This window comes from Cynocephalus volans, chromosome 15, assembly GCF_027409185.1.
Source record: "Cynocephalus volans isolate mCynVol1 chromosome 15, mCynVol1.pri, whole genome shotgun sequence".
NCBI lineage: Eukaryota > Metazoa > Chordata > Mammalia > Dermoptera > Cynocephalidae > Cynocephalus > Cynocephalus volans.
The window spans coordinates 50,397,107-50,902,045 of NC_084474.1; the positions used below are offsets into that span (position 1 = coordinate 50,397,107).

General features: G+C 38.0%; 1 protein-coding gene across 6 annotated transcripts; it reads right to left on the reverse strand.

The window, feature by feature from the left end:
• Window positions 1–6,598: 6,598 nt before the first annotated feature.
• On the reverse strand, window positions 6,599–453,255 carry CPQ (carboxypeptidase Q). Of its 6 annotated transcripts, none has more exons than XM_063079636.1 (9): window positions 453,077–453,255; window positions 372,975–373,445; window positions 330,256–330,463; window positions 282,419–282,626; window positions 185,939–186,050; window positions 126,861–126,952; window positions 91,999–92,200; window positions 49,330–49,365; window positions 6,599–7,032 (listed from the first exon to the last, which is right to left on the reverse strand). In XM_063079636.1, exons 2-9 carry the CDS (start codon window positions 373,405–373,407, stop codon window positions 6,869–6,871), a joined length of 1,455 nt encoding a protein of 484 aa, XP_062935706.1. In that variant the 5' UTR covers window positions 373,408–373,445; window positions 453,077–453,255; the 3' UTR covers window positions 6,599–6,868. The 6 variants fall into 6 exon arrangements, with proteins under 6 accessions (XP_062935706.1, XP_062935707.1, XP_062935711.1 ...); XM_063079641.1 differs by lacking the exon at window positions 49,330–49,365 and adding an exon at window positions 63,622–63,676 and having other exon boundaries at window positions 6,920–7,032; XM_063079639.1 differs by lacking the exon at window positions 49,330–49,365 and adding an exon at window positions 63,622–63,679 and having other exon boundaries at window positions 6,920–7,032.
• Between the last annotated feature and the right edge of the window lie 51,684 nt (window positions 453,256–504,939).

The window sequence follows — 504,939 nt, forward strand, 5'->3', positions numbered from 1 at the left end:
TTATTGAAAAGTCTACCTTTTCTTACCGATGTTCTATATTAACTTGGTCATAAGTCAAGTCTTCATGTATGTACTTCTGGATCTGGATCTATTCGACCTATCTATCCTTGTGCTAATGCCATGCCATCTTAAACACCATAGGGTGATACTTATTACCTGGCAAGAGAAGATTAAAAATCAGAATAAGCTAGATTATGCTGTGGTAACAAAACCCCTGCAAAATTATTAGTGGCTTAATGCAACTCATATTTTTTATTTATTTTCTAATTCTTTCTTTAAGTTTATTTATTTCTTGTTCAAGCTTCATGTTTATTGTGAGTGGACTGGAAGTTCTGTCATTCCCAGTTGTCACTGTGGATCCAGGCTCATGGAGCAGGCACTGTCTGGAACACTGCCATTTGCCATGGTAAAGAGAAGGCATGACAAATCATATACTGAGTCTTAAAAATTGACCCCAGAAGTGTACACTCTGAAACATGAGTTTTATCTGCTTAATAATAGAGCTTTGCCGCTTTTCTGTAAGTCTCTTGAGATCCTGTGAAGAAGCTGTTCTCATTAAATACCTTACATCCAAAAAAAAAAAAATTCTGCTCATTTCTGCTCATATTTCTTTGCCAAAATATCATGGTAATACCAAATTACAAGGGAACAAGAAAGTGCAATGTTGCCTCAGAAGGAAATGGAACTATGGGGCAATTACATTAATGTCTACTACAATCCCCTACTTTTGGTTCTTTTCCAGAAATAGTTGGCTGTTGTTAGTCCTTTGTCTTCCAATTATATTTTAGAATCAGCTTGACACATTAAGTAAACGAACAAATGAACAAGCCAAAATCAAGAACTCAAAGCCCCAAAATTTCACCGTGAAATTTTGATTGAGATTGTAATGACTATAGATAAATTGGGAGAAGGGACATCTTTTCTACTGAGTCTTACAAAATACGAACACATCATATTTCTCTAATTATTTAGTTCTACCTTAATGCATTTCAATAAAGTGTTTTTTCTTCATAAAAGAATCTCACACATCATTTTGTAAAATTTATGTCTAGACATTTCATATTATTTGATGCTAATGCAAATGGTATCTTTTTGGGTTGCAATTTCTAAGTATTTGTGTAGAAATGCTTCTCATTTTTATTTATTGGTTTCTTTTCTTGAGCAATGTTCCTAAGCTCTGTTTTTAATTCTGGTACTTTTTTGTAGGTTCTTTTGAAATTTCTACATAAGCAATGATATTTATCTACAAATAAAAAGTTTTCTTTCTTCCTTTCCATTGATTATACTGCCCTTTGCCTGTGCCTCCCCCAACCCCCTATATTTCTGTGGCAGCTAGGACATCCAAGTACTGCAGAATAGAAGTACCTATTCTATTCCTTACCTTAAAAAAAGTTTTCAGCATTTCATGTCAATTATGATGTTTCTTTAGTTTTTCTTTTTTCTTTTTTTTTTAGATTCTTTTTATCTGGTTAAGGATGTCTTTTTAAGTTTTTATCATAAGAAGATTTTGGATTTTATGTGACTCTTTTTCCACATCTGGAGATGATTGGATAATTTTTGCCTTTTAATTTGTTAATGTGGTGAATTACATTATTTGATATTCTAAGGATAAGCCAATCCGGCATATATGGCAGAAAGTCAACTTTGTCATCATGTATTCTCTCTTTTTTTCAGTGATAGATGCGTTTTGTTAATATTTTGTTCATTTCTTTTTTCATCTATGATCATGAATGAAATTGGCCTGTAATTTTTCTGTACAGTCTTCAATCAAATTTTGTTACTATGATTATACTAGTCTCATAAAATGAGTTTAGAATGAGTCCCTCTTTTATACTCTGAAATAATTTTGTAAAATTGAAATTGGTTATACAAAGTTTGGTGGAACTTGTTTGTCTGGCCTAAAGAATTTGGGGGAGGGAGGGTACATTTTAAACTAATGATTTGATTTATTTGATGTTTCTAGAGATATTAAACTATTCAGTTTATTCATTAGCTAATCTAGGTGATTTACATTTTTCTAGAAATTGGTCCATTTATTCAAGTTATTCAATTATTGGAATGAAGCTTTTCATAAGTAATTTTTAGTATTTTCAAAGAACCAACTTTCGACTTTGTCGAACCTTTCTATTGAATATTTGCTGCCGGCTTCACTGATTTCTACTCATATTTTTTATTTATTTTCTAATTCTTTCTTTAAGTTTATTCTGCTATTCCTTTTTCTTCTTAAATTGAATTAGCTTATTAATTCTTTATTGGCTTTATATTTTTAGCATTTAGAACTGTAAATTTGCCTCTAAAAAACTACATACCTGCATTCAGCAAATTTTGATATGGAGAAGTTTGTGTGTGTACTATTATTCAGCTGTAAATGTTTTAATTTCAATTGTAATTCCTTCCTTGACTCATGGGTTACTTAGTAGTCATTTATTCATTTCATTACGTCATTTCTTATTTTTCAAACTCATGAGATGTTGTTTTTAGTTGATTAGTGGCATTGTGGTCACAGAATATGATATCAAATTTGTTGAGCCGTTTTTCTCATTCCATGAGGGCGGTGGTGGTGGCATTTGTTTTATTGTTAAACACTGTACCTCTACTTTTTGTGGGTACTCAGAAAATTTAACTTTCAGATTTTAACTTAGTAAAGCCTAAAGTTAGACAATGTCTTTATTCTCTTCTACAGCAATACAAGGACCTTGGAATGCTCATTACAGTAACTATCTTTCTTATTCATATGCTGTTCTAGTCACATATCTTCCTTCCATCCTTGTTTTCTTTTCAAATTATTGTTTTGTTTATTCCATATTTGTTTAAAACGATTACCACTTTCTTTGCTCTTAATTTCTATCCAGCTGCCAGGTTAAGGTGGTCAATTAGGACAGTAAGCTAAACTGAGGGTAACAATCAAGCCTAATCACTTACTGAGATAGTGTAAGCAAGAGGCAAAATAGGCACCAGCCTGTTAATGTTCCATTTTTCCCAGAGAATGGCACCAGGCAAGGGTCAGGTGAATCTAGAGCAGATAGGAGGAATCATCTCACTGCCAAAGATCCCTAAAAGATAGACTTCTTGACATTTTATGAATGGAGAACTGAGGGGTGGGGGCAGGGGAAGCACTAGAAGTAAGTGGAAAAGTGCTGAGTAAGAGTGGACCAAATTGTCTTAGTCATAAGATAAAGAAACATCCAATGGCAGGTGTCTGGGTGAGAAATGCAGATATGCAAATGTGCATGGCTGGCCTAGGGGACCTGAGTCCTTGACTGCAACTTCCTCAGGAAAACTACAATGAGCTGTCTACACTATGTCTGCGTGGGAGGGCACCTTTCTTCCATGAGGCCTGCCAGGCAAAGCCTTTGTAATTGCTTATAGTCAGGATCAAAAGATCACACCTAGATTTTGGCCTGGAACTAGTCTCCTTGCTTCTTGTATATTAGTACTCACTCTAGGATTATTTAATTTTGCTTGGAGTACACCTTTTCAAATTTCTTTTAGTGAAGGTCTGTTGGTAGTTGACTCAGTTTTTATCTGGAAATATCCTTATTTTGTACTTGTTTTTGAAAGATATTTTCACTGAGCACAGAAATTTTAGGTTAATTATTAGGTTGTCTCTCAGCATGTTGAAGATACCATCTCATTGTCTTCTGGCTTGCATTGTTGCTGTTAAGAAGCTAGCTACAAAACTAATTGTTGCTCCTTTTAAGATTATCTCTTCTTGCTTACTTCAACATCTTCTCTTTGTCTTTTGTAGTTTCTCTACATCTTTTCACTTATTGTTTGGTATTCATTGGGTTTCTTCATTCTGTGGACTGGTATAATTCATTATTTCTGAAAAATTTTCATTTATTATATCTTTAGGCAGTTCTTTGTACCATTTTCTTTTTTTCTGGAGCTCTGATTAAACATATGTTAGACAATATAACTCTATAACTCTTTTTTTAAATGTATCTTTTTATTGAAGAATAATTGATTATACACATTTTGGGGGTACAGCATTGACTACCATCACCTGTGTATAACATGTGATGATTAAATCAATATTATTAGCATATTCATTATTAAAAATCATAATTATTCTTTATGTCCCTTACTCAATCTCTCCCCAACTCTCCTCTTCCTTCCCCACTCCCACCTCTAGTAACCACAGATTTGTTCTCTCCTTCTGAAAAGGTGAAGTATGTTATTGTGATCCATCCTTCTTTCCTTCCTTCCTTAGCACCCACTTACAAGTGAGGACATGTGGTATTTCTCTTTCTGTGTCTGGCTTATTTCACTTAACATAATTTTCTCCAGGTTCATCCACATTGTTGCAAATGGCAGAATTTCTTTCTTTTTTAGGGCTGAGTAGTATTCCATTGTGTATATATACCACATTTTCCTTATCCAGTTGTCCGTCAGTAGACATTTAGGTTGATTCCATTTAAGCTGGAACTTGGGAGTGCAGGTATCCCTTTGACATGATGATTTCAGTTCTTTTGGGTATATACCCAGAAGTGGGATTGCTGGATCATATGGTAGTTCTATTTGTAGTTTTTTGAGAAACTTCCGTACTGTTTTTCACAGTGGCTGCACTATTTTGCAGTCCCACCAACAGTGTAGAAGAGTTCTCCTTTCTCCACATCCTTCCCAGCATTTGTTATTCTTGGTCTTTTTAATAATAGCCAATTTAACTGGGGTGAGATGTTATCTCAATGTGGTTTTGATTTGCATTTCCCCATACTTCTTAAACTCTCATTCATAATTTTCATATTTTTGACTTTTTGTGCTAAATTCTCAGTGATTTCTTCATTATTATCTTTATAAATTCTCATATTAAATTGGTAAAATTGGTCCCCTAATTGTTAAATTTCACTTATTATAGCTCATATTTCTAGAAGTTCTATTTGGTTCTTTTTATAATATTCTTGATCATTTTTTATAGTCCCTTTCTCTCTGTTCTATTTTCAATCCCCTTTTTTTTACTTCCTTAAACAAAATTGACATAGTTTTTAAAATTCTCAACCTAAAAATTCCAAGATCAGAGGACATTATGAATTAATTCTGTTGTTGTCTTTTTTGGTTTGCTCTTGCTCAAAATGTTATGGTTCCTGTTTTTTTCTTTTTGACTGTGAATTTATATATTTTTTAAACTTTATTTGTGGGAATTTCTTTGGATCTCTACTTAGCACATATTCTATCATGGTAACTTTCTTTGCAGTTCTTAGAGTTATTTTTAGTTCACCATCGTATTGAGGATAATATTTAGAGCCTCATTCTTGTTGGGGTTCTCTAGCATCCTTAATATGGCAAGATCTGGGATTTGTCTACAGCTCCCTGAGCCCTGAAAGGCTGTAAAAATGGGATTTAAGTTTGCCACATTCTTCAAATTTTCCCAAAGAGAAAGCTGGTTTAATGTTTTGTGTATCTCTCTTGGTACATGCCTTTAGGAAGTCTTTCATCTGGAATTCTTTCCTTTTTAACAGTTTAGTCATACTTAAGAAAATGTTTCTCAGATGTTATCTAGTATTTCTAGCCATTTTCAGTGTAAAGGCTGGAGTACTGGTCTGCTACTTTGCTGGAAATGAAAGACTCTCCTCTGTCCTTCAGTGTTTTTAATTATTACCATTAATAAAACTGATACTTTGTCTTCTCCTTCTGAGAGTCCAATTACATATATATTAGACCATTTGATATTGTCTCACAATTTTTGGATGATCCATTCTGGCATTTTTTTTTTAATTCACTCTTTCTTCTCTTAGTGCTTCACTTTGGATAACTTTTATCGACCTATATTCAAGTTCATTGATTCTTTATTCAGCCTTGTCCAGTCTGCTGATGAGCCCAACAAAGAAATTTTTAATCTATGACACTGTATTTTTTTATTTTAACTTTTACATTTGACTGTTTTCTCTCTGCTCAAATTCTCCTTCTGTTCATGTGTACAGTCCACTTTTCCTATTAGATCTTTAACATATTAATCACAGCTATGTTAAACTGCCTCTCTGATAGTTCCAACGTCTGGGTTATTTTTAGTCTGGTTGGCTTAATTACTTTATTAACGAGTTTATTTTTTCTTGCTCTTTTTAGTTTGTCTTGTAATTTTTTTTATTGAGTACTAGACATTGTATGAGGAAGAATAGTAGAGACTGTCCACAGAGTGAGTGGGGATCAGTGTTTTTGCCTTGTGATTATTTAGCCTCTCTGACCTTCAATTTTGTTATCAGCAAATTGTGAATAAGCTCCAACTTCATTTGGAAATGTATGAAATATATAAAACATAAATGTAAAATGACATTATTTATCTAGTGATAGATCCTAGTACTTATCTTTAATAAAGCAATTGGATTGTATATACTTGATATGTTTCCTAAATGGGGACATCTTTTTTTCCCTGTTAATTAAAAAATTCCATGTATCATTTCAAAATTCACATAATATAATAATGTACAAATTGGAAAGCCAAATGCCCTCATACCTTCAATTAAGATTATACTACAATTGTGTAATTCCTGCACACCTTCAATAAAATTACCACAATAATTGATGTTTTTGTATTTGACTTAATGTTCATAAATGAACACATAAAAACCAGAGATCTTCCAAAGATTTACTCAGTGTTTATTTTCAAAGTAGAAACAATATTTCTAAAAGTTGGTATAAAGACATACCCCCACTATGATCCCTACCATATCTTGATTATATGTGGTGGTGGGCACCATTCCTTATTCTAGAAAAAGAGAATTTGGAAAATACCAAGTAAGATGACAACAGAAAGTATAAAAAAGGGTTGTGCTTTGAAGATGAACCCATGAAATTGTTTTGTGAAAGGGTGTTTGAAGCTGCAGACCCAGGATTCCTGGCTAGAATGGATGAGAGTGCTTTCTAGCTCTTGCTAGGACCTAGGCAGCATTTCTTCAATGTCGGCAATGACGTAAGCGACAACAGCCCAAACAGCAGCAGCAACATTCATCTGTTTTGGATCCATGACAGTCATGGTGTCTCCATGGGAATGATGGAAGGAGAAATATTTGTATAAGTCATCACGTAGGCTGGCTCCTAAGGGGAAAAGAGGAAAAATTCTTAGAGGAGTACTGTGACAGACACTGCTGAATAACTACCTCTCCCCTTTCCCTTTTGCCTGCTCCTACTATACAGGCTGCAGTGGAAAATTACTTTCCCATGTTCTCTTGCAGCAAGAAATGGCCATGTGATACCATTTTGACTATTAGGATATGAGTGGCAGGCTGTGAGATAGTTCTAGGAAAGCCTTTATTTTGCTGACAAAAGAGTCAGGAAAATGCCCCTTATGCTGCGTTAAAGATAGACCAGAAGTTTGGAGCTGCATGGGGCAAAAAGCCCACATACTAGAAATGGCAGAGTGGAAATCAAAAGGGGCCTGCATTTAGAAAATATTGCTCACCCACTGAACAAGCTCTGCACTGACTACTTCTGGATAAGTAACTGATACAAATGTCCTCATATTTATAAAAAGACAGTATCTTCTTTGTATGTGAAAGAGTGCAAATTATTTACCTTACTGCATACATACGAAAGTCAATACTCCTTTGTTCAAGTTTTCCTTCTCAAATCATACATTTACTTCCTGCAGTCATAAAAACCCCAGCAACCTCAAAGGCACCAGCAGGAGTCTCTGCCCCACTTTAAACCTCTCTTCTCACTCAAGTATGAAACTAGTGAAAAGCTAATCAGATTCTCAAAGGAACTTCACTGTTTCTTATTCATTCCTGAAAACCTAGTAGGCCCATCTTGGGGATTCTAGCTGCACTTCTCTAGCCTCTAGCTAGCTCAATTAATTGGTTGGTTGTTTTATTGTAAAATACACCATACATACATAAGATTATAGAGAACATGAATGTTTATTAAAAGGGTGACAATATAAAAAGTATACATGTGTCCATAACTCAATGCATGAAAGATACTGCAAGTACTTTTGAAACCCATTTTATGACTCCTCTCCCCCAATTGTAGATCCTTTCCTCCTTCCAGAGGTACCCACTATCGTGTCCTGCTTATTAGCCACTCCTTGCTTTTCTTTATAGTTTTACCACATATATATATAACTACACATATATATAACTATATGTGTGTGTGTATGTGTGTGTGTGTGTAGAATTGGGGTTGCTTATAACAAATACTTGAAAATGTGGAAACAGCTTTGGAACTGTGTGTTGAGGAGAGGCTGCAGGAATTTGGAAGAACATGCTCAAAAAAGCCTAGATGCTGGGGAAAGTTTGGAAGATAAAACCAGGGAAAGTTTTAGAGATTGGTTTAATGGCGGTGAACAGAATGCTTATGGAAATATGGACTGAAAAGACCATTCTAAGGAGGTCACAGATAGAAATAAAATGCAAAGAAAGGGGGGCAAAGATCACCCTTGCTATGAACTGGCAAGGAACTTAGCTGCAGTCTGTTCATGCTCAAAGGTTTTTCGGAATGTGGAACTTACGGGCGCTGAGCAAGGGTATTTGCAGAAGAAACTTCTAAGCAGCAAAGCATTAAGGAAGCTGCATGGTTATTTGCAACAGCCTGTGCTGAGTTATGGCAGCAAAGGCATGAGGTAAAGGCAGAATTTACAATTCAAAAGAAAGCAGATGGCAAAAAATTATGAGGGGTCTTCAAAAAGTTCATAGAAGGATTTGTATTATCTTTCAATTCAGTTTTTTTCATGAACTTTTTCAAAGTTCCTATATATGTAAGTGTATATCTGTTTATCTATCATCTATATGTCAGTAGATAGACATATACAATTTTAAAAAGTGCCTGCTTTTGAACCAAATCCTCCAGATACATTTCTGCAACTTGCTTTGTCCACCCAAACATACATAAGATTTATCTAATTTTGTGTACAGCTGTAGTATTTTCATTTTTTATCACTGTAAATGATCTCATTGTGTTTATCCCATTTCCTGTCAATAGGCATTTAGGTTGTTTCCAGTTTTCTGTTATTATATGCTGCTATCAACATTCTCTAGGTTCTAAATGTAGAAGTGGAATTGCTGGGCTATAGAGTATGTACGAGGGTACTTCAAAAAGTTTGTTGAAAAACAGAATTGAAAGATAATCTGAATCTTTTCATGAATTTTTGAAGTCCCTTCATATGTGTTTAATCTTACTATGCAATTTCAAAATGTTTTCCTTTTTAAGTTATACTTCCACTATTAATATATGAGTCTTTCTCTTGCTTTACACACTGTTCAGCATTTGGTATTGTCAATTTAATTTTTGCTAATTTGGTGAGTGTGAAATGTTATCTCATTATCATTTTTAAAATTATTAATAAGATTGAGCATGTTTTCCATCTTTTTTCCAGTCATTTATGTTTTCTCTTTTGTGAAATGCCTGTTCATGCCTTTTGCCCATTTTTTGACTGTTTTGTTTGTCTTTTTCTTACTGATTTGTAGGAGTTCTTAACATTTTTTAGACACTAATCTTCTGTTGGTAGGAAGTTTGTATATATAATTTCCCAGTTTGTGGCTCATCTCTTTACCCTATTTAGTGTGATGAATAAGTTTTTAGTTGATGAATAAGTGTTCTTGCTTTTAATGTACTTGAATTTTATGAACCTTTTCCTTCATGATTTGTACTTTTAAGTCTTGTTTAATTATTCCCTACCCTAATATCATATATTCTCTGATGTTTTATTCCAAAATTTTTAAAATTCTGCTTTCCATTTTTAAATTCTCCATCAATCTAGAATTAGAATTGATTTTTGTGTAAGGTACATAGTAAGCTTCTATTTTTATTTTTCAGTTGTCCAGAAACATTTATTGACTAGCACATTCTCTTTCCCCACTGATCTGTAGTATCAGTGTTGCCATATATCATGTTTCTTATATGTGAAAGTTTGTTGTTTTAGGGCTTTCTATTCTGTTCCAGTAGTCTATAGGTGCATTTCTGTAACAATACCACACTATCTTAATTGCTATCACTGCTTTTTTTTTTTTTTTGGTGGCTGGCTGGGACAGGGATCAAACCCTGGACCTTGATGTTTATCAGCATCATGCTCTAACCAACTGAGCTAAGTGGCCAGCCCTGTCATTGTTATTCAGTCCTTGATATCTGGCAGGGCAAGTTTTCTCACGTTCTGTTCCTTCTCCTTCAGTGTGTTCTGACTATTCTTAACAGCTTGCTTTTCCAGATAAATTGCAGAGTCATTTAAACATTCTACAAAAATTATTTTGGGATTTTGATTGAAATTGTGTTAATCTGTATATCAGTTTGGGGAGAACCTCACTTTATTAGGATACTGTGTTCTTATCCATGAAAATGATGTGTTGATATGTGTTTCTCTTTAAGTCTTCTGTAATGTCTTTAAAGTTTCATAATACAGTTTTGCGTACAATTTATTAGTTTTCTTTCCTCGACGGCTTATACTTTTTGTTGCTATTGTAAATTATACCTTTAAATTCTGTTTGTGGCTATTTTGTTTTGGCATCAGGGTATATCTGATTTATAAAATGGTGTTCCTTCTTTTTCTAAATTCTGGAATAGTTTGTGTAAGATTGGAGTTATTTATTTCCTGGTTATTTTGTAGAAATTTTTACAAAACCATCTAAGTCTGATACTTCTTTATAGTAACAATTTTCACTAATGATTCAATTTCTTTCATGGTTATTGGGCTATTCAAATTTTGTATTTATTCTTGAATTAACTTTGGAAATTACATTTTACTAGGAATTTGTGAGTTTTGCCAAAATATTCAAAATAATCAAGATAAAGTTGTCAATAGTGCACTGTTTTTATTTTTGTTGATGTCTGAAGCCTCTAGAATTCATTCCTGAAGCCTCTTTTTCATTCCTGATTTTGATATCTGTGTCTTCTTCTTTGTCCATCAATCTTGGCAGTGGTTTGTTAGTTTTATTTATCTTTTGAAGAAAAAAAAAAGATGACAACTTTTGGTTTTTTGGATACTTTCTATTATATAGTAGTTTTTCTTTCATTGATTTCTACTGTTATGTTTTATTTTATTTATTTTTGTGGCTGGCTGGTATGGGTATCCAAAACCCTTGACCTTGGTGTTCCAACACCATGTTCTAACCGAGCTAACCGGCCAGCCACTGCTCTTATGTTTATTATTTTCCCCCATTCTATTTTGGGGTTTATTTGCTTTTCTTTTTCTACCTTCTTGAGTTGAATGCTCAGCTTATTACTTTGCAGAGTTGCTTTGTCTCTAGCACAGGCAGTGAGGCTACAATCTTCCCCCTAATACTGTTTTAGCTGTATCCCACCAGTTCTGATTAGTATTTTCATGATCATTCAGTTCTAAATATTTGTTAATTTCTAGTTTGATTTTTTTCTTTGACTCATGAGTTAGAATGTTTTTTTTTTAATTTTCAAAAGTAGGGGGTTTCCTTAGTATTTTTTTATTATTGATTTTTAATTTAACTATTAAAGAACGTGGGCTATATGATATTCTTTGAATTTTACTGACATTTGCTCTATGGCCTATTATATAATCCATTTTTATAAATGTTCCATGTATATTTTAAAAATGTGCTTTCAGTGTTCTGTGTATGTACATTAGGTCAAGCTTATTAACTATGTTCTTCAAACTTTTTAACTTCTTACTGATTTGTTGTCTATTTAATCTATCAGTTTTGAGAGAGATGTATAAAAATGTCCCTCTGTGATTTTGAATATTTTTTTTCTTGTAGTTCTAGAATTTCTTTTTTATGTATTTCAAAGTTATGCTATTAGGGGCATACAAATTTAGAATTATATTTTCCTGGTAAACTGAAATTTTTACTAATATATAGTCATCCTCATCATATGTTGTAATGCTTTTTGTCTTGAAGTCTAGTTTTTCCTAATATTTAATATAGCTACACCCACTTCCCTTTGCTTATTATTACCCTAGCGTGTCTTTTCCCATTATTTTACTTGCAGTCTTCCTCTGTCCTCATTTTTTTAGGGTTTCTGAATAGTTTAAAGTTGAATTTTTAAAATCTAGTCTAACATCTTTCATTTTTAACTAGAGAGTATAATCCATGTATGCAGATTGTGATTATTATTAAACTGAATTTATTTATACCATCTTTTTTAGCCTTCTATTTGCTCATTGTGTTTTCTAGATTTCTTTTCTCCCTTTCTTGTCTTCTTTTGGGTTGATTTTTTTCCCTCCTCTCACTCCTTTTTCCTTCTACTAGTTTGGAAGTTACACACTTTATTTCAATCTGTTAGTGGGGACCTTAGAAGTCATAGCTTGCATATTTATAAGTCTAAAGTTAATCAATATCTTACATAAGGACACCATGGACCTCAACTTTTGTGCTTGTCCTAGATGCACTTGCTGCTCAGTAAAACCCACGCTCTAGGCAAACAAGGATCCCCAGACAAATGCCAGGCTCCAGAGTCTTCTTACCTCTGTAGATTCTCACTGTATTACTTCTTACCTCTGAGGAATTCCCTTACTTTGCTTTCTGCTAAGCCATGCATTATAAAAAGACAATTATTGTTTTATCCAACAGTTACTGTGGGAGAAGAGAGGGGTATTTCAATGAACTCCTGGTAACCACATTGCCAGAGTTCTCATCTCCCAATCTTCCATATCCTGTCCTGTGGATTGGACACTGTCCTTGTTTTGAACCCTCTGTTGCCCCACAATGCCATCCCCTATCTATTCCCCTCAAACCCTTTGCTCTGGAGTAGTGAACTTGGGATTTCAACAGACAGATATGGGTATAAGTAGGTAAACAGAATATGTTAGCATTCCAGTTTGGGTGATGTGGGGGTAACTTGGGCTAATTATTGGCAGATAAAGTTGGCAACCATTGTGGAAGGTTCAAAATGTAAGGCTGAAAATAGACTGAATGTAGTTCGTAAATGTGAAGCCATGGCGGGGTCAATGGACAGGAAGGTGAGGCGACTAGAGCTGTAGCTTAGGGAGATGCTCCAGAAAAATATGGAGGAGGAGTTGTGTGAACAATAATGCAGGTGCGGAGACAGTTGTGGAAGAGGTATAGTCTGGGGGACAGGTGACAGGGATCTGGGCCAGATGATGACATCTCGGCCTCTGGAATTTTCTGGAAGGCATGTGGATGAAGATAACCACACTTCCCAGTGGAAAGGCCAGAAGTCCATCTTAAAATGAGAAAATTCTTTAAGCCATGAGTTCACAGCACACCCAGGAGAGACAAATCTGTGTGTTTACTCTGGTAGTAGCTGGAAGCATTTTAACAGAAACCATGACATTTTAGAATTAGTTGAAGCTGGTGGGGAGCATGTGCTCTCTGGACCCCAGAGAGTGTCAGGTGAATGTCAAATTCATACACAAGTTAAGGGCAAAGTCAAGTAGATCCAAGAACATAAGTTACTGAGGGTGGTTGGAGGATGAATTAGAATTGTGGATGTCAGGAAACAGGAAGGGACATTTAATTCCAGCAGACAGAGTATGGCTCACTTGGGGTTGTTTTCTCTCATTCAGAGCTTCTTAAAGACACTGCATGGTGGCCGACAGAAAAAGGCTCCAAATCCCATAATGAAAAAAATAGAGGCAAGAAATATTTGTGCATGCCCTCTTTAGGCCTCCAAAATTCCTTTTCTGTCTCAGACTGAAAGAATTTGGCTGCCTCCCTTTGGAACCAGTGACTTAAGAAAGGCATTTCCTTAGATATCATCTAAGTTCCCATGAACATTCTACAAAACTAAAACAACTCCAGAAAATCCTATATCAGCAGTGAGAACGCTGATAACCACGGGAGATAGAAGGGTGGGTGTTTTGGCTGCCTTGCAGCTTTGTCTGCAATTCCAAGGAGACATTTTATCAGTGACAGCTACTGATCTAATAGATCAGCACTGAGGGAGATCCTGCATTTTAATTTCTGAGAGCACCTGACATCGCAGGAGTGGGGGGAGGAATTTTAACTATCCCTAGGTATAAATTGCATAGTGTCTTTTGACAGATATATGAGCTTGGAACAGGGAATCATCGAATGCTTTTTAGAAAGAGAAAGCTGGTAGAAGGAGTCTGCTCCAAAGGCCAATATTCTCCCCTGGAAACAACCTACAGCATTATTAGGGCAGTTAGGAATTTATTTCCATTGGAGGTTTGGAATTTAGGGATGAAAAGGCATATCCTTCAGCATGTCAGCCAAGGAAAAGTTGGACCTAGTCAGGGAGATATAGCCAAGAGAATATGGGATTCAGAGGCAGATAGGTCTGGGTCAAGTTCAGACTCTTCTGCTTAATAAGTGGGTGACTTTGAAAGAATCATGTAAGGCCATTCAACTTCAGTTTCCTCAATCACGAAATAGGGCTAATCATACCCAACTACCAAGATGCTTGTGAGGATTAGTAGGTATTCAATTAATTCCTTATTTTAGCTGTTATATATCCACCAGCATGACCCAATATATCCACAGCATTATGATCAAGTAAATATAACTTGGAGGATTTAAAATTCTAAAATAAAAAAACAAAGTTCTGATGATTGTTTTTAAAGATGGAACAGTTTGATTGTGAGGTCTATTCTATATGACTCTGCCTCGACCCCGGTTTATTTTCCCTCTTCCTCCTTCCCTTGCCCCTTCTTTCTCTCACTCTATGAATCTTTTTTGTAAACATTCATCTCACAGAAAATATTTTCCAACTATGTGACTCGGTGAAGACAATCCATGAATATTGTAAGAAATACCCAGGCTGCCCCATACTGTTCACAGCAGATTTTAATCTTCACAGGGAGATCTCAGTAATGACTGTGGTCTGTGCAGGATACTGGAACAAGACTGAATACCTGCTAATTTCTGAAGAGATGGGTGGGCAAATTCACAAGGATTCTCACAGCCTTCTCTTATTGTATGTTTACTCTCATTCATATGTAATCAGTTGGTTTTTATGTATACAAATTAAGCTATTTATGTTATGATAAGTTTTTGAAAGACGTTTGAAGGCTTTGAAAGCTTAAATTCAAATCTGTTATTTTAGTGCATACACTGGCTGCTGCAATGCTGCATGAAGAATGGACTCACAGGCAAGCAGCTGTGGAAAATCCGTTGCTCCTTTATAAACAGATCTTGAACAGTGTGGGGTATGCAATTTAATTGCAATGGAATGTATTATATACATTGCTTGATCATAATAATTATGGGGTTAAAGAAGAATGTAAGAATGTTATGGTCTTAATGTACTCCCTGCTAAAAAACTTAGTCCCCCTAGAATCCATAAAATGATAAAAATATATTTAAATTTTAATTAAAATTATTTTTTCAAAAACATTATCAAATAAAGAAACATTATTACCAAAAAAATTAGAAAATCAATTCATGAATCTTACAGACATTTACTCTCTCTTTTCAAGGGGGCAGTTTAATCCCTACTGTATTAAATCTTATTGAAAATTAGAGTCAGAAGCAGTTAATGAATAGCTTCCTAACCCACAGCTCCCCAGAAGAGAAAGCAACTCATGAGAGGGGGGGAAAGGAAAGAAAAACACATGACAGGACAGGAAAGGAAAGAAAAAAAAAATCCCCTATCAAAACTCCATGACAAGTATTATACTTTTAGTTTCTAAACTCTCAAACTACCCAAGAATCTCCAACCTTGTGCTAAAAAGTTTCAGGTGTGCCCCCAAGTTGTGCACCTTCCATCTCTTCGGAAAACTTGGGTTGGCTGCTGGGATAATTTCGACCATGTAACTTAGGTCAACATCAACACACCTGGTGGAGCTCCAGGTCACAGGGTACCTGACTGCATGGTAATGAGTTATCTTCCCATCAAGTTGAAGAGCTGTAGGGCAGCAGTAAGACTAGGTAATATGTACTCCATGAAGACAGCAGTACAGGCTCCCCACAAAGGGGAACAGCAAGATTAATAGTTACAATTTGTTGAGTGTCTCCTGTGTACTTAGGGCTTTTTGGAGATTATTTCATTTAGTTCTCCCAATGACCCCATGAGGGAGTGATCATCATGTGTCATTAACAGATGGAAAATAGATTTAAGAAACTTGTCTCGAGTCACAGAAGTGGTAGAGAGAGAATTCAAACCCAGGTGTCTCTGATCTAAAACCCATGCTCTGCTCCTTCTCTCACTGCCCTGTCTCGGGAAATCTGCTTTTTCCTCAGAGGAAACTGTCTGCTTTACTTGCTCCCTTTGCTGTTCTGGTCTTCCATCCCCATTCCTACCTCATGATAAGGAGATAAAAAGGAGTTGAAAGTATGCTGTGCCATGAAACGTGAAGACTTGAATTACATTCACACCTGACACCTATCCCGCTGCTTTGCCTGGCCACACCCTGTAGGCTTGCCAGGCCTCCTGGGATTTCCTGATCATTCTATCTAAAGCCCACGCTCCCTCCTGTCACTCAATATCTCCCTTACCCTTTTTTTTCTTTTTCTTCTCTTTTTCAGAGCAACTTATTACCTGAGACTATATTCTTCTTATAATAGTTTTGTTATCTTGCCTGTCTTTTCCACTAGAATTTAAGTTTCTTAAGAGCAGGGACTTTGTCTTTCTCACCTCAACCTTCAATGCCTGGCATACGGTAGATACTCAACAAATATCTGTTCAATCACTGAAAAAATAAATGAATGAATTACCAAATATCTAATGGGACAAAAGCAGAGATAAATGTTGGCTTCAACCTCCCTCTCTACAGCAATTTTTGGTAAGAAAAATTTCACTTTCTGGGGATTCTGCTTTCAGCTTGTGCCTTGGGGAATGACAAGTAGGTATTCCTTACCAAAACATGCAAACATATACTTACACATATAAGCTGAGACCCAGACACTCTATTATGTACTACTCAATATGTTCCTATTCTTTTTACCACTGTTATGAAAATTATCCATAACTTGAAAATAAGGCAAAAAGGTAGGCAGCTCATCCTTTCAGCGTCGTTCAGGGCCCAAGTCCACCCAAAGATTATTTAGGAGAATGGACTTATTTTGACTCACTGCTCACTACTGATTAAATGTCTCAGACTTAGTGAAGTTACATGTTAATTTATAGATGTCTCTAAGAGATGAAAATGATTTTTGTCTCTTAGAACAGATAATCTCAAATGTTATGGTTTATTGGCCTCTTAAGACATAAACCAGTTTTTATCTAACCAAGCAATTTTTTCCTAATATTTCTTTACTAAATTGCATAAACTTAAGTTTTTCTAATACTCTTTGAATTGGTGTTAACATCTTACTGATTCCCTTGTTCACTCATGAATTGAATAAAATCTTGGACCTGTACTCATTCATTTTATACTTGCATGAGTCATGATTTTACCTTTTAGAAAATTTTACTTTACCACCATCCAACTAAAAACGCTAAAAGACCAATCACATTTATATGTATCTTTGCAAAAGTTAAACGACTCATAGTCACAATCAGTGATTTTATCCATGATTACCCTAATAAGCAAGAGCACTGAACAAACTGGTCACCAACCTAAAGGCCGGCCTTCCGTTAGAAAGTTTGCCTTCTCCCTGTATATAGTGGATGGTCTCAGATATGAGGAGGATTAGGGAAAAAAGAAACATAAATTATATATATATATATATATATATATATATATATATATACACACACACACACACATGAACAAATATATGTGTATATATGAAGAGAAAGAAAAATATGTACATACAGTAGTCACCCGTTTGTCCAAAGTTCACTCTCTGTGCTCAACCGTGGTCCAAAAATATTAAGTGAAAAATTCCAGAAATAAACAACTCATAAGTTTTAAATTGCATGCCGTTCTGAGTAGCGTGATGAAATCTTGTGCCATCCTGCCCGGGATGTGAATACACTGTATACACTATGGTCCCTTAGCCATATAGTAGCCATCTCGTTATCCAGGTTGACTGTCACCAGTATGGCACTGTTTGTGTTCAAGTCATCGTTATTTGACTTAATAATGGCCCCAAAGTGCAAGAGAAGTGGTGTGGGCAAAGCAAGGCATAAAGTGCTTCTGTTAAGTGAGAAGGTGAAAGTTCTCAACTTACTAAGGAAATAGAAAAATTCATATGCTGAGGTTGCAAAGATCTATGGTAAGAACAAACCTTCTATCCGTGAAATTGTGAAGAAGAAAAAGAAATTCATGCTGGTTTTGCTGTGGCACCTCCAACTGCAAACATTATGGCCACAGTGCATGCCAAGTGCTTAGTTAAATTGGAAAAGGCATTAAATTTATGGGTGGAAGACTTGATTGGAAACATGCTCTGATTTACAGAAATCAGTTTGATACTACCTGTGGTTTCAGGTATCCACTGGGGGTCTTGGAACTTATCCTCTGCGGATAAGGGGAGTCCATCGTATGTGTTAATGTGTCTGTGTGTGTATAACATTTGGCTCTTCCTCAACACCCACCCATCCCTTAATACTCTTTATTTCGTCCTTGATCTTCCTCATACCTTCCACATGACTCTAGGTTCCTTATCTTTGCATTTGTAATTTTATGTGTGTGCATGTGTGTCATAAACATATGTAGCTATAAACACCCACCCAAACCTCTCTACCACTCTCTCTCTCGTTTGTTTTTGTTTGTTTGTTTGTTTGTTTGTTTTAAAAAAGATGATTGGTAAGGGGATCTTAACCCTTGGCTTGGTGTTGTCAGCACCATGCTCTCCCAAGTGAGGTAATCGGCCATCTCTATATAGGGATCCAAACCCATGGCCCTGGTGTTATCAGCACCATGCTCTTCCAAGTGAACCACAGGCCAGCCCCTCTCTCTCTTGTTTTCTAACACAAACTAATATTGACACTTCTTCTGAGAGGGGTGATTTTGAAACATACTCATGTTTATATATCAGTTCCAATTTATTTCTTCTCCTTTATCCTACAGAGTTTGTTTCCCACTCTTCATTCATGGCCTGATGTCAATAAAGTTCCTTACCTAGCTGTGCCAGTGTGGCTCCTTGTGAATGCCTTTTTGCAGTTCTCTCCATACCTGGGGAATGATGCTCACTAAGAAAACACTGGTAAAAACTGTTCTGACACAATATACTGTGACAACATTCAATGCATTCGGGTATTTGGGCCTGAAAATAATCTAAAGATGGTTTTCAGTGTGGAGTTTATAATGAAAGCTTTATAGTCATCATGGTTTTATATAATTGTGTTCGAGTGGACAGGTTTTTGATTTTTGGCTACAAATACAGGAGGTTATGAAGTCACTGAGCAGTAGAAGGAAGGTTTTGCAGATAAGACATTTGAACTTATCCTTCTTCCCCCACAGCTCCATGCCCACCTCCCATTCTGTTGGCAAGCAGAAACAAAGCAATTAGACAAGTGGGAAATATTACATGGGTATGCTTTTTGTGACCAAATTCCCATCCTGAATATGGATAATTCAGCAAGGCTGGTTGGCAAGAATATTGTAGGAATGCTCAGGTGACACACTAGAGCTGGAGTCCCAATTTTGTCAGCCATTCTTAAATGATTATAGCACTGGAGGCCAACTGGTCAACAGTCAGTAATATGAAAGAGGTCACCAGGGAGAATCTATGAACCTCTGACCAGTGATTTTCACTTCCACATGGCCATGCTGATAAACTTATAAAATCCAAGGTTTATTATTAAACACTTAAGCACATAGTCTATAGGGAAAAAGAGATTCTGGCTTTTATAAAAGTAAGTATTGATTGACAAATTCTTTACAATCTTTAAAAAGGTTAAAAAAATAATGTAGGCAAAAAGGAGGGTACCTTTTACCTATTCAAAGAGCCTTTGATAAAACTATACTAATAATCATAAAGGGTGAGTTGCCAGGGGATTGAAGGGAATGTTTTGCTGTAAACAGGGAACTGACAGGATTTGAGACAAAAAATCAAGTAACAGGTATTTCTCTATAAGGAAGTCCACTTGAGGATTGGTATCATTATTTGAAATTAGAATCAGTCTTGGGAACCTGTAAAGTTCCTCCCAGTTTTAAAATGCTGTGGATCCTTTATCCTCCCAAGAAGTAGGGCAGGCTAAACCTGTCCCATTTAAGGACTCTAGTAAAAATTCACAGTGATTAAAACTGTACTGGGTTACAAAGAGAAATAAAATTATTTTGGAGAGGGTGCATCCAATAATTTTAGGGGTGATGTCAATGTGGGAAGCCTAGCCCTCCACAAAATGTCTCTGAGGGCCATTGTCAGAAGTGGAATTATGGACTGGACAAATCAAGTCTGAAACAAAATGGGCTTCATTCATTTCTGGATACTATGGTGTCAAGGTCACAAGAAGCTGTACCATGGGCAATAAGAGATAAATTTATACAAGAGAGTTTTACTGCTAAGAAACAAATCCTATTTTAAAAGATACATTAAAATATAATAAAAGCTTAAATGCTAATGAATATTATGTATCATGCTTGCAAAAATGAGGATGACATCATGTGAATTGATTTAGAGGCAGCTCAGGCCAATGAAGAAAATCGATTACGTGTGAGAGTCTCTGGATTCCTTACTATTTACCATATTTGTTTATGTGTTGGACAGCATGGGTTTATCCAAAATAAGTGTGTCTATGGCTTGGTGTAAAGCAGTTGGTTACAAAAAGATGACAAACTACTTGGCCAGTGCTACAAAATATTAATGAGATTTTCCCAAACCAGGTTTTGAGGAAAGAACTACCAGGAGGATAGAACATGGTGAATAATCCTTTCCTCAAACCATAATCCTTGAAGACAGAGCCAAGTTAGATGTTGACAGTAGTGAAAAATTAGGTGAATGTTAACTCAGTTATTCTAATATGCTTTCATTTTATTTATGCGAATAGACTTTTTCTTTTCTTGGTCATCTGGCAGTTTCCCATTTGGCCCCTCTGACTATCTGATAAAGGAATGCAATTTATTTATTTATTTATTTGGCTTTTGACACCAAACCTAAAATATAACCTACTAAAAATCATTATTCAGCAAGGCAATCAATGAGCTAAACATGAAAAGCTTTGTGAATTCCAAAAAAGGGAAACAAATGTGTAAGGAGTCTGGGAAATAAATATGCTTTTAATGCAAATACATTTCACTTAAAATGTTGATTCAAGGAATATCCATTAAATGCCAATGCCTATGGAAAGATCCTGGCCTATGGCCATCCATTTATAGGTAATATACAAAGCTGAGATGACAATATAACGTTTAAATGTAGCCAAATTCCCAGTGCTATTTATGGTTGACTCTCATTAATGTAATTTTTAGGGCAATCCTTGTAATGAAGTAACAGTGATTATTCTTAGCAGCCACCCAAAATATAATTACAGTACATTCGATTAAATGCTTCTGTAGTGGATAAACTGCAATTTACACATTTCTGTGTGTTCTTTAAAAAAAAAGGCTGATGAAGACAAAGGAAGCTAATGCTATTTTGTGGGGTAACATGTCATTAGCTGTTCCATCATTTATACTCAAACTCCAGAATTATGGGGCAAGTTAAAAGGTATTTGAGATTCGCTGCTACAGACCTGAAATAGTTTCCAGTCAAGAGTTTATAAATAACGCCAGGAGTCCTGCTGCATCACTTCCTGAGTTATTTTTCTCTAAAGCCTTTACAATTCTTGATAAAAGGTTGAAAGGAAAGTATACTGTCCTTCCCTAATGAACTAAACAGGTAAGAAGACCTTGTTACTAAGGACATAGAACATGAAGTGTGAATTTTTTCTTGTTTAATTTCCTGCTGAAAAATAATTTCCCAGCTGCTGTAAATAGGTTAAATGTCTACTCAGACTGATCGTAGTTACAATTACAATGTATTGACCTTTCACTCATTGCTGCATGCATAACAAGGCAGCCACTAGTGATTCTTTCAAACATTACTTGCATAGAAGTCTTTTCAAAATGAAATCATAAGCATGCAACTCATATCTATTGAGCTCCTACTAAGTGTTAAGTACCTTGCTAAGCCCTGAGGAAACAATGGTGGGCATAACGTAGGTTAGGTTACCTCTTAACGGAACTTTCAATCTAGTAGAGTACATCTCTATAGAAATGAGGTTGACCGCAAAATAAAAGAGCATATCTAAAACTGCTTGAGATTCCTCAGATGAAGAAAAACACCTCATTTTTCCTAAGTTTCTGATTTTAATGCAGTAGAGATTGCTGATGGGTATGCTAGCGGATGGCACAGGCTGTATCACTGTGGGCATGGTACAGAGTTTGGGAAATAGTATTCCTACTTCACTTTCTGGAGTTAATGACATACAGTTTAATGATAAAAAAAAAAAGTAACTAGATTATAACCATAATCATAGCCAGGATTTACCAAGTACTTTCTCTGAGCCGTGGCCTATACTAAACACTTATGTATTATCTTATCAAATCCTCACAGTGATCTTATAATTATTATTATCCTCATTTTACAGATGAGTATACTTAGGCATAAAGGTAATAATGATGATTACAGCACAGTGTTATAACAACATCAAGGTCAAGGGTTTGGATCCTCACACGGGCCAGCCACCAAAACAACAACAACAATAATAATAATGATGATGATGATTATAAGCAAAAGAGTCTGGTAAGAGGATCTGTAGACGTTTTTACCTCGTGCGGAATTCCTATCTTTATTAAGGATGAAGGCCACAGGAGTGGGCAGGGAGAGGGCACTTCCACTTCCTCAGATGACACCACCACCCATCTTTTCTTGCCAGGGAACTTCTCACCTGTGCTTTTTGAAATCCCTTCTACTAGATTTCATGTCTGACTTGTACATTTACAAAATTATATCCTTCTCTGGCTTCTAATCCAACCCTATATGCCTAGTCACAGACATCTAACTACATCTGCTGGTTTATGGGTGAATCCCACTTTGCCTGTGGTCAGTGGATTGCCAGAATAGTTACTGTCTCTCCTAATTTGCAGGATCACTTCTCTTTGTGGAGAAACGCCTCATCCCCTTGGCAGCTTTCTTTTCACAGAAATCAGGGATGGGAGAGAACTGCTCTAGTTCAACCATCATCTAATGTTTGAATCACTTCATAGCATCCCTAAGATATGGTTGTTCATCCTTTTCTTGAACACCTCTATTGGCAGGAAACTTAGCACTTTTCCTGTAGCCCATCCCAATTGTTCTGCAGGAATGCATTCATTCAATATTAACTACATTTATAAAATGAGCTGAGGGGAAAGTTTTAAGCAGAGCACAGTGATAGTTGTACCAAGCCCCTGCCCTTAAGGAGGCCCAAATAAGAGAGCTAGGACTTACACACCAAGAGCTAGAACATGAGATCCAAAGTTCTGTTAGGAGCCCAGGAGACAGAAAAGTCAATTCTAATCAGATCAAGACAACCCATGCTAATTTCCTAATTCTCTGATTAACTAAAGGAATTAATTCATAGTACCACAAAACCTTGAGAAGGATCTAGATAAAAGTAAGTGCTAATATTGCTTTTATCATTAACAGCAAAATGATTAGCTGCTTCTTTTTATACAAATTTGCATATAATACAATATACCCATTCTGACAAATGTATGCACCTGTGTAACGACCACAGCAATCAAGATGTAGAATATTTCCATGACTCTTAAAAGTTCCCTCAAGCCCCTTTTTAGTCCATTCCTTTCCACCCCAGCCTCAGGCAACCATTGGTTTGTTTCCTGTCACTGTTGATTAGATTAGACTTTCCTAGAATTTCACATGAATGGAATCATATAGTACGTGATCTTTTGCGTTTGGCTTCTTTCACTCAGAATTCACATTGATTTGGAAATTCACCCATATTGCTGCATAGTTTGCTTGTTTTGGCAATTTTCATGAGTGTACAGCAATGTTTCATCCTGGATTTAATTTGTATTCCTATGATAACTAGTGACGTCAAGCACATTTTCACCTTTCAAGTACTCATTGAGCAGTCATGTATCTTCTTTGTAAAGTGTTTGTTAAAATATTTTGCCCGTTGTCATTGTCTTTCTACTGTTAATTGAGTTATATAAGACTTACAAGTCCTTTGTCAGAAATATGTACTGTGAGTATTTTCTCACATGTGGCTGGCCTTTCATTTTCTTGATGATGACTTCCAAAGAGCAGAAGCTTTTAATTTTTATGTAGTCCAATTTATTAACTTTTTAAATGGTTAGTGCTTTTAGTAATCTAAGAAATCATTGACTAATCTGAGGCCAGAAGATTTTCTCTTATATTTTCTTCAACAATTATCATAGTTTCAGATTTTACATTTAGGTTCATAATCCATTTTGAATTAATTTTTGTGTATAGTATGAGGTAAGGGTTAGGGTTCCTTTTTTTTTTTTCCACATAAGGACATCTCTTTCAGCACAATTTGTTGTAAGGACTATCTTTTTCCCATTGAATAACCTTGCCCTTTTAAGAAAAGCTAAGCAACTATATATGTATATATCTATTTTATTCCATTGATCTGTCTATTCTTATGCCCATATGCCAATACCACACTACTTTGATTATTGTAGATTGGTAGGAAGTTTTCACAATCTTTTGAATTCAGATAAAGTCCCCATTTTTTTTTCTTCTTTTTCAAAATTGTTCTGGTTATTCTAGGCCCATAGCATTTCCACACAGATTTTAGAATCACCTTGTCATTCTCTAAAATAAAGTCTCCTGGAATTTTTATTGCAATTGTATAGACACTATCGATCCACTTAGAGAGAACTAACATCTTAATAATATTGAGTCTTCCTATCCATGAACACTGTTATCTCTCCATTTATTTAGGTCTCCTTTAAATTCCCTTCAATGTTTTGTAATTTTCAGCATACAAATCTTTCATGCATTTTGTTAAATTTATTCTTGAGTACCTCATGCTGTTTAATGCTATTTTTAAATTTTTATTTGCTAGTTGTTGTTAGCATACAGAAATACAAGTTATTTTTTGTGTATTGTGACCTTGCTAAATTTACTTATTAGTTCTAGCAACATATTTTTGCAGTCGTCTTAAGATTTTCTATGTATGCAATTCTATTTTTGTAACAATAATTTCACCTCTCCCTTTCCAATCTGTAACCTTTTATTTCTTTTCCTTGCTGTATGATGTTGAATAGAAGGGGTAAGAACGGGAATCCTTGTCTTACTCTCCATTGTAGGAGAAAAACATTCAATCTTTTATAATTAAGCTGTAGATTTTGCATAGCTGCCTGTTATGAAGTTGAAGAAGCTCCCACTACTCCTAATTTTCTGAGAGTTTTCATTATAAATTGGTGTTGAATTTTGTTCAGTGCTTTTTTGCGCATCTCTTGAGATTATCATATTTTTTCTCCTTTATTCTGTTAATGTGGTAAATTGTATTGATTGAGTTAAAAATATTAAACCAACCTTAAATTCCTAAGATAAATGTCATCTGGACATAGTGTATTACCTTTTTTACATATTGCTGAATTTGATCTGCTAATATTGTTAAGGATTTTTGTGCCTATGTTCATAAAGGATATTGTTTTGTAGTTTTCTTATAATATTATTATCTGGTTTTGGTATCAGTGTAATACTGGCTTCATAAAGGGAGTTGGGAAGTATTTACCTCCTCTTCTGTTTTCTTAAAGTTTGTATAATATTGTTATTATTTACCCCTTAAATGTTTTATAGAATTAACTAGGGAACCACTTGGGCCTGGGGTTTTCTTTGAGTGAAGGTTTTTACTTATGAATTAAATTCATTTAATTTATGACTATTTAGGTTTTTTATTTCTTCTTGAATCAGATTAGTAATTTGTGTCTTCTAAGGGACTTGTCCACGTCATGTAAGTTGTTGAATTTACTGGTATATGTTTGCTCATCACAGTCTCTTAGTATCCTTTTAATGACATGATGTGTTGTGATGTGCCCTTTTCATACCTGATATTGGCAATTTGTATCTTCTCTTTTTTCTTGACCAGTCTGATAGATTATTAATTTTATAGATTTTTTTCCACAAAGTCAGTTTTTCATTGATTTTCTCTACTGTTTATTGTCTTCTATTTCATTGACTTCTGCTCTTTCTTATTTTCTTCCATCTACTTCTTTTTGGGTTAATGTCATTTCTGTTTTTAGCTTCTTAATCTGGAAGCTGTATCATTAATTTTAGAACTTTCATCTTTTCTAATATAAACATTTAAAAATATAAATTTCCCTCTAAGCACTGCTTTAGCTTCATCCCACACATTTTGGTATGTTGTATTTTTATTATAAAGAAGGTTCAAAATAATTTCTAGTTTCTTCATGATTTCTTATTTGATCCATAAGTTTATTTAGAAGTGTGCTTTTAATTTCCATATATTTGGGGATTTTCTTGGTATTTTAATGCTTTTAACTTCTTATATAATTCCATGGTAGTCAGCAAACATACTTCATATGGTTTCAATCCTTTCAAATTTATTGAGACCACTTCTATGACCCAGCATATGGTCTATCATGGTGAATGCTCCACATGCACTTAAAAAGAATGTATACCCTGCTATTGTTGAATGTGGTATTCTGTAATATCAAATTTGATCAAGTCGGTTGATAGTGTTGTTTCAATCTTCCATATCCAGATGACTTTCTGTCTACTTGTTCTAACAATTGCTGATAAATGAGTGTTGAAATCTCTCCAACCAGAACTATGAATTTGTCTATTCTTTCAATTCTGTGAGCTTTGTCTTAATGTATTTTTTAAGCTTTGTAATTGGGTGCATTCACATTTAAGACTGTGATGTCTTACTGATGAATAGATTATTTATCATTACGGAATGTCCCTTTCTCTTTTCTAGTATTCTTTATTTTGAAGACTACTTTTTCAGATAGTACAATTATGGTAGCCTTCATTTATTCAGAATTTGATGTATATATTTTTCTATCTATTTACTTCTAACTTACCTATGTCTTTATTAAAATTTCTTTTGTTAAAAAAGCATATAATTACTTTTTAAAATTCATTTTGACAGTTTGTCTCTTTTAAACTTGGGTATTTAGTCCATTTATGCTTAACTTAATGTGATTATTGATATATTTGAGTTTAATCTACCACCCTGATATTTGTTTTGTATTTGTTTTATTTATTCTTTGTTCTTATTGTTCCTTTCTTCTCTTCCTCACATAAGAGTTTTTTTTCCTTTGAATTCCATTTTATCTTCTCTATGGCTTATTAGTCACACCTGTCTTTTGTAAGTGGTTGCTCTAACATTTACAATATGCATTTTGACTTATCACAATCTCCATTAGACATTATGCATTTTATATATTTAAGAATCTTACAATAGTATACTGTTGCTTCTTCTATCCTTTATGCTGTTGTTTACCTTTTAGCAATATTTTAAGAACAAAAATGTCTTTTACATTACTCATATGTTTATCAATGTACAAACTTTTATCTTTTGTACAGATCTGAGTTTCCATCTGGAGTCATTTTATTTTGACTTGATAAACTGCCTTTAATGTTTTTTGTAGTATAGGTCTTCTGGTGAAGAATCTGCTTGTCTAAACAAGTAAATTGCTTTGTCTAAATAATATTATCTAAATAAAATACAGTATTTTGTTTGTCTAAAAGATTCTTAATTCACCCTCATTTTTGAAGAGTATTTTTGCTGATTATAGAATTCTAGGTTGGCAGGTTTTTGTTTGAGCACTTTAAAGCTGTCACCTATTGTCTTCCACAGGACACTACATTTTCTCATAACAATCAGTGATTATACTTATCTTTTCCTTTTTACATAATGTGTTTCTTTTCTGTGGAAGCTTTTAAAATATTTCTCTATTGCTGCTTTCCAGCAAGATGATTATAATGATTTTCTTGTTTATCCTGCTTGGGTTTTATTGGGCTTCTCGGATATGTGAGTTTATAGTCTTTATTACACTTGGAAAAACTTTAGCCATCAATTCCTCAATTTTCTTTTTCTGCTACCACCCTTGCCATTTTTGGGGACATCATTTACATACATGTTAGACTGCTTGATATTGTTCCACATGTAACTGAGACTGTTCATTTTTATTAGTCTTTTCCCCCTCTCTGTCTTTAGTTTAAATTGCTTCTATTATTATGATTTCAAGTTCATCAATCTTTTATTTAGTAGTATACAAATGTTGAGCCCATTAGGTGAATTTTTATTTTATATATTGTATCTTTCAGTTATAGAATTCCAACTGATTCTCTCTTGATAGTTTCAATTTCTCTTCTTATTATATTTTTGGTTTCCTTTAAATCCTTAAATGTATGTATAATAGTTGCTTATATTCCTTGTTTGCTAATTTCATCATCACTATCATTTCTGGGTCTGCATCTCTTGACTGAGCATTCTAATTACGAATCACATTTTCTTGCTTCTTCACATGTCTAGTAATTTTCAATTGTATGGTAGATATTATAAAATTTACACTGTTAAGTGTCTGGATTTTCTTGTCTTCCTTTAAATAGTGTTGAATATTGTTTTGGCAGTTGTAGATGTCTCGTCCCTTTTGTGGCTTGTTTTTAAGTTTTGCTAGGGTTAGTCTAGCATAGTTTTGATTCTAGGGCTAGTTTTGATTCTATTAAAGTGAGACCTTTCTGGGGTCTCTGTTGAATGTACTACATACTCAACAAGTTCTTTCCACTTTGGCTGATCAGAACTGAAAATTTTTGTCAGTACTGTGAGCTCTGGTAGTTGTTCAGCCTCTAGTTGCTGACAGCTGTTCTTTGCTGAGTCTTGCAGAATTTTACCCAATGCATGCTTAGTTTAGTATTCATCTAAAAACGCAGGGGAACATTTATGAAGATTTCTGTAGCTCTTTTCTTTGTGTAACTCCTTCCTCTCTGGCACTCTCTCTGTTGTACAAAACATAGCTGCTTCAGAGTCCCCAGACTCTAATTTCTGTTTCTGCAATGTAATGAGACCACTGTACTATGCTTGGGTTTCCCTTCCCTGTTCCATGGCCCAAAATGTGCCTCCAGGCAGAAAACCATGGCAATCATAAAGGTTATCATTTGTTTCTTTTATCTAAGGGATAACAGTCCTCACCTTTCTGCTGTCCAATGTATGAATTCATTGTTTGATATATTTCATCCAGTTTTCTCTTCCTTCCTTCCTTCTTTATGGCAAAGTCTAATACCTGTTTCTCTCATATAGGATGAGGCACAAATTCTTATTAGCTCCTTGAAGTGTCATATGTTGTTCTTTCTCCTACATTTCGGCACCTGATAGTTGCTTACTTGTCCATATGGCACTGTGGTTAACAGCATAAATCATAGAGCTAGCCTTGCTGGGTTTCAATCCTGACTCTGCATGTATCACCTTGTGACATGAGGTAATACATTTTACTTCTCTGTACTTTTCCTCATCTATAATATAGGGATGTTAATAATTGTATTGCATTTACCTTCTATATTTGAGATTCAATGAGTTAATAAGTTAGAATGCTGTTTGGCACATGATAATGCTCAATATGTCATCTATTGTTAATAGTGTTATTACTCATTATCAAAGGGCCAGTTAGCTTAGTCCTATGTGATAGATCCTTCTTTTTTGAAACCTCATGCAGATAATCAGAGCAAATTAGTTAATGAAATTGCATAATTGTTATTTTAAAGAATACTGCACCACATCTATCCCCGCCAATCATAAGTATCAAGTAACATTAAGCTCCTAGGCTGAGAACAAGTCTTAGACAAAAGCCACATCTTAAGATCTAAGGGGATTATAAGAGCACCCTGTTCTTTATCTTTCCATCTACACTGGCAATGAAAAAACATGTGTACTGGATTCCTAACAATGAAATTTTATTGGAACTGCACTAGTGGCAATAGATCAGTAAAGAAACATGGCAGTGAATATGCTTGTAAAGTGAAGAATCCTTTTATAAATCAAATGGTTGCTCATTAATTTATCTATGCCGTAGTAAATCTGGAGTTGGGTATGTAAGGTCTAAAAATGGGCTGCATGTGGGCCAATGTTACTTTCAAAGACTGGGCTTGGCCTCCTTACATGGCTGCTTTCAGCCATATGAAGAGCTGCTCCTTTAGGGAGATCCTACCTGGAGGTTTGAGGGAGTTCTTGGAAAAGACAAGGTCTTAAAATTTATATGTGTTAGCCAAAGGTTTGTTAATCACTGTGTATGTGCTTAACTAGCCCGGATATCAGTCATGGGTCCAAGAACAAAACACAAAGTTTTAACATAAACAAATATCTTTGGTATTAGCTCTGCAAACCAGCCCATGTGCTACCACCACCACTGTTCTTCTGTCTTGGGAGTAGTCCTTCCTCATGTGCCCAGAAGGGACTTCTGTCTTGGTCCTGGACTGAAATGACCAGCTGCCAGGTGACCTCAGCAGAGGTATTGACATGATCTGAAGTTCGTGTCTTGTAAATGTTTAATGACAGTCTTCAGAGGATAAAGGAATAAAAAAGCGATTAAAACTCACACTACTGACTGGATACTGTGATTAAATTAGATTCCAGTGTAGTATTTTAGCTTTTGATGTAGTGCTATGGTGCAGGGGTCTATATGCTAGCACTGCTCTAAAATAGCCCCCCACTGATGTACAGTAGAGCACAAATATCAGAGAATAATAACAACACATCATTTCTGTCATATTTCTGAGTCATCTAACAGCATCCACCTTATGAATAATACTTTTAATTTAAATTATCTTCCCTCCAGAAAAGATCAATACTTTTGTTTTCTTATATATCTTAACAGCACTCCCCTCTTTTTACAGTATGAGAAACAGAGAGCCAGAGAGGGTAAAGCATCTGTTTGAGATCATGCAGTGACACAGAACCTATGAGAATCCTGGATCTTGGAACACCAGTCTTACGACCTTCCTGCTATATTAGGGTCAGAGACTAAATATTTTAGGTTTGGTGGGCCATACAGTCTCTGTTGCAAGGCAACTACTCAACTCTGTCATTGTAGTGTGAAAGCAACCACAGACAGTAGATAAATGTAAATTAATAAGCATGGCTGGTTATGATGACTCTATTATATGTGTGAATATATTATGCTACATATGTAAATATTATGTATGTGCATATATGCTATATATAACATATATGTATGGTATATATAAATAATATATACACAAAATTTTCTTTGTGTGTGTGTACAAAAACAGGCAATGGGCCAGATTAGGCCCATGAGCCATAGTTTACCAACTCTTGCACTAAATCATGATGCATGCCAAGTGCTACCTTAAGCTGTAAGGGCCATTACATGACAGCAGAATATGACATTTGTACATGCTTCCTATATTGTCACTTGTTCTTCACAAGAATCCTGCTATATAAGCTGTTAATGACTTTCCTTTTATATTGAGGAAACTTAGAGGCTAACTCACTTGTCCAAGGCCACATGGTTGTAAACAAAGTGTGAAAACTACAGCATGAGTCTCCTGACTTCTAATATTTCTTTTTTTTTTTTTTTTTTTTGTCTTTTTTTGTGACCGGCCGCATCGCGCTCATCCAGCGAGTGCCCCGGCCACCCCTATATAGGATCCGAACCTGTGGCGGGAGCGCTGCTGCGCTCCCAGCGCTGCACTCTCCCGAGTGCGCTACAAGGTCGGCCCTGACTTCTAATATTTCTACTCTGCTGGCTGTTTCATGGGAAATTCTTGCCCACACTTTCATTTTCACAAGAGGAAATCCTAGGATCTGGGAAGGTTGAATGACTTGTCTGGAGACAGTGGTCTGTTAGGGACCGAGCTAGGACTAGAGGACTAGATTACCATTTGTTGGCTTCCAGGCTGGTCTTCTATCCCTTTACATCATTGTGAATATTGTCCAGAAAAAAAGGTGCAACTAGACAGAATAATAGTATGTCCATTGTAGCTCATTCTTTCAACATCCTGAAGTGATACCATTTCATAAATAATCTCTTTGATGTAGCTAAAGATATTTGGATACAAAATAAATGATTTTGATTCACTTTATCTTTCTGACTATCTAATTTTCAAATTCCAGTCTGGATTATAAAATTCTTATTGGCATACTGTAGTACCTTTTGTTTAATCTTATTCTTTAATGCAGTCTGAAGAAAATATCTCCAACCATAGAACTTAATTATTTCCTCCAATCCAGGCAATGTGTGAGTCAGAGGGAAAATAAATTGATAAAGAGGCTCCTTGGCTTTAACTAGCAATTTAAAATTAGTGAATTGGAATGATCACGACTTCTAGGGTCTTAGCTCTATGAGAACATGGTAGATAACAAGGTGACCCACCACTCTGGTTTTCCTGGGACTAAGAGGTTTCCTGGAATACAGAACTTTCAGTGCTCAAACCAGAAAAGACATGGCAAATTCGGATGAGCTGGTCACCCTAGTTGCTCAATAAATATTTGTAAATGAATTGACCACCAACCATAACTCTGCATCCCTGGAGTCAATGATCCTCATCTGGAATAGGGACTGGGGGATTGGGTAAAAGAACAGGAGGGCTATCCTTCTTAGCAATGCTTGAGGGCCTCATGATTTTGTAGAAAACCAGACCCAATTATATTAAAATATCAAAGACAAATATAAATCATTGAGGATAATTATTGCTATATTTCCCATTGATTGGTGAAAATTGTGTAATCTATCACTTAACCTAAGAAACATGTGAAGAGAGGGTGTTTCTCTCCAACCATAATGGAAGGCACCTGAAATCGCTTAGCTGAAGTCAGTGTTTAATGTGGATAACTATCCATAAGCTACTGGTGATCAATTCCTGGACTCAACAGAGCATCTACTTGCCAGCACAGGATCCACAGTAAGCCCAAGTTATGAGTGCCAAGTTTCCAGACTGAGTCTGAGGCCACAGTCCAAATGACACCTTCCCGAGATTTCTCTTAGGCCTCTTGTCCTCTACCTGCCTCTGATGACTCCAGTCTTGCAAATTTGGGCTGGGAGAGAAGACCTTCTCTGGATTTGCCAGCTTTGGGGGAAAGAGTTTCTTTTGGTCCCATTAGAATGAAGTCTCTTAAATGTCCCTTTGTTATTGATAGAGTTAATGTTCCTACCAAGAGGCCTCATTTATATTACAGGTCAGCCACTCTCCCTGCCCTGCAGAATGTTAAAAGTAAATACTTGGGCACAGGTGCTGATGGTCAGCTCAGTGCCCCATAAATATGTTTAATCAATTAAAAAAAAAAAAAAGTAAATGCTAGAAAGATTCACACAGTCTAGCAATGGAGCAGTTGCTAACATACTAGCCAGCCTTAAGAACCGCAAATGACTACAAATTTGGAAAAAGCAGTGTTAAGGGTTTTCAGACTTTTCCTACAGAAACACTCCCCACTAAAAACCTTATTCTAATTTTCAGTTACAGCTGGTGACTGTTTATTTAAGACCTTGGTTAGCAAAATTCAGTTTAAATATGCATCAGTGAATTCTGATGCCATTACAGGCTGGCCAAACTCAGTAATGAGTCTGGCTAGCTCTTATTTCTGAGTCTGAATTAGCATATGCAGGGGACATTCTCCCTGCCTGTCAGATTGTCCTAAAGAATTCAGATATCCAACTTCGTTAGGTATACACCTAGACCCTCTCCACTTCTTCCCAGGCCACTGATAACCTGTAATTCGTGAGACCTGATGTCTCTGACGTTTTTCTCCATAATTCTCATTTTGGCCTTCACTTTTTCTATTTTCTTTTTTGAACCCATTACTCAAATCCATATCATTTATTTTTCTGTCTCCTTTCTTCTGCTTTTTCCTTGACCCATTCTCCTTTCTGATATATCTTCTGTTGACCTCACCCATTTTTCTTTATTACTTTACTCTCTCCTTTGAAGTGTCCTTGTCTTTATTACCTAATTTTTCTTCCTCTTTTGCAAATTGTTCCACTTGGAATTTCTTTAAGCATTTTAAGTCAATTATAACCATGTTGTTTTATTTTTAATAAACTTGATTTTTAAAGTAGAGACTCCATTTCTTTAGTGTGTCATGGCAGAGAGGTAAAGACACAAATTAACTAAAGCTGGCTGAGGTGGGGAACAGAAAGCCAATTTGTAGCTCTGTGCCAGAATGAATATGAAGCAGGTGGTGAGGGGATGAATATATACCTGCATCCAGCTTAGCACACACTGTAGCCACCAAATACAGACAGCCTGTCCATGCCCAGAAAAAATCAATTTCCCCTTCATTGAATGCTAAATAAAGGCTAAGTCAGGTACTGATCAACTACCTGGAGAACAAATTCAAAAATGGCATGGAGCTTTTTGAAATTGCCATGAATTCCAGTTTCAGCAGCTTGAGTACCTGATTCAGTTGAGGATATTCCTACAGAGTGACTGATGTCCATGTGTTGCCTGCAGTACTCTGGTATATTCTCCAGATCTCCTAACATTCTGCTAACATCAAATCTAAGCAACACAGGCCCACTAGCTAGAGTAAAATTGTTTCAGGTTGATAACCTTCAATACCTTCCCTGAGTTTTCAGCAGGCTCAGACTCACACCTGCCAATATAGCTTTTGATTACAAAGCACAACAGTTGGGCAGTGCAGGTAGCAATAATTATCTCGGTCATTAGACTCCATCATGCACTGTATACTCAGGGCCTTGAGCTTTGTGCAAACAGAAGAAGCACCCAGAGTATCTTTAGAGCACTTGGTCTCTTCTAGTGAGCAGGACACTAATAAGCTCTTCTTGAAACAATGAGAAGGCAGATTGGCTCTTCTTTCTTACCTCCTTCCTCCCCTTTCTGGTTCAGCAAATCTCAGTTGTGTTGCAGAATGGAAAAGAAGAGAGAAAGCTTTAAATGAGGACTGTGGATGGAAACTGTCCAGGAAGAAATCCAATTTCTATCTTGTGCTCTGTGCATTTCCAAATGGAAATGCCACACTCATTAAACTGCCCATTAAGCAAACAATACAGGGAAACAAGACAGGGTTTAGGAAACTGGAAGGGAGGAGAAGCAGCAGCTCAGAGAGAGGAAACAAAACGAGGGCATTGTTTTAAAAGGAGACTGCAAGCAGAGAAAAGAAAATTCCTGCACAGATTTCACTGACGAGTGAAGGAGCACATCGTTTTAATACCGACAACTGGCAATAACATCTCTATTGCAGCCACACAAAACAGTGTTGGTGTCTGACAAGACAGTGGCCAGTCTAGGTAATGACATAACTTCCATGAAGTGAGTTTAATGCATTAGGGTGAGGAACGACTAAATACTTGATATGTTGACTTGACATGAAGATCTGTGATAAACATAGTTAAAATTTGATAAACTTAGTTACCTAGTAGTCAAAGCAGGGACACAGAGAAAGGAGAAGAAAAAAACTGAATACCTACTGTGTGCCAGGTACTTCCCCATATTGTCTCATTTACTCCTGAAAAACATGCTGGTGTGATGGGTATCCAGCTTCGTTCACAGAGGAGCAAAAAAAGGCTCAAAAAGATAGGTAAATAGCCCAAGTTCACCCAGTTGCTCAACAGTAAGGCCAAAATTTGAGGCCAAATCTCATATGGCTTCCACCTTGCCATACTGCATTGTGAGAACACAGTCCTGGTACCTTCTAGGAGGAAACCAGCATGTACGGATCACCCACAATGTGCCAATTACTTTGGGAAATACTCTCACATTTCATCTCTTATAATTTCAGCTCCACCAACACACACGTGATTTGACAAACAGTATGGAGCCTCGTCAAAAGACAATTGAAATCTGTACCACTGCAATTACACAAATCTGGTAGCTGGGGTTGGCAGTATTATGAAATCCTGGCATTTGGTATCCCTGCTAAACAGGGAAATCTCATCTGAAAGCTCTGGGAAGAAACAGGGTAGGAACCCAAAAGAGGTTTCTTGGCTGTACTTGCACAGCCTTCACGATGGATGCCACACTGCCCAAGCTGGAGCCAATCAATACAAACATTGAGTGTTTCTGCAGACGGGACAGGCCCAGCTCTTAAGAACGGGTCTGAGATTCAACAATTCAGAAAACTACAGCACAAGAACATGTTTTTCAGTATCTTTAAGCAGCCTGGGTGAGAAGCCACAAGATAAGTTCTTTTCCTTAACTTTAGGCTTCAGTACATGATTAGAGCTAACATTTATTGAGCACTTGCCTGAGAGATGAGCATGATTATCTCCATTTCAGTTAGAAAGACTGGGTAACTTGATAGTGCCACCACAGCTGCAAAAGGACCACAAGAGTTGGCTCCAGAACCTGCCCACTAAGCTGCCTCCACCATATGGAGCTGAATTCTAGAGCCCTTTCACACTCTCATGGAATTTTGTTGCTATTAAGTGTTTTAATTCAGTAGACATCATGTCTATATTCTCATTATTTGCTTTATATCCTACAATTGCTTCTTTCCACAGATTTTATTCATTCATCCTTTTGCTTCCTTCCAAAATACATGAAAGTCCTGTTTGTTGCTTTTCCCATCTTACAAAAACCCATTCTTTCACTCCACCCCCATCTCCAGCTACTGTTCTGTCTCCTCCCTCTATAGCCAAACCTCTTGAGTCTCCTTACTTGCTACCTCCATTTCCTCACTTCTCATGCACTTTTCAATCTACTTCGCTCTCACTAGTCCCCTGAAATTGCTCTTGTCAGCCTCACCTTCCTGGTTGCTAAATACAATGGGTATAAGAGTGTCTTTCTGGACAATGAACTTGGTTGAGTGTCTGACTCTTCCCTCAGCTTCTGTCAGGGGGATTCCTCTCCTGGTTGCTCCTGCTCCCTGCTGCCCTTTTTGGTCTTCTCTGCAGACCTGTCTTCATCTGCCTGTTCTTAGTGTCCTCAGGCCCTCCTCCTCCCCTGGGTGTCTAACCCACTCCCATGGCAGCATTAGTATCAAAGTACTGAGTGAGAGTTATGCCCCGATGAGCCCAGACCACTCACACTACCTACAGGATGGCTTGCCCTGCCCCCCGGCTGAAGCACCTTGTCTTCACTGCTTCTGAGAATGCATTGTGATTCCCACAGAGAGCCAAGTCTGAACGCTGGGCCTCCTCCTTTTCCCTCCCCACTCCCAGGACACTACCAGTCCATCCACCTTCTCCTCGGCACGGTCACGCCTCTTGTGGAGGCCTCCATCATCTCCTGTCCGGTCCATCTGCCTCTTCCGGCTTTGCTACTCCAAGCCATGCTGTCAGCGCTACTGCCGGCATGACCTTCCCAAACGCAAAAGAGGCCCTCTTGTTCCCCTACTCAAGCTTTTGTTACTTGCCCTTCACTGTAAGAATTCCCTGCTCCTTCTCAGCACCTACAGGAAAGGGGTGCACCCTTGTCTGTCTTTCCAGCTTCATCTGCACCACCCTCTCCTGCATTCCACTTTCCAAACACACCACCCTTCTTCCAGTTCCCTGCTGTGCCATGCTCTCACGGCTTCTGAGTGTCCCCACATATGTCCTCTGTAAGAGTGCCCCACCCTCATGTCTTTCAACTGACTTCTGGGTGATTCTTACTAGCATAGAGGTCACCTCTTCCTTGAGGCCTTTCCAGACTTCCTGGCCTGGACTCAGTGTTCCTCTCATGTGTCCCCACATCCCCTGTACTTTTACTGAGATGGCAGTCAGGACGCTGTTTTGTAGTTGCCTCTTGGCCTGTCTATCTCTCTTAGTAAAATATAACAGTGCCCCAGAAGTAGGCAGTGTTTCTATCTTGGCTGCTGATGTACTTCTAACTCTTACTATAGTGTCTAGCAAAAAAAATAAATAAATAAAAAGATGTTAAATATTTTTACTTTTAAAAATTTATTTTTTAGTTGAAATGTATTGATTGCACATATTTATGGGGTACAGAATTATATTTCAATACCTATACGCAATATGTAGTGATCAAATCAGGGTAGTTAGCAAGTTCGTCACTGCGAAAACTGATCATTTCTTGGAGAACATTTATGCTCCTCTCTTCCAGGAGGTGTGGCAAGAGCAAAGCACCATATCTAGCAGGGCAAAATAAGGAAACATGGGAAGGTGGCATTCCTAGGTACCCTAGCTCCCATTTTCAGAAAATGAAAAATTTTCCAGAGCCCATCATAGACAATGGGAGTTGAAAGAGAAGACTCTGTTTTCCAGGTTGTCTTTGAGGAAGACATCTGGGATATCTTCCCAGAGCATGTGAGGGAACAGACAAGCTGCTGGTTTGTTTTCAGAGAGAATGAGAACAAGATAAAAGAAAAGCTGGAGGATTTTTAGGTTCCCTCTCCAGTCTTGTTCAAGATATTGCCACATTTGAGCTGAATGTTTCTATGCCTACCTTGGAAAATGAGCAGCTTGTACTGATGACGTGAGACAAGGTCATATTACTCAGTGCCTTCCCACACACCCAGAGGACAGAGTGCTTTAACAAGTGCTTTGCAATGTGACTCAAGCTCTTGACCGACCGATGAGTGATGAAACATGGTTTGAAGCAATTTATTGCTTCAAGATGATGGTAGGAGGCAAACAGTGCTGGCTGGAAGTGGAGCGGTTCATTCTGAGCAAGGAACATCAAAAGAGAGGCCCTGCATAGCAGCTGGCCCTTTGAGACATGGCCACAGCCATCTGGGGTAACCTTGTCATTTAGGAAGCTCTCCTTTGCCCTGAGATGCCTCTATTAATCTAGAAGCCCTGGAAGCTAGGAGGGGGGCCATCAGCCCATCCTGGAAAGATTATAATAATTCACAGGGAGAATAGCTACTGAAAGATCAAGCAGCTGGGAAAGCTTCATGGAGATACTGGCATTTGCGCCAGGCCATGAAAACTTAGCTTCTAGGAGGGAAAAAGGGAGGGCATTCCAAATAGGAACTTTCCCCATACTGTGGGAAAAGGCATGGAGGAGGATACAGACAAGGTACACCCAAGGAATAATGACTAGACCAGACACCCATCTTAGAATACTGGAAGTTAAGACAGGACAAAAATACCCTGCAGTGTTCCACAGGTAAGATCAATGGCTCATTTACCCAGCTTCAAAAGGCTGCAAATAGTTATTTTTTTATGTTGGAAAAGAAATCCAATAATTTGTATCACTCACCACTATGAATCTGATAAAAAGCCTTTCCTGGAGACTGTAACAAATGGCCACAGGAGCCCTGCATTCAAGCTGCAATATTGTAATAGATTGCTGGGTGAGTCAGATCATATTGATTTCACAGGGCCACTTAGCTGTCTGTACAGAATTCACGAGTCCCTGGCTCCTGCTCTGGGTTCCATTTTATTCTATTCTGTCCAGACTTAGAGGGAGCCAGCTCTAAGGAAGGCTAGACTTGGGTGTACAAAGATGACAGAGGCATAACTGCAGTCCTTGAGAAGCTAAAGCTGGGGCAGAGAGGGATAAGATGCTTGAAGAATATAAGGCAACAGCATCAAAGAAAAGCATAAATGAGGGCACAAAAGTAAGATGGATGTGGAGCAACTGGAAACCACATACACAGCTGGTGGGGATGTAAAGAATGAAAAAGGGTTGAAACCACTTTGGAAATGTTTGGCAGTTTCTTACAAAATCAAACATATATCTACCCTACGACCCAGCAATCCCACTCCTAGATATTTTCCCAAGAAAAAATAAATAAAATGTATGTCCACAAAAAACTTGAATAAGAACGTACATCGTGGGTTTATGCATAAATGCCAAAAACTGAAATAAAAGCTAACTTTATATTTAAAAGAGAAGTGGATAAACAAATTGTGGTATATTTGTTTCATCAGGGGACAAACCAGGAAGATAGAAATGTATTGTGGGTCTCAGGAAGTATTGTGTAGGGAACGGGAGGTAAAGCCAGAACGGCAGGCTGAGGCCGTAATAGAGGGTGGGTAAATAGGGGCTGAAAGCACCGACTATATATTCTATAGGATATGCCAAGAAAAAGAAGGGAAACAGAATAATATTTGGAGGGGATTGAAAAGCCTAGAGAATTACAAACAAACAAACAAACAAACATACATTTGTTGGTAGCACGTTTGTAGACCAAAGGGCAGAATCACTGAAGAAGAGGTATAAAAGATAAATTATTCACAGAGCAAGGTTCTGGCAGATCTGGATGGTTCTCCCTTAGAAAGGAGGGGAACCTGCTACCTCTCTGTTGGAAAAGAAGGTGGAGGACTGCATGAAGTCGTGAAGGGTGTGGGGAGAAGAAAATCATGAGAGTTCATACCGGGTGTCCTCTAATGTTCAACACAGCCGGAGGAAAGACCTTCAGTGAAAGTGACAAAGAGGGAGGCTGGGGTCTGAGGAGCAAGAAAAGGGTTCAGAACACGGTACTCTAGTCTGCCTGAGATGAATGGAAACGTTCTGGCTAGTGAAGACTAGCAGGGCTTGGAGAATGGAAGTATGTGGTGGCTGTTGAGCAGCCATTTGAAACGGATCATGGCTAGAGGTGGGGATGAGGGAGGGCAAGGCCAGTGAAGATCAGGGAAAGGTCAAGGGTCTGGAAGTCAGGAAAAAGAGGAACATGTTCAGGAAGCGAAAGAAAATTGTAAGTATAAGGCAATGTTGATCAATGAAGATAGTTTCAAGGCTCAAGATGCTTGAAGAGAGCAGCTCTGACTGATGATGAGTTACAAGGTATGCTGATGGACAGGCGAAGACATTCTGTGACATTTCCACAGAATGGTGGAAACTGAAGTCACTAAGGATGATGGCAGAAGATGTGTAGGGAGGGGGTCTAAGCCAAAGGCTGAAGTCCTCGAGAAAACGTGGTAGGGTATCCATGCTTAACAAGCTTCTCTCCCTCCTGACTTACTGGCTAATCTTTAACCCCTTTTATTTTATGAAGTTGAAAATTATTCAGGATATGTTTTAAAGCTAATCTCAGTCAAGTGTCTGTGAGGAACACAAAAGTGGCTTTTATTCACGTTTTACAAATGAGGTACCTTGCTTCAGTGCCCCATCTTCACCACCCCCCTCCCCACTGCCTTCCTTCCAGCCAGGGCAGGACTTAGGTGCACAGAAGTAATTGCTGAAATCACTTGACTATTCAGAAAGCGATTACATTAGACAAAGAGCGGAACATGTCACAGGTTCAGTATCTGAAAAGAAGTCACGCATTCTGACACTTAAAAAATTTATGGGAAGAAAGGAGTTGCTTTCTTCTTCGTCATCTTTCTAGCTCTTTCATTGATTTTTTTTTCTTTTTTTTCTTTTTTTTTTTTTTTTTTGTGACCGGTAAGGGGATCGCAACCCTTGGCTTGCTGTCGTCCGCACCACGCTCAGCCAGTGAGCGCACCAGCCATCCCTATATAGGATCCGAACCCGTGGCAGGAGTGTTGCTGCCCTCCCAGCGCCGCACTCTCCTGAGTGAGCCACGGGGTAGGCCCTCTTTCATTGATTTTTAAAACTGAAATAATTCCTTCAAGCCTTCAAAAATCAAAATTCTTATTCTGGGACCCCAGACTCCTATATCAAGAAATGTATTTGAAAGGCCAGTGGGAGCTGCTTGGTATGTCTTAAGTCAGAAGGAATGCAGCAGAACTATTTCTGCCACATACTGGCTGTGTCTCTCCATGAAGCTTTGTTTCTCTGTGCCTCAGTTTCCTCATGGAGAAATTATGCAAGTGAAAGAGCTATACAGTGTGGAGTATAAGTATTTAATATACTTTTGAAAGAGTAATTATTAGTGAGACTTAAATAGAAATTAAATTAACAAAAAAGTCAACTTTGACTTGAAACAGCACTCTAGCAAGGCATTCTTAACCAGGGATCTTCTGGAAACAAGTGCTGATTAATCAGAAGAGAACTTTCACATCCTCCCACCACCACATCTACTTCCTCATCAGCATCAGCACCCACATCCTCTGCCTTCTTGCTTGTTACTGCACAAACACCACTTAAGCCTGTATCCACAGCCAGTGTCCACACCGTGCACTAGAGCCTCTTCCCTTCTGCCTACTCAGATAATTGCTCTGGCCATCCTTTTCTTTTCCACGTCAACTGTTTTCCTCACCTGCCGGATTGTTCTCATGAGCAAACAAACATGTTGGTATTTCTCCTATCTCAAAAATCCTTTTCTTTACCCCATTTCCCCACCAGCTCAGAGAGATGCTGAGAAGGTTGCTGCCCTGGGCTCTCTGCCTTGAAGGGCCATGTTCTGGCCCTTCTCCAGCCCACAAGTCTTCCTATGGGTGAGCATCTCCTGGGACAAGGAGAAGAGCTTACCTAGAGCTGATGCTTCCTGCTCTCTAGATGGTACTTTGGGTATTCCACACCCCAGAATTCTCTGCCCAAATGGTCCTTAGCCCTTCATTGTCCTCTCCTCTGGGTCCATCTTTCCTAAGGTAGACCACACTGCTAATTTACACACTCCTAGACTCAAGGGATATCCAAGGGAGAGTCATTTGTGGGAGTATGGACAGAGTTTGGACATGCAAACTGGGGTGTCCCCACACAAGACTGCAAAGCCCCTTACAATATGGGATGGAGCTGGGGTTTGGAAGGGAAGGAGTATGGGCCATTGGCCCTTTCCCTATGCCACTAAGTTATAGCACAGAACTCCAGGTCCAAGAACTTTAAATCTAAGTGTGGTTTTCCATGTTCTTAGGAAGGAATATTTGTCAATGTAATGGAAAAAACATATTTATTTAATAATTTGTTAGCTTTATATATAATTTTAAATATTTATAAATATTGTGTGTAGGCCTCCATTTTGCCTTGGACCCCATAAATGTTAAGGGTGCACTATCCACAAATCCTTTTTAAAAAATTCTCCTTTGCAGCAAAATTCCACAGGAGAATGGTTTATAGTCAGTAGCTCCAACTCCTCCCCTCCTGTTCTCTCTTAAATACACTCGCATTAGGCTTTTGCCCTTCATCATCTATTACAGCTGCTCTTGTCAAGGTCACAAATAACTCACTTTGTTAAATCCACTGATTGGTTCTCAATCCTCATTTTACTAGATGTTTCAGCAGCACGTGACAAAGGGTTCATTCCTTCCTCTGTAATACACTTTCTTCACTTGGCTTCTAGGTTTCCACACTGGTTTTCTTCCTACCTTACTGGATTTTCTTCCTCAGCCCTTTGCTGAGTCCATCTTTTATCTTATCCCCAAAGTCCTAATGATGAAATTCTCAGGGCTCAGTCCTTGTACCCCTTCTCTTTTCAATACTCACTTCCTTGTTATCTAGTGTGACAGTACTTCACAAAGTTCATGGAAAGATTTATATTATCTTTTAATTCAATTTTTCCATGAACTTTCTGAAGTACCCTCATATTACTGATGATTCTCAAATGATTTCTCCAAGCCCACATCTCTTTTTTTGGCCTCATACTCTATACTTGACATCTCTACTTGGATGTCTAATAAGCATCTTAAACTTACACAGAAATCCTGTCTTCTTTCCTAACCTGCTCCATTCCCAGTCTTCCATGTCTCAGTTTATGTCAACTCCATCTTTCAATGGCTTAGACCAAAAACCTTCAAGTCTTTTTTGCTCGTCTGATCTATCAGGAAATCATACTGGCTCTACAGTCAAAATACATCCAAAACATGCCCATTTATCACCTCTTCCACTGCTGCTACACCCTGGTCCAAGCCCTAATCACCTCTTGTCTGGACTTCTGCAGTAGCCTTCTCACAGGTCTGTCTTCCAGTCTGCTCCCAATACAGGAACCACGTTGGTACCAATGGAGTTTGGATGTGTTGTCCCCTCCAAAACTCATGTGGAAATCTGATCCCCAATGTGGCAGTGTTGGAAACTGATTGAGTCATGGGGGCGGATCCCTCATGAATGGAGGAGGGGGCCTGAGTGAGTTCTCACTCTGTTAGTTCCTGTGAGAGCTGATTGTTTAAAAGACCCTGGCACCTCTTTTCTCTTTTTCTTGCTTCCTCTTGCCATGTGATCTGCTTGTACCAACCAGCTGCCTGCCGCTTCCCACTGTGAGTAGAAGCAGCCTGAGGCCCGTGCCAGATGCAGCTGTCCCAGAATCATAAGCCAAATAAACCTCTGTTCTTCATAAATTACTCAGTTTCAGGTATTTCTATCATAGCAACATAAAACGGACTAATTCAATACCATTCCAATAGGAAAGATCATGTCACTCCTGCTCAAGACTCTGCAATGGCACCCTGGTACCCCATTTCACTCAAAGTTTTAAAAGCCATTAATGCAGTTGGTTAGAGAGCGGTGTTTTTAACATCAAGGTCAAGGGTTCAGATCCCCACACTGACCAGCTGCCAAAACAAAAGCAATAACAAAAACAACAACAAAAAAAGCCATTAACAGTATTCAAAGCCCTACATTCTCTAATCCCTGTTACTCTCTGATTTTTTCTTTTACTGTTTTCTTTGCTCACTTAGCTCTATCCACATTGGTCTCCTTTTAATTCCTGCAACATGTCAAGCGTGTTCCTGACTTAGCACATTGCCTGGTCGGTTCAGTCTGCTTGGAATGCTCTTCCCTCAGTTATCCACTTAGCTACTCACCTCCATGAAGTCTTAGGTTAAATCTCACATTCTCAGAACGGCTTACCCTGTTTAATACTACAACTTGTCTCCACCTACCCCCTAATTAGCACTCCTAATTCCCCTTACTCTTCTGTACTTTTCTCTTTTCCACAGCACTCACCATCTCCTAACATTCCATAGTTTACTTATTTACTATGTGTTTTCCTTTATCAACATTCAATAGAACTTTCTGAGATGATGGAAATGTTCTGTATCTACACTGTTCACTACTGTAGTCACCAGCCACATGTGGCTATTGAGCACTTAAAATGTGGCTAGTGCAACTGAAGGATTGAATTTTTAAATTTACTTAATTTTAATTAGTTTAAATTTACATTTTAATTTAAGTAGCCACATGTGGCTAGTGGCTACCATATCAGGAACAGCTCTAGACTGAATGCCACGAGAGCAGGGAACTTTGATTTATTCACTGAGATATCCTAAGCACCTGGAAGAGTGCCTGACACATAGTAGGTTCTCAGTAAAAATGAGTTTATAAATGTGTGATCATAGTCCAAGGCCAACTATTCTAAGGCCTTGCAGTCCATCACTGGTAGAGATAGGGTCAGAACCCAGGAACTCATCACTCAGGAAACCCTCCTCTTTCCTAGCATGTCGAGGAAAGATCTAGAAATCTTGGCAGAGGCTTTCTGACCACAGGCCTGTAAGGAAGAACAGTGCCTGGTCCGTGGTTTCCTGATTTTACAAACATATTTGCTCACACATATAAACTAAGGAAACAATCTGTCCTGCACAGAATCCAGACCCTCCAATCTCTGCTGATATGTAATCCACTTGGTTCATTTGGGACTATCATCAGAATTCAGGGCAGACACTTTCCAAGTCATGGTCTTAACAGAGGGAGGTTATTATAAATCTATAAAGTATTGCACCCTCCCAATAAAGGAGGAGGAGGGCACATTTCAGCATTGGCCGATGAAGAGGTTGAGGTCACAGAATATAATATTTTATGCAACTGCATCCTGGGAAGAAAGCAGAATTACCAAGAACTGTGGAAATCTATCTGATTTTTGGAGAATGAAAATGCTATATAGGAAATTAAACAAACTATTGGGTGAATGATATTTTTAAAAGCTATTCTGAAGATGAAATATAAAATCAGTCTTAGAATACCACATCAAGAGTTTCAAACTGTTTCCTTCTAAAATCTCATTTTAAAGATTGATAAGACCAGTGTTTTCAATTGTACTAGGTATAAAAGAAGTTAGATGTGCTTTACTAAACTGCAACAGTACTAAGGATTGGGCAATATTGTGCTTGTATTATATTCTTAGTTCCTTAGATTCCTAGTAAAAACACCAGATTGTTATTTCTGTAATTTACTTCAAAATACTTCAGCATTCATTTGTATACAATGTTTATAGCAGCATTATTTACAATAGCCAAAAGGTGTAAACAACTCAAATGTACATTGACATAAATAAAATGAGAATATATATACAATGGAATACTATTCAGCCTTAAAAAGAAATGAAATTCTGATACACTATACAACATGGATAAACCTTGAAAACATGGTAAGTGAAATAAACCAGTCACAAAAGGACAAATGTTGTATGATTCCACTTATATTAGGTATCTATATATGAGTCAAATTCACAGAGACAGAAAGTAGAAGGGTGGTTGCCAGGGGCCAGGTGGACAGGGGAATGGGGAATTATTTTTTTTATTGTTATATGGGTACAGAGTTCAGACTTCCAGTTTGGGGAGATGAGAAAGTTCTGAAGATGGATGGTTGTAATGGACAACCATGTTAATGTACTTAATGCCACAGAACTGTACACTTAAAGATGGTTAAAATGGTAAATTTTATGTTATGTATATTTTACCATAATAAAACCCTAAAACTTCACCATGTGTAGTGTGATACTATGTGGTCATTACATAGGTTAGGCAATAACCCTGGAGCTGCCTGCATGCTAATCAAGAAAGCAGAATGCAGGGGTGGTCCTTCCAATTAGCTACCACAGGTTTTCGGGTTTAAAAAAAAAAAAAAAAAAAAAAAAAAAATATATATATATATATATATATATATATATATATATATATCATGAACAATGTCAACATTTTTCGTGGTCTTTTACCAATTTCTCCCTAATACCACAGGTTTTTGTTATCTGTATCTCAACCCATAAGCAATGCTTTGCCAATTAATATAGTAAAAGTCGGAAATGGTTTTTTGTTGTTGAAATTAGTAGTCTATTATGTAGCCCAGTGAATGTTAGAAAAGGGCTTTCCTTAGTGAGATTAAAAGTATTTCTTATATGTGATTGACAGAAATATTCTAGAGACACTCCCCACACCTGCTTCACAAGGGCATAAGAATCGAATTAGTCCTGTATCCTTTACTCTTAGGGATGGTGGCCTAGGCTGAATACCTAAGTAGTCCTACACCTCACCAGGAACACAGAGGGATCCCTGATGCTAGCTATAGGGTGACAGAATCCTGCCTCTGGAATCTTCCTGATGGCTTTCAGTGAATATTTTGTGCAAGATGGGGGTCAGAGCACGCAAAAATATAGAGCTGAAACATACTCGTATTTACAAAACAGGTCAAATAAATTCTGTGTGTGTGTTTACTTGCTCATAAATGTTTACTTAATGGGTGCTTTAGATGTGAGATTTTGAGTATTTGAGATGTAGAAGTCTGAGATTTCTGTTCATTATAACCTAGTAGTGAAGTTGTCAATTGAGCAGGCAACTCCTTACCTCAAAGCTTCTTCAGAGGCTACTATGATTTACCAAAAAGAACCTATAAATCACACATGACCAATTCAGCTGCTGTCAGTTCATAAACACCAGAATGGAGGCCAGAGGGACATTCTAGTGCCAAAGGACAAGAGAAACCAAACCATGAAAAATGAGATTATTTGTTCAAAGAACACACATTGAAATGGTTTAGTTTACCCTCCTCCCTGATTTTAGAGATTAAAAAATTGGGGCTCAGAAATGTTGAGTGATCTTCTTAAGTATGAACTAATTTCATAAGCAGAAAGTGAAGGGAAATCTCTGATATCATTATTTAAAAGTTATCAGTTATTGAATGATTATTATGTGCCAGGCATACTACTAGGTGCTTTAAAATGTGATCACTAATTCTCACAAAATCCCTGCAAGGCGCGTATTGTGTTTTCAGAGGAGGAGCTGACATTCAGAGAGGCCAAGTCAGCACAGGCTGTGACTGTCCCATTCACAGCCTCATGCACTCAGTATTCCTTCCCAGAAGGAGTCCTAAGGCAAAACAGTCTCCCCAGGGCTTTCTCGGCCTGCACGAGGAACAGGCTGGAAGTACTGGAGATAATGCTCCTAGGATCAGCCTTCAGCCAGTGATGAAAGCTTCCTTCCCTCAGGTGGAGTACCTCTGAGGCATGTTCTACACTGCCTTCCAGACTCCACAAGTCACCCAGTGGCCCCAGGAGTAACCTGCTTGATAACACATCATTTATTATCTTTCTTCTATTCCCCGACTGATTTCCTCACTCTCCATCCGTGCTTCTTGGGATTATCTTCCCAATAAACTACCTGCTTCAAATCTTTGTCTCAGGGAATAGTTTCGGGAAACAGATCCAAGGCAATCATGTAATTTTTCCAAGGTAACCCAGTCAGCCATCAGGTGGCAGAGTTAGAAGGTGAACTTAGGTCTATCTGAGTTTTAGGATCATGCTCTTCTATTTTGCTTTATTGAATCATATCTTCCTTCCTAAGCAAGGAGAAACAAGATAGAGGTGAGAGGAGAGAATGGCTGTTACAGAAAAAACTCCTGAGTTTTCTAAAATGATTTATTTGATTAACATCTCAAGCCCTCATGTCCTCAGGGTTTGCACTCACCACTCTGCATTATAGCAATATCAAAGATATTAGTTCAGTGATGTTCAATAATCTGATTAGTGAATGTGGTAGGTTGAATAATGGCTCCCCAAAATGTCTACATCCTAATCTCTAGAACCTGTAAATGTTACCTTATCCTTATATCACAAAAGGGGACTTTGCAGATATGATTAAGTTAAGGGTCTTGAGATGGGGGATTTTTCTGGATTGTCTGGGTGGATCCAATGTATAAGAGGGACCTAGAAGGAGTCAGACAAGAGGCAATGTAAGGATAAAAGCAGAGATTGGATTGATGCACTCTGAAGACAGGGGAAGACAGGTGAAGAGGCCAGAGGGCATGAGAAACTGAAGAAGGCAAGGAAACAGATTCTCCCCTCAAATTCGCCAGAAGGAATCATCCCTGCTGATACCTTAACTTTAGCTCAATGAAACTGATTTCTGATTTTTGACCTCCATAACTGTAAAAAACCAAATCTGTATTGTTTTAAACCTCCAAGTTTGTGGTGACTTGTTATAGTGGCAACAGGAAGCTTATAGTCAACTAAGCATTACCAGTGATGATAATAGTATTTGTTCAGCCCTTACAATGTCTAGGCATAGTGTTGGATGCTTTGTGTGAACCATCTGGCTTAATCCCCCCAGCAACCCTTTTGAGGAACTATTTTGAATCTCCCCATTTTACAGATGAGGAAACGGAGATTAGAGTGGTTAAAAACTTAAATCACACAGCTAATACCTGAATTCAGGCCTTTCAGACCCCAAAACCATGTTTCTAATTGAAACACCAAAATATGAATCCTTGAAACTGTGAATAAAAGGAGATAAGTGAAAGAACACTTCCTGCCAGCGTTGCAACGCAGCCACCTTCAATTACGTGTTGAACAGAGACAAACAGCAACACACACAATATCCCTGTTGAACACAAATCACACTGGTAGTCGCCCTTTCCCCATCACAGAACCTCTTCCCTGTTCCCCCCTATTTTCTGGAAAAGGAGGTTTAACCCAAACAGTAGTGATGGTTAGATGGTGATAATTTAGTAATTAGGTGTTTTGGTTTTTAATGTCTTCTTATCTCCTAGCTTCTATCAGAACTGAGCCCACAAGAAATGCCCCCAGAGCTTTCTTTGAAATCAGAAGTGGCTTTGCAAACCCAGAAAGAAACACATCCTTTTTGCTTTTTTATGGTTTCAGTGCATTTTCATTTTTAAAACCAATGAAAAGCTTGAGGGATTACATTCATTTTAAAAAGGAGCAGGATTTGACTGGTTCACATAACATATCTATACCATATTGTATACTCTTCTAGAGCAGGAAGTAGTTCTTACATACCTTTTTTTCTCTCTTTAGCACCCAACATAAGATGTCCTATCAGTAAACAGAGAGAAAGAGAGAGAGAGAGAGAGAAATAGTCACCAGTGTAAAGAATAAATAATGAAGGGCCAAATGAATGAAGAAAACTACGTGTGGGAAGGGAAGTTGAGACATCTCATATAAGTTCTGCATTTATGTATATTAATCATATGCACTTATACATTTGCAGACCATTAACAGTGATAAAGGGGTTTCTTTATTTGGAGCTTTATAGAGCCATCCTTTACTCCAGGATAGTAAGTAGGTTTCATTTTGACTATTCCAACTCTGATCTTCTGGTGTTGGCTGCCTAGAGCCCTATATCTCAAAGAGACATGATGGCCAAATCAAGACTCAGTTGGAAAGAATGTGATTGATTAGTGATGCCTGCTTTGGACTCAGAAGAGGGAAGTTGTAGGAGTGCTGTATATTTGCTGAGCCTGTCTATACAATTTGATTAACTGTGGGCAAAGCATACTGCCCAAATTTGTTTTAAGCTATCATCTCCAAAACTATCTCTACTCTATGAATATGAATTTTCCACCTGGGCTTCTTCAATGGTTTCTTTAATGTGACAACCAGCATGTCTTACTCTATGCTTTTAGGCATACTCAGAAACAATGACTTTAATTTGAGAATATATTTGAAATGAAGTTTAAATCAACATTTGTTAAGTTCTCTGAAGATGAGGAATATTATACATGCCAAGAATCATTAACAACAAAGCTTTGTCTAACATTTCCTAACACTACAAGCATGGTTGAGTGTTATTCTAACTAAGTTCTTTTGCTGATTCAATGAATGAATGGATCTTTAATTCCCACATAATAACATGGTTAAATAAATGCATACAATTCATAATAATTTAAATTAACCACACAAATTTAATTGTAAAATCATTTCTAATACTTAAGAACCTTAAAAGAATTTTCTCACTTGTCCTATTTCAAAATTATCCAATATGCAATCAATCACTAGATTTTATCTTTTTTACCTATTCCTTCCCAAGCACACATCCTGGGGCAATTCTATGAACCATTTTCCCATTGCGGGAAAACTACAGGAATCAAAAGCCCAACCAGAACATTGTTGTCATCAATAATAATAATACCATTTTTAAAAAGCTCTCCAAGTTTATAAATTTTTCAACTATAATATCTTCTTGATTTTTATTTTATTTATATCCTATGTATTATTCTCAAACTGGAGATATTAAATAAAACAAAAAGAGGTTATTTACCCAGTTACTGAATGAATGACAGAGATAGCACACAAATCCAGATAGACTGTCTAAGTCCATCTTCCCTGTCTGACCTACTTGGTCTCCATTACTCCATCACGAGTTTCCTCTGACCACAGCTAAGCCCACTTTCCCATGCACCAAGCTCATTCCCTCCTCTATTACTTCTCTCATCTTTTCTCCTTGCCTGCTTTGCCTACTTCTCTCTCCTCCACCTATTTGAATTCTTCATGGCTCTGCTCAACTCCACCATCTTCCATAAAGTCTTCACTATTCTTGCTGAACTCCTTCCACTCCTACAGTTTTAATACTTGATGATATATTGCTCTATGATGTTTGATCTTCATTCATTCAACAAATAATTCTTGAGGACTCTGCCATATGCTGGGTATTACTCAAGGCACTAGGTATTCACAGTGAATACGGCTGCCTCTCATGGAGCTTATATTCCTGTTGGGGGCTCCCATTTCTAATGTTCACATCTAGATTTTAAGCTCCCTGACAACAGTAACCATGCTTGTGTTTTCTCTTTGACTATCAAGGAACAATGTAACTCCACTGCTATACAGCTTATCACTAAATCAATAAAGGGGTTGTCTTGGTGGTATAGATACATAGCTACCTAATTCAGGAGACTACACAAGTAAACTACTTGAGAAACCAGCTCTCTCCATTCTCCTATAATTTTCTAACTCTAGGAAATCTGTATTAGTATTGAAGAAGGTACTTTACAAATTCTCTAGGAAGAAAGTTTTAAAGGAAGCATAAGGAGGAACTGCCTGGAAATTGGTTTCCTGTGTATGCTAAAGCAAGATACAAAATATCCATTTCTCAGAGATATGCCCAGAAAGCTCTACCACACTGGGGAACATTCTGAGAGGTTTTGAATTATTGTGCTGATTAATATATTTTTTCCTTCTTTGATATTTTCCTTGAGCATAAGTAGAGCTGCTCTTAAAACATTTCAGACATGGTGAGAATCTAGCACTAGGAGAAACCACTTACTCAGAAGAAAACATATTTAAAGAAGTTTTACTACAACCAAAATGAACAAGGGTGGAGTTGAAAACACATGCACCATACAAGTCTTATAGGACGTGATCAGAGAGGGAGTTTGGGGACATCTTTCAGAAAATTTACCAACATGGTTAAAAATATATCTAGTTGTTCTGTTAAATTAAACTTGGGAAATTTGGCATCTTGGGTAAAAAAATATCCGGTTGCTCTGTTAAATTAAACTTATATTTAACAGGCCTGTCAGTTCCTTCCACAAAACTTCTTTCTAAATTTTAATTTTGTACACACACCCACACACACACACACACACACACGCACAGACACACCCCACACACATACACCGCTCAGGTTATTATAGAATTTAATTTGCATGTCCCCTTAAGGAATCATGGGATACCAATGGTTGCTTCTAGGGCGTTATTTGCATAAATATTCTTTTTTCTTATGGAAGATGTGTGAAGGGGAACTTGAGGCTATTGCTATTTCTTATCATTTGTTCTGGAGAACAAACTTCTTCCAGAGGAATATGATGGCTTGCATTGTGACCCTTAGGACAACCAGATCCACTCAGAGAGTATGAGAGTTCGACTCGTGCCAGGGAACATCAGTGAATCTGTGTCATGTTTTGGGACACAATCTAAAGAGAATCTTAGTAATAAGCAAGGGCATGGCTCTGGGTTATGTTATTTAGATTCATCTCCCAAAATTAATTCTTGGGATGTCTGAAGAAGAATTTTGGAAACACAGAGCATACCTGGAGGAGCCAGAAGGGCTTCTGCAGAGAGTTGCTGTCTAGAGCCTGTGTGGAAAGGGACATATGTCTTCTCTCTGAAGGACCGAGGAGAAGTTTGAGAGGGAGAGAGGCACTGGAGAAGGCCTTTTGGAGTTGATGTCGGGACATACCATGGTAGGAGAAGCCCCATTAGATTAAGCATCTGATTAAGAGATAATCTTGTTCATCACTGACTCCCCAGGCCATAGGACAGTGTTTGCCTCATGGTAGGACCTCAATTAATGTTTTTGAACTGAGCTAAATGAGAAGCAGCTGAAGAAAGCCATGATCAAGGAAAAAGTGGGTAGCGTAAAGTTGGGAAGACTGTATTATTTGTGTATCCCTGGCTCTCTCCACCAACCTATTATGAGGCCCCTTTGACATGTGAGAGGAGGGGAGAAACTTTGAAACTTTCAAAATACTCACAATAACTGGAATAATAAAGGAGATAAAGGCTGTGATAGACATGATACTATGTTTTTACCAAATGATTTTATTTTTCTCCTGGACACACAGGAAGGCAACATTTCCTGGATCCCTTGTATTTAGATGGGGCCATGTAACTTGTTCTGGCCAGGGGAATTTGGGCAGAGATCAGGTGTGCTACTTTAAGTTTCTGAAAATCTCTCTTGCACAATTCCATGTTCTCTTCTTTCTCTCCTTCTCTCTGCTTGTCTAGTGGACCAGATGCAGAGGTTCAAGTGGAGGCCTTCAAGGCTCCAAGGACTTAGCACACAGCAAGGCTAATAGATCGAAGAAGTGTGGGTTCCTGGTTTACTGTGTGGTACACAATGCCCCTCACATATTGACTGTGATGTAAGCGAGAGCTAGACATTTGTTTTGTTAAGCCACTGAGATGAGGTTGTTTGTTGTAGCTGCAGTATTATTTACACTGACTAATATAGAGGCCACTGAATTTTGTGTTAGTTTTAGGGACCTTGAACCCTCTGATTCTTGACAGAGAGTAGGACTAGTAAATGGGGGTTACAATCACATACATATTTGTATATTTGTATATTGAATCACAAATGTAATTTATTAAGCATCTTCCATATGCAAAGCATCAAAAATATAGCAAGCCAGGCATTTCAAAATGATTCTTTGTGTACTCATAAACTAAAAGAAGAGAGTCTAAGGTTGACATATTCATCAAGCAGCCCTGTCAGAGTTGGCCACTACCAACAACTTCAGGTTGTCTATGATAAATAGTTATTTTTTCCTCTGAGAAAATGCATCCACAAAAATAGTTCTCTGCTAAAAAAAAAAAAAAAAAAAAAAGGGAATAGACTCATTGAATAAAAGTATTTGCTGTGAAGTTCTTCTTCTTCTGAGAAGTCCACAGAGTAAAAGGGTCAAGCTCACTGAACTGCTTTCAGGGTGGGAGTGGTACAACTCTATGATTTGGAAAAAGGGCACTCACAACCTTTTCAAGACTAGAACCATACTGTGTTCAAATATGAATCCTCAGGATAAGTCAATCCTCTCCTGGGCTGTTAAACTACCATTCAAAAGATTCAACTCATTGCCTAGAGAAGTGAATATAGATAGAAGGCAACAGCTAATATGAGAATAGACTGAATTCTGGGAGGGATGTTATGTGTCAATCTAAAGTTCCCTGGATCTCACTTCCTCAGCTCTATAGATGCTTACAAGGCAGCAACCAAGAGATTCTGTACTCTTCTCTTGCCTAGTTAGTTAGGTATATTCATATCTTATTTCCCTTTCTAGGAGGTAAACTTGAGGGAGAAGCTGTGTTTTATTCAAAGAATTAATTCAATCCAACACAAAGTAGATATATCACAAATATTTTAAATTGCCTTCCCAGGCTTGCGCTCTCTCACAAAGTAACAGGATGAAATAAGGTTAGTATCAGGACATGGATAATATTTTCCCTATTTTTGGTCTCTGAAGTACTACTTCGTGTGTTCAAATCCTGGCTCCACCATTCATAAGCTATGCAAATTGACCAAGGTATTTACCTCTCTCACCTTAGGTTTCCTCACCTATTAAACGAGATTAGTAATAATATTATAATGAAAAACATTTAGAAAGTGCCTAGCACATAGAACTCAGTGAATGTATTTATCATCACCACCGTCATAATCATCCCCATCATCCCCACCACCATCATTTCACTGGAAAATTGTTGATAATTTTGGTATTTTAAACACAAATAGCAAACCTAAATGCTTTTAGGGCCCAGGCAGGTAATGTAAGTGAAAAAAGTAAAATTCAGAACTTGGTGGTAATAAAAACAAGTAGTCAATTACAAAATAGTATAACTGATGCTATATTATAGGTTTACTATGAAAATAAAGGAGGCTTAAAAGATAGGTAGAAATTAACCAGAGGGACTAGAAAAGAAGAATGTCAGAAGCAGAGGGAGAGGTATATAAAATGGGATATTGTGAAATAATTACGTGTTTTTAAGGAATTTCCAGCAGGATATTCTGGCCAGAGTGAAGTCAACATGTAAAACTGGTAATGAGATCAGGCTGAAGGGTTTGGCAGGTGTCAGGTCATGAAGGACCTTATATGTGATGCTTAAGAGTTTCCCTTGAAAGTAATGGGAAGCCACATTTTAGGAAGATAACTAGGAACAAAACAATAATGAGAAATTTTCAATGCCTTAACTAAGGCAACAGCACAATGAATACAGGAGAGACTACATTTAGATGGTAGAATGGGTATATTTTAGGGACTGATTAAACGGAGAAGGATAAATGAGGAAGAGAGGTCCAAGTCAATGCCAAGATTTCAGGTTCGAGTCACTAGGACAGTAACCTGCTATTCATAGAGATGGGTTGGAGCAAGGGTGAGACAAATGTTCATCTTTAGAAATGTTGAGTTTAAATACCTATAAAACATCCAAGTGATAATGTTGGCTATGTGAATTTTAATATCTGGAGATATACACTTGGGAATCTATAGAGTTATCTTCCAAGAATAGTGAGCTGAATAAAAAGAGTCCAAGGATAGTACCTTACCACATACTAACACTTAAGGGACATGCACAAGGAGAGGAATCTAAAAAGAAATGGGGAAGAGGGAGGTGCAAAACTGGGGGAGAGGAACGTAGAGGCTAAGGAAAAGGTGTCAGTGGTAGTCAACTGTGTCATTGCCTAGAAAACTCAAGGAATAAAAGGACTAGAATGGGCCCATTTGATTTGGCCAAAAGGAGGTTCTTTGAGTTTTTGGAAAGTCTTTTGGGACCTTGAGTTTTGGTGGCCTGCTCCAGGTGGAATTCAGACTGTAGTTAGAGGAGGAATGAGTTGGAGGGGAAAATACCTGGCTGCAAAGAAAAGAAAAAGCTGGAGGGTCATGGAGTCAGGTGAAGTTGTTTACATTTTTTAAATGGAAAAATATAAAATATTTTATATTCTGAAGGGAAAACTTTAGTAAAGAGAGAGAAATGAAGTTATAGGATAGAAATAATTGCCAGTTTGAGGTGCTTGAGGGCATAGAGGGGGACAGGACCCAAAACACAGCCCTGGATAAGAAGAGGAACATGAATACTATTGTATCTAGAAGGAAGAATAGGAATGGATGAGGCATGGACTGCCCTTTACTGAGCAGGGGAGGAAATGGAGGGTAAGAAAATGACTTCAGTGGTGGTAGTTTGGGAGGGCAGCTGACAAAGGATAATAGCAGGATTATGAGGCCTTATTGAAGGCCCAGCTAAGGTTAGAGGCCATGAATTTGCAGTGGCACCAAGTTAATGTGTATGTGACTTTTTCAAGCAGCCCTTTGCTGTCTAGTATGATGGGACAGAGAAGGCAGATGAGTGAATTGATTCAAGACATCCAGATTTCTGGAGAAAAAGCTCATGCCATGAACTAGGTTTAGTGATTTCCTCAGCTAGAGATTTCATTATCAGTCTGAACAATTTGCAAACCTGCAAATCAGCTGAGATTTTCCCAAAGCCATGTTAAATACTAATTCATCTAGACAGACAATGTAACTTGCAAGGGAATTGGAGCCTTTAAACTCGATTCTCTCTTGACACTTGAGAAATGAATGGAGAATTGTATGTCCTATTCTTAGTCCTTGGAGACCTGAACACAAAAGTGTTTTATAAAAGTTATCAGAGAAGGGTTTTGTTCTTTTTGGAATTCTCATTCTGAAAAGAGAAAAAAGAAAAGAAAAGAAAAAAAAGAACAAGGATATTTTCACATACCCTTACCAAGGGCATTCCTTACCTTTGTTTGTGAAACCTCATTGCTTATGGGGCTCCTACAATAAACATTAATTCAGTGGATTTAAGATATCACAAAACAGACTCTACTATCTCCACTCTGACCCCAGTGGTGCCAGAGACTCAGGTATTCGTTATGACAAAACTTCATCAAGCGTGAGTTCGGTCTCTCCAGTTATCTGTGCCACATGTGTGTCACAACTGGGTCCTTTCCCAAACCTCTTGAGGAAGGATCCCTCTCTACTGGGTGCTTCTGCAGAAGTATCTATTGGAAAAGGAATGCATCTCCCCAAACCCTGACACCATTCTATGTTTATAAGAAATGATTCTGAAGAACACCACAGCTGACAACAGATTTCTGACAGATTTCAAAGGCAGTAGGTGTTAAAACTAAATGTTGCACACAATTTTCTACTGGAGTTTTCATCCCACATACTTTCCCCTTAGTTATGAAGTAAGAAAAGCCTACTGTAACATTAGCTGCTCTTTACCATAATTGTAGCAGTCCATAATTTTAGCATCATGTGTCAAATAGGCACAACACATACATACGTACAAACATAAACAAACAAATAATTAAATAGTAAGAATCATGTGCTTTGTTGATTACTGGTTCTAGAGGTATTTAGGATAATTACCGTTTCTCTAGAGTGGTACAAAGTTCAGATAAGCCTGATATTTTCTATCTATCATCTATCCATTCATTCCTCACTTGAGTAGACTTTGGCAACAATTTCATTCCCTTTGCTCTTCCTTATAATTTCCCTACTGACCCACTGCTTCATGGGAGAAGCATTTCTTTACTCTTCTAACTTTTCCCAAATCCTTAAATGTCCCTTCCCAATGCATAAGTTCCTAAATGCTAGAAATATGCATCTTGAGATCAGATCAGCTCAACTGGTCATAAAAGAATAATGGCAAAGCTGAGGATTAATGTAAAATACAAAACCTACAAGCAGAATCTGGAATGTTCACCATGAAAAATCACACTGCCCTACAAATGATTTTATACTAGAAAGACATTTGCTTTAAAAAAGAAGAAAGTTGCCCTTTCACTCATGAACTGGCCTGACATTTTCAGGTAGGTGTCAGTGCTAACAAAGAAGCCAGGCCATCTTGTTCTCCTGCTGGACACACAACTCGTCTCACAGCAGACCTACATCACAAATGTCACTCTGCAACTGTGATGAAGTGAGTCACAACAAGCCACTTGGTAATTTTAGCTAAGCCCAGAAAAAACAGTCATTGTGCAAATCACAAAATACCAAACATCCCCTTTTTTGAGTGATATGAATGACTGTTGCTTCTTTATCAGTTACAACTTTAATCTCCATCTGGTCTACCCTCCCTATGGATGATATTTATTAAGATACCCAGTCATAGAATTGTCTCCACTTCCTGACAGCATCCAATCTAAGGCAAAGCCCTGCTTCTTTAGACCTTTCCCAAATCCTCCCTAACCAAAATTCAAATCCTCCAAGTCTTTTCTAACACCCTCTTACTGAGATGCCTCATGGCTTCCCATGGTATATGTTCTACCTCACTGTAATAAGTAATAAACCCAACATGTTCAACCACAGGCACGTTTCTGGACTTAGACAAAGCAGAGGTTAAAGGGGCATGGACTCTTGCTGCACGCTGTTCTGGTGTGGAGGTGTATCGTAGTGTTTGGAGAGGATGAGATGGGTAAAACGAGGAGAGAGTTTTCTCTAGTCAGGGTGGGCAGGGATGCTTCCTTGCAAAAATTCTAATTCCAAAGAACCATTTAAGAGCTTTCCCCCACTCAGTTCTCTCTGCTCTTGCATGAGGTTTACATAGAGGCACCCACACACAGACTGGCTATTGGGAAGGGTTTTGTGGTTTAACCTGACTTTGTATCCCATACAATATCCCAGGCTAGCTCAGCAGCTGGTTATTTTTAGCAAGTCAATTATGGTTGACCTCCTAGGTTCTGAGTGTGGGGAATGTAACATTTCCAAGAACACCCGTTAGAAGGTGATTTAGAAACGTGACATATAATCTGGCATTTCAATATCTTTATGGGAATGAATTGAGACAGGATGAAGGAAAAGTAGAAAGTTATGGGGAAAGTCTCTGAGGAAGTGGTTTTACGAACCATCATTTGAAACTAAGGGGAATTATTATCAAACAAAGAAAATGCTGGATTTTCTATTGATGTTTGGTTTCTGGAAATCTGTTACTTATATAACTACACTACCAGGCAGAAATTAGCTTATTTTTACAAGTTGTGGGAGGCAAAGATGATTATCTTCATTCACACTCCAGAAAACTGAGTCATGGTAGTAAGTTGTACAACACTGCCAGAGCATCAGCCACAGGGCCCTGGAACATACCCAGGTCTTCCCACTCCAGAGAACTCTCAGAATATACCACGCTGCTGTTCATGTGAAGTGGCCTTGTTGTTATCTTTTTGCTTCTGAACCTGACAACATTAATGTACCTGGGAAAACACTGCCTAGATCATATAAATTCCTAGGTGGTTACAGTTGTTAGTTTCTGTGTGAACAGATAAGCAAGGACTCCAAGCCAATCTTGTTCCTCAAAGGAAGGTTCTTGGATGCCCTGCCTCTTAACCATTGGAGAACTTAGGAAAAAGTGAAGATTCCGAGTCTCACCCCAGACTCAGTACATTAACATTTTGAAGTATGGGACTCAGTAATCTGCACTTGTAACAAGGTTTACAGGAGATTGTTAACTACATTGTTTGAGTACTACTGCCCAGGGTTAAGTAAGTGTTTCCGAAAGTCCACTCTAAGTTAAAAAAAAAAGGATCAAGACTCCCTACCCCATCTTAAATTTAGTTCAATACACATAAGGAAGGAGTAGTGTTGAGAAGAAAAAAGTAGCAAATGTTTAAATTAGGGGTCACCAAGCAGAATTTTCAGAAAGGTTCCTCCTAATTTTTACTGACTGCAAAATAAACAGATCTCCAGCAGAATGAGATCCAGAGTTTTTTCAGATCCTCTTGTAACAAAGCTGCTGCTCTTATGCCTATTGCAGGGGGAGGCGGTAGGGGGAAATCCCTGTCCTAATAGCAGATGAAAAGGAGCTAGCACACTATTTTGATGTTAGCAAATCTGCGGCGTTGGGTCTGGTCTCAATTGCAGGGAAGACTATGGACTACACCCTGGATCATGCGAATTGCTTCCAGACCTGTGCTTTTAGGAAAGATGCAAACACACAGTAAGGGAGGTAGAAGGAAGGAAATTTTCTAATAGCAATGGCTGCCTAGGCATTTTAGAAGTGGTAATATTGTGTGTGTGTGTGTGTGTCTGTGTGTGTGTGTGTGTGTATGTTTAAGTAGAAGGGTCACCTATAAAAGTTATTTCAAGCAGAGCTTGGATTTCTATTTTATAGCTAAGCTACAGGCAATCTATTTCTTTCCTTCCTATATATGTAATAGTTTTAATCAAGCTGCTCTTTTAAGCTACCTATGGCTACAATTAATCAAATTTGATAAAAAAATAATGCTACAAACCAGTATATTACCCTAAAGTAGCATTTTTTAAAAAGCCAGTCTGTAGGCTCTGAATGCAAAAATCTACCATAAACTAATAAAGGCAACATCAGTGAGGAAGGGTCCTGTGGTAAGTGAGCTTCTAAGAGAACCATTAGCTGCCATCAGCTATTCTAGCATTTAAATCTAAATTATTCTCATTATCACTGCAGCAACTGGTAAGTTTCAGTGCTTTAACCATTGTATAACATTTGAAAACTCATACTGAAATCACACATGCTTGTTTTTAAAAAGCCATTCTAGGTTAGGCAGTCTATAATAAGGAAAGCAATTTGTGTAAAATTTCTTTTTTAGAAAAGCCTTATTTGGGACTTGAATGTAGTATATAGACCCAAACAACATATATTAAGTGGAGCCAGTGAACTTTTTCCCAAATGGTCATCTTGAAAACAGATGTTTAAAATGTACAATAGATACATAAATTAAGGCACTTGCTATTTATAAAATTAAAATTCCATTGCTCAAATATGAAACATATTTTTACTCTACTACCAGGCTGGCAACCACTTTGGAAAAAATTAATTATACTTACAAGAAACTTATTACCTTTCATCATTACCATTTCTTCTTCACCATTAATAGTTTTAGAGTAAACACAAAGTGTAAAATATTGTCAAAGAAATAAGTACTTTCTTTTTTGAAATCATATTAAGAAGAAAAAGGGTGAAAAAATATCTCATTCTCTCTGTTTCTGTTTGTTTTTCAATTCTGTTTGGATGTAAAATGTTTAATAACTGGGAGTCAAACATCCTTTGATAACATAAAAATATTTCTAATATTATCCTTAAAACTGTGCTTGTACATAACCAGAACAAAATAACTAGAAATATTTCAATTTGATCAAGTCTTCTAAATGTATAACTTCTTTTTAAACCAGATCCTGTAAATAGGCATTTTTTTTGAACCAGGTACAGACTACGAATATAAAATATCCCATGTTAGCAATAACCTTTTGTGTTTTTTAGTGAGATCTTTTCAAATTAATCTTTCAACACTCATATTGAGAAATCTCAGTTCTTGTCATTTCTCAAATTTAATGACAGCCTTTTGCACAAACTTGGCTAATTTAGCTTACCTTCAGTCCACAAAATTAATGCAACTAGATTCCTAGTGGAAAAGCTTTTTAAATTTAAAATTCTGTTTGTATTTCTTAATTTACTATTCAAGATGTAATGCTAATTACCATTATAACAAAAGATTAAAGAGAAGAGCCCACCATTCTGGAGTGGTGAAGACTTGCTGAGGAAGCACTATTCCTCAGGCAGGGGGAAAAGGCCTTGACCTCAGTGGCTGGCACCTGGGAGAGGTGTACAGCAAGGCAGCTGCCTGCAGGAGCCAGGAGCCACAGGTTGTCTTGATTCCTCTTTGGATTTTCACACTACAAGGCCATTCCTTTCGTCCTGTGTACTCTGCAGCCATTATCATAGATATTAGATGTGCAAAGACTTGGCAGGTCACCTAATTCCCCAGGCCTTTGCACAGAATGCCCCTCCTGAATATTTATGAGGCAGTTGTTAGCAGGAGCCTGTGGAAGCTAGACATTGTGGTCATTTACTACCTCCTGGGGGGCAAACAACATCAGAGGAGCCTTAAAACATAACCATAAGCAGAAAAATAAATAATGGAAAAGTGCCATATTGTAGACATTTTACTGATAGTCAAATAATGAGGTTTATTAAAAACTTCCATAGAAACCAGATTCCTCTTCTGTTTGGTGGTCATTTGAAAGGGCTCTGAATGATACCTGGAGTTAGCTTTCTTTCCTTTTGTAAAGGAAAGTCTCAAAATGCGCTGTTCTTATGCCAGAGATAGAGCACACTTCAAAAGTCAATCTCAAGGATTCTTGATTTAGGTACCACAAATTTAATTAATATGAGGTAGCGCAGTATATTTGATTAACATAACACAACATTCTTAGTATTACTCTGGGACAATGAAAGTTTTGACACATTTTAAGCTGCCTGCAAAGCAGAAACTGGAGAGAGGATCTAGCATTATTTAAAATATGAGATAATTTAGATATACATCCAGATAAGTCAGCCCCAAACTGTATTTCTGTGTGTGAGGCTGGGTATGAGTCTGTGGTGAATCAGGCTGCACTGACTGCAAAGCCTACATGAACTAAGGAGCTGCCACTCTTTGCTGTTTTCAACATAATCTCAAGGATATAAAGACAATAGAGAAGCAAAACAGGCCTTTGCAGTAAAACAGCAGGTTTCAGATCTGCCCTGCACCTCATACCACTTAGGTAACTGCTCCTAGCCAGTCTTAGCATCAGCTTCTTCATCTATAAAACAGAATCAGCAATATCTACTCATATGGATGTTAAGAGGAATAGATAAAATAATGAATGTAATGTATTTGGCATCTTGTAGGTCTTCAATAAATATTAGCTTCCCTCTCCCCTGTGACCATTCTGTAGTTCATTTATATGCTCACTTCTAAGAGACAGATTATTTAGGTGTATAGCAAAAAATTTTATGACAGGTAAATTTGCGTGACTCTAAATGCAACCAAATTTTCAAAATATTTCTAACTCATTGAACAGTGGAGCAGGCTTTTAAGTGCCAAGCAATTAAAATTGCTTCCTTCACATATCCTTGAGTTTAATAGCAAACTGATACAAAATTTAATGCTCGAGAAGAAACACACTCAGCCATCCTGTTTTTCCCATTTGAAGGACGTGAAAGCCTAGAATTTAACAGCGTCCTCTTTTCTGTAAAATTCTGAAAGCCCCTCAAGATGTTCTTCTTCAATAAACACTAAAGAATTTGTAGGACACTTCCTCTTTTCTCCAATATGGTGGTAATTCACTTAGATATTAAGGGCAATTAAGCACTACAACAGACTTGATATTTAAAGATTAAGAAACATCATTAACCACCATGGATGAAACCACCATTGGCTTTAACCATAGTCTCAACTTCTTTCTTTCCCCCCAATTCTTCTTTCAGTCATTAAATAACTCCTTCACATAGCTCTTCTACCAGAATTCATTCAGTTGCTCATAATATTAATAAGGGATGTTCATAATGTCCAAAAGCAGTACCTCTTTTTAAGTGAAAAAAAAGTCAATGTTACTATGGTCATGCATAACCAATATTAATTATTTAGATAAAAATGAGAGAAAAGGTCAATAGCCTACATATTGTCAAATATCTCAGGTGTTGAGATTAGAGATATGAAATACCTGGATAGATAATTTGTAGATTCAGCTCCATTTTTCTAGGTACTAGATAATTCCTAAATAATAGGGCTTATGAAATGAAAAATGCTATATGCTTACTGGTCAGGAATAGACCCAAAAGAAAGAAGGCATAGCTCCAGAGAGGGTCCCAGTGACTTATAATTACATATGTTATATTAAAAATCTGAACCAAATCTTGACTGAAGAACATGAGGACAGGATATCAGAACTAAATAGTGTTCAAACAACAGAAAAACCCCAGAGAAGTCTAGAAATATGCTGTTAACAAAGGAATAAATAAAAAATAAAAGCATTAACTTACAAGAAAGGTTTGTGGGTGGGTGGAAGATAGTCTATGCTCATTATCTGGTGTAGTTCTTCTTTGGCGTGTACACACACACACACACACAGGATAAAAAAAGAGAGCAAAAGCAAATGACTAGCTCCTTTACAAGGCACATAAACACATTCTAAGGCAAAATTACACTCTTTAGTTCCAGGACAGTTAAAAAACACACACTTTGTAAATGTCCCAAAGGGCCTGTGAACACAGGCACAGGGAGACACAAACCATGATGTGAATGGCACTGTATGTGCCTCTATTAATTATAAACAGATGTGGCATGCCAAAAGCAGAGAAACACAGCTCCTGCTTAACACATGCTTTCTGCTGACCGACAGGATGGGAGTCAGAAAAAGGAAGGCTTGATGAATGAGGCATCCTGCTTAATTGTGCTAAACTGTTTAGTTCAAATTTTCATTAACAGATTCAACAGTTGAGAAATAGAAAATCTTTTCCTGATCCTCTCAAGAAAGAAATTGGGGAGGAGCAGGAAGGAAATGAAAGAAAGAAGCAAAAGATCATGTTGCCATGGGAAACATAAACTGTATAAATCAGGCATTTATGTGGTTATATTAGCAGAAATTGAAATAAAATTGGTTCCAAGACCAGATGTTAAAAAAAATTAAGAAAATACATTTCTTCACTTCCAAGATTTATCATCAGTTTGCTCCCTACATTTTAGTGATGTTGAAGTACAAACCTTTTGAACAATTTAAAATCCGTAACTGACCTTTATTCATGCTTGATATAGGCAGTTTTATGCTGTTTCATCTCTTGCTCTTAAAAAGTAGAGGTTCATGAGTGTACTACTCCTTCATTCAGAACATTCCTGTTTTACAGTGGGAGCAATGTTCACTTCTGGAAAAATATGGGCTTTTGGTTATATAGTTTTAAAACTAAAGGAGGCTTAGAGAGGTGATTCTCCCATTTCTAGGGCAGAGAAGATGTATACTACATGTTTTCTTTTTGATGCATATTGTCTTAATGTTACTGTTTGGGGTGAGGCTCCTTGCCAATGCAGAATACCCAGGCAGTCCACGTACCTAATCCAGAACTTGATATTGTCCGTGACAATCAGTCAGAATGCCATTCTGTGTCCCTGGCACATGCTAGCTGGCATTTACATGTTCACTCATATAATTCTCTCACCAACTCTTATCAACCCATTATCAATTTACTTTGACTGAATAGGAAAAGAGACCTTGAAATCCCCAGACACATCCTTTGAAATAGAAGCACTAGTAATGTTATTAATATTCAACTTTTTCCTTCTTTGCTTCTTTCCCTGAAGTGTTGCTCCATGTTATGGTGAAATGATTCACACTGCTTTTCTAAGGAAGGCCACTGAACCAGTAAAACAGCAGGGCAGTTTAGGGTGAATGCCGGCAGCTCCATCACTCTTTTGTAACTGCAAAGTAAGTGTGCTAAAGACCCAAAGGTCGGTGAATACAAGACAATAATACCAATAATACAATAATGTGCATCTTTTGCATTGTTTCTTAGGATAGTCAAGTACATGCCCAGTCATCCTCTCTACTGGGTCTAAATACATGAGAGCATGGTCATAGCAAGACCTCTTCAATAACTTTTTATATATAAAACTATCAACCCCCCCCTGCAAAACCACTTATTACATATCAACTGTGTAGAGTATAATTGACTTGCAAATACATTATCACTTATCAAATACATTCAATTCTCACAACAGTCCTATGAAATATTGCCTTCATTTTACAGATCAGGAAACTGAAGATCTGAGAAGTTGAGTAACTTGTCAAAAGCACACTGCTATAAAGTGATGAATCCTGTTCCTCTTTCATGACACTTGCTGCCTCTCCACTGCAAGTATTAGGTAAGTGGCTAGAACAATTCAAATGTTAACAGGTATCTCTGGGCCTTTTGTAACTGTTTTTCCTCATTGCCTTATTCTTATTAACATACATAGCACAATAGCTGCAAAGAGTGTTCCTATAAATAACTTGGCTAAGTTTTCCCACTTGTATGGGTAAGGAGAGACTGACGGGTGGGAGTGGGAGGAGAGAACACTTCAGGTATTAGATAATGCAGATTGTTGGGAGTGTGGCAGGAATTGATTCAACTCCTTGCCTGTCTATCAATCTGAGTCTTAGGTAAACTGAACCAGAGGGGTGAAGCAATGCTTTTGTTGTTATAAACTCATCTGGGGGAAGATTATTATGCATAAGTTGTGAAGATCAGAGAGATTAGGTGTTTTAAACTCAGGGAATTTGTAAGTTTTGAGCCACCCGTGGTGATAGTTTAGCCTAAGGGGGCAGCTGGCCTAAGAAAATGAAGCCACCGTGGACAGGAAAGATGGAATAAGTGTGTCCTAACAGACTTCAAATGCCATATGTAGAGAGAATGTATGTCTTAACAGTATTCAAATGTGGTGAGGCCGGATCCAACCCTATACTTCTTGTGGCTTGCTTAAATTCTCCAGTTTTGCTTCAGGTCATCTGAGTTGAATTTCTATAATTTAGGACTGAATGAGTCTAGACTAATACAGAAATCTTGATTTTTTTTTTTTTAATTTTATTTTGTCGCTATACATTGTGGCTGATTATTGCTCCCCATCACCAAAACCTCCCTCCCTCCTCCCTCCCCCCCAACAATGTCCTTTCTGTTTGCTTGTCGTATCAACTTCAAGTAATTGTGGTTGTTATATCTTCTTCCCACCCCCTGTTTTTTTTTTTTTTGTGTGTGTGTGTGTGTGTGTGTATGTGTGAATTTATATATTAATTTTTAGCTCCCACCAATAAGTGAGAACATGTGGTATTTCTCTTTCTGTGCCTGATTCGTTTCACTTAATATAATTCTCTCAAGGTCCATCCATGTTGTTGCAAATGGCAGTATTTCATTCGTTTTTATAGCTGAGTAGTATTCCATTGTGTAGATGTACCACATTTTCCATATCCACTCGTCTGATGATGGACATTTGGGCTGGTTCCAACTCTTGGCTATTGTAAAGAGTGCTGTGATGAACATTGGGGAACAGGTATACCTTCGACTTGATGATTTCCATTCCTCTGGGTATATTCCCAACAGTGGGATAGCTGGGTCGTATGGTAGATCTATCTGCAATTGTTTGAGGAACCTCCATACCATTTTCCATAGAGGCTGCACCATTTTGCAGTCCCACCAACAATGTATGAGAGTTCCTTTTTCTCCGCAACCTCGCCAGCATTTATCGTTCAGGGTCTTTTGGATTTTAGCCATCCTAACTGGGGTTAGATGGTATCTCAGTGTGGTTTTGATTAGAAATCTTGATTTAATAACTAAAGTAGTAAGAGTAGCTTATTCAATGTTACCTTTGTGCCAAGCATTTCACTTTGATGGTCTTATTTTTTTTTTTTAAATATAATCTCATGAGGTAAGTATTATTATAACTACTTTATTTGTGAAGAAATTGAGGTTTCAAGAGGTTAAATGAGTTTCTGAAGGTCACAAAGGTAGAAAGCAGTACAGCCAGATTTTGAATCCATTTTACATGGTTCCTTAATGTGCCCCCTTAATGTCTAAGCTATATCATAGCCCAGTGGTTCTCAATTCTTGCTGCATATTAGAATCACCTGGGGAGCTTTTGAAACCAGGCTTGCTCAGGCCCTATCTCTAGGGCCTACAACTTTGCACAAATACAGTGGTACCATTCCCATGAAATACAGTGGAGTTGTGCTCGAGAAGATTGGAGGAACTGGGGAATGAATAGGTTCTTAGTTAATGGTGCTCCCTGGATTTGTGCAATTGTTGTGGCCCTGCAGCCAGACCAAATAAAACAGAATCTTTGGGAGTAGGGCCCTAGCACTGGCACATTTTTAAAGACTCCCTAGGTGATTTTAAAATACAGTCTAAGGTATAAACCACAACTATACCCTAAACATTTATCTTGAGTTTATATGGGCTTTGATTGTGTCTACACTAGCACAAAATGAAAAATTTAAACTTATGGGCAGCAACTGAAGCTGACATGCCAAGTGACTACAATTATCCCAGATAAAACCTTCTGTGAGGAACAGTGAGTATTAAATCACTGACCCACTTGAACAAAGGCTCTATTCTGTACTGTGCTTTACAGTATAGTGATAAAGTTATTAAAACATTATCTATGAGTAACTTCATTCTGTAAATATGTCATTAACAGCAACGAGTAAACTATTTCTATAAAATATGTGGATTTTGTAAAAATGTGTCCAAAAAACATTTTTCACTTGGGTTTAAACCTACAAAACTGAATAGTTTTGAGTATTGATGAAAACCATACCCTATTTTTACATAAAATTCTGTTCTCTAACATACCTGGAAACTATTTAAACTATTACAATCAGAAAAAAAAAAAGAAGAAGGAAGGAAGAAAGATAAAAGAGAGAATACTAAGTAAGAATACTGAGGATGCACTTCATATGTAATCCTATTTTAAGCAACAGATTACTCAGGTCTCAAAAGATCCATAATTAATAGGTTTCATAGAACTCAATCTCAACCATGTTTGATTTATACATTATAAACTGGAAGGACAATTAAGACAGCACATGTCATATTATAAAAGCAAGTCTAGTTACCATGAATTATGAAATCTCACACTTTAAAAATGGGATAATGGGGGTACGGGGATTGTAGGCAAATGTCTGAAGAGAGGTACATGGTGCACGTTCCACAGAAAAGGACCAGAACAACTAATAGACAGCTAAATGCTGACAGGAGCATCTGTGGGAGAGGGCAGGAGTGCAGAAAGAGACTGGTGAGATCCCTGTGGAGTATGAAAGCCCAGGATGGCAGCTAGGAGAGGATAGAGAGGCGTATTACCTCAGCCACCATGTCTCTGCTACCAAGATAGGTGTAGGAGGGACTTTCCCATGTGGGAAAAAGGTAGGCAGAGGGACTACACCATCCCCCATCCTTACCATAGGCCTGCAATTTCTACTGCAGGAGGACTCCAAAGCTCTTGCAAGCCCAGAGCCCAGTGAGGGGAACTGCCTAGAATATACTCCCTGCATCGATAAGAGCAGGAGCACATAGTGTGCACTCCCCACCCCTCAGCCTGTGACCCAAGCCAATGCAGTACAAGGCCATCTTGAAACCAGAGCCACTGTGGGAGCATGCCCTGCCCTGGGGGCCAGAAGCTACTGTACTTTACCAGCCTTAAGGCTCCATCATTATCCCAATGCACTCATATGAGGAGCTACAATGCCATGATCCTGATGGCTTGGAGCCTGGGCGCACAAGAGGTTGTGACTCCAGTCTTTCATGTCTAAAAAGGCAACCCCAGGCTAGCTGAACTGTCATGCCCCTATGCCCTTGGCCAGAGATCAGACAGGCAGAACTGCCTCTGACAGACTATACCCCCAACCTCCCCAGTTGACTGAATTCTGGGTGCCTGAGCTTCTAGTCAGGAAAAACAGCCCATGGTTCCCTGCCCTAATGAACACATCCTCAAGCTGGTGGAGCTAAAGCATGTCTGCATCCTCCTGAAGAAGCATCCAGGTCGTTTTACCCTCCACAGGCCCACCTTGTAATCTTGCCCACTGCCCAAGAAGCAGCTGGCTGGACCACCTCTCTGAAGGCCCACCCCTCTCTCTGCAGAACTGCCCCACCCTTGAGTCTTTGAGCCATTTCACACCCACACATACAAATGAAAAACATCCAGCTGAGGTGCTCCTGGCAGGCCTGCCCCCAGTCAAAGAATCAGGGTGACTCTGCCACTGCCATACCAGTTCCAGAGATTTTGGCACACTACATGCCCACATCACCAGCCTGAGAATCAACTCAGAAACCCAATTCCCAGTGAGCCAGCTTCTGAGACAATTGATCCACAGTGTATACACATACCTCCCAGCCTGAGAACCAACCCAGTGAGCTCACCCTCAGCAAAAGCTGTGCCATTACCACCACAAACCTCCCAAGCCTAGACTGCTGAAGCACTCACACATGTAGTTAATGTGGAATACAGCTAAAGAAACTACACAGTCTGCACTACTGCAACCATCCAGAACAAAGCCAGTGTAACCTACCCAATCAACACCCTAGAATGTATTTGCAGGTAAAAGTCTTCCCCATGCAGGCCACTCTACAAAACTCAAAGAGGTAACTGTTTCATCAGATGCACATATATGTGGGGAAACATGATACCACCAAAAAACACAGCAATGCTCCAGTAACTGATTCCAAATATTCAGATTGCTGACTTGCCAGAAAAGGAATTCAAATTAATAATCTTCAAAAAAATTCACTGAGATACAAGAGCACAGAGACAAACAATTCAATAAAATCAGAAAAAATTCATGATCTGAATGAGAAATTTAACAAAGAGATATCACTGAAAGAATCAAACAGAAATCTTGGAATTAAAGAATTGATTGAATGAAAAAAATACATCTGAGAGTCTCAGTAACAGACTAGATCAAGGAGAAGAAAGAATCTCTGATCTTGAAGACAGTTGTTTAGAAATAACTTAGGAAGAGAAAAAAAAAAAGAAAAGAAAAGAAAAAAGAATGAATAAAGCCCATGAGATTTATGGCATACTATTAAGTGAACAACAAATATTTGAGTTATGGGCATTACAGAAGGAGAAGAAAACAAAAAGGTATTAAAAACATATTTAATGAACTAATAGCTGAAAATTTTTCCAGTCTTGGAAAAGATATAAATACCCAAAGCTCAAAGATCCCCAAATAGATTTAACCTGAAAAGTTCTTCTCCAAGATACATTGTAGTCAAACTGTCAAAAGTTAAATACAAAGAGAGAATTCAAAATACAGCAAGAGAAGAATATCAAGTCAAATATAAGGGAATTCCTATTAGACTAACAGCAGACTACTCAGCAGACTACTCAGAAACTCTACAGGCCAGGAGAGAATGGGATGATATATTCAAATACTGAAAAAAAAAAAAAAAAAAAAAAACCCCAAAAACAAAAAAACCTGCCAGCTGGGAATATTATACCCAAAAAAGCTATCCTTCAGAAATGAAGCCTTTCTCAGACATGCTAAAATTAATGGAATTCACCACCAAACTGGCCTTACGAGAAATGATTAGGGGAAGAGAGAGAACAATAACAACCATCATGAGACACCTGAAAATGTAAAACCTACTGGTAGAACAGATATATAAATTGGATAGAGAAAGTAGTCAAACCTTATCAATACAGAAATCACCAAACCTCAAAGATAAATAACAAGAGAGGAACAAAGGAACAAAGGATATAGAAAACAATCCACAAAGTGACAGGAGTAAGACCTCACATATCAGTAATAACCATGAATGTAAATGGATTAAATACCCAATTAGAAGTACAGAGTGGCTGAATGGATTAAAAAAAAAGAAAGACCAATCCATATGCTGCTTACAAGAAACGCCTTACCTACACATTGACTGAAAGTGAAGGGATGAAAAAAGATATTCCACACAAATGAAAAACAAAAGTGAGCAGAAGTATGTATACTTATATCAGATAAAGCAGACTTTAAGTCAAAATGTGTACTAAGAGACAAAGTAGGGCCAAATAAAGCAAGAGGATATAACAGTTTTAAATATACATGCACCCAACACCAGAGCACCCAGATATACTGCTGTGGATAGAATGTCCCCCCAAAATTTACTGAAACTTAATCCCCACTGTGACAGTGTTAAGAGGGTGGGGAGTACTGTTATGGTCATTGAAAGGTGCGGCTTTTAAGAGATAATTAAATCATAAGGACTGTACCCTTGTGAATGGATTGATCCATTCATGGAGTAATGGTTGTGGTTCTGATGGCTTTAAAAGGAAAGCTAGTGAGGAGGTTAATTTCTCTCTTGGTCAGCCATTTTTTCATGTGATACACTTCATCTCTATAGAGCCATGACCAACAAGGCCCTCACCAATGTGTTCCCTGGACATAGGACTTCCAAGACTGAAAACTGTAAGAAATAAATTCTATATCTTTATAAATTACCCAATATCAGGTATTCTGTTGTAATCAACAGAAAAGGACTAATACTTATACATAAAGCAAATATTATCAGATCTAAAAGGAGAGACAGATGCCAACACAATAATAGTTGGGAACTTTAACACTTGGCTCTCAGTATCGAACAGATCATTGAAACAGAAAATCAATAAAGAAGCATTGCATTTAAATGACAATATAGACCAGGTGGAACTAATATATGTTTACAGAACATTTCATTCAATGGCTACAGAATACACATTCTTTTCATTAGCACATGAAACATTCTCCAGGACTAACCACATGTTAGGCCACAAAACAAGTCTCAAGAAGTTCAAAAAAATCAAAATAATATCAAGTATTTTTTCTGACCATAATGGAATAAAACTATAAATCAATAACAAATGGGACTTTTGAAACTACACAAATACATGGAAATTAAACAACATGCTCCTGAATGACCAATGAGTCAAAAAAGAGATTAAGAAGGATATCAAAAAAATTCTTGACACTAATGAGGACAGAAACACAACATACAAACACCCTGAGATACAGCCAAGGCAGTATTAAGAGGAAAGTTTATAGCTTTAAATTCCTACATTAAAAATCTGAAAGATTTCATAATAAATCTTTTTCTATAAATTTTCTATAATAAATAGAAAATAAATCATCTAACAATGTACTTCAAGGAACTAGAAAAGCAAGAACAAACCAAACCCAAAATGAGTAGAAGAAAAGAAATAATAAAAACCAGAGCAGAAATAAATGAAATTGAGACTAAAAATATGGTCCAAAGGATCAAACGAAAAGTTGGGTTTTTTAAAAGATAAACAAAATCCACAAACCATTAGCTAGATAACCAAGAAAAAAAGAGAAAAGACCCAAGTAAATAAAATCAGAAAGCAAAAGGAGACATTAGAACTGATATCACAGAAATACAAAGGATAATTCAAGACTATTATGAACAATTATATGCCAGTAAATTTGAAAATCCAGAGGAAATGGATAAATTCCTGGACACAAATGACCTATGAAGACTGAACCAAGAAGAAATAGCAAACGTGAACAGACCAATAACAATGAGATTGAAGCAGTAATCAGCAGTCTCCCAACAAAGAAAAGCCCAGGACCAGATGGCTTTACTACTGAAATCTACCAAACATTTCAAGAACTATTAACAAAACCTCTCACAGTATCTAAAAAAATTGAAGTGGATGAAATTCTTCCAAACTAATACTACAAGACCAGCATTACCCTGATACCAAAATTAGGCAAGCACACAACAAAAATAGAAAACTACAGGCCAATATCCCAGATGAACATAAATGTAAAAACCCTCAATAAAATATTAGCAAACTGAATCCAACAGCACATCAGAAAGATCATACACCTTGATCAAGTGGGATTTATCCCAGGGATTCAGGATGGTTCAATATATGCAAATCAATAAACATGATACATCACATCAACAGAATGAAAGGAAGAAAACATATGATGATCTCAATTGACATAGAAAAAGAATTTGATACAATTCAACATCTTTTCATGATAAAATCTCTCAAAAATTAGATAAAGAAGAAAAGTTTATAGTCACAATAAAGACTATATATGACAAACCCACAGCTAACATCATGGTGATGAACTGGAACAAGACAGGATGCCCACTTTCCCCATTTTTATTCAACATAGTACTGGAGGTTCTAGCCAGAGCAATTAAGCAAGAGAAAGAATTAAAGGACATCTATATTGGAAAGGAGGACATCAAATTGTCCCTGTTTGCAGATGACATGATTTTATATATAGAGAAACCTAAATAATCTAGCAAAAAACTCCTACACCTGAATAACTAATTCAGTAAAGTTGCAGGATGCAAAACCACCATATAAAAATCAGTAGCACTTCTATATATCAACAATGTACTAGTGAAAAAAGAAACAAAGAAAGCATTTCCATGTATGATTACAACAACAAAAATATCTAGGAATAAATTTAACCAAGGAGGTGAAAGATCTCTATAAGAAAAACTATAAAACACTGATGAAAGAAATTAAAGATGACACACAAAAATAGAAAGACATCCCATGTTCATGGGTTGGAAGAATCAATATTGTGAAAATGACCATATTACCCACAGTGATCCACAGATTCAATGCAATCTCAGTCAAACTACCAATGATATACTTCACAGGAATAGAATGAAACAACACAAAAATTTATATAGAATAACAAAAGGCCCCAAATAGTCAAAGCAATCTTGAGCAAGAAAAAAAAAAAAAAAGGAAAACAGGAGGAATCATACTCTCTGACTTCAAAATATACTACAAAGCTATAGTAATCAAAACAGCATGATACTGGCACAAAAACAGACACATAGACCAATGAATAGAATATAGGATCCAGAAATAAATTTATGTACCTACACCCAACTGATTTTCAGAAAAGGAGCCAATCACACACCATTGGGGAAAGGACAATCTCTTTAATAAAAGGTGGTGGGAAAACTGGAGATTCAGATGTGAAGAATGAAACTAGACCCCTGTATTAGTCCAGTTCTGTTGCTTATAACAATACACCTGGAACTGGGTAATTTGTAAGAAAACAAAATTTATTGCTTACAGTTTCAGAGGCTGAGAAGTTCATAGTCCAGGAAATACATCTGGTGAGGGTTTTGTTCTTTTTGGTGACTCTGTTCAGTGACCCAAGGTGTCACATGGTGGATGCTGGAGCAAGAGAGAGAGTGCTCCTCATTCCTCATGCACTCTTCTTTTTAAGCCATCAGAACCATACCCATGATCACCATTAAACCATCAACTTATTAATCCATTTACTAGGGCATGGTCCTCACAATCCAATCACCTCTTCAAGGCCCCACCTTTCAATTACCATAAGAGGATTTCCCACTCTCTTAACACTGAGGGACACAATTCAATCCACTGCAACCCTGTCTCTCATCATATACAAAAAACCAACTCAAAATGGTTTAAATGTTTACATGTAAGACTTGAAGCTATAAAACTACTAGAAGAAAACACAGGGGAAATGCTCAGGACATAGAACTGGGCAAAGATTTTTTGAATAAGACCCAAAAGCATAGGCAACAAAAGCAAAACCAAACAAATGGAATTATATCAAACTAAAAATCTTCTGCACAGCAAAGGAAACAATCAACAGAGTGAAGAGACAACCTACAGAATGGGACAAAATATTTGAAAACTACACATCAGACAAGGGGCTAATTTCCAGAATACACAAGGAACTCAAACAACTCAATAGTAAAAAAAAAAAAAGTCATTAAAAAACGGGCGTATGAGCTGAATAGACATTTCTCAAAAGAAGACATACAATTGGCCAACAGGTATATAAAAAATGCTCAACATCACTAATCATCCAAGAAACGCAAATCAAAACTACAATGAGATATCATCTCACCCCAATTATAATGGGTATTATCAAAAAGACAGAAAATAACAAGTGCTGGTGAGGATGGGGAAGAAGGGGAACTCTATACATTGCTAGTGGGAATATAAATTAGTACAGCCATTATGTAAAAGAGTATGGAGGTTTCCAAAACAACTACAAGTAGAACTACCATATGACCCAGGAATCTCACTACTGGGTATACACCCAAAGGAATGGAAATCATCATGTCGAAGGGATACCTGCACTCCAATGTTTATCATAGCTCTATTGACAATAGCCAAGACTTGGAACCAACCTAAAAGTCCATCAATAGATGATTGGATAAAGAAAAGTTACTGTATAACTTCAAGTAGCTAGTAGAGAGAATCTTGAATGTTCCCAACACAATGTCATGACAAATATTTGAGGTGATGGATATGCTAATTATCCTGATATTATCATTTCACACTGTATAAATGCATTCAAATATTGTATTCCATAAATATATACAATCATCATGGGCCAATTAAAAAAAAAATAAATTCAAAAGAAAAAAATTTCAGAGACAGAAGTAGATTAGAGATTACCAGAAACTAGGGGGAAGAAATAATGAGAAGATATTGCTTAATGGGTACAGAATTTATGTCTAGGATGACAAAAATGATTTGGGCATAGGTAGAGGTGATAGTCAGACAGCATTGGGAATGTAATTAATTCCACAGAATTTCATGTTTGAAAATGGTTAAAATGGCAAACTTTATGTTATATATATTTTACCACAATAAAAAATAAAAAGTTTTAAAAAAATGGCACAATAGACTTAAGTCACTATGTTAGAAATCCCCATGAGGGGGATATACAAAAATATTGGGTTAAGCGGTCATTTTTGAACTTTAATATTGAGCAAAGGAAAGATCTTATGTTAATGAAATTACTCAAACTAAGGAGTCTATTGCATACAATTGAGATATAATTAATTTCTACAGTAAAAAGTTCTTACCCAATACAAACTTAGTCTTACCAAAATCTCTTTAATTTTGATGTTTTCCCTGTTGTTTACATAATACCATAATTATTAAAGTAATTAAGTTTATAAGCATATTTTTAGCAGACTTCTTATAAGAAATTAATGAAATGCCATAATACTCTAAGACTCATTTGACTTGAAGTTATAATAAGCAGACTGAGTATGGCCAATTAGAGTCAGATTTTATTTGTTGATATCTGAGAATTTCAATACAACTACTGCCAATCACAGTACAATGCTTTGTGGGACTATTCCTATCTCTCCAACTGGAAGGCTTAATTTGGCAAAACCTCTAATAGCAAAACATCAAAGAAAATGCAACTTTAGCAATAAACTGCTGGAATACACGGAACTTAATCAGTGAGATCCGTAGATCTGTGAAGCTGGGTCTTGTCTTGAGTCCCCCAAAGGAGGAGGGTCTGGGTTAGATGGAGCCTGCTCAATGGCTGGACTGAGCTCCATCATGTCTCACTCCTGCTCAAAACCTTAAAAAGTTTCTGGCTGTCCTAAATTCTCAAAATGGCATTCAGATCCCAGATGGGATCCTGGGTCTATTTTTAGTTATATCTCTGACTATTTCCCTTTATTAATCTAAACTTTGGTCAAAACAGACTACAGTAGTTTTCCCTTATCCACAGGGGATATGTTCTATGACCCTCAGTGCATGCCTGAAACTGCACATAGTACCAAGCCCTACTATATACTGTGTTTTCCCCTATACATACAAACCTATGATAAAGTTTAATTTATAAATTAGGCTCAGCAATAGATTAACAACAAGAACTAATAATAAAATAGAAAAATTATAACATATACTAAAATAAAAGTTATGTGAATGTGGTCTCTCTCTCTCTCAAAATATCTTAATATTTTCAGAAGTGGTTGACCATGGGCAACTGAAACTGGGGAAAGTGAAACCATGGATAAGGGGAGACTACTGTACTTTCCATTTCAAGAACCCATTGCACTTTCTTACCTATGGAATTTTGCTCATCCTCATCTTAGGACATAGAATGCACTCCCTCTCCATCCAACAGAATTCTGTTCTTTCCTGAAAATCAGGTGAAATGCCACCTCTTTCATGATTCCCTGATAGTTTAATGCCTCTCTTGCCTAAACTCCTATTGCACGTTGTTCTTCCTATGTTTAACTCCTTAAGGACAGGGACTGTACCTTACATATGACATTAAAGTAAAACAGACCTTGTAAGTTAATTCTGGCTTCTCTACTTAATATCTTTGTGACTTAAAACAAGGGAAACTTCTTGAGCCTCAACTGTCTCATCTGAAAATTGGTTACAGAATAACAATGTATACTTCAAAAAGTTCTTATAAAATTATACTAGATAAAGTATGTAAAGCACTTTACCTGACTTAATACCTGACACATAGTACACACTCAATATGCATTAAATTCTCTCCTTAGACCTCTTGTCTCATTGCCATATAGCACTTAATGGGTATTTCTTGAATGAATGAATGAATGAATGAAATTGTGAAATTGTTCAAGTCAGATTTAGAAAAATGAACAGGCGATAGTATCCTGAGGATACAACTATGACACTCCAGGGTAATTACTTTAATAAATCTCGTAATAATTTCCATTTGTAATCTCCCACTTTATAAAGACAAGTTAGAAATAAGTATTTAAACACTTTAGAAATCATTAGTCTCAGGTTTTAAAACAAATAAGAAAGATGGAAGCGATTTCATGTTCAGAGTAATATGTATCACAGGTTAACCGAAAGCTGTACATCTCTAGGAGAATATGCCCACAAAGACAAAAAGAACTAATAATTATACTGTTGGCAATTGTGCTGGTATTGTCTTTCTGAGACTACTGAGATAAAGCAAATGAGTGATTATCTTGTTCCATGAGGACCAGGATTTTTGGCAATGGGTAAAAGAGATACAGATATAACATCAGTGAGGTTAAGTACAAACTTGTAGTCTTGAACTTAAACTGGAAATAGCATATAATTAATAATATCATTTCTCTATGTGCATTTCTTAGTCCTTTCTGCTGAAAAGACCTAGAAACAATGACAAACCCAGTTGCAATAAGCACACAATGCTCAGACTGTGGCCTCTACATACCATGTCCTAGTAAAAGAAATTGGGGTCTTTGGAGAAGTAGCTGATTTCAGATCTGGAGAAGGAAATGTACAAGATGACCTGGAGCAATTTGTCATATCAGAAAGCTAGGATGCTATCAATAACCATGATGATCATGTTAAAAGGACTCAGAAACCAGCATAAAGAGGCTTTCACCAGCCAAAGATGGAACAATTTGATCATCACTAAAAATAATTACTGGAACAAAATGAAACACATTAAATATTTTGAAATCCAGTAGTTAATAATGGCACACACACAAAAACCCCAAACCAAGAAATCATCTTTGGAGAATACTAGGGGACCAACGAGTGAGTTTTTAAAAAAGTAAATAAGGAGAAAGAATAAAACATTTTTCCTACCTTTCTTATATAAAAGTATCTCAGGGTAACCAAATAGATGATGAGGGGAAAGTTCTTTTCTTATGGAATTATTGCAACAAATAAACAAAGAAGGAATGATAGAATTAGAATATGACTATATTGCAATAAAATAACGGATCTAGACAATAATCTTCAATGGCTGCTAACATCATAAAAAGAGAGACAATTAGACATTACTCTTACTGGAAATAAACAGTAACATCTAGAAGGTAGTCTTACCCACCCCCACCTCCCCAAATCAAACTTGAATCAGAGAAAGCCTCTAGATTTAACTACCAAATCACAAAAAATACAAGGGAGAGGGCGACATAGTAAATGATGCCATGGAAATGGAATCAGGACAAATTACTTGGTTTCTGTAACAAATAAGTGGCAAGAAAAAAAAGATGAAGGTAAAACCTATGGATTATAAAAGACTTAAGAGACATATCAACCAATTGCATTGTTTGGACCTTTTTGGAATCCTGGCTTAAACCACAAAACTGTTAAAAAAAAAATGAGGGGACAATTGGAAACAACTGAAAACTGGCCATATATATATTGTATATGCTACTGAGAAATTGTTATAAAATATTTTAAGTGGCATAACAGTATTGCAGTATGTAAGTAAAGACAAGTCCTTATCTTTTAGAGATACAAATTAAAATATTTACAAATGAAATGATGTGGTGTTGGGGATCCTTTTCCGAATAAACTGCACGTAGGAGAGTAGCTGGGGCATAGATGAAATCAGACTGTCCATGAATGTAAAATTCCCGAAGCTGACTGATGGGTTTATGGGGGTTCATTATACTATTCTTTCTACTTTTGAATATTTTTGAAATCCTCTGTAATAACATCACACTTTTTAAAAATCACAATTTAAAATCAGAGGAGATCAAATAAATGTGCACATCACAAAGTTTTTTAATGATAAATATGCTAATTACCCTGAACAGATTATCACACATTGTATACATGTACTGAAACATAACTCAGCACCCCATAAATATGTACAATCATGTTTCACCAAAAAAGTTTTAAAAATCACCTGATATAATAAAAGAGGTCAAACTGAATTTTGAATTTTCTAATTTAAAGCAGGGATAGAAAAGTCCACATAGCTGATGAGGAGGAAACATACTTTGAAATCCCACTTCCTTGTACTCCACTGGCTTTCAATAATTTTAGATTTTTTTTTTTCTTAGAAATTTCAATGTTAACTTTATTTAGTTTTTCTTGATAAAGTCTTTCTTCTTATTTTCATGATTATTAAGTAAACCAAATCACAGTTTTTGATTGTGAGCTCCTGGAGAGAACAGGCCATATCTTATTTTTGCATCTTCCATAATTTATATGTAATATAGGTACCCATTGATTGAAGTGTTACATAAGGAGTCAATCTGAATATTTGTAAAGTGTTAAGTGAAACTGTTGGAGAGTCAAGTGCATAGGAAAGGGGACCCAGGAGAATTAACTTTGAGACTCTGAAAGGGTAAGGTAGAGAAGTTAAACTTTTCTAAGCTACATTATTAGAAGGCATGGGAAATGGCAGAAAGAGAAACTTAAAGTCACACAGTGTTTTATGGGTCATTACAATGCAGAAAATTGGGTAATGCTATAATGTCATCCTCCGATTTTCTAAAGTAATTGTTTATAATCCTTCACTACTTCCTCAAGCTCCCATTTCACTCCAGGTGCTCTCACTTTGAGCCTTCTGCTTGAGCATGATCTGGATATTCCCCAGCACAGGCTTTATGAACTCCCATACTAAAACCCTGTCTTCATCAAGTCACTGTCCTGCTAAAGACTTCCTGTCATTTTTCATCATCTGTAAGTTTTCAACCTGAAATTTATGGCTCTTTGTCACCTGACTCAGAGTTACTCAGCTGTTCTCACTGCCCACTGCTCTCTAAGATGAACTTCCCAGTGAAGTCACTTTCCTAACTGTCCCCCACAGGGGCACCTGCCTTGTTCATATTATTTCTCTCATCAGCAATGTCCTTCTCTAACCCTTCTGTCCATTCCCATACTACACTTCTTTCAACATCCAGCTCAACATCCAGACGTCTTGCAGTTTTCCCTGTCTCGTGTCCTGTGAGCTCCTGCAGTTATTCTGCATATGTTATTTATGTTGGTACTGTACCAAAATCTTCCTTTTACTGTTACTTAACTGGTCTTGTGTTCATCTTCAAATCAATACATCTAATAAGTAAACATTTACTGGATTCATTTTATGTACCAAGTAATAATGGGTGTGATGGGTATATAAACAAGAATAAAATACTCTCTTGGTCCTCAATCCAGTTAAGGAGATAAAATACAAAGTATATTAATTTTAAAGTGAAAGTGTGTGCTTTAAATAACAGTTCAAGGCAACAATAGAAAAGACTTAATAAGGCAGTGCGTGACTGACTTCCCAGTAGTGTAAACAATGCACCCTTCTCCTAGTCTGTCATCATCCCAGAAGGCATAAGCCAGGTCTGTTTTGGGGAAGATACCCAATAGCTTCTGTTTGAGCTGAAGCAGGTCTACTACAAGGCAGAAGAGCAGAAGAAGCTTATTAGCTTCTTGTTAGCTTCTGATGAGCAATTTCCAGGAACGTGGTATCAATGAGGATACTATACACACCTATGTAGCATACAACAGTCAAAGAATATTAACTCAAGGGCTCTGATTCACCTGAGCTAAAGCGGTAAGAGGCAGCCACCCACTATAATTCTCTGTAAAACCCTTGTAACTCTTTAATATTTTTCTCCATTCTTGATTTATTTCTTTGTTATAGTCTGACTCCTCCCACTGTCCCACTCCTCCCCTACAATATGAATGCCACAAGGACAGAGACCTGGTAACGCTTTTTCATGCTCTATCCTCAGTGTCTAAACAGTGTTTGGTTTATGGTAGGCAGTCAAGACATGCTTATTGATTGAATGAAACTGCCCTAGCTATTTACATGAGGACTTGGGGGTTACAGTCACAAATCATAGAGTGCCCTTTTCATGTTCCCAGTGGGGTGAGGTCTGCTCACCATGATGCATCAATCTCTTCAAATGCCAGTGCATAGTGTTTTCACCATAAGGGAGGCATCTTTTAATTAGGGACAGCAGGGGACATAGAACTGCTGGGTTGCACTATGCCGTCTGGAAAACACACAAGTCCTGGGTCCAGAGGCTGAACCTTCAATTTACTTTGCACTACCATTCTTACTCATGTCCTGATCATCTCCTTTCTTGGAACATTTTAGAAGACAGGCCTTTGGAAATGCAGAAATGGAAAGTTTTAATTTAGTACCGCTTAATGCCATATGAGATATTGGGCAGAAATCAGCAACCTGGAAAATATGTGAAATTCTGAGTAATCTGCATATTTGGTACTTCAACATGGTATCTGAACTATTATAGAAAAGATGAAAAAATTAAAATATGATTTTTAAAACAACACATAACATAAGGAAAGAGAAACCTAATGAGGCTAAGTAGTCTGTAAGGGTATGGATCTTGTACATCTTCTTTATTACAGGAGATGATTAATAAAGATGCTTAATAATAAATGAGTGAGACTTAAAAAAATTACATCATTTGCACATGTAGTTAGAAGTCGTGAAGCCAGAACACACACTCAAAGCCTCTAATTCTTTACAACACAGTGACTACTGCAAGCCAACAATATCAGAAAATTGTTGAATCTGAGATTCTGAAGCAGAGGAGGAAACTCTTATTGGTAGATATGGAATAAGAGTAGGATTGCTCCTCAGGTCAAATCTGAAGTCAGATTTACAAAAATTTAAATGTTTCCCAAAATTAAACAAAAAGCTATGGAAGAGGCAAAGAAGTGGAAATCACTGACCTTAACTTCAAAGAACTGATCACTGGGTATAGGACGCAGGATGCACATAAACCTCCTGATAATACAAGAACAATGTTATAGTGTGTAATTCAAGTGCCAGATTGTGGGATAAAGACTAAAAGTGCTTTAGAAATTTGGAAAAGCCACAGAGCACCATGGGCTAAGGAAGAGTTTATGAACACCAATGAATACAGAGTGCACCTTAAAGAACATCTAGGATTTGGAGGGGAAGAATAGCAGTATGAGAGAAGGTGGAAATGGGAGGAGGCTGAAGTATAAAGATCTAGAACAGAGAATTTATGTGGAAAGTACATCTAAGATGCTTATTTTTTTAAATATCCCCCTTTCCCCCAAAACCTTATGTTTATGTTGATAGTTATCCTGTCCATTATGGATATCATCTAGATGGGTGAAGGCATCATCGTCTCCTTTTCTAAAGACGATCCTTTCACAGAATGATCTATTCATCTTCTGCAATTAATTGAAAATCATGTTGAATTTTAATTCTACCTGTGCTCTTAACTAGTGTTTCAGTATTCAGTATATTTGGGGACCAGTCATCATATGGTCACCTCAGATCACAGAAATTTAATTGGCCTAGAACATGCCAGGAGCTCAATAAATGTTTATTGAATCAAAAGAGAAAAAGAGAAAGGAAAAAGGATGGATGGAGTTTGGGCATATTATTTCTCATTAATTTTTCAAAAGTTAGGTGAGCAGTTATTTAAATCATAGCCAGGAAATATTCATAATAGACTGAATAAACTACTGATTTTATACAAACCTTCCTGATGTACAGAGGTAGAAAAAGGGAGTGGAACAAAGAATGTGAGAAGAAGTAAGTAGTTATTTACAATAACAAACTCCTTTCTCCCAGTGGTAAATTATTCTGGAACAGGAATGAACTGAAATCCTTTACATAAGCAAGAGCTGAGTAAGAAAAACATTTTAGAGTATGCCAGGGATTTGGAAGACCATTCGGCATTCCATACTCCCCTGTGTTGTTGCATATTGTGAGAAAAGGCCACCAGCCTTGAGGCCAAATGGCCTGTTCTCAGGGTGAATTCTGACCGTAGAGTAGTGTAGTCTTGGGCAAGTCATTTAACCCCTCTAAGTCTGTTTCTTCATTTGCAAAATAGGGATAATTGTATCTACTTCATAGGATGGTTGTATGGATAAAAAGGGTGTCTGCAAAAAGCCTGAGTACCTCATAAATAGAAGAAGCCCAATAACTTGTAACTTGTATTAATTCTTAAGCAACCATAATTTCCCCACCCCACTCCACTAGGTGGAAATCAAATCTGACCTCACCATGGCGAAGAGAGAAGAGGCCTCCTTACCTCAGGTGACGACAATCAAATCAGCTTGTTCTTCCAGACAGAACCACCCCCAGCCTCCACTCTCACCCATGATCTACCAGTCTTTTTCTCACAGCTACCACCCTGCAGCTTTCTTAGGGCTTCTCAAATTTTAAGAAGTTCCTGTTGAAACATTTAAGGCTCAGGAAAAATCTAAAATTTCAAACAAATGGATCTATACAATTTAAAGGGCAAACTCTCACCCCCATAAGCAGATTTTGTTTATCAATGACATATTTTCAGAGATCTGTCTTGGGTCCTAGATATGTCCAGGGGACGTACAGGATTGTAAATTCTCTAAGGGGATTTCAAAATATGGTGAAAATCTACCCAGAACTAACGGAGAGAATTTGGGTCTTTTTTTTTTTTTTTTTTTTTATGCCAGAATTTTATTTTATTTTATTTTATTTTTATTTTTTTTTTAAATTTTATTTTGTCGATATACATTGTAGCTGATTATTGCTCCCCATCACCAAAACCTCCCTCCCTTCTCCCTCCCCCCCTCCCCCCCAACAATGTCCTTTCTGTTTGCTTGTTGTATCAACTTCAAATAATTGTGGTTGTTATATCTTCTTCCCCCCCCCCCCCGGTTTGTGTGTGTGTGTGTGTATGTGTGTGTGTGAATTTATATATTAATTTTTAGCTCCCTCCAATAAGTGAGAACATGTGGTATTTCTCTTTCTGTGCCTGACTTGTTTCACTTAATATAATTCTCTCAAGGTCCATCCATGTTGTTGCAAATGGCAGTATTTCATTCGTTTTTATAGCTGAGTAGTATTCCATTGTGTAGATGTACCACATTTTCCATATCCACTCATCTGATGATGGGCATTTGGGCTGGTTCCAACTCTTGGCTATTGTAAAGAGTGCTGCGATGAACATTGGGGAACAGGTATACCTTCGACTTGATGATTTCCATTCCTCTGGGTATATTCCCAACAGTGGGATGGCTGGGTCGTATGGTAGATCTATTTGCAATTGTTTAAGGAACCTCCATACCATTTTCCATAGAGGCTGCACCATTTTGCAGTCCCACCAACAATGTATGAGAGTTCCTTTTTCTCCGCAGCCTCGCCAGCATTTATTGTTCATAGTCTTTTGGATTTTAGCCATCCTAACTGGGGTTAGATGGTATCTCAATGTGGTTTTGATTTGCATTTCCCGGATGCTGAGTGATGTTGAGCATTTTTTCATATGTCTGTTGGCAATTTGTATATCTTCCTTAGAGAAATGCCTACTTAGCTCTTTTGCCCATTTTTTAATTGGGTTGCTTGTTTTCTTCTTGTAAAGTTGTTTGAGTTCCTTATATATTCTGGATATTAATCCTTTGTCAGATGTATATTTTGCAAATATTTTCTCCCACTCTGTTGGTTGTCTTTTAACTCTGTTAATTGTTTCTTTTGCTGTGCAGAAGCTTTTTAGTTTGATATAATCCCATTTGTTTATTTTTCCTTTGGTTGCCCGTGCTTTTGGGGTCGTATTCATGAAGTCTGTGCCCAGTCCTATTTCCTGAAGTGTTTCTCCTATGTTTTCTTTAAGAAGTTTTATTGTCTCAGGGTGTATATTTAAATCCTTAATCCATTTTGAGTTGATTTTAGTATACGGTGAGAGGTATGGATCTAGTTTCATTCTCCTGCATATCGATATCCAGTTATCCCAGCACCACTTGCTGAAGAGGCAGTCCCTTCCCCAGTGAATAGGCTTGGTGCCTTTGTCAAAGATCAGATGGCAGTAAGTGTGTGGGTTGATTTCTGGATTCTCTATTCTATTCCATTGCTCAGTGTGTCTGTTTTTATGCCAGTACCATACTGTTTTGGTTATTATAGCTTTGTAGTATAGCTTAAAGTCAGGTAGTGTTATGCCTCCAGCTTCATTTTTTTTGCTCAGCATTGCTTTGGGTATGTGTGGTCTTTTATTGTTCCATATAAATGTCTGGATAGTTTTTTCCATTTCTGAGAAAAATGTCTTTGGAATTTTGATGGGGATTGCATTGAATTTGTATATCACTTTGGGTAGTATGGACATTTTCACTATGTTGATTCTTCCAATCCAAGAGCATGGAATATCTTTCCATCTTCTTGTATCCTCTCTAATTTCTCTCAGCAGTGGTTTGTAGTTCTCATTATAGAGATTTTTCACCTCCTTGGTTAACTCAATTCCTAAGTATTTTATTTTTTTGGTGGCTATTGTAAATGGGCAGGCTTTCTTGATTTCTCCTTCTGCATGTTCACTATTGGAGAAAAGAAATGCTACTGATTTTTGTGTGTTGATTTTGTATCCTGCTACTGTGCTGAAATCATTTATCAATTCCAACAGTTTTTTTGTAGAGGTTTTAGGCTGTTCGATATATAGGATCATGTCATCTGCAAACAGGGACAGTTTGACTTCATCTTTTCCAATCTGGATGCCCTTTATTTCCTTCTCTTCTCTGATTGCTCTGGCTAGTACTTCCAACACTATGTTGAATAGGAGTGGTGAGAGTGGGCATCCTTGTCTAGTGCCTGTTCTTAAAGGAAAAGCTTTCAGCTTTTGCCCATTCAGGATGATATTGGCAGTGGGTTTGGCATATATGGCTTTAATTATGTTGAGATACTTTCCCTCTATACCTAACTTATAGAGGGTCTTTGTCATGAATGAGTGCTGAACTTTATCAAATGCTTTTTCAGCATCTATAGAGATGATCATATGGTCCTTGTGTTTGAGTTTATTAATATGGTGTATCACATTTATTGATTTGCGTATGTTGAACCAACCTTGCATCCCTGGGATGAATCCCACTTGATCGTGATGAATAATTTTTCGTATGTGTTGCTGTATTCTGTTTGCTAGTATTTTAGTGAGGATTTTTGCATCTATATTCATCAAGGATATCGGCCTGTAGTTTTCTTTTTTGGTTATATCTTTACCTGGTTTTGGTATCAGGATGATGTTTGCTTCATAGAATGAGTTTGGGAGATTTGCGTCCGTTTCAATCTTTTGGAATAGTTTGTAAAGAATCGGTGTCAATTCCTCTTTGAATGTTTGGTAAAATTCTGCTGTGAATCCATCTGGTCCTGGGCTTTTCTTTGTTGGGAGCCTTCTGATAACAGCTTCAATCTCCTTTATTGTTATTGGTCTGTTCAAATTTTCTACGTCTTCACGGTTCAGTTTTGGGAGCTTGTGTGTGTCCAGAAATTTATCCATTTCTTCCAGATTTTCAAATTTGTTGGCGTATAGTTGTTTATAGTAGTCTCGAATGATTCCTTGTATTTCAGATGAATCAGTTGTAATATCGCCTTTTTCATTTCTAATTTTTGTTATTTGAGTCTTCTCTCTTCTTTTTTTTGTTAGCCATGCTAATGGTTTGTCTATTTTATTTATCTTTTCAAAAAACCAACTTTTTGATTCGTTGATCTTTTGAATTGTTTTTTGGTTTTCAATTTCATTCAGTTCTGCTCTGATCTTAATGATTTCTTTCCGTCTGCTAACTTTAGGATTGGATTGTTCTTGTTTTTCTAGTTCTTTAAGGTGAAGTGTTAGGTTGTTCACTTGCCATCTTTCCATTCTTCTGAAGTGAGCATTTAATGCAATAAATTTTCCCCTCAATACTGCTTTTGCAGTATCCCACAGGTTTTGGTATGATGTATCATTGTTTTCATTAGTTTCAATAAACTTTTTGATTTCCTGCTTGATTTCTCCTTGGACCCATATGTCATTAAGTAGAATGCTGTTTAATTTCCATGTGTTTGTATAGTTTCCAGGGTTTTGTTTGTTATTAATTTCTAGTTTTAATCCATTGTGGTCTGAGAAAATACATGGGATAATTCCAATTTTTTTGAATTTATTGAGACTTGATTTGTGACCTAATATGTGATCTATCCTGGAGAATGATCCATGTGCTGATGAGAAGAATGAATATTCTGAGGTTGTTGGGTGGAATGTTCTGTAGATATCTGCCAATTCCAATTGGTCTAGAGTCTTGTTTAGATCTTGTGTTTCTCTACTGATTCTTTGCCTAGATGATCTGTCTAATATTGACAGTGGAGTGTTCAGGTCCCCTGCTATTATGGTTTTAGTGTCTATTTCCTTCTTTAGGTCTAATAGAGTTTGTTTTATAAATCTGGCTGCTCCAACATTGGGTGCGTACATATTTATGATTGTTATGTCTTCTTGATGGATCAGTCCTTTTATCATTAAGTAGTGTCCCTCATTGTCTCTTTTTATGGTTTTTAGTTTAAAGTCTGTTTTGTCAGATATAAGAATAGCCACTCCAGCTCGTTTTTCTTTTCTGTTTGCATGGTAAATCTTTTTCCATCCTTTCACTCTTAGTCTGTGTGAATCTTTATGGGTGAGGTGGGTCTCTTGTAGGCAGCATATAGTTGGGTCCTGCTTTTTGATCCAGTCAGCCAGTCTGTGTCTTTTAATTGGGGAATTTAAGCCTTTAACATTAAGAGTTGTTCTTGAAAGGTGTTGATTTATTCCTAGCATTTTATTGGTTGTTTGGTTGTCTTAGGTGTCTTTTGTTCCTTGCTTTCTGATTTACTGTTTGGTTACTGTGTTTGTTGGTTCCTTAGGTTGTAGATAGTGTTTTTGTTAGCTTGTTTTCTCTTCATGAATGCCATTTTTATTGTACTAGCGGGTTTAGATTTTTCTTAGGATTTTATGGTAGTGGTAGTTATTTTTCAGGAACCAAACCCAGTACTCCCTTGAGGATTTCTTGTAAGGGTCGTCTTGTGGTAGTGAACTCCCGCAGTTTTTGTTTGTCTGAGAAATATACTATTTGCCCCTCATTTCGGAAGGATAGCCTTGCAGGGTAGAGTATTCTTGGCTGGCAATCTTTGTCTTTTAGTATTTTGAAAATATCATCCCATTCCTTTCTAGCTTTTAGGGTTTGTGATGAAAAGTCTGATGTTAACCTGATTGGGGCTCCCTTATAGGTGATTTGACGCTTCTCTCTTGCAGCTTTTAAGATTCTCTCTTTGTCTCTGAGTTTTGCCAATTTGACTATGACATGTCTTGGAGAAGGCCTTTTTGGGTTGAATACGTTTGGAGATCGTTGAGCTTCCTGGATCTGAAGATCTGTGATTTTTCCTATACCTGGGAAGTTTTCTGCCACTATTTTGTTGAATATGTTTTCAATGGAATCTCCATTTTCCTCCCCTTCTGGAATACCCATGACTCGGATATTTGAGCGCTTGAGGTTGTCTGATATCTCTCTCAGATTTTCTTCCATGTCCTTGATTCTTTTTTCTTTCTTTTTGTCTGCTTGTGTTATTTCAAACAGCCCATCTTCAAGTTCAGAGGTTCTCTCTTCAACTTCGACAAGCCTGCTGGTTAAACTCTCCGTTGTGTTTTTTATTTCGCTGAATAACTTCTTCAGTTCAGCAAGTTCTGCTACATTTTTTTTCAGGACATTGATTTCCTTGTATATTTCCTCTTTCAGATCCTGTATACTTTTCCTCATTTCATCATGATGTCTAGCTGAGTTTTCTTGTATCTCGTTCAGTTTCCTTAGAATTATCACTCGAAATTCCTTGTCAGTTATTTCAAGGGCTTCTTGTTCTATAGGATCTAGAGTATGAGATTTATTAACTTTTGATGGTGTACTTTCTTGATTTTTTGTATTTCTGGTGTCTTTTTTTTGGTGTTTATTCATTGTGGCAGGGGGTTTCACAGTCCACCGGTTTGAGACTAATGACTAACTAGGATGTTGCTGTGGTTGCCAATTTGGTATGGCTCCCGCCGTGACTGCTCAGTTGGCCTCTAGTGTCTTGCGTGTGTGGTTGCCTCGGGTCTTGGGCTTCTCCGGGGATCCACCTTTCTGGTCAGCTTGTACTCTGCTGGGCTGGTGGATCACGTACCACAGGGTGTGTGATCTCTGTTGAGCTTTCTCTTTCTGTACAGGACTTCTCCCCGTTCCGTGTGCTCTGGCCCAGGCTGTTAGATCGTGCAGTGGCGACCCCACCGGGTGTGTGGTTTCTGTCGAGTCTCCGCCTCCCTGGCCGCACTTCTCCCCCCTCTGTGCGCACTGTGCTGGGCTGGGGTGTGTCTTCTGCACCCCTCGTCTATCAGCTGGGCCTTCAAGACCCTGCTCAGCACTGCCTCGCCCAGGAAGTCTACCAGGTTTCTGCTAGGCACAGACGACCAGTCTCTCTGGGTGCCTTTGTAGCACTGTGTAGATCTTTCTCGGGTCTTGTTCACCTTTGTATCCCCCCGGTATAAACCGAGTCTAGTGCCCGCCTGCAGCCTGCTCTCCGGCAGGTTCAAGCGGACCTGGGAACTCTCCTACCACACTATTCCCAACCAGAAATTCGTTAGGCTTTTTTCCAAACTGGTGGTCGCAGAGATGGTATCTGCCTCCCAGTAACAGGAAGTTTACCGGGGCCGGAGTCCAGGGTGTGGTGGAGTGACAGTCGGCCCGCCCGTACTTCCTAGCCCTCCCAACACTGGTCGGGACGCCCCACACCCCCAGCCCCGCCAGAGAACCGCGGAGGGAGTGGGAGAGGAGGCCGGCCCGCAGGGTCCGGAAAGCCCCACGCCAGGCCAAGCAAATGGGCTCAGTGATGGCCGAGCAGGGCGGAGCTGCCCGCACCTGGGAAAATGGAGGCAGCACCGGGGCAGTGAGTGGCCTGGTGGTGCAGGCGGGAGCCGCGTGGGCATCCACCCCCCGAACAGAGCTGTGCCAGGGATCACTCACAGTGCTGTGCCAGGTCAGGCGCTCGCTCTGTCTCTGGTTTGTTGCCTTCCGTGTTCTCGGTGCTGCCGCCTCGGGCTGTTCAGTCGCGGCGCCGCTCGGGCGCTCCCAGGAATCTTCTTTAATGCCGGCCTGAAACCTCGAATCCTGAATAGGGCAGCTGGCCGCCTTCAGTGCGGCCCCAGCCTCCGGGATCCTGGCTGCATCCACAGCAGCCCTGGCGCCGTGTTCCCTGTTTCAAGACTCGCTTTTGCAGCTAAGAATCAGTTCTTTTCCTGCTCCACACTTCAAAGCTGTTGCCTGTAAATGAGGCAGCCTCTCCTGCCGGGGGCAAAGTGGCGTTGAGCCCCCACGACCGGCCAGCAGCAGCAGTCCTCCCTTAAGAGATGGCCAGAGGAAGGTCCACAAGTTTCCCGGCTTCCTGAGGCCCAGTGGCCACCTTTTCCACCTCAGCTACTCCGCGCCAGCCGCCGGAGCCGCCGCCATCTTGAAACTCCGAATTTGGGTCTTTGTATCAGAATAAAGGAAAGCTCCTTCCATTTTTAGTTATAAAAGACTACTATAAACCTGAAAACCTAAAATATGCCTTAAAAATCTATAATATCTCAAGAATAAATTTTTAAAAAATCTTAAGTCCATGTAGTATGCTGTTGGTGAAATCTACATTGTAGGCTGGAAAAAAAAGGCTGAAATGGGGTGGATCAAGACATACTTTTTTATACATATGCAATGCTTTGTAGCTACAGGAGTAGTTCTGGAAACAGTAATGTTAAAACTGTTCAAAGACTGGGCTTCCAAGTTGTATAATACAAAAAAAGAACAATTTGTAGATGGATCCTTTAACAATTTTTTGATTGTGTTGACAGAACAACTTTGGTTCACAGACACTTAATATCAGTAACCTTTTCCATGGCCAATCACAGGCAAATTTGTGAAGTAGTACCAGTTCGTTTTCCTTAAGACTGTTTCAGCTTCTATTACCATAACCTCCCCAGGTCTATCCCCCTTTCATAATTTCATCCCTGCCCCCAAGGGCTTAGGACTTCTCTTCAGGATATTCACTTGATAAATCAGTCATCAGGGTAAAGTAGTTTATATCCAACCTCTTAACAGGAGCCTTTGCATTAAGGAAAAACATGATTAACAGGAAGTACCCCACCCTCAGAAAATGAATCTTGAATGTTAAAATTTCAGATACCACAGTATGTGGGTAGAGAATTATTTGGATCAGTGAATATTTCTTAGCAGAAGACTAGAAGGATATTAGTATTAATAACTGCCTCTATTCTATTTCTAAAATTGTGGCTATGAGATCACTTGTGCTACAATCACCAAAGATACCTCTTTAAAAAACAAAGCAAAACAAAACAAAACAACAGATTTTTAGGCCCAATCCCAGAATAATTAAATCAGAATCTCTGGAAGTGAGGAGCTTATACTTTATAAAGAGATGACAGATGGGTAAACAAATATGAGGTTAGTCCTATTATCCCAATCTTGGGCATCATCAGATTATACCTTATAGACAAAAGCTTAGGGTTTCCACACATTAATTGGCCTTCCAGTAGCCACAGTGCCATATTAGAGATTTTATTTTAAACTGGTATATAAAGAACACCAAGTGCATCTTTTTGTCTTACCAGGCACTCCAGCTTGGATCCAAAAGTTTATGTCTGTCCCTTCTCCATCACAAAAGACCTGAGTGATGTTGAGCGGCTGCAGCAGGCTCATGACCTCCTTCATGATGGCCCTGGCCTTTTCACTGCCAGTGAATTGCAGCCCAGTGGGTAAGAAGGTTCCTGAGTCGGACTCCATCACCAGACTGTAGTTGGAAATATTTACCTAAACAAAAGAGAAAATGTTTGGTTCATATCTGTTGCTTTTGTGCTTTCTCCTTGGGAACTAACAAACAACACCAACCAAATACTCTACCTCCTCATAAACTGTTGCTGAAACACCTGTTGCTCTGCCTAACTTAGGGGCTGGTCTGTATATTACCTAAGCCTTCTGAGACACACAATTACTCATCCTGGGATTTGCCACTCAAGAGTTGACTTGGAAGGACTCAAAAAATGTAATGAAAGGAAATATAAAGCCCAATATTGAAGCTGTTCAATTATTTCTGTTAGCAATACTATTCTTTCAACAGATTTTCTTAAGTGTCTACTGTGTACCAGTATATAATTCCTCTTATATGGCAGGGATTTCCAGATAGTGTTAGCCATGCTCAGACAAAAAGAAGGTATGTTCTGTGGACTTATTTCTTTACACCTTCTCCTTCTAAGTAGATATTCTATCTTATTTTAATTGTGAGTTCTGCTGAAGCTTAAAGGCATCAAACTGACAGGTTTGTCTTGGGTTTCTGATTTTGTTGTTGTTCCATCTGTTGAACCCCCAGAGAGGGAGGTAATAGAACAAGACATGAAACACTGTTCTCCCTGGTGTAAATCCAAGCACTCTAATTCCAGGCAACTCTGCCAGGCTGCTAGTTTGTAAACTCTTTCCAAATAAAGTCTGGTAAGAAAGCACACAGTGATTTCATGTAGCTGATATTGTCACGGCAAGAGCTTAGAATTTAACAGGCTCTTGACAGGTTGCACAGCTAAATTGCTAGCCAGCCCCAACACTTGCAAGTTGAAGGCCCTTCAAACAGGCCAGGCCCCCCGTTTCCCAGGAACCATCCACTTCTTCAAGACTGACCAACTACCACCTTGGTCGAGTTATCTCCAAGCTTTCCTTGGTCAGCACTGCTACTCATTCCTCATTATTTGCCTAGTAAAAATCAGTAACAACTTTTGTGCAGTGCTTCCAGAGAGCTTTCACATTTGCGATCTCCTTTGGTCTTCTTTGACCACCCATAAAATAGACAAAGCAGCTTTATTGTTGATGCTCTTTTATAGGAAATGGTCTGAGAATCAGAGAGATCAAGTGATTTGCTCAAAGTCACACAGTTGGCAAATGGTAAAGTTGGCTCTGAAATCTTGTGCTTTCAAAAACTCCACACTGCTATTGCTAGCAGGAGACTAGAATGGTAAGTCATACTTGTTCTGCATTAGAATGATTTTTTACTTACATATCAATTTAAGGATTGCGTAAGTTTTTTCTTCTAAAACAGATTCCATTTTACAATGTTTTCCTAACTATTTGCCATGCAAGTGCACTGTGATAAAGGCAAGATCAGCGGCAGGTTCTAAAGAAGACATTGCCAGCATTTACAGCACTGAATGGGGGGCCCTGGGATACCAGCACTTTTTGTTGTTGTTAATGATGAGAAGGTTAACAAAGCAGAAGTCTGTTCATATTTCCACTCTCACTTCAAAGAAATTTGTCTTCATGGTGATTTTCAGCAGAAGACCCAAGGCATTTATAACAAAAAGTGCTACCTCAGCTTTCAGCTGTGGCTACTGCATTATGGTAGGTAGCATCATTAGAGTTAATAATATGCAAAATATTTGCATTAATGTCTTACATTCAGGGCTCATTTAACTAGTACATTGATGCTAGGTCAGCAGGTTGACATGTAATTTGGTAGCCCTACTCCTCTTGCCCTGTATGCCCTGCTATATCTAGTCCCAACTCTGAACTCTTTCCCTCCTCTGCAGAAAGGAGAAAAGAAAAATCAAAACATATCTTGTAAATGAATACAGAATTGGCGATCTTGTAAGTGATGGTGCCCATATTGCAGGCAGATCCAATCCTTCCAACAAGGAAACCAGGAAGTCTCCTAATTATGTACTATTTAGGTTAAAAGTGCAGCTAGTTAGCAGTTTGGCTGTTAGACCCAGCACTGACAAGCAGCCTGGTGTGGTGGACAAAGGCATGGACCCACTTTGCTGTATTCCTGATGCAGCAGCTGACACACTTGGCTACCGAGGAGGGTGACTGGCCTCTCCCTTTGTCCTCAAGACATGTCAACTTGGCACTTGGCTTCTCTATCTGTAAGTTGAGACAAATGCTCTTTCTAAACCTTGAATAATAAGCCTCTCCATATGGAGCTTCAGGCATCTTTAAAGAAAAACCTCTGTAGACCAAAGTGAAAGTGATTGCATGAATTAAACCTACTAGGGCTCCTAACAACACGTCCTTTAAGTGCTTTCTTGACCTCTTTAACTGCAAATGAACAAATGTCCTATGGACAGGGGACTTCACAGTTTGTGAATGCCACTGTGCAATGTCACAGGTTGTTGACAGGAACATATAGAATAATGCAAATAAAGGAGTTTTCAAAGGTGCATAGGCTATATATGTGGCAGCCCTTTGAGTGGAGAGATAAAGAATATGAGTGTTGGAATTATCCAGACTAGGTTTGGTCCTCATATTAACCAATCTTTAGCTGTATGACTTTGAGCAGTCTATGTAACCTCTCAGTTTCGTCCTCTATGAAATGCTGATGCTAGTAATGGTTCCCAGCTCATGGAGTTGTAAGGTACGGTGCTGCATGTAAAGCCTAGTGTATAATTAGCACTTGATAAACAGCAGCATTACAATTGTTACTGTTCTTAGCCCTGGGCATCAATACCTCGCAGATTTGCAAGGATGGTCCCAATATAAACCATTCTGTAAGCTGATTATAATAATCATGGGTTGCATTTTTGCAGTGCTTCCTACAAGCCAGACACTGTGCAAAATCCTTTCCAGCTCATCCCATGTAATGTTCATAATCATTCTATGCTAGATTTCTCATTTCTCAGATGAAGCAACTGAGGTTTAGATAGGTTAACTAACTTTCCCAAGATTACCTGGCTAGTAAGTGGTGCAGCCAGAATTCAAACCTGGAGGTCTGCCTCCCCAAGCCTGTGCTCCCAACCCCTCCACTGTCCTGTATCATGAAGGTCACATCTGTCAAGCCACATGTCCTCACTTTTAATTCAGAAACATAGACACTGTAGTGAAACAAATGTGCAGTATTTAAAATTTTTTTTCATGATCATAACACAAAGATTACTTGAACAGAATTTATCAACCCTGCAGTATATTGATTAAGCAAGGAGAGGAATGAAAAATAAATAAATAAATAAATAAATAAAAATTCTTGCTCCATGATTTCCTTCCAACTAGGAATAAAAATCCTCAAATAATAAAACATCTTTTAAAGCAAAATAAGACAGGATATATAGATATCAGTAAACCAGAATTCTGGCATAGGAAGAGAAATGTTTGATTTCTATTCATGTAGAATTTTATTAGCTGTTGCTACCATGACAGCAGAATTCTATTGTTTTCTATTTATATATAAACATGTCCATATGTTTTCAATAAAGAATTAAGAAAACAAACCACCCACCATCAATGACACTGCCTTTCCCCACATTTATGGAATCATTATCTAATTGTTAGCACATGGTGAACAAGTTGGCAAACATCTCTGCACAAAGAAACTGGGATAAAGAGCTGGGTCACTGGTCTGTTAGAACTGCTGTTTCTCAGGAATGTGTCGTCACAAACATCCGTATTTCTTTGTATGCCATGCATATTTGGGGACAGTGTAGATTTGAAAAGCTGATTGTAGCTAGTGACAGAGAATGGAGTCATGCTCATTTCACTCAACTCATTTTAGCACACATAGTAACAAGATATTCATCTTCTTGTTTACAGGGTGTAGGAAGAAGCCTACTTCTAGAGACTGAATGCTTTGTTGCTGAGATAACCAGCACTGATTGAGACAAGCTGAGGCACATAGATGAGGAGACTGAGCAGCTCAGTGATGAGCTCAGATATTATCTGTAAACCCCCCACTTTGTTCTTTTAATGAAGAAAAACACCTCTTTATTAGGAGTCATGGAAAGTGTTGTTCATTACCATGAAATGTACATATGCAAAGTAGAGAAATGCTCTGGAGTAACCTCCTATTTGTTGGGATCATTGGATTAGCTAGTATCTGCTCAGGGTCGAGGATTCATAACTTCGTGGTGTGCTACAATCACATCTTATAACACTTCTCTCCCTTTTTTATAAGGGTCAGGCTCCTCTGCCAAAGAGCAATTTGGAAAGAATAAGCATTCTTTGGGTGCAACACAAGATTTGAAAGAAGAAAAATGTTTGATATATATATTGCATGTTTTAAAATGCTTACTTCCTAATATAAACACAAGGGTAATGTTTGTGTTCTTTGCTTTTATAAAATTCCAGGTTATTCTTCATAAATATAGACCAAAGTCCAATAACATCTCCTCTCTCCCTAAATTTGGCTTATTTTTTGTTTAAAAGTTTTTGATTTTTTCATAACCTAGAGAAAAAGCCTATGGGAAAACCAGGAGAAAATAAGCCTATTTTTTCGTGTTCTTTGGTTTTGACCTAAAATAACACTGAAATCTCAAAATCAAATAAAAAGTAAAAAAGAATCCTAATTATTTGAATTAACCATGTAGCCTTAATTCAGTCTTCAAAGAAGTAAATTCCACACTGACACAGGGCAATCAACCTCAGTACCGCTTTCTTGCGCAAGCAAAATGTTAATATTTTACAGATGATGGTGGTGATGCTGTTTGGACAGGTGGTGGGCTGAAAACAACTTTCCAAAAGCAAATCTTCCAATGTGTGTGTGTTGAGTTGCCACAATTATATTTTCAGCTGTGCCAATGACTCTGGAATTCCCAGTTTCTAGGGGTGGAAGTGGTAGTTCTTCAAAGAGCTTCAGCTCAAACAACTGTCATAACTGGATGATAGGTAAAGAGGTTTCTTCCTGCTATGCAAAGTCAAAAATAGGCTTTACTTTCTGGTCAGGTTTACCCTGAAGCTCAGACTTATTTCTGACAGTCTCCAGCATTCAGTTTTGAACAGCCTTGGGTACCCAAGGGAGAGCCAGGAAAGGGGTGATGACAAAGTGGAGTATCATAAGTCATTTTTATTTGACAGCTAAACTGGCTACAGCTTGGGGAAATGAGCAGTGTTGGGTAAGTTACATTAGTACTAAAATTGCAGACACCTATTGTGGTTTAGCCACTGTGGTGCCAGGAGACGGAAACAGAATGAATAGCTTCTGGAGATTCCTTTCTAGCCCTACCATTCTGTGTGTGTGCACAGAGGTATTCTGTTGTGACACAAACCTGTGTTTTCAAGCAATCCAATTTTTTACAATGGCATTTGAAGCACTCTAGATCTCAGTGAATTCTCCGTTTGTGTAAGTTAAGGTCCATGGATACAGCCGTTAAACTCACTGAAAACACACAATACCTCTATAAATGTCACTATGGTAACAACAGTGAGCCAGACGGCTAAAAATATGGCATAAACATTGGCCAAAAGAAGTATTTTATTTATACTATATAGGAAATATGACTGTATTTTGTTTGCTTTTAGGAAAAAAAGTGCAATATCCAGAGTATTTGGTAGATAGAAGGCTTACATGGCAAATTCATGTCTATCTCAGTTTCTAATTTTAATTCTAATGTTGAAACAACATAATCAATAGAATCAGTGGGATTCAAGATCTCTCAATCAAATTCTGATTCCTTTTATACTATACATTCGTCAAGAGTTTCATGTTACTGGTTTCATATTCATTTCAATATGCAGTTGTAGAAGAGAAATCTCCAACACAGCTGGCTTTGTAAAAGCAGCCTTCTCTGCCTTTTTCATTCTCTATCCCTCTCAATCTCCGCCCTCCAGCTTTTCTTGGTGTCAGTCTCTCCTCTTATACTCACCACACTCCCATCCTAAATTGCCTAAATAAGGAACCCTTCATTCAGTGACCTTCGTCCTTTAACACTGTGACATGCTAAATAAACAAACATGTGTTTCTTGTTTTTGATGGTGGTGGTGTACGAGGCAAGATAGTGCTTTCTGCTTGACTTCTAATGCCCTTCTCTTGGCTAGAAAGACTACCGCATCTACTTTAAATCCCTTCCTAAGGTTATAACTGACAGCTGAGTTCATCTCCTTATAAGTTGGCAGGTTATTTCTTTTTAAAATACAGTACTCATCATTTCCTTGTCTAGCAAAAATAGGTTACTCTATACTCTAGAACTCAAATATTCACTCAGTCCTAGGGCATATCATATTAAACCCCAATTCATAAATTCTTTTCTCTATGGCCTACAGATAAGCACTTATAGCATTTTGGGATCACAACAATATCCTCATATGCTTTATTTGATCAATCACTCTCTACTAATCTTAACAAAGATGCTAAACACTGTTTTAGAAATAACTATATTTTAAACATGCCTTTCCTTCTCTCTCAAAAGCACAGTAATGGGTTTGAAACCTCATGAAAAACCGTAACACCCAAATATGAGCTTCAGGGCTCTTGGTCTATTCAAGTGACTTCATGCCCTACTCCTGCTCAAACCTTTCATGAGTAACATGCCACACCCCTATCTCTTATGCTGTCCTGTAGCACTTTATTCAATTTATTTATTTATTTATTTATTTGTCTTTTTGGTGACCTGCCGCACCGCGCTCAGCCAGGGAGCGCACCGGCCATCCCTATATAGGATCAGAACCCGCGGAGGGAACGCTGCTACGCTCCCAGTGCCACACTCTCCCGAGTGTGCCACGGGGCCGGCCCTCAATTTATTTTTTATACCTGCTTTTCTCCTGCAAGAATTCAAGGATTCCTACAAGAAAAGACCCTATTGCCATATTAAAAGTATAGGAAATGCTCAAGAACCAAGAAAATGCCATGAAGGCAGGGCTCAAATCTGTGTTGATCTCTGCCATATCTTCAGCTTAAACAACAGAGCTCAGTACATAGTAGGTGCTCAATAAATGTTTGAAGAAAAAGAAAAGTAACAACCGGAAGGTTTTGACATGACTTCAGCAGCAACTAGAGGATATAATTTAGCTCTAGCTCAGGGATGCCAATGTAAGAGGGAAGATTGATGTATTCCTGAGCTCTCATTATTCAGGGAAAGACAGCATATCCCCAGCTCCTTGAAAAAAGCAATATTTTTTCCCAGCGTTCAATTCTAAGAGAAATTATTACATGGCTCTTTATATGAGGAACATGGAACAAAATAATGGATAGAACCTCCAATAACAGTTTTACAAAAGATGCAGAAACACTTTTACTAACACTATTTCCTACATATTGATCCTCTTAAAGAGAAAGGCAAAATATTAAATCCTATTTCAGTAAAGATGTTTCTTCAGAAAGCAAAATGTATTTATTCAACAGTTCTCTAAACAGAAGCTGAGGAATAAGGTGACCATACATTCCTCTTTGCCTTGGCCAGTCCCAGTTTGCATCTTTTGTCTTGGTGTGATTGTTAGTAAAGCTGCCTTTCTCTTGCAAACATTTCCTGGTTTTAATAATAAATCATATTGCTAACCTACCTATGAAGGAATTTATATACAAAGATAACTAAAATAGGATTGCTTTTCTATGGGAGGGCACAGTTTACCAGCGGAGTCACTAACTGGCTTTTACATTAAATGTGATAAGTTCTATGAATATGTACAACGAAGGGAAAGCAACTACTGAAAAAAGTTGGCAAAAGCTCCATAGAAGAGGTGATGTTTGTCCTGAGCAAAGCCTCCAGATTGGAAGTTCTCCCATGAGAACAGGGATCTTGTTAGTTCATTAGCAAACCCTCAGAACCTAGCCAAGAGGCATTTGAAAATACCTGTCTGATAAATGAATGAATGACACTATTCTAAGCATCCAAATAATGTTGTCCAGATATGTAGCTTTCCAAGAGAGGACCAAGGCTTAAGCAATCTATAAAAGAATAAATATAAAAATGTTCTGTAGAGTATCCCATTTTCAAATATAAATTGTCCCTCCTAGAATTTTTATAGGAGTTAGCAAAAAATCCAGGATTGAGATCACTAGTGAATATTAAATTGCAAATATTTGACAGTGCTGCACTTGATACTTGCTTACTCGTGGAAACGCTTTCTTCTGGGACCTCAAACTCTTGGCTTTCTTAATGCCTCACTGGATGCTCCTGCTCATTTTTCTTGGCTGGTTTTCTCATCTCCTGACATCTAGACTTTGGGGTGGTCAGAAACAGTCTAAAGGCCTCTTCTTTTCTCTATCCACACTCACTCTGTTGTAGCTCTCATGTAAGCTTATGGTTTTAAATAAATCTATACGATGATGAGTTCCAAATTCATATTTCCATGCTTCTCTTCTGAATTCCAGACTCATATCCAACAGCTACTTAGCATCTCCAGTTAGATGTCTAACTGCATATTAGTTTCCTATTGCTGCTATAACAAATGACCACAAATTCAATGACTTACAACAACACAAATGTATTCTCTTACAGTTCTAGAGGTCAAAAGTATGAAATTAGTCTTACAGGGCTAAAATCAAGATGTTGGCAAGGCTGGTTCCTTCCGGAGGCTCTAGGAGAGAATCAGTTTCCTTGTGTTTTCTAGCTTCTGGAGGCCACCCTCATTCCTTGGCTCATGGCTCCACATCACATCGCTTTTTCTTCTCCAGCTTCTGCCATCACCTTGCCTTCTTCCTCCTTTGGTCTTCTTGCCTCCCTCTTATAAGGAGGGTCCATGTCAGTAAATAGCAAAAACATACTTTTAGTTGCTGAGTCTAAACATGTTGACAGTCATTCTTGACTCCTCTCATGCTTTTATACCCAAACTACAATGAATCAGCAAATTCTGTTGGCTCTATTTACAAGATAGACCAACAACTTCTCACCAGCACCACTGTTCTCACCTGGTCTGAACCACCATCCTCTCTCACCTGGAGTATTGCAATAGCTTCCTGACTGTCTCTCTGTTTTAACCCTTACCATCCTTCAGCCTATTCTTTACACAGCAGCCAGAGTAATCCTGTCAAAAAGGCTAAGCCAGGTGATGCTATTCCTCTTCTCTAAATCTTCACATGACTTCCATCTCACTAGAGGTGAGGAGGCCCTAGTCATCTGTCAGGACCTAGATGGAGGGCCTGGCCTTGCATAATTTCCCTGACCTCACCTCCTGCTTATCTCCACCTCACTTTCAGTGTTCCGGCCACGCTCAGTTCCTCAATAATGCTGCCTCCTGCAGCTTCTGCACTTGCTATTTCCTCTGGCTTTTACACTCTTCTCTGGATATGTCTTGCTTCCTTCAGGGCTATGCTGAAATGTCCTCTTCTTGGGGAAGTCTTCCTGACCACCTCGAATGAAATAATACCTCGTATGAAATAATACCTCCCCCAATGCTCCTCGTAGCACTTTACGACCTCCTTATTCTGCTTTGTTTTTCTCCTTTGTATCAACAATAAGGGTTTGCTTTTACTCTCTGTCTCTCCACTGGAAGAAATGTACAGTCCCTGAGGAAAGGGACTTTTCTGTTGTGTTCACTGCTTGTGATAGATAATTTAATGGCTATAAATCCCTCCCTTCTCTGTATGTATGCCTGTTTGTAATGTGGCCTTGCCATTCCTGTCATCAAGAGATGCAGTCTCTTTCCCAACCCCCTGAATCTAGGCTGGCCTTCTGACTTACTTTGACCAATAGACTCTGGCAGAAGTGACCACATGTGACTTCAGAGTGTGGGCCACAAGAAGCCTTGTAGCTTCCACCTTGACATTTTGCAGCACTAAAGACTGATATGTAAAGAAACTGCTTGAGACTGAGGCCTCACTGTATGGGGAGAGCAGCCTAGCTGACAACCAGCTCCAACTGTCATATACGTAAGTGAGGCTATCTTTGGCCTTCCAGCCCAGACGGGCTGCCAGATGACCACAGCTTCAGTAACCAGGGTTGCCAGATAAAATGCAGGACACCCAGTTAAATTTGAATTTTAGCTAAACAATCAATGTAAGTATGTCCTATGCAATATTTGGAAGCTTATAATCTTGCCAATGACAGGGAGCCTGGTGTCTGGAACAGGTAACAGTTGCTTAATAACTATTTCTTGAATGAGCGAACATTCTGTATTATTGCTTCAAAGGAGATTCATTTGTTTATATATTACCTGAATATGTGGGAAAGTTAGAATTTTAACTTTTGAAAAATTGAAGAGTCTGATTTATAATCTTGCCCATGTGATCTCTCCACTGCTGAGGTGGCTTCAGGAGCACATCTGCTGAAATGCCTAAGTACTTAGTTGAATTCCCAGAACTCTTCACCAAAAATAATGGAAGAAATGATCTTGGCAAGAAAGAATCTGGGGGCAAGAGTTATTAATTATTTGGTTTTATGATTAAAGAAGACTCATGTTGTCTCTCTCTCTCTCTATATATATATATATTCACTTTCCTAGAATGCTGTCTTTTTTTTTTTTTTTTTTTTTTTTTTGTGGCTGGCTGGTATAGGGATCCAAACCTCTGACTTTGGTGTTACCAGCACCATGCTCTCCCAAGTGAGCTAACTGACCAGCCTCTGTCTATAGAGTATTTAACATCAAAGAAGGGTGAACAAGTTAGCCACAAAACCACCCCTATCCAACTAAATCGGTGGACCTGTTGAATGGAAAGGTGGTACCTTCAGTGGCTTTTAGGGGCTGGTGGCTATAATTGGCCCTGCGGAAGGAGAGGAGCGATGGAGATATTGGGGATAGGGAGAGAGAAGCTCAGAGATAATGATTCCCAGTGAGGCTCATGAGGATTGGACAGAAGAGGCCTATGGAGAATCCTGACCCTGGGGACTAGGGGATCCTTCAAGATGAAGGGACAGGGTTTCTAAGGGCAATATATTCCCTGTAAGCAAAATCAACTATCACAGTGTGGAAAGCATAGATGCTGAGCTTCCACTGGACAGGAGGCAGGGGTGTTGAGAGATGGCAATATTATTGTTGATTCAGATGGAGCATTTATATGGAGAAAACTCCATGCCCTATCTATAGAATCTCCTCTGAACTCTATACTCTTAACAAGCTGCCGACTTGACCTCTCCATGTGAAGCTCTGACATCTCAAACTTAACATGTCTGAAGCTAAGTTCCTGGTCTCTCCCTAACTCCTCCCATTTGACTGTGACATGTTTGACTCCTGTCTCTCACACTCATGTACAATCTACCATCAGATCCTGTGGGCTCTTTCCTTAAGATAAATCTGTAGCCTGACAACTGTCACCCCCTCTACTGCTATCATCCTGGTCCAACCTACTATCACCTCTATCCTGGATTACTGCCTTGCTTCGGTTCTATTCCATGTCAGTTTATTTTCAACCCAGCAGCTGGAATGGTCATTTTAGAATGTTAATTCAGCTCATGCTACCACTCTGCTCAAAAGCCTCCAATGGTTCCAATCTCACTCAGAGAAAATGGCCCACGAGGCCTGACTTGACCTGGACTCTTCATATTAATGACCTCACATCCTGCTACTTTCCTTTCACTGTTCCATGTCAAGCACATCAGCTTCCTCCCTATTACCTAAATGCCCAGCACAGTCCCCCATCAGCACCTTTGCAGCGACACTTCACTGTCCTAGAATGCTGTCTTCTAGATATCCACATAGCTCACTTCATCATCTTCTTCAGGTCCTTACTCAAATATTACCACCTCCATGAAGTATTCCTTGTCCCCTTTTATCAGTGATTAAAACATGCCCCTCCTCACATGCCCTATCTTTGCTTCCCATCTTATTTTTCTCCTCAGCAGTTATTTTCATCTAACATACTATTTTACTTATTTATCCAATTTATTACCAGTTTTAATTCACTAGAATGGAATATGAGGGCAGAGCTTAAAACAGTGCCTGGAACTTAGGAGGCTCTCAATAAACATGTGGTGAGTGAATAAATAAATATATGTACTTATGTATGTGTTTAAACACAGACACGTGTGTATATTTGCATATGTAACCCACACAAGCACATGACTGGATGCTCTTTTGAAGGATGGTACTGGTGGTGACGATGAGGATAATGGTGATGTGATTGCTAGTATCGGTGATCAATTTTTTAGAATCTATTTTTTTATTTTGTTTTTTAAAAAAATTTTCTCAGGAAAGCATAGGGTTCAACAACAAAGGCTGTAAGCTAAATCTTTAGTGTATATTTTATAAAGTTCTTAAAAACATATAAGTTTTTACAACATCCATGATAAATGCTAAAAGTAAATACTTTATAGAAGGCTGTATAGAGTGATAGTAATTTTTTAAATGGCCATAAATTATCAAAATACAAGTGAAACTTCTAAGGTTCCTTTATTAATGGAATAATAAGATGCTCTTATTTTGGAGGCTGTGTGGCAAAAGTCATCTTCTTCTCAGGTGAAAACCGGGCTGAATACATCCTTAGCAGACCCTCTGTCATCATCATTTCTCCATCAAAGATGAGACCCTCTGCTGTCTAAGACTTGCCAAAATAAAATGGCCATCAGTCAAAAGAGGAGAAGGGAATGAGCAATATTAACTCAACTGCCAAGTAGGCATTTAAATAAAATTTTGGAAATAATAATTTTTTTTTTAAAAAAGCTTAAAGTTTGTTATGCTAAAGTTAGCATAACAAGAAGCTAATAACACACGTGTAATCTATAAGACTTATTTACAGAAACTAATAAATGCATCCAGGGACTACTTAGAGCTTTAACAAATTGCTTCACATACTTCGTAAGTTTTAAAGTATTCAGACAAAATGAAGAAAAATAATAAACAGATGAGGCAATTTAGCTTTGAGAAGAGTTAAGACAATTTAATAGTTATAGTTTAGATAAAAGGAGGCTAAGGAATTATAGTGATTACAGAAAAAAAATCCAAATAGGTACCTCTATTGAGCTAAGGCAGGGGAAGAAAAACAATTTCCCTCATCTGAGAATAGCAGCAGTAATCACCTAAAGGTTGAAGAGGAAAATAGCTAAATAGGAAATAGCATCAAATATGTCAGAAATAACGATCATTCTGGGAAGCTGCCTGAGGACCACTTAGGGGAGACTGAACACTAAAAATGCTCAGGGAAAGTAAATAAAAGCAGTTAGGCAGGCACATAGACCTCTCCCCCAATTTCTCTTTGGCTATCTATGTTCTTAATCAAGGGTGCCACTGGTGTTTGACGGATGTGCTGGTTGATTAGGGTAACAATCCTGAGGAGGTTGTCTCTGAGTCGGGTAGATAATACAGTTCTCAAGTCAATGGTGATTGCCACTGGAGAGTAAGAAAAGATAGATCTGTGATCTACAGATGCTAATGTCATTTGATACACCTGTTGGCCATTAGGTGAAAAATAGTAGGCAAGTTACTTAATTACTCAGGGCCTCAGTTTACTCATTTGTAAAATGGAGATATTAGTTGTTTTATGGGTTTATTCTAAGTCAGAAGTTCTTAATCTGGGGTCCCTCGGGGATTCATAGACTTGAAGGGGGTTTGTAAACTTGAATGAGAAAACATTACATCTTTATTTTCATTAACCTCTAACTGAAATTTAGAATTCCCTTCAATTATGAATGTAAGCAACAAACCACAGTAGCATTAACAGAACCTGTCACTGTTGCCAAAAGAAATCATAGACATTTTCATATCACATTAGACTTGTTGCAGAAATCTCTAAATAATCTTTATGTTCATTACTACTTTGAAATTATAGTAATAATTAAGTAATACTTTGAGATCTTATTTAATGCATTTAAAAAACCACATATACAAGTGTACTTCAAAAAGTTTATGGAACGTATAATTATACCACAAGTTTAGTTTAAAAATTTTTATTAACTGTATTTTAGTAAAATTCATGTCCTTCTAATACTATGCATTTTATTTTATGGATTCAAAAATATGATTCAAGAAGAGGTCCATAGGTTTCAGCAGACTGCCAAAGGTGTCCATGGTATAAGCAATAGTCAAGAACCTCTGTTGAGCAAATGGTAGCTTTATTAGTAAGGTAATAATGATGATATTGATAATCATTCCTAGTGTTATTTATTATTATGAAACTTGCTAAAATTAGTTTTCCCTAGACATCTGAGTTTGGGTCCTGGTTCTGTCACTTATGTGACTTTAGTTATATGATCTTGGCAACCATTTCCTTTCATTGAATTTTATGTCCTTTTCAACAAAGGAAAGAGCTATTTAATACGTTTGTTCTGAGAATTGCATGAATTTACTATATATATGCACAGGCATATCATATGCCAAGCTATTCTGTTTTCTTGAGACACATTATTATTATCAGCAACAAGAGTGACTAATGAATAAAGTAACCTTTTAAAGTTACTATCCAAGCCAGGGCACTTCTGAGAATGAAAGGGGATGCTATCAATAATTATGTCAGGACAATGAGTGGAAACTAGATGATCTCAGGCAAATCAGAAACCAAAGGCTACTTAAATACTACTTTTCTGATTTTTTTTGCATCTTCTATTTCTGCTACTTTCAAATCCAACAGATAAACACCATATTTATTTAACTATAAGAATGACATTTTCTCCTATTTTAAAATTTTGGAAATTGAAATTCATGTTGCTGTTGATGCATTCTATAAGAAACTTAAATACCAGGCAAAGAAACAAATTGTGCCATATACATATTAGTTGTCATTGCTTATCCACGTGCAAACTTCATCACACAAGAAGGGCCTCAGGTAATTCATTTTACATCTCACTTAAGTTAATTGCACTGGTATCAACACAGATCACTAAATTTTAAATTTGAGCCCCTAATTATTGATTAAAATTCTTCATAAAATCCACCTCACTGACTTTTTTTTCATATAAAAATACATTTAAAACTTAAAAATTGCTCAGCTACACTGGACATATCCTAATAAATTTTAGGAGAAACTATACGGCTTTTAGAAATATTAAAATTAAAAATTAAGTGAAATCAAACTTAGCCAAATCGAAAATACAGAGAAAAGCTGTATTCAATATGCTTTATAACCAGACTGTCAGCCCTAAGGTTGCATCTTCAGCACCTTTCAAAACCAGGAGCACAGATTACACAAGGTTGCCTTGAACCCTGATGCTGAGACCTCATTGCTAATGACCAAAAGATACTCAGAGCAATTTGCAGACTCTGAATTGAAGATATTTTAGACATAGATTGATTCTAAAGGCAAAAGTGTTAGATATTATATGCTCTTGTCAGTTGAAAAAAACCTACATGTTTAACATAGTTTTATTTTTCCTGAATATCTGTATTAATCCTAATTGCACTCCTTAACAATTGATGATCCTTAAATCAAAGAACTAGAGAATACCTTCTAACCAATCTCTCTATGTCAGTCCTCAGTATCCTCTCTCTTCCCTGAGGTTTTAGTTTAAATTTGAGAATACAATATTTGACATTCTGTTGTTCTAGCCGAAGCAGTACAGATGGTTGTTTTTTAAAAGTAAAAGGAAGTTTCTTTAGCACTATTCATTAGTCAACTGCTTGAACCACGTTTAAGAAGAGAGGTACAGGCCAGACTGCCACAGCTGCTTAAAATCCCTTGGGTTTTCCTGTAATAGTTTACTCACATAAATATCACTATTCTATTTTAATTGTAAAATATCTGCTAAAAGAAGGAAATATATTATACACATAAACACATTTTTTGTTTTTGCCTAATCAGAGAGTCATGAGAAAAATGCATTTCATTCCACTTAAAAATTTCAATGTTAAAGTCCACAATTGCTGGCTCTTACAAAGACGATGTTAAATTATTACTTCACATGTGTCATTTCCATATAATGAAATAATTAGCTGGGAAATTATATTTGCATTCTCAACGTTTTTGTACAATAGGAATGTCAGTCTAATTAGGCATTAGGTACAACTTTAGAGAATTGAAGGTAGCAGCTTTGTGTACTTGTGAATATTTTTTCTTCCTCTTCATTTGCTCCATTCTTGTTTTAGTGATTGAGAAAAGGGTAATTTAATAGGGCCTTTCAATGAAGCCATCACAACAGTGTGCCATATATAAGATAATTTCCTAAAAGATGAGCAGATAAAAATCACATGGGTAGTCAAAGCCTTCCTGCCAATTCTTTGGAAGCCAATAGGCTCAGTGCCCTAGGTACCAACAATTTGTTACACTCTTGAATATGTCTTTCATTCTCATTTCCCTTTCCACTTTTGTTGCATTAGACTTTGGCAGGCTGAACTATCCGAGAGGGGTAGCTCTTGATTACAGGCACTTTTCACTGAAGAACAAACACCGATCCATTTTGGCAAGTGCAATTTTCCAACATATTCAAAAAGTAGATGCCAGAGAAAGTATTAACAATCTGAGCCTCAATTATAAAGAAAAGAACATGGTAAAGATTACAAATTATTTTATCTCCCAGACAAGGGAAGAATGGAGTCCACTTTCTTAAAGACGAAAACATAAAACAGAACGAGCGTCAAATCATTTGTGCTTTGAGTTTAGTTTGCAAATAATATTTAAATTTCTCCTTTGCAATTCACAGTTCATCTCCCTGTTCCCTAATTCATTTCTCTTCCTTAGTGCTTTCACTCAGAAACTACTAAGGCAAGTAAGATGAAGGGACATTAACTTTTGGAGACAGCTACCTTTTTTTATAATTGCTCCTCCAGTCTTCTAAGTTGCCTCCTCAAATTAAGACATTACTAAGTGGACCTGGCCAGGGATATGCTCATTGTCTGATAATGTTAAAAAATACCGACACAAGTGAAATCTCTGTCCTTGGAAATCCTTAAAAATATAGCAGCTAGGGGTCCATCATGGTATATCCGTCCTTGGTGTACCAGGCATGGTTACCCTGAAAGAAGAAAGCTGGACTCGATTTGTGGAGGATCTTGACATATTTTCCTTGGTGTCTAAGCTCTGCACATGTGGAAAAGATATAGACATATATACATACTATTTCCATCTCTCAAGAGTTAGGATTCTGTTCTCCTTTTTCTTTTTCTCTAAGATTAAGGTGGTGAGAAATGTCTGAAGGTGGTATCCTGAGATGCCTCTGATCTGAAGACAGTCTTTTAAACAGTAGAACAATTTTAACATTTATTACTTCAAGAAAAAGTTTCATATCATTAAAAGGTCTCTTTGGACTTTTAAAAAATCTATTGTTTAGCTAAAACTTTACTTAGAAAATACCCCAAACTAAAAGAAAAGTCACATTGAAGACTGAAGTGGTGGCATTTTTTTAATCATTGTAGCAGGATCTACAGTTAATTTCATGAACAAATACATATATTTATTTTTACACTCTCCAGAGAAAGTGCAAATATAAAACATTGAAAATTACTAATGACAACTAATATCTGCACGGTTACACAAGATCCCTTGGCCTTTTACTCCAAAATTGTGTAGAAATTAATTCTGTGCTCTACATCTTCTAAACTAAGCACCTTGAAGTGACTTTGCCATTCATCCATTCACGTGTTACTGATTACCTGGCATTCCTAAATATATTTGCTAAAGTCTGGAAACAGGAAGCTAGGTTCACATTCCGGCTCTGTACCTCATGGGCTGTGCTATTAACCCTTGGGTACATTCCTCTCTGAGCCTCTGTTTCTTCTTGTGTAAAATAAGGAAAACAGTATGTGGTCTGGCACCTACCAAGTTCATTACCATTATCAATGAGATGATGTCTATGAAAGAGTACTCTAATTTATAAATGATGGCATAGATGCAAGAGATTATAATGACATTTTGTAAATGGTAAGAACCTGTTACTTTTGGGAAATAGAATCTTTCAAAATTCTTGATGGTTTGTTTTCTATTGGTCTATCCAAAAAATCTTTAGTACTGGATTTTCGGATCTAATAAAAGGAACAAATTACTTTCCCTTACCTGAAAAGAATGGACAATTTTCACTTTTCCCTCTATCTCCTATTATGTTCTCTTCCCTTTGACCTTTCCTAATTTAAATGACAAAACAGCTTGATTGCCTCCCACTTGGCTCTGTGGGGTATAATAACGTATTTTCCAGAGCTTTGGAAGGGAAAAATCATCCAGCTGAGGCAGTAAGGGAGATAGATGCATGCCATACATTCTCCCAGCCCTCAGTTAATACCTGGAGAGTTGCCTGAAACACATTTATAAGTATTTACCACAGCACTACCTCTGATTTCAGAGGGTGGTGCATCTCACTGGATGACTTTTATTAAATGAAACTATAGGAATCCATAAAAGCAAATCACATTCCTGTTTTAACTAATAACAGAAATTCTGTTTAATCTCAAAATAACTCAGGATATGAAACCATTTTTAAACCTTTGTTGAAAAGTCTTGTTAAGCTCTCTAAATTTGAATTGTTGTTTATATACGTTTTGCTATGTGGGGTATAAAAGCTCTTTATAAATTGATTTTGAGATACTTTCCTTTAAAAGAACCCTGAAACTAAAGCAGCTTAGACAAACTGCTGGTTGCTAGGGGCAACCTCAGCTTCTAGAATAAGTAATTACAAATGTAGGACAAGCAATTGATAAGAGCACATAGACAGAGGTCTTCTGAAAGAAAACAGGGAATAAAAGTTCAAATCTTCTAGTTAAAAAGAAATTATGTCTTTGTGTTCTTCTCACAAATAGGTAAGTCAGCAGGAATTACAGATGTGAACTAATTGATAAGGAAGTTAGAAAGCCAGATCAAGACCAACCCTATCAGGGGACAAGTGGTAACTTTAAGACATGACAAGACTTGGGGGTTAATACCCTTAGGAATGAATAACCCATTAAGATGGGTTCCAGAGAGAAAGACAAAGGACTGTGAAAAGTACTCAGGTTGAACTCACAACTGTGTCCCAAGATTCTGCTGCTCCGTTCCCTGCCTGATCTTCAGCCCTTAAAGTAACAATTTTAGTACTACTTATTGTGGCTTCTGCACACTGCTTTCCAGAGTACAAACTAAACTCACCACCCAGCAGCTATTTTCTAGCATTGACATGGCAGGCAGCACTGCCAATTTTATTCTGCCCATTCACTCTTCAGGCCATCTGGGATGCAAATGATGTGTATGTATTAGTGCAGTGGAAGCACAAAAAAACCACAATAGCCAGAAGTGGAGAATAAACTTCCAGGAAGCCTATTGATTATCCAAAGACCTAATGTTCTTCAGGAATCTTGGGAAGAGCCTCTCTCCCAGACAATAATTCAGGTTTGAAAAAGAAAGACTGTAGGCAAATCTATGGATAAAACTAGGATATGGTTAAACAGTGAATGATAATTGCTAAGGATTCATAGAAAAGGTGTCAACATGTATTGGAATGTTCATTTCTTTCTTTTTTTTAAAAAATTTTATTTTGTCGATATACATTGTGGCTGATTATTGCTCCCCATCACCAAAACCTCCCTCCCTCCTCCCTCCCCACCTCCCCCCCCAACAATGTCCTTTCTGTTTGCTTGTCGTATCAACTTCAAGTAATGGTGGTTGTTACATCTTCTTCCCCCCCCAGTTTTTTTTTTCTCTCTCTTTCCCTGTGTGTGTGAATTTATATATTAATTTTTAGCTCCCACCAATAAGTGAGAACATGTGGTATTTCTCTTTCTGTGCCTGACTTGTTTCACTTAATATAATTCTCTCAAGGTCCATCCATGTTGTTGCAAATGGCAGTATTTCATTCGTTTTTATAGCTGAGTAGTATTCCATTGTGTAGATGTACCACATTTTCCGTATCCACTCATCTGATGATGGACATTTGGGCTGGTTCCAACTCTTGCCTATTATAAAGAGTGCTGCGATGAACATTGGGGAACAGGTATACCTTCGACTTGATGATTTCCATTCCTCTGGGTATATTCCCAACAGTGGGATAGCTGGGTCGTATGACAGATCTATCTGCAATTGTTTGAGGAACCTCCATACAATTTTCCATAGAGGCTGCACCATTTTGCAGTCCCACCAACAATGTATGAGAGTTCCTTTTTCTCTGCAGCCTCGCCAGCATTTATTGTTCAGAGTCTTTTGGATTTTAGCCATCCTAACTAGGGTTAGATGGTATCTCAATGTGGTTTTGATTTGCATTTCCCGGATGCTGAGTGATGTTGAGCATTTTTTCATATGTCTGTTGGCCATTTGTATATCTTCCTTAGAGAAATGCCTACTTAGCTCTTTTGCCCATTTTTTAATTGGGTTGCTTGTTTTCTTCTTGTAAAGTTGTTTGAGTTCCTTATATATTCTGGATATTAATCCTTTGTCAGATGTATATTTTGAAAATATTTTCTCCCACTCTGTTGGTTGTCTTTTAACTCTGTTAATTGTTTCTTTTGCTGTGCAGAAGCTTTTTAGTTTGATATAATCCCATTTGTTTATTTTTCCTTTGGTTGCCCGTGCTTTTGGGGTCGTATTCATGAAGTCTGTGCCCAGTCCTATTTCCTGAAGTGTTTCTCCTATGTTTTCTTTAAGAAGTTTTATTGTTTCAGGGTGTATATTTAAATCCTTAATCCATTTTGAGTTGATTTTAGTATACGGTGAGAGGTATGGATCTAGTTTCATTCTCCTGCATATCGATATCCAGTTATCCCAGCACCACTTGCTGAAGAGGCAGTCCCTTCCCCAGTGAATAGGCTTGGTGCCTTTGTCAAAGATCAGATGGCAGTAAGTGTGTGGGTTGATTTCTGGATTCTCTATTCTATTCCATTGGTCAGTGTGTCTCTTTTTATGCCAGTACCATACTGTTTTGGTTATTATAGCTTTGTAGTATAGCTTAAAGTCAGGTAGTGTTATGCCTCCAGCTTCATTTTTTTTGCTCAGCATTGCTTTGGGTATGTGTGGTCTTTTATTGTTCCATATAAATGTCTGGATAGTTTTTTCCATTTCTGAGAAAAATGTCTTTGGAATTTTGATGGGGATTGCATTGAATTTGTATATCACTTTGGGTAGTATGGACATTTTCACTATGTTGATTCTTCCAATCCAAGAGCATGGGATATCTTTCCATCTTCTTGTATCCTCTCTAATTTCTCTCAGCAGTGGTTTGTAATTCTCATTATAGAGATTTTTCACCTCCTTGGTTAACTCAATTCCTAAGTATTTTATTTTTTTGGTGGCTATTGTAAATGGGCAGGCTTTCTTGATTTCTCCTTCTGCATGTTCACTATTGGAGAAAAGAAATGCTACTGATTTTTGTGTGTTGATTTTGTATCCTTCTACTGTGCTGAAATCATTTATCAATTCCAACAGTTTTTTTGTAGAGGTTTTACGCTGTTCGATATATAGGATCATGTCATCTGCAAACAGGGACAGTTTGACTTCATCTTTTCCAATCTGGATGCCCTTTATTTCCTTCTCTTCTCTGATTGCTCTGGCTAGTACTTCCAACACTATGTTGAATAGGAGTGGTGAGAGTGGGCATCCTTGTCTAGTGCCTGTTCTTAAAGGAAAAGCTTTCAGCTTTTGCCCATTCAGGATGATATTGGCAGTGGGTTTGGCATATATGGCTTTAATTATGTTGAGATACTTTCCCTCTATACCTAACTTATAGAGGGTCTTTGTCATGAATGAGTGCTGAACTTTATCAAATGCTTTTTCAGCATCTATAGAGATGATCATATGGTCCTTGTGTTTGAGTTTATTAATATGGTGTATCACATTTATTGATTTGTGTATGTTGAACCAACCTTGCATCCCTGGGATGAATCCCACTTGATCGTGATGAATAATTTTACATATGTGTTGCTGTATTCTGTTTGCTAGTATTTTAGTGAGGATTTTTGCATCTATATTCATCAAGGATATCGGCCTGTAGTTTTCTTTTTTGGTTATATCTTTACCTGGTTTTGGTATCAGGATGATGTTTGCTTCATAGAATGAGTTTGGGAGATTTGCGTCCGTTTCAATCTTTTGGAATAGTTTGTAAAGAATCGGTGTCAATTCCTCTTTGAATGTTTGGTAAAATTCTGCTGTGAATCCATCTGGTCCTGGGCTTTTCTTTGTCGGGAGCCTTCTGATAACAGCTTCAATCTCCTTTATTGTTATTGGTCTGTTCAAATTTTCTACGTCTTCACGGTTCAGTTTTGGGAGCTTGTGTGTGTCCAGAAATTTATCCATTTCCTCCAGATTTTCAAATTTGTTGGCGTATAGTTGTTTATAGTAGTCTCGAATGATTCCTTGTATTTCAGATGAATCAGTTGTAATATCGCCTTTTTCATTTCTAATTTTTGTTATTTGAGTCTTCTCTCTTCTTTTCTTTGTTAGCCATGCTAATGGTTTGTCAATTTTATTTATCTTTTCAAAAAACCAGCTTTTTGATTCATTGATCTTTTGAATTGTTTTTTGGTTTTCAATTTCATTCAGTTCTGCTCTGATCTTAATGATTTCTTTCCATCTGCTAACTTTAGGTTTGGATTGTTCTTGTTTCTCTAGTTCTTTAAGGTGAAGTGTTAGGTTGTTCACTTGCCATCTTTCCATTCTTCTGATGTGAGCGTTTAATGCAATAAATTTTCCCCTCAATACTGCTTTTGCAGTATCCCACAGGTTTTGGTATGATGTATCATTGTTTTCATTAGTTTCAAGAAATTTTTTGATTTCCTGCTTGATTTCTTCCTGGACCCATATGTCATTATGTAGAATGCTGTTTAATTTCCATGTGTTTTTATAGTTTCCAGAGTTTCATTTGTTATTAATTTCTAGTTTTAATCCATTGTGGTCTGAGAAGATACATGGGATAATTCCAATTTTTTTGAATTTATTGAGACTTGATTTGTGACCTAATATGTGATCTATCCTGGAGAATGATCCATGTGCTGATGAGAAAAATGAATATTCTGAGGTTGTTGGGTGGAATGTTCTGTAGATATCTGCCAATTCCAATTGGTCTAGAATCTTGTTTAGATCTTGTGTCTCTCTACTGATTCTTTGCCTAGATGATCTGTCTAATATTGACAGTGGGGTGTTCAGGTCCCCTGCTATTATGGTATGAGTGTCTATTTCCTTCTTTAGGTCTAATAGAGTTTGTTTTATAAATCTGGCTGCTCCAACATTGGGTGCATACATATTTATGATTGTTATGTCTTCTTGATGGATCAGACCTTTTATCATTAAGTAGTGTCCCTCATTGTCTCTTTTTATGGTTTTTAGTTTAAAGTCTATTTTGTCAGATATAAGAATAGCCACTCCAGCTCGTTTTTCTTTTCTGTTTGCATGGTAAATCTTTTTCCATCCTTTCACTCTTAGTCTGTGTGAATCTTTATGGGTGAGGTGGGTCTCTTGTAGGCAGCATATAGTTGGGTCCTGCTTTTTGATCCAGTCAGCCAGTCTGTGTCTTTTAATTGGGGAATTTAAGCCTTTTACATTGAGCTGTTATTGAAAGGTTTTGATTTATTCCTAGCATTTTATTGGTTGTTTGGTTGTCTTAGGTGTCTTTTGTTCCTTGCTTTCTGATTTACTGTTTGTTTTCTGTGTTTGTTGGTTCCTTAGGTTGTAGACAGTGTTTTTGTTAGCTTGTTTTCTCTTCATGTTTGCCATTTTTATTATACTAGCGGGTTTAGATTTTTCTTGGGTTTTTATGGCAGTGGTAGTTATTTTTCAGGAACCAAACCCAGTACTCCTTTGAGGATTTCTTGTAAGGGTGGTAGTGAACTCCCGCAGTTTTTGTTTGTCTGAGAAATATACTATTTGCCCCTCACTCCGGAAGGATAGCCTTGCAGGGTAGAGTATTCTTGGCTGGCAATCTTTGTCTTTTAGTATTTTGAAAATATCATCCCATTCCTTTCTAGCTTTTAGGGTTTGTGATGAAAAGTCTGATGTTAGCCTGATTGGGGCTCCCTTAGAGGTGATTTGACACTTCTCTCTTGCAGCTTTTAAGATTCTCTCTTTGTCTCTGAGTTTTGCCAATTTGACTATGACATGTCTTGGAGAAGGCCTTTTTGGGTTGAATATGTTTGGAGATCGTTGAGCTTCCTGGATGTGAAGATCTGTGATTTTTCCTATACCTGGGAAGTTTTCTGCCACTATTTTGTTGAATATGTTTTCAATGGAATCTCCATTTTCCTCCCCTTCTGGGATACCCATGAGTCGGATATTTGAGTGGTTAAGGTTGTCTGATATCTCTCTCAGATGTCTTTGATTCCTTTTTCTTTCTTTTTGTCTGCCTGTGTTATTTCAAACAGCCCATCTTCAAGTTCAGAGGTTCTCTCTTCAACTTCGACAAGCCTGCTGGTTAAACTCTCCACTGTGTTTTTTATTTCGCTGAATAACTTCTTCAGTTCAGCAAGTTCTGCTACATTTTTTTTCAGGACATTGATTTCCTTGTACATTTTCTCTTTCACATCCTGTATACTTTTCCTCATTTCATCACGATGTCTAGCTGAATTTTCTTGTATCTCATTCAGTTTCCTTAGAATTATCACTCGAAATTCCTTGTCAGTCATTTCAAGGGCTTCTTGTTCTATAGGATCTAGAGTTTGAGATTTATTAACTTTTGGTGGTGTACTTTCTTGATTTTTTGTATTTCTGGTATCTTTTTTTTGATGTTTATTTATTGTGGCAGGGGGTTTCACAGTCCGCTGGTTTGAGACTAATGACTAACTTAGATGTTGCTGTGGTTGCCAATTTCGTATGGCTACCTCTGTGACTGCTCAGTTGGCCTCTAGTGCCTTGTGTGTATGGTTGCCTCGGGTCTTGGGCCTCTCCGGGGAGTCACCTTTCTGGTCAGCTTGGACTCTGCTGGGCTGGTGGATCACGTACCACAGGGTGTGTGATCTCTGTTGAGCTTTCACTTCCTGTGCAGGACTTCTCCCGGTTCTGTGTGCTGGCCCAGGCTGTTGGATCGTGCAGGGGTGACCCCACAGGGTGCGTGGTTTCTGTCGAGTCTCCGCCTCCCTGGCCGCACGTCTCCCTGCTCTCTGCGCACTGTGCTGGGCTGGGACGTGTCTTCTGCACCCCTCGTCTATCAGCTGGGCCTTCAAGACCCTGCTCAGCACCGCCTCGCCCAGGAAGTCTACCAGGTTTCTGGTAGGCACAGACGACCGGTCGCTCTGGGTGCCTTTGTAGCACTGTGTAGATCTTTCTCGGGACTTGTTCACCTTTGTAACCCCCCAGCATAGACCGAATCTAGCGCCCACCTGCAGCCAGCTCTCCGGCAGGTTCAAGCGGACCTGGGAACTCTCCTACCACACTATTCCCAATCGGAAATTGGTTAGGCGTTTTTCCCAACTGGTGGCCGCAGAGATGGTATCTGCCTCCCAGTAACAGGAAGTTTACTGGAATGTTCATTTCTTTATAAGACTCTTCTATATGTGTAAATTTTTAAAAAGATACCCTTTAAAATATATTTTCAAATATCATTACATTTAGCCATCTTAACAAAGGGTTCTATTCTTCCTTTAAGAAATATTGGGAAGTACGTTAACCCCTTTCTCCAATCAGGTAACTATGCCTGTTGTGTGGCTCATTGGGCACTGGACTGACCTTGTGATGGTGTGTTCTGTTGGCCAAATACCTAAGGAGAAACAACTGCAACCTGCTGAGCTTACAGTCATTTTACAGTTGACACTTGAACAACACAGGTTTGAACTCGGCAGGTCCCCTTACACATGGATATCTTTCAACCAACCATGGACAGAAAATACAGTGTTCACAAGATGTGGAGCCCACGTAAACATAGGGCCGACTTGACTTTTTGTACCTTTGGGTTCTGCAGGGCCGACTGTGGGGACATGGATTTGGGTATATGGGGGGTTCTGGAACCAATCCTCCGCAGTTACTGAGGAACGACTGTATTAGCCTACCAAGACACAATCTCTAAATGTTAGAATTCCACTGTGTGCTATAAATCTCTTACACCAAAAGCTTTGACTGTGAGATTGGAAAAGGCTTCAGAAGAAAGTTGTCTAAATTTCTGCCCAATAAGGGTTTAGAACAGGTGTTGGCAAAGTATCTGACCTGCCTTGTGTTTTGTTTTGCAAATAAGGTTTTATTGGAACACAGCATGCTCATTTGTCTAATACGTTCTATGATTGCATTACAGTGGCAGAGTTGAGGAGAGAGATCAGATGGCCTTCAGGCCTAAAATCTTTACTATCCGGACCTTAAAAATAAAAGTTTTCCAGTCCCTGGTTTAGAAAACAGAGGGTAGAAGACAGCTCAAGGTAAATTAAAATAGCACTGGGGGTTCAAAAGTGGTTTGCTGACACTGTAATTTATGAAGGCCCAAGTACATGTAATGGGATAATTTAATCCCAAAGGCTCTGACCCATATAGGTCACTTGTGAGCCCAAGGAATGACACCTTTGGTCAGATTTGTGTATCCTGGTGTGCCAACCCAATTTCCTTAGGAAGTTCATGTGCTAGATAAGCTATGGGTCCTTCTGGGTCAGATCATGACCTGGTTAGGAATAGGGAAGCAGTGAGGCAGAAACTATTTGTGCCTAGCAGGCAACCTCTAGTCAGCTTGTAAAAAAGACTGGATTAAACTGAAGCCCTTCTTCACAGTTTCAGGAGAGGAGAATAAATGAAATAAGATGGAGGCCACAGTAATGCAAAATAAATCTCAGTGTTTTCACACAGTGTTTTCAGAACCAACTTTAAAAGGCAATTGCCTTATTTGGATTAGTAATCATAGCAGAAAAGTTGGGATATTGTTCTCTACATGTACTGGGCTGAAATCAACACTCAAGCCAAACTTCACTGAGATCTGAAACCATAAGGCATTGTAATGATAAATATCATCCTGGAACAGTAGGCAAGGTCTTGCCATCCTAGAAACATGATAAAATTCCATTCTAGTTGTCACAGCCTATCTTTTTACTTTCAGCTATTTCTTTTCTCTTATTCTCATATAGAAAAATAAATAAATAAATAAAAGCCAGTTAAGAATTCCTTCTAAAGAGCGATAAAGGAAAGAGGTGAGTTGAAGCCTACTCGTGTTCATTCGCAAGGTGGCATATAATTCTCCTAATATCAAAGGGAACATTTTGATAGCTCTGCCCGGGCTGACATACATCTATGTATAATTACCACATGTACATAAGAGTCAGAAGTCTCACAGTCAGAATGGAATTCTACACAGGAGAAAGCAAACAAATGCAAAAGACTGTCCTTTTTATTTTTTCTTTCTTTTTTTTTAAAATAAAGCCTACAAATTTTAATAAGACCCCTAACAGCTCCCAGATGTGCTGCACAAATTATGTGCATATTGAAACTACAAGGGCTCCAGACCAAAAACACACTGAGATAAACGAAATTTAAACCAATTTGTGATGTGCTTGACAGACTAATGCAAATATCTAGGTACTGAAAGAAAAACACAGGATGCATAAAAGCCCAGCAGTAATGATTGAGACAATAACCTCTGATTAGTAAGTCTATACTGCACGGAACATTAATGATATAAGAAAGGCTGTGCTGGAGACACAGTCCAGACACAATTATGCTGAATGAGTACATCAGCTCTTATTTTTATAACCAGAGCTGAACATGAGTACAACACTGTCTCACTCTAGCAGTGTCGACCTAACTAAATTAACATTATATAGAGGTAATAAGGTTGGTAAAATAAAAATGCTAAAGAAACTCATTTGCCCAGACTACCTGAAGAAGTCTCACAAGCATTTCTAACATATTCCTTTATTTTAGAGTGAAACATAAAACCTAATGTGGGTTGGGAAGTTGGCAAGAACTTCACTACTAAAAGAAGCTATCATTCTTTTTTCATTTACTTACCTTTTTTTTAATTGAAGCATAATTGATTATACATATTTTGGGGGTACAAAGTTGACTCTCAAATACTTGTGTACAATATGTGATGGTCAAATCAGGATAACTTATTCATTATTACATATGTAATCATTCTCTGTGCCCGTTAACCAATTTCTCATTAATTTCTCATTAGCCCCCCACACCTCCCACTCCCCCTTTCCACTTCTAGTAAACACAGATCTGTTCTCTCAGAAGCTAACATTTTTGTATATTTATATAAGTAAATCAGAAATTTTGTTCCTCAGCATGACAACACAGGAAATTCTGACAAAATATTATACATACTCATTTTTACTTTTCCTGTTTTAGAATTGGCAAGGGTTCTGACAAACTGATGTATTTAGAATGATCATACATCCCATCCCTCATTTAATAAAGCCTATTTAAAATATTGCCCTTATTAATGACTACCAGAACACAGCAGTGTTCATTATCCCTGTAATTCAATTGCCAGAAGTTTGCGCAATAAATCAGGAAAAGGTTAAAATATTTTTCATGCCAGAATAGAACATATCAATCTATTTTATTTGATTACCATGTGTAATGAGGCTTTCTCAAGGCCAGATTACCTTACTCATTATAATTATGCCAGATTATATTTTTGCTTAAAATGGAAAAGATTTAAAAATGCCAGAAATCCAGTTGAAACTAATGTAGGATTTTCCCCTCCTTTGTACATTTCAGGAGATGAGAAATGACATCCTGCTATCCTTCCAAGAGAAGAGAAGAGAGTATCATTGTTCTCATGAAAAGCAGATTACGAAAATGGCATCTGGACAACCCTTATTTTATTCACTGATTTGAAAATTCAATAAAATCAACTACAATATTTTTTAATTCCAAAGTTAAATTCTACTTCTATAAGTAAATTCTTACTCATCAGAGCACAATAATATGCTTCTTTATGTGGTGACATTTCCTTCTAAGTGAATGCAAGCTGAATTAACCAATAAAAGAGTTCATATTTTTTAAAAATAATTTAATCAATAAAGTATAACACGAAGATATTTTCTACAGTCTTTTCCCCCTTCTCTAGAATAACCGCTTTTCCGGGCATAAAAGAAATCTCCCTCCTCAAACCCTTCTGGGGATCACCCTCCTCTTTTGGCTCCTGCTGAGTCCAACAACCTCCTGCTGTGTTCCCGGGAGTCAGCTGCGGTTGGGTTGTGAGCAGGACAGCATTTCTGTGTCCTTCTATGGCCAAGGTGTTCCTCCACATTGAGACAGAGTCACTCCAACTGTTGACAGCCCCACAAACATCATGCAGGGTAAAAAGGCCTTTGGTCTCCCTTAAACCCTAAGGCAGATCACCAGAATGAAGACTGTCTCAAGGTAAGGAAGCAGGGGAAGGCAAAAGAATGGTGACTGTTAGAAGTAGAAGCTGAACTTTTCTAGTAATTCTTCAGAACTGTACCTTAAAAAATATAAAAATGTGACACCTAGAAGAATGGCCGAAAATAAAAAGGCTAACAATGCCACAGATCGGGAAGGATGGGGAGCAACTAGGACTCATATGTTGCTGGTGGGAATGTCAAATGGTACAACCTCCCACCTCCTTGGCAGTTTCTAATAAAGTTAAACATCACCTAATAATTATATGACCCAGCAATACTACTCCTAGAAAAGAAAATAAATGCATATGTCCACCAAAAGATTTGTACAAAAGTGTTCATGACAACTTTATTTACAATAGCTGAAACTGGAAACAACCCACATATCCATCAACAGAATATCCATGCTCCATTTGCCCAGGAGAATAGATTTTTTAAAAAGTGGTATATTCATAAAACAGAAAACTACTCGGTAATAGAAAGGGACAAACTATTGTTAATGTAGCAATGCAGACAAATTGCAAAACATACCGTTTAATGAAAGAAGGCAGACTCAAGATTACATAGTGTATGATTCTATTTATATGAAATTCAAGAGCAGGCATAACCAATCGGTGGTGATAAAAAGCCAGCATGGTAGTTGCCCTTGGTGGAGTTGTGGTTGATCTGAAGGTCATATAAGGAAATTCTCTAGAGTAATGGGAATGCTCTGTGTCTTGATCTGGGTAATGATTACACAAGGGTGTATGTTTTCCAAATATATTGGGCTGTATACTTAAGATCTGTGCATTTACTGAATGCTAATTAAACCTCAATACTGTTAGCATGAAAACTAATGAGTTACTTCTAAAGTAATTAATAAACATAAAGCACGAACAATACACATATAAATAATTCAGAAGTTCATGTGCTAATGTAAAGAGAGATAGAGAGACAGTGGAAAGAACTTTAAAACCAGGGGAGAAAATTTTACAGCTAACCAAGATATGCGAACTAGCATTTTCTGAATAAAAGAAAAATATGTATACCAATCCTTTATGGGACTTTCTGCTATGAACTGTTATGGGCATGCTGAATTCACCCCAGGTATAATTTTTATTCTAGCTGACCCAAACATATAGTGAAAAACTCATTATTTACTGTTTGAATTATTTTACTTAGTAACTTCCACTAAAATGCTTATGTATCTTTTGGAGCCAAAGTTTGTTTTCTTGGAAAATGTGTTTTAGACATTATAATAAAGTTGCATAAATTGTATAATAAAATTGCATAAAGTTGCATAAATTTTGAAATTGAGTTTCAAAATTTGTACACAAACCACAAATAGACTCACATATTTCAAAACAATTTAGTAAATTGTTTAGTAATTGTTTAGTAAATTTAGTAAACTCTAGCAGTTACTATAATAATTGAGCTAATATTTCATGAGAAAGCATAATTGTAAAGTAAAGGTAGCTATTAATCTAATTATAATTTTGAAAATGTTTGGCAATAAATTTTACCACATAATTAAAAACCACTTTAATTTTCACTTTTCTATGCATAGATTAATAAAAGTACATTATAAACAAAAATATATTTACTAAGAAAAGGATAATGAATATTTCCACAAAAGTTTAGCTAAATATGTCCACTAAAATAGCTTTTATAGAACTTTTACTATCAAAAAGATTCTGTGGGGGGAAGAAAGAATACAGTCACAGCAACAAAAACAAGAAATAATAATTTTGTACATACTGTTTTTCTCCATGGTTGGTGCCATATATGTTGAGTCAGCTTTACTATCAAACTTTACCAAATTAGAATGCAAAAAGAAAAAGAAATGACAAATATTTGTGATGATGAATTTGCTAACTACCCTGATTTGATCATTACATATTGAATACATGTATTGAAATATAACTTTGTACTCCATAAATACATATAATCAAAAAAATAATACAAGACAAAGAATTATGCATGCACATTTACATTATTGCAATAATATCTTCCTGCCAAATACTTATCTTAGAAAATATCTGGCTCCAAACAAAATTTACAAAATTACCTTTTGGGTTATACAGGACCATAAAGAGATTATTGAGTGGAAATAACATGAAAATATTTTATGATTTTTAACATATAGACTAGGGGTCAGCAAATTTTTTCTGTAAAGAGCCTGATAGTTAATATTTTAAACTTTGGAAGCAATGTTGAGTCTCTCTTGCACAACACCTAAAAACATAAAAAACATTCTTAGCTTGAGGTCTATACAAAAACAGGTGGCAGGCTAGATTTGGCCTACAGGCCATAATTCGTTGATTCCTGATATAGATCACTAATAACATAACTGTACCATGAAAATTCTAGAACAGTAATTTAAAAAGTTCAAACCTTTTATTTTTATAATCACCAAAATAGATTCTCCCCAAATAAAAGTTCTGTTCCTGTTTGGTATCACCCACAGTGATAAAAGGCAAACCTCAGGACTCAGTTATCATCAGTATGAAGGGTAGTAGCTGTCCCTTCTCTCCCCTCTTGATCACTCCTTCAAATCCATTTACACAGCAAAGATTAGATCTTGAATCCTTCCTCAAGACTAATATGTCATAGTCATTTCTCCGTTTTCTAACTCCTTTACATTTACCACGTTAAGCCTTTACGTCACTGAGGACTCTTGTCAATGATAAAAATCCTTCGCAAAAATAAAATACTTTTAGTAAGTAATTTAGGCCCTCTTTGTATATTGTTTATTATACTAAATTTCTTATGTGTGAGTTTAAAGTTATTTTTAAAATAGTATGTAAGGTCCTTGTGGACCTTCTTTTCTTTTTGTGTGTTGGTTGGCAAAAGCCTCCTGGTAGTGGTGGTGATGAGTACTTTTAGGCAGCTCACAGAGCTGATCTCACTTTGAGAACCATGGGAGATGAAGACCTCAGGGCAATTGGTCTCTTGTGCAGCTGGAAATGTTTGGGAAGCTAAAACAAAGTGAGAAAAAGACCTCAGAGTGGGTCAGCCTTCTCCCAAAGACATGTTCTCCTGTTCTATGGTATAGTTTCCGGGAAAAGGCTGCCCAGCCAGGGTCTGTATTTCCAAGCCTTTTATGCAGTTGGACTACATGACTAGTTCTTGCCAATGGAATGTGAGTCAAAAGGATGTAAACCATTTCCAGAACTGTCCCATAAAAACCTCCCACTATCCCCCTGTCTGCCAGCTGGATGTCAATGCTCAAGGCATATTAAAAGCCATGTTGCAAAAGAGTCTGTCAGCTTGGATCCCTGAATAACTATATGGAGCAGAGCCTTACTGTAGATTGGATGTTAAATGAGCAAGGAATACATTTCTATTATGTTAAGCCATTGAAATTTGAGGACTTATTCATTTTAGTTATTATCATTTTATTTAGAACAGAGAATCTAATCTCTCTGTTGTTAACTAGAGTGAATTGAATATCGTTGGACTGTCTGTTGGCATTCAATAATGCTATAGAGAAGTCTAAAGACTATCTGATCTATCTCCCCTGGTTTGTGACTTGCTTATTATATTTACTTTTAAGTTAAACTCAGACACCCCAGAAACGATTATGCTCTTGACAATGCTTCTATCAATATGTTCACCATAAGAATCCAGAATAAGTTTTTGAAATTGGCTGTATCATGTAAAACATGCAGAATTTCTTTGTAAAGATGAGGTAAAGGTATTCCCTTTCTGGAATTTCTGAAAATCTCCATAAATGCAATGCAGACTAGCTATCGGTATGTAGACACATTTGTATGAAGACAACACGAACACTGTCAAGATAAACGAGTTCTGTTAATGTGTTCGCACGTCCTTTGAGTGTGTATGAGTGTATCCCTACTGACCTCTTAGAAGTTTAGAAGCAAATCATTTCTGATTTCATTAATGTGTTTTAGTAAGAGACAGTGAAACTCAAAACCTTATAGAGAAATAAACCTTTTTTCAGATCCTAGGAATTTCAGTAGTGAGGAAATTTCAAGCCAGATCCATTGCAGTTTAAATCCAATTTTTTTTCTCAAAGTACAGTATATTATAGAGATTAAAAGAGCAGGCATAACCAATCTGAGTACAGCCCTTTTAGGTATTCTGTTTTTTTATAAAGTCCAACATGTATATGAATTTTAAAGCTCCTCCTTAAAAACAATTTAGTTACTCTTCTTGCCCTGAGGATAAGCCCAAATCTCTAAACATGATTTATATGTTCCTGTTCAGGCTATTTTTTACTTCTTTACTCCATGCTCCTAAAACTATGCATCTTGCATTCTAGGCACCAGCCACTCTGAATTCCTTGCTAATTCTCCAGTGTGCAGTGCTTTCTCTTAACTCCAGCCATTGCGTATACTTGTACAATTCCCTCTTCCAAGGTGTAGTACTCATCTCCTCCCTCCCACTCCTTTTCCTTAGCTTACTTCTACTCAGTCTTCAGGTCTCAGGTTAGAAGTCATTTTTTGCACATAACTTATTCTGACTGCCCTTCAAAGACAGGTTAGATGAACTTCTTTTGCATTAATACCTTATTCTTTATCAGAAGACTTAACAGCTTATTTTATAATTGAAGTTTAGGAGACAGTGTCCTTCTTTAGACTGCAGGCTCTTAAGGTCAGGGTGAATCTCTTTAACAATGCTAACTCCAATGCCTAACACAGTGCATGGATCATAGTAGGTGCTCAGAAAATATTAATTGAATGTTGCTGAATCTAGAACAACCCTCATCTGATGTTGCAGTCTACAATAACTTTTAGAAGATTATGTTACTGACCCACCAACCAAAGGACACTTGTGTTGAATTTTCTTATCCCCAGGATCACTAGAGGCCAAAAGAATTGAAGTGGTGAAAGATTTGGGCATAAGGCCTAGGTTGTCCTTTGTATAGTTAAATAATTATACTCAGTGACCAAATTCATGACCCTGAACTCATTACGCTCTAACTAAAATAGGGTTATAGAGACTGTGTAAAATGATCAAAAAGGATATAAACACAATTCACAAAATAAATAAACCCCTATCCGATTGGGATAATTTAAGTTTACAGGATCTGTTTCTTCTAATTTTTGGAGATGCAGGGAAAACAATCTAGCAGCAGCAGCAGCAACAGACCAGATCCTCCTCCTCTGCCCGACCATTACTGCCTGTTGATTTGAGAGATCCTCTTTGAACTAACATTCGACTTGATCCACAGTATTGCTGAGCCTGTACATTTTGCTCTGTAAAATATTGTTCTTGATATTAATCTCCCTATCCCCCATATTAAATATGATTTTGTATTTCTAATCATAATCTTCCACAATTACCTTCTTGCTTCAAGCTTCACTCTTGCCTAATTGCAGTCAGTGTCAAACCAAGCTGTCCTCCACATCTGAGAAATCTGGCTGCTGCCATTTCCACCACCATTATGGTAACACTCTTGGCTGATTCAAGGCCTCTGGACCTGGCTCTCAAATAGCAGGCTTTCCAGGAGGATTTGGGGCATTGAGGTATGGGGGTTGGCTCAGTGGGGTTTCATGAGTTTAGCAGAACTAGAGAGACTCCAGGAAAATGGCAGCACAGCAATTGGGATTTTTTGAAGGCCACAGACTATAATACAGAAATAGAAATGCCTTTGACTCTGCACCACAGCATCCTCATTTCACCAGTGTATTCTCATTACCAAGCTGGATGAAACAGGGGTGTTTGCCAGGGTCAGTCTTAAATGAGACAATTAAAGAAGATGTGACATGTGATATTACATGTGCGAATGCTCAGCAGTCCATGGCTGAGTTTTTACCTTGTGTAACTGATAATACTGGAAGGCACCAATTCCACCTTGTTCCTCTGCAGTCCAAAGCACCAGGCGCAAAGTCCTCTTTGGTTGCAGTCCTGGGGAAAACAATAAAAGAAATGATTCTTCAGTTGACTTTGAATTTTTTTAAAATGGCAGGGCCCCTCACTGCATTATGGAGGTGGGGAGGGAATCAGAGGCACCCATCTCTCACTGGTATGGCTTCTCACTTCAGGGTATGGCTGACGTGACAAAGGAGCCACGTCAGGGCTGTTCTCCAGGACAGGTTAATGGAGAAAAGGGTTGTGACAAATGCTTTCTGCATGCCAGTGAGAGCCTATAACCACATCCTTAACTAAATATCCTGCCAAGCAGGACTCCATGGGTGTCCAGTTCAGTGAGATATTAGATCATCCAAAAGATGCTGTTAGGAGGACTCTAAGCAGATCACAGGGCCTTCCGATGATCTTAATTGAAACCTAATCATTTGACTCTACTTCACGATAAGGTGTGTAGGGGATTACTTCTTAGTTCACATCCACAAGTATGGTTAGCTGCCCATGCCATCCTTAGTAATGTAACAACTGAGAAGAGGATGTGACACTTATGCTTAGCCATAGCCAATTTCTTCTCCTACTTGGAAATATAAGGTCATTCACTTAAGGTCAATGAAAATTAATTGAATGACGATGACATTTATTCACCATATTACTACACAAACAATTTGGTGCCAATTTCATTAACTTATGATATACAAATTTGTATCCTGGACTTATGAAAGTTAATGGCAGATATCACATATCCAGAGCCATTTTTGTGCAACTCTGTCTACTCAGTAAAAGTTAACTTCAAGGAAGCTCTGTTTTCCAAACTTGAAAAAAATGGTAAAACAGTATGCTAAAAGTGATACTTTGTGACCAAGAATTAAAATCTGTTCTGATTTGGATCTGATAATGTCTTTTCTGAGAAATAACAAAAGCAGAAAAATGTGAGCTGTACTTGAATCTTATTAGGAGAATCTGTCTTCCGTCTTCCTCACAGGGGAGCCATAGGGAAAGACTGAAATGCACTCTGAGTGGCTCTGAGATGGATGCATTTCAAATCTCAAGTATAACCACACACGTGCTCAGCCACAGCCTGAATGACAAAATGATCCCAAGACGAGCTCTGTCCTGCCTGCTCCAGGCACCAACAGGCATCCTCCTTTCATAGGCCTAGCACTAAGGAGCTGAAATGGAGGAGTTACTTTTTTTTACTAAAATGAAATAGTTGTGAAGTCACTTTACACTTGAGCATTTTACCATAATTAAAAGAGCACAGGTTTAGGATGCAGGCTGATCGGAGCTCCAGTTGAAGCCTGAACAAGCAATTTCCACACACTATTCCTTAGCAAATCCCATTGGCTTTTCCATCTAAGTCCATCCAGAACCTACCTTCTCACCTCTGGTACCACTCTAGTCCAAGTGCCCACCCTCTGTTGCCTGGGTTGTTGCAGTCACCTCCTAACTGGTCCCCCTGCTGCAGCCCTCACCTCTCTACAGGTGATGCTCCACATAGTCATAAGGACTTTCGTAAAACCTAAGCCAGATCATGTCATTTCTCAGCTCAAAATTTCCAATAACCAGAATGTAAGCTTCTGATAAACAGGGATTTATGCTTTCTAATTCACTGTGATGTCCCCAGTTCCTAGATTGTTTGGCACACATTAGATACCCAGTTAATAGATAGTGGAAGAGTAAATGAATGTAAAAATTGGTGTCTTGACTAGAATAAAATTCAAAACTACTTCCCCAACCTCATTTCTGAAAACTCTTCTGCTAGCTTATTCCCAGGCCAGGTGTTATATTTGAAAAAGGTAGACAGATATGATGAATCCTGCTATCATTAGGTGCTGGATGTGTAACCACTGGGAAATTGATCTGCCTAAACTTCATCTTCCTTATCTGAAAAGTGGAAATAATATTATATGCCTATGACATAACTCTTTCATGGGGAAGTTGTGAGGATTCAATAAGATGTGATAACGTATGTAAGACAACCCTATGGATAAGATGTAATAGACATTCAATAAATGAACTATAAATCTTGTACATATTTGTGGTGTACAGTATATTGTTTCAATACATGTATATACTGCACAATGATTCACTTAGGCTAGATAGCATCGTTTTGCACACAATTTCATTCCTACAGAGGAGAAGGGACATCTAAATGCTCAAAGAGGAAGTTCTTCCAAAGGCCTTGGAGTGCTTGGGGAAAAGAATTCTGGAATGCCCACTGCCTGCTCCACAGAGTCAAGCCACCTGCTCACATTCATAACACAAACTTAACAAACTGTTGTCTGAGAAAGAAATCTAATCGGGATTGCTATAAGATTACAATCTTTGGTTTCTCTAAAAGAAAAAAGCTTGGTCAATTTAATTAAATGACATTTTGCTTGCAACATAGGAAAAACTAAGAATGGATAAAGTACTATTGTTTATATGCTACAAATGAAAATTCTAAATATTTTTAATATCCACAAGAAAAGGAAAAAATACACTTTCTTTTTACATATCTCTGCACCTACCAGCAAAACAGTACCAAATTATTAAAACTATGGGATTCTCTAAATAAGGATAAACAGAGAGCACAGGCTATAGAAAATTCATTTTTTTAAAGCAAATGTTCTAAATATCCCCATAGATTTGGTGCACCACTTGAAATCCATTATCGTACAGGATTAGTCACCTTCAGATTTCAAATCAGCCAGATGAACAATGATGACATATTAAGATAATAAAGAAGTAATGGGTTTGAAGTGAGGAATGCTAAAGCCTCAGAACAACAACAGCATGGCTGTTGGTGCATGGCTGGCCCTAAAAAGACTAAGAGAGCCTTCCCAAGCCCCTGAAAAGCTCAGCACCCTTTAGCACAGAACTCTAACACCTACTTCACAAGTTGTAGGGCCCTATAGAACAGGTTAGGAACCCAGTGGTTTAACAAACACCTAGCTGAGTCCAAAGTCTCATTCTACTCTGTCAATCTGATTGTCCCTAAACCTAACAGAAATGAATGGGACTTCATTTAATAACTAGGCCCTAAACTTAGTGTGGAGTTTGGGTCCCCAGGCCACCTAAGTCCACAATGAACAGCAGGGGTGGGGTGGGGGTGGCAGGCTGTACAGAAAAGCGCTGGCTGTGAGTCTGCATGAGCTGTGTTTTACTCCTGGCTCTGTGACTTCTGGCTCTGTGAGACTGGATGAGTTACCTAATCTCTCTGAGCTTCGGTTTTCTTCATCTATACAATAAGGAAAATGGTAGCTGTCTCATGGGATTGTTAAAAAACTTAAATGAGACAAGCACAGTCCCTGGTACATAGTAGGTTTTCAAGAATTGTTTATTAGCTTCTTTCTACATCACTCTAGACAACTTTTCAGTCTACCCGGGAGAGCATGTGGGAGAACTCAGACAGAAGGCATGTTCCTCATTGCTTTTCCTTAGGAGCCTAAAAACATCTTTGTTTATACAGAATGCATATACCCAGCAAAGGGAAAAACAGATTTCATCTAACCTGTATAAAAACACATAAGCTCTTTTAGTACAAAATGCTCCCTCATCCCACCATAGAGCATATTGTAATCCAAATAAATAGAAACAGGTTCTTCAATTTTAAAGGAGGGCCAATCAGAATTTATAGTTTCTGAATAAAGTCAAAATCCTGGTTCCCAGCTCTGGCCCTAGACCAGTGGTATGCACCTCCAGTGAAACGAACATGAAAAAGTCCTAGAATTGTAAAGGAGAGGGAAGATCCTGCCTAGTCTTAGCTTGCTAGGAGTCAGGTCTCATCGAGGTTTTGTCAGAGGATGGGCAATTAGTTCTCCTGCAGATTTATAGAAACTGCCCAGAGAGCTCTTGACCTCCTGGAATTTCTATTAAGACCTCCAGATAGTGCAACAAACAGTTTACAGCATAATGGTTTTCCTCTAAAAGAACATAAACTACCAATAATGTGTCAGAACTTGGTTTTAGTTTATGAAATATGATATACACGCATTTCATTTTCATTTCATGAAGAAAGTAATAATGCTAGGGGGAAAATAGTACCTATGAGAAAAGGTAAAAAAAAAATCTGTTTGGACTTTTTTCCCCCATTATTCATAAATTTAAAGAAGAGAAGGCTGAGAGATGACTATCATTAAGCTGATAAATTGAAAGGGTAAGTTGACTGTCTTACACTTGCACCAAGAGAGACAAAACAAAATAAACTTGACTTTCAGCAGAAAAACTCAGATTAACCTAGACTTGTAGATAGCTTTCCAAAATCTTGAATTCTGAAGAACACTATCTGTTAACAATGCGTATTGACCCCAACACCCATATACTAATCAGTTTCAAGCCGTATAGAACTATGTATAAGTACTGTTCTCCCTTCTGCAACCTAACTTTGCCTAGAAAACAAAACTTTCTCTTACAGTATGCTCATTTTCCACATAAATGCAACTAGTTCACAAATATACTTGTCCAACTCTCCCTTAGCAACAGTTTGGAAGAAAGTGCCTAGACTTAAAGAGATTTCTATTCCTGCAATAAACTTGACTAATATGAGTACGGTATGTGTGTTATAAAAATAATGACATGGTAGCATATGAACTGAATGAGAACAGGTAGTAAAGCATAATGGATAAATGTATGGGTTGGGGGTTGAGACCTATTTCCAGCTTGGGCAAGTGATATAATTTATCATATAACATATGAGAACATTATCATTGATTTTTTCATAGGGGGCATGGTTAGAAAAAGATTAATTATTTTAGTGAATTAAATTGCAACTACCTCTTTTTATAGTCAAGAACAGAAAATCATCTTGAAGATCTTTGTTCTTAGAGGAATCACTTGGTGTCTTTATGTAAATATAAAGCAATTAGGTACTTTGGGGAGGCATTAGGGCAGGGCAACAAAATATTTTTTAAACTCTATCTTGCAAACTACTTCCTCTTGAGCCACTGGAGGAACAGTATGGACACTGGGATGGGGGAGAATCAGTGTGAAAAAGGAGCCCAGCGCCTTTGGGGATGGAAGCCCGCTTGGTGCCTCACCCCTTTTTCTTGGCTTGGGGGCTGAGGATGAAAGACCTGTTGGGTCAGGATGACACAGACTAAGGTCTCAGGGCAGGGAAGGTCCTGGAGGCCACAGGAATGAAGTGACCCTGATGAAAGGAGGAGACCGGGCTGCTGAACTGGGCTCAACACAATAGCCTAAAGTTCTACGGAAAGGATTAATTTCCATCCAGCATGAGGCCAACTCCAGAAGTGTCTCCAGACACAGCCACTCTTGCACAGGGTTTATGATTTAGGGAACAATGGCTGAGGATGGAAATGCAAACAAAAGGAATTGCAACCTTGTTGCCCCTAATGGGTACCACCATGATCTGGGTGCGGGAAGGATGCCATACAGCAGCCACCAGAGAGAACAGCAGTCACTGGTGGAACCAGCTACAGGCTGCTGGAGGAGGACTGACCTATTTGGCCTGAGAAAAGTCTCAGGATTCATGAACAATTCAGGGGCAGTGGGAGGGACCCCAAGGGGAGATAATAGACTTCCTGGTAACAAGCCCTGCTTAGGCTTGGGTAATTAACTGCAAAGGATGTAATATTTATAACCTGTGTCTGTGGAACAGGTCATAACAGTTATAATTTCCATAATTCAAAGGGAACAGTCCTACCTCATTAGAATGATTAGGATTCTATTAGCTAGGAGGATCACTATTAATCAGTGGTGAAGCAGAAACCTGTGACCACAATGTATGATGGCCATTTCTGGCTTAGCCCAATTTTCCACTCATCCCCTGCTTCTGCCTCTCATCCTAAGCTCTAGCTACACCACACATCTTACCAGTCCCTGAACATGCAGTGCTATCTCAGATTTTTGGTCTTCTGCACATGCTCTTCTTTCTCTCTAGAATGCCTCTTCACCTTTTCCATCTGGCAGATACCTAATAATTCAACAAAGCCCATCTCTAATATAACATTCTCTGAGGAGCCTTCCCTAACTCAAAGGCAATTGGCTATTCCTTTCTCAATGTTCCATTAGAACTTCATACATAACTCTCTTTACATTTTCAGCAACACTTAACTGTTGATCTTCCCAGTAGATCATTAATTTTCTGAGACTTATTCATTTTCCTTTTTCACAATCTGGACCAGTACCCAACATTTGAAAAGTGCTGAACAAATGTTTATTAACTGACCAAATGACTGACTGAATGAATATGTTTATATAAGTATAAATAAGAAGAACTACCTTTTCATTTAACCTAAAGCATGTTGGTATTTACTGAGTTCAGAAAGCTAAGATATGCTATTTTTGTGAGACCAAAGCCCAAATAACATAGGTGAAAACATCCCAGTAGCCAAGAAATTTAGTGTGCTTCAACTTTGACATCTGCTTCAGTTGCTATTACATTACCTACTTTTGTAGCACAGTTGGGTCTAGTCAAAATTGAGTACATCAACAGCTCTTGTTGATCACAAATCATTGAATAATCTATAATGGTCACAGAAATATTTTCATCAGCTAACTGAATTAAATTATAGATATTTGCATTTTAAACTCTGACAGCTCTCTTTAATTTTTTACTTTGATAATTTTTCTGAAGATAAAAATAATATATAGAGGAGGTGGGGCAAGATGTCTGACTAGAGGTGCCCAAGGCAAATTCCTCCCACAGAAAAGGACTGCAACAACTCACAGCTAAGTACTGACAGGAGCATTGGTGGAAGAGTGTAGGAGTGCAGCAGGAGACTGGTGAGATCCCTGGGGAGCATGAAAGCCAGGGATGGTGGCATAGAGAGGAGAGAGAGTCACATGGCCTTAAGCTGCCACATCTTTGGCACAGTGATCTGAGCGGGAAGAATTTTCCCTTGCAGCAAAAAGGTAGGGAGAAGACCCACTCCAACTCCCATCCTCACCACAGAGGCCCACAGATCCTTTGGTAGGACAAGCCCAAACCCAAGTGTGGGGAACACCCTAGAAAACACACACTGCATTGCTCTGGAATACTAGCACAAACTGTGAACCCCACACCTCCTACCCTTGAGACCCAAGCTGATGCAGGACAGTGCCATCTTGAAACCAGAGCCATTATAAGAGTGTGCCCTGCCTGGTGCCAGTAGCCATGGTGCTTTCCCAGGCTGAAGGCTCTGCCTTCCATCCAGTGCACTGACAAGAGAGGCTATAATGCCCTGATCCCAACTACTTGAAGCCTGGGCTCACAGTGGCTATGACTCTAATTCTGCACTCTGGGAAGACAACCCTAATCTTGGTGAACTGATGCACCCTCACATCCCTAGTAAGAAATCAGACAGGCAGATCCTCCTCAGGCAACCATCCCCCATCCATCCCCCAAACCCCCAACCCCTCCAGCTGATGGCTGCATGTCCCTCCAGTTGTACGTGCCTGATTCCCCCAACCCATAAAAACAGCTCAAGTATCTCTACCCTAAGGAATATACCCTCGAGCTGGTGGAAATAAAGTGCATCTGCCCCTCCTGGAGAAGCAGTCAGGTGGCTCTGTCTTGAACAGTCCCAACTAGCAGCCTTGCCAACAGTCCCAGAAGCAGCTGTACAGGTCACTTCACTGCAGGCCTGCATAGAGGCCCTACTCACCACCCAGAAGCAACTAGACAGGTCACTTCATTGCAGGCCTACCTAGTGGCCCCCACCTACCTCCCAGAGTGGCCAGATGAGCCCCTCCCTGCAGCCCCACCTAGTGACCTTGTCCACTTCCTGAAAAGTAGCTCAGCAACTCCACCCTGAGCAATCCAGCTCTTGCACCACAGAGGAAAGAATAACCTTGCATCAGGCCCAAAGAATTAGCACAGCAGAAGGGCCACCAGCAGACCTGTACTAAGCTAGCTGAGCCAAAGTAGACCCATGCCCTTGTCTCAGAGAAACAGCTCATCTGTCACCCCCTGGAATACCCACCACTGTGCTTTTGTGCCATCACATGCACACATATCTGAGTGAGAAACAACTTGGCTGACATGCCCCTGGTGGGCCCAACCCTAGTGACCCTGTCACTGGTGAACAAGTCCCAGAGACCCTGACATTTCATATGTCCACACCTCCAGCCAGAGAGTCAACCCAGCAACTGCATCTACAGTGAGCCAGATCCTGAGGTGACTTACCCACAAGGTACATGTGTACATCCTCAGCCTGTGAACCAACCCAGAAATATCTCCCCTAGCAAAGCTGTGCCACCACTATCACAAACATCCAAAGCATAGGTTTCTGAGTCACTTGCAAACATGAATTACAGCTGAAGAAACTACACAAAGTCTACACTACTATATCCATCCAGAACAAAGCCATTGCACTCAACCCAATTGACACCCCAGGGAGCATTTGCAGGTGAAAGTCTTTCCTCATGCAAACCACTCTACCAAACTCAAAAAGGTGACTGTTCCAGCAGATGCACAGATATCAATGCAGGGAAATAAGAAACATGAAAATACAAGGTAACACAACACCACCAAAAAAACCAAAATAAGCCTCCAGGAACTGATTTCAAAGACTCAAAAGTTACCAACTTGCCAGAAAAGGAACTCAAATTAATTATCATAAGGAAACTCACTGAGATACAAGAGAATACAGACAAACAGTTTAGTGATATCAGAAAAACAATTCATGATCTTAATGAAAAATTCATCAAAGAGATAGATATCATTTTAAAAAATCAAGCAGAAATCTTAGATGTGAAGAATTTATTGAATGAAATAAAAAAATACATTGGAGAGTGTCAACAACAGATTAGATCAATCAGAAAAAAGAATTTCTGATCTTGAAGATAGTCCTGAAATAACAAAGGAAGAAAAAAAAGAAAAAAGAAAAAGGGATAAAAAGGAATGAATAAAGCTTACAAGATCTATGGGTACTATTAAGTGTATTTGGGTACAAATATTCAGGTTATGGGCATTCTAGAAGAAGAAGAAAAAAGGTATTGAAAACCTATTTAGAGAAATAATAGCTGAAAATTTCCCTACTCTGGGGAAAGATGCAAACATCCAAATCCAAGAAGCTCAAAGATAGAAGCCCAAATAGGTTCATCCCAAATAGGTAATCTCCAAGACCCACTATCCAAAGTTAAAGACAAAGAGAGAATTCTAAAAACAGCAAGAGAAAAACATCAAGTCACTTATCAGGAAATCCTCATTAGACTAACATTGGACTTCTCAGCAGAGACCCTAAAGGCCAGGAGAGAATGGGATGTTATATTCTTGTGAGTACTGAAAGATAAAAACTGCCAGCAAAGAATATTCTACCCAGCAAAGCTATCTTTCAGTAATGAAGGAGAAATAAAGTCTTTCTCAGGCAAGAAAAAATTAAGAGAATTCATCACCATCTGACAGGGCTTACAAGAAACGCTTAGAGGAGTCCTATACCGAGAAGAGAAAGAACAATAACAACTATCATGAAAACAACAGAAAATATTACAGGGAGAATAGATACACAAATTAGAAAAGGAAAGGAATCAAACCTTATCAATACAGAAAACCACCAAACAGCAAGAAAAAAAAATTGAGGGGAAGAAAGGAACAAAGGATACACAAACAATAAAAAAAAACAACCAATGAAACAACAGGAGTAAGATTTCACATATCAATAATAATCCTGAATGTGAATGGATTAAATGCTCCAGTTAAAAGATATACACTGGCTGAATGGATAAAAAAACATGACCCATTCATATGTTACCTACAAAAAACACACCTGACTTACAAAGACACAATTAGACTGAAAGTGAAGGATTGGAAAAAGATATTCCATGAAATGGAAAACAAGAGTGAGCAAGAATAGTTATTCTTATATCAGATAAATCAGAATGTGTACTAAGAGACAAAGAAGAGATCAATACAGCAAGAGGATATAACAATTATAAATACATATGCACCCAATGCCAGAGCACCCAGATATATAAAGGAAACATTATCAGATCTAAAGGGAGAGATACACTCAACACAGTAGTAGTTGGGGACTTTAACACCCCATTCTCAGCACTGGATAGATCATCAAGACAAAAATTCAACAAGGAAACATAGGATATAAATAGCACCATAGACCAGATGGATATAACAAACGTATACAGAGCATTTCATCCAATAGCTACAGAATACACATTCTTTTTATCAACACATGGAACATTCTCTAAGATTGACCATATGTTAGACCACAAAATAAGTCTCAACAAGTTCAAAGAAAATTCTTAATTTTTTAAAGCTATTCCCTTAGTATTGGACATCTAAGGTTTCCATTCCTAGCATAATTTATTTTTTTTCCCTTTTAAATTAATTAATTATTATTATTATTTTACATTCTAAGATGCTGTTGAGGAGCAGTTGGGGGGAGGTGGAGAGGTGAAAGAGGAGGGAGATAGGGTGGGAAGAAGAAGAAGGGGGGAGTGTGGGGCATGGTCTAGGCCCATGGCACCCCTCTCATTCTGGCAGGGGATCCCAGAGGGCTTCCAGTAGCAGCTCAGTGCCTGGCTGGATGCAGATGTCGGGGGGTAAGGCTGAGGCCCTTGGCACCCCACAGCCCAGAGTGGTAACCTTGGGTGCTTTTGGCGGCAGTTTGGTGGTTGTTGCTAGGCTGGATGCAGATGGGGGAGCATGGCCAAGGCCCTTGGCCCCCCACCTCCGCAGCTCTGGGGCCTGGTGTGCTTCTGGTGACAGCCTGGTGGTCGTTGCTGGGCTGGATGTGGATGTTGTGGGGTGTAGCTGAGGCCCTTGGCCTTCCCCTCAGCCCAGCTTGGGAGCCTGGAGGGCTTCCAGTCCTAGGTTTTATAGGTGTTCTTTGGTGTTATTAGACCTTTACTGGTTAATATCAGAACTTTGTCTCTGGTCTGTGGGAGTTTTGTTTTTTCTTTCAGTTCTGTGTCGGATTATTCACTATTCTCACCTCTTAAACTCTGCACTGGAACTAATTTGTTGTCCTTTGGTTACTTCTAAACTGGGAGACCTTCCTAGGGGACCAGCACTTAAGCCCTGTGGTTGAGCTAAATTGCTGCTTGGCTGCTGATTCCTCAGGGAAGGCTTTTTGTGCAGCTCAGGGTTTAACTGTTGACCTTGTAAGCACTTCTGTGTCTTGTGAGATCTGGTACACCTGAGTCATGTGGAAACTCTAGTCTGGGCCTGAGTCTCTTCAGCAAACTGCACCCCCTGCAGTTCTATATTCCTAACCAATCTCCACTGAATGGGTCTGTGCTGTTTGGAGAGCAGATCAGCTGTCCATGCTGTGCCCCAATGTTCCCCCAGTGGGCCAGTCTCCTCTACCTCCTGCATTCCAAACACTTCCCATAGGGCTGTGCACCGGGCCCTTGTGATGACTCACTGGCCTCTGAGTGGCTCCTTTTTTCAGTCGTTTGTGGCCCCTTTCCCCTACATGGGTCCATGGGAACCCTGTTAGTGGTCTTGCTGGCCTGGTGGCCACCAAGACCCTTTTCTCCTCTACAGCCTCTAAGCAAATTCACATGACGGGCACAGCTGCAGCTTTTGCCAGCTCTTGCTTTGTGTGCTCACCAGGGCCAGCCTTGAAATGGTCGGGGCTCAAAACAGTTGGAGTGGTCCTTTCTTTCATTGTGGCTTCTCCTGCCTTCATGAACTCTGTAGATCTCTCCTCTTCTTCCCCTGAGCTCTAGTGGTCCCAGCTTGGCAGTTCATTGCTTATTAATAGCTGTTAATTGGTTGATTGTAGAGAAGTTGATTCTGGGGAAACTGTCTATTCAGCCTTCTCATAAGTCCCAGGACAAGTTCTTAAACATAGAAATACTGGTTCTAAATAGTATAATCATTTTTAATGCTCTTGACATGTCACCAATGCTCTAAAAAAGGCTACCAATTTATATTCCTACCAGCAGTGTATAAGAATATTCACTTATACTTAATGTAGAACTTTTAATCTTATCGCCTTTGTTTTTATGTGTGTCATATATTATATTTATTTTTCTATACTTTATTCCACTAATTTTCAGCCAAATTAATTACACAAACACACACAGACAGACAGACAGACACACACACACACAATCTATAGTCTATTTAACTTGAGACAAATGTTAAGTTTATATTGGATGCCTGACTAGAGGTAAAATATGTGAATTTGTTTTTCTTATTTAAATTGTCTGCTGGTAGGGCTCTTTCATCAGTATATTTGTCAGATAATGTTAGTATCATGTAGGTATCACCAGCCTAATCTAGTTGGTGTTTTAAAACATACTATTTCTTTTTCCCAAACATTACTTAGAGTGTTTTTATCTAAAAGAAGAAATTGAGAAGCCTGATTAATAATAGATTTGAACTCTGAATCATACTTTTGTTAAGTTTGCAAAACCTTGCATAAATGTCAACTTGTGAGGAGTTAAACAAACTGTACAACTTTTATGAAAATGATGGTAAATCAAGTACAAGTACCAAAACACTTTGACAAATTTACGTTCACCAATATGGTGCTGTAAATTTTATTTCTTGTGAGGAGAAAGGTATGTGAGGAAGAACAATTGCTTCTATCTGAATCAGGCATTATCAAAAAGTAATGCCTCTCTATCAAGCACATGAGATAAAATTTCTGGAGTCCCTTTTCAATACCAAACAGCAGATGTGAAGCGTGAGTTGTTTTCTAATGCAGGAACCATAATGGTTAAGGTGCCTCCATTCTCAGCACTTTTCCCAGGACCCCCTGTCCTCAAACCCTAAAACCAGTCTACTAGATTTCCCCCCACTGTGTAGACACTAACATTGCAAGAACACTCTTTTCTGTTATGTTATAACTCATTTATTTTTAATTTCCACAGTTAACACTTATTAAAACACATCATTACTGTTAATCTTGGATGCACAAGCATATGCTTAGAATTCTGTTCCACTTAAAAAAAGAAACTAAAATTCTGTAATAGAAATGAACACACAAATACTCATTAGGACTAACTGTACAGAAATCAAAAAGATTAGATGGCACCATCAAAGGTACTTTAAATACCAGACTTACTCATTTAACAACTATTCCTGGTCCAGGCACTGAGGAATTTCAGGATGAAGAAGACAATCATGCTCTTTGAACTCATGAAATTTACAATCTCGAGGATAAAGAAAGTAAAAAATTCCTACATTATTCTTACCACCATCACCGTCACCATCATCAGTGTTGTAGGTGCTTTGAATTCATCTAAAGAAAACGGATTTTTCAAAAATTAAGTTACCATTGTTTTGGACAGAGAGTGAGGTTACCTTAGAGAAAGAGAAGGAAAGAGATAGAAAGGGAGTTCTAACTGGGTTCAAGAGGATAACTGAGGAGTAGAGCAGAAAGGGAATAAAGAAAAGCATTAGAGGAAAGAAATGGCATAGTGGGGGAAGCATTTACAGCACCGCCAAGGAGATTTTAGAGATGCCAACTTTCAGGGCAAGATGGGGAGGGAAGGGACCAAGATTTACTGGGCACTCAGTACTGTGCCAGACACCATACTAAGATGTTTCCAGACAATATTTCATATAATTTTAGAAACATAACCTCATCTAATTCTGGAAAGCAAGTAATACTGTCTTCCTCTTTTACAAATAATGAAACTGAAAGGTAGGAGATTAAGTTACTTGCCCAGTACTACACAGCTAATAAGTGGTAGAGCTCGGATTCAAACCTGGGACTGTCTAATGCCCAAACCACATGCTCAACTGCTTAACACTATTGCCTTTCCAAAAGGTAAAATACATGGAAATATATGACCAATCCTGTGCTACCTCCATCTTATTCTGCCTCTTTTTAGGCAAAACTATCTAATTAGGGAGTATAATCTACAAAGCTAGTGTATCTGTCCCTGTTATTTAGAGGTCCATGTTAGCACCTTCATATTCCATCTAAAACTGTCCAATTTGAAGAGACAACATGGCAAGAATATGATCTATAGACATTAGGTTAGGTTTATGTGTTTGGTCACCTGGAGTGAGAGCTGGGAACCAATACAAGGGACATTTTCTAGGCTGATGGAGATAAGCAATCAGTCCTTAAGACAGTAGAAGCTGAACAACATTGGAATGTCCAGATTTATAGCAACAGGAATGACAAAATCTTGAACTGCTAGGTCCAAAACTCATCACTAACTATGAATAAATAGGAGAGAGAGAAAGAGAACTTATCTTCCAAATGGATTGCTCAAGACTCACTTGCATTTTGGGGGACTGAGCTCCAGAAAAATTAAAGCAAATCTAAAAAATTATAAGTCTTGCATTCGCTTAGACAAATCAACAAAATGCATTCTCTGAAAAAAAAAGCATGGGGCCTTTCAAAAGTTAGGAAAATACTACTGTCAAGATTATCATAAAAATTAAATTCCAAATATAAATAATTTTAATTTTTGTTGTCAACAATAAATCTTGTTGGAAGAAAAAAACTTACAATGACATTTTAGGGGTTTTAAGTTCTTATAAGGAAAAATGATTTTTTTGAAACATCAAGGTTTTACTGTTCTTTGCAGAGAGGGAGATCATACCAGAGGTAGAATCATAATTGAGTTTTGGAATAGATCTGGAGGGAGGGCAGAAAGGTAATCAAGGAGTAGCCTGGTGGGGAGCAACTACCTAACTGCGAAAGTATTCACAGTTCCAACGATGCTGTTTTAGAGACAGCTGGCCAACTGGTGAGGTGGTGAGGTGGGGGGAGAAAAGGAACCAGGATTTACTGGGGTACTTAACACTATGCCAGACATTGTGCTGAGTTCTTTCCAGACATTATCTCATTTAATTTTCACAACAATTCTATAATACCTGAGAGTACTACGTTACCTGGGGGTATTATCCCCAAATTTAACGACAAAGAAACAAAGATTAAAAGAACATAAGCAACTTGCACAACACCACAGAGGTATTCAGATTTTTCTTTACCCTAGTGCCCATGACTTTTCAACCAAACCACCCTGATTCAGGCCTCCTTACATGGAGAACATTCTCTGACATATGAAAAAAGACACCTGCACTCCCATGTAATTGCAATGCTGTTTATAATAGCCGAGAGATGGAGTCAACCTACATGCACATCAACAGATGAATGGATTTAAAACCCAGTGGTATATATACACAATTGAATACTATTCAGCAATAAAAATAAATGATATATCATTTGCAGCAACATGGATGGAACTGGAAACCATCATGTTAAGTGAAGTAAGTCAGGAACGGAAAGACAAATTCTACATGATCTCACTCATGTGGAATCTAAAAAAACAAAAACAAAAGTGGTTTTCACAGAAGCAGAGTATAGAATAATGATACCATAGGTTGGGAAGGGAGGGGGTGAGAGCAAGGAGGAGAAGTGGTGGATTAACAGGTACAAAACTGTACTATCTTCCCTAAGTGAACCGTTGAGCAGCATATGCATGTATTGAAACAACACACTGTACCCTACAAATATGTACATGTAAATGTCAATATTTTTTTTAAAAAGAAAATCTAGAGTGCAAAATGAGATATGGATAATAAAGATATAATACAGGCATGCTTAAGAGCCATTTCAAATGATGAGAGCCAGATGGAAACCTATGTGTCTTGTTAAAGAATATGTAGAATAAGGAACATCTTTTGTTCCGTAGATGAATAAATCCTCAAATAAAAACAAGTGTCCATAAACAACACTGTCATAAACTCAAGGAAGTATGTGGATACCTTACTCTGTCACTTACTGTACCTCCTTCCATCACCACCCTGATTGGGGCAGCTAGCAGCAAACCACTTTTACTCCTTAGGTTCTTCAGCCACCTTCTACAACAAGGACCTGGCTTCAAGTCCTGTTTTTTTCTGCCTGTTATTATATATGTGCCTGTTATTACACATATTATTACATATATGAGTGAGTTGCTTCACTAAGCGTCAGCTCCCTGAACCAAGTAGAAAGAATGCTCAAACTGGTCAAGCATAGAATCAAAGAATCCAGACAGAAAGTGTTAGTCCTGCCCAGCTCTCTGAGGCATCAGGAGGTGCACTATAGTCACTAGAAACTAGCACAGAGCTCAAGCAGCTAGATTGAGGCCCAGCAGTGGATGTGCCATGGCCAAAGCAGCTGGCTGTACAGAGGCTGCCAATGTAGAGTGACTGGGAGGATTCCACCATGGACAGTATTGCAGCTTTGCTCCTGGACTTGTGCATAGGTCCAGATGGGATTCAAAGCCCATGGACATGGAAAGGATGGTAAATGGCCAAAACCTCAGCAATCAGGTCAGCAAGTAAAGAAATAGTCATGTGAGCAGTGGACACAAATACAAACCCAGACAGACTTCCGTGGTGTCATGCTGACCTTGACATGAACTAGAGAATAAAGATGTTCAGTGAGGTAAAAAGAAAGCTAGCACTTGAGTGCCTGTTATGTGCCAGGCAGTTTGCTAAGCACTTTATGTACATTGGTTCCTTTAACTTTTCTCAACTGGATTTCACAGTAACATAAAGATGTAGGTACTATTATTTTTTCCTATTTTATAGATTAGGGAGCTGAGGTGTTAAATACCTCAGGAAGGTGAAGCAACTCACTCATGGTCACATAAGTAATAACAGGCAGAAAGAAACAGGACTTGAAGGCAGGTCCTTCTGATCCCAAAGCCCACAGCTTAAGATTTTATTACACGTGTGGGTCCCCTCAGTGCACCCAGTTAACTGGGAATGACTCACTTGTGGATTAGTCCTATGAGAAACTAGCACAGATCAAGATGATAACTTCCCTGGATACACACATGCAAGACATCAATAAGAAAAAGTACACTTTGGGCCAGCCAGTCACAAAAATAAAAAATGAGGATCCCAGTACAAGGGAACAGCTATTCTTTCGGCAGTGAATTCACCCTGGCCACAAGTTGAAGATAAATTTGTTCACATTTGTATAAAAAGACATCCTATAACATCCAAGCATAAACCGACACATTATTACAGAGACTGTTGAGCTACCGATTCCAGCTTCCAGGCTCTCCTTGGCTTGATTCACCACCATGTTGCTTAAATATGTTTCTGTGCACTGGGGTATCAATACCACAAAACATTAAATTGCTCTAAGCAAATAAATAATTTTGTCTATAAATTTGACAAATAACAACAGACATTAAAGAGGTTTTTAAAAAATAAAGATGTCAGGTCATTTCCTCAAGCCTTGGACTTCACGGGGACCCTAACGAGGATGGATCATTCACAACTCCACCACCCCAACACATATGTGTTCAAGTACTCTGTATAGTAACGATGTTGATTTATTCATTTTTGAGCCTTGAACCGGGAGTACCCGGAGTCAACTGCCTGATCTAATCTTAGCCAGTCTATTTTACTGTTCCAGCATTAAATAATAGCACCAGAGTGAGTCTCTTCGTGCCTAACAGACCATGGGCATTAAATATATTAAATAAGTAAGACTTATCCCAGTGTTCTGCAACCCACTGCTTTATCATATTAAAATTGTTACTTCATCCCCCTGAAGTTACCAAATAGGGAAAACAGCCTGTTCTTTATTATAAGCAATAACAATTTTTCCTCCCATTTAGAAATGCATGCCATTGCTCAGAATGAAGTTTTATTTCAAGAATTAGATCACCTTATACTCTAAAGCATAACTGTATTCTGGCTGCCTGTATTTTTCAGGAAATCACAATCCACTTTGAAAATTTACACACATTTGTCATTTTAGAAATAGTTCTCTGCTTTGGCTTTTGAGGAAGTAAATGACTTTTCTAAAGACAGTGTCAAATAGCCCCATAATTATTCCCATTTTGGTGTGCTAATCATTATCTTCCATTACCAGGCTACAGACACTGTCAGTTTTGAAAACAGCTACTTTATGGAAACTAAAATATGAGTCAGGAGGGAAGCAAGTTCTCAGTGGCATTTGCATGTGTCACTTTATTCTAGGTCGTACCTGTGGCATTTCTGCAGGATGGGCCTGCTTTTATCGGCTGCCAGGGGTATCATGGGAAGACACTAGCATGCAAAGATCCAACTAAAAAAACACCACGGCTTCTGTTAAAACAGTTGGATGCCAAAAATTAAGCCACACAGACAACTGTTGTGTAAAACTCCAAATTAAATGGAAGATTATGTCTCTCTTAATAGAAGCCCCTCTCATTCTAGAACCAGCTGTTAAAGACATAGGTATATTTGGGGCCTGTTGGGAGTTCTACAGAAGAAACTCTTCAAACAAATACACTTTTGGAGGGGTGGGAGAAAGCAAGATTGGGAACAATAGTGTGCTTTTTAATGACTGAGGCTGAATATGCTTGCCTCTGGTTTTCTTTTATGTTTCTTCATAAAGCATTTTTTATGCTTTCCTGCTATTTTTGCAGTGGCTTTTTAAAAAAATATACTTAGGTTGCCAAACTAAAAAAGAATCTCTGCCACCATGTCCTCTATTTAGTTGAAAGACAAGTTTCAACTATTCCATGTAGGAGAATGAGCCAGCAACCTGCCACAGAAGTCACATAACAAAAGGCTCCCTTCAGAGCCTGTCAATTTCCAGGCCCTGATGCTCTGTGACCAGATAAGTCGGTTGCCGACACACCTGGGTCCTCCTGGGCTGCCAGCAAGGATTGTCAGTATAACACATCAGGGACACAGCCACTGTGTTTACCTTTTAATAAGTACTTTGTTTTTATTACTTTTTCTTGTTTGTTCCCAGGGGTTCTAAGAAAGGGAGGGAAACAGTAATAACCAACTCACATAGGGTAGAGTCAGCTACATTTGGCTGAAGCAATTTGGAGTATGAAATCAGAGCTGGAATTTTTCAAATGGGGCAAATATTTAGAAGGCTACAAATGTGCTTTGCACAGGTTTCACTTCTCTCGCACGTCTCTGTACACTGAGCAATTCCCCGCTGTCCTATTTACGGACTATAAAAGGTGTAGTGGGGCAACAAATCCCTATGAGACTGTCTGTTGGATGCAAGCTCCTGACACCTTTTTGGGGTCAGATTTAGGTAAATCTAAGCAGGGCATGGACATGGGAAGAGACTCTTAAAAAAGCCAACTCAACTTTTAGATTCTTTCATCCCCTTTCAACCTCCTTCTATTCCTTATGCAAAGTGTAACAGTCTTCTTTGTTTCAAAACTGCTTCCTCACTTTTACTAACATTCTGAGGGCCTTCCTCTGATAAGTATAAAGAAGCCCTCAAAAAAACCACAGGTCCAAGGACCTCAGACCAGTTTGCAGACTCGACTGACTGGAACTGTAAGACCTGTTAGTGACACTATCCAGCTTGTTTAGACTCTGCTTCCCTCATAATACAGTTTTGAGGAAGGTATTCAGGATTCTAAAGTGAAGAGGGTGCCTGGGACACTGGTGGTTATTGTCAGTACATTTTATGAAGCATACAAGGGCACTTCAAAAAGTTCACAGAAAAAAAGAACTAAAAGATAATACGAATCTTTCTGTAAACTTTTTGAATTATCCTCATATAAAATAGGCAATGATCTTTTCTATTTTAGGTTCTCATTAGTCAGTGCAGCAATGTGTACATGTATAAGGAAAAATACCTCTGGAGTGAGAAGATTAGCCCTGAACAACTATAAACTGAAATTTAATATTCAGAACAAAAAAACAAAGCACAATTATATATACTTACACTCACACATTCAGATTTCACCCCATTAAACTGATAAACTCTTCAACGAAGAGATAGGGTTCATTTGTAATTAGCAGCATTTATATACAGTTAACATCTAAAACCTGCTTGGCATAGTTTAGGATCTAAGCTATAATAAAACTTTTCCTCACATCTTTTTCACTCTCTTAAATGTTAGCTTAAGAGAAGTTGTCTTTACGGGCTATTCAAAATAATTTTTTTTAAAACATGATTGTGCATATCTGTGGGATATCAATAGTTATGTGCAATATGTGATGCTCAAATCAGGATAATTAGTATTTTCAACATTACACAATGTAATCATTTTTGTGGCTCTTTACCAATTTCTCCCTAAACCCCCCACCTCCTCCCCCTTGCCCACCTCTGGTGACCTCAGTTCTATTCTCTCCTTTTGAAAGTTCAACATATTTATTGTGATTGTTGTATCTTTCATTCCTTTTTTAAAAAATCATTATTTGTTTATTTTTAGCTCCCTATTATGAGTGAGGATGTGGTATTTCTTTTTCTGTGCCTGACTTATTTCATTCAACATAATTTTCTCTAAGTTCATCCATATTGCTGGGAATGGCAGAATTTCATTCTTTTTTTATAGCAGAGTAGTATTCCATTGAGTAGACATGCCATATTTTCCTTATTCAGTCATCTTTCAATGAATATTTAGGTTGTTTCCAACTCTTTGCTATTGTAAATAGAGCTGTGATAAGCATGAGAGTGCAGGTATCCCTTCGGCATGTTGATTTCTGTTCCTTTGGGTATATATACAACAGTGGGGTTGCTGGATTATATGGCAGTTCTATCTGCAGTTGTCTGAGGAACCGCCATGCTTTTTTCCATAGTGGCTGCACTAATTTACAGTCCCTCCAACAGTGTAGGAGGTTCCCCTTTCTCTCATCCTCACCAGCATTTGTTATTCACTATCTTTTCGATAACAGCCTATCCAACTGGGGTGAGATGAATCTTAGTATGGTTGATTTGCATTTCCCTGATGCTGAGTAAAGTTGAGCATTTTTTCATGTGTCTGTTGGCTATCTGTATATCTTCCTTTGAGAAATGCCAATTTAGGTCCTTTGTCCATTTTTAAATTGCTTTTTTTTTTTTTTTTTTTTTTTTTTTACTGTTAAGTTGTTTGAGTTCCTTATATATTCTGGACATTAATCCTTTCTCAGATGCATAGTTTGAAAATATTATCTCTCACTTTGTAGGTTGACTTTTCACTCTGTTAATTCTTTCTTTTTCTCTGCATAAGCTTTTTAGTTTGATATAAAACCATTTGTTTATTTTTTCTTTTGTTGCCTGTGTTTTGGGGGTTTTATTCATAAAGTCTTTACCCAGTCTTCCTTCCTAAAATGTTTCCCCTATGTTTTCTTTTAATAGTTTTACACTTTATAGTCTTATATTTAATTCTTTAATCCATTTTGAGTTGATTTGGGCATATGGTGAGAGGTATAGGTCTAATTTCATTCTTCGACATATGGATGTCCAGTTTTCCCAGCACCATTTATTGAAGAGGCAGTCCTTTCCTCATTGTATGTTTTTGGTGCCTTTGTCAAAGATCAATTGGCTATAAGTATGTGGGCAGATTTCTGGGATGTCCATTCTGTTCCATTGGTCTGAGGGTCTGTTTTTATGCCAGTACCATGCTATTTTGGTTACTATAGTTTTGTAGTATAATTTGAGGTCAAGTAGTGTAATGCCTCTGGCTTTATTTTTTTGCTCAGGATTGCTTTGGCTATTCGGGTTCATTTGTTGTTCCATATGAATGTTAGGATTGTTTTTTTCTATTTCTGTGAAAAATGTCATCGATATTTTGATGGGGATTGCATTGAAACTGTAGAATGCCTAGAGGAGTATGGACATTTTCACAATGTTGATTCTTCCAATTCAAGAGCATGGAATATCTTTCCATCTTTTTGTGCCCTCTTCAATTTTCTTCAGCAGTGATTGATTTGTAGTTCTCATTGTAGAGATCTTTCATCTCCTTGGCTAGATTTATTCCTAGATATTTTATTTTTTTTGGTGACTATTGTAAATGGGCTTGCTTTCTTGATTCCTTTTACTGATAGTTCATTGCTGGATTACAGAAATGCTACTGACTTTTGCATGTAGATTTTGTATCCTGCAACTTTACTGAAATCATTTATCAGCTCTAAGAATTTTTTTTGTAGGGTCTTTAGGTTTTTCTATATATAGTGTTATTTCATATGTAAACAGGGATGACTTGACATTGTCTTTTCAAATCCAGATGCCCTTTATTTCTTTTTCTTTTTTGATTGCTCTAGCTAGTACTTACAATACTATGTTAAATAGGAGCGGAGAGAGTGGGCATCCTTGTCTTGTTCCCATTCTGAATGAAATTGGTGGTGCTCATATATGGCTTTTATTATGTTGAGACACTTTCTTTCTATACCAGATTTTCTGAGAATCTTTATCATGAAGGGATATTGAATTTTGTCAAATGCTTTTTCTGTGGTCTATCTAGGTAATCATATGGTTTTTGACCTTAATATTGTTGATGTGATGTTCACATTTATTGACTTGTGCATATTGAACCATCCTTGCATCCCTGGAATGAATCCCACCTTATCATGGTGTATAATTATTTTGATGTGTTGCTGTATTCTATTTGCTAATACCTTGTTGAGGATTTTTGCATCATGTTCATCAAAGATATTGGCCTATAGCTTTTTGTTGTTGTTGTTGTTGCTGTTGTTGTTTTATATCTGTTTGGTCTTAATATAAGGTGATGCTGGGCTCATAGAATGAGTTTGGGAGAATGGCCTCTGTTTCAATTCTTTTGGAATAGTTCAAAGAGTATTGCTATTAATTCCTCTTTAAAGGTTTGGTAGAATTCAGCAGTGAAGCCATCTGGTCTTGGGCTTTTATTTGTTGGGAGATTGCTGATTACTGCTTCAATATCACAGCTTGTTACTAATCTGTTTAGGTTTGCTGTTGCTTCTTGGTTCACTCTTGGTGGTTTGTATGTGTCCAGAAATTTACCCATTTCCTCCAGACTTTAAAATTTGTTGGCATATATTTGTCTATAATAGTCTCTAATGATTCTTTGTATTTCTGTGATATCATCTGTAATGTCTCCTTTTTCATTTCTTTTTTGTCATTTGTGTCTTCTCTCTTCTTTTTTAAGTTATCCTAGCTAATGGTTTGTCTATTTTGTTTGCTTTCTCAAAAAATCAACCTTTTGTTTCATTTATCTTTTGTACCATTTCTTTGTTCTCTATTTCATTTACTTCTGCTCTGATCCAAATTATTTCTTTCCATCTACTAATTTTGGAATTGGATTGTTCTTATTTTTATAGTCCTTTGAGGTGTAGCATTAGGTTGTTTATTTGAAATCTTTCTATTCTTTTGGATATATGCATTTATTGTAATAAACCTCCCTCTTAGCACTACTTCTGCTGTATCACACAGGTTTTGGTATGATGTGTCTTTATTTTCATTCATTTCAATAAATTTTTTGATTTCCTGTTTAATTTCTTCTTTGACCCTTAGGTTATTCAGGAACATGTTGCTTAATTTCCATGTAGTTGTATAGTTTCCACAATTTCTCATTACTGAGTTCTAGTTTTAATCTGTTGTGGTCTAAGAAGATACTTGAAATGATTTCAGTTTTTTAGAATTTGTTGAGACTTGATTTGTGACCTAATATATGGTCTATCCTGGAGAATATTCCATGTGCGGATGAGAAGAATGTATATTCTCAGTTGTTGGATAAAAAGTTTTTAGATATCCACCAAGTCCAATTGGTTTAAAGTGTAGTTTAAAATCCGGTGTTTCTGTGTTGATTTGTTGCCTAGATGATCTGTCCAGTGCTGAGAGAGGAGTGTTCATGTCCCTCACTGTAATCATATTGGGGTCTATTCCTTTCTTTAGGTTTAATAGTATTTGCTTTATATATCTGGGTGCTGCAGTGTTGGGTACATATATATTGATGATTGTTATGTCTTCTTGCTGGATAGATCCCTATATCATTATGTAATGGCCTTTTTTGTCTCTTTTTGTGGTTTTTGGTTTAAAGTCTGTTTCATCCAATATAAGCATAGCTGCTACTGCTTGTTTTTGGTTTTGATTTGTTTGGATATTTTGTGTATTAAGACTATTATTTGTTATAATTACATTGAGGTTCCTTCATGTATTTTAAATTAAATTCTATGACTTCCTTATCTGTATTTCTTAATCTTTAGTCTTCCTGCTAACATTTCAAAGGATGGCCTTAGATTTCAACATAATAGAAATGAATTAGGAGAACTAAAGAAAATGATTCCAGGATAGTTAATTCCAAAATGTAGGTGCACAAATCCCAGATGACAGTGATAATGACAGTCAACAAAATAACTTATAATAGTACTTAATAGAGTGATGAGGTTCAATGTAGATGCTCCATAATGTCCCACCAGCAGTAAGAATTTTCCTCACCCCTCACCTCCCACTTGGTTTAGCACAGTGAGGAAGAGTGCAATTTAAAGGGCCCTTTCAAGCAAAGGATGTCAATATGCACCCATGCTTATCTCAGGTCTTTTCAGAACTCTCTTTCATCAAATTTACTTGGCAAAGGGAGCAAATGACTGTAATTGAGTTAGGTAGCACCAGGCCACTAGGGAAATGGAGCATCAGTAATCACACAGTGGGAATCTAGTAATGGGGCCTCAACGTGCATCAAAGCTGGTTACAGCTGAAGAAGGGCCAAGAATTTCAAGCACTGAGAGCAGCATATAGGGGCTTATAATGTACAGAGTCCTAGGAAATAAAGTCAAAATATTTAAAGATCAATTTTATCCACCTAAAACAAAAACTTCAAGTTAATAACAATGAAACCGTACACATTAATTTCCTCAGTTGGTTCTCCCCAAAATACAGTGTGTATGATTTTATTTATTTTATTTATGTGGCTGCTAAGACAAGAGAATTTCACTACGGTGTCAACAATCATAAAACGTTTAACTTGCAATGTAGGGAATCACAGTCAGACCTATAGGTTACAAGACCAGTCAACTCTACAACCTCAATGATGATTCTGTAGCCCTCCTTCTCTGGCTGAACTATTGGTTCTCAGTTTCTCAGAAACTTTGCCATATCTAAAACCTTGATTCATACAGAATTAACAAAACCTTTTCTCCCAAGAGCTCAGTGGAAATTTGAGAACACGTAGCTTCTTTGGTGAAAATGCTTCTTAATTTTGCCCCTCAATATGTCTTTGATTGTCCACTTCTGACTTAGGAAAACCTCCATGGAGGACTGCCTTGGGGTAGTTACAACCAAGGAAGCTTGTCCATAGTCTAAAGGACCTGCCTGAAGACCAAGAAAATATAGCCTTCTGTGGATACCTCTTCTGCAACCTCTACAGAAAGCTCAACCAGCCTTCTTGCCCCAACCATATAAAATTCAAAAGTAGAATCTGAAACTGCCTTTAAGGGAAAGATACGAGGGTAAAAAGGAAATGCTGCACTGCTTCAATCTACTGGACAGTACAGGAAGACCTTCATGTTTTCACAACCCAAAGTTCCTAGGGCTATATATAAAAGGCAGGTAAGTTCTATGCCTTAGGAGTCTGAAAGGTTTCTGGTTCTTCCAGACACATGTCATAAGGATAACCAGACTGGCTAAGAAAATACTTACGATTATGCAGCCCGGATGGTCTTGCCAACATGTGGATCTGAAAAAGCCAAACATCTAGAGGAGTTTTGGTCAAGATGGCAGAATAGATGGTCCTCAGCGTAACTCTCTCCCACAAATCAACAGATTTACAACTTATCAGCTAAGCTGGGGCCCCTGGAGCTCAGGGGAAGAGGAGGAAAGATCTACAGAGTGCATGAAGGTGAGAGAAACCACGATGAGAGAAAGAAAAAACTGTGGAATGTTTCGGGCAACAGCCACTTGAAGGCTCCAGCTACTGAGTACATGGAGCTGAAGCTGGCAGAAGCCAAAGCTGTGCCCTTCAGATGGAGTTACTTGGAGGTGTCATGGGAGAAGAGAGCCTTGGTGGCCCCCAAGACAGCAAGATCACAAATAGGGTTCCCGTGGACCCACGCAGGAGTGAGGAGCCAGAACAGCTATAAAAGGGGAGCCATCCAGAGGCTGGTGAGTCATCGCAAGGGACCTGCGCACGGCCCATCCCATGGGAAGTGTTTGCAGCATGGGTGGTGGGGGAGACAGGCCCACCAGGGGAACACTGGGACACAGCAAGGACAGCCAACCTGCCTCCCAATCAGCACAGGAGACTGGTTGGGAATGCATAATTGCATGGGGTGCAGTTTGATGAAAAAACTCAGGCCCAGATTGGAGTTTCTACACAACCCAGGTGCAACCAGACTCTGGAGAGCCAGAAGTACCTATAAGGTCAACCATTAAACCCTGAGCTGCACAAAAGGCTTTCCCTAAGGAAATAGCAGGAAAGCAGCAATTTAGTTCTACCACAGAGTTCAACTACTGGTTCCCACAGGAAGTTCCCCCGTTTTAGAAGCAAAGGACAAAAAATTACTTCCAGCCCATGCACACCACCAGCACCTTGGGGCCCGTCAGGGGACATAAGGCATGGAGAAGGGGACTGGACTCCCCTCCCACAATCAGGCACACCAGGCCAGTGCCTTGGGGCTGTCCAGGGACCCAAGGCATGGAGAAGGGGACTGGGCCCCCCTCCCACAACCAGGTACACTGTGCCAGTGCCTCGGGGCCTGCTTGGTGACCCAAGGCATGGAGCCAGGGACTGGACCCCCCTCCCACAACCTGGCACATAGTGCCAGGGCCTTGGGGCCCACCTGGGGTCCCGAGGTATGGAGCCAGGGACCAGAACCCCCAAAATATGCATACCGCCAGCACCGAGGAGCATGCCAAAAACATCACCTCTATGTGGGTGGCCCACCACAGCCACCACAATAACCACGGCTGGCACGAAAGTGGCTAGACACCACAACTACCACACAGATGGTTCACCAACTACTGGAGTGCATTGACACAAGGAGAGTTACCAGCAGAGATAAAGAAAAGAAGAGGATGTCTCACTCCGCAAAGCCCATTTCAGAGTGACAGAAGAAGCATCTGCTCTATGATTATATTGGGGGACCTGACCACACCTCTCAGCATTGGACACATCATCTAGGCAACAAATCAACAGAGTAACCATTATTGTTTCAAAAGGAGAGAAGAAATCTAGAGTAATTGGCGGGGGAGGGGAAGATATTGGACAAGGGGCATAAAGAATAATTATAATTTGTAACAATGTATATGCTAGGAATATTGATTTAACCAACATATCTCAATGTTGAACCCCCAAAATATGTATAATCAATTTTGATTCAATAAAATTTTTTTTAAAAGAAATTACATATTTTATTTATTTATTTTGAAATCCCTAGGTTCTAACAGAGTGTCTAACAGCATAAATGTTTTAAAAATGTTTGTTAAACAAATCAATCTTTTTCTATTTTAGTTAATTAACACCTATCAATATTTTCCAGTTTGGAATACAGCCAACACAAAAATTCATCACATATTATTAATTCTAAAATATATCAATAATTACTGTTTTGGGAATTTATAAAATTCCAAATAAAAATTATTTTTGATGTGTTTCTGGCAAATACATTTCTTTTCCTTTTTTTATTTTAGTAAAATTTTTTTATCAAAATATAATTAATTGTATGTATCTGTGGGGTACCACATTGAATATTAATACTTGTATGCAATACGTGATGCTCAAATCAGGATAATTAGTATACTCAACATTACATGATGTAATCATTTTTTGTGGCCCTTTACCAATTTCTCACTATCTCCCCTCCCCCTGCCCCTTTCCCACCTCTGGTAATCTCAGTTCTGTTCTCTCCCTTGGAAAGTTCAACAAAGATACACTACATTTCAGCAGTCTTTACATTAGAGTCTTCCCATTAAAACTCATATTTAATTAAGTTTGGGGATGCTTTGGAAAATATGTATACTTGAAAGTTGTTAAGTTGGCTTGAGGTTGCATTATGATTAACTGCAGGAACAATTATATTGGAGAGATTAAATCCAGTACATGATGTAACCTTTTATGTAGCAGTAGTAACTATACTTATAAATCATTATATAGAACAAGGCTTTTCTATAAGGACACATATAAAACAAGCCACAAGATTTAACATTAAGTGATTAAGCAGTGTACATAACTATGTATAGTGTGCCAGTTTTTTTTTCTTAAATAAAAGAATACAGATACATATAAAAAAAAAAGTCATACATCTATAAAACAATGAATCACCTGTCTAAGGATCAGAATTTTATCAACCTCAATGTCCCAGAGTACAAACCCACAGGAGAAAGACTGCTGAGAGGACCGCTCAATATTCTAGTACCTTTCCTAAAGGGCTCTCTTTTTTCACAAAAGAAGGTATCATAGAATAGACGTTAAGAATTTGAGCTTAGAATTTGACTTTGTTAAAATCTACGATGTACCACTTAACATGCTAGCTAAAGCGACATGACCTTGAGTGAGTGACTCAGCTTCTCAAACTAAGCCTCAGGTTTCTCATCTGGAAAATGGGAATGATGGAGTAGTACCAGCCTCACGGGGATGTTATGAATGAGGATTAAATGAGGAAAACCTTGTAGAAGTGTCTAGTAGATAGTAACACCCTATAAATGTAAGTTTTTGTTATGCTAGTATTATTATATGCCTTTTTGAAAGCCAATTCTTTGTTCTGTAGACTATTCTTACTTATAACGTCTTTTAATGAAGGTCATTTTTGTTTTGTCCAGTAAACAGCAAAGAACAGCAGTAAACTAGACTGAGACAGAGGCCAGTACAATAACTGCATGAGAAGTGACAGCAGGCAAATAACTAAATCGACATAGAAAAAAGCTTTATCACAACAGAATGCAAGAATAATTCTCTAGTAATCAAGAAAACTTCAGTGATATTGCATGTCTTGCCATTCAAAAGTAATCATTTTGCCCTTGATATTCTTTAGCATCACTATAATGTAAATATACAAAGAGGTTTTTAAAATGTAATCTTCCTTGGCATCATTCATCCTTTTTTTCCCCTTTTTTAAAATTATATATTTTTTTGTTAGGTACAGTGTGTTGTTTCAATACAAACATATACTACACTTAGGGTAGATAGCATAGTTTTGCACCCATTAGTCCACCCCTTCTCCTCCCCCAAGCCTCTGGTAACCATTATTCTACTCTGTATTTAAATGAGAACCACACTTTTTTTTTTTTTTTTTAGATTCCACATGAGTAAGACCATGTGGTATTTGTCTTTCTGTTCCTGACTTACTTCACTTAACATGATGGTTTCCAGTTCCATCCATGTTGCCGCAAATGATATGATATCATTTCTTTTTAGTGCTGAATAGTATTCAAATGTGTATATATACCACTGTTTTTTTTTTTTTAATCCATTCATATGTTGATGGGCATGTAGGTTGATTTCATCTCTTGGCTATTGTGAATAGTGTTGCAATAAACATGGGAGTGTAGGTGTCTTTTTGATATACTGATTTAATTCCCTTTGGGTATATACCCAGTAGTGGGATAGCTGGATCATAAGATAGATCTATTTTTAGCCCTCTAAGGAACCTCCATACTGTTTTCCACAATGGCTGTACCAATTTATGTTCCCACCAACAAAGTAGGAGGACTCCCTTTTCTCCACATCCTTACCAGCATTTGTTATTTTCTGTCTTTTTGATAATAGCTATTCTAACTGGAGTTAGATGATATCTCATTGTGGTTTTAATTGCCTGATGATTAGTGATTTTGAGCATATTTGCATTTGCTCATTGGCCATTTGTATGTCTTGTTTTGAGAAATGTCTATTCAGGTTCTTTGCCCATTTTTTAATTGGGTTATTTGCTTTTTTGCTGTTGAGTTGCTTGAGTTCCTTATATATTTCTGGATACTAGCCACTTATCTTATGTGTAGTTTGCAAACACTTTCTCCCATTCTGTAGGCTGTCTCTTCACTTTGTTGATAATATCCCTAGCTGTACAGAAGCTTTACAGTTTGACATAGTCTCATTTGTGTATTTTGGCTTTGATTGCCTATACCTTTGTGGTCTCATTCAAAAATTGCTGCCCACTCCCATTTTGTGTAGCATTTTCCCTATGTTTTCTTCTAATGGTTTCATAGTTTTGGGTTTTAAGTTTAGGCCTTTAATCCATTTTGAGTTGATTTTTGTGTGCGATGAGAGATAGGCATCTAGTTTCAATATTCTGCATATGGATATCCAGTTCTCCCAGCACCATTTATTAAAGAGACTGTCCTTTCCCCACTGTATATTCTTGGCACCTTTGTTGAAAATCAATTGGCTGTAAGTGGGTGGGTTTGTTTCTGGGCTGTCAATTCCACTCCATTGGTCTATTTGTCTATTTTTATGCCAGTACCATGCTGTTTTGATTACTATGGCTTTCTACTATATTTCAAAGTCAGGGGGTGTGATGCCTCCAACTATGTTCTTTTTATTCAAGATTGCTTTAGCTATATGGAGACATTTGTGGTTCCATATGAACTTTAAGATCATTTTTTCTATTTCTGTGAAGAATGTCTTTGTCCTTATTTCAATATGAATACTCACATTTTGCCTTAATTCTGGAGAAAGTTCAGCAATTTTCTCTATTTTCTCCTACTAAAATTATTTTAGTGATATATAACTTCTTATGTTTCAAAATTCTTTATATTTTCAATTCTCTTTTCCAAAAATTGGTAATTTTCTGATTTTCACGATCCAATTCTTAAAGCCTCTCTTTTACAGCATTCTCTCTTTGACTATTTATTCTTTCTATTGAGATTTTTTTAAAAAATCTAAATGACTATACATTTCTATTTCTAATAATTTAAATTTGTTCTATTTTGTATCTTCCTATTCTAATTTCATTACCACTTAGTTATTTCACAAATTCTTGATCTTATTTTTTAATGAATTCTATTTGCTGTTTTATTTTATTATTTTTTTTGAAGATTCTAAGCATACATATTTTCAAGTCTTTTTCATGTTAATCATGCCACTGTATGATTATTAGGGTGGCACTCCATGCTATCATAGGTATAAACTCAGGCTGCTGAACAGTATTGGGAAATGTATGGCTGAGGGGACAGTATCAGAACAAGAATGAAGATGTTAGAGATTATGTGAGAAAACCATTATATAATTTTTCTCAAGTTGGATTTTAAAATATTTAGAGAAAAATATTGGATCCTTTTAAGAAATATGCTAGATTAAAACATATGATAAATTGAAAATTTTACAAATTCAAAATGCTTCCACCATGAGTCTTCATTTTTCATTGCTTAGCGAAAGAGCTTAAGACTTAATACTATTCTCAATAACTGTGAATTGAATGGATAAATGAAGAATAGATGGATGAACATTAGGTAATGATCAATCCCGTAAATGGGAAGGCTCAGTCAAGTGAAAAGACCATTAATGCCATATGTTTTCAATTCCCAGAGCACATTTTTTTTTACATTTAATGTTTCCAAAATTAAAATGGTCTTATGATCAATGTACACCTTCATTAAGAAAGGATTTTTCTCTTGAAAGTCTTCTTCTATATCAGAGATACATCTTTCAACTAATGTGATCTGGAATTAAGAAAATATTTTAATATCATAATTATGGAAAGGCTTCAAATACATACATGAAAACAAATAAAATGATAGCAACAATTTGGAAATTTCTAATGAAATGGAAACAATACAGACCAGTCTCTAACTGAAATGGATAGGCTATGTTACACAATAAAGTCAGCAAAAATCTGAGCTTGGTCAAAGCCATAGGAAAATTCAATTAGAAGACTTGAACTCTTTGGAGGAAAGTAACCTTTTCCTAACTCCCTAGGGTCTGTCTATATGAAAACTTTGACTCTTCTAGCTAAAGTGACTTTTCTAATAAACCATTGGAACCAAGTTTATGAGCTTTAATCTACCGAGCTAAGAGGACCTTAATTGGTTCAGAAAAAAATTAAAAGGAGACTTGTGAATGCTTTTGATCAAAATTGAGGTATCTCTGGGAGAAACTTTTCCCTTGAGGCTAAGAAAACATTCAAAAAGACTTTCAAAACAGAAGATCTAAGATGAAAGGCTGTGATACAGAATTATGATGCGTTATAAATTCTGATTCTCTCATACCCTAGCAGGGCTGGAGGTGAGTGATGGGAGACCTGGGACTTTTCAAAAACAAGGCCATTGGCTCCTCTGGGTAGAACATTTCCAGATGCTTAGCTTACCTTATTCTTCCACTAGCAAACTAACTGCTTTGCTCTAGTCAATAATCCAATCAAGGCTCTGGGGGGAAATGTTAAAGTCTTTGAAAAGAATGATCATTCAGTAAACCTCCTCCAATGTTATGACCTAATGATTTAATAATTATTCTTTGTGAGAAGCCAGAAACAGGCATGAAAAAGATAGTCAAAAAAGACAAATTGTGTATAAGCACAAGGAACTGGTTGAAAAGAGGAACCAATTACAAAATTTGTAAAGGAATTGAATGTCTGTGATACTAAAAAACTTAAGTGCACTAGTCATAAATATACTGTGTATGAATATATGCTCTCATGAGCCCCTAAAATATATTTCCCTAAAACTTGTAAGATCAAATTAAATTTTAACTTAAATTTGTTAGGATAACACAGATTTTATGCCTTGCTATAGGTATCAATCTGTGAAAATAAAAGCTGAACCTGGGTACTTATTAAATTGATAATCATGGAATAATAAACACTTTAAATGGAAAGGACTTTTATGGTCACGTAATCCAAAACCATTCCTGGCCTGCAAATCCTTTGTGCAACTCCAGGACCAAATGATCATTTAGGCTCTGCTTTTAAAAAGCCTCTAGCCACCAGTTGACCCTTTCCCTTCCTTTCCTTCACAGTCAAGCACCCTGAAGAAAAGATTGATATTTCACAATCTACACACCCTCTCTTCTCATTCTCATCTCTATTCTTGGTGATCTGACCAGACTTGCACATTCCCTACTCCAGTGAATCTACTCTTACTAAAATCACCAATAGCCCCCAATTGCTGAATCCGTGGAACTCATTTCTGTTCTTGTCTCCTTCACTTGCGTTTGGCACTGAACACTATTGTCTGCCCTGTTCTTCCTGACTTTCTCTCCTACCTTGCCATCCTTCACATCACCCACCTGGTTCTCCTCTATTTCTCTGGCTATTCCTTCTAGTCTTTTTCGTGGGCTTTTTTCCTTTGCCCTTTAAATACTGGCCTACCCCAGACACCTGTTAACAGACCTTTCATTTAGCACTCTGGATATTCTCTCACTGATCGCCTAAATTTCTTTGGTTTCAACTACCATCTAGATCCTAAAAACTCACAAATCTGGATTTCAGCTTAGAACTCTATCTGAGCCCCAAGCCTAGGTATCCAGCTGCCTATTAGACCTTGTCATTTAGATACCCCACAGGTCCCTCAAACTCAACATAATCAAACCAAATACATTATTTCTCTCACCTAAATGGGATTTTTCTGCATTTACTTTTTTTAGTAATCCATCCAAACTCTCTGCATTATTTCTCCTACACATATCAGCTTCCCTTGCATTTATCATTTTATACAACCATCCATTAAGACACCCAAGTCAGAAACCTAAGAGTTTTCTTAGATACTTCTCTCATATTCAGACATTACACAAGAAACAACTTCCTGTTCTTGTCCTTCTTCATTGCAATCATAAATATTTATTATTTACTATACGTTAGGCACTCATAAGCTTTATGTTTTTATCTCATTTAATTTTCACAATAATCTTATAAGTATTATTATAATATCATTTAACAGAGTAGTAAATTGAGACAGAGATTAGTTGCAAACCCAGACAGTCTGACTTAAGAACATAAGGGTCTTAAGCACTAAGATAATTAGTTATCAAGACCTGTACAATTTAACTCCCCAACCTCTTTCAAACATGTTTCCTCTGCTCCTTTCTCATAGCAATTGCCTTGTTTAGGCCTTCACGCCCTCGTTCACCAATATCCCTGGTGCTTAGCACAATGATTAGCACTTAGTATATCCTCAATAAGTGTTTTCTGAGAAAATGAATAAGTATTTTATCATGTTAATAATAAGTAGATGGCTATATAATTTAGTGTCCAAACAGGGAAAGTTTTGAGATTAAAATAGGGCACTATCAATAATTACTCCATGTCAACAAGAATAAATTGAGGCTGTTCCAAACAAACTGGGACATATCAACACCCTAATAATTGGGCTACCTATGTATGCCAGATCATTTTTTGGCAATTTTACACCATTTTCCCCTTGTATACCCTCCCTTACATTATAGGGATTGGAAACAAGGAAACTATGTTTCCCGTTTCCTAGAATCTCTGCCAACAAGGTTATGGCTCATAAAGACAATGAGACTCATTCATGTGAGATTTCAAAAATAAAAGATAAATAGAAGCCATTATTACTCCTTTGAGGTGGGTAGTCACATGGGGTTTGGTAGACCCCAGATGTGAACTTTTGCCAACAGTTTCCAAGTATCTTCCTACCAATCACTCACTTTGGTGATGTGGACAGCTGAGATCATTTGTGATGGTTTCCTGTAGTTCCTGTGCTTCATGATTTTCTGAGTACTAGTAGCTGCATTCCTGATCTTTCTCTGAGGCCTTCCAACATTTTTATAGGTCCTAGTATTTATATGGTAATTAACCCTAACTGCCTCAATAGATAAACTCTCACAGTCTCTGTGGCTTATCTTAGCAAAAGTTGACTTTTTGCTCATGCAAAATGTAATACAGGTTGGTGAGAGCTCTCCTTTATCTGGTAACTCAGATGACCAGGATTCACCCATCTTTTAATTTTTCATTTCAACATACAGCTTTCAAGGTTGCTTCCTGGGGAAGTGCAGGTTGGAAGAGTCATTCAAGCTCTTAACCAGTTTGGCCCTGGGAAATTAATACTTCACTTCCCTTCACAGTCCTTCAGCCAGGATCATCATAAATTCCCAAACTAACAGCAAGAGAGGAAGAGAAAACAATACAATGTTTGGTAAGCACTAACTCTTTCTACTATATGCTCTAGTTCTTTAAATTAAATTCCTTAATGCTTGAAATAACTAGTTTCTGTTCTCTGTAGTGATACACAACAAAATAACATAATCGTAGAACTTAAATATATTAACTTTAAAAGAGGCACTAATTATTTGCTTCCACATCTAAATGTGTAAATATTGGCTCTACTCTGTATGCATATAAGTATATCATCTTATATAAAATCTGACATACATGCTTAGTGTTTAGCTCATCTACCTACTGACAGATATTATTTGAATCAATAGATTCAATAGTGAAGATTAAAGTAAGGTTGATGTCTTTAACCAAGAGAACAAAACAAAAATTTGTTGATATGGAACCCATTCATTCACATATCTAATCTTCCTTTTAAATTACAATGAACTATATTTTTAGTGAGTGATAATGCCCTTGAAATTTATGAAGACTAATAGGACTATTACCCATCAGACCTGTAAAGACCAGGGCCCACATCAATATTTTTGTATACAACATACCTGACAATGCAGAAGGTTGTACTAAAGTGAGCAAGAACAAATATGAAACAGGACATTGACTCCTGAATTTGGCAATCATTATATTTTCATATAAAGTTATTAGCTTCTGTTCAGCTGTTATTCAAGAAACAAGTAATACATACAAACCCATTTATGTAATACAATATCTTACAACATTTTCCAAGTGGCAGAGTTAAAATAATTCAAATATGAATGTGATTATAGATGTAGATGCACTCTATGTACTGTGCTAGACCTTCATCCTTCCCATTTGAAGGTGGTTTTCAATGGACAGGCACTTGTTTCCCTTTCGACGACTATGGTGAAGATGAGTTAATTTCCAGGGATGATGCATCATCAGTGTAGGTGGCAGAACCAGCCTGCCCCACAGGCAACATTCAATTTCTGCCTGAATTGAGACATTCATCACTATGTTCTGCCTATTTGTGTGTCTGTCAACAAATGAATGTCGTGTCACTCCCTCCAATTTGTGTGAACACGAAATGTGGGTACAACAAGTAATCTGAAAGATGGATATGAACTGAGAGGAAGCACTTCAGGTGAGCCATTGCAGAAGTGAAGTCTAACTCTGCCACTTTTCATCTCAGGTTAATTTATGGAAAAGAGAATGAAGGGAAAGAAAGTGGATGGAAACTCACCTTTACTGAATACTTACTATGGCCAGATTCTGTGCTCAATAATTTCACATATATTTTCTTACTGATTCATCACAATACCATTTGAAGAAGGCACTACTGTTATCCCTATTATACAATAGGAGGCCTGACTGTGTCACTTTCTGTCTCAAAAACTTCGAGCAAAGTTGCCTCTTGCTTCGCTCAGGCTCAGTTTTCTCATCTGTTAAATGAGAATAATGATACCTGCCCTCTATCTAAGCATTCCTTACACATATAATTATTTCTCTAACATTTTCCTTCCCTGATAGATTGTCAGGTACATGGGCATTCAAAAGCAGACTTGCCTGATACCAAAGGACCTGTCCTTTCATCTGTCCCTCAGACCTTATCTGTAAGAGGGGCTTTAAAACAAGAGCTCACCTGGATAATCTAGATCCTCCTCAGGCAGAGGCCACATTTAGCACAGTACCATTAAAAGCTTATCTCTGCCACTAAAAAACTCACACATCAAAGACAAAAGAAGAAAATTACAGAAGAAAAGTGGCCAGTGATAATAAGCAGAGAAGGTCACCTTGCTGTTGATGATTGCTGGCACACACTCACCAAGGGACATAGAACAGACCTGTGTAAAGGTCAAACTCATCCACTTTGTGTGCCAGGAACTGAGACTAGGGAATTATCTACAAAGAAATACCACGAGCTTTCGAAGTTACTCACTTATGACCAAGGTCAGAGATTGGTCTCTGTTGATTCACTGTGGGTCTTTGGTCTAAGTTCCTTCTCAGTGATGAAGAGGGGAAAATGGAAACCTGAACTAAAAACCATCACCCTCTAGGGAGCCAGAACAACAACATCAAAAGATAATAAGAATCATAATAACAGCTTCTACTTGCTCTAAACTTCTCCCTGTCACTTGGTCAACCAACCAATGTACACAGTGCATGCCCTACTATGGGCCAAGTTCCAGGGATACAGTGGTAAACAAGACACGTATAGACCCTGCCCTCATGTAGCTGACAATCTAGCAATGAAGGAAATGTTAAAGAAATAATTATATGTGTAAAGAATGCCTAGAGGTATGGCAGGCATTATTACTCACATTTAACAGACGAGAAGACTGAGCTGGGATTGGTAGGAGGCTTTCACAAAGTTTTGAGACAGTAAGTGGCACAGACAGGCATCGAACTTGGGTCTTTATTGCTAAATTGCTCAAGTTGTATATGGTGAATCCAAACTAGGATGGGAAAAGATTAAATAGATTATAATTGATTCTGGAAGTGATCTTGAGTCCTTCCCTTTCTTGGCTTTAATTTATGAGGCTGTTGTTTTAGGAGGAATTTTAAAAAGGAGCTAGAAAGCATGTATATGGATTATAATGTGATTCACAAAAGCTCCTTTGCTTAGGATAACTGTGGTCCTTATTAGGATACCTGGGACTTTCCCAGAGGTCACCTGCCACCCAGTCAGTAGATCTCTATGTTGAGCATCTACCAGATTACTCATCCTGTGGTTTCCATCCCTTCTAAAAGGAGAGCTTCAGATGACACTGTGAATCTCAAAACTATAATACTGGCCAGGCCTTTGGGATACTTCTCTTCCAATAACAACAGGAATTATCTCTTGCTTGACTGTCTCTGAGGAGAAGGGATAAATGAAAATGGCTGTTGGTGCAGGTGCTGGAAACATTTGAGGAATGGATTCTGAGTTAGACTCAAACATCCATGCATTTGAGTTCTGTGTGTCTGGGCCTCTCTCTCTCTTCTTCCACCTGCTGAAGAGCTCAAAGTCCTAGAACAGAAGACTGTTTAAGATGCCCATCAACAAGCTGAGAATCTGCTATATACTGATTTTGGCAGTAGGTGGTGAGAGGACTACAAGCAGAAGACAAAAACCAAGACTTGGGAGAGTGTAGTGTGGTTGAGAAATTGAGATCAAACATGATACAGAACAAAAAAATGACCTGAAGGAGTCCAGGGAGAGGAGAGGTCATTTGGGCTAGAAGAGAGGCAGTGCCTCAATTTTGGAAATGAGACTGGGCTGAGCATTCTGGGATGTGATGGGCTGAGTAGAGGAGTTGGGGAAAAGGGCGTGCTGAGCAGGGCACACAGCATCAGAAATGGTGCAGGGATGGGAGTGCAGGTTGAGGAGACCCATTTGGTGAGGCAAACAATGTATCTGGAAGGAAATGGGATTCAGCTGACATGGTACACGATAGAGCACCCTGAGCCATATAGCAGAAAACCTGGGTTCTTACATAGACTGTGGTCATGTCCTTGCATAAACCACATCTTCTCTGGGTTTCAGTTTACTCATATAAACAATTAGATTGTCCCACTACATGACCTTTGAGATTCCTTCCAGCTCTGGCAACTGAGGTTCTTTGACCTTCAAAGCTATTGTGGAAGAAAGAGTAAATTTCCACTTCTGGCTAAAGGTTCCAGGGACACAGAGAACCAATCTCACAAAGAACAAATAGAAATATGTCCTACTAATTTTAGCACAGCTGAGACTCCCTGGAATTCCTTAAGCCAGAAGAAAGAAGTCTGCATGGTTTAATGTTAGATGCTGAAGCTCACTATTATTTTGCTCCCCAGCTTTACTGCCCAGGTTGGTAGGGTTTGAGAAAATCCAGCTCATATGCCCATTTCTTTTCCCTTCTGCTGTACATGCTTTTGATAGGAAGACATGCTTCACCAGTCACATGATGCCACACCCTGTAAATCTGGTCGTGCACAATTCTTTCTTTAGAATCATTTCCTCTTGAAGATGTTTCCTCACAATCAGGGTACTTGATGGTCATTGTGGCAGCCTTCATTTAGTGCCTCAGTACAAGGGACTGCAGAGGTCCTGCCTTCTATGGGCAGCTCTCAGAATGACGGGAATAACCTCTGTCTCCTGGTAGATGAGTGGAATCAATATGCAGATGGCATGGTAAGAGCCTATCTCTCGCAGACGTAATTTACACAGCAGATAATCTGGTCTAAGTCTCAACACAGCCATCTTAAACAGACTTTTATATGGAACAGGTATTTCGCAAAAAATATTTTGATCTAGATGTATTTTCTCAAAGAGAATAAATATATAAGAAAATTCATCTTTTAATACCAAATAAAAATAAGCACATATACACATACTCATCAAGGGAAAGCTTCTAAGACTTTGATTTTATTTCTACTATGCAGCATCCTCAGTTCATATTTAACTGAAGGAGGCATTTCTGTTTGATCATTTTTATCTCCTTCCTCTTAGCAAGTGTCTGCTTTTTGAATTGCTAGCTGTTCTTAAAAGAAGCAGAATGACCAAAATTTCCTTTTCCAGATGGTATCTTAGGAGGTTTTAAATGAGAATATTATTACTTCCACCAGTGGATCACATGACATAAATATTTCTATGCTTGTGAGGTCAACCATCAAAGTTTTGTCAAAGCTGGAAAACAGTGTCTGCACTTGGATGTCTCCCATGGTTTCAAGCAGTAAATCACAGGGAAAAAGAAAATAAAAAGGCATTTGTTGAAATTAAATAATCTGCTTACAAGTAGTACACTTTTTCCCAGTCTGGAAGACATGAAAAGAAAACAAAAACCCTGGATACATATGCAGTAGATAGGCAAAGATATTGATCAGTCTTAATTTATATAAATTGATACATATATACTATATATATAGTGTAAAAAAAGATATATATATAGTATAGACTAGTAGGTATATGATTTATTTAAAAATTGAATAAGTTAATATCACTGAGGAAAGATGAAATATTTTTTTTCTATAGCCATCTTTCAGTAAGTGAAGAGTAAGAAAAAAGAGTATGTAAATATTGCATCTGAATATAAAATTTAAGGACAGATAAACATAACAAAACTACCCCACAACTGAAGTAGTGAACAGCGACCATATCCAAAAACAACAACAAAAAATGTCTGAATTCCTTGGATACAGATCAAGTCATCTTGCAGATTTTTAATCTAAAACAAACCCTACATAGTTGCTGACAGATAGTGTGGAAAGAAATATCACTTCGAAAATGATCACAGCAATTCACAGTGACAGGACAACTCTCATCATGGGAATTCACTTCATGCCATTAAGTTGCTTTTTATAGCACTTGGAGAATTATGAAAAATTTGCTGCTGTGACCACAACTAATCTCTCCATTTGAAAAAAATTATTAAATAAGGTCTGTCTTCCATAAGAGGAAATAACTGCGACTGCAAACGTGTATATCAAAAGGGACTGAAAGTAGCTCACCTGGAACCTGCCTAGGCTAAAAGTTCCCTGAGTTAACATTAATGTGATGTCTAAGATGGAGCCAAAGAAGGACCGAATGATTAACAAAAGGCTAAAATTCAGAGACCGTATAATGGCAGTAACCAGATCAAATAGGTGTAGATATGGACTTCACATCTGAAGTCCCCAAACATCATTCCTGCACTCAACTGTGCCTCCCTGAGCCAGGCTCTGCTTCTCTCTTCCTACTTTCTCTCTCCTTTCCCTTCCTTTAAGTCATAGTTTTGCTTCCTTACCATTTCTGTGTTTCTATAACAGACCAAGGGCTGTTGTACATTGGCTCCTCCACTCCCCAAAGACAAGCTTCCCTCTGGTCCTCTCAGTTTCATGTCCTAAAGCACTTGAACATGGTCACTTCTGCTAAATCTGACAAACTCTACTGGTTTTTACCTTGTGTCGGGTGTGGGCATGCAAAGATTAAAATTCATGCTTAAGGAGCTCAAATCTGACAATGGAAATGAGTACACATAACATGTGGAAACACGGTGAATGAAGAGGTGAAACAGTATTGCATATTTAGGGATTTGCAAGTAGATGCAACATAAAATGCCCTTGAATACCTGGAGCGGGCAGCAGCCCCTGTGGAAGGACTTGAAGGATGCACATATGCCAATTTCCCATATGATTCCTACCTGTGCCCACTCAGGGACCTACCCCCACTCACTCCAGGGCCACTGACCCACAATAATGAACATTACTCCGTATTCCCTTCTCTTTATCCATATCCCCCAGATTTAGACGTACTAACCCTAAGTATATTCAGTAATATACCCATCCCTCACTAATGCCCTTTATTATGGAAAAAGAATAGTACATAAGGGTATATCAGGTAAGTTAGAAGGCTAGAAGTGTGATTCAAAGGTCTGGATAATAGAACCGTATTGTTTATCCCTCTAGCAAACTGCATTCTAAAAATATGCTCTCTCTAATTACATAGAGCAACAAAGAGTCAGCTGCACTTCCTGATGGCTTCCTGATTCACCCTCCCACTGTCTCCCCAGGCTCTCCAGCGTCTGGTGTTCTGCCCCCTGTCTTTCAATGACAGACTGACTTCAGAGTAAGCCCAGCCATGAATGTCATGAGTGGCACAGATTTGAAATTAGGAATTTGTTTCTCCTTTAATGCTGGACATTGGGGTTTGGGAGGTGAGGATAGGGGAGACCTGCTTAATAATTGCCAGGAATATTTTTCTAAGGCACTGTTTTGCAAGAATAAATAAACAAATACCCATAGTGTAGATCTTTAAGTGAGGGCTGATTATATAAGTTGCATTTACCAAAGCGGGACAGAATCACTGATAAACCATTAACACACACACACACACATGCACAGAATTTGCTCTGATGGTCTAGGACTTTCTAATCTGATATGAAAATTGAGGTCAATTGTCAAGAATGGCAACAAGATGATTGTGTATGATACTCTTCATGCTAGTCCAAATAACATCCTCTAAAAGCTAATCAACACCCACGCCTAGACCACATAAGATATGCATCTCCGACCTCTGTATCTGCTGCAACTTGGGTCAAGAAAAGAATGAGCAGCAGCTGCAGATGCAGTTTCTGGACCAGCCAGCAGTAACTAAACCTTGAGAGGAAGGAGGTAGGCAAGAATGACTTCCCTCTTTCTAGGGCTCTAATCAGGATCTTCATACCGGTGTTTCCAAACCTAGAATCATGAAAAGAACTCTACGAGCTGGTTTCAAATATTCTTAAAATACATACAAAAATTATATCTTTACAGTGAAAAGCATCCTGAATAAGCTAAATAAGCAAATTTAATTTCTTTTCTCTTGGTTAGAAGAATATCAGCTTGATAATAAACTGATTGGAGAATCACTGGCCTTGGCCATTCATGCTTTCCACAGTTCTCCTCAACTCCTTTCTCATTATTCCATGCCACTGGGTGTCATAAACATCACTGTCCCAATTTTCCAGTTCTTGTCCTCTCATATGCCAAGAACTAGGCCAAATGAAAGGTGTTTTGCTTCCCTAGAAAAAAATTTGGAGGACTTCTGGTTGATCAACCTGATTCAGAAGGGATCCCTTTCTCTTTCAAATATGTGGAAATGCTTAGAAAGTATAAATTGTTTAAATGTTTAAAGCATAGCATAACTCAAAAAAGAGAAAGAAAGGAAAGAAGAAAAGAAGAATAGGAAAGAGGGAAAAGGAAAAGAAGAAAAAGAGAGAAACAAATCCCCAGATACCAGTACAATAAAAGAATTTAAGCCAGAGCAGAAAGTAAAAGCGGATGCTGCAGTAACCCACTGGGTTTTGAAAACCCCAAGCTGAAAAGGAAACTGGAAAACTCATGTTCATGAAGCCCATAGAGATCAAGCCAAAGCAAGTATGGATTTGCTGTGTAGGTGCCTCCAATCCACTCTTGGGGTGGGAGAAAGGGACCAATCAAGATAAAACCATAATAAAAAACTACCTGCCTAACTTTATACAACAACAAATTATATATAGTGTAAGTTAAAACTTAGTGGAAAAGATAGAAAGAATGGAGGTTGCCAGGGGATGAGAGGAAGGGAGAACAGAGAGTTGGTGTTTAATGGATACAGAGTTTCAGTTTTGCAAGATGAAGAAATTCTGGAGATGGATGGTGGTGTTGGCAGCAAAACAATGTGAATGTACCTAATGTTGCTGAACTGTACACCTCCGAAAGAGTACAGAATGAAAGGGGGCAAAGTTACAATGCAGAAACCTGATAAACATACCTCGGGTGATCCCGGTCAGCACCAACAGTGATAAGTCATGTGGACAGCACGTATCCTTGACATGATGTGATGAAAATGGCACTTTACCTCTGTGATCTTCCTCCCCAAAACCCATAACCTTATCTAACCCTGAGAAAAACATCGGACAAATCACAATGAGGGGCATCTACAACATACCTGACTATGCTCCTCAAAGCTGTCAAAGTCAGAAGAAAACAAGGAAAGTCTGAGAAACTCTTATAGCCAGGTGGAGCCTAAGGAGACATGATGACTAAATGTAATACAGTGTCCTGGAGGAGATCCTATGACAGAAAAAGTATATTGGGTATAACCTAAGGAAATCAATAAAATATGGGCTTTTACCAAATGTCCATCATCAGATGAGTGGATACGGAAAATGTGGTACATCTACACAATGGAATACTACTCAGCTATAAAAACGAATGAAATACTGCCATTTGCAACAACATGGATGGACCTTGAGAGAATTATATTAAGTGAAACAAGTCAGGCACAGAAAGAGAAATACCACATGTTCTCACTTATTGGTGGGAGCTAAAAATTAATATATAAATTCACACACACACACACACACACAAACACACACAAAAAAACAGGGGGTGGGAAGAAGATATAACAACCACAATTACTTGAAGTTGATATGACAAGCAAACAGAAAGGACATTGTTGGGGGGGAGGGGGGAGGGAGAAGGGAGGGAGGTTTTGTTGATGGGGAGCAATAATCAGCTACAATGTATATCGACAAAATAAAATCAAAATAAATAAATAAATTAATTAATTAATTAATTTAAAAATATATATGGGCTTTTAGTTAAGAATGTATCAATATTTGCTCATTAATTGTAATAAATGCACCATACCAATGTAAGATGTTAATTGGCTTCCAGTCAAGATGGTGGAATAGACAGTCCCCAGAGTCACTCTCTCACACAAATCAACCAATTTACAACTATATAAAAAAGCAACAACAGCCAAGCTGGGGCCACTAGAGCTCAGGGGAAGAGGAGCAGAGACCTACGGAGTGCATAAAGACAGGAGAAGCCACAATGAGAGAAAGAAAAACTGTTCTGATCATTTCATGCTGTGGACGCTTTGAGGCTGGAACTGCTGAGTGCATGGAGCAGGAGATGGCAAGAGCCGCAGCTGTGCCCTTTGGATGGAGTTGCTTAGAGGCGGCACCGGAGAAGAGGACCTTGGTGGCCACCAGGCTAGCAAGACCACTAATAGGGTTCATGTGGACTCACATAGGAGTGAGGAGCCAGAACAAGCTGAAAAAATGGAGGCACTCAGAGGCTGGTGAGTCACCACAAGGGACTGGCGCACGGCCTGTCCCACAGGAGGTGTTTGCAGCACAGGTGGTGGGGAAGATGGGCCCACCAGGGGAACACTGGGGCACAGCAAGGACAGCTGATCTGCACCTCAATCACATAGGACCACTCAGAGGAGACTGGTCAGGAATGCAGAATTGCATAGGATGCGGTTTGATGACGACACAGGCCCAGACCAGAGTTAACTACACAACCCAGGTGCACCAAGTTTCCGGAGAACTGGACGTACCTATAAAGTCAACCATTATAACCTGTGCTGCACAAAAAGCCTTCCCTAGGGAAGCAGGAGCAAAGCAGCAGTTTAGCTCTACCACAGAGCTCAAGTACTGGTCCCAACAGGAAGTTCTCCTACTTTAGAAGGACAAAAAATTAGTTCTGGCTCAGACATACAGCCAGTGCCTTGGGTCTGCCTGGGGACCTGAGGCATGGAGCCAAGGACTGGACTCCCCCTCCCACAACCTGGCACACTGTGCCAATCAATGCCTTGGGGCCTGCCCGGGGACCCGAGGCATGGAGAAGAGGATCAGACCCCTCCTTCCACAACCAGGCACACTGCCAGTGCTTTGGAGCCCATGCAGGGATCTGAGGCATGTTGTCAGGTACACCGCCAGTGCCAAGGAGCTTGCCAAAAACATCACCTCCATGTGGGTGGCCCACCACAGCCAACACAATAACCATGGATGCCGTCTAAGTGGTTAGATGCCACAACCACCATACAGATGGTCCGCCAGCCACTGGAGTGCACTGACACAAGGAGAGTCACCAGCAGAGATAAAGAAAAGAAGAGGATGCCTCTCTCCACCATGCCCATGCCAGAGTAACAGAAGAAGCATCTGCTCTACAATAATATTGGGGGAACTGATCACACCTCTCAGCATTGGACAGGTCATCTAGGCAACAAATCAACAGAGTAACCATTATTCTTTCAGAAGGAGAGAAGGAATCTAGGGTAATTAGAGGGGGAAGGGGGAGGGGGAGAGATTGGACAAGCAGCATAAAGAATAATTACGATTTGTAACAATACATATGCTAATAAAATTGATTTGATCAACCTATCTCAATGTTGAACCCCCAAAATATGTATAATCAATTTTGATTCAATAAAAACAAAAAATAAAAATAAAATAAAAAATTTTTAAATATTAATAGAAGAAACTGGGTGTGCGGTATAAGGGAACCCTAAACTACCTTTGTAATTTTTCTGTAAATCTAAAGCTTTTCTAAAATAAAAATTTTGTCTAAAAAAACTCAATGGATTCTGGTAACTAGAGGCTGAGAAGGGTTAGGGGGAGGAGGATAGTGAGAGGTTGGAAGGACACAAAATTACAGCTGGGTAGGAAAAATAAGTTCTAGTGATGTATATAAGTCCTAGGCATCTATAATTAACAGTAATTTGTTGAATGCTCTCAAATGGCTGGAAGAGAGGAGCTTAAATGCTCTCGTAACAAAGAAACAATAAATTCCTACAATGATGAATTTGCTAACTACCATGATTTGGTCAGTATGCTTGTACACATGCATTGAAATAAAACTCTGTACCCCATAAATATGTGCAATTCATATATTTCAATTAAAAATATTTTTTTAAACACAGTGGAAGGATTCAAAACACAACTGAAGAGAAATACTATGAACTAAAAGAAAGAAACTGAGAAAATGACCCAGAAAACTGCAAAGAGAAATAAAGAGATGAAAAATCTGAAAGTGTGATTGAGACATATGCGAGACTTAATGAGATGTTTATCCTGTAATGATTCCAGAAGGATAAAATAGAATGAGGGAGAGCAATATTTGAGGAGCAATATTATCAAATATTATTTTATCAAAAAAACAATAAAGAAGAGTTCTCAATTCTCAATCAAAGAAGCAAAAGGAAACAGAGCAGGGAAAAATAAAAACAAAAGTACCCCCAAATAATGGTGAAAATTCAGATCATCACTGATACAATTAGATTTCTCAAGAACTATGGAAGACAGAAGAAAACAGAATAATATCTTCCAAATTCTGGGAAGAAAACAACTGTCATCTATAATTTCATACCCAACTAAACATCATTCAAAGACAAGAACAAAATAAAGGTGTTTTTAAAACAGAACCAAGAGTTTATTACTCATAAAACTCTATTCAAAGAATTACCGCAGTTACTACTTCAGGAAGAAGGTAACTGAACAAGTAGAAAGGAGTAATAGTTAATAAAAATGTCAGTAAATATGTTGACAATCTAATAATTATTAACTAAATAATAATAACAGCTACAATTCACTGAGCAGTTACTATGGGCCAAAAACCGATTGAGGTCATTTAATTATCATAATAAACCTACAGTTACATACCATTACACGTATGAGGAAACTAGGCTTAACACACTAACTTGCAAGGTAACAAAGTAAGTAGCAAAGCCAAAAAAATCATGTCTTAGTCCATTTTGTGCTGCTATAACAGAGTAACTGAGATTGGGTAATTTATAAAGAACAGAAATTCATTTTTTTCACTGTTCTGAAGGCTGGGAAGTCCAAGATCAAGATGCTAGCAGGTTCAGTGTCCAGTGAAGGCTCCGTCTCTACTTCTAAGATGGCACCTTAAATGTTATGTCCTTCAGAGGGGAGACGAGCTGTGTCCTCACATGAGAGAAGACAGAAGGGTGAAAAAGGAACAAACTCCCTATGTCAAGCTCTTTTATAATGGCATTAACTTATTCGTGAGGGTGGAGCCCTCATGACCTAAACGCCTGCCAAAAGGTCCCACCTCCAAACACTGTTGCATTGTAGATTAAGTTTCTAACACATGAATTTGGGGGGACACATGCAGACCACAGCAAATAATAATGACCAAGTAATAACCACTCTGAGGAGAGTTTATAAATAGGCAAAATATAAAACACTGATCAGCAATAATATATATATAATATATGATAATATATGATGGAGGGAGATATATTAGAGCAATCTATGGTTGCTACATTATTTAATTATGACAAATATACATGTGATATTCTAACAGTAACCACTAAAAGAATAGAAAGAAAATAAACTTAACAGTGGAGGGAAAGTAGAAGAGGTAAGAAAAACCAATGACTCCAACAGAAAGTGAAAAAGAACAGAATAAAAAAAAGTAATAATTTTAATAGGAAAAATGTTAGAAAATTACTTAAATATAAATAATCACAATACAGATAAACAGAACAAACATTAAGAAAAACTGAAAATTGACGGACCAAACATTCACGTCAAGAAGACAGAAGTAATAAAGAGAATAAATGTGATTACAGATGAACATAATACCAATAACTGTCCTTCCTTCATCTGTAAGATGAATAATAGTAATCCTCACCTTCTAGGACTCAGTGAGAATTGCATATCCAGCACTTGGTTCACAGCTTGGTACAATGTGTTCAAGAGTGCTAACTGCCATTATTAGTTCATCCTAAAATTGAAAACAGTGTCCTCTCATCTTCACATCAATCTAGGAAGACCTAGATAAGAAATCTTATTTAACCCTACTTCATTTAAGTCCTAAAACAAGGGTATTCACTGTCAATTCTTTTTTAAAAAAAATCAGGAAATGTTACACATTTGCAATTAGTAAAATTATGCTACTGTTATAAAATTCTGTAGGAGACATTATTGAAGTTTTTCCTTATTATAACCACTTTGAAGGATGCTTTGTCTCCTTATATCCCACATCAGAGCTCCACTGAAGTGCTCCATTTGAATTCCAAGCCAGTGAGCCAGTGAGATGACCACCATCAGTAGCAGCATTGCCACTAGTTTCCTCCAACATATGTGCCATGTATTTTCCATCTTTGCAACTCTGATAGATATGTGTTTTGCCTGCTTTTTTTGATACGTATAACAGCCTTGCAAGCATACTGTCATCTATTTTACTGATAAGAAACTGAGATCCAGTGATCTACCAGACATAGTAGTACATGCCTTAGCAGGCTGTTTTGAGAATTAAAAAAGATGATGGAAAGTAACTAGCACTTAGGAGACAGTCAATAAATATTGGTTCTCATTCTCCTGCATATGGATATCCAGTTATCCCAGCACCATTTGCTGAAGACGCAGTCCCTTCCCCAGTGAATAGGCTTGGTGCCTTTGTCAAAGATCAGATGGCAGTAAGTGTGTGGGTTGATTTCTGGATTCTCTATTCTATTCCATTGGTCAGTGTGTCTGTTTTTATGCCATTACCATACTGTTTTGGTTATTATAGCTTTGTAGTATAGCTTAAAGTCAGGTAGTGTTATGCCTCCAGCTTTATTTTTTTTGCTCAGCATTGCTTTGGCTATGCATGGTCATATATGAAAAAATGCTCAACATCACTCAGCATCCGGGAAATGCAAATCAAAACCACACTGAGATACCACCTAACCCCAGTTAGGATGGCTAAAATCCAAAAGACTCTGAACGATAAATGCTGGCGAGGTTGTGGAGAAAAAGGAACTCTCATACATTGTTGGTGGGACTGCAAAATGGTGCAGCCTCTATGGAAAATGGTATGGAGGTTCCTCAAACAACTGCAGATAGATCTACCATACAACCCAGCTATCCCACTGTGGGAATATACGCAGAGGAATGGAAATCATCAAGTCGAAGGTATACCTGTTCCCCAATGCTCATCGCAGCACTCTTTACAATAGCCAAGAGTTGGAACCAGCCCAAATGTCCATCATCAGATGAGTGGATATGGAAAATGTGGTACATCTACACAATGGAATACTACTCAGCTATAAAAACGAATGAAATACTGCCATTTGCAACAACATGGATGGACCTTGAGAGAATTATATTAAGTGAAACAAGTCAGGCACAGAAAGAGAAATACCACATGTTCTCACTTATTGGTGGGAGCTAAAAATTAATATATAAATTCACACACACACACACACACACACACACACACACAAAAAACCGGGCGGGGGGGAAGATATAACAACCACAATTACTTGAAGTTGATACGACAAGCAAACAGAAAGGACATTGTTGGGGGGAAGGGGGGGAGGGAGAAGGGAGGGAGGTTTTGGTGATGGGGAGCAATAATCAGCCACAATGTATATCGACAAAATAAAATTAAAAAAAAATAAAAATAAAAATAAATATTGGTTCTCTTCTTCCTTTCTCCAGAAATTCAATTAATGTTTGTTGATTATTAAAATGAAAATATAGGACATGGAGTTCTCTTGAAAGATATTTTGTACTTTTATCAAAAACCTCTGCTCTATAATAAGTTTAATCACTGGTTTTTTTTTTTTTTCAGCAACATATTGTAAGGTTCCAGAAAGGTAATCGGCTTGAAAATTCCTCTACAAAACTCTTCAGTTGTGACCAAAAATGACATTCAAATGACCTTATCTAAAATTATTCAACTATAAAGATAAATTCACACTTCTTTCTCTCAGAAAAGGAGTAACTCCAGTATAAAGCACTTCATAAAATATTTCTTTGTTCTATCTAATGTGCTGCCTGAAACAAGTGAATATGGGATGACCAAATGGATCTATGGTCTATGGTGATGAGAACAGAAACACAGCCTTTGAAACACTTCCTGACTTATATTTTCCCACACACATTAATCAAAGCAATAACTCAGAATAGTTTCAATTACATTTTAAATACTCATACATTTCTCTTTAAAGATGCCATTATTACAGAGGAAGGACAACACAAGCATCAGTGGTCATCATCTTTGGTTTCCTATGCATGAGGATCTTCTAAGAATGTCTGAAAATGATGGCATTTTGACTTTATTAAAAACCAATATTTCTTGAGAATCCAGTCATCAGGGTTAATTGTAAACTGTAAGCACTAGACTTGATGGTTTTTATCTGCCTTGATTTTTTTTCTATATCTTAAACAATGTAACTTGTAGTAAATTATGTTGCTTTCATCAGCTATTTCCTGTTTTTACTATACTTTTCTTCAGGAATATTATAAAGTTTTCTACACACAGTGTTACTTAGGTTAAGAACATTGATAGGGAGAAAAAAGGGGATGGGAAAAGATGAAGATCTCTCCATCCCCATTTCTGTGTTATCTTAATTCCGTATATGTTTCATAATTTCATTTATGAAACATCTATTAAGTGCCCTTCTCTACAGCAACGAGGAGAGAATCAGCATTATATAGTAGCACTATACAAACTCCTGGATGGTGGCTTAACCGGGGTGAAGGTTTGTGAATTTGGTTCATCAGAACCAGCTACTTTTCTTTTATTAGGAGGGCTTCTCTGCTTTGGGGATGGTCCTGACCAAGCTAAACTGTGCAAAAGGACACAGACATTCAAATCTGAGAGCTAAGAGTCAATCCTCAGATTATATCCTCTTTTGGAACATTTAATATATGGCAAGTAGCATCTAATAATAATGGTTAGTACTATCAGTGGCTTAGCAGGGGCAGGGTTCTGTCTAAATTATTTCAAGTCATGCTATCAACTAGTCAAGATAACCTGTTCCCATTGTAAAGAAGAGGAAACTGAGACTTAAAAGGTTAAATAATTTTTCGAGAATAATACAGCTACTACTAAGTAGGATTTGAAGGATTTGAACATAGGATATTCTAACATGGAGCAAAAGCTTAGTCAACTATCCAGGCTCCCTCTCGTTTATCTCTGATTTTAAGTTATCTAAGGGTTAAGGAAAGAGGATTTAAAGGGTTGAAAAATCATTGAGATCTGGTTCACATTGTGTAGTCTGGAGATGCTGGTGTCGAGAAAGAACATGGGCTGAGCATCAGCTCATCAATGACTGTCCAATATGAAGGTGTTAGTAGGAGTACAAATAAGTACCCTTAGAATAGTCAACTACCTTCAATACTTTTATTTAGTCTGTCGTTTCCATTACACACCCAGTAGAAACTCTCTGTTCCTGATGCTTGCTTTTGAGAATGTTCACAGGAGTAGAAGGACCTAAACTAAACTACTAAAAGTAGACTAAACTAAACCCTAATGTTCCACGACGATTTAAAAAACCGAGTTAACTATAAAGATCTGATCAGATGTTCATAGTATATTTTTCTGTTTCTAGGCCACTTTACTGGAACAGAATTTATTAGAAGCTGGGTAAGCCACAGCTTTTGCAAAATGCAGTATTAGCGTGATGCAGAGAAGTGTGTAGGTGAAAAATACAGCATCCCCGGACACCCCATCACTTCCTCTTTGGTATATTTAGCATAGAGTAGTAGATGCTGGCTCATCCACCACATAGCAAACAAAATTTGCTTAGCAACTCCAAAGCTGTGATTTTCCAGGCTCAGTATTGTGGGGATCTCCCTGCTCCATTTTTCTGTCTCCATTCTATTTATCACACTGTTTTAGAGATTAGAAAGAGAACCTGCCCAATATCTTTATTGTAGAAAGAAGTCCTAACATGTCAATTCCATGCTTAAAATCTTCAATGGCTCCTGCTGCCTATAGCATCAACTCCAAATTTTAGCTTTTTTTCCAATGCCCTTCACAAACAACCCTTACCTTTCATTTGGCTCATTTCCCACCATTCCTCACTGACCTATTGCTCTAGACATGAAAACATCCTCCACTCCTCAAACTGTACTTTCATGAGCTCTGATTTTTCTCTTTCTTCTCCCACCTCCTACCTTTTCAAGGCTTAGCTCAAATGTCTCTGTCCATGCGGAGCCCTTGCTGCCTGACTGTGAGCTCCTTGGTGGAAGGAATTGTGTCCTCTCCATTTTATGTGTCTGACATGAAGAGGGCATTCAGTGCTTATCATTGAAATGGGAGATGTCCTGTGAGCCAAGATGTGCAATACTGTGATGACACTGTTTTAGTGAGGTAGCCTAAGTTTTCCAGACAGCCCCACCTTAGACTGTATGTATCCCATTCTTAGATGGGAGGAAATCCACTGGGGTGCAAAGGATACCATTATTAAGTCTTTCCAGGGCCCCTCTTCTGCAGGATAAATTATACCAATTTTTTAAGCTTCCGCTTTCTTTACACCACATTTCTTTACTTTCTAACGTAGACAGGCCAAATCAAAGCATATGTGGAGGAAGAAGCTGAGCATGCTGTGGACAAAGGGGCCCCAGGAGACTCTTCCTGTCACATCATTCATTTGCCACCTCCCTGCACTCTCTATTAGACAGGAAGGGAGTGGTCATGATGCCTTATGCCACTGGGCCTGGGTTGTATCCACTTTTACACAGAAATGGTATATTCCATCTAAATGATAAAATAATAACAGCAATATTCACACAGTCTAAGGCTCTAAAATGACTATGGAATCTCCCATACCACACCCAAACTAAAAGACAGACCACATTCTAAGTGATTCATTTTTAACAAATCTTACTTTATCTCATGGATATACTGTGAAGATCAATCTACACACAATTTGTCTTTTTACAAGCATGCCAGTAGAAATGTCTATGTCAGCTGAACGAGGATGCTAAGTGTATTAGTAAAACTTATAAATATGTTCAAACCTCAGGAAAAGTTCAAAACAATTTCAAGCTGAAAAAAAAAATATGTATCTGCCATAGGTCTTATGGAAAAGCCAGACACTACAAAACTTGCCACTAGAGGAAATAACATATCTGAATAAAAAATGAGAAAATCATTCTCAAAAGCACATGAAAAGTAGTAAAAAATGCCTGATAACCATAAACCTACTTGTAGAAATAACAGAAAAAAGAGGGTGGTAGGGAAGGAGCAGGCAAATTCTTAAAGTTTCCAATTATTTTATTGTTCTAGGTATTTGCCTCATTTAGTACCATTATAAAGAGACCAATTTTTTTTCAGAAAAAAATAAAAGCAAACAATTGTCTACACATCAAAATTCAAATTAGTAAAAATGAAATTTAATGTTGGGGGGAAATTTTTTAAAAACTTAAAACAAGTTAATTTCATGGACAGCTCATAAGCCAATGGCATTATTCTCTAAAGGTATTGAAGACCAGTGATTCTAATAGGATAGCTTTCCCAGGGCCACTGTTCTCCCTTCCGGTGTTTACAAAATAATTGTGGAGAAAGAATATCCAAAATGGTAATAGAAAGAGTTCATGGAATGTTTTAAAATATAAATTCCTTCGTGAAAAGAAAAATCCTACCAAATTTAATTCATTTAGGGCCATATAAAAGCATAACAGAGAGAGTCCTTAACATATTTCAAACATTGCCAATAATACTACAGTTATTTTAAATAGAATTGATAAGAAGTTAGTTGTTGGGTAGAGTTTGCACTCAGGTGGAAACAAATGCTCTTCAAGGAAAAATACATAATACTACAGTTATTTTAAATAGAATTGATAAGAAGTTAGTTGTTGGGTAGAGTTTGCACTCAGGTGGAAACAAATGCTCTTCAAGGAAAAATACATAATCTCTCGTATGCAGTTAAGAAATCATTACATGGTTCTATCTTGTCAATATTCTGGCAACCACAAGCTCCCAAAGTTAGCCTAGAAAATCTAGAATGTAAACAAATCCAAGACCATTTGTACTCAGTTCCATGAAGTATATCTAAGTGACTATTCTTGGATTCTTTTTCACTTCTGCCACCAGCAAAAATGACCCAGGACAGTAGGTCCCAAAGTACACTGTACCCATGAAACACTCTCCCAACAAATGTTTTCGATGAATAAATTACTAAGAAGTAGTTTCCCAAAATTACTTAACTATAGGACATTTTTTTTTCCCTTTTCTGTATAACATCTTGTGATATCCTGAGGATGAGTGTTCCTAGAAACAGACTGGGAATGCTGTTCCAATAAAACACTACTATGAAGTACCTAAGAGTATCAAGTATGGAGTCAGGTTGCCTGTATTTAAATTTTCACTTAATGGCTGTGCCACCTTGGGCAGGGTACTTAGCTTTTCTGTGCTCCAGTTTCCTCTTCTGTAGAATGGATATAACAAGAGTTATCTTCTGCTTGGGGATTATTGTTGAGAAGAAAAGAGACCATGTATATAGCAAGTGCTTAGCACAATGCCATAACATAGTAGTATTTAGTAAATGCTATCTATTTGTACTTTTATTATACCCAGAGGTACGGCTAAGTCGAGGGAGAGGTCCTTTCTAAGTGGGACCTCCTTACAAGGTATGAGCTAGTCCCAAATTGGTTTCAGGGCTCCAGCTGTCTTCTTGGAAGCTGTTCCTTTCCTTTCCTCAGTTACTCTGCTTGAATTTCCTAGAGCTATTCCAAGGCAGATTTCACCAGGGCCTGGTAGAAGGAAACCCTCTTCCCAGCTGGGTTCCCACTTCTAAGAGAAAACCCACTGCCTGGAAATGGCTGCATAAAGCCCTAGCTACAGAGAAACTTGCATCAAAGCCTTGGCGTGCATTTGGCTGTGTTGGTTGGTGTATTCTGGGCCAGGAAAGCATGGTGACTCCTGCATGACTCTTCCTGCTTCCTACCTCTCTCTACCCTGTTGTTCCTATTAACAGAGTGTTTATGTAATGGCAATACCAAGAATCTTTCTCTTTTTTTGGTGGGGGGAGTGAGCTTTTAAGGGCTTTTGTGTGTGTGTGTGTGTGTAATTACTGAAGTAACACATGCTTATTACACAAAAATCTAACATTACGTAAATATATCAGGTAAAAAGTGAGGATCTCCTGTAATTCCACAACTTCTCCCTCTCCCCACAAACCCAAAACTGCTACTGTCAACAGTTTTCTCCTCATTTTTAATAATGTGCAGAACTGGAAGCTCTATACTCTGCTGAGAATTCTTCATTCTGCCACTTTTGCTTCAAGCATTTCTATGTATCTTTATAAAAGAAAGCTCAAATATCACCTTAGTGAACTTGCCCTGACCTAACCAAGACATACTGGCCTGTCTCTTCACCAGGTGCCCAAGTAATTTGTACATACTACATTTAGTGAACCTATAACAATTACACTGCAATTTTTGAATTAAATGTCTCTCCCACTTCAAGGGCTTCAAGGGCCATGTCTCCTTTCTCTTTGGTACAAGGACTTTAAGGGCCATGTCTCCTTTCCCTTTGGTACAACATGGACACACAGTCAACACACAACAAATATTTGTTGAGTGAATAAGTGAAGGAACATACATATAAAATATTATTCTAAGAGACAGATTTTAAAGCTCTGTAATAATCAGAATCAGATGCTCATATTTAAATTTCTCTGGAAAGATGCTTTTCATATATCTCTCATTTTAACAACCAGTTAATACTGTTAATTCTAATTCTTTCATTTCTTCAGGCCTGAAAACTCAAAATTCTAACTTCACAGAAAATTATAAAGTTGGAAGAATTTTGAGATGGATGGTAATTTATTTTTTAAGTGCCAAATGAACATTTTCAAGCATAGCATACTTGGCCATAGGCTTTGTCCACCAACACCAGAACATTCCAGGAAATGACATTTCAAATAAAGAGTTTCAAGTCCAGTAAACCACAAACACAAAAAAGCATTCAACAGCACAGCAAATAGGGCCGGCCCGTGGCTCACTCGGGAGAGTACGGTGCTGATAACACCAAGGCCCCGGGTTCGGATCCCATATACGGATGGCCGGTTTGCTCACTGGCTGAGCGTGGTGCTCACACAACAGCACAGCAAATAGCCTTCTGTTGACAGTTACTCAGGAAAGACTGATTATATTTACAAAGCTCAAAAATCTCTTCTGTTAGATTAACTGAATATAATTTAAGCTGATGGCTTGGGCAAAAGAGTGAATCTATAAGAGTGGTGAAAGAGGAGAACAAAGAAGATACCAGAAGGATGAATCTTAGATAAATATTCCCAAATACCAGAGAGTCCCACCAGACCAACACTTCAAAATTAACAAGCCCCACTGAGGGACTCTGACATGCATGCTGCATGACATATTGTCCAAAGAACTGCATCCAAAAAGAGTCTCACTTTTCTTGGAAAAAGGGATCACCATACAGCTTTCATATTTCACCAATTAAACAGTTTGGGCCCAATGTAATTAAGTAATATAATTATGAACCCATTTCTTGGCCTCAAGCCCAAGGTCCTATTTCTTGTTCAAGAGTATTAGTAATTTTCACTCAGAACTTGTATGTCACATATCAAGCTCAGCTCTTCATATTATAATACACAGGTAATCTACAAGTAGAAATCTATAGTCAATTTTAAAATTAGGGTAAGACTCAGTGTGTGCAATCATGGGAAGAGACGTACAGAGTAGAAATTGGGCAATCAAATAGCATGATATGGAAGCAGGAAGTGACCAGGAGAACTTTAAGGCTCTTGAAAATTTAATAGGAAAATGGAAAAATGTACAAAGGTCACTGGGTTTCTATCACACAGGAAATGGTGACTTGAATAGTAAAGTGAAAGGATGTTTTAGGGATACTCTAGCAGCTTGCCCTGGAGTTACATTAGTACAACTAACATATTAAATTAGGAGGCTAAGTAATCACTAACAGGTGGAGGTTAAAAAAAAAATCATCCTCTCATATATAAAATATGGTTCTGTCAGAGACATGCTTATTATAAAAGTTAATATAATGTACTTTTCTAAGTACATTATGTGTATAGTTCACTCAACTTTCAAAGCAACCCTATAAGATAGGAACTATTATCACCCACATTTCACAGATGAGAAAACTGAGGCACAGAGAGGCAAAGTAACTTGCCCAAAGCCACACAGCTAGAACGTTGCAGAGGTGAGATTGAATCCAGGCAGTCTGGCTCCAGAGTCCTAGGTTTTAACAGTATACCATGCTGCCTCACGACACCTACTCAAAAGACATATTGCTCTTTATTTTGGAGTTTTATTCATATGTTTATCCAGGTAGCTTTTCAGAAATCTTTTGAAGGTTTAAGTCCTGAATTGAAGAGACTGATCATTAGCTATCAAAAGCAACTGAAGTCAATGTACTTTCAGAGCTGAAAAAAGATACTCAGTTCACCTTTACATGGTGTCTGATATTTTTCCAGTACTGAAGAAGTGAGTCAGAGCCTAGAGAACATAATTTTTATTACCATCAGAGCAGATAAAATTCTCCGGAAGCTTATAGATGAATGGAGATGAGGAAAACAAAGTCCAGAGAGTTCAAATGACCTGAACGAGGCCCAAAAAAGTAGTTTGTAGCCCAGAGCAACCTAAAGTTCCATTCAGATGTGTTTAGTTTCTCTTTTCATTCCACCACTCTGCCTCCAATCAAACTGGTTGAACACAGTAAAATAAGATTAACCTCCAAATTAAATATCTGTACAAATTAAAGAGTAGAAATGTTTGACTTCTGCCTGCTTTACTCTAGAACCCACTTCATTTTGGAATGGTGAGGGATATCCAAGGGAATATTTTTAAGGGAAGGGGAAGAGGAGAGAATTCACATAGTCTCCCAGATCTTCTCTGAAGGAATGTGGTTTTTTTGGTTTTATTTGCTGGACAATTTTTCTCTTAAACCTTACCCAGTTCTAAAAGTAGACATTTAAACTATGTCTATATTGATAATATATAGACATATATATGTGTAGGTGTGTGTGTAGGTCTTCAACTCTATTCTAAGGGTCTTAAGAACAGAGGACATGCTTTAATCTTCCCCATGTGCCCAGCTTTTACAAAGTGCTTTATAAAAATCATAGTAGATGTTCAGTGAATCTCTTCTGTCATATATAGTAAATGCTAAAAGTGTAAGTATATACAACATAAGATTTCTAATTAGTTTTTCTTTAAAAATAAAAAAAAGACCTTGTATTCAGGTTACCTAAAGATTTTTTATTAGGTTATTTTAGTTGTTTCAGACCGAAGTAATCGTTTCCCTCTCCCCTCAAGGGACATTTGGTAATGTCAGGAGACATTTTTGGTTGTCACAACCTGGGGGCAGGGTGCTACTGGCATCTAGCAGGTAGAGGCTGGGGGTGCTATGAAACATCCTACTGTGCCTGGGACAGACCTCACAACAAAGAATCACCTGATCCAAAACGTCAGTAGTGCCAAGGTTAAGAAACACTGACCTATTTAGATGTCAAAAAAGTACACAACCACCTTTCCATGTCTTTATTTTAAAACACAATAAGCTATAAATCAAAATGGTACACTGAAGATTTGTCCCAAACAAGACAGTTTCAGTAATCTACTGTTAAGAAGTTGAACAAGTATTTAATGGGCTGATTTACAGGATTAGAAGTGTGCACTAAAAGTAGGAGGAAAAGCATGAATTTAAACACTTTATGTTTTTAAAAATAAGCAGTAGAATGTTCTAATCTTTACTACATCTGAAACTGAGGTTACTCCACAGTTGTGACATAAGACATTCTGCTGATGAGGCATTTTAAAACCACCACTGTCTGATTCACACATGGAACTCTCACTTCAGACTATTTCACTATTTCTAACCACACTCAAAATCTACTTTTTTAACCAACACACAAAAAGGAAATAAATATATTTTAGCTTGCAAAAATGACCATTAAAATAAACTGCTTTCTCTATTAGCCCTTCCTTTTTATGCCTGTCCACTTCCCCACATCTAGATTTACCTGGAAGGCCCATTTTTTCAGCCTAGACTCCTTATTGTGGCTAAGGAATCATTCCTTCAGTCCTGGGTCACTCTCTTTGATTTCTGTCATGGAAGGACAACCAGCCTTTCTCCATTATCCTAATAGCCGGATAATGTCTTAAGATAAATAAGGACAAGGAAGTAGGGGGCGCCGCTGATTTTTCTTTGCATTTGATCATGGTTTCCTTACATAGTCTCCAGCTGATATAGTTAAATTTGCTTGAGTTTTATTTGCTTGTTCGTTTTCCCCAGTGGCTGATAATAATATTTCACACTTTGGATGTCTGGAGTATACTTGAATAAAAATTTCTTTCCTTAAGGGGATACGTTAGTTCTTTGGTGGGAATCAACTGATGGAAAAAAAATATGTATAGATCTCAGGAGGATCTTTGAACACACCACAGTAACTGATCTGCTAATTATTTTGTGTATTGAGTTAAACATGTCACCACTGAGATCCTCACACATTGGTTAACAATTTTCTAAATATTTACCAAGATCTTTAATAAGCGAGAGTGCTTCCCATGATATAAAGGCTCCACCGCCGTCATCCATGGCTCCCTGCCCAACATCCCAGCTGTCCAGATGTCCACTGACTAGTACAACCTAGAAAAAATAATAAAAAGAGAAAAAAGTAAATAATACTAAGAAAAAAGGATATTAGAGAGGAAGCATTAGTAGGCATTCCAAATTCAAAAATGAAAATTTTACATTTTCTATTTTACATCTTAAAAGGCATGTGTCACTACTAGTGGAAAACTTGGTATAAAGGCATTATAATGGATATGAGGTCACTCTAATAGTCATAGTTAACATCCTCACCTTATACCTCTCTTAGTTAACATAATTTTGAGCACTAAAGAAATTCTTATTACTGACAGATGTTTGATAACTTTACTATATGGCTTACAATCTAAATCACATAAAAATGGAGCTCAAAACTTCAACCATATTCTCAACTTTCCCAAATTCTAGAATACATTTTATAAACATGTTAAGTTGAATTTAAATTAAAAAATGAGAACAATAATTTACTTTTTAAAAAATAATTGCATTTTGTGCATTATAAATTACTCTAATGTTGAATAAATAAATAGCTGGATTTAAAAACTACATCTAATTAAACGGAAGAAACTTTAAGAGTGATTTCAATTTATATTAGTTTTAAATTAATTATATTATAAATTTCAAAACACCATAGGTTTAAAATTTTTTTCAAGTTCAAGAAGCATTAGCAATTCTCTCTAGGAAAATACAAAAATATTTCACTGGAAGTAAATTTTATGGACACATTTCTAATAAGTTAAAAGCCTAGTAAAATGATGGTGGGCCAATAGGATATCTGTATGAAAAAAAATGTATCTTGATCACGTGATACAGCATACAGATGTCAAGTCAGATTGATTGCAGATCTAAAAGATTTTAGAGGAAAGCATAAAACAACTTTGTCAACTTGGAGTAGGCAAAGATTTTTTTTTAAAAAAATGCTAACCATAAAAGAAAAAATAATACATCAGACTTTTTAAAAATTAGGAATATTTGTTCATCAAAAGACCCTACTAAGAGAGTGAAAAGGCAACCCACAGATGGGGAAAAATATTCACCACACATATCTACATTAAAGGACTCATATCCAGATTATATAAAGAATCACCATGAAACAATAACAGAAAGTCAATGGACAGAAAAAGGGGCAAAAGACTTGACAATTCACAAAAAAAGATACACAAATTATTAGTAATTATACAGAAAGGTATTTGGGTTCATTATTATCAAAGAAATATAAATTAAACCACATTCAATACATATCCACCAGAATGGCTAAAATGAAAAAGACAGAATGCCAAATATTGGTTAGAAGGTGGAGAAAGTGGAATTCTTGTACATTGCTGGTGTAAGTGTAAGTATATATAGCCACTCTGGAAAACTGGCTTATCTATTAAATCTGAATATACACATACCCTATGACTCAGTAATTCCACTCCTAGCTATCTAACCAACAAGAACGTGTGTGTGTGTGTGTGTGTGTATGTGTGTATACTTTAACCAAAAGAGATGTACTAGAATATTCATAATAAAGTATTCATAATAACCCCCATGCTCCTCCGAAAAGGAAACTATTCAAATGCTTGTTAACAGTACAATGAATAAATTGTGTTGTATTCATCAATGGAACACTGCACAACAGAAAAAATGAACAAGCACAATACATGATAAATCTGGATGAATCTCATAAGCATAATGAAGAGTGAAAGAAGCCAGACACAAAAAACACATCGTGTGTAATTCCATTTACATAAAGAACAAAACAAGCAATACAGGAGAGTGGTTACCTTTGGTGAGGAGGGTTAGTGACGGGAAGGGGGTACAGGAAAGCTTCTGGGGTGCTGGTCATGTACTGTTTCCTGATTTGGGTAACGATTACACATCTGTGCTCAGTTTGTGACAGTTCACCTTTGTTATACACTTAGGATTTGTGCATTTTCTCTGAGAATATTACACTTCAGTGAAAAGTTAAAAGAAATGAGTTCAACAGATTGATATCTACGTATTACATATAGTAAAAAACCAGAGTTGAAACATTCTTTTTGATGGTGAAGATAATAATTGCCCATAACAATGGGAAAGCAGGATTTTTGGTATAAAATATCAGGATGACCCTTGGCACTGCCTGATTCACTGAGCAGCTGCAGGATCTCCTAGTGACATATACACAGGCCCAGCCTAGTGTGACTTCATGTAGTTATAAACAAGTACAATGCCCCACACTAACAAATGACCATGTAACAAACCCAAATGGATTGTTTCTAAAAGAGAAAAATAAAGGAAAAGACATGTTGCAATAGCAGGAACTTCTGATTCAGAAAGTGGTGTAATCCCATGTGGGATGAACAAGCCAATTAGTCAACGTTCTCACAACACTCAGAACCATTTTCCCAATAATGTTCCAGTGGACTAAAACTGTCAAAATGTGTTTCAATGAACTTTTTCTCAGATAACATATAGGAGTAACTAAATCAAAGCAGCTATTATTTTATTTTTCAGACTTTCTTCAGAATAATTAAGATCATCTACAGTCATACTTCTTTATGCTTTCTTAAATGCCTTCATTCTCCAATCTAGAATTATTTCTTAAACCAGCAGTTAAAAGATGGGAAAGATTATCTCTAATGATAGGAAACTGAACAATATCCCATAGGATAAGATCTTTGGTACAGTGCTATGGAAGAATGATTACATACCATTTGGATTACGAGAGCTTGTTTCAGTATATATTTTTTTGAATCAGAAAAAAAATTGGGGGACACAATGAAGTACTAGTTGTAATTTTAATATCTATTGATTCAAAACCAGGTAATGGCAAAAAGCTACCTGTAATTCAGTAGCATTTTGAATGAACTTGAGTTTTCCTAATTATAAGAGCTTCTACATACACTTAGAATATAGTAGTGTAGGAGGCTAATGCAGCCTCACAACAGATAACCCAGAAAAATATATAAACTCACGAGGCTACTGAAAATCTTCCTTATGTCAGGGTCAGGCATAAATGAACATAAATTATAATAAAGTTGAATCTGGGATAAGCAAACAAAACACAAACAGACTACCCAGAGATGTAGTAAACTCCAGTTTTATGAAAAATAATAATCCGAAAAAAGACAGGAAAATGCACAGTCCTGTTACTGCCTCTGTTGCCAGATATGGGTCCCCTAGAGTGAAAACAAGGCCTAGAACCAACAGAGAAGTGGGCATCCACTCATCCACCACCTCATGTGCTGCTCTCTGAGGCAGGCAGGGCACTGACCAGTTCCTTTTCCCCCAACTTCTTTCCTACCACCATCTCCTCCAAATGCAGTATATGGTAAAAAAAAATTATTTAAAACATAGCAACAGCAATAGCAGCCATAACAAAACAATGAGGAAGGCAGAATGGGGACAGCAGTGCTCTGAAATTTAGGGTTCCTTACTGGTGAGGCATACATTAGTCCTGACTACCCTGGGAATGGGGACCTTGGGAATGGGGGAAGGACCCACCACAGTGGGGCAGAAATACAGTAGATGAAAGCCTCCTAGGAATTAGACTGGCAATGGCACACGACCACCTGTTGGCCAGCTGTGGTCTGAAAGAGGAGACAGATGAAATCAAGGGTGGACAGAGAGCAGCCCCCAGGACAAGCCCTTTACTTCTCTGTTATTGTCACATACGGAGATGCAGAGTCCAAATAGATGCACCTGATTAAAAGATGAAAAAATCAAAACGGGACTACGGCAGAACAAGGGAGAGAGAACAGCCTCAGGAGTGCATTCTAATGAAAACGAGCTAACAAAACACACTGAAGAAAATGTTGTGATCTTTGGCATTCATTCATGATTTCCCTCAATAATTTTTATTGAGTTCCCACTGTGTTCTAGAGATACACAAATGAACAAAACAAGCAAATTTTCTGCCTTAATGGAATTTACATTCTGGTAAGGAAGATGGAAAGTAAATAAATAAAAAAAAATATGATGGAAGTTTTAAGTGCTATAAAGAAAAATAAGGCAGGGAAAGAGAATAGAGAGTGATAGTGGCAGGGAGAGGATGGAAAATGAGGCTATTTTAGGTAGAATTATCAGAGGTCTCTCCCTAAAGAGGTGACATTGGAGTAGAGACCTGAATGAAGACAGAAAGTGAGCCATGAAAATCTGGGGAAGAAGCATTATAAGCAGCGTGAAAACATAGGCAAAAACTCTGGGTGGGAACAGTGTGACATGTCTGAACACTGGCAAGAGGGCTGGTATGACGAGAGCTGAGAAAGCAGTAAGATAGAGTGGCTGGAGAGATTGCTGGAAGCTGTAGGAGCAAGGAGAAACTTGTAGGCCACACTGAGGAATTTGGATTTTATTCTGTGATGAGAAGCTACAGGAAAATGGTAACATCCAGTTTATGTCTTTAAAAATTATAGCTTGTATAAAGAAAGAGTGAAGGATGAAAGGAAAGCAGGCCAATTCACCGAAACTAATTAATCAAAAATCAGTTTGCTAGGAAACATCAGTCTGCTTTTTCTTAAAATGTATATAGCCACTGGAGAATGTTGTCACCACCCTAACAATGAAAGGAAGCTGCACCATCTATAAAGTCACAATTTTTTAATAAGCCCATCAGAGCTCTGAGATAGTAATTCAATCAGAATTATTATCTCTAAGGAGAGATAGGCTTATTTTGCCTTTGGCAGTGCCAGGAGGGAGAGGTGACAGTCATAAAAGCAGGAATGAAGAAAGCAACTAAAATGTTAACAAATTGTTAAAGGGCAAATGTGGGTTAGCATGAGTGTTTACAATCCCTGGAAACCCCCACAGAAGGGCACTGGGCACCCATTTTCCAGATCTTTTCCACAGGCCTCCATTGCGGGCTCATAAGAAAGGTTGGGAGCAGGGCAGGAACCCTGAGAAAGCCCATCACACAGTGCAAGAGTGCAGATGATGACAGGATGCCTCCGGGAGGCAGGCAGCAAACATGCCTGCCTCTGGAACCCTTCTCCTATAGGAAGCAGAGGTTCCTGGGAGAGAGGCAGAAAACTGTCCTGCATGCCAGTCCCAGCCAAAGGTCAGAGGCTATAGAAAGACGGGTAGAAAATTGTATGCCCACCTCACACCGACACTAGGAAAAACGTCTGTGTCTCTGGGAGAGGGCAGGAAATGCATTCATGCCCAGAATTTTTGCACTGATATAAAGCAGAGTTCTACTGCCCCTAGGTGAGGGGCAGGATACTTACTCCAAAGATACAAAGCAGAGCTTGACTTCCACAGGAGGAGGAGCAGAAATGTTGAGAAATCCCTACCCTTGAGCTGAGGCTGGGCCTGGCCAAGACTGAGGGGCAGAAGAACCAAGAAACAACACTGTCCTCACCTCGAGCCTTGCACCAAGTAACAAGCAGAGCAGTAACAGTTTATAGCCACGGGAAGGGCATGAGCACAGAGAGGCACCTTCTGTGATGCAGACGTATACAGCCTGCTGAAAGCTGAGGGTGAAGCAAGGACATGGAGCCTAGTCCTCCAGCAACCCAAGCCCCATACTAAAAACAGAGTAGTACCAGCCTGGGAAGTATGTGAGCACTAAAGACAAGAATAGAAACAACAAAACCCAAATCTAGCTCAACTATGAATAGCTTAACTCAACTACCTTCATACTAATGGCTGAACAGAAGAAGAGGCACTGTCAGTTTTGGACATAAACACTACTTGGGCTCTACTGTTCTCTTACATACAATGCCTAGCATCCAATAAAAAATTATGAGATACAAAATGAGCAAAAAATAAAAAGATTCATTGTCACAAAATACAAAATTCAACATAACTAGACCCAGATATCATCCAGATGTTTAAATTGTCAGACAAGGACTTTTAAAAAACTGTGATTAACATTTTAAAGATTCTAGTGAAAAAGATGGGGAATTTCATTAGAGATACCAATACTACTAAAAAAAGTGAAATATAAATGCTAAAAATGAAAAATACAGTATAAATATTTATAGATGATGTAAACACTTAAATGTAGAAGTCAAAAATTAAAACTTTTGTAGGAAATAAAAAATATTATTATGTCTTCAGTGGGGAGTGGAAGATTTTTTAAACAAGATATAAAAATCCAAAGCAAAAGGAAAAGTATATAAATTCAACTGTAATAAAGCCATTATGGTCATCAGGAGAAATCATAGAATGAGAAGAGTTGCTACAAATTTGGAGAAGATATTTACAATGGAAATAACCAAAAAAATGATTTATATTCAAAAGAGATAAAGAATTCCTACTAATCAACAAGAAAAAGACAAGCAACCCAAAAGACAAAGGGTCAAAAGACATAAGCAGGCATTTCATAGAAAAATCATGAATGGACTTTAAGCATTTGAAAAAAATGACCCATCTCATTATTGATCAGGGAATCATAAATTAGACCTTCAGTAAGATACCACTTTGTACCTAACTAACTGGTTAAAGATTAAAATCTGACAATATGAGGTTTGGCAAAGATGTTGAGAAACAGGAATTCTCCTGTACTACTGGTAGGAGCAGGCTATAGTTAAAACCATATAGGAAAACAATTGGACATATCCTTGTAAAGCTGAACATATGTGTATCCCACAATCCAACAATCCCACATTAGATGCATACATTAGAGGAATTCTGGTACTTGAGTTCCAGGAGACATATATTAAAATGGCCAAACAGAAGCAATCAAAGGTCTCCAACCGAAAACAATGCAAACGTTCATCAACAGTAGAATGAATAAATAAATTGTGGCACAGTTATACCATGGAATATTACAAAGTAATGAAAATGACATATAGCTGCATATATAAATGTAACTAAATCTAAAAACAAAAACAGAAACATGGAACATGGAACAAAAAACAAAAACAAAAAAGAATATCACAAAAGAAATAGAAGAGCAAGATTTCATGATGAAAAGCAAAGTAAACCAAATAGTTTAATAGTAAACAAAAAATAGGATAGTTTTTATATCAGATAGGGGTTGGAATAGAGAGGAGGAGATGATCAGAGAGAAGCCCACAGAGGGCTCCTAAGGCACTGGTAGTGTTCTCTTTCTGAAACTGAGTGGTGAGAGCATGTGTGATCCTCCTGTTAGTCTAGACCGCACATAGATAAATGGTCTTCTCTATGTGTGCTATATTAAACAACGGCAGGAATTATCAAAGACCTACCTTTGAAAGGAATGGGGCTCAGATAGTTTTAAAGTGAGTTCAACCAAACATTGAAGGTCAGATTTATCTCATCCTATTTCAACTGCTGTAAAGCAAAGAAAAATATGGAAAATGTCTACATTTACTTACAAAGCTATCATAATCTTGATATTAAAACATGAGAAAGATAGTATGGCCCATTAAAACCAACTAGAGATCAAAGATACTTGTAAACATCTAAAATAATTATATCCAGCAGCATATTAAAAGATATTGCAATAATGGCTCAATAGTCTCCAAATGCCCTTGGTAACTAGAAGCAATATATGTATCAAAAATACTAAGAAAGGGCCACTTTGGGTCATACTTATCTTCTTAGCATGCCTAGCTTTTAACATTCTTCGTTTAAAGTTATGTGAATTGTATAGGTATTTATCTCACCTGGCCACATTCTTGTTGATCAATCATCAGTAAACAGGATGCCCATCAGACAATGCAGCATGCTGCATTTTACAAAAATCTTGCTCAATCAAAAGCCAGAGAGACAATTATTTAGGGTTTTTGTTTTTGCTTTTGTAACTTTGTTTTACTTGCAGCTGCTTCATCCTCCTAGCCTTAATTTTATTTGGTGCATTTTAAGAGATAGCAGAGTCTTAGGGCTTCAAAGTTCAAGGCCTAATGCATTTCCAGACACAGGAAATCCCCAAATTTTCAACAACAAAAATCATTAAATGGTTGAAAAATATGACCTACAGAAGGAGGAGGGAAAATAACTCTCATGATTTAGCCTTAGAGAAGAAGCCAAGGAGTGACCTAATAATGAACTTTAGCTAAGATGTGTCCCACTGTGGAAGTTAGGAACAGCAGAAGAAAAAGCAAAGCCAGGCTTGGGCCACAGCAATGAGCATCGGGGTCATACAAGCAATCAAGAATTTTCTGATTAAGGCTTTTGTAGAAGTAAAAAAAAATAATGGATAGCAGGGGAAAGGTTATGGAAAATTTCCTTCCTTGGAGGGTTTCTAAAATAGGATACATTCTTAGGTCGTACATGGAAAGCTAAAAGAGAAAGGATAAATAAAACCTTTCAAGGTTCCACCTAATGCAATATTCCATGACAATTTTTAAAACTTCCTCTTTTATTCTAACCACTTTTCAGGGAGAAACTGTCCTTTGAAAAGCCTCTATAACCTCAACAGACTTTTCCCTGAGCATCTCCTTTCTGACTGCCAAGCATCTTCCCACAGTTTATAATCTAAACAGAGGTGGGCAGGCACGTCTCAAGAAATCCATGTTTTCTTAATCCGTGCTGAAGACAAAGCCTAGGCTTTCAGAGGGTAGTTGCTGAATGTATTGTCTATGCCCAGCATAGACAAAAAGGGCAACGTATTAACAAATATTTTCCTCCCTAATGATTCAGACTAGGTGGTCGACAGAATAAAGCTGGGCTCCTGACACACAGCATGTGTTCAGATACAACACAGCAAACGTCTGAACTCCTCTTGAATTGATTTCTTATCTTCAAGCTTTTTTCTTTTTTTTTTCTTTAAGAGAAGCTGTTGGGCGTTAGCTTGTAAGATACAGACTTCTTTCATAAGAAAATGGGCCATCTGTCCAAATGCTCAGGTATTACCACAGCTGCTCCTGAAAGGAGATGTTTCCACTCCCTAACTATCCCCTCTTACTTTTGCAGGTACTCATACTGGATTCATAAAACAAAGATCATGCCTATTCCCGGCTGAATTCTCTGAGCACATTACTAAACTGATATCTCAGGCTAAAACAAGAAGGGACTTAATTGATCTGTGGCTCATGAAAATCAAGTCTTAGGCAGATTTATAAAATGTGATTGCACTGTATTTGGAAGAAATGGCTGACATTGATTAAGCATTGATTTGAGGATGGGGCACAGCAGAGAATATCTATGAAAGAAAATCATTCTGATGAAATGGAGGAAATTGGGTTTCATCCAGAAGTCGTGACTTTTTGCAACAGGAGATGATCTTCTTTTAAGTGAAAGAACCATGCTTCTTACCTCCTTCTCATTTAGCCTAAGCAACCACAAGGTAACTTATCTCATTTTGAGAGGATGAGAGGAGTAGAAGAGTTGAATTACAACATTGTATTTCAACTTCCTGACGGAGGTAAGAAACACACAGAGTCTCTTCTCTTAAAAAAATTATTTCTCAGTAATGATCATTTTTCTCATGGTCAAATCCAAACCCAAATCCATAACTTCTCTTGTCTTACAACCATTCACTTATCACTGTGTCTCAGGCTTTTTTCAGGCTTAAGTGGGTAGGATTAAAAAAAAAAAGTATTTGGTACCCTACAGACTCTTTTATGGTTCAATCTAAAAAGCTAATAAGAATATCATCAATCTTTTATTATAGAAAATGGGTGTCAAGGTGCTTACTATCAAAAGAAACTCTCTTCAACTTAAATTTTGACCATTTAGGTTTATAAGCTGAAGGAGTCTTCTTGGTCCCTAATGGTTCCTAAAATCCCAGAAGTCTATGTACGAGTGGCTTTGGAAATACCCAGCCATCATAGAGCTTGCATAGTTGAAATTAAAGTTACCCAAAGCGTTTCTACCTCAAACATCCATGTTATTCTGTAGGCTCCTTCTTGCCATGTCCCTGAACCACAGTGTCAATGGGGAGTTAGGAGTCAACCATCTCAAGGCCCAAGACTTGACAGTGAACTTTGGGGTAGCTGCATGGCTTCCTATGATGGCAACACTTGAGAACCACTTTTTTTTGATGCATACATTCTAGTTTAAATGTAAAACAGTCAAATAATATTACAGACACCCCTAATAGAAGACTTCTTGATGACTTGAGTTTTAGCTTCATGACAGACTATCAAGGAGCCAAGCTTACTTTGAAAGGCTACATGCCTGCATAAGTGGGCTTGCTATCCAAGCACACTACCTCCTGGTCATTATACTTCACCTCATGTACGATCAGCCAGGTCATTTCAGTTAATATTCTCTGTGCTCAACTCTAGGGAAGAAGCCAAAGTTTCATCAGTATATTTTGTTTTAGAAAGGAGATGTTGCAAATATTTGAACATTTCATTTTTTTGCATCCTTATTTGAAGGAATACTATTTTACCCATTACCCCTGATTCTGTCTTATCTTTTATTAGAATTTACATGTCCTAGGGAAAAACAAGCGAATCGACATCTTAACTTGCATTGTACTTAATATAAACCCTAGAAGAGCCCAGGAAACATATATATTATGTATATACCTGTATATCTAAAATGAAAAACTCTTCCTTTCCATTTAAAATACAATAAATTGAAGCTTAACTTCAATATTTATAGTCAAGTAACACATCGGCATAAAGAAGTGACCATCTTAGTCTCACAAAAATCAAAAGCCACTAACAGCTAAAATGTTGCTTAACTTTATAATGTTCTTGTGTCACAACCCAAAAAGAATGATCTAAAAGTGATTTCTTCTATGTCCAAAGCTAACATGAAGCACAACTATGCTTTGCACAGCACAGAAAACTTTTCTACCCTCTTAAAAGTGAACTTCAAGGATAAGGAGTAGGAGGAGCTTGAATGTCATAATGCTTGATAAAGGCATACCTGATGGAGAGAAAGGAATGAAAGTTGGCCTAGAGACTAAGACTGCATGAAGAATGACTATTTAAAAATGAATATAGTAGAAAGACAAGGCGATTTTCAGAACCTAACAGAAACCACAAAGGAGAATGAATAGTTTAGCTGTCCTCTAATTGTCCAAAATTAATTGTCCAATTAATTGTCCAAAATGCAATTAATGAAAATAAAAGAACATCATGAAGAAAAAAGACTGTTCACTTCCCCTATCAATGGACATTGTGGCATTATTGTCATGATGTGGATTTAGATTTTTGAAGTCAACACTCATGAACTTGTCCCTGTCTCCCTAATTATTTTGACTTGTCATTAGATTATATTCTCATCAATTAAGTCAGTTAAATCTCAACAGTTGTTTGTAGCCATGCATTTTGAATAATCACACGCCTGTGAGAAAGCTTAAAAAAAAAGAAAAATGGATTCTTTCTGCTCAATTGTGTATTTTCTGAAGAAATAAAAGGGCTAAGAAAAACAAGTCGTTATTAATTTAATTTGTATTTATTAGCATAAACAGTGCATTTTAATAGGCTTAGAGCAAGATTAAAAGAAATACAAATATCAAAGTACAATTCTCACTAAATCATATTTCTCATTAAATTTTAAATGTTAGCACTGCTTAACTTAAACCGTCTCTTGATACAATCTTGTTTAACATTTCCATTAATACCATGGAGGCATGCTTATGAATTTTAAGATGATAAAAATATAAGATGAATGATTAACATGTTGGACCAAATAATTAAGTTTTGAAATATCCTAAAGCAGAAATAATAGTTTAAAACTGACAAGATAATTCAGCAGGGATAAATATAAAGATACACAGTGTACTTTGAGATGGTAGGTTGAAAGCAGTCTGTTTGGCAACACCCAGGAAACTCAGGTGGCCATAAGCATATTTAACTTACAGTATGTCTCAGCCATGAGAAAAAGTAAAAAAAAAAAAAAAAAATTAGAGTTCATTGATGAAAATAAAATAGTGTTTATTGATCTTTACTCTGAATTAATTAACATTTTTTCCTCCTTTTTTCCCCCTCCAGAAAACTTGAGGAGAGCTTTTGGAAGAGAGACTGTGGTCAGAGAAGAGCTGTCAGGATTTTACAGTGTCTGGAAATACACTGCTTAAAGTCCAACTGACTATGTTGCCCTGGAGAAGAGAAGACTTCAAAGGGCTTTAGTAGACTTGCTCAGAAGGTATAACCAGGCCAGTAAGAAGAAGGTATAGGCAGGTAGATTTCAGCTTGGTAGAAGAATAAATCTGAGCTGCCCAACAAGGGACAGTACTCTCCAGAACAGTAAGCTGCCGAATACTTGTGGTGTTCAAGCACAGGTGGAAGGAACATCTGTCAGGTAAAGAATGGACACTGGACCTGAGGAGGCAGTGGGAGGTGGGTACTGGGATAGGTAATCACCAAAGACACTGTCAACTATAAGATTTTATGATGCTAAAAGGAAGGTGGGCTTGGCCATTATTCAGTGAGAAGGAACTGTTAATGTTTCTCTGTGCTAAAGTACTGTTTTCTAGTATAAATTTCTATAATCATGATTTTTCTTTGACTGGAACCAAAACAAAATATTAAAATTATATTATACTACCAGTAGTATTAATTATTAAGGAAATTTGCCATTCTAAAAAGAACTTTTTATGATTTAAAGTTTGCCTTCCTGAACTGAGTTCTGCAGTATCAACAACTTCCACTGGAATTCGGGGTGTACTGTGGGAGGAGATAACTATGATCACTGTCAATACCAGCTTTTAGAGGTAAACTCCATACTTTATAGTGTCCTTTGACAATCCATGATGGATTGTTGTTTCTGCATTTGCCTAAATGTTGTCAAAGTTATTTTTAGTTTTTGCATTTACAGGTAGAAATTTCCATAAGTTTTATCATCCACTGTGTGGAATATTACTTCTCTTTATTTGCCCTAAGATTACTCTCTCCAGTAAGAAATTATGATTTTACAGGCACTTATAAATGAGGCTTTTTTTCCCCTATGAAGGCTACAAAGATTGCTACATCCCTTATAGTTTCATTGTATCATTTTGATGGTTCCTTCTGAACTTTCTCGAATTCCACTAGATTTTGGAGATGTAGCCACCACACCTGTGACAAATAGGTGCCATAACTTTTTTGTGTGTATTATATATAAACTATAACAACTTTCCTGACAGCTGCCAGAATTCACTTGGTCTCTTTAACTGCACAGAATTACATAAATTAAGAAACCTACAATGACTCTAGATTTCTTTTCAGGCTCCTATATTCACACCATATTAAAACTAGAATGACTTTAGGAGATTATGACCAATACACTGCTTTTACACAAAGAAGGGAAGTAATTTGCTGAAGTGGCCGGGCCTGAGAATAGAACCCGGAGTTTCTGAACCAGAGACAAGGGTTATTTCAATCATCTCCCTCTGCCGGCTTCCCAAAGATGGTGCAGACCTACTTCTGATTGCTTTACTCTAATGCATGATCTTAACTTTATGCTAAATATTAATCTCCCACTTTTCACCTACACACATAGTGTAATGAGTGCTTTCACAATTTATCCCTATCAGCTTGACATAAGCTAGTTACTTAACCTCTCTAAACCTCGTTTCCTTATCTGTAATGTGGGAATAATAATACAAACTTACCTTTGATGTGTACTGTGAGAATTAAATGAGATGACATGTTTGTCACTGTCATGTTCCCTGGCACGTAGTATGAACTCTTTAAATTGTTGCCATTATTGATTATACCATAATTATTGTAAGATGAACTCAGACATTGTAAACAATTGTCTCTAGTAAAGATTCACTTGGGGAGTTGGAGAACATAAGTAGATTTCACACAGACTGCTTCCACAGGCACTGGTTTAGGGTAATATGTGCTGCCAGTTTGGATTAGAGGGAGTATCAATCACAAGCACGTTATTTAGAAATGTGACAAATATTCTAAAAAATGTTGTTTGGTGAGCGTAATTTAAAACAGCATGAACTTATTCCATTTGAAAACATCCATATGCCATGAAATGGCTAAGTTACATTTTCATTTCAGTAATAGGTTGCAAAGGGGGAAAAAAGTTATGGTTCAGGCAATCACATACACATAGCACTCTCTAAATAAGTCTGAAGTTACTAACTAAGAAGTACCGGGTGAAAGTGAATTCAGGTGTTTGAACTGAAGCTTCCCAAAATGCACCTGGGGCTAGTTTTGTCCTGAGGATGGCTAATCGTAGGAATAATTTCATTGTCATTTGCAATTACAGAGCAGGCAAGACTGGCCACAGAATGGCTTTCTCCCTAGAAAGGCCTTGAATACAGGGAGAGTGTCCAGAATAGGGCCCTGGAGAAAGCTTCAAAAGTCTGGGACATTTGACATAGAAATGAGAAGCTAGAGCCAGGGACAAAAAGCATTTCTTGACATCACATTTGAGCATGATCTTTATAGAGAAGGTGTAAAGATTGCCAAAAATGGAAAGTTAACAAGAAAGGGCAAATATCAATTTTTATGCTATTATAGACAAGTTTTAGTACAGCACTGTTTAAATATCAAAGAAAAAAGGAAATGGCCTGTCAAAGGAGCATCATTTCATCTGTTTTAACCCTACACTCTAACAATTTATGAATTTTAATCTCCATATGTTCCTTGAGTAAACTGCAATAAAGTAGGGCATATTTCAACGTTGTCTTTGTCTCTCTAATTGCAACAGAGTAGTTAAGGTCATAGGCTTTAGGCAGACAGGCCAGGATTTGATGTGTACCTTTGCCACTTACTAGAAACCCTTAGTGAGCTGCTTGAGCTCTCTGAGCTTCCAATTCCACATATCTAAACATCTGCCCACAGTGTTGATGTACCAGTGATTGCAAGAAGAGCTTAACGCATTGCCTGGCACCCAGTGTATGCTCAATCTATCTAGTTTCCTAATCCATCTTAGAATTTAATTACATGTTTTATTGTTATTGTAATGCTCAACTGATATAGTGTACGTTCTTAGTAAAAGTGGCTTTCTCTGATAGTAGTTCTCACGCAGTTGGGGGTGGAGGGTGGGGACAAGGAATATACTCCTCTGGTGGTAGGGGACTGGAAAGGGGTGACAGAGTACATAGTTTGAAAATAAAAAAGCCTCCCATCTCTGATTCTGATAAACTTGTACTGGGCAGAGGGTAGGAGTATATCTTCCATCCTCAGCCTTCAGCTGAGAAATATGAGACTTCCTAATAGGTCTTCTTATTTCCTTCACATGTATTTCTCACAAGGCCTGGAATACAGTAAAGTGTCAAGAAATCAATTTGAATTGATTTGTTTCTGTTCAGTAATAATGTATGATTCATAATCAAGTTAGTTCAGTTCCTTAAAAAACATTACTTTTTGTGATCAATGCACAGTTAAAACAAAGTTCCCATTAATTACTTTGACCTTTACAATTTTAGTCACATAAACCTATTAAAGAAGTTTACTGTCAAGTACTGTATAATGTAACTCACTTTCTCTCAGTGATGAGTGTAAACAATGAGTACATTAAGAAAAGATTAACCTTTATTGTATTCTTCAAAGGTCAATACCATACAGAGCTATGGACAAGAAATTTGGACCATAAATAAAGTAATGCTTAAAAGGTAATGATGAGATTTCTGGTCCACATAGTGCAGCAAATTCACACCATTATAAGCTTCCTCTGTTCCAAGCATGTGGCAATTAGAGATAAAATATAAAAAGTGAAAACCAAAAGATTATAGTTTGACTCTGAGAACCAGACAAACATCTCTGTGGACTAGAAATGGACTAGAATCATAAGCAGTAAACACGTCTGAAGCCACGAGACCTGTAAGTCTCCAGATCCAAAAGCCAGCACTGACTACTGGGCATTCTGCTCCTACAGAGAAAGAGAATCTAAAATTGCTTCACTGGAGACAAGGGGACTTAAGCCAGGTTAACTATGTGAAGCCAAGAAAAAAGGTTGGGCTTATGAGAGGATGTCAAAAACATGCCAAGAGGTACAGCTTTATAAAAAGTTTGAGCTTGTTGAGGAGAAATGGCAAAAATATGACTCAGAACCAGGCAGTGAATCAAGCTACCTTCTGACTTCATAACAGAATATGTGATATTTCCAAAGTCACCATTGGTAAGTGTGGGTACTACAACATCATAAAACCTGATTGTGGACTGTAAATGTTGCAGGCCAGGTGAAAGTGACCACAAAACCTATAGTCAAAGAATACTGAGCCCAAAAGGAGAGAAAACAATACAACAAAAACTGAATTTAAAAACATGCTACTCAAAATGAGTCAGCAAACCAAAATTCTAAAACACATGAGACGATATAATGCTAAAAATGTCAACAAGAATTAAAGCACATCAATACAAAAGAAACAACAAAACACAGAGAAAGACAGCAAGAGAGGAAAAGACAGACAAAAGGAATACAAGACTAACAGATAACAACAAAATGACAATAATAAATTCTTCCCTTATCAATAATTACATTAAATGTTATGGATTAAACTCCCCAATCAAAAGACATAGAGTGGCTAAATGGATTTAAAAAACAAGACCCAACTATATGCTGTCTATTAGAAACTCACTTTAGACTCAAGGTCACACACAGGCTGAAAATAAAGAGATGAAAAAAAGATATTCCATGCAAATGGTAACCCAAAGAGCACATGGTGGTTATACTTATGTCATACAAAAAGACTATAAGTCAAAAACTATTACAAGAGACAAAGAAGGACTTCTATGATGATTTAAAAAAAAATCAATCTACTAGGAAGATATAAAAATTTACAATTTTTAAATTTTTAAATAATTTTTTTTATATGTACCCAACCCCAATAAAGAACTCCCTACAACCTGATATAGAAAATCTTAAAGACTCCATACAAAAACTTAGAACTAATAAACAAATTCGGTAAAGTTGCAGGATACAAAATCAAGATACAAAAGTCAGTTGTGTTTCTATACATTAACAATGAACTATCTGAAGAGGAAATTAGGAAAACAATACCATTTACAATAGCATCAAAAAGAATAAAATGCCTAGGAATGAGCTTAACTAAGGAGGTGAAAGACTTGTATGTTGAAAACTATAAAACAATGATCAAAGTAATTAAACAAGATGCAAACAAATGGAGAGACATCCTGAGTTCATCAATGGGAAGACTTAATATTGTTAAAATGTTCATTCCACCCAAAGTGATCTAAAGATTCAATGCAATCCCTGTCATAATTCCAATGGTATTTTTTTTACAGAAATAGAAAAGACAATTTAAAAATGGGCTAAGGACTTGAAAAGATATTTCTTCAAAGAAAACATTCAAATGGCCAACAGTTATATCAAAAAATGCTCAAAGTTACTAATCATCAGGGAAATGCAAATCAAAACCATAATGAGATACATCTAATACCCATTCACTATTGTCAAAAAAACAAAAGACAAGTGTTAGCAAGGATGTGGAAAGACTGGAACCATTGCACACTGCTGCTGGGCATGCAAAATGATGCAGTCACTATGAAAAATATTCTGGAGGTTCCTCAAAAAATTAAAAATAGAACTACCACATGATCCAGCAATCTGACTTCTGGTATTTATCCAAAAGAATTGAAGTCAGGATCTTGAAAAGATATTTGCACTCCTACGTTCTCAATAACCAAGACATAGAAACAACCTAAATGTCCACCAACGAATGAATGGATAAAGAAAATGTAGTATACACATACACAGAATATTATTCAGTCTTTTTTTTAAAAAAAGAAATTCTTCAATATGTGACAACATGGACATTATGTTAAGTGAAATAAGTCAGTCACACAAAGACAAACACTGCATGATTCCACTTAAATGAGGTATCTAAAATAGTCAAATTCATACAATCAAAGAGCGGAATGGTAGTTGCCAGGAGCTGGTGGGAGGGTGAAATGGGGAGTTACTAATCAACAGGCATAAGATTTCAGTCAAGTAAGATGAACAAGCTCTAGAGATCTGCTGTACAACATTGTACCTATAGTCAACAATAACGTATTGTACACTTAAAAATTTGTTAAGCAGGTAGATCTCATTTTAAGCATTCTTAACACAATGAAATGAAATAAAATAAAATAAAATGCCAATAAAATCAACAACTAGAATAAAAACTCCTTTCCAGATTAATTTAATTTTATGGAAAGAGTGCATAACAATTTTTAAAAATTATGTTTAAGGTAATCAAAGAAACAATTCTCTAGAAAAAAAATTGCCAAAATCGATTGATAAAATAATAAAAAACCTGAAAATATCAATAAACATTAAGAAGTTCAACCAAAAATCAAAAAGTGCTCTCTCCCCTTTCCATGCACACACATACAAAGTCACCAGACACAAGAGGTTTTACAAGTGAGTTTTACCTTTTAAAGGAATAAATAATCATCAAACTAAGCCAACTCATTTATCAATGTGTTACCTTGATATCAAAACAAGACAAGGACAGTAGAATAAAGTATATTTTAGACCAGTCTTATTTATGAACCAATGCAAAGTTATTAAATCATTAAATATGATGCAAAACTTCCTCCAATTTCAATAGGTAAAATTGCAAATAAACAAACGAGGTTAAAAAGTGGGTTTATGACTCTAATCAGTCTATATAATTTATCATCCTAAGGTGAATTCATCACTCTTGAAAAAGCAAACATAAAAATAAACAAAAACCTATGTTTAGTCCAAAATGCAAAATATAAGTTAGTGATTCTCTATGAAAAATTAAAATCCACAACAATTTTGATTATACACATGGATGGTTCTATAGATTAGAACCATCATGGCATTAGGGACAATCAAACCCAGCTTGTTGCCAAAGATTAAAGAACTGTATTGAGCAGAAAATGAGTACACTCAATTCATTTACTCCTTTTGCTTCAGTACCCAAATCTAGAGAGCCTAATAATACTATATCCTAGCACCAAAGTTTATTTATTTTTCTTGTATTTATACACTGTTGCACTATCAGTTAAATATCTGACAATCTAAAAAACCAGAACAACAACAATGAAACAGAATTATAGGACTGGGATCCATTTTGCCTCATGTGCCAGATAGGAGCCCTGGAGCAATAAGTGCCTACCCTGCCCACAGGCTTCTCCTCAGGAAAGCAGCCTCAGGAATTCTTCCCACAGAGTTGTTAGGCCATGCATGTATGTCAAGGGAAACCAGCTCTGCCACCATGTTATGAATAATTTTACCAAAATCAGCTCCCAAGCCAAAATAACATGGATAATCAGACATGAGAGAAGCTGATCTCTGACCTGACTTGGCTCCAAAACCGACTCAAGAAGGGTTGTTAGTTGCATTGGATGGCTATAAACTAGGAATACACAAAGAGAACAGAGGAGGGAGGGGTCTCTTGCACCCTCTGGAGTTTTTCTTGGTTCTTCTTTAAGCCTTTTATATAATACAATCTGTAAAGCATAGTGACTGTTAACTACTATTAGGTAAAAAGATTATTATGCATCTCTCACCCATATATCTCTGTAGGCTTGCAGTAAATTGCTATAACCCAGGTTAATCTAGGCATATCCCGTTCTTTTTGTTTCTCCAACCATAGACATATACATATATATACACATATATATGTACACACACATATATGTGTTTATATATGTATATATGTGTGTGCACATATATACACATATATATGTGTATATATATGTATATATATGTGTGTACATATATATGTGTATATATATATATATATATGGGTCTTCAAAAAGTTCACAGAACAATTCATATTATCTTTTAATTCTATTTTTCTACAAACTTGTTGAAGTACCCTCATATTCAGAAAATGTTAGATAATGCAAAAACCCGACTTCTAAGATGGCGGCGGCTGTGGCGGCTGGCGCGGAGTAGCTGAGGTGAAAAAGGTGGCCACTGGGCCTCAGGCAGCCGGGAAACTTGTGGACCTTCCTCTCGCCATCTCTTAAGGGAGGACTGCTGCTGCTGGCCGGTCGTGGGGGCTCAACGCCACTTTGCCCCCGGCAGGAGAGGCTGCCTCATTTACAGGCAACAGCTTTGAAGTGTGGAGCAGGAAAAGAACTGATTCTTAGCTGCAAAAGTGAGTCTTGAAACAGGGAACACGGCGCCAGGGCTGCTGTGGATGCAGCCAGGATCCCGGAGGCTGGGGCCGCACTGAAGGCGGCCAGCTGCCCTATTCAGGATTCGAGGTTTCAGGCCGGCATTAAAGAAGATTCCTGGGAGTGCCCGAGCGGCGCCGCAACTGAACAGCCCGAGGCGGCAGCGCCGAGAACACGGAAGGCAACAAACCAGAGACAGAGCGAGCGCCTGACCTGGCACAGCACTGTGAGTGATCCCTGGCACAGCTCTGTTCGGGGGGTGAATGCCCACGCGGCTCCCGCCTGCACCACCAGGCCACTCACTGCCCCGGTGCTGCCTCCATTTTCCCAGGTGCGGGCAGCTCCGCCCTGCTCGGCCATCACTGAGCCCATTTGCTTGGCCTGGCGCGGGGCTTTCCGGACCCTGCGGGCCGACCTCCTCTCCCACTCCCTCCGCGGTTCTCTGGCAGGGCTGGGGGTGTGGGGCGTCCCGACCAGTTTTGGAGGGCTAGGAAGTACGGGCGGGCCGACTGTCACTCCACCACACCCTGGACTCCGGCCCCGGTAAACTTCCTGTTACTGGGAGGCAGATACCATCTCTGCGACCACCAGTTTGGAAAAAAGCCTAACGAATTTCTGGTTGGGAATAGTGTGGTAGGAGAGTTCCCAGGTCCGCTTGAACCTGCCGGAGAGCAGGCTGCAGGCGGGCACTAGACTCGGTTTATACCGGGGGGATACAAAGGTGAACAAGACCCGAGAAAGATCTACACAGTGCTACAAAGGCACCCAGAGAGACTGGTCGTCTGTGCCTAGCAGAAACCTGGTAGACTTCCTGGGCGAGGCGGTGCTGAGCAGGGTCTTGAAGGCCCAGCTGATAGACGAGGGGTGCAGAAGACACGCCCCAGCCCAGCACAGTGTGCACAGAGTGGGGAGACGTGCGGCCAGGGAGGCGGAGACTCGACAGAAACCACACACCCGGTGGGGTCGCCACTGCACGATCTAACAGCCTGGGCCAGAGCACACGGAACGGGGAGAAGTCCTGTACAGAAAGTGAAAGCTCAACAGAGATCACACACCCTGTGGTACGTGATCCACTGCCCAGCAGAGTACAAGCTGACCAGAAAGGTGGATCCCCGGAGAAGCCCAAGACCCGAGGCAACCACACACACAAGACACTAGAGGCCAACTGAGCAGTCACGGCGGGAGCCATACCAAATTGGCAACCACAGCAACATCCTAGTTAGTCATTAGTCTTAAACCGGTGGACTGTGAAACCCCCTGCAACAATGAATAAACACCAAAAAAAAGACACCAGAAATACAAAAAATCAAGAAAGTACACCACCAAAAGTTAATAAATCTCATACTCTAGATCCTATAGAACAAGAAGCCCTTGAAATAACTGACAAGGAATTTCGAGTGATAATTCTAAGGAAACTGAATGAGATACAAGAAAACTCAGCTAGACATCATGATGAAATGAGGAAAAGTATACAGGATCTGAAAGAGGAAATATACAAGGAAATCAATGTCCTGAAAAAAAATGTAGCAGAACTTGCTGAACTGAAGAAGTTATTCAGCGAAATAAAAAACACAACGGAGAGTTTAACCAGCAGGCTTGTCGAAGTTGAAGAGAGAACCTCTGAACTTGAAGATGGGCTGTTTGAAATAACACAAGCAGACAAAAAGAAAGAAAAAAGAATCAAGGACATGGAAGAAAATCTGAGAGAGATATCAGACAACCTCAAGCGCTCAAATATCCGAGTCATGGGTATTCCAGAAGGGGAGGAAAATGGAGATTCCATTGAAAACATATTCAACAAAATAGTGGCAGAAAACTTCCCAGGTATAGGAAAAATCACAGATCTTCAGATCCAGGAAGCTCAACGATCTCCAAACGTATTCAACCCAAAAAGGCCTTCTCCAAGACATGTCATAGTCAAATTGGCAAAACTCAGAGACAAAGAGAGAATCTTAAAAGCTGCAAGAGAGAAGCGTCAAATCACCTATAAGGGAGCCCCAATCAGGTTAACATCAGACTTTTCATCACAAACCCTAACAGCTAGAAAGGAATGGGATGATATTTTCAAAATACTAAAAGACAAAGATTGCCAGCCAAGAATACTCTACCCTGCAAGGCTATCCTTCCGAAATGAGGGGCAAATAGTATATTTCTCAGACAAACAAAAACTGCGGGAGTTCACTACCACAAGACCACCCTTACAAGAAATCCTCAAGGGAGTACTGGGTTTGGTTCCTGAAAAATAACTACCACTGCCATAAAAACCTAAGAAAAATCTAAACCCGCTAGTACAATAAAAATGGCATTCATGAAGAGAAAACAAGCTAACAAAAACACTATCTACAACCTAAGGAACCAACAAACAAAGAAACCAAACAGTAAATCAGAAAGCAAGGAACAAAAGACACCTAAGACAACCAAACAACCAATAAAATGCTAGGAATAAATCAACACCTTTCAATAACAACTCTTAATGTCAAAGGCTTAAATTCCCCAATTAAAAGACACAGACTGGCTGACTGGATCAAAAAGCAGGACCCAACTATATGCTGCCTACAAGAGACCCACCTCACCCATAAAGATTCACACAGACTAAGAGTGAAAGGATGGAAAAAGATTTACCATGCAAACAGAAAAGAAAAACGAGCTGGAGTGGCTATTCTTATATCTGACAAAATAGACTTTAAACTAAAAACCATAAAAAGAGACAATGAGGGACACTACTTAATGATAAAAGGACTGATCCATCAAGAAGACATAACAATCATAAATATGTACGCACCCAATGTTGGAGCAGCCAGATTTATAAAACAAACTCTATTAGACCTAAAGAAGGAAATAGACACTAATACCATAATAGCAGGGGACCTGAACACTCCACTGTCAATATTAGACAGATCATCTAGGCAAAGAATCAGTAGAGAAATACAAGATCTAAACAAGACTCTAGACCAATTGGAATTGGCAGATATCTACAGAACATTCCACCCAACAACCTCAGAATATTCATTCTTCTCATCAGCACATGGATCAGTCTCCAGGATAGATCACATATTAGGTCACAAATCAAGTCTCAATAAATTCAAAAAAATTGGAATTATCCCATGTATCTTCTCAGACCACAATGGATTAAAACTAGAAATTAATAACAAACAAAACTCTGGAAACTATACAAACACATGGAAATTAAACAGCATTCTACTTAATGACATATGGGTCCAAGAAGAAATCAAGCAAGAAATCAAAAAGTTTATTGAAACTAATGAAAACAATGATACATCATACCAAAACCTGTGGGATACTGCAAAAGCAGTATTGAGGGGAAAATTTATTGCATTAAATGCTCACTTCAGAAGAATGGAAAGATGGCAAGTGAACAACCTAACACTTCACCTTAAAGAACTAGAAAAACAAGAACAATCCAATCCTAAAGTTAGCAGACGGAAAGAAATCATTAAGATCAGAGCAGAACTGAATGAAATTGAAAACCAAAAAACAATTCAAAAGATCAACGAATCAAAAAGTTGGTTTTTTGAAAAGATAAATAAAATTGACAAACCATTAGCATGGCTAACAAAAAAAAGAAGAGAGAAGACTCAAATAACAAAAATTAGAAATGAAAAAGGCGATATTACAACTGATTCATCTGAAATACAAGGAATCATTAGAGACTACTATAAACAACTATACGCCAACAAATTTGAAAATCTGGAGGAAATGGATAAATTTCTGGACACACACAAGCTCCCAAAACTGAACCGTGAAGACGTAGAAAATCTGAACAGACCAATAACAATAAAGGAGATTGAAGCTGTTATCAGAAGGCTCCCAACAAAGAAAAGCCCAGGACCAGATGGATTCACAGCAGAATTTTACCAAACATTCAAACAGGAATTGACACCGATTCTTTACAAACTATTCCAAAATATTGAAACGGACGCAAATCTCCCAAACTCATTCTATGAAGCAAACATCATCCTGATACCAAAACCAGGTAAAGATATAACCAAAAAAGAAAACTACAGGCCGATATCCTTGATGAATATAGATGCAAAAATCCTCACTAAAATACTAGCAAACAGAATACAGCAACACATACGAAAAATTATTCATCACGATCAAGTGGGATTCATCCCAGGGATGCAAGGTTGGTTCAACATACGCAAATCAATAAATGTGATACACCATATTAATAAACTCAAACACAAGGACCATATGATCATCTCTATAGATGCTGAAAAAGCATTTGATAAAGTTCAGCACTCATTCATGACAAAGACCCTCTATAAGTTAGGTATAGAGGGAAAGTATCTCAACATAATTAAAGCCATATATGCCAAACCCACTGCCAATATCATCCTGAATGGGGAAAAGCTGAAAGCTTTTCCTTTAAGAACAGGCACTAGACAAGGATGCCCACTCTCACCACTCCTATTCAACATAGTGTTGGAAGTACTAGCCAGAGCAATCAGAGAAGAGAAGGAAATAAAGGGCATCCAGATTGGAAAAGATGAAGTCAAACTGTCCCTGTTTGCAGATGACATGATCCTATATATCGAACAGCCTAAAACCTCTACAAAAAAACTGTTGGAATTGATAAATGATTTCAGCACAGTAGCAGGATACAAAATCAACACACAAAAATCAGTAGCATTTCTTTTCTCCAATAGTGAACATGCAGAAGGAGAAATCAAGAAAGCCTGCCCATTTACAATAGCCACCAAAAAAATAAAATACTTAGGAATTGAGTTAACCAAGGAGGTGAAAAATCTCTATAATGAGAACTACAAACCACTGCTGAGAGAAATTAGAGAGGATACAAGAAGATGGAAAGATATTCCATGCTCTTGGATTGGAAGAATCAACATAGTGAAAATGTCCATACTACCCAAAGTGATATACAAATTCAATGCAATCCCCATCAAAATTCCAAAGACATTTTTCTCAGAAATGGAAAAAACTATTCAGACATTTATATGGAACAATAAAAGACCACGAATAGCCAAAGCAATGCTCAGCAAAAAAAATAAAGCTGGAGGCATAACACTACCTGACTTTAAGCTATACTACAAAGCTATAATAACCAAAACAGTATGGTACTGGCATAAAAACAGACACACTGACCAATGGAATAGAATAGAGAATCCAGAAATCAACCCACACACTTACTGCCATCTGATCTTTGACAAAGGCACCAAGCCTATTCACTGGGGAAGGGACTGCCTCTTCAGCAAGTGGTGCTGGGATAACTGGATATCCATATGCAGGAGAATGAAACTAGATCCATACCTCTCACCGTATACTAAAATCAACTCAAAATGGATTAAGGATTTAAATATACACCCTGAGACAATAAAACTTCTTAAAGAAAACATAGGGGAAACACTTCAGGAAATAGGACTGGACACAGACTTCATGAATACGACCCCAAAAGCACGGGCAACCAAAGGAAAAATAAACAAATGGGATTATATCAAACTAAAAAGCTTCTGCACAGCAAAAGAAACAATTAAAAGAGTTAAAAGACAACCAACAGAGTGGGAGAAAATATTTGCAAAATATACATCTGACAAAGGATTAATATCCAGAATATATAAGGAACTCAAACAACTTTACAAGAAGAAAACAAGCAACCCAATTAAAAAATGGGCAAAAGAGCTAAGTAGGCATTTCTCTAAGGAAGATATCCAAATGGCCAACAGACATATGAAAAAATGCTCAACATCACTCAGCATCCGGGAAATGCAAATCAAAACCACATTGAGATACCATCTAACCCCAGTTAGGATGGCTAAAATCCAAAAGACTATGAACGATAAATGCTGGCGAGGCTGCGGAGAAAAAGGAACTCTCATACATTGTTGGTGGGACTGCAAAATGGTGCAGCCTCTATGGAAAATGGTATGGAGGTTCCTTAAACAATTGCAAATAGATCTACCATACGACCCAGCCATCCCACTGTTGGGAATATACCCAGAGGAATGGAAATCATCAAGTCGAAGGTATACCTGTTCCCCAATGTTCATCGCAGCACTCTTTACAATAGCCATGAGTTGGAACCAGCCCAAATGCCCATCATCAGATGAGTGGATACGGAAAATGTGGTACATCTACACAATGGAATACTACTCAGCTATAAAAACGAATGAAATACTGCCATTTGCAACAACATGGATGGACCTTGAGAGAATTATATTAAGTGAAACAAGTCAGGCACAGAAAGAGAAATACCACATGTTCTCACTTATTGGAGGGAGCTAAAAATTAATATATAAATTCACACACACACATACACACATACACACACAAATCGGGGGGGGGAGGAAGAAGATATAACAACCACAATTATTTGAAGTTGATACAACAAACAAACAGAAAGGACATTGTTAGGGGGGAGGGGGGGAGGGAGAAGGGAGGGAGGTTTTGGTGATGGGGAGCATTAATCAGCTACAATGTATATCGACAAAATAAAATTAAAAAAAAAAAAATAATAATGCAAAACCCCCCCAAAAAAAAAAAAAAAAAAAAAAAAGAAAATGTTATACCAATATATCTTACTCTAGAGAAATCTGTTTAACCTTATTTTACCCAGCATTTCTCAAGAGTTTTATCCATGCATTCAGCAAGCAGTCATCAAACCACTATGTGCTAGCCATCATGATATGTGCTGAGGATACAGAGCAATGAACTTGACAAACAAGGCCTTTGCTCTTCTGAACATACGTTCTAGTTGGAGGATAGGTGATGTACAAGTGAACAAAGATAAATCCAGACAGTGACACATGCTATAAAAATAAATAAAATAATGTGACAGACAGTGGCAAAGTGTCAATGGCCAGAAAAAGGCCTTTCAGAAAAAATAAAGTTTGAGTTGATATCTGAATGATAAAAGCTGGCCATGTAAAAATTGGAGAAAGAGAACTCCAGCCAAAGGGAGCAGCTGGAGCAAAGGTCCCAGGGTCAGAATAAGTTTGAGTGCTTAAGTCTTTCTTCACAACAAGTAAGCATTAAGCAGAGTAGAGAACCAGGGAGCTCTACTTAGCAAATACTTGAGATACCAGAAATGCTGGTTTTATTTGAATTTGGGAATTATGGATGGGCGTGTTCATTTAGGAAATTAAAGAAATAGCTAAACCCAAACAGATCCATCTGGAATACTGATAATAATTCCCTTTAAGTAGTAAAATGTAACAAATTAGATCTAGAAGTCCCAAGAAATATCCAATACAGCAAACTAAACTGTGATTTTCTAGAGTTATTTTTCTAATCATACACAATCATCAAATAATTTTGTTTTGGAAATGAAAGTAATGTAAGTATCTTATTGTCACAGAAGTCTTGTGGAAGGGAACCGAAAGGGAAGGATCACCTCTGGGGGAAAAATAAATCTGTCTAACAGGGAAAACTGGGGAAGAGGTGAGTGCTGAAGATGGGATCAAATGGAAGAGGAGCTGTATACAGAGGATATAAGGACAGCTATATCTTTTCACAAAGTTGGTTGGAAGTCCAACATCCTGGAAAGCAGCCCTGATATGCAGTCTATGATGCTTGTAGCATCAAGGAGTCAGCATTACCCAGGGATTCTGCCCTGTGTGAAATGAGCAGCCACTGCTCAAGTCAAGTCACCTGGAAGTCATGAGGGCTGACTACAATTCACGGTGTCACCAGTGTTGGGCACAGAGCAAACTTAGGGCAATGTGAAAGCAAACTAATAATGTGGGGAACTGAGATGAGATGGTTTAGGAGCAAGTGGAAACCAGTTAACGAAGCATTCACGCCAGGCAAATATGATAAAATCGGGACAAGTGAACAAGTTAATGAGGAGGGTCATGTTTTAGTAAGAAATGGCATATCATACCATTACCACAGATTATCTTACAGAAATGCATTGTTAAGTTCCCCCAATTTCAAATCTAACTTGAAGAGGTGCTAAATTGGATATACGTGCAAAAATAACTATGTTACTGGGTACTTTCATCTTTTAAAAAAACATGCTCAATCAAATCTTTTATGGAATGTTCAGTTTAAATCAATTTTCTGATTAGATAGATTAGATTTTTAAAATATAGTTGTCAATCTTTCTTAAAGATATCAGCTAAGATCAATGGAATAGAATAGATAGCCCCGAAGCACATCTGTGTATGCATGTACGAAATAATTAAGTTTACTATAAGAGTTGCATTACAACACCAATATACCATGTGGATTATGAAACATTCACAACAGAAGTTGAAAATGAGATAAACCTAAGTTTTATATTTGTTCCCAACATCCTCATGGATCTCCCCATACCTACTTTGGAGACCACTGTGGTGTGTGGCCACAATGACTGTTTGGGCTGCAACCATAACTTCCAGGTGAGCAGGACCCATGGCTGTCTTGCTCTTATCCCATCCCCAGTGCCTTAGAGCACTCAACAAGCATTAGTTCCCCCTGAGCCCTTTCCTTCCTAGGGGGCTGACAATGGACACAGGAATATAAGCTTCTCCATTAACTTTAAGCAATCTAATTCTATAACCTCTGTTAACACTGAAGAGAACTTCACCAAGTGACAGTATGATGAGCACTGGGGTATAAAGTGACTCCCTTAGCCTCAGGCTGCTGCTGAAAGTGAAGGGAAACTTTTTATACCCTCTAGGAAATGCAGTTCATGAAAAGAGGAATGTGAGGTATTTCCCCATTACCCATGCTAATGGAAGATTTTTTTAAATTGAAAAAAAGTAAATATGCAAACACTGTAACCTTTGAGGAGTACAACTGTTTAAAAAGAGTACCCTAGCAAGCTGCTGCTCAAATATTCTAAAACAATGAGAAGCTTGACATTTTTCAAACAAATATTTTAAAACTCAGGTCCACATGTGCACTGGAAATTAATGCCATTTGTTCAACAATAATAGACTTGATTCATATCCACTCTCATACTGTGGATTATATTTGCTGATTTCATTACATCTTCAGAAGGTTACAGCTGGTTGACATATGAAAAACTCCACACCTACAGAAGAGGAAATTTTGTACCAGCCCTTTTTCTTTTACACAACTACCCCTCGGTAGGAAATGGTAAAGCATAGGATGCTGCTCCTTGCTATCATTGAGTACATATTCTAACTTTTATTGTATGAGAATATACTAACAAGGTGACAGAAGCAGGTGGTCATCAACAAGCTTGGGACTGAGCACATGAGCACCTCTGGGAACTCTGAGAATGGTCTGGAGACTTGCACTTCTGCAAGCCAGGGTTATAGGATGCAAAATTGGGCATAAATCATGAGACCACCTTTGCACTCTTGGCTGGTGGGCAAGGGGCTATTTTGATCACAGAAAGGACTATGGAATTCAGAACTAAGCAATGTCAATTGCCTTCCTGTCTTTTTCTTTTCAGAACACTAAGAAAAAAATAAAAAATAAAAAATCCTCAAAAGGGATTCCACCAGGACTAACAGAAGGGCTGTGTAACTCCAGGGAGATTGAAGCCAGCCTTTAAGTATGCTTTATAAAGCTACTTGAATAAGGAAAAAAAAGTCTTGATCATGCCAGAAATATATTATAATCAATGTGGGCTCAATTAGGGCTTCCATAAGCATGACAGTATTTTCTGCAATAAGATCTTTAATAGCTACTAATGTACAAAACCTTCCAGCCTAAAAGGTTTAGTGACACAAATAACTATTACATTGTCAAATCCTGAGTGACAACGAAAGTCCTAGAATTAACCCCAATATGCATTAGAGGCTACAACTACTGTGTCTAGATACATTTCTAAAAAACTTAAAAAAAAAAAAAGGTTGTGCTCACAAATGGTTGTGCTGTGTCCCTATAATGTCCTTCCTGTATTTATTTTCTTATTCTTTTGAAAATGGAGGTTTCTTCAAATTCTTAGTTTCCTCAATGATTTCATTTTTACTTAAACAAACCAAGAGTGTCGTGCTGCTCTTTCTTGCTGTGCAACATTATGCAAGTTACTTACCTTCCCTGTACCTTGTCTTTTATCTATAAAAGAAAGATAGTAACAGTACTTAGAATACTCATTATTATGAGGGTTAGCCAAATATATATAAATCACAAAGAACAAGGCCTGACCCATGGAAGTCAATTCTAAATTATTTGTATTATTTTTATTATTCCAGTGGCATATATAAAGTATATGAAAATGGGTCCACCATGACATATAGGCGAATCTTTCAAGTTCTTGATAATTTACTTCCAGGTCATTCAGCTTTCCTGATTAAAATTCCAGCCTGGGAGTATCTCTTATTTTACACTGGAGTGCTAGAGGGCTTTCCAGAGAAAGAGGATCTGCAAAGTCTGGAAGACTAGCTGCTGATGCCAGCTTTCTATCATTCAAACCACTGGGCATCACCTGGATGCAGTGGGAGCCTTCTAGAAAGCCAGGTCTCCAGTAAATAATGTACCTAACGTCCTCTCAGATAGAGTTCAATCAGGTTAGAGAAAAGTACATCATAGGAATTCCAGGTTCCAGTTCCAAGTGGTGACATTAAAAGTCATATTCAAAGTCACTTCCTGAAGCAGAGGTAAAGGGCCAAAGGGCAGAGAGGACAAGAGGCACTAGACTGGCGTTTCTCCAGGTGCATTCCTCAGAACACCAGCATCAGAATCATCTTGGACATCTGTATAAATGCAGATTGCTGAGAATGACCCCAGACCCACTGGATCAGAATCTGAGCATCAGTTCCAGGAGCCTACATTTTAATCAGGCACCCAGATGATTCCTATGCATGCTGTGTTTTGAGAGCTGTTCCAGAAAATTCAACTCAGGTCACAGGACTGAGCCACAAACCTGTGCTATTGGTGACAGATCTTTCATGCCAGCAAGAGAAGCCATAGGCTGTTTGATCTCTGGCTCACCTCTTTTACACTCCAAGGATCTCTTTTTCATTTGCTTTATCCCAGCCTCATACAGAGAACCCAACTGTACAAATCATGCAGGGACCAAAGGAAGCAACTGGGCAGAGCTGACCACCCTGAGAACTTGGCTCTATGAGCACTGCCTCTGCAGGATTCCTTCCTTAATGTTACACACAGCAAGATTATCTAATTCTCATTTAAAAAATGACCATGGGGGTTTAGGCTAAGAGCGTAAGGTTTACAAAAAACCAGCTCAGCTCTCTGCTTTATGGGGATGAAAGAAGGGAATGGAATATGGCAAAACATATCGAGTAATTGCTTTCATTGGTTTACTTGTGAAATCAAGTTAAGCAGTCTTTGGCAGGACAATACTATTTCAGGTTCTGCTAACAAAAGTAACCAATTTTTTTTTTCTAACTTGTGAATCAGTATGTACCCGTCTTAGTTAATTTAGACATTGCAAAAGAAGTTAATCTTCTCTATAGAAAAGGAAAAGAAGAAAGGATAAAGGTAAACATTCTAGCACATATATCACCATTAAAGAAATTCAATATTTCAGTAGCAGCTTGAATGGCTAAACACTTTCTTCTTTCAGTATTATCTGCCTTATTCTCTCTTTATCAGCTCAGTTTTCTTGCATTTTTATATTCAAAAGAATTAAAACAATTACACTTGATTCACAGGCATGAGAAGAGGACATAATGATGTATAATGTACATAAAGATGTGAAAATGGTACTTACTCCATTACTGAGAGGGGCACAAAATAATATTACAAACTTTCATCCCAGTAGTTTTAGAATCATGGTTCACAGTTAACCCCATGACTTTCCTAGTAGGAAAGGAAAACATCACCTCTGGCAGGAGTGGAATAAGAGACCTAGAGTGGCGTGGCAGGTTCTCTGGGGTCCCACAGTTTGCTAGCTAGAAAAACCTCAGTCCTGAGCCACCTCAATCGCTCCATCTACTCAACCTCATACTGAAGCTCAATAACAACTCATTACTTCTAATAGCAACCATATTGTCCAGTGTTAAGACACATTGCCATGCTTTGGATAACAGCCTACAAAGAAAGAACTCTTTATAGAGTGCAAACTGGGGCGATATATGAGCAGCTGAAAGTCTGAAGCTGATTTACATGCAAGCCAGCCAGGACGAATGATTAAAAAAACTAGGGACCCAGGCAAATTCAGCTGAGCTCTGGCATGAAAATAAAGTTTACAAATGAGAAAGACATCAAGGTTATAATAGTAAGAGTGCAAGGCCAGCACAAGTTCAGCCAATCCCAGCAGCTTGTTATAAGCAGTTCTCCCCTACCCCACTGAACCTGCTTCCTGATTTCAAAGTTGCATAACCTATCAGCGGCAGCAGCACTTCATCCATTACTCACATTCCATCCAGCTAATTACCAAGCACCAGACAGGCTTCTATGGGAAAGGGCTGAGAGCAATTTTGTAAGTCCCTGTGTTTTCATTAATGTGAATTTCTCAGCTTTTCTAGGTCAGAAAAACACTGGGTGATTACAAGCTCTTACTTGTATAAAAGGGAGAAAAAGCAGGCTGGCTTATTTTAAGGAGCTGATGCCAGTTCCCAAGATAAGGGGAAAGAAGATGAAATGCTTGAAAGAATAGAAAAGGTACTAAAAAAAAAAGTAAAATAAATTGATAGAATGTTTTATATCTCCTGAAGAAATCAATCAAGAGATTATATAAGGTACTCTGAGTTTTAAATTACCAAAGAGGTCTAAGTCCAGTAATAAAAGATGAACTAGTTGATAGTAATTCAATTCCATGTGGCTCTTCCTAAACTACAATAAGTAAAGAACTGAAAACTTTTTATAGTATTGATTTATTCATTAATTTAACAAATACTCAGTAGAGCCTACACTATCCCAAGAACTGAGCAACTCCGGAAATACAGAGGTCAAGTTTCCTTCTCTACATTCCAACAGCCAACTGTCCATTCCTCATCATCCCACTTGCAGGATACACAGTTATATCTCATTTATCTTCTTCACTAGATTTTTAGCTAGTCAGTGAATGAATACATGAAAGAAGGGAAGAAAGACAGAACAAAAGGAGAGAAGGATGAAAGGAAGGAGGGAGAGAAAGTTGGAGGGAGATACAATTTTTTTCAAAGATTGTTTTTAAAAACAATCAAGTTTGCTGTGAAAGTCAAGGTGGTCCAGAGTTTGGTAAAATGGAGCCATGGAGAACTTTTAGTTTCCTTTTTCCTATTTGTGAGCTAACTTCTCCATATGTGACCAACCCTAGCCTTCAGATTTATGAGCCATAATTTGCATGTGGAGCCCTAACAGAATCACATTTATTTTATAGTCAGACAGAATTGAAAGACCCATTTGGCAGATTTGTTTTCAATGTATTAACTACCTTTAAATATATGTACAATGTGTCATAGTTTGTAGATAATGTAAATTTCAGGGAACAATGAGGCAAATAAAATAGGGCAGGAAAGGGAAAATGATTTTTACAGAGAAAAGTAGAACTCATGTTTTAGGATAACCAGGTTAAAACATTTATTATAACAGAGTCAGACTCTCATTGAGTTTTCACTTGGCATCTCTGAAAAGAATATAAATGATAAATAATAATAATAATAATAATAATAATAAGATATCTGAAAATACCAAGCACAGGGGAGGGCAAGGAACAACCAGAACTCTTATATACTTCTGGTATGAATGTAAATTGGCACAATCCTATTGAAAACAATTTGGCATTACCTAGCAAAGCTGAATATGTGTAAACCCTATGACCCAGAAATTCCACTCCTAGATATATAACCTAGAGCAACTCTTGCACGTATGTGCCAGGAGACATGAGCAAAAGTGTTCATAATCAGCACTGTTTCAAATAGCAAAAACTGGAAATGACTCAAAAGTCCATCAACAGTCAAATGGGGAGGTAAGTTGTGGTATATTCACACAATGGAGTATTATAAGCTGTGAAAATAAATGAAGCACAGCTGCACACAGTAAAATGGATGCTATGTGAAAAAGAAAAAGCAAATTTAGAACACTATACAATTAAAGCAGCAATTTTATAAAGCTTTTTAAAAAGTAAAACTATATAAGATATTTTTTAAAGATACACACATATACGGAAAAACTATTTTTAAAAACATATGGGGATTAACACAAAAAAATTCAGAGTAGGATTTGCAGGATGAGAGAACACAGTAAAATTGTGTAGGAGAGGAGCCCAAGGGAGGATCAATGGTATTAGTGATCTTAGGTTGAGAAGTGAATTTACAGATGATCATTTTATTATCAGGATTCATAACTTACATAGATGGTACATATTGTATATAAGATCTATTATATATATAATTCTTTAAATTCTGATATATCATAATGAAATACTGTGCAGCCAATGAATAAAACAAATAAATTAGTTTCATTTGTACTAATACAAAAAAATTTCAAAAAATATTGTTTAGGTTAACAAAACAAGTCTCAGAACAATATCACAGTACACTTTCATTTCTGTAACAAGTAAGCAAAGAAAGTAAAGGCTCATGAAACTATATGATGTGTATTATATTTGTACTGAGGACCTTCTGTTTTCCCCTCCAATCCACTCTCCACCTTCCCCACTCTGCTCTCTGTCTGAGGATGGACTGCATCAATAGGTTTTCTTGTCCCCTGGCTTCCTGTAGGGTTCAGTCAGTGGGGGAGCTCCAACAGGAGAGTGGAAGGAGTATGTTTATTCCCATCTACCTCCCTGTGGTCTCTGATGACTGGCTGCATCCCTCCAGCAAAGGTCTCAGCACCCATGAGAGGGCCCTTTCTGCAGCACCCTCTGAATGTCCAGGTTTCCATGACGTCTCCCTCTCTATATCACTTCAGGGCTAGGGGTAGTAAACAATACATGCCTCATGCTTTCCCTACACCCCTCCCACACCTTGTAAATAGTCCCTTTATTAAACTCAATATAAATTATCCTAATTTGAATACACCATCTGTTTCTTACTGGGACCCCAACTGATACAATTACATTTGGATATGCAAGCATAGAAAATGGACTAGAAAGATACACACGAAAAGATTAGCAGTGGCTAATGCTAATGAAAGAAGGTAGAGTTTGGGGAAGAAAGAAAATACTAATGTTTTGGCTTTTGTATTTCTGTATTATATAACTTATTTCTAAGAGGAAAACAGTCATGTATTATTTGGACGAAACAAAATTTTAATAGTACCAAAAAATAATTTAAAAAATATATACAAGATGGGTAGTTTAGTTTAAAGAACAAACCAGGTCCTTTCATCTCTACATCCTTTGTGCCTAGCATAGTGCCTGAGTAGTACAGCCTAATGCATGCTGATAAGGAATGCTGACACTGTAATCCAGTGAACATTAGTCCTAACAGATTTCTCATACACAGGGTTAGCTTCTATGAGATTTAGTGATAAAGAGAGAAGAGCCAGACCACAGTCCCTTCCCTACCCCTATGCTTATATATATGATAGTACTTTGTTTTTCCAACTTCTGATGTTTCTAAATGTTTTGAAATATTTTCCAAAGATCTCTCCAAGATCTTTGGAGTATTTAAATATTTCTGTTTATTTCTACTAATTGTCATTAGCTAAGAGATTTCATGAAAGTGAGTTAATTAGCACTAAATACAGCTATGATTGGGCTGTCTGCCTGGTTGCTGGACTGCACTGTATACTCACAGCTGAGCCCCCAGGCCCTCTGCAGGCTGAGCTGTGCCATGGTCTCCGGGCATTAGAATTGTACCTGACCATGCTCATACAAGTGCCTCTTATAGCAAAATTGGCCACAGTCCAAATGTTAATCAACTAGGAAATGGATAAGCAAAATGTGGTATATACATACAATAGAATGCTATTCAGAAATAAAAGGGAATGAAGTATGGTTCAGGGAACAACATGAATGAATCTCAGAATCATAATTAACCATTACTAAAGAAGCCAGACATAAATGACTATTTATGTTATAACTCCATTTACATAAAATTTCTTTAAAAAGGGAAAATGGTAGAGATATGATTGCTTAAGGCTTGGGGTGGGAGAAGAGATTGATTATATACAGCATGAGGGAACTTTTGGGGGTAAGAGAAGTGTTCTAAAACTATACCATGGTGATGGTTCCATTATTGCATAAATTTACCAAAAATCATTGAACTATATACACTTTTTAAAAAGTGTCTCTGAAGATCTGACAGACTTCAAGTACCACTATCTCTTCTCTTGCTACCCAAGGTTTGGGATGCTTCTCTGGACTATGAACTCTATGGCCAAGCCCTTTGGCTACCATGCTATGACTACTGGACTGGATTCTATTTGAGCACCTGAAGCTGGGAGTGCCCACCTGTCTCACCCCACTAAGGAGATTAAATCCAGACCTAAGCTCCTCTCATCTGGCCCATTCAGCCATAGAAAACTAGGTCTGGGTAACTCAATTTGTCCTTAAAAACTGAGATTAGATGGCATTTCCTCTGAGAAGCCTTTCCTGATTCCCTGAGTTTAAGTGCTCTCCTTCTTAAATGGCCCATAGGCACTGTGTACTTCCTCTATCATAATACTTACTATATTATATTGAAATTGCCCACTTACTTGCATGTATCCTCTCATTAAATTGTAAGCTCTTGGGGGCAGGGGCTAAACCTTATTCATCTCTGTATTGTAAAAGACATTAACACAAAGAAGGGGTTCTGGAAGGAAACTTGGAGGAAGGAAGTGAGGGAAGAGAGAGGAAGGAAGGGAGGGAGGGAGGGAGGCAATCACAGCTGCATAGATATGATGATACAGAATAGGTCACCCTGTTTTATTTCCTCTAATGACCTTTAAAGCTATGAATATGCCAGAATCAATGTAAAGATGGAGTCATAGATTCATCACATACTTACTGAGAACCTTCTATCCACCAATCGCTGCTCTAGGGGCCAGCAATATAATGGTGAGAAAATGCCAGACTACAGTCCGTTTTCCACCTCCATGCTTATATATGATTGTACTTTGTTTTTCAAACTTCTGATGTTTCTGAATGTTTTGAAATGTTTTCCAAACATCTCTCCAATATCTCTGGAGTATTAAAACATTTTTGCATATTTCTACTAATTGCTGTCAGGTAAGAGATTTTGTGAGAGTGAGTTAATTAGCACTAGGTACAGCTATGAGAGACCTGCACTAGTTCCTCTGTGCAGCATTACCTCAAGAATTCTTTGCTAAAATATCATAAATGAATGTTTAATGTTGGCCCCCTCCATCTCTCTGATGGCTTTACAGAATTCTGTGGTATTTGAAAAGCATCAGGGAAAGTAAATAACAAAGGTTTGGTGTTCCTTTTTCAAACACGAATGAAACCATTAAGCAAATGAGTCAGAAATCATATAAGAGATTAAAACAGACCTGAAAATGATTTCTAAAAGACCTCAGGCAAAAATTCGATTAATTCAGTCCAGAAATACTGCATGACCCCATCATATTGAACAATGTTACCTCCTCACCACTCTTACCTCCTAACATAGGCCCACTGTACCCCATCACTGCACTGCATCTGGGTGAGAGAACACAAACACTTCATTCTTAGCAAACAAGCCCAGTGTCTTCTCTAGGCACATAAGCACTACACAAAAAGGCCATGAAAAGGAGAGAAAGATTACACACAAAGTTGTAATTTCCTATCTGATGTTCTCTACTTGACTTGGGCTCATAAGACACTGGGCATGCTCGTGAGGGAGGTAAGCAATACATAGTGAGAAAAGAGGTAGACCACATGGGCATGCACAGTTTGGGGAACAAATGATTAGCATCAACTTTTGATTGTCTACGTGTGGTTAACCAGTGGAAACCTTTTCATCTCAGGCTGATTTCTCTGGCCACCATCAGGATAGGATTTATAAATAGAGTAGACAGTTACTTTGTGTTAGGATTCAGGGAAGCCTTAAAAACCCTGAAATCCCAAATCTTCACCTTCTCTAACCCCCTCCATGGTACACAAAAATTCCCATGCTATACAGAGTAAAACACTGAGAGTCCTTCACAAGAGGCAAATGCTATTAGGGAGACAATACCTTAGCCTGTTATGAGCTTGTGGTGCTTTGCATGTGGGGCATGTGTGGGTGGGTGTGCACACACTAGATCAACATTCATTTTCCTTTCTTTTGAGAACAGAGACCTGGTTACTGCTTGGGAACCATCTCTTCCCCACTCTCAGTCCATTGTTTAAATGAGACTGACCATGAACCCTGGTGCCAGTAGATGGCACCTGACCTAGTTCTCAACAATCACAGCTCTACAACCCCTTCACCAAAATCAAAGTTGGCATACGATTCAAGTCAAACTAATGAAAGCCCTATCTAGGACTTTTGCCAGAAATTTTTCTCTCTTTCTCTCGGGATGCTAAGATGGTAGAATAGAAGCCTCATGCTGTTAAGGCCTTTTGTACACCATTTGTAGGTAGCTTGCCTGAGAATGGAGCCACATCAAGAAAAGTAGAGCCTTGCAAAGGAGAGACAAACACCTGACATCTTCTGGAAATCCGAATTCAGCCCTACTAGAATGCTTCAGTTCACAAGCCAATACATTCTCCTCTTATTAAACCAGTTTCTCTAGGTTCTAACACTTAAAACCCCAAGAGTCCTGATTAATACATAGGTATTATTGCCTTAGATCAAATTAATTAATCAAAATGCATGGGGAAGAGAAATGCAAGCTGCATAGTAGAAGAAAGAGAACACAACTGGGAGATCACAATGATCTGGCTCTGTCCCTTTTCTATCCCTAAGTGCTTAATCTCAGGCACGTTCCTACATAATAAAGTAAGGGAGCTTATAATAATGAACTCTAAACTCCCGCTAAGGTTTGACATACTGTTATTCTAAGTATGTTTTTGAGGATGGGAAAAAGAACCACAAAAGGGCCGCTATACAGGGCACATTTTGCAGGCTTGAAAGTGGGGTGGGAGTAAGGGGCTTGTCTAGCCAAGCTGGCAGGAATACACAAGTAAAGTCAGGTGCATTGCTGACATGAAGATGAACGGTCATACAGACTTCAATGACTTGACAATGTTGCCAGAACCAGCCCTGACTACTAAAGAATCAAACTTCTAAGCCAGAGTCAAGGCCTTTGTATTGACCATTCTCCTCCACTAGTAAGGCTGCCCCAAGTGTGAGGAGATGAAGGAAGCAGCTGACATAGTTGATATGTGACTTGGCCTATTTTGCTCAATCGTGCCCCTGCCTGGAATGCCATCTTCACTTAACTCTTCCTGCCAAAAGCCTAGCTGACCTTCAGCACCCAGCCTAAAGCCTGCCCCTGCCATGGCAGCACACAGTGATCTCTCTATTGTCGTTAATCGTGGGTCACTTGTGTGTTCTTCTCACTTTAAAATTACCTGATTCATCGATGAGCCTCTCTGCAATGATGAGAATCCCCAGAGAATGCCAGAGATGATGTGCCCAAGGGCACTCAGCTCCTCAGTGACAGAGTTGGATGAAAACCTAGGCCCCAAGACTCCACATCCAGAGATTTTCCTTCCATATCCACTAATGATACCTATTGCTACTTTCTCTTCACGCTCCTGATGTCATTTGACTGAAAGTTCATTTCAACCCTTCCCCTCATCTTCTTCCTGAATGCCTCCCATTTCCTAGGCACTGTGTTAGATTCCTTATGAGCATTTTCTGCAATCATCACAATCATCCTGGATATATCTCACTCTTCCCATTTTACAGATGAGGCACAGAGAGGCTGAATGACTTGCTCAGTATCACAGAGCTAAGAACAGGAAGAGATTTGAAACAACTGCAGTCTAGTTGTGAGGCCATTTTTTCCTTCTCTATCATTATCATCACCACCAATACCACATTGTCATCACTGCTATTACTAAGCAAGTGACACAGAATTTAAAGATATTACCTAAATTCTGTCCACCTTGCAACATGAGTATTAATTTCATTTTACAGATGAGGTCACTTCCCCCAGGAAACCTTTGCTGACAACCATATCTAGAAGAGGTTGGTTCTCCTCCGAAGTGCACTTCCTCTCACTGTTTTAGCATTTATCTAGTGCCTTGAAACACCAACTTTTTGTCTTCTCCATAGAATTAGAAGCAACTTGGGAGTGGTGGTGATGTCTTGTTTAGTAAATAATTGTTGAATGAATTAGGTTAACAAAATCCTATAAGAAGCCTTTGCTCTTGGTACAGAACCACTTTCCATTCCACCCTAGCCCTTCCAACAATTCATTAAGAGAGGGCACATCTACTTACAGGCAGAGAAAGAACAAACTGGCCCTGAGCTACCGAGAACAGCAGTGAAATGGGGAAATTGTCTCTCTTTGACTGGAGCTACACTCTTGGCATTTTCTCACCAAATCTGGTATTCATGACCTTCCTGGGGGCTAATGAAAGCCAAATCAAATCTACTTCCAAGATACAGATGGCAAAAGAGTGTAACACCTGCCAGGTCTTTCAAATCTCCATGGCAAGGGTTTTTGGTGGCTCTTCGAAAACATCCAGTGGTCCTTATTAAGCCATGCAGAAGGAGTCTACAAACTCAAGAAGTTGACAAAAATCACTCTATAATCTATTGTGGCAATTCTTGTTGAATAAACCAACTAGCAAGAAACCAATGGCTGCTGGAAGGTGGTGTGATTATTTTAGGAAAGGCCTTAATACCTTCTTACATACATTTGGAATTACACCATTAACCCCTTATTCCACAGCCATCTACTTTCACTCATGCAGGTATTCATTCAACAGGTATTTATTGCAAACCTACTAAGAATCGAGCACTCTCCTAGATGCTGGATAGATAATGGAGAACAAACAAAATATGGTATCTCAAGTGAACTCTCTTACTTTGAAGAGGCTACTCATGAGGCCATTTGTAATCACTGGGGTCACAAAGCACAGACAATTAATTTATCAGATAATCCAATGGGTCTTTTGAAAAGCAGGGCCAGGGAGAAAGGGCCCAAGAACATGTAATTCACAATGACTGGAAAGGCAGGTTGGGGCCAGGTTGTAAAAAGTAGGGAAAACATAATCAGTTTTTTGTATTAAAGTGGTATTTAAAGCAACAATAATATTTAGTAAATTCTGGTTGGCTCATATTGTTAAAATGGGTGAGCTAGAGCTAGACATATCAACATGGACAAGTCTCTAAGAAATGTAATAATGATAATGTTGAGTAAAAATCGAGTTGCAAAAGGATGCACACTTTATAATACTGCTTGTTTAAAATTAAAGTATTAAAAATCCAATAGTCTATGTTGTTTATGAGAACATGCTTATGTAATAAAAATAATCAAAATATGCATGGGAATAAGATACACAAATTTCAAGTGAATTCTACAGGGAAGAAAGGGAAGAGACAAGGGAAATCTAGGTAGAACCTGAACTATCTGCATTGCTTTCTTTTGTTTTGCTTTCCTTCTTCCCCTCCTTTCTTCCTTCCTTCCTTCCTTAAGGAGGAAACTGAAGCAAATATATCCAAATATTAACAACTGTTCAATCTAGGTAGTGAATATATATACATGCTCGCCTTTTTCTGATTTTCTGTGGGTATTTTTTAGTAAGTTTTAAACATTTTAAAAATAAAATTAAAAATAATAAAAGAAAGAAAGAAACATTGGGACAAGTTGGGGATCCAGAAATCCAGAATAAAAGATCTCAAGTTTCCCGCTGGGGAAGTTACTGATTGGGCAGAGGGAAATACAGTAGTCCCCCTTATCCATGGTTTTGCTTTCCTCTGTTTCAGTTACCCGTGGTTAAAAGTGATCTGAAAATATTATAGAATTTTGAGAGAGAAAGACGCTAAGGACTTCCAGGAAGATGGCAGACTAGAGGTGCCCAGGGCATGTTCCTTTCACAGAAGAAGACTGAAATGGCCCCACTTCCACCACAGTCACTGGAGCCACTGTCTGCTTTGTCTCCACAGTCACAGAGAAGCAATCTTATGGGTGGCCTGTTGCTGCAGCTGCAGACACCACAGATGCGAGGGAGGCAGTTACAGCTGCCATTGCTGCTGCCACCACCACAAGGTAAACCTGTCGCTGCTGTGGACACCAAAACTGCGTGGGCAGCTGCTGCAGGCATTGCAGCTGAGTAGGTGGCCACTGCAACCACCACTGCTGCAGTCGCTGCTGCCACCAGCCCCACCAGGCAGCCACCACTGTCATGCGAGCAGCCCGTCACCACTGGAGCCAATCCTGCCATGTGGGCAGCCTGGCAAAGCCACAGCACAGCCACCACTGCTGCAAAGGCAAACTGCCACCACAGCAGCAGCCTCAGCAGCCACTGCTGCTGTGCAGGCAGACCATTGACCTCTCAACAGCACTGACACAAGGAGAATCACCAGTGGAGTCCAGGGAAGGAGGTGAGTGAACACAGACCTGTGACCCAGTGGTCCAATCCACAGGGGGAATTATGCTACCCTCTGTGGTAGTGCACCAGAGAGTGGGAGCTATATGGCTAGCCCACATGACTGCCTTGATATGGGGAGAGATACACATGGAACCTCTGGAGAGTACAGAAACCCAGGATAACCAGAGTAAGGAAGAAAATTCCCAGTGTACCTATCAGGGTCACAGGACACTAGCCAGGGTACCAAAAAGCCTGCCCTGGGTCACCAACCCCAACCGAACAGTAACAGGGTACTCAGGCACTTCTCCCAAGAACTCAAGATCTTGCCTACATCTTTGATGACCCAACACAGTGTCAATAACTTCAGTGAGAAATCACTAAGTGCCCCAGTGCCTAGGCCATGGAGGCACTCACACACAACTCCAACATAGAATACAGCCAAAGTACCCACGTGGAGAATACACTATTGCATCTACCCAGAGCCAATACTAAAACACTCTACTCAATGGTAAATATAAGGGCCGGCCCTGTGGCGCACTTGGGAGAGTGCGGCGCTTGGGAGCGCAGCAGCGCTCCTGCCGCGGGTTCGGATCCTATATAGGGATGGCCAGTGCAATCACTGGCTGAGGAGGCACTCACACACAACTCCAACATAGAATACAGCCAAAGTACCCACGTGGAGACTACACTATTGCATCTACCCAGAGCCAATACTAAAACACTCTACTCAATGGTAAATATAAGGGCCGGCCCTGTGGTGCACTTGGGAGAGTACGGCGCTTGGGAGTGCAGCAGCGCTCCTGCCGCGGGTTCGGATCCTATATAGGGATGGCTGGTGCAATCACTGGCTGAGCGCGGTGCAGGCGACACCAAGCCAAGGGTTGCGATCCCCTTACTGGTCACAAAAAAAGACAAAAAAAAAAACCAAAAAAAAAAAACCCAAAAAAAAAACCAAAATGGTAAATATAAAACACATCTACAGTAGTCTCTCTCCTCAAAGCCCACTCTAGAGTAATAGAAGAAGCAACTGCTCTACCAGATGATGAAACATCAATGCAGACTCTTGCTCATCCCATTCTCGCCATGTGACACCCTGCATTGCTGTAGAAGGCCCTACCAGAAGTGTTCCCTGGACTTTGGACTCCCCAGCCTCTGAAACTATAAGAAATAAATTTCATTTCTTTATTTAAAAAAATATATCAACATAGAGATACTAGAAATATAAAAAAAAAAAAAATGAGTCCACCAAAGGAATACAATAACTCTCAAATACCAGACCCTTTAGAGCAAGAAACCCTTGAAATGACTGAAAAAGAATTCTGAGTAACGATCTTAAGGAAACTCAATGAGATATGAGAAGACATAGTTAGATGACACAATGAACTGAGCAAAAAGTATCCAGAATATGAAGGAGGAAATTTACAAAGAGATTAACACATTAAAAAAAAAATGTAGCAGAACTCGTGGAAATGAAGGAGTCATTCAACAAAATAAAAACACAGAGGAGAGCTGATCTTTGACATAGGCACCATGAACGTACACTGGGGAAAAGACTACCTCTTCAATAAATGGTACTGGGAAAACTGGACATACATACATAGAAGACTGAAACTAGACATGTACCTCTCACCATATGCCAAAATCAACTCAAAATGGATTAAAGACTTATATATAAGACCTGAAACTATAAAACTCCTAAAAGAAAACATAGGAGAAACACTTCAGGAAGGAGGACTGTGCAAAGACTTTACAAACATGATGCCAAAAGCACAGGCAACAAAAGAAATACAGACAAACAGGATTATATCAAGCATCAGGGAAATACAAATCAAAACCACACTGAGATATCATCTCATGCCAGTTAGACTCGCCATTATCAAAAAGAGAATAACAAGTGCTGACAAGGATGCAGAGAAAGGGAAACCCTCCTACACTGTTGGTTGGACTCTAAATTGGTGCAGCAATTATGGAAAAAAATATGGGGTTTCCTCAGACAACTACAGATAGAACTGCCATACAATCTAGCAATTCCACTGCTGGGAACCTACCCAAAGGAACGGAAATCATCAGGTGAAAGGGATACCAGCACTCCCACGTTTTTTGCAGCTCTACTTACAATAGTCAAGAGTTAGAACCAACCTAAATGTCCATTGTCAGAAGAGTGGATAAGGAAAATGTGGTATATTTACACAATGGAATACTACTCTGCCATAAAAAAAGAATGAAATACTGCCATTAATGTTGCCATTAGCAACATGGATGAACTTAGAGAAAGTTATGTTAAGTGAAATAAGCCAGGCAGGGAAAGAGAAATACTGCATGTCCTCACTCACAAACAGGAGCGGAAGGAAGGAAGGAAAGAAAAACATCACAATAATACACTGAACTTTCAAAAGGAGAGAAAGGAACTGAGGTTATCAGAGTTGGGAAAGTGGGAGGGAGGTGTAAGGGAGGAATTGGTAAAGGGTCATGAGAAATGATTACATTGCATGATGTTGAATATATTAATTATCCTGATTTGAGCATCACATATTGCATACAGGTATTGATATTCAACTCTGTACCCCATGAATATGTACAATCCAGTATGTCTCAACAAAAGAGAGAGAGAGAGAACAGATTTGCATAACTTTTATTGGAGTATTTTGCTGTAATTTTTCTACTTTATTATTAGTTATTGTTGTTAATATCCTACCATGCATAGTTTATAAATCAAATTTTAGCATAGGTATGTATGTACAGATGCTCCTTAACTCACAATTGGGTTACATTCCAATAAACCCATCATAACCCACTGTAAGCCAAAAATATCATATCAGAAATGCATTTAATGCCCCCAATAAGCCCTTGTAAAGCCAGAAAATCATAAATTGAATCATCATAAGTCCAGATGCTATTTGACTCACAATGGGGTTATGTCTGATAAACTCATCGTAAAGTGGAAAATCATGTTGGGGACCATCTGCATAAGAAAAAACATACTATGTAGGCTTTGGTACTATCTGTGGTTTCTGGCATCCACTGGGGGTCTTGGAACATATCCCCCATGGATAAGGGGGGACTACTGTAGTCCAGAGAGATCTATTAATATCATTCAGGGCAACAGGACTAAATCAGCACCAGGAAGACCTTGGTCTGCTCAAAACTTTGACTGTACCAAGATGTCATCTGGTGCCTTTCTCCCAACCCTACCAAATGAAGCATCTTCTATTTGAATCAATTTGCCCACAGAACTTTTTCTGGAGTGGGTATGTGGGGTTGGAGGGTGTGTGGGGTTGGAGTGAAGGAGAAAGCAATAGTTACAAAATTTAAGATATTCAGACCTCTACATTGTTAGTCCCAGGGCTCAACTATGCCAAGCTATGGGATGGGATTCCAGTTGAGGAAAGGGAGGTCATACTATAGCAAGCCAAGCCTGTGTCAGCTTCATGTGCATCCTTCCCGCGATGTCTACCCCTTCTCTGAAAGCTTCATCCAGCCTAGATGATCATAGCAGCTGTATAGGACCCAGGAGAGTCAGCATTCCAAGTTGGTAAATAAAACAGGAGGAAAAGAAAGCATGGGAGTATAATAAAAACAAACAAGCAATGGTGTTGTAGAAACAGTAGGCATTTACTCCAGGCCACCATAAAACTACAGCACCAAAACTTTGTTTTGCCAAATCTTCTTTAGATAAGCAGGAGACATGCTTGTCCTTTGCAGCACAATAGAAAAGTTAGACAGAAGTAAAAATTAGGAAGCTAAAAGCAAAAGCATTTTACCTGCTTTGTGTTTGAACCTAGTATGGAGGACATCCTTGATCCCTGGGATACTCCACAAGAGGAAGCCTTTTACCTACTATCCAACAATATAATCTTCAACAAGTCCTTTGTGGGGAAGGGAGAGCGGCCTGAGGTCTGCATGTGTGTTTAATGAAAGGTCAGTATGGCCTTTGGTGTGTAAACAGCCACAGACAGAACAGAATGGAAGAATGCTCTGGGGTTTCTTCTTTTCCCTATGACTGGGATGTTCGGCACATCCTTGAGGACCATCTGCCAAAGAAATTAATGCAAAGGAAGTTATAAGACTTAGCACATTGATGTCTGTCTTTGCCCTGTGAAAGTCTGTCTGTGAGACAAACATCTCCCTCCTCCTGGCAGTGCTGACAGATCCAAGTCTGAGGAGATATTAATCTGTCTGACATTTCAATGGCCCATCAAAATTCTTTCCTTATCTTGGAGTCCAGCCAGATATAACTATCTCCATTCCTATCCCTTTCCCAGGAATTCAAATAATATGTCTATGTGCTCCTGTAAAGGGAGTTGGCATTGTCCTCTGCATCCTGCAGGCCTGAAATGTCATTTTTGGGAAAACCAGGAGAGCAATGAAGGCATCCCATATCAACCACTGGTAAATAGGTGAATGCAAATTACACCTCCACTAAAACACGTGACTGAAAACTAAAATCTCCAAAGAATACCATCCTCACTGCTGGAGACAAACTTTTGGTGACAATGTTTGTGAGGGTCTGATTTATACTTATCAAACGTCTGAAAGAACAATTCTCTCTTTGCAAATTGTTTTATTATGACCTAATTTAAACGTGTTTCGCGGCTCTTTACCAGTTTCTCCCTAACTCCTGCTTTCCCATCTCTGGCAGCCTCCGTTCCATTCTCTCCTTTTCAAAGTTCACTGTGATTGCTGTACATTTCTTTCTTTTTTAATTTTTATTTTTTATTCAGCTCCCACTTATGAGTGAGAACATGAGTATTTCTCTTTTTTTGTACCTGGCTTATTTCATTTAACATAATTTTCTCTAAGTTCATCGATGTTAAGTTGTTAGAATTCTTTGTATATTTTGGATATTAATCCCTTCTCGGATGCATAGTTTACAAATATTTTTTCCTGTCCTGTAGGTGGTCTTTTCGCTCTGTTAACTGTTTCTTTTGCTGTGCAGAAGCTTTTTAATTTGATACAATTCCATTCATTTATTTTTTGTTGTTGTTGCCTGTGCGTTTGGGGTCTTGTTCATGAAGGCTTTCCCTAGTTCTACTTCCTGAAGTGTTCCCCCTGTTTTCTTTTAGCAGTTTTATAGTTTCAGGCCTTCCTTATAAGTCTTTAAAACATTTTGAGTTAATTTTGGTATATGGCGAGAGGTATGGGTCTAGTTTCATTCTTCTACATATGGATGTCCAGTTTCCCCAGCACAATTTATTGAGGAGGCAGTCCTTTCTCCAAGGTACATTCCTGTTGCCCTTGTCAAGTATTCCACTTGGCTGTAAGTACGTGGGTTGATTTCTGGGTTCTCTATTCTGTTCCATTGGTCCATGTGTCTGTTTTTATGCCAGTACCACACAGTTTTGGTTATTTTAGTTCTGTAGAGTAATTTGAAGTCAGGAAGTATAATGCCTCTAGCTTTACTTTTTTGGCTCAGGATTGTTTTGGCTATTTGTAGTCTTTTGTTGTTCCATATGAATGTTAGGATTGTTTTTTACATTTCTGTGAAGAATATCATTGCTATTTTGATGGGGATTGTATTGAATCTGTAGACTGCTCTGGGTATTATGGACATTTTCACATGTTAATTCTTGTCATCTAAGAGCATGGAATGTCTTTCCATCTTTTTGTGTTCTTTTTAATTTCTTTCAACAGTGACTTGTAGTTCTCATTGCAGAGATCTTTCACCTCCTTGGTTAAATTCATTCCTAGTTAATTTTTTTGGTGACTATTGTAAATGGCTTGCTTTCTTGATTTCTTTTTCTGCCAGTTGACTATTGGAGTATAAAAATGCTAATTTTTGTATGTTCATTTTGTTTCCTGCAACTTTTCTGAAATAGTTTATCAGCTCTAAGAGTTTTTAGGTAGTCTTTATGTTTTTCTGTATATAGGATCATTTCAAATGTAAACAGGGATGATTTGACATTGACTTTTCAAATCTGGATGCCCTTTATTTCTTTTAGTTTCCTGATTGCTCTGGCTAGTACTTCCAATACTGTGTTAAATAGGAGTGGGGAGAATGGGCATCCTTGTCTTGTTCCCATTCAGGATGATATTGGTGGTGGTTGTATATGGCTTTTATTATATTAAGATACATTCTTTCTATACCTAATTTGCTGAGAGTCTTTATCATGAAGGGATGTTGAATTTTGTCAAATGCTTTTTCTACATCTGTCCAGATAATAATATGCTTTTTGTCCTTGATATTGTTGATGTGCTATCACATTTATTGATTTGCCTATGTGAACCATCCCTGCACTCTGGGGACAAATCCCACCTGATCATGGTATATAATTTTTTCGACATGTTCCTGTATTTGCTAATATTTTGTTGAGGATTTTTGCATCCATGTTCATCAAAGATATTGGCCTGTGGTTTTTTGTTGTTGTTGTTGTTGTTGTTGTTGTATTTTTGTCTGGTTTTGGAATCAGGGTGATGCTGGCCTCATAGAATGATTTTTGGAAAATGGCCCTTGTTTCCATTTTTTGGAATAGTTTGAAGAGAATTGGTATTAATTCCTCTTTAAAGGTGTGGTGAATTCAGCAGTAAAGCCATCTGTTCCTTGGTTTTTCTTTTTTGGGAGACTGATGATTACTCTTTCAATTGCATTTCTTGCTATTGGTCTGTTCAGGTTTTGTATATCTTCTTGGTTCACTCTTGGTAGTTTGTATGTGTCCAAAAATTTATTCATTTCCTCTAGGTTTTCAAATTTGTTGATGTACAGTTGTTTATAACAGTCTCTAATGATTCTTTGTATTTCTGTGGTATCAGTTCCAATGTCTTCCTTTTCACTTCTGATTTTTGTTACTTGGGTCTTCTCTCTTCTTTTTTTAGTTAGCCAAGTTAATGGTTTTTCTATGTTGTTTATCTTCACAAAAAACCAATTTTTTGTTTTATTGATCTTTTGAATCATTTTTGATCTCTATTTCATTTAGTTCTGCTCTGATCTTAATTCTTTCCATCTACTAATTTGGGGATTGGATTGTTCTTGATTTTCTAATTATTTGAAGTGTAGCATTAGGTTGTTTATTTGAAATCTTTTTATTCTTCTGATGTAAGGACATATTGCAATAAAATTCCCTAATAGTACTGCTTTTGCTGTACCCCATAGGTTTAGGTATGGAGTGTCTTTATTTTCATTAGTTTCAAGAAAGTTTTTGTTTTCTGTTTAATTTCTTCCTGGACCTATAGATCATCCAGGAGCATGTCACTTAATTTCCATGTTTTTATATAGTTTCCAGAGTTTTGCTTTTTATTGATTTCTAGTTTTTATCCATTGTGGTCTGAAAAGATACTAGAAATGATTTTGATTTTTAAAACTTGGTGAGACTTGGTTTGTGACCTAACATGTGGTCTATCCTTGAGAATGTTCCATGTGCTGATGAGAAGAATGTATATTCTCTAGTTGTTCGATGAAATGTTTTGTAGATATCTGCCACATCCAATTGGTCTAAAGTGTAGTTTAAATTCTGTTTCTCTATTGATTTGTTGCCTAGATGATCTGTCTAGTGTTGGGAGAGGAGTGTTCAAGTCCCCTACTATTATCATATTGTGGTCTATCTCTTTCTTTGGGACTAATGGTGTTTTCTTCATATATCTGGGTGCTCCAGTGTTGGGTGCATATTTATTTATGATTACTATGTCTTATTGCTGGATAGTTCTCATTATCATTATATAGTGACCTTCTTTGTCTCTTTTTATGGTTTTTGGTTTAAATTCTATTTTATCCAATATAAGAATAGCTACTCCTGCTCATTTTTGTTTCCATTTTTGTGGTGTGTCTTTCCCATCCCTTCACTATTAGTCTGTGTTTTTCTTTACAGGTGAGGTTAGTCTACTGTAGATAGCATATAGTTGGGTCTAGCTTTTTAATCCAATCAGTAAGTCTGTGTCTTTTGAGTGAGGAGTTTAATCCATTTACATTTAAGTTTGTTACTGAAAGGTCTTGTCTTAATTCTGGCAATTTATTTTCATTTGGATGTTTTAAATACCTTTCTTCCTCTTTTTTTGTTTCTCTTTAATGTTTCTTGGTCTTTTGAGGTGGTAAGATTTAGTTTCCTTCTCTTTCTCATTTGCAATTTTTTTTCTACCAGTGGATTTTGTTCTTTCTTCTGTAATCATGATAGTGATTGTCATTTTTCAGATTTCAGATGCAGGACTCCCTTGAGATTTCTTGAAGGGCTGCTTGTGTGGTGGTGAACTCCTGCAGTTTTTGTTTGTCTTGGAAGTATACTATTTCTCCCTCATTTCTGAAGGATAGCTTTGCTGGGTATAGTATTCTTTGCTGGCACTTTTTTTTTTTTTTTTTTTTTTTTTAGTATTTTGTATATATCATCCTATTTTCTTCTGACCTGTAAAGTTTCTGCTGAGAAGTCTGCTGTTAGTGTGATGTCAGCTCCCTTATAGGTGACTTGACTCTTTTCTCTTGCTGTTTTTTAGGTTTCTCTCTTTGTCTTTTAGCTTCGCCTGTTTGACTATCATGTGTCTTAGAGAGGATCTTTTTGGATTGAATTTTTTTGAGGATTTTGAGCCCCCTGGATCTGAAGATCTGTGTCTCTCCCTATACCTTATTATTTTGTTGAATTGTTTTTCAATGCCTTTTCCTTTCTCCTCCCCTTCTGGAAAATTATAATTTGAATGTTTGTGCACTTTAGGTTGTCTGCTGGCTCTCTTAGATTTTCTTCATTTTTTAAAATTATTTTTTTCTTTTTTTTGTCAGTCTCAGTTATTTTGAAAATACTGACTTTGAGATTAGAAATTCTTTCTTCTGCTTGCTTTAGCCTGCTTCTTAAGCTCTTGGTTGTGATTTTTATTTCATTGAATGACTCCTTCAGTTTCCATGAATTCTACTACATTCTTTTTGAAGGTATTAATCTCTTTGTAAATTTCCTCCTCCATATATGGATTTTTTTTTCTCACTTCATTATGCTGTATAACTGAGTCTTCTCATATCTCATTGGGCTTCCTTCAGATTGTTGTTTGGAATTCCTTTTAAGTCATTTGAAGGAATTCCTGCTCTATAGGGCCTGGTATTTAAAAATTATTGTATTCTTTTGGTGGTGTCATATTTCTTGTTTTTTTGTATTACTAGTGTCTCTACATTGATGTTTGGTCATCTGGTAGAGCTTTGCTTCATCTATTACTCTGGAATGGGCTTTGAGGAGAGAGACTTCTTGTTCTTTTTCTGGTCTCCACTTGTTACTCTCCGTGTGTCAATGCAGTCAAGTTGACGGCAGACTACCTGCGTGGTGACTGTGGCTTCTACTGTGGCAGCAGCCACCTTTGCAGCAGCAATGGCTGTGATGGACCACCCACACAAAAATAATATTTTTGGCATGCTCCTGCCTTCTGCTGGGTGGGGATGGCCTAGGACCCCATGCATTCCCTTGCCTTCTGCCAGTTGTTGGGGGCTGCCCAAGACTCCTGCCTAAGACCCTGTGTGTATTCCTGCCTTTTGCCGGGCAGTGGGGGCTGTCCACAGCTCCTGCCTAAGACCCTATGCATACTCATGCCTTCTGAAACAGCAATTCTATGGCGTTCAGTTCCATGGGGCAGCTGGCCAGTGAGATAAATTCTCTATTCCAAATGACTCTGCACAAACAAACAGGATTAACATTTCAAATTTTCCACAAAATCACTCTAGAGAAAAAAGAAACGCAACAGTTCTCTTGATTCCTCATCGAGTGAAGACTTTCTAAGGAGTTCCAGTTGCTAGCCATCTGCTGCGCTAAAAAAAAATGTGTCCCCCTTTACCCTGTGACTTTCTGTGTATTTGATTTCTTGACTTTGAGCTCATGTAAAGCTGAGGGATCCTAAAAAGAAAAGATGACATCTTATTTTAATTTTTTATTTCTGTTGCCATACAAACCCCTACAGTTTCTGAAATTATGTTAGGAAACCTATATCTCACTTTTATTCTCCTCACAGTGAAGTTCAGAAAGGAGAAGAGTCTCCCCTCTTGATTGCTGACTGCTCCAGCTGGAGTTGTTTCTTAATATACCTCACCCCAAGTTTTGACCTTAAGGAAGCTCTCCCTTGAGTTGTCAGCACACAGAAATGGCTGTTTTCAAAGCACAGCAATTATAGTAAAGAAACTTTTGCCTACTGAGATGCTGTGACACACAGAGCTAGTAAATTCTCTACCCACATTTTTCAGTGGATGCTTTCAGTTGGAAGTAAGCACTGGTAACTGTATCTCAGAGTATAACTCATTTGAGTGCTTATAGACACACTCCTGAAAATAAGAGACTATAGTGAAAGTACATTGTCAGCCCAAACTTAATGATGTAAGGAGAGATACAAGAAAAATTAAGCATGTTTTAGAGAGAGAGTTAGAATTGGTGAGAATCCATGTTTTTAACTATGCTAAAGAAAACTGGGAATATCTAACTGGACTTCTGAAACTAAGCCAAAGAGGAGTCACAAGAGATGGGATCACACTCTAGTGCTTTTGCATCAGAGCTGAGAAACTTGCACTGAGGGAAGCATCCAAGAAAGCATAGAAAGACAAGTACCGTTCTTTAATCTCATAAAGCAGGTAACAAGAGTCACAAGCAGTACTTATTTACAGTGTAACATGGCTAAAAAATACACATTCGAACAGAGCAAAACATCCTATCTTCCAACAATCCTCCTAACCCAGACAATGGGTCACATATTCACCAAGACTTAAATAAGGCCTTCCTCATGTTGACAAAATGAAATGTTCCACATTTTATTCCTTTGCCTTTGAAAGGTTCTCTGTATGCAGTTTTACTCCTTCCCCTGTCCCACTCCAATAAACCTAAATAAAGCCATCCCAATACACCTAAATAAAGTACCTGGGATTTTAAACTATTATTCATTGGAATAAGAATGATCTTCTGTCATTCAAAATCCTGAGCAAGTTCTTCATATTAATATTTGTTAACAGTTCATTAGAAAGTCTTGTGCAAAAATGAGGCTGGCTGAGAGCATCTTCTCACTGGGAATGAGTTATAATAAAAAATACAGGTTTTAAATAATTTGCAATTTCTCAAAAGTGACCTGGATTGAGGAGCTGGGTTTTGTTTGTTTTCAGACTCAGGAGAAAGCCTTCAGGCCTTGGACTCTTGTAATTAAAATTAGATCCCACTCCAAACAAATCGTTTCTTCTGATTTGCCATTTTCAGACTTGGAGTATAATTTTCCCTCATCAGGGTCTGAACTTCAGAAGCCTGACCTGCAAGCAGCTTTCAGTCCATAAGCAAAGTGAAGAGGAGGCCTCTGTTTTTCACTGGGAAAGTCAATGATGTGGAGAAACTGGCAGATCTACAGAGAATAGCCCAGTGGGTACATTCTAAACAGACTGGGCTATTTACTTTCAGTTCTGGAACTATTGAGCACAGAGATAAACTGCTTAACTGTGTTTGCCTGCTCAGAATGCCATGGGCAGGAGGACCTGATTAAGAGGCAAAGAGACAAGCATCTGATAAACATGCTTCACCCACAAATCACGTCTGTCTATCTGCTGCTAAACACAAGGTCAGCATCTCTCTTCTCTCTCTCTCTCTCCACTTTCTCTCTCTTTAGTGCAATCCCCTCATTTATAACAGGGCCAAATTTTTGGCTTATTCTTAATTCAGAGTAGGCAGATACTAGACAGCTCATAAGAAAGGAACATTAACCCCTTAATATTGAATTTCCTGACATTTGATTTATGCTACCATGCCAATGTTAACTTCACTTAATTTAATTGCTTTGGTTTACGTTGTTTTGAAAAGCACAAAGGAGGAAGGTTATTAGTGCATAAATGCCCCAGGGTTTGGAACTGAAAGAGCACTTTTTCTTTACTCTCTGTATTATGATATTAGAAAATGCTTCCTGAGAGTAAAAGATGGGCACAGTCAATCCATAAAATGAATTGAGTAATTGGTTGGTTGTAAAACACCATGATGAACTTGAAAATACGGCCCTGCATATTTTCAGTGCTTGTGTCTGCTTTAACATTGATGCAATTGGGGGAGAACACAACTGCGTCATGGCATAATGTTTGCCACAGTATAAAGCAGGGCCAGGTAGAGGAATAGACCAGAATCAATCACCAGAGAGCAAATCTTGCACTCTGAGATTAGAAGGAATTCAGATCATCTCAGGTCCAGGTGTATTTAAAGGAAGGGAGAATCTGGGTTCTAAGAAGACAAGAGAAGGTGTGGAAACATCTTAGCTAGTTTGGGTCCTGGAGTAAAATGCTTCTTTGATGTGTTTCTAGGTTGGGGTAAGTGGAACTGTGTTCTAATTTTCAGGAAAGAGGGTTTAGGACCCCTTACTTTCCCTCCAATGGGACAGCACAGAGCTTTCAACACTTCTCAGCACCAGTTCTTTCACAAGGTTCTCATCTCCATTGTGCCATAGGGTCAGGGCTGCCTCATTACACTAATGCTACAGGCACCATTCCTAGCGAAGTCTATGAAGTCTACGAATGCAGCACCTCAGAAGCTCAACAATGTGAATTGAGCTCCTGGAGCCCCGGAGTCCCACTTTAGAAAGCTATGTAAGTCCAGGGTGACCCAGATCCACCCATAGCGTGCTTTGTTTCCCAGCAAAACCTTCAACTTCAGGGTACTGGTGCTACCAAGCACTGCTGGACCAAGATTCTCCCCAGAGACCTCAACTGCCTTCTTCCAGTTCATGGGGAGTCACAGGAGGGGAAGCAACCTTGTTTATGATTCCCCCCACAGAATCATCAGGAAGTCAATCAAGTATCTTAATCATCCACTCTGGGCCGCCTCAGACACTTCGAATGACTGAGAAGGAACTCTAGAAAGTAGTGTATGGCATTGCCCTCTGCCCTCAAGACAGTATATAAATAGAGTCACATGAAAGCATGTCATATTTAAAGCCTTTAGGAAAGATTCCACAACCTTACTCAGAAAACTGTTCCCAAAGTTCAACAGTCATCATTCTGCTACCTAAATTTCTAATGTTGTGACTTAGGCCCATTTGCTCCTTTACTGGTCTAGTGAGGGATAATGTTCTATGTAAGAAATGTAGCACATTAAAAAGAACAACAAACAGAATTTATTTATAAAAATTAACATTGACTTTCAAATCCTCCTAGGAATCTGTACTTTTATTTCTAATGAGGTAGCCCAGTGTCCAATACATATTAGACATTTTATAATGTTTTTAGAATGAATGGATTGTTCAAACATTTAAAAAACTTGCTAGGCATCTCTTCATGATAAAGACTCTCAACAAAATAGGTATAGAAGGAAAGTATCTCAACACAGTAAAAGCCATAAATGGCAAACTCACTGCCAACATCATCCTGAATGGGGAAAAGCTGAAAGCTTTTGCTCTAAGAACAGGAACACAACAAGGATGCCCACTCTCACCACTTCTATTCAACATAGTATTGGAAGTATTAGCCAGAGCAATTAGGCAAGAGAAAGATATAAAGGGCATCCAAATTGGAAAAGACAAAAGTTTCAAATTGTCCCTGTACACAAATGACATGATCCTATACAGAGAAAAACCTAAAAACTCTATCAAGAGCTGATAAACAAATTCCATAAAATGGTAGGATACAAAATCAATACACAAAAATCCACGAGTTTTTATAAACCAATAACAAACTAGCAGAAAAATAAATCAAGAAATCTAGCCCATTTAAAACAGCTACCAAAAGAACAAAATACCTAGGAATCAATTTAACCAAGAAGGTGAAAGATCTCTACAATGAGAACTACCTCACTGTTGAAAGAAATTAAAGAGGACACCATGGAAAGACATTCCATGTTCATGGATTGGAAGAATTAACATTGTTAAAATGTCCATACTACCCAAACCTATCTACAGATTCAATGCAATCCCCATCAAAATACCAATGATATTATTCACAGAAATAGAAAACAATCCTAACATTCATATGGAACAAAAAAAGACTACAAATAGCCAAAGCAATCCTGAGCCAAAAAAGTAAAGCCAGAGGCATTACGATACCTGACTTCAAATTATACTACAAAGCTAAAGTAACAAAAACAATATGGTACTGGCAATAAAAACAGATACTTGGACCAATGGAACAGAATAGAGAACACAGAAATCAACCCATGTACTTACAGCCAACTGATCTGTGACAAATCCACCAAGAATATACTTTGGGGAAAAGACAGTCTCTTCAGCATATGGTGCTGGGAAAACTGGACACATGTAGAAGAATGAAACTAGATCCATATATCTCATCGTATATCAAAATCAACTGAAAATGGACTAAAGACTTAAATATAATACCTGAAACTATAAAATTCCCAACACAAAACATAGGGGTAACACTTCAGCATGAAGGACTGGGCGAAGACTTTATGAATAAGATCTTAAAAGCATAAAAAACAAAAGAAAAAATAACCAGATTATATCAAACTAAAAAGCTTCTGCACAGCAAAAGAAATGATGAACAGAGTGAAAAGACAACGTAGAGAATGGGAAAAAATATTCACAAACTATACATCCAACAAGGGATTCATATCCAGAATATACAAGGAACTCAAACAACATAACAGTAAAAAAACAAATAATCTGATTAAAAAATGGGCAAAGGAGCTGAATAGACATTTCTCAAAAGAAGACATACAAATGGCCAACAAGTATATGAAAAAATGCTCAATATCATTAATCATCAGGGAAATGCAAATGAAAACCACACTGACATATTATCTCATGCCAGTTAGACTGGCTATTATCAAAAGGACAGAGAATAACAAATTCTGGCAAGGATGCAGAGAAAGGGAAACCCTTACACACTGTTGGTGGGACTGTAAATTAGTACAGCCATATGGAAAACAGTATGGAGCTTTCTCAAACAACTACAGATTGAACTACCATGTAATCCAGCAATCCCACTGCTGAGTATATATACGAAGGAAAAGAAATTACCATGTCAAAGGGATAACTGCACTGCCATGTTCATCACAGCTCTGGTTACAATAGTTAAGAGTTGGAACCAACCTAAATGTCCATCGACAGATGACTGGATAAGGAAAATATGGTATATATACACAATGGAATACCACTCTGTCACGAAAAGGAATGAAATTCTGCCATTCACAGCAACATGGATGAGTTTGGAGAAAAGTATTTTAAGTGAAACAAGCCAGGCACAGAAAGAGAAATACCACATGTAGTCACTCCTAAGTGGAAGCTAAAAATAAATGAATGAATGAGTGAATGAATGAATGAATGAATGAATGAAAGAAACAAAGAAACAAAGAAAGAAAACAATCACAGCAATACATTTTCAGAAGGAAAGAACAAAATTGTGGTTACTAGAGGTGGGAGAGGGGATAGCATGAAATTGGTTAATGGACACAAGGAATTTACATTTTGTAATGATGAACATGCTATTATCCTGATTTCATCATCAATATTTTACACAGGTATTGATATTCAACCCTGTACCCCACAAATGTCTAATCAATTATGTTTCAATAAAAAAAATAAAATAATAACAAAAATAATATACAAGAACTTGTTACAAAGATTCTCCCACCCCCCAACCCCATCCCAAAGTGGTAGAAATAGGAAGAACAGGTTGAAGCTACAAAGAAACAGGCCTGTATCTGAACTGGTCAGAGGTGTCCAAAGATGGACTAGGCTGCATCAGGGGATGAGTTCCATGTCACTATTGGGATATTCAAACTGGTCAACTAGAAGCTGTTAGAGGTATCTGGGAATTGGAAGGGTGGTAGGCTAGTTGATCTTCCAAGAACCTTGAACCAGAATACAAGGCCAAGAGTATCTATCTTCAAAGAGGTGCAATCAAGGTTTTTCAGGTCACCAGAGAAGAGAGCAATCACATCTAGCTATGGTGGTAGTACTCAACCTTGTCTGTACATCATAACCATGAAAGCTTTTAAAAATGCAGAGGCCTGGATTCCACCTCCAAGGGCTCTGATTTAAATGATCTGGGGTGTAAACTGGGCAAAAGTGCTTTTAACAGCTCCCCAACTGCAGCCAAGTATGAGAAGCACTGAATTGGAAGAACCTGAGGGAACTTCATTAAAGAAGGAGAAATTATGCCTAGGCCTTAAAGGTTGGACAAGATTTGAATAAATGGAGAGAAAACAGAGGCATTCTTGACATAACCTGATATGTGCTTGATAAACATATACAGCATCTATAAATGAAATAAAAAAGATTAACTTACTAATTTTTTAAATACTTTATGGGCATTTGTTCTTAGATATAAATCCCAAGTAGATTTCTTTCATTTATTCAGTATATATTTCCCATATTTTACTCACTCACAGTTACTTTTGGCTCCAGCCCAGCGATATCTAGAGTAGAAGAGGATACGCAAAAAGGTGTGTGGCCATGTTAAAAAAAACAAAATAAAACAAAAAAGAACAAGATCAATTCAATTATAAGGGGTAGTGAAAATCTTTTTAATGGACCCAAAGTAGATGGCATTTAAACTTTGACAGTTAAAAATATTAACATCCACAAAAGTTTATTTTTCAATCGATTCGATAGTAACTGCTAAGTTAAGCCACCAAACCAAGCACTCAATAATCAGTATGGTATCTAGTTTGGTTTTATATCCATCTCCTTCTCTCTAAAAGATGTGCTGAATCAAATATTTCTCTCCCAACTTTCCATGTATAGTGTCTGCTTACTAACACACCATAATTAGGGAGTGAATGGGTGATAAAGCAAACTGCATTAGCCATTAGAAGAGTTATGTCACATGGATGTAATCATTCTTGGTTAAAAAAAAAAAAAGCATTGCACAGGAGTTGCAAAATATTCTCTTCAAGTGATAGATAATAAAATCAAATAGGCATGATTAATGTCAGTACAGTGAAATTGGCAGTGGTGCTTTGGGTTATAATATTTTTCTTGAGAAGCTATATATATTCAGGAAATGAGGTAAGTCCAATTCTAAACATAGTGCTGTGTTTCTGCACGTGAAATAGAATAAATACACATTCTGGTACTCTATCATAAAATAGAAAACTCTGATGCACTTCCATTTAAGGAAGTTGGAATGGCAATAGAGCTTGAAGCAGATGCTATGGACACCCCAACCCCCAGTCTCTGAGTTACCAGCAGCCTAGGTGAACAAAGTCTATACATGTCCCTATTCTCTGATTTTCTTCCTGAGGGCTTTCTCCAGCACTAGGGCTTAGAAAGTCTGCTGGGAAGGCACCATGAAAATGCCAGGGATTTGATGCCCCCAAGATAACTTTCAGCCAATGAGGACAGGAATCAATGAATAATCATCCCAGCCTTCCCATCCTTCAGTGGGACAATTCTGAGGCATGTTCTACAAAGTTTCTCAAAAAAAATCCCCAGCAGGTCTAAGGCCACAGTAGTTACCCACATCTTAATGCAGGTTTTATTGTTTTGGTTTTTTTTGTTTGTTTTCCCTTCCCTCTCCCTTTTTACTTCACTTTTGCTTTCTAGAATCACCTATCAAATAAACTACTAGCACCCAATTCTTTATTACAGGGTCTGCTTTTGAAGAACCAAAGTAAAACAGAACATCTAATCTTTTGTTATCTTCTCACAGCTTAACCAGGAAAATGGTGCTTTGATAATATGCCTCGCACGAACATAGCAAATGCTCGATAATGGTTGACTAGATGAATGGATGGATGTGTAGATGGACAACGAAGAGTGTGATACTGAAGACGATGGACAAAATAAGATTACAACTGAAGCCATAGGAAACAATGATATTTGAGGGGGAAAAAGGAGTTGAAAAAAGAGAGTGAATTATTCCCATTGGCCACGTTCTAGGATCCAGTCGAGTGATTATTGTAGAAGAGAAATCCCAGTGTAGGGATGAAAAGGAGGTATTTCATGGGCAAGTGGGGGTTAAGCACTTTGAAGAAGGTGCTCTTTGAATACTCAATGTGTTTAACTGCCTAGCCACTGATGACTGCATTTCATATTTTATACTGCTTCCTCACACTTCTTGCATCATAATTTTAACAACTTCAGTTTAATGCATCACTTTTTTAAATTAAAAAGAAATTAAATTTTAACATTTACTTGTACATATTTGTGGGGTACAGTGTATTATTTCAATATATGCATCTACTGCACAATGATTCACTTAGGGTAGATAGCATAATTTTGTACCTTTTAACATCCAGGTTAGAATTCTGATTTGCAGAAAGATAATAAAAAATCAAGGAAGGATAATACAGAAGCCAAGGGAAGAGAGAACATCAGAGAGTCAAGCTGGTTACGTGTGCCCGATGCCACTAAGGAGCCTGTAGGGTCTTTACTGAGAAGTCCTTATCCCTGCAGCTGAGTCCCAGCTTGGATGACTTCAAAATCCAGTGGCAAGGGCTCCTAGAGATATGGTCAAACAGCTTATAGCCCATTATCTTCCACTTACTGCTGGCCCAAGGAAATATGGGGCTGCTCTGGCAGAGGAAACTCTTATAACTCCCCTACTCCCCTATACCTACAGAAATTAATTTGCAATTAAACATATGAAATTGTACTGAGGGAAGGGGTGAATGTTAAGGAGTTGTCTCAATTGCATAGATAGCCTTGTTGTTATCTCAATTTTGAAGGTCAGCTAATCTTATGGCATACACCACCCAACCAAGCACCAGAGAATTATTCTGACACTGCCTTAGATACTCTGAGCCCTCTGCACACCACAGTGGTCTAACTAGAAGCAATCATGTACTCACTCATCCTAAAGAAATTGGCTCATCAAGTGTATTATGACTTGTGTTATGTGTACACTTGAGAGCAGTTTCTGCATTGGACATGAAGGTAAATAGAAGGAATTTGGTTAAAATTGCTACAAATAAGTAGCATCATTCTATTCTACCAAAAACGAATAAAATATTTAAAAAGTCTTTTAGGGTGAGGGAGACATTAATTTTTAAATTGTAATCTATTTTTGCTTCTTTTAAATAAAACAAACCAAAACCTTATTACATAGGGTCATGAAGATCAGGAAAACAATAAATTGTTTCTGCCTCATATCTCAGCCACCGTTCAAATAGTTTCCAATCTCGTTTGGCAGCTCAGGCTGAGTACATGGAATTCACAGCAGTCTATCCCCTTCCAAAAGAAAAAAGAGAAACAAATTAGGGGGTTAATCCTCGCTGTCTGATGAGCTCCCATGTCCAAATCACATGCTGCTGAACAGACAGCTTTAGAGGCTCCGTTTGCAAAAAGTATTTGATTATCATCCAAAGATTTTTTTTTTCTTTTTTTCCCAAACCCTCTACTTATGTCTTCTTATAAAACAGAGTTGGGAAAGTTTTAAGCATTGAGCATGGTTAGGAAGAATGAGTTGTCGTAGTTACTGTTTATAAATATGGGCTCTGGACCAATTCCAATGCTGATCATACTGTGGAAACATCTTTCTAATTAGATGGCCAGAAATTTAAAGTTACATACCCTGTGTTATCACACAAGAACAACAAAGATTTCTAAAAGTAAATAATTTAACTTAATTTAAAAAGACAATTTTTAAAAATTATTGCTACTTTTAGGGGAAAAAAATTGAACAGTCTTCATTTTTTGAAGTAAAATTTTTGGTGAAAAAAAATATACACACAAACTTATTTAAGTTGTAGTCTAAAACTAATAGGGCAGAAATCCCAAATCAAAGTCATTACTTAAATATCTCCTCTCTGTCTATTCACTTTCTTTCCCAAGATACCTCCACATAAGAGCAAACAGTTATTAACTTTAATTATGAATGACTATGATAATAAACCAAGATATAAAGCCAGTAATGTCAGATTGCTTACTATATTATTTTGAGCCAAACTTTTTCAAATTATTATTGAAATCTTTCTGAGAGTGAAGGAGAACATTGAAAGTTTAATCCGGGGGTGGGGAAGGTATACTGTATTTTGAACACAGAAAAGAAGTTACAGTGTGACATCATGGAAAGGCCTCCCTAGCTCAAGAACCAACAGTTCTCCGTTCAGTACTATGTCTTCATGCTGAACATGTTAACTCCTACCTCAAAAACTGACATTCAAACTTGGGGCTTATAACAGGTGCTAAATATATATTTGTGGAATTAACAAACACCTAAAAGTTGATATAACCACAGGGAATGGCTTCAAAGCAGAAAAAAATAATGGGCATATCAACATTCCATTCTTTACTTTCAGGGGAATAATTTCAGAAAATTGAAAGACATTAGATCCTGAAAGCTGAGTAATAAATAAAAGTACTCTTTTCAGATTTGGCAAATTCGCTGTTTTCTTCAGCCCAGCATTAGGCAACAATCCACAGTCACCAGTAGTAACCTGTTAGTTGTACAAGTGTATTTAAGCCACAATAGGAAGAAACAGGTACACATTCTACATTCATGGTAAGAGGAGAGAGACGTGAGAAACATACTGGTAAAGAGGAGGAGATTTAAAACAAATAGTCTGGGTTCAAATTCCACCTGCCTCCTGAACAGCTATGTGTTTGTGTAGACTCTTTGAGCCTCAATTGCTTTACTTGTAAAATGGAGTTAATAATAACAGTTACTTGAGAGGGCTGAGCGAAGTTCAAAGGATGTGTGTGATAAGTGCTTTATAAACTAAGAGGGATAACATAAAATCAGAAATTCCATCTAAATTTTGCTCCTCAATGCCAATTGTATTAGCTTGCTAGGGCTGCCATAAGATAACACATACTGAGTGGCTCAAACAACAGAAATTTATTTTCTCATACTTCTGGAAGCTGGAAGTTAAGATGAAAGGGTCGGCAGGTTTGGTTTCTTCTGAGGCCTCCCTCTCTTTGGCTTGCAAGCGGCTGCCGTCTCTCTTCACATGGTTGTCCCTCTGTGCATGCCCCTGGTGTTTCTTTGTGTGTCCAAATATTCTCTTTTGATAAGGACACCAGTCATATTGGATTAGGGCTCAATGCCCTAATGCCACATTTTAACTTAATCACCTCTTTCAAGACACAATCACATTCTGAGGTACTGGGGGTTAGGGAATGTATGAGTTTGGGGGAACAGAATTCAACCCATAACACCAACTAAATATATGCATTAATATAAAAATATTGTGAGGAGATGGGATATCGAAACAACGCTAAAGGATGGTCTGCTGACTAATTAGCAGGATGCCATAATTAAATTATAGCATTTTGAGAGAATAATATAATTGTTAAGAAAACAAGTCCATTACCAAATAACACATTTATTTACACCAATGGCCTCACAACATTAACAGCTAAATGGAGTAGCTAATGTACATTAGATCATAAGAAATGATTCGTATAGCTACTCTTTTCCTGGGCTGTTAGAACATAATTTTTCAATTTAAGAGGGCTCAGTGAAGAAAGTGCCACTGCTCCCTGGATTGCTAATTTATGCCTAATTCCCATTCCCCAACCCCCAAATTTTATTCACTAAACTTTTCAAAGTTATTTCAGACAACCATCAATTATTGGCTTGGAATTTTATTAACTTTAATGATATATAATAACAAATATTGGTAACATGTATTGAAAGTTTTCCACATGCCAAGCAGTATGCTATTTTACATACATTCTCTTATTTAATTCTCATACAACTCAATAATGTTTATATTGTTATTAGCCCAATTTTAATGTAGAGAAACTAAGGCTCAGAAAAGTTAATGACTTACTTATTCATGAAGTGAAGGAGATAAGAATCAAACTCAAATCCATCTAACTACAGAGTACATATTCTTAATTGTCATCTCATGTGGTCTTTTTGTCTTAACCCTAACTGGACTTCTTAGTTTCATCCATTGCTAAAGTGTTTATTTCTAAAGATTAGGCCAGACCAGAGTCACAGAAAATCTGTACAGAAATGAAATTAAAATATGAAGATGCCACTATCTAATTGGAAAAATCAAGTTCTCTGGGGAACCTCCCAATTTACAGTATCTTCAATTTCCTCCAAATCTTTTCCAGGCCACCCAAGAATACCTCCTAGAGGCAGTATAGTTGTGGGGCATAAAACCGGGTTAAGATTTGGAAATGTGAGATTCTAGTTTAGACGAGCATTGTCACTTAACTTCTCAGATGGTACCTAACAACTATAATGTTTCTCAGAGGTTTCAGTGCCTGTTCAGAATTAATGTGGCAATCACTGTGCTGTTGACTGATTTTTAGATTCAGTAAGCATACATACATTGAGTACACCTAGCAGAGTCAGACCAGTGCATGGCTCATGGTGCACATACATTAGTTAGTCTGATGTGGTCCCTGCCCTAGATGGGCTCATAGTCTAGTGGGGAAAGTGGTGAGATGTATTACAATAGAGTGTGCCATGTGTCTTGACAGAGGGACGACAGACAGAATGCTGTGGAAGCCAAGGACAAAGAAACCTACTTGGCTTGGGGGATGCAGGGAATCCCTTTTCCAAAGAAGCATCATAAGCTGAGTTTAGAGTGGGTCATGGAAAATGTAGACCAGGCATGGGACTTCAGGTTTAAGTTGGACACCCTTTTCTCTCTGAAATTATCCCCCACAACAAACAACTGCACAAGAAATACAAACACAGACTCCATCTTTGATGAAATTTAAAGACATCTGTAACACGGAACCACACTAAGTGAAGATGCAAAGCAGAAATAGGAATTCTTATTGACTCAGCAAGATAAAGCAAGAGTAACCTATGTGTCTGCAGAGGATGTACCTAAGAGTAACAAGCTGCATTACTACAGAAAACCTGAGGAAGGTACAGGAATTAGAGGTAGCAGGTACCAATAAAGCCAGGGTGAGGCATAAGGTTAAAAGCAGGAAGTTTGTTTGAAGGTATGTATGAAAAGCACATACATCCCCGGGTCTCTACTCCCTTCATGCCCAGCCACGCAACTGCAACTCACATTCTCCCAACACCAGGAGAAAGTAGTGTAAGTCTCACAGAAAGCGACTCACAAAGGCTTGGGACTCAGTTACCTAGGCACAGTAGAAGGTGGGGTGAGGCACCAATCTGACAATAAGGAGATTAAGTGAATGCCTACATATAAGGCAATGAGACCCCCAGTCTTCTTCCTCAGTTTCCAGACACCAGTAGCCTTATTCCTGGCTATGCATACTTGTTCTCAACGAAGTAGCCCAAGAAAACAGTAGGTCCTGGGAGGTAAGGATGAGGGGTAAAAAGGAACTGAAAACTACCTAGTAAGTTTGATCATGTGGGGAAAAATTATTGTAGAGTAGGAGACGGTAATAGGTACAAAGAATGAAGTAATTATTAAATCCAGGATTTAAAAAAATTAATGAGAAAGTAAGTAATAAAAAACACTTACTGATTTAATAAAATAATTGTGAAATAACTATGATGTAAAGAAACGGTCCAGGGAAGGAGGTATACTTAAAGCTAAATCCTCATCAACAATAATAGGAAATAAATGTTTAAAATGATGTCTCAAGAGACAGCTATAAAGTACATTATTTAGATATTTAGATGAACAGATGTAAACAGCTGGAAGAGTTGAAAGTGTTGCTCTTGGGAAACAGGTCAAGGTGGAGTGGGAGTGAGAGGAGGTGACTGCTAGTTTTATTATAAGCCTGTCAGCACTATTTGTCATCTTTAGCTATGTATTATCCCTTGAATAAATATAAAAAATAATTTTAGAAAGAAGATGGTATGAAACCACTTCACTGCACAGGTGGGGGAATAAGGTGCTCAGTAACTGTGGAAATGAGTGGACTATATAAGGCTAAAGGTAAAAGTAACTGTACCATAAGCACCATACTATGATAGATAAAGGTGTTTCCCACATGGGTATGAATTAACGATTCTGAAACAACAATATGTGTGTACTGGAAATGAACAATTAAGTAAATGGGTGGGAGCCAGGTTTCTCCCTGTTGGGGCTGGAGATTGCAGAAAAACAAGAGGACAAGGCTAGAATGTGGTAAAGGATTAGAGTTGGATACATCAGTTTGAACTCATGTTTAGTTTAATACAGATACAGATGGTTACATAGAAATATTTATGGATACATATATACAAATGGGTTAGTACACACATACATATCTCCTTGCTCTGCCAGCTGAGAGGACCTAGAAGCAAGGACAGCCCAGTAGTAACCAGGAGATCATTCTAACCAGGAGATAATTCTACAATTCTTGGTTTCTAATCCCATTCTCCAATAAGAACTAGGGCTCTGTAGGGAAATCGCTAACTCTAGGGCTGGGGCAAGAAATATGTGAGACAAGCCAAGAGCATCTTGCAGTGCCAGAAAGTAAGGCACTGCTAAACAACAGCAAACAAACACGAAAACCCTACAGTAATGGGATTATGTCAAAGAGACAAAGAGCTTCCAATGACCAAAGCTGGAAATTTGAGCAACATAATAAATAAACTAGTATTGGATTATTACCCAAAGTATAGAATAAATATTCATGTATCCATATTAATATAAATGACTAAATTAAAAAAGGAAAATAGACAAATCTCCTGTGCAGAAGAATTACAAATAATTTATATAGATACTACACCCTTAAGGAGGTAAAGTGTAACTCTCCAACTCTTTAAGTGTGGACTACACGTAGTGATTTCCTTCCGCAGAGTACAGTATGTAAAGGGAGAAAAAAGGGAATAACTTTAAAGTGGAGAAACCTGACAAACATTACCTCAGCCAGGTGATCAAAGTTAACATCAGCAGAAACAGTAGGTAGCCTTAGTACGATGTGATGAGAATGACAACTTACCTATGTGGTCTTCCTCCCAAAACATATTACTCCAGTCTAATCGTTAGACAAATATCACACAAATCCCAATTGTTGACATTCTACAAAATATCTGACCAATATTCCTCAGAACCGTGAAGACCATCAAAAACAAGGAGAATCTGAGAAACCATCACACCACCTGGAGCCTAAGAGATGTGACTTCTAAATGTAGTGAGATACCCTGAATTAGATCCTGGAACAGAAAAAAAGTATTAGGGAAAAACTGAGGAAATCTGAAAGGTATGGAATTTAGTTAAAAATAAGGCATCAATATTGGTTTGTTAATGTGTGACAAATGTACCGTACTAATGTAAGATGTTAATAATAGGGGAAACTGGGTGTGGGCTCTATGAGAACTCTGCACTGTTTTCAAAATAATTCTGCAAATTAAAACTGTTCTAAAATTTTTTTAAAAATATTTTTTAAAAAGGTAATGGTCATAAATTTCCAGTTAATTTCTGCTCTAACTCATAAGTTTCTAAAACTCTAGGAAGAAATAAAGTGGTATGATGGAGAATATTACTTGGTTTAATTTATATCTATGATACCTTTGAATGCTAGAACTTTCTGAAGGCAACAACTTTCACTGTGCTTTGAAAATGCTGCAGACCATCGTGACGCATAAATAAGAACTAGAAGATGCAGGCTGGATCAGGATACTGCACTTTGTCAGCAAGCAAAAACCAGTTCTGGGCAACTGAGTCAATAAAGGGGTTTATTGGAAAGATATAGGGCAGTTCACAGAGTCTAAGGGAAAGCTACCCAGCCAGGCCTCATAGAGGACAGGAAGTAGGCAGGTTGAAGGCAGGCAGAAGGATACCCTGCCTTCTCTTCAGAGAACTCCCTGAGAGGAGTCAGCTCTAGCTCTTTTCCATTCTTAGAGGGATTCTGCTCAAAGCCCAAATTCTCAGAAAATAGAAAGTCTAGATGCCCTCATTTGAGTCGTGTGACCACTCCAGGAAGAGGAGGGTAGATGTCTTTCCTGCATGCTAAGCGGGAGAATAAGTTCTCTCTAGTAACAAATGTATTTCCAGAAGAGGAAGCAGATGCTGGGTAGGCTGAAACGTCAGCTGTCCAAGTTTCTTCAAGGAAAGGTGGAGGCAAGCAGGGTATTTAGACCCAAGCATCCTAGAGTTGAGGACAGAGGAGGCAAAAAGTAGGGAGGTATGACCTTTAATAGATGAATCTCCAAGATCTGTCCTCGATACCGGGAGCACTGTAATAGAGGACACAGAGACAACTGTGAGGTCATCTGGGAAAGAAGCATTTAACAAGAAATTAGCGTGGAAAAACCCAAATGACTTACAATTCATCAATGAAGAGAATAGCCCATTTGGTCTACATGGGTGGATGGTACGTTTTCTCTTATTTCCTCTTATGTTAATCTTATATTTAGTGATTTTTTTTTTTAAGAATATGCACAAATTCATGAATGAAAAACAAAAAGTATGTTCAGTCTTAGGCATGCTTCCAGTGATCAGCTATAATTATTTTGGTGTTCAAGACTTCTAGGCACAGAATGTGCATGCTCCCAGAATAGGAAGTTACAGACACTTCCAGAGCTTTGGACACAGGAGATATACTGAGAAAGCACTTTTCCAAGGCCTCGACTCTTAACAACATATGCCTCTGAAGTGGCAGGACAGAAAGGGCATTTGCAGGCATCAGTTATCATTGGGCAAGTCAGTGCCAATGACCACTCAACAGTTCCCTCATCTTTAGTTCCTCCCCAAAACAAAAAGCTTCCATTTCATGTGAGGCAGGTAAAACAGATAACCCAGGAAACCAGCATCCCGTGTCACAATCCATCTTTTCTGATAACTCAGAAGATTTTTCTCTGATTATTCCATCAGTTATTTCAATACCAAAGAGCCAGCTGCAGTAACTAATTTTTCCCATTTTTGACTGCACAATGGACCATAATTGGCAGAAATGCATCCCACAAGTCAGTTTCTAACCTATGATTTCGGCTTACATCAACAAATTCTTCCAAGCTGCCAAGTGTTATTCCATCTGAGCAATTGCCTTATTCCTGGCATCCTAGCATGCCACTTCCTGTCCTGGATGCTGGAGGTGAGGACCATTTATGGCTAGTTGGAGTCCACAAACTCAGCTTGAAATTAGCCTGGTGGAATTCTAACCAAAAGTTCCCTACTATAATTTTAAAGTAAATCATCCCAAAATGACAAAGCAGGACCAGAGCTGTATTCCTCTCACTGAAAACTAAGACATTTAATGAAAAGGAAAATGCCAAAGCTGCAGGGAAAATTACTATTACAAAAATCTGTATTTCAGATTTCTGAGTACAAGCCAATTATATTTCCTAAAACTGTTCAAGGGCTAGATAAAATGTTAGCCAACCTTAAGATGTTTATTATATCTATTAATTTCCTACCACCAATACTTGCTGAAAGTACCACAAGAGGATTCCTGGAGCTCTGTAAAGAGTCCTGTACTTTTCCTTTCACAGTCTTACCACCATGGCTATAAACTGCTCTGTGATGGAGGCATTAAAGGAACAAATCAAAACAATTTTTTTTTTCTCATATCTAGGCTGTAGCGAGTAACTACACCTGCCTTTTTGTCCTTGTGTTAGTATCTCCTTTCACAAAACTCATCAAAGCAAAAAACAAACAAAAACCTCATACCCAAACAGAGGTGACGTTTACTTATGACACATTAAAGGTACTCAATAAATGTTTTTTCAAATTAATTTAAAAACAAAGGTATCTACACCACTAATATAATTTTGTCTATTGAATAGCAATGACTAACTTTGTTTTGCTTGTGAGCCTCAACTTACCACCAGAATCCCCCAACAAACACATGGCACAACTATGTAGAAAGGCTTGAACACAACGACAGGAACAGAAGTTCTTCCCTTTGAAGGCCATTTATAATCACTCTGTAAACCCAATATGTGTTTAGGAAGCATTAGTTTGCAATTTCTTTTCAGTGCTGTTCAAGGTAAATCATGTGGGTATGTAAACAGCAAAGTCATGGCTGAAAAATAAATGACCACAATGTTTTTTTGTAAAGTTTTCAGCAAGACTTCAGACAGTAATAATTCATAAATAGTTAGACAACCAAAACAGCTTCTTGTAAGTTAAGTTTTCAAAACTTTAGTTGATGAGGAATTCTCCTGTGAGATGGGAAACACAAAGGATTTACTTTCCACTCTGAAATCATACCTCAGAGCCTTGACTAGACAGGAAATTCGAAAGTATCATCCAATAAAGCTTGAAAACTTACGATGGGTAGGGGTCCAGAACACTGGAAAGAGAGAGGAGAACCCAATCTATTTAACTCCCTATTTCTACACCTGACACTTGCCTCTCTTCTCCTTGCAAGGGTAGGATGATGGCAAAGCTCCCTGCCCCTCACTTTCATTTAGGAATTAACTCATCCACAAACTTGCACTAGGAAAGCACATGGAGTTCACAAGTTGAGAGCAGATAGATATCTGCTACACTGGAAGTATCACAGTGATGATGTGGTTGGCTCAGCAAGCCTTCAGAAGTCAGAGCAAACAGCAAGAGAACACATGCGTTACAACCATTTTTTAAAATGTTGCCAGCCCCACCAGCAGTATGGATGATGGTCCATATGTATGGCACATCTGGAGCTATAAGTGGTTGCCTGACTGCTTGGATCTGCATATTTAGTAGAATTAAAGGACTTAATAGCGGTTCCTCTTCTTATCACAGAGTCACAGTACTTTTTCCCAAAGAATATCATTTTTGAAGCCTCTCCTTTCTGAGAGAAGAAAGGGCACACACATGTTGTTAAGTAGGAGCTGTGTGCACCTGTGTGGTGGGAGGAGAGAAGGAAGAGAAAGCAGCGGAGCGTGCAGTTGGTCCTGGCCTCTGCAGGAGTGAGGCTGTCATTATCAGATGAGATGTCTGTGTGTGGTGTGGCCTGCACACTCTCCTCAACAGAATGCTTCCCTTCCACTGCTCCTTTTCAAACATGGCTCAAAACAGCCCCATTTAGAGATAAAGAGAGGAAGTTTCAGAGGAGAGCATATGGAATCACTCTATGTAGCTGAGAGAGATTTGGTTTTGAGACAATTTACAGATTCTAAGCCTGCAGCAATATAACTGGGTTGTTTCTCTTAATACTCCTTCGAGGTAGGTCAGATTCTACCGTTTCCTTCAAAGAACTGGCAAAGGAAAGCACATTCCTTTATTTTAGCATTATTTCTGTAAAACTCTTTTAAAAATCTATATAAAGTCATGCATTTGGCTAGCACATGCCTGATTTAATAAAATTATGAAAAAATAATAACATTTTATATGCCCCTGAGTCCTTAAAATAGCCTTATCTTTTAATGTGCTTTTTAATAAGTATTTTTAGTCATTATTATTATACTGAAATTTTGAAGTTTTTTTGACATTAGAAGTCCAGATTAAAACAAACAATATGCTCACAAGATGTACTTGGCACAGAGGAAATTTTCACATTCATATGCAAGGTAACAGAAATAATGCCTTTCTTACCGCCTTGCTCACAGTGAAAGGACGACATGAAAGTATCCTGAAATGAAAACCTACTAATGTTATAAGATTTGACTTCTAAAGTACAAAACTTTTGAAACAATATTTCTTATCTCTCTCAATAATATGAATGCATTTCATATATTAAAAGAATCCCTAGTGACCTTTGTCTAGCTAAAGCTTCCTAATGAGGGGAAAACATCACAAATGAATCATTTATCTGGCTCCGGGGAGTGAGATCAGGCAAATCACTGTTCTGCAACTAAGCACTTCGCATGCTATAGCTCATTTGATCCTCACAGCACCAGCCCGTGGGTGGGCACCATTATTGTCACTTTACAGATGGAGAAAGTAAGGCTCAGAGAACTTATATGAGGTCACACAGTTAAGCTGCAGAGCCAGGACTCGATCCAAGGTCTGGCTAGCTCTACAGTTCTTGCTCTTACCTTCTGAACAATGCTGCTCCTGGCTGCTTTATAAACCTGGATTTGGTGAAATGCCCAGAGAAATAGCAGAAACAATGGGCAAATCAGACTAAATCAGGTTACAAGGGAAAACCTCAGAATGTCAATATTCACATTTTTAAATCTGCATGGTTTTCTACACACGGTCAATAGTAGGGTTTCCAAGATTAAAAGATTTGGTTTTATTGCTGAAAAGGACCGGTTTCCAGGAACCTCCTTATTCTACAGTAGGCCCGGATGGCTCAGTGACAGCACAACACGGGAGCACGGGCATTATACAAGAGAGACAGGAGGTAAGTGAAACTCATGTGATGTTACTATCATCAGGAATCAGTAAGGAACAGATGGCACACACGGCCCATAGTTTGGGAAAGTGCAAAGGGGACTCCTCATGAGAATGAGGGCACTGGTGTGAAAAGGCAAGCACGAGGCCCACAGGCCCTTTTCTCACCTGCCACTGAGCTCTCAGACCCCCATTGAGAACATGCACCAGCTTGACCCTGACCGGCCTGAATCTGAACTTGGCAGGAACAAATGACTTGAATGATCTCTTCATTTATGAGCTGCATTTTTGAAATAGTATACTCATTTGCATGTTGGAGCAAGGGCCTTTTGTGATTGCTGCCTTGTACATTTTGTTTTGTTTTATTTCGTAACGACTCCCAATGCAAATCTGCTGTTTCTTGCTCCACCTCTTTACTTACCCAGGGTAACCTTCTGGTAGGTAAAAAGCACAAGGACCACTAAAATATTAATATAATTCAAGAAAACTGTTTTGGTCTTGTGTCACCCTCATCCTAAAAATTCCTAACTACAACCACTAAATTGTAGATAGTAATATTGTTTCCTATTTGTTTCATCTTTCAGTGCTCTCCTACATATAATGGTTTAACAGTAAGAGTCCACCTACAGCAGAGTAAAGTGCACACATTTGGAGTCCCACAAACCTTGGTTCAAGACCTGACTCAACCTGCAGTGTGAACTCATAAGACATTTGGCCTTTCAGAGTTTCGGTTTCCCCAACTGTAAAAAAAGAGTAAGGATAAGATTATAATACTACTTCACCTACTGCAAGTTAAATGGGAATGTACATTTTAAAAAGTACTGTATAGACTTTAAAAGTATCATACGAATGATAATTATTATGGTTATTTATTGTGCAAAAGTACAATGGGTGACAAGGATAGAAAAAGGTAGCAATGGATCTATACATGACATAGTAAGAAAAAATCTCGGAACAGGGTCGTAGAAAACATTACTTCTAGTTCTAGGTCTGTCATTACTAGATGAATGACATAGGGCAAGGCATTTAACCTCTTTGGCCTGATGTTTCTTCGTCTATCATAAATGTGAATGCAAAGAAAGGAAGAAAACCATGGACCACATAAAGGCTGGGGTTTACTTGTTCTCTCTCATTTAATGCAAACGGTAGGCTACACAAGAAGCATTATAATATCCACTGTCATGGATGAAGAGACCTGAGACACTGACAACTCAGTGAAGAGAATTCAAAGCACATGGTGGTGGTTCAAAATTCAAACACTGTTCTGCTGACTCCAAATCCCATGCTCAACCTGGTCAAGCACCACATACAGGAAAGAATAGTGACCATAGCTTTGATGGGGTGATTTCTAAGGGTTTCTCCTAACTCTAAAATTCCATGACTCTAAGATTTGAATAGTTTTGCCTCTTAATGAAAAATAAAAGCCTAAGTAATCTGAGTTAGATATATCTTCCATTTTCACATGACCTCCCTCCACAAACGTTCCCTTATTTTTCACAAACAGGCAGGCTGGTTACTAAAGTTCCATAGATGTCCACTCCCAACTCTTCTCTGGGGGATGGACATGATTCACGCCATTGAGCTATTACAACTTATCTTTCTTTTCAAAAAACACAGGCCAATAACAGCAGGACAATCACACCACTGGTTTCCAATACTGTGAGAAAGAGCTGCCCACGCATCCCCAGCTTCATGAACAGAAAATAAACACAGCTCTCTCTCTCACTAAAAGAAAATTGCTGAATTTATAGCATGATACTCTCATCATAAATATATTGTGAAGAGGGGAGAGAAAACCACTGAGGAATTCTTCTCTCTGACCATGCCTGCAACAGAAGAAAAGTATTAGAGGAAGCCTGCCTTGTGTTAAGTACAAGGCCTGTAACTCCATTTTATTTCCACAGTTACTGATGTAATTGTAAATTCCTGCTGCATTTATAATTAAGAAAGAAACAGATGGTAATGCTTAGTATTAAGCAATAAGGAGTGGCCATTAAAACAATCTAGAATGCCAGCAGTTGTATATGATATCAGAGGTTTAGTTTACCATAACAAAGTTTTATATTCGTGGGAAAAGAGAAGGGAAAGTAAGGCCTGCCCCCTTCCCTCTGGGAAAAAAAAAAAAAAAAATCCATTCACATCACAGCTGTCCCCTCATTGAAGGCACATTGCATATCACAGACTCCAAGTTTTTTCATTGCTGGACACAAAATAGGGTTATTATAAATTGCCATCACAAGTGGCAAAACATGAAATCCAAGATGGAACATTCACCATGCTATGAAAATGCAGTTGGTGAGGCACTAGAGAACCACTAAAATCACACTTGGGTGATAAGAGCAGGCTGAGGGTAGAGGGGAAAATTCCAGAATCCTGTGGGAATGTGGTTCGCAGCCAAGATCTCCTGGAGAATATGAGGAAATTATTAAATTATGATACAAAAATAAAACAAGACACCTCTCTCCAAATATATATATGTGTGTGTACATATGTGTGTGTCTGTATACATATGTGTACATATAAACATATATACCTCTGTGTGTGTGTCTATACATACATAAAACTGAAAATAGAAATGGCTGTACACTTTTCCCAGTAAGACAAACTTTAGTGACAATGTCAACTACCTATTAGGGAAGTAACCTATCTCCCATTTCCTCACTTACACACATGAATGTTTTTGTCTTTGGTAAACTGAGCTCCCTAAGCAATTCCTAAAACAGCTTCCTCAGCCCTCAAATCTGCCTTCAGATTTTTCTTTGAGATAATTTCATCTCACTGGTGTCACACCATTGTTTCATAGGGATCCAATTCCCATGGTGGGGATGTCACTCTCTAAACTAGCGTACCCATCTAGGCAGTAGCCATCACTCACATTAATCTGCTTCCATCTTCCTTAACAGTCTCTGTTACCTGTCAACCTCCAGACTACATCACTAATCTTGCAAGACGTACAGCAGCAGAGTGACTTCACCTTTAGAACATTCCAAGGCAGCTAATTATCAGAACTTTTTGTTATGAATAGGGCTACACATCACGGAATAATGAGGGACAAACCTTAAGAATTGTGAAATATGTTGTCATGATGGAACATTCTTTCCCCAACTTTGCCCCACCCTCAACAATGACACACACACACACACACACTCTCTCTCTCTCTCTCTCTCTCACACACACACACACACACACACACACACACACACACACACACGGTGGTGGAAACCAGAGAGAAAAAGAGACAGGGACAGAGGGGTATGAGAGAGATAATCAAACAAGTAGTATAGAATAAAGAGAATACAGGGACAGGTGGCACCTTGGGAACCATCAGTAAAAATGTTGAAAATCTCTGAACTCATTTTCTGCCTGGATGATCCTTAAGAAAACATTCTTAATGTTCAGGGCCTCTGATTGATTATATGACAATAGTCACACTTGAGATTCATTATGTCACAACTGCTAAAAAAGAAAATGAAAGACAACTCATATTGGCACTTTTACCAACATTTTCCAGCCAACAGCACATTTATTAATTGTAGGATAGGACCCAACAAGTCTTTTCTCATGATCTGCGCAGGATACAGGAGGAGAACCCTAAAATTGAGAAAAGGGAGGATCAGCATCTATATTGCCCAGAATAACTCACAGGCTTAGCTTGATACTAGGAATAAGGCTTTAGACAGCCTGGGAACAGCACATCAAAGGAAATATTGATACTCTGCAGCATAGTAGTACCTCTGACCAATTATTGAAGCCATGAGAAGTAGTGATTGACTTGATTTTCAAAGTTCCATAACCTTTCCTGTGGCAGAGACTGCTAGTTGGTCACCATCTCTGTTCGTCTTTTCTTCTACCACATTAATAATAGAGTTATAGTTGGGTACATGGTTATTCAGTGAGGCTACATTTTTCAGACCCCCTTTCACTTAAGCATGGTGGTGTTTTTAAGCTCGTGAATAGCATGTGAATGCAAGTGATATGTGCCACTTCCAGGTTTGAGCCTTTAAGATGCCCCACGTTCTCTTTGTTTTTTCCAGGTGACAAGCCAGCTTCTGCAGTGCAGATGATGACAGTGTCCTAGGTGACAGCAGAGAAACAAGATGGAAGGAACTTTCCCCTGAATGATCATGAGTAGAGCTACTTCTCAGGCATGGACTACTAGTACCAGGACTGCTACATTAGCAATAAATATGCTTTTTTTGTTATCTGAGCCACTATACAAGGGTACTTCAAAAAATTCATATTATCTTTCAATTCTATTTTTTCATAAACTTTTTGAAGTACCAATATTGCTAGGTCCCTTTGTTACAGCAGCTAGACTTTACCCTAACTAATGCATTTTCCAAATAAGGACAAAACATATTACAAATACAAAATATATTATCAATATAATTCATTGGTAAATATTTGTTTTCTTTATCTACTGAGCTCTATCAATCTGCCTTGATAAATTCTCCTACATTATTTTGGCAGATTCTATTTTCTAATAGGCATTAACTAACAGCAGTTCTGTCATTTCGGTTTCCTAGAAATCTTTTAAAGGCTCTGCTATGGTCTCTAAACATTTGTGTTCTTCCAAAATTCACACTGAAACCTAATCACCAATGTGATGGTATTAGGAGATGGAGCCTTTGGGAGGTAATTACGTCATGAGGGTGGAGCTCTCATGAATGGGATTAGTGCCCTTATAAAAGAAACCCTAGAGAGCTGCCTCAGCCTTTTCACCTGTGAGGATACAGCAAGAAAGGATCATCTGTGAGAAAGTCACCAGACACCACATCAGCCAGTGCCTTGATCTTGGACTTCCCAGATTCCAGAACTGTTAGAATAAATTTCTGTTCTTTATAAGCTACCTAGTTAATGGTATTTTGTTATAGCAACCCAAATGGACTAAGACAGGTTCCTAAGCAATCTCAATCATTCATATATAAATGTGTGTGTCTATAAATATATATATATACATTATATATATAGAGAGAGAGAGAGAGAGAAAATCTTCTACATGCATATTCCTGTGCTAAGTGCTAGTATTAGGGGGTTGAGCACAAGAGCCAATGACATAGATTTTATTCATGTCAATTTTTATTCTAAGGAACTAGCAGCATCTCTTTTATCCACACAGTTTATTTTGAAATATTTTTTCTTAGACCTGTGATTTTGGCAAGGGAAGGTATCATTACCCACATTACATGAGGGAAAACTAAGACTCAGAGGAGTTAATATAATTCCCAAGAAATACAGCCTCTATTCAGGGACACAGTTCACCATCTTTCCTTTCATTGTCTTAGAAAGAATTGACAAAGTGTGGTGCCTAAATGCTCATGTAAAATGCAGAGCCCAGGTGTTCCCTCTATGCCCACTGAATCAGAATTGTCTTGGGGTATGGCATGAATCTGATTTTTGACAAGTGCCTCAACAGATTCTCATGCAAATTAAACAAAATATTATTGTAGACAATGGACATACCTCAAGTCAGCACAGACAACATCTCACTAGCTTGTGAGAAAAAAAATTCATTTATAACACTTAATCTTATCACAACAGCATGCCAACCCTCTTCCCCTAGAATTTTAACCTTTTATCTGCCTAAGTATCCCCAACTCTTTTCCAATCTTTTACTGAAATAATCTGGCTTCTGGCAGCTCCTGTGCTATCTCTATACAGTTTTAAGTGTGAACAAATATTTTACTTTTTCTTTGATTTGGTTAAGGCAAGAATTTTGTTTCTTTCTTTAAAAGGAACAACACAATGTATAAAGGGAAAACAAAGTCAAAGAACACACAAAGCAGAGAAATCAGTTGGCAACAGAAAGCTTGTCCTAGCTGGGAGAAATCCTTATTCTCTTCCTCAGTTCAACCTTGTCTGAGAAACCCTGACCCCTGATCCACCTTTTGGGCCAACCTGCTTTCAATGCCCTGCTTTCTTCACAGATTTATCCCTCTTCTCGGATGGGTGCTAGCTGTGATGTTGTAATATGGGAGACAATCCAATTGTAGCTTCCTGAGGGGCAGTGTTCATGAGCTGTTCTAAAACTGCCATCCAGTTTCCTATCCCATTGTCACAGCTACTACTATGCTTTCATCCTTAACCATACATTCTGGGCCATTGTCCACTCAGCACCTCACTCCACTCTCCCGTCATAAAATCAAAGAACATCCATGCTTACAAAAAAGTCTCTACAGAAATCAGCTCATACTGGGCTACTGTACTGCACAACTCCAAGAGGTAAGGTTCACATTCTATTCTACATGAACCATGCCATGGAGTCCATAATATGAAAATGGTATCCCTGGAGTTGTGCAACTGGCAGTACTGCATAAAGTGGTTCCTACGTAGCACATCAGAATTACTTAGAGGTCTTGTTGCAATTACAGATTCTGTGTCTCCATTCCTTCCCCCAATCTCCTTTCCCTTCTCCTCTCCCTGAAGTATGATTCAGAGGTCTGAGATGGGCCCATTTTTAAAAGCATCTGTGGTAATTCTGATGATTAATATGATTTAAGAAAAGAAAGAAAGAATAAATAATCTTATCCAACTCTCCCATTTTGCAGGTAAATTAACTGAGTCTCCCCCAAAACTAGGTGACAGATCAAAGTCACATCCCACTGGTAAGTCAGAGCTGCAATCAGATTCCAGATCTTATGACTCTCAACAGGACATTTTGTCACCATCCCTTAAACAACAAAAAATAAAAAACAAAAGCAAACCAAACAACAACAACAAAAAAAACATTACTGGGGTGAATAAAACGTGGTATAAGGCATCTCAAAGTCAACTATGAAATGCTGTTTATATTCTCCGTTGTGTGGATCCCCTATACCACAGCTTCCTTCCACAGCAAATGTGGCCCTATTTATGCCACAAACAATATGCTGGGGTTGTACTGAGGGAAAAAAGTTGGATGATAAGAATTGTAGATTCAAAGGAAAAGTTTTAAAGATAAGTTGGCTCCCCTAAGGACATTTATTAAAGAAGGTATCAGGGAGGAAGCCTGCTGGCTGCCATGGGTTGAGTGACTTCTGTAAGGTCACCATGTTCAGGATTTGGCTCTGCCAGGCAGACTTAGAGGACTGATTTATCCCAATGCAATATATAAAAGCTTTATCAAGGAACCAGAGGGCCCATTTATTACTTTACGATAAGGAGGTATTCTTGGCTTGAGAAATAGCAACAGTCTGCTACCCAGGAATGAGCACTTCCTCCGAGGAGGAAAGGATACTCCAAACACCAGCAGCTGGATCCAACAGAAGTTGCTTTGGGAGCAAATTGGAACAAAGAGAACAAGGTGCTCTGATGCCATCTTTTCTCTCCATGTGGCTTTTCTCTGCTCCAGATAACTTCCTTTGATAAGGAACTTTGCAGAAGACAGCAGAAGATATCAGTTTTGAGTACAGGCTTCAAGAGAGGCAGGCTTGGGCTTGAAATCTGGCTCTAGCACTCAATAGCTGTTTAACTGTCACTTCTGAGTATCAATTTTCTACCTCAAAGGAGAAAATAAGGAAAAATATATAAAGCACTTAGCATGGTATCAGGCACATATTTAAGTGTTTAGAAAATGATGGCTATTTTTGCTATTGGTAACATGAGGAAGAGGAGGAGACAGGCATAGCAGGCAGTAAATAAATCTGACTTCCAATCAGCCTGATCAGGGAGTTCTTGCCTCCTGAAATTCCCTCCTTTTTCTTTATATACGCTCACGTTATGGTAAGTTATTAGTCATAATATCAACTTCTACACTATTCTATGTCCTTTCCTGTCCCTGAACAATGCAGTGTTGTTAAGAACTATGTCCACTACTCTATTGGCTTCTACTTTTTAGTCCAGGCCCACTTTTTCAGCTTAGCTTTTAATGCTTTCTTTGGGAGGGGTAAACCCAGAGCAGCAAGGGTAAGAAAGAAGGAAAGTGAGGCAATGTAAGATGCCACACAATGTGAAGTATCGCTATGCTGCCTATTGCTTCTGATAAGCCACAAAGAGATACAACATGTCCTTTGCAGGTGCATCCACTAGACACAGGGACAGGATGAGCTAGAGGGTAAACCCATGCCTAGAGTAGTGAATGGGACAGAGGAAAATGAAGGAATTTATTTAGCCACTTCCCTCCTGTCCCCTGCTTTCCTTGGGTCAAATTTCACCCCACAGGGATTTAAACTGTCCTGCATTTCCAGATTATATCATCTGGTCTCTTCTGACACTTGTGGGGCCATGTTCCTTGCCCCATGGCTTAAACTATCATCCAAGTCCTGAAGTGGCAGTAAGAGCCCGAAACTCCAAGTAGGGGACTGGCCAGCCAAGCTACACAGTGACAGGCAAGGGCCCAGCTCTTCCTGGGTGGTGCAATGTAAGATGCAGTTGGCCCAGACAGATGTGAGGAGGCATGAAAATGTGTGTCTGTTTCACACCTCTCCCCCCACAAACATATTCTGAACCAGTCTTTGTCTTCCACCAAGGAAGTTTATGAGAACTTTCTGTCTCAGAAGCAGGTACATAAGCAATAAGCAGTATTCAGGAGAGCACGAACTTCGGGAAAAGATTACCTGGATTTGAAGCCAGACTCAGTACTCACTAGCTACGTGACATTGAACAAGTTATTTGACCCATTTTTGCCTCAGTTACCTCATCTGCTAAACAAGTTTGATGATAACAGTAGCACCTACTTCACAAGCATTCTGTGAGAATTAAATTCCTTATGCATACAAAATTATTAGAATAGCACCTGACATGTAATAATTGACACATAATAAATATCCGTTATTGTTAGACATCTGTTCTACAGTCTGGCCTCTGATTTCCTAGACAATCTGGCTTGGGGCCCATCTCTTTCCTTCTGCTCAATCCTAACAAGATTACTGATTCTGAGATGAGCTTCCTGAACTGAACCCAGTGTATCTCTCTTTGCCTTAACTGACCTTCCATGCTCTGGATAGCTTGTCTTGTTGAGTGTAGCTCTCACCAGCCCCCACCTTTGTCACTAATCTCTCAGTCCTGGTATGCTCAGTCCTATTTTGACAAATTCCTGAGGTGACAAATATGGAATTTTTGACATGTTTTGTTAGATAGTGCAAGTACTACCAGGCCAATCTCATACAGGTCTTGGGACTCAAAGCTCTCCCAGAGTAAATGAAAATGCTAATTGGCTGTCTGACTACATCACTCAAATTTCTTGAAGAAAGCCCACAGTGCTGCCATTTGGCACCCCAAAGATGAGCTCATTAGGAAGCTGCCAATGAAAAACCATGACTATGAAATGGCAGAGATTATTGTGACCAATCATTTCAGAGACTAATTCACACACTAGGGACAATAATTCCTATAGAGGATATGATGCTAGAACACTGCCTTAGTATGTACAATCAAAGGTGATCTTTCATTTGGATTCCAAGCCATCTCACAAGTCTATCACTCCTCACTTCAATTTATGAATAAACCACTACATGGATTAACACCATCAAAGTCAAATCTCTGTGACATTCAATATGCAGTGGACACAGAGCAGCTAAGTCAAAGACATTCAAGGAATGTATAGTCAAACCATTGTCAAAAAGCTTGGTAATAAATGTCTACCACTATTGGTAGAGAAGCATGAGGGGTATGTAGGCCTTTCTATAGTGGTTTCTGTGATCTCCCTTTGTGGTATTTTACTGTCCATAAGTCTAATTTATTCATGATTGAGCACACTACTTCACCACATCAAACTCATCAGGAAGTCTCTTTACCTCTTATGATCAGAGAAGAGAAGCCTGGCAATAGTTCTATGGACTTCTTAGGATAGAATCCAGTTCGATTCATTTTGTGCTTCATGAAGAGATTCCTAGAAACACAATGCTACTGCTTATGACTATTCCCTTGTGTAAGTCCCCTCTTGTGCCCTGTCTCACACCCTCTCAATCCAACTTTTTACTCTCGCCAATGTTGCCACAACCATCTGTGCACAGGGGTAACCTGACAGCACCTTGCCTCATCTCCACCTGGCAGCTCTTATTTCCTGCCCAGGGCTTTCTGTGCCTGCCTCCTGGGAGGCTAATAGGTACTCACACAGCTGTTCTGAGGCATGAACAAACCTGGAAGTACAAAGGAGTTAACACTTTATGGGGCAATGGTTGGCCAATCGGGATCAGGAGCTGTTGGATAAATTCTCTCTTCCACCCTCTTGCAGAGAATTCTACATGGCTTCTCAGAGAGCCCCAAGTGGGAGTGTACCCCAGTTGTACATAGTGGTAAAGAGCTCATTAATAAACCCTTGGATTGGCTTTCTCTCATTTGCTGTTCTCAGTCTCCCACTTCTCTTCCTTTGGATAATTTCCCAAAATAAAGTATTCACACATAAGTCCTTGTCTTAGGCTCTGCTTTTGAAGGGGAACCTAAGCTAAGCTATCCCCACTGAAAAATTCCTCTCTACTGTATGAGGTTAATACACTGATTTATAGCAATAAAACTTCCTTTAAAATATTCTTCAAAGCAAAATGTATTTTAATTATGTAGGAGATTACACCTAGGTATCCATTCACTCCAGAGAGCCTACCAAAGTGTCTAAGTCCATAAACAAGTTGGATTGTTTTCACAAGAAGACTTGAAGCAACACATTACAGGCTGTGTTCCCCAGGAAGCAGACTCTTTGCCAGAGTTTGGCATGCGAAATGTGTATGCCCTTGGGATGACCTCCTGAGAGAGGGAGGAGAGGGACTGAAGAAGGGACAGAGGAGAAGTCAAGTTGCAATGCAGGCCAACAATGGCTTCAACTGACCCCATAAGCAGCTCTGAAACTAAAATGGTTTTCAGCATTGTCGCACATTGGACTGAAATAACTTGGCTTTTATATAAACCCATCTGAAACAGTCACTGGATGTTGACCACACCAGTGAAGGATGTGGCCTTGGATGAGAGGCTTTCTGCCAGTGAGTCAATGCCTGAAGGGAATGACATTGGAGCCTTATACTAAATGCATTCCCAGAACTTGGGCCAACAAGTCTTTTCCTGAAGGAAGATGTCCCCTAAGGAACCACTAAAGAGATGGAGAAGAAGCTCAGCACAGTACAGAGAAAATCAGGAGAGATATAGGGGCTATTTCCAAATGTGCAATGAGCTCTCATGTGGAAGAGATACTGGAAATTGTCCTTTATGAGGAAAGATTTTAACTCAAATGTGAAACCTTTCATACAGGGAGAGCTATCTAAAGGACTGGGACATGTCAGTCAGGACCACATGAAGGTGTAAAGCAGTCTGAATACAGAACAAACCCAAGAGAGAATATTAAGTTACTGTCCATCACTGAGATTCTATGATTCCAAGAGTCAGAGCAATGCTCATAATGCAAAATTGTCACTTATGCATCACTCATAGGCAGCACTATCTACCCATAGGCACAAAAACTAAATACGAAAGTCCCATTTGTCATGCTACATGAGGAAATGAAGTTGCTAAGAAATAGGAATACTGACTTGTGACTGTAGACCTTTTCCAACATCCACACACCTAATATACCAACAAATATCTATATATCTACCTACCTACCTATCTATCTATTTATCTCTATATATCCACCTATATGTCCTCCACTAATTCTGCAGCAGATGAAAAACGCTAAGTTTACCCATCTTCACCACTGGACAACAAAACAAGATTTCTTTTGTGACCAGACAACAGAAAGTGGCTATCCCAAGGCAGCTCAAAATCAACATATCTAAAACCAAGCTCCTCTTTCCTTTGCCCAAACCCTACCCCAACTCCTATTCCTTTATTTTGTTAATGATGGCAATATTAACTCAGATATTCTAAGCCAAAAATGTTGGCATTTATGAGTTTTAGAGCCAGACATACTTTATTACAAAACTGGCTTTTGCAATTTACTTACATTGGCATGAGCAAGTTACGTAAACCTCTCTCAGCATTTCTCTCAACTGTAATATTGGGAAAAGACCAACAAAAGTGTTCTGTTAAAGAGAAAAGATACCAGAAATTGGAAGAAGAGGACAAAAAAGAAGGGCCATCAAAGATAACATCATCTTTTTTTTTTTTTTTTTGCCAAGAGTTGGCCCCAAATCCTCAGATGATAGAAGAAACTCTCTTCCTCCATCATCCTTTGCTGACTTTCTCTTACCCTCATACCTTGTTCTGGTGAACCTAAAGCTAGAATATGGATTAAACAGTAATTTGCAGTTCATGTTTATTTGGAAATGTATTCCAAATCTCAAATGACCTACTTTTTGTACAATTGCTAGCAAATTGGTGATGATTCAAACTTAATATAACAAAAAGTCACATCTGAACTAGGTATGTGGCTTCATCTATGGCTCCTAATACTCTCTCCAGGCCCCCATAGTAAAGATCAAAGATACGTGCTTGATCAAAACTCCCCCATCACTTCCTATCAGTTTCCTCCAGCCAGCAGGATCCTTTCTTTTTCCACCACAGCATCCTAATTTTACTCACAACCTTTCATCAGCTGGAATATTCAGAGTCTTGATCCTAGGTTTCCTTAACACAGATGCCTCCTGGACATCTCATTTACAATTCTCTATATTCTTATTATCATATCCAATATGCACGGTTTTGCTTTTGAAGTTGTCACCACCCATAGTGGGACATTTATTAATATGCTGGAGCCTCACCATAACTCTACTCATTAAAAGAGGGACTTGGCCACTGGATGGCTCAATGGCTGGTTCCTTTATAGATTACCACCCTTTTTACTCTCTCCATCCCCTGTCACTCCACCACCATTTCTCCCCCACCAGGTACCTGAGTTTCTTTAATACCACTGAACTTTTAAGAATAGAGTACTGTGGGTTTTAACAGCAGTATTGTAACAAGCATCAGTGCATCATCCCACAGTCCACAATCACCACATTATTTTTTGCTAATTTGTCATTTGAATGGTTGGATGTTCTTCTCAAGTACTCTCAGTAAATCTGCACTTGCTGCCTCCTCAGTAGAAAGTCTCCTTTTGTCATTCCTTCTTTAGGGGAAAAAAAGAATTGCTCCCAGGACTGCTAATCTCAGAGTGGTAACTAACATTCACTGAATAACAACTCTGTGCCAGAGCTTTCATGGACATCATTTCACTGAATTCTCAAACAACTTAGTGAGGCATACGAAATCCATTTTGCAGAAAGGAAACCTGAGGCTCAGAAATCCTGAACTGCCCCAGGCCCCATCATGGATGACTCAGACCTAAACTCCTCTGTCCCTGTGGGTTTCTGCTGAAGATTTCAGTTCTTAGGAGTGGGAGTCCACCAGAAGCACAAACGTTGGGAGAGGAGCCATTTCCAGAGGAAGGGATCCTGAGCAGACAAAAAATGCTTTTCTCAAGCCTTGATTCCTTAATTGAAGGTCTCCTACATTTTTTCCTTTGTCTGCCCTAGAAGTCTATTCCAAAAAATAGAATTCAAATTAATTCCAGATTTTGAAAGAATGATGATCTCCAGAACAAGAGTCACACCTTCTCTGCTTTAGAATGGTATGCAGATGAAAAGGGAAACTCTAACCACTCGAAGCAGCACCATTTTTTGAGATGCCCCTTCTGCTGCTTGGATAATTCCTGCCAAAAATAAAAAACAAAACCCAAATTCAACCTGAGTCTTATTCCTCTTTCACAGAGCTGGTACAGAAACAACTACATAAATAAATATCATTTGCAGTGACTGTCAAAGCCCACACATATTCTAATATCATGAACAGATAAAGAAACACAGGAGTTGAGCTCCTGGGCTTTGGAGACTGAATGACTAATGTTTAATCTGCCCACCTCCCACATTTACTAGTCTTGTGGGCATGGACAAGTCACCTAATCTCTTTAAGCTTCTGGTTCCCCACCTGTAAGATAAGAACAACAAAAGTGACTGATTCATAGAGCTTTGGAGGGTATTAAATGAGAAATTGGACAGTAAAATCCCAGGCACATGATAAGCACAGGCTGATTATTATGGCTATTGCTTTGGTGGCTCATTTCTATTAGGAACTAACCAAAATCCATAGCCCTTATTCACTGTTCAAAATAAATGATCTTCCAAAATTACTTAATCTGTTATATTTTTCTTACCACTCAGGTTTATACATTTGCCTTTTTGAATGTTAAAATAGGTTACGGTACTCTGAAAAAGGAATCTTCCTATTCAGTGACGTCCTTAAAACACTGTGTCTTATAATGAAAAGCAATGACAAAGTGTAATGCTGGCTTTGACTTCCATTTTTAGATAGGGTAGAATGTGACAGCATGGTGGAAAAAAAGCAATATTCTGGGAATCAGAAACGGGGATTCCATACCCTTCTCTGCTGGGATGATCCAATGTATAAACCCCATCGAAAGTGTTTCATAGTCTATGAACTCATGACAATATTAGATTTCTATGACACTTTAACCATTTTATTTTAGTCATTAGTTTCTGCTGGCACAGAAGGCATAACTTTTCTTTTACTCATTAGTTCACTCATCTATTCACTCATTCACTTTTTTCTTTAATTCAAAAAGCATTTTTGAGTGCCTACTATATGCAAAGAAATGAGGTATGGGATTAGTGACAAAAGAGAAGCATAAAAAAAGCCTATGGAAATTCTGAAGGGAGAAACATTGTGGAAAGGCTTCTCGGAGGAGGTGGCATTTCAGCAAGCCTTTGAACAGTGTCTGACATGCAATTGGTGCTCAGTAAACACTTATTAAGTAAATAAATGTTATTGAAACAGTCAATGAATAAATGAACAAAGGTAAGATTTCAACAGGTAGATATAGAAAAGGGAATCAGTATGGTGATGTCACAGAGACAGGGAAGTGACACCAAACGTATGGAACGAAGAGTATTCTGGGCTTCTAGAACATAGGTTACTTATAGGGAAAGGTATGACCAGTATAACATCTTGTAGATGCAAGGCTTTGAATGACAAATTTTAGGAGTATTGGCTATTATCTCAGAGGGAGTGTGAAGCCATTGACTTTTTAAAACAGAGGGTTGATGGAGGCATAATTCTACACAAAGGCATACTTAAGGAATACTGGTTGGATGGTGGTATGCAAGACAGATGGAGAAGAATAAGACTAACAGAGATGTTAATAGGGCATCTCTATTGTCCACACAACAGCCCCTGAAAAATGAAGAAAGAAATGAGTCCAGTTCCTTGATGTCATATCCAGGCTAGCTTCTTACAGACTTGTTATGAAAACACACAAATGGGGGTTTACAGTATAAACTCAGAAGCCCTCTCATATAAACACTGAGGGAAAAGAGAAGAAAGTGCTACTTACAGATCTGGTTGGAATAAATTTGGAATGAAATATTGTAATTTTGCAAAGAGATGAGGCATGACTAAGGAAGAAAATGCATTAACTGCCCATAATTGCTGCTAAAAATTCATATGACATTAAATTAAGTTAGTTTAACCTTAAATTAAAAATCAAGAATGTGCACTGAATAATAATGTTCTCTATCCAATCATTCATGCTTAATTTAACTAACAGCATAATGATGACGGCACATTCAGTACATGGCCACAATGGTCATCTTAGAACTTTAAAAGGCAGTTCTCTTGGCAGGGAAAGAAACCATGTCATCTTCTTCCTAAGCTTTCCATTGATTATTACTTAAAATTACCCAGTTATCACAAAACTCATAAACAGCTCAGAAGACAAATTCAAAATTCCCTGGCCTATGTATTTATTTAGCTATGACATTATTTTTCCTGAAATATTCATGTATAATGAAAACATCTAACAGGTTAACTAAATTATAGAATATCCATTTGTTAGAATAATTGAAATAAATATACTAAAAATTCTGTTTTGAGGGATATTTTGCCTGATGTTAAACAAAAACAGGATTTGACAGTATCTATAACTATGTAAAAATATTCATAGAAGAAAATACAGTGAAGGAAAGATGCTTAATGAAATTTCTTTGAGTTGATGTATTTCCAAGTAAAAATTCTTTTTATTTTTCTCTATTTTTCAAATGAGTAGGTATTAATTTTACATTAAAAACCCAACTAAAACAATAAGCATAGTCTTTTTTGAAACCAGGAACTTCTATTAACTCTAGAAAACAGCAAAGGTGAAACTGGGATGCAAAGAGATTTTTGCAACCATAAAGGTTTGGTTTATGGCCTATCATAGTGGGTAGGTAACACATGGATAGCACTCAATAAATAGTCAGTCAGTGAATGAGATATGGCATAGAATAACAAGTCAGTTTGGACAATTCTCTTTTTAAAAAATTCAGTTGGTTAGCATGGTGCCAAGCAAAACACATAATTGGTTATAAAATGTTAATTTCTACCTGATTGTTGTAGCAGAAATGGTGCAGTGAAAACCTAGGGAAAATCCAGGTGTTCTTCATTAGTTACTTCTTGGCTCTACATTTAAGCTAAAGTTTTCAAAATATGGACCCAGACAGTCTAGTGAAGTAACAAAACACGGAGGTGACTATTCCACATAACCTAGACTGCACTTTCACTAAGGATTTATACAGTATTTTTTGGTCTTAATTTTAAAAGTAAATATTTCAAACAATGTTTTAATCACTTTCCTATCTTCCTAAATAGTTCATACAAAACTTATCTTCTTGCAGACTCAGAGTCACTCTTAAGAACTTAATTGTTACATTAGAACATAATAAATTCAGAATGAGGTTCCCATACTCAAAATGCAATGTTTTTTGAGTCATGTGATTTTTGTCTTACCATCTACTGTGCACTTGCATAAATGTGCCTTGCTGTGGCTCACTTCCATGCTTTTTTACACACAGTATTTTCTTTGCCCAAACACCTCCCAATAAATTCCTTGTTCACCTATTAAATTCCTACTCATATTTCTCATCTTTTAGCACCCAACTTTCATGACAGCTCAGACAGTTATTCTTTTCTGTGTGTCTTGTACTCCTTGATTGCTGTATTAGTCTACCCCAAAACTTAGTGGCTTAAAACAATAAACAATTATCATCTCACACAGTTTTTGTGGGTTAAAAATCTGGGAGTGGCTTAGCTGAGTGTCTTGGCTCAGGGTCTCTGATAAGGTTGTGGTATAGACATTGGCCAGGACTGCAGTCATCTGAAGGCTGGACTAGAGCTATTGGATTTATTTGTTCGCTAGCTTGTGTCGGTTGATAGCAGAAGGCCTCAGTTCCTTACCACGTGGACCTCTCCACAGGGCTGCTTGAATGTCCTCACAATGTGGCAGCTGGCTTCTCTCAGAGCCAGAAATCCAAGAGAAAGAGTCAGAAGGAAGCCACATTGCTTTTTATGTTCTAATCTTGGCTTCACACACCATCACTTCCGCTACATCTATTCACTAGAAGTAAGTCACTATGTATAGCCCACATGGGGAAGGGAATTCAGCTCCATCTTTTAAAAAGAGATCAAAAACTTATGCGCATATTTTTAAAACACCAAAATTGCTCTTATTGCATCATTATATTGCAATTATTTATTTAAATACCTTCATTTTTTAGGTTGTGTTTAAGGTCATCCTTAAAGCATTTATCTTATGCTATATAAAACTGCAGGGCTCTGGGCAGTGACTATAGCAAGTTACGAAGGAACCCCACTTATTAGGTATGTGTCTGACTTTAATCAAGTTATTTAATCCCTCTGAATCTCAGCTTCCTCATCTTTAAGTTGGGAATTGTACTAATCAGCCCTGTTGTTGGGATTAAGTGGGATGATACAGGTAAGAGTACACAGCAAATAGCAAAGTACCATATGCACACGTTAGTACTGGGCCAGCCAGGATACAGTGCAGCAAGCCCTGCATTAGCACTGCAGAGTCTGAGTTCTGAAACTTACTGCCTATTTTACCCACTAGCCACCAGGCAAGGGCCCTTTTATCTCCTCCCTTCTCTGCCCCAGAATATTTCCCAGGCTTATAACAGAGCGTCCTGCATTCAACAAGCATTTGTTGCTATTGATGCTGATTGTTGTCCTGCTTTTCTTTTCATTTGGGGTAAAATGGGAAACTCTTTAGTTAATGGCATTTCACAGACTAGAATAGAAGGGTCCTAAGTATAGGATAGTAAATTATTAAGAGAATGAGTTCTGGTACAGGACAGACTTGAGTTTAAACCCCAGGTCTGTCACTCAGAAGCTCTGCAAACTTTGTGATCTCTCTAAGCCTCAGTTTCTTCATCCATAACATGGGGATAACAGCATTGCTTAGCTGATGAGGTTGTAGTGAAGATTAAAGGAGATAATGTGTGAGAAGCATCTAGACTACTGCCTGTCACATAGTACTCAATAAATGTGTGTTGTCCTTCATCTTATGGTTATGATTATTATTAAATGGCTCCATCATTAATAAGGGCAAGGTGTTCAAACCTATGAAAGATCATCCTCTGCTTCCACGTCTCATTTTGGCACACTGGAATGACTTGAGTCCAGGAAAGAGTAAGCTCTAACGTTTGCCTTGCCTACCTTGGTGGCTATCTATCTAAAACAGCATGTCTGGCTTAAGCTATTTCCATTTGCTGTCTTTATGAGCCCAGAGGCATACACAGCTGTGAGCACATTTCAGAAATTTGAAAAATAAACAATGAAATATCTCATGCTTGCCACACATGTATTTTTCCTTCCATGATTTAGATTGGCTGGTTGTAAGCCATAAAGTTTATAATAAGATATTAAAGAAAAAAAGAATGAATTTGCCAGCTTAAAACTCTTTAACCCCATCCCCTAAAACTTTGACTCAAGGTTAAGATGTGAAAAAATGTTCCAACCAACATGTTCATGAAAGATTTAATAATTACTTTGCTTATGAAAGTTTAAACAGCTGCTTAAGTTAGTAAAAAGGCTCTCACCCAGGCAGAATAACCTGCTGTACCCACTAAGAAGGTTTACAAATCATCAGACTACATATTCATATGAAAGGCAAAGCTGTATTTGCTGCATAGCCCCTAACTATTCAATTATGTATGGAATGAGTTTGTCCAACAGGTCAACCAGGTTTTGTTTATTCCTTCCACATCAGTGTTAAAACAGTTTCCAAGGGATTGCTAGCTTTTCAATAATTTATTTTTAAAAATACATAAACAAGAAATAGGCCATGCCTTTTTCTTTAGGTTATTTTACAACATAACTCCATGAAAACAGGCTCATTATCAAATGAATTCGGAAATTACAGAAAGTCACATCATATTCCTTAAAAAAAGACTACAACTCCTCTTTGGGCTTTCATGTGTACTACTTCCTCTGCTTGGCATATATCCCATCCCAACCCCATCCCTATAATCTTTAGCATGGTTAACTCCTACTCACACTGCAGGAATTACCTGAATCTCTCCAGAAAGCCTTCCTTGGCCTCCTTGACCAGGATGACTGCCCCTGAAATGAGCCTCCAAAGAACCACACAGCTGTCATATTATGGCACATACCACCTTTTACTGACATTGCTTGTTTAACTGTCCATCTCTACCATGCAACTCTGAGTGCTGTGAGGGAGATTTGACAAATCTAGCATATAGTAGTAGCTCAGTAAATTCCTGTAGAATTAATGAACAAATTTCTCTAGTCACCCAAACTGTACTTCTCCATCTTTTTCTCTCCTATATCCAAACTTTAGCAACTCCTACCAATTTTATTTACTAAGTATCTCCTGAATCCATTTCTTTTTCAATGCTATTTTAACTGTCTGAGTTCAAGCCCTATTATCTCTGGCTGAATTTCAGTCTTTGCATAATCAAATGCATACTGTGGCCAGAGTGAACTAAAATGCAAATCTATTGCTAAAACCCTTCAGTGATTCCTTGCTGCCTATAGGACAAAGCTCCAGCTCTTCTTCACATGACATACCAGGCCCACTGTGGTCTGCTCCTCCCAAAATGCCCCTCCTATTTCTCAACTCTTCGCTTTTGCATAACCTCTAACCTCTTCAGGAACAGCTGATATTTATATCCAGAAAGGCAAAGTAACCTACTGACAAAATGTAAGAGACAGAATGTGAATTCTACAGCCTATGTTTCTAAACCACAGAACTACATTGCCCAACCGATGCTATTCTTATAACCCTAGTGCCTGCACATATCGAATACTCACTAAGTGTGTACTGAATTAATGAATGAGTAATTTTTAAAAAGAATATAACAAAAAACATTAAACCATAACCTACCCAGTGGATCTCATGCCTCTCTTCTACTGTTTCCCGAAATGTTTCATGTTAAAACACTCTGTGAAAAAATATCCATGATCAAACGCATTTGGAGAATGCAGCAAAGCTGTCTCTTAATTCGCAGTGCACATCAACACATGAAAGGTTTAAGAAGGAAGTGCATCAGAAAAAAAAACTTTTTTTCATAGGAGAGTTTCTAACCTGTATTTGAAGACAGAATTAAAAAAAAAAAAAGCAATACCCCACATGTGAAATAATGCTCTGCTCCAACATCAGCTTTAGAAACGGCTCCCATCATGTCTTGCTACTATCTAACAGCACACAGCGTGTACTCCAAGCATTTTTTTAAATAATGAAATTTTAGCGCTGGCAATGATCTTCAAGCTTTTCCAGAAAACATCCCTCATTGTGTAGACAGAGGATTAAGCAACCCATGGTCACTCAGCTTATTTGTGGCAGAAATAAAACTAAAACCAAAGCCTCAAAACTTCCACCCAGGTTTTTTGGTTTTTTTGTTTTCCATTACTCCACATCTGTGGTTCTCAACATAGGGTGACACTTGGCAATGTCCAGTGACATTTTTGATGGTCAAGACTGAGGGAGGTGGGACATGGGGATGGAGGTGGAGAATGCTACTCAGTGAGTAGAGGCTAGGGATGCTGCTAGACACCCAACAATGTACAGGACAGCAGCCCCTCACAACAAAGAATTATCCAGCTCCAAGAATCATAACGATGATGTTGAGAAACCCTGTGCCTCCACTAGAAAAAGAAAAAGTGAAGTGTTCAGTTAACAAACCAGAGCTTTCATTTAGATATTTCCAGTAGCCTTCATAGTGCTGCATTGTATTTGAAATAATACTGGCATATGAAACTGAAATTGTTCTTTGTATCCATCAAAATAACTACTGTAGGAAAAAAAGCATGTATTAAAAAGAAATTCCCCTCATCAAGGCTTTATCAAAATGGGTTTCAATACTATCAACTCCCCCCTCCCTCCAAATCCAAAACATTCTACTTTTCCATGCAATCCCCTAAGAAAAATTCTTGAATATATTAACATTTTTTAAATATTGCATTTACTAAGCAAACCTCAGAATAAGACCTAGGAAATTGCTGTGGATCAAAAGAATTGGGCCAGCCCCAAGAGTCAACATTAGAGAATACACTATTGGTGAAAGAGTCTCTCTTTCAGCTGCAACAAAACCCTAGTTTAAGATCAGTTTGCCATCCAGTCAGGTCAGTTTGAGCACAACTCTCCTTCTGTGTTTGCCTATTTGTTCATTTATTTGTTAAAGAGGAAAATCATGGGAGCATCATAAACTAAGTCTGGAATAGGACTAAACTGGGCTAACATCAGAGCTTGGTCCACCCCGCACTGGGAGGTACAAAGATGAAGCGCACGAGGCAGCCCCTGCTTTATAAGAAAGCAGCTCTCTCTCAGGAGTATCTTCTCACCAGTTTTCTCATCGGATTAATACACTATGGTTACGTAAGATGTCATCATTGACCACATTAGCCTGCTCAAAGGGTAAACCCAAACTCTCTGCACTGTTTTTGCAATTTCCTTTGAGTCTAAATTATTTCAAAATAAATTTTTTTTTTTTTTTTTTTTACCAAAATGATGTGATTGGTAGTAAATCTATTTTGGCTTTGTCTGTAGTCCTCTGCTAAACAGATGGACCACATCACCTGATTGGTGAGAATGAAGGGTTGTGAACAGGGGCACAAGGGATTACGGAAACATAAAGAATCATTAATAACACATTCATCAGATCCCCTTCCAAAGTGACAAGGGGCTAAAAAGAAAAATGACCCAAGGAGGACTTGATGGAGGGAGGATGCATAGAAGAAATGGACCAAGCATAGGTGTTTACCAGGTGAAAACCCTTCATGGGTGCTCTATGGAAACTCTGAGATGCCAAGGCACAGTATATATGAAGACTCTTTGTGCCTAGAAAAGAGATGGCAAAAGAAAAATCACGAGAGAAAGACAATTTCTTCTGTGTAATGACTTGGTAATGATGGCATTGCCAGTATCTTGAATCAACTTTTATCCCTCAGACTTAGACACTGTCTGGCTAACGTATGCCCCAGCATAATGGAATCTCTTAAGGGTAGAAAGAAATGAGTCAAGAAATCCAAAGTCATGTTCTAGATATGTTCCAACCAAGCATTTGTTGTGTCCCCTCAGACAAGTAACTCCTGGGTTCAGTCTCCTCATCTGAAAGTCATGGAGTTGTTAATTAGATCTCTAGGATTCCTACTCTCTGTCTCTGCTTCTGTCTAAGACTATTTTAAGTGTTGAGATAACCTCTATAGATTTAATAAAAAGTAAAATCTAGTCAAGGGCACCAAGTTTCCCATGAATTTTCAAATGCAAAATAGCTCCTTCATGAATGGGAGTAGAAATGATACTGTTATTTTAGTGCCACAAAGTACCAGCTCAGAAGTCAAAAAGCTCTCATTCTCCCTCTCTCGGATTCATTCTCAACCATGGATGGGCCTCAGAGATACCCTGTGGTTTCCCAGGGATAAAGCTGTCTGAAAGGAAGGAGTTCAGAGGCCTATGTCAAAGCTTCCAGAAGATTGCTTTCGCCCAGCGAAATGTACTTCCTCAGAGCGTCCAAGCCCAAATCACAGAGGAGCACAGTTTTTGATGAGGTCAGAGTCAGAGAGAATTCTGAGATTGAAAAAGCCAAAATGTGTCACCCTGGGTTCCTTGAAAAGAGGGTAGAACTCATGTGCATAATAATACTATTCCACTATTTTCCTATATTGAAACCCAATGAAATATTTGTATTGCTGGCATTTTTCAAAAGCCTGTGGTTAATTCAGTCCAGGTTTAGGGCTGAATTTTATAATAGGATTTTGAAATGTGCTCATACTCCACCAATCACATATACAATTTTCCAGAACTGACATCACCATACCTTGTGGATGGTTCGGGGGCCAAAACAGAAGGATTCTTTACATGCTAACTGCTTTACTTTTATTAAGGTTCTGTGCAAGCACAATAAGATGTAAAGGACTTGTGCTGGGTGTTACTGCTGAAAAGAATCTATCCATCAATGCCCACCCTCCTCTCCTCTGTGTACACTCAAATCCCTCAGGATGTTTGACCCGCAGGCAGAATAATGGTAATGCACCCTCTTCTTTTTTAGAGAAAATCTCCACTGCAACTTATTTGCTCAGAAATATTTAGCACCGCTATTCTTTATTATGCAACAAAGTAACAAGGACGTGTCAGGGATAAGTTAGTCAACCTAAATCATGAAAACCAACATTGATGTCACTACAAGCATTACTGATAGTTAAAAATAAAGTTGAACAATCTTAGGAAAGTTTGCCAGAGTTTAGGAGAGCTGAACACCCTCACTGGGGTGAAAGAGCAGTTCTTAGTTGGCTGTGAATCTCCATCACACATTTCCTTTCCCCTTTCTTCATTCTCACTTCCTGTTCACTTATGAATGGTACCAGAAAACTTCCTCTTACTATGACTGCCTCTTTGTCTCTTTTTCTCTGTCTTCTGCTGAACTCAGATCACTCACCCCAGTGTTTATTTCATAACAACTTTATCTTATAGGGAACAAGAGAGGGAAACCTAACAGCAGGAAAACATGGTGAGATGAGTGCTTTAAAAGGTAACTTGAGGCTTCATTGCAAAGAACAGTAGGGAGTATGGGAAAGACCAGAAGGGAAAACAAAACTCAGAAGGAAAACAGCAAGGACCTGAATTAGCGTAGCAATAGCAGTAAAACTAACCAAGAGGGAAACTCACTTCCCCAAGGTCCACACAGCTGGAAAGTGGTTGAGAAAGGACTTAAAACCAGGACCTTGTGGATATTAAACCAAACTTTAAACTACATTTTATGTGAAGTTTCCAAAGTTTGTTTATTTTCAATAGTCTTAGAGGCAGAGCCAGTCTCTATACTAGCTAATGTTAAGTAACTTGGGCAAGTTACTTATTCTCTGAGTCTTAGAGAACTTATCTGCAAAGAAAGGGATGGTGTACATAGCTGACAGAGTTATTGTGACAGCAAGATTAGATAATGTACCTCAAATAGCCTAGTATAGGGTGTGGCACGTCACAGGTTTTCATTGATTGTACGTTTACTTTATATGACATTAACCATTGTGCAAAAAAACAGTTTTTATAAGGTTTCTGGTGCAAATCTCCTTTGTAAGTAGGTATAGAAATTCTGAAAAGAGAACTTAAAAATACAGTTATTCAGAAACTTGAGATATATACTTGCTTGGCAACATCTGCCTTTAATGAGTCTATGAGGACCATCTCTGCGGACTGATGTTCTCTCCTTCCCAAACTATCTCTAAAAACTCAAACTTGACAAGAACGCTCTATTCCCAGACAGCCCATTCACCTCCTTCACGCACCTGCTCTGGATACTTTCTCCCAGTGATCTCTGCTACAGTGTTGAAGGAATCAGCATCTGGGTAGGTCTTTGCACCCATTTTCAGCTGAATGATAATTTTGATCCCACGAGAAGCCATTCTTGACATCATTTCTGCATCTTCCACTGTAATACAGGCTGTTGGGATCTTGGGCACACCTTCCTGGTATTCCTGAATACCTGTGTGAGGACTTGAGAAAAGAAGCCACCAGGTTACCTTGAAAGTGAAAATGGACCAAAAGTATTTTTCAGAAGCTCCTGTAGATTGACATTTGACTTTCACTGATCTTGTTTGCATATGGGGAGTAGGGAGGGTGGGTTATTTGGTTTTGACATGAATTTAATTTTTATTTTTCGTAAAAAAAACCCTAGAAACTTCAATTTAATAAAAATCTCATTCAAAACATTACATGAACTTTTTTTGATTATTCGGATGATCCTTTAAAGTTGCAAATTGCTACAAACTCTGAAGGACATTAACAGTGCCTTTGTGATCAAGAGGTGAACACGTCTGTACAAGAAGATGAGGAAGCTCTGAAGTCCATCAAGGCTGCAGACAGAAGATCCACATGTCTAGAAGAAAATTGGCCCAGATACACTCAGCTCTGTGGACACTAACTGGTACTGAACCTATTCTCTTCCCACCCAAACCAAATGTCCAAATATATAGCCCCACATTAGTGGTATAGAATACTATGCAGGAAAACTGTAGAGCAATACTTGGAGAAATATTTGTATTGCCATAAAGAAAAGTGCTTAATAAAGCCAGGTCCCTGATTTTACCGCCACAAGAAAAAGAAAACTGTTACAATTTTGGCACTAAAGGAGAAATACTATCCCAGCTGGTCAAATTTTTCCTGCTAATTTCCAGATGCTTCTTACATTACAAAAAACACTTATAATTGAAATTTATGTTAATCTACTGTTGATTTAACCTCTGTATCTGCTAATGAAGTTTATCAAAATTCTTTTCTAAAATTGCTCTTTCTGACCCCTGAGGTACAGCTCCAAACCTTCCCAGACCATGACTCCATCAGTACCAAACAGTCACAGCTACTGAGGACATACTCCAACCCATCAGTCTATCCTACCTTCTGTTAAAGCATAAGCTAAAAGGCTCCCTTTTAAGATTACTCTTTCTTTTCACCAAGGTCAAGGTCAATGGTTCAGATCCCTGGACCAGCCAGCCACAAAAAAAGAAAGAAAAAAAAAAATATATATATATATATATTTTTTTTTTTTTCTTATATTTCTGTATTTGTTTCAGGTGGTCTAATATTAACAAACCAGCCTTTCTCCTCCTTTCAGCCACAATAATAGCTTGGTGTTTCTCTCCTATAGAAGTGACTCCATTCTCCACATACACAAACACGATGATCCAGTCTTATCTGTAACCACATTCTTGGAATGACTCTTTTGTTGTGATCATATTTCAACTGGCTGATTGCTTAGAGAAACTGCACAGCAAAGTGGTTAAGAAAGAGGCTATGGAGCAAGACTACCTGGGTTCAAATCTGGATTATGCCACTTATTGCTAGTTGACCTTAGGCAATAATACCTATTTCAAAGAGTTACTTTGCAGATTCAATTAATTTACACAAGTAAATTACTTACCCTGGAACATAGCAACCACTCAATAAGTGCTAAATATTTATTTTATTAACTTGCCTATTATATTGCCTCTGAAGAGACCATCTAATCTCAAGTCATTCGTACCATCTAAATACACCCTCTATGGACATATCGTAAATGTTGACTACAAATTTTATTATTCACCAAAAGAGAGACAAAGGACTTATGAACCGAGAACCTGAAATATAGAGATCTTGAATCTGAATCCCTGCTCTGAAATGCATGTAATCCACTCTAACTTCTGGTTCAGGCTCTAGTCACATAATCTAGGTCAAATTCTGGTTCCAGCGTTCTCTACTTGCATGAACACAAGCAACTTAGATTACCTGTCTGTTTCTCAGTTTCCTCATCTTTAAAGTAGAGAATAATATTAGTAGTGACCTCATAATATTGCTATGAGGAATAAAAGAGATAGTGTATATATAAAGAATTTAAGACAGTGTTTGGCACATAGTAATTACCTAGTAAACGTTAGTCGTTGTTATTATTTCTTTAGTGTTAGTATTTCCCACTGAGTTGGTAGAGTGATTAATGACCAAAATTACCTGGCAACATGTAGGAAGACAATGTAAATATTTATTATTCATATTACCTTACGTGATGTCTGAGATTCAACAAACTCTCCTTGTTCTCAGACTCTCTTATTCAAGAGAAGGTCAGTATAACACTTCTTAATAGGCTCTTTTAAATAAAGTGTCTAGAGAAATGTATACTAATAAGTTATAGGTAAGCGTTGTTGAAGTGTGGACAATGAGCTTGGCATGGACCCATGGTTCCACTGTGGGAAATGGCACTAAAAGGCATTTTCTAACTGTGGTTCTGAACTCAAGATATAAAAGCCTTCGAATCTGTTTCTGCAGTTAAGCATGTCTTCCAGTGGTGGTGCACCCATCACTGTTTAGCAGAAGGAGGCAAAATGAAGACTCAATAGTTTTATTTAGAATTCTGTACTTTCATTGCAGTGAAATTGTCCTAGAGGGACCAACCAGCTTAAACATCACCTTTCAGTCTCCATTTCACAAGCCCCATCTGCAATTTAACAATAGCAAAGGATAAACTATAAAGGAAGCCATAAAACATCAAAATAAGAACATTTAAAGATTAATATCAACCCTTCACAAAGTCTTATAAAAATCAGAAAAGAGGGAACACTTCTGAACTCATACTGCAAGGCTACTATTACTGACATCAAAACCAGACAAAGACATACAGATCAATATCTCTTATGAATATAAATGCAAAAAAATCCTCAACCAAATACTAGCAAACTGAATTCAGCAAAATATGAAAAAGATTATACACCATGATCCAATGAGATTTATCCCAGGAATACAAAGTTGGTTTAACAACTCAAAATCAATCAGTGTAATATACTATACTAATATAATAAAGGACTAAAACCATACAATCATCTCAGCAGATACTGAAAAAGGATTGGATAAAATCTAGCATCCTTTCATAACAAAAAAACATTACAGGTAACATCATACTTAATGGTGAAAGACTGAATGCTTTTCCCCTGAAATTAGGACTAAGACAAGGGTGTTTGCTCTCCCTACTCCTATTCCACACTGTACTGGAGCTTCTAGCCAGGGAAATTAAATAAGAAAAAAAAAAAAAAAAAAGGAATCCAAATTGGAAACAAACAAGTAAAACTATCTGTATTCACAAATGATATAACAGTCTTACATATAGAAAATTCTAAGATAGCCACAAAAAAAACTATTAGAACTACTTAACAAGTTCTACTTAACTACTTAGCAAGTTTTCCAGATATAAGATCAGTATAAAAAAACTCACTGTATAGTAGCAAGGAACAATATAATACAATAGCTACAAGCAAAGAGCAATCTGAAAATAAAACTAAGTAAACAAGTCCATGTACATAAATAACAAAAACAATAAACTACTACAAAACATTTAATCAAAGAAGTGTGAGATTTGTATACTGAAAACTATAAAATATTACTGAAATAATTTAAATATTTAAATAAATCCAAAGATGTCTGATGTTTATGGACTGGAAGACTTAACATTGTTAAGATGGCAATACCCCCCAAATTGATCTACAGATTTAATGCAGTCCCCATCAAAATTCCAGCTAGTTTTTTTTTTTTTTTTTAAATGGACAAGCTGATTCTAAAATCATATGGAAAAGTAAAACACTCAAAATAACCAACATAAGTTTGAAAAAATAGAACAAAGTTGGAGAACACCTCCAAATTTCAAAACTTACTACAAATCTACAGTAACCAAGGCAGTGTTGTACTAGAATAAGAATAGATAAATAAATCAACAGAATAGAATTAGAAGTCCAGAAATAAATTCTCAAAGGAATAGTCAATTCATTTTCAACAAGGGTAACAAGACAATACAATGAGGGTAGAAAAGTATTTTCAACAAATGGTGTTGGGCCAACCAAATAAGGTTGCACAACTACATCATGCCATATACAAAAATTAATTGAAAATGAATCATAGACCTAAATGTAATAGCTACAACTACAATACTTCATGACCATGGGAAAGGAAATTGTTTCTTAGAAACAACACCAAAATCACAAGCAACAAAAGAAAACATAGATACACTCACCCATCAAAATGTTAAATTTCTGTGCTTCAAAGGTCACTATCAGAACTGAAAAGACAATCCATAGAATGGGAGAAAATTTTTGTAAATCATATATCTAATTAGGCACTTGTATCTAAAATATATAAAGGGTTCTTAACAACTCAATAAAAAGACAACACAATTAAAAAATGGGCACTGAATCCAAATAGACATTTCTCTTAAACACACAAATAGGTTATAAACACATAAAAAGATGTTGAACATCATTAACCATAAAGGAAATGCAAATCAAAACCAAAATGAGATGCCACTTCACACCCACTAGGATGGCTATGATCAAAAAAAGATAAAAACAACTATAGGAGAGCATTTGGAGAAATTTGAACCCTTGTACGCTGCTGATGGGTATGTAAATTGGTGTAGCTACTTTGGAAAACAATTTGACAGCTTCTCAAAAAGTTAAACACTACAGTGGTCCTCCCTTATCCATGGAGGATATGTTCCAAGACCCCTAGTGGTTGCCTGAAAACATGGATGGTACCGAACTGATTGCTGTTAATTAGAAGACATTTCTGTTCATGTCTTCCACCCACAAATTTAATGCCTCTTCCATCTTAACTGAACATTTATCATGCACTGTGACCATAACTTTTGCAGTGTGCGGTGCCACAGAAAAACTACTATGAGTTTCTTTTCCTTTTCACAATTTCATGGATAGAAGATTCCTTCTTACCACAGATCATAATAACCATAGCACATGATTTTTTCCTTCCCTTATTAAGTCAAAAACTTTCACCTTTTCACTTAAAGGAAGCTCTTCACAGCTTCTCTTTGGTATATGTGAATTGCCAGCATCACTGCTCTGGTGCTTTGGGGCCATTATGAAGTAAAATGAGGGTTACCTGAACTCTAGCACTGTGATACTAATACTGGGACAGTAGAACTGATCTGATAACCCAGATAGATACTAAGTGAATAATGGGCAGGGAGTGTATACAGCATGGAGATGCTGTACAAAGGGAAGATTCATGTTCCAGGCTGGACAGAGTGGGATGGTACCAGATTTCATCATGCTACTAGAATGGTGGCAATTTAAAGCTTATGAATTGTTTATTTCTGAAATTTTCCATTTAATATTTTTGGACTGTGATTGGTGGGTAACTAAAATCTCAGAAACCAAAACTACAGATAATGGGGGATCTATGTATTTACCATTCTACTCCTTGGTTTATACTCAAGAGAAATGAAAATGTATGTCCACACAAAAACACACAAATATTCACAGCAGCATTATTCATGATAGTGAAAAGATGGAAACAATCCTAATATTCATCCACTGATAAGTAAACAAAATGTGGTATAGCCAAAAAATAGAGTATTATTTAGCAATTAAAATATGACATTCCACAATTTTACTGAAGTTATTAACCAGCTCTAGGAGTTTTTTGATAGAGTCTTTAGGTTTTTCTATATATAGTATCATGTCATCTGCAAATAGAGACAATTTGACCTCATCTTTTCCAATCTGGATTCCCTTTATTTCTTTCTCTTGTCTGATTGCTCTAGCTAGTACCTCCAGTACTATGTTAAATAGAGGTGGTGAGAGTGGGCATCCTTGTCTTGTTCCTGTTCTTAAGGGAAAGGCCCTCAGCTTTTCCCCATTCAGAATGATGCTGGTGGTTGGCTTGTCATAAATGGCTTTTATTGTGTTGGGATACTTTCCTTCTATACCTAATTTGCTGCGAGTCTTTATCATAAAGCGATGTTGAATTTTCTCAAATGTTTTTTCAGCATCTATTGAAATAATCATATGGTCTCTGTCCTTGAGTTTGTTGAAGTGATGTACCATATTTATTTATTTATTATTTATTTAGTTAGTTATTTATTTAATTTAATTTTATTTTATTTTATTTTTTATTTTATTTTTTTGTGTGACCAGTAAGGGGATTGTAACCCTTGGCTTGATGTCATCTGCACCGCGCTCAGCCAGTGAGTGCACCAGCCATCCCTATATAGGATCCAAACCTGCGGCCTCGGTGCTCCCAGCGCCGTTGCGCTCCCAGCACTGAACTCTCCCGAGTGAGCAACGGGGTCGGCCTGATGTATCATATTTATTGACTTTCATATGCTGGACCATCCTTGCATCCCTGGAATGAATCCCACTTGATTATGGTGTATAACTTTTTTAATGTGTTGCATATTCTGATTGATAATATTTTGTTGAGAATTTCTGCATCTATGTTCATCAAGAGATTAATACCATAATATACAAGGAACTCAAGCAATTACACAGTAAAGAAAAACAACCCAATTAAAAAATGGGCAAAGGAGCTGCATAGACATTTTTCAAAAGAAGACATACAAATGGTCAACAGGTACATGAAAAAATGCTCAACATCACTAGCCATCGGGGAAGTGCAAATTAAAACTAAACTGAGATACCACTTCACCCCAGTTAGACTGGCTATAATCAAAAAGACAGTGAATAACAAATGCTGGTGAGGGTGTGGAGAGAAGAGAACACTCCTGCACTGTTGGTGGGACTGTAAGTTAGTACAACCACTATGGAAAACAGTACAGAGCTTTCTCAAACAACTACAGATAGATCTTCCATAAGATCCAGCAATCCCACTTCTGGGTATATACCGAAAGGAATGTAAATCATCATGTCGAAGGGATACCTGCATTCCCATGTTCATCACGGCTCTGTTTACAATAGCCAAGACATGGAACCAACTTAAATGTCAATCAATGGATGATTGGATAAGGAAAATGTAGTATATATACACCATGTCATAAAAAAGAATGAAATTCGCCCATCTGCAATAACATGAATGAGTCTGGAGATACTTTTGCTGAGTGAAATAAGCAAAGCACAGAGGGATAAATACCACATGTACTCACTCATAAGTGGGAGCAAAGAGAGAAAGAAGGAAGGAAAGAAAGACCACAGTGGTGAATAGGACTTATAGAGGGAGAGAACATACCCTGGGATACAAAGTGGAGTTGGGGGAGGGGAAGAAGGAGGGGGAGGGAGGTTGGGGATAATTGGGTGGGGGACACGGCGTTAAAATGCAATTTGTGGTAATGGGCATGCTGCCAGTATGAATCCGGCCTTCACATCTTGGGCACGAAGGGTGACAATCAGCTCTATATCTCATGAATATTCATAAACAATAAAAAAATGACATTCCTGTAGATGCTATAACATGGATGAACCTTGAAAACATTATCCTAAGGAAAAGAAGCTAGTCACAAAAGACCACATATTGTAAGATTCCATTTACATGAAATGTCCATAACAAGCAAATGTATACAGATAGAAAGTAAATTTTGGGATGCCTAGGTGGGGGAAAGGGGACTGGAGAGTGAATGTTAATAAGTGTGAGGTTTCTTTGGGGGATGATTAAAATGTTTTAAAATTAGATAGTGATGGTAGTTGCACAGTTCTGTGAATATACCAAAAGCCACAGAATTGTGGAAATTAAGAAGATAAGTTTTATGGTATATAAATAATATCCAAAATAAAACTTCTATTATAAAAATTAAAATGAAAATTTAATTTTTCAGAATTTTCTTTAAGGAGAGAATCCTGGTATCTTTCTCACTCAAAAATCATGCTTTATGGACCTGGCTTATAAGTTGTATAAAAACAAAGACTGTGTCTGTGCCTACAAGACAGCGTATACCCAAAATATAAAATGAAAATGTAGAAAACTAAGTCTTAAATCAGTTTTTCAAATTTCATTAAATTTTTTCTGTATCTTATGAAAAGTGATATAATTTGAAACCAGCTGAATATTTTCCTTGTATCTACACAAAATAAATGCAATGTTTAAACAAATAAGTTTGAAATTTCCCACCTGATTACCACATATCAATCAAACTCCCTTAATGCTAGTCACTTTGACTAGCTCTTTATAAAGATACCAGGCACTTTATGTTTCTGAGTATTTCAAACTTTGCAAAGCTCAAATCAATCCTTGAAAGTGGTTGTCAGCTTATATGTTAAATATTTAACAAGACGACAATTTAGTATCTCTATGAGAAATATGTAGGTTTTCTATATGCAGGGGCATATAATGCATTGACTAAAATAAAAATTATTCATAACACTGTGAAGCCTTGGAATGTTTCCTAAATAAAGGGTCTGGAGGTGGACATGGTTGGGAAAATTGCAAGCTTTTGAATCTACAGTATTTTGTTTCTATGACTTTTTTTTTTTTAAGTTCATAAGCAACTTTTTAAAGTTCATGAGCAAAGGAGTACTTGTTCTGTTTATTAGAAAGTCTTGTTTGATTTAAAAATCAGCTTGAAGATAACTCTCTTGGAAAATTTTTAATTGACTTTATTAACTTTTTTTTTTGATCTAGCACCTTAAGAGTAAATTCATCTCAAACTGTTAAATTGTCATTAACAATAAGACTAAATTCATCTCAGACTTTTACACTATCATTAACAACACAAAAGCAAAAAGTTTCATTTTCACCATAATTTCACAGAAAGGAAACACTAAAATATTACCAATACTCACAGTTTAAAAAAAAAAAAAGCCTGTACAAGAGAGAGGAGATGGGACTAAATTTCATTTCCTAACTTCTATGATTCAGTTGAAATGGCAGAAGAGAGGCAGGAAAAAGTCAAATTTTTCAACTCTATTCCATATTGATGACAGACTCCACACAAACAAAAATCAACTGACATGTTTAATATTGTATTTTCACCTACAGATCTCAGTAAAGAGACTATTACAAACACAGTGTCAGAGAGATGCAGCTTCTTCCAAAACAGAAAAATGCAGCCAGCTCCACAAGAGTGTGAGAACGAAGGAAAATGGTCAAATTTCTGCAGGAAATAAGACTGTTTGGTTTTTAACATCCACAGCACATAAGGAAGGACTTGAGCTTTTTTCTCTAAAACACAAAAAATGAAAAGAAGATTCAAAGACATAAGGAGGTAACCACCTATGAAATAAATATAAAAGAAAATTAAAAAGAGCTAAAATTTTGTACTTAATATTTTGTCAGCTAGAAAGTATTGCATAAACATTAGTTTTCATTATTATTGTATATTTCATAGCTTGAAGTAATTATCATAAAATATATTAATTTCCTTGTTTTCCTTTGATTTTGCTCTTCTGTATGTTATAATTTCTACTTACTTATACTTGTTTCATCTTGATTTTTTTATAATTTTCTCCTCCAATCTTTGCCATTTTAAAAGAAAAATGTGTTTATGTGGAGCACTATTAAGCAAAATAAAAACTTAGGTTGGGATAACAGAAATGTTAAAATGGATGACTTGTTTAATAAAGATGATGATAATGATAGAGCTATGAAGGAACATAAAAATCATTTGGTAAGTGCAGATTGTAACCTTAACCAATGAAATGCTCTGTCTGTATTATCAACTAAATATTGTTCTCAGTTTAAGCTCCAATCAATTGTAACTGATTAATGAGACTGGAATGTATTAGATGACGGTGATCATCTAACCCAGATCACTGTCTTTTCATCCAGAAATACCCTAAATTTCTACTATTAACTCTGTTAAACTTTGCCACTCTCTCATTACCCTCAGAGCTCCAATATCCTCCTGTTAGAACAGAAATGAACATATAATTCGGTGTGTTCCACAGAATACTAGGCCTATGAAACCTTGTTAGAGGGAGAAGATTCATGTTTAAATAAATTCACAAAACACTGAGTACTGTTTCCCCATTTTAAGGAGTCATGATGCACATTAGTCTATGATAGGCTCTGAGTAATAATGTAGTTAAGACCAAGCATTTCCCAAACTTAATGACCATAGAATCCTTTTCAACATAGCACTTTTACCATCTCATCGACTTATCTGAGAAATGCATTTTCTGAAATATTGATTGATCTCCTTTAAGGAAGACCAGGACAAGAATATGGTTTGTGACTGTCCCAGTACACCATATTAAAATAATGCTAGTAACAGTATTTGCCACCCACCCAGTGTAGAGATCTTTCTACTGGCTCCCATTGCCAGAAAGTAAATTCCAAACCTAAGTGTGGTATGAAGTCTTTTGTAATCTGGCTATGATTAGTTCCTTTTTCCATTTCCTGCCACTCTGCACATGAACCCTACTATACTACCCAACACTGACTTCTCACCACTCTCAGAAGATGCCTTTCCCTGTACCAGCATGGAACCTCAACACATGCTGCTGCCTCGATCTGAACTGTTCCCTTCCCCATAGCAACACCTGGACATTTTCCATCGAGGTTCAATTGAAACAGCCCTTTCTCTGTACAGCCTTCTGCAAGCCATCTGGGCAGAGTTGGAGTCTCACTCCCCCGTGTACCTCTGCTTCCCCCTCCATACCACTGTCTATAGCCTTCAGTACATTATGTTGTGATCATGTGTTTAAACATCCCATAATAGATACGAGCTCCCCAAAAGTCAAGACCATGTCTAATTCTTCTTTGTATAACAAGAACTTATAGATTCTATCATAAGTATTTATTTTTTGTACCATGACTTTAAGTGTTCAAATACACATAGTCTATTATAAGTATTTGAGAATCAAATGTATCCAAAGAATAAGCAATAAAAGTTTTAAAAATATAATAGTGTTGCCTTGTTAGATTTTAAAACATATTACAAAGACCAATCATCAAAACACATATTATAACTAATAAATAGAATAAAATTCCAAAAAAATTAATTATTATGAGAAAAGCTAGAAAATGCAGAAAAGGAAAAGAATAACTATATAATAAATATAACTGCATATATTTGAAAAATGTAAACTATAAGGAAGGACATATATGGGATAAGTTGAAATTAACTTTTCTTTCAAAATAAAATGTGATTTTAAAAAGATTCAAAAATAATATAACACAATAGCATATAGAAAGGATATGACATATATAACTAATTAAAACTTACTATATAAAATATTTTGAAAAGAATTGACAAAAACTATACCTAGATTCCACATGATTAGAGGTTAGCACAAAATAACAGTGATTTATCCAACACAATTCCCAAACACTTTCTCATTCATCTTCCTCTACATAGAAGCTAAATAGCTAGATGCCTAGTCTTCCAGCTTCCATTGCAAATAAAAGTTGGGCATATAATGTGGTTCTTAGGGCTTTGGACTCTGAGTGGAACTACACTATCAGTTCTCCTGGGTCTCCAGCTTGCTGACTGCAGATCTTGGGACTTTTCAGCCTCTGTAATCATGTGAGCCAATTCTTTATAATAAATATCTCTCTTTCCATACATACGTGTGTGTGTAAGTGTACATGTACAAAGATACTTCAAAAAGTTCATGGAAAAAATAGAATTAAAAGAAAATACTAATATATACACACACATACACATACACACACCACACATGCACAGCCTATTGGTTCTGTTTCTCTGAAGAACCCTGACTGATACAACCACCATTAGTTGAATTTTCTTTAATTTGCAGCCAAATATATTTCCAATGTTTGCAGTGACCAAGGTAGATAAATCAGTGCATTATTTAAAATTATAAATATTAAATCTTTCCTTTTACACATGTACAGCTTAATATCAAGTAAGTAAATCCAAATTAAAATTACAGTAAGAAGTCATTACATACCTAAATTAAAATAAAATCCAATATTGTGTAAAACCTATAAAAATTCTTACTTTATTCTGCTTATTTTGCCTTGACAATATCATAAAAAAATAATAATAATTTGTACTAAGATGTTCTCTGTATCTCTGTGTATAAATGTGGAAACCTAGAAGAAATCCAGTAGAGAAACTTGAGGAGAGGTAGTAGCAAAATGGAAGACTTCTATGGCATTTAAATGGCCAAAAGCAATGCATGGAAACATGTAGATGAAATCATGTTAAATTAAAAGAACTGAACACAGTATGCACATGATTGACCATAAGGTTGCAGTGATGTAAACTGAGTTAATATTCACTTGGTACTTTGAGGAATTCCAGTTGTCCTGTTAAACTGTAATCAAGTGAAACGCAGCATTACCAATAAACAGGATTAAATTCTTAAAAATACAAGAGTACTTCAAAAAGTTTGTGGAAAAACAGAATTAAAAGATAATACGAATCTTTCCATGAACTTTTTGAAGTACTCTCATGTGTGTCACAACCTGTAAAAAACCTGGAAGCAAATCTAGACAATCTGGCTTGAATTATTCTCTTAACCTCTGTAGAATCTACACCATATTGCCAGTCATCACTCCAGTGATGATGATGATGATGATGATGATGATGATGGTGACGACGATTACTGTTAATAGCAATAAATATGATTATTAATTATTGAATGTTTGTGGCATATACTCAGCTGATCGATTTCATACATTACCCTATTTGACCTGAATGTAATGTAAATTCTGATATAGGTGCCAATATACACATTTCTGAAGTGAACTGACAAACAAAGAGTCTGTAAGCAGGTCAAGTGCTCTGGGCAAGAAATGGTGAACTTTGAGAAGAGGCTTTTATTCTTCCCAAGTTTAAGGGAACCTGTTCAAGCCACACAGCACCTTTTAATCTTTTCATTCCTTCTGATGGGCAGACTGAAAGGAATAATACGTTATGATGTAAATCATTTGCACTAAACCGGATAGATAACATGTGGTTTATAAATGGTAGTTATCATCATCACTGTCCATGTTTTGTATATAGTTCTATATCAAAGTATCACACAGCACTGTTATTTATTTACATATTTTATACACATTTACAAATCTTTATCTCTCCTAGACCATCAGCTCCATAACAAAGACATTATCTTTTTTACTTTTTTGTACCTAGTGTTTACAACACAATTTCTGGTCCATAAGAGGTGCTCAGAAAACATTTATTGAATTTTGATCCCCTGTGGCCTCTAACACCAACTTTCTTTCACTCATAAAATCACCTCTTTGACCTTTATTTTCAGTTTTTCTCCAGGAAAATTTTACCATTCACTGATCATGAATTATGTGTCAGAATAACACAGAGGGCTTACTAAAACAGACTGCTGGGCCCAATCTCCAGAATTCCTGATTCAGTAGGTCCAGGATGGGGTCAGGAAACTTTCATTTCTAACAAATTCCAAGGTGATGATAATGCCGTAGATCCAGAGTGTTAGAGAGTCTAAGCCTTCATCAAAAGAGAGGATTTATTCAAAGATAAGATCTTGTCAAGGGGAAAAAAAGTGTTCTCAACAGAGTATTCATTTCTATGGAATCAATTACAAATATATATAGGTACATACCATGTGCGAGACACTAATGGAGGTGCCATGAAAGAATCGGTCCCTGCTTTCAAGGAACTGACATTTACCTGGAACAACGTTAGTTTTATGTCAAACATGACTACAGAGTTATGGACTTAATGACTATAGTAACAAACCTACCCAAACTCACATAATGAAAGGAGTGTTATCCTCCAAAGCCATCATTGTGGTAGGTTGCACTCTTATTGCAGAAATTTTCCATTGTTCCCAACATTTTTGGAACTTTTCCTCTGAAGCTGCCCTCAGAGCATTTGGCAACCTTCCAAATGGTCTAAATGGAAGCCAAATATGGTGCTTTAACATTAGAATTGATTTTTAGAAATAGCTAAAATATGATGAGCAAAATGAAAAGAGAAGTATTAGAAATGTTTACATCAATGGCACCTGTATTGGAATATGTGGTTAGACTTAGAAGTTATTTATATAATACTGATTAAATGTATACATTCTAGTATACTCATTTTAAAATGCTTTAAAAAGTATTTATTCCAGCAGTATTCAAAAAAAAACATGGCAACAACTAAAACCTCAGTAATAAGGAAATCATGGTATAAATTATGGTGTTCAATTTCAGTGAAATATTTTACAGCCATTAAGATGTTAATTATGCAGTCTAGAAAATAACATGAAAATTTTATTAAAAATTATTTTATATAAATAATGTAGGAAAAATGCCAAATTGTATGTAAACTATGATAAGCAATATAAAAGTTTATGCACAAGGAATAGAAGGAAATATGAGATAACAAAAATAGGCTTGGATGCCAGGAAAAATGAAAGATGTTTTCTTTTTCACCTTATCATTTTCATATAACCACAAAATTTAAACTTAAAATCAATCTTTATCTTAAAGTTTCTGTTGATATTTGCCAAGGAAACAGAAAAATATGGACAAGACTAATCATAAATATTGTGAGAATGAAGGTATGAATGCTTATACACATATATAGTATGAGTTATCAAATATAATTGAAGTCAGCTAAAGGAATACCCTGAAAACAGACATGCGGGGCAAATATTTCCCAATCGTTTGAGAATTTGAAGGCATGTATAGTGACCCGGCACATAATTCATAGATATGAAGGTGAACACAGGTACAGTTGATGATAACAAGGTCCAGATCAGATTCCCAATCTAACTACATATAATACAATCAATGTATCAGTCAAGATAAGCTAACTTATGCTCTGATAACAAATGGCCCCTAAGATTTCATTCTTTAAAACAACAAAGGGTTATTTTCTGCTCACATTACCTAGCGATCCAACGTGAGTTGGGTGCTCCTCTCGGCCTTACGCTCACTCTGGGATCCAAGCTAATGGAGCAGCCACTCTCCAGAACACTGCCAGTTACTGTGGCAGAGAGAACAGCACCCTGGAAGATCTCTCTCATCAATAATTTAATCTCTACTCACTTTTCATTGGCTAGAAAAAGTCACATGGCCTCACCCAAACTCAAAAGAGCCAGGAAGTACAGTCCTGTTTCACGTGCAGAAGGTGAAGAGCCAGAATTACTTAGCAACCACACTCATGACTACCATAGTAAGCCAAGAGTGACTCAGAGAAGACAAAGGGTGTACGGCAATCACCATGACACTGAGACTGGGCACCATAAAAGGGCAAGAAAGACCAAATAAACAATGGTAAAGTCATAACAGATAACTCTGCAGCCACTAAAAACCATATTTTAAAGAATATTTAATGACACAAGAAAATGGTTAAAACATATTTCAAAATTGTGCATATATATATATACTCTAATCCCAATTTTGTATATATGTAAGTATATGTAGCAAAAATGACTCAAAAAAACAGAAAAAAAGGTAAAAATGGTTTTGTAGGTGGTAGGATCATAGATAATTTTTATGTTCTTATTTTACTTTTCTATACTATTTAAATTTGTAAAAAGAGCAAATATTACATTTATAACCAGAAAAAAATATGAAGCATTTCTTAAACTAAAAATATCAACCTATATAATGTTCTTAATTTTAAAAAATCTGTAATTTCAACTGCTTTTTTACCCACCCAACCAGAACATAAAATGTGAACATTAATATTGCCTTATCCTCCCTTTTTTTCCTGTTTCTTTTTCCCAATACCTTTTTCTTAGTCTTAAACTGATTAATAGTGATGAGTTAAGCAGACAGATTTTCAAAGGATTAGATTCTGCTGCTGAGTTTTGAGGAATTACTGGGTATTCCTCCATTCATTTTGCACAGTTTTAATTAATAATCTGGCTTAAGAAATTGAGAAAGTAAACTTCTCCTACAAAGAGAGAATGCTTTTTAGGAAAAACAGAAGAGTCTTAAGAAGCACTGCCAAGAATTTAGTATTCACACAAAATTCCACAAAGCAGACTGAATTCTTGTCATGTGTCACGGAGAAAATAGGTGATGATGGGGAGTAAGTCCCCTTAAGGGAGAAGTGGGGATGAAGGCCAGTTGGGTAGCACAAATGTAATATTTAGTTGATGTAAAATACTTTCATCTGGTACTCTGAAGTAGGCAAAAAAAAATATTTTTTTTTTAACCACAAAGTCAAGTATAAACAGGACATTAGTAAAATGGCATTTTATAAACATCTGCATAATGTGTTCCTAAGGCCCAGGCCTAAAGATTCAGAAGTCAGCTGGCAATAATTCCAAATCCATCACCGATTAAAACATTTTCAAACATAAGACCTCTAGTACTTGTTGTGGTTTCTGATTTCACTGGAACATTCTGTAAGATTTAATCCATTTCATAAACACTATGGTAAGGTACGGTCTTAAATTTAGAGTTTGAATTTTAAAAGGGAGGGGTAAGTAAAATCATCCAAAAATAGATGAAAGTTAACTCTAAAAAAATTAGTAATCGGGCCGGCCCATGGCTCACTCGGGAGAGTGCGGTGCTGATAACACCAAGGCCCCGGGTTCGGATCCCATTACGGATGGCCCGTTCGCTCACTGGCTGAGCGTGGTGCTGACAACACCAAGTCAAGGGTTAAGATCCCCTTACCGGTCATCTTTTTTAAAAAATAAATAAATAAATAAATTAAATAAAATAAAAATAAAAATAAAAAAAATTAGTAATCAAATGGAAACTATTATTTCTACAGTTACAGCTAAAATTTAACTTTTGTGAGTAATTAATACCTACAAATCTCTCTTTTTTTTTTTTTGATTGGTAAGGGGATCACAACCCTTGGCACGGTGTGGTCTGCACCACGCTCAGCCAGTAAGCGCACAGGCCATCCCTATATAGGATCTGAACCTGCAGCCAAGGCGCTCCCAGCGCTGCACTCTCCCTAGCGAGCCATGGGGCCGGCTCATAAATCTTTTTGATTCATATATAAATGCCATCAAATATCTAATTGATTCTCCATAATATGCTCTCTTTTCAGGCAATTTCTGCTTTTGAATAGCAAAATAAAGGTGATTTTAAAAGTTATTTTTCTAGTTGCCGTGCAAGAATATCATATAATCTAATAGGTCTCATTTGCTGAGAAATTTTCCTAAACTACCTGGTATAATGTCTTAAAACTGCCAAAAGATTTGCTGAGCTTGTCATAAACCTTCTGATTTTATTAAAAATAAATCATTCATCAAACCTGTGACTAACCACACTCACTAATGACTAGAATTTAAGCATCTGGCTACTAGGTTGACTTTGGCAACCAAAAATTTCTAGCTCATTAAAAGGAGTAAAAAGGACTCATGGGTTAAACTGACTCATTCTAACCACTTGATCATGCAATTAGAAATATTAAGTCAATTTTTAAAAGTCTATGGGTACTTAGTGAGCCAGGTTCTGTGCTAGGCAATGGAGATAGGCCACATCTGTGAACAAAACAAATGCAATTCCTGTCCTGTAAGGAAAAAAATTTCATATTTTTGTAAAAGCTTGTTATTGTTTATATCCCAGACTAGCTTGTACACCCCCAGGCTCTCACCTCACTCCCTAGAATAGGTATTGTTTATATACTTATCTCTATATGAGGGTTCTTCAGAAAGTTCATGGAAAGATTCCTATTATCTTTTAATTGAATCTTTCCATTAATTTTTTAAATTACCCTCATATGTCTAGCACTTAGTATAAACCATGGTATGCAGTAGGTTCTTAATAAACACTTGATGGATGAATGAATGAGTGAATGAATGTATGAATGAATGAGGTGAAAAAGACATGCATTATTATTTCCATTATTTGGTCCATTAATGGGGGATGATGAATTTAATACTGACAACTTGAGTTCAGGAAAAATATAACCTCTCCTCATCTGTGTTCTTTCTAGCTGTTCTCAAACCCCATGGGTCTATTTAAAATCAATATCATCTGAATTTCTAACTCAGTCTGACAAAGAATCAGTCACACAGAAACTCTAGAGAAAGCTAGATTAAGAGGCAAGGGCGTGTTGCAACCCCTCCGAAGTCAGATGAACTGAAGTCGAGTGGAATTGGAATTCAATAAATGGCCACCCTCCACAGGGCAGCATATCGACCACAGACACCAGGAAGGGTCCCGCTGGGCTCTTCTCAAGCTCACTTGTGTAAGGAGTGAGATAACTGGGTACACATCTTCTATGTGTGGCTCAACGCTAAGTCAGACTGGTATGCAGAGCCTCCTTCTCTGCTCTTCTTCCCCAAGACAGAGCTGTGGTGGTTTAATCTCAGCCCTTGCCTCTCTACTCCAGACAGACTTACAGGGTCTTGCTGAGAGAAAGCTAGCCTTTTCAAGAGTTTAAACTGGATAGAGCTCAGCTGCCATTCAGTGAACTGTTGATTCCATGTTGAATCCTGAGTCTTCAGAGTAGCTTATACAAAACGCTCAGCACACTGCAATTACCGATGGCAGCCATCATTATCATTCTGCTTTGTGAAGTCACCTTCCTTCCTACACATCCAGTGATTTTCCAACCAAGATCATCCTTCCTCCACAAAATTCCTTGGCAGTTCTGACACTGAGACACTTGGATGTACAGCTGCTCACCTGAGAAGAGCTTAGCAAAGCCGCCTCAACTCTGCCCTCTTTTACCCCTCATATTCACCACTCATCTCTTCCTGCCCAACTTCGTTATCTGTCTCCTCCTCTCCTGTATGAACAGACACCTAGCCCAAAGTCATTGTTCAGTTTTTTGCATTCTTTTTACATTTTTATCCCTTGGGAATTTCTTCCCCTACCATACATTCAACTATCAGAGCTATCTAAAGGCCTGCTTCTCACCCCAAGTCTAAACCTCCAGCTCTGACATCTCTTCCAACCTCCTGACACTTGTTTCTAATCACTTGACATCTCCATCTGGAATGGATCCCAAACCAAAACTATCATCCTTCCCCTGCTCCAAACATTCTCTATAACTCCTATTGGCTTGAAATCTTAGAAACTAAGCTCCTATTCACTTATTTCCTCCATCCCTGAATTGGTTAGGATTATATTCTACTGCAAGTAACAGAATATCAAAATCCCAGAGGTTTATAGCCACAAGTAAAGTAGGTGAATATAGCCATTATATTAGATAACCATGTTTTCAGCTAAAAATCAGAGTTTTCATCACTGTGAAAGGGTAAAGAACAGATATACAGATGTCTGACACCATGCTCCATATCTCATGGCCTTAGTCCTTTATGTCTTATCTATATAATAAATCTGTAATCAGTACTGCTATCATAATAAAACTTCCAGTCCTAAACCTTAATCACATCACTCCCTAGTCAAAATTTTTCAACGGCTTTGCAATGCCATGAAATTAAATCCATATTTCTTAACTAGATCCTTAAGACCACCCAAAATTTGATCACAAGCTCTCTTTCTGATCTTATCTAACACATTTGTCCAAAATTGAGACGGCCTAACTACTTACCATAATAATTGCTAGCATTAATTGAGCACCCAAGGGTTTATATATATATTATGACCAATCCTCACGTACACACGTGTGCACAAAATCAATATTATTGTCTTCATTTTAAAGATGACTAGTCTGAGATTAGGAAAGGTTAAGCAAACAGGGCATAGTTCCATATTTATAAGTGGAAGGACTGGGATTTGAAGACATAGTTGTGTGACCTCAAAGTACATTGTTTCTATGCGTGCCCCAGCCCACCCTCTGTAACACACTGCTAGTCACCAAACAAGCTGTCCTTCTTCATGGCTTTGCTCATGCCGTCACCTCACCCATGGTGCCTGTGTCATTCATCCCTGTTGAGATCCTATCGCTTGCTGACATTTAAACCATAACCCATGATCAGTTAAAATACTCTCTCCCTCATGAAACCTTCTCTGATTCGTTTGCCCTCGCTCCCTCTACCCCATCACCAACAACCAAAATTACTTTCCCACCTGAATGTCTACAAAATTTTGTTTGTATTTCCTTAAAAGTCTTAATCATATTCTATCTTATATTATGGCTGGCTCTTTCTCAGCTTTCTCTCTAGGCTTCTCATTCCCAGAGTGCCAGAGCTGTGTGTTTGTCACATGCATGCCCACTGTGGGTAGTAATGGGTGCCAGCTATTCTGAGTAATCATCTAATTTTTATTTAATGAATAAATTTGAATTTAAACATATCATGTTTGCTTAAGAATAGACACACCTGTTTTAAATGTACCTCCTCACAGTCGTTCTTTGCAACGACTTCTGATGACAGAATTAGCAAAAGGAAGTGAGAATGCCAAGAATTTGTCACAGCCCAGTGATATCCTCATCATGTACTTACATCTTCAGGGTCACAATGTACTAATTGGAAAATACAAGATCTTGTAAGCTTCCTAAACAACCTTCCACAATCCTTATTGCTTTTCCCCTTTCCATACAAATTTTGTCCTCTCAGCTCTGACCCTATACCACTAAATTCTTGTCCTTTTCTCTCTCTTCCCAATTTTCTGCTTAGTCATAGTCATAAGATTCAAAATTATTAATAAAAGGCAAATCACTTTTTTAGACAACTGGACATATCATTTTGCTCCTATCTAGAGAATTTTTGTTTGGTTTCTATTTTCTATATTCTAAAATGCTCTGCTGGCTTAGAATTGCAATCTAAACAATTTATATAATGTAGCACCAACAAAGATATCACAGTCTTATTTTTCTATCACCTATGAAAAGCCCAATGTCAAATGCACGATAGGGATTTAACAACTGCTTAATGAAGAGTAAATAAATGAATTAGTCCACAAGAAAGACTACATTTTTTTCTGATCCCTCCCTATTATACTTCAAAGAGTTAAAAATGATTGCATGAAATCAAAATACAATTTTTAAAATTCAAAATAAACCTTCATTTATTACCAAGACACTCATTTTGAAAATCCATTTACTACTTTTGAAAATAAGCACTATAGCTTCTTTTTTTCAGTATGATGGAGAATATGTTAATGCTGCCTAAAGCTAAGCTACTAAAAAGCAAGGAAGGAATAAAGAATTTTACTTTAGAATTTTAGGTTAAGTGTCCAAAGGCCTGGGACTTAACCTACATCCTACCTATTCAGCCAAGAGCTTAATTCCACCCTGGAGTGAAAGGACATCCAAAACAGCTACCCTATCAGATCCACCCTATGAACTGAAGGAGCTCTATAGGCTGAACACTTTTGCACACCCCATATTTACTGGCTCAAACCCATTCCCCTGCTCAATATTAACAAATGGCTGCCTAGAAAAAGCTTCTTTGCCACTTCCCGTGCCCTGGCAAGGAAAGAAACTGCTATTGGGCCAAAAAGCTTTAGGGAATCTGAAAGGGTATTCAAATACACTGAGCAAACCATCCAAAGGGTTGATTTGATAGCAAGCATATGGGAAAATCACTGAAATGAATAAAAAGCAGGCCCCACAGCTTCAAAGCTGGGGCCAGTATTCTCTCAGTACAATAATAGCTAAGCTTTTCAACTGGGAAACTGCTTGTATTGAAAATATGCCATACTTAGTGATTTGTTTCTTTTTCTACTGAATATCCCCTCAGTGCCTATATCACTTCCCTGATGTCTTACAGAATGTGTTGAACTCTTGTAATCCACTGCATGATCATTTAATGCATTACAAAAGTACTAAATATATCCTCAGGAGGGCATCTGGGTGAGAATGGCAGGAGCAACATGGCAGGTAAGTCTTCAGTGTGCTCAGTCACTAAAAGAGTTAGTAGGCCTCTCCATGTTCCTGGTAGAACTGTCTGGTACTAAGTTCAAGCTGCTAGATCAGACACAGACCTAGAAAGTACTAGTTTACTTTAAAGGAAGCCTTAGCCCCTGAGATTTACACTTAAGCTTTTTTGGAGAACAATTTGGCAATCTCTATTAAAACTGAAAAGCCAATCTGGATGACCTTTATTTCTTTCTCTTGCCTGATTGCTCTGGCTAGTTCCTCCAGTACTATGTTAAATAGAAGAAATCATGTTGAAGGGATACCTGCACTCCCATGTTCATCACAGCTCTGTTTACAATAGCCAAGACAAAGAACCAACCTAAATGTCCATCGATAGATGATTGGATAAGGAAACTGTGGTATATATACACCATGGAATACTACTCTGCCATAAAAAAGAATGAAATTCTCCCATTTGCAACTACATGGATGAGCTTGGAGAAACTTATGCTGAGTGAAATAAGTAAAGCACAGAGGGATAAATACTGCATGTTCTCACTTATAAGTGGGAGCTAAGAGAGGAAGACGGAGGGAAAGAAAGACCACAGTGGTGTGCTGGACTTGTACAGGTATGGAGAGAGCATAACTAGGGATCCAAAGTGGAGTGGGCGAAAGGGGGATGGGGAGGGTGGTCGGGGACAATTGGGTGGGGGACACAGTGTATAATCGCAATTTGTAGTAATGGGTATGCTGCAAGTATGGATCTGGCCATCACATCTTGGACATGAGTGGTGACAATCAGCTTTGTATGTCATGAATATTCATAACCAATAAAAAAAAGTACTAAGAAAAAAATAATAAAATTAAATTAAATTTAAAGAAAATTGAAAATCCATACTTTTTAATCCACAAATTCCAGACATTAATAATTGTCATGAATAAGTACATAAAGATGCATGTACTTAAATTTTAATTGCAAGATTGTGACAGTGAATAACGGGAAACAGTCAGCATGACCATAAACAGAGAAATGGCTAAATAACTATAGTAGATAATATATCATGCAATGAAACAATCCGCAGGAGTTAAAAACAATGAAGAAGAAGTTCTACTTCTGAGTATAATGGAGCTGTTCATGGCAGGCCAACATTCCCACTAAGAACACCTGGGAAAGTCAAGTAAATTACAAAAATCACATATTTAAAGACTTTAGAGATGACTGAAGCAAAGAGGACTAAAAAAAATTAAATTCCGGACATTAAAAAAAGTAAAATTCCAGACATTAAAAAAAAGATTTCAGAGGTGAGCTGCAGCTCCCTACGGAGACATGAGGCACTGCTGAGCTGGGTCACTCTGGAGGATGGACTCCAGGACAGGCTCAGGCAGAGGGAAGTTGCAGGGACAAGGAAACCAGCAGACCTTCTGGTGGCCATGTTGGACTTCAGTGACAAAATGGGAAAGCTGAGGAGCCATGAACACAGAGTTGGTCTCCCCATCAAATTATATATCAAGTTCTGAAGCTGCACAGGACAGAAGACTAAAGAGCTAAGCCAAAATCTCTCAAAAGCACACCAGAAAATATGCATTCTCTCAGTGTTGAGGAGAACCTATAAAGTTTTCAGTCAAAACCTGTGGAGGGCCATGCTCTAGAAACAGGGAGAATCAGAAGTAGTCTCAGTCTCAAGAGAATTGTGATCTTTCCTGTGCAACTTAGTCTGTGGTTGGATTAAGGTGATCAGTCCTTCAATGTGATCTGCCTAGCAGAGGAAAAGTAAAGCTATGGAGCCTCTATAGCTTTCTTAAACAATGACTGTCACTGAAACAAAAATTATTAGGCATACAATGAGTTAGAAATACATGAATGACAGTTAAAAGAAAAAATAAAAATGAAAACAATAAAGTGTGATATATGTACTGATGTAAACAGATTTCTACGCTGAGCTGTTAGAAGAAAAAGCACAAAACTACATACACAGACACACACAAATAGACACAGATATGTCAATGCATAGAAAAAAGTTTGGGAGAGTATACATCAAACTCACATCATTGGCTATAATCTAAGGATACTGACTGGAATACAGTGGTAGGGAGTAGTCAAGAGAAATATTTATCTGCATTATTTAAGTACTCTTATTTTTTAAAGTAATTAACTCTCAAAACTAAACAGTTCAGTCATCTTGGAAGTAAGGAGATATCCATAGCTTTCTGTATCACAGGAAAGGTGGCACTGATTGCAACAAATAGGAAATTATTGAGCCAGCAATCCATTTGCCTTGATAAGACAGATGGAGAGAGGCTGGTGGTGGCAGAGCAAGTGGGAGACCTCTACTTATTAACTACCCCAGCAGTGGTGATTTTTAATCATATCATTTTGTTAGGGTAATTTTGCATTAGTGATTTTCAGTTCGGCAAGGAAAAAAGAGAAGTAACATTCACAATATGTGACACTGCTGTGCAAAGAACTCAGAAGTTAAGCAAGGAATTAGAAGCAAAGGGTAAACTCAAAGTAGGTTGAAGATTATCTAATAAAGGCAAACACAGACACACATGCCAGTCTTCATGAGGCCTACCACAAGATAGAGAAAACTAATAATCCAAGAAGAACACTCAAAATTAGGAGCTGGGAGAAAGTGTACAGAAGTCCCCAGTAAGTCTTGGACTCCCCCCAAAAAGACTAATATATCCTTTCCCTGTGTCACCCCAAGACTTCATCCCTCTCTTACTAATCTTAGCACGTTCTCCCTTGAGATACTGTCTTCATATACACATCTCCGCAGTCACTTAACACTGAGTCCCGGGAGGAAAGACAATATATTGGGAGTATCTCAATATCCTGCCTCACTCCTAGCAGAATGTAGGTGCTCTGCACATGTTTATACTTTAAACCAAACTGAAGAGACTCTGACCGTGGTGTTTACCAGTAAGAAAACAATCAAATATTCACATAGCAAGGCACCATTCATTGAAACAACTGGCTTTGAATTGTGAATTGAGTAACCACTGCCTGCTTAGCATTAGGCTAAACTAAATTTTTCACAGCATAGAAATTATCACAACTCATCTCTTTCCAGTCTGCTTCCTGATCAGTCTTGCTTCTCTGTACTTCCTAAATGGGTCAGCAGTTTTGAATTTTGAGGAACACAGGGACAAGAAAGGTAACAAGAAAGCAAACCTTTAGGAACAGTTCCCAGTGGAGGACAAGTATACGGAAAGAATTTAATAAATATTTATTGACTTCCTGACAACCAAAAAGTGTTTTCTGGCTAAAGTGTGTATATAGTTGCAAAAGAACAACTGAACTGCTGTGCTCCCAAAGCATTCCACACTTACTCCAGTTAGGGAAGATCTTTCATTTTCCATTTTGATAGCTGACCAACAACCCAGTGAAATGTTCCCCTGATTGTTCATCATTATCTGAGGATAAGAATGCTTAAGGGCAAACAAAGATCTTTTGAAAATCTTTTGCTCAAAGCAGATGCTGTGGAAGAAATGACTTCATAAGAAGAGATCTAAATGTGTTCCTTAAGTAGAGGAGGAAGTGGTGGTTTTTGTTTTTTAATAAACATGCAGATGCTCCTCAGATCCCTCTGGGCACTGCTTTCTGGCACTCCGTGCTTATTGGCCTTAGTTTATTCCCCTTACAGATTTAATTCTTCCCTAGTGACCTTGAGGCATTATCTGCTGCTAACTTTGCAGCAAGGCTGTGTGCAAATCCATAAGTGGGCTGCCCAGGCCTATGAACAACCAGAGCCAGGGAGCGGCTAAATCAGAAGCTTGTCCAGGCAGAGGCTCACAGGACTAGGCATTGCCCACCTACAGGAAAAAGGAGGGACCTGGACAATTTTCCTAGCAGGACACATCATAGATAACAAAACAGGGACCCAGAGACATGCCAGGAACCAAGCGCAGCTTCTGGGCATGGCCAGCCCACTTGTATTTCCTGGGTATTTACTAACTTCTTAGCAGTATACGAAGAATATAAGACCTAGTCCTTGCTTTCACAGAAGTTAAAATCTCATAAACACATGTAGAACAACAGAACTAGAGGAAGGTTTTTTTCCTTAACCACTCTCTACTTTCTTTTTTCAACACAGCATTTATCAAAATCTGAAACAACCTGGTTTATGTCTTTATTGTCTATCGCCACCAGAATGCAGGCTCCATGACCATAGAGGTCATTTATGTCTTGTTCTCCTCTGTATCTCAGCCTTAGCACAGGCCTGGTCCATACTAAGTAATCAATCAATATTTACATATCCATGCATTCAAGACACCAGGCACTGTTCTAAATACTAAGGCTAAGGCAGTGAACAAGATAAGCAAGGTCTTTCTATCACTGTACCCACAGCCTGATGGGAGGAGACAGACAGCAAATAAGTACACAAATAAACAAGATTACCTCAAATAGAAATAAGTGCCATTAAGAAAATAAAACCTAGTAGTCACCCTTCAATCCTTTATTTCTCTCATCCCCTGTATCTCTCTCTGACCAGTATAGCTAGTGTAACATCCCCAGGTCAACACTTACCGCTATTTCATTTTTTACAGCTTTTCTCACTATTTGAAATTACCTTCTTTATCCGCTTGTTTAGTTTCTGTCTGCCCCCACTAGTATGTAAGATGCATGAGAGAAGAGACCTTGTTTGTTTATTCATGGTCATTGTTGAATCCCCAGTGCCTTTCAGAGTGGGCACTCAATAAATTTTTGTAAATTAATAAATGAGAGCAGCTAAAAGGACTACTTTAGACAGTGTCTAGGAAAGCCCCACTCCCCAAGATAGTGACATCTGAGTTGAGACCTGAATGAAAAAATGAATGTATGAATGAATGAATAAATGAATTATTTCCATAACTTGGAAGCTAATCTACCTATTTCTGAGAACCAGGCTTTCTGCTATCAGGGCTGGATTTATTGCTTGTCCTGGACTCTTGGGTCTGTGATATGACATGACAGGACACCATCAATCTCCTGTTCTTGGCCCTTCTCAGCAGCTGTCTATTGTCCAGAGATAGGAAGATATCTTTCCGTAACTGACTGGAAAAATGGCTATGATTGTTCATTTTACATGTCAACTTGACTGGGTCACACGGTGACCATAAATTTGGTCAAACATTATTCTGGGTGTGTCTGTGAGGGTGTTTTTGGATAAGATTAACATTTAAATTGGTAGACTGAACATAGCACATTGCCCTTTCTAATATGGGTGGGCCTTGTCCAAGCAATTGAAAGCCTAAATAGAACAAAAAGGCTAATCTCCACCAAGTGAGAGAGTACTCCTTCTGCCTCACTGCCTCTGCAATTGAACATCAGCTTCTTCCTGCCTTCGAGCTTGAACTGAAACATCGGCTCTTCCTGGGTCTCCAGCCTGCCAGCCTACAACTACACAATCAGCTTGCCTGGTTCTCAGGCCTTTGGACTCAGACAGGAACTGAACCATTGGCTCTCCTGGGTTTCCAGCTTGCTTACTCACCCTGAAGATCTTGGGATTTGTCAGCTTCCATAATCATCTGAACCAATTCTGTATTATAAATCTCAATCTCTCTCTTTCTCTCTCTCTCTCTTTCTATATATATATGTATATACACACACGTACACATACATATTCGTGGAATAATAGAATTAAAAGATAATACAAATCTTTCCATAAACTTTTTGAAGTACTCTCGTATACACACACATCCTATTGGACAAATATAACTGCCTCTTACCTTCACGTTACAACACTTCTAGAGAGCTTTCAGTTCCCCTATGTTGTTTCTTAAAAGAAAGACACAATACAACTTTTCCGGGAAACTCAATGCTATCTTTATGAATTTCCACCACTATAGGATATAGCAATCCAGGTTTGTGGCTACACTCTAGTTTTCTTGAATTTTCCCTCAATGTCAAAATGTCCTCCATCATTCTCACATCTGCTAATCTGGTATGTCCTCAAAAACCAGAACCCCAAACACGTCAAAAATAATGTGCTAAAGTCCCTAAAGCTTTTGGTGAGAAGGGCAGAAGTACTACATACTACCTTGCTATATGGGGGTTGTGACAGTTATATGGATGGCTCAGAGGCCCTTTTCTCCAATTTATACCTTAGGTCGTTAATGAAACTTCTACCTCCAGATAAGTATGGCATTGCCATCATTGGTTTTGCCCTAACTATGGGATTCCTAATACCAATCATGTGTATAATTTAGTAGAAAATTAAATGATAAAGAAAAGTATGCATAGCCTACACTATTTGGTACTTTATTTCTTCACTCATAATAAGCCTTTTCCATGAACAAGTTTCATCACTGAATTACCAACAACCATCAAACCTTCCAAAACATGTAAATTCAGAGCCAAAGCATACAGGCTGGAAAAAATAAAGTTTCTCATGTAAACCAAATATTGACACCCCTACCCCTAAAAAAAATCAATGCCCAGCATTATAAACATTGCTTTGTTTGTGTACCTAAAAAATCAACTTGTATTGCTGTTTCAAAATGTCTGTTAAGTGACCGGTAACAGCAGAGTGCAAGGTTGAGAGAAAGAATTTCACTGCAAACATAAGCAAACAGCAAATGTCACATGAATTACCAGTGTTCAGAGGAGAAATTCTGCCTGTGTCTATAAAGGCTGATCTCTCTCTTCCTGTCCTTCGGGTATGTTAAGAATATAATGATTCATAGATTAGAGCCTGCCACAGTGCCCTGGCCTTGAATTTTAGAATGTTTTACATGCACCAGAAAAACCTCACTTTCCTCTAAATACCTTCCTTTGATGTTTATGGCCATAGGTTTCTTTTCCGGCAAGTGAGAACCAACAAAATCAGTCAGACTGTGTGGCAAAAGGGGAAGAATGTTTAAGAACACTTCTGTGCATATCTTGGCAAGAATTGTCAAGCCTTAACTGGAGTTGGTGACTGTCCAAAACATCATTTTTTTTTGCAGCTTAGGTAAAGTATCTGTTTATTAAACAACTAGTAGGGCTCATAATTGAGGCTTCTTCAAATATGTATCCAATGGTCCCAGGAAGCATGAGTAATAATAAGCATAAATAACAACAACAAGTTCTGGCTATTCTTCTGGGGGAATGCAGGCATCTTATGCTGAGTCACTGCCAACTTTTTATCTTGGCAACTTCCAAGAACTTCATTTGTAGTTCAAGGTTTCCATTTGGGTCAACCACGAACAAATAAGAAGAACAGGGGAGAGAGAGAGAGACAGAGGCCACCTGGAACGTGAGCTGGGAGGCTGATAAGAATTTCTCCAGTCCTGCCATGTGGTATGTCCTGGCACTTGTCATCCAAATAGCTGTTCTCCTGAACAAATTTAGTTTCCCCCAGACAGTTCAGCTTAAATGAGCTCATACTGTGTATTTGACACCTGTCAAAAGAAGAGTGAAAGATTTCTCTAAGCTCTGAACTAAAGGAGAGAAGGAGGCACAGAAAGAGAGAGAGGTAAGCAGGAGTAAGAAAAAGAGCAAGAAGTTGGGATATGTGCAGAGCAGAAAGAGCTCTTTCTTGAAGAGTTAGTGTATTTTTACCTTCACCTATAAGTCTAATGCCAGAAGGTGCGGGGAAAAAAGAAAACCATCATTTCCAATCACATTTGCTAAGAGAAATATGATTGAATACATGCAATATGAAAATGGTACAAACTACCTCCACCTCTCATCTAGCTCTTTTTTTGTCTATTTGTTGTGTTTGGTGCTTTGTTTCATTTTTTGTTAAGAAGGGAGGAAAGAGCAGTGGAGAAATCTGATCTGCTTTTGACAGGATGACCAATGCGTTTTTTCCATCCCAGCTGGAACAGGATTCAGTAACAGGAAAGGGCAAGTGGAGGAGTGATTTCATTAACCAAGTCTTGATTTTGAAGTCTGCATATCTGCAGATCTGCTTTTACTCCCTACGTCTTGGGGAGCTGCCAATATGGGCAAAAGAAGTGATGATAATAGATTGAAGCTGCCATAGGGCAAATCTCTGGATGGAGAAATATAAACAATTGCCAAGAGGGTATTGCCTGTGCCTTGCCTTTCAAGTTGGAAGGTAACAGCAAACCTAATTTAGTAACTGCTATTTGCCACAGGAAGGTACTGAATAAAGAGGAAGAGGAAGTGGACAAGCGGGAAGGGTAGGAAAAAAATGGTCCTCACAGACAGACAACCAAATATGTCTTTCAAAATCTAACTTCCAAAACAGAGGGTCCAACATTGTAGAAGCCTCTTCACATCCACCCAGTTTTGTTAATGCTGGTGTTGGTACATTTGTTGGCAGTTTTCCTCCTTTTATTTCTTCTATGTTATGGTTTGAATGTGTCCCCTCCAAAATTCAGGCGTTAAAACTTACTGGCCAATGTGACGGTATTAAGAGTTAGGGTCTTTAAGATGTGATTAGGTCATGAGGGCTCCTCCTTCCTGAACAGAATTAAGGCCCTTACAATAGTGGCTTCATGCCGTAGTTGGCTCACTTGCCCTTCTGCCTTCTGCCCTTTGAGGACACAGTGTTCCTCCCCTCCAGAGGGCGAAGCAACAAGGCGCCACCTTGGAAGCTGAGAGCAGCCCTCACCAGACACCAAACCTGCCAGTGCCTTGATATTAGACTTCCCAGCCTCCAGAACTGTGAGAAAATAAATGTCTGTTTTTTTATAAATTACCCAGTCTATGGCATTTTGTTATAGCAGCACAAACAGATTAAGACACTCTACCTGGTCTTCTCAATTGGAACACATTGTTTAGTCTTTTTTGCAATCTTTTCTAAAGTAATTTTACAAAGACCCTTATCTATGTGAGTATTCTTTTTCATTTGCAGTTTAGTTACATCAAGATTTTCTCATATTGGAAAACAGATAACCAAAAAACTTTTCTTCAAAATGTCCTAGGATACAATCTTGATGAAGTTACTCAAACGTAAAATATGTCTAAAGCTCCCTGCCACTCAGGGCTCTAATAAGGGTTCAATTGAGATATTTATAAAGCACCATATACTTAAAAGCTGTTGAATATATGTTATCTCTTTTCTCTTCCTCTCTCTGAATTAAAAATTTTTTTAGAACTTATAGCAGAAAAATCCAGATCAGTAAGGGGCAGTATTCAGAGGTACAAGCATAAACTTAAGTTTTCTAAAGGGAATAAATCCAATTAAAGATAAAAATCAGTATAACATCATAATGCCTCTTTGGGGTATTTATGAGCTTCAGAATCTCTTCTAAAAAGTATTCCAATAAGCAGTATTTCAAATACACCATGGAGTTATGGACACAGGCGGTGCTAAGCAACTTGAGGCACATAAGCAATGAAGATCTATTTCACAGCTTCTTTCCTCAGCAGTTGAAGAGATGACATTTTGTCGGCCATGCCTTCCTGGAGATTTAAAGCAGGCCCCAGAGGAAGGCCAGGCAGCTGACATAGAGGCTCTTCCTCTGCCAGGGAAAGGAAACAAAGCCCATGGAAAGCTTACCTTTTCACAAGGTGAGTTTCCACTTCCTGTGAGAGTGTTCATGATATGGTTCACTTTGCTAAAAGTCCTATCAAAATGAGCGAAATAACAATATTATGGGGCATTTTAGGAGCACACTGAATATTTTAACTCTTAAAAATATCAATTGTGTGTGTGAGAGGGACCTACAGAGATTAAATCAATGCATATGTAAATTAATTTACCTTTAATCCTGGGAGGCTGGGTGTAGTCTGACAGAGATTTAATCACTAGACTTGAGAGAAAAGAAAGATGATACCAGGAGCTAAATGACATGTGTCCTTGTTCTACCATTAACTAACTAACAGAATGATCATCATCAGCCCAAGTTCCTCATCTATAAAACGAAGGGGTGAAGCAGATGTTGTCTAAGGGTTCATCCAGCTCGAACATTTTGGAAATCTAGGTTCCAAAAGCAAAAGGAAGTAGAAATAAGAAGCAGCTTTTTATAAAGAATTCCAAGTGTCAAAACACCAAAAACTGGAAAAGGCTACTAACACATATATAGAAATGATGATGGGGAGGATGAGAATGAGGATATTATCTGAGGATACCTCATTAGGAGAGCAGCACTGATCCACGCACTTCACAAGGGTTGACTTTTTAAATCCACTATGCCTTCCTTTCTGTCATACTTCCATCATAGTGGACAGCATTAGATACAGGTGCTGAGGATCCAGCTAAGAGGACGTTGACTTGGGGATGTACTGGTTTGGATTTTCGGGGATGTACTTATGTGATTCACAGTTGCTTCCATTCTGGTACAGGAATGGTTCCCAGGACTACTGGTGTCAAGTCATATTACAAAGAGGCAGGGTCAGAGATGGGTAAGAATGCATCCTGCAACACCTGCCAGTGAAAGTACAGAGATAGTGATGGAAAAGTATAAGTCACTAGAAAATTCTACCAATTATCAGACACGCAGAACTGCAATCAAAGGATACAATTCTCATTAATGCCTACTTAAAATGAAAATTCTCTCCTGTCAAGAACAGACTCAGTAATTCATAGTCTATTATTATAAACACGTCCTCTAATTTTCTATTTCATTTTTCTTCTTTGAGGAAGTCATGCGAAATGGAATTTATCAGAATTCCTGCTTGTGGGGACAAACCTGAATTTTTACTACTGACAGTGGTGCATCTATGTATAAAGTCACATGTTTTGTTTGTCTCAACACATTGGATCACACGTTAGCATATAGAACACATCTTGTTCTGACAAGATCTGGCAATCCCAGACAAAAACACATACCAAAACCACAATTTATTGAGAGAAAAACATGTACTTTGAATATTCATAATGAGTAATAATCTTTTAGATTATTTAATAATCCGAACAATAGAAAGTAAATCACCTTGGAAAAATATTGAAATTTCTTGTTGATGTGATACAAAATACTAACAAATGCAAAAGTAAGAGAAAGTCATATGCCACTCCAAAGAGGATACAGAGAACAAAATAATTGGAATGTTGTCAATTCATCATCATTGTACAAGAAAACATAATGTCCGGAAATTTTAGAGAGCATATATGAAAGAAACTTGAGCAGCTTTCCAGAATTTGACAAAATCCTAAAAACATATATTATATTACCAATAAAAAGCTATAAAGTAGAAATAAACTTTTCCAAATTATCAATAATAAAAAGTTAACTTTGATTAACCATACTAGAGGAAAGACTGAATTCTTTTTTTATTCTATCTTTAGAAAATATAACACAAAATAATTGTCATAGAAAGAGCAATCCAAAAACATGCAAGCAAAAAATGTAGAAAAAATATAGCAGTTCTACATGTAGTTATTTAATAAAAACAAGATATTTTTCTGAATTTTGTAATGTTTGTAGTATTTGGAAGCTTTCCTTTCTCGGGGAGAGGGGGCAGGTAGGAAGGGCAGCTGGCTGGAACCAGGAACTGAACCCTTGACCTTGGTGTTGCAAGGCTGTGTTCTAACCAACTAAGCTAACCAGCCAGCGCCCTTTGGAAGCTTTCTGAAATTTGTAATTTGTTATAATTTCTACCCTATTCTAATCAAATACTGATTTTATTTCTAAATTTGTATTTGTAACTTTGTATTCTTTTTCTTAAAGAGGTCCCAAAATTATTTAAGTGCCTACCCCTACAAAACTTGGGCACTTGGCCTGAAGAAGACATTTAATAAATGTTTATTGAATAAATGAACGAATGAATAAAGTTGGAAAATGTTAAAATTAAATTCTCCTAGGTGTCAAGTATTTACTTTATTGAGCAGCAACAGACATTAATGGAGCTATTAAACTACTACTTTGGCTCCCTGACAGAGGCTGGTTACCCCTCACAACCACTAATGACGTGGGAAGTTGGAGCGGGTGGCTAATTTATATTACTCTCTACTACACCACTGATATGAGGTAATCTCATCTCAACGAAATTTCCTTATAGGACTCTGCAAATCCACACTGAGACCCTTATTTCTCTTGCAAATAAAGAGCTCTTTGAAAACACACTCTTCAACATCAACACTGCACAGTCAAAAAGAAGAAATAAAACAAGTCTGGAGAAACTCAGAAGCAACAGTTGGATTTCAGATTTTTGCTCGTTTATTTTAATAATTAACAGCAATTATGTATGGGGTGAGGATCTTCCTCCTCATGTGATATACAATTGGTAATGTTAAACTAAAAATAACTTCAGGAGTTATTACCCCAATGCTCATGACATTAATGAGAAAGTTCAGAGGAAACAGTACTGATTACACCCTGCTAATTAGCTGACTTACCTGACAAAGTTTAGGTAACTTTGGATGAAAAAAAAAAAGGGAATTCCTTTCAATGCTTCAAATATTCAAGCTTATCATATAATACTAACTTTAACATGTATTAAACACTTGGAAATTTTTGATGCTTTATCAATAAGAATGAAGATAGCAATGAATTTTATGACACACACTTTAAAAATTCCAAGAAATGATGCTCAGAAACAAAAAGACAAAGAGGTTGGAAGCTCTTTTTTACCAAAACAACACACTAGCTAGTAAATGTAATAGAAATAATTGAATTAGAAGAACTTTTGCAACTGCCAATATAATGATTGATTCAGGAAAGAATCATCAACAGGAGCTAAAATCTCACTGGGTAAAATTTTGTTGGGGGAAAAAGTCTCAAAGCATCTCACCATAATTACAATGTATTTTCCCTACAAAGGGGGAAAGCTACCTTTCAATGAAGAAATCCAGAGATAATGCCTCAGACAAGTGATCAAACTTAGCCTCACTGATAAGGAAAAGTAACATTTGCTTCCTTATGTAATGAAACAGGAGGGACACAACATTATCCTATAGAATTCTTGCCAAAATTATTTAACCTAAATCTAATAATAAGGAAACAATCAACAACCTCAAAGTGAGGGACGTTGTGCAAAACAGTTGCCTTGTATTCTTCAAAAATATTAGTGTAATAAAATACTAAAATGACTAGGGAACAATTCCAGATTTAAGGAGACATTATACGGGGGATCATTGGGGAAATCTGAATATGGATGGACTTCATATTAGACAACATCTGTATAACAATGCTAAATTTCTTAGGTATGAAATGATATTGCAGTTACGTTAGAGAAAGTCCTTGTTCTTATGAAATAAGTGTCTTCATGGTTATACCTACCTTACTTATAAATGATCCAGTAAATATGAGAGAAAGTAAATGTGGCAAAATGTTAAGTAATGAATGTTGATGAAGGGTATATGGGTGGACACAGAAAGCTATTTAAAAATCGATATATTAGACTTCATAAAAATTTAAAACTTCTACTCAAAAAGTCACTATTGTGCAAAAGAATAGGCAAGACACAAGCTGGGAGAAAATATTTGCAAAATATATCCTTGTCTGTAGACATATCTGGAATATATAAAGAATTTGTACTACTCAATAATAATTTTTTTAAAAACCAATTATATATGGATAAAACATTTGAGTTGACTCTTCACAAAGGAAGATTCAGAAATTAGGAAAATGAATATTAAAACTTCAGTGAGATACCAATACATACTCACCAGAAAGGCTAAAAGTAAGAGACTGATAACATCAAATTTTGGCAAGAATGTGGAGCAGCCACACGACTGATGGAAGTGTAAAATGGTACAACCTCTCTGGAAAAGGCTAGGCAATTTCTTATAAAGAGTATGTGAGTCATTTACTATTCTTTCAGCTTTACCATAGATTGATATTTTTCAATATAAAACAGTTGAGAAAAACATCTATGGTGTTTTAGAAAATAAACACAGTACAGAAAATAGCCATGATATGGTACGCATCTGTGTGTAGTTGGTTCTCTATTCTTCTATCTTACATGATTTTAAAAGTCATTTAAATCATTTAAAGTCATTCATACAACAAACATCTCTTGACTACCTGCCAAGTGCCAGGCAATCTCTTGGGTACTGAGAATATACAGTAGTCCCCCCTTGTTCCAAGACCCCCAGTAGATGCCTGAAACCACAGATAGTACCTATACAAGGGTACTCCAAAAAGTTCATGTAAAGATTTTTATTATCTATTCATTCTATTTTTCCAGGAGCTTTTTTTTTTTTTTTTTCCTGTCTTTTTCGTGACCGGCACTCAGCCAGTGAGTGCACCAGGCCATTCCTATATAGGATCCGAATCTGCAGCGGGAGCGTCGCTGCGCTCCCAGCGCTGCACTCTCCTGAGTGCACCACGGGCTCAGCCCTCCATGAGCTTTTTGAAGTACCCTGTATACAGTATATATAGTACCTATAAATACTATGTTTTTTTCTATACATACATACCTATGATAAAGTTTAACTTATAAATTAGGCACAACAAGTGATTAACAGCAATATCCAATAATAAAATAGAACAACTATAACAATGTACTGTAATAAAAGTTATGTAAATGTGGTCTTCCTCTTTCTCAAAATATCTTATTGTACTGTAATCACCTATTTTCAGACTGTGCTTGACTGTGGGTAAATGAAATGATAGAAACAGAAACTGCTCACAAGGGTGACTACTGTAATGGTGAACAAGAAAGACATGGTTCTAGTACTCATGAAATTTATATTCTCATGAGGAAGTATATGCACAACAAGTAGGTAGGTAGGTAGGTAGGTAGACCGAAGTTACCAAATGTCATTAGGACCCTGAGCATACACGGGAGATGCTATGTAAGATAATTTGAGGAAGAGTGCTACTCTACTCAAGATAGTCAGGAAAGACCTTTCAGAAAAGAATCTTTCAATTGAGATCTGAAGATCAAAAGGGAGTCAGCCACACAAAAGCTAGGGAAACAGAATTCTGGACAGAGGGAACAGTGAGTGCAAAGGCCCCGAGGTAGAAATTACCTTAGACATTGTTTGAAATAGAACACTTGCTACATTTTGGTCAGCTTGTCACCTATCACTGGCTTGGGTTGCTACATCTTTGGTACGGCTTGCAAGAACAGCATCAAGAATTTAATGGGACGCCACAGACAAAGAGGCATAGTTTTAAGCCAAAGACTGAGGGAGACTAAGGAGAACAGGTTCCTGAAGTCAGGAGATAAACAAACCAAAGTCTCTGGAGTCTAGACTGAGGAGAGATCTAGAGCTACTGCTTTTTAAGATAAGTCAGTTTGTGACAACCTACCAGCTTAATCCTATCATTATCTAATGATAATAATGATGATGATGATCACAATCAAGACGTCAGTTATAATTCATTACTTGCTTCCCATGTGTCGGGTACTGTGTCAAGTGCTTGATATCACTTATTTCTCTCAAACAACTCTGATGTAAACAGATTCTCCCATGTTACAGATGAGAAAATAGGCTCAGAGTGGCTGAGAATTGTGCATTAGGTCACACAGCATCTAAATAGTAGGGCCAGCATTTGAATCCAGTTTTCTGATTCCAAATCCCGCTCTACATACTGCTTGTTACCTTCATTACCCTGCAAATTTTCCTGGTAATACCTTTTGGCTGATACTTTCTCCAGGATGCTAAAAGCCAAAGTGTCATGTGGATGCAAGAGGACTTTAAGAGTCATTTTTAACTTGATGAGAGAGAGAGAGTTAACAAAAGCATACATAATAGTAAAAGACTGGCTTGAAGTTACTCAAGATTCCTCGGTTCATAAGCTACACTAGACATTTTTCAAAGGGCACTGCATAAGCAAACAACATTGTCATAATCCTGAAACCTGAATTCAAAATGCATTAATTTCCTTTTACAGCTAGAGATTTAGAAAAACATGCCATGGTGATATGATTCTTAAGCTTGTGCTTTTGATAATCAAGGAGCTGGAAAACAGAAAGTGAACATTTATATATATTTTTAAATCATGAATGCAAAATAACAGTCAAAAGTAAATTTTTATATCAAGGTTATAAGCTGATGAAAAATGACAGTCTGTGTTAGAAATGCAAACAGACCATTAATTATAGCAGCCCCACAAAGCCCCATAGTAATATGCAGTTTGCCATACTTTACCAAAATTTACATAACTATATGGTCTCCTCTCAGATTTTCCAGAGATTCTATTTTTGATAAGTAGCAATTCAAAAGGTTAATCACCTCATCTACATTATTATTCAACATCTGTGAATGTGAAGTGGTGACACCTTGAATTTATAAGTTAGCAAACTGGATAGACTGCTTCAAACTATTTATTTATCCCAGTACTACTGTGTGCCAGGCATTGTGCACAGCCCTGCGGATACCCAGATGAATAAGACACACACTTTGTCTCCTGGAGAACTGCCAATCCAGAGAGGAAGAGAGACTAATAAATACATAATGCCAGCAGAGGTTGGATGAACTAAACAGACAGATCCAAATGGCAATATGATATTAGGGTATGCCTCCTAACCAGATAGCTGCAATTATAATCCACCAATAACAATAGTGAGATTAAATTAATTAAGCTCTTTCTTCTTCCTTCCTTCTCTCCTTTCTTCCTACTTTCCTCTCTCCCTCACTCCATATTTCCCTCCCTTCCTTCCTTTTTCATTCAATAACTATAGCCAATCATTAGTTAGCAGGCTTATATAACAATAGTAACTTACACATATTTAAAACTGTGTCAGGCATTAATAATAATATCTCATTTAATCCCCACAAAACTCCAGTTAGAAAGTACAACCATCTTCCCCCAACCCCCCATTTTATAGATGCAACTAAGGCACAGGGAGTTTACACAATTTGCCAAGGTCATACATTCTGGCAAGTGGCTGAAGAAAGACCCAGGCACAGCAACTCCAGAATCTAGGCTCCCAAGCACACTGTCTGGCTCTCTCCATTATGAGGTATATGCCTGTCACACTACCTAAGCAATAACAAGAATTCAGTGATTAAAGAACATTTTGGAATTTTTAACAAAAGCCTTCCAAACAAAGTCTCTGCCTTTCAAAAATCAAAGAGGGGGAGAAGAAAAGGATGATGAGAAGAAAAAAATACAGCGTTCAGTGTGGGTCTTCTCTGGTTTCTCCTCTTGGGAGCACAGAGGTCCTCCACCTGCATAAATGATGAGAACTGGCATTCTGCTTGATTACTGTGCATCTGTTATGAGCGTCAGAGTGAATTAAACACAAACAAAACAAAGGAGGAAAAGAGCCTACTAATGCAGGCTGGCCAACTTACAGTGTTTTGAGTCACAGTGGTATTTTTCCTTAGTTTTCACCAGCAGTCACATACAACCCCCAAGTTGCAACAATATTTCAAAACAATTTAAATCAAGCTTGATAGCTAATTATCCTAAGGTCATGATGAAGAACCAAAACACCAGGACATCAAAAATCCAAGACTAAGTGTGAAGAATGAAGTATTAATTTTTTCCCATTAAAAAAAAAAAAAGGAGGAGGCAAGCTTTTTACTACCTGAGAATAACTGGCTTTCAAAAATCATCCAAAACAGACCTCTTAAGACATTTCGCCTCTGCTCTGAGTGTTTTAACCTGCCCTCTGATTACAAAACGTTCATGTGAAATCTCATCAAGATGCTTTCTTGAGACGAAGAATGTTTTATAAATTGTAATGGCTTTAATCAGTGCCCTCTTTGAAGCTATTTAACTCTACGAAGTAGCCCAACCAGTGCTTCAATTATGTCATTTATCGACTCTGTATTAATTAAGTATCATTATAGAGATTGATTTCTATCCTTTTTCACATCTCTCTCACCAGATGGTATAGCATTCTCCCTCTCTGACACTCCATTAACATCACCTGGATTCACTCCTCTCTCTCCCCAGGTTTAATCAGCTCTAGTCATTTTGAAACTGGATTTCTCCTCTTCCTCCTCCTCTTCACTATACTCTATCGATACAGTACACAAAGGCCAAGTGATGTAAAACATAAGCCAGTGGTATTGGCAAGCCAAGTTCCATCAACAACTTGTGCCCACCTCAATGAATTCTTACCTAGAGTGGTCAGGCAATCTTCACAGTAAAGTGAAAGGAGACCCTTTCACTTCCTTAGCTAATTAAAACTTAGTCTCTGTGCAATTATCTGGTATGACGGAGAAAATAACTAGCAAAAAAAATGTATATTTGGCACTGCGAGCACAACAAACAATTTTGCTTCAGTAGAGTTGCCTTCTGAATTATATTTTACTTGGGTTAATATAAAAATTACTTTGCATTCTTGAGTTTGCATGCTGAGAAAGCAGGAGGCGGAAGTCCCAAGGTACACTGCATTGTAAGGAACCCAGCCTAGAATTTTAAATTGCCTTGGGTGATCCAAGAAGTGGATAATAGAGAAATGGAAATGCTAAACTGGTTTTCTTACAAAATATAAAGACCAGATTAATAGGACTATCTTAGAGTCACCTCAAATTCAGCATCTCTAAAAACCAAACTAGTCATGTTTCCCTCCAAACCTGCTCTCTCTCCCAACCCCCACACTTCTCAACATTCTCCAGTTCCCAAGCTGGGACCCTTAGAACAGGACTCACGAGCTCAAATGCCTGTAGGACCCAAACAGGTAACATAAATGAGTAAAGCATAAGAAAAAAGTGGGGTGGGGGAAACTGTGACAGACTACAAAGGGTAATATCCCATCAACAAAAAGGACTCGGTGGCTAATCTGCTCAGCTGAAGTTCGCCCTACAGAACATACCAGATATGTCACCAGATCAGGGTTTTCTCTAAAACCCCCAAACCCCTATTGTTATGTAAAAATTATGATTTTTAAATATTGGGCTGAACTGAATGCAGATTCATCCCATGGATTTTGATCCTTGCCTGTCAACTTTGATGACTCCTTGACCCTTCAAATCCAACCAGTTTCCAAGTTCTGATAATGTTTGTTTTACTATCCCTCCTGCTGTCTCTTTCTTTCCATTCCCATTGTCATCATCTATGCCCTTATTATTTCATATCTGCACTATTACAGAAGTATCTTCTTTCATTCTCCAATGCATGCTATGCACAGTCTCCAGACTGATCTTTCTAAAACAGTAATTCTTATTTTTTTTTATTTTAATTTTAATTTTTTTTTATTTTATTTTTTTTTTAATTTTCTTTTGTCGATATACATTGTGGCTGATTATTGCTCTCCATCACCAAAACCTCCCTCCCTCCTCCCTCCCCCCTCCCCCCAACAATGTCCTTTCTGTTTGCTTGTCGTATCAACTTCAAGTAATTGTGGTTGTTATATCTTCTCCCCCCCCCGGTTTGTGTGTGTGTGTGTGTGTGTGTGTTTGTGTGTGTGTGTGTGTGTGTGTGTGTGAGTGAATTTATATATTAATTTTTAGCTCCCATCAATAAGTGAGAACATGTGGTATTTCTCTTTCTGTGCCTGACTTGTTTCACTTAATATAATTCTCTCAAGGTCCATCCATGTTGTTGCAAATGGCAGTATTTCATTCGTTTTTATAGCTGAGTAGTATTCCATTGTGTAGATGTACCACATTTTCCGTATCCACTCATCTGATGATGGACATTTGGGCTGGTTCCAACTCTTGGCTATTGTAAAGAGTGCTGCGATGAACATTGGGGAACAGGTATACCTTCGACTTGATGATTTCCATTCCTCTGGGTATATTCCCAACAGTGGGATGGCTGGGTCGTATGGTAGATCTATCTGCAATTGTTTGAGGAACCTCCATACCATTTTCCATAGAGGCTGCACCATTTTGCAGTCCCACCAACAATGTATGAGAATTCCTTTTTCTCTGCAACCTCGCCAGCATTTATCGTTCAGGGTCTTTGGATTTTAGCCATCCTAACTGGGGTTAGATGGTATCTCAGTGTGGTTTTGATTTGCATTTCCCGGATGCTGAGTGATGTGGAGCATTTTTTCATATGTCTGTTGGCCATTTGTATATCTTCCTTAGAGAAATGCCTACTTAGCTCTTTTGCCCATTTTTTAATTGGGTTGCTTGTTTTCTTCTTGTAAAGTTGTTTGAGTTCCTTATATATTCTGGATATTAATCCTTTGTCAGATGTATATTTTGCAAATATTTTCTCCCACTCTGTTGGTTGTCTTTTAACTCTGTTAATTGTTTCTTTTGCTGTGCAGAAGCTTTTTAGTTTGATATAATCCCATTTGTTTATTTTTCCTTTGGTTGCCCGTGCTTTTGGGGTCGTATTCATGAAGTCTGTGCCCAGTCCTATTTCCTGAAGTGTTTCTCCTATGTTTTCTTTAAGAAGTTTTATTGTTTCAGGGTGTATATTTAAATCCTTAATCCATTTTGAGTTGATTTTATTATACGGTGAGAGGTATGGATCTAGTTTCATTCTCCTGCATATGGATATCCAGTTATCCCAGCACCATTTGCTGAAGAGGCAGTCCCTTCCCCAGTGAATAGGCTTGGTGCCTTTGCCAAAGATCAGATGGCAGTAAGTGTGTGGGTTGATTTCTGGATTCTCTATTCTATTCCATTGGTCAGTGTGTCTGTTTTTATGCCAGTACCATACTGTTTTGGTTATTATAGCTTTGTAGTATAGCTTAAAGTCAGGTAGTGTTATGCCTCCAGCTTTATTTTTTTTGATCAGCATTGCTTTGGCTATGTGTGGTCTTTTATTGTTCCATATAAATGTCATCCAGATTGGAAAAGATGAAGTCAAACCGTCCCTGTTTGCAGATGAGCCTAAAACCTCTACAAAAAAACTGCTGGAATTGATAAATGATTTCAGCACAGTAGCAGGATACAAAATCAACACACAAAAATCAGTAGCATTTCTTTTCTCCAATAGTGAACATGCAGAACGAGAAATCAAGAAAGCCCGCCCATTTACAATAGCCACCAAAAATATAAAATACTTAGGAATTGAGTTAACCAAGGATGTGAAAAATCTCTATAATGAGAAGTACAAACCACTGCTGAGAGAAATTAGAGAGGATACGAGAAGATGGAAAGATATCCCATGCTCTTGGATTGGAAGAATCAACATAGTGAAAATGTCCATACTACCCAAAGTGATATACAAATTCAACGCAATCCCCATCAAAATCCCAAAGACATTTTTCTCAGAAATGGATAAAACAGTATTTCTTAAACTTTAATGTGCATCAGAATCACCTGGAAGACTTGTTAAAGCACAGATTGCTACCGTCACCTTTTCCGATTTAATGGGTCTTAAGTGAGGCCTAAAATTTGCATATCAATAAGCTCCCAATGGGGTTGATGATGCTGTTCCAGGCACCACACTTAGAGAACCACCGCTCTAAAACATCACCCCACAGCCCTAACACATTCAATAATTAACATCCATTTAAACTTAAAATTCCCACTCTGGTGCTCTAGATTCTTCAAACCTGGTTACTTCTTCTCACCCCAAAATTACTTTTCTCTGATCCCCTATGAGACCTGGTTCCAGCCAAACAGGTCTACTTGTTTATTATCCACATACATCATACATTTCCACCTTCTTGTCTTGATCTTGTACAAAATGACTTTCCTCCTCCTTTCTCTTATTCAAGTTCTACCTTTTCACTGAATACACCTCAAACCCACATCCTCAATGAAACCAGCTCCAGTCAGACTTCTGTTATCTCCTATACACTCCTACAGAATTAGCTCTCCAGGTTGCTTGGTAAAGTCTGAAAAACACAAAATTTAGAGCCAGAGACTCTGAGTTTGAATCCTAGTTCTTTCACTAGCTGTGTAACTTAAGAAGCCATTCAAACATTCTAAACCTGTTTCTCCTTCAGTAAAAGAGAGATACCAATATCTACTTCTATTAGGTTGCATAAAGAATTAATTGAAGCAAACTAAGCCTTTAGAGAAGCATAGTAAAAAGTAGGTGCTTAATAAATGGTAATTTCCTTCCTTCATCCCTTTCCCCCAATCATGCACTAAATATAAAATATATTATACTAGTCATTTATATTTTAAGCTTACCTGCTTCTCTTTTAGCTAGCTAGAATGTTTCTGAAGGACAAAAACACATATCTAATTCATCTTAGTCACTGAAGTGCCTGGAAATTTCTGAACAACTGGTAAGCTCTGAATAAATATTTACTAAAAAATATGATAAATTTGAGAAATAATATGACAAATGATTTTATAGAGATTTCCTCTGTAAAACAAATCTCTAATTAATTACATTTATTCTTAAAATATTTTTCCATGACAAAGACAAAAGGTATTTTAGATACAGAAAAACTGAAAAATCTCTAATAGGGGTTCCAGTTGATACTCAGTGGTGAATGAAAGAAGGGTAAAAGCCATCAATAAAGGAAAAGTCTTCTCTTTGAAGTAAATTTGAGCACAAGAACACTAAAAACGGCAATAGGGAGAAATAACAATAATGAACCTGGGGTTGAGGTGGCAGTTAGTAATGGACTTTCTTCTGAGGACATATGTCACATGATCATGTGACTGCTGCACCTCCAAAATGGCCAATGATATTCATGACTGCACTGAGAAGTGTCAAATCAAGCTGGTCAAATAAAACTCTAGGGGATTTTCTAGGGCATTCTCTAATTTTGAAGCCAAACAGCAACAAATTACAATATATACTGTTATCTAGTGTTGCTGATTTCTACAATATTCATAGACATAATCCTGTATCACCCACTCTCATACGCTAAGGGCAAAATGCTTGCCAGAGAGAAGGGAGCTTATTTTCTTCAATCAGCAACTCAAAACATCAGTATTCATGAATGCTGTAAGAGAAAAAATATATAATCTGGCATATTGGGCATCTAGATATTTTCTTCCAAATATGGAGCAAAGTGCCCTAAAAGTTCAAGTTGTTTTAAACTTACTATACAGAGGTTACACAGTTTGGTCTGACCGCACTAGGAACTGGGTCACTTGATTTGTCATAAAAGACCTGCCATGATTTACTATACAACTTCAGACAAGTCTATTGCTTCAGTAGACATGTCCTGAGTGATTACTGTGTATCAAACATTATACTAGATAATAGGCACACAGAAGTAAACAAATATATAATCAGTATTCTTCTGGAACTTATACTCTAGTGTAGAGTCAGGCAATTGGGGCAGACAGGACAGTTTTTCACCAAATTCATTTTCCTTTCACCCTAGGTATAAACATAGACCAAATCTCCCAGACTCCACATAACTGCATTCCAGCCAGCAGAATGTGAGCAAAAGTGAGGTATGCCATATCCAGGCTTGGATATGGATAACCATGGAAAACCTTCCTTTTGGTTAAGGATTTTAAACCCTTATTTTCCAGCTGGATGCAGAGGGCTCTGAGATCTCAGAGGTGATGGAAAGGATGCAGAAGGTCACCTGCTGAACATACCTTTGGAACTATTATGTGATCAAAAAAAGAGACTCCTATTGTGCTAAGTGACAGAGATTTAAAGTTGTGTGTCACAACAGTTACCAAAGCACAAACCTAAACTGCCTCCAAGACATTATGATGCAGAGTATGCACAGGATGATGTAGAAATACAAAAAAGGGATAGCTCATCTAGGCTGCAACTAAATATCAGGGAGGGTTCCCCAGAAGAAGAAACACTTAAGATGAATCATGAAAGACAGCATGTGACAGTGAGAAAGAGAATAGAGGGCAGCACAGGAGAAAGTACATGCAAAGTCATGAAACTTGGAGGAAATGTGGGGCACTGGGAAAGTGTTAGTGATTCCGGACTGATTCCTGGAATGTGGCATGATGCTAGAAAATGGAGCTGCTCAATACGTAGTTGTTGAAATGATTGATAGAGAGCAGAACCTAAGAGACTTAGTATACTAAAAATGATGGGCAAGGGAAGAGAAAAAAATTAATCAAGGACGATCTGATTTAGAAGGCAGAATAGATGGTGTTACCTTCACTGAAAATGCAGACAGAAGATGCAGGAGAAAGAGGTGAAAGGATGAGGTCAATTTTGAAAAACCTGAAACTCAGATGGCTACAGAAGATCCAAAAAAAGAATCAGTAGGCAGTTGGATACATGGGTCTAGAGTTCACAGCAGTGGTATAGTTACAGAGCTGGGTTTGGAAATTGCCACAGTATAGATGGTAGGTGAAGCCACAGACACGATGGGATTGCTCAGGCAGAATATTCAGAGTGAGAAAACAGAGAAATAGGGAAGGAAGAGAGGATGGGAGAAAGAGCAAAAGAATGTAAGAGTGAGGGCAAAAGAGAAAGAGAAAAAATATATAACATAGAAGTCATGGAAGCCAAAGAGAAGAAATATTGAAAAAGCAGTCAATAGTGATGAGTGCTTCAGAGAGGCGAATTCAGATGATGCCCTGAAAAGTGTCCCTTATATTTGCCAACTAGGCACCTATTTGTGAACCTAATCAGCTCCATTCCAGTATTAGGAAAAGCCAGGTTAAATAGTTTGCAGAGTGAATGAAAGATGAGGAATTGGAGATAGGAATATTGAATACTCTTTAAGGAAATTTGATTCTAAAAACAGTAAGTCAGAAGTGGACAAAGAGACAGAGTTTATTTCATTTTGTTTTTTACTTTTCAGGATGCAAGATTTAAACATGTTAATTTGTCTGATTTTCTGAACTTTTATTTCCCTATCTATAAAATGGGGATAATAATGCCCCTTCTGTTCAGCCCTTTGGGTTGTTGTCAGAAAAAATAAAATGACATGTGTGAAAGATCTGAAAGTACTACGTGAAGGCCAACATTATTATTTATAAATGTTGAAAGAATGGTGTTATAAAAGTTAAGAGTCCAGTGAAGTATGATTGGCTATAAAAATCAGTGAAAAATTATAATCAGTCTAGCTCTAGATATATTAAGAAAAAGATCCTTTTAATACACACTATAAGTTGCTCACCCCAAACCTTAGAGGCTGACAATAGATTTTTTAAGTCCCATGCTGGACAGTTCTTCCGGTAATCCTAGATTGTAGCCTGGGTTTCCAAATGTCTTCGTTATGCCAGGAAAAAAAAAGCCAATGAACCCTGGCAGAGTGCTATATATTAAGTAATCTGGGAATTTATTAGCATTATGCAGTTTCACAAAGTAATAGACTAGCTCCTTAATTTAAGTCCCATGACCAGCGAAATCACAGCGAATGGCTTCAGCTTGCTGAGTATGTTATTCCAAGGGATGATTGAGGTATTCTGGGAAGTACCCTAGCCATTTTAGGGCTTCCCCCTTGAGAAGATTAACCAGCCAAAAGCGTATGGTTCAATCATTATTTCACTGGTCACAAAACCTTTAAAGACTCTTCAAAGAACATTATTTTTAGCACTATGACATCAATGTAACTAGTTTTTTCTCATAAAACTTCTAACAAGTGGTTTTAACATGCCCCATCTTCCTCCCCTGAGAAGACATCTTATTCCTATAAAAGAAAAATGTCTCCTTCCTTTTTTCTGCACTTTGGTACAACTCCCCTCTGACTGGGTTTCCTAGCTGCTGACATCTCCTCCTCAGTGATTTTATTTTCAAGGGTGTAGAATGCTAATTAAGGTCAAGAAGCAGTGTCTCCAGCTCTAAACAGCAATTGTGCAGAATAAACTTTCCTTTACCATACATACTAAAAATCCAATCCTGAGACCCAAATAAACCCTTATCTGCAATTATTTTTTACATTTTTTTAAAATCTTAGAACAGACTACAACAGTAAGGTGGTTCTTAAATCCATGTTTCTCAAATATTTATCCTTAATGTGTGACACTACCACACATTAAACTAGGCTTATTAAACTAGGCCAAATATCTACAGGTCAATTTTAGACCTCTTCTCCACTGCGACACCAAATATCATCCTAGTACTAAGGGTCAATAAAGTACTTTGGCCTCACCTCAATCAGGGCTACAACAAAACAGACAAGCCTTATGTTGCCCTCAAACAATATCACCAAATATTTATATAGACCTTTGTAGATAATCAAGTATCTTTCATAAGTTTGTCTCACTTAATCTTAAAATAATTTTATGCATTTATTATTCTTCATCATCAGTTAATAGAGGAGAATACGAGCAAAGATGTTTAAGAAATAGTTCCAAGGCCACACAGTTTGTTCAGGAGAAGAGCCAGGTCTATATCAAAGGTCCTCTAATTCCCCAGCTCTCTCTACTACATCATAAACAGTCTCCATCATGTTACCCGCTCTATTTTTATTTCACTTCTCCAGCAACGTGGAAAAGAGCCTGGCTTCCTCTGAAGTCATTAAGAATCTTTGATGAAACACAGACGTGAACTCAGTTCTCCCTCCAATGAAAATACATAATACATTAGTTATATAAGCAATGTTATGGGATCATCGTGGATGTGGAAGGCTTTTTAAAGGAATGCACAAATGAAATCTTGAAACAGCCCAGGGAGATAATACAAATAAATGACCAAATGTGGAATGGGGGGGAGGGGAATTCCATGAACAATCAGTATTTTCGTTTGAATGGTTTGTTTTTATTTCATAAGGGCTTCTCTTTCATGGAAAACTTTGGTTTTTTTAGAGGATTTCAAATGAACACCATGACCAACCTGTAGATGGAGAAGGAAGCCACTGATCGAATGAGGGACGCCAAAGCGCCCGCCTTGGCGGCTTCAAATGCCCCTAGGATGCGGTATTGCACCGTCCTCGAGTAGTTGACATAAGGTTGGTTATAAACAACAATCTTCCCGCTTGCTTCTGGGGCCCTTCTCTGCAGTTCATCGAAAGAGGTCACCACCAGAGCTTCTGCTGTAATGCCTAGAAATAAAAGTCAGACAAGATTAACCTATGGCTTCCTATCAGCCAGGTTGAATTTGCACACAAAAGGTCACACATGTTCTACCTGCTACATCTGGCAAACTGGTTTGAGAAGATCAAAGTTTTAAAGCCATTTACCATGGGAGAAAGACTTTGGGACTAGCCAGTTTCCCGAGAGAGAGAAAAGGTGTTCAAAATAATATAACATACAACTCATAAGGTTTTTCAACTCTCTTTGACCAGCTGGTATTAAATCACAAATTACTTGAAGAAATAGCTTCTTTTCTCTCTTCTTTCCTACCCTAAGAAGTCATGAATTTCACAGAATAACACTAATTAGTTTTTAAAAATGCATTTCAGAAAGCTCTTCTTGGGATTAATGAAACACATATTTATCTTTTCATAAAAATATTTTGATACGTTGCTAAACAACCTTCAATAACATCATACAAAGGATGGCAGTTTGTGAAGAATACTTAGAAGCCAACGTTCATAAACCCAACTTTTAACAAATGGTTAATGTAACCTCTCCCAAGAACCACAAAAAGTCGGCTTGTTTTCTTTCCTCCTTTGTATAAAAACTCTTAAAGTATGTGAAAACTTCCCATGCTTCTCAAGTTACAGTACTTGTTCATTCCTAAACACATCACTATTCTTCAACTAAAAAATCTGAAGACATTGTGTAATTGTCCTATAGTTCTATTGTCTTGGTTAGAAGAGATGTGCCTTCTTTTACCACACCACAAGACTTGACCAAATCTTCTTGACTAGGGAACAGGGTTTCATATCTTTCAAGAAGTTATTCAAAAACTGCCAGACCACCAAAGATCCAATTTGGTGGAGTAGTTAGAGTGACTAGGAAAAACTAACAACGAAGACCATATGCAGTGGCTAAATATAACTATCTAAAGAAAGAGGTAGGCAACTACTGTTTTGTGGCTTTAACAATGCAGTCATGAAATATGTCAGTAAAAACTAAAATATCAACATATATTTGAAATACTTCCTTAATATTGCAAACTAGAGACCTAACTTTTATGAAGGCTTAACAGATGTCATTAAAATGTTAACTGTTACTTGGAAAATCCTTTTAAAACATACTACAGGTACAAGAGAATTCTTGCTTTCAATATAGGCCCAATCATAATGGACCCTTTGGGCTGGCTCTTCTCCTACCTCTGGTTCCACCATCCAGACTGAATTTGTACTTTTACTTTAAAATGTTTGGCTACAGATCTATAAGCATTTCTCCACCAATACTCAGGACTCCAAACTTTATAATTTTTAAACAATAATGTACAATTAGGAAAGTAAAAAAAATAACCAAAAAACCACTATCTTTGCTCATATGATAAATATGTACAAAAATACAAATAAGGGTTCGGCTAGACAGATTTTGAGATTCATAGCTTTCTGAAACCTGAAGTTACCTTGAAATTTGACTGATATTCCTGTTGGCATAGTATGGGAATTTTTCTGATGGTTTTCATCTATTCCTAATGAATAACAGGTTCAATGGTTCACCCAAGGGATGTCCCAGCAATGGGGTGATTTTGGCATCTGGACTGGAGCCACTCGAAATGAAGCCAAATCTCTATAAATTTTCATAGGCCACTGCAAAATTGAAGTCATACCAGGGTGGTATTTCACTATGGTCTATGCTTCAATTCAAGTTCTTTTAACAGATGAGAAAGTGGAGTCCTGAAGACACCATAGCTGCCAATGTAAATCATCAGTAGCAGCTACAGGTCAATACCTATCACCATGAACTTGGAAGAAGAGTTCCAATTAATGTGTTTTCCTGAAAACTTAGGGTATCTCTGATTCCTCTCTCTCCTTTATCTATCACATCTAATCAATCCTCAAATACTGATAATTTTACTCCTTAAAAATCAATGTTGAGTGAACCCATATCCTTTGTTCCACCCCATTACACCCTGTCACATCAGGCCCTCATTAGCTCTCTTTTGGACTATAATAAAGTCCCTCTTCCTCAACCCTCCCACCACCAGTGGTACCCAAGCCTCCAGCCCAGCTCCCTCAAATTTAACCCTTACACAGCTGCCAGAGTAAAATACTTGAACTACCGAAAATTCAGATCTGCCTACAGCACCATCCATCTGTCCCTTTCCCACCTTTGCTAAAAAACCATCGTTTCAACAATACCATTCGAAACCTGTCTACCTCTACAGATTGTGGCTCCCTTTTATTTTAAACTTCATCAAAGCTAAACTCAAAAGTTCCCACTCTCATACCATGCTATTTCACTCCTCAGTGTCTTTGTTCACACCGTGGTGCACTATGTCTTTTTGACCCCATTCTCCCAGCTTCTTCCTGTGACCAAACACCTATTTATCCCTCCAGGATTCCATTCAAGAATCAGTTCCTTAGGGAGCATTCCCTGGCCTCCTGCCTCCTGTCCTGTTCCCCTATGACCCCTGAAAAGACTGGATCATATACCACCCTCCTCCAGGCTTTCAGAGCATCTTGGGCACACATGGGTACTGGACACGTGAAGCAACGACTATTTACAGCTCTCTCTACTACCTAAACTGTGATCTTCTAAGAGTTTGGGGCCATGTTCATTTTTTGTTTGTATCTCCAGGAACTAAGACAGTGCTTGGCACATGTGTAGGCAGTCGGTCATTAAACACTCCTTGAATGGCACTGCTCCAAATAAGGGACCATTGACTGAGTCTAAAGCATTTCCATAAATGTGCAATTTTGCCTTTCAAGTTTGGTAGCTCTTCTCTCACAGTAACTCGGCAGGCTGATTCTCTTACCACCCAGAGTACAGTTGCAAAACAATAACCAACGTAGAAAGGCCTTGGGGCAGTTGGAATATAAATATAAATTCCAAGTATGAAAACTCAGGTACTTGAACATAATAAAAGCTCTTTTGATCCTTCTTAGAGCCTAGTTATCCTTACTTTACACAAAATTCTACATCTGCTCTTTTTACCTATAAACTATGAGAAACAACAAATCCAAAGGTGGAAATAGGCCTGAAAACTGACAATAGCACTATAAAAAACAGTGTCGGAGACAGAAACATAAAATAACAAATACTAATAGAACTTTCTGTAATGATGAAAATGTTCTGTATCAGTGCTGTCTAACACAGTAACCTTTAGTCACATATGGCTATTGAGCACTTGAAATTTGAGTAATGTGACTAAGAAACTGAGTTTTTAACGTCATTTAATTTTAATTAATTTGTATTTACATTTAAATGGACACATGTGGGGAGAACTCTCAATCACTACAGGCTCAGGCCATGGCATAGGGCAAATAGCTGAAAGCATCTCTGTGAGCCCCGAGGGAATTGCTTCATGACAGTCCTATAACAGATGTGACAGTCATGGTGACAACCTCCTCCAGTGGTCACAGACCAGGTGGACTGTATTGAGTAGCCATCATTTGGGAAGGCAAGGTGTGTACAAAACATCTTAGGAAGGTTTTTGCTCAAACTGAATTGAGCAAATTGAAAGTAAAACTAGGCCATTTGGAAAACTTCACTCTTTATATTATTAGTTTGTGTTTTGACTCGTTTTGACCAAAGGAAATACTCATGATCTACAAATCAAGCTCTGACTCTTTTCTCTATTCTCATCTCCCTTCTTCTCATCCTCCCATTCCAAAACGTATTTCAAGAAAACCTCTAAGAACACACAACCAGTGTCATAATCACGATATGTCCTACCCTGATATCCCTATTTATAATTTCAACCTCCTCCCAACCTCCTATCCTCCTTATCTTGTTTTATTTTTCCACAGCAGTTATCAGCTCCCAGTTGTACCCACTACAATAATAGAAGCTCCATTGGGGGTAGAAATTTTTGTGTTTTATTCATTAACGTTACCCAAATACCTGAAACTGTGCCTGACACATAATATGTGAAATAAACACACACTGAATAAATGAAAAGAAACAAGCAAACAAAAAAAAGTATAATACCTCATCCCTGAGCACCCTCCAAAAATGTATATTTCTAAGGAACTTGCATATTTCTGTAGGTAATAATAATTGCTATATTTGAATGTCTATTGTTAACACTAATACTCACAGCAACTCTGCAAAGTAGTTATTATAAGGATACTGAGGTACATAGGAAAAGTTTACACAACTACTAGATGCTGAAGCTGAAATTTGAACTCTGGATATCTGAATCTAGGAGTCATGCTCTTCCTATCAACTGCATTGCTATCTTCTCTCACAAACATATACATATATATACATATTTGATACATAAAATAAATCAAAAGAAAAGATCGGCATTTCCATTTTAAGAAGAATAAGAAGGAAAAACAAATGGGTATTTTAAAGTGTGCCTAAGTTTTCAGTTAACAGTTATTTTCCTTAGTCTATCCGGGATCTTGCTTCTAAATCAGGGCACTGTTATCACACTAGGTCCCAATTTATTAGTAGGTGGGTAGGAGGGGTGCTTCACTTGAGGACAAGAGTCATAACACTCTGTTAGAGTAATGAAAAGGATTACAGTAGTTAATTTCTGAAGAGAATATGGGACTGAAGCTAAAAATACTCATAAAGTGATTTTCTTGGCTGCAGCCTATTATACCACAAAAATAGTATAAAAATCCTCAGATTCCTTTTTATCTACACCTAATTTTCAAAACTGATCAATTTATTTTTTAAGCCTCTTTCCCTGTGTGTAATTACTGCTGCAGTCTCCTTGCAGAGACAACAGATGCTGACTGCTGCGGTATTGGTTCAGATTAACTATTCTATGGAGAATTTGATAAAGAGACTCCAATCTCAGTCTCTTCTGACTTGACTCCTCCCAAGAACAATTAAGAATAAGAAGATAGTAAAGTGGGACTTTCCTAATGTTTTCTGCCATCAAAAGGAAAAGACTACAGACAGAAAAATGTGTCTCTGGGCTCAATTCAATGTGGTATATTTAGAAAATTGATTCTGATTTCAGGAGATTTAACTTCTGAACAGGAAAATAGTCCAGCCCTAACCAATAGGAAGTCGAGCTTTTTACTCTATGTAATCTTCTACCATGTGCACTATGCAAGACAACTAGGCCTGTGGAATAGCTGTTTTTCCTGAACTCAGAGTTATGGAGAAGGAAAAACAAGTTTTATTGGAAACTCAGTGTTTTGGCCTGACGTGGTAAGGAAATTGCAAATTCATGGCAAGGCAGATAAAAGAACATCAGAGCAATCCTTTCTGAGCATCCATTTGTTTATGAAGAATATTATGACTGTGCAATGTCCTTTTCATGGAAGAACAAGACTTGAAGATTCAAATTAATTCAACAAGTTCACAGCCCTCCTCCTTGGCCAGGACTTTGTACTGGGCACTGGGGACAATACAAAGAAGAGTCAATTCTAGTCCTATCCTTAAGTATTGTAATCAATTACTTTAAAAAGAACACAGAATGCCACAAGTGCAACATGAAAGTACAAAATAAAAATCCAGGAAGTAATAACATAGATCAGTATTAATTCTGATTAGGGAAAATCTGGGAGTTTCCTATAAGAAGAAACTTTAGGTGGACTTTAGAAGATTTCAGTCTCCTGAAAATGAGGGAAGGGACATTCCCAGGTAAAGAACAAAGAAGGGAAGACAAAAATAGATGAAACATCTATTCATTTACAGTGAATAGGAGGTTTCCTGCGAGGCCCCCAAACAGGGCCTTCCAATTTGTATCCAAGGTATATATAGGCCCCCACCCTCATTGTGTGAATTCCAGGAGTGGAAGGAAAACAGTATCCTTGAAGAAAATTTCCGGGAAAAAAATATTACAACTCAGCTATTAGTCGACTGAAAGTGAGAAGAGCAAGGGGCAAAGCACAACTCTATGACAGCTGGAGGAGGTGACCCATTCTCGCCACACTCTGTCTCCTGAGGTCCACCTCAAATTAAACCTGGTCCATCAGCCTTGCAAGAGAGGCTGGACCTGACTGCATCAGAATCCAGGGGCACAGTAAATTATCATCATCTCTCGAAAGGCAGCGGTCTGCCCGATGGAGAGAGCCGTGTGCGGACAGCCCTCTTGCCATACTGGCCCCTGAGGACAAGTTGCAGGAAAAGCAAACTATCCTCTTTGACCTCCAAAATGCAGAATTTATACAGGGACTTTTGCAGTTTAATGGAGAGGTAGCTACCACAGGACCACTGTGTTTAACCCAACATTAGCAGGACACTCAAGTTTAACAAGGATGCAACTCAGTAACAAGCAGCAGCAGTAGCCACAGAACAGAGATCGGCACTTGGAAATCTGATTACCTTAAAATCCAAACTGCTCCCTTTGTCTCTGTGGCAGCAAGAAGAGACAGTCAGACTTTTGGGTATCTTGATTACTTTTAACAATTATCACAGGAAGCATCTATACTGTAAAACTGAGGTGTACTCATGGTTGCTTTGAAATATGGTTGTTTTGAACACAGTTGCTTTGAACCATGGTTGACATGGTTGCTTTCTCCCTAACCACTGGGAGTTTCCTTGTGAGGGTGACTGGTGTGGGTGAATGAGGGCTTTCACAAAAACCACTGTCATCTAATACATCTGTTAAAGTGAGCAGTGGAAGCATAATGCTCCTCCATCAGCTTCGAGCGGTATTTAAGGAGGAAAACCAACAGGCCTTAGTGATGGCTGGCTATAGTAGACTAAAACTGGGCTAGTTATCATGTTCTGGAAGTTATAGTTGACTTCCTGGGAAGGTGGGATCTAAAAAATGAGTGCATATTGACTGGGAGATATTGGCAGGGAGGGTGGGGAGGAGAAGACAGGACTGAGATTAAAGTAAGCAGAGAGTGAATGACAAGAGAGAAGGCTGGCAGAGTTAGCAGGATGAAATCACATGGGAACCTTGCAGCAGTATTAAGGAATTTGGGTAGGAATAGAGAAGTCCAGCAAATTCAGATTAACACTTTGAAAATATCACTAGTGTAATGGAAGGCTTGGAGGAGGTAAGGAAAGGTATGGAGGACTATTGTCACATTCTGGTGCAAGGGTAGGGCAGTGAGATAAAACACAGGGGACCACTGGGAGTAACAGCATGGATGGTACACCATTTACTGCTATGGGGAAACTGGCTTCCTGCAGTTCTGAACTCCACTTACCACATTGCCCAATCTACGTAAGGATTGTTTTTCTGGGGAAAGTTGTATGAAAACTTAAATTTAGTAATCAGATCATTCAAAACAAAGACGACATTTTAAAAAAATTTTAAGTGAATCTTTTCAGTGAAACAAGCAACGATCTTACTTTATAACCGTATTCAAAACAAGGTATTTATTATATCAAGTTATGCATTCTTCAAGACATGCTTAAAACAGGGCATTTTTTCACCAGTAACAAGAAATGTGCATCATTACATACCCTCTCCTGAATACTGGCTAAAAACCTCAGTTGCCTTTTGATCCCAAATAGGATGCTTAACTTTTCCTAGCCTGTAAAATGGGAATCACAATAATATTGGCATCACCAGGCTTCCTGTGAGCATCACAGGAGATGATGGTGGTAAAATTGCTCTGTATGTTATAAAGCACTATAAGACAATAAGTGTAGGTATTTAAGGGCTCTGGACTTATATTTAATAGGTATGAGCAGTAATTATCAGCTTTACATAAAATTTTACTTCAAACCAACAGGAATAAAACAAAGAGTAGATATGACATCAGTAAATATGGAGCCTACTTGGCTCAGAGCAGAGTATTCCCTACCACATCAGATAGCTCTAGTTTTTACAAAAGGTATAATTTAAGCCTTATATCATAAAGAACCACATCAGGCTGGACAAAAAAGCTGAGAAGGTTCCATGGGTCTCTTTGACAGCGAGGGATACAGAGTAAGTGATGGAAGGGTGGGTGAGAGAAACAGGGAAGGTGCTTTTGAAGCAGCAGCAGCAAAAAAACAGGGCATGAGAGAAAAAGATGCCAGTGGCCTTATCTAAAATAGACCTATGATATATTCCATTATTTCCTCCTCCTTCCTTATAAGAGGATAACACATGCCTACCAATGACCTTGTAAAATTTGCAGTATCTCTGTCGAAGACACTGCCACTGGACTTGGCCAAGTGACTTGCTCTGGCCAATGGAATATGAATGGGCATGATATATGGCCACAGCTGAGCAGAAGCTTTAAGAACTGTTGCAAGCTTTTGCTTTGTTTCTTAAGAGCGTGTTGCCCCCTGCCAAGAACACGGCATGTTCCAGATGGGGAGCCACTCCTTCAGTCTAGGTTCTGGAGTAAAAAGGACACCTGGGGCAGGTGCAGAGGTACTGTCAACTGACAGCCAATATAAATAAAGTGTACAAGAAATAAATCTTAGTAGTTGTAAGCCACCAAGATTTTGGATGGAGGTTGTTACCACAGCATTACTGAATGAAAACTGACTAATGCAGGGGTCCTATGTTTAAAGTTTCTATCAGAGTTTTTCACAATCTATGACTAATTGATAAGGGACAGAATGAATATATTTGATACGCTAGGGAAGATTGTTCAGTAAAAATTAGATAATTACTTTCTTCCTCCTATCACACATCAAAGTGATCAAATGATCACCAAATAGCAGAAAACAAACAAATCTGAAGAAGAATTTAGCAATGTCAGTGATCTGATGCATGCAGATTCAATGACAAAGATTTTTAAACAGGAGATGAATTCTAGAGATCATTAAAATACAGTTTTGGCAGGTTCAGTTAGCTAACCCAGCCGCTGTCACTTCTAAAAGAAACAAGCATCCACTTCGTACTGTTAAATAATTCTATACAGTTTCAGTAGATTTCACTATTTCATCTCTTAGTGAATTTTCTCTTCAAATTTCATCTTCATAAACCAAGAACTAAAATGATAGAAACTAGTGTGCTTATGTTTGTATAAGGTACAAAATAATGTTAGTATAGTGTCATATCAGAAAGATAAAATAACTCTATGACAACTTGGAATTCCAAAATGGGTTTTGTTTATTTGGCTATGTTTTGAAATTTTGAGTCTCTTATGCTTTTCTTAGAGAAGTAAAACTTGGGTAAAAAGTACTGTTAACAGCTTCCCTTCCTGGTTCTTCTAGAGTCAGAAAAAGGTGAGTTGAGAGGATTAAAAAAAAAAAATACTGTAACAAAACAGAATTTCTGCCCCAAATAAACTTGGCTCGATTTCATGATTGAATTTGATATGATTTGCCACTAGAAGATTCTGGAGACATGATATAAATATTGGAACCATATGACTTACGTGAAAATTTCCTGGATGCCATTTTATAAAAGTCCATTGGCTAAAAGGACACAAATCCAACTATTAATGTTGATTCCACTATAAGTAAAAGCCAGCACCATATAGTTTTAAGGAGGTGGGAGTAAGGGCAATAGTCACATTTTATAGATGAGAAAACTGAGGCACAGGAGGTTCAAATATCACACCAAATCAGAAAGTAGCAGTGCTTGGGTTTGAATCCAGGTCAGACTGACTCCAAACCCATTTCAATAAATACTTATCCTTAGTCAATTTTGTTTCCAGAGTAATTTTAATGTCTAGATCAAGTTTTATTACAGATATGAATCAGTATTCTAGAATAATGTAACACTTGAGTTGCAGCTATCATAAATCTTTTTCCTAATTACTGAGATCAAAGAACAAGTGGATTCTCACACTTCCAAGTGATAGAAAACCCCCACTCTAATTAGTTTGTTAATGCATTGGCTCATGTGATCACTGGTAGGGCCAGCTTCAGGTAGTTCCTGGCTCCTGGGATCCTACCCTTCATAGAGTCAGCTTCATCTTCGGTTTCTGTGTGGTATTCTGCCAACACAGCTCCACGTTCTCCCAGACCTCATGTACTTACTATACTGCCTAGGGAAAGAGAGAGTGTCTCTTACAGCAATTCCCACAGCAAAGACAGAAGAAGCTCTGTTTTTTCAGAAGCCTTAGCAAAGAAGTCTTTTGAAGATTCACAGGTTATATGTCTTCTCATGAATCCAATACTGTGACCATGGGGATGGGCTTTGCTGACTACCTTAAGCCAAGCAAGGCCCACCCACCCCTAGACCTGGGTAAGGGGCCAATCCTACCTGAACCATATAGCAGGGAGTGGGCAAAGGTTATAGTTCCAAGATAGAAGGGAAATGGATGCTGGATAGTAAACCATAAGGGATACTCCTTGATATTTGCAACAATATGTAGCACAATGCTTTTCCCATATCCTGAATCCAATATATGTTTGCTGAATTAAATTAAATTAACCATATTTTTCATGATCCACTTTGGCAGGGAAAAGAGCCTCTCAGGCCATTTATCCTCAACCACTGAACTTAACAAAATGAATGGGAAGTTTTTGATGAGCTTTTGATGAGCTACCAATTAATGAAAATCAGGCATCTATTTACAAACATTAATAATTTATCAATCCATTCCAGAAACACAAGCAAAAATGCTATGGTAATAAAAATATTAATGCTATAGAAGCTCGTAAGTTACATAGTTTCCAAGAATCCATGTAGACCTGTGATCCTTGAACCATATTTGAAACCCACTATTCAATATCTCATAATGGAAAAGCAAAAATTCGAGCATTTGTAGAATCTCCATCAGATTGTAGGGTAGGGTTTTCAAATATTTAGGAAAATATTTAAGAAAAAACATCAGTCAGTCTGTACATAATAAAATTCAGTAGATTAAGGGTAAGAATTCTTTAGCTAAAAAGATTTGCATGAAACTAATGATGACAGAAATAACTATTATATACATACTCTGGCCAGGCAACATGAAAAGTTCTTCATACACATTATTTCATGTAATCCATATGTCCCTATATGGTAGGTATTAGGCTGCCACATCAGTAAAAAGACCTAATTTTCCAACTTTTCTGTAGCTAGGTGTGACCATGTTACTTAATAGGGGAGGCATGTCGCTACTCTTTCCTGGTTGCTCAAATGCAGATGAAGGTGCCATCCTGAACCAGGAGGTAGACTTGGAAAGGACTGTTCCTAACACCCTGGAGCATAGTTATCTAGCATTTTACATGACAAAGAAAGAAACTTCTATCTTTGTAAGCCACTGTTATTTTGGGTTTTCTGTCATTCATACCTAACTGAAGAATGAGGGGGACAGAAATCTCCTTTGGATTAGGTGATCGGGGAAGATCTCTCTGAGGGGACGTTTAAGCTGAAAAGTGAAGAATTTTATGCTAAGAAGCTATGGAGAAGAAGAATGATGATAAGGACTCGATGCAGAGGCCACTTCATGTACAAAGGCCCCAAGGTAGGAAAACTTTTCTGAGAAACTGAAAGAAGATCATAATGGCTGGAGTACAGTGAGAAAGGGCAAAGAGGAACATGAAATAAAGTTTTAGGAAAAGGCAGAAACCAAATCATGCAGAACCCTGTGGACTATGGTAAAGAGTTAGAATTTGTATTGGTAGGGAAGAGGAAAAAAGGGAAGCTTTGTACACTGCTGGTGGGAATGTAAATTCGTACAGCCATTATGGAAAACAGTATGGAGATTCCTCAAAATGTTAAAAATATAACTACCATATGATTCACCATCCCACTACTGGGAATATATCCAAAGGATAAGAAATCAGTATGTCTAAGAGATACCTGCACTCCCGTGTTTACTGCAGCATTATTCACAATCGCCAGGATATGGAATCAACCTAAATGTCCATCAGTGAATGAACAGATAAAGAAATTGTGGTATATACACAAAATGGAATTACATTCAGCCTTTAAAAAGAAGGAAATCTTGTCATTTGCGATAACATAGATGAAACTAGAGGACATTTTAAGTGAAATAAGCCAGGAACAGAAAGACAAATATTGTATGATCTCACTTATATGTGGAATCTAACAAACTGGAACTTTTAGAAACAGAAAGTAAAATGATGGTTACCAGAGGCTGGTGGGTGGGGAAATTGGAGAGATGTTGGTCAAAGAACACAAAATTTCAGTTAGACAGGAATAATAAAATACATCATGGTGACTATGTTCATAACAATATATTGTATACTCAAAAATAGTTAAAAGAGTAGATTTTAAGTGTTCTCACCGCAAAAAAAATATGTGAGATAACGCATATGTGAAATAACCTGATTTAGCCATTCCACAATGTATACATATATCAAAACGTCATGTTGTACACCATAAATATATACAATTTTACTTGTCTTTAAATAATTTAAAAAACTGTAAGACCCAAAAGCTTTAAAAAAAAGAGTTAGAATTTGTTCTACAGTCAATAGAAGAACAATGTCTGGCAAACAGTAAGCCCTCAAACATTTGCTGAATGAGTTTGTAATATATATTTTAAAAGATAATTGTGTGAAGATAATTTTTCTAGGCAGGAGGACCAGCAGGGAGCCATACGATAGAATTTTCATAGAAAAAAAATATGATGGCACTTTTAAAAGTTAATGGAAAGATTTGTATTATCTTTTAATCCTATTTTTCCATGAACTTTTTGAAGTGCCCTCAGATTGTTCCAGCTGCTATGAAGTAGAGGAAAGACAGACATGCAAATGGTGAGACCAGTTGAAAAGAAAGACTTAAACAAAGATGATGGTGGCCTGGCCTGATTTCATAGTAGAGGAAAAGAAGTGGCTGAATTTTACAATATAATTTAGAAATAGAATTAACAGTCTTCACTGAATGATTTGATGTGGGGACAGGAAGAAGGGGGGGACAGGAAGAAGGGTGCAATGAGAAAAAGGAAAGAGGATTTGATGAGAACTGAACAACGAGGAGTGAAACGATGGATTCTCTGTCAAAAATTTGGAGTGAATGTGTGTTCTGTGTTGTCAGTTCAGGGCAGGGCAATACAGACTGACACGACAATTGATAGCTTCTTATGAAATTAAGACAACTAACAAGGACGTATGTGTGAGTCTGAGGCCACCACACTTCTACTGGTTGGTTGCCATTGATCTCAAATGTTCCTCAGAATACAGTTGCCCAACATAGGCAAATGTGCAGTCAAGTCCTCAAACATGCCTGGAAGGATCCCTGTCCTCAAGGAATTTAAAATGTAAATACTTAATTAGCTTAATATATTAGCCTGCAAAAGAATAAAAGTGAACAGTGCTAAAAATGTGATTTAGGTTATGAGAGTTTCTGGGATAAGAGAATTCAAAATGTCTATATCTTCATCTTTGTTTCTTTCCTCCAATTTCAGTAGACACACTCGTCTGTCCCTTTTTTTTTGAGTCAACCCCTCCACTGTGCTCTGCTATCCTGAAGCCTGAGCTTAATCACCCTTTCTGCTTCTTAAGCTGTATGTGTTTTGGCAAGTCACTCAAACCCTACAAGCTTCAGTTTCTTTTTCTATATAATAGCAAAATCACAGCAATGTTGTAAGGATGAAACAAGAATGTGTACTTAAAGCCGTTGTGCAGATTAGATAACCAATATAGAAATAAAACATATTCCTTCACTACCCTCCCATTTCTTTACTTCCCCTAACTGGCATGTTTTTTGAAAGATCTATCTATTCCCTCCATTTCTTTCTCTCTCCCCTTTTTTATATTTAACAGTTTTATTGAGATTAAATTCACATACCACACAATTCACCCATTTAAAGTGTACCATTCAAAGGTTTTTAGTATATTCACACAGTTATGCAGACATCATCATAATAAATTTGGGGACATTTTCGTCACCCCCAGGACAAACACTGTACCCTTAGTAATGACTCCCCATCCGTACCCTTCCCACCAACCCCTGACAACCACTAATCTACTTTTTTGTCTATGGATTTACCTATTCTGGACATTTTATATAAATGGAATCATACAAAATGTGGACTTTTGCAATTGGATTTTTTCACTTATCCTAATTTTTTCACTTATGGATGTTTTTGAGGATCATCCATATTTTATCATGCATCAGTACCTCATTCATTTTTATGATGAATGATAATATTTTATGATGAATGCCAAATAATATTCTATTGCATGAATATACCACTTTTTTAAATCCATGCATCACTTACTTAAGGACTTGTCTTTGTACTCCATGCAGTGCATCACACAATACCAGTGGGGACTGTGAGCTCCCCATGTCAGCAACTATGTTGTGCTTATTTCCATATCAACAGCATCTTTACCCTAACTGGCATATAGCAGATGTTCAATAAAATTCTATTGAATGAATGAAAGAATTATGGTTCAAAATCATGTATTGAAGTAATATACATGTTGAGGGCAAGATTTAAAGAAAAGTAGGTATCTAGATTCAGATTAGTATATCTCATTCATTAACCTTAGCACTAATAACTAATTTTTCCAAGGCAAATACATTGGTTCTGCAATGTAGCCTGAATTTCTTAAGTTAGAATGAAAACTCTCCTGGAGCATCCATCCATCTAGAGTCACCTCACGGTTTGTGCCAAAGTCTTTGACTTTCCAGCTTCCTGTCTTTCTAAAACAATCAGAAAAAGAAAGGCACTTAGTTGCCTTCACAGCATTCACGATCCCCAGTCTAAATGATAAAGGGTCCAGGTGGTTTTGTATTCCATTGATGGGGGAAAAAATAGAGCTTGAGAAAACCAATAGATTGATTTTCTGTCCATTAAAAGATTAAAACCTAACTTATATGAAATTGAGTTTATTATTTGGTATAATCCTTGATTTAGGTAGACAGAATAATGCTCCCAAATAATGTTATTCAGTCAAGAAGTGCTTAATACTTTGGTAAGACCTCAAGAGAATAAAAAAATAAATATCAGACAGTATATTGGTCTGAAGTAACATAAATTAATTGGGAGAGATGAAATAAATAATCATATGTACCATAAAGAGGCCTGTTAACATGCTGAAAGAATACACAGAAAGTAGATGTCAGTCCTTGAAAGAACTTACCCTGGAAAGAACTTACCCTGATTAGCTGTCAAAATTAAAACTGTCACCTACAAGCCTCTGCTCTACCCAGAGCCCTTACAGTATGCCAGAAAAACCTCTGGAATAGTATGATGCATGTTTTCTGATGTCTAATATGCCATGTATTGTAAGAGTCCTAGGCACCAGAGTGAGCTGCCGTCTCTGCTGTCTTCCTACCCACTCCTATCCCCATTCCCTCCCTTTCTGAGGCCAGTCTGACTGCATATCCCTCAGGCCCTGGTTTTCAGGGTAATTTCCTCAAGGACTCAAGTCCAGATCTAAGCACCAGACTGATAGTCTGGTGTCCTGAGTTCCTCACTTAGTTCTAACCTGTCTTTTGGGATTGGCTCCTCCTTCCAAAATTTAATATATCAGCTCACAGAATATTTCCTCAAATATAAGTAAAATGACAGTTTGGTATCAAGAAACGTCATGTTATCTGAACACAGTCACCTAGACAAGCACCATTCTGTCACCATGGAAAGGTACCTTGAAAAGATTGTTGGTGTGAACAGTACCAGAGTTCTTCAACTCCCCAATTTTAGTGATATAGGTTCTAATCTCTGTTAGAGCTTCCCAGGCCTCACCCGCTTCCAGGCTTAGTTTATTCTCTACTTCCCACCAGAAATGCCTAGAACATCTCTTGACTAGATGATAGAAGAATGATTATTCTATACTTGATAGAAGAATGATTGAGCTAGAGTTGAGGCTCACGTTGGGAAGCAGTGAAAGTTATACTTAGGTTGAAGCTAAATTCTAGAAGGCTTCCACCTGCCACGCTGAAGTGTTTGGACATTTTCCTATTGTCGCTGTGGAGAAGCAGGAAACACTGAAGATTTCTGAGTAGGAGATAAATAAAATGAAATAAAAATTTATTTTATAATCACATCCTTCTGACCTAACCCCACAGGACCAAAATCACAGGAAGAAGTCTCTCTATTTGAGGGCCCGAGTCACTGTCAGGCTTGATGACAAACATTTCAGCTTTCTTTAAAAGAGAAATGTTATTTTGTTTTTATAAAAAGAAGAAATAACATATGGTCAAAAAACCAGACACCAGCTTAGCTTGATGGAAAAACCTTCAGAGGGACTGAGGATTTTCTACCATCAACCTCTGATTGGTTTGTCTTTTAGCTATTCTAGTAGCAAGACTGTCCTTTCCTCCTATGTGAATAGTGCGGCACTGTAAGGATTTCCCAGATCACAAAGACTCTATCCCTTTTTTTTTTTTTTTTTGTCTTTTTCGTGACCGGCACTCAGCCAGTGTGCGCACCGGCCATTCCTATATAGGATCCGAACCCGCGGTGGGAGCGTCGCTGCGCTCCCAGCGCTGCACTCTTCCGAGTGCGCCACGGGCTCGGCCCAGACTCTATCCCTTTTGTCAAGAACTTCATTATCTCAAGGATTTCTTCTAACCGCTCTGTCATTTCCCTATATCAATATCAACCATCTTTATACAGTTTTATGTTTGCACCTAGGCCACTCAAAACTATCTGTGAAGAGCAAAGATCCTTCCTCCTAGTCACACTAACATTTAGATCTCTTGAGCAATATTTTACAGCAATTACTTTCAAAAAGACAAGTTCTTTATTATGATGAGGCAAGAGACATAGAATAATGACTTTTTTCCCAATAAACAGCCCTATAAATTAATACATGCTGCTTAGTGAATAGATGTATAATTTTTGAAGGTGCTTTTAAGTCTTTTAAAAATTAATGTAAATTTAAATGTAATTAAACATGAATGGCTGGGAAACAGCTTTGTTTATGTCATATAACCCAGTGTGGGTACCAAATATTCTTGAAAGCAAAGCTCTGAAAAGTTATGATGCTGCTTTTATTTGGGGCAGATGGGAAAGAGGAAAATACCTGTGCAAAAAAAAAGCTATATTGGAATAAAGTATTTTCTTTAATGCAAATTTGCTAGATTAAAATATTAAAAAGAACTCATTTGGTAAAACTGTAATATTTCTCTTTGGGTACTCCAAAGAGAATTACCTCATAGGGATATATAATTGTGTATGAAAATAATAATCCACAAAGAAAAGGAATTATTGGGTTAATATCCCAACCAGAGTTGTTAATTTGGATTTGTAAATAAAGCCTATAAACAAACATTTGGTTTATGTTCAAGTTCCTCTTTCTTTCCACTTCCTCCAATTTTTGCAGTCACTCATGGGAAATGCTGATTTATGTAAAGTAAATAAGCATAAGCATTGGATTTATTGCTTAAATATTTTCACATCCTAACCAAAAACACATTTAGATAAATATCTATACATGCTGCAAAAAGTTAGTGACCACTGGCATATTATTTGAAAGATTAAACCAACAAATCAGCAGATTATTTTAAATTGCTTATCAAGATTAGAATATAGGTTTAAATTAACTTAAAATAGAAATCCATTTATTAAAAATGAATATTTTTTGCTTTCTATTATAATTCTATCTCATAAATGTAAGTATTTACATAATATACTATACTAGCAAAGATTTCAGTATGTCTCACATTTTCTTGTCAATTTCACTTTTTTTATCCTGTCTGGAAATAGTCACATTATCTACAATATCATTTTGATGAATTCTTTATGTAACTCAAAATGCATACACCTAATTAGGTTCTCTTTCATTTTGTTCCAAACAATACCAGTAAGGTTAGCAGAAACTAAAAATAATGACAAATAGAGGCAATGAGAGTGGGTCAAGGGCCTAATGCTTACTGTATTACCTAAAAATAATGAATAGTCCTCATTCTGTCTATAATCAAGGTAAAATACTATTTTTGAAAAGAAAAATGTTATGAAATGCTAAAAAGAATACGATACAGATAATGTTCAGATTTTAAGACTTATGAAAAACGGATCTTAAATGCAATGAAATTCTTCTCTTAACGAAGTTCCAAATGAAGACATCTTTCAAAGATCCAGGACATTTTTTATTGGCATAAACTTGAAAGGTTTCTTTCCAAAACTGCTTTAACAGACTCTAAAAATGAGATGTAATTGCAACATTATTTTGATATTTAGCCTTCTTAAAGAAAAGTGGATAATGTTTTTCTAGACCTCCATGTTAAGCTCTACTGGTTTGCCATTTTAACATTTCTGGGTGCAATGCACTCTATTAAGTATTGTAGAAGACGCAAAGATAAATAGTTTCCAAAGCACATTCTTGTGTATGATCTTATTTTACCCAAACAGCAACTCCGTAAAATAGTTCTGGTTGACATTCAGCTGTGTAAGCACCAGGCACAAACTTACTGGAGGAATATGCCATCTGTCTGACGACAGCCAGGCCATACTCCCAACAGATATTTTGAATATCACTTCTGGAAGTAGATACTATTGGCCTCATTTGAGGATGAGGAAACTGAGGCTCAAAGAAGTTAAAAATTTTTACAATCACGAAACCCTGGAAAAGCATAAGGAGAAAAAACTCCTACCTAGAACTCCTGAAGCCCCTGCCCTGTCTACAACCTATGGGCATTATGAAGGAAAGGAGTAAATAGGTGGGGAATACCTGAAATATAATTAGATTGATATAGAGTATACCCTTCCTCCTACAGGTCTTACATGAAGACTTTTTGTCTTCCAATGCTCCCAAATTCAACTCTAGAGAATTTTAGCAAAAATGCATTGGATTTCTCTTTCTAAGGAGGTAGAGGAAGAGGAAACAATATCACAAGTGCCAGAAGCCTCCATCTTTGAGAGGAGAGGGCTGAAAGTCAAACTGTGCGATGACAGGATCAGGGACTTTCCATGCTCTGTGTATCCGGGCTCATTGTGATCCCATAACAAACTCTCCCAAGAGTCAAGCCAGATATCTGGTAGCTACAGCTCAACTACCAAGCTCCACTTCACTACTTCATGAATTTAATTTTTATTTCTTTAGCTCAAAAAAAGATTTAGGTATTTTAAAGTGAGCTTTTCCTCTATTTTTCATAAAATAAAGCCATATCATCACAATCTTATTCATCTTCCTAAAAACTACCAAATAATAAATATTTAATTTGGTAAAATTGAATAGAATACAAATGAGGACAATATTAACATTATCTGGATTCAACAGCAATCCTAAGATGCAGTCATGGTCCCAGTTGAGTGACTTGTAGAAATAGCAATAGCAAAGAATCCCAAGTTTGCTCAAGGCCACAAAAAGTGTGCTTTTCTTTAAGGGGTATGAATCCCTTACCTATGTTCATCCTGACATCATCTCTGGTCCCAAGCTTAATATATTCAACTGTTTGGGAAACTAAATGGGAAAGAGACTTTCAAATATGAATATGGATATACTTTGTTTTCAAGGTTGGTCTGGGTCTAAGCACAATCTGTCTTGACAATTTACTGTCTAAAACTAATCTATATATTCTACATCAGTGATTTCAAAATTGAGCTTTAAAGAAACTATGGTCATACTTACCTTCATGAAGCAAAACTTTCCTGAGAAGAAAGTGTCAGAAACTGCAGAACAAATGACCTCTAAGATATATAGAGTTCAGTGAAAAGAGCAGAGTATTAACTATGCAGGTGAGAAAGGAATGCATATGTAATATGTTTGTATATCATAGGCTGTCTTGTCATGTGAAGGATTCATAGGCAACTGTTAAGAGTGTTTTTTTCTGGCCATAGGAACAAGGGATCAGGGATAAGGGATAAAATAAAGACTTACTTTCCCTTGCACTGCTAGAATTTCACTATATTGTGGTCATATATTAATTTCCTCTGCCCTCATTTCCTCATTTAAAAAAGTCATGAAGGGGCCGGCCTGTGGCTCACTCGGGAGAGTGCGGTGCTGAAAAAAGTCATGAAGTATGTTAATCATATAAAAAATAGATATAATATAGAACATATTTCAGCCCCTTTAACTCTTAGTATTTTGTTATCTTTGCTTTAGTTCTTTTTTTTCTTAAATAAATATCCATAGAATACAAATCTGCAATGTTTTTATCTCTTGCTATTTCACTGTCTTCTTTCTTCAGACATAATGCTTATTATCCATATGTGGTATTCAAAATATGCACGTTTATACTTTCAATAAATATAAATATATAAATATAGCATTATTTGCATATTCTTTAACTTCATATAAATTATATAATATTGTACCTCTAATTCCTCAACCCACTTTTTTTAATTCATCGTTGTTTAATTCTGGCTGATATATGTAACCCTAGTTCATCCATTTTAACAGATTTCTAGTATTTCATTGCATAAATCTGACCTAATTTGTTTACCACTGTCCTGTAATAATAATTTCTTATTATTACAAACAACACTACAATAAATATTCTTGCACAGGTCTCCTTCAGTATCATGTGAGAGTTATTTTTAGGGTGTGTACCTAGAATCAGGATATGCTCATTTGCATTTAGTAGCTCTTTAAAGTGGTTATAGTGGCAACTCATACTTCCAGTAGCACTTACAGTTTCTGCTACTTCAAAACATTTTGAAAGAGTCAAACTCTCAAATTTTTGTTAAACTTAGATATTATCTCAATTTTATTATATTTTTAATAAATAAATAAGTTGGGGAGGGGAGTAGTGTGAGGCTCTAAGACATCACCAAGACACAAGATGACAAATACACTGCTGAACCAATATCATCAGCTAAAATAGCAGCAGAACTACAGACTCATCCCCTTTTCATCCCACCTCATGCTGGTGATAGCTGACTCCCTACTCTAAATCCCAACTTGGTTCCATTCTTAGACTTCAGCACTCTGCTTAAAAGGGCTCTAACTGGCTACTCATATGAAATCCTATGGCTGACTCCATCGCCATAAGGGAATCAGATCCAGACTCTTGATACGCTCAGAAAGTCATATGAATCTCTGTTACCAGCCCCATCGAGCCAGTCATCATTCCTACCAAGTCCTACTGTGGAGGGGAGGTGAGAGACTGTCATCACTAGAAAAATAAACCCCATGGCTATCAAGTAAGGCCATTTGGTATGATTAAATCCACATGAAGGAAACAATTGAGAGATGTCCCAAGTTTCAGAAACCAATGGAAAAACTTCCACTTGGAACAAGGTATAGTGGGGTAAGATTCTGACTCAGCAATTATTATTGTAATTATTATTGTAATGGAACCAAACGCACAGATTAATAACTGAATGGTAACAAATCTGATGGCACCAACTGGACATAGCTTAGCAAATATAACATACAGGAAAAAAAAAAAAACTAGAAACAACTACAACATCCAATAATGAAGGACTTGTTTAATAAACTTCTATGAGCCAGACACTGAGTGTTATCTCATTTCGCTCTGACCTCAACCCTATGAGGTAGACCCTATTATTATTATTATTCCCATTTTGCAGAAAATGGAGCCTTTGAAAGGTTAAATATATTGATAAAGGTCACATTGTTAGTTAGTGATTGAATCATGATTCAACCTCAAAGCCAAATTCCGAACAATTATATTATACTCTCATTAAAAGAGGGAAGTGTTCACAATATATTGTAAATATATATAAACATTCAATTGCATAGAAAAAAACTGATTATGCATATAGACCAAAATGTTAATAACTCTTACCCTTGGGCAATAGTATTTCATGTGGTTTTATTTTCCTACCTGTGCTTTTCTTTATTTTTCAAATTTCTACATTTGAAAAGAAATATATTACTTTTTTAATAGGGAAAATAGTATTTTAAAACACTGTATAGAACCTATACTTCTTGTATGCACATCATTAGCTACTTTTTGTTCAGACCAGGTATTTCCCCCATTACATCCACAAAGAAATAATTAATAAAGGCTCTTCTGGATGAAAAAAATGCACAAACATAGTCTGAGGGCAAACGTCCTATTCCATGAACTGAGGGAGAAAGCCAAGAGCCTTCTCAGAAAACCAGGCACTGGATGTTTTGTGGTAATTTCCCCCAACTTAAGTACAGAAAATGCACTTGAAAGGTAAGGTTCAGAAGCACCATAATATGGCAGTCTGAATTTTTTAAAAAAAAATTTTTTTCCCAATTAATTGTTTGTCACGTAAAACCCCATTAGTTTTAAAGTCATTTGCATTATAGTAAGACTGACATAGACAGTTTATAAAATGGTAGCATAAAGGAGGATGGGAACATTAGTAGGCAACGAGGTTAACAGTGCCCTGTGAAAGTGAGACTAGAAATTATTTCATTAATGCCTGTAAGATCAACAGAGTATAAACTGTTATTTGGTTTATTAGATTTTTAAAAATCAAAAACTAGGTAACTTGGTGAAAAAGAAAAGCAAACCACCTCTCAAGAATTTTTGTATCAAATACAAATTATGCTAATGATAATAATAGTTATAAATAGCATAGAAACTGACCCCAAATAGTTAAAAAATTTTTATAACTTTGGCCTGGTCACATTAGTGAGTAGAAAAGTTTAAAACTCAAAGCTCTTCATAACTAGTTCTCTATGCTTTTACTAAAAGATACAAAATTAAATTACCATCTGATCTCCCTCTTCTTTCCTCACCCTGGAAATAACTGCTGTCCTAAGAAATGAAAGAATACAAAAGATAGCTTAGCAAGGTTTTCTGCAGTCTACCTTTGTACCTTTCCAAACCTATCACCATCCACTTATTTATTCTTACCATGAACCTGCTCTGCCCATCACAGGGAAAACACATATTACACCCTCATACCCTCACGCCTTTGCTCTTCTTGTTTCCCTCCTGTCCTAGGAATACCCTTTCTCCGTTCTCAGCCACAGTGAATTCTTCATCTTTCAAAATTACGTCCCTTTCAAGGCTTGTTCAAACCCCAAACAGAATTATTCCTCCTCTTCTCCATGTTCCCACTTTATACCAGTGCTTTCTCCTTGTCAGATTTATCTGCATATCATCGCAATCACATCCTGTGCTGGGCATACAGTGGTTTCCAATGCAATAACCAATTACCAAACACTACCAAGTTGCAGATGTTATCTTAGTGACTGGAGAGGCAGAGATTATAGGCAGCTCTTGCCATAATCAGGCTCACAGTACACTGACCTGACAGATAAATAGGAATCACTGCTGTTGCAATATTAGTAGAAAGCACTGATGCGTTTGCAGAATTTAACTTAAGAAAATAAGAAATACCACATGGGTGGGACCAGTGACTACCCTGGTCTATTGTTATCACTTTGTGACATTTGGGTACATTGTATAAGAGGACATAACTACTTTCTATGGAATAAAACTCCAAAGGTCAGTGTTTTTAAAACTAAACTCATTATCCACTGTCTTCAGTCAACTTCCCTCCCCAACCTTCTCTTTCTCTCTGTAATATCAATATGGTTTATCTACTAACCCAAACTTGAAAGCTTTATAATCTTTGATGCCTCCCATTCCTTCGTCTCTCATATCCCAAAGGTATTAATTGATCTTTAATATTACTTTGCTATCTATTTCTGATACCATCAATCCAATCTATTAGTCCCTCAAATTGGGACTCTCCCCAGTCTTTTTCTTTTCCCATCCATTTGTTTGTCACAGAACCAAGAGAATACTTTCTGATAAATATTTATCTGAAAATTCCCCTGTTTGTAAATGTGCAATAGCTCCCCTGACTATAAATCCAGTCCTGCCTTCACCACTATTCAGACATCATCTTCCCTTCCACATATCATCTACAACATCTATATGCACTTTCCAGAAATACCCTGTACATTACCTTGTCATGTCTATGGAAATTACGACGTTAATTTCATGTTTCGACTTGACTAGGCCACAGGATGCCTACTTAGCTGGTTAAACATTTCTTCCGAGTATGTCTGTGAGGGTGTTTCCAGAAGATATTAGCATTTGAATTGGTGGATTGAGTAAAGCAGATGGCCCTCCCCAGTGCGGGTGAGCATCATCCAACTACTGAGGGCCTGAATAGAACAAAAAGGCGAAGGAAGGTTGAACTAACTCTGCCCCACTGTTTGAGCTGGGACATCAATCTTCTCCTGCCCTCAGCACTCCTGGTTCTCAAGTCTTCAGACCCAGACTAGAATCTATACCATCAGCTCTCTAGCTCTCAGGCTTTTGAACTATACCACTTTCCTGGCTTTTCTGGATCTCCAGATGGCAAATTGTGAGATTTATTAGTCTCCGTAATTGAATGAGCCAATATCTTATAATAAATATCTCCCCATATATATATATAAAATCTTCTTATATATATAATATCTTCCCATATGTATATAACTTTCATACATATATATTCTATTGCTTTTGTTCCTCTGGAGAAGGCTGGTTAATACAGCGATGAAATAAAGAAGTAATAATCACTAATAAAAGGTACTTCTCAAGGTCTTCTTAGAGCAAATTGCTATGGATGGCAGACCCAAGGAAAATCTGTTAATTCTTGGGTTCAGTACTAATTGACAATGATTAAACATAATTTCACCAAGTTTTGACAATTTCACCCTCTACTTATTTAAAAATACTGGGTTAATATCATCTGTCCCCACTGGTTTATTTATCACCCACTTTGCCAATCAGGTCTTAAACATCTAGTGTTTACCAGTAGCTGGATCTAAAACCTCTATTACTAAAGAAGACAAACCTTAATGTTTTTCTCAGAAAAATAAAAAATGTTTCAATTTGATGTTAAAGTTCAGAAACTTCCTGGAAATTTTACATGCAATTTTTTAAGACACAGAAAGTCAAGAACATAAGGAGTTCCATAAGACCTTGGCCTATTCAGCTCCCCTGGAAAAAATCAAAGTACCTTCAGCTAAGCGATATTATTGATGCATTTTCCCAGGTGCCATCAAAATGGCACTGACTCTTAGAAAGCCACTTTCAATGTGAAATGCATCACAAAATTTTTCTTTACTGTTGCAAGAGTATAAAATATGTACTCACCAGCTTGCTTCAAGTAGCTATAATTCTAAGACTATAGTGAGATTGTCAAAGAAGACTTTCACAGACGAAGAAGAAGATAAAAATTCTAATTAAATCTACAGCAATAACCTGACATAGCTGCAAATACATCAGCCTTGGACTACACTATTGGTGAGGCTATGAACCAGAGACTAGGAAGTGAAAAACAAAGAGAATCCAAAACAACAAAAGAGAATGAGATAAATAGACAGATACAGAAAAAAAAGATGATTTGTAGAGAGAGATACAGAGAAAGAGACACAGAGAGAAGCAGAGGAAATAAGAGAAAGAAACACAAAGAAAAACAAAGACATAGAGAAGCACAATTATCAAGAAGAAATATCTAAATTTCCTACTTCTACATAATTAAGTTCAGGACCTGTTATAACCTGTAATTATTGACCACATTTCTTAGATCACCCAAACAGCAGTTATCAAAAATCCATGGTTATTAACCATGAAGTTTTTTCTGTCAGGAAAAAGGAGTCAGAGAGATTTTCTAAAGTAAGGCAGGGATGAGGTGTGAACTGGAATAGGGGTGTACATTTAAAAGGATACCTGATGCTATCAAACTACATTATTTCATCATCAAGTTGCCAGGGAACATTATCCACACTTTCAAAATTAAAAAAAAAAAACACCTCTGCCTAGAAGATTTTCCATAAAATTAAACACTGGGATTATCACTAATGTGATCTAAAGATCTGACTATACTTAGGGCTATATAAAAACAAATGAAAAGAGACATCATCCTGCCCCCGAAAGTTTAGAAACTCAGAAGACAACAATGACAAAGATATATATGACCTGAAAACTAAAAACATATAAATAAAAAGTAAAGAATTTACATTGTATAAGTAAAAATCTAAGTGAATGTCATAAGATGGTGGGTGGAGAGGGAACTAGATAAATGTTTAATAAGTAAGAGAAGTAGCCTCCTTTCCTCTTGGAGAAAATGACAAACTACCCAAATCTCTACCTTAACCTCATGACCCAAAGACAAGCAAGTGGATTTTTGTTTTTAATATTAGATGAAGAGCATTTGATTAATTGTACCCCTTCATTCATAGTATAAAATCATCCATGGCCTGTTCAAGGCAAATCACTTTGTTTTATTTGCTTGTTTTTAAATTTTATTTATACTCTTTTATCCCAATTTCTGACTTCCCCCCATAGCCTAAGTAGAAAATCATTGTAAGATGTTTTTTGCTTATATGCCTTCTTGCATAATGTGAAACATTATTCCGTGTGCATGTAAAATTATACTTTACATGTATGCAATTGTAGCATGTATATCATTCTTTTTTTTTTTTACCCAGCTTTATAAGATCCATTTGTGTTGCTGTGCATATATTAATCTATTGCTTCCAACTGCTGCATAATATTTCCTGGGGGGCACCCAACACATTTTACATGTACATTCTCCCAGTTATGAACTCTCAGATGGATTCTGCCTCCACAGATACAGCTATAATAATCATCTTTGTATAAGGGTACATCAAAAAGTTCATGAAAAAATAGAATTAAAAGATAATATGAATCTTTCCATAAACTTTTTGAAGTACCCTCATATATATACCCTTGGGGATCTGTGCGACAATTTCTTTGGGAAATATGACAGGGAAGTAGATTGCTGGGTTATAAGTATGAAAATGTACTTAATTTAACTAGGGATTACTCTCCAGAATGGCAACACCATGCTTCATGCCAACCAATCAGTGCGTGAGGGTTCCTATATCTTCACAGCCCTGCCAATACACTTTATACCCCTGCTATAAAATGACCTAATTATTTTTAAAATTTGCATTATTCTGATCATTAATAAGTTCAAACTCTCTTTACTACACTCAGTAGCTTTTAGGCTTCTTCTTTAAACTACCAATTCAAAGCCTTTGCTCATTTTTCTTTAGGGTTACTGCCTTTTTCTTGTTGATTTTCAGTATTGTCTAGCATACATATCAATACCTTAACAATTTTAGACAGTGCTAATATCTTCTTCCATTTTGCCATCTAATAGCTTTGCTCATGGTATTCTTCACTGAACAGAAATTCTTAATTCTGATGCAATTGATTTCAGCAGTTTTTGTCTTATGGTTTGTGCTTCATAAGTTGTGTTTGTGTGCATAGGTAATAGATGTGGTGACCCCATTTTTACAGAAACAGCCAAGAGAAAAATGGAAATACCTGAAAGATACGGGCAGAAAGATCCACCATGAGACAAGGTAAAGAAGGAAGGCTAATGGGAAGACATAACGTTGGGGCAAAACCCTGCCACATATTAGCTGTGTGACCTTGGACAAGATGCTAAGCTTCCCAGAGCCTGTCAATTGTAAAGTGGAACAATACCTACCCCCAAAGACAATGTAAGTAAATAGATAGGTGCTCAATAAATATGAATCCCTTTGCCCCCTTCCTCATCATTCCCACCCTGACTTGATGCAGAGAGAGGGAATCTGCAACCTCTGATACTTTAGAATCAGATCCATCAGCTGATCCCATACCTCCAAGTCCAAAGTATGATCTGTGGACACAGGCTCTCCAGAGCACTTCTGCACAACTGCGATTAGATATCAGGCAAAGATTAAGCCCTAAAAAAAAAAAACAGTGAAAATGCTGTTTCCCTGATGAAGCCAAAGAAGAAGAGAACAGGTGCGAGTAACTAATTATCTGATGGTGGGACCTTGTGGGTAAATTAGCACCTCACTAACAAATTGATTGAATGTATTGGCTGAATAATGTCTTCCTTCGCTGTATGTGCTGGAATTACGTAGGAAAGCTGTTTTAGTTTCCTATGAGATGAATACAGAGAGTTTGAAATAAGCTTAATCTGTAGCTTTCCAGGCTTTCTGATCCCTGCTCCTTAAGTTTCCAGAAAAAATAGACCATGGTGAACAACCTAATCATGATTTGATTGATTTTCATTTACCCTCCTCTTTCCTATCTGCTTTCACTCAGATGCAAACCAAAACTTCTTTTTATTTGAATATGACAGGGACATGAAAGACCTATGAAAATCATATAGTGCTAAAGGAAAATTGTTTAAGCATGAATGAGTTCTCACACATTCTTTTTAAATTTGTGACTTTTCTCACAATCCACTCATTATTTAATCAGCAGATATGTAATATGCATCTATTACATACCAGGCACTGGGCCTAGTGCCATGGTAGATGCAAAGATAAGCAAGATATGGCTTTTGCCCTGGAGGAGGTCACAGTTTCTCAAGGAGATAACCATGTGAACACTCAACTATAACAAATGTGATTACTGCATAATATAGGTAAACAAAGTGCTGCAAAAATAGAGATAAAAGAACAATTAAGTTTATTTAGGTTTGGGTTCCTGAAAGACTTCAGAGAAGAGATCCATTTTAAATGAGTCTTTAAAAATGAGTAGGAGTTCTCCAAGCAGAGAAGGATTGTGTTGGGTTAGGATTAGGGTTAGGGCTAGGTTAGCCAGAAGTCCAGGAAGCAGCTTTTAAGGAAAGGAGGTATGCACATGTGGAGGGAAGAGCAGTGAGACCTGTGTGGCTGAAGCGCAAGATGTGTAGCTAGGGAGGAGCTAACCATAGACCTAGAAGCACACGCTGAGGTCACTTTTTAAAAGTTCATGAGAATTTAAACTATATCCTGTACAATGAAAAGACTTTAATCAGTGGAGTGCATAATAATGTCCATAGTTTATAAAGATAATTAAAGCAGCAGTATGGAAATACATTAAAATGAGACTAGAGTCAGGAATATCAGTTAAGAAGCAATCATAACACTGTAGAAAGGAGATTTTAGGTCCTGAACCCTGATGTGACAATGAAGATGGAAAACAAGAGACATATGTGACATATAAGGCTTGGTGACCAACCGAATGTTGGAGTGAGCTAAATAGAAAGACTTAGTCATTCATTCAAAATATTCCTTGAAACTTTCCTATGCGTGAGACATTGTGCTAAAGATTAAAGCAGGGTTTCTCAACTTCATCATCACTGACATTTTGGAATTATGTGTTGATGGGGAAGGGGAGGCCTTTCCTATGCACTGTGGGATGTTTAGCAGCATTCCTGGCCTCTACCACTAGAGGCAAGTAACCACCCCCCAGTCATGACCATCAAAAATATCTCCAGACATTGCCAAATTTCCCCTGGGGAGGAAAACTGCCCCCAGTTGAGAACCACTAAAACTAGGGGCTCTAAGAGGCTTATAATCTGGTAGAGAAATGCTTATGATGTAAACATGTACAGGGTACAAGAAACACAAAAAGGAGGAAATGGTCAATATTTCTTTGGGGATGAGCAAGCATAGAAAAAGTCTCCATAGAGAAGATATTTGAGCTGAATCCTTAACCATGGGCATTTCAGGCAGAAGACAAAATATGAAAGCAAGATACCGTATCAGATATTAGGTGAATTTTAAGGCTCCTAGCTTGGATGCCTGGGTGGATGACAATGTCATTAACAAAGATGGAAAACACAGGAGAAACAGGATATTGAGTTTGTGGGGTTTGCAGGACATCCAGTAGTTCCTAGAAATGCAAATAGAAATAAGAAACATACACCAGGGGACTTCAAATAGTTTGTGGAAAAAATGAATGGAAAAATAATATAAATCTTTCCATGAACTTTTTGAAGTACTCTCATACATACATTTATAAATCATAAGTATATAGGTGGTACTTAAAGCCATGGAACTGCATCTTATCACTTAAGGAGAATATTTATAACCAGAAGATAGAAACCTTTGAAAATAATCAGATTTTAAATGAGGTCTAGGAAAGAGACGCATGCAAAATGCATAAGTGCAAAATGATAGAAAAGATGGAAAAACCACTAAACTTATATGGCAAACTTGACAAACAGCCTATACAATTTCCCTTCAGTCCATCAAGATGCCCAGAGAAATAGGCCCCCTCCATTTCACAATTACAGTCTTTTATATTCCTTTTTATCCTACACAGGACCAAAATGCTATTGATGGTATTACTTATTCTATATAACCAATGGCTATCTTTTCTGACTTATTTGTTTATGTATTTATACAAAAAAATTCATATTATGTTGTTGATTAAAAGTCATAACAAAATGAGCATTGTGTTGGATATAGATACTTGGCATCCAACAGTAATTTCAACCTTTTTCAAATGCGCCCTTCTGTTTTGCACAGATTAAAAATGTAAACACTGCATTTCTGGGACTTCCTACAGCTAAGGGTCTAGAAGTAATTTCAATGTCACCAATTATATGCACTTGAACAAGGTCTGCAAAGCAGGAATTAGGAGGGGGCTATTTTCTGCTGCTTCTACTATTTCAGGGACAAGAGCCATTGTGGAAACGCCTGTATTTTCTACAGCAGCTTTCTGATAAAGGCCATGGCTTAATCTAGGAAAGACAATAGCAATCTTGGTAGCATGGTTCTACAGAATGATTCTCAAATTCATTCCTAAAAAGCTCAATTTAAAGTCTGCATCATTAGCCTTCCCAATGATTCTATAAATCATTTAAAATCCTGCAAGATAAGAATATCCACTTAAACCAGTTAGTGTGGATTATAATCTCCACAGCTGAGCATTAACTATCAGTCAACACACATTAAGCCTAATCTAGGGCTATCTCTACCTATTCTTACTTCTACTGCTAAATCATTCCCATAATGAAAAGTCATCAGCTACACACACTTTGACATGAACTAGCAGAAGTGCCGATTAGTACACACAGCTCAAAATCCAAGTCCTCCTAGACTGGGATCTTAAGTTTGTAAATGCAGTTTCAAGAGCATGTTGCTCACAAATCTGCAAACAGTGAGGCTGGGTTCCAAAGTCTGTGTAAACTGAGCTAAAGAACTCAGTTTCTCAGAGCACTTTGACAGAGCAGAGGGAGCATAAATTAGTCAACTTTGCTATTTTACCATCTCTTAACTACATTCCAGTCATCCTCAAATTATGATCTCATATGCTTTTAAGAAGAAATGAAAAAGGAGGTGATGGACCCATGCAAACCATCTCAATAGCTTTAAAAAAACTCAATTTGAGTCAAATAACACAATCAAAGAATTAAAATTGGTTTTTTTTGACCGGTAAGGGGATCGCAACCCTTGGCTTGATGTCATCCGCACCATGCTCAGCCAGTGAGCACACCTGAGCGCACCGGCCATCCCCATATAGGATCCAAACCCGCAGCCTAGGTGCCATCAGCACTGCACTCTTCCGAGTGAGCCACAGGGCCAGCCCTTAAAATTGTTACTATGTAATAAGTTCTGACACATCAATTAGAAAATCATTAAAGCACCAACAGAAAAATGGGCAAGAGATATGCACAAATAATTTAGAGAAGAAAAATGCAAATGATCAACAAACATTCGAAAATATTAACCACACCAATAAGCAAAAGGAATGCAAAATAAAATAATGGTGAAATATCACATTTAGCCCATTAAATTGGCAAAGGTTAGGAAAACACACCCATGCAGGTGAAGGTGCAGGGATTAGAAGATACACGCTGATAGGAGAATACACATGCACAATCTTTCTGGAAAACAATTTTTAAAAATGTATCAAGAGCCTAAACATATCAATATTAATATTAATAATAATTTTAAATAATTAAAATATAATATATTTACATTGTATTATAATTTATATTATATAATATTATATGTATTTATTACATTAACATTTTTAAATAATTAAAAAATTAAGACAGAAAAAATGGATTCTAAGAATTTGTTGGTATTTTTATGTCTGTAAGGATCAATTTCAAAACTATTTGCTGCCACCTTTTACAAGTTCTTAGAATATCCCAATCATTCATTGTTTTTTGTGTTATTTATTAAAACCATAAAAATATCCCCTTTAAAAATCTATTATTACTACTGTATTAAAGGATTTTTATAGCCATGCTATTTAAAAGAAGAGAAAAAGAGAAGGAAATAATCTAGATTCCAATATTTGGTTGCATTAATTATTGTAATCTGAATTTTGTAACCATAAAAACTTATTTCAAATGATATTTATTAGTATGTAGTAAATGTTCGTGATATATGGGATAAAAAGACACAAACTATGTGCAGTGTGAACTCAAATTTGTAAAATAAAAATATACATACATATGAAAATATTGGAGGGAAAAATAGAAATGATAGCAATGACCCTCTGGAGGAAAAGATCACAGATGATTTTTATTACTTTTATATTTATGTACGTTTCCTATAATGAGCACATATTCATTTTACAATCAGAAAAAATTCTAAGTAAATGACGATGGTTCAACAGCATCATAATTTAGTATGTAGAAGGAAGCACTTTTTAAAATCATAAGTAAATAATACCCCAGATAAAAAGCTGCCTTAAATGCACTGTTTCTCAAACATTGAATAAGTAACTACTATTTAGTAGTTACCAAGTATAGTGCTCGGTGCTGAGGATACAGAAATGGATAAGAATCAGTCCAGGCATTCAGGAGCTCTCAAACTAGTATAAAACATAGACTTTATGACAGAATATTTTGGGAAGGCCCCTACACCTCTGTAGAGATGTTAGTCTCCCTAGAGGATTAATAAGTACTCAGTGATCTGCTGTGTTGGGCTCAGAAACCATACGCCATAAAGCAGCCGAGTTACGCTTCTGCCAGGGAAGAGCCACACATTCTGCCCACGCTCCTCTTTCTTCCCCATATGTCAGCCTTTCCTGGATTTGACAGCCTAGTCTCATTCTTTTACTGTGTCTGCTATGTTATCTCAGGACTGATTGGAAATTATGTTTTCTCCTGTCTTAAGACTAAGTTTTGTTCTGCATCTCCTCTTACTTAGGCGGCTCATGGATCTGCCATCTTCAAACCCTCTGCAGATAGCTCACAGAGCTCTTGCCCTGCCACATGGATAAACCAGCACACGCTATAATACTCAAGTCTAGAGTTGAAAAGTTAAAAAATCACCTCTGGTTATACAAGGTCTGTTCCATTGTATATACCTGGGAGGAGCCAGACCTTGCAAATTGTAGTTTCACTGATCCCTTGTGGATTCTCATAAAAATCACACTTTCCAATCTGGAACACACCTTACAGATTCATATTTCAACCATCTCTTGTTTTACAGGTCACAAAATTAAGGCCTATGGTGATGAAATGACTTGACCAAGGTCTCACAACTAGTCAGTGGCTAAGCCAAAGTTAGAACATGGGTTTCCTGGAAGAGAGGAGAGGAGGTAGGTTCGGCACCACTCTACTTGTGTCTATAGATCCTTTTATGCTGACTCGACACTATCTCCTTTGGGAATTTTCCACACCTGGCACAGCCTAACTTTCTATTGTCCTCAGAGGTTAAAATAGTCCAGTTGCCAGACAACTATTTTTCTACTCTGAGCCCCCATAGAATGAGGATTGGGGTGGAAGTGAGTCTTGGAACACCAAAATAGGTTCCAGTGAGAAAAACTCACTTCCCCTGGGTTTTGAAGGCCCCAAGTGCAATCAGTAACTTGGCTTAGTTTTCAATACCAGGCAGATAACCAGGGAAGAACAGGCCCAGGTACAAAATGAGAAATGAGAATAAGAAAGAAAGGAGAAGAAGAAAGCGTGTCTAAAAAGAAGATGCATAAACCAACATATTCTGTCATCATAGTACAGGTATCAGCAGCTTTTGAAACAGATCTGCTTCGGGTAGATGGCTAAAAGTACGAATCTTATAAATGAAAATAACATTAAAATATTTGTATGTGTGGCAATGTAGTCTGATGACTAAAGCACAAACTCTGGAGTTTGACAATTATTCATGCATGAACATGGCCTGTTACTAGTTGTGTAACCCTGTGTAAATTACATAACTTCTTGGAGTCTGGTTTTCTCATCTGTTAAATTTAAAAAAAGAAAAAATTAAAGAGCTAGGCCTTTTAGGACTGTTGGGAGGGCTCAAAAAGGAGGGCTAAAGTTGCTGCCTAACACAGCTGAGTGCTTAACAGAAGGCAATTGAGCAAAACCCTGGACTGACACTATAGAACCCAGGCTAAGGGACTCCCTAATGTCCTAGGAAGCTCTACCACCTATTCATGCAGCTTTAAGGCTATTCATGCAGTTTAAGATCAAAAAAGGTCATCCCAGTGATACTTCCAGAATGGTTAAGTGAGAAGCTTGGCAGACCTTCTCCCCAACAAGACATTTAGTGGAAAAGTTATTTTTAAAAAATCATTTAAAATCTCTTAAAATTGTCCTAAGGGCATACAGCAAACGGAAAAACATTTATTCAAGAAAATCCACTAAGTTTTGGTAAAGAACAATGAGAATCTGTGACATTTGGGCCATAGCCTGCTTCCCTCTCCCACCCCCAGCTCCGCGTTATGGAAACTCTTTTTTGGGTACTCTATTCAAGGCAGGTGGAGCCAAGAAAATGGGGGCTCCCTCTCCCTGCAATTCTCAGTTTAGGACTATGGTTTCACCCTTAGGAGAGCAGGATACCAATGTTTCTCATTCCCCCAACCCGATTCCCATGTTGCAGAGGCTCTATTCTAGGAAGGTACAGCCAAGAGGACTCAGGCCCCATTCCTCCATCCAGCCCCTATTTGTAGGGAAGAAACAGTAGCAATTAAGAGTACTGGGACCCTGAGCACTCCTATCGCAGCTCACTAATAGGCAGTGGTCCCACAATGAGAGCTGCAAGCTGTGAAGATCAGGTGCTACCACCCACTCCTCCTAACAACTGCTAGGTATGTCACTTGAGGAGAAGCAAGCTGCTATCACCACCTAGCTCCTATGCAGTAGCACAAAAATTCTCCCAAGGGAAGAGGCAAGCCATAAGCATAAAGAGCTCCACAGTTCTTACTGAGGTAGTGACTTTATTTAGAGCACAGCACAGGGAATTCCATGCCTAAAGGTGTTGAAACAACAGAGAGCTTGGTGGAGAACAATTAAGGGAGTGCTGGTAGTTTCATGGTACTGCCAGTAACAAGCTAAGTCACAGAGCAAAAACAGACCTTTATCAGTTAAAAAAAAAAAAAGTCAGGGAAAGAAACAACCACCAAGGGCCCTCCTAGGATCCTAGGAAACCAGGGATTGGGAAGGCTACACACATGTATTAGTCCGTACCTATCAAAGAATAATCAGAACAAGACATGGGTCATACTTGAAAACATTCCCCAAGCTGCACAGAGATCCATCAACAAAGGGCAGAAGCCTCACTGGTTCAAGAGGCTTAAGTATAATCTCTGACCAAACATTTGAAAAATTAGCTAATCTAACCCCAGGAAAATACTATTAAGCCAGGCTTAAAAATAAAATCATATTGTAGTGGACTGAATTATGTCCCCCCCAAATTCATTGAAGCTTGAATTGTGTCCCCCAAGTTTTATGTATTGGAAACTTAGCCCCCACTGTGACTGTTAAGAGGGTGGGAAATCCTATTATGGTAATTGAAAAGTGGAGCCTTGAAGAGGTGATTGGATTGTAGGATCATGCAGTAGTGAATAGATTAAAAATGGTGTTTAAGGGTATGGTTTTGAGGGCTTTAAAAGAAGAGGAGAGTCTGTCTTTCTATCTCTCTGCTTCCACCATCTTGCAATGTGAGAACTTTGGGTCGCTGTCGCCACCACCAGATGGACTTTGGACTTCCCAGCCTCAGAAACTGTAAGCAAATAAATTTTGTTTTCTTTATAAATCACCCAGTTCCATGTAGTTTGTTATAAACAACATAAACAGACTAATACACATATGCACTATAGTAGTCTGGAAGATTGTGACCATGTCGAAGTCTGTACCCTCTCAAGAGTAATTAGAAAGGGAACTTCCAAGGCACAGGCCTTGGGACAAAAACATAAGCTCCCTAAGTTGTAATAACACACTTCAAGGTACATAAACATCCAATGGTAAAAAGGAAAAATACAACTGGGTAAGGGAATCTAAGTATAACCTTTGGCCAATAAGTGGTTTATGCAGACCCAGGCGTGACTCCTAGGGAATGAGACCAAAAGAGAAAATAAGGAAAAATTTAAACAATCTGAACAGGAACATCAGAAGCTGCCCATTGTGGGACAAATAGACTTCACAGAGTTAGCACAGCCAAGTCATTAAACCAATGAAAAACCAAACAAACAAAAACAACATCAATTTCCAATCAAGCTACAATAAGTGGGGAGAGAAGAATGAGTATGGAGAGTTGGGATAATATATTACTGAAAATGTTCAGTTTTCAATAAAAAAAAATTGTAAGACATGAAAAGAAACAAGAAATATGACCCATACGCGGGAAAAAGCATTAGGCACCAGTAGCTGCTTTTGAGGGGTTACAGATGTAAGACATAGAAAAGACTTCAAAGCAGCTATTATTAAAATGTTTGAGAAACTAAAGGAAACCTTACTTAAAGAATTAAATAAAGGTATGATGACAGCATCTTATCAACTAGACAATATCAATAAAGAGATAGAAATGATAAAAAACACCAAATGGAAACTCTGGAATTGAAAAGTATAATAACTGAAAAGAAAAATTCAGTATAGAGGCTCAATAAAAGATTTGAGCTAGTAGAGGAAAGAATCTGTGAGCTCAATGATAGATTGATAGAGGTCATGCAATCTGAAGAACAGAGAGAAAAATGAATAGAGAAAAATGAGCAAAGCCTCAGAGAAATGTGGGACATCATTAAATGTACCAACATACTCAAAATGGAAGTACCAGGAGGAAAGGAAAAAGAGAGAGGGGAAGAAAAAATACTTGTAGAAATAATAGCTAAAAATTTCCCACATTTGATGAAAAACATTAATCTATGCACCCAAGAAAGCAAAAAGATCCACACCTAGATACATCAGAGTCAAAATGTTGAAAACCAAAAATAAAGAGAAAATCATGAAAGCAATAAGGGAAAAATGACTCGTCTGTACAAAAACATTAATAGCTGACTTTTTATCAGGAACAGTGAAATCCAGAAGGCAATGAGATGATATATACAAAGTGCTAAAAGTTAAAAAAAAAAAAAAATCAACCAAGAATCTTATAGTGATTCAAAAATTAAGGTTAAAGAAATAAAGATGAATAAAGGCTTAGAGAATTTACTGCTAGCAGATCTGCTTTGGGGGAAAAAAAAACTAAAGAAAGTTCTTCTGGCTAAAAGCAAGTGACAATTAATTCAGACCCCTATTCTTACAAAATTAAAAAGAATTATAAAGGAATACTATAAATAACTGTATGCCAACAAATTATATAACTGGGAAAAAAATGAAAACACTTCTAGAAAGACACAGACTACTAAAACTGACTCAAGAAGAAATAGAAAATCTGAACAGACAAGTATATTGAATTAATAATTTAAAACTTTTCCACAAAGAAAAGCTTAAGACCAGGTGGCTTCACTGGTGAGTTCTACTAAAAATGTAAGGAATTAGGGCTGGCCAGTTAGCTCAGTTGATTAGAGCACAGTTTTGTAACACCAAGATCAAGGATTCAGATCCCCATATTGGCCAGCCAAAAAAAAAAATTAAAAAATAATGTAAAGCATTAATGCCAATCATTCACAAACTCTTCCAAAGAAGAGAAAATGAGGTAATATCTTCCAACTTATTCTATGAGGCCAATATTACCCCCTGATACCAAAAAAGACAAAGATGTTGGAAGAAAAGGAAACTATAAACCAATATCTCTTATAAATATAGATGCAAAACTACTCAGCAAAATACTATCAAATTGAATTCAGCACCATATAAAAACGATTGTACACCATGACCAAGTGAGATTTATCCCAGGAATGCAAGGTTTGCTTAATATTCAAAAATCAATTAGTATAATACACCTAATTCAATGGGGAGAAAATAGTCTTTTCAACAAATGATGCTGAGACAACTAAATGGCCACATTCAAAAGAATGATGTTGGAGCCTTACCTCACACCATATATAAAAATTAATTCAATTAACTCACAGATTTAAATGTAAGAGCTGAGACAATAAAATTCTCAAGAGAAAATATAGAAGTATATATTTGTGACCTTGGTTTAGGCAATGTTTTATTAGATATGACACCACAAGCACAGGAACAAAAGAAAAAAATAAATAAATAGTAATAAATCAAAATAAAAGATTTCTGTAATAAATCTTAACATCAAGAAAAGATAATCCACAGTGAGATAACATTTTTAAATCATATATCTAAAAAGGGACTTGTATCCAAAATACATAAAGAACTTTTACCACTCAATTATAAAAAAAATAAATAGTCCAATTAAAAACTGAACAAGGAATGAATATACATTTCTATGAAGAAGATATACAAGTGGCAAATATGAACATGGAAGAATGCTCAACATCATTTTTCATGGGAAATGTACATCAAAACAATGAGATACCACTTCACGTCTACTAAGCCAGCTATAACCGAAAAGATAATAACAAGTGTTGGCAAATATATGTAAAAATTATAATATATTTGTTCTAGTCTGTTTTGTGTTGCTATAACAGAAATACCTTAGACTGGATAATTTATAAGGAAAAGAGGTTTATTTGGCTTACAATTCTGGGACAGCTGCATCTGGCATGAGCTTCAGACTGCTTCTACTCATGGCAGACAGTGGCAGGCAGCCGGTGGGTACAAGCAGATCACATGGCAAGAGGAAGAAAGAGAGAGGAAGCAAGAGAAGGAGACAAAGTGCCAAGGTCTTTTTAAGCAACAAGCTCTCATGGGAACTAACAGAGCAAGAACTCACTCATTAATCCCCCCTCCCCCAGGGAGAGCATTAATCCATTCATGAGGGATCCGCCCCCTTGACTCAATCAGTTTCCAACACTGCCACATTGGAGATCAAATTTCCACATGAGTTTTGGAGGGAACAACACATCTAAACTCCATCAGTATTTTTAGTGGGAACATAAAATGGTACAGCAGCTTCACAAAAAAATTGGCAGTAACTTGAAAAGTTAAACATAGAGCTACCACATTACCCAGCAACCCAAAAGAAATGAAAACAAATGTTCATACAAAAACTTGTACATGAATGTTATTATGGATTGAATTGTGTGCCCCCAAAAGTTTAATGTGTTGGAGGCTTGGTCCCCACTGTGACAGTGTTAAGGGAGTGAGAAGTCCTATTATGGTAACTGAAAGTTGGGGCCTTGAAGAGGGGATTAGATTGTAGGATAATGCCATAGAGAATGGATTAATAATGGTGGTCAGGGGTGTGGTTCTGAGGGCTTTAAATGGAGAGCACATGAGAATCTCTCTCTTTCTGATCTGCCATTTTCTGACATGTGAGATCCCTGCATTTCTGTAAAGCCACCACCTGAGAAGATCCTCACCAGATTTTTTTCCTGGACTTTGGACTTCCCAGTCTCCGAAACTGTAAGCAATAAATTTTGTTTTCTTATAAATTACCCAGTTCCGTGTATTTTGTTATAAGCAACAGAAATAGACTAATACAGAAAACTGGTACCAACGAATACTTGAAAATGTTGAAATGACTTTGGAACTGGGTGTTGAAGAGAGGCTGGAGGAATTTGGAGGAACAAGCTAAAAAGCCTAGATGCTGGTGAAAGTTTAGAAGACAAAAAAAACAGGAAAAGTTTTAGAAATTTGTTAAATAGTGGTGACCAGAATGCTTATGGAAATAGGGACTATAAAGACCTTTCTAAGTAAGTCTCAGATAGAAATGAGAAGGAGCTTATTGGAAACTGGGGCAACGATCACCCTTGCTATAACCTGGCAAGGAACTTGGCTGCTGCACTCTGTTCATGTCCAAAAGTTTTACGGAACGTGGAACTTAAAGATGCTGAACCAAGGCATTTGGCAGAAGAAATTTCTAAGCAGCAAAATGTTCAGGAAGCTGCATGGCTACTTGTAGCAGCCTATGCTTAGTTATGACAGAAAAGCCAGAATTTATAATTAAAAGGGAAATAGAGCATAAAGATTTGGAAAATTTGTGGCCTGGCCATGTGTTAGAGAAGTAGAGAGTATTTCCAAAAGAAAAATGCAATGGTGCTAAGAAGACTAGTACAAAAGAAAGGGATTATCAAGAGAAGGGGAGAAAGGCCTGAAAGCATTGCAGAAGCTTCTGTGGCCACCCCTTCCACTACAGGCCCAAAGGCCTAAGGAGACAGAATGGTTTTGGGGAACAGGCCTGAGTGCCCTCCACAGACTCATGCCCAAGGCAACCTCAGGATGCTGCTCTCCACAGCAGCACCCCAGCTGCTTTGGCTACTCCAGCTGTGGCTAAATTGACCCCAGCTGGGGCTAGGCCCCACAGCTTTGAAAAATATAAGCCAAAAGCCTTGGCAGCATCCACATGGTGTTAGGTCTACAGGCTAGCAGAATGCCAGAGCTGTGTAGGCTTGGGAGCATTCCGACCTGAATTCAATGGATGTAGGGAAAAGACTGAGGGCCCAGGAAGAGATCTTCATGGAAGATCTCCAGGAAGTGATGTCACAGGGGCAGAGTCACCGCAGACAGCCTTCACAGAGCAGTGTCAAGCAGAAACGTGGGGTTGGAGTTGCAGCAGAAAAACTCCAACAGTGCCATGCCTAGTGGATCCATGAGAACAGGACCACCATGGAGACCCCAGACCTGTGGAGCTACCAGCGTGCAACGCCAGCCTGAAAGAGCTGAAGCATGGCCTCGGGCCAGAAAAGCCATAGAAGCAGAGCTACCCGAGGACTTGGGGACACAACCCCTGCACCAGTGTGCAGAAGATGTCAAACATGGAGTCAAGATACATGATTCACCAGGTTTGAGATTTAATGCCTGCTCTGCTGGGTTTTGGACTTGTTTGGGACCTTTCACACCTTTCGTTCAGCCTATTTCTTCCCTTTTGAATGGGAATATGTACCCTATGCTTGTCCCACCACTGTATCTTGGAAGTAGATAACTTGTTTTGACTTCACAGATGGGACTTTGAACCTTGAACTTTTGAGTTGAAACAAGTTAAGACTTTGGGGATGAAATGAATGTATTTGTATATGAAAAGGACATGAGTTTTGAGGGGCTAGGAGTGGAATATTATGAATTGAATTGTATCCCCCCAAAAGTTTAATGTGTTGGAGGCTTGGTCCCCACTGTGACAGTGTTAAGAGGGCAGGAAGTCCTATTATGGTAATTGAAAGCTGGGTGAAGAGGTGATTAGATTGTAGGACCAGGACCACAGTGAATGAATTAATAATGATTGTCAGGAGCATGGTTTTGAGGGCTTTAAATGGAGAGCACATGAGAGTCTCTCTCTCTGCTCTGCCACTTTCTGCCATGTGAGACCCCTGCATCACTGTAAAGCCACCACCCAAGAAGACCCTCATCAGATATGGTCACTGGACTTTGTGCTTCCCAGTCTCTGAAATTGTAAACAGAAAATTTTGTTTTTATAAATTACGCAGTTCTGTGTATTTTGTTATAAACAACAGAAACGGACTAATACAAATGTTTAAAGCAGCATTATTCATAATAAGCTAAAAGGCAGAAACAACCTAAATGTTCAACAACTGATGAATGGATAAATAAAAATGGTACATCCATAAGATGGAATATTATTCAGCAATAAAAAAGAAGGAAATACTGATATAAGCTACAACATGACTGAACCTATAAAATGTTTTGCTAAAAGAAGCCAGCCGCAAAAGACTACATAGTATATTTTTCTATTCATGTGAAATGTTCAGAATAGACAAACCCATAAAGACACAAAGCAGATTAGTTGTTGCCTAGGGCTCAGGAGGGCAGTAGGAGAGGGATAGAGAGTGGCTGCTAACGAGTATGGGGTTTCTTGTTTTTGTTTGTTTTATTCGGGGGGGGGGGGGGGGGAGAGAACAGGGTTTCTTTCTGGGGTGTTGAAATGTTCTATAATTAGATGTGGTGGTGGTTGCACAACTCTGTGAATATGCTAAAAACCCTTGAATTGTATACTTTAAATGGGTGAATATTATAGCATTTGAATTATATCTGAGTAAAGTTTTTTTTTTTAAACTGACAATCCTCTGTACTGGGTCATTCTCTTGACATTAGAGAAGTCAAAAGAATAGAATCTAGCTCCTCTGCTGCAGGAAATTAGGCCATGAATACATTCAAGACTGACTGATAGCTCACTGTTGACTGGTTATATACTTCTGATCTAGGCATTTATATTGCCGTACAAAGCTGAACCAGGGTGCTGATAAATAAAGGTAGAACTTGACCCTGGATAATTCCTTGTATTAGAGGACTCAAGATCTATAAGAATAATTAACTCAAATCAATTCAGTGTGCATGGTTTTGTTCCCCGTTTCATTAATTCTAAGAAATCCTGCACATTGAGGACACTTTGAAAAAGTCATAGTTTTTGTATCCTATTTACATATATTTCAGTTCTCTACAGAATAATACTAATTCTATACTAGGTAGCAATTATTAAGTTATAGGGCTAATAAGTATCATGGACCAATAGCTATAGATCCTCCACTTAAAAAGTGACCCTACGCAATCAGTTTTCTTTCAGAAAAGATATAGTAGTAAGGACGGGGAGAAAGGAAGAAGGAAGAAAGAAAAAGAATGTAGCAGTAGAGAACTCATTAAGCCAATGGAATGGGAAATTGTTAGATTTTCCTTTCTATCATCCAAATTATAATATGAACCATGCATACTATAATCAATTATGCCAAGTGACACCAGTTTTATAAAGTACACAGCAAACTGAAAAGAAAGAAAAAATACCTTCTGGGATAATGAGAAGTTATCACTTAATGGTTACAGAATCTATTTTTAGGATGACGAAAAACTCAGAAATAGAGGTAGTAGTTTACGCAGCATTGTGAAATGTGATTGATTCCACGCAACTCTATGTTTAAAAATGGTTAAAATGGTAATCTTTATGTTATATATATGTTTTACCACAGGGAAAAAAAAGGGAAAAAAATACCTTCTGGGGGGGTCCCAACGCTGCTGCCCAGACCTAAAATAGACATTTTGTGAATTCTTGGCTCCAGCATCACAGCAGATTCTTCTCCCCTTTCCCAGTGGGGTATTTTGACTGGCTCCAGGTGGACATTATCCAGCCCATTTTCCTGCAGATTTTGGTACATAATTCTGATGGCTTTTTCTAGGTTCTCAGAGCCACTCAGTCTAGGCCCAACAGTATCAACCAGAAGTGCCAATCGCTCGTAAGATCTGTTCTGGGATTCACCATAAACAGCACGGTTGATGATTGCTTTAGCAATATCTCCATAGCTGGCTATTTCTTCTTTCATTTCTTCAAAAATTCTTTGAGGGCTTCCATTCTTGTATATAGCTTTCCCAGAGCCCAGGGATAAAAGGTGAACAGCACCAACAAATGTGAAGAAAAGGAACTTCATTTTTTTTTTTTTTCAGTTGGTTTTCTTCCTAAAATAATCTAGGTAAGCAAGAAACATTGTTTTAGGGAAAAGAATCTCACAGCCATCTGCCCACAACCCAGGGATTACTTAATAAGCAGAATTCCTCTTCCTTTCCCAACTGTTGCCCAACCTCCACCATCAAATTCAGGCACCATAACTTCCAAGAATGGACAAATAAAGAGGCAGTGATTGGCCTTATTAATAAGGCAGCATTTATTAAAACCATAGAATCACATGTCACCTAGTAATGCTGGTTAAAATATGCTAAAAGACTAAAATAAAAAGAGAACTAGGACGGGGAGGAAGAAGTAGTGGTAGCAGTAACAGGGCCAAGATAGTGTTATTTGCTGCACGTCCCTCTAGGTAGAGCACAATCCAAATGGGTGTCAGTGCTCCCTCTCTTTATGTGCTCTTTCTGCTTTGCCTATCTAACTCATCTTTTGAGACCCTGTCAAATGTCATCTTTTCCTGGTGCTTTCCCTAATCCCCCTTCCACTAAAAATAATTTGCTTCTTCATGTGTGCTCTAAGAGTACTTTATGATTATTTTCAAGATATTTACCGAATGCCAACAATTTGCCAGGGACTGTGGTATGTTTTTAGAAGGAAGAAGTCTAAACTCCTACAAAAAGCAGAGAATTAATGAAAAGACTGGGCTTCGTTACCATTTGACTGTGTTATATCCATCACCTACATGATAACAATGAAAACAATAATTATAACAATAATAGGAAACATTTATATAGTGCTTGGTATGCATGCGTCAGACATTGTTCTAAGTGTATTACATTCGTTAACTCATTTAATCCTCACAACAATTCTATGAGGTAGTTTCTTATTATTACCTTTATTTTACAAATGAGGAAACTGGGGCACCAAGAGATTAAGTAGCTTGCCAAAGGCACACAAAGGCTATCTAGCTCTAGAATTCATGCTCTAAACAGCGCTACTCAAAGGATGGTTTGTGGACCAATGCCAGTCCACAAACTTTTTTACTAATCCACAATAGGTAAATACAGAGATTAATGGTAAATATATTTTTTAAAATAGTAAATGTATCCACGGTTTCCAATAGACTAGCCTGTAGTCTTGTTATTATTCCAATTTAAATTAATCAAAATTTAATTGAATTTAATTAAGAATTCAGTTTCTCAGTCACATTACTAACATTGCAAGTACTCAATAGCCACATGTGGTTAGTGGCTTCCATATTGGGCAGCACAGACAAAACACCTGTATCATTCCAGAAAGTTCTAAAAGATAGCACTGGTTTAGACACTATTTATAAAATGTACATCTGCTATGGTTTGAATGTTTGGCCCCTCCAAACCCATGTTCAGATTTAATTGCCATCATGACAGTATTGGGAGATGGAATCTTTAAGAGGTGTTTAGGTCATGAGGGCTCTGCCCTCATAAATGAACTGATGCTGTTATTGCATTATCAGAGGAGTGGGCTCACCATCTCTTGCTCTTCTACCATGTGATGCCTTTCACCATGTTATGACATAGGAAGCCCTCACCAGATGTGGCCCCTCGATCTTTGACTTCTCAGCCTCCAGACTATAAGCCAATAAATTTCTGTTCATTATGAATTACCCTGTTATAGCAGCACAAAATGAACTAAGACAACATCTGTCAAATCTAATGATTTTAAAAATGGTGCTTCTCTTACATTTCTTTTTATTTTATTTTTCTAATTTACTGTTTTTGTATTTTGCAAAAGTATTAGTCTGCAACAAATTTGAAATCTAAAAAATTTCTGTTTCACCAAAGATAATTTGAGAAGCACAGTCATAAACTACTACATTATAAGGATAAATTCCAAATTCAGCCAGCATACAAGACCTTTCGAAATATGGCACCAACAACTACTTCAACCTCATCTCTCCTCCTCCCCCTCTAGAGCACACACACGTTTTCATTTTCATTCTCTCTCTCCAGCTCTTTCTCTCTCTGAAATACATACACACACACACATACACTAGCATACATTCCTTAGCTTCTAGATATTAAGCACTTGAAATGTGGCTAGTCCAAACTGACATGTTTTGTAAGTGTAAAATATATACCTGATTTGATTTTAAAGATTTAAGTATGAAAAAAACATAAATATTTCAGATATGTTGGGTTAAATAAAATATATTATTAATTTCACCTTTTTTTTACTTTTTAATATGGCTATTAGAAAACATTAAATTATATATTTATATTTACTTTAGACAATAATGCTCTAGCTGCATGGAACTTCAGAATGTTCTTCAAATACCCAGGCCCCTTTATAACTGTGGGTCCCTGTGTACATTCATTCTCTTTAACTGGATGGCCTTTCTCCTCACCCTACTCCCCTTCCTCTGGCAAATGCCTCCACTCATTCTTTAGTGAGAATGCTTTAAAAATCACCTCTTCTGTAGAGTCTCACCAAACAACATCCTATAGTTATTTGCACCATCTCCTGAGCTTCCACCATTATGAACTATGTTATCAGCTAATATATTTGCTTATAAATCTGTCTCCCCTACCCTCAAAGTCAAGTAGAACAAATTATTCACCAATGCACCTTCAATTATTGTACCCATATATAGGCACTCAATACTTTTTTATTTAAGGAATAGCCTTTAATCTCTCTAAGTCATAGCTTCCCTACGGTATGAGAGTACCAGTATTGCCTCCTTCACAAAGAAGCAGTAAGTATAAAAACTTGCTATCATATTTAAGATATTTTGAAAAATTATGAAAACTATACATTGCTGCTGCTTTCTTTTTTATCATAACAATTTACATGCATATGTTCTTGGTTTCTATAGTCACTATACTAATGCTTGTTTTTAAAAGCTAAATTTTGTTAAGCAATCAAAACATTTCACCAAATTGCAATTTATTCTTGAAAGTACATTTTTCCAATGTGTTCTTGGTGCCAAAAAAAAGAAAAAAAAAGTTCATAAGGCATCTATTCATTAACACTAACCACAAGTATCTACTCATTAAAAGTTACCTAAGCATTCTGAAAACATTATTTAAAAATACATTTCTAGTGATGGATTCTAATCATATAACAATAACATTGTAGAGATACAGGAGAACTTAGAGATCCCTAGTCCACATCCTTGTTTTCTAGAAAATTCATCAAAGCCTGTACTGTAATTTCCAGGCAGCAGATAAACCAGCAACTACAATCAACCAGGTAATTGGACCAACTGACACAGATTTTCTGGAGGGTTACAAATTGTTTTTTCATAGGAAACTGTATGTATTCACATATAACAAAAATTCAGTGAGGGATACCTAAACACAGTCTAAGAAGCAAATAGCTATAATAAAATATAAATACCCAAACAAACTCATATATAGAGTATTATGGGAAGTACTGAGAAAAACAAAGGAGATCATGAAAAGCTATAGAGAAGACAAGATATCTGAAGACAGACTCAAGAAACGGCTCAGCAGACAGAGAAGGGGGAACGGCACCCTTCCTAGAGGGACCACCACAACATCATTCTTAGGTCACAGTCCACTTAGAAGATATGTCCAGGGCCGAGCCTGTGGCGCACTTGGTAGAGTGCTGCGCTGGGAGCGCGGCAACGCTCCCGCCGTGGATTCGGATCCTATATAAGAATGACTGGTGCACTCACTGGCTGAGTGCCGGTCACGAAAAAATGACAAAAATAAATAAATAAATAAATAAAACTTGGGATTAAAAAAAAAAAAAAAAGAAGATATGTCCAGAAACAGTGCCTAAGTCTATCACTTTTACATCTTTTTTCATGTATGTCACTTGTATTAATAAATAACCATTAATAAATAAATAAATAGATAGATAAATAAATAATTGTATTAATAAATAGCCATTTTGATAATAATACTTAATGCCTTATAGCATGATCAGTTAAATTAATTTTGACACTAAAAACTGATATAATTACAGTACTTTAAAGCAGAAACTGATATCTTAGAATGTTGTTCCAAATAATTTAACCAGATTACATCTTCAAATCCCACAAATGCAGTAATGCTTGTTTTTAAAAAGTAGTTTTATTTAAAAGATGATGGTTTATTACCTTTTAAAGGATGGGTTTTTCCCTGAATATAACATCAGCACTTTAGAAGATATACGAAGATCGAAGGTACAAAACAATGAACTACATGAGAAATCACCTAGAACGCCTGCCATAAGTAAACAATAAATACATGTTAGTGGATTCAAAACCTGGTTTTCCCTGGAATATAACCAAAAATTACTGGTATAATTCTTGGCTAAAATGCATAAGTACATATTGCTCCAATAGAACACCAATCTTTTATTATTATTGTTTTTAGAAAGTTACATTAGCCCAACTAAATACTTTTTTATTAATAAATAGTAGAAAATAATAATAATTATTAACCATCTATATTTGGAGAGGAAACAAAAATGGACCAAATATTGATATATCACATTCCACTTAAGAAAAACACTGTAAATATAATACATAATTTTAAAACAGGAACTACATTTGATATATAATTTGTACATTCTAAACAAAAAATATAGATTTTCCATAAAAATTAAAATAATGAAATATATAAGCAGAATAAGGTTGAATAAAGGCCAATAGTCAAGGGCAATCTTGAGAAATTCTCTCCTAAAACACAGATTTAGAGTCACCATACATCAGAAAATTTATTCTAGACCTGGAGTCGGTCCAAAGGAGAAGAATGGTCAAGGGCATCAGTCTGTTTAGGTGAAATGACTAAAAGCACTAGCCCTCCTCAGTGTGAAAAGACATAGGCCATAAGTAGAAACAATTTAGCATATAAAATTAAAAAGGGTTTGGACAAGATGAATACAGATTTACTCCCCAAATCTTTTAATATTAGTACCAGGGGATAGCCCTAGTAACTCAGGGCTAATTTTAGGAAAATCAAAATGCACAATTTTAGACAATGAATGATAAATATATATAATTCATTTACCTAACAAAAAGAGAGGATTGGATAAAATCATGAATGACACAGTAATTAGAAGCTGAACACTTTTAAGTCTTCCACAAAGCAAGGGCACCACACAGACTCAAGTAAAGTTCCCTACGGATCATCAGGAGGGTTGCTGATCTTAAAGACCATTACTGTGCCCTAGCTTAGAAATGCAATGTCCCAAACAGTCATTTCAGTCTAACAAAACTGAGCAAGCTATAGTGGTATTTCTATATAGCAAGCAAAAAGGGGAAAATCATTCTATGGTGATCAACAAAGACAAATGGTATTACTCATTTCAAACGTTTTCTCTTTATTCCACTGTAAAAGGTGTTTTGTTTTGGGTCATAACTTCCTTTCTCCATTCATTCAACAAAAATTTATTGAGCACCTACTAAGCACTGTAGACACAAATGTATAGGATAATATCCACACCCTAAAAGAGCTACCAAGTATGCTGGAAGACATATGAAAAGCCCTATAACTGAAGTAGTTAAAAGGTTCTATGAGAACAAAGGAGAGTAGGGGATTAGGAGGACATAATGCTTGAGCTGAGATTTAAAGGGTAAGCAGGGATTTACTGGTAGGCACCTGGAGAAGGTGGGAATGACACTGGGGAAAAGATAAGTCAACAAAGGAAACAACTCATGCAAAGACATACAGGCTTTACAAAACATAGCCTATGGAGAAAATGACAAGTAGGTAGATGACGAGTGTGGGAAATGGTGGAAGACACAGCAGTAGTAGGAAGTATTCCCCAAGGTTTGCCTGAAAAGATCTACTGTGTAAAACTCCAACATATACAGAGCAAAATGCCCTAGAGTGCTGTGACAGAGGACACAGTGAACATTTCCCACCCACTCATGCAGCGAGAAACAGGAAGGGAGGGAGAAAAAGATGAAGGAAAATTCCTCTCTAATCTTCAGTACCCCCACCCCCCGCCCGTCTCCTTAGCACAGAGAATTCGCCCAGTACCACATCAGAACAAGGACAGAGTATGAAGTTCCTCAAAATCACAAAATAAGCCATTACTTATTATCTATCTGGTTATTCCTTAAAATTTTCACAGAGGGATGAAAATAATGCTACAAAAGTAACCTGTGACTACAAAAGATGCATTAGTCAAGTAATTCATTTACAAAGACACTCAAGATTTTCTTCCATTTAAAATCTCCAAAATACGAATAACCTAACTGACAAAAAAAAAAAAAGTCTATCATTCTTTCATGCAATTATAGGACTATTTAAAATGTCTAAACTTAAACTGCACAACACTTATTTAATGATCTTTATTCTTATACACAAAAAGTTGAAGTCATTGTTCCTTTACTTGAATTCAAACCACAGAAATATTAAATGTTATACATTCAAAATGTTAAACAATTATTGTTAAAACCCATGCTGTATCGTGCCTTTGAATTCCGAGAGATATGTATTCAAAGGCAACTTTGGAGCACTGCTTGAAAAAAGATTTGCTTTTTATATTATCTTCACAATCCATAGTTACAGATTATCTTTTTCACAAAAGAGATAAAATTCTTTATTATGTTATTTTCTTTCTTTTCTTCTTAAATCTGGAAGCAACCTGAAGCAAAACCAACGTTTCTCATACTGTGAATTATATTCTAATAATAGGTTTATATTTTGAGGAAGCAAAACAAAACCCTTTCCTTCTATTTCTAAATATTTTTCTTAAAAAGATTATTGTTTGAAAATGTCTCTGGCTATGATAAAAATGCCAGAGTGAATAGACTAACAGAAGTAGAAAAGGACATAATGAAAAGAGAATGTGCTGAAAGACAGCAGTAAGATTTAGAACCTGAGTTTTTTATTGATTTTTTTTTATTGTGTCAGTTGCTTTTTTTTTCTAAAGACTGAATATACTACTTATATAAAAACTTAAATATTGTTCCTAAACCTTCCATTGCTGAACAGTATTCACTGACAGAAATTTAACTTAATCTTCTGTCTAGAGCATGCAATAGCTATGAAGAACAGAATTGCTAAATCCTAGCACAGACACTGGCACGTCAAAGTTCACTTCCCAACTCCTCATAATGTTCCTGGATGGTGGTAGTTAGTCCTTTGATCATCTTAAGGAAGATTTGTGCCTTTATTAAAGTCAAAGCTCAAATAATACTGGGCTTCCACTTCCCATAGCTTATACTCTAGTTATTCATTCAGTTACTCAATCCAGAAAGCTCATTGAGAATTATCCACATGTCAGGAACTGTGCTAGAATTTGGGGAAAGATACAAAAATAAGCAAGATCCAGTTCCTACGATTAATAGAGACTGTTAATTACCAATTCAATATCCATTCCCCCTTTTCCTTGCTAACCAAACCTCAATTTTGTTTGGAGTACAAAGTGCCCTGTCCCATTAATATAAGCCAGTTGTTCTCAGTATGGATGACCTTAGGGGATATTTTGAATATGGTGGGGTGGAGGGGTTGGTTGTCACAACATGTAGGAATTCTACTGGTAATTAGTTGGCACGGGCTAGAGAGGCTAGGCATACCGCTATGTGGGGGATCATTTGTGTACTAAGAACTCTCCTACATTACACATATTTTTAAACGTAAAAATCCTATTATCTGAACCTTGAAACTAATTCTATTGTACATACAAATACAAAATAGTTTTTGTACACTTTTAATGCAAGTTGACCTTTTCAAGACAAAACTACCATGTATTTCAAGGGAAGATTATGCTATCTTTTGTACAGAACTTTACCAAAAGCTGGTCATCATTCCAGTAAAACACCAATAACTATGCTGCTATGGTATTGGAAACACCATTACCATACCCCTGTACCACCTGAATTTGTTGCTGTCACATTCACTATGCAAGAATATGACTTCTTCATTAGTCTTCGTAGTGTAGTATGCCTCAAAATTTACATTTTTAAATACTTTGTTATAAATTAATTTGTTTTAATTTTTCCTTTAGATAACAGATAGGAAAACATACTGATTTATTTGGAAATATATATATAAGCACATTATTTATGATGTTTATTTCAGGATAATAAAGCAGGTATTACAAATTGTTTTTTTTAAAGGGATTGAATCTAATAAGATGAAGAACTAGTGATTTGAGTGAATTCAACAATTCTCTTCCTCACTCTTCCAGCCAAACTTCCAGCCAACAGCCAGAGGAGACCCTGTGACCCAGTTCTACCCAGAGACTCAAACAGAAACCTGTGACAAGAAAGTGGTCACGATTCTAGAGCTGCATCAGCTATTTGTAACCATGAGGGCAGGTCCAAGGGAATTGGTCCCGCTATCACTGAGCAGCTGAACCAATACCAGCACTACCAACTTTCCTATAATGTGTAAAAAAATAAACTCCACTTGTTTTAGTCACTGTCGGGAAGATTTCCTATTCCTTGCATCTGTGAATTCATTTCCAACTGATATACTACTTTTAGGTGCTTCTTGGGGATCCATAATTAAATGTATTGTTTATACTAACACCATAAGCAAGGCCTAGGATCTCATGCATGGTCTACCTAGATTTCCCAATGCACCTAAAATTCTAAATATATAACTCTGAATTCAGAATCTTCGCTTCCAAATCTGCTCTTCCTTTATTCCCCACCCTCATCAGTAAGTTAGAAACTGCATTGTTTTATTAGATTCTTTGGTCTCCCTCAGAGAGAACAGGCAAACAGTTGGCTAACCCTGCCTGTAATTCCATTTTCAAATTCTTTCTTGACTAACTCCCCACCCCCTAAATGCTTATCATCACTTCTATAGCTCAGAACCTGAAACACTTCCTCACACATCTCACTGCCTTAAATCCAGGTCCCTTTCCAACATATCTTCCACATTACCACCAGATTTATCTTAAGCCCAAATCAAATGACACCGTGGCTTAAAATCTGTTTCCCCACTACTTACTGTTCAGTTTTATGGCTATGTATTTGGCTCTGGTTTGAATGATGATGTCCCTTCCAAAATTCATGTTGAAACTTAATCCCCAATGCGACAGTTTTAAGAGGTGTGGCTTTTGGAAGGTGATTAAGTCCTGAAGGCTCTGCCCTCATGAATGGGATCAGCACCCTTATAAAAGGACTTGAGTTTGAAGGGCACACTCTTGCTCTTCCTTCCCTTCCACCATGTGAGAACACAGTGTTCATCCCCTCCAGAGGATGCAGAAACAAGAATGCAGTTCTCATTGGACACAAAATGCTGGTGCCTAATCTCGGACTTCCCAACCCCCAGAACTGTGAAAAAATAAATTTGCTTTTTATAAATTACCCAGTCTCAGGTATTTGTTATAGCTGCACTAACCAACTAATATAGCTTTCTAGTCTTCAAAATCATTCCCTGTTGTTTCTCTGCCCATACACTGCAGCCCCACCAGGCTGTTACCAGCCTAGTTATACTGTTCCCTCTGCTGAAAATGCCCTTTCATCCTTTCTCCATTTGAAGAAATCAAAATCATGATGCAAGTTCCAGCTCATCAGTGTCTAATTCCTACGCAAAACTACTTGCTGCCTTTTCAATAGCATACAAAAGTAGTAGTTTGCTACTACTTTTATGTCTGTGACCCTCCTAGACTATATATCACTTAATGGTGATAATATTTTACTTTTATAAAATTTACCAAGCATATTCTCTGCAAGGAATGTGTTTTATTTGTCTCTGTATACTAAGCAAAAGCAAAATACCTGTCAATAAGTTTTTATAGAATAAATAGATAAATTCATCAAACAAGGTATATTTCACAATAGAAGTATACAACTCTGATTCATCACTTTATTACTTTTCCTGCATCAGACATTAGTTTGTTCTTCTAAACTATAATATATTCACAAGTTTCTTTTATAAAAGGGATTCAAGAGAACTGGGACTTTGTCCTGGCTGCCCCTCTACAGATGCATGACCTTGAACAATTTCTTTGAAGCCTCTCTTTTACATGGAAAACAGGGGTTGCATTTCAGTCCTAACATTCTATTATAGATTTTCTTAAATATTTAATACCAATCACACTTTTCGTTATACTCCGTGTTAGCTCTTAACTAAATCACCTTATACCAAACTCTTAATTGGTTCAAGTTTAAAAATCACTACCCAGTCTAATGTTTTGGTGTCTCCTCCCACCAGCCAACTGATTGAGCTCACAAAGTAATTAAGGATGCACTTGTTCCTAAAACGAATGAAAATATTTCAAATTCTATAATATTTGACATCTGAAATATTTGACACTGTTGATAGCCTTGCCTTTTCCACTCTTCTTCCATTATCTCTGCTCTCCTTCCCAACCTTTTTTATAGGGTCCTCTCCCTCCATCTGTCTTTAAATTTTATTGATTCCTAGGGCTTTCTCCTTGACTATCTTCCCTACTACACACTTTAACTGGCAACATAATTCACTTCAAGTTTTCATTTACCATCTATTGCTTGAGTTCATCTATAGCTTAATGAGCTCTCTCAGTCTGGGTACCCCATAGGCACCTCAAACTCAAGATATCCACACCCCTCTTATGACTTCCTCAGAGTCTGCTCTTCTTCCTGAATTCCCCACTCTCGGGCATGACATTTCCACCATCCCATTATCTGGAATAGTTCTGGACACCTCACTCTTTTAAACACTGTAGCCAGTTAATCACTAAGTGCTGTCAAATTTAACTCCTAAATAGCCCTCAAATCCATCCCTCCCCCTCTAGGCCTTCCTCACCACTTTGGTTTCTGGCCATTTTACCTCAACCTGAACTACCACAATGATCTCCCTGTCTCCAGCCTCCTCTTCTCCCATTCTCTTTGTTGCAGCAGTTAACTTCTTCAAAGGAAACTAAATCATTTTCCTCTGTTCATATCCTTTAGTGGCTCCCCACTACCTTCAAGATAAAGTGCCAAACCTGGCATGCAAGGCCTCTGCCTCCTTCTCCAGGCTCACCACTTGTCCCTCTTTGTCCTATATTCTATCATCCAGCCAAGACAACAACCCAAAGTCTCCCAACTGTGCCATTTTTTCTTATGCCCTAGAGCCTTAACATGTGCTGATCCCATTGCCCAAAACACCCTTCCCTTGATGATCATTTGTTTTGGAATTCCTAGTCACCCTGTGAAACCCTAGACCCCTCAGTTCAGTTTTCATCTCCTCTGGGAACCTCTGGTGGACTCTTCTAGTCTGAGTTAGCTGTGCTTCACTTGTGCTCACATATACCTTACTCATACCTCTATGTGTACCTCTTATTACACTCTATCGCATTTTCCTCTTCAAATGTCTATCTCCCCCACTAAACAGTGTACTCAAAGTGGGCACAGACTGTATAGAATTCATCTTTGAACCCCTAGGATCTAGCAGTGATCTGGCATTTAGTAGGTACTCGTGCCTACTAAATGTAGTAGTGGGTGAACACAGGCAGGCAACAGAGGAAGTGATACTTGAATTAATTTTAGAAGGCTCTAACACAGCTACCAGGCATATGGGTCGGGGGGAAGGCATGGATGTACATTTCCAGACTGAAGGGCAGTTCTTCCTCTCTTTATAACCCAAAGAACAGTGCTGAACACATCTGATGTGCTTAGTAAATACGTACTGTCTTGAACTGAACCTTTCTGTACAAGCAGGTGATTCCTACATATAGAACCATTTCTTCTTACTCGCATTGACGTCATCCTTGGCACCTAATATACTGCCTTGCAGAGTAAGCATTTGGACTATACTTGTTGATACAACTTTTCTAGCATCTATTTTTCACATGATGAGGAACAGGAAGGCAATATAGGGAGAAAGGAAGATACCAAACATAAACCTTTGCTCCCACAGCACCCTCAATTCTACTTGCTAAAAAAAAAAAAAGCTGTGGAGTTTGAAATCCTTAGAAAATCCCACCTAGCAACAGCTGGTGAAACCTGAATAAAGTCCACAGATTTTACCAATGGCAATTTCCTGGTTTTTATATTATACTACGATTACAGAGATGTTCCATTGGGGAAGCTCGGTAAAGGACACAACAGAATTTCTCTGTAGTGTTTTTGCAACTTCCTGTGATTCTACCACTATTTCAAACAAAAAAAGAAAAAAAGTCCCACCTTCCTGACTTTCTAAAAGTTCAAACATTTAAAAAAAAATCATAACTCCTATGTATACTTCTGGAAATAACCACACAGGAGTGAACCAAAACTGTGTCTACTTGTTAAAATCAGACTCCAGGATAGGCACAGGATTGTTCCAGTCCCACCTGTCCTACCATCTTGGTCTAGGATTCACCTGTATCCAATAGCATCACTGTTATTTTTCCTAAGAGCAAATAAAAAGGCTTCATTTCAAATGTCTTTGCCTCTGAACGTGACATCCTGAATAAAGGATGGGCACTGTAGAGACAAGGAGGAAGGAGGACTGAAGGAAAAGAGGTAAATCCTAACAGCTGGGCAAAGAAGCAGTTCATGACATTCTGCTTTCTTCTTCCACTGGTTCTGGGAGTTAGTACAGTGGTAGCAAGTTAGTGAGGTGACAGGAGCAGGGTGAATGGTACACTGAGTCCTTCCCAGAGTGAATCACATGAGCTCTGGGACAGGAGGTATAAGAGTGACAACCTATTGGGAGAGGTCCAGCAGTAGACCCCTCCCATGGCCACACTGAATCACTCATGGCCCCACTCCCAGCAGATGTCAAGTGGCCTTCTCTCCTGCTATCCCTCCTTATCCCATCAGCATGAGCCAGGAGGCTGATTCATTTTGTGTCCCTGATATTTTACTGTTTACTAGTAAGCATTTTTGAGTTTGCCTTCTTAGAAAATTAATTGGGCTGACTTTACTCGTCTTTTTTCCAGATTTTTTTTTTATCCCTTTCAAGCTTCCTGATTGTATTAAAACAACAAAGCCTAAATTTCTACTGTTCAAAAAGAGGCATGTTTGTCATACAGCTAACTGAATACACAATTGGCTTTTGATCTACATCACAATAGGATTGAGATAAATAAATACGAAGCTTCCTACATGCTGCTTAAGTGAAACAATATAATTAAAATTCCAATAAATGATATCAACTATGAACTCTAGAACGAACTTTGTATTTTTGGCTTGCAAAATCTGTAGTGAAATTCAAAGAGAATGAGACAGCTCTTGGTTATTTTGTCAGCTGAGGATGCTGAGCTGACCATGAGGGTGGCTGCCCTTGAGGACAGAGGGTCTATGAGCTGTGATTCTGTCACACATGCACACACACACACAATCAGCGCCATAACCAAGTACAAACAGTCAATAAAAGCACGGATAAATCATGAAAACTGCAGTTTATACCCTTAGAGGCCAAACACAAAGTTGGTGACCCTAGGCACTAGCAATTCTGAGGTCCTACAATCTGAGAGAACTGAAAACAGAGAAGAAAGAAAATAGGACTCTAGCCTCATAAAGTGCTAGTTTCTCAGGAATTGGACCCCCCGACATAGGAGTAATAGGAAATGCTTTATTTCTGCCAATAAAACCAGTGAAACATTTGTCTTCGATCTGGCAATATTAAAAAACTATTACAAGGCATGGCAGCCTGTTCTGGAGGCAGGGGAGAGAATATGGGACTCCTTGAATCAGACAAAGTACAGAAGTCTTCCAGAGATTCAGCTGCAGAAAACTATAAAGCTAGAGATATATAGGTTTAATTACCATTCACCAAAATAGGGTTACAGTAAGCTGACTGCACTCATGTGTTTTTATTGCTAAACAGCATGTTTCCCCCATGTTATCTTCCCCTGAACTGGTTAATAATAAGTTCCGAGGAACACTCTGCCAGAGATATTAGTAATTTCCTTTGGAACATGCTTTTCAGTTTCCCTCACTTTAGCCAGCCTTCCCTTTCCCATAAACACAGAAGCAGAAAGACCCTCAATGAATCTTGCTGCAAACACAGTTCTTGTTACAGTCCAAGCCAAGGAGGCCTGTTCAGCAAGTCACTCACTGAAAAATTTGCTATTAAATCTGTCAAACAAACATATATGAAAATACTGCTTCACTAAACAGCTGTTAAGTTTCATGAGCTTAAAAAGAAAATACCATCTAGCTATACACTGTTAACTCAACAGAATTGCACCATTCAGTTTTAAAATCTGATATGCCAGTACACTTTTCCCTAAATCCTAACATTTGCTCTCTGCTATGAAATGGCTGCCACACAGTACCCATTAGCAAACACTGTCTGAAAGAACCACGTACTTATTTGCAACAGTGCCTGCTCCCTCCTGCAACAGGGGGAGCGCAGAGCATCTGTTGCTTCAGGCTGTCGCACAGGAAAAAGCACACTTCTCAATGGTGTCAAGGAGAAATTAATGTGCTGATTCCACTTTGTCCCAATGGTCAGACATTAATCAAAGCTTGCAAAAGAAAAGTGTTAAGCTAAATAGATTCACAGTGATGGAGCTAAAACAATTATTTGAAGTGCTTAATCAGTCAACGTAAAATAAAACCGCTGTAGCACTACTTCAGGGCACAGCCAGCAAAATTATACTGAGGAGAAAGAATGTTCATAAAACACATTTCCTAGGAAGTGGAGGAAGCAAGGTGATATAGCAGATGTTTGACAGCAGGAAATTAAAAAGGTAACTTTAAAAAAAGGAATTAGGGAGACACTTGGAGAGAGGCAAGTTTGGAGTGTGGAGCAAAGATCATGGTGGAAAATATATCACAGCCCAGAGGTGAGAAGGGAGGAGAAAAGAACTATACAGAGGCATGACAAATCAGATGAAAGTGATTTTTCTTTGCAGGCAATTTCTAAATCCAAAAAGTAAATTTTAAACAGAGAATCACATCTGTCAGGAGATTAGATGTACAATTTCAAGGATTATAAAGATGGGCTTAAAGAAAATGATACTTGGATCCCAGGTAGAGCCGGCAGAAGGAAAAGCCAAAAGAGAACTTGTGACCTCTGGTGCGGGACAAAAACTGGCTTGAAAGGAGAACAGAGAGAAATCAAAGGTATCACAGCTTATCTTGATTTTTGTGATTTATTTCCTGATGTCTCACTCAAAAGATGAAAAGCCCATAGTCAGGTCACTCCAGTCATTGTTATGGGAAATGAGGTGAGGGAACACTAAATTTGGAATAATCACCCCATAATTGCCTAGAGGTCTACTAAATCTGTGAAGGATTGTCCTATTTCCTAAATGTAGTGCGTTTGATTTCCCTCCAGAGAACGCAGGAAATTGTACCCTTTGAAACAGTTGAGAAGCTTTGGATAACATCAGGTTCTATTGGAAAGCCCCCGGGTAATGAGTCGGCACTCGGAGCCGACACAACAATGTCTGATACATTTAGTAGCAGATGAGGGGAAGTTTGTTGTGACAGCTGTGCAGGAAAAAAGTCTGAAGGTTAGGTGGATTTGCAACATGAGAAGGTGATTTGGGTTTGCAAAAAGCAAATTCTTAGGGAGGAGGAGTGCACAGAAAAATGAAAAAGAAAGGCGACCCAGTGGACAGTAAAGTGTGCCCAGCTTGTTGTGGAGTTTTCTGCATCAGAAATGCCTGCTGGCCAGCCAGAACACCCCTAACAGCGGCTGCACCATTTGCTAATACAGCAGTTAGGACCTGGGCTAGAGGAGGAATAAGATACAATTTGTGGGATATGTGGATACAGAGTCAACTTGAGTTATACTTGAAGATGATTTTATTCTCTACTTGTCCTTCCCAGATAAGAGGCACCCAGCCCTCTACTGACTCCACTCTCTTACTAAGGCATTCTTCTCTCTCTGCTCCCCCCACACAGGGCAGCAGGACAGATGGCAGCTGCCATGTGCCCCTCCCACACACAGGGCCACATCAATGTTCTCTTCAGCACAGCCTACGGATGCTGTATTTGTTTCCCCTCTTCCCTCTGCCACCAGCACTAGCTCAGAGGGCCAGCCACTTCCCCTGATGAAGTGGCATAGGCAACACATGAAAGACACCAGAATGGCCCTGACCAGCATCCGAGGGAAAGGACCCTAATGAACTGGAAGCAGGAAGACAAACACCAAGTAACAGATAAAGACTGAAAACCCTCCAGAAGTTACCTCTGTGTAGTCTGATATGGAAGTCACATTCCTCACTTGATAGAGGCAGAAAGGGAGGAAAAAAGGAAAGAAGAAAACCAATAGTGACCTTTCCCCTAGCAAGTGACTAGGCTAAGTGCCTTAATATATCTCATCTGATTTAATCCCCATAAGCAACCAGTGAGGGATATTGCTTCCAAAACAGAGGCTCAGAGAACTTGAGTGATTTGCTCATTATCATATAGGTAGTAAGAGGTAGATGCCTTTACACACATCCCCCTTCTCTGAGGAGGTAACTCTGATACCCTTTGGGGTGCCTTGCCTGATGCTCGTGGTTTGGGTTGGGTGGGTCTATTAAGGTCTCAGTACTACTCTGTTCCACATACCGTCTCCATAGTATATACCACTCTGTGTTATAATTGCCTGTTTATTTCTCAGTCTCCATATCTAATCTGAAGGCAGAGCTATCTCTTACTTCAGTATCCCTCCAGCACTACAAAACAATGTCTGGTCTATGTGTGCTTGAGGAATGTTAAGCCAGAAATGAAAGACCATTCCATGCTGTCCTTGAATCATACTGCTTGGGATTTTAACTTAACCAATTGCTTAGCAAAGTGAAAAAGAGTGGTTAAGAAGACTGTACATGTCCTACTTTCAGGATCCTATTGTATAGCCTCCATGGTACTAATTCTACTATGTGGAACATGGTTATGGACTTGTAAAATAGGACATTTAAATGCAAGTGACTATACAGCACTGTAGTATTTGCTATTCCCTGGTTGAAAATAAATGTTAGGCTGAAATGTTTATGTCTGACTATAGGTTTCTTCCAGGTTCTTTTCTGTTTAGTAATGAGAAGCACTGGTAAGCCCTGCTTTCACCTTCAGAGTCCCACATACTCTAATTATTCATACTCTATGTCACAACTGCAAAATGTTTAAGATGTTCTGAACTTTGGTGGGTTCTTTCTTTTAGAAACGAGAATGAAAAGAGAACCAAATTACCGTAGCCTGTATTTTTGGAAGTCATTATAGTTTCTGCATCATAGAACCCTGCAATCTTGTTCCAGCAAGCCTGTTCCAATGTCTGTTTCCAAACTAGAAAATACATGACTTGACCAACAGGAATGTTTATACTTAGTCCAAGTCCAGAGCACGGTGGCTCTGCCTGAGCTATCATTCCTGTCGCCCTATCAATTAGCAAAGTCCAGTCAACCCAGAAGACCAGTAAAAAGAGGTCAGCCATACAACTAAGTGCAGACTGCAATCAATCTCCTTCTATTTCCTTTTCTCTCTTGTTCCAAACACATTTAGGTACAGATTTCAACAAAGGCAGGTGCAGAGGCTGGTTTTACTGAATTCCACACCCAATGCAGGGAGCCAATTGTGGACTTGAAAATAGTAGCCTCTAGCAACTAGAACCAAAGCTGAACATACGTTTAATTCCAAGATATTAAACTCTATGAAAAAAGATCAACCTTTCTCAATTTGTCTTGGCACTTGTGTGGTTCCATGCTGTATTTTAGGGCTACCAGCACTGAGGAGTCTCTTAGTCTCCTGTCTGCCTCGATTAGATACTTCCTAAAGTACACAAGAAAAACAGATGCTCAAATTCTATTAGGACAGCAGAAATTCTAATAGGCCTAAAAGCTGGTCGCTAATACTCATATTTCTTCACCTTATTCTTTATACTATTGGTCCGTCCAAATGTTTTTAATCACTTTTTTAGTAGCTTGTTTTGAAGTATAATTAACATACAATAGACTGCACATATTTGAAATGTACAATTTGATAAGTTTTGACATATGTTTACATCCAAGAGACCATTACCACGGTTAAGATAATGAACATATTCACCACTTCTAAAAGTTTTTTCATGCCCCTTGGTAATCCCTTCTTTCTATTCTCCCAAAGGCACACAGAAACCCACACCTTGTATCCCCAAGCACAAGGAAACCATTGATGAGCTTTCTGTTACCATATAGTAGGTTTGCTTTTCCTATAATTTCTCATAATGGAATCACACAGTATGTATTCTTCTTATGTCTGGCTTCTATTGCCCAGCATAGTTATCGTGAGACTCATCCATGTTCTAACATGTATCAATAGTTTGTTCTTTTCATAGCATAGTTCATACTATTGCTGAGTAGTATTTCATTCTGAAGATACACAAAAGTTCATTTATCCATGTACCAGTTTATGGGTATTTGGGTTGTTTCCAGCTTGGGGCTATAACAAATAAAACTGTATAAACATTCATGTATGACTCTTTGTATGAACATATGCTTTCATTTCTAGCAATGAAATGGTAGGCCATATGATAAGCATATATTTAACTTTTTAAAAAGCTGCCAAATTGTTTTCCAAATTGGTTGTGCCATTTTACATTCCCACCAACAGTGTATGAGAGTTCTAGTTCCTCTATATCTTCAACACTTGATATATTCAGTCTTTTTATTTTCCTAACAGGTATGAAAAGGTGTCTCATTGTGGTTTTATTTTACATTTCCCTAATGATTGATAATGTTGAATGTATTTTCATGTGCTTATTTGCTATCCATATATCTTTTTTTAGTGAAGTATCTGTTCAAATCTTTTGCCCATTCTTAATTGGGTTATTTTCTTATTATTTAGATCTTAGAGTTCTAAATAATAAGAAATATATATATTATATATATACAAGAATTTTTAATTCTGAAGTTCAACTGATCAATTTTTTCTAAAACTTATTATAAAGCTGAAGTAATAAAAATAGCATGGTATTAGAGCAAAGATAGACACATAGATCAGTGGAACAGAATAGAGAGTCCAGAATTCAACCCATATTTATATGGACAACTGGTTTTTGACAAAGGTAATTCAGTAGGAAAGGAGGTTCTTTTCAGAAAATGGTGCTAGGACATTTAAATATCCATATGAAAAAAAAAAAAACCCTACTTCAATCCACATGTTATAGGCTCAGTTTCCAACCTACAGCTTCCAAGGACCTGTTTGCCGGTTACCTAGCTCATAGACCTGTGTGTAAGGCATCTGACAACCCAGCCTGGCATGTGAAGGGTTTGTAACCCAGTCTGTGAATGGGCTTGAGGGGCCTATGAGCTTCAGACCCAGCCCTAGCTTTACAATTGGTGTCACGAACAGGATGAAAGAGCCTGACAATTGGCAACATCGGCAGGATTCCAACATTAGCCAAGTGCTACAATTGGTGTAGTCTGTGACAGGATTCTGAGCAGGTACATGAGCTGAAAGCCCTTGGAAGAAGGAGGAAATGTGCCTACTTGTAAATATACTCCGCCCTATGGCCACCTTCCTGTTGACTGGGACCTGGTTGCTGCACACTGTACTGCAAAGCAGCATAGACCAGGTACTACAATGCAAAACCCCTTGGGAAGGGGAGGAAATGTGGCTGTGCTTGAGCATGTGGTGCCCAGTGGCCACTTTTCTGCTGACCAGAGCCTGGCTGCTAAGCACTATGCTGTAAACTGATCAAGATTTGCGGCAGAAAGTAGAGTTGTTGGAAGCACGGATAAATGTCCTGGAGGATGATGTGCAGTTACTGGCCGCTCCTGCTTCTCACACCAGGGAGGATGACGAACCCAGTGGTGAGTCGGGGGAAACCGTGCATCTCCAGGCACGACCTGTTGTGCACAAGAAATTGAAACACAAGCAGCGAATGGGACCAGACAGACAACTGGTGGGGGATCCACAGATGACCCAGTTCACCACATATGTCCCATATACCCAGGTTGAACTGGTTGACTTGGGAAGACAGTTCAGGCAGAAACATGGGGAGACTCTGGCTGCTTGGCTGTTGCAGTTATGGGACCTAGGGGTGGATAGTGTAATGAGCTCTGGTGAGGAGGTGGAGAAATTGTCCTCCATTACCATGCAACTGTCCCAGAACAGCCGCAGATATGCACAAGGGCGAGGTAATCACTCCTTGATGGACTGGGTGAATGCAGCTGCCTGAACCATGTGGGCAAATGCTGGAGAACTGCCCAAGATTGTTAGTAAATGGCAAATGTATGCCGAGTTGGTCCAAATCATTCGGGAGCTGGGGATGAGGCAGTCCATGTTTAATGTGAACACTCGTGGCCCAGATGATGAAAACATTACAGGCAGCATAAGAGACATAGTGCTGCAGGGAACAGTCCTGTCAACGTCCTCTGGGTTGTTGATGGCCATACTGGCCCCATACATTGGTCATCCTATACATGAGGTAATGACCATGATAGCCAGCTTGGGTGAAGTAGAAGATAGGAGACAAGCAAAAGGGGTCCGAAAGGTGGCTAAGACCAAACCCCCAAGAAATGCTCAGGGTTTTATCTTGAAGGGACCAAGCAAGACTAGCTGTAAGCAGATGTGGCTTGACTTGCTTGCAGCAGGGGTTGATAAAAAGAAATTTGACCAGCAGCCAAATGCAGTCCTGTTTGCCTTGTGGCAGCAATTGCGCCCTGAACAGCATTTCACCAAACATCTGGAAACAGGTAGCAAGGTACACTCAGTGGATTTAAAGGACTTTTTGGTTGCTCCCGAGGAGGCGGATGAACTGTCCCATTCTGATTAGGGAGCAGGCCAAGGTACTCGTCTTTTGGGGGCAGGTGAGGACCAGAGGCCTCATGTTGAATTGGCAATATATTGGTTGAGGACAAATGTGCAGCATGTTTTGGCATTGGTGGATACAGGCGCAGAATGTAGCCTGATATATGGCAATCCAGATAAGTTTCCAGGGGCCACAGTTCATACAGATGGCTATGAAGGACATACTACTGAGGTCAAAGCTGTGTCACTGACATTGGGCATAGGAGATTATCTCCTCGTGTATATACTGTATATATATCTCCTGTAGCTGAATACATCTTGGGTAAGGATGCACTTTATGGTTTGCACCTGCAAACAACAGTTGGAGAGTTTTGGCTGCAAATATGGACAGTAAAGCCTGTATTATGAGGATATGCTAAACATGACCCATAGGTGTTACCTAAGCCAAGATGTGTAGTTAATGTAAAGCAGTATCGCCTACAAGGAGGACATGCAGAGATAAGTGCCACTATATTGGAATTAGAGAAAGTTGGCATTATTTGTCCAGCTCAGAGCCCATTTAATGCTCCAGTATGGCCAGTGAAAAAGCCTGATGGTACCTGGAGAATGACTGTAGATTATCGAGAACTGAACGAAGTAGTGCCTCCTTTGCATGCAGCTGTGCCTTCAGTTCATGACTTGATGGATCAGCTGATGATTCAGCTGGGGACTTACCATTATGTATTGGACCTTGCAAATGCTTTTTTCTCTATTCCAATCTCAGCTGATAGCCAAGATCAGTTCACCTTCACCTGGGAAGGAAGACAGTGGACCTTTCAAGTATTGCCCCAAGGTTATCTGCATAGCCCAACCATCTGTCATAGTTTAGTGGCTGGAGACCTAGCCAAGTGGACTAGGCCCAGCACAGTTACAATGTTTCACTACATTGATGATGTGTTACTAACTTCTGATTCTCTTGCAGATTTAACCCAAGCAGCTCCAACACTGCTAAGTTATTTGGAACAATGTGGGTGGGCTGTGCACACAGCCTAAGTGCAAGGACCTGGGCTGTCAGTCAAATTCCTGGGAGTGGTCTGGTCAGTGTTCTGGCTGCAGGCACTGCACCAGACTCGCACAATCAATGTGTCGGCCTGCTGAACATGCATTGAACTGCCCATCAGTATGACTGTAGGATTTGCATGGAGGATCAAACCAAAGGTGACTACTAACCAGACATATGTGGCTAACAGTTAAAATAACAGAACTGCAAGCTTTAAGGCATATTGAACAGACAACTGGTTATGTAAACGTAAGGGTCACTTATCCTCACTAAGGGAACATCGTGGAAGATTCTGAACATGTAGAGGGTAAGGCGAAAGATCCTGAAGGGGTGTATTGTTGGGAAAATAGAATAATTTAATCAGGCCCCCTCACTTCAGTGCAGGTTTGGGGTGGTGCAGCATTCTTTGTGGGCAAGTTGTGTGTGGGTGGAGTTAGTGCACCTGCATGGTGCCGCTACCTTGGCTAGAGTTTACTGTCTCAGGCGGCCACCGTGCATACAACCATGCTTTCCAACCTATGGCTTCTAAGGACCTGTTTGCTGGTTACCTAGCTCACACACCTGCGTGTAAGGGTTCTGGTGACCCAGCCTGGCATGTGAGGGCTCTGGGGACCCAGCCTGGCATATGAAGGGTTTGTGACCCCATCTGTGAACAGGCTTGAGGAGTCTGTGAGCTTCAGATGTAGCCCTAGCTTTACAATTGGCATCACAAACAGGATGAAAGAGCCTGACAATTAGCGACATCAGCAGGATTCTGACATTAGCTGTAGCAGCACAAGAGGAAATCAGAACACAGACAGGTACTGAAAGAAGAACATGTAAAGACACAGGGAGAAGACAAGCCATGTACAAGCCAAGGAGAAAGGTCTCAAAAGAAACCAACTCTGTCAACACCTTGCCAGCCTCTAGAATTGTGAAAAAATAAATCTCTATTGTTTAAGTCACTTAATCTGTGAGGCTTTGTTATGGCAGTCCTAGCAAACTAATATACCATACCTCTCACTATATACAAAAGTTGACTCAATATAGACCACAGACCTAAATTTAAAACCTCAGACTACAAAAACTTCTAAAAGAAAACTTTCATGGTTATGGGAAGATTTCTTAAATACAATACTAAAAATATGATTCATAAAAGAAAAAATTAATAAATTGAACTTATGGCACTTTTAAAGCATTTTTTTTTTCCTCTTAATCTCACATAGAGCACCTATATATAAAAACACATATAAGCAGAGCTTCTTTTGAAGGGGACAGGGATCCTGGATACTTAATCCCCCCAGTAGTTCCTTGTAGCTTCTAAGATGTCTCTGCAGAAAGCAAGATCCCAAAGAATAAAATATGGAAGCCACCAAATTTTATTTACATGTTATTGCAATCTACCCAAAATAACAATCACTAACTTTTATTGAGAGTCTATTATTATGTGTTACATAATGTGATGGATACTTTCTTATATTATTTGCTCTGCTACTCCCATGAGGTAGGTATTATTTAAATTCATACATGAGGAAATTAAGGCTCTCGCATATCACAACTAGAGTCTTTACTCAGTTTTGACCTCAAAGCCCATGCTCTTCAGAGTTCCAGTGTTCAGGGACACCTCACACACAGTGCCTTGAAACCAAACATAAAAGATAAGAACATGAACTTTCTGTGGACATAAATCACTTGTACAAAATAATTGTCAATTCTTAAAAAATGACATTTTTGTTTTCCTGGGAAAATAAACTCCAGCTAAAAATATTATACAGTGAACACCCAGATTATACTTCCTAAAAAGGCACAGCAGCATAAGATGGTGTGATAGTATAGCTATAGAGCAAATATTTTTGGCAAGCCCCCCTCCCAGATACATACACTCCTTTCCTGCTATAAACCAAGTGGTACACAGGGACATGCAGCTGATGAATTCCATTTGTTTAAAGGCCTAAGGAAGCTAGTTAATTGTGCTGCATTCAGAAGAGGGGCTGAATAACAAAATATTTAGGAATATATTAAAGTCACACAAATAGTAAAGAGAAAGAGAGCTGAGTCTGATGAGCCCAAGGTTTGATTTTATTAATGGAGGTAACATTTATTATAGTATCTAAATTTTATCAAGTCCTAAGGACTTAATATCACATTATCTCACTTAATTCCCCCAACAACTATGTGAGCCAAGTATCATTAATGGAAAGTTATAGATGAGAAAGAAGCTTAAAGAGGCTAAACAACATGGTCAAGGCCACACAGTAAATGAGAGACAGAGCCACCCTGATTTGCACCCAGATCTGTGACTACAGAGCCATTTCTTTGAACTACCACTGTGTCCACCTCTGTCACTCGGATGAAGAGCAAAGAAAACAGGAAAATTCTCCAACCTCCTTCTTGCCTCTCCCTACTACCATTCCCTGAAGCAGGGCAATCACTCCAGTGACCACCCTGTAGACCCTACAGAGGGGGCTCCCCATTAGAGAATTCAATCCAGGACTGCTGGGAGAGGAAAACGAGGAGTGCTTAGATCACAGGTGTACTCCTTCCTGGCTCCTGAAGGCAGCAAAGTCAAGTCTGCAAGGCAGCTTCTCTGCTGCTAATTTATCTGCATCTGACCGGCATCACAGAGTTCAGGCTGGATCGTGAATATCAAGAGTTGATGTACAGTTTTATCCCCACAAGCTGAAAACCCAGCCAGCAAAGCCTTCCACAGCCTTCAAAACCACATTGGACCAGGAAGGCCTTCGAAGGAATGGGAAAATGCTTGTCACCTGTCACTTCTACACTGAAGATTGAGAAGGGAGGTTTTGACCTGAAAGTCATTAAAAGCTGCTTATTCCCTATGAAGTTTCAGGCAAAATGCTTAGCCACAGAACAGTTTCATCAACAGATATCCTGAGACTTTTTCACAGCTTTAGTTTTTCTAGTAAGAAAAGTTTGCCTCTCTCTGACATAATTACAAGTTCCATATTTTTGCCCTAAGGCTAAAATGTAAATCATTTCCTGGTATACCACAACTTCCCAGCATTGATTATATAAGGCAAGGGTGCATAGCATTTAAAATTAAAAACATCATTTTCTTAAATGTGTGTGTCATTATGATGTTTACCAATGTGTTTTTGCTGGTTAAGTCCCAGTTCCTATGTATTTCAGTCAAAGACCTGCTGGCATCACGATATAAGCTAAGCAATATAGCCTAAAACCTGCCACAGTTTTTCTCCTCTTTGTGTTCTCTTATGAGTTCCTTCATAGCATACTTTCTGGGGCTCCAGAGTACCGATTATCATGCCTTATAACCAGCAGGGGCTAAATTCATCTCTGTTGGGTAAAGTCCTCCTTAGAAAATAGTGCTCTTTCTCATTAGCCCTGAGAACATTGCTATTGAGTCCAGTCCTAATGGGGCGCAGAGGAGAAAACATGGGCTGTAACATCTGACAGACCTGGGTAAAAATCCCGACTCCTCCACTGACAAGCTTGCACAAACTCCTTCACCTCTCTGAACATGTGTTTCCTCCTCCACGAAGTGGTAATGATAGTAACAGGCTTACAGAGTTCTTATGATCAGGGTTTCTAATAGCCACCGGGAATATAGTAAGTGCTCAATAATTATTAAGTCCCCTTCACTTTCTCTGTCCTTCTTATCCATACAGCTCCCAATTTCACCCCTGACAATAGGCCCCAGACCTGTACAAGTCACATAGAGGAAAACAGAGTTTGTAATCACAGCTCAGGAAATCAGGAGAAATGGCACAGCCTTTTAAAAGCTATGCTATGTTGGACATCTCCATAGGCTCAGTCCAATAAAGCTAGGAGGGACCCACCTACCTAAGAGCTAGGGTTCTGAAATCAGGGAATCCTAGGTTCCAACTGCAGCTATACCAGGACTAGCTGTGTGACCTTGACCAAGTTACCTAATCTCTCTAAATTGCTGTTTCCTTGTGTGTAACTGGGAGAATAATAGTAGTCCCTGCTTTGCAGGGTTAAAAAGGGTATTACATGAGAAAATGTATAGAGAGACCCTAATAGAGTAGCTGGCCCATAGTAAATACTCAATGTTAGTGATCATTTGCTGTTACTAATGGCTGTAGGAAGCATGCCCTTGCCATACTAACTGAACACAGGGCTCCCAGTCAGCCTTCTGCATGACTTTGGACAAGTCACTTAAATGTTCTGCACCACAGTTTCCTCACCTATAAAATAGGAATGATAATAGACTCCTAACATTTTTCACAGTGCTATTGGGAGTATCAAATAAAACAATGCATGTAAAAGCACTCCATGAAAGATAGGGTGTAGAAATTTTAGAAGGTATTATTATGACAATACAAAATGTTATAGAAATGCTAATGGTGCTAATCATGAGTCTTTAAGTACATCCAAAAAGCGAGTTGGTCTGAACACGGCTTAACTGAGTGAAAAAAAAGAAAAAATCATCCCAGAAGCATCCATTAGCCAGGAAATCACACTTCAAAGAAGAGTTTTAATGCTTCATACATATTTATGTGGTCTATTTCTGATTTTAGAATTCAATAGTCCATTTTCCTAACACTAAAATCTCTTTTCTCACTGGAGATTTGAAGTAAAGGGAAGAAAGAAGACAAGAGAGTAAGTGAGGCTCCTGAAAGTAGATGAAAGGCAAGGCAGAGATGGGTCAAGGTGAACAGGTTAGCAAGCCCATACTTCGGAGTCCTGCACACTTATTGGCGTGTCTCCCAGGAGACAGACCAGGTACTACATTATTCCCCCACCAAAAGACCATGGAGCAAAGGGATGAGGCCTCCAGAGCAGGTGCCTGGGTTCCAAATTCTCCTTAAAAAAAATTCCTCAAACCTTGTCTTTTTCCAAGGTTTACCTGTGGTGGAAGAAAGAGGAGTGGGTGCTCACTCCTATCCCCTTCATAAAGCTTATCAGTAGATATGTATTGAACACCTACTATATGGGGAATACAAAGAGTAAGAAGACTTGGCTCCAACTTCAAAAAGTGGCTCACAATCTAACTGGTGATACAGAACCTGAAATAACTATCAATGCGAGAAGTAAGCCAGGATGTAGAGACAGTGAGAAGACTCTTAAAGGACTTCTGGGGTAAAAAGGTTGGGAGAGAGCCCAAGATGAGTTAAGTGAGAGAGAATTCTGCCCCCTAGAATGAGTCAAAAACACAAACATAAACACAAAACATAAAAAACAAAATAATAATAATAATAAAAACAAGTAAAGAGAAAAACACAACAGCCACTTGAGATGCCTAGCTTTTCAAAATCCACGAACAGGCTAATGGTTAGACTACTTAACATAGCATCAGGCAGCAGACAAGATGATACGACTTCTCATTTCCCATTATAAACACCGTGAACACACATGCACACACACACACACACAATGACTAGCAAAGGACAGAAAGCCAAAGATCAGAAGAAAGCCATTTCCTATGAACGTAAAAAATTCCATTTAATATAGCATCAGTGGGAATGGGGTGGGAAGTACTTTCTTAGACCATACATCATATCCTTACAACAAGACAGAATGAATAGTCCCAAAGAATACAGAAAAAGATTTTGATTACTCCTTGAGTCTACATCAAATTTCAGAACACAGGGACTGTTGCGATCAGAAATATTATGAGCAGTACCCAGTCTTACAGGAATTTTCTTCCCTGCAGTCATGGACTACACAAACCAGTGTTCGTATCCCATGAGCTCTACTTACTCTACTTTTGCTAGGAGACCTTAGGTCTCCTAACTTAGCAAGAGAACAAGTATGGATAAAAGCACAGTTTTTTTTTTTTTTTTTAAAAAGCTTTATAAATAGGACGAAAAACTCACATTTTGAGAGGGCATGTGAAAGAGTACTTAATGTTTTACACTATTTAAATAACTCCAAATTGCATATAACCTACAGTTAAAAAATGCAGGAGTTGTATTAACAGGTTATTAACCATAATCCACCTAAATCCATGAGAGATGAATGCTTGGTAGGCATATATTTTTAAAAAAGGAAAAAAAGAAAACATCAAAATTAAATTTTTAGTTTAAATGAGCAGAACGTGAACAATAAGTGGAGTGAAAAATAATTCACTTATTCTTTTCATTAATAAAGACAAAGACTGGATAAATCTCACACAATTCAAGAATGAGAAACTAGAAAAGGAGCCAACAATAGGATTACAGGAAAAAAGATACTCTAGCAAAGAAGAAAACGGATAACAGTCTAAAACTTCAAAGAAACTTCTGAAAACAGTTTTCTACAACAGGTGAAAATTTATACCATATTTTGTTGTCTTCATAAGGATATAAAAGATTACTATCTCTGTGAAACAAGATCAGAACACAATAGATAAGTAAGACATATTTTAAGAACTAAAGAGAATTCTACTCACAATTACGTTTTAACAAATTTAGAAATCTCAATAAAGTGAACAATTTACTAGAAATATAAATTAATAAAATCAATTGAATGAAACAGGAAAGCTGAATATTTATGGATGACATCACAACTGTTATCAAGGGATAATCTGCAAAACTGGTTCTAGAACTAGACAATGCTATGAGCAAGGCCTTTCAAGTTTTCAAGAAACTGTAACATCCACATTGTATAATCTATTCTAGAGCACATAAAATTATGGAGAACTATCCCAACCCGCTTTATGAAGTTAACGTAACCGTGGTACCAAAATATGACAATGACTAGTATTTTCCAAAAGGACTCTGTGGAAATTAGTGTGACTTTCTGGGGGTCAAGAAGGATCTATTGTGGATTTGTTTGAAAGCCACTCTCTCAGAGACATCAGGTTGTGTTAGCATATTAAAGTCTCTGAGATGCTTGAAGCAAAGAAATCTGTTAAAAAATGTTTTAATATGCCTTCCTCAAATGTATTTGACCATGGAGTCATTTTTTTCCTCATAATATTCCTTCTCACAATACACTTCAAGAAATGTTCCAGATGAGTTTCATGTATGAATACAGTTGTGAAAATCCTAAATAAGGAACCAGTAAAAATAAGCCAAAGTATATAAAATAATAAGGCAGCATGATCAAGTAGGAATTACCTCAGACATGGAAGTATTGTTTAATTTTAGATATATTGATATAACACATCGCATCACTAGGTCAAATAAGAAAGAATACATAATAATCAAAAAAGGATAAAAGATCATTTGTAAAATTCAACACTTTTTTCTGATTTTTAAGCCTCCTAGTGAACTAGGAAGCAAAGTACATTTCCTAATCTCTCTTACACCAAATGCTGATAACCTCTTAGCAGCAAATTACTAGAGCTGCTCTCATTAAAATCAGGAGGAAGATAAGGATGTCCAGGATCACTACTAACATGCAAGAAAAGAAACAAGATAAAACTATTTGAAAAGAGAATAGAAATTAGAATTATTTATACATGATATGATTGTTTTTCTAGAAAATATAAGAGAACCAAAAAACTATTAAAATCAATTCAGAATGCACTTTTGTATATACTAGCAATATTCAGAAAATGTAATGAGGGAAAGTCCAATTCACAATATGTATGAACTGCAAGTATGAACTACTTAAGCAAAACCTTGAGAGATAAAACACAGAAGAAAACTTAAACAAATTAAAAGATAAAATAAGGTCCTGGAGGGGTAGACTAAATAACAGAAAATGTCAATTATTTCCAATTAATTTCTATTTTGGCACAATTCCAAACATTGATTTGGCAAATACTGTGTGTGCAAATTGTTCATTTATTTAATAAAATCAGTAAAAATGTACCCAAACTCAATATTAAATGACATTTTAATCCTATAATAATAAAAACACTATAAGGTTGATGTAAGAATCAATAGACAGATCAATGCTACAAAATAAATAGGTCTGAAATAGACCCTTGTATACATTAGAACTTATTATGTGACAAAATTTACATCACAAGAGGATATGAAAAAAAATGGATTACTCCATAAATGACTTGCATAAAACTAGTTAAGCATTTTGAGAGAAAAAAATCAACTTACAGTCTCACTTCACACCATACAAAAGTGGATTTCAAGTAAATTTGAGAATTAGACAAAAATATATTTTATTAAAAGCAGAATAGGTAAATATTTGCCAAATTTTAAAGAGAAAGAAGTTTTTAACATAATGGCACTGGAAAAACTCACAGAATAAAATAGTGGAATGACACTGGATCATGAAATCTGACTCTTGAAACCCTTAATGAAATGAACAAAAATAACAAATGATCGGGCAGCAATATAGCCGCTGCACTCAGGCAATGGAAGAGGCACAACCTCATACCACGGAGGGGATGTACTCTCATATCACTGTATCTTTAAAGTGAAAACCGAGGGGAAAAAAAGGAAAAAATACCTCAGGAATCAAAAAGCAGATATTCTACAAAATAGTTCTAGAGGAAGAAGAGAAATGGATAAAATTCAGAAAATCCTCCCTAATCTTCCTATACTTCCAAATTTGGAGTGAAATTGTTTACCTGTTAACTCAGTCATTTAACTTGCAAAGTCATATAACACACTCTGTTCCAAGTTCCATTCATTTAACCTGGAGAATAACAATCTGAAAGAATTATCCTTTCTAAAGATAGTTTATTTATTTTTCTATAGGTAATAATTTGGAGAAAACATGATTTCTTTATAATTCAAGTATTATATGTTATCTGTTGAAAATCTGTAACATCAAGATAAACCAAAAGAAAAAATGTCTCGATAACTTCCAGTAATTATATATATATATATAAATATATATGTTTTACAAAAATTAGTCCTAACCTACCTACGATTTCATAGATAACTTTTTAATCTGATAATATATCACGTACCCCTTTCCTTTTCTAGAAATATATCTCTACATCGTTATTTGAATGCCTGTGTAAGATTCCCCTGTATAGATGAATCAATTTGTTTCATCAGTTCTCGATTTGAGGGCCTTTTCATTGGTTCTAAATAAATATCCTTATACAAACATCTTGGTAAACATATCAGATTATTTCATTAAGAAAATTCTTCGAAGTGGAATTGGTGGGAAAAGAAAGTATACAACCTTTCAAGATGTTTAATAAACATTGCAAAACTGCACTCCAGAAAGATTTACCAATTTATACTTCTATCCTCATCTCCAACACTATAAAGTGCAGTTTTCTTCCCACCTAAGCCAACACCCAGTACTGGAATACTTTATCGACTACTGCGCCCATGCATTTCCCTTATTCTCAAATTCTTTACCAGACCTAAACCAAGGCTCTTTCCCAGTCCAGAGTCCCAACCTGATGGAAGAGCACCCCTTCCCAGCTCTAGGCTTCATACCCCTCTCTTATGAGAGTCCTAGAAGGTCTTTGGTGTTGATTGGAAAATAAAAGATTGTAAATTCTTGACTTCTGATCCTTGCTGACTGAGATATGAAAGCATTGACCCTAATCCAGATTTGAGACAGATACAAGTCTATTAATCTAAAATGGTAGCTCAAGCTTTTCAAATAGCCATTATCATATCACTCTCAATGTATGAAATTTTCTTGACTGCTCTTTGACGGAGCTGAACTATTTCCCAGAGCAGAGAGAGAAGCCAGATTACTTGGCCAGTCTGTCATCACTAAATGCATACATATAAGATCCTGTGTTCTTGGTACTACAGAAAAAAGTAAGGGGGATAATGTTCTTGAGGAACAAATACCTTAGGCAAAACAAGACGTTCATGTAACATCAATGACTGAACATCACCTTTGTGCCAGGCCCCAGAGAGGCACCTAGATATAAAGCTGAATGAGATATAACCTAGCAAGAGAGGCAGGAACAGAATAACAATAATTGTTATTATTATTATGTTCAATATGAATTATAAAAAAATATACCAAGTAACCTGGAAAATAGAGAGGAGAGAGTAGGTGGTTATTTCTGTAAGAGTCAGAGCAGGCTTCACAGAAAAGGTGACAAATCTATTGGGTCTTGAAAAATGAATAGGAATTTTTCAAGAGGAAAAGCTTCAGAAAGGCATTCCAAATAGAAAGAGCCACAAAAACACAGGCCCTGTTACCCAGCAGTGGTCATAGAAAACACTGGTGCTCTACAACCTGAATGAAGGTTATTTTACTGTTTAAATCATGTAATGGAAAGCTGTTGAAATTTGTTGCAAATCTGTGGTTTTTTTAAAAATAATATACAGAATTTTCTAAATTTTAAGTTATTCTTACACAAATATTTCTTTGGTATTTGTCTTCATTTTTCTAACAATAAAAAAAACAAGAAAGATTAAATAAAAAAACAGAGAAAGAGCCAAACTAAATCCAGTGCTTGCTTTCTTTATTAATAAATGCTTATGGTCTAAAGTTTCATCATATTGTCATATTTTCCATGAATAAGATTGTCCCTGGATCATACAATGAAGTAAAATATAAAGCTATTTCATATTTAAAACACACACAGACACACACACACAGACACACACACACACAGACACACACACACACACACACACACACACACACAGAGAAACAAGATGACTCTTGGCATTCAGCTACCTAAATTGGTTTAGGAACTAAAGGATTCCTGGATGAATGAGGCTGAAAATTTGAGAGATAAAACTACAACAGTAAGGTATGATGCAATACCTAGAAAGGCCTAGTAAGCCATGCTGAGAAATTAAGGATTTTTTAATGCAAAGAAATAACATATCAATTGCATGAAGAACTTTTTTGTGCTTCTTGTTTTATATACAAAAACAACCCCCCTGCCCCCCCAAAAAACTTCTGAAGATAGCATAAAGGATGGATTGAATGAGAAGAGATTGAAGATTACTATAGTAATGCAGGAAAGAAACAGAACCAAAGCAGATGATAAACTGGGAGAGGTAAGCATAAATAATGAAAATAGTATATTGTCGTCACATGCTAATTAGTTGATTTTTAGCAAATTTAATACCTCTAGAGACTCTGACATTAAAGAGGAGTAAAGAAATCTGCTAAAATGAAATTTATAATTGCTGGCTTTCTTTGTCTTTCTCACGCAGAGTATATCATAGGACATCAGAGGTGGAAGGAAACTTAGAGATTATTGTACAGAAGGGCTCAAACTTTAGCACACATACTTGCTCAGCTTGTTAAAAGGCAGTTACATGAGTGCCACCCCCAGAGATTTCAATTCAGTAGGCCTGAGTGAAGTCCAGGAATCTGGCGACTCCCCTGGTGTCAAGCTCCCCCGAGGATTCTGGCGCATGTGATCCAAAGACTATATTCTGAGAATCACTGATTTGATGCAAGCCCCTTGACTATAAAATAAAAAAGCTGAGGGTAGAAAAATTAAAGTGATAAAGCTAATCCTGAGAAGTTCCAGGATTAGAACCTTGGGCTCCTAATTCCCAGTAATCTTCACACTATACATCTCTGACTGCCCCAAACAACACACAATTAACTTGGGGCCAAGTTGATGAAACTAGAATATCCAGTCTACAGAAACGCATGGCCAAATTCTGAAAACAAGAATTTTTCCTGGGTGTTTTTTTGGCCTCACCACTCAGTGTATAGCACACTCACCTCAGTAGCAGGCCTAGCTCACACTTTGTTCACATTCTAGTAAGAATGTAATATCCATTCTTCTCTCTGTGCATTAGTTAGCCCTTGCTTGGCTCATTCAAATAACAAGCCAAGCCAATTGCAAATACACCAGATCCCAGGTATCAGCCTCATCATATAACTTAAAATCTGAGAGTCAGAAACCCACGGAAAATATTTTGGAACACAGCATTTGGCTGGCACAGCTGTGGAACTGAAAGATGCTAAAACTCTACCACTAACTACTGAGCAATTCACAACCTCCTTATGCCTCAGTTTCTGCAAGTGTTGAAAGGCTATAATGAGATCTTTCCTACCCACCTCAAAGAGATGTTATGAAAAGCAGTTGTGAAATTGCTTTTACAAGGTTTAAAAGGACTACTCAAAACAAAAGTAAAGAATGTATACAATCTTTCTTTGTATACTTCAGCTATCACCACTGGATGTCTAGAGAGATAAAGTACAGAGGAAGGTACTGGTGAATGGAAACCTCTGGAAGAAATATGCTTTTGGATGGGCTTTAAAAGTAGGAAAAGTGGTTACGGATGGAGTAGCAGTGAGGATAAAGAAAATAAGTGGAGAAAAGTAGAATCTACAGAGGGGCCAGTTTAGTGACACTGCTGCTGACAGAAATTAATATTTTTTTATTCTTATAGGCTCTTGGCCAATAAATTAAAAGATAATATGAATTGTTCCACGAACTTTTTGAAGTACCCTCATATCAACAGAGCAAGGCACAAATTCCTCACACACACAATGAATTCTGGCTATTTACTAAAAGCTATCTATAAAATAATATTACATTTAAAAAATATTTGTACTTAAAATTAGTTATGAATTTATTAAGGCTTTTAATATGATATTAATATGTTATTAAATGGAGTCTCTCAGTTTCTTCATTTCTTGGCTTCAGCATTTCAAATTAGCCAACCTTATGCTGTACTCACGTTTTCACTCTATTAAGCACACGTGACTTATTTTTCTCCTATCTAAACAGGCTAAATAGACTTTCATCACGTTATCATCAAACAGCATTGTATCAGTCCCCACCTGTACACATCAAATAATACTGCAGTGGGTTAAGGAGGCAGATGAAGAAAGGACAAGTTCACATTGTGGCTGGTTTCAGAAAGTAGGGAAAGTTTTGAAATGTACTTGTTAAACTCTGGCACAGTTTCAATAAGCTGATAGAAACTGAAATAGATCTTAATGGTTATCTAATCCAAGCACCTGTTTTAAAGTACAACTTCCCACTCAAAGTAAATCTCTTACTACAATAGTCTTGACATATTACCACATCATCTCTGCTTGGAAATGTCCTGTGATAGGATGCTCACTACCTTAAATTATATTTTATTATGTTTTTGATCAATTTTAATTATAAGAGAGTTCTTCCTTTATTTAGTATTTACCAGCTCACCCCTCTGTGATATAATTTAGTGAAAAGAGCAAAAGTTTCAAAGTCATGCAGAGCTGAGTATTGTTCCCAATTCCGCCACTTACTCGTTGTTTGAGTACCTTCTATAATCTATCTGAGCCTCAGTTTCCTCACCTATAAAATAAGGATAATAAACCCTTACTTTAGTGGTTTATTGTATGAATTAAGTTATATGTGAAGAGTACTTAGCAATCTTCCTGGTACATAACAGTTGCTGAATGAATAAAGTATTTTACTGCTCATGTCTTAATCCCCCTTTTACATGCATATGATAGTCCTTTAAATATAGGATGATGGTAAACTTCCCCCTCCCTGAAACTGCTCTTTACCCTGCTAACTATCTCCAGTTCCTGCTTCCTTTCATTTTGCCACTTAATCCAACATCACTATGCTGTTGGGGGGCCATAGGGATAATCCAATATAACAGTGGATGGGTGATGGGGTGATTCAGTGGTTGAAACATTTTTCAGCTAAGGGATGTAGAACAATCCAGATCAACACTTCAGTCTAAACCATTACAAGATAATAGAAATAAATCCAAATATATGAGGGGCTTCAAAAAGTACATGGAAAGATTCATATTATCTTTTAATTTCACTTTTCCATGCACTTTTTGAATAGATTTAATAAACTGGTTAAATAATAAATATCATCAGACTGGATTAAAAAATAAAATACAACTCTAAGTTATTTACAAGGGATATATAAAAAGCTTAAAACACAAACATTTAATGTAAAATTAAATTTAAAAATTTATGAAAAAGATACATCAAGAAAACATAATTTAAAAAACTGGTAATGTTTTATCAATATCAGATGAAACACTAGGAGTCTTCAAAAAGATCATGTAAAGATTTGTATTATCTTTTATTCCATTTTTCCACAAACTTTTTGAAATACCCTCATAGACTTAAAGGCAAAGGAATTACTAGATGTAAAGAGGATCATAATCACATAAATTACTCAATTCACCGAAAAGATATAATGATTTTACATATATATACACTTAATAACATAGATTTAAAAGTATAGAAAGCAAAAAGTGTCTGAACTACATAAAAATGGATAAATCCACATAAACATGGAAGATTTTAACACACCTCCTCAGTAACTGACATATCAAGCAACAACAACAAATCAATAATGATATAAAAAATTAAACAATACAACAAGCTTGATCTAATGTGTATCTATGAAAAAATACATCTAACAACTTGAGAATACACATCATTTTCAAGCACATACGGTTAATGAAAATTAACCACATTTGAGACCATAAAATAGATCTGAACAAATTTTAGAGATTCTGTATCTCATGCACTACACTATCTCATAAAAAATAATTAAATCAATAATCAGTAGCAAAAAGAACTATCAAAAAATTATACATTTGAAATTTCAAAAACACGTTTCTAAATTACTCATGAGTTATAGAAGAATAAATATTAGAAAATATTCATACATAGAACTGAAAGATAACAAAAATACTGCTAATTAACACTTGTGATATGCTGCTAGAGACAGACTTAACAGCTTTTACAACCCAAATATGTACAATAAAAAATCCAAAGTAAACAAAAAAATGTATAGCCTTAAATACTTCTAACAGGAAATAAGAAAGTTTGAAAAATTAATGAGCTAAGCATCCAACTCAAGGAATTAGGAAAAGAACAAACAGGATAAACATAGAAACAGAAAAGAAAAACAGATAAAAAGAAAAAATTAATAAAAACAAAAAGCAAAGATACAATCGTGGAAACAACAAAGCCAAATATTGGTTCTTTGCAAAAACTAATAAAATTCGTACACCTCTAGCAAAAGTGAATGAGAAAAATAGAAAGAGGGTATAAATAATATTGAGAATAAAAAAGAGACACAACTACAGATGTAGCAGATATTAAAAAGTTAAGAGAAATTTATGAAATCCTTCAGGTGAAATGGACATATTCCTAGAAAACAATAAATTACCAAAACAGACTCAAAGAGATTTAGAAAATATCTAATGTCCATTAATTATCAAAAAAACCTAAATCTATAACATTCTATAACGACCAAAAAGTGGCCGCAATTGCAGTTGCTGGGCCAGATTTAACACCTTTGCTGGAGTAAATAACACAACATCTGGCATGTGGTGTGCAGCCATTTAGCTGGAAAATGCATTCTTTTTCATCCCCATCAATAAAGAGGATCATATGAAGTGTCCATTTACATGAATTAGACAACAATACCCATTTGCCAGCTATGAGTGGAGTCCCAAAAAGCAAAGAGTTCTACAGCAGGTTCAGGCTGTGGTATATCCTTTGGTTCTTGAGATTTCTGTCATATGAAAAGACACCATATAGATTTTCCAGAAAGAAACAATAGGACAATCACAACATAATCAGTCCCCTAGGGTTCTGAAACAAAGTCATGCCATCTTCAGCAAAGAACTACACATCATTCAAAAAGCAGATCCTGGAATACCACTGAGCCCTGGTAGAGACAGAGCATCTGACCATAGGACATTAAGCTTCCTTACAATACAAGATGACCATCAGGAGCTGAGTTCTGTCAAACCCACCAATTCCTGAGATCAGGCAGGTCTGGCAGTAGGATTCCATCATGAGATGGAAATAATACATTCAGAATTGGACAAAAGTAGGGCCCTAGGGCACAAGAAAGCTGCATGACTTTGAAGCCCAAGTCCTCCAATTCTCTTCAAATGATACCTGTGGCCACATGGAAAGTCCTTAATGACCAGCTGAAAGAAGGAAAAATGAGTAATCTCAGTATATCCAAGGGACCCAAAAATGAGCTGCTGTTGCGCAACCACTCCACTCATAAATGGTCTCAAAAGACAGCAAAGAGGGTAAATCTTCCCGATGGGCAAAGCTCGAGGCAGTGCACCTAGTCATCATAAAGAGGAAGTGGGCTGCTATTACAAGACATAAGGAATAACAGATAGTGAGGAATGGCCTGGTTGATTGGTCAGGGGCCTGTACGAAGGAAGACTGAAAGATCAGGGACAAGAAGGTCTAGAGTAGAGGCCTGCCTGCAGATGGACCTAGGAAGTGACCATAATTTGTGAAGATGTTTACAGCACATGTTAGGACTCACCAAAGAGAATACCTCATAGAGAAAGCACTCAGGAACCAAAGAGACAAGGGTTGGCTGGTTTGCTCAGGTGGGTAGAGTGCAGCCTTATAACACCAAGGTCACAAGTTTGGATCCCAGTACCAGCCAGCCACAAAAAAGAAAAGGAAAGAAAAAAACCAAAGAGGCAGAATAACACAGCCAGTAGACATGACCCAGCCTTGGTCTTTGGGTATGACAGTGCCAGCACAATAGGTGCATGACTGGAATAACTATGGTGTCAGGGATGGAGGCAAGAATGGATTCAACAATATGAATTCCCACTCAACAAAGGTTGATATATACTTTGCTAACGCTGAGTATTCAACCTTGCCAGCAAGAGATACTGAGTAAACCTGGGAAACTTCTGCCAGACATTGAGATGATGATTAAATGTCACCAATGAGCCTTGTAAAATAAGCATACCCTTACCACTAACTTCCCCTGACCCTCATATCAGTTTATGTTTTTGCAGAATTACTAGGTCATAGTTATATATGCATGCTCAAATTTACCGTATAATTCCAAATTAATTTCCAAAGTAGGAATCTGCAATTTTGCCAGTAGTGTAGGAATTCTTTTGTTCCATGTCCTCTCCCATATTTATTATCATAATTTTTCATTTTCATCAGTATTATGGTATGCCTCTTAAAGAATACATTCTATACATCCAACAAGGCATTAATATCCAGAATATACAAGGAACTCAAACAACTCAACAGTAAAAAAACAAGTACCCCAATTTAAAAATGAGCAAAGGCAAATGTCCATCATCAGATGAGTGGATACGGAAAATGTGGTACATCTACACAATGGAATACTACTCAGCTATAAAAACGAATGAAATACTGCCATTTGCAACAACATGGATGGACCTCGAGAGAATTATATTAAGTGAAACAAGTCAGGCACAGAAAGAGAAATACCACATGTTCTCACTTATTGGTGGGAGCTAAAAATTAATAAATAAATTCACACACACACACACACACACACACACACACACAAAAACCGGGGGGGGGGGGAAGAAGATATAACAACCACAATTACTCGAAGTTGATACGACAAGCAAACAGAAAGGACATTGTTGGGGGGGGGAGGGAGAAGGGAGGGAGGATTTGGTGATGGGGAGCAATAATCAGCCACAATGTATATCGACAAAATAAAATTTTAAAAAAAATAAAATAAAATAAAATAAAAATGGGCAAAGGAAGTGAATAGACATTTCTCAAAGGAAGATATACAAATGGTCAACAGATACACAAAAAAATACTCAACATCACTAAGCATCAGGGAAATGCAAATCAGAACCACACTGAGATATCATTTCACCCCAGTTAGACTGGCTATTACCAAAAGGCAGAGAACAACAAATGATGGTGAGGATATGGAGAAAAGGGAACCATTCTACACTGTTGGTGGGATTGTAGATTAGAGCAGCCATTATGGAAAACAGTATGGAGGTTTATCAAACAACTACAGATAGAACAAGATCCAGCAATTTCACTACTGGATATATACCCAAAGGAATAGTAATTATCATGTCAAAGGGATACCTGCACTCCCATGTTTATTGCAGCTCTATTTACAATAGTCGAGTTGGAACCAACCTAAATGTCCATAGATGGATGACAGGCTAAGGAAAATGTAGTATATCCACACAATGGAATACTACTCAGCCAAAAAAAAGAATGGAATTCTGCCATTCTCAGCAACATGGATGAGCTTGGAGAAAATTATCTGAAGTTAAATAAGTCAGGCACAGAAAGAGACTGCATATCTTCACTCATAAGTAGGAGTGGAAGGAAGGAAGGAAGGAAGGAAGGAAGGAAAAGAACAATCAAAATAATACGTTGAACTTTCAAAAGGAGAAAATAGAACTGTGGTTATTAGAAGTGGAAAGGGGGGAGGGGAGGGGGGGTTAGCAAGAAATTGGTTAAGGGTCATAAAGGAGTTTCGGCAACCTTGAGAAGCCTCTTAAAGCTACCAAGCTGCTACAAACAAATGGCTGAGCACACGCATTTGCAGATTCCGCTGAAATTTATTGAAGGTTTACTACATGCCAAGCCCTGGGCTGATATCACAGATATAAAGGGGACAAACAAGGGAGATGTGTTTCTCTTTTCTCACAAAGCTTACATTGGTGGAGACAGATAAAATATTAAAATTACACAAATAATCATATAGATAAAATTGTGATAAGTGCTATGACGGAAACATAGTGGTACTATAAGAACATATAGGATGGGCGGGATAGGGGGCCAAGAGTCAAGGAAGTTACAGAAGATGTTCCTGAGAAAGTCACATATAACTGGAATGGCAAAAAGAGGTTAGCCAAGCCAAGAGAGAGGACAACAAGCACAGCAGGTAAAAGTAATAGTATTTGAAAATCTCACACAAAGAGAAAACCATAGCAAAATGAAGCGGGAAGGAGTCGTAGATAGGAGCCTTATAGGCCACCACAGAAGGCCTTATAGGCCACCACAGAATTTTAGACTCTATTCTAAAAGCATGGAAAGTTGTTAGAGGATTGTAAATGGGATAGTGTGGCATGCTCAGATTTGCCTTTTATATCACAGGTTACAGCATGGAGAATGGACCAGAGAATTCCTGAGTGGTTACGGGGAGTCAGTTAGAGCCACTGCAGTAATCCCAGTGTAGCAGCCTGCCTGAAGAAATGGTACTACAGACTGAGAGATAATGTCTGATTCCAGATGTTCTTTGGAGGTAGAACCAACAGAGCTTAGTGAAAGATAAGCTTGAAAGATGGGATGTAGGGATCAGGGAGATGAAGTATCTCAAATTACTTCCTTTCTGGCATGGACAACTAGATAGTGTTATTTAAACAGTACTGCTGCATACAGACATCAGCATTGTAAATAGCACCTCTTAGAGGTGTACAGTGTCCTACCTGTAAAACCATATACAGCAGACCTATCAGTGACAATTACTGAATTAGAACACTAGCAAAGAAGTAGATTTAGGGAGAAAAATCATTAGATTTAAACATTTTTCATAAAGAAGACAGACTAATTAAAATTAAGCACAAATCTGATCTTTGAAAAGGCACCAAGCCTATTCACTGGAGAAGGGACTGCCTCTTCAGCAAATGGTGCTGGAATAACTGGATATCCATATGCAGGAGAATGAAACTAGACCCATACCTCTCACCATATACTAAAATCAACTCAAAATGGATTAAGGATTTAAATATATACCCTGAAACAATAAAACTTCTTAAAGAAAACATAGGAGAAACACTTCAGGAAATAGGACTGGACACAGACTTCATGAATATGACCCCAAAAGCACGGGAAACCAAAGGAAAAATAAACAAATGGGATTATATCAAACTAAAAAGCTTCTGCACAGCAAAAGAAACAATTAACAGAGTTAAAAGACAACCAACAGAGTGGGAGAAAATATTTGCAAAATATACATCTGACAAAGGATTAATATCCAGAATATATAAGGAATTCAAACAACTTTACAAGAAAAAAACAAGCAACCCAATTAAAAAATGGGCAAAAGAGCTAAGTAGGCATTTCTCTAAGGAAGATATACAAATGGCCAACAGACATATGAAAAAATGCTCCACATCACTCAGCATCCGGGAAATGCAAATCAAAACCACACTGAGATACCATCTAACCCCAGTTAGGATGGCTAAAATCCAAAAGACTCTGAATGATAAATGCTGGCGAGGTTGCGGAGAAAAAGGAACTCTCATACATTGTTGGTGGGATTGCAAAATGGTGCAGCCTCTATGGAAAATGGTATGGAGGTTCCTCAAACAATTGCAGATAGATCTACCATACGACCCAGCTATCCCACTGTTGGGAATATACCCAGAGGAATGGAAATCATCAAGTCGAAGGTATACCTGTTCCCCAATGTTCATCGCAGCACTCTTTACAATAGCCAAGAGTTGGAACCAGCCCAAATGTCCATCATCGGATGAGTGGATACGGAAAATGTGGTACATCTACACAATGGAATACTACTCAGCTATAAAAACGAATGAAATACTGCCATTTGCAACAACATGGATGGACCTTGAGAGAATTATATTAAGTGAAACAAGTCAGGCACAGAAAGAGAAATACCACATGTTCTCACTGATTGGTGGGAGATAAAAATTAATATATAAATTCACACACACACACACACACACACACAAAAAAAAAAAAAAAAAAAAACCGGGTTGTGGGGGGAAGAAGATATAACAACCACAGTTACTCGAAGTTGATACAACAAGCAAACAGAGGGGACATTGGTGGCAGGGAGGGGGGGAGGGAGGAGGGAGGGAGGTTTCGGTAAGGGGCAACAATAATCAACCACAATGTATATCGACAAAATAAAATTTTTAAAAAAAATTAAGCACAAGCTCACAATTCTATACTAATCTTACTCAAAAATTTTCTAAGGCTGTGAATATGGTAGTCACTAGCTACATTTAGCTGTTGAACACTTGAAATATGGCTATCCAAATTGTGATGTGCTGTTAATTGTAAAATACATCCTAGGTTTCAAAGACTACAGAAAAAAAAAAAAAGAATGTGAGATATCTCATTTTTTACACTGATTACATGATGAAGTGACATATTGGATTAAATAAAATATATTATCAAAAATTTATTTCACCTGTGTTTTTTGGTGGGGGTTTTTGTTTTTTTTTTTTTGGTGTCTGGCCAGCATGGGGATCCAAACCCTAGACTTTGGTGTTACACTACCACATGCTAACTAACTGAGCTAACTGGCCAGCCCTCACCTGTGTTTTTTAAACGTGTATATTAGAAAATTTTAAATTATGTATGGGGCTCACATTATATTTCTATTGGATAGGGCTGTTCTAAGAAATAACTCAACCATGTATTAATTACTGACCACATCTTCATTAAGTAATGATGGATTGAAAAAGTTTATTGTTAAAACTGGAGAAAGGAAAACAAAGATATGCATCAACCTGAAAAGTCAGGACCATAATAAATGAAGTGATTAACTGAATGCAAAGTGAGTGATTGAAATTCCTAGTCTATAAATTTCACTTCTTCACCAATACCTAGAATAGTCACAAGTTAGGCAGGAGTTGAGATGTTATCAATGTCTTATCTTTGGTAGAAATGGAATGGACTTTTAAATATCTCAGAAACGGCAAGATACAAGAGAAAAGGAATTTAGTGATGTTAAGGTAAAAATTAAATAGTTCCTGTCTTCAAAATAGGCTTGAAATAAAAGTTGTGCATTGAGATTTGAGGAGGGTCTATACGAAAGACTCCGTACACCACGCTGCCCTAGCCTCCAAATCTATACCCGAAATCCTAAAAATGGCTTTGTGTTTGTATTAGCTGTGGTTTATAGGGGTGTTCCTTTTGAAATGCATATATTCATATTAGGATAAAACATTGAGTTCTACCATTGATTAGTCTCTCACATATACCTTGATCTGAACTATTTTTATCAAATCTTTGCCTCAGACAACTCACTACCATTGAAACATTTAAAAAACTAGAAATTTTCTTCAAAATGGGGAATGCTAAATGGCTCTCAATGTGATGTGTGGACAAGTGAACTCTGATGACCACAGGGTCACATGAGGCTCTGCTCAATACCTGTATGTGAGTGGAGGTGTGCCAAATAGTGGGAAGATAATATGAGAAAGAGGCAAAAGTACAGACAGCATCCCAATATTGCCAGAAATTGTGTTGGTCTCAGTTGCAAGTTGCAAAAAGAGATTTTATTGTCCCAAATAACATTTTTAATTTTTACTTCTTGAGAGGTTTTCTTTATCATCTGTCTATTAAAAATGAAAACTAAAAATAGAAAAAGAATGGAAATTCGAAATACAACTACTACACTAAAGTGGGGGAGCAAACAAACCCACGGTCACGATATTTTGGATAATAATATATGAATAAGATAATTCCAAAACAATTTTTTTTAAACGCTAAAGATCATTCCCACTCAGCCTGTCAAACATCCTAACTGGTCCAAATACCTACCACCCCTTGGTGCTATTTCTCCATTTATCCAGATGTGAGAAAGAAAAGAAAGCTTCTCTGGAGGGTTCCTCATTGTGGATGCTGAAGAAACTAAAAAGCATGTTTCATTCTATAGTGGTCAGGAATGTGCAGAGAACAATGTTGAAATTGTTGCCAGTTTTGTGAAAGATAAACAGGAAATACCACCCATGGCCATGTTTAGACTTGAGTCACTAGTTCAATGTCATTGAGACAGGACCAGACCCAAATGAGTTTTACCTTTAACAGATCTTAGACTACTTTTGGTTTGTGTATTCTACTTGATATTACAATTACAGATCATCAAACTTTGTAGTTCCCCAAGCCTCTGACTTCTCTTTCATCATCTCCCTGAACATCTCTAGCCATTTGACTATTTACTAATGCTTGGGTGGAAAGAGGAGGAAGGAAGAAGTTAAATTCATATCAAGCAATTTCACTTCTTAGCAACACTGGTAAAACATTCATAAGGGAAAAATTGAGGTTTCTATATTACCTGAGAGTTTTGTTTAACCATATTAGAACATCAAAATGGGAAAGAATGTATTCATGTTTCTTCATGCCCTGCTTAAAATTTCATTGTCCTTTTTTTAAAAAAAAAAATCAAAAAATCAAAAACTCTACCATGAACCTGCTTCCCCTGATCCACAGAAAACTCCTTCCCACCTCAACCTCTCGGCCCCTCCACCATCACCATCATGGACCATCATACCTCTTTCACACTGTCATTCTCATGAAAATGGACTTTTGCCTGTTTCCCTCTCCACTGATTAACTAAGTTTGTCTGAATTGTAGAGCATTTCCTGAGTCATGTCATGGAAGCTCCTGGCTTCTCCCTCATTATTCAACAGTGAACAAACGCCCACCCCACCCCACCCCCATCTGCTCCAATGATGCTGTAAGTCAATCAGGAATTTAAGACTCATCATCGGTAAAGGGCATCTGTGTTCACCCTACAATATGAGTACCATACAAGGGTAACTAAACGTTCTCAGATTAAACCAAACCATCAATCCGATCCCAGAACAGACCTGAAAACTTATAGTAGCCTCAAGGAAAGCCAGAAGTACTGAAGGAGCTAAACTCTAATATTCTAGCTTATCTCCAACCTTAGCCTTCATTACAACCTGTGAAATAAGTGTAAGCTCTAATTAAGATATGAGGGAACTGAGACTCAGGGAGTTTAGGCATAGTTGCCCAAAGTCACACAGTTAATAAATTAAGTGGCAGAGCCAGGGTTCAAATTCAGGTCTGGATGATTAAAACCCAGTAAACTCTAGATCAGTCATTTTTCAGAATGGTCCTCCTCTTCAGAGCCTAGTTCTGTAAAGGTGCTGCTATAGAGAGGAAGTGAGAGGGTTTGAAAGAAATGGGAAACAGGGGTGGCAAATGGCGCCCACTGAGCCACGTTTCAGGATCACCTTAAGCAAAGCATTTTCACTTTTATCTTTTTTATGCTTTGAGTTTACATAAGGTTTAATTAGGTGGGTGGCAGGGAAGGAGAGGGGGTGGAATGCATTTTTTTTTTAAGTTAATATGAGAGTACTTCAAAAAGTTTATAGAAAAAAATAATTACAAGATAATACAAATCTTTCCATGAACTTTTTGAAGACCCCTTCTATATATACAGTTAATTGATCTAGGTCAGTGTTTCTCAAACTTAGATGCTCATTAGGATCACCTGGAAAGTCTTTTAAACCTACTGTTGCCCTGGCCACGCCTAAGACAAACTGCATAAAAATTTCTTAGGATAGAACCCAGGCATCTGTGTTTTTTAAAGTTCTCAGGTGATGCCAATGTGCATTCAAGTTTTGGAACCCCTGCTACAGCTTAAGAATACTAAGATTGAGTTACTCTTCCAAACATCTTTAAGACTGAGTTAGTCTTCTAAAACACCTTTAGATCAGAAGAAATTTTACATGTCCACTGACAACCACCAGTCCTTAGGGAGAAGGAGAAAGGAGATAAGCAGGCCCCTCCCACTGTTTCCCTCCCTATACTGAGCTTCTTCCTGTGGCTGACTTCTTCCTTCATCTCCTAATGCCTGTCGTCAGCTTCTCTCAAGACACTTGGTCCTCTGCAGTTGTTTATTTCAAGTCTGGGTTCTCTCTACTCTCAAGAGAGATATGACTTTAGGAAAGTAGAACAAACTCACGATGTCAGGCCACTAGGAATTTTCCATGACCTTCTCATAGCTTTAATTTCATTTTCCTTCCTCTTGGTATTGTTTTATTCAGTATACACTATTCAAAATATACATCCAATAGTATCATCACATCCTCAAGCTCTGTGCTATGGCCTAGCAAAAAGAAAAAATTACCTGGTTCCTTTGGAAAGGACTATGGACCTGTGTGTTCACATGAGTTTGTGTCTGTCAGCCCCGGTGGGGAGCAAGACACAGGAACATGGAACACACCTGCTTCCTTTGTGTTTACCTGCCTTATTATCAAAGGCCCTTTGTATACAGCATCTCCAGGCCACTAACAATCTCCAGCCCCAAGTCCATTTTTAACACCAAATGCAAAGCATCAAGACATCCTGAAAAATCAAATAAATCCAGAAGATGAGACATGGTACAGATCAACTGGCTTATCTCTGCAACAAGTCCAAGTCACATGTTCACACAAACACACACACAAAGCAGGATGAGGAAAGATCATTCTAAGTTAAAAAAAGGCTTAAGATACATAACAACCAATGAAATGAATTGTTCTTGGTTAGATCCTGAACTGAACAAACCAGCTGCAAAAGACACTTTGGGAACAGCTGAGAAATTTGAATTTGGACCAAGTATTAGATGATATTAAAGAATAACAGTTCATTTTAATAGGCTTGATAATAGTATTATGGTTATGCAGGAAACTGTCATTTTTTAGAGAAATATATGAGAGTCAGATAACACTAGCCAAAAAAAAATGATGAAGCCAATAAATCAATATGTTGACAATTGTTAAATCCAGAGGATATGTATATGGATGTTCATTATTCTATTCTCATTACTTTGAAATTTTTCATAGTAAAAAATAATTTTTAAATGTCTCATCCTTGAAAAATAGGTACAGCTAGAAAACATTGTCCTTTCTATAACAAAGATTTCCATAGGAAAACATTCAGAAAAATGTGAAACCAGGACGTGCAAATATACAGGGTGCATAAGGCAGCATCAAACTAGTGTCTACAATCCTAGGCCTACACACAAACCTCTCTGCCCTTTTACCCCCCCTACATAAGAAGAGAGAATTGTCTTAGGGTGAATGTGCATGACTTCACACCCAATAAGGAATCGCAAATGAGAGCTCTTTGGCATAGTCATAGAGTTCCAACTTGGCCATGAGGCTGCATCCCAGCCCGATTGTCTATAAGACTTCCCCTCTCTTGCTAGATTTCTTGGAAGCCATGCAGTTTCCATTGGTTACTTAACCTTACGTGCCCTGTATTACATATGTTGACATAGAGTGACCCCCACTTTCATAACATATGCAATTTGCTTCTATGAAAGTGCTTGCTGTGTGATGAGGTAGATTAAATTGCTTAAAAAACGTTGTTGTTTAAAAATCCCCCTCGGTTCTTTAGCCCCCCTTAATAGAAGTTAAAAGCTAAATATTAGCCTGTACTTGAAGAAGTCTGCGTTTTGTTTGATGTTCCCCACCTAAGCTGGCCCCCCTGAGCAATTAATGGGCTTGTTTCAGCTTCTGTATCAGCTTGCACTAGGCTTCCCCAAACCCCCTCCCTCATGCCAGGAGGGTATGTGTAACTATATGATAACTATAAGTGTGTGACTATTTGATAATTTTAACTGTGTGACTAATGTAAAAATGTACCTTTTAAAAAACTCTCTGAACTTCAAGTCAGGGCTGCTCCCTTCCAAGACTTTCTTGGAGGTACAGTTGCTGGCCAGCCAATAAAAACCCCCTTTAAAATTCTCAATTGGGTGTTCTGGTTCCTTTTCCATGTGGCAGCCTCACAACAATGTTGAGAGATTTCATGAGATGCAAATGTTCTCCCTACATGTAGGTAATATAGGGTCTGACTCCAACCACAGATGACACAGTTTACCACATCTAACAGGACATGTGTTTGGAGTTCATTTTTTTCCCTGATGGTAAGGGATCTGCTCACTCTAATCTAATCTTCCTTGGTCCTGAGACTGTACAATTTGCCAGACTGGCTGAGCCAGGAGTTCTTCCCCCTCCTTGAGCTAAGTTAACAGATCCGTATGGAGATCAAACTCATGACCCTGTGCTCATTAGCGACTTTCTCTAACAAACTCTACTAGCTTAATCTCAGAGATCTCATCCAGAATCCCACACCTGGCAGACCAGCAGGCGTATCTCAGAAAATATCTTTCTGACATTGACTCAAGAACAATGAAAACTGTGTGATTCATGAGGCACTTTCTTGGTTTCCCAACTTGATACTGACTGCATCCACCTTTAGAATGTGCCAGATAATCCCAAGGAAAGCAAAGTTTCCTTTTTCAAGAGGGCCACATTCAAAATGCTCAAAAGCCTAGAATCCACAAATGAAAATGTGGTAAACATTTCTAAGATGGTAGAAGACCAAAAACCTTCTTTTTCTAAATCAAAACACTGCTGTTTTTTTTTTTTAAAAAAACAACAAACCTTGCTGTTTTAGGCCACCAGTCTATTAGGATGGCAGGGGGACCAGCATCTAATAAAGTCAAGGCCACCTGATTAATATTAGAGCAAGATCACCCAGAGAAACCCTAAAGTGCAAATAGGTTTGAAAGCCACTGAATAATAAAATGCTGGCCTTTTGTCATACTTACTTTTCAATAGTTATATATCCTTCCATCTAACATTTGTCTTCTACTAAAATTATCAAAAGAAGTCAGCTTCCCAAGCATCAGTTTTTGATAAAAGCACTTAAGGCAAGCAATGAGTGAAAGGCTAAGAAATCAGACATTGCCCTGACTGCTCTCAGTACCAGATCACTTGTAAGTCAAGATTAACCTGACAGATGTTATAATGACACATCCCCCCAGAAAGTGGGTGCCACCCTGGCAGGAATAGCCAGATGGGGCAAGTGCAAAGCAAAAGGCAAACAAACCAAAGATTTAGGCAAAGTTCACAAACAAGTGATCTGCAGGCAGAGTCCACGTCAGATGTATTTTGTTTGGCCTGCACAGTGTTTTTCCAAGTATCAAATCAATTGCTGACACTAAAAGGTCAAGAGATTTCACATAAAAATCTAGATTTCTATTTTTTTCTGGAAAATCAGAAGATCTGGAAGCATCCCATGAGAAGAGGCTGCCCAATCATCAGGCCACCATAGTCTCACTAATCCTGAAAATGTTACACTGATCCTGGGATCCTGGATCACTCATTTAGTTTCCATTCCTGGACTATATAAGCATTTGAATATGTTACCCCTGGTCTAAGGATCTCTCAGCTACCAAAGGTGAGAAGGACCAGGGGCATAGAAGTCAGTGAGCCCCAAGAGGTATCTTTCTTCACCATTTAGCTACAAACCAGGGATCTTAAAACCAGAAAGCTAAGTGAGTTGCAAAAGAACTGTCAGGACACAAGCAGCTAGTTAAACCAAGATGGCAGCACCACCAAACACAGCAATGAGATAAGACTAAACCTGAAGTGTTCCTAACAGTATTCGTATACCTTATCAGGAACAGGAACTGCTAACCAGACCAAGGATGACGTAAGGTGAAAGTAGGTGACTGATCACATCTGTTTCCAAAGTTAGATGACCCAGGAGTATATTAATGCAGGTCCTAGCAATGGAAAGAAAATGGAAATTGCAGGTACAGACCTAAATACAGTCATACATTACTTAATGATGGGGATATGTTCTGAGAAATGCATCCTTAGGCGATTCTGTCTTTATGAAAGCATCATATAGAGTGTACTTACACAAACCTATATGGTATAGCCTACTACACACCTCCACTTCCATTATAATCTTATGGGACCACTGTTGTACTCTTATACGTGGTTCATCATTGACCACAACATTGTTATGTGGCACATGACTACAGCTGCTATTTCATAGGGAAAGAAAAAATGTCATTGCTTTCATCATATATTGGCTAAAGGGATCGACAACAGTTTGGTATTACTTCCTAAATTGGAAAACTCACATACTATATGACCCAGTAATTTAGCTCCTAGGTATATACTCCAAAGAAACTCTTGCATATGTACAAAAAGAGACATGTACAAGAATATTCATAGCCATCACTGTACTCAGTAAAAACCTAGAAACAACCCAATTTCCCATCAGCAGAATGGATGAGTAAACTGTTACATTATACTGATACAACGGAATATTACAGAAAAGTCAAAATGAATGAATGACTGTAACATGCAACAATATGGATAATTCTGAGAAAATATAATACTGAATTAAAAAAAACTAATTGCTAAAGATTATAAACAGTATGATGCCCTATTTTTTAGTGAAAAACAGCATAGAAACAGACAGACAGAATACATACAGATGCAGTAAAACTCTATAAAAAGAAAATCAAGGAAATATGAACATAGGATTTAGAATGACGATTAGTTCAGATAGGGATAGGCAGAGAGATAGATTGGTTAGGTATAAAGGTGTACTACTGTCATGACCCCAACTTTTGTTTTTTGGAATTAACTTCTTTGGTGCTTATTACATTATTAAAAATAAAAATTAAATTAAACTAAATTGAAAAGTACAGATTCTGAAAATGCCCTTTGAAAATATAACCCAATTTATATTGACAGTCTTTCTCCAATATAAGAGAAATCTTATGAATAAATAACATGTTAAGCACTTAAGAATTATTTTTATTTGAGATCCCCTACTTCTTTAGAAAATGTGGCACACAAGTTGGTTGTTGTCCTGTACTTCCAATTAGTCAACACTGACTTGGATTGAATTGTGTCCCCCAAAGTCCATGTATTAGAAACTTAACCTCCACCGTGACAGCGTTAAGAGGGTAGGAAATCCTGTCCTGGAAATTGAAATGTGGGGCCTTGGGCTGGCTGGTTAGCTCAGTTAGAGCATGGTGCTGATAACACCATGGTCCAGGGTTCAATCCCTGTGGCCAACCACAAAAAAAGAAAAGAAAAGAAAGGTGGGGCCTTAAAGAAGTGATTAGATTGTGGGGACCATGCCCAAGTAAATGGATTAATCCATTTGATGGTTTAATTGTGAAAGTGGCCATGGTTCTGAGGGCTTTTAAAGAAGAGCCAGTGAGGAGGTTAGCTCTTCCTCTGCTCTGCCATTCTCGCCATGTCACACCCTTCATTCCTTCAGCCACCTCACCGGATATATGTGTTCCCTGTACAGTGGACTTCCCAGCTTCTGAAACTGTAAGCAATAATTCCATTTTCTTATAAATTACCCAGTTCAAGGTATTTTGTTATAAGCAACAGGAACGGACTAATACAAACACCTATTAAATAACAGTGGAATTAGAGTAGATTGCTCCTAAATTCCCTTTGAGTCCTAAATCTGCGGTTCTACAATTCAAAAATCTGTCCTGTAGATGCCGTAAAGCAGTAATTTTCACTGCTCAAGGATACTACAATGGTGCCCATTTAGGGAGAGAAAGACAGGGATAATAAAAGAGAAATTGAGTAGACAGGGATCCAAAGCCAGTCCTCTTCAACCACAGTAGTTTTATAAATTGGGCTTCCTCCTAAGATTTCACTTGTTGAAAAGATTCCATTGCTTAAAGCAAATAAAGGGGTAGAAGGGGACTTAAAACCCACCACTCTAAATAATAATATCTATTAATAGGATAAATTCTCAGTCTGCATGAAAGGCTTCATACAAGGATCCCCCTATGTCAGGGAAATCCTTCAAGCCGTTCAAAACATTGCTGTATTTAATTTAATTTGCATGATTGATACATTCTTAGAAAATTGTGTCAACTGGATATTTTAAAATGAAACCAAAGTTTTAAAAACCAGTAGACCTTAATTTTAAAAGAAAGTGGTTCTGAATTTTCTTACTTCACAAAAAATCCTTCTCCTACTTACTGTTTAATATTTTAATATTTTGGATATGGTACCTGTAAAATAAATAATTTTAATGCAGTGTTTGGAAGGAGTGCATTTTCAAGATAACTGAAGCTGAAAATGTTAAGTTGAAAAAGTTTTCCCCCCAAAAAAGGCATCATTTTTTCTATGAGCTCAACTTTATTAGCTTCCACATAAGAATGAGAACATCTCATTTTTAGTCATTTTAAGGCAATCTTTCTGTGACAGAGACACTCATTGCTCATCAAAAATCTATGTGCTTGTATTAGTCCACTTTCTGTCACTTATAAAAGAATACTTGAGGGCTGGCCCATTAACTCATTCATTAGAGTGTGGTACTGATAACACCAACATCAAGGGTTTGGATCCCCCTACCAGCCAACCACCAAAAAAAAAAAAAAAAAGATACTTGAAACTGGGCAATTCATAAGAAAATGAAATTTATTTCTTACAGTTTTGGAGGCTAGAAAGTCCAAAGTCCAAGAAACACATCTGGTGAGGGCCTGCTTCTTGTTGGGAATTCTACAGAGTACTGTGGGGAACAGGGTATCACATGATGAGAATGTCAGGAACACTTTCATGTGCTCTCCTTATAAAGCTACCAATCTGTACCCATGACAACCCATTAAACCATCAACCCATTAATCCATGAATGGATTAATCCATTCACAAGGGCATAGTCCTCATGATCCAATCACCTCCCAAAGGCCCCGCTTTCAAATACCGTAATCTGATTTCCCACTCTCTTAACACTGTTTCAACGGGGATCAAGTTTCCAACACATGAAGTTTTTGGGGACACATTCAACCTATAGCAGTGCTCTTCCTAATTTTCCAACCCCCTATCACTAGGTGAGGCCATATGACTATTTCTGGCCAATGGGCTAAGAGAAGAAGTGATATGTGTCACTTCCAGGCCCAAGAATTGCAGGCCCTCCAGTTTACTCTTCCTCCATCAGGGTAATCAGGAAGATAGGTGGTTTGATGGAACACAAGATGGAAGCTGTCTGGATCTCTGAATCACTGTACTAATAGCAGACCCCTGAAACATTACTCAAGCAGCACAGGAATTTGCATGAGGGAGAAATAAATCTGTTGTGTCAAAACACTGAGATTTCCAGGTTAATTTCTGACCTCAGATTAGCCTAGTATACTATCTACAATATATACTCTAACATGGTTTCCCATGCTTCTACATTTAAATAAAGTGAGAATGCTGTAGACCAGTGGTCAAAACTTTTACTGTAAAGGACCAGAAAATAAATATTTAGGCTTCACAGGCCATATGTCTCTTTCATAACTATACAACTCTGACATGGTTGCACAAAAGCAGCCATAGGTAGACAATATTTAAAGAAACACACAACTGTGTTTCAACAAAACTTTATTTACAAAAGTAGACAGAAATCCAGATCTGGTCCAAAGGCCATAGTTTGCCAATTTCTGCTACAGATATTTAAACCTTTCCTTTATGATCTCGGAATATATAGCCTGGAGAAGTGAAGAAAAAGGAACCTGTAATAGTTACCCTGTATATGTGAAGAGCAGTCTTATGAAAAAGGAACTAAACATAGTCTATACTGATTTATTCATTCAATAAATAAATATTAATAGAATATCTTTCTATACACCAGGCATTGTACCAAGTACTGTGAATATAGCACTGGACGAGACAGATAATTTACGTGCCCTTATAGAGCTTATTTCCTGCAAGAGTAAGGAGAAGAAATAGGAGAACTGTTAAATAATTACATGAGGCTGGTGTGTGGAACAGAAAGCAGGGGCTCTATCATGGTATAGGCCTCCAAAAAAAATTGTCTGTGCTACAACCTAAAGGATAAATAAGAGTTAGCCAAGTGCAGTAAGGAGTCAGAGACTGGGTATTCCAGACATAGGAAAAAAAATGTGCAAAGGCAAGGAGGCAAGTAGCAACACTGCACATTTGACAAACTGGAAAGATCAATAAGACACATTTGAGGGTTCCAGACAGAGTGACAAAAGCCAAGGCTGGAGATGGGACACAGATCAGAGAGGAAGGTCTGTGAGCTACTTTAAAGAGTTTGAACTTTATCCTAAGGGTAAAAAAAGTGCCTAAGAAGGGTTTCAAACAGGTGAATGACAAGAAGAGATTTGTGTTGGAGAAAATTCAATCTGGAGGTTGTGTAGAGGCTGAAAATAAGGAGACCAGCAGGCCAGTTAGAAGTCTGTTGTAATTCTAACAGGATGGTTATCACCTGTACTAGGTATGGATGGGGACTGAAAGAAGTAGAGGAAGGACTTCTGCTTCCAACAAAAGTTAGGAAGACTTGATTTGTCAGTACAGGGCTAACGCTCCCACCATATATAATTATAGAACCAAAAAACAGAGAACTGACTATTTTCAGGCATTGGGAAAGAGGCAGTGCAAGACTGCAATCTCCAAGAGAATGAAAATTCACAAGGTGATCCCAACTGCCCAGCTCTTTGCCTCAGGATAAATTCCCAATCACCATGAAGTGAGCTAGAATCCAAGCTGGGCACAACAGTCTCACTGAGCTGAGAAGGCAGACTTCCAAATTTGAAGAGTTGGAACACGCAGGGCAGGGACTAGACAAAAAAGAAGCTTTGCAACGTGCTGCTTCATGAGCCCACACAGGAGTCCCCTACAAGTCCATTGCTAAGGGCTGGGCTGGAGGGCTGGGCTGTGTATGTACAGGGTAAGACTATCCAAAGCTGGCAGATAGATACTGCTATAGGACTGAAAAGGTACAGAAATACTAGGGTTTGAGCAGTGGTGGAAAATATTGGCATTCTGACATAGCCAGGAGAAAAAAATCTCACTAACACCTCATTAATCCCCTGGGCATCCAACAGAGACACCAGAAAGTCTTCACCTTAGGAATATGTACCACACCCTAGAGTATGCATTCTCAGCAGGTGTGATATTATCCCCAAAGGGGTGAAAATCAGTTCTTGGCAGGGAGGGGAGGAACAAAAAGAATCTTAGATATTACCATGCTTTGTAGCCCTCCAAAGAACCACAGTACATAAGCAGATATACACTTGTACCTGTGATATTAAAACTTTATAGGAGAGACGGAGACCATAACTAGGAAAAAAATCTCTTAAAAGTCTATTTAGAGGGCAATAATAAAAAAAAAAGAAAACCACAGAAAAACTGTCTTACAGTATATACTACTCCAGACCCGGACAAGAAAAGCCTAAAACTAAGCCATGACAAAGTTCCTCAAAGGAAATAAGAATTTGTTAAGTCCTAGTAAGCTGGAGAGGCTGAGGCAACACTTAGAACTTTCTACAGAACCATTCTAGCAAAGCATAAAACCATGCCTATCTAAGTTCAAGGTTAACAGCCAACAATTCAAATGTCTTTTTAAAAAACAAACAAAAAAAAAACATAGAAAACAAAAACCAGGCAAAACTCTTCAGAGGAAGATAACAGATTTCACAGTGTCTACAATATATTCTCTACAATATCTAGCATACAGTAAAAAAATTGCTACATCTGCAAAGAAAAAGAAAATGTGGGGCCAGCCCTGTGGCTCACTCAGGAGAGTGCGGTGCTGGTAGCGCTGAGGCCGCGTGTTTGGATCCTATATAGGGATGGCCGGTGTGCTCACTGGCTGAGCGTGGTGCTGACCACACCATGCCAAGATTGCAATCCCCTTCCCAATCAGAGAGAAAAAAAAAAAAGAAAGAAAATGTGACCCATAGTTCTTTAAAAAGTAATCAATACAAACTGACTCCAAGAAGGCTCAGGTGCTGCATTTATCAAAGACTTTAAGATAGCTAATATAAATATGTTCAAGGAATTAAGAGGAAATATGTTCAAAAAACTAAATGAAAACATGGTCTTAATAAACAAACGGGGATATCAGCAGAGAAATGGAAACTTTAAAAAGAACCAAATTTAAGTTCTGAGAATAAAAAGTACAATAGCTAAAATGAAAGAAATGGACAGATTTGGGATATTTTAGGAGGTATATGTTAGGATATTCAACAGCGGTGAATGACTATGGGGGATAAGGTAAAGGGACTCCCAAAAATTTTGCTCAGACAACTGTGTGGATGATAATGCCATTTATTGAAATAGGTAACTCTGAAGGAAAAACAGTTTGACATTGTTCCAAAAGTTAAAACCTTAGGGTCACTATGTGGAGATTATAAAGGAACAAATGACAGGATGACCTAAAACAATTAGAGCTATATAAAAATGCAGCTGATTCTGTTTCTAAGTAAGGGATATCCTTCATAGGAAACTAATAGCAGAAACTAAATGTACTATGGATTCCAAAGAAAGAATAATACTGTATGGGACAGAAGATTGGACTAGGTATCATATAAGCTGTCTTTTAAAGCTAAGTTTCTATTGCTCTTGAATCATTATACTGTACTGTGCTAAATGGAATACAGGTATAGGCTCAATAAACAACGTAAAAAAACAAACAAACCCCAATACATAGGGCTTAGCTTGACTTTTCACTAAATGGCTCCAGATTTAGAAGACAATGTCCCCCTAACCCCCCAAAGAGGTCTAAGTCTTAATGCCTGGAATCTATGAATGTGTTAGGCTACATAACAAAGGGGAATTAAGGTTGCTAGTTAGCTGACTTTAAAATAGGAAGATTATCCTGGAGTATGGGGGTGGGCAGTCAATGTAATCACAGGATTACAGAGGCAGAAGAAGAGAGTCAGAGGAAAATGTGGCTACGGAAGAATGGGACACAGAGATGCAACATTGATGACTTTGATGACAAAGGAAGGGAGCCATGAATTATGGAATGTGGGCAGCTGTTAAAATCTAGAAAAGCCAAGAAAATGGAGCCTACTGAAAAGAATGCAGCCCTGCCAGCACCTTGATTTTAGCCCAGTGAGGCCTGTGCCAGACTTTTAACTTACAGAACTATAAGATAATAAAGTTGTTTTGTTTAAGCCACTAAGTTTGTGGTATTTTTTACAACAGAAATAGAAAGCTAATACAATGGTACAGAACTGTGCTATTCAGTATAGTAGCTGCTATCTACATGTGATTAAGATAATTACATTTTTAAACAAAAATTAAAATTCAGTTTCTTAGTTGTAACAGCCACATTTCTAGGCTCATCAGCTACCTGTGGCTAGTGGCCACTATATCAGACAGAGAAGAAAAACAATTCCATCATCGCAGAAATTTCTATGGGACAACAGTAATCTCTTCAGTGCCTCTCCTCAATTATGTTTTAGGGCATTTTACTTTGTGCAGGGCTATTTTTATTGCTATAAGTCTCCTTTTCTTTCCCAGATCAAAAGTAAAAACTATATGTCACCAGGAGAAAATAAATAAAATGCCATAGATATTACTAAATCAAATAAGTTCTGGGCCTATGGTAGAAAGGAGATGTCATTCTGGTTTTACTGAATCAAACCATGGGCTTTATGGAAGGTATTTACATTGCAGTCAAAGGCTTTTTACTTTAGCTTACTCCTACATTTGTGACTATTCCAGAAGGTTACAATTGTAGGAAATAGGAAAATTGAAAAGCAAGATTATTACTGCAATCTAAAATTTGCAAAAATGTAAAAGGATGTAAGTAATGACTATTGAACAAAAAATTCAAAATCATTTCCTCCTCTATAACTTTTCTGGGCTTTATTCACAGCCCTAATATAATGAAACATGATGACGTAAAGCAGTTAGTGTCAATGAATAAGGTCATGTTATTTAAAATCATACTACTGGCTTATGAATCATAACTTTCCATTTTAACATTAAGCAGTCATTTTAAATGTATGCCTTCAAATGTTTTAAAAATTGGTCTTCATTCATAACTTCAAGTTCAAGTTGATTTGAAATCAGTGAAATTCTTTTGTTAAAAGTCTCCCTCCAGCTTAGCCCTATCTCACCTAGACTTTCCACCCTTGATACCCTCTGTGCACTCACCCTGGCCCCCAAGAGCTAAGCCCGCTCTTCTCCACATTCTTGCAGGTCATGCTGATGCTTTTCCTCCAAAAAGCTAACAAAATACCCAGTCGACCAAGTCACTTGGAGATGGAAAATATAACAGTCTAACAGGCTGCACAAAAGTAACACACACATGCTGAAAAACACAGTCCTGGCTTAACACAACAGAGTCATTGGTTCGAAACCAGGGAATTAAGAAAAATTCCACAGGTCACGTAAGCATAAAATTCCACAGGTCAAGAACAGTAAATCTAGAAAAAAGAAAATTAGGCAGCAAAGATCATGAATTAAAGCAGAGTTCAGGTAACAAGGACTGGATTACCAGCTGTCAGCAAGCCTTTAAAATAACTATTTGTCTCAGCCCAGAAAAAAAAGAACCAATCCCCAAACACAGGGATGGCAGATGAAGCTAGCAGAGAGGCACCCAGTCAGAATGGAGAATACGGGGAAGGCCCATTGACCTCACACACTGGTCACATTATCAAAGAGAATACACGCACCTTATTACCAAAGGCAAAGATTATGAGATAGAAAAATATATTTCAGGATGGAAAATGGGGAAGAAAGATGCTAACTTAAAAACATTATTAAATCCTGAGTAAAATAATGACTCTAATTATAAACTATGCCCTTGAGATTCTTTGGGGAAAGGAAAAGAGGGATTGGGATAAAGTTAGGAGAGGTGGGCAGTAGACAGTCAGGAGGGAGAGGAAATGGACAGAAACAGCATACTGGTAGATCCAGGCAAGCCAAGCTCCAAGCTGATGAGGTAGACACCAAATTCTTGGCTACAGCAGCTTCTGGGAGTAACTTCTAGCAGCCATAGGTCTAGGGGTAGGAGCAAATCCATGCAAGGAAACAACAGATGCAGGGCTTAGACTCCTCTGCCCCACAGAAAGTTTCCCATCTGCTTGCTGATACCTGAAAATCACTAATTTTACAGTTATAGACAAAAGGCTTTAAATAAAATGCCTATGGTCTCCCACACAGAAGATGCTATGTGAGGAAAAATCTGCTTTCGGCTCTCGCTCATCTTTACTGAGAAGGATCTTTATTTCCAAGCATTCGCAGATATATTTCATACCTACAAGCAGTGTGCTAGGTATGAAGGTTTCAGTCATGATTTTAACAAATAAACTCCCTTCTCTCAAGGACAATAGGAGGAACAGGACAAGAAAATAAATGATTAAACTATGATAAATAGAGTCCTAATAGAGAGATATGCTCAGACAATTTGATAATGAAACCATTCAGAGAGACCATAGAAATCAGCATAGTCTTCTCCACTTTTAAGATTCTTCTCTGTTCATCCTTCTTTATCAATTCTTTAAAAGATGAGGATCCTCAAGTCTTAGTCTGAATGAAGCCTTGTTTTTCTTACTCTATACTCTCTCCCTAGACAATTTCATCAATGCTCTGGACTTCAAACACCATCTACAATGCTGTCACTCAAATGTGTTTCAGACCCCTTCTCCCAACCCCAAAATATGTGTATACAACTGTCTACTTATGTCTCAAACTGCTTGTTTCAAAGGCACTTTGAATTGAAGACTTCCAAAATTGAACACCTGATCTTTAAGACCATGAATCGTGCACTCTCCACCCAGTTTCCCCCTCTAATCCATAGAGCGACAGATTGATTTCCTGTTTATATTTCTTCAACAGCTTCCCACTGCTCTTAGGCTAAAACTTCAAATCTCTACACAGCCTCCTAATCCCTCAGTGTCCTGCCCTCTCCTACCTCCCTAGGCTCATCTCATGTACTCTCCTACTCTTAAACTCCAGATACATTAATTTTAACTCACACCCTCCAGTGTACCATGCTTTGTCCTGATCCCTCTGCCTGGAATATATATTCTTTGCCCCCTTTAGTTAGTTCTCACTTCTTCTTTAGAGGTCAAATAAATGAGTATTTCTATAAAGAACAATACCTGATTCCCCACACTAAGTCAAAATCTCCAGAAACACACTTCATAGCATTCCCATAATTATAGTTAAATATGAACGAATATTGATTAAGCACCTGCAATTGGACATTATTGTAGGTGATGAAGATTCAGGAACAGGAAAGACAAACAGAGCTACATACTTGTCATGAGGGAAAACAGACAATAAGCAAATAAACAGAAAAGCAAGACAATTTCAGATAATAATAGGTAATATGAGGACAATAAAATGCGTGATGTGATAAGAGAGTGGCTGGGTCAGGAACAGGGCCAAAGGAGGAGAGTACTACCTTAGATGGATCATTTGGTGTCTGCTTTTCCTGAAGGAATGCAAACTTCAAAGGACAGGGGCTTTGTCTTGCTGTTATATCCCAAATGCCTGCGACATAATAGGGTGCTCAGTGAATATTTTAAAAATATAAGTATGAAAGACATTGCTTTCTAAGTAGGACCATTTTTCAATATGCCAAAGAACAGTCTCAGTGAAGTCTCATTTTTATATGCCAAATCACATCACCAGTATGTCTTCAAAGTATGTGTTGAAGAGATGAATAAATGAAATAAAAATCTACTTCCGTAGGTCCCAGGGCATATATAAGGCCCATCATGGATCAGAATCCCTTTATATAATCTGCCTCCCTAAGCCCTTGATTCTTGACCGTTTAACCCCACCATAGCCAAACAGACTATAGGGTACCCATGCTAGTGGCTGATAGCCTCTTTTTATCAAAGTTGCTTTTGGTAAGTGAACAGTACACTCTTACACAAAACAGATGGACCATAATCTTATTAGACAAGATTAAGGGAAATAAACAATCTATACAACAATGTAAAATTCCACTTTGAAAACCCAATAGCTAGTGCTCAACAAATTATATGGAATCAACTAGAAGCCAACCTGAAACAACGTGCTGGCCTTAAAAGTTTCACAGCTTACTTAAAAAGAAAAAAAAAACACTGATTCCCAGGTATACTCATGAATTTCTTAAAATGTAAAATACATTTTCTCAGTAATTTAATCATTCATTCATTCAATAAGCATTTACTGAGCACCAACTATTTGCCAGGCACCATGTAAGATATTGTGTATGAGATTTTACGAACCAAAGAAACAAAACCTGTGTAGTGGCAGTGTTTAGAAAACAACCACATTGCTTAGAAAGATGATGTGTATCTAGCCAAACTTGAATGGCAAGAGATATTTATTATCATCTTTGCCGGGAAAAAATAGATGGTAAATTTCATTATTCATGGTAGTTATGGTTATAAAGTTGCCACAAACACTGAATTAGAGAACACTGAATCATGGCTCCTAGGGAAATACAGAGTTAGATTCCTGAAAACCTCTGGTCACAACATTTTCATCAACTTATCAAGACATAACCTTATTTTATGTGAACTTCTTTTGAAGACACCATATTTAATAACTACTGATTCACTAGCATTGAACTCACAGCCAACAGCACTATAACTCAAGCCTGAACGAAGCTAGTCTAACACACACATACGTTCTATGTAAGGCATGTCACAACCTTCTTGCGCTTAGGAAAACTATACCACTTCAGCACTACTCTTAGAGGCCATTTAAAACAGCAAAATCACCCAAAGAAAAGCACACAAAAAATGCAAAAAATGTGACACTAAATAGACTACCAAAAGGACGTTGGTTTGTAGAGGAGGTTTAGGAAGTGGAGAGGAGGGGAGAAAAGAGGATAATATAATTCCTGAAGGGGAGGGGAAGAGAGGGGGAAAGAAAACAGGAAAATATCATTCCTTGGCTTGAAATATGGCTCTACAATTTACTAGCTGTGTGATCTTAGGAAAGTTACTTAATGGCTCCATGCCTAAGTTTACCCGTCTCTGAAATGAAGACAATAATATCACCTATTTCATGGGTTTGTAGTGAAGATTAAACAACTTAATACATATAAAGCATTTGGTGCAGCGCCTGGTATATACTAAGCGCTATTTAAATGTTAGATATCAAAATAAACAAAGAAACATAAAGCAATGGAACATCAATCTTAAACTTTCAGTAAAAATATGTGTTGGATACAGAATGTGTATTCAATAGCTGTAGATTTCATTCCCCTTTCTATTCTTCTCCCTTTTCCTCCCCACCCCTTTTCTTCCTCATCTTCATTGCTCTCTTCTTACCTATGCCTCATACCCCCTGAGGGCCCACCCAGGACACTGGAAGTTCCCCCTCCCTCAAAGAGTCTGCTGACCTACAGGCAGAGTTTGCTCTAGACACAGTTACTCTCATTCCAGAATTAAGACAGCACTTCCTTCAAGTAAAGACTGGATAGCTTCTGGGGTGAACTCCCCTCCCTGCTGTACTCCCACCAGCTGCTGCCAAAGACAAACCAACCAACCGCAGGCAGAAGGAACCTTCTTGTTAACCCTGCCGCTCTGTAAAAACTGCCTCTGTCCATCCCAGCAAGGGAATATACAGTGTCTATTCTGCCAGCACTTCAGTTTTTTAGTGGGTAAGCAAAGAAAAATGGCTCAGGACAAAGAGAAAGAGGGAGGTTGGGAGCCAGATGAGAAACTGACAAGCCAAAGAAGAGACCTTCTCAAAGCAAACCTCCAACATGCATGTTCAAGCTGGAGAATAAGGAGAGGAAGTTCCAGCCAGAGCCAATGAGTAGAAAGGATGAGACTCAATGGCTATCGCACAAACAAAAGTTCCCTCAGTTGGGGATGTGGAAGGGGTCGTGAGCAGAGACACCAAAACCAGTCCCAAGTGGCAGGGCTTTAGCTGGCAACATGAAAACTCCCTCCTGCCAAACTCTGAAGGGCCAGGTTGCCAAGGAACACACTCACATGGCCAAGAATATATTATTCAAAGCATCTTCCCAGTGAAATGTGTGTGGCACATTTTGAGGCTGGCAGAAGCCTTGCCTCAGATCTCTTTGGAGCTTCCTCATCTTTCTGATGAGGACAAGAAGTCCTTTCTCATAGTTTTCATAGTACTACCTTCCAGTTAGATTCATTTAAACTTCCAAATTAAGCAGAAAATTGCTTTGAAAATGTACTGACTTCATTGAAAAAGATAGTCTGGGGGGTTTCAAGATGGCAGCGGCTGCGGCGGCTGGCGCGGAGTAGCTGAGGTGGAAAAGGTGGCCACTGGGCCTCAGGCAGTCGGGAAACTTGTGGACCTTCCTCTGGCCATCTCTTAAGGGAGGACTGCTGCTGCTGGCCGGTCGTGGGGGCTCAACGCCACTTTGCCCCCGGCAGGAGAGGCTGCCTCATTTACAGGCAACAGCTTTGAAGTGTGGAGCAGGAAAAGAACTGATTCTTAGCTGCAAAAGTGAGTCTTGAAACAGGGAACACGGCGCCAGGGCTGCTGTGGATGCAGCCAGGATCCCGGAGGCCGGGGCCACACTGAAGGCGGCCAGCTGCCCTATTCAGGATTCGAGGTTTCAGGCCGGCATTAAAGAAGATTCCTGGGAGCGCCCGAGCGGCGCCGCGACTGAACAGCCCGAGGCGGCAGCGCCGAGAACACGGAAGGCAACAAACCAGAGACAGAGCGAGCGCCCGACCTGGCACAGCACTGTGAGTGATCCCTGGCACAGCTCTGTTCGGGGGGTGGATGCCCACGCGGCTCCCGCCTGCACCACCAGGCCACTCACTGCCCCGGTGCTGCCTCCATTTTCCCAGGTGCGGGCAGCTCCGCCCTGCTCGGCCATCACTGAGCCCATTTGCTTGGCCTGGCACAGGGCTTTCCGGACCCTGTGGGCCGGCCTCCTCTCCCACTCCCTCCGCGGTTCTCTGGCGGGGCTGGGGGTGTGGGGCGTCCCGACCAGTGTTGGGAGGGCTACAAAGTACGGGCGGGCCGACTGTCACTCCACCACACCCTGGACTCCGGCCCTGGTAAACTTCCTGTTACTGGGAGGCAGATACCATCTCTGCGACCACCAGTTTGGAAAAAAGCCTAACGAATTTCTGGTTGGGAATAGTGTGGCAGGAGAGTTCCCAGGTCCGCTTGAACCTGCCGGAGAGCAGGCTGCAGGCGGGCACTAGACTCGGTTTATACCGGGGGGATACAAAGGTGAACAAGACCCGAGAAAGATCTACACAGTGCTACAAAGGCACCCAGAGAGACCGGTCGTCTGTGCCTAGCAGAAACCTGGTAGACTTCCTGGGTGAGGCGGTACTGAGCAGGGTCTTGAAGGCCCAGCTGATAGACGAGGGGTGCAGAAGACACACCCCAGCCCAGCACAGTGTGCACAGAGGGGGGAGACGTGCGGCCAGGGAGGCGGAGACTCGACAGAAACCACAGACCCGGTGGGGTCGCCACTGCACGATCTAACAGCCTGGGCCAGAGCACACGGAACGGGGAGAAGTCCTGTACAGAAAGTGAAAGCTCAACAGAGATCATACACCCTGTGGTATGTGATCCACCAGCCCAGCAGAGTACAAGCTGACCAGAAAGGTGGATCCCCGGAGAAGCCCAAGACCCGAGGCAACCACACACACAAGACACTAGAGGCCAACTGAGCAGTCACGGCGGGAGCCATACCAAATTGGCAACCACAGCAACATCCTAGTTAGTCATTAGTCTCAAACCGGTGGACTGTGAAACCCCCTGCCACAATGAATAAACACCAAAAAAAAGACACCAGAAATACAAAAAATCAAGAAAGTACACCACCAAAAGTTAATAAATCTTATACTCTAGATCCTATAGAACAAGAAGCCCTTGAAATAACTGACAAGGAATTTCGAGTGATAATTCTAAGGAAACTGAATGAGATACAAGAAAACTCAGCTAGACATCATGATGAAATGAGGAAAAGTATACAGGATCTGAAAGAGGAAATATACAAGGAAATCAATCTCCTGAAAAAAAATGTAGCAGAACTTGCTGAACTGAAGAAGTTATTCAGCGAAATAAAAAACACAACAGAGAGTTTAACCAGCAGGCTTGTCGAAGTTGAAGAGAGAACCTCTGAACTTGAAGATGGGCTGTTTGAAATAACACAAGCAGACAAAAAGAAAGAAAAAAGAATCAAGGACATGGAAGAAAATCTGAGAGAGATATCAGACAACCTCAAGCGTTCAAATATCCGAGTCATGGGTATTCCAGAAGGGGAGGAAAATGGAGATTCCATTGAAAACATATTCAACAAAATATTGGCAGAAAACTTCCCAGGTATAGGAAAAATCACAGATCTTCAGATCCAGGAAGCTCAACGATCTCCAAACGTATTCAACCCAAAAAGGCCTTCTCCAAGACATGTCATAGTCAAATTGGCAAAACTCAGAGACAAAGAGAGAATCTTAAAAGCTGCAAGAGAGAAGCGTCAAATCACCTATAAGGGAGCCCCAATCAGGTTAACATCAGACTTTTCATCACAAACCCTAAAAGCTAGAAAGGAATGGGATGATATTTTCAAAATACTAAAAGACAAAGATTGCCAGCCAAGAATACTCTACCCTGCAAGGCTATCCTTCCGAAATGAGGGGCAAATAGTATATTTCTCAGACAAACAAAAACTGCGGGAGTTCACTACCACAAGACCACCCTTACAAGAAATCCTCAAGGGAGTACTGGGTTTGGTTCCTGAAAAATAACTACCACTGCCATAAAAACCTAAGAAAAATCTAAACCCGCTAGTACAATAAAAATGGCATTCATGAAGAGAAAACAAGCTAACAAAAACACTATCTACAACCTAAGGAACCAACAAACAAAGAAACCAAACAGTAAATCAGAAAGCAAGGAACAAAAGACACCTAAGACAACCAAACAACCAATAAAATGCTAGGAATAAATCAACACCTTTCAATAACAACTCTTAATGTTAAAGGCTTAAATTTCCCAATTAAAAGACACAGACTGGCTGACTGGATCAAAAAGCAGGACCCAACTATATGCTGCCTACAAGAGACCCACCTCACCCATAAAGATTCACACAGACTAAGAGTGAAAGGATGGAAAAAGATTTACCATGCAAACAGAAAAGAAAAACGAGCTGGAGTGGCTATTCTTATATCTGACAAAATAGACTTTAAACTAAAAACCATAAAAAGAGACAATGAGGGACACTACTTAATGATAAAAGGACTGATCCATCAAGAAGACATAACAATCATAAATATGTACGCACCCAATGTTGGAGCAGCCAGATTTATAAAACAAACTCTATTAGACCTAAAGAAGGAAATAGACACTAATACCATAATAGCAGGGGACCTGAACACTCCACTGTCAATATTAGACAGATCATCTAGGCAAAGAATCAGTAGAGAAACACAAGATCTAAACAAGACTCTAGACCAATTGGAATTGGCAGATATCTACAGAACATTCCACCCAACAACCTCAGAATATTCATTCTTCTCATCAGCACATGGATCATTCTCCAGGATAGATCACATATTAGGTCACAAATCAAGTCTCAAGAAATTCAAAAAAATTGGAATTATCCCATGTATCTTCTCAGACCACAATGGATTAAAACTAGAAATTAATAACAAACAAAACTCTGGAAACTATACAAACACATGGAAATTAAACAGCATTCTACTTAATGACATATGGGTCCAAGAAGAAATCAAGCAGGAAATCAAAAAGTTTATTGAAACTAATGAAAACAATGATACATCATACCAAAACCTGTGGGATACTGCAAAAGCAGTATTGAGGGGAAAATTTATTGCATTAAATGCTCACTTCAGAAGAATGGAAAGATGGCAAGTGAACAACCTAACACTTCACCTTAAAGAACTAGAAAAACAAGAACAATCCAATCCTAAAGTTAGCAGACGGAAAGAAATCATTAAGATCAGAGCAGAACTGAATGAAATTGAAAACCAAAAAACAATTCAAAAGATCAACGAATCAAAAAGTTGGTTTTTTGAAAAGATAAATAAAATAGACAAACCATTAGCATGGCTAACAAAAAAAAGAAGAGAGAAGACTCAAATAACAAAAATTACAAATGAAAAAGGCGATATTACAACTGATTCATCTGAAATACAAGGAATCATTTGAGACTACTATAAACAACTATACGCCAATAAATTTGAAAATCTGGAGGAAATGGATAAATTTCTGGACACACACAAGCTCCCAAAACTGAACCATAAAGACGTCGAAAATTTGAACAGACCAATAACAATAAAGGAGATTGAAGCTGTTATCAGAAGGCTCCCAACAAAGAAAAGCCCAGGACCAGATGGATTCACAGCAGAATTTTACCAAACATTCAAAGAGGAATTGACACCGATTCTTTACAAACTATTCCAAAAGATTGAAACAGACACAAATCTCCCAAACTCATTCTATGAAGCAAACATCATCCTGATACCAAAACCAGGTAAAGATATAACCAAAAAAGAAAACTACAGGCCGATATCCTTGATGAATATAGATGCAAAAATCCTCACTAAAATACTAGCAAACAGAATACAGCAACACATACGAAAAATTATTCATCACGATCAAGTGGGATTCATCCCAGGGATGCAAGGTTGGTTCAACATACGCAAATCAATAAATGTGATACACCATATTAACAAACTCAAACACAAGGACCATATGATCATCTCTATAGATGCTGAAAAAGCATTTGATAAAGTTCAGCACTCATTCATGACAAAGACCCTCTATAAGTTAGGTATAGAGGGAAAGTATCTCAACATAATTAAAGCCATATATGACAAACCCACTGCCAATATCATCCTGAATGGGGAAAAGCTGAAAGCTTTTCCTTTAAGAACAGGCACTAGACAAGGATGCCCACTCTCACCACTCCTATTCAACATAGTGTTGGAAGTACTAGCCAGAGCAATCAGAGAAGAGAAGGAAATAAAGGGCATCCAGATTGGAAAAGATGAAGTCAAACTGTCCCTGTTTGCAGATGACATGATCCTATATATCGAACAGCCTAAAACCTCTACAAAAAAACTCTTGGAATTGATAAATGATTTCAGCACAGTAGCAGGATACAAAATCAACACACAAAAATCAGTAGCATTTCTTTTCTCCAATAGTGAACATGCAGAAGGAGAAATCAAGAAAGCCTGCCCATTTACAATAGCCACCAAAAAAATAAAATACTTGGGAATAGAGTTAACCAAGGAGGTGAAAAATCTCTATAATGAGAACTACAAACCACTGCTGAGAGAAATTAGAGAGGATATAAGAAGATGGAAAGATATTCCATGCTCTTGGATTGGAAGAATCAACATAGTGAAAATGTCCATACTACCCAAAGTGATATACAAATTCAATGCAATCCCCATCAAAATTCCAAAGACATTTTTCTCAGAAATGGAAAAAACTATTCAGACATTTATATGGAACAATAAAAGACCACGAATAGCCAAAGCAATGCTGAGCAAAAAAAATAAAGCTGGAGGCATAACACTACCTGACTTTAAGCTATACTACAAAGCTATAATAACCAAAACAGTATGGTACTGGCATAAAAACAGACACACTGACCAATGGAATAGAATAGACAATCCAGAAATCAACCCACACACTTACTGCCATCTGATCTTTGACAAAGGCACCAAGCCTATTCACTGGGGAAGGGAATGCCTCTTCAGCAAGTGGTGCTGGGATAACTGGATATCCATATGCAGGAGAATGAAACTAGATCCATACCTCTCACCGTATACTAAAATCAACTCAAAATGGATTAAGGATTTAAATATACACCCTGAGACAATAAAACTTCTTAAAGAAAACATAGGAGAAACACTTCAGGAAATAGGACTGGGCACAGACTTCATGAATACGACCCCAAAAGCACGGGCAACCAAAGGAAAAATAAACAAATGGGATTATATCAAACTAAAAAGCTTCTGCACAGCAAAAGAAACAATTAACAGAGTTAAAAGACAACCAACAGAGTGGGAGAAAATATTTGCAAAATATACATCTGACAAAGGATTAATATCCAGAATATATAAGGAACTCAAACAACTTTACAAGAAGAAAACAAGCAACCCAATTAAAAAATGGGCAAAAGAGCTAAGTAGGCATTTCTCTAAGGAAGATATACAAATGGCCAACAGACATATGAAAAAATGCTCCACATCACTCAGCATCTGGGAAATGCAAATCAAAACCACACTGAGATACCATCTAACCCCAGTTAGGATGGCTAAAATCCAAAAGACCCTGAACGATAAATGCTGGCGAGGTTGCAGAGAAAAAGGAATTCTCATACATTGTTGGTGGGACTGCAAAATGGTGCAGCCTCTATGGAAAATGGTATGGAGGTTCCTCAAACAATTGCAGATAGATCTACCATACGACCCAGCTATCCCACTGTTGGGAATATACCCAGAGGAATGGAAATCATCAAGTCGAAGGTATACCTGTTCCCCAATGTTCATCGCAGCATTCTTTACAATAGCCAAGAGTTGGAACCAGCCCAAATGCCCATCATCAGTTGAGTGGATACGGAAAATGTGGTACATCTACACAATGGAATACTACTCAGCTATAAAAACGAATGAAATACTGCCATTTGCAACAACATGGATGGACCTTGAGAGAATTATATTAAGTGAAACAAGTCAGGCACAGAAAGAGAAATACCACATGTTCTCACTTATTGGAGGGAGCTAAAAATTAATATATAAATTCACACACACACATACACACACACACACACAAACCGGGGGGGGGGGGGGAAGAAGATATAACAACCACAATTATTTGAAGTTGATACAACAAGCAAACAGAAAGGACATTGTTGGGGGGGAGGGGGGAGGGAGAAGGGAGGGAGGTTTTGGTGATGGGGAGCAATAATCAGCTACAATGTATATCGACATAATAAAATTAAAAAAAAAAAGAAAAAAGAAAAAGATAGTCGGATTTAGAAAACATCAAATACTTATCAGATTCAACACATCTAACTACTGAAAATTACATTTGATAATTACATCAGCCATTAGTCCTTGATTTATCAGATCTGTTTCCAATTGTAATAATCATCACTCCCCTTTTCAAGGATCTATGCTGCAGCCATCATACTAGACACTTGTTTGAATTTATTTCATTTAATTTTTCCCCAAATCCCTAGGAGGATAATGTTACCACCCATCCCCATTTTACAGTTAAGGAAACCATGGAAAGTAATTTGTCAAAAATCATGTGGAAAGTAAGTGGCTGAGCAAGGATTCAAACCCAAGTCAGTCTGACTTTAATATCTATATTCTTTCCACTATATTGTATATAACCAAGTTATTGTGTTGTCTGCATTCAATGGACTAGACACTTGAAATGGCTTTATTTTCCCCAATCTCTGCTGCCAGCTGTGCTATAGTGAATCCTATTTTACTGTCCTTTGATAACATCTGAGCAGATTCCACAACTCTCCGATCACTTTCAATTATCAGAAGAAACTAATTCCAGTATTTAATACCCAAACCTATACTAAATGCCTGTTTCATATCTAGCTGAAAATTCTTCTCCTTCCCTTTCCCCAGGGCCCATCAGGCTTCAAGTCAGGGCTTGGAGGGAACAAGGAGTGGGGCCTGCTCTTCTCTCCCCACCCTTCAGAAAGAGAAGAGAGTGCTCTGTGTCCAGTGTTCCTCCTCTTTCCTCCATCTCCCAGGCCTTAAGTCCATCTGTGCATCAGAGCAGAGAGAGTGAAATCTGAGTAGTGGCAGGGGTTGACACGAGGCTGGCTGCCTGGGAAAGCTGGGCAGCTGTCTAGAGTTCCCACTCTAGCTAGGTCTGGGTCTCTCTGATGCTGGTGGCCTTCACAAATTTGGTGTTTTCTACTCAGAAGGTGTATGTGGTTTACTTGGAGAAATGTTCTGCTTCACTCCAGCTCCAACCATGTCTGAGAATGCCCTCAGAGGGCATGGTTTGTCTCAGAGGGCATGGTACGTCTCCATGGTTTGTCTCTGCCACTGGTCCATGCCGCCAATCCTCTCACCAAATATGGCATCTACTAACTAGATGCCACCTGATCAGTCCCTAAACTCATGCCTTGCATTCTGCATTCCATTCTTCTTCTGCAGAGTCATAGGAATCATGAAAACCCTCTTCCAGACCTTATAAGTGGGGTGGGAAATTTCTTGTTTTTCTTACACACCTTGCCCTACAGTCCTACACTACACGTAGCTCCATTTCATGCCAATGACAGCACCAGGCAGGGTCTCTGCCTCCTCACCTCATCCAACATCTAGCCAGGGGTGGGAAGCCAATCTCCTGTTGACACCCCTGGCTCTTGCCTAGTAGTCCACCTTTCACAGGGCTTTGAAGTAGGCAGGAAGCCCGCATGGGGAAAGGAGGGAAACCATGACATTTGGCCAGCAACTCACAACTATAACAATGTCTTCTTTTCTTTCTCCTTTCTACTCCACATTTTCTTTTTCAATTGCGAAAGGATGGGGAGACTTTGAGTAATAGTTTAGAGTAGTAACGCAAGTTTGGCCCCTCTTACTGACCTCTGGGGAAGGCATCTGTCCCCAGTTATTTGCAGCTCACTTTAGAATAGGTGTGCTTGATGCCTCTTTGTCCTTATCTTGGGCCCTCATGATCAGTTCCAAGGCAAATAGGAAAGGGCCCATTCAATATGTTACAATATGAATTCTGTCCAGTTGCCTTACAAGTACCATGCCTTTTAAATTTTGTTTGAACTTAGAGAAGCACAAACATGAAACTGTGGTTATAGATGATTTCAAAAGATGTTAAAAGTCTAGTACCTCAGTACTTTCCTTTCCTAATGTCATTCTCACTGCTGGAATGCCCTCTTTCTCAATCATATACCACCCATTCTTTAAGATTCAACTCAATTCAACCATTTCCTACAGACAACTCCAACCACAAAGACCTTGTTGTTCTCTGAAATGGTAAGACTCATTAATAGTATCACTGTTTTGCATATGCATTTGAGTGTTTTAAAGCCCAGCTCCTTAAGTAGTTTCCAAAGGAAATCCATTCAACCATTGTGATTTCTATGGTTTAGTGATATTTGTAGACTATGAGGAAGGGTCACATTGCACAGAACACATATTTCACATGGAAAATCCCCATTGGGCTGGCCTCTCCCTAAAAGCTACCTCTCATACCAACACTAATGAAACCTGAGGACCAGTCAGGCCTTGGAGGCTAAATCCTACCCAAGCTTATCAAGTATTATCTCAAGAAGGACACCTTTCCCTGTAAAGGAATTCTCACACCAGTTACTGAGATGATTCCACTTCATTTTTTGTTTTAACTTTTATTACTGTTAAAATGTAGATCTTGAGTCCTCAATTAAATTATTAATATCTTAAGGAAAAGATAGTCAATACTCTGAAACCCTTAGAACAGTGTTACTCACAAAGGCAATGCTCCATAAACATCTGTGAAATGTACGAAGGGAGGTGACACAAAAAGAAATACCAGTATAATGGGTTGAACAGTGGTCCCCCAAAACATATGTCCATATCCTAACCCCCAGTACCTATGAATTTGACATTATTTGGATAAAGGGCCATTGCAGATATAATTAAGTTAAAGATCTTGAGATGAGATCTTCTTGAATTACCTGGTGGGCCCTAAATTCAATGAAAAGACCCTTGTAAGAGACAGAAGAGAAGAAAACACTGAATACAAAGGAGAAGGCAATGTGAAGACTGAGGCAGAAACTGGAGTTATGCAGCAACAAGCCAAGGAATATCTGGAGCCACTGGAAGCTGTTAGAGGCTAGGAAGAAATCTCCACTAGAGACTCTGGAGGGAGTGTAGCCCTGCTGACACCTTGATTTAGAACGTCTGCCCTTCAAGACTGTGAAGGAATAAATATCTATTATTTTACACCACCAATTTTATGGTAATTTGTTAAGGCAACCCTAGGAAACTAATACAACTGGCTTATGTAGATTTATTCTTACATTCAGAAAATATTCCTGAAGAGATTTTTTTATATACACAATAGACACTGTGCTAGGTATTTTTGACATATAAAGATGTCTTAAAAATAAATATTGCTTTGGAGAAACACATTTCAAAAGCAATTCTGGTTACCTCCTGGATTTGGGATAACAGTTGCTAACGGAACATTCTACTTGGTGTTTAATAAAAGACAACAGAGGGACTGTAGTCATATTTTCATGTCATGAGAACAGGAAGCCATAATGTTGCCCTAGAGTCTTAGGTGGGGAGAGGACTCTAGACCAGCCTTTCCTAACTAGTACAATTATCAGGAGAGACCATGACAGTCTGAACAAGTCAACAACTACAGCATCCAAAAGAGCCAGGCACACATCATTTCCCCTGCATTGGACAAGTCAACTTTGTGTAACAGCTCAAACAGAATTGCAGGAAGTTGTCAAAAGAGAGCACCTGTGGCTACAGATCTAAGACAAAACCTGCAGAAGACAGTTCTCCAAAGTAAATGTTACACTCTAACAGGAAAAACTAACAATCCCTGTTAGGCATAATGGAAGTAGGTACATGGCAGCAGGAGATTTCCTGGACCAAAGTTGGCACAAAAGAAAGCATGTAACTCGGACCAAATAACAAAGCACATGTACAAGCCATATTTTCAGAAAGCTGTCTGAAAGCAAGGCAGAGGGGAGAAAAGTAAAAACTTAAAAAAAAAAAAAAAAAGAACACATAAAACCCCATGTCATAAGACAATTTTTGCTAGCCTGGAACACAGCATTGATCCCTTTCCCATACAAACCTTGCACAAATAGACATAGAACAGATAAAAGTTGTGACCAAATATAATGACGTGAAACCAAAAATAAGCAAATGCCTCTATAAAACAAAAATTCTAAGTAAATATACAAGAGCTCAAGTAAAATAAGGGTAGGCAATAGAAAGAGATGACTAATGTATGGCACCTTTCATAAATAGAAGAGAAAAATAAAACCACCAGAGAAATGAACATCATATTGGAAACATCCCAAATATTTCAGCCTAAATACTACTGAAAACAAAGAATCATGAAGAACACAAATGAGATAGGTGATCAGAATGAAATGTAAATAACCAAGTTAAAAAATGATTACAGCAAAAATGATACATATGAGAGTCAGAAAATAAAAATCAAACATGTGCATAACTAATGTTCCTAAAAGCATAATCAAGATAATGGAACAGGTTTCAATCATATTTTTTATCCCATCTACAGAAAAATCCTTAAGGAAATAAGTTAAGACCAAGAACTTTATATCCAGTCAAACTGTTGTTGAAGTATAGAGACAGCTACAAACATTTTTTGAGCACACAAGAACCCAAAGAATTTGATACCCTCCCTCCCTTTGCCATCCCTGGAAGAAATTGCTATTATATTAACTTCAGCCAATCAAGAAATGAATTACAAAACTCTTGCAAAATGACTAACATTTGTACTGAATTCACTATAACTAAGATGAAAACAAACATAGTGATTATGGTTACAGGGTAGAATGAATATGTTGGAAGCCCTAACATGTAGCAATGTATAATTAACAAAAATTGAGACAGTAAGGGAGCAAGAAAGTATATGTATGCTGATTTCCTCATCTTATAGAGGCAGGGGTAGCAGACACCATTAGGGACCTACATAAATCCATCCTTTCCCACTTCTTTATTGGCAGAGCTAGGAGGAGGTTCTCCCAGCTCCAGAGAACGATCCATGATTAGTCTAAGTCAGTCTTAGTAAATCTATTTCCCTTGATATTAACTGGCTTTAGTATAAACATGTGATTCAATTCTGAATAACGAGACAGAAGACATTTGTTTCTTTGCTCTTACAAGTAATGTGTGAAGACAAATAACACTTTCCTCTGTGTCTTGACACACCTATATGGTAAATTCATGCTTGTAAATGCAACCAAGAAGAGACAATCATGAAGATAAGAGCCTATATGCTGAGAATTGCAAAGTGAAAAGGTGGAAAAACTGGGTTCTAATGAGATTGTTAAGATATTTAGAACTATCCTACCTCTTTCATATCATTGAGATAACATATTATCATTCATATTATTGAGATAATGAATGTCTTTATTGAATAAGCAACCATTAGAGGAGTTTTCAATTACTTGTTGATTAAAACATTCCACCTGATATACTATCAGTCAAAAGAGATTATTTAAAACTGGTAAATCAAGCAATAGAATTATGTAGATATTTAAATGTACAGAAGTATACATGAAGATACATAGTACCATCAATTTTGGGATGGGTGTGTAATTGGTAACCAAGAATGGCCACTCCTTTGCCCAGAATAAAGGACTCAAGAGTCTGATGTTGATGCAAGGTTGGAAGCTTTATTATCAAGAAGCACAACCTGAAAAACAGTTCAGCTGTAAACTGTCTCAGAGGCTCAAGAGCCTCAGCAATGGTTTTTAAAGGGAAGAGTGTGGGAAACAAAAGGTGGAGGTTAGTCGCATTAGAAAACTGCTATGTGAAATTTTGCAGGTTCTGGGCTTTCTTTATCTCAGGGCCAGTATTGTCATTCCTTCATCTGGTCCTGTAATTCTTACATTCATCCTTGGAACACAGGTGTTATCCGGCTCCCATAAGCTGGATGCTGTCTTGCTCCTGGATAGCTGTGTTTCCAAAGGAAAAATGGTTACTTCATCAAGTTCCTGATTAACTCTTATTACCTTGTTCTTCCTGAGGACTAAGTCATGTGGTGTTTTCCCTAGAGCTATGCTATGAGCCAAGGTTACAAAAAGACTTCTTTACGGCTAGCATTCTGCTTAAAGCTATATTCTACAAAATGCCTCTTCTAAGGCCAATTATCTATGACTATTTGCTGTGGTAGGCTCTTACAAGAGTAGGGAAAGAAAGTAGATATTGCCAAGTTCATCGTTATAGTAGGGAATAGAGAAAGCCTCATAAAGATAATAGTTATAAGGTAACAGCTAGCACAAAAATACAAATCTTCCAAATTGTCAGAAAATATACACAACCAACAAAACAAAATTTAACAAGAACAAAAAACGATATGATATGATGGCAGAACTAAAATTAAACATTTTTTCTATGAATACACATGGCCTAACCATACCTATTAAAAGAAAAAAGGCAGGACACTCTTAGACTGAATCTCAAAGCAAAATTCAACTATCTGCTGCATAGAGCAGGAACACCATAGATTCAATAGATAACCCAGAGAGATTGAAAATAAAAGGAAGGGCAAAATCTGTAACAGCAACAGCAAGCAAAAGGAAAACAAAGTTCATAATATCAATAACAGATAAGTTTGAATGTAAAGTAAAATACGTTAAATAAATAAAAGGATAATGTTAAAGAGCACAATCCAAAATACAGACTAATTGTTATGGATATTTAAGTACCCAATAATATAGCATCGATACCCTTAAAGAAAAACCTACAGGAAACACAAGTTTTAAACAAGAAAATAAAAATCTCAACAATAGAAAACTTTAGTTCTTTTCTCTCAGTACACGACAGAACAAGCAAACAAAAGAAAATATCAGAATATAGAAAACCTAAATAAAATAAAGTATTCCTTAAGTTATATATTCTGAAAATAGAGAATATACCTTCTTTCCAAGCATCTGTGGAACATTCACAGACCTATTTGGAAACAAAACTTCAGCAAGTTCCAAAAAGGAGAAACAATACAAACATTTATGCTCATAATGTAGGAAAACTCAGAAATAACAAAACCAGAAAACAAAACAAAAAAAACTCTACCATCAGGATATTTTAAAATTCTGCAAACTTTTTTTATCAAAGATAAAATCAAAACTGAAACTACAGGATACCTAAAAACTAATGACTAAGGAAGGAACTAAATATCATTACCTAGGTGATATAGTTAAAATATTAATAAAGAAGAATGAAAGAGATGATTTAAGTATCCAACTCAAGAAGTTAGAATAAAAGGAAAGGAAGGGAAGACAGAAGGGATAAATTAATAAAAGTAAAGACTGAAATTAGTGAATTAGAAAACAGAATGTTTCTAATGTGGAATGAATGCGGAAGAACTAATAACTAAACCTAAGAGCTATTTCTTGGGTGAAGGGGGAGGCAGAATAGGGGGAAAAAACCTTCAACTTGCCAATTTTTTTTTAATTAGGAGGAAAGAAAATACAAATATAAAGAATAGAAGAAATTTTTAAAAATCCTAAAATACTACTTTGCTCAATTCAATGTAAACAGATTTGAGAACTAAGATGAAATGGACTGTTTTCTAAGAAATCTCACATCAGATGAGATTAAAAATTTATCATACCAATATCCACAGAAAAAGTATGACAAATTTTCAAACATTTACTCCCAACAAAATAGTTGAGCACATTTGGTTTCACAAGGTGAATACTGCCAAATCCTTAAGAAATAGATAACCCTAATGCCATTCAAAGTGCTGTAGAGCATAGAAGAAAAAAAAAGAAAAGGCTCAAATTTATGTTTATGAAGATATAAATCCCTAATAAAAATAGCACAGTAAAAAGAAACCTACAGCCCAAAGCCACTTATGAATATTTATGAGAAAAAATCCTAAATGAATATTTACAAACAGAATCCATGATCAAATTAAAGTACAGTATGCCATTACCAAGGGGGCTTTATTCTCAAAATAAAAGAATTACACTATAATGTGAAATCTATTAATATAATTTGCCATATTAGTAATAAAAAAAATTAAATTACTATCTCCATAGATTATGAAAAGACTTTTGATAAAATTCAACATCCTTTTGACAAAAATTCTTACTGTATCCTATACTAAGGACAGATGGATTCTCCCTTAACATGATAAAATATCTCTATCGCATTTTGAAAGCCAGCATATCATGCTTAATGAAAACACTACTAGTATTCCTATTAGAGTCAAGCCAAAAACAAGGATGTCTATTATGACCACCATTAACTTTTTAGAGGTGCTGGATAACATAATAAAACAATAAAAAATAGGTATAAAATTTTAAAGGATAAGGTAAAATTATCATTATTTGCAGACAATATGATTATTTACCTGGACAACACAAAAGAATCACCTGAAAAACCATAAACAATGAGAAAATTCAGTAAAATGTATGAATACAAGATAATATAGTGATGTCACTACTCTTCACATAAACAAACAACACTGATACACTGATAAATATCAGAGTAGATTGTACTTACGGTAGCAATCAAAATCATAAAATAGCTAAAAAATGTATAGCAAAAAATATATACAATTTATATGAAGAAAAGTTTTAAGTGATACTGATGAACACACAAGAATGAAACAAATGGAAAGGTGAAACATTCATGAATAAGAATACTCAGCATGATAAAGATGTCAGTTTTCAACATCAAGATCAAGGATTTGGATCCCAATGCCAGCCAGCCACCAGAAAAAAAAAAAAAAAAGATGTCAGTTTTCCCTAAGTTATTCCTTATAAGTTATATGAGTTTAACATGATCTCTCTCTCTCTCTCTCTCTCTCTCTCTCTCTCTCTCTCACACACACACACACACACACACACACACACACACACACACACACACACACACACACACACCCCATTTGCAACTAGACAAACTGATGTGATTCTAAAGTTCCCAGAAAAAATAAACAAGAATAACCAGGAACATTCTATAAAAGATTAATGATCAAAGATTATCACTGCAAGACATTAAAACCAATTGTAAAGCTACAATATTTTTGGTGAGCTACACCATGATTTCCAACAGACAAATAGATTGATGAATCTGAATAGAAAGTCCAAAAACAGATCCAAATACTGTTAGAAATGTTAAATGTGATAAACAAATTTGAATCCCAGGGAAAAATGTGAAATATTCAATAAATGGTATAAAAACAAAAAACCTGAGAGCTAAATGGAAAACAATTAAGTTGGATCCCTACCTCACACCTTACACCAAAATATATCCCAGATAGAGCAAAGATTTAAGCATAAAAACCATTAAAGTATTATAAGAAGATGAGAGAATTTAAAAAATAACTTCAGCACAATGAAAATCTTTCTAATTACGTGCTATGGATTGATTGAATTGTGTCCCCCAAAGTCCACATATTAGAAGCTTAATTTCCACTGTAACTGTTGAGGGTGAGAAATCTTACTATGGTAATTGAAAAGTGGGGCCTTGAAGATGATTAGACTGTAGGACTATGCCATAGTGAATGGACTAATAATGGTGATCAGGGGTGTAGTTCTGAAGGCTTTAAAAGAAGAGTATGTGGGAGTCTCTCTCTCTCTGCTCTGCCATTTTCTGCCATGTGAGACCCCTGTATTGCTGTAAAGCCACCACCAAAGAGGCCCCTCACCAGGCGTGTTCCCTGGACTTTGGACTTCCCAGTCTCCAAAACTTTAAGCAATAAATTTCATTTTCTTACCAAGTACCCAGTTCTAGGTATTTTGTTTTAAGCAACAGGAATGGACTAATATATTATGTCACAAAAGTCAGAATCCATAAAAAATTGATAAATTTGACTAGTAAAAATAGAAAATAAAAACTTATTCATAACAAAAACCAAAAAGTTAAAATACAAATGATTAAGAAATTAAGAAAATATTTATAAATCATAAAACACTGGGCTAACTTCATAAGTTAAGAACACTAGCAAATCAATAAGAAAAAGACCAATAATGCTTCTTTAAAGGGATAAAAGATATGAACAGACAGTTCACAGAAAATACAATGGCTCTTAAACTCAGGAAAAGACACTCAACATCATTCATGATAAGAATGCAAACTAAAACAAGATCCATCAGATTGTTACTGACCATAAGGTTTAATACACAGTGTGGTGGCAAGGGAATTAGGAAATAGGCAAATTTACATATTGCTGCTGGGAGTGTACAATTTTTATGGAGAGCAGTTTACATACATGTATGCACTTTTTAACACAAAAATTCCTCCTCTAGAAATTACCATACAGATATACTCATGCAAAATAATGCGTACAAGGATATTCATTGTTATATTGTTTGTAATAGCAAAGGTTTGGAAAAGGTTAAATGTCTATGTATAGTAGACTGATTAAGTAAATCATGATACATTCATAAGGCAGAACATGAAGCTAATTACAAAGAATGAAGTAGCTCTGTATGTACGAACATTTAATAGCCTCCAAGATGAAATGTCAGGAGAACAAAGCAAGGTGCAGAATAAGCTACCATCTAACTAAAAACAAAAAAGAATAGGTTATCTCTTGAAGGATACACAAGACACTGATAACAGGGTTGCCTTTGTGGTGGGTAACCCAGTGGTTTAGAGCAAGGAGAAAGAAGGAAACTTACATTTCATTGTACATCCTTTTTGAGTTGTTCCACTTGCATACCTTACCTCAAAATCTACAGAAAAATATAAAGTCTTTTTTATATGGTTTCTTTTATCTAATTCATGTATCTTCTCAAATTTTCAACAAATTTGCACTTAGCGGCTATTCTTCCAAAACGGGTGTCACGTTTGTGGATATTCTTGTTTTGTTCTAGGGACAGGAAAGATAAATTTAGCCCTTAAGCGTATCAGTGTTTCTATTTTCAGTGTGATTATGATCTGTAGGAGAAAAAAAAAATAGACAACTCTGGCTCTTTTTCAAAAGTCCTTTAAATCATTTTTGTTCTTAAGCAAATTCATTGCCGAACATTAAAAGGGTTTTTTTTTACCTTTACATCCAAAGATAAACTGTTTTTCAAAGGCACTTATTTTACCAAAAACAAAACAAAAATAAGATGCCTAAAGTTTTATGGGATGTAACCATATCAGAGTACGAAGGGAACGTCTCCTTCAAGCAAGACAGAAAGATTTTGTTTGTGTTTTGTTTGAATTTCTTTCCTCTTTAGGACTGCTGTGCCAAGTTTCAACCTGACAAGAAGTGCCTGTAATGGATGTGCTGACAGACCTTTATCTAGAGAAATGGGAATGCGATGCAATCATTCTTAGCCAGGTGTGTTGGATATGTTTCATTATTTTAAAGTCCCTACAAGCATTTCTTAAGGAATGCCCTTATGTTATACCCTTAGTAACTCTTAAGTTATGGTATAATTTATATACTCAAGTTATACCTAAGTATAATCCTTAAGTTGTACCGTTAGTAACACTAATCAGGGTAATGTGTTTACAGAGGTCATGAAGTCTTACAAACTAGACTATCGAACTATACTATTCAGCCACATAGATCTGATATTAATAAGATGTAAATTTATTCAACAGTCTCAGTAAACCCACAAAAGTATCCTAAGCACAATATCATTAAGGAAAGAACAGAAAGTTCAGGAAATACATGAATTTCAGTCCTTTATACTCAGAATCCCCTCCTCTTCGGAACATTTTCTGTGTCCAGTTTTTTCTGGTGGGGAAAATCCAAGCTATAATGCTGGCATAGAGCCCTCCAATTGTGCCTCATCTCACTCAAAGTAAAAGCAAAAGTCCTTAGTACAGTCCACAAAGCCCCTACTACTTCCGGACCTCAATTCTACTACTCTCTCTCTCTGCTCCAGCCACTTTGGCCTCCTTGCTGAGGTGCAGTTTCCCACCTCCATACCTTTGCACTAGCTGTTCCCTTTGCTCAGAACACTCTTATCCAGAGGAAATATAGTGCCTTCAAGTCTCTGTTCAAACTTCACTTCTTAGAAAATCTTTCCTCAATCATTCTATTTAAAATTACAACTCCCCCCTCAACCCCAGCAGTCCTTTTCCTCCTCCTTTGCTTTATTTTTCTGAATGGAACATGTCCCCTCCAAACATACTATAAAATTAACTAATTATCCATTTAGTTTGTTGGCTCTATTTCCAGGCTAGAATAGAAATTCCAGGAGGGCAGGGATTTTTTTCATCTGTTTTGTTCCTGCTATATCTCGGTACCTAGAACCGTGTCAGGCACACAATAGGCACCCAGGCTGCTGCACACTACAGGGCTGACTGTGCACTATACAACCCCAGAGGATACCATTCGCCTGATCTTGGAATGGTACAATGGTGCAGCCCTGACAAAGCACAAAGTATCTCTTAACTACCTGTTTTGTGGTCTGTAATATAGCAGCTTACACAAACGGTCTAAGAAATCCATGAAGCTTTATTTTTGCCCCCTTTTTGCTCTCATGGTTTCATTTTTATTACATAGCAAGCTGGTGTTGGATATTGCATAGACAATCACCTGATTTTATAATAGCAGATATCCTCATCTAGTTTGCCAAAATCTGTAAGAATCTGCTAAACCTTAAGATCTAATAGGATCTATTTTTCTCCCAGCCCCCCTGAAGATCATATTAATGAACTATCACTCAAGCTAAACTTTCCTTAGTTATCCTAAATTTTCCATTTTTTCCTTAAATTCAAATAAATGTGAAAATAGCTCTTCAAATAGAATCTACAGGAAAATTAACTGATAATTAGGAAAGAATCTAAAAGGCTAAACTTTTATACATTCCATAAATGCAAACCAGGGAAAAGTTGGCAAGAATTTTCTTTTCTTTTTTCCTCAATCTTTTGGAAGTAATGTGCAGATTCTTTATATGATTCTTCATTCATTCCAGGCACTAAAATTACTTCGAAGAATATTTTTTTAAATGTAATGTATTACAACAAACCTCAAATTGATAGGTTCCTTGTTGCAGTGCCAAACTTCAGCCAGGCCATTTGTTTTTCTTTTGTTTTGCATAATTCACATGGACTTGACAATACAATGGTTGGTACTGTAGTGAAGTTACGTATACTGAGAGAGAATATTCTTCTTGGCAAGTTAAGAGCTGAATAGGATTACAAATGCCACTTTATACTATAGTTCCTACAATTTACAGTGGAGCATTAGAAATATTGAAAGACATACTCTTAGACATACTTGAACATGCTTTTCACACACACATGCACTTTTTTGTATGTACCCTAAACCTTATGCTTCTATAATTCTATTTCTAATAGTTCCAGCCACCATACTACTGAGTGCAAAGTAGGAATTCAGAACATATATTTGTAGACCAGTGTATCACTTGTTGACAATAAGACTTAAGATTATCGACCTCTGGGAAAGAAGCTATACTAAAGCACACAAAGTTTCTTAATTACAGATTTTATTTTGAGATCACTGTAGATTCACATGCAGTTATAAGAAAGTATACATAGATAGATATCCCATGTCCCCTTTCCCTAATGTAGCATCTTACAAAACTGTAGTACAACATCAGAACCAGGATACTGCCATTGAGACCATCAGGATACAGAATAGTTCCATCACCACAAGGAACCTTCATATTACTCTTTTACTGCTACACCCATCCCTCCCCCCATCCCAGCCCAACCCATTCCTTAAATCCTGGAAACCACTAATCTATTATCCATTTCTGTAATTTTTTCATTTCAAGAATGTTATATAAAAAGAATATACAGTATATAACCTTTTAGGATTGGATTTTATTTTATTCAATGGAATTTCCTGGAGATTCATCCAGATCATTGCCTATATCAATAATCTGTTCCTCTTTAATGCTGAGTAATATTCCATAGTATGGATATACCACAGTTTATTTAACCATTCACCCACTGAGGGACATTTGGGCTGTTTCCAACTTTTTGCTATTACAAATAAAGATGCTATGAACATTAACATACAGGTTTTTATCATTATATAATGTATCTCCCTGTTTCTGGTAATTTTCTTTGATCTGAAGTCTACTTTACCTGATATTAATATAGCCACCCTGCCTTCCTTTGATTAATCTTTGCATGATAAGGTTGATCCTCATTATCTGTGAATTTCATATCTGCTAATTAGCTCAGGAAAATTTATTTGTAACCCCAAAATCAATACTTGCAGTGCTTTTGCAGTCATTTGTGAATATGTGCAGAGAGCAAAAATTTGAGTCTCCCCACATACATTCCAAGCCAAGGTCAAATAAGGTAAAACTCTGTCTTCTTGTTTAGCTCTCATGCTGTAAACAAGTATCCTTCTCACAGTCTATTTAGTGCCACGTTTTCCATATTTCTTCCTTTTTGTTGGTGATTTCACTGTTTAAAATGGCCTAAAGCGTAGTGCTGAAGTGCTATCTATTGGTCCTAAGCACAAGAAGGCTGTGTGATATGCCTTACAAGAAAAAAAAAAAGGGCCGAGCCCGTGGCGCACTCGGGAGAGTGCGGCGCTGGCCGCGACGCTCCCGCTGCAGGTTCGGATCCTATATAGGAATAGCTGGTGCACTCACTGGCTGAGTGCCGGTCACGAAAAAGACAAAAAAAAAAAAAAGTGTGTTAGATAAGCTTTGTTTAGACAAGAGTTACAGTGCTATTGGCCATGAGTTCAAAGTTAATGAATCAACGACATATACTCATTAAGGCACCTTTAAAACTAAACATACATAAAACAAGGTTATTTATTGGCCAGTTGACAAAAATGTGACCAGAGGTTCACAGGAACCTAACTCTGTATCTCCCCTAGGAGCAGCCAAGAAATAGATATATTAGGGCTAGAACCCTAATATATCTATCATTTGAACCCTTGATCCAGCCATGCCTAAGCAGATACATCTACGAGCTTTCCAGGTTTGAGCATTACATTGCATCTATTTTGGGATCTTTGAGCCTCCTGGATCTGAAAGTCTGTGTCTCTTCCTCTACCTGGGAAGTTTTCTAGTCTATCATTTCATCAAATACGTTTTCAATGCTTTTTCCTTTCTCCTCCCCTCCTGGAATGCCCATGATTCAGATGTTTGTGCGCTTCAGGTTATCTGCTAGCTCTCTTAGATTTTCTTCACTTTTTAAAATTCTTTATCCTTTTTTTTTTTTTTTTTTTTTTTTTTGTCTGCCTGGGTTATTTTGAAAACACTATCTTTGAGATTGAAATTCTTTCTTCTGCTTGTTCTAACCTGCTGCTTACTTTCTTGGTTGTGTTTCTTAATTCCCTGAATAAATCCTTCAGTTTCAGGAGTTCTGCTACATTCTTTTTAAAGTTATTAATCTCTTTGTAAATTTCTTCCTTCATATTCTGGATTTTTCTTTTCTCTTTTCATTATGTTGTCTAACGGAATCTTCTTGTATCTCATTGAGTTTTCTTAAGATGGTTGCTCAGAATTCCTTTTCAATTGTTTCAAGGGCTTCCTGCTCTATGGGGTCTGGTACTTGAGAATTATTGTATTCCTTTGGTGGTGTCATATTTTCTTGTTTTTTCATATTTCTAGTATCTACATTGATGTCTGGTCATCTAGTAGAGCAGTTGCTTCTTCTATTACTCTGGAGTGGGCTGTGAGAAGAGACTTCCTCTTCTTTTTCCAGTCTCCACTGTGTCAATGCAGTTAAGTGGGTGGTGGGCCACCTGCACCGTGGCTGGGGCTGCTATTGTGGCAAGGAGCTGCCCTTGCAGTGGCAGTGACTGTGGCAGTGGCTGTTGTGGACCACCTGTGTGGAAGCAGTGTTTTTGGCATGCTCCTGACTTCTGCCAGGTTGGAGGGATGCCCATGCCTCCTGCCTAGGTTTCTGGGCATGCTCCCGCTTTTTGCCAGGTGGTGAAGGCTGCCCACAGTTCCTGCCTAGGTTCCTGGGCATGCTTCTGCCTTCTGCCAGGCAGTGGGGGCTGCCAGTGGCTCCCGACAGTGGCATTCTGGGCATGCTCTTGCCTTCTCCAGTTATGAGTAATACAATTTTTCTCTTTTGGTTTAACCTCGTTTTAGTTGGTTTACTTTCACTTGCAATCAAATGCTCTGATTCAACATCACCAAACTCATCATCTTCCCCCAAATCTTCTTTAACACATAATTTCCCTCTTTCTGTTAATGAAACCATAATTGTTCCTACCATTCAGGCTCAAAAGTGCAAAATCACTAATCATCCTCCCACGTATTCAATCAGTCACTGAATCTTGTCATTCTATTGTCCTGATTTTCTTCTGTCCATACCAATAAAATTATTACCTCAATTCATGTCTTCTTTACTTCTCTCACTTAGCTATGGTATCATATATAACTCATCTCAATTATCACTTCCTCTATGAACTCCTTTATCTTCCCTGGCCAAATCAGTCCCCTTGCTCTGCTTTTTCCTTGTTCTGCTCCCTTGCTTTCTTCTCTCCCTTTCTGCCATTCTTCACCCCCACTCTCTTACAATCATCTTAATTCAGTTCAGGCAAGATCTTGTCTAGGATGCTTTTCCTGACCTGCTCTCTCTTCACACAGATTGTATTAAATGTCTTCTTCTATAATTTCCCAGTACCTTCCGCTTATCTCCTTCAAAGTTCCCACAATATGAATTTAAATTATCCAGATTATGACACTAGGTTTAAAGCTTTTCAAGGGAAAGACTGCTATCACATAGATGATCAGCCATATAGAGTAGGAGCATAATAAATGCTCTTGATCATTGTAGTGGATTGAATTATGTCCCCCCAAAACTCACTGTAGCTTGAATTGTGTCCCCAAAGTTTTATGTATTAGAAACTTAGCCCTCACTCTGACTGTTAAGAGGGTGGGAAATCCTATTATGGTAATGGAAAGGTGGAGCCTTGAAGAGGCAATTGGATTATAGGACTGTGCAGTAGTGAATGGATTAAGAATGGTGTTCAGAGGTGTGGTACTGAGAGCTTTAAAAGAAGAGGAGAGTCTGTCTTTCTCTCTCTCTGCCCTCTGTACTTCCACCATCTTGCCATGTGAGACCACTGGGTCACTGTCTCCACCACCAGATGTGCTTTGGACTTCCCAGCCTCAGAAACTGTAAGCAATAAATTTCATTGTCTTTATAAATTACCCAGTTACAAGTATTTTGTTATTACCAATGGAAACAGACTCAAGTATTTTGTTGTAAGCAACTAAAACAGACTAATACAATCATTTAAAGTGATGTGTTTGCTTCACGCCTATGTCCTCATCCCTCAGCACATGTGTAACACACAGGAGCAGCTAGATTGATATTGTCTGTCTAAGCTGCAGGGCCTCTCCACTTCCAGTGTGTCTGCACTTCTGTCCACCCAAATCGCATTTCAGATTAATTTTGGCTCACAACCTTACTTGGTACTTAATGATTTCAACAATGTTTTCATGAACACCTCGGAATGCCTTTGCCTTTCCTCCTCACCTCCTTTCCTATTCCTCAAAACTAATTTTGAATTTTCTCTGCTTGCTCCAGGGTGCATAATACTACCATCAACATTCATATAATCATGCCAAAAATCTCCTCTGTAAACTAAGGCTGTCTGACCTCAGCTGTGTCCTCCGCATTGCTGGGCAACCCTTATATTTATCGTCAGTTGAGCCCTATCAAATTCCCCACAGCAGCTGCTGTAAAATTTTTCCACTCTCCCTAAGCCCCCAATTCTACCCCAACTCCCCCTCATGCTCAGCAAAATCTCTCTTCTACATAGCTGAGGAGACAATATTATGATCATGAGATGCTTTGTCTTTCTTCATCCTCACCTCACCTTTTCTATCCCTTTATCTATGCAGTTCTTCTCAGCTCCTATCTCAGTGATAGAACTGCTCACCCAACTTTCCAAAACAAAATTTCCATCCATATGTTTCAGTTATCTAATTTTTCTCCCTCTCCTTTGCTCCTTCCCTTCACCATACAGGAGTGCTTAAACCTCTTCAGACCAAAAAGCTATTAACATTTCATTATTAGCTAACATTTGTTGAGCATTTACAATGTGGCAAGTATGGCCATAAGCACTTTATACAGAGCATTTTATTTAATCCTGACAAACTTTGATGTTCTTGATATTATATTCCCTATTTTACAGATTAGAAAACTGAGGCCAGTAAACTGGGAAATTTGCTCAAGGTCTCATAGTTTTTGCCATCCTTATAAATTCTAACTTTTCCGAAGAATGATCTAAACTTCTTTCATTCTTCTCCATTATTTCCTTCCTCTCTTCCTCTGTGCTTCTTTAGCACGTGTCCAAACTTTTCATTGCTGTTCCAATCACAGAGACTTATAATTGAGCTTTTCCGTCAACAAAGACAGTGACTCACATACACTAAACATACACACACACACACACACACACACACACACCCCCCAACAACAACAATATTAACACTGTTCAATATATGTTTGTTGAAATGTTGAAAAAAATGGATTCAGTCCTTAGGAAAAGTATATAAAAAACATACCAGCACTGCCCTTTCTCTTTCTCTCAACTACAATCACTTTTATAATTTTTTAGGCACAAATGGTTTAGAATCGTGCAAAAATAACTAAAGCACTCAGTAGATTGTCTTAGGTTTGAAAAGTACTCACAGCCTGAATATTTTTCTTTAGTTACCTAACTGAATTCCATGGTCCACAGCTTGGCACAGTCTCCACACTTTCAAAAGGAATTTTGTCTGAACAAGGACAAGATCAGGCCCAGAAAGGAAGAAAATACAACAGTTTCAGCTGAAAGTGCTTCCCTATCAGAAAGGCCAAGGCTGACATCAGGTCAGCTGAGGAAATAAACATTTCTTCCATTGACAAGCGTTTAATTGAACATTTTGAGAATCTAATGTCATGTATGCAGATGCAAATGTTTAGAGTTGTTTACAGTGTAGTTTGTGCCAGACAAGCTCTCATGCCAAGCCAGCACACAGCCTCCCATTATTCTGCTGGGCTCAGCTTCTAAAGATGTTTCAGGGCTCTCTGAGCCTTGTAAATTTCCACATCCAAAGGCTCATCTGTGTTTTCAAAGCATAGTCCTTCTTCTCTCAGGAGTAGACATCAGTCCTTTCCCTGCCAATCTCTGTTACTGCCTATAGTGGTTCAGAAAAGACTTCGGAGAAATTATTTGGGAGGTGACTACTCCATCTCTCCAAAGCTGAGGAATGAAGTTTTGGTAGTTTTTGGAAAACCAACAAGAAGAAAATACCAGACACCAGCTCCCTGCCCAGAAACTGGGTCTTAGCTGATTTAGTTATTTTGAGAATTGCTTCTGTTATTCATTAGAAGCTCCGTTAATAGACAAGTCCATCTTAACATGCCATCTACATGAAAGCTGTTCTTTTGTGGAGGCGGGGAAGGGAGAGAAGCTGGCTGGTACAGGAATCCAAACCCTTGACCTTGGTGTTATCAACAATGCAAAAGCAGTTCTTGATAGGGAGGATAAACATAGAAAATGAGGAGTTCATTCATCTTGGAGAACTAGACCATTAATACCCTGCCTTTAAAAGTGCAATGCAGAAAAACATACAATTATCACAAATTGTTATAGTGCCTTCACTTTGTCCTCCTCCTATTATCATATATCTTCTTCAAGAGAGTTTTTAAAATGTTAAAAGTCCCAAATTGAAAATACATTAAGGACACTGTTCATATATCATGTTAAAGATATTTTATTCAAGAAAAGACTAATGAATAAAAATTCTGGCAATCTTACTAAAGACATATCTGATAAAGGAATATTACCCAAAATATACAAAGAACTCTTAAAACTCAACAAGAAGAAAACAAACAACCCGATTTAAAAACTAGGCCAAAGACCTTAACAGACACCTCACCAAAGAAGATACACAGACAGCAAATAAGAAAGGTGCCTCACGTTATATGAGGGTACTTCAAAAACTTCATGAAAAAACAGAAGTAAAAGATAATACAAATCTTTCCATGAACTTTCGAAGTACTCTCATATGTACCAGGGAAATGCACATTCAAACAACGAGACACCACTCACACCTATTAGAATGGCCAAAATCCAGAACACTGACAAAATCAAAGCTGGTGAGGATGTGGAACAACAGGAACTCTTACTTATTGTTGGTGGGAATGCAAAATGGTATAGCCACTTTGGAAGACAATTTGGTGGTTTCTTATAAAACTAAACATACTCTTAACATATGATCCAGCAATTCTGCCTCATGGTATTTACCTAAAGGAGTTGACAACTTACAGTCACACAAAAACTGCACATGGATACTTACAGCAGCTTTACTCATAAAGTGTCAAAACTTGGAAGAAGTCTAGATGCCCTTCACTACAATGGATAAATAAACTATGGTACATCCAGACAACAGAATATTACTCAGCACCAAACAAAAATGAGCTATCCTACCATGAAAAGACATTAAGAAAACTTAAATGAACATTAATATGTGAAAGAAGCTAATATAAAAGTCTACACACAGCATGTTTCCAACTATATGACATTCTGGAAAGGGACAAACTATGGAGAGAGTAAAAAGATCAATAGTTGCCATAGGTTGGGGGGAGGGAAGGATGAACAAGTGAAGCACAGAGGATTTTTAGGGCAAATCTACAAAAAGGACAACACCAAGAGTGAATATTAACATAAGCTATGGACTTTGGGTGATAAATATGTGTCAGTTTAGGTTCACCAATTGTAACAAATGTACCACGCTGGTGGAGGATGTTGATAATGGGGGAGTTTATGCATGTGAGGCGCAAGGAGAGTATGAAATATCTTTGTACCTTCCTTTCAATTTTGCTGTGAACCTAAAACTTCTCTAAAAAAGTAAAGTCTTTAAAAAAAAAATTCTGCCACTCATTTTACATTTGATAAGCTTATTTTTTAATCCATTGATCTCCAACATATACAAAATAATAAGAAAAATGTTAGCATTTATTAATGAGTACATTCATTTATTCATATTACAAACATTGCTTGATTACCTACAGAGTGATTGCCACAGTTCAAACATACAGAATAAAGAATATGGCATCCTTGGCCTCAGGATTCTAGTGAAAGAGAAAGGGAAATGACTATCATGTAAAACAAAAGGAAATAAATTCTTAAGTACTTATAATAAAGTCATGATAAAGTATTGCAGGATTATCTCTGGAGAGAATTTTTTTTTAATAACAAAGATGGTATTTCAGCTTAGCCTTAAAGGATAAATGAATTTTCATAGTTGTATGGCAGAAAGGGTATTTCTAGTTAAAGAGCAAAGGTATGAATATTTATAATATGCTCCTTAGAAATGGTAAAGAATCTAGGGAAGCTGGGATATTATAAAGCACTAGGGAGAAGTTTAAACACACACACACATCTACACCAAATGTATTTCCAGCCTCATTTCAGATCTACTGATACAGAACCTACCAGGAGTTGGATGTGACCCAGGAATCAATATTTTTAAAATCTCCCTAGGTGATTTGTTGTGCACTCATTAGCATAGAATACATGGAGAGATATAGTAGCTGGTATGAGCTGAACTGTGTTTCACAAAATTCATATATTGAAGCCATAACCCCAAGTACCTTAGAATATGATTGTATTTGGAAATACGGCTTTTAAAAAGGTGATTAAGGTAAAATGAAGCCATTAGGGTAGGTCCTGATACAATCTGACTGGTGTTCATATAAAAAGAGGAAATTTGGACACACAGAAAAACACCAGGGACATGTGTACAAAGAAGAAAGACTATGTAAAGACACAGCAAGATAACAGCCACCTGCAAGCCAAGGATAGAGGCCTCAGAAGAAACCAAACCTTCCAGCATCTTGGTCTTGGACTTCCAAGATCATAGCCTTCAGACTATGAGAAAATAAATGTCTGTTGTTTAACCCATCCAGTCTGCAGTATTTTCTTATGGAAGCACTAGCAAACTAATACAGTAGGTACATACACAAGGAACGTACCAAGAAATATATTTTAATACTAGACATTTAAGAATCTTAAATGCAATGTTAGGAGTTTAGACTTTATTCCACAGACAAATTCTCAAAATGTAGGACTTCTGAAAAGGGAAGTAACATGATCCAGCCTATGAGCAGTGTGGAGGATAAAGTGGTTTAAAAGATTCTGCCTGGCAAAGGCAAGAAACAGTAAGGGGTAGGACTACAGCAGTGATAAAAAGGATAGGGGAAGAATTCACATATAGACACAGCAGCACTTGGTGACTTACTAATTATGGAGGATGAGGAAAAGTAGAGAGTTAAGGATAATCTCCCAGATTCCGAGCTTCTTTGGTACCCCAAATTTCAGATACATCATGTTATGTGCTGTCCCATAGATTGAGACACCATTAACAGAAAGAGCATGTTTGGAATGAAATTGATGAGGTGAAAACAAGAGAATAAAAATCAGAAAGAAATCAAGTGTAGAGACGAAGATCTCGCAAGTATAGAGGAGAACCTTAAAGCCATGGGGTAAAGACAGCATTACCCACACTTTCAATTTAACCTCCAACATGTCACGAACTTGGAAGTCATCTCCTGTCCTCACAACAACAAATAAAACTGAGCAATGTGAAAATCAGCGACTTTCCTTGGTACCATCAGAAAACTGGGATTGCAGGACAAACCACCACCCTAAAATCTGGAGAGGCCAGCAAAATCAGAGTCAGAGCTAAGATATGCCTACCTGGAACAAAAGCTGCAGAGCCAGAAACTGATAGGAACACTGAAATAGGAATTTGAAAAATTGCTGGAGGCTGAGTATAGACTAGTAACAAGAGTGAGAAACTCCTGAGGCCGCAGTCTTGATGGGGGAGGTACCCACAATTTTGAGTGATCACAAGACAAATACAACAAAGGGGCAAGCACAAAAGTGAAACTAAAGTACCAATGAATAATACCAGTGGCTAATCTTGACTGAGCACTTACCACGGGGCAGGTCTGTCCTAAATATTTACATTACTTAACCCCTAAAACAGCCCTACAGACAGTGCATTTATTTTATATTGCTGCTGTAACAAATTACTACAAACTCGTCTTAAACAATACAAATTTATTATGTAACATATCTGTAGGCCAGAAGTCCAACACTGGAAGCACCAGGTAAAAGCAAGGTGCCAGCAGGGCTGCATCCCCTTCTGGAGGCTCTAGGAGAGGATCTATTTCCTTGCCTTTCTCAGTTTCCAGTGGCCACCCACATTCCTTGGCTCATGGCCCCTTTCCTCCACCTTCAAAGCCAGCAACATTGCCTCTCTCTGACCATTCTTCCAAAGTCACATCACCCTAACTCTCTGACCTCCCCTTCTGCCTCTCTCCTTTCCTTTTAAGGACACTTGTGATACATTGGGCCCACCGAGAAAATCCAGGATAATATCCCTGTTTGAAAGCCAGATGATTAGCAATGTTAATTCAATTTACAACCTTAATTCCCCTTTGCCATGTAACAACATATTCACAGGTTCCAAGGATCAGGACATGGACACCATTGGAGGTGGGGAAAAGACATTATTCTTCCAACCACAGACAGTTATAATTATTATTATCTCAGTTTTACAGATGAAGGAACTGAGGTATAGAGAAAAGACATATTGGCCCAAGGTCACAAAGTGGTGGTGGCAGAACTTACATTTTAATACAAGGTACTGGCTACAGAGCCCATGTTTTTAACCATTATGCTACAGGGAACTCAGTGTACTAGTGAATAACTAGTTTAAGTGGTAAATCCTAACATTTAGACTGAGTAGGCAGTGAAATGGAGTCAGATTAGTGCTGATTTCCACGATTTATCATCTGCTTCTCAAAGAACTCAACTGGTGTTTGTGATGTTCCCATTCATTTTCTTATCTTCCTATGGCCCCTTGATTTTCTTTGAGCTTTAGCTCGGAAAAGCTAATGAAAAGAAAAACCCTATCAAAGAACAGCCAGATGTTTTAGACAGTAAACTTTAGAAGATAATACACACAGCATTAATGATTTAAAATGCTCAATCAAATGTAACAAATACAGCTTCAGATTAGTTATGGATCATATATATCCAATGTATTTTGGTAATGAAAAAGGAATCTCAAAATGATGCTCTGGGTACAAAAGGAACATAGATATATGAAAGAGGAAAATAAATTATATGAGCAGCCTCACAGCATCATGAAACAAGAGAGGTATGTTTTCTTTTTGTTTTATTATTTCAACCTATTACAAAGTTAGCTGAAAATACAGGCTACACCAGAGTACTAAGGCACAAGGCCAGTAAGAACAAAAAGGACCCCAGAATTCACTGGTCTTCTCTTAACTTTTTTTTTTCTTACAATCTCTCATAAATGTTCCAAGGAGAAAGTGAATTTTCTATAAATATGTAAGTGATGTCAGAAAGATGGAAGAATAGTTGGTCTCAGGCTTCAATCTCCTCCACAGAAAATCCAGCTAGGAACTATCCACAGATAAGAACACCATTGCAAAAACTCCAGAACTTGGTAATGAGACTGAAATGCCCAAATGAACCACAGCACCAAACAAAAACCTTATTAGAAGAGTAAGATAAACAGTCTCACTTTGACCATGCTACCCCTCCTGCTCCCACAAGCCTGCACAGCAACACAGAGAGGATCTCCCTGGGCCCATGGTTTCTACAGTGAAAAAAGAGAACTGGAAGTGGACATCCTGCCTCCCTAGCACTCTGAAATACTTCCCAGGAAGCCCATTCCTGTATTGCTTCATGGGGAACACTGAACGTAATGGTGGGGCTAGACCACCTGGGGTCAGGTAGAAACAAAGAAAGGAGGCAGAGCTCAAAGAGACCAGTGTGTGGATCTTGGTGGTAGCTCTGTGTTCCAAGCAGCAATAGTGCCCAATCAGAGATATCAACCTATGGCATAGTGTATTAGTCCATTTCTGTTGCTTATAACAAAATACCTGAAACTGCATAATTTGTAGAGAAACTATACTTATTGCTTATAGTTTCGGAGACTGGGAAGGCCAAAGTCGAGGGAACACTTCTGGTGAAGGCTTTGTTGGTGGTGACAGTGAGACAGAGGTCTCACATGGAACACTGATGGAACAGAGAGCAAGATAGCTCCTCACGCACTATCCTTTTTAGGCCCTCAGAATCACACCCATGTCCACAATTAAACCATTCACTATGTCAGGGTCCTCACAATCGAATCACCTCTTTAAGACCACACCTTAAATTACCATAATAGGATTTCCCACTCTCTTAACACTGTCACAGTGGGGAAAAAGCCTCCAACACATTGAACTTTGGGGTAATACAATTCAATCCACTGCATATAGCTCACCTGCAAAGCTGAGCTTGTCAATCCCAGAAGCACAGTGGGAAGTTCTACTTGGTTTGAGTTCCTAGATAGCCATCCTCCAATCCTACCCTCAGTGCCCATTTGAAAGCCTGGCTGAAGAGGGAGACACCAGCCACAGAGCATTTTTGTGGAACTTAAGTGTTCAAACTGTCCAACATGAGAATCCAAATAGTGGCTCAGCCCAGACTCAGAGCTCTCTCCAAAGACCTGCCCAGGAAGAGCGAAAAGCCTTAACAATACATTTCTATGGAATGTAGTTTCTGGACCCATCTGTGAACTTTTTCAAAAATGTCTGTATACTTTCTAGCCATTTTTCTCTCTCTGGATAAAAAACAAACAAACAAACAAACAAAAAACGAGATCCAACTATATGGTCCCTGCAAGAGACTTACCTCACTATTATGGATACACATGGACTGAAAGTAAAGGGATGAAAAAAAAAAATTCCATGTGTTGTAGTCCGTTTTGTGTTGCTATAATAGAAATACCTGAGACTGGGTGATTTATATAGAAGAGAGGTTTATTTGGCTTATGATTCCGGGACAGCTGCATCTAGCATGGGCCTCAGGCTGCTTCTACTCATGGCGGAAAGTGGCAGACAGCCAGCAGGTACAAGCAGATCATACAGCGAGAGGAAGCAAGAAAGAGAGAGAGAGAGGAGGTGCCAGGGTCTTTTAAACAATCAGCTCTCGTGGGAACTAATAGAGCAAGAATTCATTCACTACCCGTCCTCCCCGAAGGAAAGCAGTAATCCATTCATGAGGGATCTGCCCCCATGACTCAATCAGTTTCCAACACTGCCACATTGGAGATCAAATTTCCACATGAGTTTTGGAGGGGACAACACATCCAAACTCCATCACCATGTAAACAGAAACCAAAAGAAAGCAAATGTAGCTATATTTAATTCAGACCAAATTGGCTTTAAGACAAAAACAGTACAAAGAGATAAAGAAGGACATTATATTATGATAAAGGAGTGACTTCATCAAGACTATACAATTGTAAATACACTCATATATCCATCTAACATTGGAACACCTAAATATATAAAGCAAATGTTAAAGAATTTGAAGGGAGAGATAGATTGTAGTATGATAATAGCATGGGACTTCAATACACCACTTGCAACAGTGAACAGAACATCCATACAGAAAATTGACAAGAAAACACTGATTCTGAACTATACTTTAGGCCAAATGGACCTAACAAACATATACAGACTATTTCATCCAAGAACAACAGAATACACACTACTCTCAAGCACATGAAAAACATTCTCAAGGACAGATCAAATGTTATTCCACAAAACAAGTCTGAATGAATTTAAGAGGATTAAAATCATATCAACTATCTTTTCCAATCACAATGGAATAAAGCCATAAATAACTAACTAAAGAAATCTTGAATAATTCACAAATATGTGGAAATTAAACAACATGCTTCTCAACAACCAATGAGTCAAAGAAGAAATTTTAAAAATCTAGAGACACAACATACCAAAACTCATGGCACACAGCAAAAGCAGTTCTAAGAAGGAAATTTACAGCAATAAATGCCTATATCAAAAAATAAAAAAAAAAGAAAGGTCTCAAATAAACAACCTAACATTATACCTCACAGAAAACAAAAACACATTAAGAAAAAGAAAAACAAATTAAGCTAGTAGAAGGAAGTAAATAATAAAGATCAGAGCAGAAATAAATAAAAGAGATTAGAAAAACAATTTTAAAACTCAATAAAACTAAGACTTGATTTTTTGAAAAGATAAAGCAACAAACTCTTAGCTAGACTAAGGAAAAAAGAGGGAAGACTCAAGTAAATAAATCAGAAATGAAAGAGGAAAAATTATAACTGATACCACAGAAATACAAAGATCATATGACATTACTATGAATAATTATGCGCTAACAAATTAGATAACCTAGAAGAAATGCATACGTTCCTAGAAACATACACTCTACAAAGACTGGATCATGAAACAGAAGATCTGAGCAGTCCAATAATGAGTAAAAAGATTGATTTGGTAATAAAAAGTCTTTGATCTAAAAAAAAAAAAAAAAAAAAGCCCTGGACCAGATGGCTTCACTGCTGAATTCTAACAGACATTCAAAGAATAACTAATACCAGTCCTTCTCAAACTCTTCCAAAAATTGAAGAGGAAGAAATACTTCTAAACTCATTTTATGAGGCCAGCATTACCTTGATACCAAAGCCAGACAAGGACATTACAAGAAAAGAAAATCCCAGGCCACTATCCCTGATAAACATTAGATGCAAAAATCCTCAACAACATCTAGCAAACCAAATTCAGTAGCACATTAAAAGGATCATTCACCATGATCAAGTGGGATTTATGCTTGGATGCAAAGATGGTTTGACATACACAAATCAATAAATGTGATATATATCACATTAACAGAATGAAGTACAAAAACCAGATGATTGGAGCTTCCAGTAAAGATGGTGGAATAGATGGTCCCCTGCATCACTCTCTTCCACAAATCAACCAATTTACATCTATTAAAAAGCAACAACAGACAAGCTTGGGCCACTAGAACTTATGTGAAGAGGAGGAGAGACCTATAGAGTTCATGAAGGCAGGAGAAGCCACGATGAGAAAAAGGATCGCTCCTACCATTTGAGCCCCGGCCACTTCAAGACTTGAGCTGCTGAGCACACAGAGCAAGAGCTGGCAAAAGCCACAGCTGTGCCCTTTGTATGAAGTTACTTAGAGGCTGCAGGGGAGAAGAGGGCCTTGGTGGCCCCCATGCTAGCAAGCCCACTAACAGAGTATCTGTGGACCCATGTAGGAGCAAGGAGCCACAGACAACTGAAAAAAGAAGCCACTCAGAATGTGGTGTGTCATCACAAGGGACCGGCACACAGACTGTCGCATGGGAAGTGTTTGGAGTTCGGGAGGTGGGGGAGAATGGCCCACTGGGAGAACACTGAGTCACAGCATGGACAGCTGATCTGCCCCCCAATTGGTGCAGGTCCTCTCAGTGGAGACTGGTCAGAAATAGATCTGCAGGGGGTGCAGTTTGCTGAAAAGTCTCTGGCCCAGACCAGAGTTTCCACACAACCCAGGTGTACTGGACCTCATGAGACCTGGAAGTGCCTACAAGATCAACAATTAAAACCTGAGCTGCACAAAAAGCCGGGGAATCAGCAGCAAAGCAGCAATTTACCTCAACTACAGGACTCAAGTGCTGGTCCCCACAAGAAGCTCCCCCATTTGAGACAAAAAATTAGTTCCAGTACAGAGTTTAAATGATGGGAACAGTGAATAATCCAACACTGAACTGAAAGGAAAAACAAAATACCCACAGATCAGAGACAAGTCATTAACCAGTAAAGGTCTACCACCACCAAAGAACACCTATAAACCTAGAAGGACTGGAAGCCCCCTGGGCTCCCAAGCCAGGGAGAGGGGAGGGCTGTGGGCCTTGGCCACACCCCCCTGACAACCACACCCAGCCCAGGGATGACCACAGAGCTGTCGCAGGAAGTGCCCCAGGCTCCCCTGCCTGAATGAGGGGGGTGCCACAGGCCTCAACTAGCGCCCCCTCCTTCCTACTCCTCTTTCCTTCCCCTTTCCCTTCTCCCCCTCCCCGTCAACTGCTCCTCAATATCTTAGAATAAAAAATATATATATTAATTTTTTTTAAATCATCTTATTAGATGTAGAAAAAATAGTTGACAAAATTCAACATCCTTTCATGATTAAAAACTCCCAAGAGATTAGATATAGAAGTACTGTACCTCAACACAATAAGAGCCATATATGACAAGTCCACAGCTAACATTATACTCAGCAGCAAAAAGTTGAAAGCTTCTCCTCTAAGATCAGGAACAAGACAAGAGACAAGAATGCCCAGTCTCACCACTTCTACTCCACATGATACTCTAAGTCCTTGCCAGAGCAATTAGGCAGGAAAAAGAAATAATCCAAACAGGAAAAAAAGAAGTGAATTGTCTGTTTGCTGATATGATTTTATATATATAAGAAAATCTAAATAGTCCACCAAAACATTCTTAGAACTAATAAATGAATACAGCAAAGTGCAGGATACAAAATCAAAACACATGAAAATCTGTAGGTTTTCTATACACTGACAACAAACTATCTGACAAATAAAGAAAACAATCCCATTTACAATAGCTGGGGAAAAAATACTTAGGAATAAATTTAACTAAGGGAGTGAAAGATCTGTACACTGAAAATTATAAAACATTGATGAAAGAAATTGAAGACACAAATAAATGGAAAACTATCCCATGTTCAGGGATTGGAAGAATTAATATTGTGAAAATGTCCATACTATCTAAAGCGATCTACAGATTCAATGAAATTACTATCAAAATTCCAATGTCATTTTTCACAGAAATAGACAAAACAATCCAAAAATTCACTGAAACCACACACACACACACACACACACACTCACACACACAAATCCTGAATAGCCAAGGCAATCTTGGGGGGGGGAGCAAAAGCCATCATACTACCTGATTTCAAACTGTGTTACAAGTTATAGTAATTAAAACGGCATGGTACTGGCATAAAAGTAGACACATCAGCCAATGGAACAGAATAAAAAGCCCAGAAATGAACCCATGCATTTACAGTCAGATGATTTTTGACAAACAATAGAAAACAACATACCACAGAAAAAGGAGCATCTCTTCAATAGACAGTGTTTGAAAAATTGGATACCGACATGCATAAGAATGAAATTGAATCCTTATCTCACATCATATTAAAAAATAAAAACTCAAAATGGATTAAATGCAAGACTTGAAACTGTAAAACTACTAGAAAAAAGCCCAGAGGAAAATCTATATCAGATTGGTCTGGATAAAGATTTTTTGGATTTGACCTCACAAACTCAGGCAACCAAAGCAAAAATAGACAAAAACGGGATTACATCAAACTAAAAAGCTCCCGCAGAGCAAAGGAAACGATTAAGAGAATGAAGAGACAACCTATGGATTAGGAGAAAATATTTGCAAGCCATAAATCTGATAAGGGATTAATACCCAAAATATATAAGGAACTCAAACAACTCAATAGCAAGAAAACAACCTGATTTAAAAATGGGCAAAGGACCAGAATAGACATTTCTCAAAAGAAGACATACGAATGGCCAATAGATATATGAAAAAATACTCAATATCACTAATCACTAGGGAAATGCAAACTAAAAACCACAGTGACATATCACCTCATACCTGTCACAATGGCTATTATCAAAAAGATGAAAGATAACAAGTGTTGGTGAGGATGTGAAAAAAGGGGGATCCTTGTATACTATTGGTGGAAACATAAATTAGTACAGCTATTATGGAAAACTGTATCTATCAAGGTTCCTCAAAAAAAATAAAAATAGAACTACCAAACAATCCAATAATCCCACCTCTGGGTATATATCCAAAGGAGTTGAACTCACTATGTCAAAGAGATATCTGCATTCCATGGTCATCACAGCATTATTCAGAAAAGCCAAGTTACAGAATCAGCTGATGAATGGATAAAAAACATGGTATATATACACAATGGAATACCATTCAGCCTTAATAAAGAAGGAAATTCTGTCATTTGTGACAACATGAATGAACCTGGAGGACATTATGCTAAGTGAAATAAGATAGGAATAGACACAGAAAGACAAATACCACATGATCTTATGTGTGAAATCTAATAGAACAGAAGTAGGAAGCAGAGAGTAGAATGGTGGTTACCAGAGGTTGGAGAATGGGAGGAATGTCAAAGGATACGAAGTTTTAGTAAGGAAGAACACATTTTTTGAGATCTACTGTACAACATAGTGACTATAGTTAATAACAATGTATCGCATCTTTCAAAATTGTGGAGAGTAAATTTTAAATGTTCTCACCACAAAAATGATAAGTGTTTGTGCTGGCCCCGTGGCTCACTCGGGAGAGTGAGGATCCTATATAGGGATGGCCGGTGCACTCACTGGCTGAGCACAGTGCGGACGACACCAAGCCAAGGGTTGCGATCCTCTTACCAGTCAAAAAAAAAAAAAAAAAAAAGATAAGTGTTTTAGGTGATGGATATGTTAATAAGCTTAATTTAATCATTCCACATTCTATACGTAATATCACTTTGAAAGTTATAATTTGTCAATTTACAATAAAAATAAATAAAAACATAAACTTATTCAATATGTAAAAAAGAAATCATATACACACACACACCATATATATATATATATACCATATTTACAAGAGTAGTTAAAAAAATTTGTAGAAAAATAAAATTAAAAGATAATATAAATCTTTCCATGAACTTTTTGAAGTACCCTCATATATCATGTACATCTATATTCATATATAATATGATTTTTTATTAATATTAAAATATATTATTGAAATATTTCATATCCCTATTTTCTTTAAAGAAATGCATTTATTTTTTAACTGAAGTGTATTGATTATACATATTTATGGCATACAGAGCTATATTCCAATATCTATATACAATGTGCAATGATCAAATCAGGGTAGTTAGCAAATTCACCATTGCAAAAATTTATTGTTTCTTTATGATGAGAACATTTGAGCTCCTCTCTTCTAGCCATTTGAGAACATATAATAAGTTACCTAGCACTGTTAGATACCTAGCACTACTGTATACCACTAGAACTTATTTTTCCTATCTAGCTGTAATTTTATGTCCATTAACCAACCTCTCAATATCTCACCCCTCCCTTCACAGCCTCTAGTCCACAATTCTACTCTCTACTTCTAAAAGTTCAATTTACATATACATACACATTTTTAGCTCCCACATATGAGTGAGAACATGTGGTATTTATCTTTCTGTGCCTGACTTATTTCATTCAACATAACATCTTCCAGGCTCATCCACGTCATCACAAATAACAGGATTTCACTCCTCTTTATGGCTGAATAGTATTCCATTGTATATATTCCACATTTTCTGTATCCCTTCATCTGTCGATGGACACCTAGACTGATTCCCTACCTTGGCTATTGTGAATAGTGACACAATAAACAAGGGGATACAGGTATCTCTTTGGTATGCTAGTTTCCTTTCCTTTGGATAAATACCCAGTAGTGGGGTTGCTGGACTGTATGGTAGTTCTATTTTTAGTTTTTTAAGGAACCCCCATACAGTTTTCCATAGTAGCTGTACTAATTTTAAATGTTTCATATGCCTATTCACTCTCATAAATTATATTCTTCAATCTCATTAGTTATGCTATTCAAACCTTCTATATTACTATTGGGGTTTGTTTACTTGATTTGTCAAGTAAAACAACAAATCTTAGGTCCCCTACAAATTGCTTTGCTTATTTTCTCATACTTCTGATCATTTATTTTATATATTTTGAAGATATGTATTTTTTAATGTTTGACCCATAAAGAGTCACAACTACCCCGTCTTCTTATAGATTTTATATTTTATTAATACAAAATAACTCTAGGTCTAATACAATGGTCTTTGCTTTGAAGTGTACTTGGTTTCATTTAATAATGACATGGAACTCAAGGACTACTTTTCTTTACCCTGGCCCACTATGTTGGTAGATTTACATTTATGACTGTCTGTTGTGGGTGTCACCATCAGACTGAGGGCAGCGCCAGTCCTGGGCTTGTCTCTCCTTTCCCCAGCTGAGCTTCACCCCATCATGTCCTACTTGTAGGTGCCTGGTAAGCAGTAAAGGTAGCTAGACGGATGTAACTGAAAATCATTATGTTCAATATGTTTTAAGTGGTCTCTAATAATTAGGGGATACAAATACAGATTCTGGTCTTTATACCCAAGTTAGAGAAGTCTTACATATAATAAATGTAGATGTAGCTTACTACAGATGTGTCTTGTTTTAAGCAAACCCTGTATTTGAAAATCTAAATTTATTCAGACAATATATCAAGAAGTGACTGATTGTTCACTTTAGAAAGGGACTACGGGCTTCATAGAAGATTTAATTATAAGACTGTTTTATATCGTAGACTCCCCTATTGCATTCAAAGTGTCTTTTGCTTTCCACAGATGTTCTCTATATACAGCCCTTCATGGATATCCCGACTGTATACAGCAGAATTGGTGCTAAGGGTCCTTTCCATCACTGCCTCTCTTCCCAGAGAACTTGGCTCTGTTGGCCTTCAAATACCATCTGCTTTACTTTTACTTTTACTAAATGTGATATGGTGGAAGGTGGAGGGGACACACTGCAAAAGACCCCAGTTTCTAGGCAAAGCAAGGCTTTGATACAATGGACAAAGCAGATGATTAAAAGTCAGAAGTCTGGGAGTTCTTGCCAGCCATGGAAACTGAGGCAGCCTCTTTAAATACCATATTATAAAACTTACTAAAAGAAAGATAATAGTGCCTGGCTGCACCTGCTTCTAAGGGTTCTCATAACAATCAAATGTAAAATTGCTTTTTAAATATAAGGTACTATGCTAATATATTCGTTTTTCCAAGGAAGTCTAATACCACTATACTAAGAGAATACTGCATCAATCCACCTTACTGTTTGTTGACAACTACTGTATTTGTCATAGAATTTGTTAAATGTTCTGAAAAATTCCTCCAAATCATTATCCTTTTCATTTTTATCTCCCTTTGTTATTCTTCACTTAGTTCAAAGTCTCCCAACACTTTCTCTGCAAGATAATATCAAGGCCTCTGCCCAGCACCCACAACTCTGAACAATCTCCTGTTTATCGCTTCCTGACAAACTGAATAAGATGAGAAACCAAAGCTTGTAATAGTCTTACCATTGAAAAAGTACAGTTATTTGGAAAAGTCAGTTTGAATTTCTTTTATGTATTTCACATCTGCTTATAACTGTGTCTTTGGCAATCACCACTCTCTGCTACACTCCTGCCATTTCCTTATCTTTCTTCCTTTCAACCATTCCTGTCTGTGTTTGTCTATTTCAGTTCCTACTGGTGGTTTATAATAACCCCTCATTGTTTGAGTCTCTAACCTTTTTTCCTTCACTGGAATTTACATAATGTAGTGGATTGAATTATGTCCCACCAAAATTAACAGAAGCTTGAATTGTGTCCCTCAAGTTTTATGTATCACAAACTTGGCCCCCATTGTAACTTTTGAGGGTGGGAAATCCGATCACGGTAATTGAAAGGTGGGACCTTGAAGAGATGATTAGATTGTAGGACCATGCTGTAGTGAATGGATCAAAAAATGGTGGTCAAGGGCACGATTCTGAGGGCTTTAAAAGAAGAGAGAGGAGAATCTGTTCTCTGCTCTCTCTGCTCCACCATTTTCGCAATATGATACAGGCCATCACTGAAGTCACCACCAAAGAAAGCCTTCACCAGATGTGTTCCCCAGACTGTGGACTTCCTAGCCTCTGAAACTATAAACAATAAATTTCGTTTTCTTTATAAAATGCCCAGTTCCATGTATTTTGTTACAAGCAACAGAAATGGAATAATACACATAAGGATCAGAGTTCTAAGAACTCACCTGAAATATGATCCAATGGTCGTTAGCCAAGTCTAACACTTTTTTCTTCTTCTTAAGCGACTTATTAAACTGATGTGTCTCTTTAGATTGAGGACCTGTCATAATGTTTGGCAGAGGTCTCAACTGTGTGACATCACAGCACAGCTACAGTCAAGGCTATATCCTGGGGACCACATTCTCCTGCGGATCCTAAGATGGTGGTGGCTGCGGTGGTTGGCGCGGAGTAGCTGAGGTGGAAAAGGCGGCCACTGGGCCTTAGGCAGCTGGGAAACTTGTGGACCTTACTCTTGCCGTCTCTTAAGGGAGGACCGCTGCTGGTAGCCAGTCATGGGGGCTGACCACCACTTCGCCCTTGGCAGGAGAGGCTGCCTCATTTACAGGCAACAGCTTTGAAGTATGGAGCAGGAAAAGAACTGTTTCTTAGCTGCAAAAGCGAGTCTCTAAACAGGGAACACAGTGCCGGGGCTGCTGTTGACGCTGCCAGAATCCCGGAGGCCAGGGCCGCGCTGAAGGTGGCCAGCTGCCCTATTCAGGATTCGAGGTTTCAGGCCAGCATAAAAGAAGATTCCTGGGAGTGCCCGAGCCGCGCCGCAGGACCGAGTGAGCAGCCCGAGGCAGCGGCGGCTGAGAACGGGGATGGTGATGATGCAGAGGCAGAGAGGGAGCTGCCCGACCCGGCACAGCCCTGTGAGTGACCCCCAGACCAGCCCTGCTCGGGGGTCAGATGCCCGCCCGGCTTCCGCCTGCCCCACCGGGCCACTCACCGGCCCCGGGGCTGCCTCCATTTTCTCAGGTGGTGGCAGCTCCAGCCCAGCTCAGCCAAACCTGTCCTCCTCGCCTGGCTCGGCTCCTCACTGAGCCTTCCCACTTGCTTGCCCCGGCGCGGGGCTTCCCAGGGCCTGTGGGCCGGCCTCCCCTCCCACTCCCTCCGTGGTTCTCTGGTGGGGCTGGTGGCGTGGGGTGTCCCCGGCCAGCATAGGGAGGGCAAGGAAGTACAGGCTGGGCCGACTGTCACTCCACCGCACCCTGTGCTCCAGCAGCCGGTAAACTTCCTGTTACCAGGAGGCAGATACCATCTCTGCGGCCACCAGTTTGGAAAAACGCCTAAATGATTTCTGGTTAGGAATAGTGTGGTCGGAGAGTTCCCGAGTTCGCTTGAACCTGCCAGAGAGCTGACTGCGGGCGGGTACCGAACTCGGTCTGCACCGTGGGGATTCAAAGGTGAACCGTGTGCTGCAGGCTCCTCCCCCGAGGAGCTCACGCTCTGGTGTGGGAGATAAGACAAGTACACAAATAACCGGGATACCAGGAGGAAGGTGATAAGTCCCAAGAAAGATCTACACAGTGCTACAAAGGCACCCAGAGCGACCAGTCTTCTGCGCCTAGCAGAAACCTGGTAGACTTCCTGGGCGAGGTGGTGCCGAGCAGGGTCTTGAAGGCCGAGCTGATAGATGCGGGCTGCAGAAGACACGTAACAGCCCAGACCAGTGCGCACAGAGCGGGAAGACGTCCGGCTAGGGAGGCGGAGACTCGACAGAAACCATACACCCTGTGGGGTCGCCACTGCGTGATCCAACAGCCCGGGCCAGAGCACACGGAACAGGGAGAAGTCCTGCACAGGAAGTGGAAGCTCAGCAGAGACCACATACCCTGCGGTACCGCCCCGTAATCCAGCAGCCCAGCAGAGTCCAAGCTGACCAGAGAGGTGGCCCCCTGGAGAGGCCCAAGACCAGAGGCAACTACACACACAAGGCTCTAGAGGCCACCTGAGCAGTCACGGAGGTGGCCATACCAAATTGGCAACTACAGCAACATCTTAGTTAGTCAATAGTCTCAAACCGGTGGACTGTGAAACCCCCGGCCACAATGAATAAACATCAAAAAAAAGATACCAGAAATACAAAAAATCAAGAAAGCACACCACCAAAAGTTAATAAATCTCAAACTCTAGATCTTATAGAACAAGAAGCCCTTGAAATGACTGACAAGGAATTTCGAGTGATAATTCTAAGGAAACTGAATAAGATACAGGAAAACTCAGCTAGACATCAAGATGAAACGAGGAAAAGTATACAGGATCTGAAAGAGGAAATGTGCAAGGAAATCAATGTCCTGAAAAAAAATGTAGCAGAACTTGCTGAACTGAAGAAGATATTCAGCGAAATAAAAAACACAATGGAGAGTTTAACCAGCAGCCTTGTAGAAGTTGAAGAGAGAACCTCTGAACTGGAAGATGGGCTGTTTGTAATAACACAAGCAGACAAAATAAAAGAAAAAAGAATCAAAGACATTGAAGAACATCTGAGAGAGATATCAGACAACCTTAAGCGCTCAAATATCCGAGTCATGGGTATCCCAGAAGGGGAGGAAAATGGAGATTGCATTGAAAACATATTCAACAAAATAGTAGCAGAAAACTTCCCAGGTATAGGAAAAATCACAGATCTTCAGATGCAGGAAGCTCAACGATCTCCAAACGTATTCAACCCAAAAAGGCCCTCTCCAAGACATGTTATAGTCAAATTGGCAAAACTCAGAGACAAAGAGAGAATCTTAAAAGCTGCAAGAGAGAAGCGTCAAATCACCTATAAGGGAGCCCCAATCAGGCTACCATCAGACTTTTCATCACAAACCTTAAAAGCTAGAAGGGAATAGGATGATATATTCAAAATACTAAAAGACAAAGATTGCCAGCCAAGAATATTCTACCCTGCAAGGCTATCCTTCTGAAATGAAGGGCAAATAGTATATTTCTCAGACAAACAAAAACTGCGGGATTTCACTACCACATGACCACCCTTACAAGAAATCCTCAAGGGAGTACTGGGTTTGGTTCCTGAAAAATAACTACCACTGCCATAAAAACCCAAGAAAAATCAAAACCCAATAGTATAATTAAAATGGCATTCATGAAGAGAAAACAAACAAACAAAAACGCTACCTACAACCTAAGGAACCAACAAACACAGAAGCCAAACAGTAAATCAGAAAGCAAGGAACAAAAGACACCTAAGACAACCAAACAACCAATAAAATGCTAGGAATAAATCAACACCTTTCAATAACAACTCTTAATGTAAAAGGCTTAAATTCCCCAATCAAAAGACACAGACTGGCTGACTGGATCAAAAAGGAGGACCCAACTATATGCTGCCTACAAGAGACCCACCTCACCCATAAAGATTCACACAGACTAAGAGTGAAAGGATGGAAAAAGATTTACCATGCAAACAGAAAAGAAAAACGAGCTGGAGTAGCTATTCTTATATCTGACAAAATAGACTTTAAACTAAAAACCATAAAAAGAGACAATGAGGGACACTACTTAATGATAAAAGGACTGATCCATCAAGAAGACATAACAATCATAAATACGTATGCACCCAATGCTGGAGCAGCCAGATTTATAAAACAAACTCTATTAGACCTAAAGGAGGAAATAGACACTAATACCATAATAGCAGGGGACCTGAACACCCCACTGTCAATATTAGACAGATCATCGAGGCAAAGAATCAGTAGAGAGACACAAGATCTAAACAAGACTCTAGACCAATTGGAATTGGCAGATATGTACAGAACATTCCATCCAACAACCTCAGAATATTTATTCTTCTCATCAGCACATGGATCAGTCTCCAGGATAGATCACATATTAGGTCACAAATCAAGTCTCAATAAATTCAAAAAAATTGGAATTATCCCATGTATTTTATCAGACCACAATGGATTAAAACTAGAAATTAATAACAAACGAAACTCTGGAAACTATACAAACACATGAAAATTAAACGGCATTCTACTTAATGACGTATGGGTCCAAGAAGAAATCAAGCAGGAAATCAAAAAATTTATTGAAACTAATGAAAATAATGATACATCGTACCAAAACCTGTGGGATACTGCAAAAGCAGTATTAAGGGGGAAATTTATTGCATTAAATGCTCACCTCAGAAGAATGGAAAGATGGCAAGTGAACAACCTAATACTTCACCTTAAAAAACTAGAAAAACAAGAACAATCCAAACCTAAAGTTAGCAGACGGAAAGAAATCATTAAGATCAGAGCAGAACTGAATGAAATTGAAACCCAAAAAACAATACAAAAGATCAATGAATCAAAAAGTTGGTTTTTTGAAAAGATAAATAAAATTGACAAACCATTAGCATGGCTAACAAAAAAAAGAAGAGAGAAGATTCAAATAAAAATTAGAAATGAAAAAGGCGATACTACGACTGATTCATCTGAAATACAAGGAATCTTTCGAGACTACTATAAACAACTGAACGCCAACAAATTTGAAAATCTGGAGGAAATGGATAAATTTCTGGACACACACAAGCTCCCAAAACTGAACCATAAAGACGTCGAAAATTTGAACAGACCAATAACAATAAAGGAGATTGAAGCTGTTATCAGGAGGCTCCCAACAAAGAAAAACCCAGGACCAGATGGAATCACAGCAGAATTTTACCAAACATTCAAAGAGGAGTTGACACCGATTCTTTACAAAGTATTCGAAAAGATTGAAACGGACGCAAATCTCCCAAACTCATTCTATGAAGCAAACATCATCCTGATACCAAAACCAGGTAAAGATATAACCAAAAAAGAAAACTACAGGCCGATATCCTTGATGAATATAGATGCAAAAATCCTCACTAAAATACTAGCAAACAGAATACAGCAACACATACGAAAAATTATTCACCACGATCAAGTGGGATTCATCCCAGGGATGCAAGGTTGGTTCAACATATGCAAATGAATAAATGTGATACACCATATTAATAAAGTCAAACACAAGGACCATATGATCATCTCTACAGATGCTGAAAAAGCATTTGATAAAATTCAGCACTCATTCATGCCAGAGACCCTCTATAAGTTAGGTTTAGAGGGAAAGTATCTCAACATAATTAAAGTCATATATGACAAACCCACTGCCAATATCATCCTGAATGGGGAAAAGCTGAAAGCTTTTCCTTTAAGAACAGGAACTAGACAAGGATGCCCACTCTCACCACTCCTATTCAACATAGTGTTGGAAGTACTAGCCAGAGCAATCAGAGAAGAGAAGGAAATAAAGGGCATCCAGATTGGAAAAGATGAAGTCAAACTGTCCCTGTTTGCATATGACATGATCCTATATATGGAACAGACTAAAACCTCTACAAAAAAACTGCTGGAATTGATAAATGATTTCAGCACAGTAGCAGGATACAAAATCAACACACAAAAATCAGTAGCATTTCTTTTCTCCAACAGTGAACATGCAGAGCGAGAAATCAAGAAAGCCTGCCCATTTACAATAGCCACCAAAAAATAAAATACTTAGGAATTGAGTTAACCAAGGAGGTGAAAAATCTCTATAATGAGAACTACAAACCACTGCTGAGAGAAATTAGAGAGGATACAAGAAGATGGAAAGATATCCCATGCTCTTGGATTGGAAGAATCAACATAGTGAAAATGTCCATACTACCCAAAGTGATATACAAATTCAATGCAATCCCCATCAAAATTCCAAAGACATTTTTCTAAGAAATGGAAAGAACTATCCAGACATTTATATGGAATAATAAAAGACCACGCATAGCCAAAGCAATGCTGAGCAAAAAAAAAAATAAAGCTGGAGGCTTAACACTACCTGACTTTAAGCTATACTACAAAGCTATAATAACCAAAACAGTATGGTACTGGCATTAAAACAGACACACTGATCAATGGAATAGAATAGAGAATCCAGAAATCAACCCACACACTTACTGCCATCTGATCTTTGATAAAGGCACCAAGCCTATTCACTGGGTTAAGGACTGTCTCTTCAGCAAATGGTGCTGGGATAACTGGATATCCATATGCAGGAGAATGAAACTAGACCCATACCTCTCAGCATATACTAAAGTCAACTCAAAATGGATTAAGGATTTAAATATACACCCTGAAACAATAAAACTTCTTAAAGAAAACATAGGAGAAACACTTCAGGAAATAGGACTGGACACAGACTTCATGAATATGACCCCAAAAGCACGGGAAACCAAAGGAAAAATAAACAAATGGGATTATATCAAACTAAAAAGCTTCTTCACAGCAAAAGAAACAATTAACAGAGTTAAAAGACAACCAACAGAGTGGGAGAAAATATTTGCAAAATATACATCTGACAAAGGATTAATATCCAGAATATATAAGGAATTCAAACAACTTTACAAGAAAAAAACAAGCAATCCAATTAAAAAATGGGCAAAAGAGCTAAGTAGGCATTTCTCTAAGGAAGATATACAAATGGCCAACAGACATATGAAAAAATGCTCCACATCACTCAGCATCCGGGAAATGCAAATCAAAACCACACTGAGATACCATCTAACCCCAGTGAGGATGGCTAAAATCCAAAAGACTCTGAACGATAAATGCTGGCGAGGTTGTGGAGAAAAAGGAACTCTCATACATTGTTGGTGGGACTGCAAAATGGTGCAGCCTCTATGGAAAATGGTATGGAGGTTCCTCAAACAATTGCAGATAGATCTACCATATGACCCAGCTATCCCACTGTTGGGAATATACCAAGAGGAATGGAAATCATCAAGTCGAAGGTATACCTGTTCCCCAATGTTCATCGCAGCACTCTTTACAATAGCCAAGAGTTGGAACCAGCCTAAATGTCCATCATCAGATGAGTGGATACAGAAAATGTGGTACATCTACACAATGGAATACTACTCAGCTATAAAAACGAATGAAATACTGCCATTTGCAACAACATGGATGGACCTTGAGAGAATTATATTAAGTGATACGAGTCAGACACAGAAAGAGAAATACCACATGTTCTCACTTATTGGTGGGAGCTTAAAATATATAAATTCACACACACACACACACACACACACACACACAAAACGGGGGTGGGGGGAAGAAGATATAACAACCACAATTACTTGAAGTTGATATGACAAGCAAATAGAAAGGACATTGTTTGGGGGCAGGGAGGAGAGGGAGGAGGGAGGGAGGTTTTGGTAAGGGGCAACAATAATCAACCACAATGTATATCGACAAAATAAAATTTAAAAAAATAAATAAATAAATACATTACATTACAATAAAATGCCAAAAAAAAAAAAAAAAGGATTAGAGCAATGCAATGAGCACACTTAATATAATACCTATTTATAGAATTCTGTATTCAACAAAAGCAGAATAATTATCTATTTGTACTCACATAGAAGAAGAATGAAAATTGATTACAAAATGAGCAACAAGGAAAAAAAAAGAAAAAAAAAAAGGCTATATCCTGGGATCTCCACGCAGACGTTACACAGTTACCTCTACTCCCTCTGTCTTTCTCCGAAAACCTCTTCCTTGTCTTATATTTATTATCCTCATTAGTGGCATCTCCATTCACTGAATTAAGCAATACCCAAATCTCAAAATTCTTTTCAAATTTATTTCCCATATCCAGCTAGTCATTAAATCCTGCCCTCTCTACTTTCTAAAAATCTCTCAAGCCTATCTTAGTTTCAATGCTTATCCTATATCATTTGGACATTATCCTCATTTTCCTCTCATCTCCTGGCTCTTCCCTCTCCAGTTCCTCCAAAACATTGCTAAAGCTATTTTCTAAAGAAACCCCAATCATATCTGCTTAAAATTCAGCTTAAAAACACTAAAAATATTATCTATGGTATGATAAAAAACTTGACATTCAAGGACCTTCATTGCCTGGCCCCAGCCTCGTGAGACCTATCTATTATGACCAGTCTGAACTCCCTAACTCTCGTTGTGAATGCCATGATCACATTTACCTCCTTTTCCTTGCTCTTGTAGTTCTCTCTGTTTGGAATACCCTTCTTCCTTCTCTTGGCCTTTAGGCTTCAAAACACAGTTCAAAATTCACCTGTTCTGTGAAGTCTTCCTAAGCTTCAACCATACCTCTTTCCACTACCTCCACATCACCCTGTGGTACAATTAGTTGTGGTGGGTAACTCTCTTACTTAAACTTGGTATCTTATTCATCATTATCTAGCCCATAGAACACACTCGATAAATGGTTACTAAAGTTAATATCTCCTGAATAAAATAATTTTTAAAAAGATTCCAGAGACCTAAAAGTATACCAGTCCTACTACTTTGCTGCTTTAAAGAAATGGGCCCAGGAATAAAGGAAAAGGACTAATCTGACTGCAGCAAACACGTGAATACGTTGTTTTTCAAAGCTAAGTGGTTTAGGGAGGGTAGGGAGAAAAGAAAGTACATTTTAAAAGTCTAGCTCCAAGGCAAGTAATAGAAATTGCTGCTTCGAAGTTTTTTTCATCATATTGTGAGCAATGGGAAGGTCTAGTCCATCACACCACCCTTCAGGGCAGAAAGTTTCAGCCTCCTGAGCTAAATCAAACTGGCATCAGCTCTCAGTTTTCCATGAGGCCACAACTGGTCTCTGCATTTCATGGGGCTACACTTGGCTGACCAAAAAAAAAAAAAAAAAACCAAAATAATTTTCCACTTATTTTATGACCTCTCTTTCCTCTTGTCAATTAATTATATGAGTTTCGGAAATCCATCTTGCATTCTTGTCCCTGAAGTACAGGGTGTAGGCATTGTACTTTGTCTACACTAGGAGTTCTCATCCTTACACAGAAGGAGGTTGTGAGGCATATTTTAATATGTATGTAAAATGACTTTGTAAGTGTCTTTAAAAACATCTCCAAGGCCCTTCCAGTTCCAAAATGTTGTGATCTATGATAACTAATCTCAAATGCATGCAAATTAATAGTGATATAATTCCCTAGATATACTGGAAATATATGGCATTGTCTGACTGAGTTGTACTGGAAACCATTTAGAGCCAGAACTAGACGCCTGTGACAATGTAAAAGAAAATCTTGTCCTCTTTTCTCTGCATCAGCCCAGGGTCTATAACTCTCATCTCCAGCTCCTAAATCCTCTTGTTGCAGATGTGGAGAGGAAGGGAAATAAGTCATAATTTGCAGGGAAGGAAGTAGGGACAAGAGAGTACAGAATCTCAGGCAGATCAGGTGAAGTAAAGAGAACTCCATGAAATCATCTGAAACTTCACCTTTTAATCCTGATAAAAGAGAATCCCAGAAGTTTAACTCAGGAAGGAGCCCCAGCTAAACTCTCTCATCTTGGAGATTAAGAAATTAAAACCTAGGGCTGGCCAGTTAGCTGAGTTGGTTAGAGCGTGGTGCTGATAACATCAAAGCCTAGGGTTTAATTTCTGTACCAGCCAGCCACCAAAAAAAAAAAAAAAAATTAAACTGAAAACTAAAGAGATCAAAGGAGTAGTCCAAGATCATCTAGCTTTCCTGAAACCTGCGTCTGGAAACCTAGAAATACACCAATGATCCCTATATTAAAGCAGTCTCAACCTGCGTGTTCACACACTCTCTTTTCCACTCCGGGCCACATTTACTCTTCTTCAGTCACTCACAAATCAGCCAGTACCTGTCTCAGGAAAACAGACAAGAATCTTCACAACCCTGAATTCAAGAGAAACGCCTGGTTCTACCTTTAGATTCACCCTTCTCTTTCAGAAATACATTAAATAATGTTGTGGTGACAATGATTCTTTAAAAGGCAAAAGTAGGAGAGAACAAAACACATGCAAAAAAGCCCAGGCATATTTTGTTTTAAGCAAACACATACACCCAAATCCACCTAAAGTGGAAATACGGGAGGGGGGTGGGGGTGGTTCTAGTGATTATTTTCTTTAAAGACAGCATAGAACTCCTTTTAAAAAATCACAATCAGAATGTCTCCATTAGCAAAACTGCAACATTTACACAACTATTTGGAAAACTATCAGAAAATAAGAGTTGTAAGCCTGTGTCTGCAGTGCCTCTGCTCCACATGTATTTATATCTACTCCTGTGTTCGTTGGTTCAGCTCTATTTCAAACGTACTCCTTCCCTTACTCATTTGTTAATTCAGTTCTACTCCACAGGTACTCACTCATTCAGTTACTTATTTAGTAGTACTGAGTACATGACAAGACACCAGCTTGACCCTCGTGGAACTTAGAGTCTGGGACTGGAGCCCAGACACATCAAAAGTTAAAGTACAAGGTAAAAAGCGAAAGAACCTCAAAAGAGCCCCATAAAACACCTTGGAGGGGCAGCGGAACTAGGAATGCTTCCAGAGCGGGAAGGAGGGAAGCTCCTTGGGGACTCGGGGCTGGGCCCAGGAGCTGAGGGACAAGGGGAGGCCGCCTTGGGGAAGGGCGGATGAAGGCCGCGCGCGCTGCAGCTCCGCAGCATCCTCCTCCATCCCCACGCCCAGACAAGCCTTCTCAGTTTCTAGGCCAGGTCACTCCGGTGTCACGGAGGGGCAGGCCCGGCCCGGCTCCGGGTGGCTCCCCAGCCCTGTCCTTCAGTCGCTCCCACGCATGAGCGATGTTGGAAGTCCCTCCCCGCGCGCCGCCCCAGCCTCAGCCCGCCCGCCCGCAGGAGGAGCCAGGCCTGGGCGCAGCGGCCCGCGGGCAGGGCCAGGCCGGCCACTCACGCACCTGGTCTGGCCGCTCCGGTGGCTGCGACAGCGGAAGCGGCGCCGGGGGCCAGGCTCGAGGCCCAGTCTTAAAGTGGCGGCGGCCACACCCCTAACCAGGCCGGGGCCCTCCGCACCGCCTCGTGACCGCGGCCCTGCCCCCCGCGCCGCGGGCCGAGAGGGGGGCGGGGAAGGCCTAGTCCGCGAGCCCGGGACGCGGGGCGCCACCTCCAGAACGCCTAGGGGTCTCGCCAGGACTGTGGCGACCTCTGGGCCACAGGTCAGCCGGATGGCTTCTCACCTTCCGGGTTCTGGCTCCTGTTAGAAAATTGAGTGGGACACCCTGGGTCCCTGGCCCCTTGTCCTGGCTTCTTCATGTAGGAGCGACAGAGACGCGGGCGTCGCCTTCTGACCCCCGTCGGTCCGCAGGGCCTGGGCTGTGGGCCACGCCGCTTTTCTGAAGCTGGAGCCTCAGATCAGGCCGGCGGCAGGGCCGTGAGAGGGAGAAGGGCTGGGCCGACGTGTCCTGTGCTTTAACGAGTGGCGGTGCAGGTAGGGAAGGACGGGCTGTGAACATGAAAGGAAACGGGAAAGGGTTTGGTCTGCCTCCGAGCCTGGCTCGCAGCAAGCAGTCCTCAAAGCCCAGCCGTGGCAACTGCGTGCTCTGCGCGCTGTCCAACGCCTCCCCGGGAACGCGGCTATGAAACCGTTATTTTCCCATCCAGAGCAGGGGATGGCGGAAGGCAAGGATCAGAAAGATCCTCTTTTTCTCTTTCGTTTATGCATGAATTATAGGAGGGTGCCCAAAAAGAAAGGAGACTGATCTGATTACCCGCTGTAGCTTATCTCAAGTCACACGCATTTCTTGTCACAAAGTATGTGCTCACGTATTTTCAACGTTTTATGTTTTGATAAGAGTAAGTTCCTTTGTTGAACCAAACTCTTATCAAATACAAACAGTTATCTTTTTGGAAAATTCTGGTCTCTCCTCTTAACAAACAAAACAAAAAAATCTTTTAATTAAAAAAAAGAGAGAAAGCACGTGCTCAATGGGGAAAAAAACTGCAAATCATGCAAAGTCCATTCACCTACGTACACATAACCCTCTGTTAACTTTTACTAGCCCTGTTGCCCACCAAATAAACTCTATGAGGCATTCAAGGGTCCTCACAACATGGGCAGGCCATATCCAGGATCATCTCTAGGATGCCATCTCCATCCCCTTTGAATTACTTTTTCCTCAAACTATCAAGGTAAAGGACAGTTTTTATTATCTCCAATCTGTCATGAGCTGTTATTTTTGTAAAATACAATTAATCTGCTAGCAAAAGTGAAAAAAGATATAAAACATTACAAGCCCCAGTTTTTATTACGAGTATGCAACAAGTGTACAAAAAGTGCAAAATTACTTTCAATGTTTTGCTTTGTTTATTTCTAAATGCTGACTCTCATTTTCTATACTTACCTGGTCATGGACCAGTAAAAAAATTATTCATAGACTGGTACTGGTGACTATACTTTAAGTGGCACTGACTTGTTGTTCTTTAAATACGCTGGATGCTTTTCAACTTCTGAGCCTTTTTCATGTTATTCCTTTAGTGCTAATCAAAGTTCTTCTTACTCAAGTTTCAACTCATAATGTAATAATAACAATAGCTTAACATTTATTGAGAGTTTTATGCTAAGACTTAAGATGCATTTACTGTGAATTCATATCAGCCCTATAAGCTAGGTATTATTTTTATTAGTCCCACTTTACAGATAAGGAGATTGAAGATTAGAGAAGTCGAGTAACACTTCTAGTGAGGTTCAAAGTCAGCATTCTAAACTGAGCTGGCCCGATTCTGGAGCCCTTGCAATTAACCATTATGCTGGGACCTTCTCCATGAAGCCTCCCTGTTTGCTTTTCAGTTCAAATTAATCACACCTTACTTTTACCTCTACTGTAACATTTTGTCAGCATTCGTCTTCTTCATTCATGTTCTGTATCCCTCACTAGGCATTAAGCTTCTGAGTACGGTGATATTTGTGTATCTCTGCAGCTGTTAGCACTGCTTTCCCCAAATGGAACATTCTTTATGCCCTGCACTCTAGTCACACTAACCACTGGAAGCGGAGTTCATTCTCATCTTTGTGTTGCCACTATCTTTTGTGTTTACTTCATGTTATTTATAATTATGTGTTTACATCTGTGTCGCCTACTAGACTACAGGCCACTCACTACATTCAGAGTTATTACACCAAAGATATTTTTATTTATTTAATTGAACAGACACTTCTATAGCATTTATAATGTGCCACATACTGTTCTAAGAGCTTTTATAACCTTGTAAACAGCCCTATAGAGAAGGTATTATTTTTATCCCCATTTAATCCATAGGAAACTGAGGCACAGAGAGGTTACAGAGTAGGTTGCAGAGCCAGAATTCCAAGCCAAGGCAAACTGGGTTCAGAATCTATTTCTTAACCACTGATTTTCTACTATAACATGTGCAAAACATTTCGACAACCTTACAATGCTCTTAGGATAAGGGTAAAACTCCTTAGTAGGGCCTACAGAACTCTGTGTGGCTTGGCTCCTAGTTAACTCTCTAGCTGCATCTCATGCCAAGCTTCCTAGCTCCCTTCTTCTAGCCACATTTGTCTTCTTTTCTCACACCTGGGAGTCATGTTCTCTCAGACCATAGCACATATTGTTCCCTCAGCTGGAATGCTGCTCCCTCACTTTGCTCCTTCCTCAACTAAAATTATTCTTCAAAATAATTAAAATTATTTTTTCAGCTCAGGAAAACCTTCCTAGACTAGGTCAAATATCCTATTACACATTTTTAGAGGATTTTTGGTTCTTAACGTAATTGTCATTTTGTATTTTATTTATGTGAATATTTGACTAAGGTCAGTCTCCCCCTCTCAGTTGTAAGCTCCATGATGGCAGGAACCATCTTATTTGCCACATTTATATCCTCAGCATTTAGTACATAGAGTAGACAGTCAGTAAACATTCACTGAATGAATGAAGAAATAAATGATGTTCAGCGTGTTATGAAAGTATAGGAAGGGCACAGTGGTGTGCTAGTAAATGTTTACCAATCAGTTTTAAAAAATTTAGAAAAACCCTCATTTGTACCATTTGCTGATGTCTGTGGTATAAATACACCCACCATGACCTATTTCAAGATGCCAACATGATGTCACGCTGCACTGGAGTTGGGAAGTGTGTACAATTGGCTTTGAGAGTCTGTACAGCTGGCCCCAGCACGCCACTGGAAGGGCACCAAAGTTAGTGGGGCGGAGAGTGGCGCACAAAGCCTGGGCAACTTCCCAGAGGTCTCAGCTGAGATGTGAAGTGTGATTAGAAGAAGAGTCTGGGAGGTGGAAACTTAGGGCAACAATAGGCAAGCAGAGAGGAGGAAGGAGTTGGAGAAGGAAGAGGAAGAAAGTTCAGTAGGGCTAAAGTGTGCATTTGAAAACAAGGACCTTCTAGATCTTCACAAATGAGTTAGGACTTTTCCTTTCAGGAAGCACTAGACTGGCTTCAGCAGGCAAGTGGCATGATGAGGTCAGCATTTTGGAGAAATTGCTCTGGCTGCCTTGGCCAAATGGATAGGGCACTCTACAGCCACCCCGGGAAGAGACACTGGTGAATAGAACCGGGACAGGGATAAAGGGGAAGTGCAGACTAGTGTGAAAGGGAGCCTGGTAGGCAGAAGGCAGCCTGGCAGAGAGCAGGCCTGAGCTACAACCTTACATTGATGGGGTGGGAACACATGCCCCAGGGAAGGGAATCAACACGAGGCAGTACTCACCCTGGAGACTCAGGAACTAGACCTTGATTTCAAGAATAGCCTTCAAAAACAGAGAGACCAGGGCTTGGGCTCTGGTTCAGCCACCTACTAGCCACGACTAGTCAATTAAACTCTCTATGTTTTGTGTTTTCTTATCTGTTAACAAAGAAGGGGGCGGGGGGTGGGGGGGGCTACAGTAAAAATACATCACATGTTAATTCTGATGATAAAATGAGATAATGTATGTCAAAGTACCTAATATAGTGTGTGGCATGTAATAGGTATCCAATAAATATTTTAAATTTTTAGTAAGAGAAAAAAATAAGACCTAAGTCAGGAACCCCTTGCCTTACAAGAGTGGTCTTTAAATCAAAATTTATTCCTCTGGAGAACTAGCAGGGGTACTCCCTGGAGTGACCAATAACTTATCATCCAAACTGAGATACTTGGAAAGTGACAGGGGACAACAGGCATAAAGTACAGTGTGTCCCTCTTAGTGCTCAAGGACTTTCCAAGAGGCAGGCAGTCTGGGAGAGTTTTAAGGCACCAGTTTGAAGTCCCAGAATCTCAAAGGTCGTATTGCCTCTTTCCAGAAGTTGACTTGTCTGAAAGGAACCTTTCATAATTGCCTTTCTTCCACTTTCCAAAAGAAAAAATTCTCTCACAAATCCCACACGTCGCTGAGGTGCATTCCCTAGAGGAAGAAAGATGTTCCAGAAGTCAAGCCAAGGGACATTTTGATAATTCCTTTAATCAAAGTTCCATAGATGCCTGTGGCCCCAATCTACCTCATGAAGATTCATTTCCAATATCTTACTTTTTATGCTCAATAATTATTTATTAAATATATAACATATTTATATTGTTTTAATAAATTACACAATACTAGTAATTAGAATAATTCAATTCAAAGAAAAATTTCAACACTCAGGACCTATGGTCACAGGAAATGTTTTAAATTTTAATATGTATTTTTTTATTGTGGAGAAGTATAATAGGGCAATCAACAAAATATTCTGAAACATAAAAACTGAGGGGCATTGGGTTTGAAAAAAGTTCATGGAAGAAAAGGAACAGTGTAAAATTTCTGAAAAGTTTTTTCAGGTATTTTTAAGTGGACTATGGTAAGTATCTGATCACTGTGGGATTTAAATTCCATTAGGTACGTTTAGAAGAGAGCTATCATAGTTTTATTTTGAAATGTCAATATTTACAAGATGTTGGAAACTTTATTCCTTGCAACTGTTAGTCTTACAATAAAAATTATAGAAATAAGTGTAACAAAAATGTGCCAGGGAGTATATTAAGCAAAACATTTGAAGACCACAAGTTTACAGTACACAACTTAGAAGTTAGTCTGGCTCTGCCATTGTTAGCTCTGTAACCATGGGCAAATCACTTAACCTCTCTGAGCATTAATTTTCTTATCTATAAAATGGGAAATAATGAAACCTACCTCAAGGATTAGATTAAATAAACCTCATTAAAATTCCAAGCAAGCTTGGTATATGTCAGGTCCTCAATAAATGTTAATAATAGCTAACATTTCTTGACCACTTACTATGCGCTAAGCACTGAACTAATTTAATTTCTTGACCACTTACTATGTGCTAAGCACTGAACTAATTTAATTTAATTCTCACATGACCCTCATATGAGGTAGGTTTCTATGAGTCACAGATGAGGAAACTGAAGCACAGAGCCATGTCTTTTGGCTTCAAAGTATTTTAAAAAACAGTTGGTTAATGGTAAATCTATCATTCAAAATCAAGTAGTTTCACTCTAGAACCTTCCCCAGAAATCACTATACCATACATTTCCTCCCTAGAGGCCCCTCCTACACATCCCATGAACCTGGGTTACTAACAGGATTTAGGAGTAATTCTCTATTTTTAAGTGGGTCTGATTATTATTACTTCTTTTTATTGACTTTCCAACCCTTTTGACCCCCCTGCACACAGAGAAAACGATATCTGTACATCTGTAAGGCACAAAGGGGTGAGGTTGCAACATGTCCTGTAGGAGGTAATCAGCCCAGTGTTTCAGTTTCCCCAAGCCTGGCTTGACCACCCTGAGGATCCAGTAGAATTTGTGCGTCCACAATCCTGTAATTCATTCCCAGGACTCAGTGTGCCAAGGCACACAGGTTAAGAAACTCTGATATAGACACCACTGAAGAGAGGTCTGTACCTTTTTTTTCCTTTTGACATGGGCCAGCAGGAGTAACTGGTAAGTACTTATTTTTCCAGTTATCCCAATTAATTTAGCATTATAGAAAAGTGTTTCTTTGTCAAAGATGACATTACCAGAATATGCAGTTAGAGAAAGGTAGTAAAATTCTATCTCTCAGATAACATAAGTCAATGTTACCTTGATCCTTCAAAGAATGCAGTATAAAGCATTGATTTTTCTCTTTCTTTGTTCACTCCTAACTACTCTCCCAGGTATGTGAAAAAAGAGGTGCACTTGAATGTGAATGGCCAAACTTATACTGAGATGCTTATCCTGTCTAAGTGCAAATTAATGGGGAAAACACACATACACACACACACATGCGCCTCATAATATTAAAAGCAAGAATTACATGATCAACAGGTTTTAATGACATTTCCCTATTTTTATGCAGCAGTTTTTACTTAAGATTGTACTAAGAAGCATGGAGATTCTGATAGTAAGTACGAGTGCTAAATATCTGTGTATAACTCAATGAATTTTAATAAGGTGAACATGCCCATTTAATTAGCATGCAGATCAAGGAAGAGAACATTACGAGTACCCCTAAAAGCCCTTCTCATACCACCTTCCAGTCACTACCTACACGCACAAGATATCCCCCTCCCCTGATTTCTAACACCACAGGTTGGATTTAATTATTTTTGAATTCTATATAAATGGAATTATACAATATTATTTTGTCTCAAATCTTCCATCCAAAAATATGTTGGAGAGATAACGACCAACAGAATAGAATAGACAGCCCAGAAATAAGCCCTCAAGTATATGATCAAAATGATATTTGACAAGGTCGCCAAGACCACTAAATGGGGAGAGGACAGTCTCTTCAACAAACAGTATTGGTGAAACTGAATATCTACATGCAAAAGAATGAATTTGGACACTTACCTTATACCATATGCAAAAATTAATTCAAAATGGATTAAAGGCCTAAACATAAGACCTAAAACTATAAAACTCCTAGAAGAAAACATAGGGCAAAGCTTCATGACAATGAATTTGGCAATGATTTCTTGGATATGACATTAAAAGCACAGGCAACTGAGTAGAAAAAAACACACAAGGCAAAATGTTTTTCCTCTGACTTCACATCAGAACAATCATCAACACAGAAGACTGACTTTTGTGACCAAATGTGTGGGGATTTTTCCCCACCAGCAAGCTAGCAATTCTCCAGCAGACACTGGTTGGGTATCCTCTAATTCAGTTCAATTCCCACACTATCAACCTGGAGACAGTGTCAGATCCCACAAGTTAAGGCCTCATTCCCCAAAACTGCCCACCACTTCAGATGCCAGTTGCAAGCCTAGGCCTCTGGAACTTCTGACGAGCAGCTATATAAATCAAGTTTCCCTCAGCCTTCTCCTTGGGTTCAATTAATTTGCTAGAGTGGCTCATATAACTTGGGGGAACATTTGCTTACATTAACAAGTTTATTGTAAAGGATATATTAAAAGATGCAAAGAAACAGCTAGATTAAGAGATACATAGGGTGAGGTCTGGAAGGATCTGGAGCACAGGTACTACTATGCTTACAGAGCTGGGGTGTGCCACCCCCCCAGCACACTGATGAGGTCACCTGTCCAGAAGCTCCTAGTATCTGTCCTCTTGGGTCTTCTGTGGAGACTGTGTTGGACAGGCATAACTGAAACATGGAAAACAGTGTAGAAATGTGATTGAACAAAAAAGGGTATGACCTAACACAAACAGACTGGGTGGAAAAACCCAGCAAGACCTATCTATTTAGAATTTTTTTTTTTTGGCTTCTGCATGCAGCATTCCTTCCTCCTGGGTATGAGGCAGGACCCCTTCTGGAATGGGGGTCTTATGACCTACAATCAGATAAGGTAGGTCAGAATTTCTTTATGGCCAGCTCTAAGACAGAAAGGCAGGGGAAGATTAGAACAAGCCAGGAACTGTGGACAAAAACCAAAATATACATGTCAGAATAGCACAGTAACAAAAGCAAAAATAGACAAATGGGACAATATCAAACTTAAAAACTTCTATGCCTTAGAGTACACCATCAACAGAGAGAAAATTTCTCCCTACAGATGAGAGAACATATTTGTAAATTATATACCTGATAAGGGATTAATATCCAGGATATATTTTTTTAAACTCTTACAGTTCAACAACAACAAAAAACAAATAATACTGTTTTAAAAATTGGGCAAAAGACTTGAACAGACATTTCTCTAAAGATGATATCCAAATGGCCAACTAGCATATGAAAAGATACTCAATATCACTAATCATTAGAGAAACATAAGTCTAAAACGCAATATGATGCCCCTTCACAGCCATTAGGATGACTACCATTTTAAAAAAAAACCAGAAAATAAGAAGTGTTGGCAAGGATGAAGAGAAATTGGTACTTCTGTGTACTGCTGATGGGAATATAAAATGGTATGGCCACTATAGAAAATAGTATGGTGGTTCCTCAAAATATTTAAAATGGAATTACAATATGATCTAGCAATCTCGCTTCTGGGTATATACCCAGAAGAATTGAAAGTAAGATCTCAAAGACATATTTGCACACCCATGTTCATAGTAGCATTGTTCACAACAGCCAAGAGGAGTAAGCAACCTAAATGTCTATCAATGAAATGAATGAATAAAAAAGAAAGTGGTATTTACATTCAATGAAATATTACTTAGCCCTGGGAAAAAAAGGAAATCCTGTCACATGCTACAACATGGATAAAGCCTGAAGACATTATGCAAAGAGGAGTAAGCCAGTCACAAAATGACAAATACAGTATGATTCCACTTACATGTGGTATCTAAAGTAGTCAAATTCATAGGAACAGAAAGTAGAATGGCGGTTGCCTGGGGCTGGGGGAAAAGGAAATGGAAAGTTGTTGTTTAATGGGTATAGAGTTTCAGTTTTGTAAGATGAAAAAGATCTGGAGTTCCATTGCACAACAATGTGAATATACTTAACACTGCTGAACTGTACACTCAAAAATGGTTAAGATGGTAAATTTTGTTACATGTTCTTACCACAATTAAAAATTTAAGAATTTTTTAAACGTTTGAGGGATTCACTCATATTATTGCACACAGCTGTGGTTTATTTTTTCTCTCTGCTATTTAGTAGTGCATTGTGCACAATACACTACAATCTATCCATTCTACTGTTGGTGAGCATTTGGAAAATATCTAGTTTGGGACTACTGTAATTAGTATTTAATTACTAGTACTGCAATTAGTATTTAATTTAATTAGTAATTATCTTTTTCTTTTTCTTCTTTTGTGGCTGGCCAGTACAGGGACTGAACCCTCGACCCTTGGTATTATCAGCGCCATGCTCTAGCCAACTGAACTAACTGGCTAGCCCTATAATTAGCTTTTTAAAACGAGAAAAATAAAAATCTATCAGATTTCTAGGGCTTGAAAAGCATTCATAGAACATTCATAATGTATTTTGAATGATTTAATATTTTCTTTTCCATCTTTGTTCTCTTCTTGTATATCCAACTGCTAATTTAACTTCCCCATTTAGGTCCAAATCTGCATTACCTTCAGGCTTTTTTGTCCTTTTAGCTGCCCAAACCAAAAACTTTGGTAACGTTTTGACTCCTCTCTTTCTCTCATGCTCACATTTAAGGGATCAGCAAATAAAGCTGGCTCTGCTTCAAAATAAATCCAGAGTTTCAAGTATTTGGTTTTCACATGGCATAATAAGAGTTAGACTAAAGGTAAGCACATCTAAGGAGCATCTAAATCACACTGGAGGGCAGAGAAAGCTTCCTGAAGGAGGTGATATTTCAGCTTCATCTTAAAGAATGAGAGTTAATTAGACAGAGAAGGTGACTAGGTATTCTAGGAAGAGGAAACTGAGTACACAAGACATCAAGTAAAACAACGTGATCTGTGTGGGGATCCATAGTAATGAGTATGTAGAGTAGGAGATGAAGTGGACAGTTTGGCAAGGGTCAGATGCAAGACAGTCTAGAGATCAGAGTGAGGACTTTATCATAGAGGAGACATACAGGAAGCCATTCAATAATTATAAGCAGAATAGTGATAGCTCCCATCCCAATTTCAGGACAATGCAATGATATTTCCACAGTGGCTAAAAAGTGTTCAAAAAGATTGTTTCAACCAACTATTGGTGTATAACAAACCACCCCAAAACTCAGTGTCTTAAAACATTATTCATTTATTCTTGCTCACATGTCTACATGCTGGCCAGTACTGATCTGGGCTGGACTTGGCTGGGCTGCTCTGCTTCAATCTACAGGTCTGTCTGGGCTTGGTTCCTTGCTGTAGATCGGGCTCAGGTCTGCTTGTGTATGTTCATTATGAGCCCAGGCTAAAGGGGAAGCAGATACTTAAGAGGCACTCTTCTTGTGCTCCTTGGGCAAGTGACTATCCAGGGCCTTTTCTTCTCATGGCAATGGCAGAAGCCCCAGAAGGCAGGCAGAAATTGTGATGCCCCTGAAGCCTAGGTTCAGAACAGGCACATGGTGACTTCCACCCATATCCTGCTGGCCAAAGCAAGTCACGTAGCTGAGTCAAGAGGCAGGGAAGTACATTATGTCCTTAGTGGGAGAAACTGTAAACTCACTTGGAAAGAGTGTGGATATAGGGAGCAGTGAAAAATTCAGGCTAACAACTCAATCTATTATAGAGGCCATTTTTATTCAGTATTTAGAAACTACATGGGGTAATAGAGTATCAGCTGTGGAGCCCAACAGACTACCACTTAATAGCTCTGTGCCCTTCCGCAGTGATTTAAAATTTTCCACACATCAGTTTTATCATCTATAAAATCTATATTGATATCTTCACACCTTATAAGTGATTATAAAATTGCATGCGGTATTGAGGTTTTGGGTACAAATACTAATTAGGATGCTTCCAACTGCTAGTTACATCTCGGTATAACATGACTTCATTAGTAAGAACTATAGGAAAAAGACTATTGGTTGAATTGTGGTGCTGAAAAGTCATCATATTGGAGAGAATCAAAATCCAATAGGACCCAGAATACAGCATTCCCCCAAGATGTCTACAAACACCCCCTCTGCTTGCAACTATAGTTATGCGTCTTTGGGGAAAGATATGTCTTCCAGAAGAAAGGCCAGCCATTTGCCAATATGTGTTTGGTCTGATAGTTCTTTTCCACATACACTTCATTCCTTGGCAGTTTGGATTTTTGGTTCATGGATAAGAGGGGTATTTATCCCAGAAGGGTCAGGGGCAAAGCTGGGCAGGAGGCAAATGGGAAAGGCACCTCCTGGCATTGCTTTAGAGTTTATTCTCCCTTTGTCTGCAGCTGCTGCTCTGTCCAGATGGTCTCCCTTAGCTGAAGGATTGTGCAAAAGACAATACCCAAAGTGCTCTTACTTATCTTCTCATATTGAAACCAACTTGCCCAGCATCACATAGCTCTTTGAATCTCAAGCCTTTTGAGTCTCATATTACTGCAGGTTTCCAGGTTCTTTCTACTTGCTGCCCTTCCCAATAGAGTTTTCTTGAGAGAATTAAGCTTTAATGCTTTAAGGCATCTACTGTGGCAATAAATGAACTTTTCTCCTCTGCATCTATAATAGTATAGCTTTGTACCATCCTTGGAATAATGGAGATAAGAGTTTGTTACTTCAGTCATCTTCTTTAGGGCTTAGTTCTCTTACAGGAACTCCAGTTGAGAAAGCCTGCTAGAGTGCAGCTCTTACCCCATGGTTGAAGATGGACCCCAGGACCAAAGCCCCACAGTCCAGTCTATGGGATGGGGGACAGGAGTGGTGGGAGCAGGGAGATTCTTTAAATAATATGACCTGGGAGTTGCATGCATTACTTCTGCTTCACCCAGTTGGCCAAAACGTAATTTCATAGCCAAACCTAGTCACAAAGGATACTGGGAAAACTAGTTTCTAGCTTGGCAGCCATATTACTAATAGGAAGAAGGATGGAATAAACAGGAAGATAGTTATCAGTCTGTCATATTTGACTATTACTCACTAGACAATAAACTATAAGAGCTGGGACTGTGTCTCCTTCACTAAGCACAAATAAGTTGAGTATATTTTTTTAGTACAGTATTTATCACATAGAAAATCCTTAATAACCTTAATTAAATTCAATTTATTTATATCACTAAAGTAATCCAGAAGAATGTCTTGAATTACAATTTTTGAAAGACCCAGGGACCAAACACTTCAGTGAGTACTTACAGAACATTTTCTCTTCCCCTTCGCCTTCCATCCCTTTCCCCTTCCTTCCCCTTCTCCTTCTTCCTCTTCTTCTTTCAGGGCAACCCTGATTTTTTTCTGAGCTAAATTTCTCTTTGTAAGTTTTCATTTTGATAACTTTGACTCTTCAAATCTTCAGGATGAATTTGTGGACTTTCATAAACCTGCAGAAGAAAACCCCTCTCCTCAACTGGGACACAAAGGGGACTGTTGGGATATGAATATTATGTAGTAAAAGGCGAAAGATTTATATGTTTTGAAGAGAAACAAAGAGAGTGAATATTATGTAGAATAAAGGAGTAAATATTTTTTTAAAAAAGAAGCCCTTAGAATGGTGCTTGGCACATAGTGAGTGCTATAAAAGTGTCATGGATGATAGAATGTAGAAGGGATAGATAGATAGACAGACAGACAGATAGATAGATAGATGATAGACAGACAGATGAAAGAAATGGATGGACGCAATGAAATAAAGAGATGAAGGGGTGAGGGAAGAAGGAAGGAAATGCTATGAACGACAAGCTAACATTTCCCCCCTTAATCATGAGTACATCATAACACTTTTTACCAAAGGCAGAAACAGTCAATAGTTTTCTATAGCAGAAGAAGTCTCCCCAAGACCTGAGGATTCATTTCTTTGCTTGACTGAGCCTGGATGCACTTTGCCTACTACATGTGCTGCAGTCAAGCTAACTGCTCACTGGTCTCTTAGGGGACACTAAAATGACAAGCAAAAGTGGATCAGAGTGGATATTGGTTTAGCAGGTAGAGACAAGGCCTGACTTAGAAGGAGGCAAATGCCATAGCAAGAAACCCCAGGATGTCTTGTGGCATATTCAGACCTCTTTTAAGGGCGCTCTCCTGCATTTTAGGGATGAGCCGGCACACAGAATAATACAGGACAGATGTTCTGGGCATGGAAAATGTGTTCTCCCTGGTTTGGGTTTAGGTGTCTGTAATGGATGTCTGGTTTCCTCACTGTGAATTTATTCTTTTTCTGGTAACAGTGCTTTGCTGCCCTTTTAGGGATCCTCTTTTCTCCCTTTTTACATGATTCTGGTAGAGATGTGCCCACCCCACCCCCAACTAGACCCAAAGTGACCATTCAGAATATACCATCTTTCTGACCATGTGATTGGTTTACAAATGGGTACGTGACCCAAATTGGGCCAGAGTCTACCTTAAAATTTAATATGAACACTGGAAGAGAGAGAGGGTGGGTTCTTCTGGGCAGGTAAAGGAAAATGGAAGCTGTTCTATTTGCAAACATCTTTCCTGCCCCAGAAAAGTCATATATAGTGAAAAAATGTAGCCACACCAAACAGGGAGGCAGAGTTGAGCAGATAGCAGATGGGAAGTGCTGATACCATCTGAACCCCAAGACCCAGCTGTGCCTGAAACCAGATTTGCTCCTTTTCAGCTATGTGCAACAATACATTCCCTTTTTCATTTAGGCTCATTTGAGTTAGCATTTCTGTCATTTGCTTCCAAAAGACTCTTGATTTATAGAGTGCCTAAATTGCTTTGGTCTCCCTAACAACTCCCTCATCACCCATGGCTAAAGCTGCTGATGCCCTGTAAACGACTCTTACGGTTATGTCCCAGTGGTTTAGAAAATTGCTCTAGGTTTCACTTTGTACTTTTCACCCAAAGCCATCTTGCTCCAATTCCTTATCTCTACTTCTGTCCTGTAGCCTGGCACCTGGATCTCTTTCGATTGACACTTCATAGTACATTGAGCTTAGCCTTCTATTTCAGTCTCGCCCTAAATGTAGTCCCTTCAAAAACCTTGGGCTGCACCCTTTTTTTCCCATTGGGTGGCATCTCTGACCTCTGAACCCAGCCCAGGATCCCTGAGTCAGATATCTCTCTATAAGCAAGAACCATTGAGTCATTTTGTCTCAAGTGGGTCTTGTAGCAAACCTTCCAGGTCCCATTAATAGATGTTCATTTTCTTTTTATGTCATTTCCCTTGGCTTTAATTTATGTGATTCAGGAAATCTCCTCTATCGTCCACCAAGCCATTCAGTATTTTTCCCAGGTTTGGTAATAGGAATTTTTGCTATGAAAGGATAAGAAAGAGTAAGATTTTATAAGGAGGTTAGTCATTCAAGTAAGGAAGTCTTAAAAGTCTGCATTGCATAAGACATTCTTGTCATACAAAGAAGAACATGAGACTTTTTGCCCTCTGGGAGTATGTCCCTGTTATGGGATGAATTGTGTTGCCACCCCCCCAAATTAATATATTAAAGTCATATTCTCCCAGCACCCCAGAATATGGCTGTACTTGGAGATAGTCTTTAAAGAGATAATTAAGTTAAAATGAAATCATTGGTTTGGGCCTTTGTATTAGTCCATTTCTGTTGCTTATAACAAAATACTTGGAACTGGGTAATTTATAAGAAAACGAAATTTATTGCTTACAGTTTCAGAGGGTGGGAAGTCCAAAGTCTAGGGAACACCTCTGGTAAGGGCTTTCTGTAGGCATCTCACATGGCAGAAAATGGTGGAACAGAGAGATCCTAACCTCCTCATGTGCTATGCTTTTAAAGCCCTCAGAACCTTGCTCCTGAATACCATTATGAATCCATTCACCATGGCACGGTCCTACAATCTAATCACCTCTTCAGGGCCCCACCTTTCAAATACCTTAAGAGATTTCTCACCATGTTAACACTGTCACAGTGGGGATCAAGTTTGAGGGGGACACTCAATACAAGGCAGCTCTAATCCAATATGACTGGTATCATTATTGGAAAAGGAGATTAGGACAGAGACACATGCACAGGGAAGACCATATGAAGACACACGGAGAAGATGGCCATCTACAATCCAAGGAAAGAGGCCTGAGGAGAACACAAACTTGCTGACGCCTTGATCTCAGACTTCTAGCCTCCAAAACTGTAAGAGAATATATTTCTGTTTTTAAGCCACCCAGTCTGTGGTACATTGTTATGTCATCTCTAGCAAACTATTACTGACCCCACTAATTTTCAAACTGGCATCTCTTCTCACCAAATCCTTTGGGAAAGAATAATAGGAATCTCTTCCTTACTCCCCCTCTCTCTAAAAAAACGAAACGAAACAAAACAATACAAAAACAGATAACAAACCCATGGTATTTCTGGAATTATGACTACGTAGTTTTTCACTCAGCCAGTAACTAAGGAATGGGTATGGAGGTCTCAGTCACTGGTGGGAGAAGGGGTTAGTGGTAAAGTGCCAGTAATCTCTTCCTCAAGAGTCAATGATGGCCCTACTTCCTCCTCATCTTTCCCTTCCTCTCTCCTTCCTGAACAATTTGTGCAAAAGTCAGTAGGTGGAGCTGAGCAAGCACGGAGAGAGAGGGAGGGAGAGAGAGAGAGAGAGAGAGAGAGAGTGTGTGTGTGTGTGTGTGTGTGTGTGTATTGAAGGGGTGGTGGTAAGCCAAGGTTGTCTAAAGCAGAGTGCTAGCACTGGAGTGGAACAAAGAGGGTGTCCACAACAGGGGGTGGTCTGGCCCAAAAAAGGAGAGCAGAGCATTTATGTAGATGGGCTGCCTTGGATGAAGTATTGAAGGCTGAGTGGGGTAAGGTGAGTCTCCATGTGAAAAGATGGCCAAAGCCAGAGCAGGTAAGGAGGGTGTCCCTTCCCCACAAGGGTGCAGCCCAGTGTGGGTCATTGAAGCCCGAGCAGAGTGAGAGAGACATCCACATGGCAGGGTGGCTCAGTATGGTTTCAGAGGTCAGGAGGGGCAAGGAAGGCATCCACATTGGAGTGGGGCAGGGGCTGGCATGGATTGTTGGAGCCTGAACCAGGTGAAGAGGATGTCCATGCAGACAGGCTGCCTGGTGTGAGATGGCGGCTCGAGTGGGTGAATAGGGCATCCACATGATAGGTTGGCCCAGTGGGGTGTTGGAGCCCAAGTGATATAAGGAGGGCAGATAGGATATTGGTTACATATTGGAGGATTAATTAGATAAGTAAATATATTAAGTACAATGAGAGCTAGGTGTCCCATTAGTGGAGAGGGAGTTGCAAATATGGAAAGGGGAAAACTAGAATGAGCCCTGTGGTGTTGGATTAGACTTGGAGACAATAATGTAATGCATAGTTTTCAAGATACAGGTATGTAATAAGTAGATGATAGATAGATAGGTAAAAATAAATGTAAAAGCATACACACAGAGACATACACATTCTCTAGCTCCATTCACTGAGAGGGTCTAGAAGCGGTGTCATCCCAATAGCAATGAGCATAATGAATGCCTAGATTTTTATTTTGAAACACCATTTTCCATTAAAAGACATCAAGGACCCGTGAATAAATGGCTGATTCCAGAGCTGGGCTAGGGAAAGTACAACATAAGCCTGAAATCTCTTTATGTACCAGAAAGTAAGTGCTCAAAGAATTTAGAGACATGTTAAATCTAAAGGACACAGAGCCAACTTGAAGGAACTCCTGCTGGCCAAATGTGGAACAATATAAACATGAAAATAAATAATGATAGTAATGGATTATGACCCCTTAAATAAAATAGGAATTTGTGGGTCCATACTGATGTAGATAAACAACAAATTGAAAGTATGACAAGAAACAGGTTACTGAAACAGTCTCAAAGTCCCTAGAAGATACTAACTGCAAAGGACAATATTCCTGGAAAATACCACCTTAAACTATGATCAAGTCAACACCATCAGCAATGGACAAATCTAAATCCCGTTCCATCCAATGTGATGCAATGAGAACATAGCATTGGTTCTATGATATTTCTGTCAAAAATGCACAGCTTGCATCTAATCATAAAGATACATCAGTAAATCTAAATTGAGGGGCATTCTATAAAATAACTAGCCTTTAATCTTCACACGTGTCAAGGTCATGAAAGTCAAGGAAAGATAAAAAATGTTCCAAATTGAAGGAGACTGAAGAAACATGACAACAAAATTCAACACATTATTCTAGACTGGACTCTTCCTGTAAAGGACATCATTGGGGCAACTGGAGAAACTAGAAGGGGAGGATAAGATGGTAGTGATTTATCAGTGTTAATTTTCTGATTT

Bases quoted from the DNA above. Each gene is read 5' to 3' on its own strand.
- CPQ (XM_063079636.1), bottom strand. From the start codon at position 373,407: ATGAAGTTCCTTTTCTTCACATTTGTTGGTGCTGTTCACCTTTTATCC. The intron at 282,627-330,255 runs GTTGGTCATGGT...TCTTTTCTCAAG, and splicing joins GCTTCCTTCTCCATCTACAG to TCCTCACACAGGTATTCAGG. The intron at 92,201-126,860 runs GTAAAAACTCAG...TCTTTTGTTTAG, and splicing joins AGTATTATCAGTTACACAAG to GTAAATATTTCCAACTACAG.